The 447,195-nt window shown below is 37.8% G+C and overlaps 6 protein-coding genes and 1 long non-coding RNA gene across 19 annotated transcripts in view; 4 read left to right on the top strand and 3 right to left on the bottom strand.

The window, feature by feature from the left end:
* Positions 1–3,415: 3,415 nt before the first annotated feature.
* On the bottom strand, positions 3,416–25,132 carry LOC309486293 (poly(rC)-binding protein 3). The gene is made up of 15 exons (XM_082153529.1): positions 23,032–25,132; positions 22,729–22,794; positions 21,011–21,089; positions 20,158–20,278; positions 18,375–18,398; positions 18,196–18,228; positions 16,769–16,885; positions 15,654–15,785; positions 13,455–13,583; positions 13,001–13,090; positions 11,425–11,466; positions 9,888–9,963; positions 8,970–9,022; positions 8,055–8,224; positions 3,416–6,343 (listed from the first exon to the last, which is right to left on the bottom strand). The coding sequence occupies exons 4-15, from the start codon at positions 20,239–20,241 to the stop codon at positions 5,986–5,988; spliced, it is 1,308 nt and encodes a 435-aa protein (XP_082009655.1). The 5' UTR covers positions 20,242–20,278; positions 21,011–21,089; positions 22,729–22,794; positions 23,032–25,132; the 3' UTR covers positions 3,416–5,985.
* Positions 25,133–25,386: 254 nt separating this feature from the next.
* On the top strand, positions 25,387–32,951 carry mocos (molybdenum cofactor sulfurase). 2 transcript variants are annotated; one of them, XM_082153989.1, is made up of 15 exons: positions 25,389–25,709; positions 26,050–26,139; positions 26,261–26,327; positions 27,006–27,656; positions 27,760–27,836; positions 27,916–28,115; positions 28,312–28,428; positions 29,142–29,537; positions 29,648–29,810; positions 30,467–30,551; positions 30,744–30,868; positions 31,863–31,959; positions 32,200–32,341; positions 32,423–32,527; positions 32,653–32,951. In XM_082153989.1, exons 1-15 carry the CDS (start codon positions 25,580–25,582, stop codon positions 32,767–32,769), a joined length of 2,562 nt encoding a protein of 853 aa, XP_082010115.1. In that variant the 5' UTR covers positions 25,389–25,579; the 3' UTR covers positions 32,770–32,951. The 2 variants fall into 2 exon arrangements, with proteins under 2 accessions (XP_082010114.1, XP_082010115.1); XM_082153988.1 differs by having other exon boundaries at positions 25,387–25,709; positions 32,423–32,951.
* A 9,307-nt stretch (positions 32,952–42,258) lies between these two features.
* Positions 42,259–43,138, bottom strand: LOC309486648. Its single transcript, XR_014201631.1, has 3 exons — positions 42,878–43,138; positions 42,510–42,665; positions 42,259–42,308 (listed from the first exon to the last, which is right to left on the bottom strand). It is a non-coding gene; the product is annotated as an uncharacterized lncRNA (long non-coding RNA).
* A 7,079-nt stretch (positions 43,139–50,217) lies between these two features.
* Positions 50,218–69,365, top strand: anxa11a (annexin A11a). 2 transcript variants are annotated; one of them, XM_082154007.1, is made up of 15 exons: positions 50,218–50,368; positions 55,706–55,950; positions 59,470–59,543; positions 62,389–62,727; positions 62,827–62,914; positions 63,841–63,935; positions 64,384–64,497; positions 64,884–64,974; positions 65,135–65,214; positions 65,355–65,411; positions 65,525–65,618; positions 66,847–66,942; positions 67,421–67,479; positions 68,467–68,589; positions 68,696–69,365. In XM_082154007.1, exons 2-15 carry the CDS (start codon positions 55,710–55,712, stop codon positions 68,753–68,755), a joined length of 1,611 nt encoding a protein of 536 aa, XP_082010133.1. In that variant the 5' UTR covers positions 50,218–50,368; positions 55,706–55,709; the 3' UTR covers positions 68,756–69,365. The 2 variants fall into 2 exon arrangements, with proteins under 2 accessions (XP_082010133.1, XP_082010134.1); XM_082154008.1 differs by having other exon boundaries at positions 62,527–62,727.
* A 6,164-nt stretch (positions 69,366–75,529) lies between these two features.
* Positions 75,530–137,247, top strand: dlg5a (discs, large homolog 5a). 4 transcript variants are annotated; one of them, XM_082153970.1, is made up of 33 exons: positions 75,531–76,597; positions 94,108–94,176; positions 96,250–96,412; positions 97,963–98,106; positions 100,885–101,068; positions 103,632–103,891; positions 105,235–105,547; positions 106,340–106,570; positions 107,830–108,014; positions 108,096–108,221; positions 109,803–109,935; positions 111,004–111,131; positions 111,240–111,415; positions 111,531–111,634; positions 113,185–113,277; positions 114,508–115,386; positions 116,100–116,220; positions 119,003–119,147; positions 119,767–119,891; positions 120,009–120,098; positions 122,226–122,376; positions 124,467–124,629; positions 125,224–125,357; positions 125,451–125,615; positions 125,985–126,168; positions 127,837–127,985; positions 129,468–129,638; positions 130,627–130,823; positions 130,922–131,065; positions 132,518–132,645; positions 132,887–132,996; positions 134,803–134,912; positions 135,568–137,247. In XM_082153970.1, the coding sequence occupies exons 1-33, from the start codon at positions 76,300–76,302 to the stop codon at positions 135,669–135,671; spliced, it is 5,877 nt and encodes a 1,958-aa protein (XP_082010096.1). In that variant the 5' UTR covers positions 75,531–76,299; the 3' UTR covers positions 135,672–137,247. The 4 variants fall into 4 exon arrangements, 3 of the variants coding, with proteins under 3 accessions (XP_082010096.1, XP_082010095.1, XP_082010097.1); XM_082153969.1 differs by having other exon boundaries at positions 75,533–76,597; positions 122,208–122,376; XM_082153971.1 differs by having other exon boundaries at positions 75,534–76,597; positions 96,259–96,412; positions 122,208–122,376.
* A 4,037-nt stretch (positions 137,248–141,284) lies between these two features.
* Positions 141,285–322,247, top strand: kcnma1a (potassium large conductance calcium-activated channel, subfamily M, alpha member 1a). 8 transcript variants are annotated; one of them, XM_082153978.1, is made up of 32 exons: positions 141,285–141,379; positions 141,832–142,756; positions 191,371–191,535; positions 233,458–233,519; positions 246,158–246,251; positions 246,422–246,533; positions 254,706–254,781; positions 255,747–255,822; positions 256,230–256,400; positions 258,577–258,668; positions 267,631–267,741; positions 268,023–268,128; positions 268,330–268,412; positions 269,633–269,702; positions 270,448–270,603; positions 274,750–274,859; positions 275,273–275,341; positions 280,366–280,452; positions 280,583–280,659; positions 285,608–285,781; positions 295,898–295,991; positions 300,857–300,980; positions 301,773–301,997; positions 302,468–302,660; positions 305,702–305,815; positions 309,315–309,398; positions 310,899–311,029; positions 313,271–313,465; positions 313,821–313,939; positions 315,209–315,442; positions 316,756–316,784; positions 318,574–322,247. In XM_082153978.1, the coding sequence occupies exons 2-32, from the start codon at positions 142,472–142,474 to the stop codon at positions 318,723–318,725; spliced, it is 3,870 nt and encodes a 1,289-aa protein (XP_082010104.1). In that variant the 5' UTR covers positions 141,285–141,379; positions 141,832–142,471; the 3' UTR covers positions 318,726–322,247. The 8 variants fall into 8 exon arrangements, with proteins under 8 accessions (XP_082010104.1, XP_082010107.1, XP_082010105.1 ...); XM_082153981.1 differs by lacking the exon at positions 285,608–285,781 and adding an exon at positions 290,577–290,609; XM_082153979.1 differs by lacking the exon at positions 258,577–258,668 and adding an exon at positions 258,755–258,846.
* An 11,198-nt stretch (positions 322,248–333,445) lies between these two features.
* The window catches only part of lrmda (leucine rich melanocyte differentiation associated), a 294,340-nt gene continuing 180,590 nt past the window's right edge, over positions 333,446–447,195 (bottom strand). Inside the window, exons 3-7 of the mRNA XM_082154025.1 lie at positions 437,561–437,687; positions 436,173–436,312; positions 430,366–430,492; positions 369,927–370,014; positions 333,446–335,504 (exon numbers count right to left, since the gene is read on the bottom strand). Coding sequence (XP_082010151.1) covers positions 335,425–335,504; positions 369,927–370,014; positions 430,366–430,492; positions 436,173–436,312; positions 437,561–437,687 — 562 coding nt within the window. The 3' untranslated portion in view covers positions 333,446–335,424. The remainder of the gene's footprint in view (positions 335,505–369,926; positions 370,015–430,365; positions 430,493–436,172; positions 436,313–437,560; positions 437,688–447,195) is intronic.

A 447,195-nucleotide genomic window follows, 5' to 3' on the forward strand; every position in this document is an offset into this window, starting at 1 on the left:
GGCGTAATGGTTTTTATACTGAGCTGACATTTTCTACCCCCTAACCCTATCTACCCATAAACCCATAGAAAACTTTCTGCATGTTTTCAATTTTAATAAATAAAAATTTTGTATTTTTATTTAGCGATTTGAATTATGAAGACATCGGCGTGTCCTTATAATTTAGGGTGTGTGTCCTAAAACCTAATGTAGGTCAAACCAGTAAATACACACACAACTAGTTTTTATATGAATGAGAAAATATTTATTAAACCGTAACCATAACTCTACCCTATAAAAACCTGTTGATATCAGTACATTGAAAGCTTTGTTTGATTTAAAGCATGACTTTCAAATAGTCAGTTCTCAACATGTTGATACTGTTGTTTTTGCATAAATCTGAATATAATGACTGCAGTGCAGACTAACCCATAAATGTAAATTTTTAGCCATTATTGACAATATTTTATAACTGATTTTTTTATATTATTTTCAAATAAGCTTTGTCAGATTTTCTTTACCATTCAAAAATTTGGAGACGGTAAGATTTTTTTTTGGAAAGAATACTTTTATTCAGCAAAGATGCATTAAATTGATCAAACGTGAAAGTAAAGACGTTATAATGTTACAAAATATTCTATTACAGATAAATGCTGTTATTTTGAACTTTCTTTTAATCACAAAAATTATGAATTTTGAAATGAAATTTCTGAGGGATCATGTGACTGAAGACTGGAGTAATGATGCTGAAAATTCAGATTTTTTGTTGTATTTTTTTATCAAATAAAATCAACCTTAGCATCAGGGGATTTCTGAGTCGGACCCCCAACTCTTAAACGCTATTGTATCTAATTTCTAACCCAAACTCTAAACAGATTTCTCATAGAAATCTTTTTACATTCTTTCAATAAAACAACAACACTATTTTATATATGAATTGTTTTTCCAAATGAGAACGTCCCCAGATGTCCCCAAAGGGACACTGTCAGATTTAGCCAACTTCTGGGGACAATTTTGAAACACGCACACATAAACACAGAACGACAGTGGTGCTTGAGGCCAGATGATTACGTCCTTTTAAAGAAATGCTCTTCATATCCAGCACAGGCCTGGCATTAATATAATTGATTATTCAGGGTCGGTCGAAGCCATTTCCACCATCTACTTTTGATGGGGTGAGAGGCGAAAATCATTAATTCAACATTAACAAAGAGGCAGGGATAGATATCCACAACATTACATTTCACAACAGAGCACACGCTGTTGGCACCACGACCCCCTCCATACAGAGGAGAGGAGGTCCCCTTCTGACACCACATTTCCATGCCCATTAAGAATTGATCCACTCCAAACCTGTATTTAGCATGCAGACGTGATTCAGATCTTCAAGCAGACAGGGTTAAGGTCAAATTCTTATGGCTCGGCAAAACGTCTTAGTGTGAGAGTGTTTTTCTAAAAGCGGAAGTTATTTTATTAATGTTGAATGGGGCCTCTGCTCCCTGAGAACAGGACAAGGGCTCTACGTGCAGTGAGTGACAGCGTGCTAATGGTCCACTCAGACCACATGCATGATTGAGCAACCTGCAGGGAAACCTGTCCCAGCAGAACCTTTGGAAAGGTAGTATCTAAAACAAGGGTAACAAAAAGTTCATTCTGATTTTTGCCTGACAAAGTTTGTTGTCTAGAACCGACTGACTCTCTGGAGACATTTCTGCTAAAGGGTAAAAAAGTTCAATCAATCTATTAAAGTTGGAGTAGGCAATTTCGGAGAGGCTAGCAATAGCAAGCTAGCTTCGAAAGCATAAGATCCACGCCACGCCACCTTCAAAATACATGATCTCACAGTGAGACAGCGTTAAACTACATCATGTGTCAAAGCACATAACATTACAATAATAATGAATGTAAACAACTTAAAGAGCACTGACCTGTACAACATGACTGCTGCAGATTCATTTCGCTGTTGATAGTGTCGCCATTGAAATGCATAAATCCAAGCAAGTATACAGCTCAGAGTACTACACCGCGGTTTGCCATCTCGGTTACGACATGGCGCGAACGCAGCATAAGCTCATTGTTTTGGTTCAGGAGGAACTGTAAAAGGTGGTTGCTGTTTGTCATTGGCTGTGTCCGAAATCACATACTCTCTTGAGTAGGTACTTATTTTGAAAAAGTAATTACTTCACGACTGCTAAAAAAGTATGTTCTATATAGTTTGAATATGTGTAAATTGAATGTAATTCACACATACTACATACGCCATGTTGTCATTATCACGTGACCTACCTGCGTCGGTTCAGGAGGAACTTCACTGCCATTCATAAATCCTCTCCCGTGTCTTCATGGGATAGTAAAGTGTCTGTCGTAAGCACACTTCAGAATCTCACTGGAAGTAGAAGGTGAGATACTTTTTGCCTACTCTTTTATGGACATACTTCTTTTGTCACAATACATACATATTTTGTAGGGAAGTATGCGTTTTCGGATGCAGCCTACAACTCTGCATGGAGCCCTGTGGAACCCGCTGATGACGTATGATGCATGCGCGAGATATGGAAATACATACGTTGACAGGTAGACCATCCTATCATTTAGACGAACATTTTTTGGTCCTGAGAACACTTCTATTGATTGCTATCAAGACAGTTTCAACCTAACAGTATAAAGTGTTTATAAAAACATTGCCTACCTTAGCTTTAATATTCATAGAGGCCTTTCTTCTATGGGAGGAAAACTGTGTCAAAGAACCCTAGAAAGAAGTCTGTCGCGAAACATCCAAGACAAAGGTAAAGCATATGTCATAATGCATTCATATGACTTAGGAAATTATTAGCGCATGTAATAGATCATGACATGAGAAAACATGCAGTGTTTTTGATGCATTGTTGGTTCAAGCATTATCACCGGTTCCTATGGGCATGATATGTTCTGGGGCTGACTGAGATGAATAGCATTCAGCCTGTCACAGTGTCTGTTCTCCAGTAAACCAGTGAGTGCTGATGACATTTACAAAAAAGCAAACATCCACCAGAAACAAATGGTTGATAAGCAGGACAAAATAAGCTCTCCAAAAGACAAACATGAATCACATACAGGGCATGAAAACAGCTTTCCCCATGAGGGAATGTACTTCCAGGTTCTTAGAGACCAGCGTACTTTTACCAGAATAACCCTGTTTTAAGCACTGCATGTATTATTGAAAGACTCACGGCAGCAGATATGCATCAGCACCATGAAAACTATTTTCTTTTACCTTTTAACTTCAATCACAACAGGTCAGGCACTGAAATGCAAGGAAATAGGGAATTAAAAAAGTATAATTTCATTAAAAGTTGTATAAATGCAATGCCAAGGCATTTTCTTTGAAGAAAAGTCATCTTTGGATATAAAATTAAACCAAAAGAGTGCGAGTACTATTAAAAAGCTGTTTTTTAATTAAAGTCAAATGTCAAAAGCACATTGATTTGTCATACTTTAACAGTAAAATGTGTACAGAATTTCAAGCAATCTAAAATCAAACACAAATACATGTCACATTGAATGGTTGAAACTACAGTTACAGCGCATCTGTTTAATACACAGCTTTCAAGTTAGAAAACAATTTACATCATGTAGCCAGGATTTCTTGAGTAGTGTCTGAGTCCATAAGAGTCCACTATGTCTTTAGGGTATTCCAATCAGAGATTAATGTTTAGCTGTAAATGTTGCACTACAGCCTCAGACTTGCTATCACTGAGGACAGCCTAGGAGGAAAACACACAATCATACAGAACAACAGATCAAATTATTGTTAAAAACAGTTGTACATCTGATAATTAGCCCTGCTGGGCATAAGAAGCATATAGATCTGCTGTCACAGTTTCATAGTGTCATTGTTTATCTTAGCTTAGAGAAAAAGAACACCTTTTAGTAGATATTGCTTTACATTTAACACAAAGTATAGGTTTTACTAGAGCTTTTCAAACTTGTGTCCTGGGACCAGGGAGTTGCAAGGGAGTACTATGGGGGTTCAAAGAAAATCAGAGAGAAAAAAACAAACAAAAAGATGTAAAATACATACACTACCGTTCAAATGTTTCGGGGTTTTTTTTCTTACGTTTTTGAAAGAAGTCTCTAATGCTTATCCAGGCTGCATTCATTTAAGGTACAGTAAAAGCAGTGATACTGTGAAATATTACAATTTAAAATAACTTTTCTATTTTATTATGTTGTAAAATATCATTTTATTTAATGTTCTGTGATTTTCAGCATCATTAATCCAGTCTTCAGTGTCACATTATCCTTCAGAAATCATTCTAATATGATGATTTGCTGCTCAAGAAACATGTCTTATTAGACAGTTGTGCTGCTTAATACTTTTGTGGAAACCTTTACACTTTTTAATCAGGATTCTTTGATGACAGCATTTATTTGAAATGGAAATCTTTTGTAATATTATAAAGTCTTTAGTGTCACTTTTGATCAATTTAACGCATTCTTGTTGAATAAAAGTATTAATTTCTTTTAAAAAAGGCATACTGACCCCAAATGTTTGAACAGTTACGGTCAACATGTATACCAACATGTTATAATTAAGATGTTAAATATTTTTCATGGCCCTTATTATCCTTATAAAACTGCTTTGCAACAATATTCATTGTGAAAATCACTATCAGTAACTTAAATTAAATTGTTCCTCATGTTTACACATCCAAGTAGTTATTCACCGATGAACCTTTTCCATGTGAATATTTTCCAGATATTATTTTAAATAGTTTGTTTTTTCATTAATTCAGTGGCAATATAAAAACCAATTATTTAATTTTGAAAACAATATATCACTTTTTTTCCCCACACAGTATAAATAGGTTTTAATACATGAAAATATAGAGCTGCTAAATATATTAATTCAATCATATCAGGGGGTCCATGGTATTAAAAGGACCCATTGTCCCCCCTCTGATGCCCTGCTGTGCCTTTGTTTTACTGTAATTTTCTCTGCAGTGTTAATAAAAAGGGTTTTTGCAAAAAAGTATATTGATGTATGTTTTGACAATGTTATAGTAGGTTACAGTCAGAATAACATCATCAGTATGAGAGGCAGAGCATCACACCCTCTTTTAAATTACTTTGTATATTGCATTGCGATACAATAACAATGATGACAGCCATTCTAATCAGCACATTTCAGATCGCTTTAAGATATATTTATCTAAGAAACACACACGCACAACACCGTGAGCTGCATAGTAACAATAAATCAAGTTCTTGTTGGCTTTGGCTTTTCTAAAAAAAAACAAAAAACAGGAGCAGTGTCAGATAAATTATATGGAGCGAGATGGATATCTAAAAAATTTCAGAATGAAACGGCAAACAAAATGGAAGACAAAATGAGGAGCGATTCATCTTGTCATGCACTCACCATTCCTAGTTTGTGAAATATTGCACAGAGGCTATATTATGCCCTTTTACAAAGTCTTGATTTTGTTTTTGGGGTCTACTAGATTCTGTTTTCATGCTTGAATGTTCAAAAAATGTCATTATTTTTCAAATATTTCACATTGTTGCAGCACCTTATTTCCCAGTCTGTCAGTAACGCTCTGTTTAGTTCCTGTCTCTATGAAGCCCCTCCTTCCGAAAAGCACGATGTGCTCTGATTGGTTGACTGAACCTGTGTATTGCGATTGGTCAACCACTTTGAGTGTGTTTCAGAAAATGTCACCCCCCTTACCATAACCGCGAGTTTCAACACACTACTAACGCAACTCAGCCAGGCCTATGGCTTGGGTGGGAATTATTTAAATGAGGAATATTTAGATGTGTTTGTTACTGATATGGAGAATAACTCCTTTTGGAGTGACTTTGCAGACCTTTTGCTCAAACATCAACATTACAGATTAAAGAGATTTGAAAATGTAAAAAAAAAAAAAAGAGGGGGCAGTGAGAGACACTCTCAATCTACTTAATATTAATGAACGAATAACAAACAGATACAACATAAATGGTGAGATAATAGACCATAGCCGCTCAGTATGGGGCAAACTTCTGCCGATCAGATTTTTTGATGCCGGATGAGGTGGGAATCTTTGCGGTGTAGGGGTTGAGGCCGGCCGGGAGGCCTGCGGAGGCAGCCGCGTGCACTGCCAGCAGGGGGACGCTTTTCATGCCAAACAGACTGGAAACAGGCAATGCGTAGTGGGCACTGGGGAGGGAGGACATGGACGAGGGGGAGTGGACATTAATAGAGGAGGGAGCAGCCAGCATGGCCATGGAAGAGGGTGTGGAGGCGGAGGAGCTGGACTGGGGGAAGCCCAGGCTGAGGTCGATAGGTGTGCTGGAAGAGGAGGACGATGCAGCCTGGATGCTCAGTTTAGCCATCTCTAAACTGCAAACACATTCAGATCCACGCAAACAAGGAGGGACGTGAGGACAAGTGTGTGATTAATTGAGGGGTTACGGGTGCACACAAGAGGAGAGAGTGACATGGGACGGGGGTGAGAGAAATAGAGAAAAGAATAATCAATTTAGGGAATGTTATGTGTTACAAGAAGGAATAATAATAAGGGTTTAACATGCCTGGATGAGAATTAATAAAGGAGTGCCAAATGGGATGAAACAGACCACATGACCGCTGTCTACAATCTACATATTACACCATTATGTAAAATAGATTGTGGGAAAAGAATAGTTCATCCAAAAATGTACGTTTTGTCATTGTGTTTACTCACCCTCATGACTTACTTTCTTCTGTCAAACACAAAAGGAGAAATGTTGTAGAATGTACTGGCTGCTCTTATTTTCACCATATAATGAAGCGAAAGGGGACTTGGGTTGTCAAGATTCACAATGAAAGGATATACTGTACACTATATTCCTGTGTATTCCTATAAGTCTTATGAATCATGTAGTTAATGTGAGGAAAATGCCAAAATTTAAGTTGTTATTCTTCTCCTCCACTGTAGCTCTCAAATTAAATATGATGGCAGATGTTACATTTGGCATTAATGCATTTGGTCATGAAACTAATTAGAAACAACTGATGTGATGCGTTGAAAGCCACGCTATTTGATTTTAAATACAATGATTTAATAAGGGTTTAATTGAATAACGTTTTACTTCACACAGAGCTGTCTAATGGCTTCAGAAGTTTTGGAATATACACTACTGTAAAAAAGGGTCGGTAACATTTAAAAAAAATATGCTCACCAAGGCTGCTCGTATGCTCACCAAGGCTGCATTTATTTGATCAAAGATACAGTAAAAACAGTAATACTATGAAATAATTAAATAAAAAAGGTTTCATTCCTGTGATAGCAAAGCTGAATTTTCAATTAGGTAAACACTTCAAAATAGGCCAAAGGCTCTAACAATGAAAGAGAACCACCAATTGAAAGATAAAACCACTGCTGTAATGAAAAAGTGGCAAACGTTTCAGTCCTAGTTAACAATAGGCATTGGGAAAGGTCACATGTGACCGAAACGTTTGTTACTTCTTCATTAAAGCAGTCCTTTTATTTTGCAATTGTTAGAGTGTGTGGGCTTTTTTTTTTAAGTGTCCCTAATTGGACTTTTTGATCTATACATCTCATTTGGAAAATTTATAAGGCACAGTGAGGTCCTGACATTTCTAAAGCTGAATTTTCAGCAGCCATTACTCCAGGCTTCAGTGTCACATGATCTTTCAGAAATCATTCTCTGCTGATTTGCTGCTCAAGAAACATTTCTTCTTCTTATTATCAATGTTAAAAACAGTTGTGCTGCTTAATATTGTGATGGAAACCATGATACTTTTTTTTTCAGGATTATTTAATGCATAGAAAGTTCAAAAGAACTAGAATGTTTTTGTAACATTATAAATGTATTTACTGCCACTTTTGGTCAATGTAAGTTGGGGTTTTATTTTGTGTGTCTTTTTTGTGTTCAACTGTCACAGTATGGAAAAGTGAAGATTCTTCAATAATTCTTTTGTGTTCCACAGAAGAAGAAGAAAAAAAAAACAGCATACGGATTTGGAATGAAATGAGGGTGAGTAAATGATAACAGAATTTCATTTTGACTGAGCTATCCGTTAAAATTGTGAGAGGGAAAGGTCTCACCTTGCACTGATGAGGTACTGAGCCACGCTGATGTTGGCTGGAGAGCCTGTGATGGTGACGTGGCGCACTGCCGAACCGTCTGTGGCTCCGGCAATTTTGATCTGGGCACCAGACATCTGGCGAATCTCATTGATCTTACTGCCCTGTCTGCCAATGATGCAGCCTATGAGCTGAGAGACAGAGAGACAGACGGGAGAGGGGCAAACAACATCTGGACATTAAAAGACTGGAGACTGATAGTGAACCTCTAGGACATGGAAGTTGTTTTTCTCTACTAAATGGCATGCCTTGAATTTTACTAAATAAATTCTACAATAACAGATACTTTAATCAGTGTAACAATGTGTCATGGGACAACATGATAGTAAAGCATACATTTTAATTTGAATGGCCCCATTTGAAAACCTAAGATTCACTTACAACTGAATAAATGTATTTGCAATAAAAACAAAATATCAAACCAAGTGGTTTGTATTTTAAAGTAAGATATATAAGGCAAGAAGACTTTAAGCAAAACACCAAAAAAAGGTGTCAAGTGAAATATTTTAGTACACTAAAATTATTATTATTATTATTTTTAATCAAATAAATGCAGTCCTAGTGAGCATAAGAGACTTCTTTCAAAAACATTACTAAATCTTTAAAATTGTATTATTAAATATTAAAAACAACTAAAAAAATTGCAAACATAAATACCCTTGATTTAGGTAATTGCAAAAATGGCATCCTTTATAATTCTAATGTATTAATAATTTGCACATATATTTTAGATAATGCAATGATATTTAAACAATTGAAGTGTGACTCAAGAGTCCAAATACTTTTTGGGGCCACTGTACACAACGATAACTGCAACAAACATTATGCTTAAGTTAAGTGTATTATTTGATCCTAAATCTATATCACATAACTTACGTCGTTGGGTATGCTCAGCTCATGAGAACTGGTTGCAAAGGAGGCCTCCAGACCTATGCAGGGAAATGGGAAGGTAAGCAAAAGACAACCTAATGGCTGACCAAAAATTTTATTTAGAATTTTTTTATTTTAACATTGCTACACTGCCACTGAGACTGCTCAAATAAAATCGAAAAATATCACATTAAAATTACACAATGTATAAAAGCATTAATGCTGCTTCGGTACATGAGTCATGAATGAATTTCTGATAAATTCATGCTTGCCTGGGATTCAAAAACACCCATAAAAGCTTTTCCAGGAAAACGCAAATTATCGGAAACGTCTATGGAGAGGCTGTTTCTCTTCAACTCCCTATTTCCATAGTAGTAATTATGGGCTGGCACTTGCAATGTGTGGACTCTGTTTGTCATGATAAATGTGGGCTGCTGTGAGAGTGGGCTTCAGGTTTGCTTAGGAAAATGCTGGCGGTTTGAACAGGTCAGGGGTATTGTGGAGGTATGGAGTGACATGAGGGGGGAAGAATGTTAAATGTTCATGATGAGTTCACATATAAGGAGAAAGAGGGGTGACACATATGCATCACATAGCCGTCATGATGCTGTCGTAGATTCCTTTGACAGCTCAAAGCAGCCATCAACGGCTGGCATCCGAACACAGACTAAGCTATCGGGACTGGTTAGTGGTCGTATCATGGCACGGCATGTGCGGCATTGTGCTGGAAGTGTTATGATATTTTTTTGCCTTACCACAAAATGGCTTCGCCCTCATTTTCTTCAGAGTGGAAAAGTAGAACATGCGGTGGTCAGACATGACAGACGAAAGAGCGGAGAGGGAAAGAGACAGATCGAGAGAAAGACAGGCAGAGAGACAGACAAAGGGAGAGACAGACTTCCCTGGGGAGTTTTGGGTACGTACCAGGGAAGGTGGGGTTGCTCTGCCCAAGGGAGGTAAGGGGGATATGCTGCATAGCCAACTGGTGAAGCTTGGTCAACTGCGGGGGCAGGAAGGGAGGTTAGAACTAGCCAATCAAAATGGAATTATTTCAGAGGACACTCACATCTACAGACAGAACAGCACCCATATCAAGTCTCAAAATTGGATTAGTTATCAGGTCCCCCTCTGGACTTACCGTCCACCCCTCCAAATAATGTGATCGAAAAACCTGATTTGCATTTCCTGAAGGGAATTCAAGTGTTTGCAAGGTAGGAAAAGGATTGTGTTAAAGTGTGAGGTACGTTTAGGCTCTGCAGTCGTCATGACACACGTCTGGTTTTCTGCCAGCTGTCTGTGAGAATCAACAGACAATGTGACACCGGCTTTGCAGTTTAGAGGTAGTGTTACATGTGTTACATACATTCAGGACCAATCACAAGTCAGATTGCAAATAGATGAAAGAAAAGAAGACCGATCACAATTGGTTATGCAAATAGTATGATTACGTTATCACCGTTGGTTATATTTTTATTGCCAAACAAGTCAATGGGACATTTTCATATTAATATAAAATGTATTAAAAAATTATAATTTTTTACAAACTAAAAATATATTACACAATCTTCTAAACAAAGTCTCAATGATCTGGAAGTCTGTATTTTATGGTTAAATACCTGCAACTTTACTGTATATCTCACATTGACTTTATACCTCACAATTGCTACTTTATATTACAGTGTGACTATATCTCACAATATAAAATTTTGACTTTTTCATACCTGCAACTTTACTGTTTATCTTGCATTGATTTGAAACCTTGCAATTGCATCTTTATAATTCACAATGTGATTATATCTCGCAATGTGACTATCTTACAATTGCAACTTTTTTTAAATTAACTGCAACTTTACTGTATATCTCGCATTGACTTTAAGTCTCGTAATTGTACCTTTACTGTATGTCACAATTTGACTATATCTCGCATTGTGACTTTATATCTCACAATTGCAACTTGAATTGAGATGGAAATGTTCTAACAAGAGTTTGTATGGTGAATAGATTGATTGCAGAAGATTACTTCTTAGTTTTAGGGATTTAAAACAAACCCTAACTAGTTAGAAATTAGTAACTGTTTAGGGTTTTATCAATACCGTGCTGCTTTGCAACCATTGTAATTATAGCATTTTATGTGAGTGTTTCATTAAACACATATTGTTTACTTATGTCTTAACCAAGGATATGAAACCGATTTTCAAGTAACCGATTTTAGTGATGCCAAATAAAAGGTCATAGACAGAGAGCATCTTCGTTCCTTATGCCTCTGATATCCTCGCTCGAAGGAAGGTAGTGGAGGCTCCAGTGTGACCAGAGGGACAGGGATATTAGCACTTAGGTGTGTGTGAGGAATGCAGTGGTAGAAATGTGGTTGTGTCAGGGGTGGGATGTGGCTCGGGCACTGCAGTAATGTTGTGAAGTGTGCTGTGAATGATACTGATCAGACAGTGGGACTAAAACTCACGTCTTGGGGTGGAATGGCAAACTGTCCTGGAATAGCAAATGCCTGTGAAACAGATAACACATTTAGGTTAGTAAAAATAATAACAGCCAATTTGCTCCTTGGTCATTAGTCACAGCTGACATGCTATGCCCATGGACCGCCTGCTGTCTATTTGATGCATATTTCATTAAAAACCTAGAAAACCTTTGTGGAAATCAAAAGTGTAAATCAGAATTCAAATAAAATAGTGTTTAAAGGCCAATTCACACTGCACCGACAGAAGCCGACAGATGCGACAGACACTTTGTCGGGTTTTGTTGGATCATTTAGTTATCCCTGTCGGCGTCTGTTGGCGCTCATTTTTTCCGACTGAACATGTTGAATCGGCATTTGTTGGGTTGTGAAATGCCTGAGTAAAGTACTGTAATCTTGTGATTGTCTGTGTTAGTTGGCGCAGTGTGAATTGGCATTAAAAAGTATCACAGGTTGATATTATGAGCACTTTTGTAAAATAACTAATAATTGGATTTTCCATGGTTTGCCAGGTTAGTGGTTTCAAATCTTGTTGATACACTTAGTATATTAGTTATCCACAAGCAAACCTATTTTGCTGTGTAAAATAATCAGTAAGTTTTGATCATCAAGTCTACACAGGTTTCTGTATAACCAGACTGCTGATCCATATTTTCACTTTTTTAGATGCTTTTAATAGTTGTAATTACTAAATTTCACATAAATTCACCCCTAAAGAATGCGTAAAACAAACAGTGGTTGGTTGCTTTGTTCATTTTACAGTGGGGAGCTCTTGGCCAGAATAAGCTGCAAAGTGGACCAGACTTTACACTACAAGTCAAAGTCTGTCCATGTGAGACTTCTTTGTCATTAACATATTTAAGAGTGCCAGGTGGAATTATGACTAAACTATGTTAAATTCTTCCTAATGTAACCACAAGGGGGCATCACATGAACATCCCATGCAATCACCAGATGTAGCAAAAAAAAACAAAAAAACAAAATACGGAACTTAACTGCTTCTTAGCATTTTAATCCTCCAGACAAATGGAGCTTGTAGCTGACATGATTTTTCATTATACGGACAACTAGCCTTTGCAATCCTCACCTCAGTCAAACTAAATGTCATGATCACTCAAATGAACAACAGAAGCCCTTTGGATGACATACCAAGAGGAGATGTCAAAAATAAAGGGTCAGAGTTAGTATTAATTTGTATTTTTCACAAGATCTGAATAGAATAGAATACTGATGAATGAATTGTTTAGTCCAGCTATATACAGCTGTGTTTACAAAGATTAGTCACAAGCTTACCAATTCAAACACCTACAGATCTGAATTAATGATTAAAAGTCAGTCTGATCTGCATGTTCAAGAGCACTTGGAAAGGTCCAATGGCCCCATTGGTGACTGTATTACTGATTGCATCTGTGGGTTAGATTTATTCTGCCAGCTGATCTCGCAAAATAATTAGTATAAATATCCACAGTCAGAGTGTCCCACTGGCACTGCTGGGAACTATGAAACATTACTGCTTGTGAAGTGTTGTTTCGATTCTGTGGTTTCTGATGGATGGAGAACTCACCGGCGCAGCATGTGTTTGCGACAACACTGTGTGGCTGCCACCTACGGAGGGTTTGGGTCGGTATGGAATGGTGGCTCCTTTAGGTGGCGACTAAATAAGGGAGATAAACAGTCAAGACAAAAGCAAAGGCGTTTAGTCAGTATGTTTCTAGAACTCTGTTAAGCCTCACTGGATTTCACTGTTCAAAGCCCAAAGTTAATGCGGGCCAGGGAAAAGCCTGCAAAACAAAGGCATCCAAGGTTGGATTCTGGGAACTAATGAAGCAAGCAGGGACATTTAACATGTAGGCTAGTGCATGCGCTCAAAGCGAATGCAAATGAAGTGTGAAGGTGAAAAAGACCTGGAGAAGATTCCCCCACCTCTGAAATAACATTTAGGCACAAGGCAAATCATGCATAATAGCACAGATTTTCAATTAAAAGATGGATGGATTTTCACGTGCACGCTCACAAACCTCCAGCATGATGGTGCAGATGTGTTTCACACACTGTGTGATGGCGTGGGGGGTTCCTGAGATGGTCACGGCTCTCTCAGTCGAGTCAGGCAGTAGGTCTCCTGCGACCTGGACCTGGGCACCTGTGCTCTGACACACAGCAACACTTCTGGTCAACACATGCTGGGCAGGATGATTAGTAAAGCCACAAATGGCATCATTATTATTTCTTAAATAGAAGGTCATTATCCGCCCCACATCTGCGGTTCTTGGTCACCATTGAAATAAGTTATAATTATGTATGTTATCTTTAAGCTTCTGATAAAAAAAAAAAAAAGTCCATGTATAAAAAAATTTGCCTAGCAACAAAATTAGCACTGCAATGGTATTAAAATAACATTACTTTTGAAAATCTTTTGTGGTTATTTTGACTACTCCATTGGGTTTTGTATTATAAATAGTGCGAGTTGTGTGTTCACACTGAAAATTCCAAAAAGAAAAAGTGCACTTTAGAAACCTGGAGAATGCATGAATTAACCGGAAAAAGAAAGTGTGGAATGTTGGTCAGTGAGTCATTTGGGACACAACTACAAGATGGCACCAGTTGCGTTTGTATGAAACGAGAGATGCTGTGCATCCAAAACTGCATTACTACATTTAAAGAGGAATGAACTTTGCGACAGTTTGTTCAGTGAACAGTATGTTCCATATATAATACATTTCACAAATAATAACAAAGAAATGGCAAGTAACACATAAATGTTAACCTTTGAAGTAGAAATACTGAAATAGTATTTTCTAGTAAAATGTACTCCAATAGTCCATTTTATTGACAACTTCGAAAAATCTTTTTTTACAGTGTATATTGTAACGTCAGTGTTGTACAGTGTAACTGTCATGTGACATTGTACATTTCTACTAAATTTTGTGGCCAAAAAAGGTCCATTGAAGTCACTTTAAAACCAAGAAGCTTTCTTTTGGTAAACGCAATGAATTCATGTGAACGACTTCAACCCATCGCAAAAAATTTGAGGTGAAAGTTTTCACCTGCATGCGAAATTCACGGTCGTAAGGATTCATATTGAAATTGTGTGATTTTGCTCATGAAAATTGTGAAAGATTTATGACATACTGTATATTACTAATTCCACATACTGTTTTTCGCCTACTATATACTAGGCATATTCAAACAGTCCGCAGTGTTATACAAGAGAAAGCAGTGTCCATAATATACAGCATTTTCATAGACACTTAGGAGTATTAAGGAAATATCATGATGCGATTAACCAATCACATTAGATTGTTCCAGAGAGTTGTGATATGGATATTTTTGTAATATGGGATGTTGATATGGATGTGAGAATATGGGTGAGTGAATTTCTCATTTTGTTTGGTGAGTAGCATTTTTAAACTACAGTGTCAATATTGCACATATTAAAACAATTGCAGTAGGACTACTAATGATCAATTATAATTTTTCATAATGTAAGTTCACGGCATTGAGGAGGTTTACCAATTTTGATTGCTTTCCAAAGCCACTTGCAAAAAAAAGTGTGCTATACAGTCCCTTTTGGTGTTACAGCTATTCTTATGACTGACATTGTTATCGTCTGGCCAGTTATTTAGGTCAAGCTATTTGGATACTGTATATAAATGTGAGTCTATTTAGGCCTTGGTGGGCCGTCCTGTCCTAGACATTCATAGCAACTGGGAATAAAAGCAGCCAGTTCACCCCTCACAGCCCTCAGCAGTGAGGACAGCTATATTTATTCAATGTGATCCACCAGCCGAATAAAAAAACAAAGCCTTCAAGCAAAAGCCACTGTCCTCATGTCAATTTCAGCAGCTAAATGACAACAAATGGTTGGGCTTGTGAGATGGATCGCTTTGTTTTCCATCAACGAAAGCCATGAATAGATAAGTTTGAGGAAAAGTGAGGGAGTTCAAGAGTTTAGGAAATTACAGCTCAGGGGTGCAGCCGCCTCATAACGTGGATTTAGCGGAAGCCTGAGCCGAGCGGCCCCCTGTGCTCAGGAATAAAAAGTTCTGTCTTGATGAGGACAATCAATCATGCTGATGTTAAGTGTTTCTGCCTGCCGCAGAGGCAACGGAAACTAATTGTTTAACGGATCATTCGGTGCATCATCTGGGAGCCGCTGTGACCTGCATTACAAACCCTGTGCCTTTGCAAACAATTAAACTTCTACCTAGAATTTCTACCTCTCTGATCTCTTTGATCTTCGAGCCTCCTTTGCCAATGAGTGAACCGCACTGACTGGCAGGGAAGACGAGGCGCAGTGTCACAGGAGGCCTGCTTGTCACGGTGCTGTTTATCATGGATGCCAGGATATCCTGAAAGAAATGCATATATCAGAAAGCAGCTCAATTCAGCTCCTGTCATGTCATTGTGTCCTTTTTTAATAAAAACAAGTTTATAAGACAATTTTCAGGGATATGTGCTTACAGTGTTTGAAATTAAAGCTCTACACACAAAGTATTGACAGGATTTTACAAGATTCGTTTTTTTTTTTACAATAAAATACTGCATTTAGATGAGATCAATACATTTGCTGTGCTGTAGCAAAGTAAAAAATAACCATATCAAGCTGCATTGTGGGACAAAAGCGTAAATAGTTGTAAGTCAGTATTACAGTAATTAGTGTTCCCCTCGGCTGGGACCTAATTTACTTTTAATTCATTTAATTAAAAGCCTGTGTAATAGTGTTACAGAACACAATTGGTTGCGCTGTGCAACATGGAGAAAATAAAGCAAGTGACTGACTCATAATTCAGATCATATCTTGCAAACTTCAACATTGTAAGTTATAGAAATAATCATTTTAATAACAATTAAGGCAGGATGAATTACTATACTTTTTTAAATATGTATGATCTCTCTGCATTTAAAACTCGTTAACAATCAACCAACAAATATAATCACAAAAATAAGCATAAGTAAAATAAACAAGAACAACAGTATAATAAACCATCAAATAGTACAAAAAAGGCAACCGCATAATTTATGCATGGAATGCAGGCATATTATGGAAATCACACTATTAAAGTTAGTATCTAAATATCAAGTTCACTGTAATTCTGACACAGACAATTGTGATTCAATTGCATAATACTTCTATATCATTCACATCTACAGTAATCATTTAACTGTAACAGTTGTACAACCACTTCTGTAAAATGAATGGGAAAGTTTAGGAAATAGTAGCTAGGAATATACTGTAAGCCCACATAGATATTTTTACACTATACTAAAATCTAAATGAATCAAATCACCCATGGCACTATTGGCTCATTACTGCTGGAAAAAATCCACCTACCTCTTCAAACTTCTCTGCAATCATGGCAAAGGCTTTGAAGATGACCTCAGACGGTCCAGTGATGGTGACAATGCGCTCTGGACTGGAACCGTCTGATATATTAATCCGGGCTCCACTCTGAATCCACAGAGAAAAGCAGAGTTTTTGTGCTGCATCACATTTTAATTGATCAATCTGGCTGACAATTGCACCCTCTCCCAGTTAAATACCATATCATGCAGATAATAAGATGAGTTTGCTCAAACTGAAAATTATCCCATTTTTCTGCCGTCTAATTTTTTAAATACATGTGGCCACCCAAATTAGTTACTTTTAATCTTTATACAGCTATTCAGCATTAATAGTGTGAACTGCATGTCATATCAAAGCAATAGTCCATAGGCAGTGCTGGGTAGATTACTAACAAATTGTAGTTCATTACTGATTCAAAATTACATGACACAATAGTAACGTAATCTATTACGTTACCCATTTTAGGTAATGTAATCTGACTACTTTTGGATTACTTTTACATTACTTTTGCCCTAACTTATTTATCACAGTAAATTGAATAGGATAATTAATATGTGCCATATTGATATAAAAATATGAAGAGAAAGAAAATATAATCCATTCTTTATCAACAACATGAAGTGCATTATAACATTACATTAGTCAGGGTTTCCCAGACTGGGGTTTGTGAAGGAACTGCAGGGGGTTCCTGAATTTAATGAAAAGCTAAGTTAAATAAATCATAAAAATGTAAAAATAAAATAATTAATTTTAAAATAATCAAAATTATATTAACAATGTGTTTGAAAGAAAAATGCATTCCAAAGATATGGCAATACATGGTTAAATGACTTGCTGAGTAATAATTAAAATGATAATTAATGTGTTTGTCAGGAGTTGATTTGATATGCAATGTCGATATGCTTTGTGGCCTCTCAATTTTCCGTGTAATTATTCCTGACTAGTGGCTGGTCTGTCTGTGTAATTACATAAAACTAGAAGACTTTCTGAATTTATGTTCTTTTTTAGAAAGGCCCATTTAAAACATGAGAAGAAGATAAATTATGAATGGAGAATCAATATTATGAATGATTTACTGCCATTGTGTGAATATGTAATTATGTAATCACTGCCATTGTATGAATAATACGTAATTATGTAATCAATAAAAAGTAACTGTAGTCTGATTATGAGTATTATAATCTAATTATAAGTACAAAATAATTATAGTGTAGTAATAATAATAATTTTTGGAAACTGATTGTGTAATCCAGATTATATGTAACAAGTTACTACCCAGCACTGTCTATATGTAATAAGAAAAACATCAGTTTTAAAAACTTTAATATGGAAAATATTAAATTATGTTTTGATATTCGAGAATAAATTAAAAAAGATAAGTCTTTTTTAATCATGAAGATCAATGAAGCACTTACCTCCTCTCTCATTTTTTTGACAGTCTCTCCTTTCTAAAAACCAAACAAGGGAAAAATCATTTTAAAAGACTATCTGAATATAAAACGAATTAATTATGTCAGAATGTGTATATTAAGATTAGAGTGTAAGCCATATTAAACGCAATAAGAACAGTTCTTTGAGACTGAAAATTGTTTACCTTTCCAATGATACTTCCAACTTCCTAGAAACACACACACAACAAACAAATAAAAAATGTGGTTAATCTAAATGATTGCATGGTAAACTGTAGAACTACTGGATTATAGTGTTTCATCTGTCGTCTTAAAGGGTTTTCATATTCTACACTATATATACTATCAAAAGTTTGGAAAAAAATAAGATTTTTTAATGTTTTTGAAAAAAATGTATTATGCTCACCAAGGATGCATATACTGATAAAAAAAATACAGTAAAAACAGTAATATTGTAAACTGTAATATATTTTTTACTGTAAAATATGTTTTAAAATGTGATTTATTCCTATGATGGCAAAGCTGAATTTTTAGCATCATTACTCCAGTCTTCAGTGTCACATGATCCTTCAGAAATGTGTCGCTCAAGAAACATTTCTTCTTATTATCAATGATGAAAACAGTTGCTTAATATTCATGCTTAAACTGATCATTTTTTCAGGATTCTTTGAAAGTTCAAAAGAACATTATCTTTTGTAGCAGTATGTAACATTATAAATGTCTTTACTGTCACTTTTGATCAATTTAATGCGTCACGACTGGGCTGAGGAAGATGACGAGATTACGGGCAGCAGATCTAAATGCAGCGTAACTTTATTAAATAAAACAAAAGATTAGACCAGATTAGATTAGAGAACACGAAGAATAAACGTAACAGTGTGCTATGGCATTTGCGCACGAAGGTACCTTACGAAACAGTTTAATGATCGAAATAGAGCGAGCTTTGGTGAAAACTAAACAAATATTACATTACTACAGTAGTCATTTCTCACTAGAAATGACATCGGAAGTGGAAAACGTTGGTCAAAAACATTAATTTGCACACAAACTGATCAGCAACTTTCAGATGCCATCTTTCTTTTTCTAGCTCAACTGTCACAGAATGGAAAGCACAGGATTGTGGGATATCAAAGGCAGTGAAGGAGACATCTATTCTGCCTTCAAAAATCCATCAGATGAAGCTATCTCAGTCAGATGTGCCTTGATGCATTCCTACCTTGGAATGCATCCTCCGACGGCAGCATTTTTAAGTTTATACTGAATCTTTACAGAAACAGGTGTGTGTAATCATTCAATGAGCAACCATGACAACAGAAGAAACATAAGAAAGGAAACACAGGAAATGACGATAGCAAGCTAAAAGCCCTTGAAACTCAAATCGTGACAGCGTCCTTGCTGAATAAAAATATAAAAAAAAATTTTTTTAAAGTATACCCCAAACTTTTGAATGGAATAAAGGAATATCAAAATTTTAAGCTGCAAAAACTGTTTTCAACATTGATAATAATAAGAAACATTTCTGGAGCACTACTGACAATTCAGCTTTGCCATCACAGGAATAAATTCAAATAGAATAAAGTTATTTTAAATTGTCGTAAAAAATTCACAATATTACTGTTTTGCTGAATGTTTGAAGACTTCTTTCAAAAGCATTCAAAAATAGCAATTATTCCAAACCTTTGTAATGAAGATAGGCAGAGATGTTCAAAAGCAGGAATATTGTGACTTAATTTCTTTTCATAAGAAAAGATGATTGCGTAAATGCCACTTTTATGCTGCCCATACTATTTCTGAATATGTCGTCTAAAATAACATTTTAGAATCAATTATATAGACGATCTGTAATCTAAAATGTCAATTCTAAATCTTTCTCAGGTACTGTATTTATTGCTTGACTGGATGCGCTTGCAAAACACAAGGCTGAAAGCAAACAAGTGCAGCTCGGTGAGGATTGGAGATGTGTCTTACCTTTCCATGCATTAGCAGGCGGATGGTGAGGGTGACATTTAGCCCCCCCTCCGATACTCCTCCCTCCTTCTCATTCATATTCATTCTTCTCTTGGGTCTAGATGCTTCAAACAGACTGTCTCTGTGCACACAAACAGACAAATTTACCCATTCAGTCAGAGCAGATATGAAATGAATTACAGTGTGCAAACATTTCAGCCTTGAAAACTCATAATTCTCTCCCATTACCCCTCTCAGCTGTAAATGTCTATTCAGTCGTGTGTTGGTTTTGTTTAGCTGTAGGTACCTGTTGTTGTGCTCTGACATTAAGTTGGGTTTTTGGACTCGGGTGGGAGAGGACCTGCCTCTAACGTCTCTAATGGTTCTGCTTTAATAGAAGTGGTGTGACCGTGTTTGATAAGACTCAAAAGAGCCACTTGTGTCTTTCTAGGCCTGTGGATCAAGTGACGTTTGTGTGACCATGTCTAACAAGGCCCATTAATTCATCAGTGAGGGAACACAATGTCGCCTGTTCCCAAATTCCGCACATCTCCGAGCACTTTATAACAGAGCTTTTTACCATCTACATCTAAATCGATTCTAAGCCAGATGAGATCGCAGAGAACATTCATGGGTGAAACTAAAAAATGAGTCAGCATTAGATCAGAGGAAGTGTTAGTGGATTGTTTTAAATTTCCCTTTAATGAGGCCTTATTCATTCCTTATATTCCTCTAATGAGGCCCTGCAGCTATATGACAAATAATTGAATGCATTTTCTTTATTTATCAGATCTATTATTCCAATTGAGTCCCGATGCCTTCGTTTGTTAGCCCTCTTTGAAAACTACTGCTTTTGAAATGTTTTCAGACTTACATAAGCTGTTAAGTGGAACGTGGTTCCTCTTTCCATGACACTCCAGCAGCAGAGGAACTTGCTAAAGAGATGTGAACAGCTGAATAGATTAAAAGAGAAAGAAATGTTACATGTAAAGATTTATATTGTTAGAAATGATTTCCATTTTGAACAAATGCTGTTCTTTTTAACTTTTTATTCCTCAATGAATACTGAAAAAGTATCACAGGTTCCGAAAAAATATTAAGCGGCACAACTGGTTCTTACATTGATAATAACTGAGCATCAAATCAGCATTTTGGAATGATTTCTGGAGAATCATGTGACACCGAAGACTGGGTAATAATGCCTGACGAAAATTCAGCTTTGCATCACAGAAATAAATTACATTTTAAAGTATACTAAAATAGAAAACCATTATTTCACAATATTACTGTTTTTTTACTTCTGTGAAATATCAAAACCAATAAAAGGGTTATTTGTTAAATTATGGTTATGCAAGTATTCTCAAAGACTGATAATGCAGTTCCCAGTCATGAACCAGACTAATTGAGTCATAGATTCAGCATACTTAATATGAAATACGGTGTCTGAATTTAATAATACATTTTTTAAAAAGCCGGTTCTTTTGTGTGGCTAATAGTTCTGTGCGGTTTCATCAGGTAAATGCATAAAACATGCTACCATCCTGTCTAATCCTCTAGGCCCGGATTTGTTTGGCTAATGCTAAGTCCCATTTGACCCATTTCTGTCTTTCCAAAGCTTGTCAACAGGCATCTGAAAACATTCTGCCATCATATAGCATAGCACTAATAAGCCCGAACATAGATATCACACACGCTGTATTTCACATGTCAAATGTGTTTATGAATCAGGAATTAAAATAATTTATGCCACTGGCATTGAAATGTTTATGTACCAAAAAAAAAATGTGGGAAATTGGTGACTCAGATTAGTGTTCAAAAAAGATCAGTCTGTTTTAAATACGTAATTCCAATGACTAAGCCTTTGTTGTTTGTGAACAGTGTTTTATGTTATATTAAACAATATTGTGAATTCAGTACATCGCGTTTAACGTCAAACTAAGAGTATGTTACAAGACAACAATGTACTAAAACGGATACGTTTTTCCTTTGAGTTTTTGCATTCAGACGACAACGCTGTTAAAAATCCGTTTACTTTGACACACAAAAACGACTAAAACATGGAAACGATAACGTTGTTGATAAAAAATGAAAAATAAATGTTTCAAAAAATGTCAAAAGTTCGCATTTTTAGGCCCCCAAACTGCCATTGTTATGTAAATTAACGATTAAAACGAATTAAAAAGTTTAGTGTAAACAGACGCTAAATTTTATTTTAAAAAACTCATCTTTAACTAAATCTATCGATGAATATGTCCATTCAACAACAATAATATGTAATATTACTTCCCAAATTTAGAACAATATTTTGGAAAAATTATGTTTGTATTTATTAACATTAAAATCATTTATAATTAGTGTTATATTATATTATTAAAAACAACTCAGCGTTAGGCTAAAGAATATCGTATAATATGTATATATAGACAAAATATACATAAAGTATATGAAAGATATAGGTAAACAACAGTTTTCCCTTAGTCAAAGATGTACAAGAACACTGTTGTTGCCAGAAAAGCATTAACACGCCTATTTGTTTCTTTTAGAAGTCCCTGCGCGTGATGAGCAGCTTTGGGTTGAAGTTAGCAAACTGACCTGAAAGTGATGGAGGTTGAGACGGCGCGAAGATGCCAGTTACACTCTTCACCGGCTCTTCTTACCCTGTCAATCCAGGATGAGTTAACGTTTGCGGATCCAGAGTGTGTATGATTCCCTTAGTTCGGAGTTGCCCTCCTTTGTTGTCAGTTGTATTCAGAGAATGGACAGATGGCCTTGTGCCCGTACCTCTGGTCGACTGAGACTAGCTTTACTGTTTTTTCCCCCCTCTGGCTTAGCCTCTGATAAGCCTTTAGACCAGGCTACGTGAGCCCAGAGACTCTTTCAGTACTTAATACTTACGTATTTGATGCCACAGCACCTTCATCCCGAGAATGGATGGTCCCGGTAGTATTAAGGAATCCCAAGAAGAACAGAAGGCAACAGGTTTCCCATACATATGCAGCTGCAATACAGACAGCTGACCTCGTCAGGGAATATATTCACAGGAAAAAGACAGAAATGTTTAATTGTGTGTCCCAAGAGACACATCTTGAAATACATTGTCCATTTTGGTAAGACAATATGCATGGATAATGAAATTTGAAGGACACAGAGAAAGAAGAATATGCCCAAAATGCTTAGCCGACACCCCCAATCAACATAAGCATCTCCAAATTGACTGTGTCACATCATTATGGACAGAAAGACACAAAGTCTCTGTGGCCGGATTCCCATCCCCCACACCAAGCATCTACTCCTGCTAATGAGGCCAAAGTCCTGTGAAAACAATGTGGGCCTTTAACAGAAAAAGATGCACTCTGCTCGCCAGCAGAATTTCAAAGTGAATGAATTAGTGGAGCAGAAGTGGCATATTTAATCACTGCCTGCTGTCTGGGATGGAAATGAACAATGGTCTCTGTGGATCTCCTTTCCCTCTCTGCATATGTGTTGATAAATAGTGTAAAATCAAGTTCTAAAACTGTGTTACATGACAGTGTTGTTATCATTAAAGGGATCAGGACATAGATTTTTTTATTTTTTTATTATGTCAATATGTTTCTTTTATAATGTTAATAAGGTTTTTTTTTGCACAAAAAACAAATATACATTTTCAACCTTCATTCTGACCATCTGTCTGAAAAGATACGTTTTTAAGCGAAGTGGCTCCTTAGAGGCTTGTCAGTAAATGGCCACTGTTATGATTGGCTGACGTCATTACATGGGAAACAGTATCAACGTCCTCTCACTATTGCACGCGAGTAAGTGTTTTGAAAATATTATCCATATAAAACCGTCATTTACAGACAAAGCATTATGAAATCATTTACTTACGGTTTCTGATGCAGCTGCTGTCAGATCCAATCCAGTTGGCTGCTTCATCTTTCAACTAAAGTTTCTTAGCGAACTCTCCTCGTTTACAAACCAAAATGCTCCGAACAAACATATAATCCTCTCACGCGAACCGGGACACCATTAAATTAAACCATCCACTGTGGTTTCCAACTCTGGGAACTTTCTGAAGTCTGTACAGAGATGGACGCGTCAAAGCGAACGTTCTTTCGCTCTTCTATTTGTCCTGTTGTCGACAGACGCAAGTGCGTGGAGTGTGTCAGAAGCTGATGGTGCATCTGTATACTGTATCCAGTGTAGACAGCGGCAGTGATTATAATGGGTTCTATTTGCTTTAAATCCAGTGTAGGCAAATATCAGCCAATAAGCAACTGAATGCTATTGGCAGGGCCAATGCATGATGTGTGTGTGTGTGTGTCTGGCTCTGGAGGCAGTTATATGCAAATTTATTTGCCTGTGTGACATCACAGATCCTGCAATATCAAAACGAGCCATTTTTGGTGCTTGATTAAATAAATGCTTTGTTTATAAGGAGGAGGACGTTTTAAGCTGTGAAACTTGCAGGTACAAAGACCTCTTATATGTCAAAAGATCATGTCATGTCCCCTTTAACTAAAAGTACAACTAAAACTTAAACTATTAACAAACATTTTTGTCCATTTAAATAAAGCTGAAATAAAATAAAATAAAACTTAAACTAAACAAAATTAGAAATGTTGCATTAACTGAAATAAGTTGAAGTTGTACTAAAATTACAATACCTTTGCACTCTATCCATAAATCCCAAAATTGCTAATAGAACTGTTGTTATATTATAACATAAAGTGAATTGAGTGTTACTGTTTATCTATTTTTATACTTAAAACCCCCTGTAACATGTATTACTATGTCTTCTCTGGATCTTTTATTAGCTGCCGTAATTTTACCGGTCTCACAGGTCTCATTCTGAGTAGCCTATACATTATCAAAACTATTGTGACCTGAATTTTATCAAAGCCTAAAAACAGAAAAATAACAATAAATTTATGTTACAAAAGATCATAAGATTTACCATGGTAATAATAAAAAATAAATAAAAAAAAAACATGCAGAAACCATGGTTCGTAAAAGGGAAATGGTTGGTAAGATTTTTTTTAATGTTTTTGAAAGAAGTACAAACCAAGTCATTTTGTGAAATGTATTCCTGTGATTGTAAAGCTGAATTTTCAGCATCATTTCTAAGTATAATTAGGCTAAATAGGCTAAGTATAATTTCTTTGACAAAATATCTGACCCCAGTATTTTGAACTGTAATGTATGTCAAATAATAGGTTGTACAGTTAATTGTAGGTCTACTTAGAGATAGGTATTCTTTAACTTCCCTCTGCACGTGAGTCCATCCGACATGCTTCAGAAACGTCATGAGGTTGTAAGGAAACTCCTCTGTTTGTCCTGCAGAAAAGTCAACAGTCACATGCAGCTGGACTTTGGTCTCGCCTCTATCAATTGGACATGGTGTGGTGAGTGATACATAAGTGCGCGAAAGAGGGAGCTCTTGTGTCTTCCTGACTTTACGGAAATGGAGACTCAGCCTATGCAGGACTTCCAGGATTTGTGTACATTTGAGAGTTTTAAGAGTTTCTGGCACTATTATGGTTACGGCGTTGATCAACAAGAGCTGTTAGATCGGGAATTTAAACGGATTAAAGGTAAATAATAATAATAATAATAATAATACTAATAAAAAGTAACGTTACTTAAAACCTCCTTCCCCATTCTGTAACATGTCAATAACGGCATGCGGTGCTGTTACCTACTCTCACTGTTTAAAAATGTACCAATGTCAATAAGGTTTGAGTAGTAAATAACCGATTTTTGGATTATAGCTACTACTAAGTTTGTTCAGCGGTTGAGAGCGTGGGCCTGTGCTGCACTGTTTACTTTCTCTTTAGTTGTTGTCTTTAGACTGTTAGAATGCAGCGCCCTCCGTTGGTCTGATTGTGAACTGCACCTAGAGGCTGAGTAGTGAAATGTTCTTCTCTTTTTAAGGTGTTACATACCTTGATCATGCAGGGACCACGCTATTTCCTGAATCTCAGATTAAAGAATTTTATGAGGACATATCTAGGAATGTTTATGGTGAGTTCCTTTACACTGATGAACAATCATATGCACAATGCATTGTTGAATTTACAACTCCGTATTACATAACATCAAAATAATAATTTGCTGTTGATCGTAACATTCCTTTCTTTCTCAGGCAATCCTCACAGTCATAATCCCAGCAGTAGGCTAACACACGACACTGTGGAAAGTATCAGATACAGGTAAGAGGTAACACCTTTTGCACCCTCTGAATTTTTCATCAGTCATAACAAAGAAGACTATATTACCATTTAAATGTATTATTATTATTATTATTAAAAACAGATACAAATGTAATATAATACGATAATGTTTGTTTTATTTTTTCCTTAAAAAAAAAACATTAGAGCTTAACCCAAAAAGAGAAAGAGAAAAGTGTGTGTGTGTATATATATAAAATAATGTGCATATATAAAAATACTATATAATTGCTAAAACTAAAATAAAAATGATAATTAAATGATAATTAAAGATAAATCGAAATATTTAAAAACAAAAATAAAAATCTAATACAACTGACAAAAGCACATACTAAAATTTAAAATAACTTTAAAATAAAAATGTAAAAAATAAATATAATGCAAAATATTAATAAATAGCATAATAGTATATAACTAATACTAAAATAACACTGCAAGAAGTAAACAAAATATAAACAGGGTGAACAAAAAGAGCAAAGATTACAGAGGAAACCTAATACAAAAATAGGATTGGAAACGCATACAGGGGAAATTGTCCTGAATTGAGACAGATTGAGCGTTAGTAATATTTAGAAGTATTATAGCAGCTAATACTTTTATTAAGATCTTGATAACATTTTATATATGTATGTGATAGCTCTTTGTTTTGAATGCCTGCAGGATACTGGAACATTTTAATACGTGTCCTGAAGAGTACTCGGTGATTTTCACTTCAGGATGTACTGCGGCACTGAAATTAGTGGCGGACACTTTCCCCTGGAAGGCCGTGTCAAAAGAAGAGCCTGGAAGTGAGTTCTGCTTCCTCACTGACAACCACACCTCTGTGGTGGGCATCCGCGGTGTGACCGCACTCCAGGGAGTTGGCACAGTTCCTGTTCTACCTCACCAAGTGGAAGCAAGAGCGAAAAAACCCCAGACTCAGACAAATGGAGAGGAGGAGTGTTCTACACCTCATCTTTTCTGTTATCCTGCCCAGAGTAACTTCTCAGGCAGAAAATATCCCCTCAGTTACGTGAAAGGAATTCAGTCTCAACAGCTCTATCCAGCATGTGAGCACCGTGGTCGATGGTTTGTTCTCCTCGACGCTGCCTGTTTTGTAGGCTGCTCTCCTCTGGATCTAAGCCAATATCCCGCTGATTTTGTGCCAATATCTTTCTATAAAATGTTTGGCTTCCCGACTGGACTCGGAGCCTTGCTGGTGAGGAATGAGGCTGCTAAGGTCTTGAGAAAAAGTTACTTTGGAGGAGGGACAGCAGCAGCGTATCTTGTAGAAGAGAACTATTTCGTACCAAAGCCAAATGTAGTCAGCAGGTAAGATATTTGACCTCTAATTGTTGGAAAGCAGCAAAGTTGATGATACTGTAGCTGACAATATTTGTTTAATGTGTAATTCTTTTTTTAATGCCTTTATTAGGTTTGAGGATGGCACAATCTCCTTCCTTGACATTATTTCTCTCCATCATGGTTTTGAAACGCTTCGGAAACTTACAGGTTCATAAGTTTATGGTTTACATGTTTAGGATTCTCATTCTGATGACCTACATTAAAAGTGGATGTTTTTGGTTTTCAGGGAGTATGATGAACATTCAGCTTCACACATTTGGTTTGGCTCGCTACACCTATATTATCCTCTCGTGCCTGTGTCATAGCAATGGAAAACCTGTGGCACAGATCCACTGTGATAGCGACTTTCAGAATATTGCTGAACAGGGTGCAATTCTCAACTTTAGTCTACTGGACTGTCACGGACAAACAGTAGGGTATTCTCAGGTCAGTCATGAACTGCCAAATGGGAAGCAATTTTTTTTTTTTACTGTATAAACAAATACTGTAAACGGTTTCTAATTATATCTGACTACAAATTGTGCAGATAATGAAAAAAATCTAAACCATAAGAATTAGAAAAGATTGACTTTGTCTTTGCTTATTGTTTTTTGTATGTTTGCTTGTTGTTGTTTTTTGCCAGGTGGACAAAATGGCCAGTCTCTTCAACATTCATATTCGTACAGGCTGTTTCTGCAACACAGGAGCCTGCCAACATTATCTGGCAATCAGCAACCAAAATGTGAAGAGTAATTTACAAGTAAGTGGACGTTTGCCAATACAAACTTTGATGTTTGCTTGGCAATTAGATCTTACAGACAGACGGATGGATGGATGGATGGATGGATGGATGGATGGATGGATGGATGGACGAATATAGATGGATGGATGGATGGACGGACGGACGGATAGATAGATAGATAGAACCTAACAGACAGATAGACCGATGGATGGATGGATGGATAAACAGAAGGATAGATAGATAGATAGATAGATAGATAGATAGATAGATAGATAGATAGATAGATAGATAGATAGATAGAACCTAACAGACAGATAGACCGATGGATGGATGGATGGATGGATAAACAGAAGGATAGATAGATAGATAGAACCTAACAGACAGATAGACCGATGGATGGATGGATGGGTGAACAGAAGGATAGATAGATAAAACCCAACAGATAGATAGACCGATGGATGTATGGATGGATAGACAGAAGGATATATATATAGATGGATAGACTGATAGATAGATAGATAGATAGATAGATAGATAGACGGATTGAAGAGGACAGACATAGATAGATAGATAGATAGATAGATAGATAGATAGATAGATAGATAGATAGATAGATAGATAGATAGATAGATAGATAGATAGATAGACAGACAGACAGAGAGATGGATGGATGGATGGATGGATGATGATAAGATGTTTGAAGTAATTGTTAATGATTGGTTCTTTTCAAGGCCGGTCATGTCTGTGGCGACAGCATTGATCTGGTTGACGGACGTCCCACAGGATCCATCCGTGTGTCTTTTGGATATATGTCCAGTTTTGAGGACTGTCAGAACTTTCTTCGGTTTGTTGTGAATTGTTTTGTGAACAAACCACTAATCCTGGACCAAAAGAGAATAAACAGGTTAAAGTCAGCCACACCGATGGAGTCATCAGCATCTGATCACCTGTCATCAATAACTAATGGTCAACAAGGGCACGAGATTGAGCAAGTTATCACCCCTTCACCTGAGAGAATAACAACTCCATCTGAAGGCACTGTGTCAAAAGAAGGAAAGAACAATGGCATTAGCCATACTCTAACCAACCTCTTCATCTACCCTGTCAAATCATGTGCATCATTTGAGGTACAGAAAGATGTTGTTTTTTATCTTTCTATGTTGACAATGAAAAGCATGTTAATGTAATGAAATCAGTTTTCATAGCCAGTACTCAGTTGTTGTGATTGACCTAACAGGTGACAGAGTGGCCACTGGGACCACAGGGTTTGTTGTATGACCGTTTGTGGATGGTTGTGAATGAGAATGGGGTTTGTCTGAGCCAGAAACGGGAGCCAAAACTGTGTCTCATCCGACCTATCATCTGTCTGGCCTCCAACACACTGCAGCTGCAGGTCTCAGGTCAGACACTTGCATTTCCCCAGTAGTGTAATACAAAGAACATCACTACAGCTTTTAAAAAAAACAATAACTGCCAGCATCTCATGAGATAATGGGAATAAATTACACCTTTTAATTTAGTAGACAGTGCCTTTTCAAGTACTATGAAAGTGCCGTGGTACAATGATAATACCAGATGGTACCGTGTTATTTCTTTGTATGTCTCAAAAGACACTATATAAAACAGACAATGACAACCATATTTTTATTTTTATTTCGTTTTATTCTGTAATGTCATGTCTGTCATTTTAAGGTCAAAGTTTAAATGATGGTCACACTTTAAATTAGATGTCTTTAACTACAATGTACTTAAATAAAAAATATTGTTTTCATGTTGTATTGCAAAATTCTGCTATTAAAGTGGAATACGCGGATGTTATGGGCTAAGGGAAGAGTCAACAGTGTAATTATAGATGTAATTACAGAAATTACTTACAGCTCTGATTACATGCAGGTATTTCTTAAATATAAGTACAGTATGTACACAATATGTGCATTGTATCAAATTATTAGTTTAAATGTTACTACATACCCAAATCATTAATAATATAATCTTTAGTAATGTATTTTAATGTATTCAATGATAAGCTAAAATAATGCATTCTCTCTTGTCTCAGGCATGGAAGCGGTCGCTGTACCCTTGGAGACCAGTCTAGAGAATTCAGAGCTAAGAACGTCCCAAAGCAAAGTTTGCGGTGACAGGTATGAAGATAAAACACAAGCCCACCAAAAAATGTCATTGAGCTCTATTATTTTATATCATTACAGTATGCATTTAGACATTTGTTGAGCTTAAAATGTATAAACTGTTTCATATTTTTAGAGCTTGTAGCTTAATGCTGCAGCTTATTATGAATCTTGTTGTAGCTTAATATGAATCTGTCTTTGGTGTAGGGTTCAGACAGTGGATTGTGGGGAGGAAGTTTCAGCCTGGCTTACTGAGTTTCTGGGAAAACCTTGTCGTCTTATAAGGCAGAGACCGGAATTCCTGCGTGATATGAAATTTGGACGAGGGAAATGTAAAATACAACATTTGCATTTGGATTTGTTTTTTTTGGAATGCTACAAAATCCTGAAATCCCTAATATTGTAGTTTAAATTTAATCCTTCAAAGAAATATTATCTTTATTAATATTTATGACGGCTACACACGATTTTAGGCCTGAGTTTGTGTATGATCTGAGAGAAGCGCAGATGTCGAGTCCTGCAGTGTGAAATTTTAGTTTACATTAAAATACATTTAACCCTTAATATTATAAATAAATAAATAAATGCTCTAGAAATATACAACAAATAAAACACAAAAAGCCATTGCACAGAGGTCATTGGTGCCCAGAGTCTATTTTTGCATTAGCCCCATTAGACAGGTCTAATGTCAATATTGCACATAGACAGTCCATTATTGCATTAAGCCCAGGTGTTACAGCTTTATCTGAGTATGTGTGTTGTATGCATGTGTGTATGTGTACATGTACATGTGTCTGTGTACATGTGTATAGGTAAAGTGTTAGTGGTATTGATGAAGGTTAAATTGACAGTGTGTCTGCGCTAGAAAGACTGTTCTAGAGTAATGTAATGTGTGAACCCGTTGCCGATCCGCCGTGCAATGTGCACACAACAGCACAGTCGTGTAGTGTGAGAAGAACAGAGATCTGATGACTTCCGTGTAGTAAAAATTGCATTCAGAATTCAGCTTTTTTTAAATCATGGAAGTCAGAAAGCAATTTATAGTTATTTCTTTTACATTTCTTCCCATTAGAATAACCATTAATCTTGATTGTTTCTTGCAAATCAGTTCGATTAAATAGAGAAAATTGAGACTTGCTTTTCTGATTTTTCTTCAGAGATAAGAACCTAGAAATTATGTTTCAGAAGAGACCTCAACAATGTCTCAAACTCTGCTCAGATTTTCCAAGCTATTGTAACTAAGTCTATGAAAAATATTATTATATATCTCTGTAGTTACTCTGTCAACAATTGTGTCACTTTTTTCCTGATGTCTCTCCTATCCAGCCTGTTGTCCCACTGCTCTCTCTCTGGTGAATGAGGCACAGTTTCTGCTTATTAACAAAGCCAGTGTCTCTTTTCTACAAGAGCACATTGCCAACAGGTATAGTAATGCCCAATTCACTTACAACAGCTACAAATGACCAGCCTCATTTTGACCAATGACCAAAATGACCAATTTGAGGCTACCCAAATGTTATTGTCTATTATATGGCTAATAGCTGACTTTTAAATTGCCAGTCTGTCTGTTTAAATCGTCAGCCTCATCAGCCTCTACTCTGCATATATGAAGTAAATTTCTTCATTATTTCAGGATGTTTTTGTTATCTTTGTCATGTTAAAGGCACGATAGTGAGAATGAAGGAACATGGAGCGACATGGAGCAGCTCATTCAGCGTTTCAGGACGAATCTGGTCATCTCAGGACAGGAGCCGTTTGCAGAGGACGACTGGTCTCACTTGACAGTAGGAGGCACCCAGTTTCAGGTTGGTAAAAATATGTAATGGACACATAATTGGCAAGAAATCAAACAGATGTTCAGGTCTCTTCTTTATGCTTTGTTTAAGGTGATGGGGAGATGTGGCCGTTGTCAGATGATTGGAGTTGATCAAAAATCTGCCTCTAGGACCCAGGAACCCCTTAGGTCGCTTTCTGAATGCAGAAGTGGAAAAGTCTGTAAAAACAAATCTTCTCATTCTTATTTTCTGCCTTTGATTGCTTTTACAAGAAATGACATGTCTAATACTGTATATGAAAATCACATTACTTCTCTTTTCTCCTCTGCTCTTGTTCTAAGGTGACTTTTGGTGTTTACTTGGCTCACCAATCAGGAAGGAGCTCCACTGCGATCTCCATCTTATCCATAGGGGACCATGTTATTCCACGGATATCAGAATCTACTGAGAAACTTTAACAGTTTTTTGTAATTTTTGTTTGATTTTTAAACTGTGATAAAAGCTGCATTTTAATGACATTTTAATGCATTGTATGTGGTGCATTTGTATTTGTATTGATATATAACTATATACTATAACAGACTTTATACATTTAGCATATTTAATATAAGAAATAAATAAAAATGTTGTGACATGTTCAGCTGCGGCTATAGGAACTAAAATAAATAAATAAACATATATATATACATACAGGGCCGTGCACAGACATTTTGAGGGGCAGTGGCTTAAACCAAAAAATGGGGCACTATAAGGAGTTTGAATGAGGCAGTATCATCTTAATATAGAAAATTAAAAACAACTCTTTTATATGGGCAATAAGATTACAATTAGGATTTAGTGCAAAATCAATTTATGTTGTTATAACTACTCTTCCAATTAAATAATTCAATGTCAATGCCAGTTTAACTGTCTGATGCTCAGAGGGCTCTCACTCTCTGAGCTGCCTCGTCCTATGGAAGTAGTATAGACATTTAATTTAATATTATACAGTTAAGTATAAATTGAAATGATATACACTATACAGGTTACAACAGTTATAAAGTCACACCGGGGTAAAATGCGCTCAATGGCACAAATTCTGCTCAGCACTTTTTTTCATAAACGCTTTTGATGATGGACTTGGAAATTTGGCTGATCATTGACTTGATCAAAGTTGATTCTGTGCTAATTTAATCTACTATTTTATATATTTTTTAATGTTTTAGACTTATGTAGCAATTTAAATACAAAGATCTCAAGAATCTTGTTTCTGTATTTTTTAAATGAAAATTATGACAGATAGCCTATATTTATTGAACAAACATTTATTATTTATTGAACAAACATTTATTATTTAATTTATCAAAATAACTCCAAAATTTTTATAAACTTTGCTAAAGTGATTGGTTTGAACAAGTATCAACTTAGACATTATTAAAAGCATATTAATTTGTGTACCTCCTTGCCACCTCATACATTAATACGATTTTTAAACAAACCACCTTTCTGATTTATTTTCACACAAAATCTGTTGCTCCATAAATTTTCAAACATATATTGTTCTGCAATCATACACTGGGAGTAGTGAAAATTAGAATTCTTGTTCAATCAAATTATTTAACCTGATCTAATCTAATATAAATAACACTAATAAATAAATCACGAATAAATAAATAACATTTTCTGTTGTCTGCCGATTTTGTAGACAAAAAAACAATGCCTTCACAAAATTAGAAGAACAGAGTGAGAAAGAGCAAAGACAAAGCCTATTCAACATTGCAAAAATTGAATCAAAGTTCTAGAAAGCCAGAGGGTAAATCATGTATAGAATATTTAGCAGACAGTTTTTCACACTTTAACTCCTGTAAATATATTTCCCATTATAATCAGTTGCCTTAGTTGATATACTAGTATCTATCTATAACATACATCATATTTATAATATTTTAATGAGACCATATTAACATTATACATAATAAAAAGGTAATATACTATATTATCTAAATGTGTTATAATCTAAATGAATAGTAGGCTACCTTAGCATAGTAGGTTACAAGGGGGGCTAACGGCACGAAACACATTTGCTTTTCTTCCAAGAACATGGATGTTGCACGAGTTGTTATTTGAAGACCAGGAGCAAAACATTTTGCGACAGAAATACAAAAACATATTACCAAAATACTAATTTTGTGGATCGACTACTGTCTGTAATGTGGATTGTAATTTTTAATCGACCTGTGAACAGGCCCGCCCACAGAAATGACTGGGCCCCTGAAAAGGTCCAGTGAATGGGCCCTCCCCAAATCTGCTATAGGCTACTCATATCATGCGTGTGCTCTCTCTCTCTCTCTCACATTAACACATACATTTAACTGAGAGAGACTCAGGGGTGGGTATGCAGCAACAATTTTATACTTGAAAGAGTATATTTATATACTTCACATTAAAGATGTGATTGGGCCAGCCCAGTGACCATCAAGAAAAGAACCAATGGGCCGCTGATACGCGTTTCATGGGCCGGTGTGTCAGAAAAAAAAAACTAACGCTGACTTTTTTTGACCAATGCATTACACCGGCAGTAACCCAGCGCCGCCGATTAAGCAAAACAAAACTAAACAAATGTACAGTTTTATGGGCCGTTAAGACAAAAAAAGAAAAAAAGTATGAGATGCATCGGCCCAAAAAGCACGTCGGCCCACTGGGAATCTCCCGGTAGTCCCGATGGCCAGTAGCCTACATGCCTGGACGTCACACTTTAAATCCTACCTGTTGCCTTTCACCATCCACTTATTTAGCTGCTGTTGCATCAATTGACATGCCATCTCCTTTTCCCTATTTCTTTTTCTATTTTTAGCCCCCGACAGCTTTTTTGCTTTATCCATCTTTTTCGACGACAACTCACTACTCGTTCCTGCTGCTCGCTCAGCGCTCACGGCGCCCGCGCCCGCTCGCCAGCCTGCTCAGACCATTTTCAGGAAAGGGGTGTTTCATTATGACACAGGCTATATTTTACTCGAGCAAAATTACATAAAATGCATTTTTTTTCTCACTTTCAACAATTAATGTTGCTATTTTGGTTCAAAATAAAATATGGTAACCTTTGCTTATATTTAGGATGAACATAATTATAGCTGGACTGCACTAAATCCTAATTGTAATCTTATTGCCCATATAAAAGAGTTGTTTTTAATTTTCTATATTAAGATGATACTGCCTCATTCAAACTCCTTATAGTGCCCCATTTTTTGGTTTAAGCCACTGCCCCTCAACATGTCTGTGCACGGCCCTGGTCTGAATTGAAAAGGATATGATTTGCATCCCAGATTAAATTATTAAAGTATTTAGTTTCTAAATCTTAGTAAAATTGAGAGATAGGAGGACTTTGATTTCCATCCGCTGCTTTTTTCGTGGGGGTGACCAGTCCTCTCCTGCACTGTCCTGTTGAAGGAACAAACATAATCATGTAACGCTGACCAGATTTAATAAATTATTCTCAAAGAAAATCTAAAGAAAAATTGCTTCTACCATTTTGATATGAGGCGTCTGAATTGAAAAGGATATGATTTGCATCCCAGATTAAATTATTAAAGTATTTCGCCGGAAATATGACCCGGACTGAAGTCTGTTTGGAGTCCCCGGGTTCGGTTGTGAAGTGGTTATCTGAGGGGCTGGATGGTTGTTGCGCCTCAGTTCCACACACAGTTTTTGTGGAGGTGCCTGACACAGACCTGCGTTGTCCTGTTGAGAGAACAGATATAATCGTGCAATGCTGGGCAGGTTTATGGCTGCTTCTTAAGCCCCTTTCACACAGAGATTCCGGAAAATACACGGATAAAGTGACCGTTTGATTTTGGTTCATTCACACTGCCAGTGATTTTCCGGAATCAGAGAGTGCGTTCACACACAACCCGTAAAAATCCCATAAAGACACGTGACATCGATGTGACTTGTAATGTCTCAGCAGCGTCTTAAGTTTGCTTATGAGCTGAGATTTCTCTCTCAAGAAACCACGCTTGTGCATTTTTTTCTCTGATTCGATTATAAACTTGTGCATTACAAGCTGGCGAACACAGCTGGTTTCACAGCTGGCGAACGATCCCGGCTTCAGTGTCATCACTACGACACGGCATTATTACGGCTTTTGTTCACACAGCGCGCGTTCCGGGACTGAACACGGCAATATTACTAGGTCCCCAACCCGGCATCGATGCCGGCATCAATCCCGGTATGGAAGCTTATGGGTAGCAATATTCAATTTGAAATGTAATATGCAAAATGACAATGCAATATGCAAAATGACAATGCAATATGTAAAATGGCAATGCATTTCTGTATTTAAATAAAAAAATTTCCATCATTTGTGCAACGTTTGGTGCAAAATGAAAATGAAAATTCAATTATATAATTTACATTTGCCATTTCATACACTACTTTTAATATGGAAATTGAATACATATTTTAACGTTTTATAAGTTGCAAAATTAAAATTTAAATGTATTACAGAAATGATTAGATATGTTTAACATGTTCAAGCAAAAACTGTGGCAAAATTGTAATTTAAATGCAATTTTTTTCTTAATTGCATTTACACTCACAGTTACGACACTTGCGATTGCATTTCCATTAAGTGTCCCTCAATGAATGTAGCAAAATTCAATGTGCAATTTGAAAATGCATTCTGAGCCGATCACGTGCCCGCCCCGCCCTGTCAATCACTGCGTGAAGGCGGGGCTCGGCAACAGGTAAACACACGCTATGGTGCGTATTTTGAGGTGTTGGAAGGAAACAGGGCGGCGGCAGAGCTGATACGAGCGTTAAATTCACTAGCAGATGAAGTGAAGCGTGGACAAAGAAATGTATTCCCGAAGATTATTACGCGCCTGCAGGTGATAGAACCAGTACGATGTTGGACCGTCTGGGTCTGGGAGAATGTTCTGCCTATCAAGCGTCGACACCCATGTCAACATTCTGCTGCGCTGCTGTTGTCTGATGCTGGACTGTGTTGATGCTTTCGTTTTGTATAAAATATTATCATTGTCTGATACATGCTTATCTTTATTATTAGCCTACTATTAACTGTAATACCCAATAATGTTGGAGATCCTATAGTTTTTCCTTCCAAATGCATAGGCCTATTACTCTGAGATCACAAAGCTCCGTTGGTATTCGGTATTAATAGCTACCGAAAAATGTGACCGCTCTTTATTTATAACTGACTGTAATGTTCAATAAAGTGACGAATGTGATGTGTGACCATCTCTGTTTATTCAGCTGTATAATCATAAAATATGAGGCATACATGCGAGTCCCTTTCCATTTTATAAAGCATATTGATAAGGTACTAATACATATGAACATGGTCACGGAATCTGACGGGTCAAATTCATCGACCTAGCCTTTTTTGGGTGAATGTGGAGCATGTCGAGGGCGGGTGACGTCATCGTCTATAATTCAGTGTCTAATATTTTAAACAACGAAGCAGCACACGATCTTTAACCGGCACATACTATCGCACAAACAAACGAGACTATTTTGGGTTAATGTGGAGCAGGTTGGGGGGGTATGGAATGCCAAGTCTGCCAATATTAAAAATAAATAAATACATAAATAAATATACAAATAAATATACATAGAAAAGCAAAAAACGAAAATAAATAATTATTTATACATTTATTTCCTTATTTATGTATATATTTATTTTTTTCCATATTTATTTTTTTATTCTTTTATTTATTTATACATTTATTCATTTCTACATTTATTTATTTATACATTTATTTATTTTTACATTTATTTATTTATACATTTATGTATTTCTACATTTATTTATTTATTCATTTATTTCTTCCTACATTTCTTCCTGCATAGGGTAATGAGGAGGGCGTGGTTTACCTCAGACATAGCAATCGAGCTCAGAGTAAGCGAAGGCGAAGGGTTGAGGCCACAGTGACACCCTGTGGCGAAATACAATAAGTATCACTCACTGACGTTGATACGGTCTGTGACTGCGAGGTATATGGTCAGAATCCTAAATCTTACTGTGTGACATGGATAGCAGGCTACTCTTTATTCCGGACATGGCCGTAGAACATCGTTTGGTCTGGATTTGTAAAATGTCCTGGGCTAACAAACATGAAACAGGGACTCTGAAACGGAATTGATATTTTCCATTTTTCGGTCAGAACTCACAGAAAGGAAGCAGGGCACATATAGGCTACAGTGAAGTCGACGCAAGCATATTGACCAATGCTTTTGAAACGAGACCATTGCATTTGAATGTAGCCTAATTTCCAAAAACAATACTGACAGCAACAGAAACCAGGGCCGCGGGAAGAGGTTTTAGGTTGTGGGTTGTGGGTGCTCACCACTTTTGAATAAGAAACAATATCAAGACTATAAAACTCGTCAAAAAACGTGCACACACTCCAACCACCTGCCTGCACATTACATTTTTGACTTTATTGATTCTGCTTTTATTCGTAATGCAATGGACCGGTCAATGGGACATAAATTAATCCTTAAAGGATGGGACTTTATGGGACATTTGCACAAAAAGAATAAATAACTTACCGTAGCCTATTTTATAAGTCGCTCCGGAGACGCATATCAGTCAAAAAATGCGCCACGAGGAAGAAAAAAACATATATAGCCTAAGTCGCACTGGACTAAGTTGCATTTTTTTTTAAATGTATTTCACACAAAAAAAAAAAAAAAAGTTACAGACAGTTCTCCGCTACGGACGTGAGCGCTCTAAAGCGGCACTAAAAGAATGTTTTAAAACTTTCACAGAGACCTCAAACTGAAAGCACAAAGCCTGTCTTTAAATTTAATTTCGTTTTGTATTAATTGTATCTTAATTTTAATCGATGTTTCATCAAAAAATTGTCTGGTTTTAATAAATAAGAAGGCTATTAGAAAATAGATAATCAGGACACGGAGGCGCAGGCGAACCTGAAGCTCGTCTCATAATGAAACTCAGCGTAGGCCTATAAGGTAGCCTATTGCCTCACAGACCTGAGACATATAGATAGCTTGAAATGTCTACTTTTAAGCAGAACAATTCAAAACGAAAGAAAACAGACTGCGCTGTTTATGTAATTCGTATGAAATGTGCATTTCTCTCTGATGGCGCTGCGAAGATCGCGAGTCGTCAACTTCATCTGTCTAGCCGACACTGACATAAAAAATAAGCAGCGCAGTCTGTTTTCTTTCGTTTTGAATTGTTCTGCTTAAAAGTAGACATTTCAAGCTATCTATATGTCTCAGGTCTGTGAGGCAATAGGCTACCTTATAGGCCTACGCTGAGTTTCGGTTCATTATGAGACGAGCTTCAGGTTCGCCTGCGCCTCCGTGTCCTGATTATCTATTTTCTAATAGCCTTCTTATTTATGAAAACCAGACAATTTTTTGATGAAACATCGATTAAAATTAAGATACAATTAATACAAAACGAAATTAAATGTAAAGACAGGCTTTGTGCTTTCAGTTTGAGGTCTCTGTGAAAGTTTTAAAACATTCTTTTAGTGCTGCTTTAGAGCGCTTTTTTTTGTGAAATAATTGTTTTTAAAAAAAAGCAACTTAGTCCAATGCGACTTAGGCTATATATTTTTTTTTTCTTCCTCGTGGCGCATTTTTTGACTGATATGCGTCTCCGGAGCGACTTATAAAATAGGCTACGGTAAGTTATTTATTCTTTTTGTGCAAATGTCCCATAAAGTCCCATCCTTTAAGGATTAATTTATGTCCCATTGACCGGTCCATTGCATTACGAATAAAAGCAGAATCAATAAAGTCAAAAATGTAATGGTGGTTGGAGTGTGTGCACGTTTTTTGACGAGTTTTATAGTCTTGATATTGTTTATTATTCAAAAGGGGTGAGCACCCACAACCTAAAACCTCTTCCCGCGGCCCTGGTTTCTGTTGCTGTCAGTATTGTTTTTGGAAATTAGGCTACATTCAAATGCAATGGTCTCGTTTCAAAAGCATTGGTCAATATGCTTGCGTCGACTTCACTGTAGCCTATATGTGCCCTGCTTCCTTTCTGTGAGTTCTGACCGAAAAATGGAAAATATCAATTCCGTTTCAGAGTCCCTGTTTCATGTTTGTTAGCCTAGGACATTTTACAAATCCAGACCAAACGATGTTCTACGGCCATGTCCGGAATAAAGAGTAGCCTATCCATGTCACACAGTAAGATTTAGGATTCTGACCATATAGCCTACCTCGCAGTCACAGACCGTATCAACGTCAGTGAGTGATACTTATTGTATTTCGCCACAGGGTGTCACTGTGGCCTCAACCCTTCGCCTTCGCTTACTCTGAATAAATAAATGTAGAAATGAATAAATGTATAAATAAATAAAAGAATAAAAAAATAAATATGGAAAACAATTTTTTGCTTTTCTATGTATATTTATTTATATATTTATTTATTTATTTATTTTTTCGTTTTTACATTTATTTGTATATTTATTTATGTATTTATTTATTTTTAATATTGGCAGACTTGGCATTCCATACCCCCCCAACCTGCTCCACATTCACCCAAAATAGTCTCGTTTGTTTGTGCGATAGTATGTGCCGGTTAAAGATCGTGTGCTGCTTCGTTGTTTAAAATATTAGACACTGAATTATAGACGATGACGTCACCCGCCCTCGACATGCTCCACATTCACCCAAAAAAGGCTAGGTCGATGAATTTGACCCGTCAGATTCCGTGACCATGTTTATATGTATTAATACCTTATCAATATGCTTTATAAAATGGAAAGGGACTCGCATGTATGCCTCATATTTTATGATTAAAATATATACATAAATAAGGAAATAAATGTATAAATAATTATTTATTTTCGTTTTTTTGCTTTTCTATGTATATTTATTTATATATTTATTTATTTATTTTTTCGTTTTTACATTTATTTGTATATTTATTTATGTATTTATTTATTTTTAATATTGGCAGACTTGGCATTCCATAGGGGGCTGAGTGACCTCAGAATGACCAATAAATATTATTTTAATATTTAAGAAACCGAAGCAGCACAAAATAAACGTTTATCGGCGCAAATTAGAACAAACATATGAGTCTATTTTGGGTGAATGTGGACTAGTTTGCCGACGTTTTGCATTGGATTGGGGGCGGGGCCAACTTCACGCAGTGATTGACAGGGCGGGGCGGGCACGTGATCGGCTCAGAATGCATTTTCAAATTGCACATTGAATTTTGCTACATTCATTGCGGGACACTTAATGGAAATGCAATCGCAAGTGTCGTAACTGTGAGTGTAAATGCAATTAAGAAAAAATAACATTTAAATTACAGTTTTGCCACAGTTTTTGCTTGAACATGTTAAACATATCTCATGATTTCTGTAATACATTTTAATTTTAATTTTGCAACTTATAAAGCGTTAAATTATGTATTCAATTTACATATTAAAACTAGTGTATGAAATGGCAAATGTAAATTTTATAATTGAATTTTCATTTTCATTTTGCACCAAACGTTGCACAAATGATGGGGAAAATTTCAACCCGATCTCACGGGAAAACGTACAAATTCTACGAGGTGGCTAATTCGTACGAATTCATACGACCTCACTCGTACGATTTTTGCAAAATCGTACATATTTTACGAATTGCCCAATTCGTATGAATTCATACGAATGACCTATCCCTGACCCCGCCCCTAAACCTACCCATCACGTGGGTTTAGACAAATCGTACAAATTCGTACGAGTGAGGTCGTACGAATTCGTACGATTTAGCCATCTTTTTATCATTCGTACGAATTCGTACGAATTGGTCGTGAGATAGTGTTGGAAAGTTTAAATTTAAATACAGAAATGCTTTGCCATTTTACATATTGCATTGTCATTTTGCATATTACATTTCAAATTGAAATTTGCTACCCATATGCTTCCATAATCCCGGGTCGTGTTTGCGTTTACACAGAAGGCGTTCTGTTGACTTTGATTTCCATCCGCTGCTTTTTTTGTGGGGGTTCTGCACTGTCCTGTTGAAGGAACAAACATAATCATGTAACGCTGACCAGATTTAATAAATGATTCTTAAAGAAAATCTAAAGAAAATGTGCTTCTACCATTTCGATATGAGGCGTCTGAATTGAAAAGTATATGATTTGCATCCCAGATTAAATTATTAATGTATTTCGTTTCTAAATCTTAGTAAAATTGAGATAGGAGGAGGCTCTTACCAATGCTCTTTTCCGGATCGGCTGGGACCTGGACTGAAGCCTGTTTGGAGTCCCCGGGTTCAGTTGTGAAGTGGTTATCTGAGGGGCTGGATGGTTGTTGCGCCTCAGTTCCACACACAGTTTTTGTGGAGGTGCCTGACACAGACCTGCGTTGTCCTGTTGAGAGAACAGATATAATCGTGAATGCTGGGCAGGTTTAATGGCTGCTTCTTAGACTAAATCAAAAGGCGTATCTTTTTTGATCATTTTGAAATATAAAAGGATTTTAAATTGAGGACCTAGAAAACATAGTAGCATAGTTAAAGGCAATGTTTACTTGTTTGAATACATTTTAAAATAAGTAAAAACAAGAGATATAAGGGACTTACAGAAGCTTCTGTGCTCCTCTCTGAGATCGTGTTAATAACAGGTGCTCCCTGTGAGCAACACACAGGCGCTATCTCAGGCTCAAGGATCATTTGTTTTTGCCTCTCTGAGATGTTGTCAGGCATGGTAATATCTGAAATTACACAACATTTTGCAAACATGCTACATAAATCATCAATTTGGTCTAAGGTGCCTGGGTCCGACTGTTGGCTGTTGACTTTGATTTCCATCCGCCGCTTTTTTTGTGGGGGTGACCAGTCCACTCCTGCACTGTCCTGTTGAAGGAACAGACATAATTATGTAACGCTGACCAGATTTAATAAATGATTCTTAAAGAAAATCTAAAGAAAAATTGCTTCTACCATTTCGATATAGGGCGTCTGAATTGAAAAGGATATGATTTGCATCCCAGATAAAATTATTAAAGTATTTTGTTTCTAAATCTTAGTAAAATTGAGATAGAAGGAGGCTCTTACCAATGCTCTTTTCCGGATCGGCTGGGACCTGGACTGAAGCCTGTTTGGAGTCCCCGGGTTCAGTTGTGAAGTGGTTATCTGAGGGGCTGGATGGTTGTTGCGCCTCAGTTCCACACACAGTTTTTGTGGAGGTGCCTGACACAGACCTGCGTTGTCCTGTTGAGAGAACAGATATAATCGTGAATGCTGGGCAGGTTTAATGGCTGCTTCTTAGACTAAATCAAAAGGCGTATCTTTTTTTTTTTATCATTTTGAAATATAAAAGGATTTTAAATTGAGGACCTAGAAACCATAGTAGCATAGTTAAAGGCAATGTTTACTTGTTTGAATACATTTTAAAATAAGTAAAAACAAGAGATATAAGGGACTTACAGAAGCTTCTGTGCTCCTCTCTGAGATCGTGTTAATAACAGGTGCTCCCTGTGAGCAACACACAGGCGCTATCTCAGGCTCAAGGATCATTTGTTTTTGCCTCTCTGAGATGTTGTCAGGCATGGTAATATCTGAAATTACACAACATTTTGCAAACATGCTACATAAATCGTTAATTTGGTCTAAGGTGCCTGGGTCCGACTGTTGGCTGTTGACTTTGATTTCCATCCGCCGCTTTTTTTCGTCACTGAAGACCAGGGATGTGGGGCATGATGTTTCTCCTGTCTCCACTGTTTCCCCACACTGCCCTGAGATGAGGTACCCATACTCAGGATGCTCAGATATGAGGACTGAAGCTTCCACTATCGCCCACCACCGCCCCGCAGCAAGGGCCGTAATGAGCTCATCGGAGATTTCAGAAGAGGAGAACTCCTCTGCACTCTCAAAAAGGGTGTGCATGGTTGACATACTCATATTGATGTTGGATATGATGTAGAAAATGAACTAGAAGTGAACAATACTTTTTGCAGTTTATATCTGTGAAACACTATGAAAGAAAGAGAAAGGGAAGAGATGATTTGAGTAAACATACAGTACAAGAACCTGAAATCTTGTTGTCTTAAGCCCAACTTAAACTTATGTCATCCGCATTCTGCAATTTTTGTCATCGGAAGTTCCACGGACATCCGTATGTAGCCCAATTTTTGTTCACTAACGGTGCGTGCACAACAACGCATACACTAGGTGATTGTTAAGACAGAGGAATGTTGACACGACTCTGTACTGCTCTTTGACATCTGGTAGAGTAAAATTAAGAAATTGTGCAGTGTCAAACTGGTCCACCAACTAATAGCTGTGAGGACACGACTGTGCTCGAGATGGAGCGGAACGCGGAAAATCAAGTATACCCGGGCCTTTAATTTTCTAAAAATAAAAATAAAAAATGTATACAGTGTAGGCTATGCCCAGTGGCAATCCATCAGAAGAGGGAAGGGAGGCTGAGAGCCTCCTTAAAATGCATTTAAAATGAACAATGAAGCTAAAAAAGTTAATTGTTATTTTTATTAATTTCCTTACTAATGTGCATAACTCAGATGCACACAATGTAAATGTAGCCTATAGCCTATAGGGATGGGACGGTATGAAAATTTCATATCACGATAATAGTGACCAAAATTATCGTGATTATCAATATTATCACGGTTTTGTTAAAACGAGATGAAAGTGTTCAAAAATAACTGATGCTCACACTGAAAACATTTTAACAAGTTTTATATCTGAAACTTTTATAGCCTAGAAAACATTTCATCAAGTTTTATATTTGTTGAATCAACAAACAACAAATAAAACAAGCAGCTCTATGCCCTTTTTTAAGCAAGATTATATTCTGTGGCATTTCCTTCCTTAAAATGACCGTCGTCAATAACAACGCATTATAACACAGCGCACATCTCGTTTAACTTGCCGTCTTGCGTCTCCGTTTTCGATTGTATTGAAAATGAAATCAGAGTTGATTTATTGTTTACTGAGTTTGATCATATTTTTGTGATCATGTAAGATTTAAAACATCAATCTGCCTTCCACCATTCCTCCTCGAATAAAAAAACAACAACATTGCGCGCTGCACGGACAGGATTTACAGTGAGTTATTAAAATCACGATAATCAAACACGGTTTATAGTGAAACCTGTAGCACTAATCGTCCCATCCCTAAAAGCCTATAGTCATTTTTTATTATGCCCGGTTGTCCAGGCAAATTTGATTGCTAACCCTACCATGCCTATATTTATCAAAATGTAGCTACAGCAAATCGAGACAACAACATATCACAGTTTAAGCAGATAAATGCAAATTATGAAAATATTAAATTCAGATCCCCAAAACCCTGCATACTCACACAATCGCCAACTTGCTACTAAAAGAATAAATCCCCTACACTCATAATAGCCTACTCACTGTCTGAAGAAATTAGAATGCGCCTATGACGTAACAATAGACCACAAAAGTTTGTGAGGGATAGAGACAGTGTGACATTGTGAGTTATTTTGTTTTAAGTTTGATAATAATTTAAAAATTATTTATTGATCAAATCTAGTAATTTAAAGGTAAATACAATAAAAAAGAACAAAAAATATCCAAAAAAGCGTTCTAAACAAAAAACATAAGTAATTGTATGGCTTCGGGTCATTTTGACCTGCGAGGGAAACATATGTTACAAATTGCGAGGGAAGAATGAGGGAACCTTACATTTTTGGGTGAACTATCCGTTTAAAATGTAATCGGCTGGGGCACAAAACTAACCATGACCTGAAATGATAAAAAGTGGAGAACGCATAGAACATAAGCCTATTGAAAAACAAAGTGTAAAAATTTGCAAAATCTAACAAGATGTGTCTGGTTTTGAACTGATGAGATCTATGATTATACCTATGGATTATACGGACGTGTGTATGACAGCATATGGAGCTGCAGCCAAATCAAATTTAGAGAAATTACAAGTAAAACAACATGACGTTTTAATAGAAATATACACTTCACTTCCAAATTTAGAAAAACTAGGTCAATTGATCCCAGCTCAGAGGAATTCAAAGATATGAAATAGCTGAAAAATTGAAGTAAATCTACATTAGTTATAAACTAACAATGAAAAATACTCCTACTACAGCACTTATTAATCTTAGTTAATGATAATCTAATCTCACAAATTTTAAGATAAAAAGTTTATTAACATTAGTAAATGCACTGTGAGTTACCATAAACATTTGTAAAATTAACATTAAAGTTAATAAATGTATAATAAAAATGTTTTTTTTGTACAATACATAAATAACTTAAAGATCGTTTTATCAAAAATCACCAATGGGAGTTATGGCATACTTACATTTGTACATGAAACTGTTCTTATTAGGAGAAAATAAGCAATGAAGCCTTGCTTTTACATACTCCAGTATCGTAGATGGCAGTATGCTATGGTATGCACATGTCACGGTCCCGCCAAAAGAAGAAGAAGAATATCGCGGGAATAATAAATGTGAATTTTCGCGCGCTACAGATTGAGTTTAAACTTAAACTGAAGAAAATGCCGAACGCCGAAGTGCAAAAGACAAATGCCAGATACAGTCTCAGAGGTGAGACAAACGTGTTTCATTAACACTTCATAGCATTTAACTTCATGACAAATGATTTTAAATGCAAGTTTACGAGGAAAACAGATAAGCACAGATATAAAAACGAATGCAATGTGTTTTCTTATGTTACGAGTATCTTATTGATCTTCTGTGTGCGAACCTACTTTGTGATACAACAGAGATAATATATAGCCTGTTGTGTTTCTCGATGTCTTGCTATAAAAACTTGAATGGAAAGCAACAGGCTAATCAAAAATGTATTTCATTTCGTGGCCTAAACATCAAAAAAGCAGTGAGGAAAAACGTTAATTTCAAGTAAAATGTCATTTTCAACGGTTAAAATGGTATTCATACATAAAAAGTGACTTAAAGGGAAAGTTTCCCAAAAACAATAGTCCATTCCAAACCCGTAACGTTAAGTCTTTCATCTTCGCAACACAAATGAAGATCTTTTTGATGAAATCTGAGAGCTTTCTGACACTCCATTGACAGCTAAGTTACACATCTGAAACTTTGACGCTTCAATAAGTTATTTAAAGATGAACAGATTTAATTTAGGCTTCTATTCTCATTTCACATAAACATTGATCAGTGAACATAAACATAAGCTCAACCAAACATGCTTGACACATGAGAATGAATGAACCTCATTGGTTCTCGCACGTCAAGCGAACATGCTTGAGCTTCCATTTACCACAACTGATGTGTGAGTTGATGAATGTTTATGTGAATAAAGCCTAAATTCAATCTGTTCATCATATAAAGAGATGTGCCTCTTCAGACAATTTGGACTAATCCGTTCAATTCATTTGAATTAGTTCTGTCATCAAATTATGACAGAATTTTCATTTTTGGGTGAACTAAAACCCTTTAACTCTGTAAAGTCTGACATATGAAATCATTTTTATTTTTTTTATTTTAAATGGAACAATTTGTTGAACATTTAGACAAAATATAAAAAGATATCTTTAAAAAAAAAGTTTGCTTGTGGTTTTTGTTGAGTATCATATACAAAAGCCTTTTATGGCTCATATAATATGATATAGGCTTGTGAGAATATGGAGCTCATACTCAAGGAGGATAAAACACCTCGATTTAAAAATCAAAAGACCCAAACTGAGCAAAAATATGCAATTTGATGCAGTTGCTGATATGGTCAAAAAGTAAGATGAAATTCTGATAGCATGTAATGTATAGCAGTCTACTTGCATAAAATGCATATAAATATCAGTTGTCTCTATAGAAATAAATATGTATACTGTATATTGTATACTAGGTAGCCTATATATAGGCTATTAGAGAGAGATATCTATGTAAATATGTCTTAATGTATGTAAATGCTTAGTTTTAGGATCAAAGTTCTGTAGTTTTAAAACAATGCAATACAATGATGATTGAGAGATGAACAAATAAATGTGCCTCAAAAACCTAATGTATCATATGATACTCACATTTTAACAGGATTTTTACAAAAAATGTTGATAATCAAGTAAACCTATGTTGCTTCAGTCCAGTAAGTGTTCATTGTGAAATATTAACTAATACTATATATATATATATATATATATATATATATATGAAGAGTTCAGATGCAAAAGCCTCTAAATGCCATCTGACATTTTCTCATAGAATGATCATTTTTATCAAGCTTGTATATTTAAGTTCAGTAATTTCACTTAAATGACAATTAATAGGTAATCTTCATTGCCATTTAAGTGAAATTATTGAATTTAAATATACGAGCTTGATAAAAATGATCATTCTATGAGAAAATTTCAGATGGCATTTAGAGGCTTTTGCATCTGAACTCTTCATATATATATATATATATATATATATATATATATATATATATATATATATATATATATATATATATATATATTCTTATGCACAAGACATCATCATCATATCATTTGAGAGGCTCTATAGACAAACAGCGACAAACTTCAGTGTCACGCAGCAGCTGGTTGTGCCTGTGTGCACGTCACTCAGTACGCGCTTGTCACTGTCATATTCACCTGTATATATATATATATATATACATATACATATACATACACACACAGTATATAGTGATTACTAGTTTGAGAAAGTACACATTTCCTTTTACAGAACATGTCCTCAATATAATTATTATGCAATCTCCCTGCAGAGGATGTTGCAATTATTGCATATTTAGGATAGGCCTGCAATGGATGTGGTCTGTCTAATTGTTTAGTGATTCATTACTTCACATTTATGGTCTAAGTAGGCACTTTCTTACTGAAGCAATTTACATGCAAATACAGTAACAACGCAATAGGTTACATGTACAGTAGGAAGTTTAAAGCTGTGAAAGCATGTTTAATCTGAGTAATCTGAGTTTAATCAGTCATATACTCTATCGCACAACAAACAAACTGGATGTTGAGTTCTAAGCCTCTAATAACTGAGTTTATTTACTTCTGTAGCTAAATGGTACACTAAGGTACAGTAAGTCAGGGAGTCCATATTCTGTGATCAGTCCAGGTGCCCATCCTTAGATGATAAGAGCCCGTATTGTACATAAATCATGAGAAATTAAAATAGTTTTGTTTTTTATTTTAAGATGGTTGCAAAATAAGTTGTTATTGTTATTAGTAACCTGTACAGATCAGTGACAAGAAATGACAATAAATGAATCTAAGATTAGTTCAAATTAATCTAATAATAATTATATATATATATATATATATATATATATATATATATATAATTCATAATATTTCAAGAATCTGACTTTTCTTGTTTTTAATTAACCCAAGAGATTTCAGAAATGCGTCAATTTCAATTAAGAAATGTGAAAAAGTAGGTTGCGAGCTAAGAAATGTTTTGCTTATGAATAGAAAACATTCCAAGCAAAATAAAAATTAGCATTGTAATTCATTGGAGTATTCGTTGTACCTTTATAGTAACAGATTATATCTTTTAACTGAAAGGATTTGGAAGAATCAAGGAAAATAAGAGCTTTTTCCTAAGTAGCCTACAGTAAACACACGGACGTCACACGCACGCACGCACAGGTAGGCGTGGCTGACTTTAGGGCGTGATCCTGCTTGGGCAGACTTCCAAATTTAGACCCAAAGCTCCGTCTTGTGTGATATCTTAACACTCCGTCTTTGTCACATATTAATATTTAGAAAACACAACCTACATGAACCCTAATAGGCTATAATATGAACGCAGATCTTAAAGTGATAACAACGCATTTTAAGCAACTAACGTTACTCTTTTAAAACTGTATTCTGCAATAGGTTATGCCATATTTGACAGGCTTATGGAAAGATTACAATAGTCATTCCTTTATTACCAAACAACGTGAGTCATGGTGAATGAAAGAGTCATGTGTTTTATGTTTAGTTAAAGATTGTTTGGTGTGATACAGTCATGGAAAGTATGAGTCCCACCCACCTCATTAAATATTACGCTGCGTGTCTCACGCTCGAGCACAGAGAGGTACTCTGTACCTAGGAAGTGACGGCCTTCTGTTTAAACTGTAAGTAACATATACTCTTTTACACCATAATGCGGTCTGTTTAACGTTTATACTATTAAAATAGTTATAACGATATTGAGCGAGCTGTTATGTAAACGTTTATGCGGTTTCTGTTCTGTAATTCCTGCATACCACTGCGTTATTTTAAGCGTCTTGTAAGCCTTCTTCCAAGCTAACATTTTCAGAGATACGCCCATAATGTTGAGTATTAATAATCTTATGTCTTTTATCTTCGCTTCGCATATTTGAGGTTCCCGCTAATTCAAGATTCTCCAGCAAAATCCAGTAAATTCTGTAGTGTAATGTTTTATGGAGCGAAAACATGTTTTAATGTGACAGAACATTTTGTCTTAAATACAGTTGCGATAGACAAGACTCGAACTGTCACTGTTCTGTGGGATAACGTTAGATCAAAATGGAAGTGTGGATATCTGGGTAATCACATATTTTGTTGTTGACTGAGCAAACCTTAATAGTGCCACTTGTAATTTAGGCCTCAATGGAAATATGTCTCGTCTTAATTAGGGCACATAATAGTGTTCAGATGTTGTTACTGTGAACACTGTTACTGTTACTCGCAGGAATTCTCTATGTTGTAATAAAAGTAAAAAATATGTTAACACTTCTAATGTTCAAGATATTTTATAACCACTTTGTTGGTGTATTGTGAAGTTGGCTATAAGCTGTACTTATATATATATATATATATATATATATGAGAGAGAGAGAGAGAAAGACAGACAGAGAGAGAGATAGATATTAAAATCTATCAATTAACTAATAATATATTTTTCTTAGTTTTAAGAACATTTCAATTATCTAAACATCCTTTTTCTACTATAAATAACCTTTTTTTGGCATGGAAATGTTCCATGGATGTTAACGGTTCTTCGTGGAAACATATGCTAATAAAGAACCTTAAGTGTTGCATTTTAAGCTTGCGTTTTTAAAAAGTAAATAGTACCATATTAATTATTTACATACTTTATGATGTTTACTTTGCAGAGTCATTAAATTAATCAGATGTACAGAGTCATTTACTTCTATTTTTTTGTTTTAATTTTATGTAATATATTTTCAACACATATTTTCATTATTTCACAAAAGGTGGAATCTTGCCCTGTTGAAGACCCCTGCTGTAGAGAAAGTAAAACTCTTAGTCAAAAAGTGTTGGTATTGTGATAGATAGCGGTGTTTTGACATTCTAAAGCATGGCATTAACATTCTTAAAAATTAGGCCAAACAAAAACACTTTTTTTCTGCCCTAAACAAAGTGTGATTGTAAAGGCCTGACTGAAATCAACATAGTGCCCCTCATTTATGAAACGAACGAATGAACGTGCGCTTGTTTCCACGCAAAACTTGGCATTTATCCATATATACGTGATTGCTGGCTACAATCAAATCTTACGTCAGGTTTCAACTTGTGAACACAAGTTTTTGAGTTAGGGTGAACTTGCATTCAGAATAATAAATTTGGCTTGGAATTGTTGGAATCAGCTGCCACATTTATTAACAACAATGGGATTGTTGGCATATGAATGTTTCATAAGATGACATAATGTGTCATAAGATGATTTCTGCACTCGTTTCTATGTTAAGATTGACAAATGAGGCCCATTGTGATCCGTAAGTTTGAAAATCTTAACCGTGGGTATTGCATCATATGTTGAGGTGTGGTGCTTTTTATCGGCAGGGTTCATCTCTAAAAGTCTGTTTGCCCCTTCCTTCTACACAACTTCTAATGTGTTTTATGGCAGGTGTTGAGGTGCTATGACAAACCGCTCCCACACTGAGTAAAGGTGATAAGACTATGAAAAGTGTATAACTTTCAAATACATCAGTATTAGTTTCCATGACCACAAATAGAGCATGAACATAGGCTAAATATTATACTGGCCTATTTGTAAGTTTACAAAGTATGGACATCTCTCTAAGTCGAAGGCAATGTGCCAAGGGTCAATGAGCAACATTATAAAAGCCAATTTTTCATATCTTATCCGCTCCTGTCATGTTATCCATATAATTTGCGCCCCATACACTGTAAGTGTACTGTATTTTCTCTGCTGCAGACAGCATTGCCTTTCTTCACTGCCTCAATAGTTAGCTACTTAGCATAGGCAAAAGAGCATGATACTGCTTACTATAGACCTTAGTCAGGGTAGTGCCATATTTATTTTTTGACAGGAATGAAAATGAGGCTGTGAAGGATAGAAGTACACTGTATTCAATAGATCCTACTGTTGTTTAACAATATACCTTACCGACATTGTCCAGCCGACGAAAAATCTTTCAGAAGAAAAATATCAGTGGACAAAAACTAGCTTTGAAAGTTGTGGGTTATGAAAATTACATAATCTAGGATCTTTCTACAGTTTGTGCCATTGTAAAGACTGTAAGTCTATCCCTTACAGCCTTGTTTACATCAGTGTTAAATTCAATATGGTGTCTAACCAGATTTACGTCTATAGAATTCAACAGTTGGGTTCCGGGAGTAAAAACTTTCTTCATATGGAAATTGATTTTGTACGTTAACTTAGAAACCTTTAAAGACAGACTGATTGATTTTGAATGGCAGCCTATGGTGACATTTCACTAGTGAAAATACAATTACAGATATCAAGAATTATAGTTTTTACTAGTTGAAATTCAATTGTTGATATCAAGAATTATCATTTTAACTAGTGAAAATGTAATTTCTGATATCAAAAATAGCCATTGTTACTAGTAGAAATCTAATTCCTGATATCAATAACTATCATTTTAACTAGTGAAAATTGAATTGTTGATATCAAGGATTCATATCCTGGAAATGAATAAAAGTTAAAACGGCTTGCCATAGACAGACCTTCTATGAGCTACAAGGTTTTTAATCAATGGTATTTTCCTCTGCTGAAGATTATTTCAGCTATTTTGAAAAAAAATCCTGTTTAACAGTGGAATTCCTGGTGAAAAACACCTTACCCATGATGCTGCTCAGATCAAATTACACCAACCAGAGTTGAAAAAAGCAACACACACTAAAAGATCTTATTAGCCCTGTTCACATCTCTCTACTTTTTGTACACAAAAACCGTACATACTGTATATATTTCAATCAGGAGATTGACCTCATTATTTTTGGGGTGGGCTGTCACTGCAAAAATCTTTCTTTCCATGGTAACAGCGATGATTTCTGATTCGTGGAGCTGTCCTAAGTATTATAGGTGGTGTAGCATATTATTTTAGACAGTCAAAAATTAAATGTTTTTAAAGTTGCGTTTAAAAACACTGACTTGTGGCTTCTACAGAAGCTTGTATTGTACCGTCATTTAACAACCTCAGAGCTCTTGATACGTTAGTGTTGAAAGGTTATCACTTAAAATCAATTTCCCTTTGGAAAATATGAATGTGAGTTTGACTTCCTGAACATGACTGTAGTTTTCTATAGCAGCAGGGCAGAGCTTCAGCCTTCAGCTGTGGTTTATGTAATGTGTTTCCATGGTTTGGACCACACGGGAACTTCTCGTTGAGACGCACTGACTGCTGTTAATGTTTGGTATAAAATAAATATCGAGGGCTTGATTTTGAGAGCATAGCCACTATTTTCCACTTAGGGTTTATGTTTTGGTGCATTTCAAAGGAAATGTTGAGAAGTCTGAGCTGTCAGGTCAGAAGAAAAAAAAAGAGAATGAATTAGACTGTGATTTTAATATTTTAGTTTTTTATTTTACAAATAAATAAGTTTATGTAAAAAAAAAAAAAAAGTGAAACAAACTTTAGCTAAATAAATAGTTTTTTTGTTGACACGTGTTGCAGTTTTCATGCTAGTTGTTGGCACACTAAAGGGAAATGTTGCTCTGTTTTGCAGACCAACATCTCAAGCATCTCAAGTCAGGTGTTAAACACAGCAGAAGGTGTCAGTTTTACATGCTTGCAAAACGATTTAAAAAATGAGCCAATAATGAGACCTAGGCTACTTTATTAAAACTGAATCAACGCCAGCAATATCAGTAATCTGGCCATTTACACAATTCTGGGGTGATAAAGCAGATGATGATTTACAGCTACAGATGTACAGCAGTCTGTGCTCTCTGAGGGCTCATTGACAAGCAGCACAGGAGCAGATGCAGCGTGATGTTTGGATAATGGGGCCTAATGGTAAAGCTTATGTATCCCCTTAAATGGAGCTCTGCAGTGATGACGTATTTTTGTAGGCCAATCTGAACTTTGACATCACTATTTTCCCCGATAAAAAAGCCTACCTAAAGGATTTTCCCATTGTTGCAGAAAATTTGCTCTATGACCAACAATAGTTTATGATTATTACAAGTTTTGTGTATCAAGATAACCTTAACAACATTTTATGAATGTTGAAACCTAAATCCAATAAACAAACTACGCCACGGTTGCACAACTTCAACACTAAGCTTCAACACTTCCACCACTAAGCTTCTGACAACTTTTTCAGTCTTGATTTAAAATCTACAAGTTTGAAAGTTTGAGTTAAAATAGTTTGCGAGAACATGAGTATAAACTCAACAAGCTGTAAAATCAGATTAGCAAATATATTAGTTTTCAGCGTGATGTTTAAAGGGATTGTTCATCCAAAAGTTCACCCATCAGTTACTCACCCGTTCCAAACCCGTAAGATTTTCATTCATATTCAGAACTCAAATGAAATCTGAGAGCTTTCTGTCTATCCATTGACAGCTACGTAAAGTTAATAAAGAAATCATAAAACTAATCCATATGAGTTGAGTGGTTTAGTCCAAATTTTCTGAAGAGATTTGATTGCTTTACATGATGAACAGATAGAATTTTGGCTTTTATTCACATTTAAAAATTAAAGCGTCAAAATGGTAGTTGCGTAGCTGTCAATGGAGGGACAGAAAGCTCTCAGATTTGATCAAAAAGATCTTCATTTGTGTTCTGAAGATGAACTAAAGTCTTATGGGTTTGGAACGACATGAGGGTGAGTAAATAATGACAGAATTTTCATTCTTGGGTGAACTATCCCTTTAAACATCACACTGAAAATGTCCATGACAGCATCTGTAGTCCCCTTTAGACACATATTAGCAATCAACTTTTTCAAGAAGCATAAAAGCTTATATCAAGAATGAGGTATTACTGATGTTTTTTATGCCATCGAATGAAACATGCTTGTGCTAACTGCTTATTTCAGGCATTTACCCATTGACTTTGGAATGATTCATGGAGCCTCTGATGCATTTTAAGCAATTTATGCACCTTTTTTTATTATTATTATTATGATCTCCAATCCAAGCTTATGAAGATTTCATTTTCACGCAATTTTGGTAAAAGAAACCCATCCTTTTTTTCAATTTCACGCAGGACAATGAGCTATCCAGGCTATCCTCCCCAGACGGGCTATCCTCCTCAGGCTGGAGGATACCCACCTCAACCAGGGGCGTACCCTCCTGCTGCAGGCGGCTACCCCCCTCAACCTGGGATGTACCCCCCGCAGGCAGGTGGATACCCTCCCCAACCTGGTGCTTACCCGTCACAGCCAGGTGCCTATCCCGGCCAGCCAGGTGCCTATCCCGGCCAGCCAGGGCAGTTTGCTCCTCCACCCTCAGGTGAGCCAAAGTAAAACCAGGAAACTGCACTTATCTGAATGTTATCTGAATAGATGATTTCCATATGTGCAGTGTGCACAATGCATTTCCTTGCATCATACTCAATGTGGTTTGTGTTTGAAATGTTGAATTATGAAGTTTTTATGGACACTTTAGTCATAAAGTCAGTGGACAAGCCAACTTTGTTTAGTGGTGCTTTCATTGAACAGTGATGTTGAATTTCATTGTAATGTGGAATTTTTAGGTGGAGCTAAAAAAAATATATTTTGAGTGACATAGTTTGTCAAAAATGCTAGCTGGCTTCTAGCATTGTCTTGCACTGATGTGCATTCTATTAGAGGCTCTTCTTTTGAGAGACCCAGAGATCTGTGGGTGGTGTTTGTGCCAGAGGCCACATGGATTATATCATTGAATGAACACATTTGAATGTTTCACAACATGTTCTTTTGGGAGGAAACCCTTGACTTGTTGGCTCGTGTCTCACACATTTTCCAGAATATGGTTGGTTTAGCTATTTTTCCATACCAAAATATGCTTTGTTTGGTGTGTATACACATCCTAGCAATATTGACCTTCCTATGTTTTGTTTACCAGTAATATTTTATTCATCGGAATATTCTGAACTCTAAGGCTCACAAATCTGATTTTATTTTCAGATCTGATCTTTAGCACTGTCAGATGAAATCTGATCTGTTCTGACAGGGTAGCCAATATCCGGTGTATCTCCATCAGTTGCGGTAGTTGCAGTAGTAGTTCTCCAAGCATCAACACGATGCCGTGACACTTTCTCATACAGAAACTGACAGTGGCTGTCAGTGTGTACATTTTGCCTCTGCTCTATCATGGTCTCGCTGTGGTGCTTAACTCCTAGGCACATGAGAGAACATAAACGCTAGAGGTATTGCACACATTCATGTAGTATTCATGTTATTTACTACTTTATGAATGTCACATTGTTTGCTATTAGATGAAAGCGCTGGCAAACATGAATGTATTCATATTTGATGAAGTCACATGCATTGCATATCAAATTAAAAGTGAAACAGATTGCTAGTTTTTGCTATTTTGTTTTATCTGGTGTTACATCTGACTGTTCATTTCATACTGAAAAAAACTTTGTAAAAATTGTAGTTTTCTTTTTTTTCTGTTAAGAACTCAGATATCCCAAACAGCCCGTTTAACTGCAGTTTTGTTCCCAGGATTAGATTCAATTTATTGTTGTCTTTGTTTGCTGATTGTGTGACAGAAATAAAAATGATATGTGCCACCAGCAAAACAGCCTCTTCTGTGTGTGCAAGAGGACATAGACCTGCATTCTCAGACCTGATTCTTTGTCTGGATTCATAAGCAGTCCGCTCTACATTTAGACATCCATATAAGGACACCAATGTATTTACTGCTGCTCTATTTCTTGAATCCTCAACAAATCTTGAGACTGACAGAAATCCACATAGGGTTTGAATGTGATCACATAGATCTCAATGCAGCCTTTCATGCACAAAATAATCTGTTTCTCTTTGCATTTGGTCAATACATTGGTCAGCACATTATAAAAAAAATGTCTGATTTCATGTTCATTGCTACTTACTCCAAAAAGTAAAAACTGTAACTGAAAAGAAAACAGGATTACTTTGAATAGCATTAGCATCATTGTAAAATTGTGATGAAGAGCTGAGCAAGTCTTGCATATGTATTTCCGGGTCTGAGTGTGACTTCCTCCTTAGAGAGTAAGTAATGGATACCAAAAAATGATAATTAAATTATATATATATATATATATATATATATATAATGTATATATATATATGTGAAAGGAGAATGTATGTGTGTGTGAGAGTAGAAATGTATGTATGTGAAAGGAGAATGTATGTGTGTGTGAGAGTAGAAATGTATGTATGTGAAAGGAGAATGTATGTGTGTGTGTGAGAGTAGAAATGTATGTATGTGAAAGGAGATTGTATGTGTGTGAGCGTATAGAAAAGTATGTATGTGAAAGGAGAATGTATGTGTGTGTGTGTGTATAGAAATGTATGTATGTTAAAGGAGTATGTATGTGTGTGACAGTAGAAATGTATGTATGTGAAACAAGAATGTATGTGTGTGACAGTAGAAATTAATGTATGTGAAAGGAGAATGTGTGTGTGTGTGTTTGCGTATAGAAATGTATGTATGTGAAAGGAGAAGGTATGTGTGTGAGAGTAGAAGAATGGATTTTGGCTTGTACGGCCCCTCATAAGTAACAGTAAATAATTTTGTAATGTTACAAAAGATTTCTATTTCAAATAAATTCGGTTCTTTTGAACTGTTTTGTTCTGTAAAGCAGCATAACTATTTTCAACATGGATAATAATCAAAAATGCTTCTTGAGCACCAATCAGCATATCAGAATGATTTCTGAAGGATCATGTGACACTGGCTGTAGACTGGAGTAATGATGCTGAAAATTCAGCTTTGATCACAGGAATAAATCACATTTAAAAATATATTCAAATAAAAAATATTCATTTATATTGGAATTATATTTGACAATATTACAGTTTTTACTGTATTTTTGATCAAATAAATGCACCCTTGGTGAGCATAAGAGGCTTCTTAAAAAAGTCTTACTGACCCCAAACTTTTGAATTGTAGTGTATTTATTTATTTTTGCCTTCACTCGATCATTTTAAATGGTGTTGTGGTTTGGCAAATGAATTTTAAAAGTAATCCATATAGTAATTTTACTCAATTAATCATAAAAAGCATTATTCCATGTCAACTAACCAAATATTGCATGTTATAAGAGTTACATTTTATATTTAAAAGTAGCCTAGATGTAGAAACCCCTAGTAGAAATAGCTTAATTATGTGTCAGTACAGTGTTACCTTCTTATTACCATAACAAAACCTGCTGCTCTGTCATATCACATCAAAACAGGTTCAGAACTAAAAAATATATTTTTCAAATATAGTTACAAGATGGGGTGATGCGGGGCCCTCAGGGTACTGCGCACAGAATAATGATCAAAAGTTGATGTCTTGATTATTATTAGCCTGACATGTGATACACAATGTATCCAGATTTCCCCTATACACACTGCATTTTGAAGTCAGCATGAAGTGATGTTCACAGCCCATTTTATTTCAGTAATCTGACATGTGAGACAGGATAGTCAATAAGTGAAATGCACGACATTGTGAAAAATAGGCTGGAATGTTTAAGAGACATTATATTGCAGAATGGAGTCAGGTGATTGGAGGATTGGAGGTGCTTTGAAAAGTAAGAAGATCTGAGACATCAGTCGGGAAAGAAAAGTAATTTAAAAGGCAGACCAAGTTTTTGGATTTTTCTATTTGGAATAATATGCACCAGAGAACCATGCACAATAAGATCAGGAACATGTTTTAATTATAAGTAAATGTGGTCAGTTTTGATGTCATGTTAACTGTGAAGTGCATTGATATTGTTCAGTCATAATTTGTGTGGGGTTTTAGGTTTTTGTTTACGTTCTTGCTTTTTTTAAATGCATGCATTTGCAGGAGGTTGGGGTGCTCCTATTGGCCTGGATAATTTGCCGAATGCCGGATTCAATGCATCAAATATCCAAGGAATGGTAAGTTCTACAATGAAACGATGATGTAATGCATACTCAGAAATGACATTGGTCTCCATTCTCAACAGATGCAGGTAATTTGATTCCAGTCAGCATGAAATCCACAGCCTTGGCTGAAATTGCATCAAATCCTTTCTTTATCAGCTTTTTACAAAACTGTGCTCTTGTGACCATGACATTGATCTTTTATAATTTATCTGTCATCCAAATGTGCTTTGACCAACAAATTTGACCCTATTCAATTTACTGATGCACAAGCTTCTTTACAGTTTGCTCCGTAATCAAATTTACTCAACAGAGGAAATGTGAACAAGTGTGGATCCATTTAACTATTGCAGCGAGGGGGGGCAATAATTCACCCAAAACTGTGATGTACACAAAAGCATAGACATTGTCTAATTACTTAAGAAACCAAGACAAAACCTCAAAGCATGAGTCAGAACAAAGAGCCATGTAATTATGTAATATCATTAAGAAAGGAAATTGTTTGATTTTCTTTCTCTGGCGGGGAGGGTTACTTAAATGTGTTTGAAGTTAACCCTTGTGAAAAGGAAGTACACTATGCATACTTTTAAAAAAGAGTACTTATTGCAGAAATAATATACTTAAAAAGAATATACTTAAAGGGATAGTTCACTTTGAAATACATTTTTGGTATGTTTTAGCTTACCTCAAGGGCATCCAAGATGTAGGTGTGTTTTTTTCCGCAGTAGTTTCAATTTTGATATTTTTAGGTCAAACCGTTCTTGTCTGTCAGTCATATAATGCAGGTCTATGGTCATTATCTCAAAACACAAGCACAGAGTCCAAATTAAACAATTCCCCGTCGTCCAAATTAAATAATTCCCCATCGTAAGTACACATTGATGGCCTAAGACACGAAACGAGCGGTTTGTGTGAGAAAACGAACAGTATTTATATCGTTTTTACCGCTTATACGCAGCCATGTCCGAGTGATCTGATCTGACGTGTACGCAGACTGGTGCATAGATATATACACTAGATGTCGCCTTAAAGACATTCGTTCCAATGAACTGCCGTAGACAAGGCGACATCTAGTGTGTATATATATCTATGCACCAGTCTGCGTACACGTCAGATCAGATCACTTGGACGTGGCTGTGTATAAGTGGTAAAAACGATATAAATACTGTTCGTTTTCTCACACAAACCGCTCGTTTCGTGTCTTAGGCCATCAATGTGTACTTACGATGGGGAATTGTTTAATTTGGACGACGGGGAATTGTTTAATTTGGACTCTGTGCTTGTGTTTTGAGATAATGACCATAGACCTGCATTATATGACTGACAGACAAGAACGGTTTGACCTAAAAATATCAAAATTGAAACTACTGCGGAAAAAAACACACCTACATCTTGGATGCCCTTGAGGTAAGCTAAAACATACCAAAAATTTATTTCAAAGTGAACTATCCCTTTAAGTGCAAACTGAATATAATGTTTTGGGACACTTATTTTCGTGTTAATTGCAATTAAATGAAAAGACATTATTGTGTAAATTTATATTAAATTCAGCTTTGATCTCAGGAATAAATCACATTTCAAAATATATTCAAATAGAAAATATTCATTTAAATTGGAATTATATTTCACAAAATTACAGTTTTTATTGTATTTTTGATCAAATAAATGCAGCCTTGGTGAGCATAAGTTTTACTGACCCCAAACTTTAGAATTTTAGTGTATTTATTTATTTATTGCACTGCTGAATATACTGACAAGCCTTTATGGTAAACTAAAATATACTTTAATATAATTTCTATTGAAAATTGTATGTATTTAACTATATTTGTAATTATACATTTGTAATGATGCAGGTGCAATTTAGTATATTTAAAACATTAACTTTAAATGCAACATCGGACAACACACGACAGTAAAATGATAATCAAGTACTTTACATGCATGTTAGTCAACACAACAGAAAAAGTGTACATTTTTGACAAGATTAATAAAACAATGATTTAATATGTACTTTAAAGTAAAGCTTATAATTTGATATGACTACAAAGTGCACTATTTAAATGTGTACTTGTGTTTAGAAAGTGTCCTTTTTAAGAACATTTTAGTGGCCTTTTATTTAATACTATTATTTTATCTGCAAGTAGAGTTTTAAAAATATATACCGTATATACTTTTAATATTTGAAGTACATTCCAAGTGCATATTTAATACAATTAAGCACACTTCTTTTTTACAAGGGTAAGTTCATGTCACAAGAAGGAATTTCCTGTGTCATAATTTAAAATGTATACTGCCCTTGGGTGTAGTTCAACCTCTGGGACGTAAAAGTGCCTAAAAGTTGAAGAAACACAAATATTCTGGCAATCGGCTACCTGGCTTTCTAGATTTTGGTGTTAGTGTCAGCCATTAAAACACACACACACACATATACACACACACACATACACACACACACACACACACACACATTGGTTAGCCACTTGCTAGACTAAAAGAAAGAACTGGTTTAAGTACTCTGCAGTACTTCTGCATTTAAGGGTTACAGCAAGGGAACATTTGTGAATGTGGAAGTTCTTCGTCTCTGTGACAACCATGTGCAATACGATGCAAGTGGCTTGAGTCAACAGAAACGTTTCAGTGCAAAGCCACCCTATGTAAACAAACCTTTCCATGAATGCACACTTGTTCAACATCCTCCTTATCTCCCTGTCCTGGCCTTAATCATCTCTTTGTCCGTCAGTATTGTCATTTCAAGGCTGTATATGTTTAATTTCCTGAAACTTCTCCTCTACTGTCCTAACTGTCATGCTTGCTTTTTGCTTTGTGCTTTTTTCGCCCCCCTCAAATGTTTCCATCACAGGCAAATCAGTTCGCTGCCAATAGTGGATTTAGCCCAAATCCATCCATGTTCTCTCAAGTGCCTGGTGGCTATCCTGCCCCCCAACCTGGGGGCCCACCAGCCCCCTCCCCTAACCAGCCCTATGGCCTGTACCCTCAGCCAGGAGGAGGTATGCCCCAAGGTCCAGGAATGGGATACCCTAGTGGGCCAGCCCCTGGTCAGCAGATGCCGGGCTACCCAAACGCCCCAGGACCCAATCCTTCCGTGCCTAGCTATCCTAAAGCACCCTCACCCAACCCGTCCATGCCCGCGTACGGTGGAGGTTATGGAGGAGGTGCACCTGCTGTTCCAGCTATCAATGTACAGTAAATTAACTCAATTAAATAATTAAAAAAATTTTGTGTGGAATTTATTGCATTATAAATTTCTGTCCTAACTTCCCTGTTGTTTTATTTGTAGCGTGGATTCAGAGGGACCATCCAAGACTTCCCTGGAGCTGATCCGCTAAAGGACGCGGAAGTCCTCAGGAAGGCCATGAAGGGCTTCGGTGGGTTATTTTTCATGTTGATTTTTTCCACTTAAGGCCTTGATATACTCTCGGCGTAGTTCTCGCTTTTCGCTTGCGGATGAAAAGAAGTTTGAAATACCTGAGAATTGGCATACTGTTAGCGAACATGCCGACGCTGCCCATGCTTCTGAGACGAATATGTAAAAATGTGCAGCACGCTTTCCTCTCAATAACAAAATAAATACACTACAAAATGGTGAGAAAACAGTAGTTAAGACTGCATCTGATCATGGCAACATGGATATGTTTGCACAGGCTCTGCAATTCGCCCCTCCGGTCAAGTCACAGTGTTTATTTATAAAGCATTTTATACAATAGATTTCTTTAAAGCAAGCAGCTATACAGTATTAAACATGAAAAAAAAGAAAAATAGTGCCAGTGTCGCTTTCAATTAGAAATAGCAGCTCTCCAGTACGTTCATGTTTTTGCTTGTGTCTGACTTCGACTGAATGGAAGAAATTAGGAAGATTTCCAAGTCAAAGAAGGCGGAGCTGCAGACCAAACCTACCTATTATGTAATAGAGTAATACACCAATTGACTAATGTTTACCAGCCGGAGCGTACTTTCCTGTTTCAAAAGCCTGAAACAAACTGTTAACAAACTTCATTTTGGCCTGATTTTGTTTGAAATGTTTTTCTTTGATTTCGCTTGAAGAATAATCGAGGCCTTTACTCTCTTGGGAAGCAGCGTCACTTAATTTCCCTCGGGGGTGTTCTGTTCTTTTTTTTTAAATGTCTATCAATTATTAATCTTGTTAAGTTTGACCGCTTTGTGATACAGATGGTGGATGTTCAAATAATGAGAGCTTTATTTTAGAATGACATGGAATACAATAGGAGCTTTCCCTGAATATGACTCATCTGTTTATTATATGCTGCTAATACACAAGCACATGTTTCAACAGGCACTGATGAACAAGCCATCATTAATTTGCTTGGAAGTCGCTCCAACAAGCAGCGTGTACCTCTCTTGGTGTCATACAAGACTGCCTATGGAAAGGTATTGTAGAGCATTGGAGATTTTTCTATATTTGCTGTTCAGCAAATGGAGCGGCAGTCCCTCTAGAGCTTTGATTTATTTCACATGGTTTATTTTAAACAGCTAGTCATATTTCTTAACAGCTGTGAATCATGAGTTTGCTACTTGCTATTATATAATAAGAGGCAGGTGGTATTAGTGGGAGGGACTGTTCTCATTCTAGAGAGCATTTGATTGGACAAATATTTGTAAATGCTCCTGAGTACAAGATGAGTCATCAGTATTTTTGGTTCATTTTCCCAAAGGATAAAGACTAAAAGATAATTTTGTCAACACTAGCATATATATCATCACAGCCTCAATGCAGAAAATAACTAAATGGCTAACAAACTAACAGCAAAGCCCATATTTTGTTATGGGGTCTTTAAGATAAGCAACATTGTGCATTCATGTAACCCATTGTTTACAGGACTTGGTCAAGGACCTGAAGTCTGAGCTTTCAGGGAACTTTGAGAGAGTGGTGCTGGCCATGTTGAAGACTCCAGCTCAGTTGGATGCAAGTGAGCTCAAAGAGGCAATCAAGGTTTGTGAAAGTACTTTATTAACAGAATTCAGGAAAAAAAGAATGATTTCTGAAGGATCATGTGACAATTCGTGAATATACAGATTTGCATCACAGGAATAAATGACATTTTGTAATATATTAAAATAGAAAACAGTTATTTCAAGTTGTAATAATATTTCACAATATTACTGTTTTTACTGTGTTTTTGTTCATATAAATGCAGCGTTGGTGAGCATAAAAGTCATAATCGTTTAGCCATTGAACCATAGGTTAATATGTAACACTGTTCTCTGGGCCTTAAAGGAACAGTTTACCAAACACAAAAGCAGAATTTCTAAAGACGGATAAAAAAAGATGTTTTTATATGCCATTAATACAAAAGTAATCTGCTGATTGTTTCACAGGGAGCAGGGACAGATGAAGCCTGTCTGATTGAAATCTTGGCCTCTCGCTCTAATGCAGAGATCCGAGAAATCAATCAACTCTTCAAAGCTGGTACGCACTTGACTCATATCACTTAATTCCTTCCCTCTGCAATTACAGATTTGATTACTTCCCAATCAAGGATGTGGTACATGTCATTCGCATTTTAATTTAAAGCTTGACAGTTAGCGTGGTGGGTTGTGATAAATAACACTCAATGTTCCTGTTTTAGAGAATAAGAAAACACTGGAGGATGCCATAAGTAGTGACACATCTGGACACTTCCGCAGACTCCTGGTCTCTCTTGCCCAGGTACACAGATGCTGTGCTTTTGTTTTATAAAAGTGAAAGTGACACTTTTATTTAATAATGAAAACTTCATATTTTGAATTGTAACATCGAAGAAAGATGACAATGTCAAATCAGTGTTTCTTCCTGTTATTATCTTAAAGGGTAATCGTGATGAGAGTGAGAATGTGGACATATCATTAGCCAAACAGGATGCTCAGGTAATTATTGAAATATATAATATATATATAATATATATATATATATATATATATATATGCATTTCTCAGTCTTTGAAGAGTGCCTACTATACTTTATTTGTGTTCTCCTGCAGACCCTGTATCAAGCAGGGGAAAATAAACTCGGCACAGATGAGTCTAAGTTCAATGCCATCCTGTGTGCTCGGAGCAAAGCTCACCTCAGAGCAGGTACGTCATGACCCTTTGACTGGAATAGTAGTGTTCTTTTATCAAGTTCCTTTTTAGGTAGGGCGTTTCACTCTGTGCCAACCACAGATTGCTTTCTTTCTAGGAAATTGGAACTGCTCATCTCTACTTGAATAGGGAAACACCAAAATCTCGAAACCTGTTTGTCAAGATTATTGTACTGTAACATACTGAATTATGATGTATTATACATTGCTGCTGCTTTAGCTCAAATCCGGCTTAAGAACATTAGTTCTTCAATTTAGCTTGAAGTATATCTGGGCCTTAAAAGTGTGAAGAACTTCCAAATTCTGCCACATGGGCAGCCACAGTTTCAGTTTTAGAACAGGCCTTGCAGTCAGCCAACTCTTGCCAAGGCTGTAGTTGTCATTATGAGAAATATGACTCATGACTAGACATGTTTTCCAGAGGAAATATGCCTCTAAATCAACCGACTTACTATGCCATTCCCTGTTTTTCCATACGACAGTCGATAGTTGTCTATTGTCTAGTTACATAAGATGTGCAATACTGGACATACATTTATCTAATTAACATATCATTTTTGACATTTTGTTTTTGAACGAAGTCTCTTATGTTCTAAGGCTGCATTTATTTGATCTAAAGTACAGTCAAAAACAGGAATATTGTAAAATACTCTTACAATTCAAAGAAACTGTTTTCTATTTTGATACATTTTTAAAAAGTAATTTATTTCTGTGATGGCAAAGCTGAATTTTTCAGCATCAATGTCACATGAACCTCCAGAAATCATTCTAATATGATTTGGTGCTCAAGAAACATTTCTTATTATCAATGTTTTTTTGTTTCTTTTTTTAAACAGTTTAAACTTTTTTTTCAGGATTAGACCGTTAGAAGTCATTTGTAACATTATAAATGTCGTTATTCAGTAAATATACTTTTGTCTGAATAAAAGTACTAGTTATTTTCAAAACAAAACAAAAACATACTGATCCCAAATTTATTTATTTATTTATTTATTTGTATATTGCACGATATTTATTAAATGGTAAGCTAGTATTCCATTCATCCAGAGGGCACAGTTTAATGAACAATGTGTTGGTGTTGCTTTGTAATTATAAAAGTATTGATTGTGTTTTAAAGTTCATTACTGTACTCTCCCATGCTCATTAACGGCCGTTTGTTTGTGATCTCTGTGTTTGCAGAAATATTAATGGTATTAAGGCATTATGTGTGTTTGTGTTGACAGTGTTTAATGAGTACCAGCACATGTGTGGCAGAGACATTGAGAAGAGTATCGATAGGGAGATGTCTGGAGACCTGGAGAGTGGCATGCTGGCTGTCGGTGAGCTTTCTGATCTGCCCTCTATAATCGTTTGAGGAAATCCTCTCATTAAACACTCATAATTGTATTTTTTAACTTGCTCTCCATCCTGCTGGCCCGTTTAAGAGTAAAGCTGTTATAGGGTAAATATGTGGTAATATGTTTTTAATCACACAACGTGATTCATAAACCATAAGTGTGCCATAACACATAAAGTAGTTGACATATGTGCTTGCTGTGTCATAGTGCATGACTTCCTTTCAGTCTGACATGTTCATAACGAGGTGTGTTTAGTGTGTCTTTTCAGTTTGCTGTTCTGAACAGTCAGGTTTTCTCTTTTAAATGACTTTCACTTTCAGATGAATGCCTGGTCTGTCTTCATTTTGTTTTATTTTTCCATTTAAGTTTCAAGATTCTCTTGCTTGCGGTGTTGTACATGTATTATTAGCTGCAGGGTGATTTGCATATGGTGAGTCTAAATCTGTTTTTCTGTATGCAGTGAAATGCATCAAGAACACACCGGCCTACTTTGCTGAGAGACTCTACAAGGCCATGAAGGTGAGACTCATTCTTCTCTGTGGTTTAGCTGTATTGTCTAGTGTTAGTGTAAAAGGGAAGACTAATCATGATTAATTACAACAAAGCTATAGTTTAGAAGTAATTTTGTTTGAAGTCAAACTATGTTAACTCTTTCCCCGCCATTGACGGAATTTTCCAGCAGTCAGTGTTTTCACTGTTATATGTTAGGGGGCGTTATAACACTTCTTCTGATACAAAATCTCCTGATCAAAACACCGGTAAAAAAAAAAAAGAATAAAGCAGAAACGCAAGATAAAAGCATTGGTTATGCACGTTGTAGTCTTTGACAAAAACGTGATTTTTCTCAGTTTTTTATTCAAAACGTTCCTTTTACCCACATTTAAGTGAAGCAGAGTCTATATAAAATTATAATATAAAAGTGTGTTTGTGTATATATACATATATATTATATTATATTATATTTAGTTTACATTTTTATACTTTTATATTTCTAAAAAATTTATTTATGCATTTATTTGCTAATTATTTTATATTTTATTTATTTATTTTTAATGTCAGTTTTAATATAAAAACTCAATTGAATAGCCCATTCTTAATTTGGAAATGCAAGATGCGAGTTGAACAATGTTCTCAACTTTCAACTCATTTCCAGGCTTGGAAAATTCATGGAAAGTCTGATAATAAAAAATAATACAAAATTATATATATATATTTTTTTTAATATATATATTTTTTATATTTGAATTGGACTGCAAACATTTTATATTATAACGTATTATATAATGTCATTATAATTATAACGACAGTAATATTATTAATATTAACCGTAATGTTATTATAAGGTTTGCTCAATGCTGAAATAATTTGTGGGGGAACACTGGTTATAACTAGGCGGTACATGGATTCTGATTTGATGAAAGGTGGAAGTGGCCAAAGAGTTTCGAGAGGGTTTCAGATCAGAGCACGCTCAAAAACTTAAAAAAAGATGCTGTTTTGGTTGCACAGGGAGCAGGAACCAAGGATCGCACTTTGACTCGCATCATGGTGAGCCGCTCTGAGGTGGACATGCTGGACATTCGTCAGGAATACGCAAAGATTTATGGGAAATCTCTATACACAGCCATATCTGTGAGTGCCTTTGTAACCACCCCTCAAACTATGCTTTACATTTTTTGAGAATTGAAAATGACAGATCCATAATAATATTTGTAATCAAACTAATGTGCATTTATAGGGAGACACTTCAGGTGATTATAAGAAACTACTGCTGAAGCTCTGTGGTGGAAGCGATTAGATGCTACAGATGATCAGCGACACTCAGAGGACATGAAGCCACGCCACATTTTATACACTTCTTACGCCTTACTCTATTAAATGCATGTTTTACTGTACTCAATGCAAAGGCACTTCTGTGTTATATCTTTATGTGCCTTCTATGCTGCAAGCGGTGGCTTAGCGAATTATTGTTTATATCAGAAAGAGTGCATGTTTTTTGGATGCATATGTTTCCTCCATGTATGCTTCATTTGCAAGTTGATCACAAGAAAATTCTGAATGCCAAAATATTTTTTTTACACATTCATGTATTGTAAGTAATACATAATATACTGGGGAAAATGTGCCATAAATGTTAGTTTTCGTCATCATGTTCGGCATAATTATTTGAGCATTTTATAGTAAAGAAATTTATATTTACTGCATCTTATGCATAATTAAATCTGTTGTTGGTTTTTATTTGAACTATAATTTTTTTGTTGTTGTAGCCATTGTGATTGCCAACCACCTCGCTATTGAGTCAAAAAAAGAGATGATGGTGCTGTCTTTGTGTTTCTCAGTTGCTTATTCTGTACAGAGCCAAAACACATATGAAATGCTAAGTAAATCCTGCCTGAAAGAGATTATAACTCAAGCGTTCAACTCAAATTTACTTGGTATTTCTTCAACAGCCCCCTTGGTATTATCCGTGCTGACTTCTGAAGCTAATTCAACTGTGACCTCAAAACATCCTGATAAATATTAATATATGCATTCATATAATTAATCCTACTAGATGAGGCATGACAGCCATTACAATAAACAGAATAAAAATAGGAAAATTCATATCTAAAGTGACATTACCTAGACAAAAGTGATCGTAATCATAATTAGACCTGTGCCTCTGTGTGTGTGTGTGTGTGAGAGAGCGAGAGAGAGAATTAAAATTCTCAAGTTGTTCCAAACCTGTATGAATTTCTTTCTTCTGCTGTCCTTACTATGGAAGTCAATGGGGTCCATCATCTCCATAGTCTTCAAAATATCTTCTTTTATGTTCAGCATGATGGACCCCATTGACTTCCATAGTAAGGACAGCAGAAGAAAGAAATTCATACAGGTTTGGAACAACTTGAGGGTGAGTAAATGATGACAGAATATAAATTTTGGGGTGAACTATCCCTTTAATGGAGAAAAAAAAAAGTAGCCAAGAAAGCTGAATATTTCGTGTATCCTGTAACTATTTATGTCACTATTAATTAACCATGTTTAACAAATATTTTATGTGTGTGAATCATAGGATACATGCATCATTTGTAGCTCACTACCCCCTCCCGAGTCTGAAGTGTCACTGCTTCCAAATCAGCTCAAATCTAATGCCGTCCAACAGCATGTTCATTTCTTCATATCAAGGGCAAACTGCTGAGGACGGCAAGTTACATGAGCGTTATTTAGTTAGACAAGTTCATCGAGAACGCAAGATGGCGGGGACATTTTTAAATCATTCCCAAACCCTGAACGCTTTTGTGGAAAGTGGACTCTTATTATGTATTGTATAATAATATACGTCCATTTCCATTGATTAATAGTGTTTGCTCAGAAATCTAAAGGTTTGATAGCAAATATCTTGGATGGATGGATATAAAGCAATTAAATATCTGAGAATAAATATTGCTGTGGTGAGACAGTGACAGCCAAAGCTGCCATTCATATATTTGTAGGAGTCATATAGGAGTTATATTCTTATTTACACCAGTAGAGGGCAGACCTGCACTGTCCATTTCAAATACAAACGATGAAGGTGGAAAAATCACATTAATAAATGCATGGTATTATTAAAAACATGAAAATAATCGTGTGATTTCTTTCACTTTTATCCCTTTTTTAAACAAAAAATGATTACTTTATTTTATTCATTTATTTTTTTAACTTGCCTAAAACTGCAGTCTTTCAGCATTCAGGTTATAAATTAAATGAATATCCATTCAAAATTAAAACCTTTTGTCCTGATTATTCAGGGTTTACAAGTAACAGAAAACGAGGCTTTACTAAGAGCAATCAACTTATATCTAACCACTAAAAGATAAGATAAAACCACCAAACAGCTGTTCATACGCATTAATCTCTCTCTCTCTCTCTCTCTCTCTCTCTCTCTCTCTCTTTGAGACCTTAATCTCTTATTGTTTTCCCTCGACATGCTATTTACAGGAAATACTCACAAGCCTGGATCGAATTAACTATAAATAACTCCATCATTGTAATTTCAGTCTTTACAACATCAATCTATCACAACAACTGTTTTATGTGTCGGTCTCCATGAGTTTTTCTTTAATTGTTCGGAATGCAAACAAAGAGCTGATGTTCTGTATCAATCTTTTAACATCATTCCCGGTTCTGGAGAAGTGGGTATACAGACATGTGTTCTCTAATTGGCTGTTGTTGATTAGAGTGGCGTCAGAACCTTGACAACACTCATTTCTACTTCACGTGGGAGTGCTGTTGTAAATAGCTTCAATTTAGAACAACCAATTTGCAGTGTCACAAGGTTTCTCGGATGGGAGTAACATACCCTGCTTTGCTGTGGTTCTTAGTCAGCTGTCAGCTGCATTTAACGTCCCCATAAAATCAAAATTGACAATTTGTTGTTTTTAATGTAATATTGCAGCATTTATTAGGCTATAAATGTTTTTTTTTTTTTTTTCATACACATTTTTTTTTCATGTGTAGGCTACTCGTAAAAAAAAAAAAAAAAAAAAAACAGTTAGGAAAAAAGTTTCCTTACGAAAAATGTGCTTTTCACTCCTCCCATAGTGTATGATTGCAAATTATATATATATATATATATATATATATATATATATATATATATATATATATATATATATATATATATATATATATATATATGTGTTTCTATTGAACATTGATGGAGCAACAGATTTTGTGTGAAAACTAGATGTACCGCATGGCGGTACAAAATATGACCGCCGCTCAGGCCTGCACTGGCTTTCCACAAAAATAAATGACGTGGAGCAATTTGGCTGTATTGCGTGTTTATGTATATACCTAAAAAAAGTAGTAGTATGTGCATGTCTGTCTGTGTATGTGTGTGTGTTTGTGTATGTGTATGTGTGTGTCTGTGTGTGTGTGTCTGTGTGTGTCTGTGCGTGTATGTATGCGTGCGTACATGTGTGTGCGCGTGTGTGTTTGTGTGTGTGTGCATGTGGATTTGTATGTGTGTGTATGGGTGTGTGTCTGTGCGTGTGGATGTCAGTGTGTGTGCATGCTTGCGTTTGTTTGTATTCCTGCATGTGTGTGTGTGACAGTATCATCCTAAACCAGCAACCCTTCGCTCAACACCACCATCTACAGGCCGATGAGTGTACAGTCACTAAATGTGCACATAAATGAATTTATTTTATACCCCCCCCATGGATGAAATTCTACGAAACTTAGCAGAGGATACCCCCAGAGGATGTCAAGTTAATCATACACATGAAATATGGTGCAGTTCTGAACATCTCAACTGAAGATAGGGGCCATTAAAGCAGAATAATATTGCATTTTCATTTTTTATGGGAGGGGCGCAAATCACAAATGAGTGATTATGGGCTAGGTTGATGTGGGCCCTTAAGACCAACATACCATAAAAATGTCTTCATCCTCGGTGCCACGGTTCAGGTAGTTATCCCCGGGGACCAAACGAAATTTTTCCGTAAAAGTCTAGTGGGGCTACATGCCCACCAAATTTCATGTTCCCCGGTGTTTCGGTGTCCCTGGTATCGTTGACGAAAAATTCAGTAGATGAAAAAAAAAACAAAAAAAAAAAACCTTTGACAATCCCTATATGACCGCTTTCGCTAGCTATGCTAGCGGCGGTCATAATAAATCATAAAATGATTTAAAAATCGTATATATTTATGAGGTGGCAAATTGGGCCTTTTACGCAAAAAGGCACACGTTATTTATACAAATACTGTAGCTAAAATAATATGTTTTTAATAATGTCTAAGTTAATACTTGTTCAAATCAAAAAAGTTTGTACTATTTTATATTTATTTTGATAAATAAAATAATTCATTTTTGTTCAATAAATATACTGTCATTACAATGTAAAATAAAATCAGAAACAAAATTATTTTAAAAAGTAAAAATTCTGAAAGCATTGCGTGAGATCCCGTAATATGCTATGATTATTTATTTTAAATATGATGGTTTCATTATAAATATGGTCATAATCTCTAAGGTGGACACCCAACTTAATATTAACTTGAATCTAACCATGCCATGTCAACAAATGAAAACATCAGCCAGTTGTTTATTATCATGTTAATTATTGTGTCTTTCGCCCCAACAGCAGGGGCGCCTTTTACCCCAAATACCATACTTTTACATATTCTGCCATTATAGAAAAACTGTTGCTTTAATAACCTTGAACAAAACTGAAAATCATTTAAAAAAAGACCTTTGTTTCAAAATATATTGAATAATTTTAGCGATTCTCATTTGCTACTTAAATCTACAACATTTTAAAAACATCAAATATTGGATCAAATTAGCACAGAATCAACTTTGTGCTGCTGCCCGCGATCGCGTCAAGGATCAGCCAAATTTCCACGTGCATCTTGAAAAGCGGATGTTTTGGAAAGTGCTTCGGCAAGTTTTTGTGCCATCTAGTGGTTTAGAGGAAAAATTAAATCAAAGGCGCCTTTTACCCCAGTGCGCCTTTAGCCCCATTGTACCCTATATTTTTGCCATTTTTATGGCTTTGTTGGATGACAGTAGGGATCAGACTGAAAGAAAGGAACTGGACCTTGAGCCGGGAAATCGAATTCGAGTTGCCGGAGGTGCAGTTTTGCTAAATGGTGTGTTCACGCCATGTCGTAATTACCGTAAATAGCCTAAAACTACGTATTTCGAATGGCTCTCGCTGTAATTTGATGTCATACACTGATCGGTCTGCAGTGGTCAGGTGGTACAGCGGTACAAGTCGTAGCTCTCAAAAAAATTACAAGTATACACGTTGTAATTACAAGTTCTTCAAGCACGTGAAGGCTTTTTACAGTTCAGAATCATTACCGTATTATGGCATGAATGCACCTATATGTCGGAGTGCTGCCCATTATCGGCTCAGACCCTGTAATCTTTAATCAAAATAACTTCCCCTCCCTCGTGCAATGACATCTCTTCTCGTCACAATAAAGAAGAAAAGACTATTGCAACTTCAATTTCGTGCCGACTTTAAAAGATTACAGATTTCTCCAAACGTTACGGCACACTCTGTTTGGTCTTGCACAACCTTTGCAGAAACAAAATCAATTGCTTAAGTAGAGTACATAGAGGTGCCGTGAGAACTGATAGGTCATTAGTTCATCATGTTTGCATATGTCAGACAAACATCCTTTTCTTGTTATCTTGGTAGTCCAATAAAATGACTCAATCCATTTTAATCCCACGTTTATCTCTCGTTGCATGTTTGAGGTATAAGCTAACTGATAATTGACCGGGTACTTACTAATCTTCTTTTCATTATGCAAAAACCCAGCTGCAACTCTTATAGGCATGTGAACTCCATGTAACCTTAGTTCTTTATCCATAAAGCGGTCTGAGCTGTTGCTAATGATGTAAGTCATCTAATGAAGATGTGTAAACACTCTTTCAGCTCCCACTGTTGCTGGCTTTCAGCACGGTAATGTGAACTTTGAGCATCAAGAATGGATGGATGTTCCACAAAGCCATAAATCAGAAATGTAATGCTTCTCATATGGCTGATATTAAATAAACAGTGACAGTATAGAAGATAAATTACAGAAATCATTTTTCACATGCTATCCAGAACTGAGGGAAAAAAAATCAAGAATGTAGAGTTTGGGGTTTGTTCATGAAATATAAATCTCAGAAAATGCATAATTTAATGCATTTTTGTCTTGTTTCCCATTACAGATAAAAAAAAAATCAAGATACTTGAAAAGGAAAATGACTTAAGATATTAAGTATTATTTTCTAGAAAAAAATTATAAAATTATTTGAGAATTAAAAAAGTCTTTCAGTGGAATAAGAAAAATAAACTTGTTTTCTTGTTTTGATAACTTTATTTGTCTTACAGATATTTTTCTTGTTTTAAGCATAAATTTAATTCTGATACCTTTTTTTCCCCCTGATGCCTATTAATATCTTGAGTCATTTCGCTTCACAGGTATTATCTCTTGATTTAAGTCTTTTTACATTTTTGCACTGGACAGAGAAAAATACTGAGTAAGGATTTTTTTCCCTTTGCAATGTTGGTCACACTTTATTTTACAGTAGGCCTTTACATAGCCTACTCCTATAATGAAGAACATGAACTACGTTGTGGTTATTACTATTATTAATAAGAGTAGTAGTGGTTTATGTAAACATGTAAGAAAGACACAAAACAAAGAGTACATTTTTCTATAAAACTTGTATGCCTAATGTCCAGAAATGACAGACAATATCTGAATATTGTTACAGTGCTATTCATATTGCTTTGAGGCATGACAACCTTTTTAGATCAGCTACCATTTTCCAAAACACCAAATTCACATTTTTAAATGTATTTATTTATATAAAATAAAACAACAAAATATTCCAAGGCACCCACGTGGTTAAGCGTAAAAAGCCTTTAATTAACTGGTCTGGGATAAGCCATTAAAACATACATTTGTGTCGTTTTAATGACTTAGCCAAGTTTATTAAAGTCTTTTTATGCTTAACCACGGGAGTGCCTTGGAATATGTTTGTTGCTTCATGTGATATTTACCTCTCATGTAGGCTATCCAATGAGCATCAATGGCTGTCTAGCACCCAGTTGCCTTGTTTTAGAAGTATTTATTTAAGTATTTAAATATTGTGACTATAATAAAATCACAAAGTAGCACAGTCACATTTAATAAAAATCATATGCAAACAGGCAGCGTTGTACAGCACATGTTCCAGCGTAAAATCCTCCTGCACTTGTTATGTCATGATGCATTATCTTCATAACTGTGTAGCCCTTTTTGCCCGAAATTTTGAACAGTAGTGCACGCCCATTGGAGAAAACCAGGTGTGTCTCGGACAAATCCCCGCCCACTTTACCAAATATGGACATTGCACGAGAAGTTGATAGACAGCAGGCAGCAGCTGCTGAGATACCGAGACATGGCGGAGCGTACAGTTTGAGTAGGGAACGCTAGAAGAGTTGTGCTACTTTTGCTCACACTTGAGTCCGCACAGCGCCAAATAAATGCCCAAGAAGAAACCATAAACGCGGATGAACATGCTCTCCACGGAAGCGCAGGGGAAAATAGACGAAGTTGCCTCGCGTAAGTGATCCGGGAGAAATGTCTCGCTGTTTAGTGCAGTCAACAGCCTCAGGCAACAAACATGGCTTCTGTGCCTTTCTGCTGTTTGTAATGAAACCCCGCTTGATTAAGCCATCACATCTCATGGCGCCGTGGCTCAAATCCTACAAGTGAGCGGATAGGAAGAAGTTGCTGCTGCATTCGTCGGGTTTGTGTGAGGGGAATCGGGTCTACGGCGATAGCACGGAGCTAGCTAGTTAGCTAGAGAACTGTAGGAACTGCAATGGAGCCCAAGCACAAAGAGTTACTCCACCAGTACCACCAGAACTTACTGGAGTCCATCACGGATGCGGACCGGCTGATAGAGTTGCTGAGTAAATCGGGAAGCCTCAGCGAACAGGAAACCTTCGAGCTGGACCAAAACTGCTCCTCCAGCGCCGAGAAAGTGGAGCAGCTCCTGAAGATGCTCATGAACAAGCAAAGCGACCATTTCCTGGAGCTCTGTGTGGCCCTGGAGAAGACATACCCTCACCTGTACTCTGCCCTCTTCGCCAACGGTGGAGGACCAGCAGATCACTCTGGTAAGATGCACTGCAGACTGGCGTGCTTGATTCGTGATGTGCATCACATTCACATCACTGATGTTTGGTGGTCTGACTGACTTCTAGAAGGACGTGAAAGTCTTAGCTGAAGTTGTCAATGAGTTGTACATCCAATTGGAGTATTTTCAATAGACACTGTGTTGTCTGGTTCCTGGAGAATCTGAATGTGCATGCAACATATATAACATGTCATTGCATAGATGATGAGGTCATGGTCTTTGTTATTGTGCAGTAGCCTAGATGTTTTAAAGCAAGTATGAAATGGTGTTGCACAATGGTTTCAGTTCTTTTTATGCTTGGTTCAATAGTAAAGTTCTGACTGGAAGGATAGCAGATTGGGAGGTGGACACTCAAAGTGTGATCTGATCTGATGCACATTGTGAATCAAGCAAGTTACAACACAGATGTCTGTTGGTCTTAGTTTATTGGTGGATGTGAAAGACCTTGCAGAAGTTGAGTTGTAAATACAATTGGAGTATTTTCAGTAGACATTAGTGAGTGATCTGACTGCTGTAGAATTTGTGTGTAACAACATGTCTCCTCATGATGAAGTCAGGTTTTTGATTTATTGTGACGTGGATGTCGACGTGATGAGTTGACATGATGAAATGATGTTGCAGAATGGTTTCAGTAATTTTTTTTTTCTTTGGATCAATAGTAAATCACTGGAATTGACCAGTCAATGTCACACTGGCAAGACAAATAGCAGTTTGGGAGGTGAGCATGTCATGCTTGATTCATGATGTGGATCAGAGCACACGTGTAAAACTGATGTTTGACTTATTTTAGATGACTATGAGATATAGAAGCAGTTGACAGGATTTTTCTTTTCTTTTTGGATAGACATAAATGGATTGAACTTATTTCCGTGGAAACCATCTGTTCATTTGCATGCCACATTCATGTTTTTGTTTGGCATTTATGGTTCCTTGAAGAACCGTTATCATCCATGCCATGGAACATTCTTCATAATTAAAAAGTTCTTAACACTAAGAAAAATAGGGTTTTTTTAAGAACTACTTACTGAAGGTTTTTTTTGGTGAACCCAAAATGGTTCTTCTATGGTATTGTTTTGAAGATCTTCATTTGGAACCTTTATTTTTTTAAGATGCATCTTTGCATTTGCATAAATGATGTGGTGTTCTTTCTGTTGTATCTGAAGAGGTCACATCTTGAATTCAGTATTTTGCAGCGGATGTTTCAGGGCAATGGTGCAATTGTTTTATGACATAACAAAGATGTTGCATGATGGTTTTAGTGTTGGATCAATGATAAACCGTTGGGATTGACCAGATGAAGGCAGCAGACCACCAGGGTGCAGAAATGTGGTGTTACAGATGAGGATGAAAGTACTATCATATCGATTGACCCTGAATGCAAAGATCACACTAGGTTCTCAGTCAATGCTCTACGTCTTCAAGCTATTACCAGTGATCAGAGAGAGGCATCATGGGTAACTGAAATAAAGATTTTTCTCCTGGATTAGCCCATGGATATGTTCTTCTTTTTCACTGCTCATGCTCATGGATCATATCATTTCCATTTGAATTTTGTTCAAACCGAATACTTCCCTGACGCACGTCTATGGAATAGGCTATGGGCTGACTTGTTTCCATGGAAACACACTTGCCAGGGAACCATGGCAAATCGATTTGAACATACATGTGCTGTGTTCGTAGACCTGTAAGAATGGATGGAGTCTTAAAAATGGTTTGGAATGATTGTAATTGATTGATTTTGTAATGAGACAGTTGAAGATATGTGAGCTTACTGACATCTTTATTGGTACATCGTGTCCTTGAGGATGAGTGTGGGGTCATGAACCTCCACTAAGGTTTTCAAATGTACCAGTACCAGGCAGTCGGTACTATAAAAGTTGACGGTACCGTACCAGCAGTTCTGCAGTACTGGTAGCACCGGATTATATTTGGTACACACCGATAGACGCTTTTAAACGCTCTAGTTCGTGTTTGTTTGAGCGCTCTCCGAGTGTCAAATGTTTCTATTTACAGCGTGTTTTTACAAGACTTGAGCAGTAGCCAATCACAATCATATTTGCTCTTCTATTGCTTTCTGTTTATTACCCATTCACAATCGGAATACAAATGTAGTTTTTCATGCTGCTAATGTTTCGGGATTGACAACCGTATTTAAATGCATGAATGAGAAACTGCGATGATTGACATTGATAACCAACGGATGAGACAAAATGGGACAACATTTTTTAAAGTACTTAATTCACCCGTTCTTGCTCTGGTACTGAACCGAAATTGGTACAGAGAACCGTGAAATCTTACTGGCATTTGTACCAACAGCTGAAATTTTGGTACCATGACCACCCTAATCTCCACTATGGGGTCTTTTGGATAGATAGAACATCCCACTAAAGGTGTCAATAGGGTAAAATCACCATATAGATAATTTTTCCTTAAATTATAACTGTACTGTTGAGTGCTTCACATACTATTACTGTTGGCTTAATTGAACTGAGGATTTCATGCTCTCTGCCCCCTTAGACTGGTCATTAAACACTGAAATTAACCATGTTTATTGACGTTGCATGTGAACCTGTATATTAAATGTAGACTTGAGTCTGAGTGTTTTCTTTGTGTAGTTTTGTTAATGGATTTGAGGATGAGAGCATGTCACACAAACTGTCCATGTTGCCTTTAGGGATGCACTAGATTTATGTTTTGAGATAAATTAATAGATTTAGACTTGATCAAAAGTGACAGTATTAACATAGGCTAGTTCCAAAAGATTTCAATGGCAAATAAGCGCTGTTCTTTTGAACTTTCTGTATATTAAAGAATCCAGAGGAAAATAAAATCCACGGATTCCTCAGAAATATTAACCATTTTCAACATTGAAAATAATATGAATTGTTTCTTGAGCAGCAAATCAGCATATCAGATTGATTTCTGAAGGATCATGTGACACTGAAGACTGGAGTAATGACGCTGAAAATGCAGCTTTGACATCACATACATAAATTACATTTAAAAATGTATTCAAAAACACAGGTTATTTTAATTTATAATATTTCACAATATTACAGTTTTTCCTGTATTTTTGATCAAATACTTGATGTTAGATATTTAATTGTGCATTCTTATTTCTTCTATTTTTACATATTGCTGTAATCTAACAAATACGTATAGGTACAATATCTGTTCTTTTCTAATGTATCGCCATTAATAAAAAATGAAAATAAAAATTCTGTTGTTCTAAAATTCTATTCTTCTATTGTTCTCCTCATTTGTAAGTAGTTTTGGATAAAACAGTCTGCTAAATGATTAAATGTAATGTAAATCCACTTCATTTTATCATAGTAAATTATTATTATTATTTTTTTAAACAACGGAATCTGTTTAATTTGGCTTATATCAGGTGACACAGACATGAATTTGTGTAAAAATACTAATTAACTGAATGCACAACCTTTTGACATTAACAACAAAATGTTGGGGAAGTTTTTTCTCCCTTCTATTAAATATATTAGAAATATTATGATTTATTAATTGTATTTTATTATTTGCATTTTGCCCATGACCTTATCACAACAGATCTGCGACCCACTCGCCTCTGCTGTGGAGCATTACCGTCAGTTTAACACACACACACACACACACACACACACACACACACACACACACACACACACACACACACACACACACACACACACACACACACACACACACACACACACACACACACACACACACACACACACACACACACACACACACACCCTTTGTGCATGCTGGCACAGTCCCACCTGACTCTGTGCTTTTGTGTACACCAACCAACCACACACACCCACACACATGTGTATAAGAAATCCATAAGCATGGAGCTGTATATATTTCCTGTTTCCAGTTGTGGTTATTCATCTCCAGATTAGTTTCCTTCCTCTGAAGATGCTCTGTATCCTGTGTGGGGCTTATGCTGATTTGAGCTGAAAGGTATTGCGAAAGCATAATTTTCTTTAGTGCAGTGATTCAGTTCTTGTGATTATTATGTTTAGCCGTGTTAGTAAGAGCTAAAGATGAGCCTTGTCCCCCTGCAGGCTCCAAACAGCCTGAAATGACTCTGCCGTATGCATGTGTGATGAGTTGTGCTGATATCAACCTGCTCTGAAGTCATTCTCCCAAGCTGCCGCTGTTGGGCTTCATCTCTTTTCATTGCCAGGTCTTCCTCTATACACACACACACAGACGGGCTCAGAGTCGTGGAGGAGGGGCTGTATCGGTTCAGAGGATAGTATTGTAGCGGCAGCTCCAACTGTTCAGCACGCAGGCTAAAGGAACTGCAAACAGCATGTCTCTCCATGGAAGGACTCTCCTGTACGCAGCCTCATAAATCAACCAACATAGGGAGACAAAAGATCAATGTTGCCGATCAATCTCTATAACAGGACAGGGAGAGTGAGATTTATGTGCTGTAGATGATATTCAAATAGCCTTAGTGCAGACTTGCACATTTCCATGAGCCGAAACGCATTGATTACTGTAAACGCATCGCTGATCATTTAGTTTGACTCGCATAATTCCAGAGATTTGTGACGTTATAGTTTCCGATCTGAAGTTATTGCTGTGACCTATAGGCCGCCTCGGATAGGAGGAGACACTGCGGCTTTATGGTGCCATCCATTTCAAATGAGCAGCAGTGCAGTTGTTTCACTTGGGTGAGGGCTTGTCCACAGCGGGCTAGCGGACAATTCCCTCATGCAGTCAAATGTAGGGCCAGTACAGAAACAACAGGCCTTTTGTTTTAAATGAACTGCCCCAAACTGCACCGTCAGCAGCTTGCACTGTTTACTGACCATGGGGGCTGTCCACTTGGATCCCAGTTGATCAGTGCAGGGGACAGGGAAAGTTACAGAGTGACAGTATGTAAAAAAAGAGTTCTTAAATGGGTCGTGAACTGAGCTCCACTTATTATGTTATCAAAAAACATCCTAATTGAGAAGTAATAGGCTATTTTTTATCCTGTTTTTGACCTTCTCTTTCCTGTTTTGATGGGCATGCTGCATTAAAAACTTGGAAATAAACGCCTACTGCTATGATTGGGTAACAGTTTTGCAGATTAAAATATTTTTCAACGTCCCCGCCATTACACGTATGGAATTGTTTTGAAAATTTCCAATGTTGAAAAATATCTTGATACATAGTTAAAAAATTTGCCAACAATGTGAAACTTTTATGCTTATATATTTAGGCCTATATGCTTTATAAGTCTTGGTTGTGGCAAATAAAGTACTTGAAGTTACCACAGTTATAGTTATTATGAATGAATGAATGTTTACTACTACATGACGTGTGAATCTGTGGGCGGGGCTAAAGAGGCAATGATGTAAATGTAGGTGTTGATTAATTTGATCATTATCTTCATTATGACATTATAACAAAATCCAAAATGGGTTGTTTTCTGAGCTTTGTTTCAATAAAAGCTGTGTTTGGACTAACAAGGAAGTTTTGAGTTCTGCTTTTTTTGTAGTACAATGACCTCTTATGTGTCACAAGATCAAGGAACATTTTATTTCTCATTTCATGACCCCTTTAAAGGGCCCTCCCTTCATTGCTCCGACCCCAAAATGCACAAACACGCAATGCAAGAGTGGATGTCTCTTTATCATAGCTGAAGCAAAGCAAAATAATGCTTCACGAAAGTAGAGGACGAACAAACAACAAGGAACAACAAAAATTAGGATACAGTACACAAGAGTAGGCCAGCAAGAGTTGGTTGTTAGTCGCCAGCGGCTCCAGACAAACAATGACACTTAAAACTGTCCTGTTACTATAGATAAATACTATACTATTCGGGGGCGTCAAATAGCTTGAATGGTGGGTTCATTATTATTCTTAATGAAAAACACAACAACAAAACAGTATAATGACAGACTCGCTATAACATGCTAATAAATGAAATCTGACTCTTGCTGCTGATCTTTGCTGCGATTCGTTCGGCTCACGCTGAATTGAGCAGAAGCGTTTAGTGATGATGTAATCGGTGTGCGGCTGAACACCATTTAACACAGAGTATCAAACACAATCATGAACACATTCGTACTAATATGAACACAATCTTAGGCTACTAAATCGTGGAAGTGAACTGCTATGGTGCTATTGTTGACTACCATGTGCTTTAGAGCTTTTGCAGTATCATTCGCGGCAGATAGATGCAAGTGCCGTTATGTGCTGACGCTTTAAAAACAAAGATAAAAAAAATATATATATATAAAAGTGAGATGAGCAACGCTTTGCATTTTGCCTCCTTGTCCTGCGTCGTCATTACCATGCATGCACCGGGTAAAGAGCTGCTGCTCGGTCCGGACCCAAAAATATAATGTGAGCACAATCCAGTGAGGGGAGCAATCGAACTCTGGTTCGGACCAGGCAGTCGAACAATGTGTAAAAGAACCCTCAGAACAGAAGTGGTTTTGTGAATGAAGTTTTGAGTGTAGTCTGTAGACGTGCACTACTCGTGACTTTGTGAAGCACAGCTCATGCCATGAAATATTAATACTGATGCCACTCTGATTCAAGGCCATCACTTCAGATCTAAGAAGTTTTTTTTAGGATCCCTGCCTCTTAACGTCACACTCAAGGACAGGATAGCCTCTGTCTTTTATATTCTTCATGTCAGCTTCAGCTTTTATCCACCCCACTAGACCGAGCGCATTTGAGACTGCACTGCTTTTAGTCAATATTGCAGCTCTCGTTTTATTTTTGGATCTAGACAGATTTCTTTCTGTCTGTCTGTCTTCAGCTTAACGTGTCATCACTAAACGTGGCACAAAGCTATTTGATAAATCCAATATAATGCCTCCTGATAATGATGCTCTCACAAACATTTTCACATTGGCTCAAACGGTATTGATCTCAGCTCAATTTGTGGTGTGAACACTCACTAGCAGCGCTTGATCGTTTAATGGCAGCAGAACGCATGAATGATTGCTAACGCTGGAATTAAAGGAGACAAAATGATACTGTCAGCATCACCACATAGATGTGTGCTAGTCTCTGTGGCTTTAAAAGGACACAAGCCTCCTAGTTTCACTCAGAGCTTCAAGTTTTTTCTCCATGAGAGGCAGAGCTATCAAGAAAGACCTCATTACCATTTTCAAGTGTTCCCAAGCTGCGTAATTGCAGAGGAACTGCGGAAGTGCCACGGTCTAGATGATAGTTGTGAGGTAATGGAAATATACAGACATGTGATAGTCTAATCTTGCCTTCAAGTCTTATCAGACATTTTGGCATGTTTCTGACAGAAGTCTCTTATGCTCACCTATGCTGCATTTATTTGATCAAAAATACAGTAAAAACAGTAATATTGTGAAATATTATTACAAGTTAAAATTACGGTTTTCTATTTGATTACAATTTAAAAATGTATTCCTGCTATGGCAAAGCTGAATTTTTAGCATAATTTCTCCACTCTTCAGTGTCACATGATCCTTCAGAAATCATTCTAATATGCTGATTTTGCTGCTCAAGAAACATTTCTTATTATTCTCAATGTTGAAAACCGTTGTGCTGCTTAATGTTTTGCAAAAAACCATGATATATACTGTATGTATATATTTTTTCAGTATTCTTTGCATATTTTGTGTACTGCTGTCTCAGTTTAGCTGCCTTGAGGATTTTGTGACCGTTTCCTTTCCAGTCATTTTCCGTGTGACTGCACAAGAATAATAAAATAAATGCAACACAATTTGCACACATAATGCGTATATTTTGTACTTCATTTTGTTGCATAAGCACTAAAAGGTTTTCTTTGTATCAGTAAGTGTAAAAAGAATGGAGAAAAAATCTTGTATGTACAATCTTCCCGCAGGAGGACTTGATGCCGGTTAGTCTGAGCGGCAGTGATCAGACTGGCACATGGAGCTTGTTCTAGGAAGCAGCTCTACAGTGGGTATCTGAAAACGGGCCATGTGTCCCGTAGGGAGATGCTATATTAGAGGAAGCCTGCATTATGTACCTGTCACTGCAACACAATCAGATGTGGTTTTTTAAGGACTTTTTAGACTTTGAATGTTAAGATAAAAAGAAAGTAAGAATCCGAAGATGCAGCGTGCACATTTTTCTTCGATAGTTTTTCTTTTCTAATTTTAGTTTGTTTTTGGTACTTTTCTCTGATGGCTGCCTGAGAGGATTTTAGTGTTCTGTTAGACTGTCAGCACAGTAATCTTCACTCTCACTCGCACACATAAGGTGTGTTTCTAAATTCATCCCTTTTAGCGCACTCATACAGTCATCAGAGCAATGCTTTTGAAACACATTCACTTTCACCTTCAAACTTTAGATCACCTGCTGTGAGCAAAGTTCCTGTTATAATCTCTGCATGTCTCTGGTTTCTGATTAAAGATAGATTTAGATATTTAGCTTATATTTGTAGTTACATTTATTGACACTTTTATCCAAAGAATCTTGTATTGCATTCAAATACATTTCATCAGGACTTGCATTCTCTGGGAATCCAACCAATGATCTTGGCTAGACGTTCTTTGATTCTGTGTGCTATAAATTTAAATGCATACATACAGATTACTTTGACCCTGATTTAACATAATGATACAGGTAACAGGGCTTCCTTAATATTTAACTAGTTGACTAGTCCTTAAGAAAACCCATAAACTTGTCAATTATACACTTCTCTTCAAAAGTTTGGGGTCAGTTTATGTTTATTTTTAATGATATCTGAGAGCTTTCTGTCCCTCCATTGACAGCTAAGCAACTACCACTTTGAATCTTCAAAAAGTTCATAAAGAGATCATAAAACTAATCCATTGAATCGATCGGTTTGGTCCACATTTTCTGAAGAGACACAATTTCTTTATTTGATGAACAGATTGAATTTAGGCTTTTATTCACAAATAAATATTCATCAACTCGCATCAGTTGTGGTTAACAGAAGCTCAAGCATGTTCGCTTGACGTGCGAGAACCAATGAAGTTCATTCTCGTTACGCAGCACGTTTGAGCTTCAGCAAGAACCAATGAGGTTTGTTCTCGCGCATCAAGCAAGTACGGTTGAGCTTCTGTTTATGTTCACTGATCAATGTTTATATGGAAGGACAGAAAGCACTCAGATTTCATCAGATAGATCTTCATTTGTGTTCTGAAGATGAACGAAAGTCTTACGGGTTTGGAATGACATGGTGAATGAATAAATGATGGCAGAATTTTCAGTTTTGGGTGAACTATCCCTTTAAGCAGCACAACTGTTTTCAACATGGATAATAATTAGAAATGTTTCTTGAGCATCAAATCAGCATATTAGAATGATTTCTGAAGATGTAAAGAGTTTCTACTTAAGAAGTAACGATGCTGAAAATTCAGCTTTGCCCTCATTGGAATAAATTACATTTTAAAATAATGTATATTCAAATAGAAAACAGCTAAAATTGATATTAAATCATATTTAAATAATAATATAAAAATGTTCCTCCATTTTAAATAAATGCAGTCTTTATAAACACAAGAGACATTTTCAAAAACATAAAAAAATTGTACCCACCCCAAACTGTTGAACTGTAGTGCGTATGGCTTTATTTCCTACAGATGATTTTGTTAAGTTAAAAGGGTAACACTTAGGAACAAATAAATTGCTCTAAAGTTTGCTTTGCCATCAGATGACAAATCTCTGTAAGATGTGCCGAGAGAAGCCGAATTTGTCCACAACCCACAAAGGTTGCCTGTGGTCAGAGTGACATGTGAAGTGATGAGATGCGTAATGGTGTTGGCAGCCCAGATTCTTAATGTTACACTGAGACTGGTGCTTCTAGTAGGCGTGACAGAGAACTAGAGTTACTGAGATCACAATCTTGCTCTATTACTGTGCTGCCATTGAGACGAGTGCTGAACTTTCTCCAGGGGCTCTTTTCCTGCTGGTAGTGTGCTTTGGATTAAAAGCCCCACCAAATGCCAAGTAATATCAGATGCAGCCCTTGTAGTGGTAAAATTCGATTTTTGGTTCCTCCCTTTCAGTGCTTGTCGTAGGGTTATTCAGTCACTGTATTGAATGAGTGTTGGGTTACCGCTCTGATCCCCTCAGATTTTTCCACAGTCTTGTCAAAAGTGGGAATGTCCCTTTATCTGTGTGTGTGACATCACCTGATACGTGAGAGTCCAGATTTTTGTCTGCTGATGTGTCTCTCCTCACTGCACATTACTAGCAGACCGACTGTATACACTGCCACCATGTCACATGACAAGACTCTGAGCCTTGATTGGCTGCTTCCTCTGAACCTTGCCCTCAGTACCACAGCCTTGCCATGCGGCGCCATGTAAAAGTGACTGAACAAAGGCTGTGTGATGTGATGTGTCTTCTCCTTTCCTGGGGCACATTGCTCTCTGTCTCTCAGCTTGTGCTGGGGCGACTCCAGATTTCATCAAACAGCAGCAGCTTCTGCAGCAGAAGCAGGAGCACAGCCAAAGTCATCTGATTTAGACCGCTGAAATGTGGGTAAACAGAATCATTTATCAGGCTCGTTCTGACGCCCTCTTTGCCGGCCCAGTATCATGAATGGGACAAACCACTCAGACTTGAGTTAATGCGGTTTTGTAGTGGCAGGTCGCTGTTGCACATCATTTCTACAACACCCTAGTGGTGTCAGTTTTTGCACATTTTCTTCAGAAATGATTTCTAAACTCCTAAGACGTAGTTTACACAGGCAGTGTTTGAGGCTGACAGCCGTATTTGGGTCAATAACACATAACAAATCGTGTAAAAACCTAGTTTAACAGTTCTTAGAAATGTACTCTTTGTATTTATATATATATATATATATATATATATAATACAGGGGTGTGCATACTCGACCAAAATAAAAAATGCACTGGGTAAATAAGTTCAGACTTCTCATTTCATTTGTGTATACATGGTTGACAGCTGTTAAAGCCCAATCATTGTTTTAGATTGACTAACTGTAATACTGTATCAGATTTCCATTTGAACTAAATGCATAATAAATCTGCCGGTTTCAGAGCAGAACTCAAAGCTGTGACATTCATTGACGCGCTTCAACCGGCAGTGCATGTACTTACTACTTGGCATCCCGCCAAAGTAAAAGTTGCTTATTTTAGGTTTAAATGTTGAAAATTTGTATAAGAAATAACTTATTAGCATTGTATTTAAGTGTACTATAAAATAATTGTATACTCACTAGAGCACTATTATATTTTAAAATAAAAAATATGATCACACTTTATTAATTATTTTGTTTAATATTTTATTTAAAAAAAACGAACTAAATAAAGTGCAATAATGCTATTATTAATAATTGTATTTTGTATAGCTGTATTTAATTGGTACAGGGTGAGCACCAAACAGAATATATGTATATAAAAAAAAAAAAAGTAAATATCAATAAAAGCAACCTGATGATTTAGGCCTATACACTAAATTGCAAATTCATCCTTCAAATGTTAATGAGTCAGCTTTTTGTATGTGTGAAGGTTTGCGGGAGGTTATGAAATGTGGTAGTCACTCTGGTTTATAACTGAACTGTGTGTGAAGTGAACGTAACCATATTTGGCACCCTAAAAAAGACAACCGTATTCTTCTGCTGTGTAAAATGTAGCCTATGAGACAATGTTTGAATAGATTATCATCATGGTGTAATAAGATCTTGTGACTCAAGATCAACTTCACACAAACAGATTCCGCTAGGCTGTCAAAGCGAAAGGATAAATGTTTTTTTTGGAAGAATGCTCTTGCGTTCATCCATTATTAAGCTTCAGCCTTCAGCTTTTGGTTCATTTTTCAGGAAGACACTCAGAGCATGTTCAATCTCTGCCTGTGGATCTTTTTTGCCATATAGCAGGATTTAAAATTCAGCTGAATTTATCATAGCAGCGCATGTCATGCCGTATTTGTGATGGTTGCTGGGGGGTTGTTGGGGGGGGGTTGATCGTCTACTTGCCTGAAACAACTGTTGGACCAAGTGTGTGCAGAGCGGGAAACAAACAAACAAACACAAAGGATGCCCAGGGCAAAGCATGCCATCTCTGACCTACATAATGCACGAGGACGGGGAAAGGGCTACTGCTATTGTTTTGAAATCTGTTAAACATGAACTTTGCCAAATATGTCTGTTCAGATTTAAACTATTATAATAATTTCCAATAATTACGGCTATAATTATTTCCAATAATTATAATCATTTGTTTAGAATAATGTAAGAATAAAGAGTATGGGCCGGATTACCTAAACAGGGCAAATTAGCGTGAGAGCGCAATTCCAAATCAGAGCCGATGGGAGTGGAAAGTTCTGCGCTTGATCTCCTGACGACGAGCAAATTAAAGATCACAGCCGGATCATTTCCATAATGACCAACGAGCAAGAGTCTTATCAGTTTAAACATTCAAGCGATTTTAAACTGTTCAGTACTCGCACGCTCTCAGAGATGTTTTTCTCTGCATGCACACGTACAGTAAAGAAGCCTCAAAAACAACTCAAGTAATTTTTCGTGGATTATTTCGCTTTAACACGCAAAATTGTGTCAATTTCGGTCTTCGTGAGTAATCTGAGTATCCTCTAAACACAGTCGGCTATGTCTGAAATAAGCATTAACGCATGTGACAGTGTGGCAGACAGCATAATGAACACAGGAAGGATCTGTGCACTTGCTCTTGGCGGCCATATGTGTCTGTCATTCATTTTGTTGACAAAACAACAAAAGATAGCTTTAAGTTTAAGGAATCAGGATTAATAGCCTATATATTTAATTTAATCAGGACTAAAATACTACCCAGCAGGGTTTGAAATTAACTTTTACACTCACCGGCCAATTTGGCTACAAAATTAAGTTACCTGCCATTCAGAACTTCTACTAGACAAAAAAACTAAATGAACTACGTCAGGGCATATATATATGTATATAGATATAGATATATATGCTCTGACGTAGTTAATTTAGTCAAATGTGGGTAAAAATCAACTGTGACGGGTAACGCTGTTAAATCACTAGCCAATTTGGCGGGTTACTTATATTTACTCACTTTACTGGGGAAGTTCGTGTTAGCCAAATCTCTGCATATTTAGCGCAAGTACTCAACTCGTGATTCATCATGTTATATTAAATAGGCCTACATCGTATTGCGCTTAATCTGCTCATGGCTTACTTGAACACACACACCACTACGCAACAAAAAATGGTGCGCTTGTTATTTTCCTATTTTGCTTGTTAACATTATTTTCCTACATCCTAATTTATTAATTTTTTATGTTCTTTGTACTGTATTGATCTGTCCACCTAAAACACATTTTTGGATGCTTGATGACAGGATTTTGTTTGATTAAGAAATGAATGTATGAAATCCAAATGTTTTAATGACATATTATGTTATAATATATATATAAACAACAAAAGATAGCTTTAAGTTTAAGGAATCAGGATTAATAGCCTATATATTTAATTTGACAATTTTTTTATAATTTTGACCCATACAATATATTGTTGGCTATTGCCACAAATATACCAGTGCGACTTGTGACTGGTTTTGTGATCCAGGGTCACATATGATCAAGTGTTCACATGTCCTATTGAACGGATCAGAAGAGGTTTAAACCACCCCTTGAATAAAATTTTTATATTTTAAAATGATGTGCTATTTATGTGGTCATACATTCAGTTTTTAGTATCAAATTGCATGTTCCCATTGACTTGAAAAACATAATTTAATCCAAATGTAACAACTTGCTCCACCTCTGAAGCTGCTTTCCTTTCAATCGAATGGCACGTTTTTAATGTTGACAAACTAACCTCCAACTTGCGGTAAATTGCATGACAGTATTCACTACAAAATGCAATATTTTATTATAAGCTAATCAACAAAGTCAGCATGACTTTGTTGATTAGCTTGTTGTAGCCATCAAAGAATTTGACGCTTACTAATTTGCATTGATTGAAAATAGGCCAGTTTATGTGCCAGACTTTCCCTTAGGCCTTTTTAGTGATGTCTGTTCTCTATAGCCATTGAATCATTGATGCATTAAGTTAGCGCAGCTCCATGTGTTCATGTAAGTGTATCTCCATCCATCCTCTCACTGAAAAGTACCTTTTGTTTGGAGTGCTTTAAAACCAGGGTGTCTATTTCTGAAGCCTACTTCCAGGACTCGCAGGACTCGGTCTGCTTTCAGACGTTATACAATATCTATTTATTCCATCTGCCTTTCACCCCACCAAAAAAACCTTGCAACTTGCACTTGCTCTCAAATCATTGCTACCCTGAAGTTATTTCAGGCTACGGGAGGCATTGAAGTCTGCTGAAGTTGCTCTTCAAAGCAGAATTGTGTCTCGGATGATGTGATGAGAGTGAAGGAAGAGGCGAGAGACTGAGATCTTCTCCGGGCTGGATTTGGGTGAGAGTGTGTGTGTGTGTGTGTGTGTGTGTGTGTGTGTGTGTGGACTGTAGAGTCAGGCCTGTGATAATGAACCGTGTCCTTGTCACCACACGCTCTGCTCATTGAGAGGAGGAGCCCTGCGGTGAAGGAGCTGCAAACAATCTGAAAGATTCAATTATCCATTTCATTATTGTTCATATCTGCTTACACACTCAGGTGTTCTTGCAGCAACGCACTTTGTTTTCCTGTAGGGTCGGTAGTTGTAAAGGGTTTTGTTGTACAGTGTTTTTTAATGTCTTTCTGTTTTGTTTTGTATGATCATTTCAAGCCTCAAAGTTTGCTGGGATTTCTTGTCAGACATTGATATTGTTGTTTACAAACAATACTGATAATTTTTAAGTGTCATTATTTACAGAATTGTTTTTTAATGGTTTTAAAATGGCTTTTTTACACTCTAAAATCATCACTTTTACATAGCAAAAACATTCCTAATAGATATTTTAATTCTGAATATCTGATTTACTATAATAATAATGATAATATATTCATAATATTTATACTTAATTATTTTTATATTTTATGATAAAAAAAAAAATAATATTAAAGAAAAACAATGTAAATAAAATAACGAAATTAATATATAATATATAATTATATAAAATGTATTATATATATATATATATATATATATATATATATATATATATATATATATATACATACATACATACATACATACATACATACATACATATACATATATATATATATATATATATATATATATATATATATATATATACATATATACATATATACATACATATATACATATATATACAGTGAGGAAAATAAGTATTTGAACACCCTGCTATTTTGCAAGTTCTCCCACATGGAGGGGTCTGAAATTGTCATCGTAGGTGCATGTCCACTGTGAGAGACATAATCTAAAAAAAAAAAAAATCCAGAAATCAAAATGTATGATTTTTTAACTATTTATTTGTATGATACAGCTGCAAATAAGTATTTGAACACCTGAGAAAATCAATGTTAATATTTGGTACAGTAGCCTTTGTTTGCAATTACAGAGGTCAAACGTTTCCTGTAGTTTTTCACCAGGTTTGCACACACTGCAGGAGGGATTTTGGCCCACTCCTCCACACAGATCTTCTCTAGATCAGTCAGGTTTCTGGGCTGTCGCTGAGAAACACGGAGTTTGAGCTCCCTCCAAAGATTCTCTATTGGGTTTAGGTCTGGAGACTGGCTAGGCCACGCCAGAACCTTGATATGCTTCTTACAGAGCCACTCCTTGGTTATCCTGACTGTGTGCTTCGGGTCATTGTCATGTTGGAAAACCCAGCCTCGACCCATCTTCAATGCTCTAACTGAGGGAAGGAGGTTGTTCCCCAAAATCTCGCAATACATGGCCCCGGTCATCCTCTCCCTAATACAGTGCAGTCACCCTGTCCCATGTGCAGAAAAACACCCCCAAAGCATGATGCTCCCACCCCCATGCTTCACAGTAGGGATGGTGTTCTTGGGATGGTACTCATCATTCTTCTTCCTCCAAACATGGTTAGTGGAATTATGACCAAAAAGTTCTATTTTGGTCTCATCTGACCACATGACTTTCTCCCATGACTCCTCTGGATCATCCAAATGGTCATTGGCAAAATGGTCATTGTCTTAGTGTATTACCAACAGTAACCTTGAGCTCATTGACCAGCTCCTCCCGTGTAGTTCTGGGCTGATTTCTCACCTTTCTTAGGATCATTGAGACCCCACGAGGTGAGATCTTGCATGGAGCCCCAGTCCGAGGGAGATTGACAGTCATGTTTAGCTTCTTCCATTTTCTAATGATTGCTCCAACAGTGGACCTTTTTTCACCAAGCTGCTTGGCAATTTCCCCGTAGCCCTTTCCAGCCTTGTGGAGGTGTACAATTTTGTCTCTAGTGTCTTTGGACAGCTCTTTGGTCTTGGCCATGTTAGTAGTTGGATTCTTACTGATTGTATGGGGTGGACAGGTGTCTTTATGCAGCTAACGACCTCAAACAGGTGCATCTAATTTAGGATAATAAATGGAGTGGAGGTGGTCATTTTAAAGGCAGACTAACAGGTCTTTGAGGGTCAGAATTCTAGCTGATAGACAGGTGTTCAAATACTTATTTGCAGCTGTATCATACAAATAAATAGTAAAAAAATCATATATTGTGATTTCTGGATTTTTTTTTTTTTAGATTATGTCTCTCACAGTGGACATGCACCTATGATGACAATTTCAGACCCCTCCATGATTTCCAAGTGGGAGAACTTGCAAAATAGCAGGGTGTTCAAATACTTATTTTCCTCACTGTATATGTATATATATATATATATATATACAGTGAGGAAAATAGTATTATATAAAAATTATTATTATTAGTAGTATTATTAACAATAGAAAAATAACAATATATTTATAACATTTAGATATTATTATTATTATTATTATTATTATTATTATTATGTAATAACAAATAATATTAATAACAATGCTTTTAACCTTTTTAGACCTGAAGGCATTTTTAGAGTTGTTGTTTTTTTTTTCTGAGTGACATACACAAAAGAAAAGACTCATAACTAGCTTTTTTAGAAAAACAAAAACAATGTTTGGACATTCTCATGCTGAGAAACTGCTGATTTGGGTTTGGGCTCTTTTTTTAAATCGTGAGATTCTGCGTTAAATAATGATGTGCCATTTTCCACGATATGAGCCGGCGGTACACTGTGTTTATGGGTTAAATAACAAGAATAATAATATCATCTAAACATGTTACAGTTATATTAATGATAATTGTTTTTGCATGTTTAATTTCTTCTTTGTTTTGGGCCAAAACAAAGTCTGCTAAAACTGTTAGGCTGTGTGTTGGTCACCTTGAGAATGAACCGACTTAAAGTGTGAAAACTGATAAAAAAAAATCTTTCAAAATGACATGTCTAATAAATGTTCAGGTGTGATGCTGTAGAGAGTTGCATATGAAGTATTCTTTATTTTCTGAAGTGCTGTCTTTCTGCCAGCATTGAGCATTTTGTTCATTAAAGAGCTGTAACAGTCAGCATTGAGTTATTAATGGTGTTTTCTCTCCTCCGCAGGGTCCACCTACAGCGTCCTGTCCACAATGCCATCAGACTCTGAGAGCAGCAGTTCCCTCAGCAGTGTCGGTATGTCAGAGTTTCGTCTCCCACACTTGACACCTTGCACACATTGTCACCGTGCTTTGCTCTGTGTGTGTGTGTGTATGATGCATTTTGTAAAGTCGCTCAAATCAGACTGCCGACTCAGATGGACAGTGATAATGCGTGTTGGAGGGCATGGCAGATCTTTCTGAAGGCCGAGCCCTGTTCTCCTGGTTTGGTGCCAGTGGAGAATGTGCTCTGAGGCTGACTGTCGTCCAAGTGACTCGGCTGTTTTCTTGTGCCAGAGATACCCATAATGCCCTCTGCCTGTTTGGGTCTGCTGGGGAGCAATGTGGGTTTGAGACGACGAGGTCAACAAAAGGCCTGTTCACAGTCAGTTGCGAATAAATGACACAGAACAAAGCAAATATTTCACATCAACTTTATTAGTCGACATTTGCTTATTTTTTTAAATGTTTAATAAAAAAAATCAAGCTGAAACAATGAACGATTGCTGCATTTTTTGTATAATTTTTTATTTTTTTATTTTTTTTATACAGAATATGATTTCACATGATATTTTACTTGTATAGAGACATTTATAAAGATTCATTATTTTGTTTTAAAATCTTGTCATGCATGTTTTCTCAACTTGGTCTAAATTGGACTTCTGACTAGTATCTGGGAATTTTAAAATGATGATTTCTAGGCCTGGAAAACAGCTTTCTGGTGTTTATCCAGATATTTCATGTTAACCTCCTCTAATAAATCCATAGAAAGCCAATGAAATGACATCTTGACAAATACTATGTTCTCTGCTTTGCTTTTATCTTTAATGTAGATTATCCTCTTTGTTACTACATACAGCGGAATTCATTCTCTGAATATCTGTAGCAGATTGTCCAAGACCAAGAGATTATAGTGGAATTTTAGTTGCTGCTCATCCCGAAAGATCATCATTTACATAAAGTGCTCAGAATGTCAGCCATTGTGACCTCAAGCATGTTCACATTTTTTTGCTTACGCTTATTTATGCAGCCTTTCTTTTTTTTTTGCTCTGCAGTTTTTTTTTAGTACAACCAAGCTTTAAAGGTCAGGTTTCATTTTAAGCCTGTATTTCTTTCTATTTTAGTCATAGTAGCTCTGCTCTAAAAACAGTGTTGTTGTTGTAATTGACTAAAACTAACTATTAGATTATTAAAATAGTTTTCGTTCCTTTAAATAAAGCTTGACAAATATAAATATTAGATTTATAAACTTAAACTTTAACCTAAAAATAAAGCTAAATATTAAAAAAAAAAGATAAAAATTACTTGCATAACAAAATTACACAAACGCCAACTGAATTTTAAAATGAAAACTTAAAATATAAAAATAAAAGCTAATTCAAAATATTAATGAATACTATAATAGTGTATAAATAATATTACAATAATACTGTCTAAAACCTAACAAGCTGTAAACGCTACACAATGGCAAGTGGAAATATTGGTTTTATTCAGCCATATAGGTTTGAACCAGAAACTGATTCAGAAGAAGACAAATTATTCAGGGTCGTCTACAAGTCGATGTATCAGAATGGTAGTGCGTTTTATGTATCACTTTCTACAACGTCAGACACATAGGCTAATTTATATGATTAGTCTTTGGCTTGACTATGTTATTGAACAGCTAATAATGTGTTATTAATGTTACACAAACCATGTTCCTGTTTTCCATCTCGGAGTCAGACAGCTTCCTTCTAACCATTAGTATCCTTAGAAACGCTTTGAACAACTCAGAACGTCAGTGGAAAAAGGCATATAGTTCCTCATAACATCATAATATACATCATATATATAATTCACCCGCTATATTGCTGCTATATGTACCTGATTTTTCCTTTCCCGTTTTATGTGTGTTCTTGTGCTCACGGAGGAAAAGCCCCGCCTCACACGTTAACGGGATGTTTGTGACGGGCGGTTTCAAACCTTGTTTTTGAGACTGTCTTTGGTACACTGCAATTTTAAAGAGAAAATACATTGTGGTCTTAGTTTTTTGGGGGACTCTGTTGACCGTAGCCCTGCATTAGTGCTGGGTGAGCTTGTCTGTGCTCCGGTGACGTGCTCACTGTTGCAGGTACCAAAGCCTCATCACCTCCACCTGCGCTCAGTGACACCCGGCCGGCCAGCGAGAACCTGGACACCATCCTGTTCCAGCTGAGACAGGTCACCAGGGAACGGGATGAACTTCGGAAGCGCTTGGCTCTCGCCTCCCCTGGCACCACCTTCGATGACTGCAGGTACAAACCTCGGTGGAAAACAGAACCTTAAATGTTTCACTGGTTCTTTTTTGTCTTCCTGAATAACCGATATGAGTGTAGTTTTGCACTATATACTGACACCTTCGTAATGCTGCATCCATCCAGCCTTATGTAGAATAAAGCAACCCACATGTTGTAATGTAAAGGGGTTTCATTTTTATTTAAATGTGAAAGCTTTTCGTGCATGAACCTTCTTTTATACTCTCTTATACTCGACAAGGCTGCATTTATTTAATAAAAAATACAGTAAAAGCAGTAACGTTATAGCCTGGAAATCCAGACCTAAATCTAAAAGATTAATGGTCTGGCGTCGACTAATGAAAATCGGCCAGCTCGAGGGGCGGCACCAAGCATGCATTTGAAAATCTCACTGCACGCAATTGGATAACACTACGACCAATCACAACAATAAACCCCATACGCTTAGCTACCAGCGGAGCTAACTGGTAGATTAGACTCTTACCGTATCCGGTCGGCAAAACAGCAAAAACGTCCTTCTTGCAAAGGAACGATTCGAGCGGCGTCTTCTGTTCCTCTTTTAGATAAAAAGACAAGTCTAACTCGTTCATTGTAGCGGCCAAAGCCGTTTCAAACAACTGGTGTTCATCCATGGGCATCTTGCAATGTTTACTAATGACTTTGACGTCACAGCGCTGTCGTCATCTGTTTAGCTCGCCTCTTGCCCGCCTATATCAGATAACCCGATGTGATTGGTGCAGCTCAGATCGAGGGGCATATTTAATGAGCATCATTACTCGACACCAGAGTAACTCGCTGAGCAAATTCAACTTGTGCTCTTGCGAGAACTCTGGATTACCAGGGTATTGTAATTGTAATTGAAGTGTAGTAAAAAGTTCTGCGCATGATTTACTGACGAAGCGCAAATTAAAGAACACAGACACAGCCGGATAATTTCCATAATGACCAACGCAAATTAGCATCTGGTTTGACATGCTTTTTTTGGGTGGTAAATAATGGCGCAAATATCAGTAAATTGACTAGCGCAAACCTCAGTAAATCACTTTTCATGATTAATTTAAATACTCTCCTCCCATAAATTTTGCGTCCGAAAGGATACAAAAAAAAGGATACAAAGAAAATCCTACGAATACATTTGCAATAAGATCAGCCGCAAAAATAACCCTGTCCAAGCCTTTTTAGCGCTTGTTTTTCACTGTTGGTCTTTAGTAAGTCCTGACGGTAGTTTTTTAACGCCAAAAGAGGGTTTGCGCTGGCGCAAGCTGTTAGTAAATCTGGCCCTTATAATGTTTCAAAAGATGTCCATTTCAAATAAATGCTGTTCATTAAACAGTTTTTACTGTATTTTATTTGTCAAATAAACACAGCATTGGTGAGCATAAGAGACTTATCAAAAACTTAAAAAAAATTCAAGTTATTTCAAACTTTTGAGAAGTAGTCTCAAATTATCCCGTAATATATAATTATAGTCTCTGTTATCCCGATTAACATTGGGCCGCCCTTGCAGACTGAGGGACACAGTGCTGATGTATTACTCTTGTCTCTAAAAGGCCAAATTCCAAACCTGGTCATGACTACGAGCGTCTGAAAACGCAGTGCATGAAGGCCATGGCAGACCTACAGTCCTTGCAGAACCAGCACACCAAGACTCTGAAGAGATGCGAGGAGGCCGTGAAGGAAGCAGACTACTACCAGTGAGTACAGGCTCCACACGTCCCTCTTAAACACAGAGAGTTTAGGCTAAGAGCCTTCTGCTGCATGTGTAGCACAGTTTTTAATTAGCGCTTGCATCATCTTCAGGTTAATTATGGCTTTATTAAATGTTTAAAGCACTTTGTTCTGCAGCTCAATTCATGTTGCAATATTGATGTGCGTAATCCCAGTTTTGGAGCAGTTTTATATTTATAAACGTATAATTTATATTATATTTATATCTACATGAAATTCACTCAAAATAAATTGCGCCTTTTAGTCATCCACATATCATTCCAAACCTAAAAAATGTAAATAAAAATTCTTTTTTTTTTAAATTGAAAAAAAAGAAAGATTTTATTAACTTTTTTTCACTATTTATTCACCCTCATGTCATTTTTTTTAATTTTTTATTTATGAATATTTAACTGTTTTTGTCCATGCTATCAACATCAATGGGGTCCAAAACAACATTGGACAAAAAGCACACACAAAAAAAAAATCTTCTAATGTGTTCAACAGAAGAACAAATTTGTGATGGGTTTGGATAGTGAATAAATGATGACAGAATTTTCATTTTTGTGTGAACTATCCCGTCAGTGTCTTATCTATAAAAAGTCTTCTAGAGAAAGCACAGCCACAGGATATTTTAAAACTGCTCTGTCATATGTCATCATATTAAGCGACATTGTTTTAATGTAGCCTCGTTATCTAAACCAGTTGGCAATATGTGAGTGTGTACACAAGGAAGTTTGTTCTGCTCCGTTGTCTCTGACTCACCCTTGTTTGCCAGTGTGTGGTCATCCACACACCAACATAATACCGTCCCTCCATACACAGATGTGCAGCGGCTGTAATCTGATTATAATGTAAGGACACATGCCCTCCTGTCCCCATCTTTGCTGGGCACATAGAGATGAAGATTGAGTTGACGAGGGATTAATCCCATATTCCCCATTCCCTCAACAATGTGTGATTACAGCATGCGCTCACACACAGCCATTCTGTCATGTTGCTTGCATATTACTGATGTCTTGAGAACGGAAACATTCATTCAGTTTGAGCCTCCTTGTTGTCTACTGGTAGCATCCAAACTAAAATAGAACCGATTTGGAATGCTCTACATGAGCAGAAACCCTGTGCATTAAAAAATAAAAATAAATATCGCTCCTCACACCAAGACACAACTCCTAATTGATTTCAGTAAAATTCCCCGTTCGAATTTGGCCAAAAACAAGGTATATCAGAACTGTGGTGTACTGCGCCAAAAGACTGAAAGAAAGTTGTTTTGTTTTGTACTTTCAAGAATAAAATGCATAATGAAAACGGTAATATTGGGTAAAATAGATAATTTTAATTAGATTTAAATAGATAATTGATATTTTATATGCATAATATAATTTTTTTTCCCTGCTTTGTCAGCCATCCTGGATGAGTTTGTTGCAATGCATTATGGGAGTGCACTCTCTGTGATGGGTACGAGTGATGCTATCTAAGAATATGTCAGAAAACAAGGTCTCCTAGAACTGCAGTGTACCGCATCAAGAGGCTGAAATTTTATTAAATGTTTTATTTGACTTGTACTCTAAAAAAGCATAAAATACAAAACACAAATATTGTGTAAAATAGTTAATTTTAATTCAATTTAGAATGGATCGAATGGATATTTTTAAGTGTCGAATTATATTCATATATGATTTTTTTTCATTTGCTGGCCATCTTGGATGGAGTTTGTTGCCATGCATTACGTAGTTGCGTTCTCTTTAAAGGGTACGTGTGATGCTTTGTTAGAATTTGTCCAAAACAAGGTATCTTTGAACAGCAACATCATGTTGCTTACATTTTAAAGCACTCCTATGATTCCTTAAAATGATGCCTACATAGATGGCTTACTAGATTTTGGAACCGAATCACTGTGTAGTTACTAATATACAGGAGGGTAATCCAGCACCCGGAAAGCGTACCATCCCCGGGGGCCGCCATTGGCTAAGAAGCCATCACCTGCTGTTAGCCTTCCATTGACTCCCATTCATTTTGGCGTCACTTTGACAGCGAATAACTTTACATCTGAGGCGTTTAAAGACTCTGTTTGTCCATTGTTTATTTCTAAAGAAACACGACAATGTATAAAATGCTCCATTACCTTGTATCTTACGTTATGGCCCCGTAGAAGCAGTTTTTGTAAAAATAGGCTAACGATTGCGTCATAACCACGCGACTCTCTGGAAATTACCGTATAGACAGGAGGAGAAGCTTGCAGTCAATCGGGGGGATGTGGAGGCATAAAGTTCGATAAAGTCAAGGGAGAAGCCCATAGAGAGTCATAAAGTTGCTCCTGCTCCTAGCTCATGGACAGCTCCTACTCACGCTCTCCGTCTCTGCAAGATTCGGAAGGGAATGATTCAGATTTCTCTTGGCACAGCTACTAGAAGACTTACAACTGTCAGACAGGTTGCTCACGTCACATCTATGTCATCAAGCTCAGTTTGAGTCCGCGCTCAGCCATCAGGAAGTGAGTGCTTCTAATTTGCTTCACTTTTCTCCGTTGAAGTCTATGGAGTCGCTGTGTCCATTTCTTTTACTGTCTATGCTAATATACTGTGGAGTTACTATTCTAGATCAGTGCATTTCTGATTGTTTTTACAAGAGTTTTGGTTGTAACTACCTAGACTGGGTGATGCAGTGTGATCCTAGGGTGATGCAGTTTCTCATGTGGTAAATGGAGTTGCAAAATATGTAACGTACCTCGTTTGTTTGTTTGTTTTGTGTTTGTATATCAGCATACAGCACAGCCGTCTCTTAAGCGAGCAGACTCAGTTAAAGGAGGAGATGGAGGTTATGAAAAGAGAGAACGGCAAGCTGGTTCGGGAACACAACCATCTGAAACAGAGCTGTGAGGAGCTCAGGAGACTTCACTCTGAAGACCAGAGAGAGGTGGCCGACATGAGACTACAGCAACAACAGGTACTGACTTTACACGTATTCCAGGGACAACTAAGATGTGTTTCATACATGTGTGTAAATGAAAATGCTGTAACAGAAACACACTGACCCACTGGTGTTGGGGAAAGTTACTTTTAAATAGTTTTTACTCCCTAAAAAAGTAACTTATTGTGTTACTCATTTACTCTTTATGGAAAGTAATGCGGTAAATTACTTTTGATTGACTTTTTCTCACCTGGGCTGGGATAACAAGTTAGCTTTGAAAGCATCCCACCCTCCCTTCAGAGAGTCTGCAAAGCTTCAACGAGAGATATTGCCAGTCAATAAATGGGAAAACAAACATGCGCTACTTATTTTTAAAAAGTAAAAAAATATATATTTTGTTGTAAATTTAAAAGTAATGCGTTACTTTACTAGTTACTTGAAAAAAAGTAATCTAATTACGTGACTCGTGTTACTTGTAATGCCTTACCCCAACACTGCATTCTGCTGTGGCTCCATAAAGAAAATCAAGTGATTTCTGGGTTACTACAATGAGTATTTCTTTCAATAATGGCTTAAATTGTAAAACATTTATCATGTGTGCCTTTGTGATTTATTACAGACTTTATAGTTGAGAAATTTAATAAAGAAGGGGAAGAATCGAATAAATCAACGAAGAAGGGGATCGTGTTTAAATCCAAATTATATCCAAATTACTTTAGAATAAAACCCTAAATCCAAAATGTAGCTATTAACTTATTAAATTGTCTGGGTTCAGTCAGATGAATAGACTGAATAGACACAGACAGTGTTTGTTCCTGAATGTTCTGCAGCCATTACCCCAGTCTTCAGGGTCACATGATCCTTCAGAAATCATTCTAATTTGCTGATTTGGTGCTCAAGAAACATTTCTTATTAGCATCTTCTATGAATAGAAAGGTCAACTGTTCAGCATTTATTTTGAAGTAGAAATGTTTTGTAAGATTATAATTGTCTTTTCTGTGTCATTACTGTCAATTTAATATGTCCTTGAGGAATAAAAGTATTTATTATAAAAAATAATAAATAAATCTTACTGACCCCAAACTTTTGAGTGGTGAATTATAGTGAATTTTCTCCATGTTGTCTGCTACTTCAGCGTGCTATAAGCGGCAAAAACTCTATTTTCATAACCGCTTCTTCTTCTTCTTCTTCTTCTTCTTCTTCTTCGCAGCAGCAGCGTCCTGCTAATGCACGCAGTGTGAATGTAACCTGTTAATATGGGCACCAAAATACATATGCGCTTCTTAACGCTTGCAGTGTGAAACAGGCCTAACGGTACTGCCGTCAGCCAGAAAGTGACGTTAGTCTGCCAAAATCGATCACTGAGTTTTTCGGAGAACTCTAGGGACGGTTAATTAAATTGCAGAATTTGTCGTTCCCCCGCAGCGCAGACTGTTGTGGGATTAGTGCGTCTGTTGCATCATGAACTGCAGCGTTTGTATTGTAAATCCGGAGGCTGGGCATCCCATGGTAGTGCAACCAAATCTGACCTTGACATAAATAGGAAGCCAGGGGACAGGAGATTATTCAATCAGATGCCACCGTGTCAACACACTGTCTGCTCTCTGCTGCTGCCAAGAAGGAATCAACCTTTTCCTGTCGGATTAAACCCACAAACACAAATGGAAAAGTTTCGAGCATTAGGATATCTCCTGCTTGTGTGTCTGGAGCGGTCTTAATTGTCACAAAGTGGTTACATCAGGCATGCCAAAGGATCTGTTCTGTAGCGTACAGATTGAAGCGTGTTTTGACCCGTCAGCAGTGCTTACGCCTGCCCACAGGCTGCACAAAACACACTCCGCCTGCTTGAAAAGGTCAGCCTGGAAGGGCAAGTGCTGCCTGACGGATGGAGAAGGATAGAGGCTTTTGTAGTTAGTCAATACTCTAAGCACTGATTACATGGCCTAGAGGAGAGTTAGATAAAGATGCCAATCACTCGGCATATGCAATCCCACTGTGGTTTGGTCAGGCCCTACTGATGTGTGGGTTTATTGCCCGGACAGGGAATTGCCTTCGATTATGTCATTAGGACATATAGTGTTCTAATAGGTCAGCATTTTGCAGAACAAGTGAACTTAATGCTGTTTGTTTAATACTGAATGCAGTGTTGCCTTTTTGTGTAGAAAAAACAGTGACAGCATTTTGCATGCGAGTACAGTAGATGTTTTATAGACTCATGATCGCCCTCTGGTGTTTGCATTGTGAAAGTTTAATTCAAGTGATGATATAAGCAAATTTATAACATTGATTGTCCAGACTCTGAAATATGATATGATGAGCCACATTCAAAACCGTTGTAAAATAGGCAATATGTTCAGACATCAGACAATCAGTTGGGTTTTACATTAATGCATAACGCCTGCATATCAATGTTAATTCAATATCTTTTGGACTGGCCAATGTAGTCAAGAACACAAACCCTTTACTTTTTTTTTAAGTAGTGTCAAAAGGCTAAACCTTTGTTTTTTAATCTCATTTTTTAATTTTTTAATTTTTATGTTTTTTTCTTTTGACACCACACAGTAAATCAGGTTCATGAAAGACTTTTTTTTTAATGCAGGTAATCAGGGAGAACGGGTCATCAGAGGTTTTGAACAAGCTCTACGACACAGCGATGGACAAGCTGGAGGGGGTGAAGAAGGAATACGACGTCTTGAGCAAAAGATACAGTGAGAAGGTGGCCGGTCACAACACTGATCTGAGTCGACTGGAGCAGGTGGAGGAGGAGAACAGGCGCTTGCAAAAACAAACAGACGCTCTGCTTAAACAGCGCGACACAGCCATCCAGTACCAACAGCAGTGGTCTTCATCTATGAGACGGTACGAGCAGCGTCAGTCGCCTTCAATGTCTGCTTTAAGTGTTGTGTAACACTCTACGGGTAAATTTAAAGATTATACATCAACAACTTTTGAACTACAGTCATGTCATGTCAAACATAATCTGCAGCATTTTCTGCTCTGAGTCTGAGGCAAGAAGTGCGGAATGAATTGAAATATGGTAAAATATGTTAAACCGAGCTTTGTCTGATTATTAAACAAATTCCCACACAAGGATTTAGGGATGTGTAGAAGTTTTGATTGGCAGTCATTACATAACATAAAATATTTCAGCACACAGTTTATACAAGACATGTACATTGTTTATATTTAAAGGTCATACATCAACCGCTTTCTAACTTTTTCAGACAGTGACGTCACATAAAACACAATCTGCAGCATTTTATTTATTTTTTTATTTATTGAGTTTGAGACAAAAAGTGCTGAATGTATTGAATTGTGGTAAAATATGTTAAACAGCTGAAAGCATAATCAGATTTTCCTAAATATTTAATAAATTCACACAAGGATTGTGGGATGAGTAGAAGTTGTGAATGACAGGCATTACATAAAATACACTGCCCGGCCCCCCAGAAAGTCACTGTTTGGATTTAAATAGGCAAATGCTTAGTCTATGATTGGATCATTATTGCATTGATACTATGTTTCTAGCATGTTATATGTTTGCCAACAGTTCTTCTAATCCTAATTGATGGAGTGTGTAGCTTTTCATTTCTTAAACAACCATGTAGGGAGACACATCATGGCCATATCCCAGGATGATAATGACAAGATTTATCAGGCGCAAATTGTAAAAGAATGGTTGGGAGGGAGCATGAAGAATCATTTTCACACATGAATTGGCACCTCTTGAATACAACCCTTAAATTCATTGGAAGTCTTTGGGATCTTTCTTGATGAAAATAACATCACAACATTTACTTCTATTTTAGGGTTAGAAGAACTGTTGCCAAACATATAATATGCTAGAAACATAATCACTGCAATAATGATCCAATCATAGACTCTTAACCATTTGCCTATTAAAATCCAAACAGTGACTTTTTTTTAATTGTTGTCGTCGTCTGGGTAATGTATATTGCCATTCATTTCATACAGAATGCGTACATTGTTTATATCCTTCACATAAAGCGTATAATTATGGTCCTGACTTCTGATCGGTCAGTACAGTCAATGACCAATCTTTCTGCCAATCTAACAATTCTCAGTTCATCAATTAACACGCCCCGCTTATAAAAGTGGTACTTAAGCATTATAATAATACAATCATTCATTGATCAAAATAGTTCCTAATTAATTGACATGTTTAATTTGAACCCCATCAGATTTGACTCCGTGCAGCAGGAGCTGAATAAGGCCTCAGCACAGAACAAGGAGCTGCAGAGAGAGATGGAGAGACTTCAGTCGGAGGTGACGCGCTACAAAAACTTCCAGCTGAAGGCGGTGAAGGATGGAGAGAAGTACAAGGAGGAGCGGGATTCTGTGTTTAATGAATACAGACTGATCATGAGCGAGAGGGACCAGGTCATTAAAGAGGTGGACAAGCTGCAGACGGAGCTGGAAGCGGCAGAGGCCCGGCTCAAAAACACCTCCTCTGAGAGGGTGGTGGCCAGTGAGGAGCTGGAAGCTCTCCGACAGGTAACTGATGTCAGACATACATATTAGCTATGTTTCCATTCAAAGCTGCGAATATCATAAAACATTTGCGACTAAAGCAGCGTTTCCATCCCATTTGTTCAAGAGAGTGCAACATATCTGTAATAAAAATGGAAGTTTCTGCAATGGGTGTTTTTTCCTACATTATAAATGATTTGCTTCTCAGAGCGTGCAGATGATATGCAATAAACACTGTCATGTTATCTTGCGTCGGATGCCTGATGTTTGGGAATGCAATGGTGTGAGACGCTTCTGGGAGGTCATTATCCCAAATCATTCTGATGACAGACTTTGGCTCAGGCGTTTCAAAATGATCAAACCAGCATTTGAGAAGCCGTTTGATGAAATTGGTCTGCTGGTTAGTCCAGTTATCCAATCACATCCACTGTTGAGGCAAAGTCACGTTAATTATTAGATGTGCATTGAGGGATTTATTTGCTAAATGTTTTTATCATAGTTTATGATAAATTTTAGGATAATTTTTTTTTTTTTTTTTTTTTTTATGCGCATCTTGGCTTTTCCATTCAGTGTTTTTTTTAATGCAATATCCCAAAATGCATACACAATCTTTACGGTCAGCAGTCACTGTATCCCTGTATACAGTATTCAAGATTAAGTTGAACTGGGCCTTGTTATAATATGCTCTCTGTTCTGTAAATCACCTTTCTGTTGCCAAGTTTGTGCTAGGCGGCCAGTGAATATAACATGTCGTTTTGAAAAAGCACTTTAAATCAATAGCGTATAACTGTCGCTGACGTTGGTGTCTTTTTGTAGGAGCTAAATTCATCGCTGGTGGATCGAGACCGTGCCATCTGTGAGAGAAACGAGCTGCTGGAAAAATACTGCCATGAGGTGAAGGACAAAGCGGAGGCCCAGAAAGAGCTGAGTCAGGCCTGTAAAGACATCGAGACCGTGCGGGAGGAAAGAGATGTGGCCAGGAAAGAGAGAACAGAAGCCATCATCCAGAGAGACCAGTTACTACGGGAATACTATCAGGCCAGACAGGTGCTTACTACATATGGTCACATTAATGACATTTATTAAAAAAATGTATTTCATATTCTGAAGCTACATCCAGTCTTCTATGGAAAACCTGGAAGATGTAGGGAATTTTCCAGGCCCAAAAAGACTATGATAAATGGAAGTAAAATTAATCATGGAAATGTTTTATAGTGAAGTAATTTATTTTTAGTGGTGCTTCCGTAACTCGTCCCACATAGTTTGTTATACACCCATGAATGAGGTGTCAAATCAACCAGCTTATTGTGGAGAGGTGTGCTCTTACTTTTGTAAGCAATCGGACCTACGATGTTCAACACAGTGGATGGAAAAGTGGGCAAAAAAATCTATAAATATGATATACACTACCATTCAAAAGTTTGGTATCACGGTTTACAAAAAATATTAAGCAGCACAACTGTTTTTAGCATTATTAATTAATAAATGTTTCTTAAATACCAAAATTAAAGGATCATGTGACACTGAAGACTGGAGTAATGATGCTGAAAATTCAGATTTGGCATCACAAGAATAAATTACATTTTTAAATATATTATAATAGAAATGTTTAATTGTAGTAATATTTGACAATTGACTGTTTTACTGTATTTTTGATTGAATAAAGGCAGACTCTGTGAGCATAAGAGACTTCTTTCCAACGCATTAATATGTTACCAACCCCAAACTCTTGAACGGTAGTATCAGCACCCTTAACTATTTAAACAACATATTTTAACAGATTATGTATTAGATTCAGAGTAACTTGTGTTTCTGCTGCACCATGACTCAAAAACAAGTGTGATATTTTATATTGTATTTCACCATTATGATTCAGGTTTTAATTTGAGATATTTAACCACTGTCACTGCAGTTATCGGCTGTTCTACAAGCAGAAATGTCTAAGGGACATCCTCACCTTTGTTCCTGCCTGTCTTGATTTTTCACACCAGTATTCACACACAAACAAACACTTCAAACCACAAAGCTTATAAAAATCTCATAAGCTGTGAGCCATTGGATTATTCCAGTAGAAAACCCCCAAAGCTGATTTATTCAGTCAGCTTGAAGTTGAAGCAGCAGTGCTGCTAAAGTCCACTAGAGGTCTCTCTAGCTTCTCTAGAACAGCTGTAAGGCTCAAAGTTGCTATTCTCACCTCCCTGGTGAAGCTTATATAACTCATTTCACTAATATGACTTTACAGATGTCTTAATTTGGGGGATTAAATTATCTTGCAGTCATATTCATCATGGATGTTTTTGCTACAGAAACAAGACTCTGCTACGCTGGACATGGAGCGTGCCAATAAGGAGATTGATGTGTTGAGGAAGCAGTGTGAGGCCATGTCTCAGGAGCTGAAGGAGGCCGTGCAGGAGGCAGAGGTGGCCAAGTGTCGAAGAGATTGGGCCTTTCAGGAAAGAGACAAGATTGTTGCTGAGAGAGAGAGCATACGGTAGCGTTTGACATTGAGTTGATCTAAAATAAGCAACTGTTGGTGCTGATGCTTGAGCGCGTGTTTGCTGTGTTTTGGCAGGACGTTGTGTGATAACCTGCGCAGAGAGAGAGACCGTGCCGTCAGCGATCTGGCTGATGCCCTGCGTAATCTTGACGACATGAGGAAACAGCGGAACGATGCGGCAAGGGAACTTAAAGAGCTCAAGTAAACACTTTTCTGCCAATCTCTCAGTCAGTTTTTGACAGATAATATACCAATAATGTGAGGCATTTGATTACATTTACACCCAACCTCTTGCAAATATAAATGCATAAATTAATAAAGTAATAAATAACATAAATAAATAACATCATCATGCAAAATAACATAAATGAATAAATAATTGATAGGTAAAATAATGATGACTATCAGTTTTTTTTTTTTCTTCTGTGCATGTGAACTGACAAGCAGCAGATCGTTTCACACTTATAATGGCCAATCATATTAATTTATGGCAAATGATTCATGGTCCTGGTGGAATTAATAAAGGGTCTGTTAATTGGTTACAAGGCTCACGCTGTGTCGCAATTCACCTACTTATGCTATACCCTGAATGTATGTACTGTTTTTGTGAAGAAAAAGTACATACTTTTGAGTGTGTAGAAGAATAGTATGCAAGCTTTGGGACATACTACTTCGCCATAACTGCGTCTTTAACGGACAGCTCTGTCGCTTAGTTACACACAGCCTGCCACTGTTTAAACTGCCCTGTCTATCATCTTGTCACAGTTAAAATCCTCCACATTCAATTTAATTTCCTGCCGTTTCGGAGAGAAATATAGTAGCACGTTTATCTGCCAGTCGTGGGTTTTTCATGAGGAGACTGTTAATATGATGCATTTAAAAGTTAGACCAAACGTATCTTTACAAAAGTTCACAATGCTGTTGCATATGAAATATAATGTGGATAACATTAAATAAATATCTTTTTGTCAGGTTAGATACTGATTAATCACTCAAACCCCTTTATCTAAACCTCTCTACTTAACCTTCGGACTCGCGCATCCGTCAAGTTTGTAGTTTTTTAACACTTTATTCGTGTTTGTTGTATTAGTCGAATCCTCGTCCAACACGCAATGGGTTGTGGGCAATATTAGCCATTAGAGTGTGCACGGATCTGCACATCAGATTCTAACCGGAAAAAAGTAGACCAGTCTTTGGAAGACTCATACAAACATACTACGATTTGGGACATTTCCATTTTCGAATACTATTTAGGACGGATAATATGCGAATTGGGACGCGGTATGCGTCACATCAAATTCCTGCTTCAAACGCCTCCTTGTGGTTATTCCATCGCCATTAAAACTCCAGAGCACCCCCACCCTCTTGCACTAGACTTCTTTTCTTACGTCACTGATGCCCTCCAGGCTTTCCTCCCTCTGAGTCTATGATTCATAGTATTCCCCAACTACTTGATCCTGTTTTGTTCTACCCAGTTTTGAGGTGTGACCTTGATGCTGCTTTTATAACATCTCCATTTAGCACAGGTGTTTCTAGATTGCACAAACTGTGCCAAAAGATGCCCTGATGCCAAGCCGTATTATCCAACTGGCCCGTAGGACAGAGGCTTTCCCAGTCTTGCATCAGCAGCTTTTTAAACAAAGTGATGATCTTCACAAAGACTGTTGACATTTGACATTCTATTTTGTGTTGGTTTTTGTGGGCGTGAGATGAATTAGATGACTGTTTGGAGAGATGAGAGAGAAAATAGTCTGTCTTGTTTTGTGCTCTCTACCAACAAAGGGAGAAGATGGAGAGCCAGTTGGAAAAGGAGGCGCGTTTTTGCCATCTAATGGCTCACAGCTCCCATGATTCAGCCATAGACACAGACTCATTAGAGTGGGAGACTGAAGTGGTGGAGTTTGAGAAGGATCGGGTAAGAATGCAGAAATCCAAAGCACTACAGCTAAAAGGGATGAAGGAAAATATTGTGATTTTAAAGGTAGATTATAGTTACGGAACATATCTGGGAATATGTTTTCGAGGCCTGGAAAAAGCAAGAAAATTTCAGTAGGACCTTATTTTACAGGCCTGTTCTGCATGTACATATTATGTACTTGCCAATTAATTACCAGAAATTACAATAACTGGGTAATAACTAGGTGCGAACACTGAACCTAACCTTAACCCATGGAGTTAGGTTATATTACTGTGTGATTTATATTACTGTGTGATACTAGTGATTTATTTGGCAGTAAATTATAAGTTCATCTATTGTAATATAAAGTGCAGCCAAAATTTCTGTTGGGAATACACATTTTTGTATAGCTATATATTACTCTCATTTAGAACAAAACTACAAATGTTATATTTTTGAGAGAAGCATTCTTTGTCATTGATTATTTTCAATGAATCTGTCGAACTGGTTCATACTTGCAAACTCTTAGCCTTTCACTTATTGAAATAGGCCATTCACGCGACTCACAGAGTTTTTGGGTGGTAGGGAACTGAAGGAAACTGACTGTCTTTAATCTTTTCCTCTTACCTCCCTCCGTATGATGTCTCATAAATCTGTCAAAACTTGTTTAAATCGTACAGTCACTTTACAGTTTAGGATGTCACCACAGAAATTGGTGTTGTTTCAAAACATTGCTACCTAAATAACATGCATTTCTATTCTAAGATAACAATTTAAACTGCTGATTCCTAGAAAAGCCTTTTTTTTTCTTTCTTTTTTTCGGTCCGGAATTTTCAAGTATGTTGTTCACAAATTTGTGTGAATGATTCATTAAAAATACTAACCCAGCAAATACAAATGACTGCAAAGGAAATGTATTTGTCAGAAAGGTATAACCTATAATTGTTTTGTTTCTGTTTTATTTTTTTATATTTTTTTTATTGTTGTTCCAGGATGCTCATTCACATCACTTTACCTTCATTTTAGTAATTTTTTTCTCCAAGTGGAGAGGTCTCATCTGTCTCTCCATCAATATCCTCCCAACAGGACGACATGGATTTGAAGGCAATGGGGTTTGATATTGCAGAGGGGGTGAATGATCCATATTTACCAGGGGATTGTGGGATATTTGTGACCAGGGTGGACAAAGGAAGTATCGCGGATGGAAGATTGAGGTGAATTCAGATATTGAGTGTTTTTCAGATAATGCCCTCTGGAATGATTCTACAGTTATTTCCCTGCTTATAGTTTTGTCCTGACCGGCTGTGCCTCTCTCTCAATAGGGTGAATGATTGGCTGCTGAAGATAAATGATGTGGACCTGACTCACAAAGACAGGAAGCAGGTCATCAAAGCCGTACTTAACGGAGGCGGGCTAATCAATATGGTCGTTCGCAGGAGAAAATCTTTAGGAGGAAGACTTGTTACTCCTGTCCACATTAATCTCATCGGACACAAAGGTATCACTTACTTCTGTAACTTCCCACATCTTCCCCAACTCATTTGACTGTTTCTATGGCTAATTTCCTTTATTTTCTTATTAATGACCTTTAATTTTGGTCTGCACCCTCCCAGACGCTGGTATCACTCTTGAGGGTGGCGTGTACGTGGCTGCTATCGCACCGGGCAGTCCTGCTGCCAGAGAGGGATCTCTTACCATCGGAGACCGCCTCATTGCCGTAAGTCATCAAGCAGTCATGCGATCCTTTCTCAAATTGAAGGAAGATCGCTGATGTCAAGGATACGTTTTGCTCTTATAAAAGTCTGACCTTAGCTCTCATCACAATCTCCTAACTGAAGCACATTTTTAATCCAGTTACTAATCTTAAATGCATGGGGGCTCATTTGACGAACTGCCAATCAAATCCACTCCACTCCCTAAATGGAGGTGACTGAATATAAGACAGGTGATGTGCTAAGCGATAGCTGCCACTCTGGTGATAAGTAACACAGATGTTAATCCTGAGAACAGATCAGGTGTTACTTTAACTCGCATGCTAGATAATAGGTAGTTGATATCTGTAACCTTTTGGCTCCAGTATCGGCCATGTCAGATGGCTCAATCAATAGTGCTACCACATTTGCTGGATCTTATCATGAAAGGAATAGTTCACTCAAAAACGAAAACTTTGTCATGGTTTACTCGCAATCATATTGTTGTAAACCTGCATGGTTTGCCATTTAGGAAACATAAGCACAAAAAGAGAAACTTTGATGAATGTACTGGCTGCCTTTTTCCATATAATTAAAGTAAACGGGGACTTGTGAACTTCAAAATGACACAAAAACACCAACAGAGGTATCATAAAAGTTTGCCATAGTCATACTTAAGTCAAGGCTTAATTTGAGGAAGTTTTTTTTCAGTGTTAGTTTTTATTCATATTCTCAATAAGCTTTTTATTTTTATGTTTTCAATTTACAATTTGATTTTTATTAATTGTATGTGCTTTTGACATTTATTAGGTTTTGTTTTAAAAATATTTCTAAAAGGTTGTAATTTTGTAAAATAAAATAAAATATAGTTTTAGTTCAAGGCAACCTTTCAAAATTGTCTTTGTTTAAATGTTCTGTATTTATATTTTATTTAATCTTTTTCAATTAACAAAATATATTTTAATAGTTTAACAATAACACTGATAGACAAAAAAAAAAGTCCACTAATAACACCTATGTTTAGTGCTCAAATAGACTACATTATTTGTATGTACTACAAAATCACATAAATGCCTTTTGAAAATGGACGCGATTGGTTCTTTTGTGTTGCCAACATCAAACCTGATGTCTAATAGCACCATATTTGATTTGAGAGCTATTTTTGATGAATAACAAGTTCGGTACTTTGAAATATAGTGCACAAGTAGTATGGACCACTTTTTTCCATTCTGAGTCTCCTTACAGTATCATTAAATGGCTAGTACAAATCTTCAACATTCTTCTGTTTTTGTCTAACAGTAGAAAGTCAGTCAGTTTAGGTTTGGAAGGACTTGATGGTTAGAAAACAATGACAGAATTTTTATTTCTGAGTGAACAATCCCTTTACGTTTAAAAAGATGGAAGGCTTTATCTGAACTGGAGATCTTAAAAGTTCACCATCCTTTCATTCACCAGGCATCAATTGTCTCTGTTCTTAAGTTTCCGAAGTCATTTCTGAGTTTGAAAATAGAAGGATTGAAAAGTCTGCTGGCACTTTTCTTTGGTGAAGCGCTGACCTAAATTTCTTCTTCCCTAGATAAATGGGATCGCTCTGGATAACAAATCTCTGAGTGAATGTGAGGCTCTGCTGAGGGGCGGCAGGGACTCGCTCGCTCTCTCCCTCATGAAGGTGATTGTTCTCTCACTGCTGTCTGAGCGTGTGCGCCGCTCTCATTACCAAATGCCAAGATGCTGCCGTGACATTTATTCCAAGTCGTATTTGAGACAGCTGTGTCTAAGTTAGAATACCAACTCTGAAGCGTTACTGAGGAAGTCAGGTTTGGAAATTAGGCTAGTTTGTAGTTGTTCTCATTACTGCTTTCAGTAATCAGTTGAGCCTTTGCTAAGCCCCTGCGTAATGCCAAGTTACTGACTAATACTAACCGTTAAGATAGCATTTAAATAGTTTTGAACTGAATTTTACAAAAGAAAATCTAAAAATACACTTTTTTTTCTATTGACATAATTTCTCAAACATAGTTACACAAGGTTCCCTGAAACCATAAACACAGCATTTTATAACTTTAAACAAATTCTGTGGATTCCCAAATCCCCTCATTCCCAAATAAACATGAAGAACATGAATTAGGGTGGAGCTTTGCAATGAGTAAATTTGTTATTGGATGAAATGACTCTAACAGACCTGTGGCCTGTTACACAAAGCTAGCTGAGTTTCAGAGTTCGTTTAGAGTTGAGAAAACTAACAAATCTAGAGCATGTGCACCTGAAAGTGTGACAGCCAGTCACATGACGCATGAAGAGCGTCAGTTTGATTCGCTTCTTCCTAGAGAGTTGGCACAATTCACTTCTCTGCAGAGATTAAGAGACCGTTCTGAAAAATATCATGAGTTTAAATGCATTTCCTACAAGGCAGGACTAAAGTTTGAGAAGGGAGCAGAAAATATCAGACTATATTAATACAAGTGAATCGACTAAATTGATTTAATTAATAATTCATATAGGTTCACAAAGAGTTTAAATGAAAATGTAAGTTTAGCATTTTTAAAAGTTGAGAGTGAATTGGGAGTGACTTTATTTCATCATCTATATGTCATTTGTCATTTTGCTTGCATCTGATTGGTCCAGTTTTGGTTTGCAATCTCTTATTCAGAATGAAAACTTGTTCTGGATCAGGTTAGGTATGTAGTGCAAGTTACCATAGCAATGAACATCGCTAAACCAATTTTAATCCATTTTCTTAAAGCCAGAAATCCAGAAATACTCGTGTAGCCACTAAAACTGGCCTTTTATGAAATAAGCCACAGTAACTGTAGGTTATGTACTGTACCTCTGAATGTTTGTATTATTGATGTTGTGGTGTTTTAACTATGCCAGTCATGCTGAACCTGTCCATTAACAGTTCTTTCCTCGGAGCACATCGGGGCAGAACATCTTTGAGAGCCTGAGGGAGGCTGAAAAATCTAACGGCAGAATCCACCTGTCAGATGTTCATTCACGAAACAGCAGAAACCTCAAACACAACAGTTCCACTCAGACGGACATTTATAGTGGGGACGCGGGCGGCGAGAGAAGAAAGACCAGGACAGACGGAGAGGAGAGTGGTTATTCCGAAAGGAAGGTCTTCCCAATCGCCACCTTGCACCCTAACACACTCCGACCCGCTTCAGAGCTGGGACTGGCCCGCTACAGCGGCAGTGCCTTTCAGGAGGTCTGCTATACCCGCTCCGAGTCAGTCGGCCCCGAATGCGTTACCCTGGAAACCACCCTAGAGAAGAAACACAGTGGCGGCACTTGGCCTAAAATGGTGGTGGGTGTTTCCATGTCAACTGACAGCCCGGCGCAACTCTCCATCTACAGGTCACCCAAGCAAAGGAAGTCCATCTTTGAAGCCGATGCCTTCAAAAGGCAAGATACACCCTCGAAGACGGACTACCATTCGCCTCAACCTTTGAAAGCAGACTCCGCCCCAACACCTCCAACCCCACCCACACGAAGCGACTCCTTCAAGTTCAAGCACAAACATCAGGGAAGCTCCACCTCAGAGTCCACCATCACCACAATCTCTATCTCCGAACCCAAGCAGGAGGACCGCAACGGTAACCTGTACTTCACCGAGGTGGGGCGCGAGGGCAAGGTCTTGAGCTCCAGGAAGTCCTGCGAGGAGGACATTGGTCGGATGCGGCCCGAGGAACCAGAAGTGAAGCGTCCAAGGCCCAAATCGGCCCCGGCCCTCAGGCGCAGGATGACTCCTCAGACCATTGTTCTCCAGAGCTTCCAGGTGAATTTATAGATCCGCTGGGCTTGACACAGCCAGCTGTCCCAGTTTTAATTAGCCTCGCAGCCTGAGATTGATCTCCCACTGCACCAGGAAGAAAGAGAGAGGGGAAGAGAACATTAGAAGTGCTGACACACGATGATGATGATGTGCAGAAGACTAGCTTAGCGTTCTTTTATTAATATGAATGTTTTATAATTGGCTAATTATAGTAATATAATCTAGTATTTTCCACTAACTAAAATATATATTTTAATACATGATATGTATTGAGTCAGAAATGTAGAAGTAATTTTAAAGGAATATTTCACCCAAAAACTAAAACAATCCCATAATTTACTCACCCTCAAGCCATCCTAGGTGTATATGACTCTTCTTTCAGCCAAACACAATCAGAGTTATATTAAATAATATCCTGGCTCTTTTAAGCTTTGTAATGGCATTGAATAGTGCACAAAAGCTCTAAAAAGCACATCCATCCAGAAGTAATCCATACGACTCCAGTGTGTTAATAAATGCCTTCTGAAGTGAAGCGATGGGTTTTTGTAAGAAAAATATCCATATAGTGATTATAGTAGCAAACATATATTTTAGTATATTTTATTAGCCAACCAGCCATTTATTAGGATATTCTATAATATGTAGAAACATTTATAACTTTCTATAGAACTGTATACTGCATTATCTAATACTGTGTGTGTGTGGGTGTTTGGCAGAGTTATTCAAATGATGGTGACTCTCTGGAGCAGAGGGAAATACTGCGTTCCTCTCCTAACCGACCTCATAGACACAGTGTGGGTTTCGTGCCAACAGCTTATAATGGAACCCTGCCTCCCAGTGAGTTACACCTGCCCTAATCACAACCCAAGCCACCCATGGTGCATTTCAATGCATCTCTTTAACAACATTTTCTACATGCTCTCTATCTACAGTTGCTCTATGGAGCGCAGTTCATCTTTATTAATGTTTTAATGTTTTTCTTAATTTTATGGTGAAGTCAGTACTGAGTAATTGAATTGCTCATTTATGATAATAATGCTGAATATGTATGAACGGGCTTGTTGAACAAAGCCTATTTCTTCTCTGAGTGTTCATGTCGTCGCTTAGTATGAAAATGCAGGTCTCAACAATTTTATGCATTTATCTTTTTTCTGATCTTTTGTCACAGCATAAGGCCATCCTTATTTTTGAGCCCTGCAACGTGTCAATTAGGTCTCATTTGATGCATTAACATACAGTATTTACATTTTATTTTTACAAGTAAAGACGTAAAACATTCATAACTAGTATTTTCCACTAACTAAAATATGTATTTTAATATATGATATATATTACTGTATGACTGTAGATTTTTGTAGAAACAGGACAAACCATTATGGGTGCTGCTTGATGCCTATGTCATGTGACTATACAGTTCACATGGGGTTTGTGTGATAATGAGGTCTATTTTTACTTGATTTGAATGTTCAAGCTTTGGCCAGAGTGGCTGCCTTCTGAGCTTCCCTGCCGTTTGCTCATCTGTCTCCAAGAGCAGCTGCCTTTACTAAAAGGTGGAACTCAGTTCTGAACACAAGCAAAAGCCAAAGCGAGGCATATTACATTAATGTGTAATGGCTACACTTGGTGCCGCATTTAGTCAATGGCATAATTCCATGTTTTTTCTTATGGGAACTTTACATATTGTACATATTGTCTAAAAACTATACATATGTTAGATGTATCTATTATCCAACATATCTTATGATAATAAATATCTGTAAGTAAAATAAAGGGGCTGTCCCATCTTTGTTAACACATGATATACCTCATATTTAAAAAATGTAAGATTCCTTAAATTTGGACACTGAAAATGCATGACAGGAAGACAAGTAAAATTTTACACAAATACTATTTAAAACAATAAAAACAATAAATAAAAATATATTTATAAACACACACACACACACACACACACACACACACACACACACACACACACACACACACACGCACACACACACACACGCACACACACACACACACACACACACACACACTCTCTTAATAGGAACAATGAACAGTCAATAACTGCCCCAGAATTAGCTACAGAGCTAAATTTCATCTGCAGTCCCTGGGAAGGAAAAAGTGAATCGCATGACTTAGCTAAAACAAAGACTCATCTTTAATCATATTTTCAAGAGTAACTTCAAATGTGCTAGAATAAAACAGTCTGATGTTAGTTGGTATCTTGTTCCAGTTATTAACAGCTCTTAGAGAAAAAGCTGAACAACCAAAGTCAGAAGCTCTAAAGTGCTCTTTGCAATCACCTCTTGAAGAAGCTCATGTTTATCTTGTGAGCTCAGCACACAAAGAGACAAATTCTTTCAAGGATGGTGGTACAAGGTTATTAACAACTAAACAACAAATGTGAAATATAACACAATTATTAAAAGTAGAATATTTTACTTTTTGGTTATATAACAGTGATTATATCTATTTTGTTTATTGTCAAACATTTTTAAAGCACATTTATATAAACTAACTGTGTAAAGGTCTGAGAGTGGATTTTCCTGCTTGTGACTATGATGTAATGCAATAAGAATACAAGTAAAATGTAAAAACACTTCAGCAGCTTCTATTGAAAGTTTATTAGATATAAATGTGTTATTTCTAAGATAAAACTTGTGCTTTTCGAATGTCAGGTGAGGGTCTAAAATAACTCAAGATATTTAAAATATGGTACAATTTGTAATTTTTCGCCATTAACTACAATATCTGGTTGGACCTCTTCCTTCTTTTTAATTTTAAAATGCATGCAGTTTTCTGAACGTTTACTATTAAGCAGCACTGAGTAAGCCAGTCAGAAATGTTTTGACATTGCAAAAGATAATTTAAGTGCAACCTGTTCTTTCATTTTGGCATGCGTATAAATCAAAGTGTCATCTGCCTACATTTGAGTATGTACATCTGGACTGGCATGTGTTAGATCATTCAAGTACAAACTAAAAAGTAGGGGCCCCAGGGTAGACCCCTGAGGAACACCTGTGGAACAGTCTCTTTACTGTTGTGTGCGTTTCAATTTCCTTGTTGTAAAATAAGACTCAATCCATTTAATTGTATTAACTGAAAAATTTAAATATGATCATTTAGGTAAAAGTATGTTACGCATCAAACGCCTTTATATAGTCAACACTGCTTTCAATCCTGATACACAAGTTATTGAAAGTGAAAATAATCCAACAATATTTTTTTCTTTAATTTAAGAGAAATATAAATTTGTGAAGTACAAACCAACATTTGGTCCAAAATTAGCTATTCTATACAGCATAATTTAGGCTAAGTTTGAAAAAACTAATTCCTATTACCTTTTAATTTAATGGTCATTATTATATAATTTAAAGCAAATCAAGCTCTACATGTCCCAAATTTTGGTAATAGAGTGTCAAAAATTGCTACCTAGATAGAAAATGAATAGAACACAAAATTGCTCAAATATAAGTCAGTGCTTGACCATTGGTGGACGCTCAACATTTTCTGAAGGGTAAACACATTTCACTCTTGACTCAACTGTGTGAGGAGAGCAGTAGCCACAATTATTTTAACATAAAATATTGGTTATTTGGTTGTGTTTATACTTCAGACTCAGCACATCGAGGACTGGCCCCCTGCCCTGCGGTAACAGCCGTTATGAAGAACCCTGTTTACATGGTGCGCAGTCACAGAGTACAAACTAACAACTGCCCTTCCGTCACCAGCCAGATCAATCAGCAGCACACACACCCCAGGTACCACAGTTCCCACTGAGACAACCCCCCCACACACACACAAACACACACACATATATACTGTACTTCTACTGAAGACTATCTCCATGAAATATGATAACTGATTTCACCAAGTGGAAGATGTTCCTGGATCAACGCCCTTGTTGATCCTGGAACAACATTTCAGTCAACCAATCAGATTTGAAGGATTGGTTTACAGTTAATGTCAAGTTTAAGCTTACAACCAGGGTTATGGGCTTCTACACCATTCTAATTCACCTATCATTTCCCTCTGATTTTAGGGTTATGTTATGTTTAGGGTTAGGTTTAGGGGTAGGAATAGAGTTAAGACTTTTGTTTTTGGACAATAATGTTGTTCCAGGATCAACAAAAGTTGTTGATCCAGGAATATGTCTTGTTTGACAAAATCAAGTGACCATCTAAATACAAGACAAGTGCATCCTAAATGCATGAATTGCATGAAAATGCAAACTTTTCATTGTCATACTATAAGAACAAATGAGCTGTTGTAGGTCAAAAACAGGACAGTTATTTTATTTCTCAGGAGAATAATTGTTCCCTTTCCCCAAAAACAGTGTTTGCTGATCTGGCCTGCTCAGTTTTCTTCTCTCCATCTTAGTCCTCAGCATCAAGGACATCTAAGTCTGGACCTGAGCCAGAAACGCACCGCAGACTACTCCGAGTCGTCCCGTAGCAGCCGGGCCTCACACGGCACCAACTCCCTGCCATCCAGCGCTAGACTCGGTCAGTCTGTGTCTTTAATAATATATGTCATCTATTCCTCTCACACACTAAACCATTGATTTGAAGTAGCGTGTGTTTAGTTTGGTCTCCTCATCTTCTCCTTTTTGTTTCCTGAAGGTTCATCAAACAACTTGCAGTATCGCACTGAAAGGATAAAGATTCCCTCCACACCGCGCTATCCTCGCTCCATACTGGGCTCCGACAGAGGTGAGCCTCCTCCCATGAATCCAGCATCTTTCAGTTCCTCTTATGTTGACTGCAGTACTAGTGTCCTCCTTTCTACATACTTCTTGCACAGGATAAACTTTAGGCTTTATGCAGCGATACATATTTCATGTAGTTTGGTAAATTGTCAGCTGACCTCTTTGTGCAAGTTTAAAGGGATACTTCACCGATTAGCATTAAGCTTTGTATCAGTAGAAACATCTAGTATTTTCGAATGACCGAGCTTCCCTCCCTCATGTCCCCCTGAGATGAGAGATTTCTGTATTTTGTGTCTGGAAAAAAAACTCCAATGACGCAAAAATCGTCATTGTGCGTCATCGGAGGCTTTTTGGCCAGAGGCTAGAGACTACAGCCAGTAGGAGGAGCTCGTTCCGCATGTTTTCAACCCACCCATACGGGGTGGGATCTCACGATAAAACGGCGTCTTTTCAGTTTCGAGTCAACTAGTAGCCTTGTTGTATCATTTCTTCCGATACTGCCCTCTGTAACCGGTAGGCGTGGCTTGGGAGTGGCCTCGTAGGGCAGCGAAGCAAGTGCATTCTGGGAGTTGTTGTCTTTCATCCACATGAGCCAAAAATACATTTTCTGGCTTTTCTCAGTCTAGAAGGCACCAACTTCTAAAATAAGTTCACATTTCTACTACATAAATGACCCAATTTAAATACACATTCATCTTTCCAGCAGTGAAATATCCCTTTAATTATTTCAGAAGTATTTCTTAAATAAATTAATTTAGCTTTTTAATCCAGTGTTTTTCTTCCGCACTGCAGTTGGTAAAACTGTAAATAACCACCACCAGCAGCAATATGGTACAGGAAAGGTAATTAAAATGTCAAACTAAGCTCAATTAAGTAAAACATGTCAAGTAGAGAAGACTTTGCACAAACAAGCCTGACATTTGTGTACACTGAAATATTGGAAGCCTGAATAAATAACCCGAGGCAAAGAGTCTACACTAAACATAGTGCATATATAACATTTTCTTTCTTTAATGAGGAATCATACACAAAGTTTAATGGCGGGTTCAGACTACACAATATTGTTGTGATTTTTATTTATTTTTTTGGGGCCATTAAGCTTTAAAGAGCGTACCATTCAAATAATTTCACAATCTTTTCTTGTTACATGACTTCGTAGTGTGGAAGAAATTTTATCTTTAAGATGTGTGTGACCATCATATGGCAGTAAAAGCAAAAACACCCTTATTCTAATAAGGAATTGTATTGGAATGGTAAAGATTGTTGGTAGGTGACAGGAGGGCCTCCTGTCAAGGATACAATATGATGAACAAGTCTAAGAATGTTCCACATATGGTTGAAAATACCATCATTGGCCTAGAAAGATAACATTCTGGGAGTCAAGACTATAAAGGCGAAAGGATGCCCTCCCCTCACTGTCACACTCTGCAGCGACTCTGTGTGACTGTACGACTGCTGGCCTTTTCTTGCAAGAAAATTAACCTCATCAAAGACAATGGGAGATGTTTGTCTCTTATTCAGTGATAGAATTGTGTTTGCCACCACATACTAGGGTCAGGGTTTTTCTGTTGAAAAAGAAACAAACATTTATGCTCACATTAAGGCTGCATTTATTTGATCAAATACACAGAAAAATTTCACAATTTTAGTGACACAAGGCTGCATTTTTTAGCATTTTCAGTCTTCAGTGTCACAAATCATTCTAATGTGCTCAAGAAACATTACTTATTATCAGTGTTGAGTACGGTTGCGCTGTGTAAATGTAAGATTTTTTGATAAATAGAAAGATCAAAAGGAATAGCATTTATTATAACATTATACATTTACTCTATTTATTTTTAAAAATGACACCAAAACGTTTTGAAACTAGTGTCTGAGTAATTTCTGTTTATTACTGTGTATTGTTATATTGGTACATTAACTTAATTTATGTTCTGTTTTAACTGCAATCCGCATTTTGAATCTAATACATAACATAAAGATATATTATGGCAAATTCATAAATATAAAGATTTATATTGATTGTTGTCCAAAGGTGTCAAAAAGCTGTAAAAACAAGCTGTTGTCTCTCTAGAACACATGCTGACTGTTGTTCATCCATGTTGCTCATCAGGGTCCCTGTCTCATTCAGAATGCAGCAGTCCCAGTCTCATCACCCCACCCCTGTCTCCTCTCAATCTCGAGACGTCCTCGTTCGCCTCCAGCCAGTCTCAGAGCTCCATCACCACCCTGCCCAGGATCTCCGTCAGCCCTGTACCCACAGGAGAGCGGAGAAAAGACAGGTACACTCCTGCTGCCTCAGTCCCTTCCTGCTGCGCACCCCCCCCCCCCCCCTCCCCCAGACCCTTCATCAGGTTGCCAAGCAACAGCTCGCTCTTATCCACGTACATCAGCCCGCCAAGCTCAGAATCCCTTTATCTGACTCGAATAATTGGTCTGTGCATCAATATAGAATAATGTATGTTGAAGGATCAGCCGTTCATATCACCGTCGCTCACTGCATGATAACTTATTTTTATCTGCACCATCGTATAAAATTCTGATCGACTTTTAGCAGAGATTTGTTAACTAGGTCACTCATTCCAGTTGTTCTTATGCATTTATTATAATTCTTTTCTAAATATTTGTCTTCCTTCAGAGTCCCTTGTGTGTGTCTCTCTCTCTCTTTCACAATCTGTTTGTCTCCTCTCTTCTTTGCTCCTCTGAATCTTTCAGATCTCTGTACCGTAACAGATCCTTTCTGAGAATCCCTCTGGCTGCTAGGCCTAGGTTCTCATCTCTCAGAAGCTTGAGGTTTGTTCCCTGCCAGTTACGCACAGGGAATGCCTGACAAACGTACTTGTTTGTTCCAAGTGGTTGGCTGTAGAAATCCTTGCTTCTCTGTGTTGTGTTGGTATACAACCCAGGCTTTGTGTTAGTGCTGCTACGATAATTCGATTTACCACATGGAAATGCCAAATTACAGAAGTAAAATGAGTTGGAATGACACTTCACATGACTCTGACCAATTAGTCAGCTAGTTGCTCAAGCAACCCAAAGGCTGATTTAGAAAATGTGTAGTTTTCCAAGTCCCTATTTAGTCATTTTAAATGGTTAGTTCCTCATAAATGATAATTCTGTCATTTACTCACCAAACCGATAAAACTTTCATTAATCTTTGAAACACAATTTTATTAAATTTTTTTATGAAACCTGAGATTTTTGCACCTCTATTGAAAGTGCACGCATCCAAAACATGAACACTTCAGAAGGTTCATAAAAATAAATCCAGATAAATTAAGCGTTTTAAGTCTTTGATCAACACACATACATGTGAATAAAAACATATATCATTCGATTTTTTTTTTTTTTAAATGATCAAAAACTTTGATTAAACCGTTGGATTGATATTGATTACTTTTACGATTACGAAGCGCAGAATCTGGCATGAATACCGATGCTGGTTCATCCCTAAAAATATTTTTCTGTCGTGTTTCAAAGATGAACGAAAGTCAATCATGTTTTGACTTTGAGTAAATGATGAAAGAATTTTCATTTTAAATATCCCTTTAATGCGACTACATGGAGAGGATCAAGTTTAAGAATCTGTCAACATTTTCCTTGAAGTGGAGTTTAATTGGTGTTATTGGGTAATTTTACCTGCTGCTACTAATTTACTTTCTTGATTAACCTGCTCAGCAAGAGATTCCTCATGAATGTTAAATCTGTACTCAGCAGATTTAGCTTCTCTTTTTTTTTTTTTTTTTGAGTAAATGTCTTAAGTGCTTACCGTTCTGGATTGGAGAGACATTTATGATTTGCATGTCAGTTTGGCTGCTCTCGTCCCGAAAAGATCCAGATTTTCTCAATCAATCACTAACGCTAAAGTAGGTTTAAAGCTGCAGTAAGGAATTATTATTATTATGTCTGTCGAATCAAACCTGTCTATGATGATAGCAAGAAGGCTGTCATCACTTACAACAGCTTCAATAATTTCTTTACTCCGCGATAGAGAGATCTCTTTTGAAATGTTGCATTCTTGTCAGGGAAGCGTTGATATTTTGTCTGGATATTGGAGCTGTAACATTAATGCATGTTTTTACTTGTTTGAGCAGTAAATCAGTCTTTTGTACAGGCATATTTAAATATTTAGGTTAGAAGAATCAATGTACAACCTTCTGGATCTTTTATTGAAGTCCTGTATGCACACTCCCTCCGCTTTCTATCCTGTCTTTGTGCCTGTGTGGCAGTTAGTCCTCCAAACTGCCCATTCAGTAAATGTCTCTTGCTCTACATCCACCTGCATGGTTCTCCTCTGTCTGCAGATCAGATTCTGTCTCAGCTGTTGATTATCTCTGATCTTGAAGTTCACACACATTTATCGCTCTGGCAGGCCGTACTTGGAGGAGCCACGGAATGTCATCGTGCACAAAGGGGCGGAGCCTCTCGGCATCTCCATCGTGAGTGGAGAGAATGGTGGAATCTTTGTCTCCAAGGTGACCGGGGGCAGCATCGCACACCAGGCTGGGCTGGAGTATGGAGACCAGCTACTGGAGGTTAGTATACATCAATACTTGACATCCATAACCCAGATGGGCTTTAAGAGAAAAGAATAAAGAAGTTGAAATGTTTGCCAATGATTAAAGTTTTTTTTTTTTTTTGTGTGTGTCTTTTTTTACATTTTTATAGCAAATGTAAATTCATGACACTTTTTATTTAAATACTGCCCAATTAGAGAATTTCACATGTCATATTGAGGACCATCACACCCCGGAATATAATGCATGTTTTACTTTACTTGCCATTTTATTTCATCATTTTATTTTATTTGCTATTTTATTTGCTATTTTATTGTATGCCGTTTTATTTAATGCAATTTTATGCCCTTTTTATTTTATGCAATATTATGCAGTTACTTTTGTCATTTTGTCTTTGTAATTTTATGCAGTTTTATTTTAAGAAATTTAATAACTTTTTTTCTTATTTTATTCTATGCAATTTTATTTAACTTATTTTGCTGTTCAGCTAAATGAAAATATTAGTAAAAAACAATGTCTTTTTTCTTCTTTTGAGATCAGTAAAGCTGCATGTCATGTCAAATACTAATATGCATTGTGTAGCTCACATTAATTTTGGTTTCTTTCCCTCAGTATAATGGGATAAATCTGCGCAATGCCACTGAGCAGCAAGCACGGCTCATCATTGGCCAGCAGTGTGACACCATCACGATCATGGCCCAGTACAACCCACACATGTATCAGCTCGGCAACCACTCTCGCTCCAGGTACAGCCCTTTTCCCATTCATTTTTGCTCAGGTGAATGCAGATTTCATCGCAAAAGCAGGTTTGGTTTATTCTTGGCCATGTTGTTCCATAGTTCCCGCTTGGAGCCAGTGAGCACTCATTCCACCCCGCAGGGCAGTGGAGCTGCCACCCCAGATAACCACTCCACCATAGACACCCTGAGTGAACAGGATGAAGGCACGCTCACCCCATCCTCCAAACAGACGACACCCACCACCAGCCCCAACAGCTTCATCAGGTACTGCACAAATACATACACAGATCTTGCCATCTACTGCCTACATACAGTATCCTTCAAATATTTGTGGTCTGTAAGATTACTTTTCATTTAATTTATGAAAAGTGACAGTAAAGACATTTTATAATTATTATAATGTTTCGAAGAAATGCTTTTCTTTTTAACTTTCTATTCATCAAAGTATCCAGAAAAAAATTGATCATGGTTTCCACAAAAATATTACGCAGCACAATTGTTTTCAACATTGATAATAAAAAAATCAACATATTAGGTACATCTTTTCTTAAAAGGAAGCAAATACCTTTTGGAGCCCCCGGGGTTACACAACATGAACACCAGTCTGATTCTGTATCTCTCTTGAATATTTAGAATTTCTTCAGAGAGTTCCAAGAAGGTTCCCGAGCCTCGCTTGGTAACGGTGAGGAAGACTCAGGTGGAGCTGGGTGTTCAGTTGTGCGGAGGAAACCTGCAGGGGATCTTTGTGGAGAGGCTGGAGGAGGACAGTCCTGCCAGAGGAGCAGATGGGCTCGAGCCTGGGGACATGCTGCTCGAGGTAAATGGAGCAACTTCTCTGTCTGTGTAAAGCTTTTTGGGGACTACCGTGAACAGAAAGGGTGAGACAGCAGTTCTTTGTAAAACAAATAAATATTTTTTTTGGGGTGATAGATGCTTTGCGAATGGACTAATACACTTTTAGCAACAGCCCTGTTGGCTGCTGGTACAATCAAGAGTCGAGACAAATAGGTTCCCGGAGTCATCTTAGCATTGGCACTGGTGCAGTTAGACTTTTAACTAAAGCTGAACATGTATCATTACTCTTTACTCCATGCAGTGCTGCAGTGATAATATATTTCACCCTCAACAAAAAGCCAATACGATTTTTCCATTGGCTTTTGGAAAATAAGCTCTTTGACCAACAAAAGTTTGATTATGAAGATGTTTATCATGATAACTTATGCTTCTGACAACTCTTTTAGTTGGAAAGTTTGAAGATTTTGCAAGAGTATAAACGCAACAAGGCTGTAAAGGCTGTGATAGACCAACATCAGTGTAAGGCCGCTGTTGAGCGTCTGTCAGCTCAGTTTTTGCAGTGTGTTCGTCACCGTCAGCACAAGTTGGACCCCGTTGGCGGCTTTTTGGCTGATTGAGCATATTGAATCGGCATCAGTTGGTGAGAGAGAGAGAACTCCGATTGGCTGTGCAGTTCAGTGATGAAAGCAAGCAAACAAGGAAGTCAGAGGGCACACAGAGAAGGCTGTTCTAATTTTGTCATCTTACCTGAGGTTTTCGATACGTGAATATTTTCATAACGACATGGCGAATGAAGAAAGTGATCAACCTGATTCACATTTAAAATGGTAAGCAAGCACTTTTACGATTTGTATATCCGCTGTCCCTGTTTCGTTTTTACTGACGAACATAGACTTCTGCCACCTGCTGATGTAGACAGTTATTCCTCTCACGCACGTACAAAACATATTTGCTAGTTGGCCATTGGCTGTAGTCTTTGCTGGGTGTTCAAGCACAATGTTTTGTCCTAAATGCGCACAACGCGAGCTGAGGTTTGGTCTGTCACGGCCTTAAAAGCGGACCAGTGGGTGTGATGTTTAATGTTCCTGACAGCCTCTGTCGTCCCATTTACCCACGTTTTAGCAACCACCTTTTTCAAGATACATAAAAGCTTGTAAAAAGCATGAGTGGGGTATTACTTTTGTATTTTATGTTATAGAATGAAATGAAAATATTTTGAGTTTGTGTAATGTAATTGTATTTGCTATAGGGTGCATTCCAGCCTCATCCACGGACTGTATTGTTTTCCTCTAATTCAGATGTCAGTATGATGCATTCCTAACTATTGTTTTTATTGATCACTTCTTTGCTTTCTCATATATTGTGTGAAATTGGTAATATCCCATTCTTGGCATGGACATATTCAGACCTGTGTCAGCCACATTATTACACACTTATTTGCTTCACTAAGACAAAGCAAAGTCATCTTGTTTCTCTACATGTTTATATTAGTTCTGGAATGGAAATCGATCTGGAAACCTTCAAATTTATAAATTTTTGTTTGTTTTGTCCAGTATAATTCAGGCACAGTGGCCAGAGAAGTTCTAAAACTTCAAGAAGTTGACAAAGTGTACAGTTATATTTTTGACGTGAAATCGGATATTTAAACGAAATGCGATTTCACCCTTTCTATCGTTCTTTGTTCATCCAGTATGGTTCAGTTAATATGAAGAATAAGACGGTGGAGGAGGCGTACCTGGAAATGCTGAAGCCTGTGGAAACAGTGACTTTCAGAGTCCAGAATCGTCTGGATGAGTTCAAACAGGTGAAAGACACTCCTGGAGATGGATTCTATATCAGGTAATAAAAAAAAAGTTCAATATATCACTTCAAAAATAAGAGCTCCAACCCGTGTTCAGTGTGCAAATTGAACAAAGAAAATAGTCAGTTAATTGAACTGAAGTTTAAAGGGGACTCAACCTTCTTTTTAGCTGTGATATAGTGTCTATATTACATTCAGACTGGTGTTTTAAGAAGACAAAAATTACAATACTTTTGTCCTAATTTCTACACTTGCAAGAGATAAACCCTTGAGCTTTTATTTTGACGGAAACTGCAGTTGAGCTGTTATTTTGGCAGAAAGCTACTGTTTTTGTGAAAACAGGTTTACAAACGTGTCTCATTACAAATCTAGTGAAATGCTGTAATCATCTTCCAAGTGTTGGAAACTATGCTAATGTGAAAATAATGCATAACTGGTGCTCTCTATGTTCCCAAATGTACGGTAAACTCACAAAACATGCGGAGAGGGAGTTTACTGCGTTCATTGGAGTTCACTACATTGTGAACTGAGCCGTTCTGAATCGCAGAAACACCGAATCAGGAGCTGATCGCGTGATCAATAGGATTAGTGCGCAATTCGCTTTGAAACACAGACTATATATTTAATTCATTAAATCACAATCTTTTGCGATTTTAGTTCGTTTTACAGATACTTTGCCAAAGCAATGGTGCAAAACAGCGTTGGAGACACTATGTTATAAGTTTTGAAATATATTCGGTTCATTGTGAAACTGTGGCGGCACAGATTAGACTGGTGGGATGCAAGAGTCTAGGTAATTAATGGGAAACACTAAGGTCTCACACAACAGTCTGCGCATCTGCCATTGACACATCACCATACATGGCCACTTACCATTTCCCTATAACCAAATGCCAGTGTTTGAGCCTAGTGCATGCTGCTCTAAATATAGATATGTGAAAAAACTGCAGCAACGGGAATCTTTTAATCTCTTTAATTATGTTTAAGATGGAGGGTGAGATATTGTATCTGGCGGTGAAGATTATATCACCAAATCTCAATAATTTGTGTTCTATAATAGTAGCCGTTGTAATTAGACGGTTCGAGACAGTGATGCATTGTGTCTGCGCGGTGGAAAAAGAATAATGGAAGAGGGATGTTCAGAAATAGCCGTGTTTGTCTTTGCAAATGAAATTCTGTGGCCCGCAGCTGTTGCAGGCGCTTTTTCTGCATGTGCTCCCATGATGTCACCCGCAGTAAATAATCTTTGTCAATCCGCATGTCATGAATGAGCAGGAACGAGGAGTTATGAGTGGCTGCTAAAAGCCGCTTCGTGCTACTCCCAGGAATGAAGGATCGGTTCTGTCCAGGCCTCTTCCTGAATTTTTCATTCGTTCTTTCCTTCCCTTATTATTCTTTGTCTCCCGCACCCTTTTCATTTGTCTCGTATTACCTCATTCTTGCAGATGCCGCACCGCAGTCTTTGCCTCACGTATAATGCTGTCACTTGTTGAATTATTCATTTCCTCTCTCTCTTGCAGAGCACTTTATGACCGAGTGGCTGAGACTGAGCTCGACCTCTCTTTTAAGAAAGATGACATTCTCTATGTGGATGACACACTACCAAATGGCAACTTTGGCACCTGGATGGCCTGGCAACTTGATGAAAATGCACAAAAAATTCAAAGAGGGCAGATCCCTAGCAAATATATGTGAGTCCCATCCTTAGACTCAATCAAATGATGGTGTCTTATAAAGGATGAATCAGTCACGGTTAGTCTAATTTAAATGTCTAAAAAAGTCAAAAAGCATCAGTCTTTTGTTTTGTTGAATCAAGAAGTTAAAAGTTAGATTGTTCAGAAGTTGTTCATGTGACACTGTAGACTGGAGTAATGATGCTGACAATTCAGCTTTACCATCACAGGAGTAGATTACATTAAAATAGAAATAAGTTATTTTGATAACACTTTACTTAAAGTCTTTATGCATAATGCATTATTGAGGTATTCATAATGTATGTTATAAAGCATTAAATCTGTACATAAATAATTGTAATCAAAGTTCATATTGCAGATTCCTTGTTACATCTGAAATTTGTTGTTTGTCATGTTTTATGGTTTTAATAATGCATTATACTTTCCAAAGGCATAACATAACGGTGGTTACGATTATTCATGAGACAATACAATGCACTATAAGGTGCATTACAAGGCATATTTAAAGCTTTAAAAATACTTTTATAATGCATTATACATAAAGGCTTTAAGTAAAGTGTTATGTTATGTATATGCCAATTGGCCATTATTTGGCCATTTTAGGATTATTGATTTTAAGATATTAACCATTCCCACTCGGCTGATTACATTGTTTTTAAATATATTATTTTTGCTTTTTTTTTAATGCTATAATTATATCATTTTAGATTTTATTTTTCTACATGGATATTATAATAATTGGTAGAAATTGATTAATGCTAGTGTTTAATTTCAGCAATTTTGAATACATATAATTCACTGTTATTATAATGTATTATGTACACTTACTAGCTCTCTAGATGTTTATAAACTTTATATTGATTTAATTCAACCTCTAGTTAAAAGCAACGTAATGCAACTGAATCCATGTGTACTGAACTGAATCCAAACGTACAGAAGACTGCAGAAAGGCAGTTGTGTAGCCTGAACTTATGTTCTGGTGCAGGATGGATCAGGAGTTCTACCGCAGACACAGTATGACTGAACTGAAGGACGAGACGGGCTCCAGTAAGACCCTCTCCGCGGCCGCGCGCAGATCCTTCTTCCGCAGGAAACAGAAGCACAAACGCAGCAGCTCCAAAGATGGGAAAGAAGTGGTAGCCTTGGATGCGATCAGCACAGACTCTATTCCATTCTTAGAGGGTGAGACTCTCCAGTATCCCATAATGCAATGCAGCTGAACTGAGCATTTTGATGAGACTGATGTTGATTCTGTATTGTTTTTTGGGGGGTGTGCTCAGACTGTGTGAGCCTGGCCTATCAGAGAGTGCAGAAGATTGACTGCATGTCTCCCAGACCAGTGCTGATCCTCGGCCCGCTGGTGGATCCAGTTAAAGACATGCTGGTCAAGGAATCTCCAGGGAAATTCAGCAGATGTGTGCTTGGTACATGTCTATTAGTTTTTAACTTCAATGTGAATGCTGTTAAAATGATCTTTGTAATTAAATAATACTTGTAAATATTTATACATTTATGGTATTGATATTCATCAGTACTAGATGGTTCATCAGGTTCATCAGACACCACCCTTAAAATACACACATCCTCATAACATTTTCAGAGAATGAGAGAAAAGAACTTGAGCTGTTTCAGGAATTTTAGTTGACCAAATGTGTTCTACTGTTACAAGTAGAATAAACTGATAAACAGATAAACTGTACATCAACTCTCCAAGCAAATTTTCCAACTTCCTTAAGCAAAAAAAAAAAAAAAAAGGTAAATGAGATTACTGTATTTCTCTGCGTTGTCATTTATAAATAACAGCTCTGTCAAATGCTCTAAAAATAATTGATTGTTTAAATGTCAGATTGATTTAATTAAATAGTTAATGTTCACCCAAAAACAAATTACTCACCCTCATGTTGTTCCAAACCTGTAAGACTTACGTTCATCTTCGAAACACAAATGAAGATCTTTTTTATGAAATCTGAGAGAGTTCTGTCCCTCCATTGACAATCCACACAACTACCAACAAACATATAATCAGAAGTTCAACCGAACCTGCTTGACACTCGAGAACAAACCTCTTGCGGAAGCTCAAACGTGCTGCGTAACACGAGAATGAACCTCATTGGTTCTTGAGGAAGCTCAAACGTGCTGCGTAACACGAGAATGAACCTCATTGGTTCTTGAGGAAGCTCAAACGTGCTGCGTAACACGAGAATGAACCTCATTGGTTCTTGAGGAAGCTCAAACGTGCTGCGTAACACGAGAATGAACCTCATTGGTTCTTGAGGAAGCTCAAACGTGCTGCGTAACACGAGAATGAACCTCATTGGTTCTAGCACTTCAAGCGAGCATGCTTGAGCTTCTGTTTACTACAACTGATGTGAGTTGATGAATGTTTATATGTGGAAAAAAAGCCTAAATTCAATCTGTTCATCATATAAAGTGATCAAGTCTCTTCAGAAAATTAATATGGATTAGTTTTACGATCTCTTTATGAACTTTTTTTAAGCATCAAAGTGGTAGTTGCGTAGCTGTCAATGGAGGGACAAAGCAAGAAATCTTAATTTGTTCCGGAGATGAACGAAAGTTTTACAGGTTTGGAATGACATCAGGGTGAGTAATTAATGACAGAACTTTCATTTTTGGGTGAACAAACCCTTGGAGAGTAAAGGAGTATGTTCAGTTGCATACGTTTTTGCTTTTGTATCAAAATTGATACCTAGATACAGAAAATTTCACTGGTATTACTATTTAGTTTTGGTATCATGAAAACTGGTAGTATTAATGGTATAACTGTCAGTGTCAGTAATGGATAAATGTCATTGGTTCAGCCTTAATCATGCTGTTGAATATGAGTGAGCTGACCTTTGTTTGTTCTGCTCATCCAGAGGTGATGAAGGCTTCTCAGCAGGCCATCGAGCGCGGGGTGAAAGACTTTCTTTTCATCGACTACAAGCGGAGGAGTGGCCATTTTGATGTGACTACCGTTGCCTCGATCAAAGAGTTCACAGAAAAGGTTTGTCAACATTTCTGCTGACTACATCTCAGTCAGTTTGTTTGTAATGTTAAATTGAAATAATACCACCACAATCTGATAAATAAATAGATGAATATCAAGAGATGAGGTTCATGTTACTTGGTTGTTCTTGCAGGATTGCTGTCAGTGACTGTAAGCTTGTTTCTGTTTGCAGTCGCTCATGCTGTATGTGTGTAACATGACTCAGACCTGTTCTGTGCTGTGTCGTTCTCTCTCGTAGGACTGTCACTGTTTGCTTGACATTGCACCTCACGCTATCGAACGGCTTCACAGCGTTCACATTTACCCAATCGTCATTTTCATTCGCTACAAAAACGCAAAGCAGATAAAGTAAGTGTCCACATCCCTCTTCACACGTACTTCTCGTAATAAATGCAGCAGGTACGAATATTTCAGCGAGTTAAAGAGCCAGCTGAGCTCTTGGGTGTCCTTGCAGACCCTTCCAAAAACACACACACAGTCTCTGTTTAAGGCCCTCCTGGCACATTTTTACTCCAAGAAGTTTCCTGTGCGCTCTCTCCCTCAGGGCCCCAGAGACATTTGGGAAATGGAAAGCAGTTTTACTGTGTAGGCTGCATTTGACTTGGAAGAACGGCTGTTAAATGGATGAATATCTTGGCTCACTTTTACCATAATGTTACACAGAAATAGGACAAGATATATGACAGTTTAGGCAGCCGCTTCACTCTTTCTGTCTGTGTCTCTCTCCTTCGCTTATGCTCAAGGGTGTCCTCTGAAGACCGCTTTGTGAGATCCCGGGCCCGGTTTATCAGACAGGCAAAATTAAAGCCGACTCTAGACCCTTAATATGCATATCACGGGTTCACAGCATACTGTACTGATAGCTCTCTAGGGGTGTGAGACTTAAAAGAGCAATAAATCCCTGCTTTATTCTCCTGATAGTGCTGCATAACTGTGCCTTAAGGTCTTTTCTGTGCGAAGTTGTCAGAGCACTAATAGTGCAAAGTCGTCCCAACAGAGGTTTTTTAAATTGGTGATTTCCCAGAAGGATTAGAAAAGCAAGCCTGCACTCAATCACTGTGGAGATTAATGCCGTCTTTGACCTGATGACTAGCACCTACTTAATATAAAGGGTTAATTATTAATACTCAAGATCGTGACATCACGTCATGTACTAGAGGCTCTTGCTTTCTATGAACACTCGCACATATTCATGATATATTTGCCATGATTCTGTGCCAGTATAAAATGAAGGAACAATTAAATATTAATGTGTTTTTTAATGAAATTCCCCCATACTAAAACTTTTCAAATGTAAAAAATGCCACACAGAGACTTCAGAAATGTGTGTGTGTGTGTATATATATATATATATATATATATATATATATATATATATATATATATATATATATATATATATATATATATATATATATATATTAAAGATTTTGTAAGCATATTGCGTAGTTGTGCTTGGAGTCAATTGTTATATTTGTGATAACTTAATAAATATATATAAAATATATATACAACAAAGAAAATATTTTTTTATAATTTAATTCAACTTGTAGGGTCAATCTTTATTTTAAAAGGGACAATGCACAATTAACATGAGCACACAAGTCTACCAAATTTTCACACAAATTTTCGTCCTCCAGACAAAGGTAAATTGGCCACTTTTGGCCACTACTGTATATATACATGCATATATTATATTATTATATACATATTGTGATTTTTACTAGATAACTATTTTATATATTTTTTGTTTTGTTTATATTTAATTTGAGCTATATTTCCCATCCCTAACACCTAACAACAGACTGTTGTTTTTTTAAACTAGAAAACTATTTTATTTAGTTTTATTTTACTTTACCTTAATCCCCCATCCCTAACACACACAGACGAGACGACACCTGTCACAGCAGTGTGTGTACATGTTCGGTGTTTAGTTGTTTTGCCCTGCAGGAATCTTCTTTTCAAGGGAGTCTTAGTGATAAACAGCTGATGTCTTCATTTTACACGTGTTTTTATTATTATGTACAATCACCTGTTCAAAATGTTGCTGCTTAAACCATGTTTGTCTCAAAAGAACTATGTCAATGTGCCAGTTTAATCTCGTAATGTCATTATGTGTGAAGTGTGAATGACTGTTTCTGTTTCCCCGTGTAGAGAACAAAAAGATCCGGTTTATCTGCGGGATAAAGTCTCTCAAAAACATTCCAAGGAGCAGTTTGAGGTTGCACAGAAGATAGAGCAGGAGTATAGCAAATTTTTCACAGGTTTGTTTGTTTTTGTGTTGTTTTGTTTTGTTTTTACATTAACCAAATACTGTAGTACTTTCCACAAAAAATATTAAGCAGCACAACTGTGCTAATAATAATAATAATAGAAGAAAAAAAAATTCTTAAGCAGCAAATCAGCATCTTAGAATGATGGATCACATGATGCATAACAGGAATAAATTACATTTTACAATATATTCAAATAGAAAAGTTATTTTTACTGTTCTTTTGATCACGAAAAAAATAGCGTTGGTAATCATAAGGGACTTAAAAAAAATAAAAATAAAAATTTAATAAAAATTTGACCAACCCCAAACTTTTGAATGGCAGTGTAGTTTTGTGAAAAACAAATTGAATTTTGTTATTTTCAGTTGCGCTGTGAACTTACAGGACAATACAAAGGCCAGTTAATTAATTTCAGAAACATGTTGTCTTTATAATATTACTCATTATCTTTCTCATAAGTATAAAATGGGTTTTACATCACCTTTTTATTTTAGGGATGGGGTCCCATACTCCAATTGAGTTTTTATTTTATTTTTATAATGTGGGTAATTTTAATAATAGCTAATGAATAGGTAAGTCCAAAAATTTGACTGGTATTGTAAAAAAACAAACCAATGAATCACTGTTTTTGTATGTTTCCTGGCAGGTATCGTTCAAGGAGGCACCTTCCCTTACATTTGCACTCAGATCGTGACTATTGTGGATCAGGAACAGAGCAAAGTTCTGTGGACGCCGCTGGGCTCTCCGTAGGGCTCTGAGACTTACAAACACTAGACTTTATACACTACACACTCAAAGGTACACTAACGTTACGAGCGTCATGTTGAAATAGTGATTTTTTTTTTTTTTGTGTGTCAATATTAATTTTTATTATGTTATTAATTGTAACTCTTATTTGTATATATGTTGTGTGTGTGTGTGTGTGTATGTATGTGTGTGTGCGCGAGCAGGATGATAGCACTGAAGTATTTGTTCGTTTCCATTGGTCTTCCTGACGGACATGTAAAGTTTTAGCAATGCTGCATTTAAGACACTCGTTTACAGAGCAATCAGTCAGTGAACATCCCCCCCCACCCCCCGGCCGCCCATACGCAGCCCTGTACCAAAACGTATGCGCGACACCCTCCCACGTCCCACATATCAGCTCAAGGACTGAATCCTCGTCTTGTGCTTTAAGAGTCATTTGTGGCCAAGTTTGTTGTGTAGATGTGAGTGAGCGTTGCTTTGAATCGTAGTGCTTATCTATCAAGCTGAGACAAGACAGCAGCTAAGCGGTTTCTACGGGCCAAATGGAAGTGCCTTTGGAGATCTACTGAGCGTATGACAATGGCATGAGGTGAAAGCCTGGTATTTAAACAGTAAAACTTCTCAGATTGCACTCCAGGGCTAGACAGACCACTGTGTACTATGAGATCTCGGAGCATTCTCATAGCAGAGCTTATATTTAAAGAGAATATCCCACGTAACACTTGTACACGTAAGCGTATGTATGCAATTTCATCGAAATATATAGAAATATATTTACTGTATTTTTACTAGGCTATAGGCCTAGGGGAGTGTGACGGAGCGGTCACGTCTTAGCAAATATTAGCATGTTCGCGTGCGTGCGAGAGAGCGAATGCACATGTTTCTGTTTGCGTATGTTTGTCAGTCACTTTTATATGTACTACACACTAAAAAAAAAAGCATCGCAGAAAGAAAGGTTGCAGGGTAAACCTGAAATTGTTTTCTTAAATCTGTTTAAATGTTAGTGGCTTTTCATTGCTATTTAATTTTTTTATTTTTTATTCAAGAGGCATGTTATGTCTCATGCAGACCAGTAGCCCCATTAATGTTGTGCCAAAAACATGTACTTTTTTTGTTTTTCTGTTTTGCACTTCCAATGTTCTCAACCCTAAACAAATGACTGTTCGTAGGTTTCCAGTAGAATGGAAATAGGTACTATAATTTTTACTGTAAAATAATATTCATGTGTATCACTCCTGTTCCATACATTTCATTAACTGCCTTTTTTAAAGAAAAAGAGAAACACTGCATAAAAAGGGATTTCTTATTGCACAGTTTTCTTTTCGAAGCAAGATATCAGTCCATTGGGTTGAAATTAGGCATTTTGTCAAAGTGAATCTAACGTCGAACTATTTTTTCTGAATAGCTAGCGTATGGTTTTACACGAGGGATTCATCACCACAGAGTATTTAGAGCGATTAGAACACAGGTACTGTTTCCATCAGGATTTCTTTTATTCTAAAAGAATGTGATTTGTATGAAAACGTCATTAATGCGAGAATAAAAGTTGTTTTCTGTACCACACAATGTGATTAAATGAGTGAAGATGGTGTGTGTTTGATTGAAAGACGCGTTGATCTGACTGCGGGCTGAGATCTCCATCATATTAAGGGTGTTATACAGCGCCGGCAGATTGACATGTGCTGTAATTGAGTGTGGAGCTGTCTTATTTGTTGCTCCTCCTTGAAGCTGATGCACTGCGTCTAACCATGGGGAAGATGTGGTGTTAATTACTGGAACTAAGGTGAGCTCTCAAACAATACCTGCGTCTGTACAGCTGTCAGCTGCAGTTCGGGGTGGAAGAGTTACTGTTAAACCTGATTCTGTATGACGTGACGTGATTTTTTTTTTTTTAAACATCTTGTCAAAGAGGTTTAGAGTCCTGTTTTGGGGGGAAAATAATGTTGAAAACTTGTCCAGTCAGACCATCAGCTGACTGAGGAGAACACTACAGTACTGTCATTGGAACTTCTATGCTTTGATGAAAAGCACTGGTCAAAGGGTTTGTCGTTTGAAATGCATGTCTTTCTGAAGTTCTCTTGATTCTAGTATAGAGAGACAGATAGATAGACACATACAGATACATATGGAAATGTAGACAGATGTAGATAGATAGATGATAGACAGGAGACAGATATGGACATATATGTAAACAGATGTATAGATGATGTAGATATGGATGGATGAATGATTGATAAATGTTTGAATGAATGATAGATGGATACATGGTAGATGGATGGATGATTGGATGGATGGATGGAAGATAGATATAGATAGATAGAAAAGTGATAGTGATAATTTAATTTCCATATATACATTTTTAACATTTCAAGAAAGTTAGCATAATGTATAATAAAATATATATTTATGAAATCAACATTGTTATATTCATAAATTCTTAAAGTTCATAAGGCATTAATATTAACAATATGAACCTTACTGTAAAATGGTGCAGAATATCTAAAAAAAATATATATATAACTTCCTGTTTATGTATGTGTGAACTGTTCTTTGTCATTTTACCCATTTAAATAATTTCGTCTTAACTTTAGGATCCACTATTCCAAAACTTCATATCTGAAGTGATCACTATAATGAAGCATATGCATTGCATTAATTCACATATTTACATATTTGCAGCAAAGGCTGCCACTTGAACATTAATTGTTTGTGAAACAAGCTTGAAAAAAAAACTGCATCCAAAGACTTAATTATCATAAAAGGCTGATTTAAAGAGGCATTGAATAATAATGCGCTTCTAGACACATTCCTCTTTGTTTTCAGCTGGCGTTTAAACAAGAAAGAAGAGTCATCAGGTAAGCCCTAGCAAACATCCCCCTGACAGAGAGGTCACGGTCTGTCCCACAGCACATTTCCTTAGTAAGAGATTCGTGTAGTGTTGGTGTGTAGCTCTGAAGATGCCCTCGGCCATGCCAGCGCTGATTATTGCAGTTCAGTCATGAGAACTGAAGCTCCTCCCCCGAGCATGTGTCCTCATTTGGATCGTGCTGACTACTTGTCCTCAGCTCCCTCCCGAAATCACGGGAAGCCCTAAGAATGCCTTTGCGGCTTCACCCCGAAAGCAACACGTCCTTCAAGTCCCCTTCCTCTTCTTTTAGAAAGGGTCGAGTCTCCTGCTGGGGTATCTGTTTCCAGACAGCTGCTGACCTCTCTTCTAAACTTGAGAACTAGTACTAGAACCTGAGTGCTAGAACTTATCGATGTGGTCAACCATGCAAACGCTACATTTCTGAAAGTGTACCCTCTTCCTCCACCTTCTGAATAATACTCCTGCTCAACTAAGCTTTGGATCTGTCAGCGATGCCGTTCTTTGACGCGGCTCTTGCAGGAACCGGTTCTTTAGCCCTCTGACAGCTGGGCACGTTTTCCAGGAAGATGACCAATCGTGGATCCTATTGCCCTCCATAAATAACACCACTGAAGCCAGGTCTGCAAGATCCAGGCCCTACCAACTAGTGGCCTACCAGGACAGAGGGCTGTGAGATGGAAAACCACTAAAAAGACACCAACACACTACACAAGACAGTTCACAATGTAGAGTTTTAACTCTGAACATAATGATGGAATGCACACAAACATAGAGAAAAATTGAGAGAAAGGAAATTATTCTATGGCATTCGTAACATGATTTTCTGTCACATGTCACCCAGGGGTGGGGGTGTTGTCTATTGAGTGACACTCAGGGTTGGATGTTGTAACAGTCTTGATGTTATGTGGTAACCAGGAACTGGAAGCTATTGAGAAACCATTTCCATGTTTCTGCAGGCACAAATATCAAATCACCAAGCTGTTTTTACACTAAACTTGCACTTTCACTGTTGTCCAGTAGGAGGAGAAGTAACAGATACTGTATGAAAACTCAATAACATTGACATGTTAACATTATCCACTGATACATCATGTCTTTTTAAAAACAAATATATGTCTCAATATTTGTTGGAAAGCTCTTCATTGTACATCTGGACTGATACTCACTATAGGGTAAAGTCATGGTATTTAACAGACAATTCTGAAAAGGATGGAAAAGTAACAACAAAAGATGAAATTGAACCTAAAACTTATCCATTTAAAAATTTTGAATATTTTGGAAAAGTGATATGACTATATACCAGCATACAGTACACCAGCTGACAACTATTTACGAAGATTATGTTTCAGCTGCTATTTTGGTCAAGTAATAGCATCTCTCAGACAGTAAATCTCAAACATAAAAATCATAGATGTCAGTAAATCTCCTTCACACCTCATTCCGGTAATGTTTGTTTATATTTTGAAAATTGACTTGTTTTAGGGTCTCATTTCATAGCCTGTGAAGTAAAGGCAAGTCTAGCTTGTCATCTGTCTTATAATAGTAATAACAACAACAAAGCCAAACATTTATTTGTTAAATTTTACCATCAATATTTATACCTTGAAACTAGGCAAGCTATTTTGACAGGTTCCCAATAATATACTAAGCTTATCTCTTATCCTTGACCTTAGAGGAAACAGCTTAGACCTCAACGATGAAACCACTACCAAATTACTGAGACAAGGATAAACAGGCTGATGATGTGTAATGAAGCATCATGTGACATCTGAATGCACAAGACACACTGCTGTTGATCTTATAGGATTTAAATACTTCTCCTCACAAACACCAGAGACCATCTTGCTAAATATGCGCTTACAGTCCACATGTAGCATACGCTCAAATAAAGCGAGATAAATTCATTTAAAGATCTAGCCCACAAGTATTTACGTGCAGATGCTTTAAACCTAAAGCTTTTGTGTGTTTTATGAAATTCTGGAAAAACTGCCTATATTTTTTCAGACAAAACAAAGGAATTATAACAATGTTTAAGACATCACTTATTATTGTAAATATGACAAGAGACGTATTAATTCATATTAAAAGTTATAATTTTGATTGTTAAGTCAAAGTTACTATATGTTGACCCATGGCAGTTAAAACAGAAAACCAAACTTTTTTCTTTATTTACAAACGTGACATATGGAAGCTTGTTTCTGCCACTGAAAATAAAAAAGGTAATTAGACTTTTTTTACATCACACAATAATGGCTTTTTTTCCCTCACAAATGTATAGCCTATCTTTATAGCTAACTCGCATAGGCTAACTTAACTCGAGTTTATGCCTCTTTCCGTTTTTTTTTTTCGTTTTCTTTGCAGTTACGATTTTTTATCCCACAATATGGACTTTATTTATCTCACGATTCTGAATTCGGAGAAAAAAGTCAGAATTGGGTTATTATAAACGAGCGACGTACAAACGTGGAAGTAGCCTATAGATGCAATTTCCCGGGAAATACGTCCCCCAGCACTAAAATATGAATACATATAATTTTACCATAAATCAGATTGCAAATGTACGCTGAATTGTATAGTTTTGTGAAGTCCCAACGCTAGGTTCAGTTGCTCCAAAAGTGTGTTTACATTGGTATTCCTCACTAGTTTGTCGGAGCGGCTAATGTAAAACACGTAATGGAGGTTAAGCGAAGTGATTACAGAACGTTTTGAGCGTAGGAGCGGAATCTCTTACTCCGCTCCACTCATGAGGGATTCCAGACCGGTTTGCAGACAGCGCGTTGGAAACACGCACATCTTTGATGCGAAGAAAAATATACAAATAAATGGGACGTTTTATCTGATGGTACGTTAAATGATATATATATATTCACTATTATAAACTATAATGTTTATAGAAGTGTTAAATAGTTAAGTGATTTCACACTAGCAAGAGTGTTATGTGATACACAGACAGCCCTGCTGATATTCATTACCCAGCATGATTGCAAGTGTGATAATATCTATCTTATTGGGCTTCTTGTAAGCATTAATCTCTTTAATACAGCCTCTTAAACAAATCAAGAATGGAAAACGTATGTCTAGTGTAAAATATTAGCCTAAATGTTTTGTAAATATTATTAATCTGTGTGTGGTGGTATTTGTTTTCCTAATTGTTTCCTTCTTAGTTATAGTTAGATGTTTGCTAATGTTACCTGTTGTTGTACGTTTAATACAAAAATATTTCCTATCATCTTTATTATAACGGTTTGGCTCCGCCCTCCTACCTGTAAATCTCCCCAACAATCTGTGGAGCAGATCTGACGGACTGCCTGGATCAGCTGAGGAAAGTGAATGGGGACATCGACGTGTCATTGAGAGCGGAATAGTCGCCGAAACGCCGATGTTTGAACGGGTTCTTCAACCTAGCCTCGCAAGACTACAAAGAGCAGCTTGATTCCCAGCTGGATAGCTTTGGAGACATTGATTAAGTTGTCGTTTATGAGCGAAATATCGATTAGACACCACTGAGGCGACCCTGTCACTGGATGGACAACAGAGAGCTTGGACGTACACAAGCCGCCTGAAGAGACAGTCGTTTGTCCGTTTTTCTCTCAAGAATCCACTGCGTTCTCACTGATAACAACAGAGACTACACGAATAGTGGTTTTAGACTCCATTTTATTTAGAAGATATGGAAAAAGACGAGGAAAACCCTTCAAAATGAAAATACGAAGTCGTCATTAATGCGGATTTAAATGTCTCGCGCTGAGGGGAACGGACGCGCGATTTCTCCTCACGCTCTCCAAGCTGCTGTATTTCTCACACAAAAATATTATTTACATTGAGCAGACGTGGATAGAAAAACAGAGAGAAGAAAGGAGAGGGATATTTGAAGCAATATGGCTGATGGCTGGGGTTGGGGGCGCTGGCAGGAGCTGTCCAAAGCTTCTTCTCAATGCTAGTGGCAGATGGCAACGGATCCCATGGCAGCAGCAGCTCTAGAATGAGTAATAATTTCAATTTTAATAAAAATCCGGACTCTTCTGTCTCTATATCGAAGATGGACGTGATCATTCCATTCTCACCAGACGTACCCTGTGACAACAATGGTCAGCGCATGTGGTGGGCTTTCCTTGCCTCATCCATGGTGACGTTCTTCGGGGGTCTCTTCATCATCCTCCTGTGGAGGACCCTCAAGTACCTGTGGACTGTCTGCTGCCATTGCAACATCAAAAGCAAGGTAATGCATCTCAAGCCCCTTTCCCTCTCCATGAAAAGCACCATTAGCTGGAATTAAATGATCATGTTCTCTGCGTATCTTTATAACTAAATGACATTTAGATGGCAGTGGATTGGCCTTGATAGAAGTGATTCATTGTTGGGAATACACTGGATCTGCATGACAATATTGCAGCAAGCAGCAGTCATTCTGAATAAACTCAGAATGATGCACAAAGCCCAAACATCTCAGTATTTATTGTATAAAAGACCGCGGTGAAATTGAATTCATGTAATTTTGTCAGCAAACCTGAGCCTTTCATATACAGTAGGCCACATATTTTCCTTCACAAATCACATTATTTAGATGTATAAGCTTTCAGTAAAAATGTATCAATCGTGTTTTGGGCCATGGTTTTGTTTTGAATGATGTAGAATTTTGTTTTATACTTTTGCTTCATGTCAGTGGTTTGTTGATGGAGAAGCATAAACAAGTCTTGATGTGAATCAAGAATTAGAGATTTATGCAGATGTGATTGCAATCAGTAACCTGGTAATCCATTTAAACTGTTACTAGATTCACTGCGTAAACAAGACGTTGAGACTCAAGATGAAGTTAATATTAGACAGCATTTATTCATACACTGCCTTAAAAGCCATAATATGTATACATATATTACATGAACGCGTAGGTTTTAAACTGGGTATTTATTAGATTACTTTTCTTAGTGGTTTTAAAAAATATATGCTATTTGATTCATTATGGCCAATACAATTAAAAGCAAGCCAGCACGTTTATAATGTAGCACACGGTCATGTAGGGACACAGATTATCTTTAACTAAACAGCCATCCTCCACTACAAACACATTTTAGTGTTTGATTTTCGTAGGAAAACAGTCCAGACCTGTTGCTTGCAATTGTGCAGTGTGAAATATAGTTTTTCTTTTTTATTCTTCACATCCATTCAATTTAGTAGTAATGTGATGGCTTCCATTAGGCACTCAAAATGGACTCTGTGTGTGTGATTGCAACAAAAGTGTGGCTTATCTTCTGCGTGTCCATCTTTGACGGATTGGCTTCAGTCCATTGTAAATGGAAAAGTGTTATTTGCTTCTCTGGAGACTCATTGCAGACATAAAAACGGACTGGTTACCCAAAGCTTCATTTTGGCTGCTTCAAGTGGGATTTGAGGAGACAATATCCAGTGAGTTATAATTAACCACATGAGGCCTGCATGGATTCAAACACCCAATACGGTTTAATCCCTATTAGTACCTACTGACTAAGATATCTGTCTGGGAATGACTTAAAATACAGATTAGATTGTTTGTCGCCCTGTTAGTTTGTCAACAACCTTGGCTGTGGGGTGTTTTTGTTTTTAAATGGTTGACGTTATGAAATAATTAGGTGTTCCTTCTCGTTCGGATGAGACTGTGTTGAACTTTTTATTTATTTAAATGAAAAGGGTTAATGGTGTCTGTGAAGTCACCAGTCTTCATTATCATTTAATTACCTACATGTACAAGCGTTCCAGCAAAGCAGAGCCTATCTGAAACTGACACTGTAGCTCATCCTCTTCGGATGGAGGTTGTTAAAACACAATCAGGCCTGTGTTTATATCACTAGCTGTTGGGAAGCCTTGTTTAAGCCTTGTTGTCGTCTTTGGGATATGATGTATAAGTAAAACCAGTTATTTCGCAGCGTCAGTGTTTCCCTAATCAGTTCAGTGGTTGATGACAACTTATGTGCCATTGGGAATGAGCATGTTTTGCCAAGTGATATCTCACCATATCCCGTTTCCAAAAAGACATGAAAATGGCGCTGGGGATAATTGTGTTTCCTTGTAGAAGGAGAGTCTGGAGGGTGACTTTGTGGATGGGTATTGACACTCTGTTGCAAGGGGAACGTGCTTATTAGTAGCATTAAGAGGCTGAAACGTTATCCCTGTGCAGCTGACTGCGGACGGCAGGTCTTCCAGACATGGTGTCAGTAATGGGATGCACAGTATAGGCCGGCCATGTTGAGCAAGTGGGTGAGACTGAAAGCATGCCATTATATCAGTCATATAGATGGGTATATATATAGATGCACCTGGAAAAAAAGACTCCAAATCCAGAGCACATCATCTTAGAGTTGTTCATCTGCACTTCCTGGTTTTGTATCAGACTTTACGGTTTGGTTATTCGAAGTGTCTTTCCATTGTTCACTAGGTGATAACTGCCCCTAAGGTGCTGTTGCCATACGGAAGGAATGGTGACTTAATGTGAACTCTCTCTCTCCCTCTCTGTCCTCTGTGGCACCTTGCCTGAGGCTCCAGTTAAAACGCATGCGCTTTAAAGTACAATACCTATTGAGTCTTTAAGGGAACAATTTGTGTCCTTATTAAGGGGGAAATTGTAATAAAGATGCTGACTTTTAGATTTTGTGGGAATGTTATTTCTAGCACAGGTAGCAGTAGCAACACTACTGTCCGAAAGAAACAAAATTGCCATCTTTTTATTTGATCCAAGGAGGTTTATTGGTGTTGAAGTCACGTTGGAAATGGTCGTTATTCACAAGGGCATAATATGATTGCCACTATCAAGTCATATTTATCAGTAGATGAAAAAAAGAACAAGCCATCTTATAATTTACTGTGAAATATATAAAGGAAGATAAAACATTTAATGTATGCTTTAAGATGATGACTTTATTTTATAAGTCTTTTATTGAATCAGTGTTTTCTTTTTGTATCGCTGCTTGGTTTGACAATCCCACATGAATAGCCTTGTTAATGTGGCAGGAAAAGTAATAGGAGTAAGTCAAATACAGCCTTGACATTTATCAAAGACAGGTTTTAAGTAAGGCACATTCAATGTTAAGAAATATAGATCACCCATAATATAAAGAATTTCAATTGTTGCCTTCTGGGTGTCGTTTTAAAGTGCCAGGTGGAAGAAAAAAAAGATTTAAGTTATTATTATTTATTTATTTTTATTCGGTAGCTGTTGGTTTAATGAACTCTTCATAGGTAGATTACTTTGATATGAACTATGATTTGTGCGATGTGCATTATACAGTATATTGTTTGTGTATTATGTATTGTCTATATGTTTTACCTTCTGCTACAAAACTAGTTTCCCCTAAGGGGGGCAGTAAAAGTAAAACAAAACAAAAACCGTCAATTACATTCACAGAATTCCTGTGGCACTTTATATTTTAGTTTTTTTCAATTAAATAATGCTATGCACATTATTTTGTTATTTTATGTCAAATTAAGGTTTATTGCATTATATTAGTGTGTATTATATGTGTTACCTTGGTTATGTTTTGTATTTGACACACAGAAGACAGTATATTAGTAGTAATTTTACTTCAGCTTGAGAAAAAGCTTCTTGTGGTGAGCTTTGATTCTACTTGTGGCTTTCTCTTTACCGCCTGTGTTTTTATGGTGGTTGTCAGTATATTATAAAGATATACAAGCATTTTTAGGTCTTTGGTATTTTAACATTTATATGAGTTAATGAAATGTGTATATATATATATATATATATATATATATATATATATATATATATATAAAATATTTTTTTTTATGTATATATTTTTTATTATTATTTATTTATTTATTTATTTATTTTTATTTTACTGTAAATTTAAGTTCAATCCATAAAGCTCAAAATGTTTCTTCTGTTTTCTTTAATGGTAAAGCTTTTTTACAATAAAAAAAAAAAAAAACAGATAGTTTTTTATTAACAGTGTACAATTCAGTTTGCACACATTTATTTGTCCGTTTGTTGAATCAAGCTGTGTAGTTGCATGTTGCCATCTTTGCTTAAGGGCACTCAGTTCTGTGCTCACCTTTTTGAGCCAATCATTTGAGCCGTGACTAATCACTCTAGAGCCACGGGAAAATTGTGACAATGATTGGTTGATGGCACCGCAAGATCGTGCACAGTCCCAAGCCTTTCACTGGCAACTCTCCCTCCGGTGCGTGATGTCAGAGGGAGGGGACAGGGAAAGGTTTCCAAGACACATTAGAATACATGGCTATTTTATATTGGCTGTCAGTGGAGAAAAATGCTCCTTGTTCACATATTGCTGTAGTTGTGATTACATCTATCAATCAGCCGAGGCTACCTGCCATTAGCAAACACAAAAAATCTTACATATCTACTGCAACTTTAATGATTTTGCTTAAGGCAGAGACTCGCCACGAATGGACACTTTTTTTTATAATGACCTATGTTTCAAAAATTTCTATTTACATTTTGCTCAAGGTTGCAACACCGTTACAGAAGCGGAGTTTGATATTGATTTATATTCCATGTTTATTTAATATTGTTTTGTATTTCTGCTCTAAATTGCTTTATTTATTCTCCTGTCTTGTTTTACTGGCAAATAACGGGAAGGTGTTTACCAAAAGCTATTGCTCCTTGAAATGAGCCTTTGCTTTTCCATCCAAAGATTTAGTCCAATTGCTCCTTGACTGCCGTTTCCCATTTAAAGCTCACAACGTTCTCTGACCCACTGGAGGGTTACGTCTCAAATGAGGCGTGTGCTTTGTGTGCATGTGTTATGAGACCACAATACAACGATATTTTTATAGACCTAAGGCTGAACTTTGTATTTTCATTAAAGCACTCAGAATTACTGAGATGCCTAGTAAGTGGGTTTGTTGTGCGCCTGTGTAACCCCTCGTGCTTGGCAACACACCAGCTGCCTTTGGGCTAACAGGCGGACAACACACACCCAAAGATCAGCTGTCCCTCTCACTAACACTCTAACACAATGTACCCTGTGAGTTCTGTGCTCTGTACATGCGCCTATAGCTCTATTACCAGAGAAACATCAAATTATTTTAATTGTCGATAGATACTTAGGTTCTTAGGTTTTTAATATGCAAATGAGTGCAGTGGAAGAGCATGTTGTGGAAGTCAAAGGACACTTGGGTGTTACTATTCAGTAGTAATTCTTCTGTTAATTAAGCTTTTTCGAGAATAGTTATTTTTTTCCTCTGGCTTTTTTTTTTTACATTTTTTTTTTTTAAGGTGTGCAACAAATTCCATCTTGAAACAGCTCAATAAGAATGGTGTGAAATTGATTTGCTATTGATCCCAACTGACAGTTTGTGTTTGTACGCCTCTTGAATTGATATTTGGAAATGTTTTTAAATTGCGCATCTCCTTAGGATGTCACGTTGACTGTTGTCAATATGACAAACGAGTATGCATAATAAAACTGGGGAGAGGGCTTCTCATGCCATCATGTTAAAAATATAAAAACGTCAGATTTGCGTCCATTTGTTGCTGCAAGCCACTAGGATGGATCATAGTTGAAGTGAGCGATAATGATGCCCCTGATATGTGATATTCTTACATAGTACTTTAATAACCGCAGACAAAGTCGTCAAAATTGGTTTGTGTTACAGTGTGTGGCTACACAGAAATTACAGATCAGATAATCCGTATTCAAAGTTAGTGTTTCATTGCTGGGAACAGAGATGATTTAGTATGGGAGTGATATTTATGTGCTAGGCCTTCTAGCATACCGGCCATAGAGGCCTGACATTACTGTCATGTGTTGTTGATACTGGCCTGACGTGAGCATGCTCTACAAACCCAGGGCAAAGACTGACCAGTTTCCACTGATGTGGTCAAGACATGGCAACCAATCCAAGTAAAACAATAAGGATTCGCCCACTTTTGCACTGAGCCTCTGCCAGGTACTTCTAATATTGTACTAATTATTATATGTTACGTTAATAAATACATAACATTTTACAAAAAAAGTAGGACAAAGCTCAATTAAATACAGTGGGATTTGAAAGACCATTGGTCAACTTTTTTTCCTATTAGATTATATTATCAGAATGTCTTAGTATTTTGTGTCTTGCTTATGTGTTTTGTTGAAAGGTCATTGTTACAATTCTGCTTATTTGATTAGTGACCTAGAAATAGTGCAAAATCATAAACATTTCTGCTTCGTTTGATATCTCACTCTCAATGTTCCTTTGTTTTAAATGTTTCTTTCCATTTATCAAAAAATTTGAACCCCAGATTTTTGTGGCCTCAGACATTTGGCCCCCAGTGTTTGTTTCAGGAGAGACATTCTCCACTAATGGCAACACCAGATCTTGCTGGCTGGTCAAAACCGTTAGCACATGGGAAAAGATAGTAGGATGACCATTGCTGGAGCTCACAGAGAAAGCCTCTGCTGACTGGTTCAGCTGCTGTTGTCTTTAAAGAGCCTTGTGTGTGTGTGTGTGTGTGTGTGTGTGTGTGTGTGTGTGTGTGTGTGTGTGTGTGTGTGTGTGTGTGTGTGTGTGTGTGTGTGTGTGTGTGTGTGTGTGTGTGTGTGTGTAATCTGTCTGCAGTCAAAGCCATCATGTGCTCTTAGCTCCACTAACCCCTGGCTAATAGGAACTAGTTTATATTAACAGTTCATATAGTCAATTTGGAGTTCAGTGGAGGATAGCTTAATGAAAGCTGTTTAAGAGTTACAATTAATGACTATCATTAATAGAGATTCACCTGAAGTAATCATAAGGCCTCTCATAATCACGGTTGTGTTTGCATGAGACGAAGGAGCTCTTGAGCCTTGAGAGTAGGCTCTACTTTTGGTAACACTTTCCTCTCAAACATCTTTGGTACTCACCGTTGTGAGATAAAAATTGATGCATAACTGATGGGGCATTCCGAGCCCTTCATTTAGAGAGTTAACTGGACGCCTATCTAAACGCGGCCTCTGCTGCCAGCCCCTGAGCTCTGATTCGCCCGCATCTCAATGAGCGTAACATCAAAATTGGTGCTTTGATTGGAAGCAGTGATGCAGTGAGCAGGGGAGAGGAGAAGCGAAGGGTAGAGGACGTTCCTGTGACCTTCAGGGATGTGGGCTGTGCTACTGAAACCTTGCGCTGCTCTGTGATTTGGCTCCATCTCTCCCGTGTTCTCGCAAGCTAATAACAGGTTGTGCTTCTGATGGCAGGCGGCAATTTTAATAACCTGCTTGGCTCTTAGCATGCACTACAGCACATTGGTGGGATGAGATAGTGCTTTTGATGTGCCTGCAAAGGTTATTCCACAAATGTCAGGCTGGTTTAATTGAAGAAATGTTACAATTTGCATCTCTCAACGGCTGTTTCTCAGCTTGCACTGTTGAAAGCTTTTTAAATGAAACCACATTTTTTACCCGATCCGAAGGATGTGTAAAAGCATTTATTCGATTTTTTTTTTCCACTGGGCTCTAAGGGTGTTTCATTTGTTTAAAAAGTAATAGTGGAAGGAATACGGCTCGTGAAAAGTGAGACGAGTGTTTGTAAAATAAGCTGTCATGTGTTCTGCACATGACATGGCATGTCGACATCATGTAGCCTACATATGTTGTACACACTGAAACTTGAGTTCATTGTTGTAGGTCTTGGAAGAAAGTGATTTAAACTGGTGTAGTTTTATTCAAGTTGATGTTGGGCATTTTTCTGCCCATCTTGTCTCATAGCATTAGTTACTTTATGCATAATGTAAAAGTACAGCTTTATGTTATAAATGAAGTAGGTGTACTTTTTGCACTCTTGTTTTACTTTTTTTTTTCTAAAAATAAAGTATGTGATAACATTTGAGCAAAACATATTGAAGAACAAGCACTAACAAATATTACTGAAAGAAGACGTAGATATTAAGAAGAATTAGATATTACTATGCAAATAGCAAGTCATTTTAATACAAATAGAAAATCTGAATACAGGGTGTTAATGCTAATAGTGCACATACATAAATAATATTATAATATTATTAATAATACTTCTAAAAATGGAACTAAGACTATAGTTTTTCCCTTGCTAAACCTCAGGGGACCGATTATCTGCTTACAGGGGAAATTGAGTTGATGGCACTGGATGTTTTTAATAGTTTTGATTAGAAATAATCATTTTACACATTTTGTTCTTCAGTGGGTGTTAGGTATGATGTCATCAGATCAAGGTTTTGTCGAAAGTGGTATTTATTCATGGTTTATTGCTTTCTAAAGGTGTTTTTAGAAACATGCACAGTCTTGCACTAATTATGCTTAATAACCTGACAGCATGTAAGGTCATGTAAACAGTGATCGTAAACTGTGAGCAAAAACGATTGGCACAATGATTTTCCCCCATCAGCCTGTTTTTGCTTTACATGTCTTAAACAGAGCTCTGATGGTTTAATCAATGTGTGTGCGTAAGCATATCTCTTTGTTTTGATGTCAAAAAGGGAGAAAACATGATTTCAACATGTTTACAATGTCAACATTTTTTTTTAGTTGTTTGAATGTGATTATTTGCATGTAAAGCCAGTCATTGTTTTAGAGATGTAAAGAAACAAAAACATGATACTCTTTCGTTAATATAATCCCTTATAGCAAATGTTCTAATTCTTCAAGCTATGCAACATTCATTAAATATTTAACACCTATCTACTATCTAAAGATCAAATAACAGACACAGGCACAACATATTTGATCCCCATAAACATTGGCCCTTTTTTTTTTAGAGGTTGTGAGACCAGCTGATAGCATAAGCACAAATTTTCCTTGTTGAAGAGCTCTATATCCCTCATTAATCACGTTCAGCACACTTTGAAATTTGGCTGCTTAATAGGCATCTGGGCTGGGTCCACACTAGCAATCTTGTTAACATTCAGGCAGTCCTGCACATCTTAAGTGCAAGAATCATTTTCTTCACTCTAGCTCTACACTTCTGCATGAGTGTGAAGTCTCTTCCAGGGTTTGGATGAGATGTATAAAACACAAGTGTCTCCAGCCTCAGTGATTCTGCTCAGAATCAGGCCGTCAGCACCATGGAGAGCTCAGTGGAAGAGTTTCAGCTGCACCAATCCAGACACTGGACCGTTTAATGCTCAAATACATCTGCTTTGATGGAAGGTGTACAAAAATGTTTGGGATGACTTTAACGCAAAACATCTGAGCTCGTCGTAATCAAGAGAGTGAAAATAGTGGCAATTGTTTTATTGAAAGCTAACATCTGTTTGCTCTGAATGAAAGCAGCTGCGACCTTGTCATCTGTGCAAGTACATCATGTTGAAATACATTTGATATGAATGGGCAGTAAATGACTACGCCCCTATACAGCTTGGATTTGGAAGACTTGTTTGTCTGCTTTTACACTCTCCCAGTTATGGTCTGCAATTTTTAGACATTTACACATGTGGCTGCTTTCATTTGTGCACATGCACAGCTGTTTATGTTTTGGTTGTTAATTATAGCTGGTGGAGACCACTAATTGATTGCTATTTTTCTTCGTTGTGAAACGGTTGCCCTGAGAAATACTTGTGTAAATCAAACATCTTTTAAATTGTGTATATTTCTACCTTCCCTCAAAGTTAACAATAATACTCAAATAATTTAAAATTAAAGATCAGTTCTGGCGCCTTTCTTGAACGTGAACTATTGACTGAAAGCTAAATAAAGCCATGCTTTAAAATAAATTGTGGATAAGAAAATGTTGGGATGGCCTTAAAGAGTGTGAATATCCTCAGTGCAACCCGTTGGGTACGTGAAGAGCGATGACTGTGCTTGCTGTACTCACAGTGCAGGGATGATAATGGCTTCTGGCATACGTTAAGGGTTTTACCATGTTTCAGAGAGCTGCTGTTCTCTCTTCAGATTTTGCTGCAATAGCCTATTTTGTAAGACAATACTGATTAAACAGCTTCCTTGATTTAGTATTAAAGAACTGTGAATCATATCTGGCATCTACCCTTGAATGTCCTTGAATGCACCCTAGACATGGAGGATGATTTTGCATTATATTTTACAAGGACGTCATTTGATTTGCTAATTCCGGTTTGGTTGGCTAAAGCCACACAGCTGCTTTGCTGAGCATTGTCTCAAAGCAATACAACTGCAGAGAGATGTGAACTGGCACAGGCTCAAAAAACCCCAGCTTGGCCCCGCTCTCTTTTGCTCTCTCTCTCTCTCTCTCTCTCTCTCTCTCTCTCTCTCTCTCTCTCTCTCTCTCTCTCTCTCTCTCTCTCTCTCTCTCTCTCTCTCTCTCTCTCTCTCTCTGCTCACTCTCTCTCTATATAACTTATTTTTTGCCTCCAGCAGTAGCAGCCTTTCCCAACACGCCGCCTCTCAAAACCTAAAAAAATAAACATAAATGTTATTAATATTTAATATTTAGAAGTAAATATAATTGATTAATATTATTATTACATATTCAATTCATACAATGGTATTTCAAAGGCCTTCAGGTTACAGATGATATAGCCTACTTTCCACTTGTTTTGTCCTGTTTGTTTAGATTCTCTTAACATTCATATCCCCTCAGGCTTGACATTTTGATCAGAAATTGTTTTTTTTTAATTGTTAAGACTGTATAGTCTGTAATAAGAACTACCAATATTTTAGAAAGAGTGGTATCCTTTTTTTATTTGACTTGGTACTGAAGTGTTGTTACTTATGAGAGTCCTACTCCATAGTGGGCAGCATTTTACTCTTTGGTATTACTGTATAACCTGTTTCCCTTTATGGAAACAAAGGTCCACTCTCCACAAATAGAAGGCATTGAGTTAGGCCTGAGCTGTGGGACCCCTGCTGCGACCTTTGACCTCTTCAATTAGGGTCAGGGTCATAGTTTCCCAGGTCACTAGAGAAATTAACCAGCCTCCCTCGAATTACAGCACGATAACAGAACATTTTTTTTTTAACCCAGTAACCCAAGATAGGAGTGGCGTAGCAGTTACACTGACTCAAAAGACATGCTCTTTAATTACCTGCTGCACTTTTTGATTGTGCTCGCTGTCCCTCAAGCTCACACATCCATTTGTGATGAGCTGTCTGTCCACTTCAGTTTGTTTAAAAATACATGCGGAGGGCGAAACTACAGATTCTACAGTCAGCAGTAGCAGTTGTCTGCTTGTTTGTGCTCATAAACTAAATGAATAATGTCATGCTGTGTAAGTGACATGATTCAATAGCTGTGTTCAGATGCACTGCCTGTTGTACTCGCTGATTCATTTGTCTAATTCGATGGCTGTGGCTGCAAGCAAGGCACCAAAAAAGCAAAATGCACAAGTCAAGCTATAGCCTCTCAATGAAATGAACAACGCTCTATATTTAGGAAAAGGTTTATGGGGGATTTATTGCTGTCTCAGAGCACACCCTGCCCCTGCCGTTATGATTTTCCAGGTACCTGCAGCTCTAGGAGCTTGACATTTAGCCAAAATAATGCCATGTCAGAATGTACCTGACACTGTCAGCTGTATCCTGCTAGATTAGACAAGCTGAGAGCCGGCTGACAGATGCAGAGCTCATTCACGCGCAGCACTGCATGATATACAAGCCAACCTTTATTTTACCTGCAGAATAGGCCCTCAGGAACTGGTCATGTGAATCATGGGACAGCAGCTTATTCCTTGTTCCATCCAGTGATTTCACTGGAGCAGAAATGGCAGACTGAGGCGTTGAGTGGTGAGTCAGTTGACTGCCTGAGAGCTTGTACCCTTTCCTTCACCCCCTCAGAGGTTATGCCCCCTCTGTCATTCATGCCCTGGGGTGAGGGCTCATTTACTATGACAAGATGTAGAAACCCACCAACAACAGGCAATGCTGTTTTTAAGCCCTGTTCAAAGGCATTACATGGCCCAGTACGTTTTAAAAGCCACACACTTTACTTCATGTGTGCAAAAAAGCTTAAAACTGTGTAACTGGAAGCTTTGCTTGTCTTTGTAATTGATGCTAAGAGTTGTCTTTACCGCCACCGGCCTGGCTTTGATGAGATGTTTGTGTTTTGAGGCAAACTGTGATTGTCTCTCTGCCGATTTCTTTTCCGTCTCTGGATTTCCATTGTAACAGGCAAACAATAAACCAAAGTAATCCAGTCTAAATGACAAACTGTGCTCAGCAGCCAGAGAAATTAGTGGAAAATAGGGTGCCATTGTGCTGGCCTATTGTCTTTCAAAATCAGCCGTCCTTTTTTTTTCAAATCAGTCCATCCTCATGTACTGTAGATTTTTTTTTTGTCAGATAACCTAAAATATGTGCTTTTATGCGGTAAACATGTTATTTACTGTGACTGCATTAGGTCATGCCAATGAAAGTCATTTTAAAGAGTCAAGCAATGTCAAAAGTATTTTGGTGCAAAGTCGATACTAAAATAAAACAATGCAATGATGCCAGTCTTTCTAGAGTATTGGTAGTGCTACCTGACTGACATATTTGCCTTGCATTAATGACATTTAATGTGTCTGTGTGTGAACGATTAATTGTGTCTTGCCAAGGTATTGATGTTTAGAGAGCTGGTTTGTCTTAAGTGACTAAAGCATGACAAAAGATATTTGATTTGTGTCAAAGTATTAAAATCTGCTTAGGGGGTCATTTAAATATAACAAATATATTAACTAGATTAATAATGTAGTTATTGTAATATTAACCAACATTTTATCAAACTTTGAACTTTGCCTTAATCTTTTAAACAACTGAAGATAGTGATCAAACTACATTTTATAAAAATCAGTTCAATTTTTAATATTACATCAGCATAAGAGAGTCAAATTGGATGTCTAAAGGGCCTAAATCTCAAGATCACTCATTTAAAAGTTCATCTATTGCCAAAATTATGAAAAAAAAGATCAGCCAAGAATAGAAAATTATTGAAAATATTCAAATCAGGAATGTCAGAATAAGAATGTGTAGTTACATTTTTTTTTTATAAAAAATAAAATAATAATAAAAATAAAAAATGTCAAAATCAACGTTGAACGATTTCAATTGGATTGGTGTTTATTCTCTTTAGCATGGAGTGTGAAGTAGGCTATTTACTGAACATTCTGATTCAATTTCAGTGAGTGAAGAACAAATTTATACTCGCATGCGTTAGGCTTTGTATTATGTAAGTTATCGTCTCTGATAGACGTTGTTGAAGCCGATCAGGCCGCCATTTTCACCCTCCTCTCGGAGAGCAATGACACATTGAAAACATCCGGTAGTGTGGGTTTTCCAGGAAATGCGTGTACTTGCTAGACCTCTCGTAAATACTACCATGTGTTGTTAGGGGTGGGAGACGAGTGGAGACGGGGCGCATGCGCACGCTGCGACCGGCAGTGAGAGTGAGAGTGAGTGAAAGTTTGTCGTGGAAGTTTTAGAGCTCTCGTGTTTGTGTTTTTCCTTCCTTATTTTATTGGTAAAGTTCTTACGGTCTTGTTCCTATTTTCTATTGCGTCGTTTATGTATGCGCGTACACAAAATGGATATTAGAATCCTTTCTGCCCTCTGGACGCTCTTCTTTGGGTTATTTATCCCCGACTTCGTCAAAGGAGCTGTTAGCCATGGAAGGCTACAGTACACCAGAACTACACTGCTGCAACTGAACTGTGGGATAATGTGCGGGACAGACATCACGTCACAATTGCCTGATTGTATCCTAAAAGACCCAGGGGGTAAAACAGCGGCAAAGAGAAGGCGAGGCAAGCGGGGAGGCGTCAGGAAACGCTTCCGAAAACAGCGGCTTTCTCGTATTCCTCTACCCTCCATGATCCTCGGGAACGTCCAGTCCCTGAGGAATAAAATGGACGAGCTCCAGGGAAACGTCAGCTTTCTGAAGGATTTCAGGGAGTGTTGTGTCCTGGCTTTCACAGAGACCTGGCTGACGGAGTATGATCAGGACACCGATTTATCAATTGATGGATTTGGGGCACCTTATCGACTTGATCGAGAGAGAGAGGTAACGGGGAAATCTCAAGGTGGCGGGGTATGTTTATATTTCAATAAACGATACTGCACTTCTGTGACTGTAAGAGAACGTATCTGTACATCAGATGTTGAACTTCTATCAGTATCGCTACGACCTTTCTACCTACCCCGTGAATTTCCACAACTTTTTATTACGACAGTCTATATTCACCCAAGGGCGAACGCTGTGGCGGCTTCTAACACCATCTTTGAAACCGTGCAGAAACTGCAATCACTCTCACCCGAGGCGCCAAATTTCATACTGGGTGATTTTAATCATGTATGTCTCAAGAAAACACTGACAAATTTTTACCAGTATGTTTCCTGTCCTACCAGACGGGATAAAACCTTGGACCTCTGCTATGGATCTATAAAAGATGCTTACAAATCACTGCCCTTACCGCCACTGGGTTCAGCGGATCATAACTGTGTGCATTTGCTGCCAGCATACAAAACCGTCCTAAAGAGACATAAAGCTCAAATTAAAGTAATTAAGGATTGGACTGATGAATCCGTATTATGCTTACAAGACTGCTTTGATTGTACAGACTGGGAAATGTTTCAAAAGTCCTGTGGGGATGACCTAAATGAGTGGACTGATGTGACATGCTCATATATTGCTTTTTGTAGAGACATGATTGTTCCATGTAAACAGGTGAAAATCTATCCTAACAACAAACCATGGATAACTAAAACTGTTAAAGATAGCTTACAGAAAAAAAACTCATGTTTTAAGGGGGGTGACATTGCTGAACTACAAATAGCAAAAAAGGTTTTTGAGATGGCAACAAACAAGATGGCAACAAACAACCTTGGGTCAGCATGGGACAGTATGAAAACCATAGCAGGCCTCCAGAATCTAAAGAGCAGCAGCCCAGTCACACTGGATGGTTTCAGTTCAGATACTGAGCTGGCCAGTGCTCTTATTCAGTTTTACAATCGTTTTAATATTTTTGATTTTAGCAATGAGATTGACAATTTGAGTAACCAGCTTGTAGACGTTCAACATTTTAATATAACGCAAACAGAAGTGCAAAAAGCATTCCTCTCTGTAAGAGTTAATAAAAGCCATGGTCCAGATAACATCTGTGGGCGCATACTCAAAACCTGTGCAAAGCAATTGAGTATTCCTTTCCATCACATTTTTAGCAAGTCTTTAGAGGCACAATTAGTACCTGAGGTCTGGAAGGATGCTGTGGTTATCCCTGTTCCTAAATCAAACACCACTAAAACCCTGAATGATTTTAGACCAGTGGCACTCACATCAATAGTGATGAAAGTATTTGAAAAATTGGTGAGGTCTGAAATATTGAGGAAAACGGAGCATCTACTTGACCCTCTGCAATATGCGTATAGACCCCGTAGGGGGGTGGAAGATGCCACAGTCACTTTACTTAATTTACTTTTTAAGCATTTAGATAATAATGGCTCACATGCCAGACTTTTATTTATTGACTTCTCCTCAGCTTTTAATACAATTCAACCTCATATTTTAACCACAAGGCTGCAAGAACAGTTTGATTTGAGCAATAACCTGGTAGGCTGGATCCTTAACTTTTTAACAAACAGGACGCAAAGAGTGAGAGTGAATGGCAATCTTTCTGAAAAAGTCTGTTCATCAACAGGCTCTCCACAAGGATGTGTACTCTCGCCTTTGCTTTTTATCCTGTACACAAATATGTGCCAGAGCAGGTGGGAAAACAGGACTATAATTAAATACGCAGATGACTCAGTAATTGTCAGTCTGCTCCAAGACAGTGAAACAGGCCATGGTCCAGTCATCGATGACTTTGTTGAATGGTGTGAGGTGTCTCACCTTCAACTAAATGTAGTTAAAACAAATGACATGCTCATTGATTTTAGGAAAAAAAAAAAACAAACACAAGAAATTACATCAATCAATGGTCAAACTGTTGAATGTGTCGATTCATATAAATACCTGGGAATGATAATAGACTCCAAACTCACATTCGGAACTAACTGTGAAGTGGTATGTAAAAAAGGGCATCAGCGCCTGTTTTGTTTGAGGAAATTGAGTAAGTTCCAGGTTGATAAATCCATCATGACCCTATTTTATCACGCTTTTATTGAGTCAGTTTTATCATTTGCACTAGGAGCCTGGTTTGGGAATCTCACTTTGAAAAATAAAAACTCACTCAACCAAATAGTAAAGTGGTCTAGCAGGCTGATTGGTGAGCAACAGCCTAACGTGGAGACCTTATACACAAAACAGGTACAGCGCATAACTAGCTCAATTTTAAACGACAGTTCTCATTCACTGCACACAGAGTTCCAGCTTCTACCCTCCGGGCGTAGGTTTATGATCCCCAGGTGTAAAACAAAAAGACACAAGAATAGTTTTGTTCCTGCAGCCATTACATTGAGGAATAAGTTATAGCTATATTTTGCACAAGTGTTCATTCGGTTTGTTGTTTGTTTTTTTTTTACGTATTTTTATGTATTATTTTATTCTTGACCGATAAGAACTTTTTTGATGATGTATGGTAATGTGATGATGTGTGAAATGTGATGGTGTGTGACTCTACTGCAAACAAAATCTACCTTCGGGTATAAATAAAGTAACTTGAACTTGAACTTGAACTTGAATCTCTAGGCACCTCACGATTCGATTCGATTACGATTACGATTCAGAGGGTAACGATTATCGATGCATCGTTTTTTTTTTTTTGTGACTACTTGGTACTTTTAAAGCAAAGTATTTATGATGACCCATAAAGAATTTACTTCCAATACTTCCTATATTCATTTTATTAATAAAACAAATGGAAGTGATTTGGCAAGTCAACTGTAAAGGTTACATTTGCCAGCATATGTCCCAACATTGCAAAGAACCAACAGGAAAATAAATGTGTGCCTGTACTAGCAGCGTACTTGTAGTCAATGAATACAAACTTCAGCATATTCTGAATCTCTAGCATTTTCTAACCAACATCCTCTTGTTATTTCCAATGAGCAATATAATCCTTCCGACAAAAAAAACAAGACAAAAACATTTTGATGTAGTAAAATCGCGAACAGTTTTCGTTCAAAAATATAGAATTATGTACCAGCAGCTCTCATACAAACATAATGCTTGTGGACTTAAGCATATTCTGAATAATTAATAACATACAAAGCCGCTCTTATACACAACTAACTAATAAAGAGTTATGACTTGAAATGTTTGCTGTATACCACAATCAAATACAGCTTATACAAAAAAAGTGAATGAACATCTGGCATTGCACTGATACATGTGACTGTGGAGGGCAGTAGAACGTACGTATAACAGATCGGTTTACAGCATATTGATGTGAAAACTAAACAATACAGAAAGCAGCTCTCATACAAAAAATACTAAATAGGTCACAATGAAATCGCCAATTTTCCATACGTTAGCTTTTAATGAAGAGGGTGCCGTTCGAATATGGCGCTCAGCCATCATGCGTCTCTGTTATATGCGCGTCTCTGTTGTGCACGCCACAGACTGTCCGCGCACTGCACGTCCGCTTTAGAGTTCCGCCTTTTGCATTCCGTCAATATTCCGTTATTAGAAGAATTATTGTTATTGTGAATCGATTCAGAATCGTCCACGTCCGAATCGCGATGCATCTAAGAATCGATTTTTTCCCCCCACCCCTATGTATTGTGCACGTTATTGTTTGACAGACATCCATGTCGGGATATTCAAATGATGTGGATTTGAAAACAGATGGATCTTAAAGTAATAATTATTTATTTATTAACCCGCACGTATTCAGTGAAGTGATTGATGCCTTTGAGTGTGTTATGTTAATGTTTTTAGTTCTAATATTCCAACTGACAGCCAGCCTAAGTTTTTGACGGACGTGATAACGTGCGTAAGGGGTGAACTATGTTTGATTTTTGGGTAATTATAAAACCTCCTGGAGATGTTCAAAATGCTTTTTTGCGTAGTTCATTATGCTTATTTTATGCTATTAAATTAATTTTGTGAGTATAGATTTTTCCAGATGCAGCATAGATTTTTCTATTTTTAGATAGGATATTTAAAGGATCTATATAAGTAGGATTTTATTTATTATTAAATTAAATGTATTGTCCAAGCAATAACAGATGTTTTGTTTACAGCTGACAATCATGTGATTGACTCAATCCTCCCCCGTTAATAAATTGTCATCGGAATGAATGTTTTATCACTGAAGTGCCATGCAAATTTATTGTTACAGACTTCCCCATGAGAAACAATTACAGTACGAATAGGGCTTAGGATGTACAGACAGTCTCTCTTGAGATGGCTTAAGACCAGTGTGTTAATATTTTGTAGAAAATACATTAGATACTACATTAGACATCCAGTAAATTATGGGCTTTATATTGGTATGCATTTGATCCTTTAGATGCATTACTCCCAGAAAACAAACTGTTTTTTCTTGTTATATGGTAGAAACAGCAGGAAGCATGGTGTTTTGTTTTTTATGCTCATTGCAGGAGTGCTCAGGAAAGCCTTCGGATGATGAATTGCTGCATCTGGCTTTGTTCCTCAGCCCAGAATCATACTTGAAGAAATCACTCACTTCACTATGCTGTATAAGACACAGCAGTTCGGGAGTCAAAAACTTGATATTTTAGTCTATAATACCCCTTTGAATGTCATCATGTGAATAGTGTCAAAATTGGCATATTTTGCGAAAATTATTTCTAGTTATGTCAAGTTTTGTGCATGCACTAAAAGAAAATACACTGAATGCGACACGCCGATAATATAGGGCTCACAAAAGCTCTAGGTTACTGCCTGTCAATACTAATCTCTTTAAAAGCAACCATATTTCAATTGGACAAAAATGATTAGTGCTAAGTGTATCCTACAAATAGAAAATTGTCATTCATAACTCAGATGAATGTGACCTGCTGGGTGCTTGGAGTCTGTGTATATGTGACTGTTCATGTGTATCTGAGCTACAAAACCTGATCAAAAAAAAATAAAAATAAAAATAAACACTACAAGTCTCGCTACAAGTGGAATCCCATATGTATAATTCAATGGGCTAGGTGTTAATCAATTGGAAGGAAATCTCAAATTGATTTTTTTAACATGTCTGAACCACTACCCTGCCCTTGTCCAGAGAGCTGAAAGGACAAGCATGTGCAGATCAGCTCAGCCCAACAGTTGGACAACAGTTTTTTCCTCATTAAAGACACACTAGCTTGATGATTTGTCTGAAGATGTTGCCAAAATGGCCAATGAGTGAGCCAACTTGTCTTAAAGGGACATGGAATGATTTCAGAGGCAGTTAGCTAGCAAAAGCCATGGCTTTTTTTGGCAGAAGACGGCTTTGCTAAAAGAGGATCAACTTTTAACTCGGAGCAAATTATAATTCACTCAGGAATGGCATGGAGGGAGATGTCTGGGAAAGCCCACTATCTTCATCCCTCTTGGCTCAGAAGCCGATTGATGGTCCCCATTTGCTTCCCTCTTAAAAGAAGCAGAGCTAAGCCCTTGAAAAAAGAGAGCATTTGCAAGTAATCTCCCAACTGTAGTCAACAACAGATGAAGTTATTTTAAGTAACTACCACAAAAAGTTATCATCTCATTGTTTTTTTAACCTGTAAATGATAAGTATATATTATATTATATGTACTTATGTTACACAGGTGTATATTACTATTGATAATGTAAGGAACTCTATGGCTCTCTTTTAAAAGCTAAAACGTATATTGTATCTTCTTGACAGAAATGCTGTAGTTATTTTTCTTTTCTTTTATCCATTTAATGATTTACTGCTTAGACATTATGGCTTATATTTTTATATCCACTTGAATTTAGTATTATTGTTCATTTAGGTGTAGAATTATGTTTGTGCTTTCTTTTTGATTATTTGTAACGGGTATTTGAACTTTTTCTTTTTCTCATTTTAAATTCTATATTGTCTGTGTGTGGCCTTTGTCATTGTTATAAGCTGTAAATACCCTTAATGAGTTGTTTTTAAATTTGCTGTTACTTCTGCATTTTTTGTAAGAGAATGTTGATTGACCAAAACATTGCTTATACATTTTTGAGTACTATGTGGAATGGATACTTTTTTTGTTTTGTTTATTGAACCTAGTGAACTGCCTTGCAGTCTTCATCCTACATAGGTTGCTGTTTGCTTCCTTACTGAAATAAAACCACATAAGAGACCTCATAAGAAACTAGACACAATTGCTTTAAATAGTTTACTGGTAGCTTCCTGCTAAGCTAAAAATGTGATGCTATAATATGTTTAAAATTCCAAGTAACCACAAATATTTTTATTAGATTCTTTATTGATACTGGTTCAAATTAAATGTATTATAATTATATGTAAAGTAAATTTGTATTGCTTTATCTGCCATCTTTAATGTTCTTTTTTTTTTTTCATTGAGGTTGTCGCAATGCATTATGGGATTGCCTTCTCTAGCAAGGATACATGTGATGCTACAGTAGCTGTCTCATTTTGAAAGCTGTGTCCTCCGGAGGTCGCATTTGTCAGCTGCATATGTCATTGAGGCTGCTTCATTTCAGTAAACTGACCGTTACATTCCAAATTCATGAAGAAATTACAACAATTTACACTTCACTAGGAATAACAGTCAATTTTATAATGGTCACTGTTCTGAAACATAACATCCTTTATGACGTATACGGCCGACAAATGCGTCCTTCAGAGAACGCAGCCTTTGAAATGAGACACAGAGGCTGTCTTATATTTTGCCAGAGAAAGGCATCTTTGAAGGCAGCGTAATGTTGGAACGGCTTTCGCAACGGGAGCACAACAATGTTACTTTAAAATGCTGACTACGTAGGCAGCTCACTATAGGCTTTGGAACAGAGCCAGTTGCTCGTGTACTCTGTTTATTATCAGTTTAAACATGTGAGACTTTTTAAACAGTGATATTGGAAAGAGGAGATTAATATGGTAAACTGCATGCTGAGAGGACCAAACCCACTTAAACCGACCCAGTGTCATCAGTTCCTCTCACCAGATGCTTGAGGCTGATGGCCCATGTGAGGATAAGCTGGAGATACAGTGATCCTGTAATGACTTGAATCAAGACTGACCTCGTTAGTATTGTATTGAAGCAGTTACAGTTGTATTATGGTGGTCCAGTTGTGCATGTGCACTACTTTTATGTGATTTAGCAGTGCAATGTCATGCCCTTCCAGCCTTTACCTTTCACATTTAGATATCAACAATTGAGCAATTTCATCAATAAAAATTAAAAATATTATTTGTAGCACACCTCCCATCCAATAATCACAATAAGCTTTGTGCTTTGTTGCTTTTGATAAGAAATCAAATCGTGAAAAATCTGTGTCAATACCCACTCCTGGGAATGATCTGTAATCTCTATAATTGAAATTTAATAAAGGCTGATAGAGTGACTGGACTTTATTTGTCCGTACTAGGAAAGTCAAAAGTACTGATACTTAGATACCAATGTGACTTCCATATTTTGTATTACTTATAATTGGCTTCTTTGTTTGTTTCATTGACTGTTTTTTTCACTGTTTATTTAATTAAAGCAATATTTTTTTGGATTAACTGTTGAAATAAGTATCTAGAAATGCAGGTATCTCTTATTGAGGTGAAGGACTCAAAGCTCAGTTTATAAGCAGGGTCTGTTATAGGTGTGGTTTTATGAATCGCAGTGAAACATCAGGCCATCCCCTGCTTTATAGACCTTTAACTGACAGCAATTAAAGAAGCTGAGATCTCTCAGGCACTGCCAGGCCTCCTTCCCTCTCTTCTCGCACTGTGCATCTCTGTCAACACACACTATCATCATATCTACTTCCTCACCATCTGGTCCGTTCTGTTACCATGGACTACAACGCTTTTCTTTAGGTTTGATCTCCTTTTTGCAGCACAAGTAATGGAGTCCAGCCCAAATCTCTGGGTTTAATGTGGTGTCACTAAAATATCCAACTCTGAAGGATTAAATCAGTAAAGCTGCATTCACACTGCCTGTGTCGCTGCATGTCGCCAGTGGCTGATGGTTGGCTTGCTAGTGGGCGTTCCCACTAGTGGTTGCCTAGTAACGTTTATGAATGATATTCGTGGATGTTATTCCATTTTGTTGACAACAAATCAGTTTTCTTGCAGCTAAAACAAGACTAAATATAAATGTAATCAGTGATATTAAAGATGAACGAGAAACGGCGAGTGCTCTTCGCCATCGCGGCTGTTTATCTACGGCTTTATGTACACAGAGACATTTCATAAATTATAGGAAAGTTGCTGACCACTAAAATAACTTGTCCTCCATCTTGCTGCCACCGCTCCTCTACAGGATGTAGTGACGGATCACTTCGTTCCACTGACTTCACTCCCATTGTTTGTTTCTCCCGAAAGTCGCTCTTTATTTGCATAAAGTTAAACATTTCTCAACTTTGTCACATCTCTGGGCACAAAATAAAGCTTGTAGTGTGCTATCTTTGAATTAAATTCCACTTGGCTATTTTGCTGTTTAAAGGGATACTCCACCCAAAAATGGAAATTCTCTCATTTACTTACCCCCATCTTACCCCATGTTGATGTATATGAGTTTCTTTCTTCAGATAATAATCCATCTGTATGAATCCACATAAGCAAGTGTACTGGACCCCCAAAGTTGATCCTTAAAAAACCACACCATGGGTTATCGCTGTTCTGAACTCTTTAGGAGCTTGAACTTTAGGAGCAGGGTTAGTGCTGCTTTTTACCCAGGGTTATGAAACCCTACTCCTGAGAAGAGTTAGCACCGCTTTTGGTGTCATTCTTACCGTTAGTCCGACAAGTCAATTGAGGAAAAACTTGATATTACAGTTGGCAATGTATAACACGAGTATGCGAAATTCTAGAGCTTTTATGTAAACAGGTTGAGTGCTGCATTTGTCTAGTCAATGGCACTGACAGTGCAAATAAGAACGTGAACCCAGGGTTTAGGAATGTACAGTGTGAAACAGCTTATGAATACACAAGATTAATTGTTAACCCTGGGTAAAGTATGAACAGTGTGACACGTGAAGATAACCCAGGGGTTTAGAATGACCCAGGATTAACTCTTTCTAGTGTGAAAAGCCCAAAAGTAAACACAATGATAATCTGTATGACCACAGTTGATGAACTGTTTGTGTTGATGAACAGTTGATGTCTTCTGAAGCAAAACTAAGATAAGGTAAGAAAAATACTATTATAAAAAAATATAATATAAACTGTAATTTCTGGGTATCTGCAATTCATGTGTTCATAAGACCATCATGAAGCACTATGTCAACACATTGTGAAGCGTGATGTAAAAGTGCTCTGAAGCTCTTGGAGAAGTGATGGCCCTCTGTTTCAGTGTGACTTCTTGCACAAGCTTCACAACACACTTAAATTTCTCTTCACAATGCGCTGATGTTTACATGAAGCGTTAACTCATGAATCCATATATGATGTATAGCTGAGAGTGATGGTTTATAGTTAAAAAAGGTTTAAAATATTTTTGGGGGGATTTTGTCGTTGTTTGATTTGTGAATTAAATGTTTTTAATTTTTTTTATTTAATGAGTCAAATTTTGAGGTCTTGCACACTTGCATTAATATGGACAGAGTTGGATTATTTTTCAAAAAAAAAATTGTGTTCAGATCTGAAGAAGGAAAGTCATGTACATCTGGGACGGATTGATTAAAGAATGTGTGTTTCCCTTTAGTATCCCTTTATGAAATGACATTTCTACTTCAATGAGGCTTAAGTGTCCAATTACTTTTTGAGCCACTCTGTAAATTTCAGCAACAAGAGCATGGGTTGTTTAGCTCACTTTTTCCCCCACTTTTTATTTTTTTATTTTTTTAATGCAGTGTATTGTTGATATGCTTTGGCTTCTGGGAAAGTCTGAGCAGTGGATAGAAGGACATTGTCTGCTAGTGATCCGATCTCTGTGACTGGATCTGGAATACTTTCCGTTTAGCCTGCCACAGTGTTGTGTCGTCTGCCGAAATCTTCACAGACATATGGGAATCCTGTTTTAATGAAATCAGAGTTTTGAATGAGCAGTTATATTTAGAAATTGAATCGTTACAAATAACAGACATGTATAAATGAAGTTATTAAGGCTGCTAGGGAAATGTTTTGTTACCAGAACTTGTACTACTTATACTCTTCACCTTTATGTCTTTTGGGTACATGATAGTCAGTATTATTACAGCTTTCATGAATGCATTTTTTCCACTAGCAGTAGTGTAAAAATACCCTGGCTAATCACTTGCTGTACATAGCCTTTCAATGTTCACTTCAACGTCTGATCTAAACTTACCTTTGACATTTTCACAAGACGCCCTTGTTGATACGTGGTATTAGACCTACAGTGGAAGATGCACCTTGTAAACCGCTGTGAAAGCCTGCAGTAGAACATTGTTGCATTTTATTCATCCCTCTTGTTAAAAATATTGTGTCAGCCCGAGGAAAGTTGTATTGCATTATGATACACTTAAAGGGATAGTTCACTTTGAAATTAAATTTTGGTATGTTTTAGCTTACCTCAAGGGCATCCAAGATGTAGGTGTCTTTGTTTCCGCAGTAGTTTCAATTTTGATATTTTTAGGTCAAACCGTTCTTGTCTGTCAGTCATATAATGCAGGTCTATGGTCACTATCTCAAAGAGCATGCACAGAGAAGTCCAAATTAAACAAGTCCCCATCGTAAGTACACATTGATGGCCTAAGACACGAAACGAGCGGTTTGTGTGAGAAAACGAACAGTATTTATATTGTTTTTAAAAACGGAAAGCGCCGGAAGTGATCTCTCGTGCGTGTACATCACTCATTGTTTGCGCAGACTAAGCCAGAACGCGCACACACGTCACACACCATGAAGCGCGCGCGCCCTGAGATCACTTGGACGTGGTTGTGTACAAGAGGTAAAAACGATATAAATACTGTTCGTTTTCTCACACAAACCGCTCGTTTCGTGTCTTAGGCCATCAATGTGTACTTACCGATGGGGAATTGTTTAATTTGGACTTCTCTGTGCATGCTCTTTGAGATAGTGACCATAGACCTGCATTATATGACTGACAGACAAGAACGGTTTGACCTAAAAATATCCAAATTGAAACTACTGCGGAAACAAAGACACCTACATCTTGGATGCCCTTGAGGTAAGCTAAAACATACCAACATTTTATTTTAAAGTGAACTATCCCTTTAAGAATCAACTTCATTTCTCCTAAAATACCTTAGGAAAAATAAAAATAGATGCAAATGAGACAATTGTTGGAGCACAGTATGAATATCCACAACATTTCTATGTCCCTAGACACAGATTGTGTGCACAACATCTGGCAAAAAAATACAAAAAAGTAAACAATCAGCAATTTAGAGTAATAATCATTTGGGCACCCAGGAAATCTACTGAAAAATAAAGTGATATTATTTTCTCTCATTCCATGAACATCAATTGGATAGAAACACAAGTAAGTGGTATAAATGCTACAGCATCATTATTACCCATTATATTGTGTATGGTCATTGCTATCAATGGGCAATAGCTTAGAGGAGAGAAAGAGCTTCTAAATGGCAGGTGAAGTACAGAGGGCATCGTGCTCTTGTATTGTCGGACTAGAGGGGTCATGCTGCAGAAATGTTGTGGAAGGTCATCCAGACCTGATAGAGTACTGTAGAAATATTTTCAGCCTGTGCAAAATGTATTTAAATTGTCTGGACTTTTCTGCATTCTACAGACCACATTTATTTCTGCATTGCTCTATACGATGTAAACAAATACAATACACCTTAATTTGATTAGTAAATGAGTACAGAATGTTTTTAAAATGTTTGCATTTATTAATTTAGCAGCACTTTTCAAGCTGACTTGGAAATAATGAAAATACAAACAATATATGTTTCTCTCGTTCCCGTCCGCAACATTCATGTTTTGTCCCACTCCCGCCTGCAAAAACTCAGACGTTTTGAGCGGTGAGTGGATTCTAACTTTAATGCATCCGGTTGGCCATTGCGTTCAAGAAATCAACACGTGTGATTGGCTACATTACACGATGCTGCAAAAACAGATTATAAATGGAAACTCTGCCTATGCTTGTGCCTGTTAGTCGTTTTTATTTTATTTTAGTTGTTCTTGTTGCTTTTGTGCAATAGATGAATAACAATTTATTTATTTTTAGACGTTTTATTTTCAGATATTTCAATTTTTCTCCCGCAAATCGTTTCACTCTCCCGTAACCCACACACGAGTACCTTACTGCCCGCACTCGCAATCGGCCATCAAATCTTGTCCCGCGCCGCTCTCTGTTGCGTTGGGACCCGCAGGAGTGCAGGTTTCTACCACAGACCATAAAAGTGCAAAGCTGTGTACGTGCAAAACAGTCAAGAAAAAGAGTTTGAGTTATTTGAGATAAGTGAAACATCTGAGAAGGCTATAGCTAATTGTTCTCCATTTCGTCTCATTTCTGCCTAGGAGCAAATATTGAGATATGAAGGAGAGATCATTGTTGTTTTAAATATAATTTTATTTCCTATGGGAATACCTGGCATCAGGTGTAAACCCATTGCACTTTAGTCATGGACAAGAAAGTTTTTCACTATAACCATTGTGTTTGACCTAAGATTGGGGTGCTTTTTTGACCATAATTTGTGTCAGGTTTGTTGTTGCCAGATGTCTGCATCTCACCGATGTGTCTAAAATTCCCAAAGGGCTGCTTGTGTTTACCTCATTAAAAATGAAGGTCAGAGAAGCTGGTTGCTTAGACCAGACCAATTTATCCACCTTATGTCCTCTGTCAGTCTCTGCTGTCTGGCTTACTCAAACAGATCAATCGCCCTTCAGAGATCATGGCTGCCTTTCTTTTGATAGCCTATATATTGCCAAGCATTTATCCAAGAAGGGTGAGAAATAATTATTTCATAATTAGTTGTAAGTCATGAAGTGATCCTTATAGCTTACTCATCAAATAAATGTTTGATATAAAGAAGCTAACAAGATAGAAGAAAATGTGTGTGGTGTTTGGCTGTGCAAAACCTGCCACCATGATGCAAGGATGCTGCTGTGGTTTTGATTTAAAACATTGCCATGTGGTTACTAGGCTGTTATGGGTGGTTGCATGGTCCCACCCATAAAAGATCCCATCTCTAAGCAAGTAGTCCATTTGACTTATGCATTTTATTTCAAGTCGTCTTAAGTTATGTGATATGTCTGTGTGAGAAATAGAAATTTAAATCATTGCCTATACTCCACAGATAATTATCCCTTCAACCGTGGCTCTCAAATCTTTTTTAAATTTGATTAAATGATTAAAATTATGCGCAATACCTGAAATCCCGTGCCGAAATTCAAGCCCTGAATTAGGGCTGGGTGGTATATCGAGTTGTATGATATATCGATATCTTTTTTTGAAACGATATGGAATGAGGCAATACCGTTTATATCGATACAGTAGTTTGATACGAGCACATCTGAAAAATAGCGGAGGACGCAGTGTGAGCTGCTGCAGTGAAAGTACATAGTACAATTTGTCCTATACATGACACAAGCTTATATTAAGGGCTTCAAAATAACTGGTAAGATAGTTAACACGTTTAAAGCAGCTTGCTCTGTGAGATGCTCTGACAGATAGGCTATTGTTGCTGACTGGCAGATAAATACTTGCGCTGTTGAATGCGTTTGAGATGTGGTGCTTTCCTCAGTGCTTAACTTACATTTCACAGGTATATTCTCCATCTGTAAATGTTAGAGAGTCAAATAAATATGTCCATTTCACTGTCAGGAGAGGACGAGCCTTCTGCAAGTGAATCTCCGCTAAAATTCAAGCTTCCGTGAATGAGCGCCGCCACGCGCATGCGCGCCAAAAATACGGGGCACAATAGAATAGTAGCGCAATAATTCTGACTAAAATATACATATTGCTAAAATATTTGTTGTTGGAGACAATAAATGTGCCATATGTGGAATTGTAAACGTACAAGTATTTTATGAAAGTGACCATAATGGGGTAATCAAATGCAGGCTAATATAATTAGTTTGTGCTTTTATTTTTAATTTCATTTTTTAGTTTAGCCTTTAGTCAATTTAAAAACAAAAGCATTATTTTTGTTTTTAGATTATGTTACAATGTTAGAATGTAATGTGATTTTAACCACCTTTTTGCACATAATATATTGCATAGCCTACATTACATTCATTATTTGTTTCCATATCCTTCAATATCAACATTTTTTTTTTATAAATACAGATTTTCTTTATCCACATAGAAAAACGTAGAAAGTACTGAGATATATATCGTATATCGCCATTTAACCAAAAAATACTTAGATATGATTTTTTTGGCCATATCGCCAAGCCCTACCCTGAATTGGCTACATTTAAATGCACAACTGTATCGATATGTGCATCGTCAGGAGTTCATGACAATGTATCGTTGTATCGATATTCTGAGCACAGCCCTAGTAAGGATGTATTAAATTTATCACAATTGACAGTAAAGGCATTTATAATGTTACAAAAGATTTTCTTTTGAACTTGTTATTCATCAGAAATCCTGAAAAAATGCATGATGATTTCCATAAAAATATTAAGCAGCACAATTATTTTTAACATTGATAATAATCAATGGTGCTCAAATGTTTCTTGAGCAGCAAATCAGCATATTATAATGATTTCTGAAGGATCATGTGACACTGAAGACTGGATTAATCCATCACCGGAATAAATCGCATTTTAAAATATATTAACGTAGAAAACGTTTTCTGTTTTAATTGTAGTAATATTTCACAATATTACTGTTTTCGCTGTATTTTTTATCAAATCTCTGTAAGCATAAGAGACTTCTTTAAACATGAAAAAATCTTACCAACCCCATCTGAAAGATAGTGTACACTCAAACGTTGTCCTGAGAGACAGTGCTGTTTGGAATCATGTGGTGGTGAATTTTGGCCTGTTTTTGGCCTGTTCCTCAAACAAATCTATTGAATGACTTCCGAAGACTTGGAATGTAATGCATGAGTCATATGGATTGCTTTTTTGATACTTTTATAATCACTTTGTGTCCTTTTTGAAGCTTAGCTGTATAAGTCACCATCCACTTTCATTATTCGGGAAACCGAACAGAAGCTCAGGCAAATAAGATGTAATGGACTCAAATGCATTTTACCTTGAGCTACAAGGTGCTATTTGTCTTGTGCAACAGCTGTAGTTTCCATATTTGCTTCTGTTTTTTTTTTTTATAATCATAAGAAAGTTAACGCTGTTTACAGATGGTGTTTATGTAATATCTTATCATTTAATTATTTTTATGAGCACCCAAACTAAATAGAAGCTGCTTCATTTCCTCCACTGTTTTCTCATTGGCTCTTCCTTTTCTCTCTCCCCATCTCTTTCTGTTTCTCTCTCTCTCTCTTTCTCTCATGCTTTCACTGGCTTATTCAAACGCCACCCTCCTCTCTCTCTCTCTCTCTCTCTCTCTCTGTGTCTCCCACACACACCTACAGTCTACCATCCCAGTCTCTGTTGCTAAGCGACAAACCAAGTACGATGGACTGCTCTTATGATAGTGACATTTGTCCAGTGTTATTTCATCCTCAGAAGTGACTGAATCTTGCCATCCTAGCTGCCTCTTCTGATGATCTTAAACAAATTACAGTGCTCACCGCTTCTCTAACTTGACCTAACATGCTCCATGCTATTTGTTTTCTTGCATATGAACTTTTCAGCATGTTGTTGCAGCTTTTTATCAACTGCTGCTGATATGGGCTGAAGGATATACGGCTGATGTAAAGCCTCTGCAGTATGTGTTAGTCACATGACCAGCATCAGGATTTGTCTCTGCTGGTCACACCTTTGATCAGTCCCCAGAGCTAGAGGTCTTCACGGGTCCACTTGGATCTGAAAACCCGAGGTCCGACCCGAGACCCGAGCGGTTTCGGGTCCAAAACTCAGACGAATGTCTCGGACACGGGTCGGGTTCGGTATTAGTGGCCTCGGCTCTCCGGTAATTTAAAATAAATATGCTTTTTCCAAATGGACCCGAGAAGACCCAAACTATGTTGGGCATTTAACAAAATTGCATTATTTAAAACAACTCTATGACACCGTTCTCTCACTTTTTCTAAGTGAGAGAGCGAATCTGCGCTTCTACATGCAATGGGCTATAAGCACGGTTGCCTCCGCATTTATTTACTCAGTTATTCATTTGCTTAGTTATATAATTTATCATTTGAATAAGAGAACAACCCCAATAAACTTGGGGTAATCAGAAAAAAATATATATTTATTAGGCTACATCATAGATCGGAATTTTCTTCAGGAAACGGGCAGACTTGAATAAATAGCAGCAAACAATAAACGATAAAAATTGCAATTTTTTTTTTTATTAATCCAAAGTTTGAACATTTATGAGTAGGCTAAAACATCTTTTTTTTAACGTGCGTTGTGTGACTGTTTACAGTAAGCAGACACGTTGCTCAAATAAAGAAAAGTTGCAAAAATAAAGACATATGCCTACATGGTAAATTTGACCTGCTATGGCGGTTCTAATGCCTTTGTTTTTAATCTGGTTTTATCTAAACAACTTTTTAACAGTGGGATTGTAGGCTAAATAACACAATTTTAGTAAAAGTCAATGACTGGGAGACTTTGGATATTTTATTGAAAATCTGTTATAGGCTACATTTGAAAAACAGCCATCGGTAAATTTTACCCTGTGGTGGTTCTAATGTTAATCATCGTATGGTCCGGTAAATAACATTATGCCAAATTTTATAGGATGTAATGGGTTACCGTGATGTGTGATTGACATTCAGCACTTCAGCGCGTAGGCCTTTGCGCGTCTATGTTAAGTGCATTTGAAACGCAGGGCTGCAGGCTGTGCACAATGTAAATGCCGTTTACGTTCGGGTCCAGTCGGGTTCTAAAGGAAATGGCGTCAGGTCGGGTCGGACTCGGGTCTAATTTTATCGGGTCTGTCTCGGGTCGGGTTTTTCTTTAAAAAAAATTAATTTATGCACGTCGGGTTCGGGTATGTAGTGATTCGGGTCGATTCGGGTCGGGTACAGTTTTTAGGACCCGAGAAGACCTCTACCCAGAGCATCTCAAGCTTTTATTTTGACAAATGAGCGTGATAAAGAGCACTTACTGAGTATTGATTAATTAATGGTGGCTATTAACTACAGCAGGAAGATGTGTTCATTCTACAGCAACCCTGTTTGTGGCCCTCTTTTAAATGGGAGATATAAATCTCAGGATTAGCAATGTGGATTTGCTCACTGTAATGTTAAAAGGCTGTGCTTAACTGTCTCAAGTTCAGCGCTGGTGGGTGGCTTCTAACATGAGAGACTTGAGCACCCTCCTCTTCTCTGGCTTTGGGAATGCGTGACACTGACAAACATAGCTGGCATGACTGGTTTCGTAAAGCGCAGTGATACTACACTGACGATTCACTCAGAATATCTTGTTAAAAATACACCCGGCAAAACGAACAGATGTACAATAAAAGTGTAAATAGGTCAGTGTGATGTAGGCTAACTGCTTGCGTAACAGATTACATACAGATATACAGTTACCTACAGTAATGCTGCTTTTTGGCAGCTCACATCCTCATATAATCACTTACATATGACAACAATGATTTCACTGTGATATTAGCATAAGGGTTAGTATTTTATGTAACTTATGGGCAGGAAGTGCCCATATGACTGACATGTAAAGGCAGTTATTTTGATCTTGAGTGTGATTAAAAAAAAAATATTTTTTTTTTATTGTTGATATGATAATAAACACTTTAAAAAAATTGCACAGCAGTGTGGGTCTATACAGGGTTGTTAGTCTCAAACAAAACTCTATTTGTCAAAGATTTGATGCAACTAACTTGACAAAATCCAGAGGGCAATTCTAGTGCTTAGTTCTGCCTCAAAAGCACTGCTTTGAGCAAATCTTGTAAACATGAATGTGTTTCCTGGCAGAGTGATACATCCGTGCAGCCTGACTCACAGAAGTTTTTCTAGCAGACAGCCAGTCAGATTGGAAATGGTGATTATAGTGTGTATAATCGAAGACAACAAATGACAAAACATTTAATCATTTTCACACCATTGACCCTGAACCATGTTGATGTATGTTTCCTGTTTTTCTGATCAAATCTGTTTAATACTAATAAGCTTGCACTTAAGGACTACACTTGTTTTAGATACAAAACCTAGTGAGCCTTTCAGGCACAAATCAGGGGACCTTTCTGGAATTGGCATGCTAGCCTAAGGGCTTGATATACTCCAAGCGAAGATGTTCTTCACTCTGAGTAAAAATCATTTTGAAATACTTGTGCAGCGCTATACTGTTTTGCTTATTATGAAAACATCATGGATCAATTGCTATTAGCAGCCCGGGCTCATTAGAAAAACGCACTTTGGCAACATTTTAACAAAACGCAAAATACGTTGCGTCGTGCACGTTTCGTGACAGTTTCAAAGTGAAATTTAGCTTGTTTTTGAACTCTTGTCTTTGAGCTCTTTTATCGTGACTCATCAATCACGGGATTCGTACCAGAGCTCTCCGCGTCACAAGTACAATTCTGTACCAGCTGTATAACCGAACATATGGAGCTGGTTAAGTGATGCAAACTCCAAGATATTGTGTATTCGTTTACAAATCATGCACTATGGTAAAAAGTGTTTTGAGGTCATAACATAATTGTGCAAGGTGCCGCGTGAAAACAAATCTTTATTAATCCATAATCTGCCCCTCTAATTATAATTGCGTGTGAAAAGATAAAAAGAAATTGCTGTTTTACTGCCTCTAGTGTTCATTTCTGTTGGAAACTGCAGTGACACGTATTGGTACGTATTTTGTGTTTTGCAAAAATGTTGCCACGGGTATGTTTTTCCAGTGAGCTTGTCTTGGCTATTAGAAGGTGTTTAACATTCAGCGTGAAGGTTTTTGCTGGAGAACTGTTTTGATTTTTTTCTTTTCTTTTCGGAATGATGTTACCTGTTTGTTCTTCAGTATTGCTTGTAGTAAGTTGGGCCCGTTAATGAGCACAAGTAAAATATGAAAGGCAGTGGCCCTCCAGGAGCGGATTTGAGGATCCCTGGTGTATGTGTTTATGCCCGTAGCAGCTCAGCAAAGTTTATTGAGATTAGTGTGTGTCTATTCTGCTGTTGGCTGGTTTATAAAGGAATTGATTCAGATCATCTCATGTGAATGTTGTCATCACTTCTTAGCATACTTTTCTTTAACACAGCCTCTATTCACTGTTTTTTCATACAATGGAGGGCCAAATTGCAGGGCAGTCCGGGCTCTTTTTAGCGTGGCCTGAGCGTTTTGCTGACTTGAGGGAGAATCCATGTTTTCTTATCTCAAAACAGCAGTACCAGGGCCAGACTCTCCCAGCTGAGAGAGATTTCCCATAATGCACTTTGGCAGCTGCCTTTAGGTCATGGCTTAGCAGTTCAACTGTGCTTATCTTTCAGTTCAGTTATTCTCTATTTTCTGAATCTTTATAAAAGCACTATATATATTGTGCTTTCACTATAGACTATACTATTTATACAAAAAAGTCTGCCCTCCATATAATATATATATATAAGCTAAACTTATTTTATTTCAGCTAGTTGCCAAGGCAACATTTCTAATTTTCTTTCATTTTTAGTCAAAATCCTAAAATAATGAAAGTAAATGAACTGCAACTATAAAGCAAATACACACAACAGTATTACTAAAACTTTACCTCAAATTCAAATAAAACAGAAAATACAAAAACACATTCTAATTCAAAATATTAACAAAAACTATAATAGTAGGCTATATCAATGAAATATATTCTGACTGCAGACCTACTGTTATTAAAAATCAGAGCAGTCGTATTGCATTGACGATAATAGTAAGGGTCTTCAAATGAGTCTATTAGCAAAGGAGACAGCCTGAGTGAGTCGTTCATGTGTACAGTATGTAGAGTGCGTGAAAGTGAACTAATGTGATGAAGTTAGATCTGAAGACAGAATGCCTCCGTCGATCCCCTTGGCCCAGTTTACACTCCGCAGAGCACTGCTCACTTCACCTCAGAGCACTGACCTATCGCACTGGCAGCATGCTCTGCACACGTCCAGGGTGATATTCAGAGGAAAATATGTAAAATCGGGATTTTAAAGGGATGGTTCGGAGTAATTTCAACCTTGGGTCCTTTGCACCATGACCTTGAGCCAAACACCCCCCCAGAAGTTTTTTTTACCTTGGTCGAACATTATTAAAGTTAGAGCTTATTTAGAGATATCAGCCGAATGGCTTAGTGCAGGCACTAATGGATCCTATGATGTATCTCGTAAATTACCCCACTAATAATGCCCAGAATGGTACCAAACTTCTACAGTAGTACAAATAGGTTCTGTGCTCATAAAACGAGGCATTGGAAAGTTTGTAAATACATCAGGAGTTTATTTAAATAACACTTGCCTGATGGCTTATGCTACCGCTAACCCGGACGTCGACGTCACTTCAGTGATTAGGGAAAAGCCTGCAAAAGGGTGTTTGGCTCGAGGTCATGGTGCAAAGGACCCTAGGTTGATTTTACTCCGAACCATCCCTTTATGAAACAAACAAAAACTGTATTATGCTGTTTTAGTTCATAAAAAAGTGTTTAAAAATGGATTAAAGCAAAAGCAGTAATAGGGGGAATAGGGGACATTTGCAGCCTAAAACCAAGTGATTTAAAATAAGGAAATCTTCTGACTCAAAGGCTCCTTATCTGAATCTTGTGTTGTGCTTCCAGCCGGCCTCTGGCAGAAGGAATCATTGTTTGTTATGTTAGATGTCAGTTTAATGAAAAGCTTTTTATCTTTGGTGGATATTTAAAAGGATGAAATTAGACTTTTTCTCCTAGGAGAAAATGAGTTGTAGAATATAATGATCAGCAGACACACACACACACACACACACACACACACACACACACACACACACACACACACACACACACACACACACACACACACACACACACACACACACACACACACACACACACACACACACACACACACACACACACACACACACACACACACACACACACACACACAAGCTTGTTAGTGTTGAAACTATTGTCTGTGGGACAAAAATGGCATGCTACCACAAAAAGCATGTCAAAGAATTCATATGAAAGGAGGCAATGCCACCTCGGTACCGTGGCTGTCTGATTACCCCATTAGCAGAATAATGCCTGCTTGTCTTGCTTGCTCCAAGATGCGATAACCTGTTAAATCTGTTCACAAATCGCACTGAACGATTTATTTGTGAATCAGACCAATTCGAATTGCATCTGTTCTTGAGTCAACAACTCACTGATTCAAGTGATCTGGTTAGAGGAGGTCTCTAGTTCACAAGTCTGACTCAAAATGAGCCAAGAACGGGAGATCCTCGCAACTTAAATGTGTGTGTGCAACTGATGGCATGAAAAGTAAGTTATTAATGCAGAATTTTTGGATTTATTATTGTAAATAAAAATCTGTCCATGCATTAGTATCTGGGTAAATGTACCAATATCTGTACACTGTTACAATGCATGGTTGCAAAAAAAAAACATTGTAGTTATTGTAACTGTTCATCTGGCTCCTGTTGAGGAACTACCTAGTGTTTTAATGATCTTGGGACTTCTGCTGTGTCCCTCAGTAATATCTGTCCTCCACCTCTCACCTCAATAATCCTCCGCCTCTCCTTTAGCTCATCCATCAGAGAAGAAAGCGCAGCATCAGCATAGCAGTAATGAAAGCTGCTCGGGTCTGGTGCAGTAGTCAGGGGTCTGTCTGTCAGTCACCGTGGCCCTGGACTCTCTGGAGGGCCGTCCACAGTTGTACTGTTTTCATGTTCACATTAATGCCTTCTGTGGATGTTGTGATTGGACTGGCAGGATGAAGGGCTAAGAGGAATATAGCAGCTTTTACGTGATAGATGGCTTTAGCAAGGTAGCATTTCATTACTTTTGATGAATAAATTAAGTATTCTGTGAATGCATCTGCATCAGTGTTGAAATATGACTTTTCAATAAATAACTGTTTTAGTCAAGAGTTAATTAAATCACAATGGGGGAAAAAATATCACCAACTTCCATTTCATGCTGAATTTAATGTACAGTATATCTTACAATATTTAAAATTAAATACAGTTGTCCAAAAGTGAAAATGCTTCTCTTCAGCATTTTTCTTATTTAATAGATTTTTTTTCTCTAATCATTACAAATTATATGATTGGCATAACAATTTGAGTGAAAATTTGTGTTGTACATGATTTTGAGAATGCCTTATTTGGCTTGTCCCTAATTTGCTTTAATAAGTGTAGTATTGGAGCTGTATTTGTGTGAAACCTGATGATCATGTTCTTAAGTTTGAGATGATCCAAAGAGCATTTTGTGCTTCAGTGAAGACAGGAACATCTGACCATCTGTACAATGTACTTTTGTTCTTTTTTGGAACACAAACGTATATATATTTTTAATATTTTCTCATCATTTTTGTCCGTCTATTAAAAAGTCCATGTAACCAAAACTGTCATGAATCAAAAATAAATAAATCAAAAATAATTAAAAAAAAAGAAAGAAAGAAAAGAAAATATAAAGGTAATCCATATGAATTGAGTACTGTAATCCAAGTCTTCTGAAGAGATACAATTGCTTTAGCCTATATACATCGAACTTGGTTAGCTTATTTTGCTTTTTATTTTTTAAGTGCTGCTGCTGTTTTTTTTAGAGGACTAGGTTTTTTTTTTTTCTAAGTGGCAGTTCACAATAAAGGATTAGACCTTGGTTCAATTAGGACATTTAAGTAGCTTTTATAAATGTGCCTTAGAAAAACATTACTGATGTGCATCTTGAGACAAAACAATGGCACTGACATATTTTAAGATATGTCAGATCTAGTTGCATTTAGTTAAAACAGCTCAAACATGCATTTTAGTCTGGGACTAGGCTTATCTGTGAAACCAGGGGATAGAGAATATCTAGTAAGAAATGAATTAGCTGAACCTGAAATAATTCACATTTATTCTGCCTATGAATGAAGCTCTGCAGGACAGATGGGCTACTCTGTGTATTGCATGTTGCCGTATGTTATCATGAAATATTTAAAGCTGTGGAATCGGCCCTGGAATAGGTTATTGTTGGCAGCTTAGTAAGCAGTTGAGATACCAGCACAGTATCCGCACCAGAGGGAACTGAGCTGCTTGTATATTTATAGGCTTAACTTTAAACTTTGTCAATTAAAAAAATTCAGTACGAAAACTGTTCTAAGCACTGTTCTTAGAGAGCGTCTTTGATCTGAAAAGGATGGACCGTCTGAAGCCAGTTTGGTGAGCAGACGAGTGCTTTGCACCATGCTTGCACTCTTCTCATAGAGAAGCCAGGTCAACTTCCTATGGCTGTAAGAAGGTCCTCATTTCAGCTGTTGTTAAGGTTGACCTGACTGCCGGTTCATCACAGGTGCTTGAAGATGGTTGGGCCAGATCGCGGTAATACTGACATCAGAGGAAAGGCTCATTACGGTGCTTGAGGGGTTTGTGTGTCTATTCTTGATCGACAGCGCAGAAAAAGACTGTTGTGTTTGGTGGGAAGAGCACTCAGTCACTACGCCTAGATTGACAGCACAAGCGTCTTGTGGTAAACTTGGATTAGATCACTGATGCGTGTCAAGATGCAGTTCGGACATTGTGTAAAACATGTTTAGATGTCTTCAAATGTTCACAACAGAACTACATGTGGCATACATGAAGTTATGTCTGTTTTTTTCCCCATAATATATCTGATAAAAGAAGAAAAAGAAATCCTATGTGTATCCCATAGTCGTGTGTAGTTGCTCGAATGCTGCACATATGTGAGTGTCGATCAGTCTGAAGTCATGTGACATGCAGCACTGTGTTTACTGAATCCTGATAGAGGAGCTGGAAACCGAGATATGAGTTTCATGGTGTGGAGATTTGGCTGCTCTCTGAGGCTTCTGATATAAAGAAGAGCTAACCAGTCCTGACACAAATCTCACCCTGCGAGAAATGGGAACCAATTACTGCACCAAGCACATACACACATTTGCTGGAGCCATGCCCTTCGCTGAAAGTAGTGTTGTTTTTTCTCCCAGCAATTGGAAAAATGGACTTGCCCTCCAAAATGAATGAGTTATGGGACAGAGAGAGAGAAATCAAGAGGAAATTGTAGGAACACTGACACATCAGAGACGTGTGCTAGTAAATGTAATTCATTGGGAGATTTTCTCCACTCCTTCAACTTAATAAATAGAAATAAAATTGATCAAGAGCTTATTTGATAGTGTTTTCCTATTTAGATATCCACACAGAGTTTAAATGCTTTAGGTTTTGTTTTGTCAAATCCCTGATTCTATGTGATTAGACTTGTAATGCAATTAAACAACTAATTAATTAACAAATATCAGTTCTATAAATTTCTGCAGCTACCCATCTGCTTTAGCTTTTATTCTATACTGGTTTACTCCTGGAATTTGTGGCACTGCTAATGTTGTTGGCTTCTGTATGATTAATTGCTTGCGTATTTCCTCATTTATAAGTCGGATCAAAATCCATCTGCTAAATGATTGTAAATGTGATTAAATGTCACAGAAAATGTTGCATGCACCGCTCACACTTTCCTCAGAAAATGTATAAAAAACCCTCATAATATTTACATATGACCTTGGGTTCATACCATGTGTCAAATACCCTTATAGAGGAGGAACTGTCTGTTCACTTAAATACTTACATGTTATGGTTTCACTCCACTGGCTTGAAATGGTCTTTGTCATCACATAAATGCTCATTTTAAAGTGTCTGAGGAAAGAGATTCACCCTGTCAAGAACATAATTGAATGACCTGATTGTTGGTTTATTGCAAGGAGAATTTGTGAAGATCTTTATTGCTTCTATTTTAGGCAGTGTTTTCTTAAAGCCACAGTGCACCATTAGCTCCTAATGAGGACAGTAATTTAAGTAATACATCAGTGGTGAGAGTGGATATAAGTAAAATACAACTGTATTATTGTTATTTGTGAGTGATTTCACTTAGTTTTATGTAGATCCATCAGATGCAGATTGTCTGTCCTGCACCATTTAGGCTCTTATGCTTTAATCTTCAGTAACATCACATAAAGGGTGGTATTTTTAAAGGTTTAGAGAGGTATTTCCTGTCCTCCCCAAGCCACGGATCTCGAGTCTCTCGTCATTTGCCTGTCCTTTTACTCCGGACCCTGCTCATATTCCAAGCTGCCATTGCCGCTGGCAGGTAACACGCATTGGAAAACAAGGTCAGATCTCCCGAAGCCCTCCGGTCTCAATTATTCCACCACAGATGCTCCAGCAGGGATCCACAACATAGACCACGACAACAGACTTTTATGTTGACTAGTGCATGTTTATCATCAGCGAACATCATTGAAGCAGAGATCCGAGTCCTGACCTAGGGAAACAGCAGCATTCATCAGAGAATGTGTCTTTATCTGAGAGCACTGGGGCTGATAATCATGTATCAATGGGACGGTGTTATGAATCATGTAGAGAGCAGTAGTACATGCGGCCTGGATGCTCTGCAGAGTAGCACTAATGCACAAGCAGTGGATCCTCTGCGTTTGTCTTGTGTTTTAGGTGAGATATGAGAGGATGACACGACCTGTTTCCAGAGTTCTTGAGCTGTAATGGAAATGGGCAGGCTCTCCCAAACAATTGTGTTCAAAGCATTGCAGAATTTTGTCCTCCCGAATACGTGATGAATTTGGTTCTGGCAGAAACTACCACTGTTTACAAGGTCCCTTAAAATTAAGTTTGCCGTTTAAAGTTTTTCATAAGCAACAGAAATGGCAGCTCATATCAGTTATGCAAATAGGTATAGACCTTATTCACAGCAGCGCCATCTTTGATTTTAAAGGGGAATGAAAGCGAGGCTGTGTCTATCCCTCACAGCCTCGCTTTCATACCTGTCATGGCGCTGTTCTGAATAAGGTCTATTGGCACCAGTGAGATGGTCTAAAACATGCATGCACAGCGTTATTTGCATAGTGCATAAACATTATATCGAACACTTATTGAACTTTTCTTTCTTTTATCAAGTAAAATTATATTGCGATAATTAACTTTACCATTTTATCGCCCTGCCCTACTTCATACATTTATTTATTACAAATTATTTGAATTATTTTTAATTAAAATAATAAAATGTCCCTTTTAACGCTGTCAAAACTTTAACACAAGTCTGCCTTTTTCTTTTCTAATTGTTATATCTCATGCCATTAGGGGAGATGTGTAATAATGAAAGAGATGGGTTGTGTGGTTAAAGCAGGGATTTGTACTGTGCTGAGGCTTCATGTTTCAGCACTAGATGTTATTTTACTGGCCTGGTGTGAGTGTGAAATGAGATAAGATACTCTTGAATAATAATAATAATATAAATAGTCTGGCATCACATGCAGGCATGTCCAACCAGAGGCATAGATTATGTTGTCTCATACCTGTGTAATCCTCCAATCAAGCCCATGGCATCCCTGCTTTAAGCTCGAAACCTGAATCAGACAGAAGGGAGTTTTAAGATTCTGCCTTAAAGAAGCAGTTCACATAAAAATAATAGCTAATAAATTCTCTTTTTTTGTGACTGCAATTCATCTACTAATCTGTTCTCTCGAGAATCCTCTATGGCACCATACTTGATGTGATTTACCCGAGTAGGACATAGGCCTAAATCAGTGTTCTTGTTGGTCAATATTTATCACAACCAATCAGATTTTAGGTTGAACAGCAGTGTTTTAACCTATTATTTCCCTCTGATTTAAGAAGTAGATTATAATTATGGTTAGTGCTGTAATTTAGGACCATCAGAGGATGATGACTTGTTTGTTTCTTTAGAGCTCCTCCTCCAGTTACTGATTTTCCTCCAGCTTATGTTCTTCTTGATGTTACTGTCATTTAAGATCTCTACATATCTTATCAAAACCTTTTTGAAATTGAGACCTAGGCCTACATCAGGGTTGTTTTTTTTTTTTTACTTTTCACCACTCTCTGTAGAGCTTTCCATTTGGACTAAGTGGTTTTTAGCACAGGGGGTGACCTGGTTGTGTCAGTCAGTGTATGATGGTCTTGCCTGCATCTTTGCGTTGTGCTCGTAAGTGCTGATTGCTCTTGATTGTATAAGGTGCTGATTGCTGGTGAGATCTGCCAATAATAATACTCTTAATACTCTATAAATGACTGACTTGGGAAATAGTTTATCCTGGTCTTTGGTATAATTGCCAAACAACTATTTTTAAATTGACAAATGAATGTGTCAATACAGCACTTGTGAATAGTGAGGCACATTCTCAGACACCTTCAAAACATATCATTCTGAATTTAGAAAAGCAAACAAATTATATATATTTTTTGTAGGCCTGTTGCTTCCTTTGCTGCTATCTCTTTTACAATGTTGTAGTGTGAAATGGTCACACTGTGATATTGGTTAATTGTACTGATATTAAAATAGCAAATGTGGAACAGAGCATGTTCGGATTCACTGTTATTTTTCCCAGCTCCCTGGGTGAAGCTAAAAATAGCACTCGCTATGGAGTACAGTTTTCCCCAGTGATGCAAATGGAAGTCACCGGAACAGCTGCTGTAAAGCCAAGTCTTGTTAGATCAGCCTTGGTCACATGACCTGCTCTCTGCCATTCATTATTACTGCAACTCCCAAGTGAGGTCATATCACAGTCAACCCTGTTTCAGCTGTCAAATTGTGCAGAATATTTTCATATAGTTTACTATATTTACTGCAATATTTATCTGTTTTGTTTGCTTGCATATAAAGAGAGAGAGAGAGAGAGAGAGAGAGAGAGAGAGAGAGAGAGAGAGAGAGAGAGAGAGAGAGAGCGCTGTGGATGGATGGATGGATAGATAGTAATAGATTGATAGATGGATATTAGCCCTGTTCACACATATAGTCTATACTAGTAAATTACTGTTTAGAGATCATGTGTGAACAGAACCTTTTCACAAATACCAGTAAATCAGATAGATCGATAATATGGATAGAAATGTATTAATGTGTATATACAAATTAATGGATAGATGGATATGGATTTATATGGAGAAATACAGGGGTTGGACAATGAAACTAAAACACCTGGTTTTAGACGACAATCATTTATTAGTATGGTGTAGGGCCTCCTTTTGCGGCCAATTCAGCATCAGTTCATCTTGGGAATGACAGATTGCAAGTCCTACACAGTGGCCGGAGTGATTTTGAGCCATTCCTCTTCCAGAACAGTGGCCAGGTCACTATGTGATTTGGAGGAAAACATTTTCTGACTTGCTCCTCCAAAATACCCCAAGTGGCTCAAAATATTTAGATATGGTGACTATGCAGGCCATTGGAGATGTTCATCAATTTAATGTAGATTTTAAATATCACAAGTCTTGCTTTGTGTATTGGTGCATTATCATGCTGATACACATCAACCCCTTCAGGGTACAATGTTTGAACCATTAGATGCACATGGTCCCCCTGAATGATATGGTGACCTTGGCAGTGGAGCTTGGCCCATCAAGAACAGTAGGGAATGGCATGATATTGCAGCCCAAACCATCATTGATCCACCCCGATGCTTCACTCTAGGCACACAACAGTATTGGGTGTTAAGCGTCTTTGGTGCTTCCCCAGACCGTAACTCCCACGGATGTGGGAAAGACAGTGAAGGTAAATTCATTAAAGAACAATACGTTTCACATTGTCCATAGCGCAAGATTTGCACTGTTGGCACCAATGAAACGGACATTTGGCATTGGCATGAGTGCCCAAAGGTTTGGCTATAGCAGCCCGACCATAAATATTGACTCTGTGGACCTCCCGTCAAACAGTTGTAGTGGAAACAGCAGAGTCGAGGTGCGTATTTAATTCTCCAGCGAGTTTGGCAGATGTGGTTTTATTTTATGTATTTAATTTTTTTATACAATCCAGGTTAGTACCTGGACATCCATTTCAGAGAGCTTCCTCTTGGATTGACAGTTACTCCTGTTGGATGTCGTTCATCCTACGTAGGGTTATGCCAACATTACCCTAGATACCATAGCTCTCGATACACCACTAAGACTTACTGTCCTGTGCACCAACAATTTGTCCTCTTTTGAACTCCCATATGTCTCCCATTATGTTGTGTGGATTGCAATATGTTATGTACAGCTGTGCTATTGCTCTACTATTTCAACCTTCACACACTGCTCTTACTGATGGAATGTAAAAATCAGTGAAGATTGTCCACCACGCTGCCCATATATAGGCGTGAACCCTCCAACACTATATTGGCCAGTGTTTCAGTTTCGTTGTCCAGCCACTGTATATAGATATGGATAAATAGATTAAAATAGATGGATGGGTAGATATAGATGGATGAATAGATATGGATAAATATAGATCAAATTCATAAAGCCACAAAAAATGGCAGTGGAAACTCTTAATTAGCTGAACTTTAATGCCCCGTATGACCTGGAACAGATTGTTAGAAAAACAATGTTGAGATCAGGAAACAAGGTCACCCTAAATTCAGTGTTTTGACTGCTGGGTCTTGGTCTGCTTAAGACCTTCTGTCAGTTTGCATCGTGAAAAGGGCTGGATTTGCCCTATGCAGCTCAGGTGAAAAAATAGCTGCTGGAGTTTTCCATGGCTCACTGTTCCACAGCCCCTCTTCTTACTCGTTCATACAGAGCGCTCAAATGAAGTAGAAATTGTTTCTTGTTTACATTGTCTGCTCGAATCTGCACAGCCATCAGTTTGAGACCTTATGTATAATTCATGGCTTTTCCCCACATGAAGAGTCGGCTCACTCCTCCACACCTCTCTCAGCTCACAGCTTTCCCTCTCGCATGTGGCGCTTGAGAACTGTGATTTAGGTGGAGTTAGGATGAAGGTTCTATGAATTAATCAGCTTTAAATTTGACAAATTTACTTCTTGACACTGTGTTTGTCAAGTGTGCAGCATGATTGCCCGAGCGTGGCTGACAATCTAAAAATGAAACAGCCTTATTTGAGTCAAAACATATTTTTGTTAAACTCCGACTTGTTTACTTTTATGTAAGAGATTACTCATACACTGGGGAGTTAAAAAAATGGTCTGTTATTATTACTGTTGTTGTTGTTATTATTATTTTTAATCAATTAAAATAATTAAAAGCAAAATAAAGCCCATTTTTAGTCCAAATATATATTTTTCTAATTTGTTTACATGTTTGATTTAAAATGATTGTCATCAGGTGCATAGATTTTATATTTGTTTCCCTGCATAATTCTCATTAACTCAATAGATTTAGATCTTGAGTGGCTTTGCTAACACACTCAAAGATGTACTTTCCAGGACAGGCCGAGCACATGGTGATATCCGATCAGAAAGTAACTTGATCCGAGTGTACATGCTGTTGGCACAGCACACCAACTACAGTATTTACACCAAGTGACAGGTCCAAGCATGTGTGTGATGTGTCAGAGGAGGCTTGAGGAGATTGGGATATATTTTGGAGTTTGATGGACAGGCAGAGCACACCTTTGTTGACCTATTCCTGCAGGGACTGTGGATTGAAGGTTAAGTTCCCATGAACGACAGAGAAATCTGATCTGCTGAACAACAAGCTCACATTTTAGGACTAGTTTACTTGATTATGTTTTTTGACAAATCAAATCATTGAAACACCAGCCTCCCCATTAGCAAATCATAATGGGATATAAATCAATTCAGAATCAAAATAGCAATATGGCTTGCGTGATTATCTAATGCAAAAGGCTGCGATTGAATTAAATAATTGTATAGTCTGTTGCGATTCATGTTTCAAAGCGAAGCGCGGCACTTGAGTAACTCGTAGACCTTATTCAGGGCAGCGCCATGGCTGATATGAAAGCGAGGCTGTGAGAGATAAACCTACAGTGTTTTCAATTGCGTCCGCTGTAAAAAGCTGCATGAAAGCTCCCAGATCACTTATAATTTTCCACAGCTCATGTTGTCTGGATTGTCTACTGAAATTGTTGGAAAGATTTTTTTGCAGTGTTTAGTCAGCAGAACAATCTAAAAACAGTACAACCCACTGAAGAGATGTATGTCTATCACTCACAGGCTCGCTTTCATTCCCATTAAAAATCAAAGATGGTGCGGCTGTGAATAAGGTTTATGGTCCGGTGTCTCAAATCGGCTTGGTTCACAGTGAAGCGAAATCAATGTCTGAATGTGTGAGTTTAATGTGCATTTGGGAACGCATCATGCACACCACTTAGGTTTTGTTTTCACATTCGTATAATTTCCAACATTTTTGTGGACAGATGATTACAGCATTTTAAATAGATTAATTTGATTACACAGAAAGTAAAATTTTCTGCCAAATATTTTTTTGTAAATGCAAGTAAGACTTAAGTATTGTGATTTTACTACTGTAAAGTAAAAAAAAAAAATACTGATTATGAAATATATATATATATATATATATATATATATTTATATATATATATTTTTTTTACAGTGCAGTATTATTATTATATTATTATATTAATATACAATATTACAATAGAATAATAATGATAATAATAACAACTGTATTATAAAAAATTTTTAATATATATTTTTTTCTTTTTTTATTTATTTATTTAATTAATTATTATTATTATTATTATTATATTCAAACTGTTTGGCTTCAAACACCAGGTTTTAATAGACTGAGAAACGTTTACAACTAAAAACAGGTTTGAGTCCACTTACAAGTCCGCTTGTATCTCTGAATCACTGTAGCTTTAACTATAGTGTTGTTGGCTGTCCGATGGCTCTGCGTAACCTTTGCTCCGTATGCCTGGGCCGGTGGTCAACTTCTGCAGCCAGATGGTCATGTCTGGATCTCCTGCAGTGCCAGTCTCTTCAAAATACCTGCATGCCAGTCTCTGATACATGTTCTTAACTACCTCACTGGATGCTACAGCCTGAGGACTGGCTGATGTATCTGTCGTGGGATAAACCACCTCACACAACATCCAAAAATTACTTTTCTTCCTTGCTATCTTTAGAGCCTGGAACTTTCTGCTAACAGAACCTGTAACAAGTGCTTAACTAGGACTGCATTGAGCAAGTAGATTATTAATGCTCAGTGGTTTTCATTTGTCCTGGAGTTTAGTTTTATAACACATACGCGTGTGTGTTTTGTTCTCCCTTTTGTTGATGGAACAGTTTCTCTCCTCCTGAGACTCTCATTAGTTTTGCTCTCATCTGAACCATACATCTTTCCGTCATAGCTTAGCATCCTCTGTGGCAGTACCAGATTGCTGCACTTCTCTAGGGATGTGTTCACATCTTTATCTCTGACCACCCAGAGCCTGATTGTGAAGTGAATCTTAGACAACACCTGCAAAGCTGTTTGTTTACTACAGACAAGTGCAAGTCTGATTTTATATTTTACATGTCTGAGGCAACGTTCACATAGCAGCAGAATGCAGTCGTCAGCCCTGTATTTGAGTCCTTAATATGGTTACATTCACATACAGTTCAGTTATTTACAAAAGTGACAACCGCGTTAAATTTTCAGGCTTCACAACTGCATTCCCGGAGAGCCTGCACTGTGTGAATGGAACAGGACCGGAAAACTAGTTATCTGTCACTTCATACAGTGCGAGAGATTCGCTCTGCGCTGCACAAACGTGTGTCTACCATGTCTACCAAGTTTTCATGTGTGGTTTTGGTAACTTGCAGCAACAGAGATATGTGTTGTATGTCATCTGAAGGTTTTAGATCCAGCCACTTTTGTTCACCAGGGGTGCGTTTCCCAAAAGCATCGTTGGCCAACTGTGATCGCAATTTCCATTGAACTCTATTGGTAATGACGGAACTTGCGACCATAGTTGGCTTTGGGAAACGCACCCCAGATCGGCTCCCGTCGGTTTTGATCTACGTCACTCAAATGATCCGCTCTCCACCCAGATATAAAAGCTGCTGTCGGTTAATGAAGATTTCATGTTGTGTAAACCTCACTCCCCTGGCCTCAAGAGGCGCACTAGGGACTGACTCTAGAGACCTTTAGCATCCTTTTCAGCACGCCTGCCTCCCATGCTGGAGATGCCGGTGCGAATCCTGCTCTGAGTGGATGAAGTAGGACCGGTTACATTTGTTGCCGTGACCAGGATGGGAGTGAGGTTTAGGTGGTGAGTGTAACGGAGGCAAGCTAGGATTCTTATTATATGAATTTAACGTTTTTTTATTTTTAAAACAGCGTTTATTTGAAATAGATTTTTTTTTTTTTTTTTTTTTTGTAACAGTGAGAAAGTAATGTTTAAAGTCAAATATAGCTTTTATGGCAAAAAATAGTTTTTTTCATGACTGATGTCAATACCAATACCTCAAAGCATGATGGCTGATATACAGCTAAAATGTTCATGACAGACTTCATGACTGACATTAAGATTTACACACAAGTGACAAATATTTTTTTCTATTTATTTATAAATTGAAAACAGAAATTGTTTATTATGTGTTGACAAGGTCTGTAGACTTTGTAGTTCACACAGTAGAGAGGTGAATTGGATTTGCCAATTGGACGAGGTTATTTCAATATTCAGATATCAATTTGTTTCCCTGGTGATATGTCAGTCCATCACTAGCCATTTTATGATCTCCATTCCATTTTCATTGGTATAAACTGGATAATATACTTTGTTTTTGTTGCCAAAGAGAAAGCTTTTTACATCATGCTGATATTCTGTTCCAGCATGATTCCATTGAGCAGACAGAGATGTTAAAAAGACTGTTGTGCTCTTGCAGAAATTAGTATTACTATTTATGCATCATTGCCCAAGTGCGTTAGTTCCCTGCCAACCCCACAGTTGAATATGAGTGATTCCTCCAGTGCAGCTTCTAAAGCATCAGGCTGCACCACTGAGCACATGATGGCTGTATTTTCATCCACCCACCTGACTGTGAAGTGTTGCCTAGCCCTGCGGATGTAACCCCAGAATCCCACAGCGACTCCCTGAGCCTGTGAATCATATCTGTCCCTGCCTCGGCCTACACACCGCCAGCCGCTGTATGCGTCAGGCAGTCTGAGAGATGCTTTTTTACTGGGCCTCAAAAATCTCCTCTCCTCGCTGCTTCCTCTCAGGCCTCTCCCAGCTGTCAGAAACCTGACAGCGAGTTTGATGTCTAACGTGATGTAAGTTTTAGCCTGTCAAACTATAGCATGAGTCAAGCTGTAGAAACAGGCAAAACTAGTGTGTTATGAATGCAGTTTCTGACATTGAACTTCAAAGTTTCTTTATCAATGCTTTACCTTTTTTGAGGCTTAAAAGCATATTATTATATAAATTAGCCCTCATAAAAAAGTAACACACTGAAATATTATTTATGTCTGTTTCAGTTCTATCAGATTTTTTTCATGAGTTTATTTTGGTATGAATTTTGAAAATATTAAATTTATCATGAAGTGCCATGGGTTTGTATTAAGGCTGTGCGGCATTGCTGGAAAATGAAATGATTTGTCAACTTTTTGTGATGTGACAATATATATCTTGATATATTTATTCAGATTTTTTTCCTACCTCAGCTGGAGGAACCATCATTTTGACAAAATGTAGATAAAGCAAAATAAATCTTGTTTGTTAATAAATTAAGACACACAAATTATATTTATTTATTTATTTATTTATTTAAAATATTTATATGCAGCAATATAGATACCTGTAACTAATAGCAAGACACAATGATAAACATCCATATTCACCTACATATTGTTTAATAAAAATAAATAAAAATATGTATATATTTAAAATGCCTTACTAGACTTCTGTGAAGTCTTTTTTGATTGATGAATCAAATAACTTCTTAAAATCTCATCAAAACCACCAAAAGATTCACAATGGTGCTTAATTTTATATCACTAGACAGTGACCGTGTTTGTATCTCAAAACTATACTGTTGCTTACATTTCTGCTTTTGTGCTTTTTTTCCCAGGAGGCACAGAAGGTGAATAACCCGATAAACATTCAGGCTGATGGCACACCGAAGATCCTGAATGATAAAGATGAGGCCCCAGCCAGTGAGGTGGGCTGGATGACCTCGGTCAAAGACTGGGCGGGGGTCATGATCTCAGCACAGACCCTTACCGGCAGAGTTCTGGTGAGACGGCGACACACAGACACCCACTAAAGCCTCACTCGATGCCCACAAGCTCCCTCACATCCCTCCAGTCACATTCAGAGCATATTTATTAATGAGCATTCCTCATATTTATAAATTTTTACCAAGGATATGTTTTCTCACTGATTGGAATTGATGCCTGGCAAAACATTTGTTACATGCTATGACACAATTAGCACACTGCTGATGACATTTTCTGTTTTTGTATGTGTCTGTCAGACCGAGCCATACATCTGACTCTAGAGGTCAAGATTATACACAGATGATTTACGGATGTTTTGTTAAATGCGGTCTCATTAGCTTGCCTCACGCAATAAATGGCTTTTGGGGACGCAGTAATACTGAACTGTGACTCGTGTGGGTGGCGCTCATCATCACAGCTGTTAGTGCCTGGACACGGACAGGTCAATTAACTATGAACAATTGAGTCAATTTAGCACATAATGAAGATCATTTACTTTGGGAACGTTATGCAAATGAGAGCAGTCCTAATTTTATAACCTTCAGCAAATTATGGATGAAATCCATTTTGCTTTGTGGTTTTCCACTCTGGTGTGTCTGCATTTCTGAAAGCTTTAACCTCATGCACCAGTAGCTTTATGTCCTTCATTTATTGTGACTTGAGAATTTTTCTCCCAGTTCTGCATCTCATATTTCAGGTGGGGAGAGCGCTGTACATGACTGAATTGGGAAGCTGGGCCCTCAATAGACTGATCTGTAATGGGCCGTTCACAGCGACATAAATTAAATCACTGAAGGTCACCAAGTGCTGCATTAGAAGTTCCTACTCAACTAGTGACTAACTGTATCAACAGACTCATGAATGCCCAGTTTTACCAGCCACATTTTTAAATGTATTTATTTTTTAATTGAAATATAAAACTCCACTCAGAGCACCTCCTAAATATGGTTTTCATTTGGAGCATTCACAGTAATGGTGGGGTCATATTAGTGACATTTCGTCTCTAAATTCTTAACAATGTAGTTAATATAGCTACAAAATGAATGACATTGGTCACTCTGTTGTGTGGACATGTGATTGATTCAGTGTGCTCTCTCAGTCCGCTTTCCTCTCAATAGCACACAACTAAAATGACAGCTTGGAGAAAACAGCAGTAAAGAAAGCATCTGATCATAGCAATGAGGATATGTTTGATTCAGTCACAAATATCATAACTGTCATCTATAGGCCTACTGCAATTAAGACATTTATTCAAGAAATTCATTACAAACAGAATGACGTTTAGTACAGACATATAGTCACACCGCGCTCCCCTTGCTCATGATCTGGATTGATTACTTGGGTAATCTGGAAAAAGATATATATATAATATATAGCCAGTTATAATCTTCTGTTCAATTCTATCCCAGCAGGTAGAGCCAAGTACGTGGTGTGTTTGCTCAAAGCAAAGTGAAGCAAATTAATTGGATCTTTTATTTGGACCTACAGATATGAATGAATGTTATTCCCATGGCTTCATCTAAGCTATTGAGTTCTGTCTAAACAACTTAATGGGTTGGATTTACCAGTGGATCATATTTCCTTGTGGCAAATGATGGAAAGTGATAGCTTGGCTGGAATTCATCTCGAGACTGATGCTCAGAGACACTGTAGCAATGCATACAGTATGTACCACTCAGTCGACCATGTGCTACCATGAAACTGAGCTTTCTGTGCCCTTATGTCCTTATCTACAGATGGTGCTGCATTTGTTTTAGCGCTTCCACATGTCGTTCCACATGGTTTTTCCATTGTGTGAGTTTGGAGTGAGACTAAATGGCAAAGTGCATTGAAAGTGTTCTTAGTCTGAATTGTGACTTATGAATTGCCTAGAATGATATGAATTTGTGCTTTGTGTCCTTCTCCTGCCCCTTCCTTTAAGAGAACACTGAAGGTCTGTAAGCTGGAGCATACTGTAATAGTGTGGGTGTGAGTGTGAATGTTGTGTCAGGACTGTGACTGTACCATAATAATAATAATGTCCCAAATCAACGGCAGTAAATCAACTCACAATCTTTTATGGGCCAAGAATCTCCCTGCATCCACTGCACACTTATTTAATTTATTTAAATTATTGTTATACTTTTTTTTTAATCCTGTAAAGCCTCTTTTTCAAAAAAGTGTCTTTTGTTGAGTATCATATTTGTTCAAAATATGAGATGTACAAATAAACATTCCCTAAAAGCCTGATGTATCATATTGGAAATGTGTGTATCAAATAGGGCTGCCCCCGACTAAAGATTTTTGTAGTCAACTATTTAGTTGTTAATTTAAGCCATTATTCGACTAATCACACATTTATAATAATTTAATGACTTTAATATATACTGAGGAGAGTACTTAACCATAATGAGCGTTTTATTATATAGGCGTTATATAGCCCATTCCGCGCTCAAGCGCACGCATAAAGCTTGCCGCAAAGCACCTGCAAAAGTTATTATTATGAATGTTTTGAGGAAAAAATAGCAAGGTGACATTTGAATTATTTATTGATAAACTAGTGTTGAAGCCATTTCTGCAGTATAGGTAACGCACCTATAGAGAGACATGCGCATTTCATATGGATCACCTAAGCAGAGATTATTTGTTTTAGATTTGAATTGGTTTGTTTAAAAGTAGATATTTCAAGTTTTCTATAGATATATTTCTCTTGTCTGTAAGGAAAGTAGCCTATACACAGAGTTTCGGTTAATTTTTGTGACGTGCTCCAGTTTAGGAAACCAAGACAGCAGAAAGCGCATCCTGTGTTTTCTTTATTTTACAAGGCACAATGTTTTCTGGTTATTTTGAGTTTACACAAATAAAAGTAGACACTTTACAGTGTTTCCCATAGGTTGAGAATTGACTTGTGGTGGTGGGCAGGGCGAAGTGGTGCGGTGCTTATTGAGCGGGTTCAGAATAAACTAGTCAAGCAAAGGTTTATGAACTCTATTTATTACAGAAAATACTCTATCATTAACAAAAAATTTAGAAATAATGTAGAAATTCATATTATTTACAAATTCATATTCATACAATTTTACTACAAGCATGAACAAATATTTTCATAATGAAATGTTCAGATTTCCAAAACTATTTACAAAGTTGACAGCTTCTGTATGAGCTATTCATTTTTCTCTGCTTAAAAAAAAAAAAAAACTTTCTAAGGCCTGCCTGTATGGATAGGCTTCAGGTCGGTTTATACTAATCCTTAAAGGGTAACTCTAGCCAAAATGCAACCTAGGGTCTTTTTGTTAATCTACCTTAGGCAATCTTTCGTTTAAAAGCATGATTAGGATGGAAACTCCACTTTTAAGTTTGACCGTATTTTCGTTTTCGGTCAAATTGCCTTTTGATTGGGAGTGCTAGGGGCACGACTATGATAGCATCAAAATCGCTATTTTTAAAGCACTAAGAAGGCTCGACACAGAATGAAACTTTGCTCGAAGTATCACCAGGGGCTCTTCACATGAACTCAAGCATTGAGAACATTGTTAGTGTACACAGAGTTTACTAAAAAGAAAGATTTTGAACAACTCACTGTAGCTGTTGTTGTTTCTGACCGCCGGCATTTTGACAGTCAAAAATAGTCGATCTCCGAATGCAACGTAACAGGGAGGAGAGAAAAGATGGAAAGCTCCTAAAGCTTTGTTCCATATAAATTCACGGATAATTTGTTGTTTTGTCGTTAGTGAAAATCAACATTGACCTTGTATTTGAAAAAGGATGCTCATATAAGAAGCAATACTAAAATTCAGAGTCAGTTCATTCACATTCGGAGATCGACTATTTTTGACTGTCAAAATGCCGGCGGACACAACATTAAAGTCCAGGCCTGGTCCTCTCTCGTCCTTCACTGTCGTCGTTTCATCTTTTATGCTTCCGTAGTTCCACCATGAGAGATATGAGACTGGTGCAGGGCGCAGGTGTCGCTCATCATCAATCACGACACCGGCCTCACGCTGTTCTCTCATGGCCCTCGGCCTCGTCCTGCTCGCCACAATCCTCTCCTCTCCTCTCCTCTCCTCTCCTCTCCTCTCCTCTCCTCTCCTCTCCTCTCCTCTCCTCTCCTCTCCTCTCCTCTCCTCTCCTCTCCTCTCCTCTCCTCTCCTATAATTAACAAGAAACATTAAAATATTAAAGTAAAAAATACAATTTGTATTTATTTACTAGTGTTTAATAAATAGTTCATTAAGCTGTTTAGTGGAATTCAAATCACAACCAGAATTGTTAAATTCATATCCGTGTTAATTACCTACATGTTGATTTGCATAGATCTTTTATGTTCAAACAGTTCATAGCCTAGAGATGTTCTCTGTCAAAAACAGGTGAAAGTGACAGTTTTAGTTGGGTTCGTTCAGATATGGAGGAAATTTATTACGAGGCAAAGCCTTCATTACACCTGAGCTGCGCATATCCCATGAGAATATGATCAATTTCTGCAAATGAGCAATGCTTTCATCAGCCTCTCTCTCTCTCTCTCTCTCTCTCTCTCTCTCTCTCTCTCTCTCTCTCTCTCTCTCTCTCTCTCTCCCTCTCTCTCTCTCTCATTGCCATGCTTTTTTGTTTTTGAGTTTTGTAAATATATCTCCCTTATTCAGAGGAACCGTCATCTTGAACCAAATCGTCATTGTAGCCAATTAGAGTCAAAATATTGAAAGCAAGAAGTAAAACATCGTCAAATCTAGTTAAAAAATAATCAGGGCATGTTTTTCACACTTTTGATAAGAAATTATATTTTTAAATCATTTTATCACAATGCAATTACCAATAAGCCTCAATATTTACTATATATATATATATATATATATATATATATATATATATATATATTTGACTAAAAACATAAAAAAAATACCACACAAGGACTTTGTGAGCATTTTTGAATGATGAAATTGCAGGAGTAATTGCACAGCGATGTTGTGCATGTTGTATTGTGGACCAGTGAGAGTGTATGAGTGTAGTGAGTGAGTATGTGTGGGTGTCTGTGTTTATGTGCAGCTGTGCTGCAGAGCCCATATGTACTATGAGCTTTGTGTGCGTATGTATAACGTGTGAATGTGTGTCTATGTGGGTGGGGATGTATGGACTCGTGCCCTCTATCAGGGTTCTTTTTGCAGCTTAAAATCGCAATGAGCATCCGTGGACGCTGAGCCCGGCTGGTAACCATAGCAACAGCAGTTTACCTTGGCTCTGTGATTGTGATGTGCAGAACTGGGAGGCTGTTTGGATCCTCAGCGAAAATAAGAGAATGACAAGAAAGATGTGGGTGACGAGCATCAGTCTGGGCAGGTGTAGGTAATGTATTATGCAGGGTGACATTGTGAAAATGAAGCCTGAAGCACATACCCTCATTCATTAGGGTTGCCTGATGACATTGAGGGTGCTAACATGTCAGGTGTTTCCCGAGGGGAATCATTTAATTACAAAATCTATCACAATCCAGCTACTGCAGCTTAGCTGTGTCGTCTCGGGCAGTTCTGGATTATGGTTGGCTAAATGAGTGTCGTTTTTCCATCTTTGACACTTGCAGTCTTATGTAAATGATGGACACCAGGTGATGGTATATACGGTGGTATGGTTTGAACAACATTTTAGCCTCATAATAGCACCACATCCTGCATCATTTGTCAATATATAGCCGTCACATCAGTCAGCGACACTTAGTAATAACCTTTGTGGTGCTGGCAGGATTAATACTTTAGATGAATGTCCCCATACGCACAAAAAGCAGCCTCTCTTTTGTATTTGTCAGTTTTCTTCTTCCGTCGAAGTGTTAAGCCATACGCTGGGCTCCCAGATGGCTGATGCAGCATGTCATATATCTGCCTCTTCTCATCCATTGCACTAAAACATCATCAGACACCTAAACAAGAATTTGGTTTTGTCATAATGGATTACTTAGCGGCAGGCTTGGTCTGTAAATGTGATTTATCTCTCTCTCTGCATGTGCGTGGGCGACAGGGACCGGAATAACAAAGACTCGGCAGCTGCTGATCAGAGACCAGTTCAGCTTTCTGTCTTTTAATGGCAGAAGATGAGATTTCGTTAATTGAAGCTTAGCAACAGCTCCCCAATGAGTCGCTTCATACCTTTTCTTATTGGTTTAAGTGGCTCTCTTTTAACCCGGACAGCTTTATTGATCGTTCTGGGAGGCATGGATCAGGTCAGGGCTTGCGTTCTCTGAAAGTTTCCTTTTCGTTCTGGCACCAGAGGGCTCACTATGATATGAGAACGTTAGCCTCAGAGGAAATGACACGGGTCCCCACCCACAGGAAGTGTGACTAAATCCCCAGCTGCTACTTGGTATGGTAGCACAATGAAGGGCAAATGTCTGGCGTTTTAGAGGTCAGATGAAATCTAAAGACTGGTCTGGCTACACATAGGGGTGACTGGCAGATGCGTGTACCAGGATCTACAAGTTGAGTGACACGAAAACAACAACATCAAACCAAGTGACATTTACTTTATTTGTGCTAGGTCATCAATGTGAATTTGAGGGGAACTGACTTCATACATTCACAAAAAAGAATTGTAAAGATACCTCTAATTAGAAAATGTACTGCATCATTTATTTCTAGATGAAACCTGCTTTTATTTTTAAAATTTTTCTAATGCAATGACATTGTATACATTTTGGCATCAAAATCACAAAAATGTGGACTTAAGTGTCCAAACACTTTCTGTGTCTATGTGCCAACAATGAAACATGAGCAGCGATGGAACCCCCTGCTTTTCCTGGAATTTTACTCCAACCTTTGAGCAGGCAGAAATGCCCATCCCTCAAATGCCTTATTGTCTATGAGTCTGTTCAAGATGCCCTAACAGGTGCAGAGAGGCCATGTGGTCTGTGTTTTGCTCATGCCTCCAGCCCCCCACTGAGAACTGGGTATGTGAACCACCTCTGCAGGAAAGGCTGTAGATGTACGAAGGGAGCAGGCTTTCACCACTATGTGGCGTGGGAGACAGAGACAGAGGAAAGTGCTGTGCCAATCATCATCCGTCTAATGACCTCTGGGCTTCTGACCCTTGCACATAAATACTCACCAGACTTACCAAACATGGACTTGACCACAGACCCGGTTCTAATGCTGGACTTTAAGCATTGTTTTAGATTCAGCCTGCACACCCATACGGCTCCGTAGCGGGAGACTGGCAGAGATGGAGTGCGTCTGGATTCATAATTAAGAGTTCCCGTGGAGGGCATTTCTAATTTGGAGTTCATCTTTTGCTGCCAGTAAAACTTATCAATGGGGGCAACAGCTGTCATTGCAGGAAGAAATGAGTCAAAACAACAACATTAATGACAAAGCCATCAATCCCATGTGAAGCGTGACATTGAGAATTTGCTCTGTAATTATCTGCCACAAAAAACACATTTTCCTCCCACCTGTAGTCCGGATACATTCTGATTAAGACAAAGCCTCATATTTTGTCCTCATTATTCTTTAATACAACAGGTTGATTTTTACAGTGTTTGCATGGCGGCACAAAGGATATACCTCACATATTGAGGGTTTGTTTTAAACCCCTAACCCTAAGTATTGAACTTTAGAAATTAATTCATACTCCTTCAGACTAGATTTCACCACTGGAGAAATGGGCTTTTAATAAAACTTGACTGCCTATAAAGTACAAAGTTTTTTAGTTTTTTTATCGCTGCTACCTGAGAAAACTTCCCTTTTGCCAAATTGGTAGGAAAACTTCAACACCCATGATGCACTGTTCATGTTGCCATCCAGGGCCATTGCTAGTGGGGTGAAAGGTGGTGACAATTATAAATCCAGCAGTTATACTATATAGGCCACTGTTGTATGAATAATTCTAATATTTATATTAATTGTACGCCTGAGATTTAAATGAAAACCATAAAAACATGCAATTTGGTTAAATATTTTTTCCAAATATCTGCTTCTCTACCTACCTAAAAATGGTTTAGTCCGATCTAAAGTATTTATTAATTATTCAGTCAGTGACAAACATCAAATGGACCCAATAAAATTGCAAGTCCCACCCCAGCTCGTGAACGGAACCAATCAGAGTTGAGGCGGCAGTGCCTGAAGTTAACGATGAACTTGGTGGAAGAGCAGGAGACTGACTCACTGAAAACTGTCGGGGAAAAGAAAACATAAATCAGGGTACCAGAAACGCCATGATAAGAAGGAGAGGGAGGCCAGGAGAGTTGTTGTATCCCAGTCGATCAAGACGTTTTTAAAGACAGGTTGTATTGTTATTTCGCTGGGAAAAACTAACGTCTACAGCCTGCTGGTACTGTTACTTTTCATAATCGCTGTGCATCACAATCGACCGAATGATTACATGGTCAAAATTCCTGTCTTTTTACACTATTGTAAATAGAGTTAAAAAATTTACACGAGTCACGACGCATTGCATTATGCACCTGACCTGCCGGCTGATTATGTATTTATTACATCAAGAAAACACGAATACAACACACTGCACTTGGATGAATACATTTATTAGCTTTATTTAATAATATTACCAGTTCCATATTATCTATATTAAAAAGTAAGACAATAAATGTTTATTTTTAAATTTTTTTATTTGACTGCATTCTTTACAATTTCTAAATGTTTACTCTTTGATTTATGAATTATAACAGACTGATGGGGAAAAAATAATTGTATTATTATTTAACAATTTCTTGCTTTTTGTTAGTTTTTATTAGTTGTAATTTTTATATAAACATTTATCTTTTAAAATAAAGGTTTTACAACAACATCGCCATCTTCTGTTATATGGTGGCCTCCATGCTCATCTATTGTAGAGTATATGATATTGGTGGAGGCCCACGAATCCTCTAGCTACGGCCCTACTGCCGTCTGCCCAACTCCCACCAGTCTGCTATGGATATGCTTACCAGAGTCAAATACCGCCTTGCTTTAGTGGGAAATGGTTTTTAGAAAAGTTCTAGTCACAATAGTGTCGAGTTGTATTGTTCCCAGGTGCAAGAATAAGAGTAAACGTTTCGTGAAGGATCCAGAGCGTTGTAGGCAGCGGCTAAAGGCTACAAAGAATCGCAAATATGGAGAGAATCCCGTTACGGAAAATCTGAACAACCTCTGTGTGTGTGTAGTTAACATTTAAAACTGGATGTCCACGAACACAGTGTTTTAGGCCAAACGGAGGGGAAAACTGAAATAAACTGCTGTCCTGTCAGTTCCCACCCAACACCACCGAAACAAAACGCCATTGCTTACAGGTCAGAAAGCTGTTGCCATAGTGTTAAATTTTTACCATAACGCTGTTTAAAGAGTAGACATAGTATGATACAATTTTCAGTGATAACCTATCCTTACAATAAAAGTTCAGTTAATAACCCTCTGTCGATCTGACTGTCTGTAGGTGCGGATACAAAAAATGCAGAAGTATAATCTGTAGTATAAGCCTGGAAGCTGTCAAAAATCCACCGGATGACTTTTGCTGATAAATAAACGTGAATTTCTTGGGTAACATGGAGAAAGAGTAAACATTGTTTATTTACATACCAACATTGTAAAAATACAAAGTGGGTTGAAAATCAACGAAGTTACACTACACAGATTAAAGTTTGAAATTTAAATTATATATTAAATTAACTGACTGGAACTCATACATGTTCTGCGGAGAGTAATACGGGAGATGAATTCAGTTTCGATCATGTGTATGTAGAATTTTTGGGATCTGATGTGAGTTTTGGATGCGTTAAACTATTTGAACTTTTGCAGCTAGACCGTATTCGACTGCCCATACAGATGGTTTGTAGCCTGACGTCGTCATACTCAGATTCTAGTCAGAATGTGAGTCTGATACTGCTCCATTGAGCTTTCATTATGGGGCGTGTTTCAACCGAACCAGGAAGGAAAATGCCTCTGCACTCAATTGGATAGAACTATAACCAATCAGAGCAACAGAGTAAGTTAACGTATGTTTTTTCATTCATGTTTCCGATCGACAAATGCCTTGATCGTGGTTCTCTGTCCCTCTTTTAAAATGAATGCGCTGTCGATATCATCTATAACAGACGCGATGGCGGAATCTACACATGATGTTTCATAAACAAAGTTCAGGAGGAGCACGTTCAAATAATCAATCCAATCAACTTGTCATCAAACAATGACCGTCTGGTCTACGGTCTATCAGCATGAGAGGAAGCATATATTTATTCACTCTGTCAACTCACCTAACATTCCTTGACAGATTTCAGCATCCCTCCACTCACTCTCGGCTTGTTCTTACACAGCCTGGAATACGGGGGGGAGTAGGCCTACTTTGGGTTCGGGCCGAATACTGAGCCCGCCCTCTCCTCGGACAGCATACCAAATATGCATTTATTCTATCTGACTTATTTGTAAATGTGAACTCGTGAAATAACAATTCTCCAGCGGCAGTCACCTTTGTTGTAAACGAATTCAAACCAAGCGCTCGTTGGTGACGTGGATGATTACGTTACGTTGCTCATCTGTCCATCATCGTATAAAGCCCGCCCTGACAATTTGATTGGTCCGAACAATTTTTGTTCGGGCATAATAGCTCCTCAACGGAACGAGTCCAGACCGAACTTCCCGACCAAAAAATGTTGTGGGCGGGGCTAAGTTCGGCTGGCATCCAGGCTAGATGGTTTGTGTATTCATATCAAATTACATAAAGATCAAAGGGAGAATTATCAATGTTCTTCCACTGCAACCTTATTCTTTAAACACAATTTAAACCGCCCAGTTTACAGAAATAATGCCTCTGCAATAATTGTTAGAATTTTTTGCGTTGATTAGCACTGAAAAAAACTATGCTTTTCTGACCGAAATATTAGTGGTTATTTGTTTTGTTTGGATATATTTATACATTCATTATTCATTCATTTTCATGTTCATATTCATTCATTCATATTCATTTTTTTTAATCAAAATTTGCGTTTTTATTATTATTTACATGCTGAATTGATTGGTCTCTCTTACATATCCGGAAAGATGTTGTATTTTGTGTTAATTATCATCATACAAAGCTGTCAGAACAGAGGCAACGCAGGTCTGTGCCAGCATTTAATTTACTCAAAGAACAAATTGAAACCTAAACTTACATAAAAGTTTATCTTATTCTCTTGCTGCCTTGCAGCAATTTAAACAGGATGAGAATGAATGCTAATTAAGTTTTTTTTAAATTGTTTATAAGATAGAGAGCAGTTATCCAGGGCCAGGATGGGAAAAAACATTTCTCTTGGTTTTCAAAGACAGCACTCAGACAGGATCAGGTTAGCATAATTCAATACCCTCTTGTTTCTCCTGCAGAACTAATTTATAGGCTGGATGAAAAATCTCATTTGAGATGGAGGGATGAGAGGAATGGAGCTCCTAACACCCACCGCAGAAATAACACCCCTCCAGAGAGCACAGTCACGCCTTGTGCATAACACCACTCACAGCAAGCAAACACAAAGCATTCCGCTTTCCCCAGTGAAGAGATTCAGTACTTGACAAATAAAACCCATCCTCTGTTTCCAATGTTTGCTACAATTCACTGGTTCGATAAATGTGTTTAGAATGACATGGGATGAAATAACCTCTTCAGGCTGTGCTGCTACTGCTAACCTTACACGGTGACATTTCAAAGTCTTCTGCTCCCACCGTGACACGAGAAACTCAGAATTAATTTGTATCGCCATCATTCGTCAAAACAATCGATGGCAATTCAATCCTGCATTGATCTCAGACCTGTTCTCCGTGATGAATTGCTGTTTGTGTATGAAAACAGAAGAGATGGGGTGTGGTCAGTTGTGTGCTGCAGTCGCTCTGGGGTTAGAGCCTCTCACACGGTCCAAAATGGTCATGCTCGGTCTTTAATTTATTATGTTATTATTATATTTTTGTTTTCATTCCCACAATAACACTTATCTTGTTTTGGATTAATAGTAAAATTCTAACATTCGATTATAATAATAATCAGCATCAGCAGCATACTACTTTATTATTATTATTATTATTATAAAAAAGGGGGAAAGAGAAAAGATAGAAAAGGAGAAAAAAAAGAGTAAAGGTAATGATAAACAAAACCCAGAAATGGACCAGTGTAAAAACACAGCACTGCACCTCAATAACCTCCGGTTGGAGTCAGGTATGAAAGATGAGTGGAGTACAAATAATATATATATATATATATATATATATATATATATATGTATATGTATGTATATGTGTGTATTTTGACAAAAGTCAGCATAAAAAGTCAGCACCAAATCAGGAATTTAATTTTCACATATAAGTGAAATCTGGTTAAACTGCAGTTCGCTTTAGAGAGAACTGAATTAAGACTTGAAGGGATAGTTCACCCAAAAATGAAAATAATGACAATTTACTCACCTTCAAGTTGTTCCAAACCTGTACGAGTTTCTTTCTTCTGCTGAACACAAAGGAAGATATTTTAAAGAATGTCAGTAACCAAACAGTTGATGGGCCCCATTGACTTCCATGGTATTTTTTCTTCTTCTCCATATTATGGAAGTCAATGAAGCTTGTTTTGTTAAAAATGGTGGATTTGCTTGACCGCCATGACAGTCGCCGCAAGCGGAGTGATACAGACGGTGAGATGGTTCGAGTGCTGTTACTGGGTGAATATCGCACGGCTGGAAAAGGTTCTCAGCCAATCAGATTTGAGAACCAGAAAGAACTGTTGTATAAACTATAATAACACACAAGCCTCACTTTCATCAAAGGAAGTGCTAACTACTTTTTGTCCATGAAAGCATAATGTAATGTATCTGTGGACAGTAGAGTATGTATAGAGTGCATGTCCGCTGTGGATTACTGCAGGATGAAAGCAGGCGGGATGGGATTTGGAATGGTTTGAGACTCTGGAGTGCAGTGTCAGTTCAAAGCAGTTCATGTGAGAGGAGGAATACAGGCTCACAAGCAGCTTCATGTGACTGCCTCATAGGCTATAGAGTGTATAACCCTGAAAATCATCCTTCCATCTAGCGATCCATCCATCCATTGTATTATTTAATCGTACAATAAAGATAAACATATATGTACATATCTTTGTAAGATATATGCAGAGAGATAGGAAGAGATATCTCCTGTGTTGCTTACTTTTGTTAGTTGTCTTCATTAGTTTCAGTTGGCTAAATTTAGCATTGCTTTTTTGTCTCAATTTGTACAAATTAATGATTTCCATGCCACTCTCATTATGAGCTGTCGTAATTAAGAAGCGGTGACTCATGCTCCAGCATTTATCCCTTGATTCATTAGACAACTATCTCTCCAATCTCTTCTGAACAGAGCTGAAGCCTGTGGCAGCCATACTGGGATAGATTAGCCACTTTTCCATTTGATCCTTTAAAAGGTCAGAAGATAAGACGCATCTCAGGGCCACCCAGCTGCAGCCCCATCACACACACACACACGCGTACACACATACACACACTCTCTCTCTCTCTCATGCTAATGTCAAATAGGAGACAACCGACTGGATTATCTGACATTTAACCCCTTCTTTTTATCTTAATGTTTTGGGAATCAATCATTAGTGTTTACTCACAAAATGGGGGCTTTGGTGTTTGGTCCTGCTTAATTTCTCATATGGAGACGGTAACTCTCATAAACTATCCATCTTTCAGATGTCTATTTGTGCTAAAGTTCATCTTCCTGTTAAAATGTCTGTTATCTTAGAGTAGGTGGACACAAGGCTGAGCTTTAATTTGACTTTTATAACCCCTCTGTTTCAAGAGACTGTTAAGTAAATCCGACAGCGTGCCCTTTATTGTTTATTCTGTGGTTATTCAAGACCACTTAGCTAATTGCAATGTTTCAGGTTTTCCATGTGCAAAGAAACCATGGCTATTAGATAATTAAAACAAGCCTCTCAGACTCTCGGTTAAAGAAAAATAATGATTTTTCATATTCAAAATGCTATTTATGCTTGGCCAAGATATCCAGGGCAATGAATTGTAATGCCGGTTGGTATTGTCTATTACATTTATCCCTAGATTCTATGGATTCAGTGCAATTGACCCATGAATATATGGTTACTGTGCAAGTATCCTGTAGGCGTTGTATTGAAGCGGACATGATTTGATGGTTAAAAGGCCATTTTAATTATTATTAATTCAATAAGTCAAGTAACCCTCAAGTAATGGCTATTTTGGATGGTATTTCTCTAGGCATCAAGCTCAAATTTGACGTTAGCTCTGTGATAATCATAGCATGGTAGTATTTCTGTTCTGTATTTAAAGTTGACTTAAAAATGAAGATTCTTTCATGAATTAATCAAGCTCATGTTGTTTCAAACCAACCTTCTTTTCTTTTTTGTTTTTGTTTTGTAGAATGCAGAATATGTTTTAACCCTCTGGGGTCGACAAACGTTTTGGTGGATTTTATTTCACATGGCAGCAAAATCGACTTAAAATACTCCGTCATTATGGTCATACAGATAAAAGAAATACATCATTCGGTCTACTTTTAGTTGTGTCCACTTACAATCAAAACAAAACATTGTGCTTTTGTAAAATATAGAAATAAACATGATGTGATTTCTGCCTTTCTTCTCAGTGAACTTTTTTCTGGAGTGGCGCGTCACTAAAATGAAACAAAACTCAGCGAATACTTGTCACACTGACACAAGCAATATATTTATAGAAACATTTAAAGGTATAGCAGAGGATGTTTTACTTCCTGGTGGGTAGTCTAAACTATTGGTCCTCCTAATTGTCAATCATTCTAGTGAATCAATCAAATTTTTCAAAAAGTGGAGAGGTGAAAAGTGAAATTTTAGTCTTATCTAAAATTTGGAAAGATCCTCCGCTATACCTTTAAGTGTCTACTTTTAAATTATCTTATTCAAAACGAAAAGAATGTTGATGAATGAAAAGAATGTTGATTCTACTTTTTTCCAAACAACTAGTTTATACTGTTATGCTCCACAAAGCACCATGAAAGTAGTCATTGTGACTTAAGTACTATATTCAAATTCGAATAACTTCTGAAGTTTCCATCCATCGTTTGTTGATTGGATTTTGAGATGTGGGTGTTGCGCTCAAAAGTGGAGGCAGATAAGCGTGAGCATGCAGGGGCAGAGCATTTGCGGTTAGAAAATAGGGAGAATTTTAATTTCAAGCTGACTTTAAGCAAAATTCATTTAAAAGAAAGAAAGAGAGGCTGAAAAACTTTGAAGTCAAGTAAATTATTACAAGATTCAATTTTGAGTGAGCTATCCCTTTAAGCTCATGTTTACACATGAATGTAATATTTTGTATAGAGACAGAGAGATGTATCTCTATTTTATTTTTCTGTTTCTTACTAAAGGGCTAGGGTCCCTTTTCAGACAATGCAATTTGCAAGACCTGTTTTCTGTTTTGCTGTCAGAGGCGAAGAACTGGAAACAACAGTCTACTTGCCTAACACCCACATACTATATAAAGATCGAGACACTTAGACTTTCTTGGCTTCTTCTTTTCTTCTTCCACTCTGTTCTCTCTATGGATCGACAATAAAGAACATTGAGAGTCTCCACCTCAGTCTTTAGTCTCTTCCTTTGAACTGGTCCAACATTCCTGGCATCACGAACAGGATCCAAAACAAGAAGAAACTTAAATGTCTTAACTGTTACTGGTCCATGTGTTCAGCCGGAATATCTGTGATATGTCACAGTGATGTAATTTATCCTCTGATTAACAGGTGATGTGGAAAGAAGTGCAGTGTTGAGCGAGTGCCTTTACTATTGTGTGAGTGTGAGTGCATGAGATGATAAATGGATGAGGCTGACTCACAGACTGCTTACTGACGCAGAAGGGTCTGAGCTCAACATGAACTCATCAATCCATAGAGACAGAAAGATGCCAGGAAGCTCATAGACAGGCATCTAGAACTGGAAAATTACCCTCAGTCCTCTAGCATTCTGTTTTGCTTTATCCTTAATAAATTCGATTTAGATGTCAGCCTTTCATATTTATTTTGTCTCAGGTGACGACTCAGGCCATGCTCTCTATTTTTTCAAGTTACTATTTGTTGTGAGTTAACCTTAAATTTCAGCCTGCTTGCAAGCATTTTCACAGTGCTTTTTTGTGTTATATTCTCTGATACAGATTGTCTGGTGTTGTTATGTCTGTTTCTTTTTTCAGGCTGTCGGAATGCCATACAGAAAATCTAGGCCTGCAGGATTCCCCAGAAAGCTCTGTAGATTTCTGTAGAATCTGGAATGCTGGTCATTCACAAAGTTCTACACATCTGTCTTACCTCTATTTATTAAATGCTCTACTTAGTTACACACTGATTTAAGCTACTCTCAGGTCTATTTAACATATTTTACCATGTTTAAATCGATTATATGCATAGAAAGTGCTAAAAAAGTCCCCAGATTCTGTCTGGGCTGCTCATAGTTTATGCTTCCTGCTCTCTTTAAGAAAGTGGACCAGCAAAAATTAATTTATTTAAATTCTATGAAGGGATTATATATCAGCTGTCAGTGTGAATGTACCAAACACACTCTCACACACACACAGAGGTGCCTCTTCACCGGCAGACTTTGCTAGATTAAGGCAGGTTGAGTCAGAGGCAGTGGGTGGAAGATTTCAGTTCTTTTCAGACTTTAGAAGTAAGATTTCAGGCTCAAGTTCCTGCTTCGAATGCATAAAGATATATAGTTTGTGACGACATTTCTTAGTCAGACTTTTTTTTTGTAATATTTGCTGCTTTTGTGTTATACTTCAATTTTTTTTGTGTGGTACCTCTAAAGTTTATATTCATACCAGGTCCAATACCAGTTTTCAGCAAAATATTCATGATTTTAAAATGTATCAGAACCCCTTCACACTGAGACCGAACGTTTGCGTTAAGTTTTGTTTGCGTACCAAAAGAAAAAAAGGACCAAGATCTACACTTTTTTTTTTTTTGCTCCGAATTAGAGGGAAAATCTGCAGAATTCTGCATAATAATAACAAATAATTACAAACACATTTGAATTGAAGTCTTTCTTTTGTAAAACATTTTAAACATGGTTTTATTTTCCACTTTTTATTTAAAAATCTTTTTTGTACTGTATGTTCAATATGTAAGGGTTAATGCCCGACGAGGTGTCCATTGTCAGCTATTAATGGACGACGGCGAGGCGTGAACAGTCCGACGCGCAGCGGAGGACGGTTGCCTCCGCCGAAGTCCATTAATACCTGACAATGGACACCTCGAAGGGCATTAACCCGCTTATACCATGGTCACTTGCCAAATAACACATTTTTAAAACATTAGTTTATATTTTAATTAGTTTTACAATCGAAATCTAAAGTTTTTACAAACAATAACTTGGTTTCCCTTGTTACGCCTGACGGTTTATTTACCAAGTGTCCTCTATCACTTTTTAAGGGACACCCTGCAGCCAATCAGAATCGAGTATTCACCCAGACCATGGTATAAGATGTTTTAAATAGGTTTGAGAATACAGCACTCTTTGTTTGCTGAAAGCAATATTGAAAAAGTCAAAAGATTTATTAAAAAATTCTGCCAAGCTTTTTGTGGAATTCTGCATGCGTGTGTCTGTATACAAGGTTCTGGATTGTGTGTCTGGAACCACATTCCAGATGGACGTCACACTTTGATCTTCTTACCCTGTAGTCTAAGATTCGCTCAGAATAGGCTGTTGTCACCAGTGTCACATTTACACACTTAATTGCTTATCGGTATAGACAGCAGCATTTGGATCGTGCTAGCTGTGCTTAAGATCCGTTTACTTATGATAAGATTCTGTTTCTAGATTAGCAGAGATTGGACAGGGTTGCTTGTCACCTTCCGCCACCACAAAGTTTCCATGATGTCATAAGTCACTCAGTGCAATGCAAAGATCAATCACATTCAAATGAAACAAATATGATGGGGAGGAGGAGTAGGATTCATTGTTCACTAGATGGGATTATTATGATTGACTTCAATATGAAACAGCATTGAAAGATATACTTGCTCAGTTCACCTCCCAGAATGCCCTGGAGTGCATCTAATTCACTGCCTGATTGGCATTTCAATCTGTTAACACACTTCAGCAGGTTATAACCCCACCAGATCACCACAGAGGATTTGTTTCAGTGGAAATCACTCAAGTCTTTCATTGCTTTACCAGAGTTTCTGTTTGAGATCATTTAGAGCAGATATGTGCTTCAGACCAGTGACTCTGGAATATGTTAATGAAGAGGTTGTTGAATTTACTGAGTAACCTGGGGTAGGGAACTCAGTATGCCAGTAATACCAGTATTTTTGGACCAAGACAGTACAGAAATGTTGGTCTGCGACTAGACAGTCTGTTTGAGATAGCAAAGACTGATTCTGCCAGTGGAACTTTTAACCCTGTTAAGCCTGACATATGAAATAATAGTCATAAAAAAAATCCACTTCTGTCTCCTTAAATCCTCGTTTTTTGGAGTCGACAGCTTATAAAACGTATTTCTGTTTTTTTTTAGCTTGTTTGCTGTACACCTTGTCACATAGCAGCTTTTAGACATGGTTTTGTTTTTTGTTATAAGTCAGAAATGACAAGGAGACAGCTTCTCGCAATGAAAGTCAATGTAGACGGTTGGATTGTTTCCCCCCCCATAAATTCATGGATGCATTCAAAACTCAATTATTTACAGATCAAACACTGCTGTGGAAAAGTAAAAACTCTTCTAGCTGATGCTGGGAAAGTGAAAACTGGTGTTTTGCCTTTGGCAGTTGAGGTGGGCAGCTTTACTGGAGTGGGTGAGGAAGAGTGCGTACTATATGTGCCTGGAGCGAAAAATGTATATTTCTCTTTCTTTTTTTCTTTATTATACATAGTATATTAAAGTGAGAGCTCTGCCATTAAAAAAAAAAGTTGAGAAGAAAGAGCCGTCATGATGATTCAAACAATATTCTGAATCACATTGAACACAAAGCATGTGGCATTGGAAGAAGATAACACTGTGTTTATATTGAATGGTTCAGATATGATTGAGTGTGTGTGTGTGTATGTGTGATCAGACTTTCAATGATGAGCTGGAGATGTATCCATTCTTCTGGCTTTGGCTGCTTGTTTTTGAAAAGGAAGACGTAGGTAGACAAATGCTTACCAAGTGTCAGGGTCGGTTTACCTCACTTTATACACTGACAGTTTGGTTGGCCTTGAGAGTGAGTCAGTTGCATGCTAAAACAGTTCTTCAAACATTATGTTTGGAAATAAATATTAGCTAACTACATACTAAACAATGTGCTTTAAATTATACTGTATACCTTACACTTAAAAAAAAAAAAAAGATGTAAAACAAAACACAATCTTCAACCATAAATGTTTTAAATTATTTTACAGTTTTGGTGTCACATGACCTCATTGTGGTGGACTTGTAGGCCTATAACCTCTTGGCTGATCAAAATGAAATAATAAGCCAAAAAGTGTTTGCTGTTTTGTTCTTTTCGTGTGCTATCAGTTATATCACTAATCAGTGCTATCTGTTTTTGGATGCCAAAGTCCTGCTTAAAATGTCAGTATATTTTTGTTTGTATATTTCCATTTGACGTTGGCATGTGGAGGAGTGGTCCATCATCTTTCATCACTTGGTGGATCTGTGTTTTGATTTGTTGTCAGCCGCTGAAGTCTGTCTCAATGGCAGATTGTATTCTCAGATACATTGATATGTGCACTAGGGGAGGATTACAGTCATAACTTTACTGTTGCATCTCAGAGTAAACAGAGGCTGGAGACAGATGTGGAGATTGCTCACTCTGATGGCTTTTGTTGGATTGATTCTTTAGACAGCACCCTGCTCCCTGCGTTAAATTGTCAATCTTGGTTAGTTTTCCCACAGGAAGTAACTGTAGATGCAAGGCCCTGCGATATGATTGTGTGTCACACTTTTGTGCCTCTTGCTAAAAGTCTTGCTATTATCAGAATGAAACTGACTCATCCATTTCTCCGAACAAATCAACTGGTTTGCTTCAACATTAAACAAATCATTACACTTTTGTGTGAAAATCTCAAATGACGTATAAGGTATGTGTAGCTTTAATTAAATAAAACTGCAGTGTGGTACCTAAAGCACGAGCTGTGGGGTTATTAATAATGAAATTTCAACTGCAAGCTTTGGTCTGCCTGCCACTCTTCTGCTGTGAGGAAGGAACAGTGGTAATGATTTAGCCCTGTTTTCTCAGCTACACTGCTGACACACACAATTCACAGGCTGTAAACTGTATTTATCCACCATACTCTGTGCTGTGTGCAAATAATATTTAGTCACAGCTGTAGGGGGGTTTATGTGTGCGGCACACCTGTCATTAATCAGGAGGAGAACACAGGAAACCTGGAATTAGGTAAAGAAGGGTGTCACTGTTCTGTCTCTCCAGACACATCATTTCTCATTTCCTAGATGAAGAGGGACAAGAAACACCGCCTTCTGCTTTGCAGGGGTTGATGAGGTTTCCTAAACAGCATTAAAATGGTTAAAGGTCACAGGCAATTAGTTTTAATTGCACATTTAGCACAGTTACCTTTGGCCGGGTCATTCGTAGCCAGACTTGACTTCATAAAGGTCTCTGTCTGAATGACATGTAATGATTTTTCTAAATTAATTCATTTTAAATTGTAGAGATTTGTCACTTTCTCACAGCACTGCCATGACAGCTGTGTTCAATAATTGAAGAAATACACTATATTAATTACATGCACTGTAAAAAAAAATATTTTTCAAACTTGTAAATAAAACAAAGATTGAGGTACATTTTACAAGAAAGCATTATTTAAAATAAAAATTCACTTCAGAATTTCATGTTTAATTCAGTGCATTACTTTCCTTTTTTTGTAATTATTTATGAAATTTACCTGTAAGTGAAAATAGTTTCTACGCCAGATTTTTTTCCAGTGTAACTGCTCAGAAATGTTTAAAATAACACTTAATTTCTACATTTACTCTCACTCCTATGCAAAACATTCTGCAAACTAAAAATGTTACCTAATTTAGTTTCAGTTAATGCAACAAATGTGAATGGATTGGAGTTAAACAAGTGGAATGAGCATAATAAAATTTAGTTGTGATAAAATGTTCAACAATAGTGTTTCTTTAGCTCATTTTAGTTAAGTAAATTGAACAAGCAGCAAAAAAATATTTTTCCCAGTGTGCTGTTTAGGACAGGTTTATCTGACTTCGATTATGCCACAGTTAAAAACCAGCATGGAAAATGAGCTGGCATGGAAGATGAGGCGAGTCAGCCTTCAAAACAAGATATGGACACATTAATTGGCACATATTTATTGCTGCAATATAGAAAAATATGACCGGTTTGATTTATGTAATTATTATTCATGCATAATAAGAATGATTTCCTCTAATAATGCCCATGACAACAGCATGACTGGCACCCAGTATTAACAGCTGTGGGCAACAGAAGATCCTTCTGTACATCACTCACTCATTAATAACAGGCAAATAAAAAAAAACTGTCTCAGTAATTATTAAGGCTCCGTTGAAGTTCATGATAATGCCTAATAATTGCAATGCTAATTTTTTGTTGTTGTTGTTGAATTCCTAAACTTAGGTAAATGTGTCTAAACTCTTGTCATACACTCTTAAAAAATAAAGGTTCCAAAAGAAACAATGATTCCATAAAATAACCATTTTAATCTTACACACCTTGTCTACACCGGATGTGACCGTTGAACGATGCAAATTAATTTGTCCTTCGTATGAGAAGTATAGCGAGTGCTTGACGTATGTCATAAATAGAATGAAGCATCAGTTTACTGTCAGAGATTCGCCGTATCACATCACGTAGACAACATCACTGATAATACGGGTTCTATTGTCTTTTGTTGCATTGCATCGTGCCGCTCGTGTCCGGTGTAGACAGGTTGTTAGTGTGAACAACATTTTAATAATCCAAAGAACCTGTTTTTATAATAAAGAACCTTTAGAACAGTGGAAAGGGTCCATGAATCTTCCTCATGGAACCATCAATGCCAATAAACAACCTTTATATTTAAGTCTGTATGTTGCTGGTCTTCAGATTAGAGGTCTTCACGACTCCACAAATTTTTACCCGAAGAGACCCGTAAATGTGCTACATGGAACAGACCCGGACCCGTGCAGAACCGAGAAATGACATAAATATACTACCCGCAACCGACACGGACCCGTCAATTATTTGAAAGCTGGACCTGAACCCGGCCGGGAAGACACAGACCCGACTGGACCCGATCGGGACATATTCCACAGCAAATTGCTATTAACAAGTCAATAAACAAGTTGTGAAAATAAAACCTCTTGTCTTACCTAATGTTAGTAGCCTTCTCCATTGTACCTGACTGTAATGCACACCATCCTCCTTGCCAAGAGTTATTCCATCCTCCATCCATGTTATTCCTCTCTTGTCGATTGAAAGAGCATGCTTAATCCACTCATTATTCCAACTTCAAAAGTCCACTTGTTGTCACGGTGACGGATGACAAATGTGATAAAAAAAAAAAAAATTATATCTCGAGTCAATTCAAAATTTGACTGTTTGCCCTCAACTAAAATAATTATTAAATATTTATAAATATATTGCTGTAAAAATGATTTGAGCGTCATAAAAATACATTAATGCGACATTTCATCTCAGATTTTGTTGCTGATTTGAAATATGTTATTTAAATGTGAGTGTGGAAGGCTGCAAGCAGTTTTTGAGAGTTAAAGTTTGTTTGCATTTACTGTTGCTCACAATAGAAACAGGAAAACTCATAATCACCGTGGGAGTTGCTCCACGGGGTTGCTCGTGTTTTTTTCTTTACCTTATTTCCCAGCTTTCATTTTTCTAATCCTGATTTTGCAAGTTACAAGTTACAAAACACACTCACAGCGCTGACTGACTCTGACCACGACTGGGTGTTCTCCGATCGACTCGGGTATTACACACAATGTTAAACAGACCCGGGACCCGGACACGGCTGGCCATTTAAAATATAGACCCGAACCTGTATGGGTCCTGGGTCCTCGGGTCTTGGCTCCTCCGTGTAGTCCTCAACTTCAGATATCTTGGGACATGTTGAACCTCAAGCTCTAAGGGTTTGGCTCTGAGACTAAGTAAAGAGCTTTCATGGAGAATGAACACAAGGCACATGAAGTAATTTTATTGCCCTTCCTTCTGGATGTGGAGTAAGTGAGCAGTGATCTGGATGCTGAGTGTGGATGTTCATGCTGAATGTTGAGTGTAGAATCAGCACGCTAGGCTATGCATGATTCAGAATTCAGTAAGCGCTAATGACAGTTGACACAGTGACTCAATCTCCCAACAGTGAATACACTACAGCACTCATATCTTACAAACTCACACACTCTCTCTGGCGTTAGATACACAACTTACCTTTAAACGAGCCGACTTCTGGGTTATTTATAGCTCACATTTGCAGCCGTTGCATAGACATCAGTGTGTTTACATTCATTTTGGGGATTATGACTTTAAAAAAAAAAAAATTATTAAAACATTGTAGGTGTGTATCCAGGACAAATCGTTTAGCATTTTGAGGGACTTTGCATTTAACTTGCATTTTACTGCTTTGCATTTTAGTGACATTTTGTGTACATACACATATATATATATATAGTGTAGTATAATCACAATTTTCTGTGTAATCTGATTGAGATTTGGGATGTCCTGTCATCATACTGTATCAGTGTCATTGAGAGAAATTCCACACATGAGGTGGTCATTTTAGATAGGAAGTGACAGTTAATGTGATGATATTCTCTGTAGCATTGCATAGGCCAGAGTGTCCATTAATGTGTGTGTGTGTTTATGGGATCTTACCCTAGGCTGCGGCAGGAATAGCTCTGACACGGTGACAGAAGGCCAGAGAAACATGGCTACTGCCGCTCGCAAATCTCAGCAGGGAAATGTCACACGTTTCCTCCCTGATTTCAACACACATGAACGCACAAATACGTACAGAGCCCGACGCTGAGAAGCGAAACAGCCCTTTCCCTGGATGTGCACACATTTACAAATGAATCACTTTCTGACATCCTGAATTAAAGTAGTCTGCTAACTCCACACTCGAAGAAAAGTCCATAAAAATAGGGTCATTATACTTTGTTAGTATATAGGGATGCTAATGATTAATCGACGTGACAGACGAGTCATGATATATGAGAGCTCAAAGTACAAAAACAAGCTAAAATGCCATGGTTACGATTACGTTTTTATGTCGCATTTGCTTTTGTTAACACTATCTGGTAGGTTTAGGGTTTAGTGTAGGTGTACATTATTTTGAAACTTGATAAGGCATTAATCTTTTAGCGCCGTAACTCTGACGTAATAAAACGTTTGTCATAAAACGAAAAATTTGCAAAAATGTTGCCACAGGTACGTTTTTCGAATGATCCTGGGCTGTCTAAATGTATTAATGTCTTCAAGCCATGCTGAGGATTTGATAGGCTAGCTGTTTATTTTTAAACATAATTAACCAAGGTTCCAAAAAACCCTACAAACAAGTGATTTTACTAAACATAAGAACTATGTACTCTTCCAGCGACATTTCAGCTGTGTGCTCACTCTGTGTGTTTGGGCTCGTTCAAGACCACCTGCTTTAAATAAAGATATGTGATCTACTATGGTTTACTAATGTTTCGCGACGTTACAAACAAAAATGTGGCCAAAAAATTATCATGTGTATACTGTTTACATGTTCGTATGCAGCACTTTTTCTTACAAATACTTGGTATTGTTTAGTATCTAACTGAAACTTGTGTTTTAGGACGAAAGGAAATGTACGTAAAGTTAACGGTTAATGTCCTACCTGATAAAAATACTTTTTCAGTTTTTCTACAGATTTTTTTATTTATTTATTTATTGCAGTGTATGCTAAGGTTTCTCAGTTCTAATATTGCTATTGCTATTTATCTTTTTTTAAAATTATTATTAGTCTGTAGTCGTTAATTATTCAATTGGCCAAACGGATAGCACACAGACTTGCCTCGCTGTTTAGTAACTTATAGTATTTTTTTAATAATTTGTAATTTAGTCATTTTAGATATTTTCAATTACTAAATTAGTGTCACAAACTGTATTCCAACAGAAACTGTATTGTTTGTCCGCCCGAATGTGTTAATTTATTCAAAAATGCAATTAATAATTTAATAATTTTTTGGGTTGAATATTACCGAAATTAATACTTTCATTCAGCAATAATGCATTAAATTGATCAAAATTGTCAGTAAATGCTTTTACATTGTTCCAAAAAATCTATTTTCAATCTAATTCATTCAATCATGTGACACTGAAGATTGGAATAATGATGCTGAAAATCCAGCTTTGCATCACAGGAATAAATTACATTTTAAAATATATTATAATAAAAAACTTTATAATTGTAATATTTCATAATCATAATAATATAATAATATTACAGTATTGAGTGTATTTTTTTATCAAATAAATGCAGCCTTGGTGAACATAAAAGCTTATTTAATTTATTTGTCAATGACCCATGTTTTAAACCTTTATGTTTCCTGCCTATAGCAAGCATCATTGTAAATCAAGCTGTGGCTTGCTGTGAGAGATAATATATGTATACAGTATATGTGTGTATATACACCAGAGCAATTAGCCCTAGAAGCCTTGGCAATGATAAAGCACAGCTCGCGTCATCTTTCTTGGAGATGTACATGCTTGATCTCACGTCCTTGTGAGGCAGCGGGTGACCTGTTTGGCTGCTCCACAGGGAGCCAGTCTGAATTCTGGTCACATACTTTTACATCCTCCCACCTCTGAGCTGGACCAATCACATCAGCGCTCGTTCTTTCTCACTGATGACGGGGGCTTGTGAAGCAACTCTTTAATATTCCATGGCTTTGAAGTCAGTCAAGGTCACCAAAACAACACTGCGCTTCATCTTTGTGACAAGGTGCCTCATCCTATCAACTGCAGGTCGGCGGTGTCCTCTTTCAGGGATCATCTCAGTTTGACACATCATTTTCCTACATGTCAACCTGTCTGTGCTCTCTTCAATATCTGCCGTCAGCCCGCATTTTAGATAAGCTCAATACTGGGACATCTGACGGCTGCTTGTTTCTCATCTGCCTGGATGGTTCAAATAATTTAAACCATTATCGAAGGAAAAATAAGGGTCCAGGGTCTGTTTAGAAGCTCATATTTTGCAATAAATTGAGCATGTCAGAGATCCGAAGATTGTTTTTGGTGCTGAGGCTTATGGAGAATCTGACGCTGTAGATCAGATAACTAAATCAGCAGCATCCCAAGCATGTCACAATAGAGCTATGGATCTGATGATGATCACTGGCCTGTAATTTGTGCCGTCTCAAAATGACACGCCGGACGCCACATGGAAAATGGCATGTGGCTTATTTGGACTCGATTCCTGTTTTCATGTGCATAAGGCCATTAATCCTGAAAGATCTTGGCTATGTTAAGTGCGGGCAGCAGTGCAGTGAGAACCAAATGCTGGGAATTCTCCACGCCATGGACCTGGGCCACTGTTGGATGCCCAGATGTTCCCCTTGAACTGCTGTCGTTTCATCTGTTGTTTCTGTCCTTGCTATAAATCAACTGTCTCTGAGATAAAGTTGGTCTGTCCCACCCGACTTGGAGTGTTAATTGTACAGGGGCCATTTGCACCTCTAGTTTCAGGACATCGATAAAGCCACTTGTATTTATTGCATCTGTCAGGCCAAAGCTGTCAGTGGATGGATGCTTTATTTACAGCAACGTTTTTGCAGTTTCTCAGAAATGTAGCTGCCAAATGAGCGGTATTGGCTACGATTTTGCTGAAGGTGTTATCCATTGACTTTGGCTTTGAGTGTTGTGTACAGGATGTAATGTTAGTGATGATCTGCAAATGGCTGTAGTTTTTGGAAACCGAGAAAAAAAAAAATCAATATGAAAAACCAGTCACAGGAAATTTGGTGCCAAAGGATTCATGTGTTGTGTTGTGTTATGCCTTATGGTGCAAGACTTTAGTTTTTTCAATTTAAGTTTGAACCTCTGAGATAGAAAAAAAAGAAAGAAAAATGTTTTCAATGGCCCCTTTATGAAGTTTACCTTTTATGAATTTGATTAACTTTATATTTACATTCATCATTTAAACATTTCTTAATTTTAATATACATTTCTTACATTTAATTTATTTTTCAAAAAAAATATATTTTGAGTAGGCAAGATTTATTATTTTAAAGGCCCACTGAAGTGCCTTGGAACGCGCAGCTTTGTATGATGCATTGACGTAATTTCCACTGAAACAGGAAATTATATATATGAAGAAAAGAAACAAAATAAATTCATCAAATTCATAAAAGGTAAACTTCATAAAAAGGGTATTGAAAAAATTGTATATGCCAGATATGGCAGATAGTGCGTAACATTACAACGTGTGTACTGATTGGTTTATAATGTTCAACCCGTTGTAACTGATGCTACCTAAGTGACCAATCAAAAGTCAATCTAGCAATGTCTAGGTTATGGGCTCATTTCCCAGCCAAAAAATATGCTAATAGGTTTCTTTTGAAAAAGCATCTCTTTAATGCGTACATATAATGAATGCATGATGGGAATATGACTGTGTGGTGTTCTGTACACTAGTAATAATAGTAGCATTTTGCAACATTACAGAATAATACATTTTTTTGTCACAGTGTACAGTTGTTTACAGGTCCTAAATCTGGAGGATGCAGCTGAGTGGTGGATATGGAAATAGAATAAGAAAGTCGAATGTGTCTACTTGAATGAAATGAGAGAGCTGACGTGGATGTGGTCCTCTCAGTGTCTCTGTGCTTTGGACACTGAGGGTTATGAGGGTCTGACTTCAGAAGGCCTTTCTCATCAGTACAATGTCCTGTGCATAGTGCTATAACTCACCACTAGACAGATAATGACAGCAGCCCCTCTGCTGAGCTTCAAGAGGTCATGAGGCTGTTTGCCTGAATGAGACTTTTTGTACTTATAAGGGTTTTGGCCCTTATGTTTCTTTTTATGTGGGGACAGATGGGATACATGTTTAAGAACAACTCTGGGCTTAATTAAATCGAAGGATTTACACTGTCTGGCAATTTGATTTGCAGATTTGCCCTTTGACATCAAGTAACAACCCAGCACAGTGCCAAAATTAGTATTTATTAGAGGTCGACCGATATGGGTTTTTCAGGGCCCGTCCACACGGAGACGCGTTTTGCTGTATACGTATACATTTTTTATCGTATTGGCGTTTCGTCCACATGGATCCGGCGTTTTCGGAGACTGAAACCGCTATTTTTTGAAACCGGGTCCCAAGGTGGATAAATCTGAAAACGCCGCCCTTGCATTTTCGTGTGTACGGCCAATCCGTACATTTTGTGAAACGATGATGTCATCACACCAAGTGTCAACTAGTCAGACACCGTTAAGTCACAGCAACTACATTTATGGTTTTTCATATTGTTCAACAAAGTTCTTGATTAAAAAAGAAAAAAAAAAGAAAAAAAAAAAGAAGCTACTGTGCCCAATATTATTGTTGTATACAGCGCACAAGGTTTATGCGCATTCTTTAAGTCTTCTTCTCCGTTTTTAGTGTATGTCTGTGGCAGAATTACAGCGCCACATACTGGTCTGGCATGTATACTACATCGTTTTGAGTCGGTTTCAGTGGTTTCGTGTGTACGCAGATATTTCTTGAGACGACGCCGTGTTTACGGAATTTTTTTTTTGAACGAAAAAAAAACAACATCGGATAGGGAAAGCTCTGGCTTCGTGTGGATGTGGCCTCAGTTGTAATGTACTGTATCCCCAAATTGTTTTAGTGATATAACAGATTTTAAGTACGTACCCTGCTTTTTTTCTTCTTTTTTTAAATATGATTTTTCAAATTTGAATGTAAACAAAGCAGCTAAATCTCAAACCTCTGGATAATCACCTAAAAAAAAAAAATATATATATATATATATATATGTTTTTCTGCAAAATGCATGCAGTTTTAGTTTTTTAACTGCCAAACGTTACATAGTGTGCCATTGATGCAGTGGCTTAGCTGTTGAATTGACTTCTGAATCTAAAAGGCTAAAAAGGTCTAATTTCTTCCAACAGCAATAGCACACCTCTCTTAAACACAACGATGTTGAATTTGCTTTCTGTATGTGAGCAGATTAATTCAGTTCTGTGGTAGGTTTCACTCCGGCACCCCAGGAATATATTTATGTTGTTTATATGTCTATCTGCTATCTGCTCTAAAACCCAGCGTCTTCACAAATCAATGCTGTGTTTCCCACTGAGAGGGTAATTGGAAGACAGTGTCCAGTAGGTGCCATTTCCCATGGAGTCAGGTGGTGAATTATTCACCAGTCCACACGGCAAACAGTGCGCTCACTCAAGATATTGCTTCCTGACTGTGTGTCTGTGCATTTGAATCAGATGGGTCATGCTAAAGACATTTTTTATCCCTTGAGCTGTGTACAGTGGCTTACCACTTGATTATTTGCATAATTAAAGCATTGGCATTGAATCGGGGAGCTTGTGTTTGTGTGGGCAGCCTGGTTGAATGATAATATTTGTGTTGTGATGTTCGGTATGTGCTCATAAATATGGAATTCTGTCAGGTGTGCTGATCTGAGGTAAACTGATTATTTAATTGTGTGGGTTTTTTTTGTTTGTTTATTGCTGTTGTTTTTCAATTGGCCCCAGGAGGTTGTTTATCCAGGCTAATGAGAATTGAAGTGAAACATAACATACATTTTCAATTTAATCTCTTAGCCAATTGATGCACACATATCTGTGGTTGTGATTGGACGGTGTGAGGACTGTGGTTAGGTTGTTAATCCTCAGTTTGATGCTTGTCTGATTGGTGTGACTGGACCTCATCAGGTTCCTGCAGGGTTCCTCCCATGTGGTTTTAAGCGAGTTGGTTGCTCAGTTGCTCTGTGGTGTCTCCTGTGGAAACCTGCCGTTAAACAGAGTCATATTGTTGTGTTAGCATTTTTCTAAATGCACTGAACTGAAAATATGTTTTGGCTCATCATGTTCTGGATCTGTATGTTCTTACAAAGATGATATTTTAACTGGTTCAACTTTAGATTATTAACTTGCTTGAGTACTCAGGAGTGTTCTAGATGGTTGCTATGGTGTTACTATGCTGCATTTATTTGAGCAACAATACAGTAAAAACAGCAATATTGTAAAATAATATTATAATTTAAAGTAATTATTTTAATATAGTTACAAATGTCATTTAATCATGTGATGGCAAAGCTTAATTTTCAGCAGCCATTGCTTAGTTACTCAGTGTCACATGAACTTTCAGAAATTATTCCAATATGCTGATTTCGTGTTTAAGAAACATTTTTGTATTTGTGAAGATTAATATTTTGGTGGAAATTGTGAATTTTTTTAAGGATCTTTTAATGAATAGAAAGTTCAAAAGAACAGCATTTATTTGAAATAGTTTTTTTTTAGTCGAATGCCATCAATGTAATGCATGTAGCTACTTACATGTTTCTTAACATAATTTTGTTTCAGAAGCATTAAAACTCACGACACTAAGGAAGAATGTAAAAAGTATTTCGAAACAAAGTTTAGTACATTAAAAACAATAACATTTATACCATTAATACACTCACAATAATCTTAAACTAAAAAACAACAAAAACAAACAAACAAAATAAAACATGACACTGAATATTGACAACATTGAGGAATATTGTTTGTAGCAAATAGTTGAAAGTAAATGAAATATATTTGTTGATCACTTTTGATGCACAATCTATTGTGTATAGTGTTGTCATAATACTGGAATTTCCAACTTAAAAAATATCGATATTCGATACCATTTTCGATACCACAGGGAAAACTGCTTTATGTACCGCCATACGGTTAATTTGTTATCTCATAATCTTTTGATCATTTGGGTAATTTTGTTGTAATAGCTTACACACAGCACAGGGAGGTTTTATTTGAATCGTTGAACTACATTTACAAAACAAGACAAGTAAACAGTCAGTAATAAAATAAGAACAATAAAAATTGTAATGCAAATGATAGTACAAATAATACAATACAATAAATAGACAAATTAAACATGGCTTTAAGCTTTTCAGGTGGTTTTTTACAAAAACGAAAGTAAACAAATGTAAAATAACACTGGATAGTTTTCATTGTAAAAATGAAATACAGATTAATGCTCATAGTTAAAGTTACAAAAGTTATTGTCAAAAGCAGTGAGTGATTTTCTCTTTGTCTTTTGTTCTCTGATTAACATGATTGACAGCATCACGTTTATTAGGCTGCTGTCACTTTAAGAGCTAATGCATGGATCCAGTGAACTGTTACACAATATACATTTTAACTATTTACGTTCCAAAACTGAATGTATTTACCTGAATACTCACCAAGACATCATTTTGACATCATTTTGTATGCATTTGACCATTTAAGTGCAATACGCCACAAAAAAGAAGCCAATGTGGTACTCGCTGTCTGAGAGGCGGCTTTATTAGAGCGCCGATACTGCATCGATGCTGCAGAAGAGGAGTATTGGAACCCTTTCAGATATTTCAGTATCGATACACATAATGTAAAGTAAAGTGAAGACTAATTGGCATGCAACAAGTTGTTTAATAGGAATTAAGGATTTGTTCAGATCAGATCGTCAATTATATGGATCTAATATAATTTCAGGGTAGAGTAGTTGGAGATCCTTTTGTTTACATATATTATTAATATACTTCTTATATGTTGTCAAACCACAATACAAGCTTCACTCTTATCGTGTGAAACACTGCATCACTCTTACATCACAACACCCGTATCATTATTCTCTGAGGGCTGGCCATTTTTGCCAACACATTTAAAAGCACTTGTCATCCTGACTTTGAACTTTCATGAATGTCTTTTGAAAGACCATGTATCTATTAGATAATCATGGTGGAATAATGAGGAACACAAATTCAGATTTTGCAGCAGTTTTTAGATTTGTACTTTAAAGCTTTGAAGGTGGGAATCTCGCACATCACTTGGTATCACCGCTGTAGCGGGGGAACAGTGTTTCTTCGGCTCATTTGCATGCCATTTCATCTGAACTACACAACTTGCTTTTTTGGTTTCTCTCTCAATATCTGCCACTAATATGAAGAGACTCATCTGCAGGCTGGCTACATCACCTGTCAGCTAAATTATTCATGGGATCTGTTAAAGTGCACTTTTGAAGGGGCTTGTCAAGAGCAGAGAGAAGTCAAAATGCCCTAATTAGAATTCAGTTGCACCAACACAGAGAAAGGATGTGAACTCGATTGAAAATGTGTAGGAATTTGTCACATGAAATTGCACATTGAGAAAGGCACAATGATATGATCAGAAAAGTGGATCATCATATGTAAACCATTAAGTGTGTGTGTGTGTGTTTGTTTGTATTTGTGAGTCATTGTGTAGTTCTAGTTCTGAAAGTGGATCAACCTATGTAAACCGTTAAGTGTGTGTGTGTGTGTGTGTGTTTGTGAGTCATATTTCAGGCCATGACTGTACTAGGCCATTTGAGAAGCCTTGGATCCAGATTCATCCTTTACTCGGTCTGTAAACACCAGTTTCATGATGCAATTTGAAACGGTACAAAGCAGACGCCATGCTATATTTAAAACAATAATTCTTTAGCACCTGTGTTCCCTCTTGTAATGGGTTATATGAGGAGCAGTATACGCACATATATATGCTTAGCTGTTAAGGTCATAATATTGAGTAAGTAACATGATGTTTAATTAATTTATTTCGGATCTAATAATTTATTGAATACATTAAAATACAATTCATACAATGACTTGAATAAAAATAAATAAATAAAAATAAAATAAAAAGTTTAGATTTTTGAGGGACATTTTTGGGTGGTACAACTCTCCTGATATAATCATTTTTGAATTGTTCTTTATTTAAAGAAATGAAGTTCTTGGAAAGTAAACCTTATTAAATAGTTTTAGATTTTTTGTTTTTAATTGCACTGCTTCTCTTGATGCTCGTTTGCATCTTTGAAAAACTTTCAGATATCTGATCATTTGACCTCATGACATAGCAAGGTCTGTTTAAATTGTATAATATGATTTATAATTGATAATATTTGCAAAAAAGACCATTTATTATATTGAACATATTTTTGAAAATAATAATTAAGCTGCATTCAATGTGTGAGGAAAATGTTATTGCTTTTTGCTTGATGGTTACTAGTGCTGCATGATTAATCATATCGCAATCGCGATGTCAAGCCTATGCAATTATATGACGCAAAATGCTGCGATTTTATGAAATAAATAAAAGCATGTGTGGACATGACAACCCATTCTCTCTGAGAGCTGTTTGCCCATTTTCTACACCACTAATAAAAAGAAGACCAGTCCGTTTCAGTTTAGGCAGTGGCACGTATGGTCACGTCGTGACTTTTTCCGGCAGCGCGGAGAACAGGTGAAGATGACACGGAACTGGTGGCCAGAAAAAAATCGACCTCTGTTATATGACGATATTTTGGCTATAAGATAACCGACACTGAGCAGAGAGAGCAGGGCTGCCAAATCTCACTCATTCAGCGTGAGACTCACGCAATTGACACTTTTCACACACTCTCACGCCACACATCCATTTTCTAACGCAGAGAAAAATCGCGCAGCAAAGAGGACACTGACACTGCCAGACTGGACAGAGCAGGTTACTTATGATAGAAAAGAAATCATCAGCTCTCAGATTCTGTCAATTTTATTACAAAATTCAAACAATGGCGTTTTGGCACTTGTAAACGGGACGTGACAGATCGTGGCCGTGAACCGAACATCTCTTACTCTTTACTAGTTAATAGTAAATAGTTAATAGTAAATAAACACGAATGAACAATGTGTTAGGAACAAAGGTGTGTTGAAAGATACAGTACAACTTACCGAAATGTTTATGCCTCATACATAATATCAATCAATCAGTGTTTTTCAGCCACGGAAAGAGGTCAATAAAACAGCTGGAGAACAATAACAATAAAACAGTAGCCTACCAGTCATTGTACCATGTAAACATTGTAACATATTGTCACTAAACTTTACAAAATTCTGTTTAGTTACCAAATGTTTTGACAATCACAATAAACATCCTGCTTAAATGTCCCTGTTTGTCTGGACAGAATGTTCAAAATTTCTTATTTTCATGAGCATACAAATGTTCTTATTTAATGTTCTATTTATTTTGTACTATTGTACAATTGAGACAATAACAAGTTTGCAGTAATACAAAGATGTCATTATTTAATTTTGTAAAAAATATTGTTTTAATTTGAAAACACTGAGTTGAGAAATACACATTTCAGCATTATCACTAATCTGTGTGTGCATTTTCCTTGAGAAATAAGCAAGTTGACTCGTGGGGATATTGGGGATATTTAATTTAATTAATCAATCAACAATACTATTGATCAGCATTACCAAACGTGGACGTTTTCCACTAGAAACAAACATTGATGTATTATTTTAATTTAATACTGTGAAGCTGCTTTGATACAATCTGTATTGTGAAAAGCGCTATATAAATAAACTTGACTTGACTTGACTCATGAGAACCATTTGTTTATTATATCGCATATCACAATCGCATTATTGACCTCAATAATCGCAATATGACATTTTCCCCAAATCGTGCAGCCCTAATGGTTACACCACATGACATTTTTAGAGTCATTAATTTTAAACTTGTTGTAAATGGTTGTTTTTAAAAACCATATGAAAGCAAATACGAAAAATGAATACAAAGCGTACATTTCTAAGGACTTGGCACGTGTGTTGAAAAGTTAGCATTATGTGCCATTGACTCATTTGCAATCAAATTTATGTTTGTTGTTATCTTTTTGGGAATGGTAGCAAAATCCTCCATATCTCAAAATCCCTCTCTCTTTGATGGGTTTGTATATGTTTGCGAATCCTTTGCTCCTCCAGTGCCGTAATTGTTGTAATGGGTTTGCAGAGAGCTCGTGTGGGAGATGGGCACAGTGCTGGCACCGATATTTCCAGATGAATAACTGGGTCAGTTTAAAGACGTTGTCTCTTATCGTCTCAGTTCATCAGGAGAGCTCAAATGCTCAGCTTTTCAGTAACCAGCCACAGTGACAAATCCCACTATTCAGCTGCAAGGAAGTGAGTGTTTGGTGGTATTTGTCTTTCATGGATTTATTCAACGCTATAGCTGAATTCTGTTTAAAGGCCTTTTCCTGTTTTAATTGTCAAGATATTTAGTCTTACCTACTGTAGGACTCAGCACAGCACTGAAGGCCCTTGATTAGGCCAGTCTGAACACACCCACAGAACAAGCACACTGTGCCCTCTTGTGGAAGAAGTTAACTATGAAGTCAAATGGAGGACATTCGCCTTGAAATACGAAAACGGCATTAATGTGCTCCACCAGCATCTTTGATCAAAAGCAGCTCTTCTGAATAATGTTGGAGTGCGTAGTATCTCTTGCAGAGCGGGAGGAGTGTCTCTGCTTATCTTGAGCTGCACAGCTTCTCTTTCTCCAGCTGCTACTCACTGGAACTCACTATCACCCAGACAAAGAGGTCCAATTAAAAATGCATCTAGGTGTTTTCAAACTAGACAATGTGGGATATCAATCCAAATACAGGCTGCATGAAAATAATCAGCCTCTGGTCATCAATAATGGATGCAGAGATCCGGCTTCTTCAAGAGGTTTTGTTTATTGCTTTGACAGGATAATGTTAAGCTAAGCCAACTGCTTTATGAACTTGAAAAGAAGGCCTGTGTAAAGCAGTATGAGCATTGTTGAGGACGGCAGAGACAAATTGGTTCACCAACTGATTTTTTTGGTCCTTCCAGGGAATAGTTAAAGTTTTTTTGAGTGTTTTTTTGTGTGTTGCAGCTTTACTTCATTTGCACGGTAAGAAGTTACTTACACTACAGTTCAAAAGTTTGGAGTCAAATTCTTTTTTTGAAAAGTAATTCAGCAAGCATGCATTAAATTGATCAAAAGTGACAGTAAAGATTTTTGCATTGTTACAAAAATGTCTAGCTCAAATAAATGCTGTTTGTTTGAACTTTCTATTCATCAACAAATCCTGAAATAGAGTCAAATATATTAAATAATATGAAACATGCATAAAAGAATTCATGCAAAAAACAACAACAACAACAACAGACGTGATACCTTTCTTTCTTTTTTTTGACCATTTTGTATAATGGTGTGTCCAGTTAAAAATGTTGTCAACTTTTATAAACGCATCACGTTTGGTTCAATTTAATTTGGCACCTCATGAGCATCAGGGTGAACCCAGCAATTTTTTAATTTTAATAAAAAAAAAAATTTAAATACTTTTTTCCCAAATAGTAACAGCTACGACAAAACACTGCACTGAACACTATACATAGAAGATAATTACTAACATTAGTTTTAGGGCTGTCCCCGACTATGGATTTTCATAGTCGAATCAGAATCGTCATGTCTTGCCTATAGTCGACTAATAGTCGAATCATGTGTATGGGGCTGGGGGCTGGGGGCGGGGCTTTAACGTTTCAAAGCCGCGATGTACAGAAAATCACACAAAGATATAGAAGAAAATGTATAAAAACATTTGTGATCAATAAAACTAAGAAATAACATAAATAACTCCAGAAAGGCCACACTGCAGATTTGCATTTCACATGCAAATCAAATTAAACCGGCTAAATTACCTGTGCGAGCAGGCCAGCCTACAGCACAACATCGATGCACTGAAAAAATAAACAATTAATTTACTAAATTAAATTAGAACAGAATATACCTTTCTAATAAATAAAAATACAAAAAAGAAATAAATCAGAATCAAGTCTCAGGATGAGGAGCAAATGTGTGCAAAATGCCTAAAGTGCAGGGGAACATATATTCAAAACACAAGCCACAAATAGTTAGATTAGATAACCCTGACAGATTAATAAATAAAATAAAAATAAAGAAATGATAAAAATAACGATAGTAGCCAGAATTTTCAACTTTGTCTTTTTAACTGCAGAAACAACAATAAATGCTAAACTGGAGAGGCAGTCTTTTTAGCTAAAAATGTTCACAGCATCCAAAAATAAAATTAGAACCGGCTGAAAAGTTTTGAAATCACTTGTACATGATCGAGAGAACAAATCCTGAACGTCTTTCACTCTGTCTGTCCGTTGGAGTCTTTTCAAATTGTGCGCGCGGATAAAATACATTCTAACGTGAAACCCAGTCTATGCGTGAAACATGTTAACGTTGGCCGGCAGAAGTGCGATCATGGTTTTCCTGATGCTAAATCCAACCTTGGAGAATATCCTTTCTGATGGTGTACATCCACACTTTAGATTTTCTTATCCCAGACATTGTTAAAGATTTAAATCCTTGCCGCGAAGACGCTCCTCTGTCGGTCACGGATTGAAAGTGAAACTTAAATCTGTCACGGGGTGTTTGGATTTATTCACGCACGTTAAAAAATATTTATTAAAAGCTTCTTTCTTTGCACATTTTTATATAGGCCTACAGCATCATCATAATAGGCTGAATATTAACGTATTTACATAAAAGCTAGTTCTATGTGAAATCAGACATTGAGCGCCCTCATAGCCAAAGTGGCATGATCCTCGTTTCATAACACCTCTGCGAAGATTCGACCGTGAGATCGGTAGTCGAATCAGGCTCCTCCTATCGAAGCATCGAATCTTCGACTATTCGGGGTCACCCCTAATTAGTTTCCATTGTACGATGATCAATTTGGTTAAATAATATTTTAATTTGGTTAAATAATGTGTGTCATCTTAATTATATTAAAGTATATGTCGATAGATATTAATAAGAAATAACAGGAGGGTTAGGGTTAGGGAGGGGGGTTGTTAATGTTTTGGATTTCACTGTTAGATACTAAAATTATAACCATTAAATCATAACAACTACGTTATTAAAAAAATAAATAAAATTACAACAGCCTGAGTGATGTTAACATGACACGTAACATGATCCATGTTTGGTCCAGTTATTTTGTGCACAAGCACACAATGAATCATTGTGCCTAATAATACTGAAAAAGAGCTAATCGTTGGTGCAGAACCTGGCCGTGTGTAGAATTACTTCTCAAATAGACCCCTGCCACTGAACTCTTGAGGTAAGCCAGTATAGTTCTCCACTGTTGGATACACAAACACCCTTTCTGGCAGCTGCAGTTTCCAGTCTTTAATGTTTGAGATGTCCATTCTCCGGCCAATAGCCCTTTGGCCCTTAAGGGTCAAGAAGGGCCATTCACCTTACACCACACAAAAAGATACTTTTCCATTCACCTCGAAACTCAACCTCGGACAGTGACAGGACTTGTTCCATTTCCAGGTTTAGAGTGCCTAGAGTGTTCTTTGACACGCTTTTCAAGACAAGTTTGATTGTGTGCTTTATTTAACCAGTACGGTACAAGAGGTTGTGTTCGATTGGTAATATAGTCACGGCTTAAGTTGTTAGCAGTGGCGGCTGGTGATAATTATTTTTGGGGGGCGCTTTTTTTGTGTGTGTTCAAAATTCACTTTATAAAAGACCCATATTTCTAACTTTCATTCATGGGGATAACATGGATAATGTTTCATGGTTTAGTGTAAACTTTTTGCCCATATTTTGTAAAATGTAGTTTTAAAAGTAAAAAAATGATAATTTTAGCTACTAGATGGCTATAGAGCTCCACTATATGCTATTTGACTAACTGAAAGATATCTTTTCACAAGATTTTCCAGTTGGATTCATATCTAAATATTATGAAATCACAATTCTAACAATAAAAATGTTTTTTTTTGTACTGACATTTTTTTTTTTTCAAATAATGTTACATTATGATTAGAATCAAACCTGAAAAAGATAAAAGTTGAAATTTTAGAGTTTATAATTTATTTCAATCATCTTTTTTTCATATAATTTTACAAAATGTGATCTACACTTCAGTTACTAACTGTAACAGAACAGATATGTACAGTTAGATTATATATTGAGTACAAATACATGACATGAACAATGCAATGAATTGAACAGTATAACAAATAAGCAAATAAAGCCAGCCACCTCCGTTTCTCATAACAAGCGCTGGGTGAAGCGCTGGGTGTAGCTTCGTCCTCTGTCACTGGCCTGCTGCTGGATCTGTAAATCGGGTTGGTCCGGTCGGACCCTTTATCCTTTTTTTTCTTCCAGCGAACGCCTTGTGAAAGGTTTTTTTTTCTTCTTCTTTTTTTGTAAATCAGTGACAGAATTTGATTTAACTTCTGCCATTCTCTCTACGAAAATGATCAGCCTAGCAAGGTTCAGACGGAGTCGGAGTGACGGTGTCGCCCGCGCACTCGCACCATGACTCGCACTCGCAGTAGTGGCAAAGAGCGTTGAGTTGAATGGCAGGTGACGAGAACCAATCAGATTGGATAAAATAACATGTATCCAATTCTGATTCGCCAGGGACGCAGCGACCTGCGTCCGGAGGAGAATCTTTAAGAAACCAATTAGAGACCAGCTTCAGGTCACATGCTGCCCGAAAATTTGAGGACTCCATATTTGTCCGGCGTCCCTCTCACATGAAACCGCATGAAACTTATTGAAAAACATAATAAAGAAAATAGTTTACCGATTAAAGCCAGTTTTTATTAAATGCCGAGGCTCTTACTACTTGCATTGTATTTCATTTTTTATTTTTATTTCATTTTTATTTCATTTTTGTATACATGTATATTTCTGGAGTTCTGATGGGGGCGGCGCCCCAGCGCCCTCTATTGACAAGCCGCTACTGGTTGTTAGCCTGGCCTAGGATGCCTGGTTTTTGAAAACAGTTACTGTGTAAAAGAACACATTATTTATTAAAATATTATTTATTACGGCAATTTCATGAGGTGCCAAATATGTAAACGGTCACAGTGTTGTTCTATGCGTGGTGTCCAGTGGGTGAACATGATTTCACCAAGTACAACATGCTCCTCTATCAACATCTTTGTTGATCCTGAAACAACATTACAATCAATCAACCAATCAGTTTTGAGGGACCAGTTTAGGCTTAGAACAAGGGTTAGGTAATCACACATCAGTTATTCACCTATAATTTCCCTCTGATTTTAGAGATAAGTAATGGATAGGGTTAGGTTTAGGGGCAAGGGTTAGGGCTAAAATTTCAAATAGGAATGTTGTTCCAGGATTAACATATCTTACTTGGTAAAATCACATTGAACATGTGCAGTGATGGTGAACATGTTTCAAGTCATAGCTCTCATAAACTGTGTATTTCTGCATAGCTGGAATGCTGTATTGTCCAGTCAGAAGCCAGCACAGAAACTATGCATTTTATTATAAGATTTTAGCTACATTTTAGCTAGACTGGTTTTTTTTTTGGTTTTTTTCATGCTTAATTGCTTATTGTAAACACTGATAGACTGTTCATTATTTTCAGTATGGAAAGCGTGGATTAGAGATCTGAAACAAGAAGTTGCTTTAGAAGCGACCTCATTTAGTAGACTCAATAAGAAACAACAGTATAAATCTCATCATATTGCTTTTTCTTTTTCTTTTTTTTTTGCTGTGCAGGGATTTTAAACTAATATGGTAGTCTGCCAAAAATCTACTTACTGGGTACTCCACATCTCTGCTCTTGAATCACAAGTGTTGCGCAACTCTGCCTTTTCTTTGGTCTGCAGTTCAGATGCTATATTTCAGACACATGTATACCGTGTATTTCGTTCAGTTTCTAAAGAATGTTCTAAAGAATAACAAGTCTGTTATTCAAAGAAAACTATAGCTTTTGCATAGTATTTAAAAAAAAAAATCAAACAGGTCCTAATTGGTAGCATCACAAATTCTTTTGCTCACATAGGCTACACCACCACAAGTTCAAGTTAGCTGCAGGATTACCAGTGGCTTTTTATCAGACCGTTATTGTGGGACTGACAGGAAATTGTTGTGAATAGAGGCGGATGATGGAATTGAGACACGTTGCATGCAAGACTCAAACCTGTGTTCCTCATATAAGCACCACAGTTGAACATGCTGGGGTCATGTACTCTGCTGCCACATTAAATGTGATATGTAATTGTTACTAGGCACGTTCTATATATCAGCATAGACAGATTACAGCAGAATGTCTGAACGCCTCACTGACAAATGAGTTATACTAATAGTGACATTATCCCTGGTACTAGTGAATGTTTTTATAGAGCGGCTACAGTATTATATGGTTATGGTTGTATGAATAATATAGTTTGATATGGTTAGTGCACAGAAAATCATGTAATTATTTTGTAAGGGTGGTGATGAGTTTGTACAGATTTTCTCCTTTCTTTGATTTATCTTATATTGCTCTTTCCAACTTGGTTGTGGTTGACACACAGTCTGAGAGTAAATGCACTTGTCTTACACTTTTGCTGGGTGTATATGCATATGTACTACTCCACCACACACCATAACAAAGCAGCCATTTGATAGCAGCTGTCTCGATATCACCTGATATGGTCATAGCGTACTGTATATCTCACATGCAGCGGCCCAGAAAAGATCAAGTGTTTTGACCTCAGGAGCTTTGTGCTCCACACACCCCTCTCCTGCTAGCACAGGGGCTTCCCTATTTTCAGAGCGTCAACATTATGAGTACGTACAGTAAGTGTAAGCCTGTGATTTGCACAAGCCTATACACACTGTTCCTTTGTAAAGCCTGTGTGGTGTGAAAGCATCCAATACCATTCAAAGGTTTGGAGTCAGTAAGACTTTTTTTTTGTTTTGTTTGATTAATTTATTCAACAAGGACACACAGGTTTGAGACACAGCCTGATTTGGTGAGATCACTTACAGTTTTATGGCATTTTCTGTTTATTACGTCTCATCCACATGTAATATGGGCAGAAATAAGTTGTGCTCATTGCTGAACAGCTCCAGGATTAATCTGTTCTCTGTAAGTGGTACTGTTCTCAGTGGACCTTCACTAATGATATCTTTTCCCTTTCTCTCTTTTCTTTTTCTCTCCCCCTCAAGGTGGTGTTGGTCTTTGCACTCAGCATCGGAGCTCTGGGAATATACTTCATAGATTCTTCGGAGTGAGTACTATTCTGATTTAACAACTCTCGCCTGAATTATTTATGACTCAAAAGCCTTAAACACAGATATTAAATAATGAGTTCTTAGAAATAAGTAATTTCCTTTGCCTCATTTCACTAAAGGAACTTTTCATGAATGGGAGTCAAAATTGAACAAAGGGATGGTTATCCTTCATAAAAGGATTTTGTACAGCTCAAGAGGCCAAATACATTTTAAATGTGAAATCTTTTAGTTGATACTAGTACAGTATATATATGGTCTGCAATTTATTCTTATTACTAAAATGTGATACTTTGAAAGTATGAAAGTTAAATATCATTTTGTGATTATTTTACTTTCTAGCAATAAATATTAAATAAACTTAAAAATGTTTTTCAAACATAATAATCAAACATAAAGTAAAACAATATGTTACAATCTGTAACTCTTGCAGATTTAGCTTTGGCTTTAATAAATCAAGATATCAGTAGGAAGGAACAAATGTTGATTTGTAAACTAAAATTTCCCAAACATTAAATAAATCGTTTTAATTTTGTTTCTTACAAAAATGTTGATAAGCAGGTTGAACTGTTGCGCTTGAAGAATGCAGTAAATACTACAATTTGTTTTAAAATTGATACACCTGCAGGTCATGATTTCTGTGCCATGCATGCACCTCCAAAAGTTTATCATTAGGAGTACAAGGCACAGATGGTAGCAGGCAGAGCCGATCCTGACCTCCCTGGGGCTCTAAGCAGAATTCTGTTAAGGGGCCCTCCTACCTGACCCATGAGTCATGTAAACCATTTGCCATTGCCACAGAGTCACACCTGACACCCCAGTGCTCCCACTCCTTTTACTACTAATGAAAATGTAATTCCTGATATCAGAAATATACATTGTTACTAGAAAAAGTACATTCTTAATATCAAGAATTCACATTTTAAATAGTACAAATGTAATTTTTGATATAAAAAATGCATCCTGTGAATGAATAAAAGCTAAAATTGCTTGTCATAGCATGTCACTGTGTTTTAAATGATAAAAGCAATACTTGATACTTGATGGTTATTCTTTACTGTGGGATTTGCATCCATATTGACCAGTATGTCCAGCCAATCAACATTTTAAATGCAATATACTTTATAAATCAATAGCCAATGTCACTACATTGGTTTCCATCTTGCTTTATTACAGAGTTGTAACTAACTTTATATTTTAGATACAACTATAATCATTGTCTTATTTTAAAAGTATGTGCGCCTATAATGAGGAGTGCCATCACACTCATATTGTACTGGTCCCCACAGATGTTTTGCTTAAAAGTGCACGTGCATATGGACGCATGTTAACGTGCGACGTGGTTATCTTTTCCGAGCTGCAGTTTATAAACAAACACCGTTGCCCTTTGTCGTTTATCAAACGTAATAAATAGTTGTATTTCACTCTCACTTTTTTTTTGTCAGGCACAAAGTCACAGAACACAGCCCTGGAAGTGGCCGGCATTAGCAAGCAAGACACAGAAAGACCAAAATATGCCCTGCCCAGCTGGGTTAGCAAGACAGACAGACTAGAGATAGATGCACATCAACTTAACTTTACTGTTCTTTGCTGACATCAAACTTGGAGAGGAGAGAACACAAGTCTGCCTGATTGCTGATTGCATGGTTTTTTTCTCTCTCTTTTTCGTGACCAGAAGGATAGTTCAGCTTAATTTTCTCATCTATGTTGTAAACTTTGATTGACGCGCTTTGACACGAGGGGGAGCCGGGGCCTCGAGTAATTTGCGGGGCCCTACGCAACTTGCGTAGTGTGCGTATATGGCTGATCGGCTCTGGTAGCAGGGCAGACTATAGTGTTAAGGTACTATTTTCCCATATAGATAATAATACGATATTAATGAACTCTACATTCATTGGTACTGTTAAGGGTACCATTATATAATTCAGGGTTTTGTTTTCTTTCCTCTGTAATGTTGGAGTTTAAAGACTCAGTGTGGTGGGATTATTTTGTCAATGAAAACTAAGCAGGCCAGTTTCCATGGTTACATTAGCAGAGCATCTCTGCCACCCACCCTTCTCCACTATGCTCCCTAGAGAAAGGTGTGCTGTTAGCTGTTGCCCAGGAAACCAGGTATCATAGTTTTCATTTTCATCTTTGCTCAAAGTAGTTACAAATGTACCGACCAATATGCATACATTTACATCAGTAGTTGTATAATAAGTGAAAGTGAATCGATATGATGCGGCATGTAAAAAGCCAACACGTGCCGTTTAAATCTAAGCTAGGCACCCAAATGAGCATGTGTACGTCTCATTTGTAAGTCGCTTTGGATAAAAGCGCCTGCTAAATGAATAAATGTAAATGTGTATGGTCTTGCATATAAAGTCTTACAATACAGCCTGTGTGTGCCTAGACGGACTGTCACAGCATGCTGAGGCATGATGGGAGATTTTAATCCCTATAATGCACGGATCAGGGTGGTAAAGGACGCGGAGGGATGGGCAAGCCTCTGTGTTTATGCATCATTCAGAAAAACCTTGATCTGGCTCGTCTTTTACAATGCATGTTTTCATATTACAGCTTAGAGTCAGCAGCTTCCTCATTTGAGTGCATATGTGAGACAGACGATGAACAGATTTAGATGAGGTGAATTCAGGGTTCCTGCAGGATTCTGTTTTTACATTTTTGCAAAGCCTCGTAGTTTTGTTGGACCTCATTGTTAGCTAAACAATATACAATGCTAAAAAAAAATATTTAAAATGATTTACTGTTGCAAATATATTGTTTTAACTGCACTTTTTTAATATAAATAGATTTGTTTTAAAATACTTACAAAGCCTTTTTTATTTATTTATTTTTTATAGTTGGACATGACAGTCCAGTCCAGTGCCTTTAAGCGAACGAGATTCTTTATTTTTTTTACATTCGTTTGAATTTACATCTTACATCATACAATTATCACTCCATTGGTTATTCTAAATCTAAATGAACTTTCCTTCATTCTACCGAGTAGCCTACCGCTCCTGCCCCGCCCCACTCTTAGAGCGGCATTGGTCTTCATGTAAAACACCCTGATGTACATCCAAAAATGTCATCAAAATGAATAAAACTATCCGGGCATGAATACAAAAGATGACGACTTTTACTGCTGGTGATGACTAATGATTTGAATGCCCGACACGTGCTTCTAAAAGGGTAGGCTTATGTATATGTGTGTGTGAGAAGGCAGAGAAGTAATATGGCTCACCTTATTGCGTGCGTAATATTTATATATGCCATTTATTAATATTTAGAATATTTAGAACCACTACGAAGAGCTGTGCATGCACAAGTGGCGGGATTTCGGGTGTACGAGCAACGCTTGCACACTGTCGCTTTGCTTGCTTGGCTTTCATTGGGCGGAAATAATGAATATATTTGAATCTTTTTATATCATGCTGCTGCTTGCCTGGTTGAGGACTGCCGCTCTATACTGTTTTGTGAATTGGTGGCTCTTCAGTTTGGCAAACTGACTGACAGCCCAGTTTAAGTTGTCCTGTCACATCTATTGTCCGTGGTCTCAGTCAGGTTTTTTTTTTTTGCAGACACACGATGTCCTGAATTCACTAGCATTGCAGTGTGGGTGGACTCCAGATCAAAGAGCCAAACTGAGTGATCTAGATCTGTTTTTGGACTGGAGTTGTTATCAGATTGGACATCTCTCTAATCATTTCTGTTGGGAGGCTGAACAGTGCTGCATGAATGATAGTCATATAGACACTTTAGGCTCTGTTAAAATTGCGACAGACAGTGCTGTGACACCTCAAACAGTGCGGCGGTTTACCCACGACTGAGCAGTTGAGTGATAGTAGTGCTTACCTGGAAGGATGTTTTTCTGGTCTTCAACCTTTATCTGGCTTTTTCTCTTGGCAGAGACTGAAGATGGAAGATGCTTGTTGCATTTAAAGGTTTTATAATACATTTCCATATACTTATTTACACACTTTGCAATTCTATTTAAATATATACACCATCACAATATATACACAAAGGTAAGGTAAGGGTAAGATTTCTTTTAATGTTTCTTATGCTCACCGAGGCTTCATTTATTTGATTAAATATACTGTAAAACAGCAATACTGAGAAATGTTATTAGAAACTACTTTTCTATTTTCGAATATTTAAAATTTAACTTATTCCTGTAATGCTGAATTTTCAGCAGCCGTTATTCCAGTCTTCAGTGTCACATTATCCTTCAGAAATCATTGTAACTTCAGCTTTGGTTGAAGTTAAAGGAATGTTTGAGAAAGTCAGTGAAAGTCAGGAAGTCATGAAAGTCAGTGGAGTCCAGTGGTATTTTGGACCCCAATTACTTTCATTATTATTTTATGTTCCACTGAAGAAAGTCATACAGGTTTAAAATGGCATGACAGTGAGTAAGTGATGATTTTTTTCATTTTTGAGTTAACTATCCCTTTAGCATCATATTTGTATATATTAATACCCGAGACCCCAGTTGAAGATGGTATAGATAGAAGACTATCTAAGACTAAGAGAATGTGTGTGTGCACGCATGTGTTTTGTTGGTTGCCTGTGTCTTTCCCACCCGGTTCAGGTCCAGATCAGGTTGTGACAGCAGGGTTGTGTGCTGTGATGTGCTCTTAATGATCTACATCACGTTTGGCTCTAGAGTTACCGCCTGAAGTCCTGGCAGCTGAAACCTCCACTGCTGCTGTCCTCACCAGAGAGAGATGTGTGCAACCGGCATGCAGGTTCTCACCCTCTGAGCTTCTCATTTGACCTGCCGTACCGCGTGACTTAAGCGTTAATGGTCTAGATAATGGATCATTACGACTCATTTACGCTGCTAATTATCGCAACTGTTCAAAAATGTCTGGAACAAACCACACGTCTTTCTCTTGATCTGGCCTCTTGCACATGTAAACAGGGAACAACGGCACGTCGAATGCATCTCTCAAATGCTCGCACAAACAGACAACGTAATCGTCTGTTAAAAAAGCCATCAGTAGACATCTAAAGTGGGACATTTTGAGTGATTTTGAGCTGATGGTTACTCCCTAAGGTAACTCAAAATTTGATGAAGGGTGAAAGCAGCAATTGCAGACAGGAGTAGAGGGGGAGGGGTTATTTTTTCATCGCCTTAGTGCACACGTCAAGCTTTCGGGGAGGCATTTCACTCAACGCTGTAGATGCACAGCTCTCTCTAGTGGCCAACTACCACCCTCCCCTGAGTTTCTAATCCTTCTTTTGTGCAAGGAGTCACTTTTCAGGACACTATGTCTTTTGGTCAGACTGATCCGCTGTTCAGGCGCTGAGTGAAAAGACTTTTCTGTGGAGACGGAGTGTTTTGTTGCATGACTGTGTTGAAAGAAGCCAGTTGCAATAAACCTACTGTATAGCACAATGCCGGTGCCTGATGCCCTGGCATTATTAGTGGAGTTGGCTGTAGCAAGCATCATCCAACATCCTAACAACCAACTACAAACACTGCATCAACCACCCCGAATATAGCAACCACATAACAATGCCCTGTAAACCACTAGTAGCAACCTATCAACCACCCAGAAAACCCTAAAACTGTTCTATCATTATTAGCCACACAGAACACCTTAGCAACCACATTAAAATGGCATATAATTCATCCAAAATAGCATGGCAACTACCTAAAAATGCCTATCAACCACTCAGAAGACCTTAGGAACCAAATACTATAGTACATTTACATGAAGATCAAGTAAAAATGCATCATATAATAATGCTGTGTTGTAGGTTTGTTTCAACACTTCTTAACATTGTGGTTTCATTGTCATATTTTAAATGGGAACAGTCTGTACTTTTCCCCCTAGACTACAGTGACTTTTTTTAGGGACTGAACAATGAAGCAAGAAATATGTAGGGCAACAACAGGGGAAGCTCTCCTTCAAGGGATGCCTTTTATTTTGTGTCCCACTTATGACATTTTTAGGTGATCAGCGCTCTAGCGCAGTGAATCCTCAGCACTGATAAAGGGGCACAGAGATATGGCTTAGTGAATTTATTTATGCGGTAAGGTCAGAATAAATTACTTGCTTGGTTATATGAATGGATGCTTCTATATACAGCTCCTAGGCTGAGCTGTATTAACCTGGAAAAGCTTTAGGACACTATGCTGTGAAAGGGCAGGGAAATACACGACCTGTTCACTGAGAAGCCACAGAAATAAATATCCTGGCACTGCATTGCAGGGATGAATAATCCACCCAGTTTAATTCTAGTGCAGCGTCCCTACGCTTTGAAAATCTCCCACACACCAGCAGCTTGTTCTTTATAGAAAGAGAGGAGGAGAAAGAGAGACATTGGCAGGTCATGTTCTCCAAGATTGTGATACATGCCTGTGTTTGAAATTCAGTATCAGGTTTCAAAAACATATGAAGAGTTCAGATGCAAAAGCCTCTAAGTGCCATCTAAAATTTTCTTCTAGAATGAACATTTTTATCAAGCTCGTATATTTAAGTTCAGTAATTTCACTTAAATGGCAATGAAAATTTTCTATGAATTTTCATTTAAGTGAAATTACTGAACTTAAATATACGAGCTTGATAAAAATTATCATTCTAGAAGAAAATTTCAGATGGCACTTAGAGGCTTTTGCATCTGAACTCTTCATATAGACCTCTAATAATGCATTACAGCAGATGACAAAATATTAAAGGGTTAGTTAGCCCCACATTTTTTATTTTGTCATGTCTTTCCAAACCCGTAAGACTTTCATTCATCTTCGGAACACAAGATCTTTTTGATGAAATCTAAGAGCTTTCTTTCCCTCCGTTTACAGCTGCGCAACTATCACTTTGACACTTCAAAAAGATCATAAAGAGTTCAACTGTAAAACTAATCCATATGAATTGATCGGTTTAGTCCTAATTTTCTAACGAGACTCGATCAATTTATATGATGAACAGATTTAATTTAGCCTTTTATTAGTTCTATATCTCTCTGGCCTGAAGTAGAACACTGACAGATTCTTCAAGCTTTCTTTCACTGCTAATGTGGCCACATTGTCAATGTCATTCCCTTCCATAGGGATGGAGGTTTTGCTCTGCCCAGTTATGACTCTGCAGATTTTTTCAGTAATAAGGTCTTATCACTGAAAGGAAAGCCTTGATGGGGTCTGTGTTTTCCAGAGACGAGTTCTCATAGAGGGCAGGAAAGCAGTTTAAAACGCTGAGGCCAGTGTGACCTCTTTTTGAGGAGGGGTTAATCAATAAGAAGACAAGAGATGCCGTTTCAATTCGCATGCCTCTCTTTATCTTGCCATTCGTTTTTTGTGAGAATTGAGTTATGAATGTGGGAGGCAGGCTCTGCAGTGCCGTTTGCTCCATGCGTGTATTTGTATTTAGTAGAACCGGATGGAAATTCTCAAAAATAATCAATGTGATGCTTTGAAGATTAGCTAGTCCTCTGAGCATTTCTCCTGCTTGAACAGAGAATTGTTTGAACACGCTGCCATGACTATCGCTGCAAATATCAACTGCAGCTCCTAAACAAATTTTAGTCTCTCATCTTCCTTGCTTAGAGCTTTCACTTCCTCCTGTTTTCATTAAGAGGTTAGTGCTTTGTGTGTTTTCCTATTTTAGAAGCACATGCAGAGAGCTCCTCAGGGAGGAATTAAAACAGAAACGCTATTTTTAGACCCCCGACTGAGGTTTTAGCTGTCCGGTGCCCTTGCAGGTGCTAAATCATTCTTATTTTAGAAATGATGCCTTGGCCTAAATCAGTTACTGTTGTATTAACCTAGACCTGCTGTGTGCCTCACCATCACCGACTCCGACGGCTCAAGCATTCAATCTGTCGCCTTTTTTCTTTTGCCATCAACCTTAATTTTTGTACTGTTTAAGCAGAGCTCTAGTGTGCACTGATAGTGATTAATAGTTTGTTTTTGACATAATGGGACGTTTGGGCCCATGAACACACGGGGTGTTTTTCAGGATACACATTCATTCTGTTCCCTTTCTGAATGAGTGCCAAAGTGCAGCATCTTTGTAAAAGAAGATGATGAAGACACATACTGTAGCTAGCCTGAAATAGCCCACTGCGTTCGTCCCTCAGGGCGGCATAGTTCTGTGCACATTGACATTGCTGTATGTCCTCCGCAGGCAGGCACTCGATTAGCAACTGGGGCCACCTAGTGTTAGATGGAAGCTCAGGAGCGCCTGAGCACTGTTTACCACATTATTAGTTGGCATAGCATGCTTTCAGCTGACCTCAGAGCAGCCCACATCTCTATAAGGTCCTGGGAAAGTGTCATCTTATGGCCCAGGCAGTCAAGAATGACATTCAGGTCTTAAGATTTCTGAGCAGGGATACTTTCTGCATGGATGCCACATGGCAGGAGATCTCTTGTAATTGCAGAGTGTGAAGTGACAGTGAGCTCAAGGATCAGGCGCTTTGTGTTTCACAGCGTACATGTGTTGACGGTTGTGCATTTTGAGACACCGCTAATTGTAACTTGATAGAAACCTCTTCCTGACATTAAAGGGATAGTTCACCAAAATAATGAAAATTTGCTGTAAATTTACTCTCAGGCCATCCAAGATGTAGGAGTCTGTTTTTCTCCAGAACAGTAAAGAATTTGTTTTGCTGAAACCGTGGTCCTTGGTGATTCATATAATGTCAATGGCTACTGTTACTTCAAGAGTAAAGAAAAAACATATACAGGCAAAACAATTAATACCTCTGGCTCCTGACGATACATTGAGGTCTTATGAAGTGAAACGATTGGTTTGTACAAGAAACTGAACATTATTTACAAAATGATTACCTGTAATCCACTGCCTCGGCAAATGGTCCTGAGCGCGTTCACGGCAGTCTGGCACCGAGCTTCCTGTCACATAATGACATGCACGGGAGCTCAAACGTTGGGAATCTGTGAAAAGTCAATCTTAATTTTTTATATAGGTTACGGCATCCAGGATAAGCACAATTAAATACCATTTTGACGAACAATACAACAGATGTGTCCTCCCTCTCTGTTTTATACATATTGAAATGTTCTGGTCCAGTCGTGCTGGCAAAGTTAATCGATCAGCTTGGTCATCTGCATTTTCCGGATCAGATTCGGGCTCGAATTGATAAGGTAGTACGACATTATCACCTGTCATTATTGTGTTGGGAGCTGATGTTCCAAATATGGTAAGGGGCGTGACATTTCTGTCACACGCTTAATGTTTTTGGGCCAATCACAATGCACTGGATCGCTGGCCAATCAGAGCACACTGCACGGCCAATCAATGCAACGATGAGCTTTGTAAAAATCGATGCGTTTCAGAAAGGCGGGGCATACAGGAGCAACAATGTACAGTTTGTACACAAAAAGTTTTGCATAATTGCAAATTATGTATTAAATTACTGCATAATTTATAAATTAAATATAGATCAATCCTTATTAAAGCTACAAATGTTATTCAGTCAAGAGCAGTGAGTGCTTTTCTCTTTTTCTTTTTTTGTTTGAGGTTTATTAGACAGCTGTCACTTTAAAGACCTGCCGCACATGACACGGATCTGCCACGCGTCCCATTTTCTCACAACTCTTTACGTTCATTTAAGACTTCATTCAACTAATTTAAGACTGTACTTGCGAGGATACTTAACAAAACTGTTATTTTGGCATAATTTTGCGTGTTTTTGTCCGTTCAAGCTCAGTCTGAAGGGGCTTTCTGTGTGCACGAGTCATGTGTGCATGTGTCACACAGACAGGAGATTCGCAGACGCACACCAGCAGGGCCGTGCAGAGACCTCTGGAGGGGCAGGTGCTCAAAGTATAAAAGGGGGCACATGGAACAAGGCTTTAAATAGGGCTGTGCTCAAAATATCAATACAGCAATATATCAATATGGATGATTCTGTATCGATACGGCAGCAAATGCATTGATGCAGTTTTGAAAAAGAAACAGAACAGAAAAGACTAATTTTAAGTTTAAAAGTGAAAAAAATTAAATAATTATGTGTACATATTAATAACTCTGGGATTAGAAACTGAAGTATCTTAAGTTGCCCCAACCTGATGGCTTTTCCTTCTCTGTTCTAGCCTACAGAATAATAAAGAACAGCTGTTATAGTAAACTGTGTAGGACAAAATCAACGTGGCCCACGTTTCGTACAGTACAGTATAGTTTTATTTAATGCCGTGTCAGCATCTGTGGCTACTTTCATGGCATAAACTGATTTACAAAAATACAAGAGTTACATTTATACAATGAAAATAAAAACAAAGCAAACAGAAAAAAATACAGCACTTAATACTTTACAATATTTTTAACATTAATGTGATACCTGTTCTGGTAAATTCTTACTAAAGTCCTTAAGTGAGTTTGCTGCCTTTGCTGTTGTTACTGCTGCTGCTGCTGATGATGATACTGCTGGAGTTGATCTAAGACTGTAGACATTAAAACAAACATATAGGAGATATATTAGCTGATTAAACCATTTTTATGTGACCATGACAAGATGTAAAGATAGCTGACAGTGTTTGGAACTGGCTCACTAGCTCACTGACCTGCTGTAAAGCTGCAGATTCTGCCCAGGCTGCTAGGGGAGATGTTCACAGAGGCTGCTCCGCTGCTGCACACAAAACATAAGATACTGGTAAGCCTTACCAGTGTTGTGATCATTTTTAAGGCACTCTACGTTTTTTAAATAAATATTGTAATAATAATAATAGTTTAAAGTAGCCTATAAATAACATAAAAAGACCAGACCCCTCGACACCCGTGAAACTTTTCTCCCTAAACAGCAAGCTAACGTAACTTCTACAGCCTACACACAGACAGCAATGTAAACAAAATTTCTGCATGCTCTCTTCACGTCGTTCTTGTAAAATAACAATAATAAGTAAACAAACATCATAAGCACTTCGCTAAAAATGAAACACCACTTACCAGCAGCCGCAGAGTTGAAGATATCCTCTGGTAGTGCGCGTAGCCGCGCGAATTTTAAAAATGCGCGTGCAGCAGCGTGAGGAATCGTCCCGGTTGAGTTCGTCAGGTGAAAGGTCATCATGTGGGTCATTTTATTTACGGATAAATTATTATTCATTAATTTGACTAATAGTTAGATTGGGCAGGCATCCACAAAAGGGCCTTTAATTACAAAAAAAGGAGAGGAAATTTTGCCTTGACAAAAGGGCACTTTGGGCACCAAGGGGCAAAAGGGCAGGTGCTCGAGCACCCAACGCCCCCCCCTCTGCACGTGCCTGCACACCAGTACCGCACTGCGTTCTCTTTTGTGTCTTATAGTGCTTGAATGGTTTAAAAGCATTTGCATTAATAAGAGCATAGTCATTTAATGTAATGCTAGCCAACGGATGATTCAAAAAACGGATGCTGCATTAATTGCTTTAAATATTTTTAACATGTTAAACTGAAAACAGCCCTAATTTTAATACATGTAAATCATTTTCAGATTCACAGACAGTTTTGCTTCATAAGACCTCATTGTTTTGCCTGTATATGTTTTTTTGACTCTCAAAGTCAGAGTAGCCATTGACTTATATTGTATTATATGAATCACGAAGCACCACGGTTTCAGGCAAAACTCTTCTTTACTGTTCTCCTGAAGTAAAAAGTCACTTACATTTTGAATGGCCTAAGGGTGAGCAAATTATTAGCACATTTTAATTTTTGGGTGAACTATCACTTTAAGGCCAAAAGTAGCTAGTTAAACATGCATTATGGGCCCCTTTTCCCTTAATTTGGCTGTCTTTTCTTTAGTTTCATATTATTTATGTCTATTGAATTTCAAGGCTGGTCTCTAAATTACATCCTACATGAGATAATGCCAGTGAAAGGGCAGCACCACATTAACCTCAGCTCAAAGGCTTTTGGTTTATGAAATGAAGCCTTTTAATTAATTGAACCATTCAACAGTTGAGTTAACCATCCCAGTTGTACTGAATAAATCAGAAATGCTGTTATATATTTTATATATATTTAATTCTAACTGATAAAGGCAACTGGTGCTTTAAGACAGTCTTGAGTCATATCAGTGTCTTTCAGCGTTCCTGATGTCTTGACTGAGTGTCAAAATTCTAGAGATGTTTTTAACTTGCTGGGATGCAATGATATATAATGTATTAAAAAGGTATTATAATGCAATGCATTCATGGTACATTATATCATAAGTTGTATTTTCCTGTTAATAATTGTAATTGTCATAAACTATTCATGTTTGTTTTTTCAAGACATCCTGATTTAAAACACGTTTAACTCCAACTAATTTTTTACATTTTATTGTCATTGTACTTCGTACAGAACCAATGTATATAGATACAACCAACTATATATCACTATCATGCAAATGAATATTGTATTATTTATGCAAACTTTTATGTAGGTTATATAAGAGCAGTATATATAAATATATAGTCCGGAAAAGTATGACAAAAAGGCAAATTTGATAATGTTACATGGTGTGTTTTATATTATATGTGCATATTTATAATTAGATTATGTATTTATAATCAGAAAGAAAAGAAAATACATTTTGCCTAAAAAACAAAACAAAACTATTTTTAGGACCATTCAGATTAAGTTTGCATTTTGACTTTATTTCCATGCCAATTAAATCATGAATCTGTTTGAAATTGAATTAACATTTATTTATTTTTCTTTCTCCATAGTCCTATAGAATCCTGTCAGAATTTCTACAAAGACTTCACATTACAAATTGACATGGCATTCAATGTGTTCTTCTTACTCTACTTTGGCCTGCGTGTAAGTACATATTTCATGCTCAACATATTTCTATCACATTCTGCACACCCAGTAATAATTTTTTTGTCACCAATAACTTTTAATGCTTGACCAGACTTTTTTCATTCTAAAATATGATCCCCTTTAAAACGATGTAATATTGACCCATTGTCCATTTCATCATCTTCCAGTTCATAGCAGCCAATGATAAGCTGTGGTTCTGGTTGGAGGTGAACTCAGTGGTGGACTTCTTCACCGTACCGCCCGTGTTTGTGTCAGTTTATCTGAACAGGAGCTGGCTGGGTAAGTCTCCAAACACTCCTCACTCCCCTTTCCCTCTCCTGACCCTCTTGTCAGACCCTGAACCACGGGGCAGCAGTCACAGAAACAGCTCAAACTATAGATAGAGGAGACAAAGGCCAAACTGATGATGAGACCAGGGAAAATGTTTGAACAGGAGATTTTTTTTGATTATTAAGCCAAGCTGCCATGGTTTGTTGTCACTCTCTGTCGTGGGAAACCCAAGAATAGCTACAAAATGTCATGGCTCGGAAATTTGGCAAACTGCAAAGATGGCCGTGTGGCTTATGTGAAGAAAGGATGAGAAGAGTATTAAGAACGTGAGATGACTTTGGGCTTGAATTATGCTGGGATAATAGCATCACCAGGCTTCTCAACCTGCGAGAGGCACACTGACCAACATAAGCCAGAATGGACTAGCTTTTTAAATCTCACCTTTTACAAAAAGGTGAGATTTGGAAGAGGGAAGGTGTACGTTTCTGTATAAGGCTTACTTTTGAGTAGCCAGTGGGGCGAGTAAGCGTCCTCGGTTTGATGGTAATGATTTCCCATCACAATACGTTTGTGTCAAAGTTGGGGTGAGTGACAGGTAAGACACGACTACGGTGTAAAGTGATTGGTGTGTGTTATGTGTGTGTGTGCCTGTGTATCCTGTTTCCAAAGAGGTTAGGAAAACATCTCTGCTTTACACTAGTGAATGTACAGTCAATGTAAACACACTCGTTAATAACCGTTACGCCACCTGTGTCATTGGTGCTTTCCAAAACAACTGTAAAAAGAAAGCCGCCCTTCCTTAAACGCATCAAAAAACAGTAGTTAATAATTAAGTACTTCGGTAGCCAGCTTTAGAGAACTGTCATCTTCTGCCATGGTGCTGTTTGAATAATGCATTAGAAAAGCAGAAGTTCATAAAAAAATGTGTAATTTTAATGGCGTTCCTCCCTACCGAGCCTTTAAATGAAAATCAAATAAAAGCTGCTATCAACATCCCCCTAATAACAGCTGTTTGGCTGAGCGGCATATGTAAACAGATGAGGACTTGCCCGTGCAGTCCAAATGCTGAGGAAGTTTGAGCAGTGAGCTCGTTAAAAGCTCGAAACCATTAGGAGTATAATGGTTTGGAGGCAGACCAATTTTGTAATCAGAGTGTGTTTCCTAACTTCACAGATGTCATTTCACACGTCCACAATTTCTGGCATTGTCGTCTACTATTTACACAACAGCGTTGACACTTGTAGAAGCATCGTGATTAAAATATCTATGGGATGTAGAATTTTAATCAGAAGAAACTAGACTCCAGCTTCAGTTTTCCTTTTCTTAAGCTGTCAAAACCAACTGAAAGAGTTGTGAAAGGTCAAATGAATTTATTATCTATAATAAACAATTGAGATTTGGACAAATTCCCAATTATGCTAAACTTTAAAGGCAGTATATACTCTACACTACCATTCAAAAGGAGTCAGGATATTTTTTTGGAAATATTAAATTGTTTAAAAGTTAAAGTAAAGACAGATTTCTATTTCAAATAAATGCTGTTCTTTAGAATTTTCTATTCTTCAAAGAATTCTGAAATTTATTAGTTTCCACATAAATATGAACTGTGTTCAACATTGATAATAATGTTTCTTGAGGAGCAAATGATCAGAATGATTTCTGAAGGATCATTTGACAGTGAAGAGTGGAGTAATGATGCTGAAAATTCAGCTCTACCATCACATGAATAAATGTTATGTGTCATTTACATTTGATGCACGTTGATGTAATACTGTTTAAAATGTATTCAAAGCTTGTTAAACTCAGCTAGAGCCCTCCAGTGGACAAAACACACTCTGCACCATACCTAGTAAACATGTGAAGTATGGATATGAAACACAGAATGAATGTGCTCCTGGTACTTTTGGGGACATGGTATGGGCCTGTCTTGCAGAATAAAGCCATCTCAAAGACCAAAGAGTGCTCTCACAGAACAGAGAGACAAATTCTCAGACATGATGAAAGACTGTGAAACAGCCGGCATATGAAATCTGGAGCAACATGAGCCACGTGTCCTACACCATCAGCAAACTCTGAATGGAGGGAACTACAGTGGTCATATGTTACATAATGATGATATACAGCAGATCAGAGGTATATTAATCTCAGCGAAAAGAGCTTTTTGAGAACAAACAGCATAATAAACATTGAGGAATTGTCAGGCCCTCGGGAGCAAGCACTGACCAACTATCCTGATCTAAATTTCCACCAGGGCAAATCATAATCAGACCGTTTTATAAAGTGTTTGGTACATTGCTAGTTGTTTGTTGAAACCCTGTTGTAAATGTGTCATGTAACACATATAAACTAAAGCCAAATGTAAGGAAGAAAATTAATGACAAAATGTTTTTGAAACAAAAAAGCTAACTAACTAACCATGCTTGCATTTTAATGCATTGTATTTTTAAGCTTTAAATATTTCAATTCAAAACATTTCACACACATTTCCAAGAACTATTGTATTCCGGTCCCACTCTGTAAAGGAAACTATGATGGATCATAATTAAATCTGCTGTAGGGACTGTCAAAGACCCTGGCACATGAGTGAACCTTGGCTATACCATTCCCGCTCTGAAAATTGGACCTTGATTTAAAGCAATGTTTTGACTAACGCAAAATTTGAAAGGTATGCAGAGACCCTCTTCTGGGAAATAGAAATGAATCTTCTCAAAGCAGTGCAGGAGAATATTTTTAAACACAAGTGTTATGTATGGATTAGCACGAGGCTCTTATACCACACTAGTGTAAGCCTCTTCCAGTTTCTCCAGTCTTACACTAGCTTCCTTCATCTTTGCAATCAATTAACAACACGTACTTGACTCTGAAATGGAGACGTTTTGTTTTGTTAAAGTCCTCTTACAAAAGCTGTGTCGGTCTGGGAAAAGAAGGCATTAATCACAGTGTCTTATGTGAGGAGATCTTGTGCATATTAATAGAGGGTATGTATATAGAGGGAGATTCCTAGGTTCACTCTAGATTTTATTGTTATTTCCAGGGCCATTAAAATGCTCTGCTTCAGTGATGTACTGTAGTCTTTTCCGTACTTCTCTTTTGAAGGGGGGTTTGCCTGAATGACATGTGATAAAGCTTGGAGCTACAAACCATTTTAAACCAAATGAAACATTCTAATTTAGAATTGTGTTAAATACACATTACCGTTCAAAAGATTTTTTTATGTCTTTGAAACAAGTCTCTCATTCTCACCAAAGCTGCGTTTATTTGATAGAAAATACAGTAAAAACACTAGTATAGTGAAATATTATTAGAATTTAAAATAAAGGTGTTCTATGTTTATATATTTTAAAATGTAATGTATTTCTGTCAAGGCAAAGCAGTCTTCAGTGTCACATAATCCTGCAGAAATCAAAATTATTCCACTATTATTTGATGAATAGAAAGTTCAAAAGTTTTTCTCTTTGGAGGTGGACATCATGCGTAACTTTGTTTTTGTTTGCTCGTATGATACATTTGCACCAGGGTTTAAACAAACAAACAAATGTACGCAATAATAATACAAAAGTAAGAAAGTAGTATTTACTAATACCATGTCAGTAGTAGAGTACTTGCATATGTAAGTGGTAACATTCGCAGTGGTCTAATCTATACAACTTTTCATTTTAATAAATCAATTTCTGCAAATGTAATTTAGTAGATGTATATCAAAGTTATTTGTTTTCTGATGGAGTTTGTGGTGGTTGATTCTCACCATCAGTGGTCCCAGTCCATCCCCGATGATGTTGATATTAAGTAGGCCTACTACTGCCATCTGGTGGTTTGAAGCAGTATTGTGCCACACTACTGGAACTAGAAGATTCTCGGTTAGGAATAAGAGCCATCGCATGGCCAGAAGAAGAAAAATCAGTGAAGGAAACTAATTTGAGCTTTAAGCCTCTTTCATATATAAAACCCTCTCTCACATGGCAGGCTTCAGTACATGCCTGCACGGATGCATTCTGGGAGAAACGAGGGACGAATAATCCCGGCGGCCCTTTATCCCCTTTAAACATGTTCAGTATTCCCTGATTGAGAAAAAGAACCAGTGGTTTGTGACTGTAACACACGTGACATGCTGTTGGTCTGTGGGCCTGCAGATGTGAATGAAATGGTCTGAATGAGCATCTGCCCATACTACACATGTCCATTAAGCCTGCTTCAGTGCACAGCACTAGCCTACTCTCCTGGATCCTGTGCCACGGGCCTTTCAGCTGCTGAGACAGAAACATGCTATCAGGTTCACCTAAGGATCATGGGAAATTACTGATGCACAATGTAGATACCAGTGTGGCTGAATGTAGAGTTAAATCAAGTGTCTTGCTCTGTTGTCTGTTGCCGCCTTAGGTCTTTTTCTGTAATTTAGACAAATCATCATCTCAAACAAGCAGCCATAGTTGCCAAGCAGATTAAACAGAAATCTAATTTCTAAAGAAAAAGATCTAATTAAAATAGTCTCATTCTAATTTCTCGGAAATAAAGCACAAGGAAGAATATATACACATACAATATATATATATATATATTTCACAGACACCCTAGTACGTCGAGGAAGGTCTCGGTTTTTAAGTTTCGCTACAAACTGTTCACACATTGGCACAAAAAAGCGATGAATACATTAAAATTTGTACATATTTCCCCTTAAGTGACTTAAGGGCAAAGTGCACAGTAGACTTAATGAGAATTAGAAATAATATGTTGCTCCGCTAGTATAACAAGACTTGGCACATACATATTGTGTAAAATAGTCAGGTTTTAAAATTATATTTAATACTTTAATGACTTATTTTGATATTTGGTGGTATTGAATAAATTTAAAGTATGTCTATAATGATTTTTTTTGTCTGCCATCTTGGATTCATTGTTAGCACTGAGCTTGTCACTGTACATTATTGGATTGTCTTCTCTTGAAAGGATACGTGCGAAGCTGCCTTAGAATGTTGTCAAAAAAAAGAGTTCCATGAGATCTTAGTCGGCAACATAATGTTGACAACAGCCTAACTTTTGAAGCAGCTTTTGTATCAGGAGCGTTCCTGATGCCTTAAAGGAATCGTTCAGCCAAAAAAAAAATATCTAATCTTTTACTCACTCTCATGTCATTTCAAACCTGTATGAGTTACTTTCTTCTGCTGAACAACAACAACAACAACAACACATATTTTGAGAAATTAGTGTTCTTCCCTGTAATGAAAGTCAGTGGTCACCTAAACTGTTTGGTTATTAACAAATCAAAATATCTTCTTTTATGACACCTTTGAAGTACAGTGAATATAGATGAGCTCAACAGCAGGATTACGCCACTTCACTTACTTAGAAAGCTGTTATTGCTATGAAATTTCGAGCAGAACAATCCTACTGTACAGCATTACAGTTATCAGTAAAATAAAAGTAAACAAATAAAAAACCTCAAGTAAAACCCCAGTGATTAATTCAGGATTGTTTTTTTCTCTTTCCATTTCCGTTTTCATTTGAACAGATCTAAATCTCTAGAAGGGTTCAGTGTATACAAAAGCTAGTCACCTCGCTTAAACAGAGAGGGGATCAAAGGCAAGATACGTGCGTGGGAATTTAATATTGAAAAGATCAGACCAAATACGTCAGAGATTGTGGCTGCAATCAGATTTTCATCCAATGACAGGTGTCTCAGTCTAAGCTTGAAGGGTTTTTAGTATTGTTAAACAGTCTTTTAGACACATTCCTGTTCACGCTCTATGAGCTCTACGCTCTATCTCTTTTTCTCTGAGTCCATATTAGATTTTTTTTTTTTTTTATCAAGAAAATCGGAGGTTGCACATTTTAGAAGTTCTGAGGAAACATCAGATTCTACAGTACATATCTGGATTTATAAAGGAGTAGGATCACAGAATCAACTCTGAGGATCTCAGAATCATGATCTCCAGCAAGCTGCTAGTGTTTCGGGGCCCGCGGGGTGCTCTGGTCACGGAAACCGTTCAAGAGAGCGTACGGCGCAAAAAGTCGTGTGGTGAGCTGTTTCAGAACGGTTACCGTGTGAAGTTGGGCCCAGGCCAGACTGGAGATGGCAGGAGTGACAGTCAGGGCTCTTTTTTTTACTGCCTCCATGTGCTGTCTAAATGGGGTAAGACATCCTTTCTGGGGAACTTCTATTTAGTTTAAGACTGTATTTGCTGTAACTGTGCTGTTTTAATTTTTCCCTTAATGACTGTAAGAAGTTTTACTGAGGTGTTTTTGTTTCCTGTTGCTGAAGATAACCTCAAACTTGAAGTCAAATATTTCTACAAAGAGAAAGCGTGAATCCTGTCAGGACCTGATCCCCGCTCTCTGGCCCGACTTCACACAAATGTTGACAAATTATATATTGAAAGGCCTATGGGTTTAGCGTCAGTATCTGTTCTATGTTTTATGATAGAAATGCTTCAGCAACAGTAATATAGTAATTTCGATCAGAAATACAAATGAAAACATGCAGAATCTAAATAAGACTGATGAAACTGTGATCGCGAGATGAATCCAATCCATTACACTTGGGTAAATTGTTCAAGTCAATCGTCCATTGAAAAGCATCCAATAGCACTTTCTGTCCAAAAGTGTTAAATCTGTGAAATGTTGACAAAATATATCATATAATCCATTGTTTACGTCAGATTTCGCCAGATCTGCCCTACATCATCGTTGTTCAACATTGTCATGGTTTTGGCTCAAAAAGGAGGAAGGTTCAACAGGTTAAAGAACATTGAGTAATTATTTGTACAAATTTGGAATGTACAAAACTAAGATGTTGTGATGTGCTTCTGAATAGATGATGTTTTTGAGGCTGAAAGCAGGACAAAAATGATGTTTATGTAAGAAGTCTGCTGAAGCAGGTGATGTTGTTCTCTAATCTGCTTCCTGATACACTCACACACACACACACACACACACACACGTACATACGTGTGATTGTTCCATGGCTCTTCTTTCTCTACTCTAAGCTCTAAATAAATTGTTAAAATAATACATGCTTAACAACTGATTGCAATACATAACAACAACCAAAACAGCTCAGGGACATGCCCAGGTCATATTTCAGATATTTTTAAAAAGTATGAGGAACAATATCTTTGCTTAAAATTTTGCTTAAAGTAATTTTTGCTTAAACTAAATGGTCATGTTGTGTCAGTAGTTTTGCTTAAAATAAATTACATGTTTATTTGCATAATTAATTGTTTAAAATGATTAATAAATACAAATAAAATAAATAAATACATCAAAATTATATATATATATATATATTACTGTAATGATTAATATTACTGTAAAAAAATCATTGTCCTAGACATGTTTTCATAAGATGTCTACACTTTTGTTGGGGATTTTAAAATATGAGATGTTCAGATTGGCAAATTTGTATGTTAGGAATGGCAAAGTACCATACTATTACTAGGAATGCAGTGTTTGCACACTATGCAGAAAATATCTGAACAAACCATATTTGCCAGAATGCAGAGTACACTTCATGGATTATTGTAACTCACAATACAATGTGCTTGACCTTCCCTTTTCCAGAAGAATAAATGGACTGAAACTCTGTTTTATTGATGACTCATTAAATGACTGAGCTACTAAAATGTAGTAATTTTAACATTACATTGAAATTTGTGTGATGATAGTTGTGTGTAATATGCCAATGACCGTTGAAGCATTATACTGCTGTTTGACATGTTTATCATTGCATGATTGATTCACATTCAGAGTCAGACTCATACATTTTTATTATTCTGACTTTTTGTACTGTTATTATGAGGTCCTCCTCACCCTGCTAAAATGTATCTAAGAACTTTTTTTGCGGATATACATAAAAATTTAAGGTTTAAAAATACGAGCAAGGAACACTAATACAAATCTTTAGTGCATGGCTGTGATTTTTGACAATAGTAGTAGTAATAATAATAATAATAATAATAATAATAAAAACAACAATTAAAAAAATATATCCCTTTTGATATGTTCCACCCCAACTTTAAACACATCAATGCCAGAAAGAAAACTGAGCTCGACTAGCCATTCATGGGGTCTTTAAAAACAAATGTAGAATCTAGTATGCCATAAGTTGGTGTTTCATTCTGAACATACAGATTGCTTTACAATAACAATTTTTTATTCATTCTTTTCTGCTTTTCTTCTCTCTTGTAGGTCTGAGGTTTCTAAGAGCCTTGAGATTGATACAGTTCTCTGAAATTTTACAGTTTTTGAATATCTTAAAAACAAGGTAAGGCCGACGACATTATCACGCATCTCTCTCACTGTCCGTTTCAAAAGCTCCACTCCGCTGGCATCAACACACAGTCTGTACGGTCTCCGATGTCCGTTCCTTCACTTACCCAGACTTGACCCAGAAGTCTGCTCCGAATGTTTTACATTAATCCCACACTTTAGTGTGCTGTAGGTAAGAGAACAGGGCCGCCATCCACCCTGATGAATGCAAGAGTATGAAGCAGACAGGCCTCTGATTGATTCCTCCTCCGGCAGGCTGTCACACACATGACAGATCTCATGGTATTTCGTAAAAAAAAGAAAAAAAAAGTCAATGAATCAGAAAGGAAGTGGGGAAGAAGCAGTCAGCACCCAACTCAGTGGTTGTAAAACCGCTGGACGTTTCATTTATTTTAGCTGCTATCTCGTTTTTCATTCGGGGGAAATTGCTCCGATATATCACACTGAACTGACACAGCTGTCAACAGGACGTTACATTTCCACCACTGCATTTTCTCTCATTGGCTGCTAAAGGAGGGGTGTTCACATTGACGGCGATTTGCAGTGACCAGAAGTCTTTCATTTTCAGTGAGAGTAGCAATTTGAGGTGACATGAGCATCAGGACCGTTGCCGACATAACAAAGTTGGGGTCGTCTTTACACAAAACGCACAGCGACATGATGTGCCGACTACCATTGAGAGAACTAGCATGCAGTCCACCCCCTGACACGCTGTAGAGTAGAAACCAACAGTGTGAACGCCTCTTCAGATATGCGCTGGTCATCCTCGGAATCCCACTGTCTTCTGGTTTGTTTGCTGATAACTTGTGTGTTCACTCCCAGTGAGCAGCGTTACGGCAAGGCGTGGCTGGAAGCGGCCCGCTCGTGTGTGTGTTGGGCTCAGTAGATGACTGACTGATCTGTACGTCAGTGTGATGCGTTTCACTTTGAGAGGTTTGATGTAACTCTCGTCTCTCACAGTAATTCCATCAAGCTGGTGAACCTGTGTTCCATCTTCATAAGCACATGGCTCACTGCTGCAGGATTCATTCATCTGGTGAGTGAAAAAACACACACACGCCCCCCCTCTCCCTATGCCCCAGGAGAAACTGACAAAGAAAGGAGTGCACGTGCAGATTCGTGGGAGGAAAAAGCTCCTAAACGATCGCCACGTCTGTCCCTTTGTGCCGTATATGGTTTGTGTTGTATTTCATCTAAAGGTTTGGTGTTTTGTTGTTCCTTTTCCGTGTTTTTATTATTATTATTATTTATTTTTTTAATCAGGATGTGCCAGAGGACATCTGTGCCACTAGATGGCAGTAAAGACTCTGATTGCCACTAAATCCTCAGTTTGGTTTCTCTCACAATACATTTTTGTGATTTCCTCTATGGACACTAGATGGCTGTAGAGGATCGTGTTTTGATCGCTCAGTAATTCTCTCTTTGCTCTCCTCTCCACTGCAGGTGGAAAACTCAGGGGATCCATGGGAAAACTTTCAAAACTCTCAACCGCTCTCATATTGGGAATGTGTGTACTTATTAATGGTCACTATGTCCACTGTGGGATATGGAGACGTCTATGCAAGAACCACTCTTGGACGCCTTTTCATGGTCTTCTTCATTCTTGGTGGTCTGGTAAAAACACTTTTCCTCTTGTTGGCACTCAATGCACCCATCCTGCACCCCTTCCCCTACCCCATGCAAACGCCTTGCTCCAACTACCATGTAAAAATAAGACAACTCCTGTGATTTGACTCTCATAACTGTCGTCTTTCCACAGTCTTCATAATGGCCCAAATTATAACACTGTTTTTACCATATTGTATACGTCCACTGTCTTTGTAACGTTTGCACCCCTGCCTTTAAAATCCATTACCTTGTTATAACATTACAGCCCAAGTTAAGATGAAATGTACATGTATTGTGTAAATTCTTGTTGATGCTGTATGACACTACCACTCATGTTTATTACATTTAAAATAGTCTTTAAAGAATGTATTTTGACGATAATGTTGTTGCTATTCTCTTAAAACAGTTTTGCGGTTTCAGGAGATCCCATCCTTCTGTTTCCCTCCCCGAATTCCAACAAACACAGTGGCAGGCGGATGGCCCATAGTCCTGCTTGAGCGTCTCCATAGCAACAGCAGCCACAAACACTCAAAGAGTGCATTTACACCAGCGCAACTTCAGATGGTGATACAGAAAAATATACATGGCAATAACACCGATGAAGACTAGCTGTGTATGTTTTGCAGGAATTTTTTGTTGAACTGATTTAGAAGAGGAGAACGGCAAATAAATGAGAGATAAGCAGCTGGGATTAGTAGATTTAGTTCGATTTTAATTAGATTTGATCAGTTTACGGTTTCAAACTGCAATTAACATTTAAGTTTAGTTTAAAAAAAGTGTAGTTTAAAAAAATATATAATTATATAATAAATACTATCATTCAAATCCTTTCAGATAGGCCTATTCTCATTTATATAATAATTATTCGATAAGACATAAAATACCGTAACAATCGAATTAAAAAAGGACGTTTTCCACATGAACAGAATAATATGAATAATATAATATGAAAAATCTTTTTTTTTTTTTTTTAAATGAACCTAAAAATATTGTGGCATCTTTTATAAAATAATTTTCATGTCAGATGAATAGTTTCATCATATTACTGCGTGAACATGAATACATTTGGTTACGCTTGTGAAATGAATGGGTCAGATCAGGTAGAAATAGTTCTTTAAGGTAACTCATTTTCACTTTTTACAGTGAATACGTTTTTAAGGGGATGTCATTTTGAAAAGCTAAAAAGAAATGATTCAAGGAAATTATACGAATTCAAAAATCAATATATACCGTCCAGCCTTAGGGTCTTGGTGGTTAACAGACTCAAGATCAGGGTATAGATCATCCACAGGCATTCAATAACTCTCATGTGAAGTTCATATAAACATAACGCAGGACAGATGCGCTCCATTCCTATCACTGGACAGAACGTTCCAGCTGTCCAGAAGTTTCCATAGCAATCTGCTATTTCTTTTTGTTTTTGAGGAGGACTGGAAATAATCATCGCTCTGCTTTATATCAGGTGTTCAATTAATGACTTCAGTATGGAAATGTTGTAAACCGTCAGGTCTGATCAGACAGATGTCATAATTCATTAGGGCCCTAGAGAGGGGTGAAGAGCCTCTCACAACTCTCTTCGGAAGGTCAGGCTGACAACTCAGGGATTAAGATCTCTAGTAACATGCTGCGTGGAGATAAAACAGAACTTAGTCAAGGCTGCAATCTTGCAAAGCGCATCCAGCTCATTTAAAGCACACTAATGAGTCTTAATGTGCTTTGCAGCTGTGGGCGATCAGGCTGGACTATTCAAATACACTTGCCACTGCAATAGTGTTTGTTGGACAAAACATGGCATGTAGGTTTTTTTCTTCGTTTTCACGAGATATTTTTTTTTGTGCTGTCAGAGAAAACAGATGGGCAGCACCAATAAAAAAAAAAAGAAAATAAAAAAAAGTGGAGTGTCTCCAAAGTTGGCTTTTTGTCCATTATTCTGTTTCCCCCTCAATTAAAAAGATCCTTTCAGATCTTTTCAGAAGCACAATGGACGTTAAACAAAAAAACAAAAAAAACTTTTAAAGAAAAATGATTAACATTTTACCAAGCTACACAATTTTTTCCCCCGACAAAACACGCGTCCCTATCAATTTCTGCACATCAGAGGTTGGGGGTAAAAATCCAGACTCAGACGGGTCTCTCCGCACTCTTTTTTAGCCTCTGCTTCTGTCTCCCATCTTCTCCTTAGGCCATGTTTGCCAGCTACGTCCCTGAAATCATAGAGTTAATAGGAAACCGCAAGAAATATGGTGGTTCCTATAGTGCGGTAAATGGCAGAAAGTAAGTATTCAAGGTGCCTCTGTGGCCTCGGTCACAGCAGAACCCCTCTTTGCATGCCCTTTTCTTTTTCTGTTCCATGCATGTAGGCCATGTTTGCTCGCTACGTGCCAGAAATTGCTGCTCTCATCCTTAATCGGAAGAAATACGGAGGGAGTTATAACTCGACACGAGGCAGAAAGTAAGTCAAAATCCAGAACCAGGTGTGGTTGTGTGACTCAAACTCCCCCTTCTCAGATAGAGAGGGGGGTTAGTGCAGACCAAAAAAATTATAGGACAAATGAAAGTCACACTGTGACTGGAGACCTTGGCCATCGAAGCCACATGTCCATGCCCTTTGCTCTGTGTCTGTGGCTTCTTTTTGGTAACACATCTGCTGCATTTTAATTTCATTACAGTGACTGCTGTTGGTTTTCCATCCGTTATGTGCTGCTGTAGAATGGGTGTCTGTTTCGTATTTGTAATATAAATGAGCACAGTAAATGATAGAAAATGAAATCATTAGCTCATAGAACTAGTTTTATGATGCTCAGATACAAGACGCTGTTTACTTAGTGTCATCACTGTCTTGTGTTTGATTCAATTTTCTGTTCTTTGAGTTCTACTCGTCATGCTTGATCCATCTCTCGCATGCTCTCTGTGAATGGATGTCTGTTGGCTTGTTTGTTTGTTTGTTTGGTTGTGCATGCTGCAGTGAGAAAAGCCTCTCTGGCTGTGCGTCACTGCTGGCTCATAACCTCATCTCCGTGTGACATGACTCTGGCCCTGATCTTCAGTCAGCGCACACCCTGAATGCTTGGATGCCTCAGCTCTCGCACTGGAGCTGCTCCATTGCAATTGGCTTGCTTTTTTGCCCCGCTTGGTACTTTTATCATGTTCCGTTTTTTTCTTTTCCTTTTCAAAGATGACCCCTGAATGTGAATGTGGATATTTTAACCCCCCCACCCCCCACTCGTTTTCTGGCTCAAACACGGCCCTGTCATCAGCACAGCGATTCTCCCAAACGCCCGCGTCTAAGTTCCAGAGCCCTCTCTCTCTCCGTCTAGCGTGCGCACTATTTCCCAACCCATTACGCAGCGTGAAACAGGCCCACGGTCACGTCCGGCTTTCATCATCTGAATTTGAGGGCAAATACTAAGCCGGGAGAAAGTCATTAGGAGCCCCTTTGTTTGATGCCGTTTCGCTGTCAGTGAAACAAGATTGATGAAATGTTATGTTTGGCCTCGGCCCCACGTTTGGATTCGCAGTCTGGTGTTGAGAGAAGGCCTTGTCAAAAGAGCTGAGCCTCTCTCTTTCTCTCGCTTTCTTTCTCTCTGGCTATGCATGCATCTGGTTGCAATTACAGTAGGCTCCAGCTCTCTGGCCGAGCAGAGAGACAGGCACCAGGCTTTGCCTTATTGTTTAAATATGCATGGGACTGAGTGCTCATGAACGGACACATCACGACACCTCGAAATAAATGTGTCGAGATATTTATTTCAACTGTCAGCACATTTCCGACAAGCTCAGGCTGGTGCAAAATACATACGTTTAGAGTCTAATTCTGCATAAACTCACAAAAGTACAAGAGCCTCAAGTAAGAAAAAAAAAAAAAAAAACCCGGTCCATGAGTAGGTGTTTATGAATAAGCTTTGGAAGCTGCATAAATGTTATATAAATGCTGATTATACTAATGTTAAGTGTAGAGTTTAGCTTGAATTAAAGATTATGGATTATTTTTGAAATTGTTATTATTATTATTATTAATAAAAGTATTCTTATCATATTTGTGGGAATAACCTGGAAGCAGCGAAACCAGGTCTATTTTATTCCATTTTGCTTTTCTGCATAATTATTTAATATGCAGATCCATCTGTTAGCTTAATAACTGGGTTCCAGATTGACTAAAATGGTCACAAATATGACAAATAAAATTATAATAATTATCTAGTGTGCAAAAATTAGTGTATCCATATGCGATTTTTTTTTTTCCAGATCACCAGATAATGTTAATAACTGAACTGTAAGTAGTTTTTTGTTTATGTCTAAACCATTATCAGAGTATGATTGGTTGTTTATCATAGTGAAGTGACACAACTTTGGGAGTAAAGACTAGTTGGTGGGATTTTTCTTTTTCTTCTTTTTTTCTTTTCTTTTTTTCCAAACAGAAATATTCTTAAACAGTATTTATGATCAATGTGGTTTGTGATGGACAAATTACTATAGTGACAGCATCAAGTTATATGTACACTACTGTTCAAAAGTTTGGGGTTAAATTGAAGCATGCAAGTGACAGTAAAGACATTTATATTGTTAACATTTCTACATATTTCAAATAAATGCTGTAAAAAAAGAAATAAAAATTGTTCATCAAAGAATCCTGAAAAAAAAAAAAACATTGGTAATAATAAGGAATGTTTCTTGAGCACCAGATCAGCATATTAGAACTGTATTGATGTAATGATGCTGAAAATTCAGCTTGGCCATCACAGGAATAAATTACATTTTAAAATTATTTTAAATTGTAATATAAAATAATTTATATCACAATTTTACAGTTTTTAATGTTTTTATTTTAATTTTCTATCTAATAAATGCAGCCTTGGTTGAGCATAAGGGACTTCTTTCAAAAAACTTTTTTTTTTTAATCTTACCGCCCCAAAACTTTATAACAGTAGTTTATATAAAAATATCATAATCAAAGTCCATATACTATAGTCCCTTTAACACAGCACATGTCTTTTGTTAAAAGCTAAAGACGCTGTGCACTCACTGAACTGAGGTGAACTATCTTTAATGAGTGATTTTGTAATTTGTCAACTACAAAAGTAATTTGGCTTAAATGTTTCCGTTTAGAAATCAATAGCTCTTTAGTCATTTTTTTTTCCTTTTTCTTTTTGTCTTGAGCCTTGACACTACGGTCATGGGCATGGCGTATCGAGCCTTGCAGTAGTTTGAAGTGTAATCTCTGCTATTGAATCCATGCCACAGCCAGGTTTGTGATGGCTGTTTATGTCAGCAGCGTGTTCTGGTGATGTTTAGCCATCAGATCTGGATCTATGACTGTAATATAGAGCAGCGTTCTGTTGGATCAGGCCGGGGTCTCTGTGGTTTCTATTAGAGCGCAGATGAAACTGACATAAACCCTGAGTGAACTCTGAGCTCATGCGCCTCCTCTGAGCTTCTCTCCAGAATCGAAGCCACACCAAGTATGTGGAGCCGGCACCGCTTGCCCCGCAGCAGTCAGACCAGGTCTGTGTTGGCAGGAGCATGCGTGGAGTAAGAGTTGAAAAGAGGGTGAAATGGCATGTAGAAATGCCATTACTGATATGGCTCTCACAACGCATTAAAACGAGTGAGATCAATGGAGGTTCAGTCATCTGGCTTCCTGACTTCTGCTTAGGTGTGTAGGGGAACTATTCATGCATAGCTGACAATTTGATGTATAGTCTGTGATGTTGGACAGCTCACTGCATTGAACATTCTCCTGCTAGTTATAAGGCTGAGATTTAACAGAAACTTGTATTTATGTATAACCTCCTGGGTCCCAGCAGAAGAAGGAAAAAAATATGCTGCATGAAAAACATATGACCAAAAAAAAGTATGTTGAGGAAAATAAATCAAGGCATAATTAAATTGAAATATATTTAATTGTCTTTGAATGATCAAGAGTGTAAATATGAATTAGCAGAATCTGAATTTAATAGGTGTTTAATGTAAATGAGTGTTTTCCAGCACTTTGACTCAGTTTTTTGTCAACTTCAACTAAACATGCATGATCCAGACTTTGCATTTAAATGGATAGTCACCCTAAAATGTAAATTGTCATAACTCACGTCATTCCAAATCTGTCTTTCTTCTGAATTTTTAAAAAAAAAATTCATTTTTAGATTTTAGTGACTTTCAAATTTCCCTTTTTGTGTCACAAAAAGTATTGTGTGTTGTCATTGTTAACTAAAACTATTATATTATTTTCATTAATTAAAATAAAGCTAAAATAAAATAAAAATATTAGATGGAATTAGAAATGTTGCCTTGTCAACTAACTGATAACAAGTTTAAATAACATGTACTGAAACTAAAACTGAAATAGAATATATGAATAATAGAATATATAAATAATATTAGAACAACACTAATATGGGTTTGGAACGACATGAGGGTGAGGAAATGATGACAGAATTTACATTTTGGGTGAACTATCCATTTAAGTTCTCAAATATGTTATAAAATGTTACAGAATTATTTGTTTATATAACGTTCACTTTCTGTTTATTCATTACACAATTTTTATAAACATGGACAAAAATGAGTGTTCCCAACTGTGTCCAATTATGATTGATGATAACAAAATATGGCAGCTGCTATTTGCACTAAGTGTAAATAGTAGTTAGATGCTATTTATACTTAGTGCATATAGTGGCAGATAATATTTGCACTTCAGTGTAATGTATATATTATTATAATGTTATAAAGTTAGTCTAATTTGTGTAAATAGCCTCTGCCAACAAGGCAGGCTATTTGTACTTGGTGTAAATAGACACTCCGTACAAGTTTTTTTGAATTGTAATGGCCGAACCCCTAAACATTTGGTATCACTATAAAGCCTAGAATGCATCTTTACACTCAGGAAACCATTTTGGGAAATTGGGAAACCAATTGTCCTCTACAGAGGAAAACATGAGTTGCTGGGTCCCAGAAATATAGTTTAACTTAGAATTCATATGCAAAAATTTTGCCCATCACAAACCACATTGACTGGCCATAAAAGCTGCTTAAACCTCTTTTCAGTTCTTGGACACTTGGGATATTGCATTGATTCATATTTATTTGTATAGAAATTTTTCCAGTTTAATTAATGAAAAAGCAGGTAGTCAAAGCAAACACTCTGAAACAAACCTCATGAGAGAGATTAAAACTGATCCACTCTTGTGATGTGTAACAATTAACCAATCAAGAAATATAGGCGTCAATGGTCGATTCTTAACCTTTTACATTTGGTCCCCCTAGTGTTAGATATCTGCTTATCATTGAGCGATACCAAGCCTTACAGCATATGCTGGGAAATTGCTGTGAAAAATTACATAATGAAGTGTTTTTTAATAATTACAGTAGTTTAAAGAGGTGTTACTGGCTAAAGAGTTGCCAAATTAAATTAATTATTGTTCTCCTGCATCAAGTCATAATGATGATGCAGCCCTGGCTCCATATGGACTACACATGTCCATCTCAAGCTCTGTTCTCTCTTGGTTTGAAGAGAAGTGCAGGCATTCACCCCTTTCATCAGGTGACGTTCTCCTCACAGCTATCTCTTCGTAAAATGTTGTTGATCTATAAAAGTCGAGCGCGGAAACCGGCTATTCGTTCGGCTCTGAAATGATTGATCAGTTTAAGGATTAGAGCAGTATCAATGGTTTCGCTGCTGAGGCTGATGTTCGAGCTTGTTGTTTTTAATTTCTTCAAATTTTGGTTATGATTTCCATATTTTTGTTGCTATATTTTTTTCTATTTTTATTTGGCATGTTTCGCAGTGCATGCTGGGAACTGCCCTTCTGCATTTGATTGCTCTGTTTGTGCATATTATTTTAACATTTTATTTCACCTTATCGTGCGTAACATTGTGTTGTAACCCAAGTGTTCTCTTCACTGTGTGTTGTTCACAGTGTAGTGTTTTTAGTGTGTGTATTTTAAGTTGACGACATCTTAAGTGTGTAGATATTAAGTTTTTCCAGTAGTATTTAATTATTTTTTTTTACATTTTTATATTTTAAATATACATTTTTCTTTTCTTGCTCTGGTGTTTATTATTCATATTACTTTTAATCAGTGATTAAAAAAAACTTTAATTTATTTTTAAACTAATTATTTCCCCTATTTGTGAACAATATTGTGGCTATACAGTCATAAATAAGTTTAAAATTGTACAACAAATGCCAAGACAAATGCTAGACTTACAAGTGCTATTGTAAGTCTTTAAAGGTGCACTCAGTAATTTAAGATTAAGAATTTTTATGTACACTTACATGAAGACTAGTCATATTAGCAGCCTAATAAATCTGCTTTATTTTACAATGGGCCTCAATGAGGCTCACATGTTAAGATAACATGACTAGTTAAATATTTACCTCTGTGTTTATTGCTGTCTTGTTATTCTTTAAAAAACAACACTGTAAAAAATGTCTAACCTCTCCAAGTCAAAATTTTCTAGTGACTGGTCACATCTAAATTTTTAAATTGGCCCAAGTGCAATTCTTGTTGCAATAGTCTGTTAACATTGGCTCAATGAGAAATAATACGTCAGACTAATTGAAAAATGTAGATGTTATCAGTCACTAGAAATGTTTTACTTGGGGATGTAATTTCTTTTTTTACAGTGAAACGAACAAACAACAAACAAAAAAGAATCAACCTTTGATCAAATCTACTATATTATAAAGAATTTAAATTAAAAAAGTAAAATTATTCTGTCAGAATTATATCTGATCATTTCAACACCAATACAGCCCATAATGACATTAGTCTTACCTAATAGTCTTTCCATGGTTTTATTTCTTGTATTGCTTTCTTTGGCAGTACCATAAATATAAAGGAAAAAAACAAACAAACAAAAAACTCCCCCACAGTGGTGAAACACAATCAGTAGCACAGTCACGCACCACTGATGGCTCATCCAAACATGGAGACAAGATGTCTGACATAAGCCGAGACAGAGTGTATTTGTATCCCTGCCAGTGACTCTGCTGTTCTAGAGTAAAAAGAGTGAGAGCATTGTCATATAAAACCCTCCGATTTAGCTAAAGCTCACAAATGGGCATTTTTGGAAATAGGAAAACATGAATAATATGTCTCTCATCAAGCCACCCCTTTGCCAGACACTGTTGGCTTTAGACCAAGCCATCAACTCAACAGAGTCTTCTCATCCCAGGACAGTCAAGCATGCAATTACTACCACTCATTAAATACAAGAGGCCAGATCTGTGAAGATCATTATGTGTGATAGCATCCAGACACTGCACTCATAAAGCCTCATCGGGTCCCTCCGGCAAACAGAGATCCGCTTAATGTTTGCCCTGGATCTCAGCACAAATAAGCACATCTCTCCAGCACCTGAGAGAGCACAGGCACATGCACCCAGTTACAATTAAGGTCAGCAGCCCCTGTTCTTTGTACACATTGAGTCTGCTGAAGGGAGAGAGTTAGTTTGGACAGATTTAGATTGATTACCATGCACGGTTAAAGCTCTTGAGACTTTGACCACAGCAGTATTGGAGTCATCCAGCATGGGAAGTGAAGTGATCCGCAAAACCCCATGGCTACGGCTCAACTCTTTAACCTCCTGTTGCATAGAAGCTCTGCTTGACAAATAAAACATGGTTATTGTTCTGCAACAGTAATAGAAGTGGCCATTAAGTAGTTAGGATAGTAATGATGGGCCGTAATCTTTTATATGAGTCAGATCATTGCACATGTAAAACTCTTGAGAACAACTTTGGTGTGTAATTTAAAGTGCATTAGTGTGTTGTATGGTATATAGTTTAAAGGCTTGAAAACAACCTTCAGTTGAGGGATTTCTCAGTGACTCCTTTTGCAAGTAACATCGCTGTGCCAGTTGGTGGCAACAAGTTACTTACTTTGAGTCATTTACTGAATCTATTTGTTGAAACACACTTATTTATTCAGCACTGAAATATGTGACAGTCTTTATGAGTGAATCATTGAATCATTGATTAAACTGATTCATTCATACTCAGATTAATTCAAAAATGAATCAAGTGTCTTTTTATAAGTGAGTCACTTAATCATTGACTCAGAAATTAAACAAGTGAATCACTGCGTCCGAAATTGAATACTTCTTTAGTATGCGAAAAACAATCCGCCAAAAGAAAAGCATGTCCGAATACATAGTATTCGAAAAAAACAGTAGGCGAAAAGTACCCTGATGACTTACTATTTGTGCCGAGATTCTGGAGTGTGCACTGATAGGTCACGTGACAGTAACAACATGGCGGGTGTAATGCATCTAAATTGTGTTCATACTACCCATATTCATACTATAGAACATACTTTTTTATAACTGTCTCCAATTTGACCAAATACTGATACATTCAGGAATGAAACAACATTATTGTATATTACTCTGAGATGAAAGAGTTGATCCTATTAAGATTTTATTTTCATTGGTGGAACAAAAATAGACAACTGACAATGTTGTGTCTAAAATGTAAGTTACTCAATATGAAGTAGTTTGTTTATTGTTCTGATGTAATGTACAGTATGAATAACAGCACTCTTGTTTGTGTGATTATTGCTTAGTATCTTTAACTTTAGCTAATACTGCACAGACGTGCTATTTGAGCGCTGCCTATATAGCCAGTAGATGTCAAGGCAACTCACTACTAGGTTTTGGAACAGCTCTAGAGTATGAAACTAGATCTTACTATAGAGGCAGAATAAATGAGCCCCAGAAGACCGTGACCTCTGGAACAATCCATTTGAGTCTGTTTGTTTGTTCCATCTGATGTATCACAAGTTTTTCATTCGGTGCCTGTCCGGAGAAGTCACGGTTAGAGTTCAAGGCAGCCACAGATCCAAAAACAATTTAACCGCTTTTGACAGGGGTTCCGATACATGTCAGTTAGTACTGATGTACATGTCAACATGAGTCTTAGCACAAGGGTGGTTTGGCTACAGAGACATTGCTTATTAAGAACATTTGACAATCCAACATTAAAAAGTAAGATTAAATTTTGTTTGCCCTGAAAAATTCAAAGCACTTAATTTAGTGTTTAAACCATGTTTATAAATATGAGGTAAAGCAACATGTGCTATTATGACTATAACAGACAGCAAATGTTTGAAAGCCACAACATTTAATGGTTTCAAGACATTTTTGGTTATTATTCTGGACTTTTTGCTTTTTTTAGGATATGCCAGAGTTTTGTTTTATTTTATGTTGCACTCTTCAGCTGAATTTTCCCCCTTACAGGCATATTGTGGTCTGTGGTCATATCACGCTCGAAAGTGTTTCCAACTTCCTTAAAGACTTCCTACACAAGGACAGGGATGATGTCAATGTAGAAATAGTTTTTCTTCATAAGTAAGTACAATTCCCTTCGGAATACATTTTATGAGATTGATTCATCCTTTGCCCACTGTAAAGAATATAATGACTGTGTGTTACTAAAAAAACAAATAAATCACATATAGTTGCCTGTTTTAATATAACAAGGAGATCAGCCAGTAACTAAATCTTTTTTTACATTATTTTGTTTGACTCACACATGTAACATTGTTCCTTTGAATTGAAAACATTCTCAAAATTGCAGAGCTTTACATCACTTGGTTAATAACATACTTTCTCTTTTTGCCATACTCTAGTATTTCCCCTAATCTTGAGCTGGAAGCCTTGTTCAAACGTCACTTCACTCAGGTGGAATTCTATCAAGGATCTGTCCTTAACCCACATGATCTAGCAAGAGTGAAGGTAACGTCATAAAAACATAGCATTTCTCCCATTTTGGTTCAATAATGGTGTCAAACACTGATACATTATCCAATTAATTTGTTTATTACAGACACAGAATCGTAGGGATGTTGTAGAGAATAATGCAGGAGGTTGTTAGTGTCCATTTTTGATGCTGTCCTGAACACTGCCGTCTCACCTTTTCTTTTCCATCTTGTACAGATCGAGTCAGCTGATGCCTGCTTGATTCTTGCAAACAAATACTGTGGAGACCCTGATGCTGAAGATGCCTCTAATATCATGAGGTCAGTTTGGTGAAGGGTTACAGTTGGCTATCAACTCTAGACACATTTCAACACATCTTGTTTTGTGCAGCAGCATCACACTCACTAGAGACATCCTCCTGTAAAACAGATGTATTGAAAGCTGATGTCTTTCACCCTCCTGTGCTGTTAAAGAAAGGTGTGAATGGGATAGTCGGCGTCTCAGGTCAGATTCGCACGTTATATACCTGAACACTGATGAAAAGAGCCAGGAGGAATATCCTTTGGGATGGAGTCAACTAATATTGCTCTGAAAGAGTGTGTGAAGGGAGGGCAAACATATTTCACTTCCTCTTTCAATGCTGAAGATGTTCTTTAGCCATGCAACACACAGAATTGCACACAGTCTGGCCTGTTTGGAAAATGAAATATTAATTTAGGCATGTCTTGGAATGCTCTTTTGAACTATGTGTTATAGAGCAGCTTAATATGGAAATAAATTCTGCACCTCTCTTATGAGACTGGAGAGAAATCCAGACAAGATTTCACAGTAAAGTCACACTGTTCTGCCACATATCACAGGCTTCTCTATGGAAATAAAAGATGAATTGGTTTTTTATTCATTCAGCAGATGCTTGCTTTTAATCCAAAGTGACTTACGATGGTGAATACTGGGACAGTCCTGGAGGTTAAAGGTGCACTCAATACGTTTTTGTTTACATGTGGGAGTGACCTGCTCCATGCAGAATAAAACAGATTTTACTAGAAGATTAATGTCTAGAGTTTTGTTTTCTCATGTGAGTGTAAGTCATGTTGATGATATTTCTCGAAAGTGCTGTTCATATACTACTGTTCAAAAGGAGTTTTTTTTAAAGAAATAATACTTTTATTTAGCAAGACTATTTTAAATTGATTCAAAGTGACAGTAAAGATAAAACGTGTGTGTGTGTGTATATATATATATATATGATTGATATTTATGTGGAAGCACCAATAAATTTTTTTCAAGATTCTTTGATAATTAGAAGGTTCAAAGAACAGCATTTGGTTGATTTTAGATATATATACCCAAGATATATATTTGGGCACCAAGATAAATATTTGCGCACCAATCAAAATACTTTCTCAAATCTCTGATGAATAAAATTAAGCTCTATCCTGCATATTCTTTTCCCCCTGAATATTCTATTTAAGGCAGAAATGTTTATTTCCCTTGCTGCAAAAATGCTGTTTCATGTTGACTTCTCTCCTTTTTTTTACAGAGTAATATCTATCAAGAACTACCATCCAAAGATCAGAATAATCACTCAAATGTTGCAATACCACAATAAGGTAGGAAGTGTATTTTTTTGTTTTGTTGCTGTCATGTCAAATCAACAATAAAATGTTGACGACCTAAGCGGAAAGAATACAGTACAATGTTACAAAGAGGCTATAAAAGTGATCAGAAACATGACTTGTGTCAAATAAATGTGCCATATGAGAACAGGCCCTCAGAGTCTGCTTTCCATGACAATGGTACATTTATAAGTTCAAGGGAATCAAATACAGAGTGTGTTTAGTGCTTATGCCCTATTAAACCAACATGAACACAGCTTTGTATTCATCAGGGAGTAGTGGAACAGGAGATGGATGTTAATGACTTGATGGATGTTTTCTGTTCATGGGACAGTTCACTCGAGAGCAATTGAATGTCAAATGTAGACAACTGTTTTAGAGGACTGTCAGACAACCTGCTGTTTTAGCGATGAGATATGATAGTGACGTGCTACTGTTATGAGATTTGCGTTATCAGTTTGACAGATTTATATAATCTAACAAGGCTGGGGAGACCAGGGGCTGTTGTAACACGTTGTGTTTTGACAGTGTTTTGTACTGTGTTTCAAACCTTAATATAATATATAATAAATTCATGTTTATTTGCTACAAGTTAGTACAGAAAACTACAACTTCTCTCTAAACTGTAAGAAATATATCGATTACATTTTTTTTCTGGTGTTTTTCATTACTACACTTGTTAGACATCTCAGCTGGGGACATTGTTAACTTCCCCTTTTCTCGTCCCATGTGTCCTCAGGCCCATCTGCTAAACATTCCCAGCTGGAACTGGAAGGAGGGTGATGATGCGATCTGCTTGGCCGAGTTGAAGGCTGGCTTCATAGCCCAGAGTTGCCTGGCACAGGGCCTGTCCACTATGCTCGCCAATCTCTTCTCCATGAGGTCATACATCAAGGTACCGTCAGCCCGTCTTGTGCTTTGATAAATCCCGTAGAGTAGAATCAGCCTCCATCCCCACTTCAGCTCAATCACCAGAGCCATTATAGTATTGAGTAAATCATCTTCTGAGCCTGGCGGTCTCATTTGGGACGTACTCGGGACGGCAACACAGCAATGCAGCTGCCATAATGAGGTAATTTATATGAGTCAATGGCATGGTGGAAGTGAGGATGTAAATTAGTGGTTTTTCCTCTTTCAGAATTTACTGTCCTCCTGCGTGCCGATAGAGCTGGAAAATGCGAACCATGTGCATGTTTCATAGTCAATGAACGGCACCCCAAAGCCATCTTTATTTATCGTCCAACTGAACCAGACTGCTCAGAGACGTATGGATCGCTCTTTTTAAGAAAACACTAAATAAAACGGTCTGAGGCCTGAATGGCTGCAGTGAGGTGGTGGGTTATTATCAGGTGGTTCAGATTTGGATGGAGCTCTTTGGAAAAACAGAGAGATCAAGAGAGAGCATGAGTGAGCGATCAGACTAAAGAATTTCACAGAGATTGTAAAACGTATTCTGAAATCCGCAAAGGGCTATATTTTACTCCCTTTGATTTTTCTTTTTGACTGCGCAGGCTTTCAACATGGAGAGCAACATTCTCGTGTCATAAAGAGATGAGGAATGACTTTATAATGACTGTGTAAATGTGGCATGTGTGGAAACATCTGCAGGGCACATCACTCTTCTCATAAAAACCCAGAGGAGAGACAGCCCAGACCACCCATGCCAGAGTGCACTATACCAATACACATTTCTAACCTCTCTGACCCATGTCCATACTCACAAAAGACAACACCAAAACACTTTCTTTAACTATCAAAAAAGGAAAGTGTATCAGTATTGTTGCTGATCATTTCTTAATGGGTCCGATGGCAACACAGTGAGATCATAAAATGTATAGAGATGCTGGAAAGCTTCCATTATTTCCATCAGCTGTGCAATGAAAGGACTTTGTAAAATAGGTTCTGTCCCATTTTCCATAAAATATATGCAAGTTACATTTAAGAAGAAATGTTTCTTGAACACCAAATCAGCATATTAGAATGATTTCTGACGGTTCATGTGACACTGAAGATTGGATTTGCTGCTGATAATTCAGCTTTACCATCACAGGAATAAATTACTTTTTAAAATATATAAAAAAAACAAGATATTTTATATTGTAATACTATTTCACCGTATTACTATTTTACTGCATTGTTGATCAAATAATTGTAGCCTTGGTGAACATAAGAGACTTCTTTCAAAAATATTTAAAGAAAATCTTACAGACCCCAAACTTTTGAATGGCAGTATATAGTTGGCTTTTATATTGTCACTGTATTAAAATTAAAACTTTATTAAACATTGTTAAATATCTGTAATATTTAGTCATATATATGTCATATACATTAGTCCAGAATTGATGTTAGATGTATGCCTTTTTTTGTAATTCAGCTCATTTTTTCTCTCTCAGATTTCCCACAAACCCCCAGTTTGAAAACCGCTTAATAAAACATAGAAATATATACACACTAATACTGAAACCATGTGATATCAGATGTTATTTTTGAAACAAACTTCTTCCCTATGATATATTGATAGAGGCAGTGGGAAGTACTATTTTCAGTTCTGTAGTCTGCATACACAATTTCTACTTCATTCATCAATTGTATTATCCGCTTTAATGTTCAATAATCATTAAGTATAAAGATTGGTCCTTTAAATGTTATTGGCAACCATAACAAAGCATCTCTAGTGGTATTAAAAATGTCTAGCTAATATTTCTTGTTGTTGTTAAGGTGTTTTTTTTTGTTTTTGTTTTTTTTGGCTCCCATCTGAAATATCTTCAGTCCATTTCTGTCAGCAACTTCACATAATGCACAGTGAGACAACAAGACAACATAGACAATGTGTGAGAGTGTAAGGCCCAGTCTGTCTGCTGAAGGAGTGGGGTTAGAGAGGGCCGCTTGTGTAGACGGCAACATGACTGATTTGAGTGGGCATTCAGGAAGCAGAGCAGAAGGGTGTTACCGGGAGGTGTTAATGAGACCCACACCCCAGAGATGCACATATTCACACAACCACAAACACATTTGCATTATGTCTGTTGTCCTAGGTATAAATTTCTGATGTGTTGTGTCGTTCACTAAGAATAATATCACTAGAACGTTCAGCGTGACTCCTTTATCTGGTCTCTTCAGGTTTAACAAATAAGCAATAAGCAGAGGGGATTTGGATCAGGCTCTCTGGAGGGACTTGAGGAAATAATTGTTCAGTCGGTGCGAGAGAACACGCCCGTAACACTTACTTACATCAGCTCTGACAGGCAGGGAGCCTATGGTAAATGGCTGCCATCTCTTTAGGACTAAATGACAAAAGTCTACCCATTAGTGCCGCCCTAAAAGATGCCTGCTCCGGAATGCGAGTGCTCTTAGCCTGGCAGAGGGAAAGAGAGTTGGGCCTGGCTTTGAAAGCATCTCTCTTGACTGTCTGTCAGATAGACGTTGGCTTGGCAAGATGGCTGACTAATGGCAGAGTGTTTGCCTAATAGCCCCGCTGCTTATCACAGCCCCACCCGCCCCACATCCCGATACGCATGTAATGAGAGGATGATGAAGGGACCAGCTGGGATTTCAGACACGCAAATATGCCTGGCCTTTATTCTCACTCTCAAGTCTGAAAAAGATTGAAATGTTAAACAAGTGAAAGGATGACAATGAGAAAGAGAGAAACTTCAGAGTGCAAGACGTGTGTATGCTGTGTTCTGGTATGAGACCGTACACAATGCCTCTTAGTCAGAGTTGATGCCATATTTAATTTGATGCGCATGAAAAAAAAAAACACGGCTTTTAGTGACTTAATTCAACACTATATGTTCAGTGGTATGTAATATTCACAACCAACAGCATTTTGTCCTCTGCAATTTTTTGGGAATGACACATTTGTAAAATAATAGTTCACCCAAAACTGAAACGGCTGTTATTGCTCGCTCTCATGTTGTTCCAAGCACATAAGGCTTTAGTTGATCTTTGAAACACAAATGTAGATACGTTTAATGAAACCTGAGTTTTCTGTACCTACCCAACTTTCACTCTCCAAAAAGTTAAGATGGTTAAACGAATCTATATGAATCGAGAAGAGAGACAATTGCTTTATAAGATGAGCATTTGATTTAGGCACCTTGATAAACATTGGTAAATGCACATGCATAGAGCACCTCAATGATAAACAGAAGCTCATCCGTACTTGCTTGACACTCAAGAACAAACCTCATTGGTTGTTGTGTGTGTCAAGCAAACACGGTTGACTTAACATATGTGATGAGCTCTATATATGTTCATTGATTAACGTTTCTATATTAATAAAAGCCTAAATTAAATCTGTTCATCATATCCACCTTATTTTTATTGAACGAGTGGGCGTGGCTATTTGTAACTCGAATGTGTCTGGCTTCCAGTCATTCACTTCCAGTTATTTTAATTGTACAACAACAGTCTGTTATGCTGCTTTATCTTGCAAACTTTTAATTGCTATCATATTATTTTAGATGCATTGCCATAATCAAAAACCCACTGGTTTGTAGTGCAGACAGTTTTACCATTTACTGCACTTTGTTATACTTATAGTTATTTTTTTATAGCGGCTAATGAATCAGAGGTTTCACACATTCAAAGAAAAGAGCTTACTTCCACGTTGCAAAATAAGGTGGATAAAGCAATTGTGTCTTTTCAAAAGACTTAGATTAATACTTCTCAGTTCATATGGATTTCTTTTCTATCTCTTTATGAACATTTTGAACTGTCAGAGTTGTGGGTGAATCGACTTTCAATGTAGGGACAGAAATGACTCGGGTTTAATTAAAAATACCTTCATTTGTGTTTCAAAGATGAACAAAAGTTGTATGGGTTTGGAACAACATGTTAAGTAAATGATGTCAGAATTAAAACATTTGGGTGAACTATCCTTTTAAGACACACCTTATTTTCTAGAGCTTTTTGTCCATTGAAAAGAATTTGATCATGTATTTAATGTTGTAATGGCTGGTTAATCCATTCACATCAAATTAAATATGATGTCTTCCCTGACTGTTGGTATCTGAATCCAACTGTTTTTGCCTTGTAGATTGAGGAGGACACCTGGCAGAAGTATTATCTGGAGGGAGTAGCTAATGAAATGTACACTGAATACCTGTCCAGTGCCTTTGTGGGGCTTTCATTTCCTACAATTTGTGAGTAAGTATGCTTCTGCTCTAAAGCATGGGAGCTTTACAGCACTTTTTTACAAACACATAATAGTAAGTATCATAAAGGCTCTCATAATATTCTTGCTTTTTAATATAATGCCAAATTGACTGCAAACCTGAACTATCACGTGTCCTCGCATGATGTGATTTTCAACAACAAACAATGTGCCTGTCCAAGCTGAATGTGAAACTGCTGCTTGACACAATTACAGCCAATCAAATTAGATTTTTAATGTACTGTTACAGTATATGGGGCAGGATTTTGAACCACTGAGATTTCATGGTGATAGACTGTTCTGATTGCAATAGATGAACTTGAAATTGTTTTTAAGGTCTAATTTAATGAAACTTATGAATTTAAATAGCTGCTTCTGGACACTAAATGTCTGTTCTCTTTTTCAGGCTGTGCTATGTGAAGCTCAAGTTGCTGTTGATTGCTATTGAGTACAAGTCAGAGCAAAGGGAAAGCAGGTTTGTCCCCTTTTGGTCTTCAACTCCACCATGCACAAAACACGGACCAAAGAGGGGCAAAGCAGTTGTGTCCCTCATTGGTCCTACATTACAGTTCCTATTTAACTTGCTAGAAATTATGTTGCAAGAAAAGGCTGGCAGGTTTTCATCATTAAATCTCTCTGCAAATCTCTCTGATCTAATCTGGTTTCAAATTTAAATCGCTCTCATTGAGACAGCAGCATGTTACGTTCTGTCACTGGAGGAAGTTCGCCTCAGCTTGACTGACTGTCTGAAAAGAGTCACTGTGAAGCCAAAGAGCCATGACATCTGCTCAGACTCACTGTGCTGTATTGATGAGGGTTTACTCTCCGAGTAAAGAGCCTTCTATCAATAGCACTTCTGTGGCATTCTGTTAAGTGACCCATTGGAACTAATAACATGAAGTACTCTGTCTCAGTAACTTCGACTTTGCCAAACCCCACCACCCCTTCCTACATCCACAACCTGTGTTCCAATGTTTCTGTACACTGTAACTCTTACTAATACATTTTATGTACACAGTAAGTACTAATGAGTGTGGTTTAGAATACAAGATGGCCTGAAAACACACACACAGCCCAAATACTAAGAAGAAGATCTGGTACTGTTTGTTCTCTAATAACTCATGATATGCAGCTCACATTCAGTGTTTTTTATTTTTTTATTTTTTTAAGTGGTATATGGGCGGTATGATAATATATTATGGGACACTAGAAATGTGTCTGTAAACATTCTGCTTTTCCATTTATTCCACTTATCCATGTAGATGGATATACTGTATTGGATAGGCTAGACTTCACGTTATTTACATTAACATGGAGGATTCCATGGAGGAATGATAAATGAAGTGTATAGAAAAAGCATAGGATGTGTATGGAAGAAATTAAATTTATTTTTGTATGAAAGTTTTTATTAAATGGTATTTGTTTGGCAAAACTCAGTTTACACAGTTGCAACATTTCAAGGTGCTTTTATTATGGAACTCAACTGAAGTGCGGTCACAGGTATGTGACTGTATATTGTCCATCTATTTTATAACAGCTTTAAAAGTGGGTAATCCAATCTGAATTTAAAGTCGTAACTATCCATTTTATATTAGTTTTATAATTTCTATGATGTTACACTCAGGTAATATGTTTTTACATTGATGTCATACTTGTTACATTTTTAATAATAAGTTGATCTTTTAGTTTTCCCAATTAGGTTGAAGTTAAAAAGACAAAATAATCAAAATAGATGAATTGTATTTCTTTTGTAAAGTAATTCTCTGGATTATCCCAAAGTAGGTATAGACATATAAAGAAATATTTTTCCTTTGAATTTCCAGCAGGAAAAACAATAATGTAATATACTGTTACCATATAATAAAACGACTCGCACTGTGATATAAGAGTTTGCTCATACCGCCCACCATAACAGTAGTTACAGTATGAACTAGTTTTTTTTCTCGTCCTTTAATTCGCCTACTGAAAATCTTAAACAGAACCTTATTTTTCCCGATATCACATAAAAGTGCCACTCATATCCAGTATTATCCGTGCCAACACACACAAAATAAATAAATAATTTGTCACTCTGTGTGATATATTATTTGAATACTTTCTTATGGATGGCTATTCAACTTTGGTTCATAACTTTGCCATACCACACATAATGACAAAACCTTTAGAGGGCACAGCATTATCCTTTAGCGTAACTCTCAATTTGGTGTTCTAGGCTGGTCTAAACTTAGAAGAGCACTTTGGGATTTAGACCATATTGTTCCCTTTGTAGAACAGATGACTTAACCAATGCGAAGGTTTTTTTTTTTTTTTTTATGGTGAAAGTGACTGTTTTGCCCTCTACTTTAGAGTCCTGATCTTACTGTGCAGATACAGATGACTGACACCTCGCCTCCTTTTTTCCCAGTCTATGTTTGATTTATAATGTTTTCTTGTTGTTTGCAGAAGCAGAAAGCGGTATGCCCTCTTCATTATCTCACCCCTCTACACTTTAGATCAACTGTGGGAGAAAATCTTAAGGATATTGTACCTCCTCCCTCTCAAAAATGGCCAAAATTTCTCGCTATCTCTTATATTGTGATTCTCTTTGTGCTTAATGCACTAACTTCTTTGCAGGCAGAGAGAGTAGTTGCTATTGTTCGATTCACTTGTTTCTTTGTCTGTGCTGTTCACATATCAACACAACGTTTATCCACTCCATGTTCGTGCAGCATTGGTTTTTGTTCTAGACTTCCTCTCCTTTCCATTCCTTTTTTTATCCCTGTTTGATTACTTTTCAGTTTTCATCAGCTGCAAATCATTTCTGTCCGTGTCTTTTTCAGTGTTGTGCTCTCCATGCCAACAGTACTTCATGTTTTTCTCACTTATTTCGTAATGCACAGAGAAAATTGCCCTAATCGGAAATCAACTGTACTCAGTGCATTATATATCAGAAAATACTAGTGTTTTTTCATTAAGAACTGATGTGTCTCAATATGGCAAGTTTTACTTCACGCAGTTTTAAACGCTAAACACTGACTGGTTATTAAAGGCCACACTATTCATGGCACCATATTTGCCTTTTCTGTCATTACCACTCTAACACTGTATTGCGTTTGTGTGTATTTGTGTGTCGGAGTGAGTGTGATTTGTATTTGTATGTGCGTATGATATGTTAATTCTGTCGAGTGCGTGTGACTGAATTGTCGGTCTGTTTGTCAAAGTTTGTCTGGAACTGACTTTCATCATGTCCCCAAATGCCTGTGCGTCTCTGAGTAGATGTTTATGAAGTGAGGTCACTTCCTGTCAGTTTGGTGTTCTATACAACAATCCAACTGCACAGAAGTTACTGCAACAGTTTGCATCTACGTGTCGCTGTGCGATGGCTGCACCTGCTCTCTTTTAGATGTGCTTGGTTGTGATGCCTTGGTAACCGCATGCCCGTATTCTGTCACGTGATGTGTGATGCTTGCTTTGTTTCCCATAATATGAGGTTTGATATGAGCGGAAGCCTCCATTTCCATGCAATCAGTTTGTGATCGACCCATTGCATAAGGCTTCTGTCTGATTTAGTGTCAAATGTTGTGAAAATCTCAAATTTGGGGAGCAATGTATGTGAATATGTCAGTGAATGAGTCCATTTGTATTCATCTTCTGAACAGCATGTCAAATATGCTGCTTCTTGCTAAGGGGGCTATTTAATCAGATGTAAAGCTCAGTGATAAATAACCCAGCACAATAATTTCAAGCAATACAGTGAGCTTTGACATTTTCATTAACTGACCCAGCCAACATCCGCTTTATAATGGATTAAATCCCCCTCTTTCGGCCTTCATTTGCAATGAAGTGGTTATTTGACGAGCCCAGAGGAAAGGATTTTGATAGACTACATGTATCAAACGGTAAATAAGTATATGGATTTTGGAGAGCCAGTGATGCTGGCCACCTTTTTGAATCTATGGAATAATGGGATGTCTGTCATGCATCTTTCCCTTTCGTCTGGGCTCTCTGGCCTTGACTCTCTAGTCAGGCTGGGCAGTTGTCAAGTGTTGCAGCCACCACTTAATTCATTGATGATTCCTAGCAACTGGCAACCATTGATGGCTGTGTTGTGTCATCCTGTCTCTGTCTAATTAATGGGGAATGATACAGTGGTTCAGTAGTGGCTCTGTCTACACTGTTGAACTTCTACAGTTACAAACCAGACTCTCCCAAATATATGGCTGAAGCTGACATTGAATTCATAATCAGCAAAATTTCCTCGCCCACCAAGCTTAGGTTTGGCAGTGACTAGTAATTTTTCACAATAGCCTGGGATTGTACAACCGCTGGGAGCCAAACCTAGAGGCAGAGGTTGCCTTAACCAAACAAATCCTGTTATTTACTTAATTTGATCCAGAAGGCTTTGTCATTTTGACAATAAAAAGAACAATTTAAACCTATGAATTCTCATTTTACAGTTGCCATCTTTATACATGTTTTGAATTGATTATCTTTTAACCATTCGAAGGTTAACGGGCGAAAATATATTTTTAATACATTTTTCTAAGGCACATTTATAAAAGCCTAGTTTAATCTGGTCCTGGTTTAATCTAAGCCCTTCCTTTGAAACCAGGCCTATATGTGTTACATGGTTTACTGAAGGTCAACTATTCCCGGTAAAACAAACTGCAGTTTTAATAATGAGAATAAATATTATAGCAAGATGATATTACATACAGCATGTCTGCTGTATATAACAGTCAGTAAAGTTAAACATGACGGAAAAAATATTCAATGACAAAAACTTTACTGTCCATTTGAGTGACAGATAGTGATTATTGGTAGTGCAGCCTCTGCCTCTGTGCTTTTTTAAAAATGATTTGGCCACACAATAACAACAAAAGTAAAAATAATAACCATGAGCTGAAGCTTCAAATGATATGATATCAGAATGTCTTTAATATAATTTCCGAATTAGCCTGTCCTGTTTAAAAACAGCATGGCATGTATTGGCTTAGTTGTGCTGTTACTGCAGATTCAGAGACCCAGGATGCATCCTGAACTCTTGGTGGGCTGGTTATTCTCTTGCTTTCCACTGAACTAAAGCAGGAATTCAATTGCACTGCTGTGTGACGAGAGACCTCACACTATGTGTTTCTGAAGTCCCATCAACCAGAACGCCTAGATTGTTACAATTGAACACCCCAATTTTAATTCTTTCTTGTGTCTCATCACCCAGACAATTAAATCTAAGACCATCTTGAGAAAAGAATTAAAATGGGCAAGTCATGCTGTTGTGTGCTGTACTGTATTTGTGTGAAGCCAAGTGGCCTAAGCAGTATTTCTTGAATAGGTCCCTTTCCCTGCAGCTTTTTTGACAAAAGTTCAATTCCAGTATCAAAATTTGAGGCAGTATATTTCTCATCAGTTTCTCAACGAGGTCCAAAAACATGTGTACCATTCCTCTTGATTAGAGTGTTTGCATGTGCAAGATTGATTTTCTTCATGGTAATGAGAATGACCCTCTTTCTGACTGAACAGTATTCTCATCAACCCCGGAAATCACGTTAAGATGCAGGAGGGGACATTGGGATTCTTTATCGCCAGTGACGCCAAAGAGGTGAAAAGGTAAATATATCCCTGATGCAATTACATGCACTCTTGTGTTTGATTTTTGATTTTTAATACAAATGCAAAACTGAAATTTGAAGGACACCCTTTGAAGCAAAATGTTCAATTCTTTACTGTCTCTCTTTAGAGCATTTTTCTACTGCAAAGCATGTCATGATGACATCACAGATCCAAAAAGGATTAAAAAGTGTGGCTGCAAGAGAAGTAAGTACACCCGACCATCCCTCCCTTCTGTCGTGTCCAGTCTGAATGGAAAGTGTCCACCAACTCTTTTTCACTTTGTAGGGCACTGCTACATTGTGTAAAATGTCAGATATTGTTGGGGGGTTTTTTGTGTGTATTTTAGCTTTTTTTTTCTTTTTTTTTTAAGTTACATTTGAAAGCTTTCATTACATATTATAAATGAAATTATAGGCTCATGTCAGTTTCACCCTTAAAATAATAATAATAATAAAAAACACTTGCAAGGCAGCAAAAGAATAGTATTCAAAAAGTTCAGATTTTAGGTTTTGTTTCTGCTCTTCCGCTCACATACTATACTATTCAATTCACAAAAACTAAATAAAAAAAAAGAAAATAAAAAAAAAAGACAATTATTATGTTGGTAAAGTACATATGAAGTACAATTAATTTTTTTGTAACTATAGTGCTTACATTTGAAAAGAGCCACTCAGCCTTCTGCCCTGTTTCAACTTTTTGAATCTGATGGCTACCCTTCTCTCATTTAGGGTAGTAAAGTTTAAATCAGATGTGCGCTTCAGTATTTTTCACAAAAATGTATAATAATTAGAAGTGTTTGTTGAGAAATTAATCAGCATATTAGAATGATTTCTGAAGGATCATGTGACACTGAAAACGGGAGTAATGGCTGACATTTCAGTTTTGCATCACAGGAATAAATAGCATTTTAAAATATATTAAAACTGTAATATAATATTTCACAATATTTCTGCGTTTACAGTGATTTTATTAAATAAGTAAAGCCTTGTTGAGCATAAGAGACTTCTTTCAAAACATTAAAAAAAATCTTTGAACGATTGTGTATATGCAAAGAAAATCACATATTTCGAAAGTGTGAAAAAATTTGTCACGTGACTACAACTATATACAAAACAGATTGCTGCCTTGCAATCACTAAAAAGAAAAATGCTAAAAATATTAGAGCAATGAACTGTAGAAACTAGTGCCTTCATCAAAAACAGACTACCTTCAAATTAGAGACCTAGAAAAAGATGGAGAAAGATGACAAGGTGAAAGAGAGAGAGTCTTGAGAAAAGCCAGTCATCAGTATGCTAATGGTGAAGAGAAATACAGATGTAGAGAGGGAATGGCATGATTAGCAGGGCTGAAGAGAGAGGCTGTCAGCTCACGGTGGCATCAGTGGGAGAGAGGCGGAGGTAATGACACCAGTCAGGTGGAAAAACAAAAGGCAAGAGCAGCTTGGCCCACCCTCGCCAGACACACCGAAAACACACATCTTGGCCCAGGATCATTTTACCAATCATATCCACCCAGTTTACCCAGGACGCCCAACGCAACTCCCGTTTGGAAGCGCCACTGTCATGTCCCACTGCTTCAGCCTGGCAAAAACACTTTCTGACAGGAAGTCACTGAAGTAGAAGAGAGATTAATAGCTCAGAGTGTAGTCCACTGTCAGAGTAGCTCCTGCAGACATTCACATCATTTGATAGAACTGCATTTCCTTAAACACCCTCTTAATTATATATAGATGTGGCAGCACCTAAATGTTTGTTGTCATTTGCTACTGTTGGCTTGGTAGAATGAAGCAATATTAATGTTACATAGAGCATACATTAACTTTAATATTAGAATGATGTATTGTTATTACATGACCTATATAAGCATTTGTCCAAACCAGTTAACCACAAGATGAATAATTCAGCTTCATTCCCAGTGACCTTTCACTGTGCACTTTTAAGCTGCTGCCTTTAACTGCATCCTTGTTTATTTATTGTTTGTTTACATTAATATAATTATTTAAAACTAAATATGATGTTTCAGATGATAAACTGTGTTTGATTGCACATGCACTACCGATTTTCTGTTTTTGAAAGTCTCTTATGCTCAACAAGGTTGCATTCATTTGATAAAAATATAGTACAGACAGTAATATTGTTAGATATTACTATTTAAAATAACAGTTGTAATGATTTTATAACATTTATGCTTCTTTGCTAAATAAAAGTATTATAACATTATTATATCAATTACGGACCCCAAACCCTTGCAACAACAGTGAAATTTTGAGCTACATTTTTTTTATTACTTTATTCTCTTTTGTTGTCATCCCAATCATGTTTTTGATGATATGCACTCTCCCAAAACTAAATTTCATCCGGGAAGAGGCCAATAACCTCACAGTAAGGGAGATGAGGTTTCCATTGCTGTAATGGAAGTTTGTGTTCTTTTATTTCACCTTCTTTATGATCATTGACATACTTTTTGATGTATTTCCTTCCTTGCTGCCTTGGAATACCGCCTCTTTATTTAAACCTCTCACTGATAGTGACATATTGTGAGTAAAAACGGGTTTCCTGTGGCCCAGAGTACAGTCTGACTGTCTCACTCTGATAATAGTTCTCTATATATATATATCTATATATGTTGCATGTATCAGTCTAGCTGCTGCATCCTTCCTACACCTCTCATCTCTCCACTGTCCTCAGCCCAAAACAGTAATACAGCAGAATTTACTGGCCTGAAAATTACCTGTCCTTACCCCTACAAAGCAGTCTCTAATAAGATAGAAGAATAAGTTCTTGACCAATAACAGTTCCTCCCAAAGATTTACTCTCAGTACCATTCTGAAATCGGTGATTCATTTCAGAGGTTGTTTGACTCTCCCGAAAACTCAACGTAACCTGTCATGACAATCTAAAAAGTCAAACAAGCCGATTGATTTTGCTACTATTAGTCATGGACCTCACCAGTGCCAAGGGGGGGGTGGTTGAGTCCACTTGAATCCGTCCCCTCGCTGTCAAAGACAATTTCGCATGCTGCTGTATTTTCAGAGAGCAGAAAGAGTTCTGTGGGAAGTTCTTCAAATTCTTAGACTTAACGAGCATCGTCTCCAAAACACAATCAAAACAATCTGGTCTCCCTCTTGCCTACAGCCTCCCCTTTGTCTCCACCATCCGGCCCCTGCCCAGCTTCTATACACGACACAAGAACCATCGGTCGAATTGAAATATTCTGAATTTCAATTCTTTTCAGTAGTTGGGTCCTTTTTTACTCACTGCCCTCACTGATAGGTTGCATCTCTCAACATTAGGCTCACGGAGGTGTTGATCTAGCTGCTGTACACAATGCTGACCACTAGATGCCACTGTAGTTCTACAAATGAGATCGGAACAGAATGGGAACACTGAGGTCCTCATAAACCTATTTAGCAAGATTGCTATCAGCCAATGTGCACTGTAGGGTCTTCTCACTTGTCACCTAGGTTTCTTTATGTAGGTCTTCCCAAGGAGCTAGGGTGTTGTTCGCTTTATATCGGTACGGATGAAGGTGTGTTTGTTTTAAGTATTTTAAGAACGTAAGGCTTCACTGTATCTAATATAACTGATTTAAGTGTTTTTAGTAAAGTATAAGCTCAAAGCTTGCTATAATGTGCATATATGACCATATTATAAATCCCTCAGATATATTCCTTTCCATTAGTATTTTAACACATGATGTAGCCTGCTTTGAATTATAGAACGTTGTAGGGCGAGGAAAGGCGATAGGGGTGCTGAGAGCATTCTTGCTAAATCGGGTTTTTCTGTTATAGAGGCTTCAGTAATTAGGCTCTCTGTGTAGTCGTGTTCAGTCACTCACATCATCATGTTGTCTTGTGTCTCTTCCGCCCTCCATGTCTCACTGACTAACATAACCACATACTATGTGCTCCGATGAATGGCAACCCTCAAACTCTGAAGCGATAGATTTCAGCATGAAATGAAGTAGAAACCCCGCTGCTGCATGTTTCCACATTGCCTTAATCTGTTTCAGCCCCGAAAACAGTCGACCAGGCTGCCGTTTCAAGAGATACGACCGCGGTCGCCTCCCACTGCATGCCTGTTCTCCTTAATTTCAGCCATTCTGCATGGTTCTATTAGAATAACAGTCCCTGAGGTTATGGCTTTAAAGGCCAAGTCATTTACCGTATTATCTCTCCAGCATACAACTGAAATTGGCCTCTTAATTCAGGCTCATAACCTCAGATGGAAGTCAAAAGCAGGCTTTTCCCTGTGGATTGTTTGCTCTTTTGAGGGTGCCAGACTTGATTACGGTCCGTTAGCGAGGTGGCACCGGGAGAATGTGTACCAGGGACTGTTTTTAGTCCGATTCACAGCAATCATGCTGCTATAGTCTCTCACCACAGCTCCTTTGAGGACCAAAAAATAAATAAAAATTGCATACACACATACATACTGTCCACGTAATGTATGTTTGAATAAAATGCGCAATGCATGCGAATGCATCTTCTAATCAGGGAATGAAGAAGTAGCCTATCGGCATGTTTACCATATAAATCTCCCACTGATCCCTAATTGAGTCCAGTGATGAGCATAGTTTGACGAACAGAATAGAGCTCCCACGATAGAGCCTGTAGTACGTTGTGATGCCGATAACCTGCTGCTGCATGATGGGATACAGGTACGTGATCCTCTCCTTTAGATACAGAGGATGTTATCCAAAGAGGTTTCGCTGCTGAACACATTCACCCATTCCTCTCTGCCTGAATGTTCCTTGCCCCAACCTCTGATCATATTGTCATATCTGACCTTTTAACCTTTTATGACATGATCAGCCTTAGGGCACGGCTTGACCCCAATGAGACGACTGCTTCCTGCCTAAACATGCCCTCTATTAGATGTTTTCAAAGTCCAATTTGGTATTAACCTTCAAATTTGGATCGAACTTCACGTGTGCAGTGGGAACATAATCGGATGCTTATCCGAAGCGTACTTCAAGCAGGAGTGCAGTGGTCCATTTGCGGGTCAAACCTGTCAGAGCTTGCTGCTAAGGCATTGCACTTTTTGTTCCTGTTTGAAAAAGTTACCTTCAGACTTCCCTGGTTGAAAAACTCTTTTGATCCTTGCCATTAACCTGCTGCTTTCCTCTCCTCTCATCCAACACATGACTGTAGCCAAGATGTCCGTCTACAAGCGAATGAAACTGGCATGTTGTTTTGATTGCGGGCGCTCTGAGCGCGACTGCTCGTGCATGACAGGCAGTGTACATAGTAACATGGACAGTCTTCAGAGGGCCTTCCCACTTTCTTCTGTCTCTGTTCATGATTGCTCAACCAGTTTACGTGCCTGTAAGTTCGATCGACAAACCACATGCCGTTCGATGTCCGTGACCTGTGAGCGTGTGAGTGTGCGTGTCTGTGCCGTGTTTCATATGCTGTGTTTTACGTCTGTTTCGTTCCTCCATTATTTCCGTATCTGTGGCTTATTGGATGGTACACTAGTACATATTCTTTTTCGTTTGGTGAATTGGTGGTAGTTGAAGTGACGTGGCTTCTCTGTGTTAACGCTGCAGTAGGTGCAGTAGGACTGTTTTGGCGCATGCTGTGTTAGTGGAGCACTTGTGCGGTGCTGGTGACATTTTGCAGTCACTGTTTTGGTGTTTACACTTTTACATGGCAGGTGTACATGTATCTGTTAAATGAACTGTATGATGTGCTTTCAATTGAATCCATGGGCTAATTGTGTACATTGACACTGATGATGTTTTGATAATATTTTCATGTGATTTTTTTTTTTTTGAAGACCCTTCTTCAGGTTAGGAAACATGCAAACAAATGACTAACTGTTTTTTCCCCACAGGCTCAAACACTGGGTACCCAAAATATTTTGGTCTTTGAATTTTGAATGTGTTCAATTATTACATGCCGTCTTTTCCTATTTAAAATGTTAGAAACAAGCAAATGTAACTCAAATGTCCATCTCACTGGTCAAGATCCCTTTTGATTATATTTGTAATTGAGCAAAATTGGAAGGATATCAGTAAATGAAAAACAGTCAGAACTACAGTATATATGTATACAGTCTGTTATTTATTAAAATCATCTTTAATTCACATGCCAAACACTAGATTGTGATTGAAAGGGATCTTAAGTGAGTTTCTTCTGTTCATAAAGAGTAAGTATAAACTGGCAATGTCTTTTCTGCTATTCTTGGACAATCATGTTTTACAACCGCAAGCCATTAATGCCTTCACCATTTCCACTGGCTGAAATAAAACCTCTTCCTTTAGTAAAGTCCACATTTAGGTGCAATTGAAAAAACACGTCAAACTCTCCCCCTTTCCACAGGATCTGATCCTCCTCGATGATTTTCTCTTAGCCAGCAATCAGGGGAGAAAAAGTCAATGTGCTTTATTTAATGCCTTGTATACCACAGTGGGACTGTCAGGCTCAATGGGAAAGTTAAAAAGAGATCTCCTGACAGGAACTCAATTGAGATGCCGGTGACTCAGGCGATTGGATGAGGTCAGATGACTGACGCAGTTAGTTGTGTAAAGGACAGCGCTGAACAGGGGTCTTCTCATTAAGCCTTAGCAGATGTGAAATACTAAAGCGTCTGTCAATTAGGAATGGCAGCGGTGCGACCTACTATAAAAGCAGGGGTCAGTTCAGGCGATCGCATTTCCTCTACAACTGCCTTCCGACTGTTCGCCACATCAGCTTAGATTAGCATCAAACCCTATGATGAGGTTGACTTTGTGTCTTGTGTTTTGGTCTGTGGTGATATCCCTGGATACCAGTTACTGGTCATTACATAGTTGCTGATCTCTTCATGTAGCGTCATCCTTCATTGGTTTCATTGCTGCCGTTTTCTTTCTGAATTGAGTGCGTTTTCGACAAGGCTGACAGCTAATGCCAGCTGCGGCTTTGTTTGACTCACTCCCATCGGTTCTGCCTCAGATCTAGCATTACATCTCTATGATGAGGAATTCACAGAGTTCCTCCATCTGACTTTGATTTTGCTCAATCAGTAATGATTTTCTGATGAAATTCTTTGAGCACTTCATCATCGTTATTTACTTTGTTCTGAAAATGTCTTTATATATATACATACAGTATATATATATTTCTTTCTTTAAAATTTCTTTCTATGTATTTTATTTTAATTTACATTTGTTTTGATCGCACGTTTCACACTGCAAGCCACAGTGGCTTCCTCTGTGACAACAACTTCCATTTGCATTTCTTTTTTGCACCAGTTTTCCTAAAGATCATGATTTTGTTCTTTAAAGCATGTGGGGCGGAAGTGCTACCTTATTTGTTATATATTTTTTTCTACATTTCTTCATAAATTACATTCACAACTTGAATGGAAACATAACTACTGGCACTCACCACTTGTGTTCAGAAAGCATAAATATCACCACATCTCTGCTCTAAGCATGATATGGTGGTTTTATACCTGCACATTATAGTAGCTCAGTTATTACTGAAATAAATACTACTCCCCTGGATGCAGTAATTTTGCTGAATGCATGAAACACGTGACAGTAAATGCACTCTGTTTTACAGAAGTGATGTTCCCTGGTGGGCGCTTTCTCAAACAGCCCTCATGCACTTTTTGTTCTGATTCTTTGCATGCATCACTCAGGATGGTAATGCTCCTTTCTTCCAAAGCCAGACAAAGAATTATTAGTATGAAAATGAGATGTGTGAAAAGCCGACACTGTCACTCTTTTGGCTGCAGTCAATGCCCAGAGAGTCTTTGACAAGGAGTAGGGAGCAATGTAACACTCATTATAGCTCTAGTGCACTGCACACTATTAAGAAGAGTTTTTTTATTTTTTTTTATCTTTGCAAGTGCAGGCTTTAGGGAGCAAATATACTGTACGAGTGAGTTAGCTGCCTCCGCTCTAAGTTACAATGACAATAACAGTCCCTCCGCTCCACCTGCCGAGACTTATCCCCTCATTACACGAGCTTTAAAGACTCTCAAGGTGCTCAGCATTGCAAAGGGTATTAATTCCTGTTTTGAACTTATGAGCCTTCACAAGGAAGTTTCCAGCAGGGCAATCTTAGACATGCCTGTTTTGTAAACAACAATCGCCTGGCAAGGCTGGCATACTGAGAGGGAAGGGAGAGAGGTCACTGCTTTTTTTGAGTCTTCGGGGCATTTTTTTCTCTCCTTTTTCCCTCTTGTCCTGCCTGCTCTGGATGGTTATGGAGTTTGCAGAGGATGTGCCGAGCATGGCTGGGTGGGGCGGCACGGCGCAGCCCAGAGAGTGGATCTTGTCCGCTCCTTGCAGGGTGGAACTCAGCACCGTCGGCTCTTATGCAGCCTGACATGAAAATTATGTTTGCATTTTCATTTCCCCAGCTCAGCTGGTGTGTCATTAAACTCAACCTGACAGTTCCTTACCACCAGGCAGGAGCAGGGCCGGTCATCCCCTCCGCCGTGTAGGACAGATGCTAGCCAAAGAGTCGGCCGACTCTTCCTGCGCCCGCAGATCGCAAGCGACATATGCCAGGACCGGCGCGGGGCCCCTGCTTGAGCGCTTGTGTCACCGCCCCGCCCTGGGCCTGCGATGTGACCTTTATGGCATCAGATACAGTACTTGTAACGAAAGATGAGACTTTGCAACGATGGGGGCTGCAGTATAGAACATCCTACATGCCTCTGAACACATCCCTCATTATGGATTGTCTGCAAGATAAACTGAAACTCCAAGTTTCATATGCAACATAGACATAGCTTAAAGTCAACATGAAATCAAAATTGACACAATTTATTTATTTATTTATTCATTTTTTAAATGATTTAGCACTTTTTATTCCAAAGACAAAAATAGTATGGCCTCATAATGTTTCATCAAAATGGTCTGATCTTCCTCTGAAATGTATTTCAAAAAAATAAATATAAAAGTTACTGGAGTAACGCTATGCATTTTGCTGCTTGATGATGCAAACGCACCATGGTTCGGATGCAAAAATATAATGTGAAGGGGAAGGGGGAGGGGAAGCAATCAAACTCTGCTTCGGACCAGGCAATCAAACAAAGTGTGAAAACATCCTTAGGCTTCACAGGCTATTGCATAATGTTAACCAATACCATAATAGCTACTTTTTAAGAACCCAATCAAGTCCCACACACATAAAAAAAAAAATATATATATTTAATTAATTAAGTAGGCTAAATAATTGTAAATATTTATTAAAATATTTGTTTATTATTGAAATATTGTGACTTTAATTTACACAATATTATTGAAATACTGCAATATTAGTTCATTTCAAAATGTAATATTAAAAATATTGTAATATTAAATATGAAATTATATTAATATCACAAATATTGGTTACTATTTTGTCACTCAGAAATACAAAACATTACGGAAAGAAAATGGCAAATCATGCATTCAAAACATCAGTTAATATTCACTTTAATAGCTTAAAGGTTGTTTGCTTTGTCATAAATTTGTTGCATACAGTATCTTGATTCTCCCAGAATGCTATGTCTACAGTTAGGCGTTCATCTGCAGTTGACAAGATAGTAATTACTGATCAAAAATGATCAGCTGGCAGCATTTAATTTTTACAGAAGCAATTATGTGATGGGAGACATCTGTAATTTGTTGTTTAACTATTTGGTAAAGCCTCAAGATTGCTAACATCTGTTTGATCGGTTTCACTGGTTTTCATCAAATTGAGTGTCAAGGATAAAATGATGACTTATCAAAGCATTCTCTTTTCCCCAGCCAAATTCCAAATACCATAATGATCCTTGTGAGGTTGTTCGGATTTGGGCAGTATGTTCGTCATCGGTCTTGGGACGAGAATCCATCATTTGACTCTTAAAATGGATCCGTGATGTGGAAACACTGAACAGGCAGCTTGATTTTCATCGCTTCGTTTAAGTCCAGTCCCTTCACTAATCACCTCTTTTGTTTTTTTGTTTCTTTAATCATCTCCTGCTTATATGATTATCTTCATCATCCTTTTTTTGCTTCTAACTGCTGTTAACTTGACTTTTTTTCCTCTCTGTCTTTGTGTAAGTGTGATGTACTGTCTTTCTGCTGTCTATCTCACACTCATTCTCTCTCTTTTCCTTTTTGTATCCACACTTTGGTCTCTGCGTTCCCCTCAGCCAAATATAAGTTTAACGGATATGTCAGATCACGTAAGTGTACTTCTCTGTTTTCCTCATTCCCCCATTCGTTCGTGCAACCTGCCTGCTTTGGCTCTTTGCTTTTGATTTTACCCCAACTAGCATTACAGCACAAAAGCTGCCATCCTCAGCTCTCTGTAGATTACTGGGGATTGATGGGAAGGGGGGCCGTGATGACAGTTTCTCAGCACTGGGTTCTGGTCAAATGCATCAGAGGGGCTGCTCGACTTTAAAACATGTGCATGAGAAAGGTCAGGTGCTGAATAGAGGCATCCATATGAAATCCAGATGTTGCATAAAGAGCTCCGTGTCCTTGCGAAGGATGATTGAAGAGCTAGAAATGCTATGATGTATTGCACGCATGTGTGGAGTCTTAGATACGTTTCTGTGTTGTGACGCCATCAACAGCAGATGGCGCTACAACTCCAGGGAAATGGGATCACAGCCACAGTCTGGGGTTCGGTTCACATGCAGCTAAATTTGTTTTAGGTAAATCAGACGCCAAACTAATGCTGAGAGAGGTTTAGCTTTATTGCTATTAAGTTTCATTTCACATGTAACCGTTTCGATGTGTTTTAATGTTATATGTAGTCGTTTCATTATGTATTTGCATAGTTAATAGGCTGAAGTGAGTGTGTATTGTTTAAATGTTTTGTGTTATATTTCTGCATCTGAAGGACAAAAAAAAATTTTAATAGCAAAATAATAATAAATAAATAAATAATTAGGAGGTGAAGTAAAATGATTGCAAGTGTATGTATTGCGAATTTATTTATTTAGAGACACCATCAAATTATATAAAGTTTCAAAATGGATTTTCTCACAGATGTGCTTTCTATAATTTAACAATGGCCTTGATAAGAATGCACAATTGTGGCTCGTCACAGGATTTGCATTTCATAAAGGGACAGTTGCCGTCTGGATTACTGTAAATCCACAGTGAAAGTGCCACAGCGGATGTTCTCTGTATAATGCTACTCGTGTTTGACAGGGGCCAGATGAATCCAGGAGTTATCTGTGGCGGCCTTTAAATCTATGCGGCAGCTGACGGCAGAAATAACCATCTATTTATTGCTCTGAGCAAGGTTTGGGGAGCGGGCGGAAACTGCTTTTCCACTTACACCAGATATTGGTTAACCTCTTGCCTTTTATGTAGATAGCATTAGGCTGGAGTCTTATGGCTCGGGTGGCAGGCGGTGAGTTTGATAACTCCCTGTGTGAAACACTTCAGGTCCCTTATACACACTGCATACTCCCGTCTGTCAGACAGCAGATTGTTTGTTATTTTGGTCCTTTTCGCAGCTTAATCTAAGACATTTTCGTGTGTTGTATGTAGTATTGATTTTCACACATTTTAGATATGTTGTTTTAACACTGCTTTGCCGTATATTGAGGCAGACTGTAAAGAGATTGCCGTGTTCCCTTGTGCAAGCACATCGCCTACCTGCACTGTGACCTGATTCATTCTGACGGTTATCAGGAATAATATGTTCATGCTTTGTTCTGTCTTGTCGCAGAGCAGGCAGGGAAGAAAGTGCTTCTAATTAATTAATGTTTATTAGCAATGGAAAAGCAAATGTCATATTGAACATTTCACCTAAAGCGCTTGGCAAGTGGTTAAGTAGTGTTTTATAAAACTTGAGGGGTCATCGTCAATTATTCAAAAATACGGCGGTTACCTTTATGGCACACAGATTTGTGGATCTGTCTGTAAATGGTAATCGAAAGGGTGAAATAAATGGCTCAACAATGAAAATCATGTCAACTTGTATTTTCATACTTAAATATTTATGTGATTCTCATGCAGTTCAGTGATAAATTATGAATGCTGCAGTGTTTTAATCATAATATATTTAGTTTAGAAGCACTAATGGCATGTGCTTTTAGACGACTTGTATAGCAATTTAAAATCTTATTTAAAACTATTTTACATTTTGTTATTATTATTTAACAAGGCACTTGGTTTTAATTTAAATTTGATAGCAGTATGTTTTCAATAAATTTTTGTGGGACCCCTGCAGAGCCTCTGACTGTCTGTTAATAAGTCTCTTAAAATAATAAATCATTTGATTAGATACATATTAGATAATCAACTTTTCTTGTGACAAGTTTAATGTCATGTGGTTCGACTCCCAGAAACGTAATGATATTTTTGCATTAATATTTCATTGATTTAAAAAAATGATCCTGAAAAAAGTATATTTAAAAAAAAATTTTTTTTTTAATGATTAAAATTGTCACACTGAAGGTGTAAATATGTTATTTCATTTTGTTTGATGCTTACACCACATGACATTTTTACATTGAGTCATTACATTAATTTATTTTTTATTTTTATTCCAAATCCAAATGAAACTAACACGAATACAAAAATATAACTCTAAGATCTGTAAAATATATATTTTTTCCTTTTCTTTTTCGTGGAACCTGTTAATAGTATATGTCACTGACAGAAATCACAGTCATCTCTCATTGTTTTGTCTTCCACTGTTTGACAGTAAAGGAGGAAGTTAGAGCGACTTGTCAAAACCGCTCGATCGAACTGGCCAACAGCATGGCTGTTCCCAACACTCTTCCCAGTGTGCTGCCGGTTGTGGGGTGCTCCACGACTGCCGTCCCTCTTGTTAATAACCGGAAAGGAAGTCTGCTCCCTCCGGCACTGCCCTCACAGTCACGCCTCAGCCTGGCTGGACTGAACCGGGCCCGCAGCCTGCCCGGAAAATACCGCTACCGCCCCAGCACCTTGTCCTCCACGCTCGTCCCCACGCACTGTAGGTTGTGCTTTAGGACGCATTAGTCAGTGCTACCGCAAACAACCCCTTCCTCCTGCATGGGTCCCTGCAGTCACTGCCGCGTGCATGTAGAGCAGCTAGTGGCTAATGTACCCCCTGTCCCAGCACTAAATGTGTGGGTGTGTGTGTGTAATGTGTGTAACCACAACTGCCATCAATGGGAGTATAGAAGTACCAGAATAGCTAGTTTACCCATCATATACCGTGGGATACAAGACCACTAATTAAAATGTTTTTTTTTTTGTGGGGGGGTTTCCCAGTGCGTTTGTTTCTATTCTATTTTCTTTTTTCTTTCTCATTTCTTTTTTCAAAGTCTGGGTTTATTTCCAGGTTTAAAATAGATTATCAGTGTGATCTCAGACTTTTAGACCTCATTGTAAACTCGTTGTCATAGACACCCCAAGTTGTACAAACAAAATCTTCAGGACTGTGGTGTTTCTTTTTTCTCTTGTATCTCTGTTGTGTGTTAAAGCTTGCATCAGCCAGTTGTCTTTCTGAAGCAGAGGAGACAGATGTCTAGCTCAATCGTTCTGATCGGCGACACAAAAAAGCGAGGGCTATAGGTGCCCGTGGTATGGAACAGCAATCACACTTTGGTGGGCTGATCCTATTTTGATTGAGGTTGTAAAAGTGCCGTAATGTAATTTGGAACAAGCAGAGACTTGCTGAAATGGCTGTGTTGCAGGTGGAGTTATTTCATTGTTAAGCCTCTTACTGAAGGGCACCACTGTAGCTCGTAAATCTCCTCCGCCTAATTTGGAGGAGCAAGGGCAGGAGAGAGCGGTCCGGCCCAGCCAGGCCACTCGCTCAACAACCATAGTAAAGAACAAAGGGCCACTGCACCGCTGTCTTATCAGTAGTGATATTTTTAAAGTTGATTACCGTCTCACATTGCTCCCTCCACAGTGTAATTTCAAATGTCAAGCACTGGCATTTGGTGAAGACACAGACAGCGTCTTTTTGTTTAATTTGTCTTTTTTCATTAGAACAATTAGATGACAAAGGGAAATCAGGGATGGACAAGTATATGTGTTTGCAGTATTTGTCTCTAATATTTTGCCGTGCTGCTGATGGATTTCTAACAGTGCCACACTATACTGTAGCAAGTTTGCAGTGTTTTGGAGTTTGGGTTTCGGTTACTAGTTTGTCTCTAATACAAATCAGACCAAAATGTTGTGTTCCAGTACCTGGTATCATACTCAAATACTCATTGCTATGCAGAAAAAAAAACCTGAATAATACTGTATAATATGAAAATAGTAGTGCAGCATAAGAAATATTAAATAATTTCCAAACAATAAATAAAAACATTATGTACTGTGGTATACATGGAAATTGGTACATGCAAAATTCCAGGGATGAAATCATTTATTAGTTTTTATTGCATCATATTGAACAATTTCTCCCCTACTTAAAGGAACAGTTCACCCAAAAAATGTTTTGTCTCTTTTTCTGTTGAACACAAAAGGAGATATTTAGAAAAATGTCCATGCTTTTGTTTCATGCAGTGACAATTCAAAGTGAACACAACTGTAAAATAAAAATAAAATAAAATTTTATTTAACATGTTTCATTTTACTCCACCACTCACAAATCTCATTTGTGCTCATGTTCAATTCAGATATGGTAAACGTTTTGATGTGTGGGCCACAATTTGACGCTATTGTCGTATGAAAAAGAGGACCAAGGACATTTTTCCTAATTTCTCCTGGAAGAATAAAAGTCATATAGGTTTGGAAAATGATGAGGTGAATGAATGATGACATTTTCATGGTTAGGGTGAACTATTCCTTTAAGTTAAGCTATAGTTTTCAAATATTTCAGATTAGTATATTCATATCATCTCCGAAAGTTTAAGGAGCTCAACCTTCAGACAGCTTCAAAGCTCACACATGATGTGTTTATAAAGCGGAGAGCTTGTGACATTCACAGGTCCCTCAGTAATGTCCTCTTGGAGAGGCGTTTCAGAATGAGAAGGCTCAGTTCAGGGTGCTTGTTCAGCGCTGAGAGTGCTTGTGGTACGGGGGACAGACTCACAGCGGAGCCATCACTCACGGCTCTCTGAGTGATGAGGATTGATTTTGCCATGTAGTCACCCATTAAAAAACACACACCAAATTACTCTTCTTTTTCTTTTTTCTTCCCCTCTGTCATTGTTCGAGCTCATGCCCTCCAAACAATGACAGAGAGGTAAAAGAGAGTTTGATCATTTCGATACAGATGGAAATAGATCCGCACAACACTTTGAAAAGCAGAACTCATGAGAATTCATGGAAAACAGGGTGTAAAACTTAATGGTTGTCCTTCAGGTCTGTACTTGCTATCTTTAAGTGTACTTTTGTCCATACTAACACTCTTATCTTTCTATTTTTGGAGGTCTTCTCAGATTTGAGTGTTTTTTGCAATGTTTGATTGAGTGTTGGCTTTTGTGTTCTTTAGTATGTCATCTCCAGCACACTTTACAATCCCAGCTGTCCACAGTCTGACACTCTTTGCATGTGTTTGCAGTCGAAGATGAGCATCCGTCAACACTGTCACCCAAAAAGAAGCAACGCAACGGAGGCATGCGAAATTCACCCAACTGCTCACCCAAAATGACGAGGTAAGACATTGATTTCAAGACGCTCCCTCCACCCTTCAAAAGGAAAGAGAGGCAGAGACAGGACGGATGGTGCTGGGATGGTGGGAGAAGGAAAAAGAAAGTGTGGAGGGAGAGAAAGAGAGAGAGAGAGGGGGGGAGGGGAGAGCAGGCCTTTCAGGCCGAGGCGTTTGAGCTGTCAGCCTGTCAGCGGTTAATGATAGAGCTGAAATATTTCTGTCATGAAAGCAGCTATGAAAAGCTGTTTGAAAAATACTCTTGCTTTAAAGTCTCAGCTGTCATCTCCCCCCAGTCCCGTCCACATGTAGTTCTTAAACAGCGGTGGCACTAATGACGGTGCCAACCAATCAGAGACGCCAGCATGGTTACTTAGCCTCGGGGCTCTTCATCTATTGTGGGAACCCCTGTGAGGAGTGTTTTTCGTACTTAAGGCCATATGTGAAATGTATCATCGCAATCAAAAATGAATTCAAATATTACCTTCCTTTTATCCTGTCCGCTGGAATTATAATGCTGTTAATTGATTTTGACTGATAAAAGGACTTGCTTTCCGCCCATGTGGCCAGGAGACGTTTATGCAGAGGTTGTAAAAAATGCAGACAGAGACAATGCCCTCCGTTGCACATCATCATGTGAGAAAGTGTTGCTGAAGGTCTGGAGGAAGGGACAACTTTCTGCAAAGTGATAGCCAACATGCCTGATATTATTTGTTTTCACATTTCGAAAAAATCAGTTGTAAAATAGTCACATTCTCTAAGTTGTAATATAATATAATGCCAGCATGATGTTACAGACTTATTATTACTTTAATAATAGTTGTAAAATGTCATTTTTAAATTAATCTTTTACATGAAACTTGAAATAATTGTATTTATTTTTTAGTCTAATATTTACTTTTATTTGTGTAATGTTTTACTTTTAATTTAATTATAGTTTTTATTTTATTTGACATTCTATTGTTTTGTTTAAAAAATCAAGATTTTTATTTCATTTTATTTCCATTTGTGTGCCACCCACAAGGCATTTCGCTGTAGCGTATAAAAAGCAACCCAGACAGAGGTCTCCAACATGAATCTCTCCCCAAAAGAAGCAATTAAGTTGAGTTTTACATACTGTAAACTGTCAGCCCTGCAGAGGATCTCGCCCTTTAGTCTGCTTTCCAAGTGAAAATGATCAATGTTCAATTGTTTCTTTTCGCTCTCAGTTTTAAACAATAAACTGCGAGAGGAATGAAAAAAAAAATAGCTTTCAGCGATTGCTCAGAAGGATCTTTTTATTCCTCAACTTACAGCACAAAACTGTTTTTCTGAGCAGATTTGAAGGTCCCCGTTTGCCATGTAATGTATGCATCGGCTCTTTGATCTACAAGTGATAATAATTCTTGGGAGTTATTTACCCTGTTTTGAAACGCTTCAAAGCGGTGTCAAAGTTTTCTGTGCTTTAGGGTGCCTGTGTGTTCAGCTGGCTCTTGGGTACTGGATGACAGGTCCTCTGTTCTAGGTGTAAGCTTTTTCAAGCCAAAGCCCTGGAGCGAAACATCAAAATTACCAAAGACCGACCCGTGGACTCCCTCAACCTGTGCCCTTCTTGTCAATATATTACAACATACATTGAATACCTCGCCTTTTACAAGGTGCGTTTTATGCAAAATGAAAAGCGATTGTTTGAGGGAGCCTTAGGGATACTTTATTCAACAAGCAGGAAAGGGAAAAACAGCCAGAGTATACCATATCAAGTATGGTTTTTACAGGCTTCTGCGCCTCCAGGCTGTCGTAAATAAATAATGATCAACAGATTGGCTGTGGGTTTTTGAAAAGTATGCCTTTGTCAGTTTGCATGATAGGGAAAATTTTCAAAGCGAGGAGCTGCTTTCATAGGCTGCTGGAGAGGGATTCGGGGAGCCAGTGACTGCCAAGTGATGCGCTGGAATAGCTGAACGCTGTTTGAAAAGCAGCTCGCCCGGCTCTCAGGGCAACTTCTGTTCTCTCTCGCTCTCTCTTTCCCCAAATGCACGTCTAGGACGCTCCTCTGGACATACCAATTAAATGGAGAACTTTCTGTCCTGCTTAGGGTACCCGATAATTTCCTATAAAGTTCTCTAGACCTTTTATTTTTAGCTATTTTTAATGAAATAAATGTATTTCATGGTGTTTTTAGTTGCAAAAGTTGATTTAGAATGTCTGAAATATTACACAATGACGGTATCATGCTTCAAAAGGACGCTTCAAAGGAGACACAACACGTCTAATTGTGGGAAGTCACAATGCATTTGTCGGGTTCCCTAGCAGCAGCGAGTAACGTCACATATTTTATTCTGGAGTGGCATGGCGCATTGGATTGTGCTTGTGACTGGCAGGCAGCTCTGACAGCGGGTGAGAGATAGCTATCTTGGCAGAGGAGCACTGCGCCAGTCAGTATGTTGAGGGGAGATTGAAATGACAGAGGTCCATAGAGTGAGTGGTGAAACATGCGCCACGTAATAAAATATTCAGTCAGGGTGTAAAAGCACTAAATGCTTTCACTGTTATTAGCACCTGCACACAGTCTGATATCATCTCATGCACGCATGCTAATTGACACATTTCTGATGTGATATTTTAGCAATCAAACACAGTCTAAGCGGCGCGTTTCACTGAATTAACCTGCTTAGGAAGGTGAGAGAGGAATAGAGGGAAAAAGTAATCATGAGGTTTGGAATATGACTAGAATTTCCACGTTTTTACCACCACAAATCTGTTGTTGCATTTTGTCTGTGCAGTCGTTGAATATTGAAATTAGTATTTGTGCTTCACATAACCGTGCAGTTATTTTAAGTGTAAATTAATTTTCCGGAATATTATCTGACATTATGCAAATATGGAAGGTGAGGCAGAGGTCCCATCATTCATTATTAGAGTGATTAACAAGGGCCTAATGCAATTTACAAACCTCATTTAGTGCTGTGTTAATTACAGGGTGTTGCAGAACAAGGCATAACAGGCACGGTGTTATTATGTCAGTTAAATTACATCACATTCATGAGATAAAATAATACACCCTGGTGTTAATAAATAAATAGCTATTCATTACAGTGATAAATCCTGTAATTTATTGGCCGTGCTCTATATTTAAGCTTCAGACCATTAGAACTTATAAAGCTGAGCTGTTTCGTGTAATAACATTTTATTTATCATAGATATATTATATACATAATCAAATTGTATCCTGTCATTATCAGATAGGACTAGTTTAAAAAAAATTTTTTTTTTCATTGTTGAAATCCTTTGTTAATTTTGTTAATAGTTGTTAATCTAGCACTGTGGATAATACTATCACAATAGCTGGGTCGAGCAGACTCTGAGAGAGCATGTTCCCCTGCAGCCGTGTCTTAGAAATGGGGCTTTGTTGTCTGCCCCGAGGCCGTTTTCTCAAAGGCAGCCTTTTTGGCCCATCTCAGGCCCGGTAACATGCTGCACTGTGGGTTTTAGTTGACAGTTTTATGCATTTACAAGGGTTCTGTGGTCTCTCACAAAAACTGCCCTGAAATCGTGAGTATATATTCAAGAGTCACTGAGGGAAAACAAATTATAATATACCTGAACTAAAATACACCCATAGCACAAAGAAATGACCCAAGAATTTCATGAATTTATTATTGCCATCTAAATCAGATATTGTGAATATTTAATACATTGCCTATCCCTAGTAGTTATTTTAATAATTCAAATTTATTGGCAAATTTTTTTGCTATATTTTTATCTGCATACATTTCTGCTACAACGGGCTGAATATTTATGATTTAGATTTTATTGGTCTGTTTTAAAGAATGTTTGAATAATAACAATAATAATAATGTTATATTGCAGTAATTAATTTTGAGTTTCATTGTTTTTGAATTTGACAGAAAACAAATGGGATTTGAAATTCAGTCAAAAGCGAGAATAGACATTTTATATATCTGATAATATACATAAAAAAAAAAATTGTGATTGTTGTTATATATTCTTGTATTGAGTATATTAAACTGTGCAGGCATGTCTATATTGAATACTACCAATAATTCTGTATTTGAGGCAGAGAATGCAACCATAACAAGCTCAAAACAGCACTCCACTATATGTTTTTGAGTTGCTATTCATACCAAACATCCATAGACCAGGCATCAAATTAACATGGCCACACATTTGGTTTGTGAATTCTGTTTTTCAGTTGTATAGTTCAACTACTGAGTTTAGAAAGCTTTCAAGGGAGTTCACTAAAACGAATGCGAGCTGTACCCAAGTGCTGGGACTTCTTTCACGGTCAACATGCCCCTCAGATCAGCTTCAGCAGGGCGCGCTGATATAGGTTAGCCTGTTTAGACGTGACATGCTGCTGAAACATTAATGGCCTTCAGTTTGGGGGAGCAAAATGTGATTGGGCAAATTCCTAAAATATTTAAAGTGCGCCTCTGTTAAAGCTTTTACCGTTGGACGCATCACGTCAGGAGTGATGCGGAGTAAAAGCTGGTAATTGGCGTTCCATTCTGGTGCCACTCAGTCACTGAAGTGCTCTGGCTCCATCTCTTCCACTCCAGTGCTGTCACCGGAGCGGACTTTGATGACTCCGCAGTCTTGGCAGCCCGGAGAGAGCTGCAGTTATGATGGAGTCCAATGCACAAATTCAATCTGACAATGATAAGCCATGTCAGCACAAGGCTGTTTACTGCTTATTTACTGTCGATAGACGTCTATTGAGATGTGCAGAAAGTTTGTCCTTTGACAAATGTCACAATTAAGCCCAGGAGATAAATTCCCACTGTTGCATTTTTACTAACCTGCATTTGCAAATAGGGCCAGCGAACATGTTTTCTTCTTACACGTTTTCTCCTCCTTATGATCTCTTTTCAGACATGACCCTCTGCTCATTCCGGGAAACGAGCAGATTGAGAACATGGATGCTAATGTGAAAAGATACGACTCTACTGGAATGTTTCACTGGTGTCCATCCAAAGAAATTGAGAAGGTCATTCTGGTGGGTATCTTTCTAGCTGCAGTGTGTTACATTTACATTTACATTTATTCATTTAGCTGACGCTTTTATCCAAAGCGACTTACAATTGCTATATATATATGTCAGAGGTCGCACGCCTCTGGAGCAACTAGGGGTTAAGTGTCTTGTTTAGGGACACATTGGTGTCTCACAGTGGATTCGAACCCGGGTCTCTCACACCAAAGGCATGTGTCTTATCCATTGCGCCACCACCACGACCACGTTATAAATCACCTAGTCACAAAATGTTTACCTTTATTGTTTCAGAATTAAGCACATTTTGAGTGCAATCTTAAGAACTGAGAGTGAAATAATACAATATTTACATCATATAATATGATATGATCATGCAATGTTCTTTCTTGTAGCACTATGATAGCACTGATTTTGTCCAGTTGAAAACAAACAAAAAAAACACATGAAAACTGTTCACATCTCATTTCATTATCAATCATGCTCAAATTGAATGCTGAATCCAGCGTTTCAAAAGCAGAAGTATTATTAAATCTTGCATTTATGAAATCTTATTTTACTTACTTCAAGGGAAAACAAAATAAAATCATGTTCTTTTACACACACAAAACTAAATGTATGAAACTAAAGCCATTGTACATTTTAGAATTGTGCACATGTATGCTCATTATTACAATATGCCATTTTGAGCAATTGCATTATATATTTACCCTGTAATCAAGTGGCAGCATATGAGCTCTTATTCCATTCTTGCTGACGAGATTGTAACTGTCTTGTTTGTTTCTGGCTTTTTCACCACAGACACGCAGCGAGGCCTCCATGACGGTTTTAAGTGGGCATGTAGTAGTCTGTATATTCGGAGATGTCACGTCAGCTCTAGTGGGGCTTCGAAACTTGGTGATGCCTTTGAGAGCAAGCAACTTCCATTACCACGAGCTAAAGCCCATTGTGTTTGTGGGCTCATTAGATTATCTGAGGAGAGAGTGGGAAACCCTTCACAACTTCCCCAAAGTCTCCATCTTACCTGTGAGTATACACGCATTGTAAATGAGCCTAGAGCTTTTACACCTGGAGAAAACAAGCTGTCTGTAAACGTTATGCATTCATGTGACTCAAGGAGTAAGACCTTATTTTGCAGCAGATGTTCCCTTTTACAAGCTTTTTGCATGGAATAGCGCCACCACAATTTGTTTTCAAGTGTTGATGTTCTGGCAGCAGGTTCCTGTGGGTCGTGTGAATCTCAGGCTTTGCTTCCTGCTCTTGTGCTTGTTAGCATCGCCTTTACTGAGTATGAAAAACGAAGCCAAAAAGCTGCCATCAGCAAAGGCTAGCCTTTAGATTAGACTACATCTCTTCTTCCCTCAGCGCATAGTTAGATCAGCTGAATGTCACTGCCTTTAGAAAAGTAAATACTTGTTAACTAATTTCCCTGAGCTCTGTGCCGTCTTTAATTTGTTTTTCTCTTTCTTCCTCTTTTTCCTCTCTCTCCGCTGAAGGGTACGCCATTAAGTCGAGCTGATTTAAGAGCCGTCAACATCAACCTCTGCGACATGTGCGTTATCCTGTCAGCCAATCAGAACAATATCGACGATGCTTCACTGCAGGACAAGGAATGCATCTTGGCGTCTCTTAACATCAAATCTATGCAGTTTGATGACAGCATTGGGGTCTTGCAGGCTAATTCCCAAGGTAAGGAGTGGCCAAGAATACTTCAGCACACAGAGAATACCTCTCAAGAGCTTTAGACTGTGAAACCAGCACTTTACTGTGTGCTTTCAAAGACAACAAGGTCCAATTATATGCCCAAATGGTTTAATAAAACAAGGGGAGGCATGAATTATCTAGGAATAAAAGCACGACTGACATTTCAAATGTTTGTGGATTAGGAAAGACAATTAAACAGTCATTTAGACACTTTATGCAAACATTAAATGTCTATGAAACTAAAGACTGTTAAACATTGAAGAATTTGCATTTCATGCATATGTATATCCATTATTGGAAAATGCATGCAATTCTGAGCACGTGAATTATATTTTTCCCCTGTATTCAAAGCTCTGAAAAAAACCCATCCCTAACGTTTTTGTGCAGATTGCAAATTTGCCTCCAATTGCTGGACCGCAGCAGATTTGTTTGCCGACAAATTGACTCAAACAGATTGTTTATGCATTCAGATAAACATGTAACCCTCTTGTGCCCATCAGGATTCATCATCATTAAACAGACTGTACAAATCAGCAGCTTCACTCTCTCAGCTGCTCTTCATTACGTAAATTATACACACCGCACAAGCTGGCCCACAACAATTAACATTTCAACCATTATTGAGTATCTACTTTTTGCACTGAAAGATGGATTTAAAGCTTCAAAATGACAGCTTTCAGATGAAATGTGTCCAATATTGTCCCAAAGGCTCGTGCTCAACAGTGTGTAGTGTTGAGGAAGAGCACATCCCTCTGCTGTGGATGATAATAGATGGTAATGATACTCTTTGTGCACGTGAAGAAAACGTCATTACCAGGCCCGGAATAAATCTGTTTGAATTGTCTGTGCTGATTTAGAGGAATTCTGATTTCAAAGTGGAGTTGAAAGTACTTCAGCCTTATTAGTGACTGAACGCATAATCAAATTAGCCAAAATATTATGTGTAGAAATTTGTGACTGATTTCTAGTCTGTGCACAGATTCCATGAGTGCTTGGTCATTACTACTCTCTCAATTAGTTTAACTCAACATCTGGCATGATCAACAGCAGAGCAATGTGGTGTAATAAAGATTTATTTAATTAAAACAGTGTATTAGAACATAATTTATCCCGCAATGAACATTTTCTTGTTCTCCGTTTATTCCCAAGTGAACTTTTGCAGCAATAAAAATAACAAATTATTCATGTTTTTTTCCCCCCAGATTGTAGTTCCAACTTGGCAAATATGTAGTTTTATTATTATTGTTTGTTACATAATTACACATCATAATTAAAGTTTCTTTGATAAAATAAAATAAACCATATAAATGTTTTAAAAAAAGTAGATACAGGTGTAATAAATTACATCATACATTTACATCATGGTAAATATTCTTGCCCTCAGCACCTCGCCGTTTCAGTGCGGCTTGTTAAACTTGCACAGAAGGTGTTATTGAATAAATCAGCAAGCCTTTTGCCAGGAGAAAGTACTACACAGGACACTGCTATCAGTGCTTAAGGCGTCTTTGAATAAAGTACACAAAGTCCAGGCTACATAATGCATTACGGTTGAAAACAACAAACTAAATCAGAATTTATAGCGTGACTTTAAGGTCTGTGTGGAGGGCGAATAACTTTATGGAGTGTGATCGATGTGCAACAATAAACACAAAGTTGCACAAGACCAAATGAGATGTGGTTAGACTTGGTCTTGAAAATTCACTGGATTACTACTTTTTATTCCACTTTTTAAAAGATACGACAGTTTTAATGTGTTTAAATTCTATTGACATATTCCTGTATAAATATAATCAGAAACTATAACATGCACAATATTTATCTCTTCTGGAAATATTGGAGATGTTCCTCAATACTATTGCTTGACTTCACAACTGTCTTTATCTACTATCACATAGTATTATCTTTGTTTGGAGTTGCTCGAATATGAATTAATGTTTAGTTTCAGTGGACATTCTGAATATTCTGACCCAAAATTCTGGTTAACACAGGCACATACCAGCTGTCTTATTCATTTTTATAGAGATCAGAATATTTACTTAATCTGGTTATGAGAGAATATGACCAAATTCTGATATAATAATAATATTCTTGCATGTATATGCAGTCATTGAATTGAGATGCTTTATAATGTGAAATATTTGTACACTTATCCAACAAATCTATGAAAAATAAACAATAAAAAAACAATACAATCAACAGTACTATCGCTCTTGTGTATCAGCATCCAAATTGCTCTTATTTATAAGCTGAAGCAAATATGTTATTCAGAATGCCAGATGGTTGACTCTGACTGTCACTGCATATCTGATGTCTTCACAATTCACACAACAGGAGACGTGATTATTCTCTGCACAGTTAAGACAAAGTCTTAGTCTCTCTCTCTGTTGTGTATTCCTTTGTTAAGAGCTATACAGAAAGCTGAACTTCTCCATTGAAAAGGACAACCTCTTGTAGAGAATTCTGCAGGCCTTTGAAAACTTTGACCTGAATCTTTTCCCTGCATTATGTTTGTCACTGTAAAAACTATACGCTTGCATTTTTCTCCAGTCGATGGATGTCAAAACAGGGCCAATGCATTATGCATATAGCATTACTGATTTAAAGTGTTTACTTGTCAGCTTGAGGAAATGCAAAAGTGTCAAGTCATGTGAATTCATACTCTTGTCACTCCTGCTTGTATTTCATGGCATTTCGCATAAAAGGTTTTCAGGATCCACTTCACCAGTTTTACGGTAACAAAATGAACAGCATATAAAATTTATACCTGCTGGTTGATGGAAGGCAGCAAATGCTAAATATACCTGAGCTGACCCTTAGAAACGGATGATCTATATTTCACTGTTTTAGACTAGTATGACAGTCCACTTGTATTCTACCACCACAAACTCTACAGTATGTTCAGTACATTTAGAATCGTACAAAGAAAATCTTCAATAATCTAATCTCACCATTGTAAACCTTTTTTTTTTTTTTGCACTGTAAGCAGAGTAGAGAATTTGACAGTCTCATTCCTCTTTCTCTTCTAGGTTTCACACCTCCGGGGATGGATAGGTCATCTCCAGATAACAGTCCAGTGCACGGCTTAGTGCGGCAGGCATCCGTCACCACGGGATCAAACATCCCGATCATAACTGAACTTGGTGAGACGCAACTGCAGTCATACTGCCAACATGTCAAAGTCAAGTGTGATTAGAATCTAAACTCCCCTATCAAGTTACACTGATGTGTTTCTTATGAGGTATGTGTCTGTGATGTGTGTAATGGCACACCTGAATATTTCACCGACTGGGTCAAAGTCGCGTCCTCATCAGTTGTGCCTTTAATGTCAAAGTCTAGGAAGAGACCTAGACTTACAGGGAGAGAAAAAAAGCATGTAGTAGCAAAATGGATTCATTTATAAATAACAATGAGGGTGGCACTATTCCCATGGTGGGGGGACTCATGAAAGTTTTAGATCTCAGAGGGCACTAAAGCACCAGAGACCAGCCGCTCCAACTCTCCACTGACCCAATTACAGCGTGTTACACCAGAAAGGCTGCGAAAGAGAATGGGCCTTACAGACACTTAAAACTTCATTCAAAACCCGCTCCTCACACATACACATATGTTCTGCTAAGACATACATTAGATCCAGAAGTCCTCCTCCCTGAGGGGTTACAAAGTCCTACATCTGGGACACACAGGGCCTGGTTTAATAATGATTTGCTGGCATTTTCATATTGGTAGAGGTGAAACAAATAATAATAAAAAATATCTTTATTTTACTCAAGTATAATCATTAGAATCTTATGTAAAGGCTCACCATGTCATGTGTCCTTAAAGACATTGACTAATACTTGACACTGTCTAATCTAAAAGCTAGAGTTTCACTTTGTGTTGAGAGGATATTTTCAGCCTCTTGACAGTGTCCTTCTGTAATTCAAGAAGCAAGAAGCTGGATATTCAATCTAATAATAGAAGAATTGTAGACATGCTAAAAGTGTAGTTAACATAAATTGCCACTTGTTTATCGTGATGTGAATTGGTTATTTCTTAAATAAATATTCACATGTTGTTTTCCTAAGCTACTCAGATGATCATGGCTAACAGGAAATTTGAAGTGCTCTCAAAATGAACTCAAAATGAAGAAGAGTTATTCTTAAAGCACTAAAAGACCTAAACATTTAGCATTTACGGTAACACTTTATTTTAGTGTCATTTTTACATGTTACATGCCGTTACAATAGTAATAATTATAAATAACTAACACAATTACATGCAATTACTCTTAAATCAAACCAAACCTTATAGTAAGTTAATGTTGTAACTTAAAGGTACAATATGTAAGAATTTTATAATAAAATATCCCCAAATCACTTGCACAGTGTGATATTGTTCCTGCAGTTGTGTATTTACAATATCCCAAAAGTTCCCAAAGATTTTTAATTTCACAGAAATTCCAATTTTAAATAATTGTCCGTCCCGGAATCCCTGTTCACTTGTCGCCTGTCACTGACGTAATATCCGCGTTATCCCTGGTTTCCACTCGTACTGCCATAGTAACCATGGCGACAGACGTGGACAACAGCGTTATGTTTAGCGGCACGCTCACGCTTGTTGTTGTTTCGTTCAAACATTATGGATCATGGCAAGCAGACTTTGGGAAAAAAGGAGAACTAAAGCAAGGATCAATATCAGCGTGGCGTTTTCGAGATGCCGAGAGCTCCACGTCTGCAACTAACTTCGACTTGACAAAGCTCTTACATGTACTTTATTAGACAGGTGAGCAAATGTACATAAAACTAATCAATGTTATACATCTCAGCATGATGAAATGTTAGAATATGATCAGTATGTTATTCTAATGTTGATCTAGCTTACTGCTAGTTTCATACAGCCAAACTAACACATAGAATAACATTATAACTTTCAACACACTCAAATGCAGTTTAGTGATAGTGTAGAAACAGTGCTGCGTTACCTCACAAGTTTAATTTGTCTAATAACTAACCTGTGTGAGTATTAATTCAGCACTTGCGGGTAGTTTGGTGAAATGAAATGTCCTTATTCCTTTATATCCGCAAGGCTCGCGGGACGCGCGTGTGGCGCTGATACCTGTCTCTCATTAGCAATCATGTCCTGCTTCAAACCACAGTCATGATAAAAACATCAATGTATTCACTCATCCATAAACATTATTAGATCCTTCAGCTTGACGACAAGTTCCATAATTCCGCAGGAAATTTTGCGTCATCAACCTACGCCTTTGTTATTGTAAGAGGTTAGCGACCCCTTGCGCCGAAAAAAGTTACATATTGTATCTTTAATATTACTCATTACTTATATGTATAATTACAGTGTAACAACGGCACCTTCAAATAAAGTGTAACTGCATTTACATACTGACTCTGAGTAACAAGTCAGTAACGGAAGTAATGGAGTTAAGTTTCCTTGTTACACGTCACATATAGTTAGTAAATACTATAAATTAAATGTAACAAACTTTAAACCACACCTTAATTCTAAACCTAACCCTATAGTAAGTACATGTCATTTATTAATACTCACTCAGTATAATTTATAATTGCCAATGGATAATCAATGTATCAAAATCAATGGATAATATATACAACCATTCAAAGGTTAGGGAGGATAGTTTGATTTTGTTGTTGTTGTTGTTGTTGAAATAAATAATTAAAATAATTTGATTTAGCATGGACACATTCAACTGATCAAAAGTGACAGTAAAGACTTATATAATGTTACAAAGATTTCTATTTCAAATAAATGCTGTTCTTTTGAACTTTCTATTCTTTAAAGGCTAAAAGAAAACAAAGATTTCTGAAGGATCGTGTGACACTCAGGGCTGGAGTTATGATGCTGAATATTCCATTTTGAAATATATGAAAAATTAAACTTTAAATTGTAATAATATTTAACAGTATTACTGCTTTTACTGTATTTTGATCAAATAAAAGCAGGCTGCAACACACACACACACACCGTTGTTATATAATGTATGTTATACGTTGTGTAAAATGTATTTCTTCTTGTCATCATTAAATTATAGTATAAATAAATATATGGGATATTGGCCACCGTCTAGAAGTCGGTATCACCATCTGCCATTTAAAGTACTCGTATGGATAGTTGGTTCAGTGGATCAAACTGGTTTTGCTGTAATCATTTATACAGAAGTTCTTTGTGTAAAGGTAGCGTAAAATTCAGTTAAACACAATTCACAGTTACTTTTTGAAACGCATCTTTATCAGCAGATTGCCAGCAAACCGGACATATTCAGTTCTCTACACAAGCGAATCATTGACCGTCAGTGGAGCTCCTGGTAAATCAGGCCTGCAGTATCAGTGTTGGAATATGTGCGATTACACATTACACGTTTTTCTGTTCTAAATGGTTCATAGTAATCTTTCCCCTATTTGCAGTGCAGTAGATACCTAAGCTTGCACAACATTCCCGTTATCATGAACAAACACGGCTGAACTGTTCCATGGAGTTCTTACAGAAGCGCTTCATCCTGACGCTGTACCTTTAGATTTCTAATCCCACTCTTGACATGATACTCTTTTATGCTTTCTTTTTCTCTGGCTTTGAACTTGTTTCAATAACTGTCTCCCCTCAACACTGTTTTATCATCATTAGCTAAGCCTGGCAAACTACTGCCTTTGGTTTCATTCAGTCAGGAAAAAAACAGTGGAACCAACATACAAATGATAACAGAACTGGGTAAGCTGCGCCTTTGTCCTCCGCTACTCTGATGCACTGCCTCCTTCATCGGCTTGTCTTGATTTCTCTCACTGCAGCTGAGGCCTGCTCCCATGGCATCACTTTGAACACATTTTTATCCTTAGTTCTGGTTGAAATTGACTGTCTTGTTTTGGCCTTTTTAAGGATTTTTTTTTTCTTTCTTTCTCAGAGGCCTTTGATCATGCAAGTCTGTCCTTGTGGCTGTTTCCATAGCATCTCCCTGCAGTTCAATTCTCTGGCCCGGGCTCCTTTTCATCAGCGGCCTGTCTGAAAGACTGACATTTCTCTTCCTTAGCTCACAGGAAGTCTGGGAAGAAATCAAATTAGAAAAAAAAAACCCATCCAGATCAAACCTTGCTTTAAGCTGTTTATTTTTATTTATTTATTTTGGTGCTGGCCCTAATCTCTGAAGCATAGATTTTGAAAGGGGGTGAAACAAAGATTGTGTGAGGCTGTGTTCAAACCGAACGGGATTTCAGAGCATTGTCTCTATACATTGGCCGCTGAGACCATAAACAATAGCCTTAAAGCAATCTGGCTGCGTCTGCTGTCCAACCAAAGATAACAAGCTGGTTGTTTTATATAAGTGGACCTAAATTCTTACAGTTTGTCTAATGCAAGAGTTCTCTCTTACTCTACAATGGCATTTTGGCAATTGTGCATCACTTAAAGTAATAGTTTACCCAAAAAATAACAATTCTTTCATCATTCATAAACCCTCACGTTGTTCCAAACACGTATGGCTTTCTTTTTTCCGGTGCTGCAACACAAAAGGAGAAATTTTCCATGCAATTAATAAATAGGGATTAAGGCTTTCAAGTTCCAAAAAGGATAAAGAAGCTTAATAAAGATAGGGTCATAATACTTGTACACTATATTCCACATCTTCTGAAGTCATTCAATAGTTTTGTCTATATAAATTTAAGTCATTATCTACCGATAATCTTCACCTCTTGTGATCTGTTAACGGCTGTGACTAGATCATTGCATCAGATTCATGAGCAAATCAGATCAGTTTTGAGAAGTAGAACCAAACAAGTCATTGACAAGATCTGACTCAAAAGAACGATCCATTTGTAGATCAAACAGCACGACTTTTCTCGTGAACGTGCCAAGTGTGGTTGGGTTGTACGATTTTTTTTTTTTTTTTTTGCGATTAATGATTTCAATTGCAAGATTTTTCATAATACACATTTGGAATGACATGAGGGTGAGTAATTGAAGACAGAATTTTCATTTCAAGTTGGATTCCACCATTTTTGGGCACTGCATTGTGCAGATATCAATATTTCAATATATATGTATCTCCGGAATGCATGCCCACTGACGTGCATGCAATTTTTTATTTATTTATGCTCATTGTTTATTTGTATTCATGGACCCATTTACCAATGGTTGATGTGAGACACCACTTCACCATTTGCAGGACATTGGTTGTCTCTTCTGCACAGATGTAAAACTTTTGTCTCTCTACTGCAGTAAATGACTCCAACGTTCAGTTTTTGGACCAAGACGATGATGACGACCCAGATACGGAGCTGTATCTGACCCAACCGTTTGCCTGTGGTACTGCCTTCGCCGTCAGCGTGTTGGACTCCCTGATGAGTGCGGTGAGTTAGTGGCTAAACAGCTGCCATGTTGACACCTATTTACTGATTTGAGTTCCTTTAAACAGATTAGCATATAAAAATCCTTTAAATAAATTATCCCTGCTGAATAAGTTGATTTAGATCCTTTAATTGTGTGAAGGATCCTTCATACTATCTACTAGGCGTCAGATGATCTTTCCGTTCGCATTCAAAAGCAGCCAGTGATTTGGTGAACAAAGCAACCTGTCAAAAGGTGCACAGTCATTTCTCTCCCATCATGGCATGTCATATAGAATTACATGAAGGCATGTCTCACTGCTAATCCTCTGAAATAATGTATAGGAAAGAGACATCCTCCGGCTGTGCAGTGCTTTAGATGTAGGGCTCAGACGTTACCAGTAGGCAGAGGTTGGTAAATGAAATGCCACATTGATCAGACAGCACTGTCAGCAGCGGTGACATCAAAAGGAAAGTTGTTGCCAAGACTCCTCATATAATGTGTCATGAAATAAACTTTCAAGAGTCTTATTAGATCTTTTAACAAGGTAAGTGCTCAAGTTTTCTTTAATGGTATGCCTTGACACGCAAGGTGGGCTGCTTTGGGGTCCAAAAGCTCTAATCTCCTAACAATGTCATCTTGGGTAGATTAGAAAAGATACCTTTTTTCCTTTTCCCTTCGTTCTCTCTTCTTCTTTGCAGCTTTTCCCCCTCACCACCTACGACCGCTGCTATCCCCTTATCCATATGATGGCTTAATTCCAGTAGCTTTCACTTTGAGTGAAGCTAGAACAAAGCAGCCTTCAAGTGCATTTCACTGTGGACAAAGGTGAAGCCTGCTAATAGACAGCTCTCATCCATCATTGGGCTGAATGCTGCTGTCAGGAGCCCAGAGAGGTGTCACTCTAGCGCGAGCTCGCGGCGACACAGCCCTCTGGTGCTCGAACAAACGACCTCGTGATCCTAGTAGAATCTTATATTTTTTACACGTTAATCATTCGACAACTTTATCATCAGTGACACTGAAGAACGTTTGATGGACAAGATACAGTGGGGTCCACAAGTCAGAGATCGCTTCGAAAGTCTAAGATACAAAATCTTATATAAATCTGCAAACATTACCAAAAGTTTTAGGATTTAAAACATGTAGAACACACTACTGTCTAAAATTGTGGGGTCAGTGAGAATTAACACTATTTTTTCAGCAAGGACATATTCAAATAATCAAAAGTGACAGTAAAGATATTTACACGAAAGCTACAAAAGATCTAAATTTCAAATAAATGCTGCTGGTCTTTTGAACTTTGTTCATTGAAAAAAATCTCTCATGGTTTCCACAAAAATATGTTGATAATTAGAAACGTTTCTTAAACATCAAATCACCATATTAGAATGATTTCTGAAGGATCATGTGACACTGAAGACTGGAGTAATGGCTGCTGAAAATTCAGCTTTATGAATAAATTACATTTTAAAATATTTTAAAATAGACAACATTTATTTTAAATTTTATTAATATTTCACAATATTACTGTTTTACTGTTTTTGGTCAAATTCTCTTTCAACTTCTTTTAAAAACATAAAAACTCTTACCAGCCCCAAACTGTAGTATGTAAATGAAATGATGTGAATAATAAATATTTGTAGATCACTAATCAAATTGTAACATTGGCCATGTTAACAAATGCCAGATATCGTGAATCATCAGGTTTTAATTAAAATGGGGCCTCATTTATAAAATGTTGCGTAGAAACCGTCCTACATTTGATTTTGCGTATGATTCAGAGAACGAACCTCTCTTTCAGATGTGAAATTTATAAATCGCAAAGATTTATGGCTTCAGATATCCGAATCTAACTATTCTCTGAAAAATGCACCAGTGGTCTCAGACCTCTGGACTCCACTGTACAAGAAAAATGTCCACGACTTGTTGTGTTATCTATTCTTCATTGTATCTAATCTACAATTAGCAACAATAATGATAATTAAAATGTCCTTGTGTGCAAAACGCTCCCCTGTTAAGCGTGGCTGGTGTTACCAAAATGAATGTGCGTGGGGAGGAGACGACGACAACAACAACAACAACAACAACAACAACAGCTGGCGTAATTGCATTCCCGTGTCTCTTCCCTTCCCAGGGAGTGAAATGCGAAAAGACAGATCAGGGTCTAGATAACAGTGCTCAGGACAGCTCCAAATTCCTGACTGTCTTGAGTTGTGACTCTAATGGTGCTCACGTCCGGATCCTCTTCTTTATCTTGGCAGACATACTTCAATGATAATATCCTCACCCTGATCCGGACGCTGGTCACGGGAGGCGCCACTCCGGAGCTGGAGGGCCTGTTGGCTGAGGAGAACGCGCTGAGAGGTGGCTACAGCACGCCACAGACGCTGGCTAACAGGGACAGGTGTCGGGTCGCCCAGCTGGCCCTATACGATGGGCCCTTCGCAGACTTGGGGGTAAGTGGATGGTTAAGAGGAGCTGACAAGTTTTGGCACTTTGCCCAACAGGGCTCGTTCCCACGTCCGACGCCTCCCCTGCCCGCTAATACAAAGTGAACGAGCTGAATACGCAAAGTCTGTGGGTGGAAAATAATGTTGCCTTAAATCATGATATTTCTGTATCCAAGTAAGAATGCAACACATTTCATTATAGCAGTGTAGACACTGCACTAGGATACAAATGCTGAGAATGAGACAAACAACACCTGCCCTTGCACTTGCTGAAGTTGCTTTTGTCATGCCTGAAATAAGCATAAGTTGATTTAAATGTTATGAATGAACGCTTAAAGCACTATGTTGTGTTCTTTTTCAGGATGGTGGTTGCTACGGAGACTTATTTTGTAAAGCATTAAAAACGTACAACATGCTGTGCTTTGGAATCTATAGATTGCGAGATGCACATTTAGGTGCACCAAGCCAGTGCACAAAAAGGTGAGCTGTCCATTTTACCTATTAACCTCGGTGTCAGTAGTTTTTGTCCTTTATTTCACTAGGCATGTAATCCAGCTTTAGTGAAGCCTACATTATTCCTATAAACTCAGTTCCAGCACCTGAGTGAGCTCCCTTCCTACAACATTGAGGAACACCTGACACAAATCTTCACAAGATTATGCTTGCTTATAAGATACACATTTTTTTTTTTTTTTTATCAATAATTTTATTCAGCAAGGACACATACAATTGTTCAAAAGTGACAATAAAGACGTTTACAATAGCCGCTTTTCCACCATCGGGCCAAACTGTTCTCATTGCTTAACCGTTCTAGTCCGTGCTGATCCGGCCCAGCCAGTGCGGATATGGTTTCATTTTCCACTGTGGAGCTGATAACAGAGCTCTTTGTAACAGAAGAGTTTACTGAGGAATGAGATGTATAAGGCTGTTGCGATATAGAGGATGATCAGAAATTAATTTTATTAACTTGTGTTTACTTCGCTTAAATAGCACGCTTACCCAGCTACTGAGAATCCTGAGTGGCAACGGCACTTAATGCATTCTACCAGCACGGTTCTGCATGTTTAGCCTACCGTGCCGAGAATTCTGGGAATGGTTTGTAATTGTGTCATGCCGAACCAAGCTCAAGTGGAAATATAACCGGAACCGTTCCTTACTATTTTTAAAACCGTTCAGCCGGACGGTGGAAAAGCGGCTAATGTTACAAAAGATTCAGATAAATTCTGTTTTCTATTCATCAAAGAATTTCTCCAAAAATGTATCTCAGTTTCCAACTAAATATTAAGCAGCACAGCTGTTTTTAACATTGACAATAATTAGAAATGTTTCATAAGCACCTATATTAGAATGAAATCTGAAGGATCATGTGACACCGAAGACTGGAGTAATGATGCTGAAAATTCAGCTTTACCGTCACAGGAATACTTTACATTATAGAATATATTCAAATAGTTTGATAGTATCTGATAGTCGTGAGGGTATATGGTCTTCTTTCTTTCTTTCTTTCTTTCTTTCTTTCTTTCTTTCTTTCTTTCTTTCTTTCTTTCTTTCTTTCTTTCTTTATCCACACAAAGCTGGAGTAGGATAACGTTTATTTTTTTATTTTTTTTATATACACACTTAATATTTAAACCTGTTTAATATTATTAAATAATCATAAAATAATATTAAAAAAACAATTGAAGTAAATGCTTTATTTCCTCCTACATGATATCCCTGAACATAAGTGTAATTTTTCCATGTGGACAGATATGTCATCACAAACCCGCCTTATGAGTTTGAGCTGGTGCCCACGGACCTGATATTCTGTCTGATGCAGTTCGACCACAACGCGGGCCAGTCCCGAGCAAGCCTGTCCCACTCCTCCCATTCCTCTCATTCATCCAGCAAGAAGAGTTCGTCTGTTCACTCCATCCCCGCCACGAACCGACAGAACCGCAGCAGCAAAGCACGTGAAGCACGTGAAGCCCGTGACAAACAGAAGTAAGTTGGCCTTTATTTCTCTTTTTAACCCAGTAGAGTGTGTATGTGTGCGCTTGTTAACTTTTGTGGTTTTAGCACACTTCGTACAAAAAGGACGTGTGTGTGTGTGTACGTGTGTGTGTGTGTGTGTGTGTGTGTGTGTGTGTGTGTGTGCGTGTGCGTTTGTGTGCGTTTGTACCCAGCGTTGTTTGTTCTGTTTGTGAGTTTGCTTCATTGTAATGTGCATGTGGCCCTTGCCTTGACCACACACTGAGCTCTAAGACCATTTGATCATCGCCACATCGCCAGGACCATGCCAGCGTCAGTCTGCATATCGCTGCTGCACTTGTACAGACACAATCAACCTAATTTTGGAATGTTAACTATATGAATGATTAATAATGGTATGAAATTTGCAGGTCCCATGCAGACCTCTAGAAAATTTTAGTTAATATTCATTAATAAGCTTAATTGTGTATAGTTAATATGGATTATTTTGAGTGAGGAAACATCATTAATTCATGTCTTGCATTTCTGTTTGTCCAATCATTGTTGTGTGTTTGTGTGTGTGAGAACTGCAAATTGCATCATCATGTTTTTATTCTGTGCTTATTTTTAGTTATGCTCTAGTGATTTTATTTTAATGTTCCAGGTAGGGTATAGAGCCATTATCATAGCATAAATAGTTTCACACCATCCCTACATGCCTTGCAGGTGCAGAAACCCTTATGGTGTGTATTTCTCGTGGCATTTTGGATCATTTAATTGTGGATCATTTAAAATGTCCTGTTATGAAATCTTTATCATCTACATATACAGTCTTCGTGAAGCTGTTGTTGAGTCTTGTCTCTCACCAGAATGGAGGAGCTGCAAGGCATTATGGGATGCTGTAAAACCCTGCATTGATTTCAGTGCCTGTTACGATGCGTGCCCTAAAAGTTGTAATTCAACAAGATTTAGAGTTTGTAATATATTCCCCCTGTGAGAGAAAAAAGTAGGTTATATTAGTTCATATTTGAGATGCAAATGTTGTCCTTTTAAAGAGGTTTACAGCACTATCTGGATAACATTTGATTATTTTAGATCCATTGTTTTCTTTAATACTAGCTACAAAAATGAAGTTTGTAAATCTTAAATACTGAAATTATATTTGAAGTAGCATTTTAGATTTTTTTAAGAATCATTCCCCATTAGTGTAAAATAAAGATGGTTATGATTTTTGTTAAAATTTACAATATGTTAACCAGACTAAAAATGTTGACATATGATGTCAGTTATTCTGTTACTTGCCTTAAACGCTGTAAAACTTACATAGACCACTTTTTTTTCTAAAGTGCAACAAGGATGAATAGAATGGGCCCAGGTATGCAAGTTAATGATTCTGCATGATACAGCACCTGTTGTGGGATCTTTTAATCATAACTTTGTCCTTTGTGGAGCACTGTTATGAGAGGGGATTTTGATTTTACTTTCCAAGAAAATCATGCCTACTTTTCACCTTTGCTTTCTAACTGAAAGCAAATGGCTGCTGCTACTGCCTAACTCTTGTCATGCTCAGGACCATCCCAGCATTGCATGCGGTTGACTATCATCCTCTCTCTATACCTCCGTCCATCTGATAGGTTCCAGTGATCTCTCTCAGTAGTCCCCTTGACTTATTTCAGTTCCTCTTGTTCATTTACCTCTCTTTAGGTTTTCTTTCTTTCTTTCTTTCTCTAAGACAAACTGCATTGTGTGAGAGGTCAGTGTGTCTGCACATTGTTTCTGCAGGTAGTTAATCAAAATGTATTTGTTTGTTACGTCATCCAACTCAAAAATGGTATTTGGAAAATACACACATAATATAATCTGAATCATTTTCAAAGCCGTTCAATTAAATCCTTTAATGAACTGATTAATAATAGTTACATAAAAAGCTTAATATATGTATATATTACTAGTTAAATCAGAATTTTTATTAAATGTAAAATTTAGAATTCTTGTTCAAATTTATTGCAAAGATTCACAAAATAAACATGTATTTTATATTTAAAAAAATTTAAATGCATTATCTATTGATAGTGCTGACAGTAGATATTTCTTTTGATTTGAAATTTAAATAAATAGTGTGTAAAATACATGTTCATTTCAATTAATTTTCTATCATTAAATGTATATAGATTTTTAAAAAACAAATTATCAATCTGCAATCTCCAGATATTGGTTGATTAACCTGTCTAGACAGTATTGTTAATTGTTAATGATGCATTGGTGGCTTTTGTCATATTTGCAGCTTTGCTACATTCCTAATAACATCTTTTAATGGAAGTAAGATTACTATACTGTACAACCTCAAAAACATAGATTTGGTCCGTTAAAAGTTCCCCACTCAAACCAGGCGAAAGTGGTTTCACGTTCCGCTCTCAGCCTAAATTCACCTCAAATATCCATGTGAGAGGGGAACCATGATGAGAGTCCCTGTGCTGCTGAAATTGCCTCTTTTAACCCTTGCGGAGCCACAGGATGTCTCGAGGCGATGTAAGTTCCAGCATCAGTAGTAAACTCAGGGGAACGGAGCGAGGTGGCTGACTCCTTGCACCACCTCAGGCACAGCTCCACTTACATCAAACGACTTCGCCGTGACACTCTTCCCCCCGTGGCCCGTCGCAGCCTGACACTCCAAGGTGTGCAGCACATTTCAAGTTGGAGGAATAGTTGGAAATGTTGGAGTGCTGGAAAATGACACCGCCTAGGAGAATGTGAATATGATGAGGACAGATGCTGGCCCTGCGCATGGCTTAAGTCCTTGTAGAAAACATTTCAGAATAAAACACCTAATTTCAAAGACCGGATCACGTGAAAACTGGTACGTGGTACACGGCTTGATAGGGTCATTCCTTTAGGCTACAATACACCCTTGTCTGAGGGCTGTAAATGCTTTTACATACCGTACATTTTGCTGCCTGATGAAATCCAGATCCAACAATGTGTGTTTCACCCTGTGTCTTTCTGAATGTGAATTAAAGTTCATGTATAGAGAGAGAAAGAGAGCGTGGTATTCTTTTTTTCTTTTCTTTTTCTTTTAAAGAGAGATGCATGACACTGCTTTAAAGATCTGATATTAACACTGTTTCTCTCGCCTTCTGCTTCTCTCCCGCCCGGCTGTCTCACAGAAAAGAGATGGTTTACAGATGAAGCAGAAAATGCATACCCAAGGAACATTCAAATCAAGCCCATGAGCACTCACATGGCCAACCAAGTAAATCAGTACAAATCCACTAGCAGTCTGATTCCACCTATTCGAGAAGTTGAAGATGAATGCTGAACAAATCCCCGGCCTTTACCATCACAGAGGGACTTGGGTCATCCTGCTGTAAAAGATGAGCGCTAATCGCGAAATGATGACTGTTGATGATGGAGACACATTGTCCTTCCCTTGTTCGACTCAAGGGTCTGAAGCGATCGAGAACTGGAAAGGACTTCCTATGTGTATACCTTTAATGTTACTTCCATACTTTTATATATGTATACATAGTGATGTACATAATGACAATCAAGTAAGGATTGTACAGCCCCCTAGCACTTTTTGAAATTATGTTAACAGGCAAACAAAAGAAGAAAACAAATAGTACTTCCTGTGATTCTTTGCAATATCTCACCTCTGCCGTGACCTGACTCCATGCAGAGGGTGCTATAATGGAGGATGAGGGTCACTGTCGTTCACTTCATCCAAACACTACCCAAAGATTAGCCCCGCCGATTGAGTTGCGTATCTGTCGTCCATTTCATTTTGCACTACCGCGTAATAACTCAAGCACTGCTCACAGAAGAGTCAAAGCTTACCCTCGGTTCTCCTCTGAGTTTGGGCTGAAGTCACAGGCTGAGGCTGTTAAACGAATGGCTTTGTTCAAGGAAACGGGTGTTTGCGTGACTTTATTCATGCATGGTGTGTGCCGAAAGCTGCCTGAACGTTTGGCTCAGGAAAGGATGCCCATTTGCATCCCTACAGACTTAGGCACGTATACAGATGGAAATGTTTGCTGTACCTAATGCAAATGGTCGTCCCCAACGTAGCTCTTCGGAATTGGCAATACATTGAGGATATGCACTACTTCTGTTGATGTCTTTCCATCATACATGACTGTTGATGTGGGAAACTGTCTGTGATCAAGGCTTATAACATGTTTGTTTGCGTCTGCGGCTCTGCTATTAATACAACTGAATGAAACACTACTGTCACCTGCTGATAATTCAACAATGATTGAGCTTTTACGCTGAAATAAAAAATATACAATTGAAAATGCCACATATTGCGAAAAGTGGGCATCATTGGTTCCTCCTTTGGGTGTAGCCACTGCCTGACACAGGGTTGGCACAGGGGCTGAAAAGTGCTTGGATGTTCCCTGTGACCAACTGTGATGCCTTAAACTCTAGGCCGAATGCATAAGCTCAATCATAATGTTCAATTATCAGTCAAAGTTGTAACTTGTGGATGATTCTTGCTGTGGACTGAATGCATTTGAACGTCACTCACTTCTATCAAGGCTACACAACTAAGTTGTACCTTTAAAGTAGAACGTATACTGATACATATGCTTCACAGACCTTTGAACTTTGCTTCAAGTGCTCTGTCAGATTTATACATAAGTACATACTTATTTTTTATCCATGAGCGTAATCATTTTGTACTTATTTTTATACATATCAGAGAACTTTATTTCTAAATGTATCTTAAAGATATCGTAATAGCTACAGTGCACAGCAGTTCAGTTTTACCCCTGACAACACAACATATCACATACCATCAACTGGGACACGTCAAACATCTGTGAACCCGATTCAAAACGGTACAATTTCAGCTTTCCATCTGGAGTGCTCTTTGATACTCACATGGGCTGCTTTGAAGGACTTTGAGCTCTACTACTAAAACAGCATATATGCTTTCATTTTCATAAGCTAACAGAGATGAAAACCCATATTGAATGACTGATGACACTTTTCTGTAATTCCAGGTAAAGTGATGTTGATCCTCAGACAGACATGAACTCAGAGATGTGCATGAGGAGGGGCTCTGCTCTTTCTGTAATGAGGGTAGAGTTATAGTGATATTAGCCATGTTTGACCTAAATTAGGTCTCTGTAAAGAGAAGAGCATGCTGAAGCACTTGTGCAAACGTAATTTGATCAGATCAGCAGTGAGCTAATAGCCATATGATTGTAGATGCAAGAAAAGAGACATTAGCACATGTCCACCCATTGAGCAAAAGAATATAAATCTGGTGTATAAATTCTGCCCGTTCTAGTCCACATTTATTTTCTCAAGTAAAAGGATCTCAGCTTTATTGTTTGTCTATTGGACAATTAGGCTTGGTCCTGAAGTGATTTTCTGAATTGTGATTACATTGGTGTTACACTTTGTAGCAAGTAGATTTCTTAATAAATGAATAAAAAAAGAATAATACTAATGTGAGTAAACTGTATGTATAATTGGATTGTCAACATACTTGCTAGCCTGAAGAAAAAAAAAAGGAATCCATTGGAGTTAAATGTCCAATTTTTTTTCGTCTATGTAAGGTCCTTTTCCTGTAATGAAACTAAAAAGGCAGATGGCGCAGTAAAGACAGCAGGTTTCATTTGATGAGAAAAGTGTAGATGCACGTTGAGGGAAGCAGAAAGCAAACTAGCTCTTTCTTCTCGAGGATTATTAACCATCAGGTTTTAACATTCCATTTTGTCATCAGCATTTCAATCCATTACAGTCACATATAGTCAAACCCGGTTGTTTGTTTACAGACCTTTTTCTTTCTTTCAACACACATACTCAGGTAGCAATCCTGATGACAAAGCTACAAAATAAAGCTGGCTTACATTTTCTTGTGTTACCTTTTGTAGTATGAGGTGATACTGATATTTTCTTCTCCACTGCAACAAATGTGCAATGTTTTAGTATCATGCAATTTATTTGTACATCTTGTGAAGATACTACAGTGTACACATATCTCAGTTTCTACAGTGCCATGAAATGTATCTGTCTACCAGCATCAGTCAGTCTTTGGTTTGTAACAGTGGATGAATATTGTGGCATCTAATACTGGCATGGAGAACATCCAAGCCATCCTTGCCTCCATGCCAGGACAGTGCCAGGCAGTGCAGGAAAAAACCAAAGGAGGAACACCGTAAGACCCACTAGAGCGAAAAGTGGCATTCAAACCGGCATATGACATATGTGCCTATACAAGCTGCTGAAATCCTAGCACCTTGGTTATTGATACTGTAAAAGTCAAAAAAGGGGACAGCCATGGCTGAAGGATGCTGGGTAGAACTGACTATAATGTTTAGTTCGATCACCTGTCATTGTATTCAAGAGTGTTCTAATTAAAGTAACATATAAAGCAACCTTACTGATGTGCTATGTAATACACAACTGTCATATTTTGGCTATTTTATTCTACTGTAAAGGACAGATTTAAGTTTTAGAAACTGTATAAAGAAAATACACTGTAACAGAATAAATACTTGGAGGGGAATTAAGTCTTAACATGCTGAACTTGCATATGGATTACTGTTTTGTTGCTGTCTTTTCTTCCACTTCAATAAATAATCAAAACATCCATATATACATGTAATTATTGGCATATTCATTACAGGATAAAGGAGTTTCTCATAGCAGAATATGACTGATTTGACTACCAGACGTGAAGAAATTGATGGTGCTGAAGCTGATCTACCTGACTCTGTCAAATATAACCTGCTTATAAACATACTGTCTTGTACAAAAAGTTTGTACATAAATTGTACATGGTTTCTTTTTGTATTTTCTCAATTAAAATTGATGTATTTGTGTTCTACAGGTGACTGGTATATTGCGTCATTACTTGATTTACACTCGAAATTAGGCAATCCATCTTTGACAAATGGACATTGTTACAGTCCAAAAATATGTGGTGGTGTAGGAAACGGGGTGTACTGGATGCTGAGAACACACCTTTTCCCAAACATCTGCTAACATAAAAAAAAAGAAAAAAAAAAAGTGCTTACAATGACGGATAACCCCTCTCACAATTTAATTACTGCACATATCACCTACATAAGAATGTGAGGATTTCAATTCCAAGTCATTTTATATCTACAAAGACACTTTTATAGTTACAAAACGTGTGCCCCTCAATCTATGATTATGAAAAAACTATGAGTGTTATCAAACCTTTTATTAGTCTGATCTTATGTGCCTTGTCTTTTCAAAACTAAAGATTTGAGCTCGACCCACCAAGCCAAAATAAAGAGGAGGAAGCAGAACAGATGTTGGCTGCGCTCCTGATTTGTAGGCTGATAAGGGTGGCACCCTGTAGGTTTAAATTTATGGCTTGTTAGTATGGACTGGCCCCTTTGTGAGATGTTTTCAAAATGATTGATTTACAATAAAGTGGCTCCCTGTGTGTGCACGCAAGCTGAACTGATTCAGATCGATTCGAGTGAAATTGATTGATCAGCCATTTAACTTGGCAGTATGTTTACTGAACGAAACCATGCAAGACTTATTCTCCCAGTCTCTTACAATAAAACAGAAACAAGCCACATATCACAACCAAAACTATACTATCTATACTGCTGCTAACCACTTCATATTTTGTTTATCTAAAATATATGAATAAATGGCAATAAAATAATCAGCTCCCACTTGGGTACAAACACACAGTACTTAGTGTTATTTGTGCTTATGTATAAAGTGGGTCCAAAATGTCTGACCTGGGTTTGTTGTGAATGAATGAATGAGGCATTTATATAGCGCTTTCATATGTACAACTGTACACCCAAAGTGCTTTACAATCATGTCGGGGTCTCTCCTCTACCACCACCAGTGTCAGCATCCACTTGGATGATGCGACGGTAGCCACAGTACAACGGCGCCAGTGCGCTCACCACACACCAGCTACAGGTGGAGAGAGGAGAGAGAGTGATAGAGCCAATTCAGTGCATGGAGATTATTAGGGGGCCATGATTGGCAAGGGCCATTGGAGGGAATGTGACCAGGGTACCAGGGTTACACCCCTACTCTTTATGAGAAGTGCCATGGGATTTTTAATGACCACAGTGAGTCAGGACCTCGGTTTTACTTCTCATCTGAAGAACAGCGCTCTTTTGACAGTATAGTGTCCCCGTCACTACACTGGGGCATTAGGACCCACACAGACCACACTGCTGGCCTCACTAACACCTCTTCCAGCAGCAACCTGGTTTTCTCAGGAGGTCTCCCATCCAGGTACTGACCAGGCTCAGCCCTGCTTAGCTTCAGTGGGCAACCAGTCTTGGGCTACAGGGTGATATGGCTGCTGGTTGTATACTAGCCTACTGCATTAACAGCTGTACTTTTTTTTAAGCATTACCAACAGTAAGGACCAATGATTTGTAATACAGAAACTCACTCCTGTCCGTTTGACCTCTCTCCATCTCCCTTGCCTGCTCCCAAGCCCTCATCTCTTTGCCGAGACAAAGCACTCTTGTTTTCAGCTCACAAATCATCCCGCCATGGACACTTCATGCTGTCCTTTGGATAATTGTGGATGAAAACAGCCCCCTACAATCTCACCTTGGGATGTAGTGGCCCCATCATGCTGCTTATTAACGATTTTACACGGTGAGTCACGGCTCCAGGCCTGTCAGTACGCCAGTAATATTTACTGTCTGACACATGGGCTGTGGGGGGAGATTGGGAAGGAGGCGGAGGGGTGGAGGGCGGACGGGCTGATTACACTCATCCTCCTGACAGCGTCCTCATCCCTGAATCCTTCCCCAAATATACTCATAAGAACATCTCGGGTGCCGCCGTAAGGCTGCTTATTATGAATTAAAGCATAGCGCACACGTTATTGAAATGCAGAGAGGTGGTCGGAGTTTCATCTCATCAGGGCTGAGGCTTCAACAATCAAAGCCGACGAGGTCGGGCGTAGGTGGGTATTTTCCCACATGAATACATTCGAGTGGCCATTATGGGCCATTTAGCAAATCAATAGGTGCTAAAATCAAAAACAATTTTCTGGGTGGATTGTCAGTGGAGTAAATGAAAGTGAGAAATTTCTAATATTGAACACTTAACAATCAATGTGTTGCACACTTGATGGGGTTTGTTTTCAACATGACAATTTTTTTTCTTCTAGCGAGAATCCTACTATTATTCGTCAAAGTCACCCCTCGGATCGGATATTGACTCAAAACGCCGTCTCTCCAGGAGTCCTTCGCGTGTCTCGGACAGACAGCAGTCAGAAGGAGGAGTAGCTATCACCGTGGCAACACACCCCCATCCACAGCGACCCCCCTCGAGTCACATTCAACATCATCTTTAGGAGCCCTCCAAGGCCCCAGCTTGGCCATGATAATAGTTTCCATGACGATGCAGCATGCTCAGTGCATCAGTGCCAGCTCAGATAAACAGTGATCCTTTACAAAAACAAGAAGGTCATTACGGCAGCTTGTCAAATCAATGCTGAGAGTGTCCCGGCTGATTAAGCCATCCTCTCTCAGCTCTGACACCGTGTCAATAGTGCCGCGCCGTCTGAGCACGGCCAGATGATTGGAGTGAAATGCCCATCAGTCAGAGAGCTGAGCCGGACTAATGATTCCCTGTGCTGCCTATTAGAGCTACATGACAACTCAATCCTGCACTAGAGAGCGAGAGAGAGAGAGAGAGAGAGAGAGAGAGAGAGAAAAGAGCGAAAGGAAAACAGTGACCTTGTTGCATTATTTGAAGCTGAATTAAATTGGCAGCAGCAGTTAATCTTTACCTGAGGCGATTAACAGAATTTAAGAGGAACAACAAAAGCACGGCGCATTTGCCATTTTTGCTTTCTCTTACTGACATTTTGATTTCCTTCTCCATCCATTCTTCTGGAAGATGATGATTTATCATTAAGGGAACAGGAGAGAGGGGAGGATCCTCTACATCATAAATCGCTGGCATAAAATATGCTCTCGGTTCGCTCTTTTAATTTGTTTTAGCGTGCGTCTCTCCCTGGCCCTGTGGTGAGATTTGTGTAAGCCTCATCCAATTGACTTATCCATTTTGTCAGCTGGGATTCATCCCCCTGTGCCCTGCTGGTTACTGCAATGCTGAGCTGGTGGAGTCGACTGGTGGTCTGTGCAAATGTGTGCGATCAGATAGCTGAAATCGCACGGCATTAAGCTCTCTCGCTTGGGAGCTGCCTAATTGCTTAGTGTTAATAGAGCGCACTTATACTCACTAATCTTGATTTACTTTTTATCAGACAAGAAGACTGAGATTGAGCATGTACACAAAAGTCAATGATCTCCCGGATTATTGAAAAAGAAGTCTCGAAGAACAATTATTTCACTTCAGGCACACATTTTCAGCTGAAGTGGTATATTTGACCAGTCTGTTCTTAAAAATGGGTCATTGGCACAAAGTATAACACGTCAACTTTTCAAAAGTATTCCCTTTTAAACAGTATTTTGGTCCTTATTTTACAATTAATAAGCATAAATAAATATGACCTCTTATTAATAAATGACATACTAATTTTTAAAGGTAGGGTAGGCAATTTTCGGAGAGGCTGCAACAGCTATCTTTGAAAAGCATAAGATCCCACCCTCCCTTCAGAACGTCTCCAAAGCCATCCCTCCTTCAAAACACATGAACGCGTACAACAGGGAGCAAACAGAAGCATCTCGAGAGACGGCGTTAAACTACCTCATGTCTCAAAGCACATAACATTACAATAATAATGAACGTAAACAACTTAAAGAGCTATAATTGTACCACCTGACTGCTGCAGATTCCTTTCACCGTTGATAGTGTTGCCATTGAAACACATAAATTTGACCCACGAACCGCTCCAAATATAATGTCACGGGTTTCCATCTCTTCCAAATTACAGTAGTTATGGCGTGAACGCAGCATAAGCTTGTGGTTTTGGTTCAGGAGGAACTGTAAAAGGTGGCTGCTGTTTCTGTTTGCGGTGTTCAGTGACTGACGTCTGTCTAACTCTACATAGCATGAAACGCACTGATGATGTGTGATGTCTGCACGGAGGTATGGAAATACATACGTTGACAGGCAGACATTGTATCATTGCATTCGGATTGAGTTCAATGTTTGGACGAACATGTTATGGTCCTACGCCTTCCACAGACGATATATCCATATATATTTAGACCACTTAGTGATTGCTATCAGCATGTGAAGAGACTTTCAACCAGCATAACAAATCGCCAATCCTGTCTTTAAATGAAATAATTGTAAAATACAAATCCTGTTGTCATCTCACCACTGGACCATATAAAATGACCTGGAACAAAACAGGACAACAATCTAAATGGTGAAAAGTTGAAGAACTTTTCATTTACCATTTATATACATTTTTAAAAATATTAAAATCTTTGTTAAATAAAAAAGGGGGAAATGAATGTCATGTAAATGCAAATAATGTACCTATATATATATAATCTACATTTGTATAAATAGACAGAATTTTTAGATTTAGAAATAGATGATTTTTTCATCATTTTTAATTACTTCAATAGATTAATTTGTCACAAATGTATACATATGACAATAAAAATTGGAAGGCTAGAAAACAACAACAAAAATATGATTTTGTTGTTGAAATGGAATGTTTTAACATTGATTAAGTATGAGATGAAAATGACATTATTTGGGATTTACCTGTCAATGGAACTAATAAAACAACATGTTACAGGTCATGGCCAAACATCCACATGCTTAAGAGTTTTCACATGAAATTACACTCAGAAGTTATTATGCTCAAAACAAATTAATGTTGATGATGGGTATAAATAAAGCCATGCCGTTATTTATACACGCCTGGCCTATCATTTGCTAATATTACAAGATTTCTCTCAGCATGAAGACTGGGAGGAAAATCATGACTAATTTAACATGACATCAAAAATCGCCTCTCCTCTCAACAAATGTTTGTTGGCAATGGTCAATCAAGCTCTTTCTCCACATGCATTAGTCTGCCTGTCTACATGTGAAACAGCAGCGAGAAAACAAATCCACAGGGAGTAATGTAATTGTCTTGTAGAGCAAGCTTTCCTGAACACAATCTGAAGAGAAAATGTGTAAGCCGTGTGTGTGCTTCCAATTCTCTCCCTACCAGCGCTGTGTCATTAATAATATGTTATTGAGAAAACACAAACACACACACTTCAGCATGGATAGAAATCCATTATCTTGATTTCTCTCTGCAGCTTCACCCTGTAACGTGTGATATTTACAACAATATTAATTGTCACTGCGTGCATGAAGATAAATGAGAGGTAATATCATGTCATAAGTAGTTAAACATGAGTAAAGAAAAATAAAATGAAAGTCTGTATTGTGAACATCAAAATTACTCTACCATAAAATTAAAGTCAGTTCACCTTTACAGTGCTGACGGATGGGATGACTTTGAGCTGTCTCCATGTCCATATGTCTTAACAAGTGAAAATGCCTTATTTTTCTACACAAAAAAGAAAAAATGTTGTTTAAAAAAAAAGAAAAAAAGATTGTTCTTAAGATTTTTTTTTTTTTTTTTTATGAACACTGTCATCATTTTTTTTTTTTTTTTTGTGGAACAAAAGATAACTTGAAATGATATTATATAAAAGGAAATTGTGGGAAATTACAAATTACTTTTAGACAAATTACTATTATTATATAAGAAAAACTAAAACACTTTATCCTAAAGGTTACCCTCAATTCTCCAAGATTATGCTTTACAATTGCATCCTTCACCAGCAGGAAATATGTGCCAATATGCATGCCAGTATGTTGGTTACTAAACCAAACGACAAATAATATATATATGTTTCACACTCTACAGATTTTTCATTTCATATAATATAATCAACAACGTTAATTATTATTATAATTTTTTTTGAGTATATAATTTCATGAATTATTACATTACACACCTAAAATAAATCTAGACTGTGTGAAAATCTGGTGGATAGGGCAAATCATGCACATCACTGCTTTTGAGTAATCTTCCCTCCTAGTCCTGCTATGAAAATGTAAGAAAATGCCAATATTTCCACCACCGTCTTATGAATGCTTTGATTTTCAAGTCAAGCATATAAAATAACAGCTTTAGGCCTAAAAAAAAAAAGAGGCTTTAACAAAGGGTAAACCAATAGGCCTGAGGAATTAAGACAAAGGTTGAAGTACAATATAGATTTTGTCTATCATTGAAAATATACATGATATGAAAACTCTTAACAACTGTTAAATCAAACCTTTAGTCGTAACAGGAGAAGGAAGAGTCTCAATACCAGTGAGAGAAAAAATAATAAGAGTTTTATTTATTTTAACAGGGGTTTTAACTTTTTCCCCGCCAGCGTTTTTAATTATTTTTATTTTTTTAAGTTGCCAGCCACTACCAGCATTTTTTTTTACATTTTCACAAAAATGTCATGGTCCCCATAATATTTTGTTATATGAATATCTGAACATGCATTATGCAAAACGGCTACAACATGCATAAGAAATGCTTTTATCACTTGTTTCTGCTCCTTTTTTTGTTTGTGTTTTATCTGGAGATTCTCTACTCTTTCAGAAGATGTGTAATAGCCCTACCATATAAGAGTGCAAACACGGAAAGCCGGAAAATGATGTCAATGGCGGGGAAAGAGTTAACTTCAGGGACAGACAAGGCCAAAATAACAAACAAAACAAACTTTTTGTTAACCTCTAAATTACCTGAAAGAAAAGCAAAGAACGTCTCGCCCCTACAGTACATCCCTTACGTTGTCAAAACTATATACAATAATATTTACAAAAGTTTTCAGTACAAATTAATAGCAAACTCAATTCAAATCAGAATGCGTTATTTAAATGTTATTTATTTAAGCGTTAAATAAACACGAATTACCAGATAACATCATATTTAAAGGTGCTCTAAGCGATGTTGGGTGACGTCACTGCTTGTTGACGTTCGAAGTATTGACAAACAAAACGGAGGCTAGCTCGACCCTCCCTCCTCCTCATCCCATCCCCTCCCCCTCCCTTCCGTGCTTCCTGAAACAGTCATGAACGCCAGACTGGTTTTATCCTCCTGTCCAGCAAAAACAGAGCCACCTGAATGTCGGATTGGAAGCCCTTCTGCCGGTGGAGTTCTCGCCACCTTTCGAAGGCTTTTCCGATGTAAATTCGGTACTTCGCGCTTTCCATCTCCTTTTACCTCTTCTTTGCTATTTGTTCATCGGAACGTCGTTTCTTTGGTCGTGTGTCGGCTATATATAAAAAAGGGAATAAAATTCTAACGTTAGTCTTTGTCTAGGACCTCTCTCCTCTAGCTAACTTCCACACACTCCCTTCATGTGCAAACCCACCAACCCCCACCCCCAAATCATTCTCGTCGGTTATTGGCTGGAACACTGTCTGTTATGTTTCGTTTTGTTTTTGTTGCCGTATGTGGAGCCTGGGCTGTCTACAGAGACCGCGGTTTTTACAGTGTGTTCAGGGGACAGGCAGCTAGCGGATAGTGAGGAGATGTTTGCTGTATGTGACAAAAAATGCTTCAGCCTACAAAACACGTGACATCGCTTAGAGCACCTTTAACAAATAACATTGCATTTAAGTAATTTTTCCCACCGTGGCCGATATTAAAATCAGTGCGACATACTTTGCAAAAGGCGTGGGCATTGTTGATATGGCTTCGAGATATTAAATTAAATTCTTCCGTCCAGCAGAACAGCTTCATTTAGCATGTGACTAGCTTCGCACGATCATTCGCTGTACCCGAGCAAGGCCTATTGCTTTAGAGCACTGCAAATAATGGCCAGCGGCACATAGTATACAGTGCAGTTTTAGCTCACCTTCAAGCTGTAAAGCTGATTTACAGCCACATGTTATTATTTAGCATTATTCATCTTGCTGTCGGTTGCACATTGGAGGTTAATAGAAATGCCAGCATGTTCACTGATTTACTTAGTAAAATTTTCATCCCAAGGTTGGGTCTGAGTGATTGGACACTGACTGAGGAAGGAGGGGGTTCATGCATTATGTAGAGGTGGCTGATGTGACCTTGAGCCATCACGGTCCGGGATATATATTACAGCTACGGCCATCTTTCCCAGACCCAAGATCCATCTGACGTAGTTAACAGGGTTTTACACAACATTACTGACGCTTTGCATGAGTTGAGCTCCTTTTATTTGGTCATTCATTTCAAGAGTGGTTTAACAACAACGGATGGGAAGCCGTTTACAACAGCCACACCGCCATTTGATTCGCCTCAGACAGACAATTAATAATCACAAAGCCACTGATACAGTGAGAAAGTGGAAGCCATAACCATTTATTATGTGCTCACTAGGACAGTAATAGTGTTGATGGACTTCCATGAATTCCACTGTTAATCAGGCATACAGTATATCTGTCATTTAACATGCACAAGACAAAATACAGACAAATATTAAATAGCCTGTCATCTGGAAACATGACCAATTGTGATTGCATGATTGATGTAAATATTTGAATATCATTCCCTTTGAGGGGATGTTTGGCATGTGTAGATTTTTTGCAGTAAGTTATGTATTCTGGGAAACATTTGCTTTGACTTCAGAGATCAGGTGGACCAGCATTTTCCCACAGTAGAAGGTGGTGCTGGATCAATACGCTGCATGTTAGTAAGGCTTTGGCAACCTTTAACATAAGCCAAATTGATTTATCTAATGCCCTCCATATTTTGAAATTACATTAGCGTGTAATCTTGTCTAGGACCCGACCATGACATTTACAAAACACACACACACACACACAATTCTAATAGTGTTCAGAATTTAATAAAAAAAAGAAGTATTTTTTTTTCTACACTTGAAAGTACGGGTCATCCTCTCTTGAGATGTTTAAAGAGAAATAATTATGTTGGAAATGATGGTGATGCGCTTGCCGATAGAGGAAATGATAAGGGAACACCATTCTCTTTTTAAAGCGCAGGGTCCATTCGAATATAATTGGTAGAGGAATTATTTATGACATTAATTGCCACATTATCGACTGCCTGTCAACTCGCGTGGCAGTTCGTCCATCTTTCTTACCGGCGCTGGCAAGCTCAGCCTAAAGCAGACTGACAAGCTAATTACACCATCTTCCCCTTCCATGACAAATGCTACTCATCTGAAACCGCGCCGGAAATAAAGCTCTTTTTCTCCCCGCCTGCCCTTTTCCCTCTCCCGTCTGCCCGGGCTAATATCTCCTCGTGTCTGTCGTAAAAGATGGAGCCGTGAGCTTTTGGAGAGCGATCTGCTCCCCGTCTCACCTCTCACTCATTTGGTTGGCATACGCTATCAGCGCACAGCTGTCAATCACCGATATATGCGCGCTGGACGTATTCTCATTTGCATTCACCGACGTCAGTCATTCTGAGAGAGTAGCCTAATAACTGATGACTACAGATGATTTCCCGCGCAGCTTTGACGGGCATCCGTGCTGACTGTTGGATAGTAGTGGTGTGCTGCTCTGATACAGCCCTGGGCTTTTTTATGAAACTCAGGGAACTACATACAACACATATTTTGCATGCTGCCCAGTCTTTGCCTCTTTTCTCTTTACTATTGTGATTGCTGTTAAATGTCATTTCTGAGCCATTCATATGAATGATAGTTTTCAAACAGCTTTCCAGAACACTCCTCCCATCTTCCATTGGCTGACAAACAGATAGTGGTGTCACATCTCTAACGGCATTGATGTTTTTGTTTAACTGGTTTACTGAATTCCTTAAATCAAGATACAGCTAGAATCTAAATGTACCTGTTACTACTGTGTAATTACTATGAAATTACTATGAATAATAGCATTTGTCAATAGCGTGCACAGTTTCAAAAATTGTAAACCATGATCGTTGTGTAAATATCATATGAAACTGAGATGATCTTTTCATTCAGTTGATGCTGATTTAGGTCCCACCCTTTCCTTCGGGCCTCCTACCGAGGAGCGTTTCCTGAAGCCCTGCCTGAAGGGAGTCCCAGGTCAGAGACTACAGGTTGCTCTCGACTTCTCACACCTTAATTAGTCCCCGCCGTGCGCATTTCCTATCTCTCTCTCTCGAACACGTGTGTGTGTGTCAGCATATGTCTTGCCGCTGCACTTCCGCCCGCCTTCTAATGCTGTTTATATTTGCGGAGCTGCTTGAGATGAGGCCCTGACGAGGATGGGAACTGACACTCACCAAACTCGGTATGTCCCCAAGCCAGCTCCAGCGGCTCGGGTGCTGTCAATTCTGGCTACATCAGCGGCAGTGGCTCAATGGCAGCGTCTCTGACACATGTCACAAAGTTTTAAATGTCTGTTCTTTTCATGGGGATGGTTGGGTGAGCCAGCCGGGGAAGAGATGACATTTTATGTGGTGGTGGTGGGGGGGGGGGACTTGTTGTGGCTCCTTCTTGCTGCCTCCACCAGCTGTCAGTGCCACTTTTCTCAAAACATATCACAACACCGACAAATAAACCTTGTCATTTAGAAACGCCCGCACTAGTGACCATGCTCTCCAGCAGTACGACAGGAGTGACGCACAAGCATAGTCTCATAGGGCCGAAGACACAAATGTACTGTAAAAACACACACACAACCCACACACACATTTAGTAGAATATTCCCATTGCATCGTATCCCTCTCAGACACAGAACGCACACACTTGGACCGACATGTGCGTAAGGCACAGACGCACTCAACCTGTGACCCACAGTCAAACCCACACAGCCAGTGCACACGAAATCATTTCACTGGGCTATCTTTGACCTTTCCCTGTGTGCTTCACATTGCCGAGCGCTGCTCCGGGTACACATGCTTTCTTTCACATCTAAAACCACGTCTCTCATTTGCCAGGCTAATTTGGATGGCATACTTGGGAGGCCGTTTAACACACGGCAATTAAGCAAGATGGTGCCAGGCAAAATTATGACATTAATAATGAATGCTTACAAGAAAAACAAAGATGAAACAACAATAAGATTCAGTCATTTAGAAATAATAATAATATACACGTATATAATATTATAAAATGTAATAATTGAAAGAACACTAGATTTTCCCCCAGACAATTTATTTATTGCTTAAGACAGTGGATTAACACAGGAATCTTTAATCAAAAAGGTAAACAAAAAGTAGCTTCATTTTCCATAATCCTATATTACATACAATACAATATTTCCAGTACACACAGTAAGACTATAGAATTATATATATGCATAGTTTACATTTTTTCATTTTTTTTTTTTTTTGCAGTTCACTTAAATAGTCTTGCAGTGAGCCAAATATTTTTCCAAAAGTACAAATACTACATAGTCTGTTGAATCAATATGAAGTCATAAAAACAATATGTATAATATTTTTTTTGTAATCATACAATGTTCCAGTAGATTTAGATGGTATAGCATGTCATACTGAGGGACATTGTTTGACATATAAAGAGGATCCATACAACAATCAAACTAATCTCAAATCTCACATCAATAATATTGATTTTAAATCACATCTTTAAAATAAGTAACTGCTAATCTTTTGCATTTCCACAGTAAACACTTGATTAAATATAAACGTAACTTTTGTTTGCAGAGGATCTTTGGATAGTTTTACTGTATACAAACTTCAGCGCAAGAACTGAGCTTGAAATGTGGAATGTAATATTTAAGAAAGAAAGAAAGAATGAAAGAAAGAGTGTGACAAAAGAGGCAGCAAAATAAATTGGACGAACATAAAACATTTATCATCCTCACTGCACCTAATGGAGTTGATGTTTCAAATATTTGCCCACTGCTAGTAAATTCTGTTGCCAAACACAACAAAGGCCATTATGGATTTTTTTAATTGATAAAAAAAAAAAGAAAAAAAAAAAATCATTAAAATAACGTGAGTATGCCCAAAAACTGCACGAGGAAACAATCAAAAAGACTGGAGAAAGTTGTTGACTCGCCCCTCACACATACATACATCCACCTCCTCCATTTCCACTGCCAGAGCTGCTGTCTTTCTTTGCTCTCTCCCTCCAGAGAAAGAATGAAATAAAGCAAAGCTCATTACCTCTTTCTTTCACAGCTCCTCCAGGCTCCGGCTCTGCAACAACTGCCCCCGCAACACACAAACTTCACACACGACATGCACATGCACCTCACAAACACGCAAACATACACATGCCACAGAGTCAAGAGTCTGGCAGGGCCTCAGCTGAGTTTCTGATAGGACTCATGCGGAAAACATTCAATACAGCTTTGGATCATTAACACATAACATAGATTTATATACGATCCAAAGCCTTGTTTTAAAGATGTGTGTGTGTGTGTATATATATATATATATAGCTATGTTTCTCTGTGTATACAGGAAAATATGTTATTAAACCCTCGATCATGCCTTTTATTTTTTTTACTTAAAAAAGGCAAATAAATTTAAACAAAATTAAATGTTGTGTTTATCTTTAAATTCATTAGCCTTTTCTTAATTTTTGCACTTATTTGGGGGAACAAAAGAATCCAATGACTCAAAACTGACATTACGCCTACAGTAAGGGACAGAAAATGACATGGTTACAAAACCATGTAATAAGCTTTACTTTAATAACAGATAAAGTGTAAAACATCGACAAAAGAGACACTTTCTCCCCGATGTTTCTCTTTAACTTTAGCTTTGACTTTGAGAGGAGCTCATCCTGGGCTTCCGTGTGGGCAGCCTGAAGCCTCAGGTGGGACCTTTGACCTGGGGAGAGCAGCAGTTGGACCAGGCAATCCATCATAGAGCCGCGGCTGTCAGGACGAGCACTCAGCCGCGTGTGTGTCTGTCACCGCGGCATAGCGGGGCTGCTTAAAGGCAATCATGTCAATCTGGATGGCACTGCTCAGACGGAGCGAGAGCGATGGGAGGTGGCAGGGAAGGCACACTCAGCAGACGGCACTAGAGGGCTGTGTTTGGCTGCTTAAAATGTGTGTGGCAACATGTATATTTATAATAATATGCGCAGGATATCTTTGTAAAGCCCCCGCGCATGTCTATCCACTGACCCGTCTGTCAGTCAAAGCTGGTCATTGCGGATGAATCGATTGCCCTCTGAGTGCTTCCCGTAGTAGACATAACGGCACTTGGTGAAAACTCCTGAAAGTGAGAGAGAAGAGCATGTCAAAATGACATTTAACAACAACGTCAATGTCAAAACAACTCTATGTGAATTCTGCGGTGTACCTATGAGATGATGTCCTCATCTCCTGTTTGGACTGTTACATTTTATTAGCACAAAAATACACATAACTATCAGGTTGATATTTAAATATACCTTCTAACTGAATGATAACTGATTATGAAGGACTTACATTACATGATAAATGTTTCATTAAAGACCCACTCCGATGAAAATCATGTTTTTCTAGGTGTTAACATGTTCTTGTGGCATTTTTCTTATGCTAGAGGACATATCTTGAGAAAAATAAGCTCAAAGTTGTATTTCTGAGTATTTCTGCATTCAAATGGCTGTGAATCAGTAGCAGACGCTAAAATGCCGGCTAAAATAGACTGGAGTTGTGACGTAGTAACTCCACTGGGCGGGGCCCGCCCGGTCGGTCAGGTTCTGAGGAGTAGAGAAGACGATGGCGGATCAATACCTATGTGCGGTAGCGGGTTGCAATGCTAAGAGGAGAGATATTGGTATTAGCTTTCATGCTTTACCAAAACATGTTGCTGTGAGAGATGAATGGATTACGTTCCAGGGTTCCAGACTGCGACCATTTTTTGAGAATGTGCGAGTTAAAATTTTATGTGGTCGCATTTGTGCGAGTGCATGGTCATGTACTGCTCAGTTAAATTCACGCATGAATTTTCCTGCATTGAACTTGTTTTAGCGCCCGCCAAAGTGATTTTTTGTCCCGCCAAAGTCTTATTTGATCGGTGAGTAATGTAGATGAACTGCTGCGCTTGTGACAGGACATGTTTATACCTGAAAGAACGAGCAGAGAGAGAGACCCGGACGCGCGCGCGCGCACTCTGTCTTCGGAGCCAGGCGAAAATGTAAACAAGACCTCACCGTCTCCAAACTAAGCGCTGTCTTGCTCTCTCTCCCTCGCACATATTAATCAAAATAAATCGACACGGCGGTAAAAGGTCGGAAGACCAAAGTTTCGTGTGGAGCATTCGGAGATTTTTTTTTCTTTTTCTGAATTGCCGCTGGGTGTGAATTGTGCTTAAAAAGTTGCCTTATCTTCTCTGAAAAGCGTTCCGGACATTCAGCTGACATAAAACAACACTTTAATTAAACGAAAAAAAACTATCCAGTGATGAAATGTTTTCTGTGTTGACAGAAAGAAAGAAAGACAGAAAGAGGCTGTTGCTGCCTATGTATCTCGCTTCAGCCAACGGCTCCGCCCACAACGCAGAGGCGAATTGCTAATGAGCTACTGCCGCTCTGCTGAAGCGAAGTCCCAGAAAACGGCACAGGTTTTGTGATTTTGGCTAAAAACTGCATAATCATCATTTAAAGACCACTCAGAATGTTTAAAAATAAATCAAAATATGATCGGAGTGGGACTTTAAGCCTGAAGCAACGCAATGTTGGTCATCAGGAGAGTCCGCAGACATCTACACACACCGCGCAGACTTCAACAAGGCAAATAAAAGGAGTACAACAGTGCATGCGCAAGATGAATGTTGAGACAGAAGAGTCCACTAAGTGGCAATACACAGTTGTGATGTACTGTGCAGTAATCCAAGAAAGAGTGACACAAAACAGTAAACAAAGCAGTATAACCGTCTCCATCGTTTCCCTCCATCCCTCTTCATCTCCTACTTTTCTTATGAAAGTGACATGTGAATGCCAAGTATGGTAACCTATACTCTGAATCTGCATTTAACCCGTCCAAGTTAGTGCACACATTAGAAGTAGAGAGTAGTGAACACACACCGGAGCAGTGGGCAGCCATTTTGTGGCACCCGGGGAGTGATTGGGGGTTAGGTGCCTTGCTCAACTGCACCTCAGTCATATCCTGCCGGTATTGAGAATTGAACCTGCAACCTTCGGGTTACCAGTCTGAGGGCCTTTCCAAATACCCACACTTGCGGTCTTGGCCACTTGTGAGCGTGTGCATGCGCAGTAAGTGCGTGCGCAAGACTATCCCATGCCTAAAAAATACCAAAGCATAGTGCACTAAATGCACATTAAATCCACACTATCTTGAATACCGCATTGGAGCGCAATGACTGTGCATTGTGCATGTTGCCTGTTTTTCGGATTTGCCCTGTTTACCTGAGTTCCTGCCTTGGATTGTTTGCATGTGTTTTGAACTTTTGCCTGTTTTGGATTACATGTTTGGATTACCCTTTAATACACTACTGCAGCCCTTGGGTCTCCGAGCAGTTCATGACACACATGCTAAGCTTCAAATTTTGGTCATCAATACACTCCTGCTAGTTGTTTATTTTATTGCAATATTTTTAGCGTTTTATATTTAATTGACATACATCTGTCCGTTGACAGACAGACAGACAGGCAGATGGGCAGACAGACATATAGATAGATAGACAACAAATGAATATTTGCATTTCAAGCCGACATAATACAAGCAGATCAGCAATAAAGTGATTTTTTTGTTTTAGACACAAATCAATACTTTTGAAAAGCATGTGTATTATGATTCTGAATCTGTGAACCAAAAATATGTTACAGTTCTCTGTTACCATTTATCCATCAGAAAACGTTTGTCAGTAAAGTACACACACTACTGCAAATATAAAACCCAGAATCTGTCTCCAGAATCTGTCATTTCTCACTCAAATTTCTGGCATGAAAGGTGTGTCGAGGGAGACAGTGCATCCGTCTAAAGTCTGAGAACACCAGAGAGACAACATTTAGCCTGAGGGCATTGTCTAGACAATAACAAGCCAAGAGATTGCTTTCTTTAGAGAGAGAGAGAGAGAGAGAGAGAGAGAGAGAGAGAGAGAGAGAGAGAGAGAATGAGAGAGAGAGAGAGATATGAAACTGTAACGGTGTAGATCAACAGTGAGCTCACTGTACTGATCCAATGTTTGATAACATGACCATTTGCTTCATTCATTGTCCATCATACATTGTCCAGGCACTCTGAAGGTGTGTGAGAGACACCGTGACAGGCCCTGAAAGGAGCATTAACACTCCTACACGGCAAGAACGCAGATGTTTAACACAGATTACTATTTTTAATATGACACTGTGTGAACTACGGAAGCCCTAAACCGCAACATAAAAAAAAAAAAAATTACATAAAAAAAAAACATCTAAAATTACGAGAATACAGTCTAAATATTTAGAGAATAAAGTCGAAATATTTAGAGATTAAAGTCGAAAACATTAAGAGAATAAAGCAATATTTTAAGAATAAATTCAAAACTACGAGAATACAGTCTTCCATAGAAGTTCTTTTTTCGTCCTTTTTTTTTTTAAAGTAAATAAATGCGCTTGTGAAGTCGAACTGCCTCGGACATGGATCTAAATATTATAGTAGCTTCTTACTTTTATCTGGGCTTTCAACAAAAGGAAATTCTACAGGTGCTAATGCCAACATGGCCCTAAGACAACTTGTCTTAAGACGTTACAAAATATACTGCGCCGGAATAGACTTTACAGGCGAAAACACTTTTCAGACTGGATGGAGGTAGCCAGCTTTATATCTGAGGAAATCACGGGATCCGGCCAAATGATTGGATACAGAATGAAGCACTTAAAATGTATCCAGAAAGGATTTACGGTGAAGAGGGAGACAGTACGGTTACTGTTTAGTGTTCTCGACCCAGATGGCGACCTATAGACCTATAGATGAAGACTTGAGGTACCACAATCCTAGTCCAAACTTTATGGTAATGACAGTGCAATATGGTTTTAACCGCAACGCCACCATGTGCAATGCCATCAAACTACATTTACCCAAATGTGTAAACGTTGACTAAAAGAGTTATAGTAGTAAGCCAACCTGATGGACGGTGAAAGTTTTCGACCCCCTGTTCAACTGATCCTACACTGGCGGCTGGCGCAGGACTGCCGTAGTCTTTCACGTTACGTCAATTAAGCTACGTTTGTGTAATTTTGACTTTAATCTCGAAATTGCTACGACTTTCTTCTCATAATGTTTCGACTTTATTCCTTGAAATATTTCGTTTATTCTCCTTTATTCTCTTATGATTTTTATTTTATTTTTACGGTGCGGTTCAGGGCTTCCGTAGTGAACCTACCACTCACTCCTGTAGATCCTTTAGAAGTCCATTCATTCATTCATTAATCCATTTTCCACGTGGGGACATTTGGTTCCCACAATGTAGGTGATTTCAAGTTTTACTTTTACACACACACACACACACACACACACACACACACACACACACACACACACACACACACACACACACACACACACACGGTCATTCATAATGACGTAAAAATGACATAACTAAAATGGCTGTGATGCCTGACCATGCCAAACTTGTCGCTACAGTGTTTGACTGCAATGCCCAAGCAACTAACCATAAATCCTTAGCAACGTCCAAGCAACTTTAGGACATTGCTAAGGATTTATGGTTGGTTGCTAGGGCATTGATAAAGATGTCTGGATGGCCCCTGTGTTGTTAGATGATTGCTAGGACCTTGCTTGACAGTTGCTAAGGTGGTTTCTGGGATCATCTATCCCTGAAGATGTTACTAGACAGGATGTTAGAGGTGTTGCTATGGTGCTTAATCAAAACAAAACTCATCATCAAGCAGTGATTAATGGAAAATTAGCAAAGATTAATCTGTCTACACCACATACTTTCTCCTTCTAAGCATTGAGACGGGTCATAACTCATCGAGCGTGCGAGTGTCCGTTCCCTTATCTCATACATCAACAATATATGTCCTGGCAAACCATATGCCAGTGTTAGGAACGAGACCGCAGCGTTTATATTGTTTACATCTTTTTGCTGTGCTGAAAATGCTAGTTGACTGTGAGGCCTATAGGTGATGTGTCGAGACAGCCCAGTCTGAGTGTGTTAAAGACAGGATCGTTCTGACATGCTGGCAAGAGAAAGAGAGAGAGAAATAGAGCCGCTTGATGGATGTGGCAGACTGCAGCTAGGTGTCAGCGCTTTAGTAAATGAGGCAAGGACAAGTGGCATTAATGCTGTCAATGATCTCCTGACAGGAAAACAGATATCACGCTTGCCGCCGTTTTTAAATAGACATCAAGTGCATTAATGACAAAAAAGGGCAGGCTTCAAACAAAGCGTGTGAGTGATGGGCAAGCTGCGGCAGCGCTCCGAGCGCGCCACTAACATAATCCGAAAAGACACTGTCAGAGCCGGAGAGAGACGGGCCCCGGAATCGCACGTACTGACAGTGAACAGAGATGAGGACAGAGATACTGGTGCCATATTAGTGCCAAGCATATTCCAACACCAGTCTGGATCCTAACCAAATCTGACACTTTCCTTCTCCCGTCGCTTCAAAGTAGCCGCTCCTCCCCTCTTCCTCTCCTCTCCTTCCCCCACAACGAACGAGCGATCGGCAACCAGCCTACTCCAACGTGTCACTCCAGTCCCGCGCTCTCCTTCCGCAACGAGTTAGTGGCGGCCCGCTCGTGTCAGCCCGCAGGCCCGGACACAAACTCAGTCAATCTAAATTTGGACTTTTGTAGTCGAGCGACGCTCATTTTCCCTGCCATCCTCACGAGTTGAGGTGATCCAAACTGTGAAGTGTGAGGAGATGTCTGTTCGCATCAGATCAGACGTCTACACCGGTGTCAGCACCCCCCCTCGCTCTGCGGACAGCTCTGCCAGTGCAAGTACTTGTTCTGAGGGGGTGACAGGGTTTTTGCACTCCAGCTGCTGCAGTTGCCCTGGGGATGGAGGTACCGCTGCTGGATCCCTGTATGCTCATTCTGACTATCAGAGCGCTGATTTGAGGAGATTCTCGTACACTTCACCTCACCAGGATATAAGACTAGCCCCAACCGCAGTGATATCATCCTAAATGCTTCAGTGACAGTGAAAGAGATCACATTAATATCAAAAAGCATTATATCCTGACAAAAAAAAAAAAAAAAAACTTTGATGCAGACAACATGCAGGGAGCAAAACAGGAACTTCCTTTTAACAGGAAATAAAAATCACAGAGAGGGCCCTGTAGACCCTCAGGACTGTCATTATAAGAAGAAGATGACTATTATTATTTTATACACATTTTATTTATTTATTTTTACTTTTTCAGATAATAATAAAATAACACATAATAAATTTTTTTAATGAAAACAATATTCAATGTTTACCTTTTACAAAGGTAAAGTTATTTCAGGTTGAGTACCCAGAAAACTGATCAAAATGATCCAAACATTTATTTTTATTTTTTTCAATAAGGTTAAGTATGAGTATTTAAGGAGGAAAGAAAATATTTTAAAAAAAAATAGTTTACACTACATGATATTTTGAAGTTATCGATTTTTCAGGCATTGTTTGTCATTGACCCTGTATGAGTGCAGCATCTAGCAGTAGAGAACAGCACGAGATTAATAAAGTGTGGCTCAGTTCAATGTCTGGTGCCGACTGAAGCTGTAATACTGCAGCCTGACTGCTTCCTCACATGTTCAGGGGCTTAAAGCAGCGGTCAGCGAATACAGCAGGTCTGGGAGATGTCCATCCTGTCCCCCTGCAGACTGACTTCTTTAAACAACCTCTTTGGGGAGCAGAGAGAGGAAAACACACATAGGCCTGCCAGGGCCAGGGAAGCATGTTTAGCGTAAACTGGCAGCTAGGGTGATGTGTGATATAGTGCAGCCCTCTGCAAATTTTGCACACAGCAGCCAGCTTCCACAGCTGGACACTCCGCTTATTACATCAGGAAAAAAAGAGGAGCGAGAGACAAAGGCAGGAGAAAAGGTAAAATGCAGAAGCAGCTATTTCTTACATAACCTGTTAGTGGAAAGCAGAGTTTAGCTTGGACCCGTGGGGACGGCTGATGAGCTGATAGCTAATATAACAAAAAAACACTGTGTCAGGGCCTGTTCTCCTCTTTATTCCAGACACTCACATTCAGCCATTACAGTGACAGATTAAAAGTTTTCAGGAAGCTAATGTTTCCAGGCTGCATATTCTGGCAGGGGAAAGGTTGAAAGCATAGTTCCCGTCCTGTCATACCTGGATGTTTCGTGAGGAGAGGAGGTTGTTTTCATGAGAGATGGAGGTGGAGACAGGACCGGCACACTCAAAACTTATTAGAAACAACATGAGTCCTCCACAGCCTCTCCGTGACCTACTATCACAGGCGGTGAAGAGAGCGCCTGACGTCCTGGAAATCTGCTGTCTTTGCTTTTCTTCCTCTGGCAAAACTCCGGTGAAATCATAATAGCCAACATTTATCACACCGCCAGCACCAGTGAGAAAAATGGAATAAAACTCACACACTATACAAGCTTGTTTTACTACTTGCACTACAACTAGTTCTAGAGTGTTTCCTGGACCTTTGCAGTGCCACCGCTTAATTGACAGTGGCAGAAAAAATACTAGTTGTGAACAATACAAAGACAATAATATTTGCCTAATATTTGTTGAAATATATGTATTGAAATTGCTTTCTGTATGAATATTTCAATGCATACAAATTAGAGGTTGATTGATTTTGATGAAATTTGATGATACTATAATAATGTGTTTAAGACAGGAAAAGATATTGTGTTGATACTAGTAAAATGAATTAATTGTGTCGCTGAAATACCAATAACAATCAGGAAAAAAACATTTTATGCATAATGCTGGATTTTTTTTATCATTATTATAAACAAGACTGAAATACAATGGGACTTTTGAAATGTATATGCTTTCCCAGCATGCAAGATTTAATAGACGTCTAAAGCCCAAGAGTAGACTAATTATCAATTAGATAACGAAGAAATATATATAAAAAAGCGACTAGTCTATTCTTGAGATATGGTTTAGACATCTATTAAACTTTCACTGACAGCCCAAATTTTGCCTTGTTTTAGATGTCTGGGTTGTGTTTGGACGGCTAGTAGATGTCTTTTAAATGCAAAATTGCTTGCTGGGATGTTTGCTGGGTTACTACTTCCAGTTGTTCACTCAAACAGATGAGGGAGATCTACAACATACTACAATATAAATGCTATAAAATAAACATTGTTATAATTCATCAAAAGTAGATCACAAGAAATCACTTGGCATAAATACGCAGTATTCATTGATAGCAAACTGCTCTGAAACCGTGAGCCCGTTTTTACTTTGAACGTGCAGCACTTTCTTTTCATTAAATCATTGCCTTTTGAAGTTTAATAATCACATTATGGCGTATCACGATTCCTGTTTTTCTGTGCCCTCTTAAAAAGAGAATTAAGACTTTTGAGTCTTAAAATATCATTCAAGACATTTTATGGCTTTTTAAAGGGACCTTGATAAAGCAGAAGCACAGCAAAACCAGTAGTTCAGTGCACACATCTCAAAAACACATGTTGAGTCAGTTATGTGAATCAATCAATCAAAAGACTCACAAACTCAGAAATTGTGTTCTTAAAATGGAGGCACCCGTAAGGCAACCAACTTCATGAAGGATTAATCAGCCTTTAGTAGCTTACTGATATGACTGGAGACAAAACTGTAAAACTTTTTACTCTAAAAAAATTACACTAAACGGTTAGTTCACCCAAAAATAAAAATTGTCCCATAATTTACTCACCCTCAAGTCATCCTAGGTGTATATGACTTTCTTCTTTCAGCCAAACACAATCAGAGTTATATAAAAAAAATATCCTGGCTCTTCCACGCTTTATTATGGGAGTGAACAGTAACTTTGATTTTGAAGCCAAAAAAGGCACATCCATCCATCATAAAAGGGTTAATAAAGGCCTTCTGAAGTGAAGTGATGCGTTTTTGTAAGAAAAATATCCATATTTATAACTTTTTGATCTATAATCTCTGGCTTCCGGTAAGAGTCTAGTTCCGGCGGAAGATTGACCTCTGACCCGACGCATGACGTATTGATGAACGTGGAAGCGCAGAGGATAGAGCAAAACAAAACTCTGGTCATGAATTAGAAGTCTAAAACTAAAAAAAACTAAAGAAATGTCAGAGGAGCTTGAGTTTGTTACCCAGCCCAGTTTGTTTGAACCGCCAGAGGTGTCTACTCTCACATTAGCTTACACTACTCCTACATCGGGTCAGAGGTCACTCTTCCACCGGAACTAGACTCACGTAGGTTGGGGATTGTAGTTTATAAAGTTATAAATATGGATTTCTTCTTATAAAAGCACATTGCTTCACTTCATAAGGCCTTTATTAACCCCCTGGAGTCCTATGGATTACTTTTATGATGAATGGATGCGCTTTTTTGGCTTCAAAATATAGCCTAAGTTAGTATTCACTCCCATTATAAAGCTTGGAAGAGTCAGGATGTTTTTTAATATAACTCCGATTGTGTTTGGCTGAAAGAAGAAAGTCATATACACCTACAGTAGGATGGCTTGAGGGTGAGTAAATTATAGGATAATTTTCATTTTTAGGTGAACTATACATTTTAAAGGCTTGGGGAACTAAAAAAAAAAAAAAAAAACAGAATCTGTTGAGCTCCTCTAAACAAGGAAAAACAAATTCATCAAATGGCTGCAGAAGTGATATGCATACAATCAGCTTCTCTCTTTTCAAGGGCCATCAATATGTCAAGGAAAGACATATCCGAAGGATGTAGCTCTTAACATCAAGGTTATCTATTCTCTGCTCCCTCTTTCTCAGAGCGTTTTCCTGTGCTCTCCCTGTATCCCATGCTCTCATCAGCCCTGCAATCAATCAGGGTAATAATGTTGTGGGAAAAAAATCAATTAACAATGCAATTAAACTTTCCTTATTATCTTACAAGCTTGAAATAATACCCAAAGGGAAGCTGGACCGACATCCGCGAGGGTGCGAGAGGGTGAGTTATGGCTGTGAGCAGCTGCAGACATGAGCTTTTGCTATTATATGAGCCTCAATATATCTGCCTGAGTCCCTTTATCAGTCTGCAGCAACATCCTGTGATGGAGTCCTCATTATCTGGCCTTACAACAACCGTCTCTGACCTACAGCTGTTGGGGCTAACGCGTAATCAGGTTGTTTTTTCAGGTAATGCATTACTTGTCAAATCTACACTATAATGCATCCAAGTGCTTCAGTGGAATTCAGCTGTACTTGCTATTTGTAGCTGATAAAATAACAGGATATGTGCTACAGAGGTAGACTTGCTCTGTCCTGGAAATCACTGGTGCAGCCTTCAATGAGCATCTTGTTTTCTCTTTGTTGGACACGAGAACAGAAAAAAAAAAGACGAAAACTATTATGGCAATCTTTGGTCAAAACATTCAGGGCAATTGCAATTGTTGTGCAAATACACTTATGCTGCATTAAAAAGTCAAGAAGCATATTTGCTTTGCATGCAAACTGTCTGGAATAAACTTTTACACAGAAAAAGATGGTACTTCCAAAGTAAAAATTCCTGCAAGACAAGCATAGCACTGAAAGAGAGAGATTATTAATGTTACTTTTAAAAGTATCGCTCCCCACCACTGCAGACCTACACCAACATAGAAAAGCCTCAAGAGTCTTTTTGACATGTAAATAGCGTCTGAATTATCATCTTTTAAACACTTGCTGATGATAATTCATGACTTTAAATGTCACAGTTCGCTGATTTTGTCCACAGATCTTTAGAGTTGTTATTGGAGACAACTGCTATAAAGTCGAAGCTGTATTTTATATGATTTTTACAGCCACGTCTGTTAACCAAAATAAGAAACTACTGCTGGCCTGCCAGAAGACAGCTTTAATGACATCCTGAAGGCAACGCTCTGCATGTTACTGCATTCACTTAGAGGTCAAAGACACAGATAATAAATATGAGGAACCAGCAGAGATGAATATCCACATGCACTGTCAAAGAGCAGCTGCGTTCCCCTGCCTCCGCTCGGAGCGAGAGACGCTCAACGTCCTGAGAAAAGAAAGAAAGAAGGGAATGTTGGAGGATATTAAATTAGTACCCTGGATAATGTCACTTATTCAATCAAAAGGAAGGCTGAAGTTGTGATGGTGTACTGGGCCGCAGTTCAAATGGAGCCATATGCAGCTAAAGTGGACTGGCTTTAAGCCCAAAGCCTCCGATGAACCACAAACTACTGACCACTCCTGACACACATGCAGATGTGTGGCACTGAAAGGATGAGGCTGGTTTTCATCAGCACAGACATGAGAAAAACTCAAGACACAGAGACGTCTCACTGAAGTATGGGTCAAGAATCAGAGGCTTCAAAAGTTAAGAAAGAGGCTTGTTGTCTTCGGGGGAAAATGTGCTCATTCGCAAAATACGACTGAGCTTTGAAATAAAATAAACACTTTAGCATCTGTACTTTACTCTGGAAAAATCCTCAAGCAACGTCGCTCTGAATCTGCAAAAGTGTAGGAGTTTCTACTCAAAGCAACGGAGAAAAAGAAGTCTTAAGTGTGTCTTTGAGAATGTCAATCATCTGTTGGGAGCAACTGAGGGAAGCTAAATTCATAACTTACCGAGTTAAACTGACATTTGTTCTCATGCAATAAAAAATATTTAGTCCATTAAACATAAATACCTGTCATTATGATGCATGCACTGGATGCAAGCCTCCCCATTCCCCACTGATGTTTATTACAGCCAAACAACTGCAGCGCCTGCATGTTTTCAACTTTAGCGTATTGATTAAACTTTTAAATGGTTGCCATATAACCCAGGGACATCAGGAAGATTAATTTGCGTCAATGTTCATCTGTAATTCATTAGCCATTTATACCCCACATCCACATGGGCTATCAAGAAAATGCAGGCCATTTTTCACTCGAGCTCAGTCTTGGGAATGGGAACTGAAAATTGCACCGCATACAAATAAGACCGGTGGCTTAGGGAAAGAGAAAGCAGCTAAAAATGCTACCAAGGCCGAAAACACATAATTGAACCAGTATTCCTAATGAAACTAATGCTTCCTCCATGACAGTGCCTTGTAAGAGCACTACTAGTATATTAATTTTAGAACAGGAATATTGCCATAAACTTTCATTTAATTTGTTGAGCCATTGGAAACTTTCATATGCTTCATCATCATACTGAATGTTGTGCACATCTTATTATCTGTTATAAATGTGTTTTTGCATTTAAAAAACTGTTGATTATATGGTGATCAAACATGGTCTAATTTGTGTATATGACCTATTCACAGGATTATGTGCAGTGATGAGCATAACAATAACCAGTATCAGGGAGTAACTAAAATAGCAATCCAGCTAACTAGCATTTTCAGTAGCGTCATAGTACTTCAGCTGTAGCTTTTCCAGTAATAAGCTACTTTTTCCAAGCAAATACTGTTTTTAATGTCATATTGTTTGCTCATACAGCTTTACGGCAGAGTGAGCTAAGGCTATAAACAAACACACCTTCCTGATTTGTCCTTTCTTTCTTATTTAGCGTTGGAAAGTCTGCATTCATTGATTTATTCTAGAGAATCAGTTAGTTTGGACAGTTAATAAGTTGAGTTCATAAGACATATTATAGTTCTTTGTTTTATAGTCAACGATGTAGTTAAATGCTGCTGTTCATTACTGTTTTTCACTTATATAAGTCATAATTTCACATAATTTTAGCTTTCCAACATAGTGCTGTGAACATCTGTTGTAAAACAGTATATTATATACAGTATATTCTGCTGTATCATTTGTCTGTGAGTTTTAAGACTGAGGGTTAGGCTGATAAATTGAAGGTGGGGGTCTGAACAGAGTTTCTTTGTCCTTGCTATCTTTAGCAAGTCTATGGCATCCACCGATCTGCCGGAGGGTCTCATGCTAATGAAGTGATGTGAAATATTATTACAAATTTCTTTCCAGAGTTTTTCCATTAATTCTGCAAAAAGCCCAGAAGATGTATAAAATAACTTTTTATATTTACCCAGTTCTCAGAATATCATTGGCTGTTTGGGTGAATCTCATAATGGTTGTCAAAATGTCTTGGTCATATTTCACATTTATAAATATATATATAGGACAAATATATATTATTGGGACAAATTAAGTTTTTTTATTATTATTATTATTATTATTATTTTGACATATTTTGGTTTGAAACATCTAAAAGAGGCTTTGTAATGTTTCTGTTTTTCATGTTTTGATTTGAGCTAAATTTGCCCTGGCTGTTTTCTTGACAGGTTCACCTGTGTATTTTCTATCAAAACCAGATTTGGGCTTTCATGAATTCCCTGAAATAAAGCTCTTTAAGTCAGTTCTAAACCTAAAGCAACAAAGGTAAACATGATAGTCAAGCATGGATGAGGTCTGGCAATGAGAAAAGGTTGAGAGATTTGCTCTAGCTAGAGGGCCTGTCAGGAGAAAGCAGCTAGTTCATGCCTCAAAAGCTCTGATCAATACCAGCTTGATTTGCCACATGATTTTTTCCACCCAAGCAAAACATAATCTTGATATTTTGTTGAATTGCCCATAGTATTCTGCGCTACAGGCCTTTCATATAACCAGAGCTGTTGATTGTACTCTATTTCACCCTGCAAAATAACCATTAGCCATTATGCAGCTTTAATGGCTGTCCGTTCGATGGTGTTAACCTCCACACTTTCACTTTTAAGAGGACACAGCACTGCAAAAGCACAAGACCCTCATGAGATTACCACAATCAAATATTATGAATTGAAAGCGGCAGTATTCATTAATGAAGTCCTCAAACGGCTCACCTGATAAGGGCCTATCATTCTTTGTACTCCAACTTATGAAGTTCAAGAGGAAATTGAATTCTGGAGGACATAAATTTTGACTGAAGAAAGAGATTATAGCAGCAGCCTAATTCAAGTCTGGTGAAATTAATTTCAATGACATTTATTCTACATAGAGCAAGTGTGCGCAAGGCACACAGTGGCTCTGGGCTCTGGAGATAAGGGGAAGTCATTTGAGGTTGGGTGCTCCAGCAGTTTACAAAGCCTTAATCTCCTTGGAACAACTCATGGTCTATCATAAGGAGACTTACATGCCGGCTAACAGCCATTCTGCGTCTGAATTTCCCCTGCTGGTTGTGTCAGCACGAGGGATGGCTTTGGCACTTCCACTGTAAAAGACGGATTTGTACGAGTACATGTCAGCGTGGTGTTGTTGATCATATTGAGCGGTGAAAAGGTCTCGTTGGGTGTGAGGTCACAACAGAAAGATGCCACACCCTAATTAACCATAATCTTCATATGACCTGATTAGTCATTATGATTTAATAACCATTTGTGTCAAGGACATTAAGTGTGATTTGATAAGAATAAAGTATTACAGAACGAACATTTTTTGGGGCTGACTGACTTTAGTCATCATTAGCAAGCGCTTCCTAATTAAAAAGAAAAGCTGATAAGTCATTCAGACCTCGATAAATTGTGAAAAGTTTGCTGATTTCAGTAATGGTCCCATTAATAAGGCTGATGGGAAAGTTGCTCATTTCAAATTGAATCCAAGTGACATGATTCAATAACAATGTGGTGGTAAATTAATCATCGCGGAAAGATCGCTGCACTTTTTAATCGCTTTGACATTGGAGGTCGGCTCGAGTTAACGAGGGTCTAAATCAGTGAGCAGTAAATGTTAATTATCCACCACAAACACCAGAAGAAGAAAAAGAGTGTGAGAAACACTATAAGGTCATTATCAAAACAAACCTGTTCAAAGTCAAATTGTGACTGATGACTGTATGTGAGATCATTACAAGACTCAAAACGAGTTTAATATTTCAAATGGTTGTGACTGAAATCTCTGTCATGAAATGTGTTGTCTGGTCAAATTTAGATAACATTGTTTCTTGAGACAAAACACGTCCCACAGCCACACTTCATCTGCCATTAGAATTATTACACTATCACTTACTAAAACAGAAAATAACTCAACACTTGATAAATAAATATATATTTAAATTTAAGGGACAAAATACAAAAACAACATAAATGTGAATCTTTTAACCATTTCAATCTAAATTTTAGAAACATTACCTTAATGAAGTTTCCCAACACTATTTCTACTTTTTGTCAACAATTTCAGATAAAAAATTAAAAATAAATTCTTAAGCAGAGTCATCTCCCAGTATTCTCCTTTTATTCTTAATTGCAGTTAACTCTGGATTGATGTATTATACTTAATTATTTATTATATATCTGATGACATAACATGTATGACAGTTAATTACAGACTCAATAAAGTTTGGCTTAAATTAATTCCTCAGAACATGTTTGTTAATAGATGAATCCAAAATATTCCCTCTGTACATAAACTTCTGTTTCTCCAAAGGATTGTTTTTTTTTTTCACTTCTTTCGCCTGTTTCTCCCCTATCATGTCTCAAGAATCAGTTTAAGCTCAACTATGAGCGAGATAACAGAAATCTCTGACTTGAGGATGTAGGTTTAGTACATTACTAACTTTAGCGGGCAGTTGGACAGATAGGTCACATGGGTGTGTGTTGATGCTAAATATAATGATGAAGGATGTGACAGACCTCATGCATCAGTAAGCAGTGCGGCTCCTTGCTCAATGCCATTTGGAATTAATGTCAAACATAATACGGCCACCAATCCATGGAATGAATGGACATGTCAACATATCACAGTGCTCATTTCACTCAGAGAGAAACCACAAACAAAGCTTATCCTAACAACAACATTAACATGTTTTTAAAATATGTAAAAATGTATTTTCAAATGAATATTTGACAAACTTTGAAATAAGTTATTAGAGTTGTAGTTATTCTAAAAATGAATAAAAACTAGACATATATATAAAAAAAGAAAACTAATAAAAATGGCAAAAACACAACAACATTTTTAAACTTTAAAATGAAAATGGTAAATGTAAAAATTCTAAATGTTAATACAAATATAATAGTATCTCAATGGTACTAAAATAACACTGCTTTGAAACCAAATATATTATATTTATTTCTAAAGAATTTAAAAGGTGGTAAAAATTGGGCTATCGTTGTGTTCTATGTGGAATTACATTGCCTACGCCTCTCAAGCTAACTCACTTTATAAAATCTACAGCACAGTGGAAAGGAACCAGTTTGGATGAAAGCAATAAACCATGCTAGGTCTCCCATCAGCTGCTCTGCTAGGTCAACAAACAGCCTGATCTTTCCCGAAGCCAACCGTCAATTACCGCACAGACACACGGCCTTCTTGCTGTCTTAAATAAAGCGCCTGACACTCCCCGGAGTGACACATATCAATACCAATCTGACAGCCCCTGTTGCCACCTCAGCCACAGAAGAGACGAGCTGCACCTGCCTCACCGTGGGACATGTGTCTGCTCGCCACTTCCCCCTGCAGAGAGCACACACACACACACACAACCTCACTCTTCCTGTGTTTGAGTGCCTTGTGCTATTTTCCCAAGCCCATTATTATATTCATTTCAGCATGGCGTCTGAGGCCTGTTGGTCTGGTACCTGAGGCTGCGGAGCCCGCTGTTGTACAGTGATTTGTCATGACATCCTGACAGAGAGCATGGAGAGGGGGCATGAAGGGAAAAGAACAAGGGCTGAGTCAAGCCGCTGCTGGCCTGGGCTCTGTGTGGCTTCTGGGTGTGCTCCTCTCGCCCCACAGCTCGCGTCCCGGAGCCTGGTGTCACTATGACGGTGAGGGGCATCAGTCAGACCGGAGCTTCATCTGACTGGAGAGGATCAATCTCCCACCTTAATGCGAGCGGACACGGTAAAATATCCTTTAACACTGTGTGCCGCCCTCCCGCCCCTTTCTGAGTATCCAACTGCCAGATGATCTTTAGCGTGGCAGCTCGTATTGCAATTTGCTACCTACATTCTTGAGAAATACACTTTTGTATGAAATGGTATGCTAATGAGATGTTAATGCCATTGTCCATCTTACAAAACAATGACTATGATAGTTTCTGCCGAAATACCATTTCTACAGTTATTGTTATACTAATACTAATGGATACTAATGTTGTATAGTAGTTTCAAACTTTACAAATGAAGGATAATCCATATCTAAAGCATAGACTGTAAAACAATATGGACGTAGTTGTTCGTCACCCATAGGTTTCTAAAGAGAATTTTTGAAGCCTTAAAGTGGGTGGAGCCGGCAGTCGCCATCTTGGCAGCATGTCACTCCCGGATAACTGAAAATGGGCAAAGAGGCGGGATTAGCTGAGGCGACGTGACAGCTAACAGACAGCAGACAGACGGCTAGTAGTGACAGCCCTTAATTATCTAGAACTTTAAGGCTTAATATAATTTAAATGGATGAGTTCTAAAAAAATTCACAGTTAGCTATTTAGACCAAAACCACTTTTTGTTCCAGGCTGTAAAAAAAATTAAAATATTTGCTATAAAGTTGGGGATATTAACATAGGGTTCTATCATGGGATTGACTCTGTTTTGGAGCCTGTCTCTAGGGGCCAGTTGATGAATTGCAGTTTAAGTCACTTCTGTGTTGGATTTAAGAGACAGACCGGAAGGTTGCAGCTTGGTCTAAAGGTGAGGTCACATTTACATTACTAGGTGAAATTTTGCTTTCGAAAGCCGGTCATTTAATTAGGAAACTGTGCGTTTGAAATTTACCCCAAAAATTCCCCATGTAGATTTCGCATCAGGTTCAAGTTGGTCACTCAAATTTGTCACGTTAAATAAAACAGAAAGCTGCTTGGTTTGAAAGTGACCTCTGTGTGAGCGATGTTTCATGCATTGCTATACTATTGACAATAGACAAAATTTTGCCCAAATTTAGCACCTTAAGTAAGCATTAAATTATTTGAAGGTTAAAAACCACCCGATGGCAATCACTTAAAAAACAGCGACGCTACCACAAATATTTCAATAGTGAAGCTACTTTAAGTAGTTCGCGACGGTATCTGTTTGTGCGAGTGCTTCAATAAAGGCAGTGCATTGATGTAGAATGGGAACCAAACTGACTGAAACTACCCATGGATTCAATGGTTTTAATGCACACCTTCCAGCCAATCATAATAAAGTATTCAGACACACAACAGTATAAGTGACTTTAGGCATCAGAACATTATAAATGTACAGTATGAAAAATGTATAATCTGATTCCAATATATTAAAAACAATCTATGATACTAGCCAATAACGATATGGTATTGATATATCTCTGAAACAATTTGTAAGTGACGCTGACTTGATTTTATAGGTATCAGCCATAATTGAATGTGAATTTACATATTTTAAATGAATCAATTAAAGCGTCTGACATAAATAATTTCATATATATTTCTGTAAATAAAACAATAAAGTAATAAAACCATGTGCCTACATAGAGGTAAAACACTCGAGAGCAACTAAAAAAAAGTTAATTCAAATCTTACTCTTTTTTTTTCTTCTTTTTTGTAAAAAAAAAAAAAATAAAAAGGGGGGGGGGGGGGGGGATGTACAGTATAAATCAACAAACAGCCAAACTCTTCCAGTGTTTTGATGGATTTCAGGCGGATTTCAATGACCTCACAGTACTGCACGCCAGCTAAAGTAAAATTGAAACCCAAAATTGAAAAATGAGTAATGAAGCCCATGAATGTAATGATAGGGATTGCAATGACTCTAATAGTATTAAACTGACAGCAGAGGCTAAATCCAACGCAAGGCTTTGAGTCGCAATTACAAAAGCGCTCCCGTCTGACAGGGGCCTACAGATAGAGACCTTACACTTGAGAAGAAAGAGAAAATAATATCCTGGGGAATTATAATGGATGATCTCAGGAGGTTTGGATACATGAAGGCAGGCCAGCAATGATGAGACGCGATTGTCGAGGCCCTCTTCGCCCCCTTTTAATGGATGACTTTACTGTAAGTCTCCTCTTCCTAATTAATAAGACACATACAGTTTGCAGATGCAGGAGGAATGGAGCGGAGAAGATGAGGGGGTGATTAACGACATAACACTCAAGCCGAAGAGGACGTCTCCCCCCGTTTTCATTCTCTCTCCTCGACATCCTCGGACCGTCGTCAGCACCCTGCACATCCCCTGACAGGTGGAATAATAACGGTCATACATCACTGCCCCCGAAAAGTCCAATAACCTAAATCTTCACTTGCCACACAGCCCGAGACTCAATTACTTTATTGACATGTAATCTTCATAAGGGGAGAAATATTGAGCATGTAAGGTCAGTCGGTTATGAAGACGTATTATCATATTATCTGCATGGGGGTTGTAGGGGCTAGGACCTGACAAAGCTAATTATAATCGTACATGTTACCGGGCTCCAAGCGCATTATGTGCTTGGCTGCATGAGTGAGTCCAGGCAGACGAAGGGAAGGACAGGGGGTGGCTGTCCAAATATAAGAAAGCCAGGATGTCCTTTTAAGGGCATCAGAACTAATGAAGTCAGATATCATCCAATATACGTCTAGCGCCATAATCTCTCTCATTCATTCATTCATTCATATATCTATATTGTAAAGGCATAAAATCCTGCTAGATAAAGAAGGGATTGCCCATTGCATGGGATTTTGGAGCATAATAATACCTATTAGCTGTGGCGTGCTCATGTTAGACCAAAGAAAAAAAAACTACCTTGAACAGAGCTTAAAGTTCAGCAAATATCAGTTCTGATTTGCGCAGTGACTTGAACAGTTGCACTGCCCAAATGTCACTGTTAGTTAGTGATTCTGGAAGCCGAGCTTGTGGCTCTCCAGCCCCCCCTTCCCATCCCCAAGGTTATCTTAATATCAGCCAAGCCTCTGCACTGGTCATCATCACCATATATTACGCTGTATCCAGATAAACAGGACTGTATATGTGAAAACCAAAGTGATATTTCGGCTTGTCCTCCAGCCGACAGCGTTCCATTGACTGCTACTTTTACAAGACTAGATTTAATATCCTGAGAGTAGCACTCCCAGTTTTCTTGGGGAAAAGCTATGGCTACTTTAAGGCATAAACACAAAGTATGGCCCTGAGTCACAACATGAACGGGGCAGCCGGGTCACTGGATATGAACACGCCTTTGCTTGCTTCCTTGCTGAGGGAGGAATTGCACTTCAGGACATGTGTGTTCATTCCGATGTGTTTTATTTCATGCCATTTTTGTCTTTTATTTGCTTCTTGCTTCCTGAGAACAAACCATGTTAAGCTTGTATCTCAGGCGATGCTGAATGGAAAACTAGTTTGCTGGAGGTGGTACAATTTCAAGCTGCTCTCAGGGGAGGCTGGTTAACAGAGGCTTAATGGTGTCAAGTGCAGAGGCGTATTTTAAGAGTATTTGTGGAGATCTGAGCTCTAAGAGACACACACATATACACTTCTGTTCAGAAGTTTACACAGCCTTTGCAGAATCTACAAGACGTTTATCATACACAACTATCACAAAAGGCTACAAGCAGCCAGTGGAGATGCCTGTGAAGGAAACACAATATAAAGAACCAAAGGCATGTGAACTGCTGACTTCTGGAAATTGATATTGTGTACATATTAAATTGTGTCAGTAAGAAAGTATTCCTTTTATGCAGCAAGAACACATTTTTGTAATAAGTCAAAAAAAATATGTTTTCTTATTTATATTCATCAAAAAATATTGAGCAGCACAACTGTTTTCAACAATGATTATAATAAGAAATGTTTCTTGAGCAGCAAATAAACATTAAAATGATTTCTGAAGAATCACGTGATACTGAAGACTGGAGTAAAGATGTTGAAAATGCAACTTTGCCATCACTAAAATAAATTACAATTTTATATATAGTAAATAATTTTAAATTTTAAACATTCACATTGATAAAATAAATGTAGCCGTGGTTTTATTATAAGTTTAGACCTTGCAGAATATGCAAGTTATTGAGCATATTTAGCATTTTAAATAAAAGAGATTAAATAGTCAATAATATGTACAATTAATTTTGTATTTATTTGAAGTAACACACAGTACAGATTCTGCATGAAATATGCAAACTTATGAGAAAAGAGGGGTATAGCACAAGTTCCAGTTGTCCATGTCAAGGCCAAACTCTAAATTAAAAACATCTCTCTGCAGTTATTTTCCAAATTCACAACTGTGAGCTGGTTAGAAACAAAATAACTAAATCTGAAACAGATATTATCTAATGCAGCACATTAGCAAAAGCTACAGTGAGGTTTACAACAGAACTTGAAGCAGCCAAATTCTTTGTGCTAATCCATTTTGTGCACTAAATAAGTCCATTAAATGACTTTGCGAGATCAGAGAATTCATTAAACCGAGTACGACAGCAGCAGAACTTGTTCCTGACATCTTACATTGGCTATAGGTGACCTGAAGTTGAGTGGTTAAACCAGCAGCAAGATTGAAGAGGCACGATTTCCTAGGGAAATTAGGAAAGTACTCATTCAAATGACAGCAATCTGGAATTCATTTCAGTGTCTGACCTCTATGACTCAGTCAACTCAACAGTCTTATAGCGACACAACATGTCAGAAATGATCACCCAATCAAATTATGACAGTAAAACAATGTGTCCGCTTACATTAATATGATGGGGAAACCTGCTCTCTTTCATTCGACTTCATGGGCAAATCATTTTGACAGATATAAAAAGTTGCCTGAGATGTGAAGCCTTGTTTGACCTAGTTATCTGTTTATTTTCAGAACCATTTTGACTGACCCAACAATTATTCGAGCTGAAAAGTTAAATATGCTGAAGGAGTGCACCGCACAGCTCAAAGTACCTGACCTCAACTGACTTTGATAAATTATGACATTAAGTTCAAGTGCCTGCTCAAATTCGGCCAAAAGTCCTGCTCCATTTTCGAGCGAGCCATCAACCACAGTAAATGTCAAATTCTCATCAATTTGTGCTTGGAGTCTCTGACAGAGAGGATCCGCCCTCATTGAGGCTGCTGCCTCGCAGTGAACGCTAACTGTCCGTTTCCCAGCATTCACATGGAATAAACGATGTGCTAGGTCATTAACTTGAGCTATGCTGATCCTCCCGTAATAGCCAGTGTTCAGACATCAGACGTGGGCGGGGGTGTCTCGTGATGGTGTGCTGAGGTACAGTTGACAACAAATCAGTAAATTCACCAGGGAGCAAGAACACAGTTTTGACAACAGTCCAATGGAGCTTGCTCTAACTGACAGATGAGTTCAGTCCCTTCCACCACAATGAATTCATCCCAAGAATATGTGTGGATTGAAGAGGGGAACGGGGGTCACAGGTTACTGTGTGTCAGTCATTGATTCAAATTGCTTATTAAATCATCACTGTGCTTTGTTCTTTGTTTATGCTAATGGTTTAATGACACACAGTGTCCGCAATAAAGGAGCTCTTGTATCATTTTCAAGAAAAGTTTAATGACTCTAAAAATGTCATGTGGTGTAACCAAGTAAAACATAAAAAACATATATACACTACTGTTCAAATGTTTGGTGTTGGTAAGAATTGTTTTTGAATGTCTCTTATGCTTACCAAGGCAGCATTTATTTGATCACATATACAGTTAAACAGTAATTGTTAAATATTTTTGTTAAATATTACAATTTAAAATAACTTTTTTCTACGTAAATAAATCATAGAATGAAATTCATTCCTTACTGTATGGTGGCAAAGCTGAATTATATTATATTGTAAGAGACTTATTTATCTTAAAGCCTATTATTCCTTTTTTTTTATTACATTTTTTACTTTCTTTAGCGTGTAATGCTGATGTTTGAACAAAAGTTCTGCAAAGGTTAATGTAATGGGCTTGACAATTCCGAAACACACTCAAGGCGGTTGACCAATCAAAACACACTGGTCCAGCCGACCAATCTGAGCGCATCGTGCTTTTCGGAATGAGGGGTTTCATAGAGACAGGTACTAAACAGAGCGTTACTGACAGACTGGGAAATAAGGTGCTGCAACAATGTGAAATATGTGAATAATTATGTGTTTTCAACATTCAAGCATTAAAACCGATTCTAATAGACCCGAAAAACTAAATCAAGACTTTGTAAAAGTGCTTTTAGTTTTGCTTTTCACATAATGCATCACATGACTGATTTGGAGGACAAAAGTTGTTGTTATTTTTTCTTCTTCTTTTCAGTCAAACAGGACATTTTCTTTATTATGTTATCAGGACCGTTGTATCGGCCTGACGTGTTTGACTTTATGTCCCCCCTAACATATAAACATTATTTTTGACATTTTCATGCTTATCATATAAGTAATATATTCAAATTATGTATGAATTGCATTTAAAAAAAATATATTTTCAACATTTATGTAGAGACTTGGACAGATATCTTTCATAACATGTTTTCATCTATCCCTGATGATTAATAATCCTGAAAAACACATGATACATAATTAAAACAGAATAAATGGAAGCTGTCACCAAATTAATTGCTATCATTTGTAAATTGATTGTATATTGAATCACACTAACAAAAGCAAATGCTGCCAAAAAAGGCCTCGCTATGAATAATAATGAATAATAAATAGTTCCAGCATGTATCTTCCACGGTTTTGAATTATAACTCTTCGGTGTGTTTTTCTCTTCCTGCAAGCAGCATTTGTCTTCATAAACTTTTCCATTGGCCCGTCACATGATCATTATAATGCAATCAGAGCTCATTGTGCACAGATCAGTTTCGCCATCAGAAAGACAAGTTGCTCAACATCTGCCAGGACTCTGTGTTTCAGCATCTGAGAGGGTTGAGAAACCCCCTGACATGAACACAGCCATCCATATCAACCTTAGCAAGAGGAGGGAAATTCGAGGACCCCGCATCGATCCCGCCGTAAAAATATCTAAACCATATGGCTTGCCTCTTCCCTCATAAATTACAATGATAAAGTCCTGTGGTTCGAGACTGTGAAAGCCACGCTAACCTGCTCTAAACTCTTGGCAGGACTAGAAGCACACAGGAAATACTATCCTGCATCTCAGATGTCCCAAACTCAAGTAACAAATCACGCACAAATATGAATAATGCTTAGACTGCATTAGCAATCACTTTTAAAGCTGATTAGAACGCAGGCATGGGGTATCCATTTGTATGATATATTTGCTGTCAGTCTCCTGAGATGGTCCGGCATGACTGGGAAGCAGACCAAAGCCCCAAGAACCACAAGTATGTTATTGCGAGTGGGCTGGGCAGACTGGCTTGGATTCATGTCCTTGTCCATCATGCTGACACATTCTCCATCCAGAGGTATCAATTAACTCGTTTCTTTTGTGTATGTATTAATAGATCATCCAGGAGGACGGATCATCACAGTGCTGTAATTTTATGAAGCAAAGCATTACTGATTAAATACTCTGAAGTGATGACAGCGGCTTTAGCAGTAAATAAACTGCTGCTGGTGGACTAGTGCTAAAGGATCCGGGTTGCAAAATCCCTATTTTTTACACACAGAAATCAGAGTTACTGAGATGCTGTATCACACTTTTAAACAATGCTAAAAATGAAAGTGAAAGTCACATGTGAAGGCCAAGTATGGTAACCCATACTCGGAATTTGTCCTCTGCATTTAACCCATCCAGGTTAGGGCACACACATTAGAAGAAGTAGTGAGTAGTGAGTAGTTTTGCTGTGGCGCCAAGGGAGCGATTAGGGGTTAGGTGCCTTGCTCAATGTCACCTCAGTAATTTCCTGCCGGTACTGAGAATCAAACCTGCAACCTTCAGGAAGTCTGACTCTTTAACCATTAGGCCACGACTGCCTATTTTCAAATGTTTGATCATTTGAAATAAACAGAGCTGATCAGCCCTATACGCACACTACGCAAGTTACGTATAGGGCCCCGCAAATTACTCAAGGCCCGCCTCCCCCTCGTGTCAAAGCGCGTCAATCAAAGTTTACAATATCGATGAGAAATTTAATCGGAACTATCCTTCTGGTCACGAAAAGAGAGAAAAAAAAAACACCATGAGAGTGAATTACGGGAACAGCAATCGGGTAGACTCCTCTCCAAGTTTGATGTCAGCAAAGAACAGTAAAGTTAAGTTGATGTGCATCTATCTCTAGTCTGTCTGTCTTGCTAACCCAGCTGGACAGTGCATATTTTGGTCTTTCTGTGTCTTGCTTGCTAATGCCGGCCACTTCCAGGGCTGTGTTCTGTGACTTTGTGCCTGACAAAAAAAAAAGTATTTATTACGTTTGATAAACGACAAAGGGCAACGGTGTTTGTTTATAAACTGCAGCTCGGAAAAGATAACCGCGTTGCGCGTTAACATGCGTCCATATGCGCGTGCACGAAATGAAACGTGCACTTTCCAGCAAAACATCTGTGGGCACCAGTACAATATGAGCGTGATGGCACTCCACATTATAGGCGCACATACTTTTAAAATAAGACAATGATTATCTAGTCCACAGGTCAGTTTATTTACAACTCTGCAATAAAGCAAGATGGAAAGCAATGTATTGACTTTGGCTATTGATTTATAAACTATATTGCATTTAAAATTTTGATTGGCTGGACATACTGGTCAATATGGATGCAAATCTCTCAGTAAATAATAACCATCAAGTATCAAGTATTGCTTTTATCATTTAAAACACAGTGCCATGCTATGACAAGCAATTTTAGCTTTTATTCATTCACAGAATGCATTTTTACATTTACATTTTACATTTATGCATTTGGCAGACGCTTTTATCCAAAGCGTTATCCTATACATTTATACATAGGTATGTGCAATCCCCTGGGATCGAACCCACAACCTTGCGTTGTTAACGCAATGCTCTTACCACTGAGCTACAGGAAAGCTACCATTTTTTATATCAATCATTAAATCTGTACTATTTAAAATGTGAATTCTTGATATTAAGAATGTACTTTTTCTAGTAACAATGTCTATTTCTGATATCAGGAATTACATTTTCATTAGAAGTTAAAGGAGTGGGAGCACTGGGGTGTCAGGTGTGACTCTGTGGCAATGGCAAATGGTTTACATGGCTCATGGGTCAGGTAGGAGGGCCCCTTAACAGAATTCTGCTTAGAGCCCCAGATACGTCAGGATCGGCTCTGGAAATAAATGTGGTGATACTATAGTACAGTGATATAATCTTCCTAGCGTTTGCCGTTTCAACTTTGTTTCCAGACGGAATGATACAATTATCAGAGTGCATTGACTCACAGAAGTTGAGCAAAACCAGCCAATCAGATTAGAGATTGAGACTTGGGTTGGAAGGACTTCTTTAAAAGCTATTTGAATTTATAAACACATTTGAGAGCATTTTTCTTTGAGCAACCCAAGGAGCACAGCTACCATTTGATATTAACATGCCTTATTAACTTGAGTCATTAAAAAGAAATGATCTCTCGCTTTCATATTCCAATGATTGCACCAAAGTACAAACAAATATGTTAAATGATATTAAAATAAACACAATGCCATCCCGAAAGTGTCATGTTGAAACCTTTCTTCAGCTGCGCCTTCAGAGACTCATTCCACTACATCAAACAGCAAAGTATAAGAGGGGGGAAAAAGAAAGAAAGACAGAAAAAAAAAAAACAATGGTGTTGATGACACATCCTCAAATTCAATACAAACAGAATTATTCAACGAATGCAGTGCCATCTCATATGGAGATAATGACACTGAAGACAGAGAAGCCATCTCAGAAGAGTTCGGGATGCCAAGCCCGAGTTCAGCAGTTGAAACTGTCAGGGAAGTTAAGTCTGTCCTGGTGTTTTAATCTACCCTGCTCCGAGGAAAGAAAAGGAGAGAAAGGGGGTGCGTTCCAGACTCGGTGATAAACAGGACTCTGACTGCCTCATGGAAGAATCCGACCCCATCTCTGTGTTCTTTTCTCTCTAGCTCTGATAGACGGTGAAGAATGGCTGGAACGGTCTGGCTCTTCCTCTGTCTTCCTCCATTAATCTCCATCTCCAGACTAATGGATATTCATGCTCCTGTGCCAAAGCAGTCCTGGGAGGCCCACCGCAACCTCTTGAGAGAAATCATATCATATCATCTCTCTCCGACAAAGGAAACAAAAGCAGTCCTCACAAAGAGAGGCCCAAAAAACAGCCCTTGGCATCTCCTATATAAACCTACAGGCCTGTAGGAGTCAATTTAAAGTGGTGGTCTCCCACAGACGGATTGAAAGCCATTGCAAGTAATTAATCAGGGCTGTAGAAGACCAAGGTTATCCAAAGCAGATGTATGGGAGTTACATCAAATGACTAATACGAATCGATATCATACTTACCCTATTTTTTTTTAAACACGCAACTTTCCATCCATTATGTTTTGGCACCTGATCTGAGGAGAGCCGAGGTGTAAATCTGAAAGTCAATATAAACTTGCGTGATGGCCATTCAAGTTTTATAGGAGCTCATTACTTAGCTCCAGCTGAAATTATAGGTGTGTTTAATAAAGGGGTTTTAGATGGCCGCAAAACACCCTAAACTCATTATACGGAGATCCTAAACACCTCATCAGAGCTGGAAAACCCTTTGGATCATAACATTGTCACGCAGCAAAAATATCTGTAAGACAGTTTTCCCTCACTCAGATCTATTGAAAACATATGTGAGACATTTGGCCAAGGACTATGTAAGGGAATAAACAGCATTCTCTTCAGGATTTTATATTCAATGCTTTCTTGTTAAAGCACACACATAACCCTACGGTGAACACATTTATGATTTGTAGAAAATGAAAATGAAGTCACTACTCTCAGGTTTGTTCCTCAAAATATTGAACTGCCTATAGGCAGGTCTTCAGGACATCATAGGTGTCCTCCCGATGCCAAACCTTACTGCAAAACATAACAGTAAGATGTATTAAATGAAATTAGTTCATTTCACTCAAATATTACTGAAAATTCATTGCACTTAATAGAAAAATGTTATGTGAACTCAACTGATTACATTAAGAAGAATCAGTTCCAACATATTTCTAGTTCCCAGCATGCTATGCTTCAGACTCTGTAAGAAGAGTAAATGTTGTTATGTGTTTTACAATATTAATATAAGGGGGGGAGCTGTAAAGGTTTAATGTTGTTATGATGGGATTTAAAAGGGTTTCCAAGTCGAGGATGGGCCAAAGCAAGACCTGATCCAAGCTGCTTTTTTAAAATTAGTAATTGCACTTGCTTATGTAATAATAGTCTCATGTCGCATGTGTGCTATAGCTAGCTAGCTAGCAGGAACATATAAGAAGGTAGAAACGTTTTTGAACTGAGTGGTTTTAATAATTATAGTGAAGTTTCAGCAACATAACATATTTGAGTGAAGTTTAATTGTAAATCAGGAAATATTCTTTTAGTGAACTCAAATAAGTTCACAGTACTCATAACTCCTGGTTTCTAAACTTAAATGAATTGAGACAATTGGTTTCCTCAATTGAAATGAGTTAGCATAACTCGTTGGGTTTTACAGTGATGTTCCAAAAGGTAGGATTCATATATATGCTGCCTAAAAGCAATCTTATAAAGGTCTGTAGCTTAGAGAGAGAAAAAATCCATCCAAGAGGTGAGAAATGTCAATTATAATGCAAAATTAATAGGGATGTGCAAATATTAAAATTCTGGCTGATACTAACAAATAGATTTTATGATGTTATGGTTGATAACGGATACATTTTATGTGAATGTTAGATGACAGCAAATGTAATCTAAATGTAATAATTCCAATAACCAATAAGGTATTAATGTATCTTACACTCCAAATAATTAATAAAATGCTGAAAATACAGAGCAACTATATTCATGCATTATTTTAGGATATATAGTAGACCATTTCTCTAATGAGCATACTTTTGCAATGCAATGCAATGCAAAAAAAAAAGGTTATATTAAAAAAATCTCCAAGAAATACCAATAAAACAGCCAATAAGTCAAGATTCCAAAATCCCCATCACAATGTCAGCATAATGCCTGACAGGGCCAAAGCTTGGAGCTTCTCTGGTTTGAGAATTAAACTTGTCAAGGGAAAAACATCACTGCTAGAACCATCACCAGAGAGCCTTTAGAATCTCATTGAGCATGTACAAGCACTTTTATGATATCAAATACTAAGGGTATATTCAAAGATTGACACACTGATGGAAAAGAGAATGACGGCTGAACAAACTTACCGTTAAGTTTGGCCTGCAGGATCCAGTTATATGCAGTTTGTACACATGCAGACTCACGCTTATAAAACGGCAGAGAGGAACAACTGCTCGACAGGCCATAATTAAGAGGCAACTCTGCCAAAGGCAAAGCTTGGGGCTATTGCATATCCATTGGGCTGTAAAACTAGACAAGCAACAGCACATCACCAACACCAATCAAATTTATCTCAATTACACAGGATCGCTGGCATAAATATCTCTGTCTAGGGCTGTATGTTAAACATGGCATTTTAGCTAAACAATGTGGGTGCAGATCCAGACTTTGGTAATTGAGTGATGCACGCTATCCAGATGTAAGTTAATGGAGGGTAGGCAGACAAACAGCAGGTGTAATTCTCTCTCCGTCCTGCTGAGCTCTAAAAGTCAGTGCTTAGCACCCACTGCTCCATCATCTGGCCTCTCCCAGCCCCAGTGACAGCACATTTGTCATCATTTTCACATTTTGGGCAAGAAATGTACTGTTTTAATGGCGCCCTCTGAACGGTTCCAGATGTTTGTTTATTAGTTGTACCACAACTGTAAAGTCATTTATTCTTCATACGCAGTCCTGTTTAGGGGCTGCAAATCAGCGACGGCATAATGACGAATAAAAAAAATAAAAAAAAAGAAGAAAAAAAGTGCATGGTCCCTAGGGGGTCTTCAGTTAAGATTTTCTCTTTGAAGGCTGCCTGCCTCAAGGGTTTAGTTGTGTTTCATTTAAAATACAGTCAACTCAGCTGGAGCAGGGCCCAGAAAAGGAGCGTTTAAAGTCGGTGTGTGTGCGGCTGATGGAGGAGTATGGTTTCACCCTCGATGGCTTCTGGTTTGCTCGCCACGGTGAAGATGAATGATGGGAATTCAAAAGTGGTGGTCGCTGCCTTAAAATGTCCATAGACGAACAAAAGGATTTGTATATTTTCCATTTAAATTATGTATGTAGTTCCAGGGCAGTTGTGCGACCCGTCATAATGATTGTTATTACAATGGCTATCTAGAATGTGACAGAGGTGAGAGCGGTGGCACCACTTTATTTTTGTATTTATTTGCGCCAGTGGAGGAAAGAGAAACGTTGTCTTATGTCGTTTGGGTTAGAAGTGGAGATCTGTATTTAAAGCAACAATTGATCTAAAAAAATTACATTTGTCAAACAAAAGAAGTATATAATAGGGCTGCACAATGATTTTTCAGATAAAAATGGCAATTACAATAATAAAAAAACGGTGTTGTTTGCTGTGCTTGTTTGTATAGGGCTACACACTTTGGCCACATATTTTGTGACTATTTATCACAATGTCTATAAAATAATAATAATAATAATAATAATAATTGTTATTATAATATAAAAAATTTACAACTGCAAAATTACAATACTAACATTCATAGGTGTCTTTATTCAAAATCTTTTTTAAACATTAGACTAAATTTTTATTTTGGCGAAAAATCGCAGGGAGCCCTAAAAGCTTCTGTTTATGAGCACTTCTCATTGCAAACTTAGGAAGATAGTTGGCACATATTGCGTTCCCAAATGCAAGTTAGAATCGACCCAGATGTGGAAATAAGTTTGTGTGAGGCTGCATTTACTGCGATCTGAGACACTGATCATGAGATGCTCATGTGAACACAGTGCTGCTCTTCACTCTGAAACACGCAGAGCTCCTGTCTCTGAATAGCCTCCTGAAAAGGCTATTTCCTGCCTTTGTGATTGGATAATCACACTAGTGTAATTATTACTTGTTAAGTTGTTATTTACTTTATTTATTTGCTTATTTTATTTTTTACCTGACACTATCTTTTAAACGTTGCTTTTGTGGAGCTCGACTGAGCCGTCATTGTATGTCAACTTCTGCGGGAAGACTTTCCTTAAAAAATAAAAAAAAGAACAGTATACACGTTTGGAACGACAAGAGGGTGAGTATATCATTTTTGGGTGAACTGTTCCTTTAAGACGACATGTGTCTCTTGAAAGAAACTTTGGGTTAGGTTCAGGCGACAGGCCAGTTTAAAGCTGGTGGGAGCTGACAGCAGTGCTACTTCCTGCGGCCACACACTCCACCCCCCTCCATCTCTAGACTCATGGTTCTCCGTGTCACGCCGGGCCTGCCACATAGCCTCCCTTCTTAGCTTCTGCTTTTCCCTCCTCCGTTTCTCTCCTCTGAGCCTCTCCTGTCTGCTCGCTGTTTGTCCACTTCCTAATTTCCCCCCAAAACAGCAGACAAGGGTCTTCTAACCCAAAGCCAAGACCTCCCATGCCATGCATATAGCTAGTTTCCCTCCACAGACCTTCTGTCTGCTGTAATTACCCATGGCACCTTGGCTCTGGGGGCCTGGCGCAGGTGACATCAATTGTAAAAATATTGAGAAAAGGTAGAGAGGGTCCCTGTTTGAGACAGCATGCTGTCATAGATGTCGCTATTCCTGCCGGCCACTGCAAGGAAGCAAGTAACATATAGCAAATGTGACTGGACTAGTCTTTTACCTATGGAAGCATGTCCTAATTTCAGCCATTCTTCTGCATAAAAATACTATTGTACTGTATATATTGCATATATTGTAAAATTCAGAACAGTCAGGATTAAAATTATCCCAGACATCTGCTTATACTGTATGTCTATTGAATATAGACTTTCCTAAATCTTAGATTGATGGACAATGTTTTATTTTATGAATTTATTCCTAGGTTCACAACAGCAAAGATGGCCATATCCGAGCTATGTCTAGCTAATACTGAAAAATATATTTGGTGTCATTATGTTAACAGATACACTTTTTACATATAAGTGTCTCAATTTATATGTTCATGCATCATTTTCCTGAGTTTCTTAAAGGCATAGTTCACCCCAAAAATGAAAATGTATAATTTACGATTAAATGAGAATTTATGATTTTTAAATTCGTTTTTATTTTATCAGCAGAGCACTTTTCATTTCTATACAATGAAAGTCAGGGTCGGTTTGAACCCCATTGGCTTTCATTTTATGGACAAAACCATCTTCATGAGGGTGAGTAAATGGGGACAGAATTGTCATTTGTGGGTAAACTATTCCTTTAAATTTTCGGAGAGGCTTGCATAAGATCCCACCCTCCCTTCAGAGCATCTCCAAAGCCATGCCTCCTTCAAAACACATGAACGTACAGCAGGGAGCAAACAAAAGCATCACTAGAGACGGAGTTAAACTACCTCATGTTTCAAAGCACATAACATTACAATAATAATGAACGTAAACAACTTAAAGAGCTATAATTGTACCACCTGACTGCTGCAGATTAATTTCACCGTTGATAGTGTTGCCATTGAAACACATAAATTTGAGTCACAAACTGCTCCAAATATAATGTCACAGTTAATCTCTTCCAAGTTACAGTAGTTATGGCGTGAACACAGCATAAGCCTGTGGTTTTGGTTCAGGAGGAACTGTAAAAGGTGGCTGCTGTTTCCGTTTGCGGTGTTCAGTGACTGACGTCTGTCTAACTCTACATAGCATGAAACGCACTGATGATGTGTGATGTCTGCACGGAGGTATGGAAATACATACGTTGACAGGCAGACATTGTATCATTGCATTCAGACCGAAATCAATGTGGTTGACGGTCAACAACACTAGGACTGCACAATATATCGAAATTATCGAAATATCGCAAATGTATATATCGCGATATGCATATCGGAACAGCTTGCAATAACTGGGATCATGAATAAAAGACAAAGAGAAAATCACTCACTGCTCTTGGCTGAATAACTTTTGTAGCTTTAATAAGAATCAGTATATATTTAATTCATACATTGAAAACTAAGCAGTGTTTTATTTTTACATTTGATTATTCGGTTTCTGTTGTTAAATAAACAATGTAGGCCTACCTGAAACCCTAAACCCTGTGGTTTACACTGATGTTAAAATAACACTTCTTATGCTCCAGTAAATACTGCAGCAAAAAGAATGTGAAACAAGTATGTAAGTTATATAATTTTAAATATATTTTGATAATTTTAATAGATAATTTAAGTTTATTTTCCACACTCTAAGCATTGTTGTATCGCATATCGAATATCACATTATTGTTTTATGTTTAATTAATTAATAATTAATCGTAATAATTAATCATTATTTAATGAGTTATCGCATATCGCACTTTTCTTCAATATCGTGCAGCCCTAAACGTCACCTTCCACAGATAATATATACACATATAAATACATTTAGACCACTTAAAGGCTTAGTACACTTAGAAAAGAATATTCTTCCATCATTTACTCACCCTCAAGTTGTTTCAAACCTGTATGAATTTCTTTCTTCTGCTGAACACAAAATAAGATATTTTGAAGAATGTCGGTAACCAAACAGTTGATGTCCCCCATTGACTTCCATAGTATTTTTTGCTACTATGGAAGTCAATGGGGTACATCAACTGTCTGGTTACCGACATTCTTATAAATATCTTCCTCTGTGTTCAGCAGAAGAAAGAAACTCATACAGGTTTGAAACAACTTGAGGGTGAGTAAATGATGACAGAATTTTTAACTATTCCTTTAACTTATGATTGCTATCAGGATGTAAAAAGATTTTCAACCAGCATAACAAAAAAAAAATCTGGGATAAATCACCTAACTTGCCTTTAAAAGCATTGGTGATGCTCAAATTAAACAATAAATAAATAAATAAATAAATAAATAAATAAACTACAATATATGAGCAGGTAATTTTTGCACTGCATTACGATTACACAGAAACCCCATGAATTATCGCCAATCCAAACACAATGCCCAATTTTCACTGACAGTGTCTTGGAGGTGAACTGCATCTTTTAGTGTCATGGCTATTCTATTAAAGCATTTTCATGGCACAGCCAAAGGTGAGTTTTAGTAAAGAGTTACAGTGTCAGAGCCGATGCATTAAGCAAATAGAATAGGCAATAAGTCAAGATAAATAAAAATGGCACGATAAAGGCAGAGGAATAAAAAGAGGCGAAGGACGAAGATGAGGGCTTGTGTTATCTAACGCTGCAGTACAGTATCGTAAAAATAACAAATGGAGAGTGTCAGCTCGCCCAAATCTAAGAGGGAGAAAAAATATTTCATATGTCAGCTCCGTTCACCTTTTAATGGACTATTCTCAAGCAGCATGATTTTGACAAAGCACTGGGCTTTCCTCTACATCACTTGAGAGGTGCAGGTCAGCCTTTGTGAAATAGATCTGTCCTTGGTGGGGGGTTGAGAAGCACACAGCTGACCTCGCATGAAAGTACCACCGCCATGGCCGTGACATAAAAACAGCGCTTTGCATTGCACAGACAAAAGAGCATGATAAATGTAGTTGGCATGAAAGCCTCGCACAGAGTCTAACACATCACAACCATCTCTTCTGCAGAGCTTCTGTTAGCAATCGAGTGTACGTTTGTTTAGATAACTGTCATCCGAGACAAAAATGTATGCATTCTGCATTCTCACACTTTTTTTTGTCCAAATAACACTACCTTTGTGGTTTCGGGCATCTCTGGATCCTCGTGGCAGCGGGGTGTACAGCGTTGTGGCGGATTCGGGCCTCAGATCCCTGGCGGCGTCCTTAAAAAAAAGAGTTTGGACAAACATAAATTCACCATGCTCAGTTTACACACCTGCGAACATTTATAACATCTCCGACGATTCATTATCCAACACCGACAGGAGAAATGTTGGTTATTGATTTCTGTATGCAATGATCCTAATTGAGTTCAATGAAAAGAAGTCATTTGTCACAAGCAATCTGGAATAATTTCCCAGACTGATGCCACAAAAGGGAGAGAGAATGGAAAGGCACGGCGGGGTGAGAGACAACGAAAGAATGCGGGTGAGATTTCACCTCCATGACTGATTGTCTAAATGCCATAAATTTCATCAGCGCAGAGGAGAGGAAATGTTAGGAGCGGCTTTCTTATTTTATCAGGGCGCGGGACGAGGGCGACTTTCATTATTTTGCAGGGAGAGGAGTGAAAGGTGAGGACGGGGCCCTGGCTTTGATTACCTGTCCCCTGCCTGTTTAAGAGAAGGGGCCACCAGGGGAAGGGCCCCAGCCACCATTCAGCCATGAAGAGCCCCGCGGGTCAGGCCCGGGTCAGTCTGCCACTCACTCACACGCGCCGTTGTGTGTTGACAATCCAACAGGTGGCATGAAATTACTGCTCTCCAAAGGCCAGACCTGAGTTTAAGTAAACTCATCTCTCACTGGCCGACCTTAAAAATACAAATATATTCACATAAAGGCCACCGCATAGACAGAACAGGAGAGGAGCTGCAGAGAATACAGATCGCCTGTGTGCTTCTGGTAGGTCAAAAGTGTTGTTTTCAACCTCCTTTGTCTTCTTTCAAGGGCCAAAAACACAGTATATCATGATGTGTTGATATCTGATGCCTTTGTGAAAATATTGTGCTTTTCTGCAGGCAGGAATTCTCAGAGCATTTAATCATTGTAAGGACCAAAATGACAAATAAAGAGTAGAGGTGGCATATTTTATTTTTCCATTCACTGGAAACACTCAGCTTAGTGCTGAGAATGTATTATGCATATAGTGCTTAAAGGTCTGGGGTCGGTAATATTTTTGAATGTTTTTGAAAGAAGTCTCTAATGCTCACTAAGGCTGCATCAATTTGATCAAAATTACAGTATAAACTGTAATATTGTCAGATATTATTACAATTTAAAATAACTGTTTTCATTTTAGTATTTTTTCAGCATCATTACTCCAGTCTTCAGCGTCAAATGATCCTTCAGAAATCATTCTAAGATGCTGGCTTGCTGCTCAAGAAACAATATTTGTGTGGAAACTGTGAAGCATCAGAATTTTTTTGTAACAATGCAAATGTCTTTACTGTCACTTTTTTGCTGCATATTGATATTAAGTGTTTCTATGAAGTATTTATATTATTTAAAATAAGCTAAATCTGATTTATATTGACTGAAATAGAAAAAGTGTAAATATAGCAACAATTATGATAGACACTCATGTTTAACAAATAATAACAATTGATAATCAAAATAATACATTCTAAAACATTGTTCCAAAGGATAACTATCTGCAGGCTGTTTACCGTTGCCCAGCAACAGAAAATGGAGTAAATATTTTTCTTTTAAAACTTAAAAAGCTTTTTTTCTCTCGTTGTTATCACATGACTAATTATCGCCCTAATTACAAGAATCCAGCGGGGTGCAGTTGCATCGGGGTTTCCGAGCATGTCAGCAGTTTCCTTGTTACCATTTCAATCTCCTCTGGCCATTTGGCTTTAATATCCTAAAGCAGCATTTGTAGTGTCAGCTTCAGTCCTCCCTGACTAATTTCCTCTGGACCTGACAGATCAGAGGCCTTCCCCACCAAATAGCCCTGTCCCGGCCACAAAGCCGCTCGTAATCCTGCTGCTTGTCTACAATTAATCTTCCCAGTTGCCACATTATTAACACCACCACCCACAGACAGGGGCCGGCTATGCCCCACCGGACACAGAGCACCCCCCCTCCAGCCCAGCGGCCAGGCACGTCAATCACATGCCGTGCGCAAAAGTCGCCTGCTGTCAACATCAGAGATACCCCCTCTCTCCTAACCATCCCACCCCTCCCGGGCCAAGTCCTCTGATCAAACACCCCCACCCTGGAAGAAGATTAATCAGAGCCCTCCCTCCACTTCCTCCCCTCCCATCCACTCCTCTCTTTCTCTTTATTCAATGAGCCATCCTCGAGATGAGAAAGAAGGCCTGGCTCATAATGGGAATCCCGGCGAACAAAAAAGTTAAAGGAAAACTCTGTTTGAATGCCAGCTGTTATCTGGGCCTTTCTTGGCAAAAAAAAAAGGGCAGGCGGACAAGAGCCTTGCTTTGATCGGCATCCTTAAGATTTTACACAAACATAATCACAAGCCAAGGGGTCACCCCGGGCCCTTTGAATTCATTCAGTCTGGGAGCTTTGAGCACGCACAGGCAGTTAAGAGCTTCTCCTTTCACAAAGCACTTTGTTTTGCTTTTAAAAGATATGCATCACTATCCATCAAATAAATGGCAACTTGTGAGCTCAGATCTGCCCATCTATAATGAATGATAATACAGTGGCCCTTAAAAAGTATTTGGGCAGTTCAAAATGTCTAAATGTTATTGCATTAGATAAAACATCAAAGCAAGTGCCATTTGCAAACAAACAATGCAAAGGCTAAGAAAACTAACTAATCAACATATTTATGAGCCATGTCTGAATTACTTTTAACTAACTGGTGATTTTTTTTTGTATAAATACACACTCGTGACCTGGCAATTTACCCACAGGTGTAGTTCAACACATTAACTGTGTCTGAAAACTACTCTTTGTCTTAGTTTTGAATTCACTTTATTTTGACTGCTAACTGATTTGATGACAGTGATACATTTTTAAGAGCAGTTTAAGTGTTCAAAAAACCCAAATGGCCATATATATAAAGCAGCGACTGAAATAAACATATTGCACATATTTCTGAAGGTTCCTCGGGTTGCAAGTGAGACTCATCTGTGAGTCTGAATAGAGAGGCAGAAGGTTGACAGAGAGAGTGAGCATGCAATCTAGAGTCTAGAAGAAATCTTCAGATGCAGTTATGCCACTGAGGCGACAGAAGACCTCTTCACTAAACGAAGACCAAATCTGGCAGCCCTGATTCAGAGAAATCTGGAACTTTGGGAGGTCAAATGCCAAGATACTTTTTTCCAATCTCAACACGGTGTTCATCTTCAGCACTTATTCATTCTTCCTTTCTTTGATTAGTTCTTTCTTTTGTTCGTTCTCTTTCTCACCACCCACTCACGCTCTCACATACACCCGTGAGCATTTTTCCTGCACTGGTCAGATGGGGGCGCTGCAGCGTCAGGTTTGCATAGGCGTCTCATCTCAGCACGTCGAGCTCTTGTTCTCCAGGCCCTTGGCATATGCTGCCTGCTCACATCATTATTGTCTTTATACACTGAGTAATCACTACACTTTATGATAATGCAGCAGAAATTTACAAGCTGGAGAAAGAAAAAAGTCTCTAATAATGGCATTAACAGAGAAAGCCACAGCAGCTCTCAGCCCAACAGGGGCTCTGCACTCAAAGGGAGGACTGCTTGCTGAAAATGTCACAGTGAAATATGACTCGTCTCCTGGATTATACATCATACTCATGCTCCCTCTTCTTTTCGCATGTCCTTTTTTCTCCCCCACAAATAAATGACGAAAAATCCAGCCATTTGTGATTATCAACTCCAAACAAATCTCCACCCCAGAGAGTGGGAAGAGGTGAACGGGTGGCTAAGATGCAGTTAACGCTATGATTTGGTTTGGTGCGAACCCCCAAAGCTGGAGATACCCTTCGCTGAAACATCAAGAGTTGAGTCTGATGTCTAGCGCAACTCGCAGCACGTCTCATGTTTGCGATGCCTGATCAGGACTACAATCTAATTACCAGCGCCGCAAAAGAGATATACAGAGATAGAGTGAGACAGAAAGAGGGAGAGAGAAACAGAGGCAAAGATCAGTGTAAACACCAGCGCTTTTTATCTCCTTATATATCTGGACAAGTAGACAAAGTGCTAAAACGAAATAAATGTGGCCTGACAGCCACTTCAAAGAGTTCAGCCAGGGGCTTACTGCTACTTAAGGCACAGGAATGTTGTTGCTAAGCATCAGCCTACAACCTATCAGGCCCAACAGAAGGGCCTGCTTTCCCTTTAAGAGCGAGCGAGAGAAAGAGAGTGGAAATTCGACAGTAACGGGAGGCTTGGGATTCAAGGAGATTTTGTAGCTTAAAGCAATTGTTAGAAGAAACAAGCTTTCTGTTTTGTTTTCTCTTGACACCATTTCAGCTTTTTGTGCTTGCAAAAGACATGTAGTAAAATGTTTTTTGATATGTTTTCTCTCTGGGTCTGTAACAAGAAAAAAAATGTTTTCTGTGGGTATGAAACTTTCCTTGTCTTTTGTGCAAGACTTTTTTTTTCTTTTCTTCTGATGAGCCCAAGATCAGAGGGAAAACAAACATCTTTGTGTGTATTTAAGTCAATGAAATGTCAGTCTGATATTGATTTTCTATTTTTACTCATTAAGTTCATTTAAACATGATATGCTTTGTGTAAAAATACTTAAATCGTATATGGGTCAGACCTGTCAATTATATTTGAAGCACGGACTGTGATTACACACAGTATAAATGTCACGCTGAGAACAGTGTGCCAATCACTGAAGAAGCACTTTAATGCTTTTGACCTTCATAATTGTCTTTCAGATGTGTGGCAGTAATGTGTTTTAAATGGCTGTAGTGTGCATAAAACTGTATTAATTCTGTTTTCTTAGGTAATGACTAAGGAGAGAAGGCTGGATGTAATGGTGCCTGCCCTCCAAGGGTTTTAAAGTCTTTTCTGTGGTGTGATCACAGTGTGAGCTGCATTGAGCAAGTACTTAATGATTTACCAGTTCTACTTCAATGCACTTGTGCTACGTAAATGTATCATATGATCAGTGATCACAAGTGAAACAGCTTTCGCCTCAAGCATATACCCAAATTCTCTCCGGAGACGGGACTCTATGTATAGCTCAGCTTTAAAAAGCAGGAAGTTAATCACCCATATCAACAGGCACAACACTTTACATGGCTTTACAGGGGTTAAACTTAAAAGAGCCAACCTGCTCTTAAAAAAAAAAAAAAAAAAAAAAAAAAAAAAAAAAAATTATTATCAGCTATAAAGAATGACTCTGCCAGGAACATAAATGAAAGGGGGAAAAAAGTTGAACTAACTTTACTTAAAACTTAAGTTAAAACTAAAAACTGCAGGGTGTTTCTCATTCATGACACTTAGAGACAATTAAAATTGTATCCATATAATATATGGAAGACATTTGTAGGCTGATAAAAAAAATATAAAACATTATATATACACATTACATACAATATATATAAAAAATTAAACATATTTATTTTCCTTTTTCCCCAGAAATAACATTTATAGCAAAAATTCATATTAAAATCAAATGAAATGTTTTTATTTATTAATTTTGAACAACTGAAATGTCGAGAAATTATACACTTCGGCTTTTAATTTTTTGACAGCTGCTTTTGTCTATGGATGTATATGTTATTAGCCCATACTCACTATTAACTAAATATAATTGTTAGTAGATGATTAATTATAGTTTGATAAAGCAACTGGAAAAATTTGTTTAATAATTTCTGCATTTTACTTCAAATTCTGCATTTATCAACTGCTCTATAGTTGCCCATGCATGTGTTTCTCCTCTCTATATCTTTTCATTCCACAGACAGTCTCTCTCAAAGGTATGACACACGGTGGTTCTTTATATTCTTTATCTAATGTCAGGGATGTTTTCAAGTGTGTGGGATGTTAAATTATTGAGGATTCTGTGAGTAGGACTGTCAAACCAGGTTGTCTGGGATGTTTCCTACGCAATTAGACGCTCCGAGACATTTGAAGAGTACCCACAAAGCAGACCTGCAGAAAGTGACATGCGAACTTAAAGGAAATTAGCTTCTTACATGAGTGAAATGTGAAGGTTACTTAGCAATGCTTAAGCTGGAAGAACGGCTCTGTGAAGTGCGTCTTTGACTCAGCCCTGATGTGAAGACAGCCATTTTCTTTACTTCCAGCGCACCCCAGTCAGAGAAGATCACAGAGGGAGTGAAAACTAATTTTGACTTGGGGCATATGGGAGGAAAAAAACCCTGAGATGTTTCTAAATAATGAGATCTCTTGATGTTTGCAGGAGAGATAAAGGGTGAGGTTGTCGACTAGTTTGAAAGTGCTATTTCAGCCTACAGCGTATAAGGCAGAACAAATAAATGTTACAGTATGATGATAATCGATTAGTTACATGTACATGGGCAGCCGGATGATGCTATTGTACAAACACACACATTGTTTTTAACAAAACGTTTTTCAATAATAATTGTGTACCTTTACCCTTTTTGTCATTATTAAAGGGATAGTTCACCCCAAAAAAATTATAATAATTCTGTCAAGTCGTTCCAAACCAGTAAGACTTTCATCTTCGGAACACAAATTAAGATATTTTTTATGAAATCTGAGAGCTTTCTGTCCCTCCATTGACAGCTACGCAACTACCACTTTGATGCTTCAAAAAGTTTATAAAGAGATCGTGAAACTAATCTACATGAATTGAGCGCTTTAGTCAAATTTTTTTAAGGAGACTCGATTGCTTTATATGATGAACAGATTGAATTTAGGCTACGTTCACACTGCAGGGCTTAATGCTCAATTCCGATTTTTTGAAAAAATTCGATTTTTTTGCAAGGCCGTTCACATTTCCAATTAAATGCGACCTTTTGTGATCTCCTGTGTGAACGTGAAATGACCCAGAAGTGACCCGCATGCGCAGAAGAGTACTCAACGACGTCACTTATTGTTTGCGGAAGTAGCTAAACTTTAACTGTGATTCTCTCTCTCACACACACACACACGAGCGCGCGTAGCGACCGTTACACAAGAGCCAGACAGCAGCCGCTGACCTATCTAATATCAGATTCAGCACAAATAAGTTAACATAACGTATATATAATGGCCGTGGGCTTTTATTTATTTATTTATTTTAATTAACGGGCTCGTCGAGGTCGACCCGTTCGGCAGATTTACCTCAGCTCGAGGAATATGCAGTCCGTTTTCAAACCGACGACTACTTCAACGCAGGATTATGACGTTTTTCGCGTATCAATGACGTGCGGGTCGGATAAATGCGACCTGGCCGTTCAGACTGAAGTCGCATTTGAAAAGATCGGATATGTATCGGATTTGGGACCACATACCCAAGTGGCCTGGGTCGCATTTGAAAAGATCGGATCTGTGTCGTTCAGACTGTCATGAAAAGATCAGATACAGGTCGCATAGGGGCAAAAAAATCGGAATTGGGTCGTTTCAGCCTGCAGTGTGAACGTAGCCATGGTCTTTTATTCACATTTAGACATGTTCAGCGAACATACACAGAAGCTCAACTGAACTTGCTTGACAGGCGAGAAACCTCTTGCTGAAGTTCAAACGTGCTGCATAACACGAGAATGAACCTCATTGGTTCTCACACGTCAAGCGAACATGCTTGAGCTTCCATTTACCAAATCTAACGTGTGTGTTGATGAAGCCTAAATTCAATCTGTTCGTCATATGAAGCGATCGTGTCTCTTCAGAGAATTTGGACTAAACCGCTCAATTCATATGGATAAGTTTTATGATCTCTTTATGGGCTTTTTGAAGCTTCAAAGTGGTAGTTGCGTAGCTGTCAATGGATGGACAGAAATCGCTCAGATTTCATAAAAAATATCTTAATTTGTGTTCCAAAGATGAACAAACGTCTTACGAGGTTGGAACAACATGAGGGTTAGTAATTAATGACAGCATTTTTGTTTTTTGGGTGAACTATTGCTTTAATAAAAACAAACCCTTACATGTCAACATCCATCACATTACATGTCATATTAAAGAATGCACTACAATATAAAACTAGTGACCGCAAGAGCAAGACAAGCCAAGCTCTTCCTTCGGTGCGGTTTTAAAAGCTGTGAGGGAAAGATAGCAGGAGGTCTTTTTCTCCCAGCATCCTCCCCTCCCTGGGAGAAGGACTTATGAAGGTGAGCGCCTCCCTGACAGGCGTGAAAATAAAGGAGACAAACCCTGGATAAAAATTAAATAAAAAGTAGCTGTCTTAAACAGTAATTGCACTGCTTTGCTGAGCAGGCTTTCAGATATATAAACTTGATTTACTATCGGCTCACAACTACAAATCAGAAGGTCTGAGAAACACTTGTGCTATGGAATTGTTTAATCTCATCAAGTTCTGCTTTCACAGCAAGCTATAAATCACAAACTCTTTGTTATCATAGACCTCCATGAGCGCCTCTCAGGCAGGCAATGGATCGTGGGTATATATAATCTTGACTGCACAAACAGCGGGGTCGTCAGTGGCTGAAATACTTTCATATTAGCCGCGCCGCAGCTGCTGGAACACGAGGCGGTGATTGATATCTCATTTCCAACTCTCTGCATCTATTTCCAGCAAATTATTACTGCATAAATTTCTTGTCAACAGAAACGGCCAATTAATTAAGTTAAAAATGGACTCATGATCGCATCTACAAACCAAATAGAAGAGCGGGGGCAATTTTCCAGTAAGTGGATTTACCGGCGGGTCAGTTTAATGAATGATTTTAAACTTCGTCATAAACTTCCAGACAGGCCAATATCTACACAGAAGCGTCGGTACAGGCCAGGTGCTGACAGATTTACATAAAGCATATTTATGCGTGGGGCCCGCGGTTGATGGCTGAGGTAGAAATAAAGTTTATTAGAGCTCCGAGAACGCGGTCAACCTCGCATTCTCCATCATCAGCAAAACGGGAGATAGCCGCGAAACACCTTGACTTTTCTTAAGGAAATATACACATTTAACAGACCATCGAGATGAATAATTCATAGTTGTTCACAGCACATTTGTGTTTTTTTTTTTTTGCTCCGGTCATTAATCAGAGAGGGAATCCTGCAACAAAGATGAGCCCGGAGATTTATATGTATTTTAGCTTCTTTACAGATAAATCAAGCCTTGCAATTATGGTGGGAGAGGCCCAGCTGTGACCCCATGTCGAACTAATGACACTGAGAAATTTAAATCTTGTCTTCTCTCCCCTGACTTCACCCTAATCATAGTTAAAGAGAGACGCTTTTCCTATGGAGCAAGACGAACATAAAAAAACTGTTTTATGTTTTAGCATTGAAATGATGCTGCATCTTGACCTGTGGGGCATTTGCATGCCAAATAACTCGCTGAAATAACCTCAGTGTTATCTAACAAAAAGAAAAACATAATGATACTCAGAGCATCAATTTAAACAATAACAAGGGTAAAATTACGAGGTCGGAGTGCATTGAGCATGCCATCACAATATTTCTTGAGCTTGTAATGTAGCGTTAGCAACAAAGTCTTAGCATAATGGAAAGTTTTATGACAAAAATCTCAACACAATGGAAGGTTAGCCAAAATAATATTTGCATAAGAGTTTAGGAAAATCTTAGCATAAAAGTGAACATAGGCTGAAACATTTTTTTTAACATTGGGAAATGAAAAGAGTGCACTGGGCATGCTATCACAACATTCTTTAAGCATGGAAAGTAGCATTAGCAACAAAATCTTTAAAAAGATGTCTCATAAGTCGAAAGAAGAAAACACATCTAAACACTACATGTCTAAACACACATTTTTCTAAAACCTAGTGAACCTAGTGCCTATATGGACAACATTTTAAGGCTTTTCAAACCTCCTAAGATGCTTCTTTTAGCCGAAATAATTGCACGTATTCTTCAGACACCAGCTCAGTGAAAAAATCTATTCAAGATGGCCGATAAGACGAGAGAAATGTTGATTATAAATATTTGAACAATTCATTCAATACTAAAAAGAATCCCTATTCAAAGAGCATTTATGTGTGCCTTGTTTGCTGTTACGTGTAGTTAGCTTAGCAACATGCTGATGCTCTATTGAAATCACATGTGAGTAGAATCTGTCACTTATAAAGTTAGCCTATGTATGTGTGTAGACAGTAGACAGCTCAGAAGGTTTTGGAACAGACCCATAGTTCTCTCACTGGCTTGTATTTGTTGCTTTAAAAGGCCATGCTCTCTAATAACACCCAGGCCTCTCAATATCCAGGCCTGATATATTATTTATAAGGCATGCAGTCTGTCCCCTGATTAAGGCGGCCCAACTTTGTTTTACTGGGCCCTGCCTTTAATCTGTCTCTCAGTGAGATAAATTAGCCGGTGTCGTGCCAGTTCCGCCCTCTCTTTGCTTTATTCTGTTTATCTCTGCCCATGACATGCCCACGTCAAAACCACACATCTGTTTTAATGCACAAGACTCAGCTCTGGAGCAAGTTAGCATCCCTTTTTCTTGTCTTCCACTGACTATTGTGTCAAACAATTCCCTCTCATGACTGAAATGATAAACTTCACTGCTAACGTATTAACACTTTTCTATCTTCCCAGATGCTCCGCTCTGGTTTTTAATGGTGGTGCCTTTGCGGTGAATAAGAGAGGGTTCGTAAACTAGGCGGAGGCCCAGTCTCAGACCTTTCCTGTGAATGTTTTCTGTTTTCCTCTTGGCCTCCTCACTAGTGTTAAATCACAGGCTGCTGTCAAGGAGCACTAAGCTAGTATGCGTCACTGGGGAGTGCAGGAAGCACTGGGTATAATTCTGTCCATCAGCTTAATTTATTATATCGGTAGCTTTGTAATCATGTGCAATAAGTTATGGGGTCTGACACAAAGGAATTCAGTTTGAAGGCAAAAGTGTTTATCATGTTTAAAGGTCTGGTCAGACCATATCTAGCGTATTTACATGGGGGAAGAGAATAAAGACAAGTGTTTTATTTTCCTATCTGGACACTAACACAATGACTTTGTGGACATAGGGTTCGAGCAAATAAAAGAGTGAAACCCAGGGTGCCTGGCTGAAAAGAAATGAATCTTTCAATACTCATGCTCATGAAAAAGATCCTAGACGGACCCATGAAATCAGGTCTCAGTATTCAGGAGGGAAGACATGGGTACGTTTTGGCAGTGTTTACTCAAGTTGTCCTTAAGGCGATTATATTTTCTGCTTCATGTTTGTTATGCTTATTATGCTTATATATATATATATATATTATATATATATAAATCAGGATCAATTTCATGTGACACCTACAACCTAGAGCGTTTACTTTTGAAAATAAATAAACAAATATTTTCCATGTGCATCTTAATCAGTGTTGTTATTGTTAACTAAACTAAAACTATTAAAAATTGCTTTCATTCATTGAAATAAAGCTTAAATAAAATATGAATGTTAGATCAAAAGCAAAGCAACGTCTACTTTTCGTTTAAGCTAAAGTAGAAACATTTCTAAAAAAATAAATTTGAAATAAAAATAAATTGAAGCTAGTTAGAAATAGTTAAAAAACAAAACAAAATAAAAAGAACAAAAGTGCATGAAATTACTAGAAATTTAACAAATTAAAATGTAGACCTAAAACATGAACATAAAAGCTAATTCAAAATATTCATAAATAATACTATAATAGTACATAAATTATAGTCAAATAAACCTCAATCACAGGCAGCTATATATGATCGTCCCTTTTTAAGCGGCCCCTAATTTAATAAATGATCGTTGCGACGGCAGCGAATCAATCAAAACTAACTTTAGCTGGAAAATAACTTTATTAAAGAACCGCTATAAAGCCAAAACAATCTCTGTTACCTTAAATTATACGTTTATCTCTGTAAAGCTGCTTTGAAACAATCTACATTGTTAAAAGCGCTATATAAATGAAGATGACTTGACTTGACTTGACTTTAAATTCATGGTCATATCATAGAACTTGTGCACAGTCACAGTTTTGTGCACCTCGTACCCAACTCTCTCTTATTGTTTTGAGACTGCACACAAACTTAAAATACACAATCTTTAATTATTGAAAGTTTGTTGTCATTCTAATGAGATCATTGCTATTTGTTCAATGAACAGGTTGCCAGGTTCCCTTTCCATTTGGTTCCTTGGCTGACATTTTCTGTCCAAGGCCATTAGAAAAAGGTTTATATAGTGCAATAATGTATATTACTTAGAATGTTGAATGTTATAGCCACAACACACAAATCTCTCGTTAAACAGAAGACAGACCTTTGCAGATTTTAAAAAGGCCAGTAAAGGCCTCGATATACTTCAAGTGAAATTGAAGAACGTCATTTCAAACAAAATCAGGCCAAAACAAAGTTAATTTTGTGCTAGGTTCGGGGGTTCAAAACAGCTTGCCAAAGCGAATTTTTTAGAAAAGTTCGCTCTGGCAAGTAAATACCTTCAAACTACCATTGTTCCGTGGCGATTGCGTAATATGTGGGTGTGGCTCTGAAGCTCCGCCTTATTTGATGTGGAAATCTTCTCTGGTTTGTTTCTTCTGTTCAGTCCCTCGAGGTCGGATGTCCATAAAAACATGAACACACCGGAGAGCCACTTTATAGCAGAAAATGAAGTTGTAATTCTAACTGAAAGAGCGACACTGTTTTTTCATGTTTCATGCTTGCTTTTAAACAATCTATTGTATGAAGTGAGTTTGGAGTGCAGAGCTTGTGCAAACATCCACATGGCTATGATCAGATGCTTCAACTGCTGTTTTCTCACCGCTGTCTTTTTGCTGTGTGTTAATTTTGTTATTGAAAGGAAAGCGCGTAGCACATATTAACATATTCATCTAAACGCCGCTCTCAGCAGCGTAGGCGGCGTCAGGATGTTCGCTAACAGTATACCGCTGCTAAAGTATTTTGAACTTCTTTTTACCCCAAAGCAAAGAACGAAAAAGAACTTCACCGTGAGTACTGTATATCGGGGCCTTAAGTATGCAGCATTCTCTGCAATAGGATACATTTAAAACTATTACCAGAGAAACTACCACTAGCATGATTCTTACTACTTGCCCTCAACTACAGCTGGTTTATTCATAATATGATAGGAAACAGATTTTTTTTTCCCAAACAGAAATGAAAAACAAGATAGACCAGATAGTAACACTGCTAATCAGCCTATTAATCACTGGGTTGTGGCCTCCTTTGTTGGTTTAAGCTAGCAGAGATGGAGGCTGATTTAGAAGATGGGCGCCCACTCTTTCACCATGTGTATGTCTCTGCTTAGCATAAAAGGAACACAGGGCTGTGAAACCCTAACAATGAGCCATATCCCCCTATAGCCCTCTCAAAGGGCTGCATTTGCATATCAAGCCACCAGTGCTGATATGTAAACCTGTTTCTTCATCAGATGGAACTGACGATGAGAGCCATTCATCTGCCTGTTAACGTCCTGCTTTAGTGCTATACAAAAGCGCAGCGGGCTGAAAGAGACATCTTGTGTCATAGCCCATGAGAGATAATGATATCGTTATACCTCCTTGATCACACGCACACTCGCGCACATAAAAATTCCTGTACACTTCAGTCCGATAGCCCGACGTTCCTCTGGTTTACATCTGAATAACTACTTCTTTATCTGAGCACTTCAATTTGCAAGGCTTGCTGGAAGGCAGCTCCTCCTGATGTTAATTGCGGGGTACTTAAGCACTAAAAGATTAACATAAAACCCTTTGGAAACAAGCTAATAGTTGTATGATAATTTGTCCATGGCCTTTGTCTGTCTATCACCACTTTGCCTCTAGCGGTAATTTTATCAAGGCACTGTAAAATACCATTTAAACAAGTTGACTTACAGATAATTAATAACAGGAATCATATTATTCAATTGAGCTACTCTGGAACCATTAACAAGAGAGGGAGTAAAACATAATTAAACTATTCTATTTTATTAACCTATTCATTACGTAGAGCAAATGATGACTCTCTGAAGAACCGTCTCAGACTAATGAGAAGAGCTTCAATGAGACAGGACAGAGAAAATAACACAATCTAACAATCCCGACAATCTAAAATGTCCGTGTGACTGCACAACACACTCACTCACTCGTGTGTAAGGTGTGAGGGTATAAGAGTTTCATTTAACATTGTTAATCAAGACCCTCCAGCTTTGAGCAGTTCACCAGAAACTGACAAATAATTAAAACAAAGAGGTTCATTTCGACTTGAATCTGCTCAGGATAAGACTGAAGAATGATTACGCTGTTATAATTTCAAGTATTAAAATATAAATTCATCAGAATGAAATATATAAAAACAATGCTACAGCCAGTTATTCTTCTTTGAAATTGTGTTACATTTCAGAATGTCTGTTTTTGTTGTGATCCCACCCACTGCTAATTCATCCAATAGTATTTCGACACCCGGGTTGCCAGTTGGCCTAAAACACAGCGTATTGCAGCCATGCAAGCCAGCAAACGAACTGGGTCAGAGATCATAGAGTCTACTCGACCTAAAAAGCCTTGGTTTCCATCTAAAAGCTCAATGACCAGATGCATATTAAAACATGGATAAACCAACTCATTGACTTACAGTGTGAGGCTCGTCACCTTCTATTGTCCATTAGCGTGGCCTCAATCTGGCAACCCGCGTGAGCATCGACTCTGAGGAGTAGGGGACAGGAGAAACAACTCTCTCCAGTATTTTGAATTTGGACTGCAGTTCCCATTTCAACCACTTTCACTACATAACTCTACATAACATTATTTTATATTTATTTCACTTTAAATTTAGTACTTCAACTTGCATTTATTTCAGTTAGTTGCCAATGCAAAATTTCAAATTTTCATGTAAGTTTTTTTAAGTTTAAGATTTCCATCTAATATTTACATTTTATTTCAGCTCTATTTTAAATACCAAAAACTTTATTTTAATAGTTTAAGTTAACAATATCGCTGAACATACAATTATGTTCATGGATATTTAGTTGCTGCTAAGTGACTCTAATACTGTAATTGTATGTAAACTCAAAAATTTTACATAAAAATTTTTCAGCATTCTGTATCACAGTGTGCATCAGACTAAGGTCGACACTATTGGTTTCTGGGGTAGATCTATAATAACTGACAGGTCTCCACGAAGTCAGAGATCATGTCAAAGGAAAGTAAAATCAAAAGTACAGTTGACTATCTAGATACACAGAACGGGAAATGCACCATAACTGCAGAAAAGAGACAAAAAATATTAGCCTATTGCAATTCTTGAGAAATAAAATCGTTGGCAGTCTTGCTGTCACTGTACAAGATCAGACAGGGTGAAGTTATTATGCCCATAAGACAAGTGTGGACACTTCCATCAAAGTGGACAAATTCACCCATGACTTCATCTGCAGAGCTGTCAGTACATCACTACGTCTCATTTGCGCAGAAGCTCTAGGCAAGTATCCAGACCGGCAGAGTCGGACACGCGAGATGAGGGCAAAAGAAGCCAGCGTACAAGTGTACTGCCACTCAATCACTGGAACGCCAAGCAGAAATATGGAGCATTGTAGGTCACGGTCACAGTGAAGGTCAGCTGGGAATGGACAGTGTCCGTAGTGTCACGTCATTCCGGAGCAGGTGTGGCCACCACACGAGCGCTTCTGTCTTTGCCAAGTGCACTCAGATGCACCGAGCTCATGTGTTATTCACCAGGCTTGCTGTTGCAAACACTCAAAAGACTATTCATTTATCTGGGATACCTGAAGCGTGGCAAAATGATTGGTTCGCCGCTGTTGTAGCAAGGGGGAAAAAAATGATGCTAAACAATTTGTGTCAATTTTCAGCAGGAATTATTCTGTTCTTTTCAGGATGAGACAGGCCGCGTGCATAATGACGTTACCCTAATAGTGTGACAGTGGAGCTACAGGCCCATGACATTTGCTGGAGAAATGCATCACTAAGCAGTCACTGGACTGTGATCTTACTAGACCATAGAATATCCAAACCACCACAATTAATCTTCCATAGGTAATGCTACAGTCAGCGACAAATGGATATATCCAATTATTCATTCATCCTTTTCAAATTGAGAAATTTATAACAACGTCAATCACATTCACGGTATACAACATATATAAAGAGAGTTGACAAAGCATCAAATATAGGCTAACAAGATTGACGGTGAACGAGTTAAATGAGAGAGTCAAAGTCAAAGAGGTTAACCAAAAAAAAGAGCTTTTGTTGTGTGATGTACTATTCAGTCCATCCGTGGAATCAAATCTACCTAGGATCCTACAGTCATTGGAAGTAATACGTTTTAATGTACTCTATATAAATCCTACAAATGTGCTTTATGATCTATTATGTGACCGTTAATGTCTTTTAAATTGTGTTACTTAGGCTATGTTCATTTTTTGCATATCCAGATTTTATCCAGATGGATTTTTGAAAGTCCGAATAGCAAAAAGGGATGAACACATGGACACATGGAATCTGATTATTTCAAATCCAATTCAAACCACATTTGGAGGTGGTTTGAAATGCGATTCCAATCAGGTTTTTAGAGATGCGTCTCAGTCTGGATGCTCTGGCTGCTCAAATCAAATTCCTAATAGTTTATTCTTCACTCTTAACACAAAACACAACGGTAGACAAATTTTGGCCGTGACTACAGCACAGAACAGAGCACAAAATATATGTATTATAATTATATTTATAATAATTTTAATATAAATATTGCAATAATTATTAATAATATAGCATATTAGGTTGCACTGTATTTTACAGTACATGCACTTACGTGTACTTCTCTAAGAAAGTACATGTCAACTCTTGGTGCCACTTCTGTAGAGGTCACAATTAAAGGCATGTAAAGGTGAAGCTTGAGTGCTGAGCTCATATGCAGTCTCCTGATGGAGTGTGTTAGAGCGTGTTACAGTCCGACTCCTTAGATTGAAAACCCAATTCAGACAGGAGTGAAGTCAGATCCCACTGCTCACCACTGAGGACTAATGAATTGGATGCGAGCATGGCAGTCAAGGTGGATTACCTTGTATTTTTATCAGTGTAGAGTCTAGACGGTGACTGCATTTAGATAATGAATTACAGCATTACAAGCTGGCTTTTACTGTGTGTGTGTTCGCATCTTGAAATGAACTGGGCAGACGAAGGCAAGACACGTCAGATTTACTGTAAGCCAGTAGGTCATATAATGTTCAATACATCGGCTCAAAATAATTTATATGTGTTACCTACTAGAATTTGAAACCAGTTTTATTTTAGTATTTATTTTATTTTTACTATAATACTGTTTATAGTATTATTGTAGTATTTTTATATTTCTCTTTTTTAAGTTTTAGTTAGTTTTTAGTAATTGTGTTGTTTTAATGACAATTTAATTCGTTTTTTTTATGTCTAATATAGTTTTTAAGTTTTTTTTTTTTTTTTTTTTAGTACTTCAATTGATGAATCGCTTGTAAGTAATTTTTGAATAAAAGTGTCAACAAAACGGAAATGAAATATGCTGCTGAAAGAGCTAAAAAGTTTATTTTTATTTCAAGTAATTATTTTTTGTAAATGATAATAACCCAGTCGGAAGCAGTACTTGTTATTCAACAATGGACGATTAAATATCATTCAAAGATTTTTAGGAGCGTACCGAGAACGTTCTTGACCAAAATAAGCTGTAATGTGGACCAGACTTGCCGACGGTCAAAAGTCTGGCTAGGCAAAACTATGTAACCTGTCTGTCATGTACTTTAGAGTCCGCTAACACAGACCAGAGAGTGTGAAAAAGCACATGAAGATCTGATAGCCTCAACCAACAGCCCAACTACAATAACAAAGTAAATCTGCGCTGAAGCGTTTATCTGCCGAACGAGACTGTGTCTTTGCATGCCGGAGGAAGGTCCACAGTCCCATCACTGGGTTTTATCTGTCCCCCTGCTACATGACAGTTTGTAATATAAAAGCATCTGGAGTTTCTTGTCAAACACAAGCTTATCTGGACCCAAACATTTCCCTGGACCAGACCTCACACTGACACGATGGACTCTCTCTTTTCGCTCGAGTGTGGGGTCACGGTATACTGTGGGATAAGCAACAGATTACAGCTGTCAAGCTTCATGGACAGTTCAGTAAAACAACATGACTTAACCATGATGGACAGCACCTGGTTGTCATTTGTCTTCACCCTCTTCATCAGTGAAGCGTAATAGATGGAAACAAAGCTGGAAAGTGTATGTTGTTTTCTACATGGAGCAAAGACAATACAGAATAGGAGAGAGAAGGGGACATTTGATTAGCTTCTATGTTTCTTCAATTACAAGACTTTAGAATTTTTACCTTTTTATTAAAATAGTATTTTATTGAAGAAGAATAACTATTAATTTTATTCAAATTAATAGTTATTTGATTTTAACTACTATTTTATATATATATGAAGGTTTTCTTGTGATGCATGTATGTCCACTGTTGGACACAGACACAATTAATAAAGTAAATGTGTTTTGAGAGTTTATATTTTTTTTACTATCCCCAGTTTTGTTTCAATGAGTTTCAACATGCGTTCACACAAAAAACAAACAATGTACATAAATATGAAAATCATACATTATCGCAGAAAATTGCAGAATCAAATGACAAAACAATCCCCCCACACTCATCATCACGAGACCCGCTCAGTAAACTCTTCAGAAGCACTATCTTTCATTTAAGCATTTTACCGCCTGTGGCAAAAAGGACTGGTATCCTCAAACTCATTAAATAGGGGATGCCTATGGTCAGATATAATTGTTGTGGCTTTGCTAAAGCATCTGGTTTGGTAAATTTGCTTTAGACCTATACCTATACCAAGTATACCAAGTAGTTTACTCACAATACTTAAAACATTCATAAGCAAACTCTTTTGTTCCACTGTGGCATTTCCAAACCAGCAGGTGATGCAAAAGGTCCAAACACTTTCAATAAAAGAATTATAAAACAGACGCTTACGTTGAATGACAGCATCTTCCTAAGGAAATATAGTCTTTGCTGTCCTTTTTTGTTCACAGCTTCAAATTGTCTAAAGGGCTACAGGTGAAGAAACACCCATTCCCTTTTAAGCAAAACAACTTGCCGATTAGGCATCGTAATCATTCCATGTTGAATGAAAAAGTACCTGAAATGTGAGGAGAAGAAACAACAGCTCTAGACTTATAATAAAAGCAGATAATCCTCTCCATGTTCCATCAGGTAGTATTACAGTTACCGGGGTGTCTATTGTCTTTGACGATGTCAGATGTCAAAGCGCTAGCCATCAGGAAAGAACATCTAAGATTACGGCCTCTCTTTTTTCACGTCTTTTTGTTGTGCAGCTGCTGTTGCTGGTAGTGGCCTGGAGCCTGCAGAGACTGGTGTGATTCCCCATGCAGGGATCAGGGCTGCTCACAGGACCTGGGGTTCACTTCAAACACAGGCCAGCAGGCCAAGAAAAACTCCCCCCGAGCACTGGCATACTGCTCATCCGCATCTCTCTATCACTCTCCTCTTTCTCTCTGGGGACAAACAAGTGATGTATGTTCTGAGGAAACGTGAGAGAAATTTGCTGTTTTGTGTGTTTGTGAGACAGCCGAGTGTTTATCCCTAAGCCAGCCCGTGGCAGGAAGTATATACTCCTTACAGCTGGAGGACACTTTCAATGTTTATTCACCCAAACAGTCCTGAACCACATGGCTACGCAGTTAATAATGATATTGCAATGGTATTAAAAAAAAATTAACAGCTTTACTTCCAAACAAGGATGTAAAAAAGTAATGCTAAAACCTATATTTGTCAACCACTATTGTGAATACTGGGAGCTGTTATAGGGAATGCTCAATTGCTATGTTGGGAACAGCCCTGCTTCCTCTAAACTTCAATTCAACTATATTAAGGTTTGTTGACAAATGTGAAGTGTAGATTACTTTTTCACAGTATATGCGTAAACAAATTAACCAGAAGTTCTTCACTTTCAATGAGGTTTAGCACTGATTCTTTAAGTGTGAACTATTGTTAATTTCCTTAACAAAAACTATGACGAAAAATGTTCGTCGACAAGCTTTTTTTTTTCATGACTAAGACGAGACGACACCAAGGTCATTAAACGATAACTGTGACTACATCAATATGCAATATCGTTGGCGAAAAAAGACAAGAATAAATGCAGTTTCAGACTAAAAACTTTACCAAAATCTCTCTTTAATTTTGTTGCGTTCATGTTTGCGGTTGCCATGTCAAGAGTTTAAATCCCCCAATCAGAGCTTTTCGGTTAAAAGGATACATTTTCTACCCAGTGTTTTACTTAATCTTTGCAATTTGTCTGACAAGAAACTGACAAGGTAGACTAAATATGATCAAAACTAAGAAGTACATTTGACATTTGAATAGCTGACAAAATTAACACTATTGCGATCTCTTTTGTCTCTATGAGTCTTTTATTTTACTCCATCAGACAAATAAAAATAGAGAATGGTGGCCACTGACCCCAGATGAATTTCTAACCTGAGTCAGGTTTAGGCAGGCAGAAATCTCTTCAGCACGCATGAAGATCAGGCAGCCTAGGCAGCTCTGGGAGGTCTGGCCCGCAAATCCTTCTTTTCGGATCTCCTCACCCAGATGAAAGAGCAATGCCATTAAGGATTATACAACACAATTACGCATTCTCTGTTGTGCTGACAAAGAGGGGGAAATCGGCTTTCTAAAAGGCCGAATCATTTCCAATTAAGCACTTTTTTTTGACACTTCTAACCTCTGTCTCACCTCACCATACACTCATAGCCACCTACCTTTGATTGTTCAGTGTGTGCTTCCTTCTTTAAAAAGCCAAATAATTTTTGTTGACTGAGAATTGCTCTGACAACTAACTTGCGATGATGAAAAATGGTAAGTTTTCTCAAGAAGCCTGACAAGGACGACTTTCAGTGCTCAATTCTGAATTGCTAGTATCAAATTACTTTCACTTCTTCCTTTCTTGCCAGCATGCTCCATAAAATGGCTCCCTAATATTTCACCTTCAATATGTAGAGGGGACGGGGAGTAAATAGTGTTTATTGAAGCTTTCATGGGTTGACTGAGGACTATCGCGTTGGACAGCTTGTTCTCATGTGACAGTCACATTGACAGGATAACACTTCTGAACATCTTCACACTTTGCAGCAGGAAAACACTCTACTGTCTCTCCGCATGCCGAATATCTTTTAGAGCTACCAGAGGAACACTAGAGAATGTTGTTGTCAATATTTGCATTAAAGTAGACACAAAGAGGGTGAGAGAAATCATGAGGGTCCCCATCCATAGGTAGAGTAGTATTGGCTTCAAATGGTAAACTCGCAGTCTGTTTACTGACCATTTGATGCACACTGCACAGAAAAATGGCAAGCGTTGGAATCGTCAATTCTGAACCACAGCATTGAGAATTGAATTGAACTGATAATGCCTGAGAATTCCATTACAGTTCCTGAATTTCAGTTGGATTTCAATTTAGGTATAATTGAAATTCACAATAAAAAAGTACAATAATAATAAGTGGAATGATGTACATCCAGCTGGTCGTTATCGCTGAATTAACCCAGACAGAGTGATCAGGTCTTGCATCAACCTGAAGGATTTTTCTGCAATAACACCTGGCTGGATGTACGTTATCCAACTTATTATAAAATGGCCACTTGCAACATAAGTAATTAATTAGACATGAAATAGTCAAAATATTTTATTTTTAAATGCAAAGTTTCCGCGGATAAAAAGAAGTTGCTAGCAAGCGGCAAGTTCAAACTAGATGAACATTTAAGGGATGCGGTACTGTCATACCACTTATTACATGGTATTTCACCACATAAATAATTATGGGGATAAGAGATATTGATTTGAGATGAAACTGTTTTAAAATCGTACCTGTTTGTTATCTTATAATCCATTACAGTACAAAACAATCGTCGCAAAATGGCAGCAGCTGCGTTTGTATGAAACAAGAGAGAGAACAACAAGATGACATAATTAAACAACTGTACACAAATTATTGATTTGAGTTTTAGTATTTCTATTAACTTATATGAGGAACAAACTTTCCTAGCAAGCATAAAGCGCTGACATCAGTTACCCGGATGAGCCTGTTTTATCAGTTTTTACCGGTTGTTATCAGGGGATAACGTACCGCTGGATGGCACGATTGAACGATCAGAATCAAGTATTCCACAGTGCCATGTAATAAAATAAAGTATAACTAATTTTAACTAGAAAAGCAAAGTCTGTTAAAAGAAACTCTGAATTTTGGTATAAAGCCTTGTTTGAAAGGTTTGAAAAAAAGCGTAAAACGAAGTTTGAAACATCGTGAAGTTTATAGGCCGTATAAACAGACAGAATGACAGATAGGAAAAATGGTAGACTGACAGACAGACAGATGAATGGACAGACAAATATAACAATATAGACAGACAGATAGATCAATGGAAAGAACGATAGAATGAAAGATAGAATGACAGACAGACAGATCAATAAATAGATGATAGATGGGGTGATAAAACAATATGTAGAATGATAGAAACACAGACAGTCAGACAGATATAACCATGGATAGAGATAGAGAAAGAACAATAGATAGAATGATAGATACACATACAGACAGATTGTTAGACAGACAGACAGGATATTAAACAGAATGAAAGAACAATATGTAGAATACTAGACAGACAGAAAGATAGATAGACAGATAGATAGACAGACAGAGCATTTTTGATTGATTGATTGATTGATTGATTGACTGATCGATCAGAATTAGCTGCATTGGGGACCAGGCATTAGTCAGCAGTCTGCCAACAAGAGGTTAGGCTCCTCCTTCACTGAGTCTCCTGTTGTCCTTGAGTGCAAGATAACCTCATGGACCTGCTTCAAAGATGTGGCCAGCTGAGTTCATCCTGAGCGCAAAAGAGCTGTGTGAGCATCTATCATTCACACGTGTCTTCATTGTGAGCACAGGTTTATATTGAGGACAGCTAGGTGGATAGTGACAGCTGTCAGTTAGAAGAGCCTCAGGGCACAAGGAGAGGCAAGCAGGGGAGATCACTGGAGGAACCGCAGCAAGACACTCACCTTCAAGATACCTGTGAGGAGCCGAGATCATCCAACATCAAACCAGATCCAACTATATAGCAGTACTGCTTATCAGCAATGATAACATTAGAACCGCAAAATAATGATAGTGGCGATATGCATAGTTTCAGAAGAGATCTGAAACACTCAGAACAGTGTTTCAACATGTGCTCAGATTTGACAAAAGTCTGCAATCAAACATAAGAGATTTTAATGTGCAGTACTCAAACAATTGTCATTAAAAATGGTCAAAACCATTTATCTGAACTATATATCCACATTCATTTCAAAGCTCTGTACTCTTATGAAACAAAAATCTCATTTATGTCTAGTCTTTCTTCTCTAAATGATTTTTTGAGGAGAAAATCTCATACAAAGTGTATAAATGAAACTCCATTGTGCTATGAAAGAGCTATAAAAAATTTCCTCCAGGCTCTTCTGTCTCTTGCTTTCAGTTAACCTTTATTTTCCCATCAAAAATAAAGGACCCAAAAGGAAATCTATAAATAATCACTGATAAAAGGAAAGATCTTGCCTTTGTACCAAGAATGGACATATGCCTACAGTAACAGTGTAGTCATGTTTATAAGTTTGCAAATTCAAAAACCAAATGGGCCAGTATAATGGAGCCTTCTCTTCCCGTCTCCACCCTAAACACGCCGTCTGTTTCCCTGACTGAGTCAGATGAGATGCATTCATCAGCAGACTGTGTCACTCGACGCCTTCATTATCTTGTCCGCCGGTGTTCAAGCTAGACCTGTGGAATTCCCAGGGATGAGCAGTGGCCTCTTACTCTAATCAGAGCTCACAAGAGCCTTTTGATCCGCTGCTTCCCTCTCTACTGCACACTTCATCACCTTTATTTTCTGCCATAATTGCATGTGAAAGATCCCTCTTTGATAATGCCTTCATGCCAAATCACTATCTGAGAAGAGTGTCGAAAAGTGTCATGTGCACCGTCTGCTCGGAGAAAAAGGACGCCCGAGCACCTGCGGAAGACAAACACATTTCTCACAGACATGACGTATCTATCATCTCTGTGCAGGATATGAGCTGTTCTGTCAACTTAATGTTGAGGAAGAAGAGAGACATTGAGAGGGAGGGAACGACAGCGGGACGGACCGAGCAGACTTGTTTTGCATGGCAGGCAGACAGACTAGACAAGTTCCACGACTCTCTGACCTACGCTCACATACAACTGATCAAAATCTCTGGAAACAACAGAAAGTAGAAACAAAAAACTATGGCAATATCATGTAACATAATACCATGGTTTTGACTGGTCACATACAGTACTAGTATCATAGCATCAGTACATTCTCTGAAATACAGCACTATTTGATATTTCACAAAATTATTTTTGTGAATACTTATGCTTGAAAAGCATTTACATATAATGTTTATATTTGTTTAAATGGAAATTTCTTTGATGTTTATTTAAAAAAAGCATTCATACATTATTCAGCAAGGATGCACTAAATTGATCATAAGTGACAGTAAACACTTTTAAGGGCCTTTAAAAGTCACTGAGCGAGATTAAGCGACGTGAATGTATGATGCGATGACGCTCTTGAATCGCTCTTGAATTATTCACACATCACATCGGGGCGACAGGATATTTTCCCCTGTCGCCCCGCGATGAAACAGGCCGTCCAATTAGATTTGAGCTTTAGATCATGTGCCCGGAGCCGCTGCTGTTGCACAAAAGGGTGAGATTGGTGGCGATGTTTTGAAAAACAGTGTAAACAGAAGAAAAGTATTCAGCAAGAGAGAAGAGAATGGATGTTGAGTTCTTGTTATAATTGGTGTCTTAGAACAGATTTATTCTCACATGTTTACTTAATATGTCTTTATATACAGAATATCATTTCTATTCATTTTTCACTGAATTATGTGAAGAACTTGAAACAGCGCACAGAGGACTGTGTGTCTGTTTTCTTCCGGGTGCGCATGTGTCATGAGTCAGAGAGCGCTCATTTGCTCTAGATCTGTCAATCATGTTACATGACCATAATGTATGTTTTTTCAGTCGGCTCAGGTTATTTTTATAACAATAAAGGATGTTTACAATGCTAAGCGGGTGTAGTGTTCAGTCCATTATAAAACACTACAAATCATTTATGTCTGCCCATTATATGATCAAAATCCACTTTAGATCGAAATCAGAAGTTATTACAAGCACTCGATGATGATTTAAAGTGGGTTTTTAGCAAAAACTGTTGAAGGGTGTGGATTGGAATCCACTGCTGCTTCAATGTATATGTAATGAGTGATTATAATCAAGGTATTAATCAATATTTTTCTTTCTAAATATCAAATGAGTTGAATGACTTCTCTGGAGATTTTACCTTGTTATAGAAGTTACCAGTGTGATTACTGAAATGTTCTTTTCATGTATTCTTTAATGTCTGTATTTGATATCTGAATGCAGTAACAGTGCTTGCTTATTTAGCCCGGCACCCAGAAGTGTTTGAGAAAGGTCTTCAACGTGTTAAAACATATAGGGGTCATTGAAGCCAATAGTTTAAGGGACCATTTCTTTGTTAAAGGCTTACTTTCCATTTAGACTATAGTGTAGCTCTCCGTGAGAGAAAGAACGCATTATCTTGATGTTTTGAGAGGACTCTCCTGTTTATAGTTAGAGCCTGGCCAAATCCAACCTTGGAAAAGCTGTGTGTCGGTGTGTGTGTTAGTCTTCTTGGTCACAGGTTAAGGAACCACTGGCATTATTGGAGTTTGACTGAGTTGTTGTTCGGGACATGCTGGCGCCCAGCAACCCAAATCTGCGACCAGGATGGTCATGACGTGCCTAACTTCAGGGTCTGAGTGTCAGCTGCATAATCGATGGAGATATGCTTCAGTCTATCTGTATATGTGTGGAAATTTACTATGTTTATCTATTTCTTAGCCAATCAGAAACTGGAACCTGAAGCAAGAACATAGCTTAGACCTTGGAGAAGGGTATAACTGCTGTGATCTTTGTAACTGAAGAAAGCTGTAACCTACGAACTCCTGTGTGAGTCTTGAAGCTGACTTCTGCTGATGAAACTGCAAACTATTTTCAGTAAAACTTTTCTTCAATTTATTATAATTCTGACTCCGGGTCTTCTTTCAAACATCTGGTCCTTGGGTCCTAAACTGTTACCCCCTAACATGATACATGATGTGTTGCTTGATGCTAATCCAGCAGCGATTTTATGATGTATTTGGTCAAAAGAATTCTTGTAAGGTCTTGTAAGCATTAAACATATTTTGAGTTTCTGGTGTAGTACCAGACTTAAATTATCTTAATTTACTGTTAGGTTTTCTAGTGGCTGAGTTTAAAGCCAAATGGAAAAACCTACAATATACCGGTACATACAATATATATTCAAGAGAAAAAATGCATTCTCAGTCAGCGCAACCTATCGTGCAGGTGTAAATTAGCTGATGGCCATCAAACATTTCACGTTCGGTGTGAAAGCACCATTTGTCTGCGACTTGCTTCGCTTCATCGTGTCAGACTCAGTGTGAAAGTGCTCTTACATTGTTAAAAAAATATTTTCAAATAAATGCTGTTCTTTTAAACTTACTATTCATCAAGGAATCCCAAAAAAATATTTTCTTTCAAAAACTATGTATATATATATCATGAATGGCAATTTTTTGTGAGGGACAATCATGTGAAGAAATCTAGCTCTCTAAGATATGTGTCACTCTTGGTGTTTTTCTTCATACATGACTTGAATAACAACAACAATGCCTATCAGATGGCCCAAATCTATTAAAAAAATGGCTATGCTAGTCTGTCACCATGTTTTACTAGAGACAAAACACAAACGCAGAATAAATATTCCCTCAATGTGAAGACTTCGCCCACATCCGGCTCTCATTCCGGAATGTGCCAGAACCGCTGCAAGATAAATGAACGCTGGAGAACTGAAGGGAAACAGATCCCCTATCTGGCATGGCACTATTTACTGACATTAAGAATGATAATATCCATCAACAGGCTGTCAAAGCCCCAAGTGGGCTGTGGGAAGAACAAAGGCTTCGACTGTCATCCTTTTCAGATGCTGACAAGGAGATGTTGATGTACCTGCCATTCAGGTGCAAATAATGTCATCACACGCATTGGGATCAGGGCTTTTAACTGCGCCGAAGCGATGAGTAACCCGTGCCTTCGGCCTCCTCCCCGTGGCAAAAACAAGCTAATGAGTTAGCCATCAACATCCAATTAAACAGCTACAAGAAAAGTAAAGGCGGGAAGAGCGAGAAAAAAAAAAAACAGATCAACATATGTCCATTCCACTCTACGGCGTGTGAAATACGGCTGTGAGTTAACAGTTTGGCTGCTAACAGAGACAAAACAAAACACAAGGCAGCTTCAGGAGGCATCTGTATAATTACTGTTGGCCATCTTTCAAGCCGCCCTCCTCTCAGGAGAGAGATGTGTGACAATATATGACAAGAAAGCAAACACGCTTCCCCAGCAGAATAATAGAAGGCATCAGCAGTGTACCAGACACACCTGTCTGGCTCTGAAAACAATGCCACGCTGCCTATTTATTAGGTGCCAGAAAAGTTTATGTTTGTTCTGTGACAGTGACAGCAACTTGATCCCTTTCATTATTTGGGGATCTCAAGCTTGAGAGAGGGGAGGAGAGAAAAAAGTCTGACTCTCAATTTTTTTTTTTTTTTTTTTTTTTACCAGCTTGCAGTGAGTTCTCTTTCTTCCTGATAGCTGTCTGCCATGGTGTCAAAAGACAAATAACAAAGACTGTCATCCAGCGGAGGAGAGATCCTGCTCATGTTCCCAAGCAATCTTCCACTCATTGGTCCACTCGGTTTCTTAAAACCGTTAGGACGCAGCTGCCGCGATTCCGGTATTTACCTGCGCCGCAACCGTCGCAAGTTTTTGATAAGTCATTGTAGTTTGATTGACAGTCATTGTGCTGTCTAAATGATGTTGTGAGTTTATTGTGACATTATTGGCAGCTCAAGAGAGGATGACACCATTCTCGCTCAAATACGACACTGTCTATACAATGGAACGAAATTGCGACTGTCAGACGAATCAAGCGCTAATTGCAGCGATGCGTCTATTTTGAGACGCAGTCCATTTACATTTCTAAACTAACTCGCTCTTACTTTCACCTGTCAAACAATAAACAAGCCCAACAATTCTTGCTATCATCAAGCTCAAATGAAACATAATGCCATCTATCATCTACCTCAGAGCGCGGCGGCATCTGTTTGCTCGCTAGATAGCAGACAGCTGAGAAAGACAAAAAGAGGAAGCTGTTTGCGGGGATGTTCGGAGGGAAAAAATGGGTCAGGTTGCTCGCTGCTGTTTTGTGGCCTTCCCCTCCGTCTACCTGTCAGTCTGCGTGGCTGACAGAACGGCGCTGACTGTCATTTTAACAGTTAATAATTAGGCCTCCTCTCGGCACCAAACAGGGTGCCACCATGACAAAAGCCAATGGCGCGGCGGCTCCCGCTTTATAAATAGTCTGAAGGGATGATTAATGAGGGTGGCTGGCGAGCTAAAGCAGCAATCTGAGCCCAGACAATGGCCGCCCGCACAGCTGCCGAAAAAACAAGACAAGCTCTGTCCGGGGATATAATTGAGGAAAGTGGCAAAACATTGCACGTAAATAAATAAATAAATGTTAACCGACAGCTTATGAAGACTTTATTTGAACCCCTCACAGCTTTGCAAGCTCCTCATTAACATTTTGACACGCTCGGCTAAGAGCGGGGGTCAGGCTCGCCTTCAGACGCGCCGATGCGCTGAGAGAGGAAAACATTCTTCAGTGACGTTCTGCTGAGAGGTGTGAGAAGAGAGAGTGAAAAAAAAAAAAAACCTGGGGGCCAAAGAGAAGCCCACGTCACTGCAGCGAATAGTTTGGAGTCTTCCTCCGAGAGCAGTGCCAAACATCGACTTGCTTTTTGAGTGATTTTGTGGGTAAACAAAGAAAGACTGAGCCTGCAGTAAATGCCCCAGCAGGGGGCCCTCGCTGGGACATGCCAGACTCAGATCATGGGAAGGGCCTAGAATGAGCCGTGTGGATTTTTCCTCCCAAAACAAAACAGGAAAAAGAAGTTTAGTTAAAAAAAAAAAAAAATCTCTTAAAGGGACAGATAACACAAAAATTACAATTCTGCCATCATTCACGTACACTCACTTGGTTTTTAAAACCTGTATGGCTTTCATTCTTCCACTAGAGAAATTATACAATTGAAATAAAGAACTTTCTATGCAATTATAATTAATCGGGGCCGGTCCTTTCAATCTAAAAAAGGACTAAAAACATACAAAATAAAAGGTATTAGATAGAATTCCATATGGTGCCATATTCCAAATCTCCTGAAGACTTATGATCGCTTTGTGTGAGGAACAGACTGAAATGTAGGCCGCTATTCACCGATCTGTTAACTGCTACAATCAGTAAGCCAGTGAGTTGAACTTCACTGAAAAGATCCAACTCAAAAGAACAATTTGTTTACGAATCTGACATCGCAATAATCTTGTACGAGCGTTACAAAAAGAGCCTTTTTCAGAGAAAAACGAGCCATAATCTTTAACAATTATTTATTTTAAAGAAGCAGTTTTGTTATAAAATATTAAAAGCTGAATTCAGTGGTATAACTAACATGCAGGAAGCCATTTTGTTGTCATGTGACAAGGACAAAACAAATCCTTACAAGAGAAACTGTGCTGGCATAGTTACATTTATTTTCTTCTTCTTTTTTAATTTTTTATTCGACAACTTATAAACATGCCTGAATATGTGCCCTGAATTCCACAGATTTCCAGTTATAAATATTTAGGCTAATTTGATAATACTTCCTGCCACTAACATGATATTTTCAGTTTACCATTTTGAAATCCATTTAGCAGATTTCCCCTCTAAAACGGGCACAGAAAATGCAGAAAAAGCCCACCGATTCTGTCTGGTACTACTTCCAGCCCGAGATCATGGCTGTAGCATCCCTTGAAGTTGATATGGTCACACATTCCAGCTCGTTCTCTGACAGCTCTTGGTCACTGGGCTGAGCTGAAAGCTGAAGGCACAGGCTATCTGCTTCTAATGATAGGGAATGCTTTGATCGCCCCTGCCACTAGCACGCATGTTCGGCTCATAAGTACACACATCACACATCAGATGAGTGGCGGTGCTGCCTCCGTCCTCTCTAATGTTTCCTTTTTGTCCCTTTTAAATGTACATGCATTGAAAATGTGACAAACCAATCACAGCACCTCCAAACAACAAAACATCTGTTTTCCTAACTCTTTTTGTCTGGTTTCGCAAACAGCACACCGTCTGACCGACTGGCTAACAATTATCCGAAATATTTTCATGTGCTCTCTCGCTCCTCGTTCCCGCCATGTTTCCATTTGATCTGCTTTTTACTTAGCCTCCACTTTTCTCCCTGCCCGCCCGCTTGTTCTCTTTTCCCGCTCAGACATCAGCGGTTCTCCTTTTAATGTCACTGACAGGGGGTAATTTGCACCCATATATGTTTTCTCTCCAATTACACCATGGCATCAGTGTGCTGCCAAACATCTCAGTGCTGTGCTGATGGTCACCTCTTTGAGGAGTCCTTCCTGCCTCTCTGCACTATATTTTTCCTCTTTTTAGATTCTCCCAGAGAGGACTCTGTCATTTGGCTGTCCTTGGTCCAAAGTGTTATTTAACACCTGACAACAAAAGGAGCCGCCGCCTCTGCAACAACATAATTTCAGAATTATTTCCTGTGGGGGCTACTCTTAAATTGGTCCTGTAGTCTTGAAGACAAGCCTATATGGCACAATGACTTTCTCATAAACATGGCCCAAAATGTTAACACTTTAAGACAGTTACTAACTAACAACAGCAGCATTATATATATAGCTCCAATTACAACAATGCTTGTTATTTTATATGTTGGCTTCAAACACCTACTCTAATGAATTAGGACAATTTCTGTAAATTCTGTGAGTAAGTGCAGAGGCGTTGTGTGCGCTGTGCAAACATGATGTAATTCTAGACTAAATGTGAGTATGCATTTACTCATCTCATTTGCACACAGATTTAGTATTCCTCAATATGAATAAAAACAGTGAAATGCAAACCTGCAATAATTAAATATGTTAAATATACAAATACACCATGTATATAATCTCACTTCGCAATGTCTTCGATACATTCGATGATCCAATTCAACCATACAAATAAGCAAAAATGACTTTAGTTAAACATCACTTTAGTATTTAAAAAAAAAAAAAATTACTGAAGTAAGAATGTTGCGTCCTATTCGTCATCAATCCAAAATGGCAGCACAGCTGAAAGGTTTGTTTGAGCTGTGCCTTCTACTGTACAGACGTGCATTTTCTTCAGCCTGGGGCTTATTCATTTCACTTTTGGTTTGAAAGGGCCTTTACATTTGCAAAAAAAAATATTTTTTGCTATTACAAAACAAACCAGACTGGTGAGAAAAAGCAACGCAAAAGTAATGTAAAACATTAATTTCCACAAAAAGTAATATATTTAATTAGAAGTAGAGAAGTAACGCAGTACTGTAACACATTACACAACTTTTCCCACAACTGCTTATAACAGTCAATGACGGGTTGTTATATATCTTGCTGCTAGTGATCTACAGCTAAATAAACCACAAATAAAAACTAGCTACTAGCCCCGGTTTTCTTCATATAACATACAAAAGACAATTTAGTGAATCATTAAGGAAAAATTACATGGCCATAAGCAGCATCTTGGATGTAACATTTCTTTGCAGGGAGGAGAATCATCAAGTGAAACAAGAGAAGAAGAAAAAACTCAATCAACTGAGCAGAAGGTGCCAGCAATACGCTTTTTGATATGTCTGTCACCTACTGTATTTCTGTGTGAACATTGTCAATGTGTTCGTCACGTTACAATTATTAACAGCTTCACTGCTCTACAATAAAAAGTAGCTGAACATTGTCTGCCGTTCCAAAAATCAGGCTACCTTAAAATATAAGATCACTAAAAAAGTCTGTTAATTAACAACTAAATAGATCAAACTTAATTGTGTCAATCTAATATTTCAACACCATATAAACAGATGTATTAATGCAAAACTTTATGCATTATTTACACTAAAGAACTAATCATGCAAATTAGGAGGCAGTTGAAACTGTAACTCTGTCAATCAATATTAACACTTTCAGATTGTTTTTTTCCCCCTGCAAAATGCCAAAAAATAACTCCATTACTGAAAATGATCTTTCACAACTGGCATTAATGTGTCTCAAAACCTCTATGATCTAATAATATCATCTATTTGATATTGAGGCGGGTTAAATGAGTTTCTCACTTGAGCGTGTAGTTCATGAGAGCATCAAGCATGTGTTATGAGCAGGCCTCAAACAATATTCTGAGGACTGCTTGAATCTCTTTCAATTTTAATGCAATACACAACACACCATCTTCCTAAAACTTCATAATTAGTCTAATTTACTTGATTCTACACTGTTGCTCAGAGCTATTATGTTGATCAAAGGCAAAGTAAAGTGATGTCAAGGGACCGGTGCCTCCAATATCCAAGATACAAAACTACTGAATCAATAGAGCAAAACAGACAGCATTGCTAAGTATAGCTTTAAGCAAACCTTAGCGCCAAATACAAAAACATCAATTGAACCCATTGATATCGGCATGAAAAATGCATGATTTCAGGAAAGTTCTTTTATCTATGACAAAAGATCAATAGCAGGAAGGGGTTATGAAATCAAAGCTGTTTTGCTAGTCATGCTAACAAAAAAAATAAGCTTTGGTGGGGCACAATATTGAAGAAGAAAGGGTTTGAGCAAACATAAATAAGCACAAGAAGTGAAGAATGATTACAGCTGAGTGTCTTAAATTCTCCAATTCAGCTACGCTGTTAGCCAGTAAACAAGACAAGAGAAGTCAAGTCAGTTTAAAGCTGACATGACATTCAACCTCAAACAATTAAAAGACCGGTTAAGAGACGTTCTGTTAAGCGGAATTAATTTTATTGGAACAGGTCAGCTGTGTCATACCTACTGTATGTGAAAACGTGTTTGGCTTCATTTACATTGTGACTATTTTTATGTATCTCTTGCAAACAAGCACACAATGGGTTTGAAGGGTGCCTGACTGCGATATCTGGAGCGTCACTCATCTGTCATCAGAATTAAAATAACAAGTTACGGATGAGTGATCTGACAATAAGACTGACAAACTAAAGAAAACAAGTGTTGAAAAGATGACGCGACACATCATCGGAGACGCAATTTGCATTTCTGCTTTTTGGGTTTCATTCTGACTAGGTGTGCTCAACTTGGTTTGTGAATAGAAGAAAATGAAATACATTTATTGTTAGAGTCAATGGAGGATAAATAAGGCGTCTGTTATTTAACATCAAAAGGCCAACTCGGAATGTTCAAAATATTGTTATTTAAATTATAAAAATTAAATCAACAAAGAAATATAATAATATTGCACTGTAAACCAAAAACTTTTAATAATAATAATAAAATGTAATAATAATAATAATACTTTTATTTTAGAGAACAACACATTTACAATTGTAATATTTATGACCATCTTTGCTTTCAAACGTTAAATCATGGAGATATTATTTTTATATAAAATCACAGATATAGTTTCCCTTTTGTTGCTTTCATAACAAATCTGTGAAGATGACTGGTGCACGTTGCATTTTAGAATGTACATTATAAGCGAAGCAAACTCACAGCACTCACGGAGGAGTTTTTGTGGATCAGCATTTACTGTGAACCGAACCGCTCTGGAACACTGAAAACACGGATCACGAGCTATCAGCGGATAAAAGAACAGTGCTGCGCTTCACCATGAAACACACAGTAGACAGTTATCGGCCAGCTGGCGAGTTTCACCGCTTCATACTCTGCAACTGCAATCTTTACTCCCATTTAATGCTTGACATGTGTTCATTTTGGACAACTGCTACATGGCACCGCTAGCTTGAGAAGTTCTTTCAGAAGCTAAATGTTTGTTAAATACAATTTTATTGATGTTTTAATTATTTTGCCCTATACAGTCTCTCTATACATAGTGTTCAGTAACACTGGAAAAACAGGCTGAGACAAAATGATAAACTGCCAGAACACATACAGTATTGCAACCATTGATTTCCATTTTTGTGTTTAAAGATTAAATGCCTCTATATTATGAACATTTGACAGAAAGGAACCCTTTTAATGGTTCTCAACTGCATGCCTTTTTCATTTGAAAAGGCTAAAAGGGCATAATCTTGTGGTATCGTCCACTCCAGCATGTCTAAAGCTGGTTTGGGATGAAAACGGTGGCAACCGCTGTCAGCTGAGAATCACGGTTTGGTCCAGCACCAAAAGCAGAGACATACAGGGAGTATATGGGGCCGGGACACTTAGGGCCCGATGAGAGAGACGGCAGATAGCAATCAAAGTTCTTTCGTTTCGTGTGCCGTGCATACTGGAAGCCTAAACAAGGCCCGTGTTTTCATTTCCATACGCCATGCTCCGTCTTTTCTTTTGACAGAGATAAGATGTATAAATTATGAGCAGCTGACAAAGTCGACTCCAGCGCCCGAGGCTGCTCATCAATCATGTCCTGTGTGTCAGCAGGTAAGTGATGTGGCCCCCGGAGGCACAGCCCATTCTTAGACGGAGGGGGGAGAGAATTGGAGGGTGAGAGACAGGGAGAGAGAGAGAGAGAGAGAGAGAGAGAGAGAGAGAGAGAGAGAGAGAGAGAGAGAGAGAGAGAGAGAGAGAAGCCTGTCAGAGCCCCAGCTCCATTGGCAGCTGATTCGTATTTTGCAGGCTCTTTAAAAGAAGAACAACAGCAAAAACAGCCATGGCAGCCAAACTGCTTTAAACACAGGTTCTCAACCTTAGGGTTGAACTTTATTTATGGTATAGTTTTATTTTTTTTATTTGTATATTAATTTTGAAGCACGTAATTTTTTTTTACATTATTTAAAGTTACAAACCTTACTTCACTTTCTGAAGGCATTGATGATTGTTATGGACACAAAATACAATTTTTTGAAGAACTGATTTTGTCCATATAATAAAAGTCAATGGTGTCCAAAGCAACACTGGACCCCATTGTCTTTCAATATGGGCAAACAATGGTTTGTGTGTGTTTCACAGAAGAAAGCAAGTTATACAGGTTTGTAAGACATGAGGGTGAGTTAATAATGAGATAATTTAAATTTTTGTGTGAAGTGTCTCTTTCCTCAGGTTGTGTTTGGTTCATTTTGAACCAGAGAGGATTTTTTTTTTTTTTTTTTTTTTTTTTTTGAGAATGCTAGTTAACATTGTCACATTTGATTAAAACTTAAGACTTTACTCAGCAGGGTATAACTACTACCCCCCAATTACATTTTTTTAACCCCCCAGTTTTTTAACCCAATCATTTGAAATGACTGATTGTAACAGAGGGTTGACTGACTGACTGACAGAGGGTTAACTCAGCATCTTAAAAACACACCAATCCTTGACTTAAAGAGTTCTGTTTCAATGCTCCACGATAGGGGTGCGCACTACGCTGATGTGATCTGATAAAGAGCCCTCAATGATAGTCAAAACCAGGAGTCTGCACTCAGAAAGGCCACCGGTGGACCACCCAGCCACTGTGAAGGTGGAACAGCAGACTTTTCTGAAGGCACTTATGTTGTCATGGATATATGTGATGAAGCACCGTGATAAGTCACATTGAGTTTCGGCTGAAACCAAAGCCCGCTAATGAATGTGTAAACAACACCGCTGAGCAAAACAAAAGCTACGGCGCATGTTCGCACCTACGGCAAAGCCGAGCAGACAAGCCTCTCCAAATCACAGTAATAAGCACTGATTTAAACCGCGGTCCACCACGCTGGTGAATGCCACATTTAACAAATGTTAAACGACTCATCCCATGAAGAATGTCTTCCCTGTTTGACAAAATGGCATTCATGTAGAGCAGGAGAAAGGGCAGGATCAAATTTCATGCAGAACGCTGAGCGCTGTGAGATAAAGGAAATGAGACAGCTCTCGGGGGAAATGACAGGTAAAACACAGATGTTTACACAGCACCGTGCTACAGAATATGCTTGGTTATTTCATCCTTATCTTTCTCTCCCGGGCAAGGAGCATAATCTGTGAGAGTGGATATAGCAGTGTCTGTGGCCTCTTCAGCTGTGTGGGTGAGTATAGATCAGAGACGCAGCGTGGCGGGACACATGTATACCTGCAGCGGCCTGGCCTCCATGTCACACGCACTGCGGAAATTCACTGAGGTCACAATCCGTGCTGCTCGGGCCTGCGGGCAGCGCTAAACAAACACCGCCTGAGAGGGGGTGACATAACAACACAAAAACACACAGCTGAGATGCTCTAAATACAGCTCTCGTGGTCTAGCCCAGAGGGGACAACATTTTAGTTGGATAACATGCATTTAAATTATTTATAAAAAAGAATTCAGGATGCTGATTGGTCAATAAGGCTAAAATACATGTTTACTCTGTATATCACTGCACAACAATCAATCAATCAATCTATCTATCTATCTATCTATCTATCTATCTATCTATCTATCTATCTATCTATCTATCTATCTATCTATACCTTGTTTTTTTTACATGTAAGTAAGGTGTTTTCTGTGAATGTGCGATACATCCGATTTATTTTCCGCTATAGGGAAATAACGAAAAGAATGTTGAAGAATGAGAATGAAGTGAAGTAATTAAATTCACACACAATATATATATATATATAAACTTAGCATGGAAAGCGTTCAGTTCTAAACACATTACATGCTTTGGCTGTCTCAAATGCATATGATAATTAAAATCACACAACAACAATTTTTGATAAAGTCTGTTGAATTATTTCAATTATTTGTAGCAAAAAGCTAATTTAATATTTTGTTGTTGACAGCTAAAAATGTAAACAATTTTGATCTCTTGCTACACTTACACTTTTGTTCACAAGTTTTGGGTCAGTATGTTTTTTTATGTTTTTGAAAATTAATTTGATCAGAATACAGTATAAAAAGCAAAAAACTTTTTGAAATGTATCACAATTTAAAATGAATGTTTTAATGTATTTTAAAGTGTCATTTATTACTGTAAAAATATTTTCAGCATCATTACTCCAGTCTTCAGTTTCACATGATCCTTCAGAAATCTGATGTGCAGAAATCTAAAATGCTGATTTGCGGCTCAAAAAACCTTTCTTAATATTTATCAGTTAAAAACAGTTGTGCTGCCTAATATTTTTTTTGTCGAAACAATGACACATTTGTTTTTAAATATTTACAATTGACAACATTTATTTTGTATTTGTTGTAATATTATGTCTTTACTGTCACTTTTGATCAATATAACAGTAAACTTACTGATCGCATACATTTGAACCATTTAAGTGTATATGTAAATATTTACAAAATAAAATACATGTAGATTTTTTGCACGACAATAACAGATTCAGAAATTGTACAAAAATGAAGACGTGTCATAAAGTCACTGCACCTTTATGCTAAATAAATCAGTTAATGTTGAGTCATCTGTTAATGTTAAAACAACTGACAACTGTGAAAGAGCAAACAGCCACTATGATGGAATGTCTAAATAAATGATGTGCACCACAAGTCATGAGCTCATGGCTATTACCGGCTCTGTTTAATCAAACTCTGCTCCCACAAAGCGTTCTGGTCATGTGCAGCTGGACTCAAAAAGAACTGAGTGTTTGGACAAAGTGCAAAGCGAAACATTACTGGATTATCTAACCGAAAATATTTGTACCAGCCAGCAATGGCCCCCATTCATCCAACAATAACGCAAGAAAAATAACACAGCGCATTTGATCTGAGCGAGAGATTTCGTGTAAGCAGGTCTAAGCCTATTATTCAGTTAAAGATTTGTTTATTTGAAGATAAACAAGAGTGTTCAAAGAGGCAAGACATGTCGGGTCAGTGACCAGTTATGGAAATCTAGATGGAAAATGGATGGGTTGTGTAACAAGTCTTTCTGCAGTGTTCCCTGTTGCAAACATCTTTGTTAAACCTGATTACTCTAAGTGTTGACTGAGATCAGTCAATCAAGTCATTGAATAACCAGCTTCACTTAGAAATATTTGACATTAAAGAAGTAAAATGAACTTCTGAACTGAGTATCATACAGGGAGTGCCACTGCCTTATCAAATTTCTTTAGAGCTAGTAGGAGCTAAACAAGGAAGTTGATTAACAGCAAGCTCTACTGGGCATGAACTTCCATGGATATGTGCACTATGATGACATGACATCATAATGAGTGATGAGTGAGCTCGGAGACGAGTATGCATTGTAATGTTCAATTGTGAGTCGAAAAGGCCATTAAAATGAATAGTCATGTCTTTAAAGCCAGATATTATGTTATAGTGACATGTACAATTGCAGCTCCCAGCAGGCTGTAAAAAACCACATTAATCTTGAGTTAGAATATGAAACCATCACTATATCTCATTTCACAAGACAGGCAAGCAGATGCCTTCAAAATGTGATACTGATGGCAAGCTTGCCAGCCTAAGTCATGACATAGATATCCCTCAGTGTTAAAGAGATTATATGACTAATCAAAGATAGCACGGGTTAGTAAATAAAAACTGAATGATGAATGGAATAAACAAAGACAGACTGGAAAGGTCAAGAAGCTTTCTGACTAAACTGTGCAAAATGACCTGTTCATGCATTTTGTGTGTGTGTGTGTGTGTGTGTGTGTGTGTGTGTGTGTGTGTGTGTGTGTGTGTAAAATAAATAAATTATTAATCAAAATTACCTTTAAAATCAAGTCAAATTACCTTAACAACGGGACTGATTTTGGTAAAAGCCACTTTTCATGATCCAATCAATTCCAGATGGATAAAATCAATTCCTGTGCTAAATATATATTATTATATATATATTTTAAGAAATACATCAAGTAACAAGTAAAAATAACAGCGATCTGTATTTCATGTTAATGTTAACGATTAAAGGACAGTTAGACCAATTCAAGTCCTTACTTTAGGTTCTGTTAATAAAGTGAACAATTTCCCATAGTACACAAATCTGGAAGTAGTGTAGTATACAGAGAAGGTGGATGTTTACAAGTTCTTGCTGAACTTACAAGAGAATCATATTAGCAAAGACAATATTGATCTTCCCTGTGATGTGCAGTTCAAGAGAAGCTGGATGAAAAAAAAGTCAGCCGCCATTTTGAAACGGTTCCCCCACTGGGCTACAGAGCGCACTCACTCTTAACACCAAAGAGAAGGAGGCCTGTCATGTCTGGCATGATGAGCTCAAAGTCTGGTCATGGCCTGGAGCGCCAGCAAGGCGTCTGGCTCAAAAGCGGCCTGGAAACAAACAGTCTCTCAAGCGCTTGACAGACACACAGAGAGCTCAGACCAGCCCCACACACCAGACAGGTGTCAGCCAGTCCTGACATGAATGACATCCAGGATTGCCCCAAAAACAGCGCTGCAAACTGATGAAAGCAGTCAGAAGCTTCTTTTTTCCCCTCTGATCAGAGAAAACGTCTACGTCTAGTCCGTGGCATTATTTTCTTTCTCGTTTTCTCCTCTGATAGCACATGCAACCTATTAGAAGCAGCTCCGAGATGAGAATCAAGTAAGGTTTATTTGAGTGACTTTTTAAATTAGAAAAACATGAAGCGTTTTGTAGGGACATGTTACCGTTTCGATGTCTGCGGAAATGGAGGAGAGCTGTCTGGAAGTCTGATGAGTTATGACAGGATACGGTAAACCTATCTGATTTAACGGCTGAGTCTTGCTTTACAGCTGAGAAAAGGGCCAGGTCCCTTGTGCTTTTGGAAGAGGTGTGATGAAAGTAGGAACAGCCCACTTATCACGTTACCTGAAACAAGCCCGTCGACTGTTGCTTCCAGCTGGCGAGCAAACATGGCAAGGCAGTGGCTATTGTGCCACTGACAGGCTACTGTTCCCACTGCCAATATCAGGTGATTCAGAGATATTATTTTATCCTGTGTCGGAGCGCAGGGTTACAACTGTGACTTTTATACACTAGGAGAGGAAGGAACCCTCAATAATAGCTTATTGTTGTCAGTTTGTATCTCAGCACTCGGTTGGCAGCAGCTGGAAAGGAATCCGCACCTTTGTAACACCTGCAGAGAGGGCAGACTGGCTCTCCTCCACCCTTCTCTCTGTCAACAGAGCATTGGTGGTGCCGTAACCCAACTCTCCCTTTGCAGTCCCTCAATGCAACCTGCAGTCTAGAGCATGCAGATTAAACACAATGACCAGACATGTCCTTCTCACGGATGGAGTTGCGGGACACGACTGACACGCACGGGAAACTAAAGAGTTTTGCTCGCAATGGAGTTTCTACTGCGATTTCACCTCATGACTTCACATCATTTGGAATTTATGGTTTACACAGGGTGAAACTTGATGGCTGCTCGGGGATGTTATCATGCTTGAATAAGTCCAAGTAATGCTTTAATCCTAGCTATTAGCCTTGTCTGTATTATTCAAGGGCCAACGTTTATACGGCAAATTCTGACTTACAGTTCAGCCTGAATTAAAATGTCTGAGGTTTATGGCATCCTGGACCTGTTTCAAGCACTTAAAAATATGTGACAACCTTATTCAGGGCAACAGAGCCATGAATCTGTCAGCTCCACAGTGAATGCCAGCTTCCCGAAGGTCACATGCTGGGTATTAATAGCCAGACACTAATGTCAGAAGTCACAACTGTCCTCAACACCTGTGCAATATACTGTTAATTAAAAAACAAGATGAAGCCTACTCCAACATTTAACTGGGTAAAGCGTCCTCTCTGGTTACAAACGTCAACATGCTCATTTATTACTTCACCAGCATGAGGAAATCCAAGAAATGACTTAAACGTTCACAATGCCAGTCAAGCTTAAAAATAAGATGTATTATTTGCCATTCATTAATGGCCAGTGCCCATTCACCACATTTTTTTTTACTCGTTGCCCAATGCTATGGTGTTCTGGGTAGTTGCTAGGGCACTGCTAGACAGTTGGTAAGGGGTTCTGTGTAGTTGTTTTTGTGTTGCTATGTGGCTTCTAGGGTGTTCAGGCAAAGAGTATAGAAGTACCAAGAGGCGAAACTCCGTTGCAGTTTTGACAACAATCGCTAGATGGCGCTGCTGTAGCCATTTTGGACTGAACCAACGGCTTTACCGTTAGCACAACTACCGTATACAGCATTAACATTATGTCTGGAAATAATTGGAAACAAAGAAAACAGTGTTCTGCCATCAACTGCAACAACTACCAGTGTACAACCAATCAACTAGCATTTCATAGATTCCCCAAAGATCCAGAGAGGTAAAGTACAAAAGGTTTTTATTAACGTTAAAGTGAGCTAACGTCAACGATAACAGGTGATGTAACGTTAATGTAAGCTATCCCATAACCGCAGTAACGTTAACAGTTTGCTAATGTTATGTATTTGGTCGAAATTGAGTCGAAATGGGCTTTTTAAATCGCATATTTTCAGAGATATAATATGCACACCTAACCTGGCAAATGACCGCTTTATTAATTCATTGTTATATCACTAAATGAACCCTTTAACTGTCAGCCCCATTGGCCCCATTGGCAGTAGAACAACAATAAGACATTTGCCAGATTATTGTTGAAGTGAAATAAATTATGAAAGTGAAAAAGAAAAAAAAGTTATAAAGTTAAGTTTATTGAAATGTACAAATTTAAAAATATAATTATTTATATTTTATATAAAATATATACATTACAAAATATATTTTACTCTATAACTGCAAGAAAATGAAAGTAAAAAATCTAGCACACACACGCAAGGTCTCTCGCTCCCTCACCCTTTCTGCCGTGTTTGGAGCTGCGCGCTCTTGCTCGCTCGCTCTAGATTCCGGGAGATTTTAGCTAATTTGCGGGCATCAGGGAGCCGCTATCAATATGCGGGAGACTCCCGGAACTTGGGATGTCTGCTATAGAGATATTAAAAAACTATAAACTACTATTTAGTTCCCTTAACCGCTTTTGAATTGGAACCGGTATCGTTCAATTCTATGACAGCTGTGTTGCGTTCAGTCCAAGATGGCGGAGCTGCAGCTCTGCTCATGGGTGCGTTTGTTGCAATGGAACGTTCTATTGAGTTTCACCTCTTGGTACTTCTATACTCTTTGGTTCAGGGTTGCTAAGTTGCTATGGATTTCCGTGTGATTGCTAAGATGCTCTGGTGGTTGTTTGGATGTTGCTATGTGGTTGCTAGGGTGTTCTCGGTGGTTACTTATCAGCCCAAAGCTAACACTGAAATTAATAAAAAATAATAATAATAAAAAAAAATTAATTAATAGCTTTTTTTTCTCTTCAGCACAATTGTCTAAATACCCATTCAATTAGAGAAATTTAAGAATGCATTTTAAGATGATTAAAATATAAAACATAGAATTTATTTTGATTTATCTTAACCCATTGGCATATTTTAAGCATAAATCTAACAAGATTAAGTGCCGTTTGATAAAATAAAAAGGGGTAAGAAAAAATAGATATGTTCTCAGAAGAAAGTCAAAAGTTTGTTGTTTTTGTATAAAAAAATTATTTTGTATAAATAATGTATTTAATATAATGTTTTAGCAGACATTACTTCAGTGTCACACGATCCTTCAGAACACAACATATCAGGTGATTAAGATATCAGATGTTTAGATGGAAAACGAGACAAAATTACTCATTTGACTCTTCTGCATTTATGTACATGGCACTAATGATGGAGGGTGAGATATGCAGCCAATTTGAATAGTTTGGGGTTTGAGGTTTTAAAAGGGGTCTTTCTCTTTCCCTCAATCTCTTTCTCTGTCTCTTGTAAGTAAAGGATGAATGTGGTGTGAGTATCACTTGACCCTGTTGACCTGCGGGCGACCCCAGAGGCACACAGGGTTTGCAGGAGGCCTGTGCTCTGATGGATCAGAGACTCTCTCCTTTCATAGTGTGAATGAGGAGAATGGGCCTCCCTCTCACAGGCCATTCAACAATGTAGAGGGCTGCTGCATTAAGAATGCACCGTGAATAATGAACACGATTAACCCTCACAGTCCCAAACACACATACCTGAGATAGTGTTCACACTTTTGTGTGTTTGTGTGTGCTATGTTTCTTTTCGAGCAGTGGTTCCCAAACTTTTTACAGTGGCGTACACCTTCATTTAACATCCTTAATGAATTAATAATTTTTTTTTTTTTTTATCTCTTCCACTTAGACTGCAGTCACACCTCTTTCATAAAGGGGAGATATTTGCTCCCTTAAATTGATTTTCAGGTTCATTTCTTTTAATTCTTCAAATTCTTCAAATTCCATTAATTTAATCATTAATATAATAAATAAAGCAATAAATTAAACTAAATCAACAGTTTGGGGCCCAGTTTTGGAACCACTGTTTTAGAGTATAGAGTCGTTAGCTTAGCAACGTGCTAATGCCAAATTCTCTTTAAATCTATTTAGTTCTAATTACAATTAAATTTCAAAATTAATGGAATTACTGGAAGAATTTTCTTTCCTCATTTTTTTTTTTCTTCAAGCTGCCCATATATGTAAAAAATGTTAAGGCTAATAGAGTGCATGCAGGGATGACATATTTTTTAGGAAGTCCCTCGACAAAACCCTATAAGGATTTTCCACTGGTTTTCAGATTATTGCAGAAAATAAGCTCTGTGAACAACAGAAGTTTATGATTCTTACATTTTTGTTTTGTTCAACATGGTAATCTTCACCGCATTTTTATGAATTTTGAAGCATAGGTACAATCACCACAGGTAGAAAGCTAAATATAGGCTATAAAGACTACACCTCGGTCGCATTACTTTAACATCACCATCCTAGTCTTACGAGAACTCTTTCAGTCTTAAAAAAAAAAAAAAAAATCCCTGAAAGTTAAACTATGCATATTAATTCTAGAGAGCATTTCACTGGGCAAAGATTTGGATATGCCCCCATGAGCGGTATATCGAGTTTGTACGATATATCAATATATTTTTTATAAACAATATAGGATAAGGCAATACCGTTTATATAGATATACAGTAGTTTGAAATTGGAGAAGGATACATAGTGAGCTGCTGCTGCGGGGAAAGTGCATTATCCATTTTGTCCTAAACATGAGGCATGCTTTATATTAAGGGCTTCAAAATAACTCGTTAGATACTGTTAACGTGTCCGGAAAAAAGTAGAAAAAAGTAGAAAATTCCAAGATATATCGCACATCGTCATTGAGCCAAAAACTACAGCAGATATGATTTTTTTGGGGGTCTATATTGCCCAGCTCTATCTTGAGTGCAAAGTAAAAGTTATTTTTTAAAAGCTGTTTGTGTCAACTTTTAGGAGTAAACCAGTATTAAAATGGCTTCAAAGATTTTAGTGATGGACTAAAAGCCACAGATGAAGTTGTTGCACGTAGAGTTTCAAATCCATCTTTTATGAAGTTCGCTTTCAATTAGAACGCAGATGCCTATGTAGACAGTACACAAGGCAGTGTACTAAAATTTAGAACAGTTACATATATAACAGATATCTACAACGTATATATGAATGTCCGACATCCAATAAGAACTGCAGTCTTGCATAAATATGTTAAAGGTTTATCAGCTCTGACCTAGTAGTGCCAGTGAGAACCGAGAACTTTAATGCAGTGCACTTTAGGGCCCTTTCACACCTACCTTGTTTGGTCCAGATTTTCTGACTTTTCAGTTTGATCCGAATCAAAATTACAGGTGTGAAACCTCTCCTGGACCACGGTCTGGACCAAACAGACGAAATTTGGTCAGACGAAAAGAGGTAATCTCGGTCCGGATCAAACTGAACAAAGGTTTGGGACCCGGTGGTTCCCGCGTAGCCTAAACAACTGAAGAAGAATATATATGTGCAGATCTGTCAGTCCTGCCCACAGCGTTTCTTCCAGCTGATTCACACACACACACACACACACACACACACACACACACACACACACACACACATATTTGTCCTGTGTCCTGCCGGCGACAATAAAATGTTCGCACAACGAGGACGTTCATTTAGCGAATTTGAACTAGCCTCGAGTATAGTTGGTGCTGCAGGTAGTAATGCCATAATAATAACAGTATAGTGGCGACGATATGCGTCTGTCCATTCATTCTTGTCAAAGTTACCCGCCGAATTAACAACACGCTGACGTCAGACGCACGTCCGTTTACAAACCAATCAATGTCAAGATGCAGCCCACATAGATGATGACGACAGGACACAAGTACGTCATGTAAAGTTCTTTAGTGCACTCGCATAATTGCAATGTGAAACCAAACCAAAACTAACCGAATTTATACAATGTATCAAAACATGAACTTTGGTTCGGACCTTGGTGCGGGCTTTCAGGTGTGAAAACGCCCTTAATCTCACACAGGCCTCGGCTGTTTGTTCCCAAACAGAGAAGATCTGCAACCTAACTCCACCCCTCTGCTCATGTCTGCACATCTACCTATTAGCACAGGTTTACCCTGCTTGACCCCTCATGACATGAATTATATACCCATCTGCCTGCTGAGGAGAAAAAGAACTGTAGGCTTGGTCTATAGCCATGGCTCTCAATGCTGCTTCGTTCACTCAGCTTTCTCATTAATCTTCTCCATCCAAATGCCTAAATTACTGCTTTTATGGACACGTTTAACGTTCACACACTCATTCGGTTTCAGCAGCCCGAGGCTTCTTGTACTCTGGTTCTTCACCACCCACATGGGCTGTTTATTTACTGCTAGGCTTGTTAGTAGCCATTAAACTCATCTAAAATAAAAGTCAACATTGTCAAAGCAGTAATATGGTTTATTCGATGGCTTGTCTCGTAAATAGAGAATATTAATTGACTAATGCAATTACGTCATATAGGCAGGGCCGCTGTGCATGCATACACAGTGCTGAGGGTGATTGATTATTTTATGGCATACTGAGCAGCTATATTCTTGTTGGGATCTCATAAAGCACTGCTATATATGGATATAACAATGGCGGGATGACAAGCAGGGTAACCGGAGATGGGGAAATGTGAACTGTCTGATGGCTAACGACAAAAACAAAACAAAATAACAAATAGGCACTGACTCTAAGAGTATTGAACTTAAGCTCTAGATTAAAAAGAATCTGAACGTAACACCGTCAACTGCTGTTGAATTTTCCTCTTCCTCCATAACATAACAGGAGGTCAAACAATATGAAGGTTATCGGTGCCCGTATCAAAATAAATTACGCTCGGGAGTGTCTCTCGCTGTCGTGCGGCGTCTTAATGATGCAAAGTTAACACACACTAAATAACAGTGCCTCCTAGCATTGACAGCCTCAGAAATAATTGACCAATATGTTGCAGGCTGAGATACAGTGGGCTGAGAATCCAATCGTGCAGCTGACAGAATGCATTGAGCATGCCACTAAATTCTGCATTATACACAAAGAACTGGCAGGTCAGGGAGCTGACTCCTGTGAGCCATTATGTGATGCCATCAATGAGGCTAAATTACCTGCCTCTCCACAATATGCTCCAGTTAACTAATTTCCTGACAGCTCACTGTCTCACAAGAAAAGCACCAAATTCGCTAGCTGTCAGGTGCATGATGGACTATTCCTCTTTTTCATTCGCTTCCTCTTTTTGAAATGGCACTCCTCGCAGCAGCCCCTTCAGCAAGAATATGTGGAGATTCAGTGCAAATGCACAAGCAATGAAGTAAACCAGATTATAAACAAAGCCCAGAACGCGTATTAGCTGCTATTAGACGCTAATAGACACAGGCGAACGATGCCGAACGGAAAATGAGAAAGCGCAAATTACTGGTAATTTTGCCAATATTTGAAAAATTTACATAAGAGGTGCGCTATAAATCACGCGATCATTACGTTTCGGCCCACAGATTCGTCGCTGTCGTTCGCGTTCCCTCCCGACGGGAAAAACAAAAACCCTACAAAAGCTTCGCCTGCACAATGAGGCAGTGGAAACTGAATCCTCAGGTAGACAAAGTCGACTTTTTCCCTGCCAGAACACGAGCTCCGGTGAACGCACAATGGCGGTGTCGCTGTCGAAGCCTTCCTTAAAGCGAGCCCGTATTACCAAACAATGCCGCTCGACAAAAAGAGACACCCACCAAGGAGTAGAACATTGTCTGCTTAAAGTTCACAATGCATGCCAGCGTTTGTCTGCTTTGCCTTTTCTTCTTCCTCCTTTCTTCTGTGCACAGTGTGTGTATGTTGCTTAACAGAGGTGGGCTATCATTATCTCAGGAATGACAGTAGGTGGAAACGCTATCTTTCATTACACAGAGCATAAATAGTGTAATCTATCAGCTCTGTCAATCAGGATGATTGATTACGGCCTGTCAGAGAGGAGAGTGACATATTAGAAAAGTTTTGTTAACAATGCCTATTGCAAGTGGGGCCTGCCACAGAGGCAAGTGATTAATGTGTTGTCAGGCTGTAATCCCACACCGCTGGCTAATGAGGCAAGAATTTATCATCTTTACAGACTGGCAGATGTCAGAAGGAAAGGAATCCAAAGTGCTGGAAACAATATACTGTTTCTTACTGGGCCTGACGTGTCTGACAAGCTTTAAAAACCACAAAGAGGCCTTGTGTAAGCAAAAACTTGAATAGGGCAACTTTCCCTTTGGCATCCTCCTTGAATTCTGCAAGTCAACAAGTATTGCTCTGAGCGAAGAGTTCCCATAACTTCAGCCCCTTTTGTCGGGCCAGTCAAAGTGCTGCTACAAAGAGTTTTCAATTTCTCGCTCCTTCACAACATGGGAATTTATGCACCTAGTTCTTGTTCATGCTTGGAAATATATATATATATATATATATATATATATATATATATATATATACATACAGTATATGGCTCCATATAAAATAAGAGAAGGGGAGGTGTAATGTGATCTTTGCTAGTTGTTTTCAGTAGCAGTGACTTCAGAAAAGAGTGGGAATTGGGTCTGAAGGCTTGTTTGGGTTCGACCGGCCCCTGTAATAAGAGTTCCTGCTGCCTCTTTGGCTCCAGCTCTCCTGCAGGTCTGAGATTCAGGGCCCCAACAGGGAGCCACTGACATGGGGTGAGAAAAGCTCAGAGCCCCCTGGGACCGAAAAACACTCAATCTCTGTCACGACCACTTTCACTGCCGCCAAGCACTGCATACAATTAGTGCCGCTCTTGCAACGCACTGCTGCGTGTGAATATGAAGATGTTTAGGTAAAAGTTTGTAGGAAAAAAAAACAACTTGTTTTTTACTTAAAAAGGAAATATAAATAGCATATAGTGTAAAAGTAAAGAAAAGTCATTACAAATTAAATTACCTATATAACAATTTGAAAATGGAATGGACATTTAAATTTCAGAATTTGTAGTATTTTGCTTTAATTGACAGCAGCAGATTGTTAATAAAAAATTTATGATAATTTTGTAATAACTTTTGTCCAGGATTTTTTTAAAACACTAAAGTGTGTTAAATAAATAACTTTTATTTAGGATTTTTATTTTTTATTTAAATATTACAAATATTTTGTTGAAATAAATCAATTAATTAAAAAAAACCCACTGTATATGCATGATTTTAATCATAGTCATTTCTATACTCCATAGTTGGGAATTTGGTGTTTTTTTGCAGCAGTGTTTCCCTTTAATCAAAGTTACATTCTCACTGAAACATTCTCCAGAGGTATAACATTTTATCTGGGATCCTTTATAGCAGATCAACTGAGTGATAAAGCGCTATCAGTATCTCCTCACCCTAATGAAACACAAATTGAGTGTTACAATTGCAACATTAGCGGCACTGGCTTATTTGCATATGTTTATAAATCACAATGACACAATTAGCATTATATGATACAATCAGACGCAGGATTATTTTATATATGCCTAATGATCTGCTCTATCTCCAAACGCTAACACTGGCACGGACCTGAGCGGCAACACGCACGCATGCTGAGGTCTTTCAGAATAAGCCATCTGTGTTTAATTAGCCTGGCAACATCTTACAATCATCAGAGGAAAACTGAAAAGTTAAACTGTAATTAAACTATGAGTGCTGGCGCTGTGGGACATGCTTGTCTGTGTCTCTGTAATTGCAAAAACATCATTGAATAAGTGTTGGAACTTAAAAAAAAACAGCTCACTTAGTAGCGATAGCAGAACTGCGCTGCCCACTTCCACGCTAACAGCGGAAGCACGGAGGGCATCCGTCAGCTAGAGAAATTCCAGCTTGGTTCATTATTACTCTCTCTCTCGGCCAGGCCTTGACTAAATGGAAGAAGAAAAAAAGTTCTGACCAACATTCTTACTTATTCAGGCCATGAACTGTCCACTTAGACAGAGAGAGACAGTCTTACTGACATATAGACATCACAAACCAGTTTGTTCTGTTTTAAAGTGCAATTTATGCCACAATAGATTATACCACAATAATAGACTGGCAAAAAAACAAACAAAACCTAAACAGACCAATAAGCACTGTCAAGTTTTGTGTGCTATATATACATTAGATGAGACTAATTCTGACTAAGCAGTATCTAAATTATGGAAAAAAACTCTGTATTTGTAAGTGTTTTGCATATTGATGTCAATGATACAAGACATTTTTCCTCTCTTTTGGTTTTGTGTAAAGCGAGGAACAAAGCCCTGACAACATCTAAGTTCAATACTGTAATTTTTACAGCTTCATTTAGTCATATCTCAAAGCAGTTGAGCAAATGCAAGGGACAGATGGGCCGTTCTCCCTCAATTTCCATTAAGCAATGCAAATGGGAAACATCATTGTGGCTGTTCAAACAAAACTCCTCAAAAACATCTGCTTGTTTTCAGGCCGAAATATGCAATATATCACTTGTGTAATAAGAGTGACGTGACATTGAGGTCATCCGCCCCTATCTCTTGGCTTTGTACAGGGTCATAAATCAATCGTGCAGCTATTACTAACAATTAACTGTGCTTTAAAGTTTTACAATCTGTTTATGATGTGCAATGTCATATGATTTATGTGGACACTATGAGTCACTCACTCTAATTGCGGCTGTTTTTGCGGATTGTGCCCTCACGACGACCTCCCAAAAACTCCAGCTGCCAGAGCACTTTCAGCGGCCTGATCCTGCTGAGGTCCAAACACTTCGCTGCTGGACACCTCAGGCCAGAAGGAAAAATCTGTCCCAGCCCGTGTCCCTCAGGAGAGATGAGGGGAAATCCAAACCATGTTTTCTGACACATGGGGGAGACAGTGTTCTCAGAGCTACGCGCTTCCACAAAGGAAGTAAAGGGATTGTAAAGACGATGATGGACAGAGACTGTGATTTTGATCAGTACTGCAGGGACTTGATGCCATGTTTATATTGATGATGTTCTTTTATTTCAAATGTACCAATGGATGAATTTGTGTTATTATTAGTAGAATTCATAATAATAATAACTGTAATATTATTAATATTATTACTACTATTACAGTTATAATGTTTCATTATGTATTATTAATAATATGTATTATTATTATTATTAGTATTATTATTAATAATAATCACCAGAAGGATATTTTTTACTTTTGATAATTAAATTTGTATAATATTACGATAACACATTTGGGTTAATAATAATTATAATAATATGAATATGAATAATGAATAATAATATGTATTATAATTATTAATAATTAATTACAGGACGAATATTTTTTACTTTTAATAATATAATTTTTATAATATTATAATATAAAGTACGAAAATAAACTTTATAGTAATAACAATAATATTATTAACACATTATTATTATTATTATTATTATTATTAGTAGTAGTAGTAGTAGTAGTATCAATGACTGGAAGAATATTTCAATTTTTTATATAATTGTATAATATTAATATAAAATACTAAAATACTAAAATACTAATAAATTAAAAATTAATTGGTAGCCAATTTTGTATATATTGTAAAATTATTATTATTATTATTATTATTAAATGTATTTTATTACCTTATATTAATATTATAAATTATAAATATTCAGTCATTAATAATAATAATAATAATAATATGCATTATTATTATTGTTGTTGTTATTAAGTTTATTTTAGTACTTTATATTATAATATTATATATAAAAATAATCTTCCAGTTTTGATAGGTACATAGACAGACATGTACAGTAGGGTTGAGCCCTACCTGTGCAGAGCACATGCCCCTTTTCGCCCTTACACTCCAAAGTGCCCTTTTTTTTGGTGGTGGTGTTTTTTTTCCCTCTTCAATAAATCAATGCTATTGGTCACCCTTTACATCTGTCTGTCTGTTTTACAAATATTTGGCCATTGAAAGTTCTTAAAAAGAGCTTGTATAAATCTTGTTCGATCCTCAAACTGTCAGTAAACTGATAACTCCACCCTCTCTATCTGATAACTCCGCCCCCTCTATCTGATAACTCCGCCCCCTCTATATTGACTGAATGAACTGAAGCTCCGCAGCAGCCGCACAGCAGACAGCAGCTGAACGAAGTTTTGCAAGGGTAAACAAAGATCTTGTTGTTTGAATAAGTATTAAACACTATGGGCCCTATTTTAACGATCTGAAACGCAAGTGTCAAGCGCAAAGCGCAAGTAACTTTGTGGGCGGGTCTCGGCGCTGTTGCTATTTTCCCAGCGGGATAAATGCCTCTTGCGCCAGGCGCAAATCTAAAATGGGTTGGTCTGAAGTAGCTTCATTATTCATAGGTGTGGTTTGGGCGTAACGTGAAATAAACCAATCAGAGCGTCATCTCACATTCCCTTTAAGAGCAGAGGCGCTTTTTCCATAGCGGATTGCTATTGTAACGGCGGATTTGACAGGCGTGCGCCAGGAGCGGTTCACAGCCAAGGAGAGCAACGCTCTCGTCACGGCCGTAAAAGAGAGAAGTTACATTGAAATGGAGAAACCCACCCAAATTAACTTCGGTTAAGGCGTATGATAATTTGGGTAAATGTGTAAGCTAGATGTATGCTTTTATAATAAATTGTCTATCTATCTATCTATCTATCTATCTATCTATCTATCTATCTATCTATCTATCTATCTATCTATCTATCTATCAATCTATCTATCTATCTTTCACGAGTTCACACTTACAAATGATCAGAGAATAAATAGTTATGCGTATTTGGCGTGCTGTCCGGGGGGAGGGCTCCGAGCTCGGAAATTGGGCCCGAACCCAGAGTACTCCCCCCGTATCTCTTGGTTAGGAAGATAACCAGGTAAGTGTGAGGAGATGGGGTGGTGGAGGGATGCTGAAAACTGTCAAGGATAATGGGTGAGTCGACTGTGAGTATTTATAGGCCTTTAATCATGCTGATTGAGTGGACCTGTTGATTACTGATTGCTGACAGCTGGTTGGAATGACTTGATTGTTTGATCATTAGAACGTGTTCCTCCCGAACTTTGTTAATAAAACATCATATCTATCTGTGTAGATGAGAGAATCAAAGTGTATGCGCGTTGTGCACACGCTACATTGATTATGGCCAAGCATGCGCCCTTAAAATAGCATATGAATAACATGCGCAATGCGCCACTGACTTTAAACTATTTTTTCCTGGTTAGTGGCGCAATTGTTTTCTAAACCTGCAAAATAGCATGAAGGAACGTTTGCGCCGGAACACGCCTCCTCTTTGCGCTGAACCGCCCCCGGGAGCGCAAGTGTATTTCCTAACTTACCGACGTGCTTCTGTGGAGGGAAAAGCGCGCTTTGCGCGGGTGCAAAATAGGAATGATACATGCGTCGGTGTACAAAGTCACTTGCGCTGGGTGCAAGATAGGGCCCTAAGTCTATAAAGGCTTATATTTGATTTGATGTCTGACTGAGACATGTGGGACCTGAGAGAGAGGTCTAGCATTAGCCATCTAGTCATAGTCAATACATAGTCTACACTTAAATAGCCTGTGCATACAGTAGCATTTCATCTTTTATAAAACGAGATTTTGGCCAAATGTATTTTACAACAGGAAAAACGGAGCGCCCATACAGTATAGCTACAACAAACTAGTTTGTAACCTGTTGATGAAAATGTAATGTGATGCCGTTTGATGCCGCCGTTTTAATGACGGACAAAATGCACATTTGCACACATTCGTTGGTCAAAAACCCCGTAACAGCATTTGAGTTTGACTTTTGTAAAATGTTAACTATATTGATAAGTAATACAACAACATATAATTTGTTTTTAACATCGGAAAATCATAAGCACAGGTGCGCCACCGCGCTGTTTCGTACTGGAACTTACACAAAGCGACTGAGTGATCCTCGTCACCTAGGTAACATATATTTCAAAGAAATTTCTTCTTTGATTTATGATTGCTGATACACTTAATTTATTAACATTTAATCATGTTATGGTAATAATATTAAATTATGGTTAATTTAATGCTGTGAATATGCACATATTCGCTATCTAGCTACTTTTTGAATCTATACTCTCCGCTCGTCTTCACATGTATAAATGTAGTAGGCCTAGACTAAAACAAGTTTTTTTAGGGCTTTAGGGCTTTAGGGCTAAAGAAGCCCTGAAGCCCTTTATATATATATATATATATATATATTATCTATATTATTATTGTTATATTAATAGTGAATAAATCTAAAGCTTTTGAGACTATTATTTTGTGTTATTGAATTTATCATGAAGATGTGACAATGTATTCCTTTTATGTAGGCTTACTAAATAATCTTAAAAAATATATATACCTTTTTCAGTTTCAACACATGCCCCTCAAAAGGTCTGTGCACGGCCCTGTATGTATATGTGTCCCGTGATCAGAAAAAAGTTCACATACCAACAACAAAACAAGCATGCAGACTCCGGCTGTACACCTGCATGCATGCACAAAATATTAGTTGCAAGTTTGCACGGTTGTGTTTGGTTTAATTTAACAAAGTGTTGATGACAATATATGCAATATAAACTTACTGGTATCTTTGTAGATCAGCAAAACTGAATCACACAACTTAAGATACCCGTCACAAGTTAGTCTCAGAGACAAGATGTCTGTAGAAAATGGCAGTAATGACTGTTTCCGAACAATCTGTTTGGCCAATTGCACTTCCTATTGCAACAATATTTTTTATAGGTGTCTTCAAGGAAAGATTTATCCATAAAATGATTCAGCAAACACTGAAGGTGCATTGGCGCTCAGTTCTACAGCCTGCTGTTTATTATGTTTAAATGCTTCAGGGAAGTCATAATTCTCTCATAGAGAGATGAATAAGGCACCATTCCGCAAGAGGGATGACATAGAGAGAGAAAGAGAAGCATTCTGTCCATCTCGCTTTCTACAGAGCTTACAAACTGAAAAATACAATAATCGCACGCTATCAGGCAGCTTCACAGAGGTGGTCTGTCTTAGTTTGGCTCTTTTATTTCGCTGTCTTGATATGAACTTCTCTGATGAGAGGCAGATTAATATGAAAAATGCAGAAAGGAGATCGACCTCATAACTTTCCTGGCTCTGCCAACATGGATTACGGAGAGCCGAGTTTGTGTGACTAGAACTGATGGGACTGAGCCCTGACTCGAACTCCTCCAGTTGGGCCGTCTGTTTTTCATTACCCAGGAGGAGGATGTGGGAGAAATTGTGTATCGTGGTGAGAAAAGCCAAATGCTTCATCCACGCATAATCTAGTTGACATTTCAAAGCCATTATATCCTTACGTAGCTACCAAAAGTTATGTTGTGAAACAGCTACTTCATCCTCATTAAAAAAAAGTCCTTCCGTTGCTAATATTCCATTGATTGAGAAATATTATATCTATAGAAATATATATGAAGAGTTCAGATGCAAAAGCCTCTAAATGCCATCTGAAATTTTCTTATAGAATGATCATTTTTATCAAGCTCGTATATTTAAGTTCAGTAATTTCACTTAAATGACAATTAATAGGTAATCTTCATTGCCATTTAAGTGAAATTATTGAATTTAAATATACGAGCTTGATAAAAATGATCATTCTATAAGAAAATTTCAGATGGCATTTAGAGCCTTTTACATCTGAACTCTTCATACAGTATATATATATATATATATATATATATATATATATATATATATATATATATATATATATATATATATATATATATATAAATAAAATATATATATTGCTGAGCACTGTATAAAAAGAGCTTCTAAAACAGGTTACCAAAGTTCTCAGAAAGTTTTGGTAGACCATGGTTAGTTAAAGTGAAAGATTAACAATGCTATGAAGGGTTTTGCTGCACTTCAAGGAGACTAAATTTAACCACAACTTTTTTTTTTGCCTCAGTGTGGTTTCACAGCATCGCATTCCATGACCTCTGAGTCCTCTAAAAAAATTATCACATTATGGCATTCCTACACGGCCAGTTTCCCAAAAGTACAGCTTAAGGCTTTTCACTTTCCTTTTCTTAACCCTGTCTTTGGGAAAGGATGTAAAAAAAAAAAAATATATATATATATATATACTAAATACCCTTTCTGCTTTTCCTTGTTTACTGCAGGTAGTTGTTTATCCCTTGTTTATCTCTCTCTCTAAGCTGGAAGATCACTCCATTTCACCACTCTAGAAATCCAATAAAACACAGGCCCAATTACGCTGTCCTCATAACTATAGCTTGCAAAACGACCTCCCTTCCTTCCAGCACATATCAGCCATGCAGAGACACCAGACAACAACAGCGAGACAGCTCATTTTAAACCACTTACATTAATATATAGTTGTAGGACCACTAGTTGGAGGGGGAAAAAAAATCAATGCAGAAGAGAAAGAGGTTTGCAACAGGCTGTAATAAATGTCACCTTGGACTAAACTGCAAAAGACGTTAAACATTTCAACACATTCAGTAAGTGCAACGTCACTTTGGGAGACAATAAAGTGAAAACTCTGAACGTGATATGAGCAATTTCTGTCCTTTTTGCTATTTGCCTTATGCTTTGGGTATAATTTGAAACTCCTGGAAAGAGTGAAAACGTTTTACCGTTACGGTATTCATGTTGTATTAAAAAAAAATGTGGTGTATTAGTGTACCATATAGCCTAATATCATGCTATCAGCCTAAATGCAAATTTTAATCATCACAATTTCAATATGAATTTAATTTAAACAAAATATATATATTAAGTTTATTTTTCTGTGCCTTAAATTGTAAATCCCGAGATGAGACAACCTGTCCTGAAATGAGCCACACAGTCTCTAAAAAAATAAGATTGTGTATGATATGAAAAAAATATGAAAAAAGGACTACAACAAACGGCTGGTAGGGACTACACGACATTCCTCCCGGGTTAGTGACATCACTAACCCTAAAATTTACATAAACCCCGCCCCCGGAATACGATTTATAGATTATCAAGACAGAATATGCTAATCAATGACTAGAAGATAACAACACATAAGCTACATCATTTCATCAACTAACCATTCAGAAAAGTTGTCCATGTTGTCACTTCTTATTGAGTCTCCATCTCTGGGAGAAGCAGCTCATTTGCATTTAAAGGGACAGACACAAAAACTTCCTTCAAAAAGTGACAACTTTAATATGCTATATAAATATATCTGTGGGGTATTTTGAGCTTAAACTTCACATACACACTGGGGACATCAGAGATGTATTTTACATCTTAAGAAACGGAATTATACCACCCTTTTAAACTTAAATTAAAACCAATTGTTGAATCAAATTAAATTTTAAGAGTTTTTAGAACTTTCCTTTGAGTTCACAAAACTTAAAAGTAAATGTAAATAAACAGAAATCTGCTGTTTTTGCAGCTTGATTTTAATAAATGTTTTTTTTGGGACTTGGATCAGTGTTTTCATAGTACAGCAAGGTTTTATATACGTTTTATAATTTGAAAAGGAAAAGAAAAACATTACACGATCCCATTAAACATTCAAAGAAACAGAAAGCACATTAATCACCATATTAGTTTTCATTTGTAAAAAAATTCATTTAAAAGAAACCCAAACATCATAAATCTGTGTTGAACATAATCATTTATCTCGTTTTACATAATTTAACATTTACACGCACACAGTACTATTAACATGTACTTTCTTTTTTTCTTTCTTTAAACGTGCAAAGCTAAACAGACACAGAGAAACAGTGGGTAAGACCTAACAGACAGGCACAGATGAGACGTTCAAAGACTACCACAATGGTACAACAGCAAGCTGTCATGTACAGGACTCCGGTTTGATGGGAAATTTGGAAAAGCAGGAAGAGCTAATTACAGTCTGCTGTAACAATGTTAACGCCAGCATGTCTTTAAACGTAAGACACCCCACTGGATGGAGAATAAAAAGCAAACACAAATAACTAATTATGCCATCATCTTCTAGCTTGTTGCTGGCGCTCATTAATTGGTGACCTGCGCTATTGGTCAGTAGACAATCGGCATGATGATGAAGCCAATTAGAGACAGAGAGTACACATGCCCCACAGAGCTTGTTATGGCTGCCACATCATGTCTCATCTAAATCAAAACAAATGCTAGGGAAACGTTGGCGTGACAGCTACGTCAAGCACAGACATGGAACATTAGAGCATAGCCAACTTTCTCCCTCTCACTAGGCCCCTACAATAGCAGTTATTGTGGAGAGGACAGAGGCCTTACAGCAGAGTCTATTTAATCTGCTTAACTGATGACAGTGGACAGGCCAGAGATATTCTTGTCTTTTTGCTGTAGACTTTGAGACTTTAGAAACTTTAACACTTTACAATAAGGTTCAACTTGTTAACATTAGTTTATGCATTAGGTACAATGATCTGAATGACACTTCTACATGGTTCACTAAGTTAAGTTAACATATTGTGCATATGCTAATACATTTTAACAAGCTGCATATCAAGTTGGATAAATCTAGAATGATAAATGCTGTATAAGTATTGTTTATTGTTAGTTCATGATACTTCAGGCCCTATCTTGCACCCAGCGCAATTGACTTTGTACACCGACGCATGTATCATTCCTATTTTGCACCCGCGCAAAGCGCGCTTTTCCCTCCACAGAAGCACGTCGCTAAACTAGGGAATGAACTTGCGCTCCCTGGGCGGTTCAGCGCAAAAATGGTGGCGTGTTCCGGCGCAAACGTTCCTTCATGCTATTTTGATGGTTTAGAAAACAATTGCGCCCCTAACCAGGAAAAAATAGTTTAAAGTCAGTGGCGCGTTGCGCATGTTATTCATATGCTATTTTAAGGGCGCATGCTTGGCCATAATCAATGTAGCGTGTGCACAACGTGCATTCACTTTGATTCTCTCATCTACACAGAAGCAGCAGTTTTCATTTTTGCAAATCATACATTATTACGATAGATAGATAGATAGATAGATAGACAATGTATTATAAAAGCATACATCTAGCTTACACATTTACCCAAATTATCATACGCCTGTTTAACCGAAGTTAATTTGGGTGGGTTTCTCCATTTCAATGTAACTTCTCTCTTTTACGGCCGTGACGAGAGCGTTGCTCTCCTTGGCTGTGAACCGCTCCTGGCGCACGCCTGTCAAATCCGCCGTTACAATAGCAATCCGCTATGGAAAAAGCGCGTCTGCTCTTAAAGGGAATGTGAGATGACGCTCTGATTGGTTTATTTCACGTTACACCCAAACCACACCTATGAATAATGAAGCTACTTCAGACCAACCCCTTTTAGATTTGCAAGGGGTCATTTATCCCGCCGGGAAAAGAGCCGGGAAAAGAGCAACAGCGCCCAAGACCCGCCCACAAAGTTACTTGCGCTTTGCGCTTGACACTTGCGTTTCAGATCGTTAAAATAGGGCCCTTGATGTTAAAAAACTTGACTGAAACGATGTTATCCACAATGTGAAAAATTGTCTTGCTTCATTTTATACAGTAGTATGCAAAAACAAAAAGGAATGAAAATAATACTATAACGTTAAAAAAAATACAATAAAATACATAACCATGACAAGTTAGCTATGCATGTAATTTCATGACTCAATATTACTCATGGCTCCAGAAACATAAAAACAAAAATATGATACAAAGGTTTTATAGACTTATAATGTTAAATAATGTCAAGTTTGCATAACACAACGCCATTTTAAAAGACAGAATGCTTTGTAAAATATTTTTACACCGTTTCTAAACGGTTCCAGATTACTTCAGGAAAACTTTTGGATTAGATGCACAACTTCTATAAACACTATTTAGTTCGGTTCCCAGATATTTAAAACAGTTCTCTGTTTCAACAGCATGCCCACTAAGTATTAAATGCTGGAACTGCTCAATGGTTGGACTTAAAATGGGTCTACTGTGGCAATATGTTACCGTTTTATTTGAAATTGTTTTATTCATCTCACATGTGGTCATCTATTCATCTCAATCACTCTCAAAACGGCATGTCCTGAAATGTCTTGTCTTATTTGAGTAGACAGGTTGCACAACACTTTATTTTCCACTTTACAGTCATCTTTTCTCATTTTCTAACCAACAAAATATCCTCCAAACTAAAAACATGCCTGAATGAGGTTAACTCATTGCATGGTTTTCACTTTTCCTGTCACTTTAATGCTGAAAAAAAAAGTGACATTAGCATCACTGTCATCTAAAACACTGCATCGAATTACATGAGCATCCACGTCCATATTTGCTTCACTAACTCATGGCTCTTGGGAAGAAGAAAAGATAAAGACCTGGTTGAACCACAAGCTAAATATTTTATGACTGTACAACTACATGAAATCAAATCTTACTAAAGCCATTCTTTCATAAAATCTAGAGGAGAAGAGCATGGAGATGTGTTTGAAGATTACGACTCTGCCTGCCTCCCTTCAAACGCAAGCCAGAGAGAGAAATAATTGTGTGTGCGATGGATAATTAAGCGATGGTGACTGTTCTGAACGTGAGCTGTCACTCCGATGGAAAGCGCTGTCACGCCGTGCGAGTCAAGGCCGATCGGACAGGCGCCGTCCACTTTGATCTGGGCTCATGCATACGGAAAGAGGTCATGTCGTGGTCATTAAAAAGACCCTCCTCTAAACAGCCAGGCGAGATTGAAAGGCCACGTCTTCAAAGAGCAGCGTACAAGTAACCTCTTAAGAGATTCTGACAATTTGCTACGAACAAACAATGGGAGCTAAGAAGGAGTGGGATGGATTAGCTCACGGTGCCTTAGCCTTTTAAGTTCTTATAGTCATCTGCACAGAAAGGGGAGGGTTACACAAATCATTTACAGGGTCAGGGTGTTTAGTTATTCGCCTACATTTCATAAGGTAAAGACACTTAACCGGCTACTGAGTTACACACTAAACCACAGGCCCATTATCTGGGATACACAGTCAGTTAATCTCGGATTATATTAACTGTCTGTTGATCCTGTATGTGTATGTGTCATATGTCTCGGTCTTTTTCTTTATAGCAAAGTACTGTACTTACTTGGTCATTTTTCGGCTTGACCACCTTCATGAAAGCTCCACGTGCTTCGGCCTCTGACCGCTCCCACTGGGTCACTCTCCTGGTGTCTAGGAACTTCAGATTTGTCAGCTTATGTAGTACAAAGTACCTACAGATCAAATGAAGAGAAAAAAAAACAAAAAACAAAACATATACAAAGCAGATTTTACTAACCAGACAGCATGCCAGATTTCAGGTCACAAAAGTAGCATTTTATGTTGTTTTATAGCAGTTTACAGAATTTAGTTTTAAACTTAAACATTTTACACATTTAAAATCTTAAGAATGTCCTTTGCAATAAACCAAGCTACATAAACAGTCATAATGTGTCCAATGTAAAGTTTATAATAATATTTAAATGTGCTAGCTTCTTTTTTTTTTTTTTAAGCAAATGTTCCTTATATAATCAACTAATTGTAAATATTAAAGATAATATTTCAGTAATTTGTTTTGCCTTTAGTATACTGACAAAAAAATGTCATGCTTATTATCATTATCATTATTATTATTTTACTCAGTAAGAAAATGGGTCCGTACACATGACATGAAAATATGGCTGCTTTTATATTTTAGGAAGGGCGTATTTTGCATCAAAAAGTTTGAACTGTTTTCCTTTTCTTCTTAAGTTTGACTATCCATATCCAGTGCAGTGTCGATACTGTAAGTGTACAGCTAATTTAAATGAAGAAGGGAAGTCTGAATCAAATCTGCAAGACAACCACACAAAATAAAACTTAAACGAACATTTCCTTCAAAATGCATTAAATTAACTGTAGCAATATTTGTAAATAGGTAATTAACTTCAAAATATGTAAAAAATAAATAAGGACAACATATAAACAGATAAAAAGCCCACATTGACAGAATCTGCCAAGCTGTCATTTCGGTAGCTTCACAGATATCTCTTTACGCTTTCACACACTCTCTGTCTTTCATTCAGGGAGAGAAAATGACGTGAGATAATAGCGGGAATACATAGATGACAACAGATTCTTTCACAGGCTGACTGGAATGGAGGAAGAGGCATGTCAAGACTTCAAACAGAGAGTGAGATAGAAAGAGAGAGAGAGAGAGAGAGAGAGAGAGGGAGTGAGAGAGAGACAGACAGAGAGAGAGAGAGTGAGACAGACAGACAGACAGAGAGAGAGAGACACTAAGTGGAGGGTGTGAACAGATGTGTATATGGGCAGTGACAGATTCCCAACCGAGCTCTCATGCAAAAGCCAGCAACAAACCCATGATGATGACAATGATGAAGGACGAAGGCGAACCCATGCTACGTGTTTATTCCTGATGGATCATAGAGAGCACGATTGCAGATTGATTCTATTAAGATAAGCCTGAATCAAAAACGTGTGGGGATGTTTTAGAGTAAAAGGGATAGTTCACTTTGAAATACATTTTTGGTTTGTTTTAGCTTACCTCAAGGGCATCCAAGATGTAGGTGTCTTTTTTTCCGCAGTAGTTTCAATTTTGATATTTTTAGGTCAAACCGTTCTTGTCTGTCAGTCATATAATGCAGGTCTATGGTCATTATCTCAAAGAGCATGCACAGAGTCCAAATTAAAACAATTCCCCGTCGTCCAAATTAAACAATTCCCCATCGTAAGTACACATTGATGGCCTAAGACACGAAACGAGCGGTTTGTGTGAGAAAACGAACAGTATTTATATCGTTTTTACCTCTTATACACAGACATGTCCGAGTGATCTGATCTGACGTGTACGCAGACTGGTGCATAGATATATACACTAGATGTCGCCTTAAAGACATTCGTTCCAATGAACTGCCGTATAAGGCGACATCTAGTGTGTATATCTAAATTGAAACTACTGCGGAAAAAAAGACACCTACATCTTGGATGCCCTTGAGGTAGGCTAAAACATACCAAAAATTTATTTCAAAGTGAACTATCCCTTTAAACTCTATTTGCATAAACACCCCAGTGTGTATCTTTTGCATGTGTACAGCATTAATTTACACATTACTTTCCTAAAGACTTTACTATACTTTATTCCTATAGCTATAATCATATAATTTCATATCTGAACATGCAATATATCAAAATTGAAAGGACAGAGCCTCTGCTTTAAAAAAAAAAGAAAAAGAAAAAGAAAATGTTATACTAGCTTTAAGCATTCTTTTTTTATGAACAGGCAATGTCTGTTAAAGCTCCATAAAAAAAGCAACATATTGAAGAAAAAGCTAAGATTTTTTTTTTTTTTTTGACTAAACGTGCATAAGCAATGCTTTTATTGCTTGTTTCTGCTTCTTTTGCCCGTGTTTTGATCTTGATATTCTCTACTCTTTCAGAAGTTGCGTAATAGCGCCCCCTACCATATAACAGTGAAACCACAGAAAGCTGGAAAATTCAGCCAATGGCGGGGAAGCGTTTTCTCATTAATGAGGAAAGATTTGTCAATGGCGATGAAGCGTTGTCACATAAATGTCAGAAAAAAAGTTAAGTACTTGTTTTTATATAATATTACATTTTAAAATACTTGCTATCAGGCTTCAATTACTTTTTTATTGATTGCATGATTACATATTATTCACACAATGGCAGAAAATAATAAAAAATGTATTGATTCTCCTGAAGTTCCTTTGGTTTTGTGGAATTGCACACACAGACCAGCCACTAGGCAGGTGGCTATAATTACACAGAAAATGTAACACTGAATTAAAAAAATTATAAAAAAATAATCAAACACATTAAAATGCATATATTCGCGCCATTTTGTAATTACATTTTGTAACGCAGGGATTCACAAACTTTTTTTTTTTTCAGCCAAACCTCTTTAATAACCTAATACATTTACTTGAAGTACCCCTTCAGATTTTAAGATTTTAGGTCAGACAGGCAAAAACACATTTTTTTCTTTTGTCAGTCAATTTTGTGACTTTGGGCTATTTGGCTTTTTACAAAATGTTGTTTCAAAGAAAACATCCAAAAAACACTTTTCAGTGTTGGTTTTATTGCACTTTATCTATTTGCGTCTGTAGATTTCAATTACAATACAATGTCACTACAATGTCTTAAGAGGCAGTTATCTTAATTTATTTTTATTTTTTTTCCTGCACAGAGTCAGAAATCTCCACTTCAGCAGCACTTACAAACTTTACAGTTTTATTCCTATCCATATTCTGAATGTTTTTATATAATTGGCCACATTTTATACAACATTTTATTCCTAAAAAATGATGAAAAATATTATATATTTTTTTCTGGCTGTTGACAGCATTTTTAGATGTAGCTTATGTGTCAGATATTACCTAAAATGTATAATGTAATGTAATGTATTACATTACTAACTACAAATGTTATCATGTCATTTGGAATCAGTAAAAGACTACAATTTATAAGTAAATGTATATAGAGTGTGTATAAACGTATATATAGATTTACAATAAAGATGATAATTAAGCCTATACATATAGGAATACTGTATACATGGGATTATGCGCCCTGTTTTATTTGCCTGAAAAAAAGTCTTATTTCTTAAAAAGTAAATTCGCACTCTCCTCAAAAATGTATCACTGTCAGTAGAACAAACAATGCAGGACAAGCTACACACTGAAGTTGAATGCTTAAGAGTTATTTTGTTTGTTTAAATCCATAACTCTAAATATGTGCAACAGAACGGTTATACTCGCCTTAGCGAAACAACTAATAACTTTAAGTAACAAATTCCTCTAGACAAGTGACTAGGAGCAGTGTGGTGTTGGTGTATGCTTTGTTTACTGTTGTGATTCAATTACAAACAAGTATAATAACAGCGACTGTTAGTGGGAAATATGCAGGTGTTTTCCTGATGATTGTGAAATTGTTTGTGCTGATCTAACAGATGGTTGGAGCAGCTCTGCAGCAAGTGTTGTTTAAAGCACCCCAGGCAAAACTGGCCTAAACTTTCTGATCTTCAGCAAACACAGATATTTAAGCCCACACACACGTCATGATGTCAAGAGACAAACATGCGATCACAGACAGCATGGGCTGGAGAGCATTCCAGAGAGACAGGACATACATCCTTTACCGCAGATGGCTGTCGCTGTGTCGAGTACTGAACTACTTTAGCTAAAGGGAGGGAAGAAAACTCCTCGAGCCCCAGAAGTAAACAATGATGAATGAGCCGAGCGACTGCTGTAAAATACAGCCGAGTGTACTTGTGCCTGTTCATTTCATTTGACTAATTGAAAGAGCGCAAAGAGGCGTGCGATATTTCACCGTGTTATGAAGAGGTATTTTATTTTTTTTATTTTTTGTTCTCAGGATGCAGTCTGAGAAGTGCATAGCCCAAGGCCAGTCCTGCCATGACCTGAGTGCTCGGCTAACCCTGTCAGACATAAAATCTGCATTATGCTCAAATTGATGTATTACTATGTGACACATTATGAATATTACATCACAAACACACAGCTGCTGTCAGTCAGGGAAAGAATAGTCGTCCTCTGCACCAAGTGAAGCATGGGAGACATTGCGCGAGAGTGGCGCCTATTGGGTTCATCTGTATAGTAAATGATTCATACTGAACAGTGTTGAGAAAAAGGCACTTAGGTCTAAGGTAGACAAAAGAATGTGTTTCTCCCCACCGTTCTTCCCACCGCTAGGTTTCATGTTGAAAACCTGACAAATGGTGGTAACATAGCGTGGCATTGCACTCCCATAGGCCTGGGCTTGATAATGAATGCATCGTTTCATCTTGTAGGAAAGGAAAGGATAGCAAACACTCATTTGTGGTTATCACAATTCACACCTGAAATCGATTTTGCAAGTCTACAAAATAAAAAAAAGAAGAGTGTGCGGTTATAGCCTAAAGTATCAGTCTTTGCTTGTGCAATGTGATTTATGGTGTAGTGCAACAGCCGTTCATCCAAATAAAAGATTACTGGAAGTTGCCAAACTACACACTCCTGGGGTATTTCACTTTTTTTTCCAGAAGAAATAAAAACATACCAGCAAAACAAAATAAATTCATGAGTACCAGAGTACAAAATAAATTCATGAGTATTTTTTTGCTTCAGGATACCATATATTTCATCTACAGTGAGGCCCAAAGGTCGAGGCCACTAGTGAACATCTTAAAAGAGGGGAAAAAAATAACCTTTACAAAGAATTCTTACCCAATCCCAAACCGTTTAATGTGTGTGCGTGTGCGTGGGACTGTGGTCTCCACAAGGATGGCAGTACCAGAAATCTTTGATCTTGTGGGGACATTTTGGTCCCCAAGTTTTCTGTAAGGGTTGTGTTTTGGGGTATGGTTAGGTGATCAAATATACAGTTTGTACAGTATTAAAATCATTATGTCTATGGAAAGTCCCCATAAAACATGGAAACCCACCAAAGTTTTCTACTGCATTATATTTTTTAAATGTAATTTATTCCTGAGATGACAAAGCTGAATTTTCAGCATCATTACTCCAGTCGTCAGTGTCACATGATCCTTCAGAAATCATTCTAATATGCTTATTTGGTGTTCAAGAAACATTTCTTATTATTCTAAATGTTGAAAACAATAGAAAGTTTAAAATAATAGTTATAACATTATACATGTCTTTGCTGTCCCTTCTGATACATTTTATGCAGTGTATGTAGTGTAGAATTTGAAATATTCCTAATTTATTTGCCACATGACTTTTCTTTGGTTTTGTTTGTTTTTGTTTTTCAATTTTCCAAGTTTATAATCCCAAATTTTCAATGTGGTGTCATACTTTTGCATACTTCTGTATACTTATAAAAAAAAAAAAAAAAGACTACTGTGCATGTTCATCAGTATGGTAGTGTTCTGACCTGTATCTCTGATAGTCGTCTTCATCTTTATCCATGCTGACCAGCTGGTTGGGACAGGCCTCATTTCCCAGAAGGCTCAGGTATTCCAGGGCTGGCGTCACTTCCACCAAATGCTCCAGCAGGGCCTCGATGTCGGTGAAGTGTCACAGGGCAGAGGTCAAGGAATCCAGGCTGTTAATTACATTAGCATTTACTCTGCGCTCTACCCTGGCCTAGCCAGCCAGCACAACTCTGTCAAATTTACCGAAACTCTTTGAAGGAGCTCAATAGGCATTATGCTTGAGAATACAAAGAGCGGGTAAATTTAAGGGCGAGATTTTGGCATTTGCTGCGAGTTTGGCTGTTCTCTTCCCCCGTTCCTCTTCCCATTTCCTGGGTGGCTGGGTGCAGAACATTAAAAACATTGACAAAATGATGGATGCCTTGTGGTAAAAACAGTTAGTGACTCCCTAAGCCATGGACACCCCCTCCCCTTCACCCAGGCAGCACAGGGAAACAAACAGCCACTTCACAGCAAATTCATCACTAATACATTCACTTCATTGGAAAATGGTGCCCGAAACGTGTCAAAATACAACCACACTAATGCAGCACTTGAATTTCAATGGCAGCAGGCCACTACAGGATGTAAATAATTGGGCCATTAGCATGTGCAGACCACTTCACAGCAGAATTTGGGTCTGAGCTGCTGACACTCTGTCGGAGGAGAGCTGTTTGGAGAACAGAGGGTGAGGCTGCGTCATTATTATGTAGATGGATAGCATCCAGCGACAAACAGCAGAGCATAAATTTTCGTCAGGCTAGCACATTTACTTTTGCCATTTATTTCTCTTTGCATCTCATCACACAAACTGAATGTAATGTGTAGTAGTGATGTAATTGCTGACTGTCAACAGCCGAAAATGTGAAATTTCCAGTTTGGCTTCAAAGATTTACTTTTGGTGTGTGGTAGCTGTTACATTACTCTGTTAGCTTATTAAACAGCTAATGCTATACTGGGAAATTTATGAGTTTAAATGTTGGTCTTTTAACTCTGTTTGCTCTGCTTTCTGGTCATGTGATTCTACGCTAATATACTGTAACTATGATATGGGTCATCATGATATGATCTGTTTCTTAGAAAAAGGTCTAATGGGGCTTTATCTTCCTGTCATGGGTCTGTGCTGGATATTTTGTTTTGCCTCTTCTCCACTAGAGGTCACCATGGCACAAACTCAAGTGAGTTTATCAAGCAACCCCATTAGACAGGAGCTCAATTTAACACAATAACATAATTTAAAGAGATAATGTGTAGCACAAGGAGATACACTGCATTGCACTGAAACTCACAGCATTTCCTGTCATTTTGTTCAAGCATGAACTGAAAAGCAAAGCTTGAGAAAGGATATTTGGTTCTTATTGAGCGTTAGGGTATGGAGCCGTGGTAACCTGGGCAACCGGAGGTCATTTCCGAGAAGATTGTTGTCCACAATCAGCTCTTCCAGTTGGCTGAACGCTTTCAGGGCTGTCAGTGACCTGCAATGATAAGGCAAGAGAGGAAAAATGATATGGCCCTAAATCTGGGCAGCCATTATGTGCAGAAATAAATATTTCAGGCGGGCCCTTTCACAGGCCGGAATAGTTTGGGCTTGGGACTGTCAGGAGAGTGAATGATAAGAATTAGTGGCGCTAAGATCCCCTGGCATGGTGCGGCATCCTTCACACGCTGGCAGCGTGAGTGATGAGGGTCACTCGTGAGTAGCCAGGATTCAAAACAAAAGGGCTTCAGAAATGCAGTGTGCGGGATGAATTTGTCAATGTCTTGTGCCTTCAGGCACCCAGCTTTGCCTGACCCTAACCCTCCATTCCCAAGATAAATAACTCTGTCACAGTTCACCTTCACTCCCCCAACACAAATTTAACTCGTCATCCATCATTTTCCCGGCTCAACTATAATGCCTAGCCACAAACGGAATGAGTACAACTTCTACAACTTCTCAGATGAGCCGCTTACAGTTAAAAACAATTGCTTTTAGGGGGGAAAAGTTGGACGTTTCTCCCTTTATTCCCCATTGTGGCACCTAATCCCCACAGACACGCACGCACACCGTCCCCAAGGACTTTCTCTCTGTCTGGGTCTTTTCCCCGCCCTGTGCTGGCATAAACATGATGGAGGGTGGTGCTCAGGGTAATGTCGGGGCCTTGCAAAGTTCATGACGCGGATGGTGCATAAAAGCCGGGGTGTGTGTTTCTAATCCCTCAAATGGCAGAGGCTGACAACCTACAATGTTAATGTGTCCACCCTTAGTTAATTGACATTTACGTCTGTCAGCGTCCTTGAGCAAAGAACAATTAGATGGCAACATGATGCTAGTTTTTGACGCTCTTGGGGCGAAACGAAAAAAGAACACCTGCATTTCATAACCTTATGAATTTGTTGTCGTGAGACTTTTCGTGGTACAGTTGCGTGGAAAATCCCATGGCAATCTGGGAAGAGCTCACAGGAGTAAATGTTGATATCTAGCCAGGTGTCTCTCTGTCTTTGGATGACACCCAAATATTGTAAATCGGTCCTGCCAATTAGTCTCGTAAAACTCTCTGTTGTGTTATGCAAATATCTCACTCTTACCCTGTAGAACATGGCTGATGAAATGTTGTGGGCTTTAGAAGAGAAAGAAAGCAAACATATAAGCAGAGAGCCAAGAACTCCAACCACAAGAGAAATATGTTCTATTTGTGTAGTCAAATCGCACAAAACTCCACGCATACAGAGAAATGTCCCTGCTCGATAAATGAAAGCTGTTCTGCGAGCCCCCTCCACCTGTTTGCCTCAGCTGTATCTGGGCGGTTGTAATGTTATTAGCCGCTTAGTTAAGAGGCATCCGCGCGTCACAGGGGGGTTGCTTATTAATTGTTGTTTTCGTGTCACTACCGCTGTGTGCAAAAGGTGATTTAATCAGTTAAATTCACAGCCAAGGGAGCGGCCAAATCACATTCAAAACAACAAACAGGGATTCAACCCTAATTTAACCACAACACATTGTGCCTAAACGTTTGCGCTGCCGTTTTATACAACATCTGTACAGTGCAGAAGGGGAAAACTTTCAAAATATGTTGTTAACTGAATGATTAATTGCCACACGCGCTTAAAAGAACGGCTCACCGAAAATGAACATTCTGTTATTCACTCACTCCTTATTTCTTTCCTATGGAAGCCCAATTCTGCCTTATAAATAAAAGGTAATAATAATAAACATTTGAAAAATGGAAGATATATACTATCATTTTTGTTACACTTTATTTTAAGGTGATGTAGTTACATTGTACTGACTCATATGAGTACTAAGAAATAATAACTAACTACATGTACTTACTATAGAGTTATGGTTATGGTTTAGGGTTAGTTACTTGTAATTATGTATAATTTACTGTTATTACATTTACTGTTTATATAGTAATTAAATGTAGTAACGTGCAACTACGTCACCTTAAAATAGTGTTATCATAATTTGTATCTATATATATACAGTATATATATATATATATTTTTAATCTGAGGCAGAAACCGCTTCAATACATTTCAAACCCCATATCCTTCTAATTTGTCCATGATAAAAAAAAATAAACAGTTTATAGTTCATATTCTATAAATAAAAGTGTTCTATAATACAAGACTAAAGGCCTGTTCACACCAAGGACAATAACTATAAAGATAATGATAAAGATATAGTTCTAAAAATCATTCTCAATATTAAAGAATAGAGTTTACACCACAGCTATGACGCCACAGCTATTACACCACAGCTATGAACGGCACAGATAAATGATATCATTGGAATCACTTTCAGAACGATTTTATCCATCTGATGAACGATTGACAGCCAATCAGAATCAATCCTGCTATAATGAGCTCGAGCATTTAAAGTGACAGACAAGCATGCGCTTAGAATAAACAGAATGATAATACAGTTATATTTATAGTAATTGTTCTTGGTGTGAACAGGCCTTAAAACTTGGTGTTTGTTTACACATTACTGGTGTCTTTGTTACAGTGTAATTATACATTTAAGTACTAAGTAATGTTTATTAACAACATGTTATAGGGTTAGGTTTGGAAATAGGGTTTGGCTTAAGGTTAGTTGCATGTAATTATGCATGATATACTGTTATTACAAAAGTAAGTACATGTAACATATGAAACGAGGACCAAATAAAGTTAACTTATTACCTAATTACCTGTTACCTTATTCATAGATAATCTTGCATTCTGCATATTCAAATGAACATGCAACATTTGGCAACGTCATACTTCAAAATTCTTTGAATATACTGTACAAATCATATAGACTGATACTTTATGCCAATCATAAAAAAAAAAAATGCCTTAGTCACTTTGATCTGTCCTCCACAGAATAAAAAAACAACAACTTGAGGGCGAGTAAATCTTGTGAAAACTAAAATAATGTCAATACACAAGCAATCTAAAACTCAATCACACATAAAACACTCTCAGGTAGGAACTTCTCTGACTCACACCTCGTCCCCATGGGGAATCCAAAACCGACTGCACATTTTCACCACCATCTTCAAAGTCACACCACAATGAAAGAATAGCACAATGCAGAGAGCGCCGTCTGATCTAAGGCGAGAAGGAGAGAGATGGATGGGAAGACACGAGAGTGGGAAAGAGAGATAGATTTAACGAGCCACACCAATGAACCCACTCCTTGTTAAGATAATTATGATCAAGCTCATTGTCACAGTGAATATCTCAACGTGTTTGCCAGTGCAGCGTGTCTGGCTATATCTTGCCTGAGTTAGCAAATGGCTCACAGACCCAGCTGCTAAACAACTGATGCTGGAAAAACACATGATTACACATCATAAATAAGGTGACCAAATGATCATGATACAAATTTAGGACAGGTCAGAGATGGCTTGGTGGATAATGCGGACATTACAATGTGCCAGTGACCCCTTTTTAATCTGCCATTGAGTGATTTACAATAATATATTTATTCAGAGGTGTTTGTAATAAAAATACATGTTTAAATTAAAATAGCTTGGATAAATCTGATCTTTGGACACATTAATCGCATTATTGGAACAACAGCCAGGGTCCAAAATTGAAACTCGGAAAACACCAAGTGTGCTAGTGAGTAAATGAAATGAATTAGAGAGAAATTTTATAAGGAACCAAAGCATAATACATTGTTTGAGACAAACTGTAAGAATGATGATCAAGCCCTTGCTTATGTAATAGGTACAAACAATCTAATCAAAAACACGACTAACAATGTTTTCTCCTAACAAACATGAAAATTGTACCACCAAACTTTTTATCTAGGATTTCTTTTCATAACTCCACGTGGCGACACATTTCTGGAAATCTTCCCCTCATTAAGCCAACCAAAATGTAAAAGAGGAACAACATCATGGTGTGTTTTTACATTTTTGTGACATGTTTAGTTTTACTGAGATACAGAGACTAGCTTGTATATGATGTGGCTAATTATTCGGACAAATAACATCCTGACGGTAATTCTTGCTCGTCAAATTGGGATCTCTTGTAATCCTATTATAAACATAATGCCTTGAATGAGGAGGGGAAAAATACTGACAGAGAAAGTCGATAGCATTAAAAGAAGGTCAAACGAGTCGATTATTACCAAAGGTTATGTTAAAAAAATCCTGTGTAGATGGTGACAGTTTGCTGACATGTGAAACAAGCGCTCGCTGGGAACGTCTGCTTCCACGCCTTTTCAAATGGCCGCCATGTAAATGCTGTTAGTCAACCTTTCAAAGCCAGGGCCTGTAAAACAAATTACTATGCAGACTATCCTCAAAAGAAGCCAAACAAGAGGACAAGAGCTCAGACAATGACACAGAGATGGCTTGACAGAGATGGATGGATCGATAGACAAATACTAATGCGGACATGCTGATTGATAAACTGCTGCTGACAACAGGGGAAAAAACACTCTGTGATTATTGGTTGAAATGTCAGTCACTGCAGCCATTAGTCAGCCAGCTTTCACAGGTCACATGTCCAGGGAGGGAGAGACAGAGAGAGTACGAGTAAAGAGAATTCAGATACACCTGCAGAGTTGATACAACCAAGTTAGCAAATAGCGCTAACCGCAAATAACATATTCTTAGACAGCACTCATTCAAGCACACTCACGCTGCCTTTGTATTCCGAGTCTGCGTTCCAGCAGTGATCCCATTCAGCAAAAGCCTCCTTCTGTATGATACTCCCAGCTTTGATATTTCCCTTTGCTATGGCCAATAATTCCCTTGTTTGCTCGCCGGTTTTAAAAGGCCTTTCTCTTCTCTGCTCTATTTTTTCGAGTCCCCAGTGTGTCTGTTCTTGACAGAGCAGCTCAGATCATTCTTTGATATTAGTCCCTCTCATATCCTCAGCTCCACAGTGTCACCCATGCCATGTGTGTGGAGTCAAAACTGGGTCCCAGAACAGCCAAGGGTGATCTAGGCCGTACATATTTACCAGCTGATCTGCAACCAGCACCACAGCTCGGTCTCAAAGTATGGTCAACAGTGGATGGCTGCCCGGATCCAGTTGTTTGGGATCTTTTCCTGTGTGTGGATTGGAATCTGACTTCAGGCCTTGTTTTAAAGTTAAAGAGGGGAGATTTAACATCAAAGCGGTCTCCGGTGCGGGAAAAGTAATGTTTTTATTCCGAAGAGGCTGCGAAGGCTTGCGAGTGACAGGCAAATTGACACGCTGTTCACAGGGCAAAAGATAAATGTTTGATGAATTGGCCAATCCGGTTGGAGTGATGGGCTTCATATGTGCATAATGGACTGGCTGCCTGGCAGTTCTGATTGCCTGCCAAGATAAGAAACTATAATGAATGAAAGAGGGAAGCTGGGCTGTAAAAACAGGGATTGGTCTGGTTTGAATAAATGTAAAAAAACACGAAGAAAGAAAAAATGCACATGACACCGCGAAGCTGTCCATCAGAGGACATGACAAACTCCTCATCGCACAGAGAAAAATGAGTGAATCAACTATTTCTCAGAGGATGATCTGCAGTTGTGATAAATGTGAGGTAGAACGCCACATCTGCCTATTGTGTCATTCTCAGAGTTTTATTAATCAACCTTACAACCTTGAATATGATCTTGACACCAGCTTCATGCATAATATATGTGCCAAAGGAGCTTAGATGCACTCCTACCTTCAACCTGCATGAAATTCTGTTTTCAATCTTCAAAAACATGATGCTTCGGATGCGGCGGCACAATAAATCTTCGATTTGGCAGTATTAGGCAACCATTATCTGGCTTAATCTCAGCCCCTCCAGTCCGCCTGACATCAAACATGTCACCAGCCCTAGGGTGGCAGCAATTTACAGATCACATGTGTAAGAAAATGGGCTTGAGCTATGTTGCAATTTACATGTGTTAAAGGCTTATGGAGCAGTCATCCTGCAGTTTTAATGGGACGCCCACTGGTTGGGTGATTTTCTTCCAATATATAATGTACATTTTGGCTTGTTATTTACGTGGATATTCACAAACCTGCAGTGCATAATTTGGCTCCATTTAACAACACTATCATTACAGTACTGCGTATTACACATATAAATAACAAATAGTTATATAAAGAGCTAAATGCTAGTGTTTTGTAGATAAAGAAAAAAAACAAAACACATAGGGTTTCCATGAATAAATCGACATGAATAAAAAGTATTTAATTAGTCTAAATTATCGGGTTATAAGAGAAGATAACAAAAGGTCACTTAAATGAATGGTGCGGCCAAAGAAATATCGGAATTTACACATCCTCATGTTGTTTTAGCTTTTTATTTTTTCTTAAGCAATTTGTTCAAGATTCTGCTTTACAAACAAGGAAAGTAGATGGCACAGTCAAGCTTCAAAAAAGCATATCATAAAATGGCTTAAGAAGTCTTGAATGGACTACTTTTAAGATAACTTTATGGTTCTGTTTTGTCCTTTTTGGAGCTTTTGATTCTTTGTAAATCACAATCCACTTTTTGTGGATCTTTGTAAGAGCAGCTTGTACATTCTGAGCAACATCTTATTTTGTATTTCACAATTATTATAATTTTTTTTTTTTTAAATAACATGCGGTTGGAAGAAAGTAAGTGACAAAATGTTAGGGTCAAATACATCTTTTAAGGAAAAAAAATCTGTGATCATTTACTCACCCTAATTTGATCATTAACTTTAACTCTGTGGGGAAAAAAATACATTTCTCAAAATATCAACAGAAGAAATAAAGTCATACAGATTTGGGTCAAAACAAGGGTGAGTAAATGATAACAGATGATATTCAATTTTGGGTGAACTATCCCATTGGGGCAGCCTCTGGACCAGGCAGTGGTGTGTTGGGTTAGGGTGGGGTTAGTCTAGCGTAGCCAGACCTTCAGACTGACGGCAGAAGGTCTAGACTTCATCGCAGCTTTCATTGGCCAAGGACTGCCCAAGACGACGTTTGACTGACATGTAAAGCAACCACTCACAGTTTGCTTTGTTCTCTATCATGTTTAGGGGCATGAAAATGTAAAGTCGATGTCCCTACATTAACAAACCAGCATGCATCTAACAAATTATTCATTCAAGAACATTGTGCAAGTTTACTGCACCAGTGGCACCATAAACTTCACATACTTTTGAAAATCCAGCATTTACAGTAGATCCTGGTAAGCGCTCATTGTCACAGTTGTAAACACGACAGCTTTCCTATTCCATGAGGGGGTTTGGCATCACAACAGCTTGTTTCCAGGTGGATCGTTAAAGAACGTGACACACACGTCTCCAGGAAATCCTGTAGAATTCAGACGATGACTTCAAAACTCCTGAAGTGTTTCCCATTTTGTGTGCCATATGCATCAGACGTTCAGCCAACGGCCTGTGGGCGTGACGTCTGAGGCTGAGACTAGGGTGGGGTTGAGTCGGGTCGGGCGGGGGTTTTCGACCAGAAGAAGGAGTGAGGCTAGGGATGAAACGCCTGGTGAATTATAGACTGCCTCTCAAGATTCACAGCTCTCAGTGGTAGGAGGTTAATATTCTCACATGTCATTAGGTCCGCTGGCTCGGCTGACGGCTCATTGAATCAGGCAGCAAATGATTTCCTCATGCGGCAAAGGACAGCACACTTCAAAGGGAGAAGGGGCTGAGGTCAGAGCCGCTCCGCTGTGATTAATAGCCCTGGATCAGTCGAGGTTGGCTGTAAGGTAAGAATGTGTCTGAGGCTTTTGACAGAGCTGACTCTTTAAGCTGAGTTTGACCCCCGGCCCTGGCAAACTTTGTTTCCAGTGCCAAGTCTGACTGACCTGATGGGCCCTGTCAGGGGCAACCTGGACTTCATGAGCTGAGCTGCAACGTGCACAAATCACCTTGTGTTACAGAGTACTGAGGGTGTCTGTCCAAACGCTGTCTAATCACTTACCCTCGCTTCAGTCATGCAAAAGGCACAACCTGTACTTCAAAGGACAGCTTCTGGAACAAGCGTGTGTGTTCTTTGGGTCAAATGTACACAAATTGAAGTTGTCTAAATTGACCAGCAAATCATTTTAACTGACAATGCAAAAATCTAAAGCAGTGCAGTATCCATTTTTTTGTCATTATCATCGTGGAAATGAAAACAATCAAATAAATGGATATGTTTTCTTATAATAATAAAGAGCAGGACTGACAGTAAGACTGTTTATTGCAGAGACACTGCAGAGACTATACAACCACAGAAATACCACAGTATAAATTGTAAGAGAAAGTATTGACTGTTGCAGATGGGTGCATCCAATATAGACAGCTTCTTGGATTACAATGGGATTGGTTTAGTTTTGAAGCATCACAACATTCTGCTTGTGTCCAGTGTAAATAGTGTGTAAATAAAGGTTGTTTACTGTTGCCAAGCAACATTGCAAAACAACTATGTGCCATCGCAAGTGTGTTTACATTGGCTATTTTAAAGTAGTTTCAAACACAACTCATCCAATCAGATGTATTACTGTTTTAAATTTATCTCAAGGTGTAATGTGAAACCCACTGTTGTCAAACATATTTTTTTGGTTCACATTATCTTTTGGTTTGTGTTGATGAAGTTCCGAATAAATAAATAAAGGAGATGAAGTATCTTACATATCTGTATTTAACTGAATTATGGATAATAAACATTTATGCACTTAATTTCTGCCAAAATTAAATATTGCTATTACATAAAATTACACATCACTCATCACATAACTCAACTCATTAATATAAAAAAAAAAATTATATGTAAAATTAGGGGGTTAAAGGCATCCCACTTTGAGGCCTAAACTTTTCAATCTGAAGACCAAACAACAACAGCATTATTACACCAAAATCATTAACATTATGTATAATCTAGATGCTATTCTTAAGATTAAAGTAAAAACAGAGCCAGCCACTTTATTTTGGAAGCACTGCAGCGTAACTTTATATGGGTCTCCTGGTAGAGAAATGGTCGACACCATTTCTCTTCATGCCTCATGGCCTCCCTGTCTCTGGTGCAACCCAGTTTCTTTAAACGACACCACTGACTGATTATACCTCTCCTCGCAAAACAAATGCATTCTCCCTTTCGTACCGCTGCCCTGAAAATCAATTCTATTCTTTACAGATGGCACCATAGTCATCTGCCATCACTGTTTATCTGCGAGGGAAATTAATCTTAAGGCACTTTGCATTTAGATAAATACCAAAAAGTAAAATCAATGACTTTCAAAATGATGAAAAACTGGGGGGAAATACTATCAATGGCTAAAATATACAGAATGGCAACCTACATGTAACCATTAGGCATTTGCAGCAGCGGAATTACTCTGAGTAAAAGTAAAAGTTCAGTCTTTTTTCTATATAAAAAATTAAAAAGTGGTTTACATATTTCAGTATATTGCAATATTCCATCCTCTCTTGTGGAAATACTGCATATGCTTGATTGAGCCATTTATTTCAATTTAATTTTGATTTTATTTAATTAATTCTGCCTAGTAATTTAATCAACACATTAATTGTCATTTATGCCCTTGTC

This window comes from Leuciscus leuciscus (assembly GCF_965113295.1).
Source record: "Leuciscus leuciscus genome assembly, chromosome: 22".
Taxonomy (NCBI): Eukaryota; Metazoa; Chordata; class Actinopteri; order Cypriniformes; family Leuciscidae; genus Leuciscus; species Leuciscus leuciscus.

What these genes read in the sequence shown, in the direction of transcription:
- dlg5a (XM_082153969.1), top strand. Translation starts at nt 76,300, where the DNA reads ATGGAGCCCAAGCACAAAGAGTTACTCCACCAGTACCACCAGAACTTA. An exon ending in TCGCTCTCTCCCTCATGAAG is followed by an intron (nt 113,278 to 114,507) that starts GTGATTGTTCTC and finishes GTCCATTAACAG; the next exon opens with TTCTTTCCTCGGAGCACATC. An exon ending in GCCATCCAGCGCTAGACTCG is followed by an intron (nt 119,892 to 120,008) that starts GTCAGTCTGTGT and finishes TGTTTCCTGAAG; the next exon opens with GTTCATCAAACAACTTGCAG.
- mocos (XM_082153988.1), top strand. Translation starts at nt 25,580, where the DNA reads ATGGAGACTCAGCCTATGCAGGACTTCCAGGATTTGTGTACATTTGAG. An exon ending in GGAATTTAAACGGATTAAAG is followed by an intron (nt 25,710 to 26,049) that starts GTAAATAATAAT and finishes TCTCTTTTTAAG; the next exon opens with GTGTTACATACCTTGATCAT. An exon ending in TAGGAGGCACCCAGTTTCAG is followed by an intron (nt 32,342 to 32,422) that starts GTTGGTAAAAAT and finishes GCTTTGTTTAAG; the next exon opens with GTGATGGGGAGATGTGGCCG.
- kcnma1a (XM_082153978.1), top strand. Translation starts at nt 142,472, where the DNA reads ATGCTAGTGGCAGATGGCAACGGATCCCATGGCAGCAGCAGCTCTAGA. An exon ending in TACTTCATAGATTCTTCGGA is followed by an intron (nt 233,520 to 246,157) that starts GTGAGTACTATT and finishes CTTTCTCCATAG; the next exon opens with TCCTATAGAATCCTGTCAGA. An exon ending in TGGACTCCCTGATGAGTGCG is followed by an intron (nt 311,030 to 313,270) that starts GTGAGTTAGTGG and finishes TTATCTTGGCAG; the next exon opens with ACATACTTCAATGATAATAT.
- anxa11a (XM_082154007.1), top strand. Translation starts at nt 55,710, where the DNA reads ATGAGCTATCCAGGCTATCCTCCCCAGACGGGCTATCCTCCTCAGGCT. An exon ending in GAAGGCCATGAAGGGCTTCG is followed by an intron (nt 62,915 to 63,840) that starts GTGGGTTATTTT and finishes ATGTTTCAACAG; the next exon opens with GCACTGATGAACAAGCCATC. An exon ending in CTCTATACACAGCCATATCT is followed by an intron (nt 68,590 to 68,695) that starts GTGAGTGCCTTT and finishes GTGCATTTATAG; the next exon opens with GGAGACACTTCAGGTGATTA.
- LOC309486293 (XM_082153529.1), bottom strand. Translation starts at nt 20,241, where the DNA reads ATGAATATGAATGAGAAGGAGGGAGGAGTATCGGAGGGGGGGCTAAAT. An exon ending in CGCAAACACATGCTGCGCCG is followed by an intron (nt 11,467 to 13,000) that starts GTGAGTTCTCCA and finishes TCTGTTTCACAG; the next exon opens with GCATTTGCTATTCCAGGACA. An exon ending in GAGCAACCCCACCTTCCCTG is followed by an intron (nt 9,023 to 9,887) that starts GTACGTACCCAA and finishes TTCCCTGCATAG; the next exon opens with GTCTGGAGGCCTCCTTTGCA.